This window comes from Aotus nancymaae, unplaced genomic scaffold (genome assembly GCF_030222135.1).
Source record: "Aotus nancymaae isolate 86718 unplaced genomic scaffold, 86718_ANA_hifiasm-v0.15.2.pri h1tg000029l, whole genome shotgun sequence".
Classification (NCBI taxonomy): domain Eukaryota; kingdom Metazoa; phylum Chordata; class Mammalia; order Primates; family Aotidae; genus Aotus; species Aotus nancymaae.
Window position 1 is genome coordinate 50,418,339 of NW_026988442.1, and position 538,758 is coordinate 50,957,096.

The 538,758-nt window shown below is 35.4% G+C and overlaps 1 protein-coding gene and 3 pseudogenes across 14 annotated transcripts; 2 read left to right on the forward strand and 2 right to left on the reverse strand.

The window, feature by feature from the left end:
* Window positions 1–1,162: 1,162 nt before the first annotated feature.
* Window positions 1,163–360,256, reverse strand: SLC4A10 (solute carrier family 4 member 10). Of its 14 annotated transcripts, none has more exons than XM_064382670.1 (27): window positions 360,053–360,255; window positions 214,113–214,194; window positions 179,055–179,201; window positions 143,658–143,796; window positions 123,374–123,534; window positions 115,610–115,798; window positions 106,707–106,795; window positions 105,433–105,522; window positions 100,178–100,335; window positions 97,060–97,147; window positions 84,380–84,526; window positions 79,920–80,020; window positions 76,786–76,960; window positions 76,045–76,178; window positions 75,079–75,324; window positions 42,841–42,946; window positions 38,001–38,162; window positions 36,460–36,573; window positions 34,834–34,995; window positions 28,437–28,688; window positions 27,113–27,181; window positions 21,726–21,899; window positions 20,885–21,007; window positions 11,940–12,007; window positions 9,416–9,532; window positions 8,527–8,565; window positions 1,163–3,249 (listed from the first exon to the last, which is right to left on the reverse strand). In XM_064382670.1, exons 1-26 carry the CDS (start codon window positions 360,098–360,100, stop codon window positions 8,553–8,555), a joined length of 3,354 nt encoding a protein of 1,117 aa, XP_064238740.1. In that variant the 5' UTR covers window positions 360,101–360,255; the 3' UTR covers window positions 1,163–3,249; window positions 8,527–8,552. The 14 variants fall into 14 exon arrangements, with proteins under 14 accessions (XP_064238740.1, XP_012295954.1, XP_021528193.1 ...); XM_012440531.2 differs by having other exon boundaries at window positions 106,707–106,798; XM_021672518.2 differs by lacking the exon at window positions 360,053–360,255 and adding an exon at window positions 274,028–274,323 and having other exon boundaries at window positions 106,707–106,798.
* Window positions 300,566–302,347, forward strand: LOC105708802 (heat shock factor protein 5-like; annotated as a pseudogene).
* A 52,052-nt stretch (window positions 360,257–412,308) lies between the features above and the next one.
* Window positions 412,309–423,885, forward strand: LOC105708830 (mitochondrial nucleoid-associated protein 1-like; annotated as a pseudogene).
* Window positions 423,886–431,901: 8,016 nt separating this feature from the next.
* Window positions 431,902–431,998, reverse strand: LOC135277147 (small nucleolar RNA U13; annotated as a pseudogene).
* Window positions 431,999–538,758: the final 106,760 nt, after the last annotated feature.

A 538,758-nucleotide genomic window follows, 5' to 3' on the forward strand; every position in this document is an offset into this window, starting at 1 on the left:
TATACCAACTCAGTACATATCACATTATTTATAGCTATGTATCCACCCTGCCCTTAGAAGCGAGAATCATAGTCCTATTTTCAACATTCCAGGAGAAATGACAGCACCCAGTACACCAACAGGAACTGAACTGGTGTGACAGTTCAATCAGTTAGCCGCAGCTTTCCATAGAGAACATCAAAATAGATCTCTAAAATAAAGTATTACAAGTAAACTTTGATTATTAGGCCTCTTCAAGGGACTGACTACAATTAGCCTCTCAATGTAAACATTTAGAGAATCATCATATTATCCAAATGACTCTCGTAAAACTTTCAAATGACCATAATCTCATTTAATTTCATTTTGTTGTGTGAATAGATGAGATAGATATTAACATACTGGAAAAATTAAAGAGCAATCTTGCAATAATACTAAAATAGACAAGTGCCCAGGAGCAAATAGGCCAAAGTTAAATCAAAACGGAGGTAGGTCAGTGCCATAGAAAAGAGAGTAAGTCACACTTTTAAGAGGCAAGAAAAATCCTAAAAGATCTAGGAATCATGTTGAAATACAAGTTGCTTATAGATCATCAGCAAAGAGTTTCTATCAAACTATGGGTTTAAACTATACCAAGGAGACATTCAGATTATATATTCCTATATTACACAGAAAAAACTTTCCAATATTGTAGGCTGTGAAACAGTAACAATTACAAAGTAAATTCACTAGTCAAGAGAAAAATACCAAGTAGTAGGTTAGATAGAATTCTGAATGCAATTATCTCCACAACACACTGCCAGATGGCTACAAAAGAATAATGGTCCCATCTGACTTTTGTAACAAACAGGGAGGAGACAAATTTTAGGAAATGCTTTCCCCATGGAAGTTAAAAACAGAAGTCTAAATAGAGTTCTAATAATGAGGAATATTACTAATGACCTTGGAGGTTTTTACTAGCATAAGAAACAATGTCATCTGCACCCAATTCTGGAAAAATGAGTAAATATATCCCTATATAGTTCTCATAATCTTCTGTTCATGAAGTTCAAATTGTTTACTCTTAAAACATACTCCTAAATTGTTTATATCACCAAGAGTTCTTAATTTTGGGGCTGTCTAAATTTATGTTTTACACTGATTTACTAATTAAAGAAAAAAGACAAGACACTTTGTATCACAATTTAAAATGTGCAAGGAAATTAGGATAAATATTTATTTCCACATAACATTTCTTAATTGTGAAAAACACAATGTCCTAGTCACATTTACACGTTACTTAAACTTTGCACTAAATTACATTCAAGATATTCATTAATTTTGACCAGGAATCTGAAATTAGAAGTAAATATATAATACTACATTTTTCTTATATTTTATAAGATTTCAAAATATTAGGATTAACATAGGGATAGCATTAAAATTCACACAAGAACAAAATGACTATAAAAATACTCAGAAATACAGAATTTCATTGGATATGATTGCTTATTCAAATAAGTGATCATGTGAAGATTTAAATTCACTATGATCATTTTTAACAGAACAGTTATTAATATATTAAAACACTAAGAGTCTGCTTTGGGGAATGACTGGCTAAATCATAAAACAGTGGAAATGTTTACAATGTAGTATCTGTATTACAAAATACACAAAGGCAACACATTTGGAACAGAAAGCTTCTGTATTTTTCAGCATTTATAAATACAAACTTTATTAACTTAAAATTCTTTCTATAATTTTTAGGCTCATGTTCCATAAAAAGGGGAGCTCCTTAAAGAATTGTGAGGGTAATTTTTAAAAGGTATCAAAATGTAGAACTTACTGGAAGCTTTGTTGATTTTATTTCCCCTCATTAGATTAATCACAAGAGGAACTTTTCTTCACTTTTCACGTGTACTTCTACGCATAGTACGGAATTAACAGTCTGTAAAAGCCACAGGGCTCTGAATTACTGTAAAATTGAATATTGAAGTATTACAAAGTTGATGACTGCCGCTCATACTTAGGAACCAAGAGCATTGTGAGATTTAGCTTTATTAACTTCACATTCATCAAAAGTGAAATGAAATACTGTATTTTTAGTAATGGCCAAAACTTCTTAACTTGCTCTCTCCTTACATAAGTTTAGTAAAGATGTATTATTTTATACAGACTGAAATATCTACAGAACCTTCTCAAATGGAATCTGAAATTTTCTTTTAAAAGACTGTTTTTCCACAACATGCATTTAATTTAAAAGCGGAAAAAAGAATTCTGCAGAAAAAAATGACAATTGGAGAGCTGTTGGTCTAACATGAGAATGTGATTCAAGACCAGCATTAAGCAGTGCATGACCATTAGCCACAGAGTAACTGTACAGGAGTGAGATTTCACATACAATGATTCGCCATGTGGCATTCCACAAGTATGTATAGAATATGTTTATTTGGAAAACATCTGTTGTCAGTGGGAGCGAAACAGCATATTTCTGATAAAGGTTTATATTGAAAAATCCCACAAAACCGTTACAAAGTTTTCCTAAAGCATTTCATATAAGCTTAATATTTGATCATGTAGTCACAACTTGAATTTTAAGCAAATACTGCTTAACTCTGCATTATGTCTGATTCTTTTTAACAAGTTGTAAATAGGTTTCTATATATTTTTTCAAATGACTTTAAGTTTTAGTTACATAGAAATTGTTAAGTATTAAATGTATCATATTAAATCAAGGAAATGCATAAATACAATTATTAAAAAAATGCTTTCAAACTAACTTTTGATTTGGGTCTTTTGAAATAAGTCTCTAATGCTAAGCTATAAAAACTAAATAGAAGTAAGACTACCTTTCAAAAATTCTTCTGAATGAAATTATCAGGCATCTTCAGGTCACTAAAGTAGGAAAACACTAAGTAGGTAAATATGACTTATCTCTTTAAGGAAGCTATTGCTCTCAAAAACTGACAATCAGAATCCAGTTTGCAAATGTCTAACATACAGCAAGGAACACGCATACTCTTGCATTGGCTATTGTATCTGCTCACAAGGGTGTCTCACTGCTCAGAAGTTTAAACACAGAAATGGAACAAGTATTGCACTACTTACAGTATGAAGGTGGATTTGGGTTGAGAGACAGAATTTACAATACATGATCAAAGCAGTTTTATTAATAATTGTGACACTCTTCTCATATATATGTAAAAAATAAATTGAAGATCGAATCATAGACAAGTCTCCCTGTCAACACCTTTCCCTGAGTCAGCTTTCTTCTCTTTTCGGCTTTCAATGCTACAGGAGGGAAAAAAAGGAGACATTTGTTACTGCAATCCAGCATGGCTACTACGAGATCTGCTTGCTCAGACATAAAACCGGTCAACCCCAAAGCACCACAGGAGCCCTTAGGCATTGCTCTCTCATGCTGCAAAGCACAGGTAGACAGCAACAGTTAAAATCCTCTGCACTCAGTGAGACAGAAACCAAGAACTGCAGAGAGGGGGAAATTCAAAAACAGACACTACACAGCAAAAATCATTTTTTTAAACAGTTCCAAAAACATGCAAGATTAATACCATGGTCCTCATTTGGGCAAGTGACTCACTGATTATTGTTGAAAATGTCAGCCATGCCCCCATCTTAAGACAGTGCCAACTCTAGTAAATGACACAAACAAGATGTCACAGGAGGCATTTCTGGACTCTGCTGCAAATGGCTCCTCCCTTGTGCATGGACTGGATCTTGGCCTTTAATGAAGACCATACTTTGGCCAGGTCAGACAGACAGCTCCACTGGTCTGGAGGACAGGCTGCCATGCATGCTGCTCTCCAGACACCTGTGCTCTCTCTTTACAGACAAACCCTTACCCTGTACATCAGAGGAATGATGCTTCACCTCACTCCTTCTCAGATAAACTCATTCCCAAGTGGCTTCTGTTTAATCTCACCCTCTCATTAACTTTACCAAGGAGCAAATTGGTCATGTGACTCTACCATTTTTGTCTATTTGTTTCAATATTTTTCCATTGTATACTTTTATTACTCTCATGCTGACAGTTTTCATGGAAAATTCAAATAATGTCATTAGAGGGATGAAGCTCACACTAGGTTCCAGAGGGGCCAGAAATGCTTTCTCCCTGATACTTGGCAGCACATGGAAAAGCCCTCTTTATCTAAGGCTTCTATGTGACTCTCTGCACTGCTGACACTCAGGGCAGCCCACAGCCAGCCACAGAGGCCCTAAGCTGGAAGAATCCACACATTTTTACTGTTAACTTCAGCCCTTAATATCAATTTATGAAACACTTAATGATGGAGACACCCTTGGTTTTATAACTCTTCTCCAAGTAATAAAGTAATAAAACTCCACTTTTCTATGGGGCCTCCTGTACAGCTTTCTAAATGGTCAATAACTTAGACACATTCTAAGAGTGTGTTTTTTAAATTGTTTTTCCTCCAATTCAAGCTAGAAACAGCCCTTCTCAGTTGTCACCACCACCCGGCACCATCAGGTAAGAAGTGCCGGAGCTTCTGCCATTTGTGGCACGCTGCCAGCTCTGAGAGCTGGTGTGAGCGCGTGTCTATGGCGCCCGGGTTTGTGCCTGCCACACTTCTCAGCACATACTACTTACAGGTCAGAGCAAAGCAACTTTTCTCCCTTTTCTTTTCTCCTTCCATGAGAAAAGATGACAGTGTGCACATGATGTGTTGAGAGCCTTAACTCGTATTTTTAACTCCTCTATCTGTATGACTCACTTTCTTCTACTTTAAGTTCCTTTTATATGACAAGTATCTGCTCTCCTGCTTTCCAAATTAACTTTTCTTTAAGCTCTACCTGTCTCGCAGTCTCTTTTGCCAAACAAAGTCAATGAAAAAGAGCAGCACTGGGCTTGGTGTTGGAAGATCTGTGTTCAAAATGAGCTGCACGAACTTGGACTAGTTGTTTAATCCCTCTGAGACCTGGTTTCTTTATCTGTAAAATTGGTTTTGGACTAGATGGCCTCTAGGTTCTCTGGTAGCTCGAATTCTAGAATTCAGAGACTGGTATTTCCAATTCCAGTGAACTCTTATCTTTTGAAAGATAGAATAATAGATCCTAACTGCAAGAGATTGTAAGACAGAGACATACTGGTCTCTACATATGCATAATTGCTGTGTGCACAATGCTTTGAAATATAGGAGGTGTTCCATAACCTTGTGATAAATGAATGTGTTCCCAGTGCCACTAATAGTCACCAAGCCGTAAATAAAAAAACTCATAATATCAACTTGATCCACAGATGTGCTTCCTCCTGATTCCCTGCTTTGGTTGTTTGGTTACAAAACAATAACCTATTAAAAGACTGGGTTTTTTTTTCCCTCTTCATCATAACCATAGTTTTGGTATCAGATTAGATTTCAGCAAACTATGAAGCAGAAATTTTATAACCAGCTCAAGACCTCTAGGAGCTGTCGTTCTGAATTCCTTGTTGCTTTTGAGGACGTCAATCAATTTTAAGCTTTCACTGTAACAAACATGTATTATGCATCTGATATCTGTCATTGTAATAAACATATACTGCATTATCTATTATGTGCCACGAACTCCATAATGACCTGGAAATACAAGATAAATAAGAGTGTCCCTGCCCTTGAAGAGTTAAAATTTAAAATATAAGGAAGTATATTTCAAGAGAAGGCAAAAAGTGACCTGGTACTGTCATGCTGCTAAGCAAACTATGAAACTATTACTTCTTAATGGCACTAAAACAGTGGGGTTTTTTTTTGTTCTTTTTTTTTTTTTTTTTTTTTTTTTGAGATGTTGTCTTGCTCTGTCATCTAGGCTGAAGTGCAGTGGCATCATCTAGACTCACTGCAACCTCTGCCTCCCGGGTTCAAGTGATTCTCCTGCTTCAGCCTCCCGAGTAGCTGCGATTACAGGTGTGTGCCACCACACCTGGCCAATTTTTGTATTTTTAGTAGAGATGGGGTTTTGCCATGTTGGCCAGGCTGGTCTTGAACTCCTGGCCACAAGTAGTCCACTTGCCTCAGACTCCCAAAGCGCTAAGATTACAGGTGTGAGCCATTGCATTCAGCCTAAAGTCGTTTTTATGAATAATATTTCCAAGAAGTTATGAGAGAGCCTAAGCCTAGGCAATCAGAGCAAAGAAAGAGAATCCAGGACAGAAAAAGGTGGTGGAGCGTACAGGGGTGGGTGTTGGGGGATAGTGAGTAGTCCCAGAGCCTAGACTCTGTCACCAAGGCAAAGCTAGGTGCTGCTTTTCCTAACATTGCCAGGGACCTTCTCCAGACACACTGATCTTGGGTATCAATTTTATAAAACATAGCAGTTGCTAACCTATTCTGATGGGATATGGTCGTTAAGGAGCCCTATTTTCACCAGCCCATTTAATAAGCTGCCGAGGCTCTTGTCACACATATGTATGACATCAGGATCAAAATTAGACATCCTCCAGATAAGACAGAATTTGCAGTTAGTTCTTAGATTCTACTGTCAGTTAAACTGATAAAATATTTTTGACAACAAAAAGTGAATGATATAATTGAGGAAATATAACTTCTATTCCAAATTCCATGGAAAAAAGGGTTTCTAGGCGTCTCTGACACATATTATAGCACAGGATGGGATGGAAAATAACTCAGGATGGGGGGTGTCAAAGGCAGCATGGAAGCCAGCTCAGAACTCAAGAGATATACACCCTTACTAGGTACTAAATTTTCAGTTTCTGGTCATCATGCTTTAAAGCCTTCAACATATACCATGAAAAAGCAGTGGCTTTGGGAACTTTCTTAGTATCAGTAGTTTTAGAATTCTGTAAGCCCTACCCTTTCTACCAACCAAGAGATGTTTCTCACGTGGAAAACCACAAATGTTATCACATCAAAAGGCAAGGAAAGCTGAAACTGGGATAAACTTTCATTCCACAATTGTTTGAACCTCATGTCAGTGAAAATACATTTAAAGAATAAGAAACAAGTGGTTATATCTAGACATAAAGGATAATCTATTGGAAATTGGACCTGCTTTAAAACACCTTATATTGTTCACTAGATTCGACTACTGTCTGAAGTCATCTAGATACATATTTTTAAAACAAAAAGATTTTTCTGGTGAAATGTATCACTTGACTTTAAGGAGTAGCTAAAATATCATGTCACAAGACTTGCTTGAACCAAAGAAAAACAGAGGAAGAGTTTGGACTTTGAATCCATATAATACAGGAAGAAAAAATTTTACAGGTTTGATTGTTTCTAATTCTCCACATACTGACCAACAATTGCATGTAATTTTGAGCTCATAACACTGGATATAACATTTTTAAAAAAATCAGATAAATGTCATACTTTTAATGTGAAAGGGTTCATAGTACATATTTCAATGGGCTTCAGAAACTGTTCTTCTCATAATTCTCTATGAGAAATATTCATTAGATTGTAACAGGGATCTTTGAGAAAGAAAGTTAAAGCTTGCTTTAGAATAAAATGTTATTTTGTCCCGAGCCAAGCAAAGAAATACATGAAAGTTTTAAAATACTATTAAAAGACAGAAAACATCAACCCAAAGTCTTTGAAAGGGAGCCCATTGAGTAATTTATTAATATATTATCTTCATTTGTAGTAAATATTGAAGGTGGTTGAGTGAGAGAGAACTAATTCCCAGCTTCTGGGATGAAGATTCTGTGCACCTGTTTATTTGTCTTGTCTTGTTTATGCTGTTTGGTATAGAGATGACACTGAAGCAGCATGCCATTTTGGGGTGACAAAAAACAGCAACAAGAGATATATTCTCCAAGTCTAATGTAGCTTCTTTCTCTAGTCCATGTTTCCAATGATGTCTCATGAAGTGAGACACAGCTTGCCGGTTTGGATGCATGGTGGTATATAACGAGAGCTGAGGCTCTCAGCTTTGCAATTTCTTTCTTTTCTTTCTTTCATTTTTTTTTTTTTTTTTTTTTTTTTTAAGACAGAGTTCCAGGCTGGAGTGCAGTGGCGCAATCTCAGCTCACTGTAACCTCTGCCTTCTGGGCTCAAGAGATCCTCCTGCCTCAGCCTCCCAAGTAACTGGGATTACAGGCATCCACCACCACGCCTGGCTAATTTTTTTGTATTTTTAGTAGAGACAGGGTTTCACCATGTTGGCCAAGCTTGTCTCGAACTCCTGACCTCAAGAGATCTGCCCACGCTGGCATCCCAAAATGCTGGGATTACAGGCATGAGCCACTGCACCCGGCCAGCTTTTCAATTTCTTAAAGGGACAAATTTAATTTTCCCTATTCAGAAATTTGATGCCATTACAACTACAGTTCTGTGAAACTTGTTGATTTATACATGATGCATTTGTATAAATCAAGAAAGGAATAAAGTTTACTCAAGTTTCAGACTCACTTAAAGAGCTGAGTTGTTACAGAAATACCATAAAACTCAGTATGTTACTGGATCTGAGCCAAACACTCTCCATGCCTTTTGCCTCCCCAAAATTCACACAGAGGACATAGACTGACCAGGTTTCTAGAAGACACCATTTAACATAAGGAAATGCAACCAAGGAATAGGTTTAGGGAGAGGGTCTTACCTTTGGGGAATCAGCTTCTAGAGTGATTAGGAAGGGGAGCTTATGACAAAAATGTAATATAAAAATTAAGTAGAAAAAGTTAATTTAAGGTTACGAAAATAAAGGAACTTAATAATTATAGTCAACACTGTCCCAAATCCCTCAATCACTCTCTAACAAAAAGAGATATTAGCATAACATAGGAATTCCTTTTCCTTCAGATCAGCATCTAAGAAGACTGGGTGATTTGAACTCTTATTTATAAATTCTGAAAAATTCAGTTGGAAATCCCATGATGACTGTTGATTTAGGGACACACTCTTACCCCAGCATGCACTTAAAACTACCATCCACACTACTGGAGATGTTACATACAGAGAAGTAAGAATGGATAGTACTTTCAGGAGCTGAATGTTTTGGGATAAGAAGTTTAGGGAAGACTTTCAAGGGGTTGGAATCAGGGACTAGAGCTATACTAAATATAAATATTTATGCATATTTATAAAATATAAAATACACACAATGCATATCAATCTAAAAAAGGGAAAATAAGGGAGTGTAAAAATAGACATCTAAAGGGGTTCTGGGGGAAGTGGGTGATGAGGGAGTAAAATAAAATCGTACTGAAAAATAGTAGGCCAAGATGAATGTCCAAAAATGTTATGCTTTGTGACTCATTTCTAGCATACTTCCCCCAACACTGTAATAGCTTTGGAGTAAGCTTTTAATTTGAAAGGAGGATGTTGAAAAACACGCCAACATTTGAAATAATTTCTATCCATTTTCAGAAAGAATTTTCTGGAATATTTAGGTCTAAATTTGATGGAAACCAGTATTATTCTTTTGCTTATGGTTTATGTCAATAAACAACTGGAATTAGTATAAATTCTTATTATTTTAAAATCCAAACCTTTTAGAAGGAAAGCTTGACTCCTTATCTTTTGAGTTATCAGCAGTAATCAGAAGGTTCCTCCACAAGGCAGTCTTTGACATTTCATCAGAAATATTGATCACAGATGGATCATCTCTAGACAGGAGTGTCCCCAGATGAAATAATAAACATTAATGAGTACTGCAGTTTTTCGATGACAGAAACTACATATAGGACAATCATATATTTATGGAGAGTATTTTTCCCAATGTTTAAATTGTGGTAAAATACACATAACATAAAATGTACTACCTTAACTATTTTTAAGTGTACAGTTCAGGGTTATTAAATACATTCATAATGTTGTGCAACCATCACCACTATCCATTTCCAGAACACTTTTTAAACTATAAAACTGGAACTCCATACCCACTAAAGCATAACTCTCCATTTTTTCTTCCTCCCAGTCCCTGGCAACTACCATTCCACTTTCTGTCTCTAGGATTCCAACTGCCCTAAGTACCTCATATAAGTAGAATCATACACTATTTGTCTTTGTGTGACTAGCTTATTTCATTTAGTATAATATCCTCAAGGTTCATCCATGTCATATGTCAGAATTTCCTCCCTTTTAAACCTGAATAATGTTCCATTGTATGTATACCCCATTTTGCCTATTGTATACTATTTTTGATAATTAAAAATGAAGAAGTATTAAATATTTCTCTCAATTATTGAAAACAATCTTTGAAAAATAAGAGGATCTAAAGAAAAGATCCTAGTTGTATAGATACTGATTTGACTTGTGGTATTTTTGGTTCATTTCAAATTACAGAGATTGGGTTCTGCAAGTCCATTGCTTAAACTCTAGCCTGGTACATCATAACATCCAGATCACTTCCCTCCTTTGTTCATGCCTTGTAGTGGCTCCCACTCAGAGTCCATGCCAAGTTCTTATAATGGCCTAAAGGCTCTGTCCCCACCTCACTCTGATTTCACCTCCTGCCACTGCATCCGTGCTCACTCCTTTCCAGCCCCAATGCAGTAGCCTCCTGACTGTTCTGGACCACAACGTGCATGATGCTTGCTCTTCCCTCTGCTCATTATGTCCCTTCACATGGAGCAACCCTTCTCCTTCTTCGTTCACTGTTTCATATAACCCTGATTGGTGATAGGTCACAAGAGAGGAACAAATGTAACTCTTAAAAGGAACAAATCCTTGGGTCTCCCTCTCTTGCCCAATCTGGAAATGTGTTCTTCAGTTCCTCTTAACCCTCCAGCTATTTTGGTCTTCCTAGAAAGATAGTTTCCTGGTAACTCAAAGCAACAGATTGACTACTTTCTTAAAGAAAGCATCATGTGGAATAGACATTTTTCATGATATTATGTGAGGAAAAGTCTTGTGAGAAAAATATTTTTTAAAATACTTGATTAAACAAAGCTATATTTTTTAATGCAGTACTATTTAGATTGCTTAATATGCTAATAGGCATTGTGAATCTCCAAACTGGAATGCAGTACGAAACATTTTTTAAAACTTATTTAACCACACAGCCCTTTTGAGAGTGGTACCACGTGAGACTAGGTTTCTACCAAACATACTTCGGAATATGCTGGTTCAACTAAACAATCAACAGGATTTTAAAATTTAAATGGTGTATAAAAGAAAAAAAGATAAAACATCTTATACTTGTGCTCTCTCTTAAGTGGGATATAATTACATATTTTTTAAATTCTAGAGAATATGATTTTAAAGTCAGACCCTAAAGATCCAGAAAATTCTCTCCTATTTTGGTTTCCAACACTATGACAAATTCCCTTCTCAGAAAAAACATCTCTGCTTTTTTATTGGCATAACCTTAAATTATTCATAAAGAATTTGAGACTATGAAATTGGGTACTAATTGATACATACAATTGTACAAGAAAACTATTTAAACTAAACTATATTGAGAGGAAGACAGAGAAGAGATTGAGAGGGGAGAATTTTGGGCCAACTTCTTGCAAATATTTTCATTCTAACTTCAGTAGTTTGCTTTCTTTTGCTATGTCTTTGTATATAAAGAAGATTAACAAATTTTGGAGAACTGCACAAATATTTCATAAAATGGCTGATATGACTGAATCCTTTAACTTAAGAAATGGGCTATCTCTTTGGAAATTCCTTTTCTTAGGGGAAAATTCCCAGTTAAAACATTTATCTGTGATCAACTTAGTGAATACCTAGCTCATTTATACCAAAAATAAACCTTGATCTGTCTTCTGGTGCTACTTTCTGAGAATATGAAAGGGATCTTTCATAAACATTATAAAATAGGAAAAAGAAAGACTTCCAACAACAGCTTCCTGCTTCACTTCATTTAATGCTATCTAATTATAGTCACACAGCTATTACCAGCAAAACTTAGTAGCAGGACCCAGGTTATCTAACTCTTAGTCCTTTCTACTCTAATACAACTTTAAGAAACCTCTCTGGGATCTACACAGTATGAAATTCTTAAATAGAGTATAGAAGAATGCATTTAGTTTCTTAAATTAATGTGTTTTTAAATTTATACCTTACCGATAGTGCCCTTCCAATGGGAGTTGTACTGTGCCCTCATCTTCCATAGCTAGCATACTTTGTTCTTCCTGAAAAGACAAATGTAAAGTATATAAAATGAACCTGATGAGTCTCCATTTTACATTAAAGAAGAAACACAGATTAATGTTTCATTATCTCATTAACCTCAAGACCTTCCACTCTATTTGCATTTATTAATGTTAGCACAGGTCCTTTCAATAAAGTATCAGCTACCAAGAACATAAGTAATTAATGAGAGTCTCATAACACAAAGTAATTTAAATGCTAACAATAATCTCCTTCATGTCACTCAATAAAAACATGGTAATTTCCAAGTATATTTAAAAAATTATTCTAAATTTTATAAGAAAGAAAAGTATGGGTGATATCATCAGTTTTATTGTTATAAAGGTGAAATTATAATTCCAGAATGCTCTATGAGGAGGGGATGAGGGGTGTACTCAGAACAGTGATTCTCAAACTTCAGTTTACATCAGAATCCCCTGGTGGGCTTGTTAGCAATATCCCCCAGAAGTTCCATACGTCTGGAATAGAGAGGGCATAAGAAATTCTAATTCTAACAAGTTTTCAGGTGATGTTGATTATGCTGGTCTGGTGACCATATTTAAAGAACTACTACTCTAGAGAGTTGAAAAGAGACAGTAGAAGATATTAATATCTTCCTGTATGGATCAATACACAGATGTGCCTTGATAGAGGAGGAAATGGAAGGCTTGACTTTATTTGGATGTGTTTTAGGCTTTTGTTTTATGCCTCAAATGTCTTCTCATAATGACAATATTCCACCTTTCCTCAAAGGGTGGAAATGATTTATATATTCATATATGCATTTCTTCATATATAGCATTTTAAAACTAAACCTTTGGGATGAAGATGATCTTATGGCTACCATACTGAAAAAATTCTGGGTTAGTTTTCAAATGTTATCATCAAACTTTTTCCATGAACCAAAAAAAGTTATCCATAGATTACAGCTCTTATTTAATGCATTTATTTAAAAAGTGAGCCAGTTCAAAGAATCATTTCAGGCCATTTAAAAATGTTAGCATTATTGGTTCTAACTCCAGAAATTGAATTTTAAGATGTGTAAACACAAAAAACTAGTTGATCCCCTGCCCAAATGGAAACTGCTGAAAGAAAATAAGGATGACCCTGAAGGTTTATTTCTTCTTTCGGTAGCTTAGCAGAATTAAGCTGGCTTGAACCAGCTTCCAGAGACACTTTGACCTTTTGCTGATTTTATTATTCCTGGCACACAAGACTGTTCTGAGTGTCCTTGGCAATCAGATCTTGGCCTGCCCCTTGGATATCCCATAGTCTGAATATCCCATGCCATATTTCTTGTTACCTAAAGAAAAAAGTGTTTTCTAGTGCCTCTTAAGCTAACCTATGAGTATACAATTCAATGTGGGAGCAGGTCTTATTTCTTTCTTGGAGTACTCTCCCAACCTGCTAGCCATGGAAAGCCCCTCTTTGGTAGGGCACAGAATCTCTATGCCCATCCTATACTGTGTGGGATAATTGAGAGGCCAGAGACTGCATGAGCTCTGTTACTTCCCTGCTTAGAAGCTTTCCCCAGAAACCCATGTTGTATTTGTACTTTGTGAAGCTAATGGCATGTGTGTTACCCTTTTGCATCCCAGCAACTAATTTTATTCTCTCTCTTTGCTGTTCTTCAAGGAAAAAGTTTTCTTGAAGAATATTTCAAGAAAATGAAAGCATGACAGTCACATTATTAGAACTAAGTCAAGGTGAATGGAGATTACCATTGGTTTACAATTATCCATTCAAGCATTTCAGCTCTGGCTTCCCTTACAACTAAGTTAGTCATAATATGTGGAATATATTACATACATAATATATATTGTAAGCACATTCTGGTGGGCATGGGCAGAGCATATATATCATTTCAGGTAGAAAAGGTTCCTTTTTCTATAAGGTTACTTTAAGGTACATGGAGGAACAGAAAAAGTAGACAGTGATACCAAAGGCTATGCAAGTAAGGACAAGATAGGAGAACGATGCAGCTCTTTCCTTGGTGGCCCACCGAAAGGTTAAGCCTGGTATATGGCATCATGTCTGGCTAATCAAGAGTAAAATGTCAGGAAGCAAGGTAGAATGGTTTAAGAAAGAGTAAAATGCAAAAAAGATGAAGAGAAGAACAGTGCCGTCAGTGCTTAGGTTACCTGGCAGCAGAAAATGAATGCTCAAGATTCAATCTAACAGCAAAAAATTGGACCAAAGCTCTGGGAACAATTTTGTTTTTTCTTCAGATGATTTTCCACTTTTCTCTCAAATTGCTTTCAATAATTATTTTGCACTCTGTGGCTTGTTAGCATGTGTGGGCTTTATACTAGTCATAATTCTATCCAAACAAAAACTCATCACCTCTAAAGATAGCTTTTCCAAGCCATGCTTATCTGAAGAGAAGGGTGGCAGAGCAGCCGCTGCCTTCAGTGCCAGAAGGAAGTTGGGTGGGCCCCGGAGCGCGGGGATGGAGGGCCGGCTGCATCCCGGCAGCACTGCGAGAAAGCCAAAAATTGAGGCTTTCTGAGGAGGAGCAGTCAAATCAGGCAGTAGCTGTCACGACAGCCACAACCTAGGTTATCTCAATCAGATCAGAAAAGAAAGAGGCAGTGAGAGCATAAAGCTAAATGAGTAGTCGCCAGCTTAGACGTCAGAAAAGTACCTTAAAATGAGTCCCATTCAGCTCTTAATTTACACAGGATCCATTAAAAGCATGCTGGGTTCTACAGCATGAGGAAGGTGTTAAAGGGGTGATGATGAGAGTTTACCCAAGAACCTTTGAGAGAATTCACCAATTTAACTAGAGGGATGTTTATGCTATGATTTTAATGCCACCTTTTAATTAAGATAGCCAAAGCACTTTTCAGATATAAAACAAGTGAAGGATAATTAATGCTATGTCCAGCACAGGGCAAGAAAATTGAGGCTTAGAAAAACAAATCTACCCCAGAACACTCAAATATTTATTGAGCATGTATTATGTGCTATGAACATAGTAAAAGGAAGGATAATCCAGGGGCTATTAATTAATCCATTCAATGGCAGGTAGTCTGCTAGGTACTGGGTATACAACAATGAAAAGAAAGCTATAAACTCGACTCTCAAAAGATGTAAGGGATAATCATGAAAAGTACCAAAGTCGAGGTTGTAGCAAGGAAGAAACTCTCGGTAGGAAGAAACAATGTAGGCCAACCATAAAAGCAAGGAATAAATAAGATGTGTTTGCAAGTCAGTGAACAACTAGCTTGGTTGGAGCCAAAAGTCTGTGTTGAGTAGAGGTGGAAGAGATAAATCAAAGTCAAATCCAGGTGTATTTTGATAATAGGATGTTATATATTGAATTACATCATGAATTTGAATTGTATTTCATGATAGCATAAAATTTATGATTCATATATCATGAAACCTAACAAATAACAAAGGTAGTTTTCCTTTAATTACTTTTAGTGAAATAGGTTACATTTATAATTACATCCATTTTCAGGCAAAGTGTGTATCTATGTAGGAGCCCTCAAATATCTTCAAGTAAAAACAATGGCAGCAGAGATCAATATTCACAAATATGCTTAGAGTATTACAGAGGGAAAATATTCAGCAATTTTAGAATTCACATCTTAAGAAATGGAAGATTCTTCAGAAGTGAAGCTCAACCCTTTTATTTTTCCAAAGAGGAAAACAAAGTCTACAAAACGTAGAATTGTCAAACCATTTTCTTCCTCAACTGCTAATACAATAGAAAATGCTGCAAACATTACATAAATATATAATCTTTGAAAACCGTAAATTTTACATTTATAATAGATATTACCTATGGTTTCCAATGGGCAGAAGAGCCAAAACATAAAACTACTCAACAATGAAAGCAGAAAAGAAAAATGGAGGGTTCATACAGAGTTCCTATCAATACATAAATGTAATTTTGTTTTTCAACAGAATATTTGATTCTGTGTCTCTAAGGAATTATGTAAATTATTACAAGTAAAAACCTCCAATAGAGTACCTTTGTATTTAGAAGATTATATTTGATTCTGTGGTTTTAGGAAAGGACTTATCTCAAACTTTAGCACCAGAATCACCCAGAGGTCTTGTTAACAGAGATGGTTGACCCCATTCCCTGAGTTTTGATTCAATATGTCTGAAGTAGGGTCCAAGAATTTTCTAGGTTGCTAGATGTTGGTTAATGTGGCAGTGATTATGGAAACACACTTTGGGTAATGATGGCTTAAGGAAGAAGAATATGCTTTCCCCACACTAAGATTCAACTAGAAATGACATTTGAGTAATAATTTGGCCATGCTTCCCAAATCCATAACCAATTCTGACCTATCTTAGCAGTAAGACATCTCTGTAATTTGTTTAGCTGCATGGGCTTTTAGATTGTTTTTATGTTTTCTTGGCCTTTTTCATGATCCTGCTTTGGAATCACAGTGTCCCATTTGCTCTCTTTTTGTTTTCTCCTATAGTGTATATGTTAGAGTGAACCCACGGTAAATCAAGAAGTATCACTATCATGATCACTTCCACAGAGTAGAATTTCTAGGATTTATCCAACACTAACCCCCTTTCCCCTTGCTCAGGAGCAAACATTCTGCTGGGATTTTCTGCCTTTAACAGTAAGTAGCCTTTTGTCAAATGTGTACAATGGCCTAGAGAATATTTAAGTAGGAAGGAAGGCATGTTGGTACTCTGAGCACATTTGGACATCCAGAATTTGATTCTGCAGTCTTCCCTTTACACAGAGCAATGTGCAAAATGTCAGGGTTCCAATATTCATTTCTACCCTGATTATAATCCTTTCTTTCTAAAAACTGAAGCATATGCATATGCATATGTATGAAGTACATGAAAATTTGGAACAGAAGCTCTGCGACCTTGGACTGGCCTGTGTAGCTATTTATTCTGCTTAACTCATTATTGAATTTTAAGGTCAAATGAATGTTTTCTCAGTGCCATAAGACCAGAAATGGGCTACTGATAGGAAAACCCTGGAGGCTAAAGGTACAAGCTTCTATCTATCATCAAAAGGACAAGAGGTGAACCGACTTTAAATTCAAGTCTCAGGGAGCTAAGACATTTCTGCTATTTACCATCTTGCCAGATCATGATCAAAATTACTCAATTAATTTGAGCAATTGCAGAAATGCAACATTTCTGGAGAACTTGTCCGTTTACCACCTTAACACACAATCTCCTAGAAGACTGGGCCCTAGTAAGACGCCACTGTAAGATCACATCCTTCCACTGGGTCTATAAGCCTCAAGAAAATAGAATGCCAAGATCTGGGCAAACAAGTAGAAAATCAATCAGTATAGAAAATCAATCAGTAATTTAACTATTAGTGTAATTATTCCAAAATCTTTCTACTGTTTTTACTGACCATACTCTTTTAATACTAATTCTAAGCTAGAAAGTGAACCTTTTAAACTTCCTTTTCTCTCTCCTGTTCGATGGAGAATTAAGCTGTTTGTATTAGTCAGAGCTATATTTTATTGTTCAATTATTGATTATTTCTTGACTGTATTATTGGTTTTCTTGTTTCTTTCCATGTATTGAGGATCACATGAAAGTATTATCACACTAATCCATTTGAGATTTAAAGGATCTATAAACCTGCCTAGTTAATGTACTGCGAGGCTTTTCCCTCTAACTTGGATATGAAGGATTTAGCAGGAAAATTGCCCCAGTAAATCTTTAATCTATTTTTGTATCTTTTCAGAAAGCATGAGTTCTAGGAAATTTAGTAATATTTAGTTACTTCCAAAATCTTTATCTTCATAACCAGAGAATAGTAAACACCCATTAAAGTACAGTGGTATATAATATAAAAAAAGATTAGAAACTCATTACATATGGTCTCTACCCTATGAGATTCATAAATTCTAAAATGGGCATATGGCACAAACACATATAAGTACCATACATGCATAGCTATGTGAGTGGTTCTGGGCAGTGGGAATGGCAAATTCTAATAAATTTATAATTATTATCAAAGTTGTTCTCTCCTATTTCACAGAAAACTAAAAGGAGAATCTGAAATTTTCTTCGACTCACAGTCAGAAATATATTAAACATTACATGATAGATTACATATTATTTTTCATTTTGTGAACTTCTAAAGGGCAAGAACGTTTCATGGTATGAGTATGGTCTAAGGAGAACACTGTGAAAGAAATGATTATATGTCTGGGGCTATGTTAGCTTTTTTTTTTTTTCCAGAAGCAGTAAAGACAGTTAACAAAGAAAGCAGAAAAATAAAGCAAAATTACATATGTAAGTTACTGCTTGAGTATAATAAATAGCACAGTAAGTGCTCACATAAAGTTGTTATAGGTTCTTGGAAACTGTGACATTAAGTAAAGAAGAAATAAAACCAATTTTACCATAGGCTAATTGATATAAATAAGAGTTGAATTCCTATGGCATATTTCTGGTCACAAAAACATCACCAAATTTCTAACTAAAGACTCAAAATATGTTTAATATTAAACATTGAAATAAATGTGAACTACACAAATGTAAGAAAAATTAATAAAGCAAGTAAGGTAATGAATTACCAAATTTCTGGTGAGTCAGTGAGTGACTGAGGTCATAGTTGGGGTGAGTCAAATCAAGGAATAAATGTTTGCAAAGTGAAAATTGTAAGGAGCACAACCTACCACAAAGCAGTTCAAAAACAATAGCAAATACGGCTGGGTTCACGGAACATTTTCATACCAAATTGTTGTTGTACATTTGTGTGATTATCATATACTTGATGAATTTTTATTTTACAGTCATTTGTATTCATTTATTCATTCCTTTTCCAACCCACTTATTCCAGTTCAAGGTCGAGGGTGGCTGGAGCCTATCTTGGCAGCTCAGGGTACAAGATGAGAACTAAGACTGGCCAAGACGCTATTCCTTCACAGCACACACTCACACACACACCCACATTCACTCACATTGAGCCAATATAGACACGCCAATGAACCTAATGGGCACATTTTTGGGATGTGGGAGGAAACTGAAGTGTCCAAAGAAAACCCACACAGATATGAGGAGAATGTGCAAACTCCACACAGACAGTGGCCCTGGCCAGGCATTTTTTTTTTCTCACCAACATTTTAACAATACTATATTATTGGAGGGTCTGCTGTACTGAAATTATCAAAAAGACTGGGAGCAAAGCTCATAACCAAGTCCTTTGTCATCAAAATTAAATCAATTTAAACCTCCTTGGATGTTGTGTTTGATCTCAATAATTTTATTTACATCAAATATGGAAAACTTAGGGCTTTAGAATTTCTGTGTTCTAGTGTCTTATTTAAATTTAACTTGTGCCAAATTATACCATATTTTTCTTAAATTGTATCTGAGGATGAAAGCAAACTTTTACTAACTCTAAAAAGAAATAGAGACTATCAAAATTACCTAGTCAAAGTGTTATTATTATAATTATTAATTTTTGAAATGCAGTCTCGCTCTGTCACCAGGCTGGAGTACAGTGGCACCATCACAGCTCACTGCAACCTCTGCCTACCGGGTTCAAGCGATTCACCTGCCTCAGCCTCCTGATTAGCTGGGACTACAGGCAAGCACCATCACACCCAGCTATTTTTGTATTTTTAGAAGAGACGTGGTTTCACCATGTTGGCCAGGATGGTCTTGATCTCCTGACCTTGTGATCCGCCCACCTCAGCCTCCTAAAGTGCTGGTATTACAGGCATGAGCCACCGTGTCCAGCCCAAAGTATTATTTTTTTAAAAAGCTCTAATATTTAAACAAGAATATATTAAACAGAAAAATAAATAATGACACTTTTATAATATGATTTTTAGTGTTAACATTAATATTACTCAAAGTATGATTCTAAGTATTGCCTTCTGTAATATTTGGGAAAATTAAAATATTCAGACAGAATTAAGACATATCATCATGATGAATCTCTATCTGTGGGAATCCATTTTCAGTGATAGAACATCATGTAGAGTAAGGGAATTATCAATCACACATGTAGCCATATTGGTAGAAATTTCTGAGGAAAAAAGCCTCATTAGATTTGTGAGCTGATCTGACCTCATTAAATGACTAAGACCTCCAAAACATTTCCAGATGAATTCCCCAAAGGAAATAGGAACTGTATCTATGGTCTGAGAAAATAAGAAGTTGAATACATTTACTGACTACTTAGAGAAGCAAGAAAAATAGCTTAATTCTCATCAAATATTTTATTTCAATTTCATTTCTATTTACTTGGAAATTTTGTTTTTGTGTTTTACGTTATAAGGCTCAATGATTCTGCTAAATGTAACACTAGTCATTTCCCCCTCATTTATACTCTAGAATAGGATAAATGAGTAGCCCATAAACATAATCAAATTCCAGAAGTTTCTCAAACAACTACTCAATCTTAAATCACTTTGAAAGCAAATCAGATCAACATTTTTTCTAGTAAACATTTCATCTACTTTAGGAATAATTATTCATTAGAATATTTTAATAAGACTCTGTGCCCTAGGAAAATACCAACAGTAATAATGTCTCTTCTTTTGGTTCTCATATATATAACAAAAAAAGTCACTGCATGATGATAATTTGGAAATAGTTAAGTATCAGCAAGTTTATGCCATCCATGGGGGAGGAATCAGAAAAATGAGCCTTACGATTTGGAAGATACTTAAGTATAAAGTATTTCTATATTTCATTAGGATTTGGTTTCCTTCTTTAAGATCTTCATTCTCTCTTTGTTCAAATCTTCATGATTTTAATCATTAAATTTCCAAACTAGTCTACCTGCGGTTGTTAGTGATCACTGTCTAAAGACAACCGTCTAAAGATAAAAATAATATTTAATTTTGCAAAGAAATATGACTATGTTCCTTTTTTCTTTCGTTATAAAACATTGATTTTGCTCTTACTTCTTTTTCAGCATCTTCCAGTTTCTTTTTCTTACTCTCAGGCATTAAATCATCCAACCAGCTGAGTTCCCGCTTTGTGAACAACAAGTCCATCAACTTTCTTACAAATACCAGGGCCAACACCTGAAGTAAATAATAAACTAGTTTAAAATTGAAAAAAATTAAAACAAGAGGTATAGATTTGACTGTATGGCTTTGGGTAGAAATAATTTCTATTATGCCTGAGATTAAAGTAAAATCAAATACATATATGTATAAAACATTGTCTAGTCTTCCATTTCCTTCGTTTTCTTTTCTTACTACATTCCCAGAATAATGACTATGATTTTACCCAATATAAGAGTCAATTAAATAAGCTTTTTTAGAAAAAGCTATAAAATGTATTTGACTATGTTTCCTTAAATACATGTAGTTAATATTTTATACTTTATTAAACGAACACTAGAGCATTCTTCTCTATACTAATAATTACAAAATTAGTCATTAAAATTTACTATAGTTTTTGAAGTATTTGAAACTTGCCTGAAACATTTAATACAATGTTATTTTTTAAATCCTCCTAATTTTTCATATTTTAATGTTAAATTTTGGAAGGTTGCATTTTTCCATTGAGCTTCAATTAATTCAGACTACCACAAACATTCAGAGTGATAGAGACAAAACTAATAGGAATCAATGAAATTCATAGGCATTATTTCTCACTACTTTTGGTGCCAAAACTTATATTTTCCAATAATTGTTTAATATAACTCTGTTGTTCCAATTTCAGTTCATGTATTTATGTTTCCTAAGAGACTAACAAATCAGAGAAAGAGAAAATGAGTTGACAGAAGTTTCATACCATCATGGGAAAGACAATAGCAGCTCTTGAAACTTTTATTATCCACAAAAGGCCAAGGCAACTCATCTGAATAATTGTGAAGAGATGCACTTTTCGAAGTGGTACGTGCCTTAGGTATATGAAATCTGGTTGATGTTTTGCAGGCATCCAGAAGAGCTTTATCCTATCAAAGAGCTAAAAGATTAAACAGACTAAATTGTTTATAGGTGTAAGACAACAATAGAAGTAGGACAAGCTGATATTTAATATGGTCCAAAATTTTAGGTTAAATGACATACCTGGATCACACTAAGCTGATATCTGGGCATCAAGACAATGGAATTTTTATGCTTACCCTCAGAAACACTACAATTTCAGTTTAATAATAGACCACATTTTCTTGAATATGGAGATATTTGCAATTTAGAAGAATTTAAAAATAGAAAGCCAGTGTTAAATATTGCTACCTTGAAGAATGGAACCCTGTGAAGCAAAACATAATCACCATCTTTTTCATCGTCATATCACAATCTCTTCCTTTATTTGCCCTTGAATATTGGGCTTCCTGGACTCTCATTCTGTCTTCTTTTCTCCTGGAATAGTTCATCCATACCCGTGGCTTTGACTTTCACATACTTGCTAATAATTCCCAGACCTACATCTCTGCCTTAGCTCTCTCCTGAGTTCTAGACCCTTATCCAGCTGCTAAGTACAGTATTTTAACCTCCTTATTTTGACTCTGCTCTTTTGACTTTGCCCCTTTAATCCCCAACAAAAGTTGAGATACTGTCTTTATGAACACAAACATTTTAACCATAAAAATTTAACCTAGATAAATTTTTGTTAAAGTATGTTCCAGAGCAAATTTTGTTTAACTCTAATTTCTTGATTAACTTTATATACAGCACTGTCAAGTCATTTATATATTATCAACTGTATTTTATTAAAATTATTTTCATCTCAATCCATGTTATTTCTGTTTCAATCTTGCCAAAAAAAGTACATAATATTACATAAAACTATTGTTATAGTACTGTATACTATTATGTTACAGCTTTGACTTTGAGGACTTTTTTTAATCAAGCAAACCAATTTTTCTAAATTTGAATTTTATAAATTAAATCTTCATGGGAAGCTTAAAACTTTATGACATTTTATTTACTAACAGATTATACTGCATGATAGTTTTATTTTATGTAGATTATTTGGTTTATTGTTCTTAGGCCAATTTTTACAGTTTTCAGTGTTTCCAACTAGAGGCGATTATTTAGAAAATAATGGTTTCAATCACTGTCAGTCACTGTTTTATTTCATGCCATCTCTACAGTAACATCCATTATGCATTTTCAAAGAGTAATATTAGATTTTTTTTCTTAACTAATTTATTTTTAAACCTGTAGGCAAGTCTCATCAAATATGTCAAATTAATATGCAAAGGAACAGTTGTCCTTTGAGTCAAAATGTTAAAGTCAAAACACCCTGTTTTACCAAGACCTGCTTGTATATATAATAGGAATCTCAAACTTAGAATAAACCTATCTACCCTTCTGTGTTCTGTGTCTTACGGCATGGCATGGCCTTCCTTTCCTCAGTTATCTAAGAATCATACATACATTAATTTTCCAACCATTCATTTATTCATATTCATCTATATATTTCAAAAACGTTATTGAAATATTCTATGCAGATTACTAAGTGTTGAACTCATTCCTGACTAACCTCTCTCCATTCTGTCCATGTACATGTCACTAGGTTTTAAAATTTCTATTTCCTAAATATTATTTAAACTTAAAAGTCATTAAGTAAACAAAAACTTAGTGCATGGTGGAGGTGGGAATAGGAAAGAAAGAAAATCCTCTGGCTTACAATGGAATATTTCCTTTTCTGTAGAACTAGTTTTTCCCAGCCACCATTTCTCATTTGTGAAGCTGTGTTATTGCATAAGTGTACTTCAGTGTGTGGGTGCTTCAATTGTTATTGTTTAAATGGCACATTTGCTTTACTTTGGATTCCTGAAGTGTTGGAATGAATATAGATGTGGGTATATATCTGAATACAGAAACAGCATTCATGAGAACACTGTGATCTGTTTTTTTCTGCCATGTTTCACAGTGAGAAGCCCAGATAATAAGTTTCTTAATATTGCCAAACAAGCAGGTAACATAGATTCCTTCAACAGGGTAAGAAAGTAACATGCTCCTGGAACTGTTGATACTCAGCATATGCTTAAGTAATAATAATCATCATCATGGTAAATGTATTCTGAGTTTTACATTGGTTTTTATCATCTCCTAGTATCAATATCACATTTCCCCACCCAGTTAGCTACAATTCCAAATGAGAATTTCAACTGCCTGAGCTTGGGGCTCACTTAAATTTTCACAAACCCTGTTTCTCAGTGTGAGACCCTGTTCATCAACATGTGCCCCAGCTTGCTGTTTCATTTGTGTTCTTTAAAACTCATTAATTTAACTCTTGGGCCTTTGAAAATGTTTTCTTCAATTTTCATTTAAAAGATTCACACCCCAAATAATTCCAAAACTCGACATCCTTGTTTAATTCTAAACCTCATGGGTATAAAGTCATGTGGAATTAGAGGGGAAAATCTGTTGAAACGTATCATCAAAATGATTTTACTTTCTTTCTTAAACTTCTGCTGCTATATTTATGTGAGCCTGGGGCCTAATAATAAATACTTTTCACTTACACATGAAATTAGTACTCATGGAATTTTTGCCAAAGGCAAAAAAAAATAGAAAAATAGAAAAAACAAACAAACAAACAAAACCTCTTCAGTACTCTTCCCTATCTGCCTTATTAAACCAATTCTATCAAATTACACTTTTCATATATGACATTTTAAATGAGCAAATTAAATCTAATTTGAGTAAAATTAAAACATATAACATGGCTCAGTCACCTCCCTCTCCCAGTTAATTTTTCCCAGTGTCACGATGAAGAGCCAGTTATACTATCAACTTCGGGTATTCTGTGACCTTGCAATGACTTCATACTTAAGTTTTGCCTCAGCCTGGCATCCAGTACTGTCTTAAGGCCTAGGTGCTGCTGGTTAGTCATTTGCTCAGGAGCAGAGATCCTGTGCTGCCTGTCCTTCAGGTTAACTATCCTCTTAGATGCCACAAACAGCAGTGAGTCTAGCTGTGTTATAGAAAAAGCTGAAATTTATTTTTGCTTTTCAGTGGACAAAATACTATATGATAAATAAGCCCCTAGTCTCTTTTTCAAGAACTTTGGAGTGCTGGGCTAAATAATGTTAAATTATAAAACTAGATTATTCAAGGGACAATTTAAGTAGAAATCTATTAGTTTGCTAGGACTTTCCTAACAAATTATGACACTTGGTGGTTTAAATCAAGAGAAATACATTATTTCACACTTGTGGGGGCCAGAAGTCTATAGCAAGATATTGGCAGGACCACACTCCCTCTGAAGGTCTTAGGGGAGAAAACTTCCTTGCCCCTTCTAGCTCAAGGTGGCTCCTGGCATCCTTAGTTTATGGCAGCAAAACTCTTAACTCTCCCTATTTTTTATTTTTTTTGGAGATGGAGTCTTACTCCGTTGCCCAGGCTGGAGTCCAATGGCATGATCTTGGCTCAATGCAATCTCCACCTCCTGAGTTCAAGTGATTCTACCCCAACCTCCCGAGTAGCTGGAATTACAGGCATGCACCACCACACCTGGCTAATTTTTGTATTTTTAGTAGAGACAAGGTTTCACCATGTTGGTCAGACTGGTCTCGAACTCCTGATCTCAGATTATCCACCCGCTTTGGCCTCCCAAAGTGCTGGGATTAAAACGTGAGCCACCATGCCCAGCCTTCCTCCATCTTCATATGGCCTTCTTCCCTGTGTCTCTCTGTGTCCTCTCCTCTTCTTATGAGGACCACAGTCATCAGATTTAGGGCCCACCCTACAACCATGATGATCTTGTCTTGAAATCCATATCTAATTACATAGGCAAAGAGTCTATTTCCAAACAAGGTCACATTCTGAGATTCCAGGTGGACATAAATTTTCAGGAAACACTCACTATTCAACCCATAGCAGTATCATAAAAGAAATATGTGGGAGGAATTTGCTAACAGCCTCTGTTAAAATTTAGAATACATTTGCAGATGTTTTAAAATGTGTCCACAAATTCTTTAATACTCTTCTCTTCAAGAGATACAGTCTACATTTTCCCTTCACTTGGACGCAAGGTGGACCTAGTGGACAGCCTCTAACAAATAGAAAACATGGAAATGACCATGCATGACTTTGAAGACCAAGCCATAAAGCACTGTTCATCCTCTTGGTCTCTCATTCTCTTCCTCTCTTCTCTCCTCTCTCTCTCTCATATTGCTCACTCAGAAGGAGTTATGTTCTGTGTTCCCAGGACATACTAAGTATTCCATGGAGAGGCCACTGTGGCAAAAGACTGAGTCATCCTACCAATAGGTAGAAAGGAACTGATGCCCCGTGCCCACAGTTGTGTAATAGTCATTTTGGAAGCAGATCCTCCAGCACTATCAAACCTTCAGATGCTGTGGACTTTGTCCATACCCTGACAGTGACCGCATGGGACATCTTGAACCAGAACCATCTGGCTGATCTGTTGCCAGATTCATGCCTAAAATATTTATTTAACCAATACTTATTTAAAAAATGCATAAAGTTCCCCTTATACTTGAAACTTAAGGTCCACCTTACCCTGTATCTTTATTTTGTTGAATATAAAAAATAACCCTATAAATATAAATATAACAGTAAAACAAACAAAACCAAGGTGGAAAACCCAGGATATCACTATCTCAATAAATTGTTTTTATTTCTACACTCTCCTTTACAGCCCAGCTCAAACACATAGCTTTATAAACCTATGGTCAGAAGTTTCTTACTTTGTATTATGTCATAAGCATTTTGCCATGTTACTTTTGTAGTCCCATAATTATAATTTTTCAGTGAATTTACCACAAATATTTTACTGCTTTAGAGAATTGGGTTGTTTCAAATATTTTAATAGTATATGTTACAATGAACATATTTGTACATAGAGATTTTTCCTATTCTTACCAATAGATGTCCATAAACATGATTAAAGTGTCAAATATTAGAAATATTTGGATATATATTGAAATACACTACTATAATTTTTCTTAAAATGCTGTAAAATCTAAGCCTCTTACAGTTTTAATATACTTATGATAAATAAAAGTACCATAAGATTATGAACCTTAGATGCTGGAGAGAATCTTCTTTAACTTTTGTAACTCTGAAAATTTGAAGAAATTTAATTGTGGTCTAAAAGCTGTTCCTCAGATGGTGTATTTTCTTAGCTGTCACATGACTTATCAGTAGACCTTAAGATAAGTCATCACAGATGTGCCTGTAGTATTGTAAGTAATTTACCTGAATTCCCTTTAGAGATGAAGCACCCATATAAAGAAACACTCCATATAGCACTGGCATGGGAATAAACTGTAAAAGAACAATTGGAGAAAAGGCACAAATCATTTTAAAATATAACGTGGTTTTGCACTTATCAAAGAAAGAAACAGAGGAAAAAAAGGCATTTTTGAATAGAAACAGTATAGTACAGATCCAGAAGACATGGATTCAAGATCCAGCTCTAGCACTTTTTAGCTCTGTAAACTTAGGTAAGTTATTTAAGCTCTCTGTGCCTTAGTTTCCCAGTATCTAAAAGGAGATAATGACAATAGGGTTGTTATAAGTATTTAATAGGTCAAAATCTATTTTTAAAAACCATGTAGTATATAATGAACAATAATACTATTACTATGCCATTTTAAAGACAATTTGAATTTTGTTTTACAAGGGTAAGATATTTGGATTAAAGGTAAAGAAGGAAGTTAACATTTAGATGTGTTTCCTTCATTATGTCAGGTATTTGTACATATATGGATTATTCGGATTTTCTCTTTTTATTGGAATAGTTCACTATCATCTTATGTTTATAAGATATTAGTTATATAACAAGGATTAATTCTTAAGAAGGTACTTGTGTTAATGATCAAATACAAGTAAACTAGTGTGAATGATTAAATAATTAAAAACATCAAATTGTAGGCAAATAAAACTAGTTATAATTTATAATGCAATTAACACACCTTGGTAATATCTGATAAAATTACATGACAAAAACATTACTAGTTAATTCTCTTTAAAACAGATTTGAAATTTTGTGTGAAAAAAAAAAAAAAACATTACATGCAATGATGATATCCAGACAGTGGTTTTATAAAGTACTTAAAATGGAAAACTGCATATGTGACTGTAACCAGGGCTGTGCTGTTCCCTTCACCTCTATCTTTCATTAATAATAAGTAATATTAACTGCTAATATATTTATCCACTGACAAGAAAATAGAATCTTTATGAATGCCTGTAGTGAATTCAGGTCACAAGTCAGTCAGAAACAATGAATGACTTTTTCCCATAGCTTGATCACCATTTCAAAATTGTCACAGTAATTTACTCATCAAATTTTACTTTGCCAGACTAAATTTTTATGTATTTAAGGGTTTTAAAATATAGGACATAATTTCCTTTCCTTACGTTATGAAGAATTATATAAACATGGTTAAGAAATTCATCACTTTCATCACATGCCACACAATATTTGCAAATTTATGGCTCAGATTCAAATGAAAATTTTAAATGATGATAAATATATTCTTCTTTCTCCCAAATTCATAAAGACAGATTTCATTACCTTCAATATACTGGTCATAAAGACTGATGAACCCATAAGAATAAAAATCATAAGCCCAGTAACCCTTTGCTCCCGAATGCCGAGAAATTTGGGTTGTTCTCCTGGAGCTGAACATTCTGATTCCAGTTTTAGGCTATTGACATGAGTGATGGAGAGGACGGTAGCAGCCACAAACCATGGCAGGCCCATGATGGAGCATACACCAAGCATGACAGCCACCATTAATAGGTCCAGATGGTACCCACAGCCTTTCTGTTAAAGAAAGAAAGAAAGAAAGAAAGAAATTGTGTCAACAACAGAGCTAAAGGTGGCCTGATTGTGCATAGAAACTACTTCCTGATAATACTCAAGAAGCCCTTTGTATCAGATCTCCTGGAGTAAACTCTTAAACACACATTCAGTTTCCAATTGCCCTCTTTTGTCTCATGGGTGACTTTTATAGAAAAAATAATATCATGGAGCCTAGGCTCCCCTCTATAGTCATTTTTTCCTCAATGTAGTGCTATCTTGTGATAATTTGTTTCAGTTTCAGCACTAGACAAATTGAGCCCCTCCTTAGAAATCAGTTTTTGTGTTTTCTATTTCCTCTGTTATGCTACTCCACTGTCACTGACCTCCAGGTGTTGCAAACTAAGTGCTTCTTAGGCCCAGGCAGGAAATGTAAAAGAAGAAAAATAGGTGCAATAGGCTGTGTGGAAACTATCCTCTTGCACAGACAGGGTGCTCTTGGAGGAGAGAAATCAAAAATGGGAAAGAGCACTCCCTCCATGCCCTGTAGGAATCAAAAGTGTAGAGCCTCAGAAGCAGCCAAAGGGTTGGCCTATTTTATGTTCCAACTTTTATTTTTAATTTTTAGTGACTACTTCATGAGAGACAGTATAATAAAGCGGTTAAGAATGTAAGTTTTAGAGTCAGACTGCCTGGAATCAAATGCTAATTCAACCAATAAATCACTTGATCTCTTGCATCTCTTTTTCCCTATCTGAAAAATGGTGATGATGATAGTAGAAGGCACCTCACTGCACTGTTGTGATAATTAAATTAGTTAATCTTGTAAATCATTTAGAATAATATCTGTTGAACAGAAAGCACTCAGAAAATGTTAGGTACTATTACGTTGTAGTGGTTAAACAATAAATGTTTCTTTTGTACTCTTTAGGTTTCAAGGCTCCTTAATAAAACTATTAATAGGTTTTTAAGAGAAGATAACATAATTTATCAATATTTCCTCTAGTTTTTAGCACAATCACTGGCACACAATAAACAATCAATAAAGGTTACAAAATGACTTAAAACATAAAATATGCATCATTAAACATTTCAGAATCAAATGTAATAAGCGTAACTTAAAATAAATACAGCAGTTAAATTTGTTATTATGATCATGAGCAGAAATTACCAATTCTTCTAGGAGAATAATTGTCTTTTTTAGAGGTAGTTTTATATAACTTCAAGCAGTTTGTAGTTAACATGAAAACTCTTATAGCCTGGAGTATGAAACACACTGAGAATTTGTTGCATATATGTCATGGTAGTGTTCTCACTGTGATTTTGTTTTCTTGTTTTCTTAGAAGAAGATTCTTAAAGTCAGTTGTACTTTCTTTCCTTTCTGCTCATCCCTTCCAAATTATAAAAGTGCAAGAGATGATAGTGAGGAGAAAACGGGAGTTATGTACCTAAGGACCTGTTCTCGTATGTTGGCACCAATGCAATGGTACCCTTCATTGGGTCAGCTTATTGGGGCAATACTACACTTCACCAAAATGTCTTAACTCAATTTCCATATTAATGAATATGACTCTGGAAACTTTTCTTTGCAAGTAACTCGAAACAATTTGATTAGTAAGAGTTGAAGAGTAGGAAGAGAAACTGCCTGGTGTCCCCATAACCAAAAAGGCCTAGGAAAAAGCTTTGCCCTACCATAACATGGCCTCTGGCCCTTTTACAAAACATTTTGAAAGATGTAATTCCATAGAATAGAACTCAGATTTTGGTCCCTTTAAAGGACAATGACTTAAGCAGTTTGAGAAGTATTTTGTCCTAGCAACTCTGGAGTTAGACAGATATAGAACAGTGAGGTCCTCGTATGGAAGCCCCTGTCTTTGAGGTAGTATAATGTGAATGGTGCCCCCTTGGAGCTGTTTTTGCAAAACTGTGGTATTGCTAAGAGAGAATGGAAGATGTAAGAGGAGCTGGTGGCTATGAGATGAACATCAGAGGAGGGCAGTAGACAGGGCCCCTTGAGAGTCAGGCTTATACTTTTTAGCACACCTGGACTTTCTCAGAGTCCACATTCACTACAGCTCAATAATATAAGGGAGACCTTCATCATGATAGTGATTTCCTATAGTTCTTATTGAATGTCTTAAAAATAGTGGGATTCTGAATTGCGGGAAGTGGGCAAAATAATTCTTTCAGAGGTAATAACTTCTCTTCTAAATTTATAAAACTAGCTTCGTAATGTACAAATATATAATAACAAAAAAAAGGTAATTTCTCCCAATTTTGCTGTACAACAATGGGAGCATCTTGATTTAATGTAAACCAAAGGAAATAAATAAATCAGTTCTTGGTCTTTCCCTAACTAACCAGCATCCTTCTTGCCTTTCATTTAAAATGTCTTTAAAAACTTGGACTTTGTAATGAAATTATTAGCTGATAGGCATGCCAGCCAAAGGGAACTATCCTTTTGTCAGAGAGAGAACTCTACACCTTCTAACATATTTCTGTAGATTTTTTTCTCAAATAAAGACAGAGTTAGAGCTTTTATTTTCACATTCATCCATGAATCACAGGAAATGGACATATGGGAGGAAAAGGGAGCATAGCAACAGGTGATGCTACACCAGACCCCACTAAAACCAACATGCAGCAAGACAAGAGGCCAGCCAAGAGGACCATCTGATACCCAGATGCCACTGCTGAAAAAATTCATTTCAAAGCTTGGCAGCAATTTCCTGCATCTGTCAAGTTAACCACATAAAAGACTATAGATTGACATGAAGAACCAGGCTGACAAAGAGGGCAAAAAAGAACATATCAAATGCCATAATCATCAAGAGAATATGGTGCCAAATGAATGTGGCAAATGCATTCATTTACTCAAGTGATCCGGGATTGTATTGCTGTTTATTAAAAATGATGTCAAAAGAAGCCTGAACTGTCTACAGAAACATGTAGAAAAGCCCACAGTTGTATCTTAACGGAAACTTTCTTTTTTATAAGATTATATCTCTTTTTTCACATTTAGAGAATGTGCTTTAAAAAACCCAAGAAGATATTTTTAATGCTTTTCAAAAGGATGCAGTTAACTTATGCTTAATCCACTTCTCTAAGGGAGAAACAAACAAACAAACAAATGCTAGAGAGAGTATGGATTTATACGTACATTTATATATAATATATATGATACTTCACATTCTCAAATTTTTATATTTGCCACTTCTTTTACTCTTGAGCATCCAAAGGATCATGGGATACAATGAGTTCAAGTTTACTAATTTTGAGCTCCCCATTCTTTGGGAGGAGTAAGTCACCTATGCAGTGCAACATAGCTTTACTGCTTTCATAGTGACACTCATGAAATGATAAAAACTTTTTTTTTTTTTTGAGACAGAGTCTCACCCTGTCACCCAGGCTGGAGTGCAATGGCGCTATCTTGGCTTACTGCAACCTCTGCCCTCCAGGTTCAAGTGATTTTCCTGCCACAGCCTCCTGAGTAGCTGGGATTATAGGTGCCCACCAACACACTCAGCTGATTTTTGTATTTTTAGTAGAGACGGGGTTTCACTATGTTGGCCAGGCTAGTCTTGAACTCCTGACTTCATGATCTGCCCTCCTGAGCCTCCCAAAGTGCTGGGATTACAGTCGTGAGCCACAACACGTCTGGCCGATAAAAACATTTTTATCGGCATGAGAAATATGATCTCAAAGTAAACCAACTACTATTTCTGGCAATAGAGGTGAAGAAAAAGTGAAAAGATCTAAAATATGTTTGGGAGAGACAAAGAATGAAATGAGGAATTCTGAGTTGACTTGAGTATATGAGGACTTAGATACATGATGTGGAGTCTACCAAGTGTTTGATACAAAAACTAGAAAACATGATTCATTAAACAATTTCAGGGAATGCTCCAACCGGCAAAAATGGGTTTTCAAGTGAGAAAAAAAAGTCTATAAAAGCTGAAAATGCTTTCACAAGTGGTTAGCTTGTGGCCGGGTGATATATTCAAGAAACACATCTTTTAGTGAAAATGTGGTTCAAGTCAAAGCCAGGAGACTTTGCAAACATTTCAGTGAAGCAACAGGTGGGGAGAAGGACTATGGAACAAACCGTTATTCTGAGTAAATAATGTTCTGAGAGCTGATTTTGTTGTTGTTAACAGGAAAATCAGTAGCATCAGATCACACTCTACAGAAGCTTAGAGGACACAGGATTTATACACTCAATAGGGGTTCAATGTAGATGAAATATATCTTCACTGGAAGAAATTTGCTTTGAAAGTATTTATATCTAAGGAGGAGGATGGAGAGTTCAGACTCACAGTGGCCAAGAAGAGATTGACTCTTCTGCCTGTGGCCAGATACCAACTTTATGATTAAGCCAGATTTGCTGTATCATTGACTAAATCCAGAGTGGTAAAGGGCAAAAATATGAAACTTTTGACTACATAATCATTTATTTGTACAATACAACAGATTTAGTAATGTAGCCTCAGGTTTATTTCAGTGACAGAAATATTAACTGCTCTAGGTCTGCATTTAATTCTTTAAATGCAAGTACTTGAAAGGATCACTTAAAGAATGCTTTACTGCATTTCTGTTATTCCACAATATATGTGAAGGGGGAAATTAGTGTATTTGTCAACGTGAAGCTTTGGAAAGGCTGTGAATGTCAAGGGTTCATGAAGAACAAGGAGTAAGAGCAAGTGTCGTGCGATTTATAGGTTGAAGGCCCAGGAAAGGGCAAAGATTCAGAATGGCCAGTAAGGTAATATCAATCTCAGTACACTTTTCACTTCCACACTTTGTTTTAATATGATTAAGCTTACACTAAGAAAAAAATGCTGCCTGAATCAGTTTAACTAACGGCCCTTACAAAGGATAATTTTTCAGTGAACTGACTAGAATTTCTGCCTAATTATAAAGGCTAAAAAAATTCTTTGAAAGGTAAATAATAATAATTATATGGCTTACTTTCTTCCTAAAACAGGGGTTTTTTAGTTGATTTTAAAATGTGCCATTTAGTAAAACACATACAATTGTGAGAATTCTTAAGTTACTTTCTACAAAGAGAATGAAGAATGTCCTTTGCTTTAAGATATACACACATTCTCTCCAGCATATACTCAAAATTCCTTCTTCATAAGATTTGTTGCAAATAAGTGTGCTTTCTTACATTTATGTTATTATTATTAAAAGTAATGACAAAAACCGCAATTACTTTTGCACTAACCTAATATATTGCATCAGAGTTTAATCAGAGATTTTTTTCATCTTTCTAACATTCTTATAAAATCCTACAAAGCATGATTTCTGTTACTCTGATAATGATTTTTTTCTCTTAGAGTTTAAAGGGTATGTGAAAATAGCTGGCAATTTTCCCATGATATCAGAACAAAAACAAGATTGTGCATATTCTGTTTTTACAAGGTTTGATCCAGATTATTTTTAACCAGTTAATGATTTATTGATTTTATATAACATATTTCTGTAAATAAGTGATAGTGCTTATATTACATATCTTAGGCAAATTGCATACCAGTGAAAATTTTGATTATTCAAAACTGCAAAATGGCAAAGTCAGAATGTAACTAAGATACATCTACAGTTAGTCTTCTTATAAAAATAACAACAACAACAACAACAACAACAACAAAGTGAAATCTGCAATAAAACTCAAAGCTCTCACTTCCAAACTGTAACATTTATGTCTGGATTTTGTTGTTATAGGCAGACAGAAAAATAATTAAAGACAATGAGAATAGTTGAAGTTGTAATTTATTCTGATAATGAATTGACTGTAGTAGATATACTTAGGGTTAAATAGAGGAATAGAGGAATCTCAGATGTGAGACAAGTTGGTATGGTTGTACTACACCAGAATAGATTGTTATTTCATTAACGTTAAATATGACAAAATTCCAACTTTGACAATGTTTTTTATTTTATACCCTGAAGGTGAGTTCTCAGACTTGAGCTCAGCCAAGTTCTACAAATAAGTAAATTCTCATCTCATTGTAAAACCAAGTATCTTGTAAGGCAATAAAAATTATACATCTGAAAACATTATTTTATATATTTCACTGTTAAATACAGAATACAGGAGAAGTCTAATGAACATCAGTTGATATCAGTTGTCATAATTATTTACATTAAAATCAATGTTAAAATATACCTTTAGCTTATGTTCTTTTCTGTTGATGATGACAGCTGTAATCTGTTGGTCCATAAAAATTAAAATAGTACAAAGTAGAGCTGGAATAATAGCAGCTATTACTGTCCACCATGGATTTGGACCTAAAGGCGTAACAAACCAGCCACGATCATCTCTGGTGGGCTGTATAAAGTAAAGAATATACATAGTTATGAACTGGATTAATGAATACTTGATCAAATCAAGTCTTACAGATACTACCAAGAAAGCCCTAATTATAAACAGTGGAGCTGAGTGGGCTATAATAAGTAATAATAATACTCATAAAGCATTAATAAGGTAGCAGGCACCATTTTAAGAGCTTTAAATATTTTAACTCATTTTTTTTCTTCACAACACTCTAAAGATGACACAGATAAGAAAATTGAGGCATAGAGAGATCTAGTAACTTGCTCAAGATCTCAAAGCTAGTACGTGGTAGAGATGGGATTTAAACTCTGACAGACTTGTTGGAAAATCTGTGTTCTTAATCAATACTTGTATTAAATAAAATAATATTAATATTTACCATTTACTATTGGAAAGTGAATTGATATTCACAAATAGCACATTGACACATTGACCACTGTGCTAGAACTGAGATGCAAAGATAAATCAGAGGCTTCCTTCAATTTAGAATCAGAGACAGACATCTAAACAGAATACATCATTATGGTATTGTAACTGTTATTTTTGATGTGCAGAGGCTATTGAGTAAAAATGAAAAAAAAAAGATATTTGGTCACAGCAGAGGCTCAGAAAAGGGTTCCAAATATGACTACTGTCTGAGATGATTCTAAAAACAATTCATCCTGACAAGAGCCCTATATAGAAGTCTCCAGCCCTGTTTGACAGAGGAAACAAAGGGGTGCCCCTAATCTGAAAAGCTGAAATCTGAAATGATCCAAAATCTGAAACTTTTGAGCACTCACATGATACCACAAGTGGAAAATTCATGCCTGATTTCATGTGATAGGTCACATATATTATCAAGAATGTTGTATAAAATTATCTTTAGGTTATAGGTATAAGGTATATATAAAATATAAATAAGTTTTGTGTTTAGACTTGGGTCCCACTCCCAACATACCTCATTATGTGTTTGTAAATATTTCCAAATTTGAAAAAAAAGATGAACTCTGAAACACTTTTGATCCCAAGCACTTTGGATAATGGATATTCAAACTGTACCTCATTAGTAACATGGTGAGAATTCTATTCCCAATCTATTTGTATCTGTTTTTCAAGCCTTATTCACTGCACAAGTCTGCCAAGACAATACTTTTATTTTAGTTTCAAATGCTTCCTTATCTTTTGAGAATGTTATATATAGGTATTTCAACTGGAAGAATTGACAGGAAATTTTTTCAAGCAATTTTTATATTTATAATCATTTATATTTTGTAATTCTTATTTTTTAAAATATTAGGCCCAAGTTTTAGCCATGCTGTGTGTATTTCATGTACTGCCCTTCTAATCTATATTCTTTATATTTTCATGAGAATCCTAACTACTAGGGTTATAGGTATCATCTAAATGAAGATTAGACTGAGAGAGGTGGAGAGAGAGAGAGAGAGAGAGAGACAGTAAGTGCTATCATAAATTCACCTTGAAAACACTTGGTACTTGTAGTTTTGGAGATGGGATCCCAATGGCATAGTCAATTAAAACCATACACAAAATTGTAAGAAAGACAGCAAAGTCACTCACTATGGATCGAACCTAAAAATAATGAAAACACTTGTCACTTAAAGTAGCTATAAATATCAAGGAAAACTCAGGAACATAATCTAGAGTCACACTTTATAAACACTTTATGACATAATATCATAATATTATATTTTATGCATACTATAAGATTACCATTAGCTCTGTCAGAACCTGAATATATATTTATGTATCACTGTCGTTAAGATTGGTACACACTCAACCTTTCCAGAATGAGGCATTATGGAATAGCTACATCGTGGTTGTGCTGTTTTCAATGTTTATTTAAAATCTAACTTTATGATGAACCCATGCGTGTGAATATTCAGAATGCAGAATAAGGTAGCATGGGCAGAATTTGGCTGGAATTTAGGGATCTCTTTCACACAGGTAACATTTTAATATGATAAACTTGAAACATCATAAAATAAAATTATCTGTTTTTATCAAAGAAACATAATGTTTTACTTTATCTAGAATATAAGCATGACAGTTGGGAATGTACACAACAGAGTGGGCAAATTTAAAATTTATTCTCTGTGAGCCAATTTTTAAAGCCATTTCTCATTTATAAAGCCAATTTTGAGCAAATATTCTCAGACAATTATTATCCAGATCTAGTTTATTTTAAGATGCCTTTATGAAATACACAAAAGCATACACAAAATGCTTAAGATTATTGTTTCAGCTTATACAACTGTTTTTGTATTAACCAGACTAAGTTTTTTGGGGAAATAAATGAACCTTCCACCTTAGGGAAGAAAGTAGTGACAAAAAGGAAGCCCCCTTCGGAGAGAAGAGCTCTTGAAACATTTCCCAGAGTGGAATTTTGATCATAATCTATAGCTCATCCCTAAGAAGCTTGTTTCCTTGTTTTAAATTTTCCTTTTTTTTAATTTTTTTTTGGCGGAATCAGACATTATAGGTGTTACTTTGCAGTGTTAAATATTGAACTAAGCTGTTTCTCTGTTTACTTTCCTTTCCAAATATGCAGATGCAAACGTGGTGGGTTAGGGGGAGGGACTGACGGTTTAAACACTGAAAAAGAGAATATTGTTCCAATGAGTCTTGCGGGGGCTTTCCCAATTAGAGAACGTAACATAGGCTCCTCTGAGGTATCTGTCAGGCTGGAATAGTTCCCACTGTTCACTGGGCAAAAAAGTGACAATCAGTAATGCAGTGTGTGCTGTGAATTTCCAAAAACGTCAGTAGGAAAGTAGGAGTTGATCCGTGGGGTTTGCAGTTAGGAGAAAAGCCTGCATATGCATTCCCAGCACCTGTATTACAAAATCTTTCTCTTCAGCCCCTCATCTCACCCCACACCTAACCTGGCAGCTCACTCACACAACAGCCTTTCAGTGGCTCCCTTTATTACATCAATTACTCTTTCTTTTGTCCTATGTTATTTTAAATTTAGATCAAGAAAATTATAGTCTAAGTACCTTGGTTGGAAAATATCTGCTAGTCTTGAACTGCTTGAGGGTGGCTGACAGAGTAACTGTGGAAAAGAACAGGATCACAGACCAAAATAGAACATCTGGAACATATGGGTGATCATGGCCACAGGCTCGTCCAACATATTCTCCATGCAATGATTTGCATTCCTGCCAGAGGAAGTAAAACAAATGGAGCTACTAAGAAAAAACCAGACATATTTCTTGCAGAAAACTAATACCTTCTGATCAATTGTAGTTGAGATGCTGAGGCTTTTCCTTTATGGCTCTCAAAATGATTTAACAGGCATTATTACATTATGATTTTCAAGTTCAATTTGGCTAAGTGGTGAGAAACATCAAAGAGTTTTGAAAACTTCGAACATGAACCAGTTTTTAAATTTAAATTTTAAATTTATAAAACTAATTGATTTACCAATTAATTAATGTGTATTAAACCTAGTATCTACTAAGTTCCTAACATCAGGTGTATTGAAAATATGACATATTTAATAGTGATCGGTTACTAAGGTCGACGGTATGCCAAGTCATTTAAATATGTCATTTGAATTGCTTTCCACACCAATCCTACAAAATATGTTCATGTCATTATTTCTATTCCATGTCTGAGGAAACTGAGGCATAGAAGGGTTAAATAATTTGTTGTGGCCTCACCACTGCTGGGTGACCACAGAGCTGTGATACAAACACAATTCCTGCAGTGTGATTATTATTGCTTATTGAAGAAAAACACTGACTGTAGAATTATCTAGTCCAAAAGCTGCCAAGAAAGATGAGAAAGGCAACAAGAAAACTATGATATACAATGACTGAAATGAAACTGTAAATCAAAGATGGGACTATCGAACTTGGATTAAAGAACAAATGAGAAAAAATGACAACGTGAGCAAGGCAAAGCTCATATTTAGTATGACTTCTCCATGGCTTATTTTTTCTTCTGCAACTGCAGTTCTATAAGAGCCTGAGAATGATTTCTAATTACTGCTTTAGCCATGAGGTGGCAGCAAAGTCAAAAAAATTTTTTTTCTCCAGGAAAAACTGAGCATTTTAAACATTAAATATTTTGAAAGAAAAAAACATTATTTTAAACTTACTTTGGTTTATCTTATTTAAAAATTAGATTACTAAAGTATTTTTACATTTCAAAACAGGAAATAATGATTTAAATGATCCAATGATCTCATTAGTTCTTGAGATATTCTTTCCCTGAACATAAATTGAATTGCAGAGACATCTTGGAGAAAAATATGAACTGATAGATTGATCACTAACACAGAGTCTGCCTAATGAATCAGACCTCAGGCCTGAAATCCTTGTATAGCTAAAAGTAAATACATTTCAAAGATTGTAGATTAATTATAAATAGCTACACTGTCATCTGAAAACAAACAACTAGTAAAATCTACTTGGAGTTGCTAGCTACTCTAAGTCTGAGAGTCTTGAGAAATATAGTTAATACATCTTATTATTGTCTTAAAGAATCTGTCCCCTGTTCTAATCTAATTGCAAACATCGTCCTTGATAGGCAAAGTTAAATTCCAATTATTCATGTTAAGCTAATACAAAGTACAGTAACTTGGCTAATTGAAAAACCACAGAAAAATCCTCCAGCCCTTTAATAATTAAAGTTTTAATTTTCCCTCTTTGTAAATGCTGTAAAAATAGATAAGGTGGCAAAAATGAATCCTTGTGTTTTTCATCCTCTTCTGCACCTGTCCAAAATGCTAGCAGAGCAATTATTAAGCAATGTAATGGGTAGCAAAATGGCTACATAGAAAAAGGAACTAAAAGTTCTGTGATAACACATTATCTATAAATTTGTGAACATTTTTTCATCATTTCTGCAGGTACAAAAGTCATTTGGTGGGATCTTGTTCTCAATTCTTAAGAACATAGATGCCATTTAAAGGCTCGCTTAGCTGTCTTACACTCTATAATGAGTTGTGAATGGCCTGCCTAGTTACATTAATTCAAAGCATATTTGAAAATGTTATTTACTCTCTCTTTGGGAAGAAACAAAATGCTAATTTTAAAAAAGAAAAATTGTGACCTACTAAATTCAACATTTATTTTCAGGTTCATACTAATTGCATCCCCAACACACACACGAAGGTACACACACACATGCACACATACATACATGCACACATACAGAATAAGTACTGAAATTTAGAAGTGAGAACCAAATCCAAATCCTGCTCTCTTCTTTTGAGTCTAACATATGGTTTCAGTTACAATGGGTACTCAGAGAATGCTTGTTGACAAACTGATTTCTACTAATTGCTCTTCAAACACATTCTAAGTTTCAGCAATTCTATAAGTTGTCAAAAATTAAGTTTGATAAAATAAGAAATTAAAGTTGGCATTAGTGTCCTGCCCCTTATATATGTACAAGCTAAATATGTAATTCAGGCACTGAAACACCAAATGCTGGTAAACTGCTTGTGAATATTTTAAATTTTGCTTAAGAATTTCTTATAAAGGCTGATTTTGGGGATACTGATAAATATATATATATAAATATAGATATAGATATATACACACACATATATATATAAATAGAAACTTAAGTACTCTAGCTAGCCATAAATATTTGCATTAAATAGTATGATTAAACTGTGTTTCAAAACAGACATTAAGTATTTATCAAATGTTTAACACTTACTATGCATATAGCAGTTTGGGAGAATCAAAGAAAGCTAAAGTTCTTTGCCCTTGCTGAGTTGGCAAGGTATAAATTATAATTCATGAGATATGTAACAACTCAATGAAACATTACAGGACCTGCCAAATAAATAATATGTAAATTAAATGTTATATCACTATTTTAACATTTTAGTTATAATAGCCACTAGTTCAGTGCTTTATTCATAAAATACTCTTGATGACAGTATGAGTATATTGAGGAAAAAATTAAGCATAACAATTAGACAAAAATTTTAATGGTCTTTTTTTTTGACTTAAAAATTACAAGATTGTTTTCATTATATAATATTCCCTCTGGTGGTAAAGGCTGTTTCCAGTCAAGATTAGCAATTATCCATTGCAAAAATTGCTTTTAACTAATGAAAAACAATATGAAAATTTTTCCCAAATGCTAACACCTAGTACAAAACTTTTTAAAAAGTCAAAAAAAAAAAAAAATCCAACAACCCCACAATGCTGTATTTGCTTTAATTGCAAAACATTTTTCACTATTCTGCTTGACCTTAAAACTCTAACTCACAGCTAGCCCAATAACTGTGCTATATGTCTGCTTCTTAGAACTCTCAAAATTCAGGATTTGCTAATACAAAGAATGAATATTATTATTTAGTATTAAATTATTCACATAATACGAAACACATATGGAGTAAATTATCATGTTATATAACTAATAGATGGGATCACTTGGGTTTTCATATTGAACAGGACATCAAGGCTCTGTAAACATAATATAGTTTACCAAAAAAAAAAAAAAATGTAGACAGAAGACCCACTACTGAATTGATTAATCATGACCCCATGTCTAAATTCTAAATAACTATAGTGTGTTTTCTTGATCAGCTCATCAATTCTTTTATTGTTCAATTTAAAAAGCTCTTACAGTGGAAGCGGCCTGGCAATGTTATTTTTCTAGAGGAAAATAGATGGAACGGAATAAACAATAACAAAAGAAAACAACAAGAGTAAAAGTCTTATTCTACAGAACGCAACTTGGGTAAGAATAGAGGCAGTGAAATACAGATCAAGATAGAATTTTAAATGAAGAGTAAGCAATTTGATTTCAATTTTGAAAGAACATATCCAATAGAGAAAACTGAGAAAATGAGCAATAGATCATATGCTCTTTACAAGAATTGTGTTTAGAGTTTCACAATATCTGTACAACAAAAAAGATTTCTATATTCCATTAACTGGACCATTTACTAAAATAGTATGTGTTTGCTCAAATGAACTAGAACTCATATAGTTTTGTGCTGATAGTCATAATAAAATTTGAGCTTATATGGGTAGGTAAAGTGGCAGAAGCTTTGAAACTGTAATGTTTATAACTGGGAAGAACAGAAAAGAAAGTAGGGCTACTCAGATTTTAATATTTACTAAAAGCAGAACACATTTTCAGATTACAAGATTTTATTGAACCAGAAGAAAAGAATGCAAATATAGATAGGAAAAGAGGCACAGTCATAATTATAGATTCAGAAAAATTGAGAAATGCAGCTATAAGAAAAAAGAAATCATTAAGCAGAGAAAAGCCAAAGAAAATAACACAATGGTAGAGGATTTAACTGTTATAGGTGAAAAATATGTTGCCATCCTATTTCTTCAGTGGGAGATAAGAATAAAATAGAAAAAAGAAAGATCTTGTTGAAGGAGGTGCCTGAATTTTGTGAAGAAAAGTAATATTTGTTCCTTTCAAAGATTTTGGTATTGACACTAGAATATTAGAAACATCCCCTTCCCCCCAGCAGATCCAGAACAGCTGGAGCAGCATTAAGAGTAAAATAAGAGCATTCTGAGTTCTTTACACAGAAGGCAGACTTAGTTCACCATATGGTTTCATTTAGGTCAATACCACTCATATTTAATGGGCTTTCAGTCCATCTCAGTCACATAATTCTGTATAAGTGAGCTTTTTGAGCAATTCTGGTCTTCTATTAGAACAACCTTAATAATGAAAGACCTGTTTACTGATGAGTATCTGAAATGATGAAATTAAAATTAAAACACAACTATCAGTTTTATAATATTATGCATTCAAAAAATTTTACCTTAATGGCAATAATTGAGTCAAAATGTCAACAAAAGCTCTTAGATATGACTTATTTTTCAATATTTTACTTACGGACACAGTTAGGTTCTCCCAAATTATGTCAGAGGCAGAAATATTGGATTCCCTCCATTCCTTCAACGTATCATTGCTGGGATTATGTGGTTCCACACAGTTACACCTGAAAAGGCAAAATAGTGTCTTTTGTGAAATAAGTAGCATTTTGTGACTGTACCGAGGACTAATATATAATGGGTCTATTTTCTCCAGTCACAACATTTCTCTATTTGACAGACAAGTAGTTAGGTTATCCTAAATTACTCTATGATAGACTATTTTCAAAAATCAAGATGGATAGACTGCTAGGATCCTAGACTACTCTACAGTGTTTCCTGGAATGAGAGGTCCTTATGACACCCATTTGGCCTTAAATTACAAGTCAAATAGTAAAATGATAAATATCCAAATCCATTGTTACTATTTTAGTTAATATTGTAAAATCATATCAGTTAGAATTAAAGGGGGTATTTAATTCATATTCTGAAGATCATTTATAACTGGCATATAATTCAAAATTAAAGCCAGTTGAAGGCAGAACTCCAGGTACCCAAGGATATATCAATGAGAAGAAGATACAGACAAAGATACCTACAAATTAATGGTCTTAGAAGTTAACCTCAAGTTACAGTTTGTTTTCCAAAAATTCATTCATAAACTTGCTATTTGCCCTTCAGAAAGCATTTTCATATAGAGGCATTTCATAAACATTGGCAGGTCTCCCAGATTAACCCACATAGGCCACATAACTTGAAAGTTCATAGGATAGCTCTTTTAGTGATATTAATTGAACTATCGAACTGAATTGCCATTTCTAAGATTATTATTATAAGAAAATATCATACAGTTTCTACTTGATAAACTTCTCTGCCTAAGCAACAGTCCCTCTTCTGTCTTCTACATCAGAACTTTGTCTGTTTTACTTCACCACCACTTACTCATTCTTTAAAGAGTTGTTGTCTATTATTCTAAAAAAAAAATGAGTTGGGCAGTACAAATAGATATGGTTCTTGCTCTCACTAGGGAAATTGGAGGATTCTCCAAGGGGACTCAGTTGGAGACCCCAGAGAAACCTGAAAACCTGAGCTACTATTCATGTCCGAACAGTAGATCAGCTACACCCTGTTACACCCACTACCGTGCTAACCACCAGTAAGCTTTCATTCCTAAGGGTTAAACAGAAACCAGCTCTTTTGAAAGACTTGCTCCATGGCTGATTTCAACCAACCACGTTACGCTGCCCCTTGCTTTCTGTAGTTTGACACAGCAGCTGGCTAGCATTCCCTCCTGATAAGAGACCACTGAACATGAAGTGGTTCAGCCAGTTTACAAAGGCTGCATGCTGAGTGCCTTCAAGTCCTCTTCTTCACCTTTTGACATATAGAGCCAAATTTTAGTATATTTAAATGTTCTTTCCACCCCAAAGTGAACATGGGACATATATAACAGACATGTTAGCTTATAACACATGTGCCCCTTCATGAATATTCATAGATCCTCCTATAGCCTGTTGAATATGTATGCTAAGCCAACCCATTCAGTAGGAATTCCTGTCTCATTTTTCCTCCTTCAAAGCACCTGCTTTTCAGTTTAACCAGAGGCTCCATTTCCCACTTGCAGGTTGTGATACCCCCTTTTAGAAATAAAGCCCTCCTCTGTAAATTTATAGATTTTGATACTTTTTCAGTAAACAGTACAAAGAGAAAAAAATTTTAAATGTGGAATGATTTTGAGCCTCTGGTGAAATGTTGAAAGGATAACTCATTTCATTGTGATGTTAAGAACATTGTTGTTTTCTTTCCTTCACTAAATATTTTTTGAGCTATTTTCTTAGTGGTTACTCTAAGGCTTATCACATATATCCAGCTACTCTGTTTTAGATTGTTCTGCTGTTTTTTTACAATATCCTGAGACATAAGTTGCTCTGGGGGTCTGCTCCAATTAAATTCCAGCCTTTTTGCTGTGAGTCTTTTGTTTTTTGTTTTTAACATAGAGACAGGGTCTTGTTAGGTTGCCCAGCCTAATCTCAAACGCCTGTGCTCAAGTAATCCTCCCACCTCAGCCTCCCAAAGTGCTGGGATTACAGGTGTAAGCCATGGTGTCCTGCCTGGTGTGGTCAGTGCTTGAGGTTTGTTCTGGCCCAAGAGGACTCTTCTTAGCTATCTATTTTCCTGATTCTCTCTTATATACTAGCTGGTCTGGTTTAGTGTGTCTCTTGCATGAAGCTACCAACCTCCTCTTAATTGCTTTCCACCAGAACTTATATTATTTTTGATAATATCTTCATCTTGAACTTCCCTTTACTCTGCTTCAAATAAAGTCAGTTCCTTTGCGAAGAGCTTCAGTGCGTCCGCTGGGGAAAATCTCTGCGGCGTAGCTTCAGAGCTAGGGATGAGGACAGCATTGTGTTTCTCTCTAAGTGACTCCTCTGCTTTAGGAGCAGGAAGCTGAGCATGGGCAATAATCAGGGTCTCATTAATAATTGGGAACCCATACTATTCTCAGTGTTCCAGGCCTGAGGTTGAACCTCCACCCTATGGGTAGCAGCTGCGTGAGAGATGGGAACCCCAGTCTGTTGCATTCATCTAGCCAGAATGTAGCTTCTAGAGGGGAAGGGTGAAAGGAGACAAGAAATGCTGCCAGCCTTCTCCTCTTGGGAATGTACATGCAGTTGGCCTCAACTAGAAGCTGAGGGAGGGAAACCCTGTGTTCTTGGCCATACTTGCCCAGAGTTAAGCTTCGGTCATGCTGACCTGGGAGGAGAGGAAGGGAAGTGGGTTGTGACTCAAGTACCTCAGACTCATTGTTCTTATCAAGATTTAGTACATTTTTTGGAATAAATGTTTCTTCATTTGCTGTATATACTTAAGAAAATTTCCAGAGACTTTTCATGATTGCCTTTTAAAATAATTTTTACCAGTACAGTTGTTTCACTGGGGAGAAGGTCTGCAGAGCTTCTTATACCACTATAAGAAGTTGGTATAAGTATTCTGGAAGTATATACTCATAACATTATTTTTAAAGTGCGGTAGAAGTCATGACACTGGAGCCATGGAGAAGGAAGCATTGCACATTACTTGGTTCTACAGTAAATAATATTTACATAATTATAATTACATAAAGATGTTTACATTTTATTTTTTATTTTTTAGAATCAACCTTTAGGCAAATTACTTAACACTTACCCTGGTTATAAAATAATACATGTTAATAGCTGTTACAATAAAGTCAGGGGTGGGGAGGTAGAAGGAGGAACAGAGAGTTTGGAGGAAAGGTGAGAATTATTGATCTCCTCTTACAAGGTAGAATGTAAAGAGAGTTACCTATGGCTGATACAATCAGAAATAGAAATTTACATAGGTTATTTGTGGCTATTTATTTATAGCTAAAGAGGTTACAGGGATAATGAAACTTAAGAAGTGATATTATCATATTGGAAAGGGAGGTGGAGTGAGGAGGAAGGTTGGGGATGGGTGTAGAAAATTAGCTAAATCCATATTTATAAGAGCAGAAAGTAAATTAGTCACATTTAACATTAGTAAAACAATAAATAAAAATACAAGCATGTTATTTAAAGACTTAGGTGGACCACCAAAAATAATTTTGAAAACTTTGTTTAAAATTTTGCCTTTGAGTGAACTGGTGCTTTGAATTATAATATTCCTGTACTATTTCTGTTTTCTTCCCAGGATGTGAATGGACTATTTTGATAACAATAAAATGTACTTGAAAAAAATAGTTCTTTTTGTAGCAGCCCTAAGTTTGCTTTCTCATTTCAGAGTGTACAAATTATCTCAAAATGTGTCTTATATTTGCTTTATCTCTTTTTTTTTTCTCTTCTAAAACCCTGAAAGGTTTGCAATCATGGGGAAACCAGCTGGATATTTCTCTTGTACATATTATGCCCTCCTCAATTAGAATTATATGTCCAGATGTTTGGATTATCTGGACATATAAGCAGAAAGCAACTTAACATGTTACAGGTTATAGATTATTATTGATATTGATATAGATAATTATAGATTATTATTATTGATAATAATAATCTACTCTCATATACACACTCGGATGTGATTTTGCACATAATGAATCTTCATCATTTGTATATAAACTATGAACTCAATTGCTACATTGGAGCAGTCTGACAGAACTGATCCCAGGCAATAGGCCTTGGTCCATAGTCCTCAGACTTCCAAATAAAGGTAACTTTTCTTTCTTTGATTAATTAATTAATTTTGGAAAGACAGTGTCTCTCTCTGTTGCCCAGACTGGAATGCAGTGGTGTGATCTCAGTTCACTGTAACCTCCACCTCCCAGGTTCAAGCAATTCTCGTGCCTTAGCCTCCCAAGTAGCTGAGACCGCAGATGACTGAGACCAGGCTTGGATAATTTTTGTATTTTTAGTAGAGATGAAGTTTCACCATGTTGCCAGCTTGTCTCCAACTCCTGGCCTCAAGCAATCTGCCTGCCTCAGCCTCCCAAAGTCCTGGGATTACAGGCATGAGCCACTATACCTGGCCTGATTCTTTAAAAGCTTGTTTTTTTTTTCTTTAATCAGCAGGGCTTCAACATATGAATTTGGGTGGGGTATGGAGAACAACTCCTTGTTCTTCACTTCGCCTTCTTAAGACAGAGTAACTTTCAAGTAAGTCTCCACCTTAGGCTACGCTTTCAGGGGAACCTAGATCACAGTAAGTTTTATTCCATATGTTTGGTAACACAGTAAAAGGATCTATTGAAAGCTTAGGCATCTAGGTATTATGCACAGTGCTTAAATAACTCAATAAAAAATTAATAACTGTCATGCAAGACACCATGCTAAGTGTAGTGTTGGATGAGCTAGATATAATCTCAGGGCTTCCTTTAAATGCAGGAGAGAAATATTAAGTAGCCAATTACACAATTCTTTGAATACATCTGTAAAATGTACTATAAAGAAGTCTGGGCTGCTAAAAAGATAAACAAATAGGGATCCACACCTTGAGTCTGGGTGTTCAAGGAAAACTGAGATCTAAAAGAGGAACAGAATTTAGTAATACATTGTGTGGGCAGGATGGTGGGAGTGGGGAACTAAGAGAGCAAACAGTGTCAGTTTGGTTGAACAGAAGAGGTGGAGGAAGAGATGGGGTATTGATCTGAGACAGGCAGGGCCCAGACTGTGCAGACTGAGTGGTGGGGGCCCTGGTAAATATATTGAATATTAAAATAATAATATGAAATAGCCTTTGGTTTGTGATTAACATTGATTATGCTGCTGTAATTTAAAGTCCAGATCATTAACTGAAATGATACTTTAAATCATACTGAGTATCTTTTTTTAACACAATAGTGTGAGACTAGAAATCAATAACAGGAAGAATTTTGGAAAACGCAGAAATATATGGAAATTAAACAACATACTCCTTAACAACCAGTGAGTCAATGAAGAAGTTAAAAGAGAAATTTTAAAATGTATTGACACAAATGAAAATGGAAACACAACATGCCAAAAACAAATACTTTTGTGGACTGCAGCAAAAAGAGTTCTAAGAAGAAAGTTCATGGCAGTAAACACTTACATCAAAAAGGGAGAAGGATCTCAAACAACCTATAACACTGGATCTCAAGACATACAAAATCAGAGCAAAGTAAGCATAAAGTTACTAAAGGAGGAAAGTAATAATCAGAGCAGAAATAAGTGAAATACAAAGTAGAAAAACAATAGAACAGCTCAACGGTCTATTGTTGAAATTTCTAGAACGTTGCATTTTATTCTGTCTAACAATGAACAGCTCAACTAAAAAGTGGTGTTTTGAAATAATAACAAAATCAACAAAAGCTAGACCAAGAATAAAGGAGAGAAGATTCGAATAAATAAAATCAGAAATGAAAGAGGAATATTAAAACACACTACAGAAATGCAAGTGATTATAAAAGACCACTGTAAACAATTATAATCCAACATATTGAATAATGTAGAAAAAATAAATTCCTAGACACATATAACCTACTATGGTTGAATCAGGAAGAAACAGTAGATATCAACAGACCAATAATAAGTAAGGAGATTGAATCAATTACCAAAAGCCTCTCCCAAAAAGAAAAGCCCATGACCTGATGGCTTCAGTGCTGAAATCATCAGCCATTTAATGAAGAACTACCAGTTCTTTTGAAACTCTTCCAAAAATTGAAAAAGAGAAAATACATCCAAACTCATTTTATGAGGAAAGCATTACAATGATACCAAAGCCAGACAAGAATACTACAAGAAAAAATTATAGGCCAATATCCTCGATGAACATAAATGCAAAAATCTTCAAAAAATACCAGCGAATCAAATGCAACAACACAGTAAAATAATAATTCATCATGATCAAGTGAGATTTATCCCAGGAATGTAAGGATGATTCAACATTTACAAATCTATAAATGTGATACTCTACATTAACAGAATAAAGAACAAAAAACATACGATCATCTCTACAGACATAGAAAAAGCATTTGGACAAAATTCAACATTCTTTCATGATAGTAACTCTCAAACATTAAATGTATAAAGAAATGTACCCCAACGCAATAAAGACACATGTTGTAAACTGACAGCTAACATCATACTCAATGGTGAAAAGTTTAAAGGTTTTCCTCTAAGATCGGGAATAAGACAAGAATGCCTACTCTTGCTGCTTTTAGTCAACATCGTACTGGAAGTTCTAGTCATAGCCATTAGGCAAAAGAAATAAATAAAATGCATCCAAACTGGAAAGAAAAAAAGAAAGAAAGAAAGAAAGAAAGGAAGGAAGGAAGGAAGGAAGGAAGAAAATTATCCCTATTTGCAGATGACATAATCCTATGTGTAGAAGACACTAAAGACTCCAACAAAAAATTTTTAAAACTAATAAATTCACTAAAGTTGAAGAACATAAAATCAATACATGAAAATCAGTAGCATTTTAATACCTGAACAACAAAATATCTGAAAAAGAAAATCAAGAAAACAATCCTATTTGCAATACTTACCAAAAAAATTTAAAATACTTAGGAATAAATTTAATCCAAAGGATGTGAAATACCTGTACACTGAAAACTATAAAACATTGATGAAATAATTATAGAGGACACAAATAAAAGGAAAAGTATTCTGTGTTTATGGATTGGAAGAACTGATATTTAAAATGTCCATACTATCAAAAGCTGTCAACAGATGCAATATAATCCCTGTCAAAATCCCAATGACACTTTTTAAAAAAATAGAAAAAAGCAATCCTAAACTTCGTATAACCACTAAAGATTCTAAATAGTCAAAGAAATCTTGAGCAAAAAGAACAAAACTGGAGGCATCACAATATTGAACTTTGAAATATACTACAAAGCTATAGTAAACAAGGCAGCAAGGTACTAGCATAAAAATAGACACAGAGACCAGTGGAACAGAATGGACAACCCAGAAATAACCCTATGTATTTAAGGTCAAATGATTTTCAACAAAGATGCTGAGAGTACACAATGGGGAAAGGACAGTATCTTCAACAAATGGTGCTGGGACAACTGGATATACACATGTGGAAGAATGAAATTAGACCCTTATCTCGCACCATAGTAAAAATGGATTAAATACCTTAAACTACTAGAAGAAAACACTGCCCATTTATCTGCATAATATTTTTTTATTTAACCCAAAATCACAGATAACGAAAACAAAAATAGACAAGTGAGATTACATCAAACCAAAAAGCTACACAGCCAAGAAAATAATTAACAGAGTGAATATACAACCTAGGGAATGAAATAAAATATTTACAAACCATAAATCTGATAAGAGGTTAGTGTTCAAAATATACAAGGAACTCAACACAACTGTAAGAAAAAGAAAACACAAGGTTAAAAAATGGGCAAAGTATCTGAATAGACATTCTCAAAAGAAGACATACAAACAGCTAATTGTATATGAAAAAATGCTCAAATCACTAATCATCAGAGAAATGCAAATTAAAACCACAGAAATATCACCTAAGACCTGTAAGAATGGTTATTATCGTAAAGATGAAAACTACTCACAATAGGCAAGATTTTGAAGCAACCTAAGTATTTACCAACAGATTAATGAATAAGGAAAATATGGTACACATACATGATAAAATACTATTTAGCCATAAAAAGAATGAGGTCCTGTCATTTGCAGCAACATGAATAGAAATGAAGGTCATTATATTAAGTGAAATAAGTCAGGCACTGAAAGACAAACCTTGCATGTTTTCACTTATTTGTGGGAGATAAAAATCAAAGTAATTGACCTCATGGAGATAGAGAATATAATGATGGTTATCAGAGGCTGGGAAGGGTAATGAGGGGTGGGTAGGGGAGTAGTGATGGCTAATGGGTACAAAAAACACAGTTAGATAGAATGAATAAGATCTAGTATTTGATAGCACAGCAGGTTGACTACAGTCAACAATAATTGATTGCACATTTTGAAATAATTAAAAGAGCAAAATTGATTGTAGGGATAAACACTTGAGGTAATGAATACCTCATTTACTCTGATTTGATCATTACACATCATATGCCTGTATCAAAATAATCTCATGTACCCCATATGTATACACACTAAGAACACACAAATTTAAAAATTAAATTTTTTTTAAATATGAAAGACAAGTGTTGGAGAGGAGGTAGATAAAGGAAAACTTTTCACATTGTTGATGGGAATATAAATTATTACAGCCATAAGGAAAACAGTATGAAGTTTCTTCAAAAAATTAAAATAGACCTACCATATGATCCATCAATTTCACTACTACTCAAAGGTAATTAAATCAGTAAATGGAAGAGATGTCTACATTCTCATGTTCACTGTAGCATCATTCACAGTAGCCAAGATGTGGAATCAACCTAAGTGCCCATCAATGGACGAATGGATAAATCAAACATGGCACTAGAGCTGGGTGTGGTGGTACATGCCTGTAATCCCAGCATTTTGGGAGGCCAAGGCAGGAGAAATGCTTGAGGTCAGACCTTTGAGAACAACTTGGGCAACATAACAAGAATGCTGTCTCTATAACAAATTTTAAAAATTAGGCAGATGAGGTGGCATGTGCTTGTTGTCCCAGCTGCTCAAGAGGCTGAGGCAGAAGGACTGCTTGAGCCCAGGAGTTCCAGGCTGCAGTGAGTTATAATTGCGTAACTGTTGTGCCACTGCACTCACTGGGTGACAGAGTGAGAACCTATCTCTAAAAGAAAGAAAGAAAAAGAAGGAAGGAAGGAAGGAAGGAAGGGGGGGAGGGAGGGAGGGAAGGAGGGAGGGAAAAGAAGGAGGTAAGGAGGGAGGGAAAAGAAGGAAGAAAGAAAGAGATAAATGGCATATATACATCATGGAATACTTTTTGGACTTAAAAAAGAACACAATTCTCTCATTTTGACAATTTGGATGAATTTCAAGGACATTATGTTAGGTGGAATAAGCCAGGAACAGAAAGACAAATACCTTGTGATCTTATTTATATGGGGAATCCGAAAAGATTGAACTCATGGAAATAGAAAGTAGAATGGTGGTTACCAGGGGCTCAAGGAGTAGGGGGAGAAAAGATCAGACCTACACACATCTAGAGCAACTGTAGCTGCAACTCTCAATGAATGGCATTAAAGAAAATTACTTGAACCACTGAGAGGTCTTTTGAAAACAGTCAGTGGACCAAGGTCTCTACAGTGGTAAAGAATTGTGGTAGAAAGATTCTATACCTTGCATTTCCCAAAAGGAAGTAGGAGGAAGATCAGATGAGTCCTGAAGTTCTAGAACCACCACAGATGCCTAATACACGTCATCATCCATATAAGAGTGCATGTTCCTCATCCACAATCTGATCCTGATTCCCAGTTTGGGACTCAGAAGCAAGTCCTAATAGAAATAAACTTTCATACTTAATGAAGATACCCAAGTACTAGACTAAAGCTAAGAACAGTAAAGCTCAGTAGCATGTCCATAGTCTGAAATGAGATGAGTGCTTATTTTAAAAAGTAGAACCTAATGTATCCACATTGATCTTGGATCTTGTTCCAAATGGAGTTTAGAGATTATACCCCTGATAGCCTCCCTCAAAGTGTCAATTGTGTCTGCAATGTATTGTTCTGAATCTCTTGCTTCAGTTTTACAGTAGTGGTAGTGTTAGGTAAAAAGCATTAGATGAAAAAGCAAGGATCATAGGTGTGCAAATGTCTTGCTACTATTCTGTTCATACATATCTGAACCTGCCAATCTCAGTCTGTAAGCCAGTTTACTAGTAAGGAGTGGTATGTTCCCTTAATGGGAAGATTCTCCCAAATTGATTTCTCTGTTACCTTATCTCAGAAAAAGGCCCAATACCATAGGAGTTTGATGGAGAAACATTTTCATACTCTGAAATTCTAGTATAAGTACATTTATTAATGATAAAAAGGAATCTAAAATGCAAAATAGGGAAAATATGGCAAATTTCCTGCAGGAGTATCATAATGAGAGAACTAGCATTATAGTGGATATATACGTCAAATGCATGTGTGTGTACATGAAGCATACATACGCATACTTTTATAACAACCATAAAACAATTTTACTTGAAGATAGGTTGAGAACAAACACATTAGTCCTTTGATCTCCTTTATATTATTGCCAAGTGTCACATCAATAGAGATTCAACGCTATCCCATTTTTATATTTTAGCAAAATCACTGTCAGGTCTTCTAAGTTATCTTACCCACCCAAGTAACAAAACCAGAGCAAATTGTAAGTTCTACTCATTTGAATAGTGGATTAGTAAACTGAAGACATAACTGATTCTAAATTAAAATTTTTAAAGCTCCATCTTATGCCTTTACTCTGATTTGCCCTGGGGAAAGACAATCTTTATTTAAAATAAAATTAGTCACTGCTGAAGGATTTAAAAAGTATTAACACATTTTCAAAATAAATAAAAAATGATGGATTGAGGTGATGCTTTCATCCCACCAGAGAACTCTTCAGGTAACTTGGCTCCTGGGAACCAGTGTCATGGTGTTTAGCTGTAAGATTGGCCCATTCATCCTCAACAGCAACCTGGTCAATTTAGGTACCAAATTACTCCAGATGCTGGGGCTGATTATTTGCACCTGGATGAAATGTATAGGTATTTTTTTCCCAACATCACCTTTGGCCATTCTGTGGTAGAAAGTCTCTGAAAGAAGCTAGGCCAGAATCCCATCTTTGACATGCACAGGGTGATGTCCAGGCCAGGACAGTGGCTAAAGCCAATGGCTATAGCAAGAGCCAATCAGCAACCATTCATCTCAGGATACTGAGCACACAGGGGTTTTGATTAAACATGTGTGTAGACCAGCCTAGGCAATATGGTGAAACCCCATCTCTACTAAAAATACAAAAATTAGCCAGGCGTGGTGGCGCATGCCTGTAATCCCAGCTACTCAGGAGGCTGAGGCAGGAGAATCACTTGACCCTAGGAAGCAGAGGTTGCAGTAAGCCAAGATTGTGCCACTGCACTCTAGCCTGGGCGATAGAGTGAGATTCAGCTTAAAAAACAAAACAAAACAAAACAAAAATATGTGGCAGAATTAGATGAAGATTAGATCTTATCAGAGAATTTTCTTTGTCAACTTTGCTGGAAGGGCAGGTTATTCAGTGATTTCCCTCCTTTCTTAATCTTTTTTAATTACACCATTTTTAATTCCACCTACCATTTCATGACATCAGATAATGCTATTGTGTTAGCTCTGAGTAGAAAGGAAAAGTATTACTTCTATAATTAGTAATATTCAGTAATACTTGGGTTACTTCAATTTGGAGGTAATATTGAGTTGAATGCTGATTCTGCCCCTTTCTAGCTATTGATCTTAGCAAATCACCTAACTCCTGAGATTCTATGAATTCATTATATAACTAATTAATATAATTATACTATAAATTAGTATAATTTATTCATTAAGTGTAACAACTGGGCAGGGTTTATTAAGATTAAGAGAGATACCATTCTATATGTAATGGTATATAAAGCTCCCAGTACTATTCCTAGAGTTTCACTGATGTTCAATACAAAGTAACAATCATATGACTTTGTGTTTTATGAGTTACAAACTACTTTGATATAATTTCATTAAATCTGCAAATCACTCTTATGAATGATAGGAGAGAGATTTTTGTTCTGTTTAAAAAATAAAGAAACTAAAGCTCAGAACACGATTTTCCCATGGAAAGAATCCAGTAAGGGCATGTGATTTCTGGTCTGTATTCTTTACAAATGGAGCCTTTGGGAGGTAGGTTAAAAAAAGGAAGGTTCTCTTACTTAATATTGTCTTATTTCCAGTCTAAATTTACCCTGTAGCAGAACCAGATGGCTATGAATATTGTGAAACTATAGATCTTGGTTCCAAGAGGTATATATATTTATTATTCCAAGAAAGACCAGATAGCTTAGGAGATGACAGGGTACAGAATTAACCCACAAACTGAAAGATTTATATAGTGTCCCAAATTATACTTAGATAACAAATATGTTTAACTGCTTTCTTCTTATAAATATTCTTGCTATATAAGACTATTGTAAGAAATAAATGAAAAACCAGGATGAGTACTCTGCTTTTGTTTTTTTCTGTATAAATTGTGAGAATTTGAAAACAAATGTAAAAATAAATCTCTTAAGGCTCAGGTTGAGGGCCTCCAACCTTGTGAGGAAGAGATATTTTCCATTTTCTTATAAATTTAAGATCCTTGGAGATGCTTCCAGGAATAAACTGAACTGAGCACAATAAGGGGAGGACCAAAAATGCTACCTGACTTTGCCTCCCTACTGGGAATTCCAACTATGCATGTAGAATTGAGGAAGCAGAAATGGCCTGGAGAGCTAGCTGGCTGAAGATCTGTCATCTCTCAGGACCATCCTGATAGATGATGTTCAACTCATTGGTCAGGGTTCCCTAGCTTAGGTGCACGTGAAATATGTGTGACTTGTTGAAACTGCCATATGCTGTCTAAAGTCTGTTAGAATTATAACACGTGTTTAAACTGTTAGCAGAGCATGGAATAACTATTTTAGATATTTGCCTAGGCACATAGATATAGTCCTATAATTCTGATTTAAAACATCTGAACATAAAGAAGCACAGTGGATCTGCCTCAGATCCTAACCCAGCATTGTCATGAATTCAAATAATTATATCACAGATGACTTTTGCACAGCAGTGCTATCAACAAAACAAAACAAAATGTGCAATATCATTCACTAGGAGCAAGAGTCTCTTTCTCGTTGTAGTAAGTTATTAAAATACTGTCTGAATCTGTTTATTAAGTGGTAAACATCCTACTTTTTTAGGTAGCTAACAATTAGAATTCCCCAAGATGGTCAGTTAGTTTATCTCAGAAATAAAAGGCCTAGTACTATAGTTTAGTGGAAAGTTACTTGCATATTTTGAAAATCTGTTAAAAATAAATACATACTTAAGTAACTAAAATATAAAATAGAGAAAATATGGCAAGTTTCTTGCATAAGCAACATAATGAGGGGAAAGATAGCACTATAGTAGATATATGAATACTTCCATGTACAAATGTATATGTATAGAAATCATATATATATATTTTCTATAGCTATTGTATATCTATGCATATAGATATGGTATGCATACAGTTACTATATGCATGAAACGTGGCACATTTAGGTTTTCGAGTTTAACAGTTTAATTGCTACATTTTACAGATGGGAGGAACTAAATGCTTGATAACTTATCCAAGGCTACACTGATAGGATTAGACTTGAACCCAGGTCTGTCCCAACCTGAAACTCCTAATCTTTTTTTTTTTTTTGAGACAGAGTCTCACCTTGTCCCAGGCTGGAATGCAGTGGTGTGATTGGCAACCTCCCCCTCTGGGGTTCAAGCAATTCTCCTGCCTCAATCTCCCAAATAGCTGGGATTACAGGTGTGTGCCATCATGCCCAGCTAACTTTTTGTATTTTTAGTAGAGATGGGGTTTCACCATGTTAGCCAGGATGGTCTCGATCTCCTGACCTTGTGATACGCCTACCTTGGCCTCCCAAAATGCTGGGAGTACAGGCAGGAGCCACTATGCCCAGCCCAACTCCTACTCTTTTTGCTATTACATGTTGCCTCAATATGTAATTTGGTGCCATTTCTATCAAGATAGCCAGAAGAGGGAGATGACTCCAGAACAAATGAAGTAATCTATACTTCATGTGGTTCTGCAAGCTTCCCCTTTCAGGACCTCTCTCCTCTAAGATATTCTTCCAAAACACCCTGTAGCTCTGCCCTCTTATCATGAAAACTACACCATCCCATTTCCCTCAGCCCCACTGCCCAGTTTCCTATAACCCTGTTGAAACCTGATGATATGGCTTCCTCAATCATTTTGCTTTACCACTGCCTCAAGACCATGGTCTCTGCTTTCCAAAGTGGTTGTACTCTGTTAGTGAGTACAATGGCATGTGTTACTCCATTCCTGGTAGTTTATTTACATTTTAACAGTGAGTTTTTGAAAATGCTAAGTTAGATATTTGATTTACAAATGTCATAGGAGAAACATTTTTTGAAGAGTTGGGTCTACAAGTGGATGTTAGTTACCTACATGCCTCTCTGTCAGGGCTATCTCTGGGTTATGACATTACTCACCTATAAATCAATTCCAAAGTGGAAAATATGTTTTTAATATAAAAAACTTTACTTATATATGTAATAAATAAATAAATTTAAATTTAAAAATAAATAAGCTAAAGGTTTATTTGTATTTTATATATGAATAATATCACAGATATCATGGATAGCCAAGCAAATTATTGTTCTTTCTTGAGTCTGAACCTCTGACATCTAAAATCTCAGCAGACAGTTCTTAGAGGCTGCCTAATTGTGTAAGGACATTTGATATCTTTGTACCAACTCTTGGTGGCTCAAAGAAGACTTCTGACTACTTACTTCTTATGTACTTAAACATCAAAAGCAGATATTCTAAATTAATCAATCAAGAAAAATGTAAGAAAAATCCCATTTTCCTATCTTTATATTGATGAACTTACTTCAAATTATTCCAATCTAAAACTACAAAAAGTTAAAGAAGAGAAATGAAAAAGAAAAAAAAAAGAAAGAGAAAAGAAAAATGGAAATAGCACTGTGAGGAGATAGAATATGAGTTTGGAAAAAGCCTTTTTGTTAATCTCATAAAAAATAATTTCTAGCGACTCTGGCAATAAGATGGAGTATTAATAATGCAAAAAAATTCTTTAGATGCATAGCATAGCGTGAGGTCTACAGTCAGATTTCCTCTGTTCTTTCAAATCCAAGCATTTAGCTGAGCAACCTTGGACAAGTCATTTAAATACTCTATGTTTTCGTTTCCTCATATATAAAGTGAAGATAATGATAATAACCTCATGGGCCATTATACAGACATCTTGTATAGCACAATAACCTCATGGGGTTATTATAAAATTAAATGAATTAATATACATAAAAGCACCTGGAATGGGCCCTGACATAAGTAGACAGATTAATTGTTAGGTATCTCATTTTGGTTATTTATTACTGTTACTATCACAAGCTCATAGACTGAAAAGTCCAACAATCATAAAGCAGAAAAAGGACTGTATCTGCACTTCTTTACATGTTTAAGACACCAGTATAAAACACCAATAATTTTGACTTGTGGTGCTGAATTATTTGGCTTAAAATATACTTTTTATAAAATACATCCTCTACTACCCTTTACTGTCCACAGAAAAGCAAATGCTCTAAGTGATCTTGTTTATACAAATGGCTACAGAGTGATTACATAAACATTATAATTAAATGCCCTCATACAGAAGTCTTTGCTGTTATTTCAAGGCTAATGGAGGTGATCTGTCTTCCTTACACAAGACGAGCCTGCGGCTGTCTTCTGGAAAACATAATTTGGTAGAACTCCCTCCAACATTATTACTAATTTTAGTCCCTGGGTTGCAGAGGCTCTCCTTTGGCTTTAAGTTATTAATAGTACCTTCCTGTGTGCACTAAACAGCTATGGTTTGTGATTCATTTTTTTTTTTAGGTCTCTTTATTGACTTAGCTCCCAGAGTGCTGTGTACCAAGTCAGGTATTAATACAAAACATATAATCAGAGAATCAGGATCTATCCATAGAAGTCAAATGTGTTTTTTAATGATTATTCTTTTTCTACTTCAAAAAGTATTTTTAATTGCAAAGATAATAAAACCACACTACAGAATATTCAAAAACAAAAAGGTATCTCTCATAGTCTTTCTACCATAGCTGCTATAAATTTTTTGTATACTTCTTTCAGTAGTTCTTCTGTATATTTTTGACATATTTTTATAAGTATACAATATTTTTATCTTTTTTTACATAGCACTATAATGCAAGCATTTTCCATGGTGCCACATTATCCTTCAGAACTATTATTTTTAAGGGCCACAACACAGTTTATTCTCATATTATTAATCATTTAATTGAATTGTTCCTATTAAGATGACTATTTAAATAATATAGGGACAATCCTTTTATGAATACATCTATTTCTATATTTTGAGCTTACTCTTTGAAGAGATTTGCTTGGCACTTATACTTTTCTCTTTAAGATATCACTTAAATATATAACCATACTATATTTTGAGGAAAGTAACTTTTCAAAAATATGCATCATAGCTTTGCGAAATACCACCACCATTAGCTAACACTAAAAATATAAATACTCTCTTATATTCTTAAACTTTTTCTCATCTGAAGTTCATCTTCATTCAAATAGACATATCCTCTCCTTAGCCTCTAAATATATAAGTTTGGAAATATTTCCCACACTCTTGGCATCCTATACTTTTACATGATAGCACTTATGTCATTTGTATAGTGTAATTTTATGTAATATTTAATGTCTGACACTTTCAATAGACTATAAGTTCCATGAAGGCAGGAATCCTATGCGGTCATTTTTTTTTAATCCAAGTGCCTGGCACATAGCAGGCAGCCTTGTTTGATAATTGACTGATTTAACAATTTAAAATTACGTTACACAGAGTACTGTGCTAAGTCCTACTGGAAATACACAGACATATATCACAGTCCCTACCTTTAAGGAGTTATAATCATTGCAATCCTTTGCTATTATTTTTAATTTAATATGTCAGAAAGCTTGTGAGCTTTAAGACCAAATGGTCCTGGGTTTACCCCCCACTTATCATTTATTGTATATGTAATATTGAGAAATTTTTTTAACTTGTTGGAGCCTCAGATTGATTGTAAAGTTGGGATAATACTTGCCCCACAAGGTTCTTGTGAGGTTCAAATGAAGCCATGTAGGCAAAGTTTTCAGAATAGCTCCTAGAAATTAGAGACCGTTCCATAATTATTTGTTGAACAAGTGAATAAATCCTTCATAATGTTTGTTTTTCATTTTTCCCATTTTTTGTTTTTTTTTGCTTTCCTCCCATTACCATTGTCTCTGCCAGTAGTCAGGACTTAAACACTCCATGCCTAGGCAATTGCTCCCTGGGATCCCCGTCTAACCTATTGTCACACAATTCTTCCCAGAGCCTTGTTACCATCCCCAATGGCCTTTGTAACATAAACTTAGAAGTTTTAAGGCTCTCTGCCAATTGGTCCCCAGAGTTCCATTCTACTCTGCATAACTACTCTCAACCCTAGTGATGATCTGCACATGGGAATTCACAGGTACAATGAAGAGAGAGAGAAAAAGACATAGGTATGCCACATACAGTAAACTCATGTGGCAGGTTTCCTTTTTCTGAATGCTTCTGAGCCCCCCAGGGCAGTTAGTTACTTCCTCTCTTAGGCCATTATACAGACATCTTGTATAGTGCTTATTATATCACATTGCAATTATTTAACCATGTATTCTCTAGCCTCCCTCCTCATTTATTAATTCAACAAATACTATGTGAGTGGCCATAATGTCCAAAGGGCATCTCCAGACACTGTCTGATCATCACTAATGTCTTTGAGAGTAGGGGCCATATTGTATTCATTTTTTACCATCAGCACTGACATCCACAAGGAAGATCAATGGATGTTGAAGGAGTGAGTTAAGTGGGTGAATGAGCAAGCACATGTATGAACAGAACAGTAAATCTACTTATTATACTTTGAACATTTTGCCCTATTCTACTCCTGAGTTTTGTAGGTTGCTCTTTTCCTGAATTTGAAAATAAATTTTGTTACATGAAAACTAATCTGAAGAGCACCTCTGGCCCAAATTAGCTCATCCTATGGCTTGTCACAGGACTTGAATTTCCCAACACAAAACTCATATTTAGAAAGAAATTACAAAATAATTCATGAATACAATGCAAATTGAACAATTCAAAATACGCAGTGAATAAGAAGTACAAGGCTTCCTTCACCAACAAGATGAACTCTTTCACAACCCTTTGTTTTGTCCTCTAAGTACTATAAGTTTGGTATTAATGCAATACTTTCAGACTCTTTATTCCCTATGCACTTTCCATATTCTTCCTACTTTTTTTTTTTCTTAAGACATTGTCTCTAGAGATTGCTCTTAGGGGCTTACCCAAGGCCACTAATTGGGTTAATGTTACAGATCCCTATCCCAGCCTTTTAAGCTAAGTTATTACTGTCATGAGGTCCCTGGGGTGTCACTCTTCCAGCCGGAAACCTCTGTGGCCAGTGGTGCCTTTGCCTGAGTTTTGCTTGGGCCCTCTGGCTCATTCTGCCCACTAGGTCTGGCAGGTTGTGCTCAGCTCATGCCACCAGCCTGAATTCCATGCCTGCCAAGGGGGTGGAGGTGAGGGGTGCATGAGTGTGCAAGCATATGGCCTAGCCACTGTACACAGCCAGGGACACTGACTGCTGTGGTGGGGCAGGTGGTTCCAGATGCTGGCATAGGAGTCAGCTCTGTGCTTGGTTGTGGCTGGACCAGGCATGCTGCAAGTGGCTTCCACTGTGGGCTCTGGGGAAACATGTTGATACCTGGAAGCTTGGAAACACCAGGAACTGTAGAGCCTCAAAGAGGGTGTCACAGCCATGGCTCAGGGAGCTCCTAAGTCTGGGCTTCCTGGAGGGCTGCAGCTCTTCCCTCCTCCTGTCTTCTTTCCTCCTCACCTGTAGCATGGTGAGCTGGGGGTGTGTTTCAGCCCTGTTTGTGTTACAGCTCTTTCAGTCCTGCCACTAGATGGGTCCCAAGTTCTTGTCCTGCACCCAGGAAAAATGGGATAAGCAGACAACTAGAGGGTGCGCAAAGTGAAGAGGTGCTTTATTGAGCAAGAGTACAGCTCTCCGGAGACCCAAAGTGGGTAGCTCCTATCCACAGACAGGTCATCCCGTCAAGCATGCAGCTTCAGCAGACAGGAGACCTGGGGTGGGTAGCTCCTATTCGCAGGCAGGTCATTCCGACATCTGCACAGCCCTCAGCTAAGAGGAGACCAGTCAGGGTAGCTCCTTTCTACAGGCAGGTGGTCCCATCATCTGCCTAAGTCTGGCTGAGTCGGGTTTTTAAGGGCTTCAGAGGGGAAGAAGTGTTTGCTGATTGGTCCATGGGCAGCCATGGGTGGGCGGAAAAAGCACCATAGTTCTCACTCCAGTCTGCAGAACTGGCAGTCCAGCCCCCAGGCTTCAGGCTGTCCCTGGCTTAAAGGTGAGGTTTCACTGGGGACCCCTTTCTGCCTAGGATCCTGTCTACCTCTTGCTGCCATTCATGGTGCCCAGGCTGTTTGTGCAAGGGGCACCTGCAGACCTGCATCGAGCCACCCTCAGCCACACCTCAGCTTCCCTCCCATGCTTGTTGGTCCAGAGGGGGCTGAGGTGACAGGGGGCTGGTATGTGAGTACCACCCCAAGTGTGCGCACACCTGGCCAGGTTGCAACAGCACTCAGGCTTGGGCACAACTTTGCACCAAAATCAGAGGAGGCACCCAGAGGGAGGAGAGGCCAGACAGAAGGAGCAGGTGCTTCTGAACCTATGGGGGAAGGGGGTTTCCTGGGCCCTGAGAGCGCAGGGATGCCCAGGTCTGTAGCAATAGCTGGGCAGCTGCAGTTGCACCAGGCAGTTCAGGGCTCCTGCTCCACCAACTCAGAAGGAGGGGGCATGGTTCCCACCTTCTCTTGGCTCATCAGCTCCACAGAGCACACTGCCCCGGCCACACCTCCCCTGCTGCAGCTAGCATCTTTGCAGCAGCCACTCCAGATGGGCCACAGCTGCCATCATTACCAAGTTTCTTAAAGAAACAAAGTGAAGTGGGGCTTCAATGTGATGCAGAAAACTCATCTCCAGCCAAGATATTTTGCCCTCCTTGTCACATACCTATAAATGGTGAATTTTTATAATCAAAATAAGCACAATTATGTTCTAATAAGCTCTAAGAGACTATGTAATCTTATGCATATATTATTTTAAATATGTTTTAAATCCTTATATTCCTATATTTTTATTTCTTGTTTGAAATTTAAAACTTCTAGGTCAGATGTGGTGGCTCACACCTGTAATTTCAGAACTTTGGGAGGCCAAGGCAGGCAGATCACTTGAGGTCAGGAGTTTGAGACCAGCCTGGTCAACATAGCAAAACCCCTTATCTACTAAAAATACAAAATCTAGCTGGGTATGGTGGTGAATGCCTGTAATCCCAGATGCTCAAGAGGCTAAGACAGAAGAATCACTTGAGCCCAGGAGGCAGGGGTTGCAGTGAGCTGAGATTGCGCCACTGCACTCCAGCCTGGGCGACAAAGAGAAACTTCATCTCAAACAAAACAAAACAAACAAACAACAACAACAAACTTCTTGAAGATATTTAAGAGACCTAAGTAAAATAATAATGTATGGAAACTCTCCTATAATCTAAGTATTAATCATAAAATGACTTTGTACAAACCAGTGACCTACAATGCAGTGCAGTGTTGAAAGTGTTCGACAAACTGTTAGATGCCTTGGAGTTTATCTTAGCTCTTTCACTTGGGGCAAGCAATAAAGCCTTCTGAGTCTCAGTTCTTTTTTTTTTTAGCTCTGAGTAGAGGTGATATTCAAAATCCATTCATTTGTTTAACAAATATTTATTGAACACATACTTTGTGCCAGGAATCAATCTGGACACTCTGAAAACAGGCTAAATCCCCTGCCCTAATGATCCCTTCACTCTAGAGGGGAGAGAGATAATAAATTAGACTGATAAGTAAAAACACCACTACATACCAGCACAACACTATGTGATAGTAAGGATGTAGAAAAATTGGAATATGATTTCATATACTGATGATAAGAATCCAAAATGCTACAACCACATTGGCAGTTTCTTTTTCTTTTCTTTCCTTTTCCTCTCTCTTTTCCTCTCTTTCTCTCTTCCTTTTTTTCTCTTTTTCTTTCTTTTATTCTTTCCCCTTCCTTCCTTCCTTTCTTCCTCTTTCTTTTTTTTTTCCTTCTGACAGTGTCTCCCTCTTTTGCCCAGGCTGGAGTGCAGTGGTGCATGCAATCACAGCTCACTGCAGCCTCCAGCTCAGGGGTTCAAGGCAGTTTCTTATAAAGTTAAACATATACTTTTTATATAACCTAGCTATCTTGTTTCTAGGTGTTTACCCAAGAGAAAATTTAAATAATCCAAATAAAGACCTGCATGTGAAGCAAGATAGCCCCAAACTAGAAGTAACCCAGATGTCCATCCCCTTGTGATTGGATAAATTAATTGCGTGGTATCCATGTAGTAGAATACTACCTGGCAATACAAAGGAATAAATTGATATATGCAACAAAATCAGTGCATCTCAAAAGCATTATGGTAATTGAAAGAAGGCAGGCATACTCTATGGTTCTGTTTATGTAAAATTCTAGGAAAGGCAAAACTTTAGAGATGTAAGTTATATCAGTGGTTGCCAGGAGGTGGGGATGAAAGATTGACTGCAAAGGGGCACAAGGAAACATTTTTGGGAAATGTACTATACATTGATTATGGTGGTATTTATTTGCCAAAACTCATTTAAGGGTATACTTAAAAGGGGTAAATTTTATTGCATATAAATGATCCTTCAATAATTTTTACTTTAAAAAGATAAGTAAATTATATACAGTAGGCTAGAGAGAGAGAGAAGGGAGTTGAACATTTCATAGAAAATTATCAAGTAGGTGATTTTGAAGGAAGTGAAAGAAGCCACATAGGTATCTAGGAAAGGCATTCCAGGCCAAAAAAACTTAAAAAGCCAGTATGAAGGGCTAGAGGTACAAACACACCAAATGTGTTTATGGAAGGGCCAGGAGATCATGTTGGTGTGGCTGGAGCAAAAGGACAAAGCAGCAGGAGGAGAGAGAGCACAGAGGTACCCAGGAACAGATGAAGCAACACCTTAAAGGTCACAGGAAGCCATCAGTGGGCTTCGAGAAGCAGAGTGACATGACCTGACTTGGGTTTTGAATGAATAATTCTTTCTGCTTCATAGAGAATAGTCTGTAGAAGAATATGCATAAAATGAAAGACATCAGCTAGAAGGCAATTGCAATAATCTAGACAAGAGATTATACAGGTAGAGAGGGTGAGGAAAAGTGTTTGTATTCTACAAAGAGAATTAGCTATGAAATCTGGATGTGTGAGAAAGGAAATAGACAAGAATAAATCCGTGATTTCTTAGTCTGAACAGCTGAAAGGATGGGATTGTCATTTACTGAGGGGGAAAGAGTTGCAAGAGTTTGCTCATAACTCCAAACATAAATAGGACTAAAATATAAGCATTTATTTAATGTATTAGTTTGCTACGCCTGCCATAAAAAAATACCACAGACTGGCTGGCTTAAAAACTGAAATTTATTTTTTCACAGTTCTGGAAACCCTAAGTCCAAGATCAAGGTGCTAACGGGTTGGTCTTCTCTGAGACCTCGTTACTTAGCAGATGACCACCCCCTTGCTGTGTCCTCACATGGTTTTTTCTATAAGTTCGGAAATATTTCCTACTTTCTCAGCATCTTTTATATGATAGCACTTTTATATGATAGCACAACTATAATTAAATATACATTCCTAGTGTCTCTTTGTGTGTCCAAATTTTCTCTTCTTATAAGGACACCAAAAAGATTAGATTAGAATCCATCTCTCCCATAATGAAGAAGGATATTTTCTTGAGCCCTTCACATGACTTGTGACAGGGGTGCCCCATTTACTTAGCCCACTCTGCTCAACCCTTGCAAGAGGGAGTGCATGATTGAATGAGTGTGGAAATCAGAGCAAGCAAGTTCAGGAACTGGCTGGTTGCTTTAGTGCCTGCAAGAGCAAACTCTGTCCGGGTGGAGTGTCTGTGACCCCAAGGCATCAGAGGGCATGCTACAATGCTCTCTTATCTCCACTGTCTGCAGACAGCAGTGTGTTATCAGCTAGTGAGTCCTTTGCTTCATTGCATTGGGAGGCTGCTTTCCATAAGTGAGGGTAATGGGCCAGTGTGATGGCCTCTTTGGGTAGCTGCACTTGCAGTGTCATGAATTCTTGTCTGGTGCACAAAAGGAATGAGGTCACAGGGACAAATAGAAGGATGGTGAATGCGAAAAACTTTTGAGCAAGAAAAGCAGCTCTTAGCAGACAGAGAGATGGAAAGGGGACAGAAAGGGCAGGTTGCTCTCCCTTGAAGTCAAGCTGCCTCTCTGCCTCTCTCCTCTGAAGTCAAGTTGCCCCTTTCCAATGTCCAGCCACCATTTCTGAAGTCAAGTTGTCTCTCCCTAATGTCTAGCTGCTTCTCCTCTCTACTGGCTGAGTCTGGGGTCTTTACAGGCACAGGATAAGGTGTGGGGTAAACTGTAGATAGTTTTGGAAAAGGCAACATTTGGTTAGTAAAAAAGATATTATTCAGAAAGAACCAGTCAGGAGAGCACAGACACACAGAGATGGAAGTTCTCACGTTGGGCCACAGGTTTCAGGCTTTTTGACTCAAAGGTGGGGTTTTGCCAGGGACTCACCCCTGAATGCCTAGAATTTCTCTGCCTCCTGTTACTATCAATATGACTTCATTTAACCTTAAACATTTCTTTAAAAGTCCTGTCTCCAATTACAGTGACATTCTGAGGCACTGCGGGTTAGGGCCTCAACACAGAAATTCAGCCTATAACATTGAGTTGTATCATTTCAGAATGAGGAGAAATATTCCTGCTAGCTCCCCCAAACCTGCCTCTATTATTGAAAAAATAAAGCTACCATGGGTACTTCATTCATTTAGATATTAAAATGCAAAATTTGGGGAAGAGATAAAATTAGCCTCCCACCGATCATCTTTAGAACAAGTTTTATAGACCATGAAGCCACCAGCCACATTTGTAATGAAGAGAGAAATTATATATTATAGTGATATATTATAATGAAAAGAGAAGTGATATATTATAGTAGGGGGAGTTGAAGCAGAAGGACTGGCCTGGACACAAACTTCTTTGAGCCTGGCAATGAGTATTTCTTTACAGAACACATTTTGTGACCCTTCTCATAATATTTAAACAGTCTTGTAGAGAGAGAATTAATAATGATTTGGGGGGTTATTATATAAAAACTGTCTTGCCTACAACTGAGAGCTATGACCACAGAATGTCTTCATAAATTAAACTTTTCTTTTTCAAAGTTGTACTTATACTTCTTCACTTGATATTTTGTGGTATGTTAAATAATAAATGTAAAATGCATAAGTTGAACACCTTGTATTATCAAGATTGCATAGATAAGTAGAAAAATATGCTGAGTTGACCGAATTTGGCTAGGTCTATAAATATCTAGTAACAATAGTGTTCAGAACAATTAACATATTAATTTTTATAGTTGAAGGGAAATGTTTCCTCCACTTCCTAGCAATGTCTCTAAGCATTCATTTAACATGACTAATGCTATAAAGTATGTAGCAATGACACATCATCTAGCAGAGACAAATGAATAATGTATCAACATTTTACATGAAAAAAGAATAATTTACTCAAAATTACCCAATAGAAGTGGCAGATATCCTGAGTAAAATTATAAAATCATATACATAGTATCAAGGCTAGCATTACATTAATCTCAAAAAGAACCCATAACAATATGACAACAGGTGAGGACATGTTGAGTGGAAGAAAAGAACCTCTTCAAGGAGAACTACTTACCACTCACTGCTCAAGGAAACAAGAGAAGACACAAACAGATGGGAAAACATTCCATGCTCATGGTTAGGAAGAATCAATGTGAAAATGGCCATACTGCCCAAAGTAATTTATAGATTTAACAAACTACCTTTGACCCTCTTCACAGAACTGGAAAAAACTACTTTAAACTTCATATGGAACCAAAAAAAAGCCCGCATAGCCAAGACAATCCTAAGCAAAAAGAACAAAGCTGGTGGCGTCACACTGCCAGACTTCAAGCTATACTACAAGGCAAAAGTAATCAAAACAGCATGGTACTGGTACCCAAACAGAGAAATAGACCAGTGAAACAGAACAAAGGCCTCCAGAGCAACACCACACATCTACAACCATCTAATCGTTGACAAACCTGACAAAAACAAGCAATGAGGAAAAGATCCCCTGTTTAATAAATGGTGTTGGGAAAATTGGCTAGCAGTGTGCAGAAAGCAGAAACTGGACCCCTTCCTGACACCTTGCACTAAAATTAACTCCAGATGGATTAAGAACTTAAACATAAGATCTAACACCATAAAAACCCTAGAAGAAAACTCAAGCAAAACCATTCAGGACATAGGCATAGGCAAGGACTTCATGACTGAAACACCAAAAGCAATGGCAACAAAAGCCAAAATAGACAAATGGGATATAATTAAACTTAAGAGCTTCTGTACAGCAAAAGAAACAATCATTAGAGTGAGCCAGCAACCAACAGAATGGGAAAAAATTTTTGCAATCTACCCATCAGACAAAGGCTAATATCCAGAATCTACAAAGAACTAAAACAGACTTACAAGAAAAGAACAAACAAACCCATCCAAAAGTGGGCGAAGGATATGAACAGGCACTTCTCAAAAGAAGACATATATGAGGCCAACAAACATATGAAAAACTGCTCATCATCACTGGTCATTAAAGAAATGCAAATCAAAACCACATTGAGATACCATCTCATGCCAGTTAGAATGGCGAACATTAAAAAATCTGGAGACAACAGATGCTAGAGAGGATGTGGAGAAATAGGAACACTTTTACACTGTTGGTGGGAGTGTAAAGTAGTTTAACCATTGTGGAAGACAGTGTGGTGATTCCTCAACGATTTAGAAATAGAAATTCCATTTGAGCCAGCAATCCCATTACTGGGTATATACCCAAAGGACTATAAATCATTCTATTATAAAGACACATGCACACGCATGTTCATCGAGGCATTGTTTACAATAGCAAAGGCCTGGAACCAACACAAATGCGCATCAATGATAGACTGGACAAAGAAAATGTGGCACCTATACATCATGGAATACTATGCAGCCATAAAAAATGATGAGTTTGCGTCCTTTGTAGGGACATGGATGAACCTGGAAACCATCATTTTCAGTAAACTGACAGAAGAATAGAAAATCAAACACCACATGTTCTCACTCATAGGTGGGTGTTGAACAATGAGAACCCGTGGACAGAGAGAGGAGTATCACACACTGGGGTCTGTTGAGGGGGGCTAGGAGAGGGGTAGTGAGAGGAAGGGTGGGGAGGGATAACGTGGGAAGAAATATCAGGTATAGGTGATGGGGGGATGGAAGCAGCAAACCACTTTGCCATGAATGTACCTATGCAACAATCTTGCATGATCTGCACATATACCCCAGAATCTAAAGTACAACCAAAAAAAAAAGAAAGAAAAAGATCACACCATCTACTTAGAAAAAGCATTACATTGAACACAAGAAAGGATCCTACTCTTCACTGTAATTCATTTGATTACTGGCAGGTCATAAGTCACAACTTGTTAAATAAAACAGATCTTGTCTGCTCCACATGATTTTAGTAAATGTAAAGAGAAAAATTCAGAGGGACTTTGAATAGAAAAAGTGCTACTTTCTCTGGAATTAAAACTTTGGTGAAGTATGAACTAGTTTTAACTGATGTTTTAGAAACTGAAATTGCAACATAGTTATAAGAGCAAAAGTTCACAACTTTTTATAGCTATTGTATTTCTGTCTATTCTGTCAAGTGGCTTTATTATTTATTATATTTTTCATCTAGAATGGTTATTAAGGTGATAAAAAGCCGGTGAAATTTTTGGAAGAACTTTTTATTGTGAATACTTGCTTTAAAAACAACTCTGTTGCCTCTTTAAACTTCTGCTTTTCAATTATGTTATGTGTATTAGTAGTCAAGAAACAGTGCTTTAAAGAAATTTTAAAATTCCAGCACTAGGAAGTAACATTAAGAAGCTGAATGATGTCACAGACTACAGGTAAATTACACTCCAATGTGTCTCAGACAGGCGAAGATGAGGTGTACTACTTTTTCAGTTACATACACAGACATATATAGTAAACAAACATTTATTGGGAAATATGGGCAAAGCACTTCCTATAATCTGTTTCATTAGCCCACTGAAATTCCAGCTCTCTTGTTTTTGATACTTTGACTTCATCTTGCATGAAAGATTTACTCAAGGATGATGTGGCAATATTCTATAAGCAGGATTCTGGTATTGTTTTAGTGATATCAGCCACCAAAAATAGCTAGACATAGGATCAGTTATGAATTAAGCCTTGAGAATATCTCTAGGAGTTACGACTATGTGATTTACTCGCTAGATTATTATATCCTCTTCTGGCAAAACTAGAGATGTCACACCAACCCTCATAACCTGGGTACATTGCATTTCAGTATGCTGATTAACAAATCAGTGATATTGCCAATGAAAATCCATTTCTGACGTTCATCAGAGTCAGTGTTGACTGAGATGTGGCTAACAGTCATAGGTTTGTAGTAGCCTTTTCTGGAGTGTAGTCTCTCTGTTTAATGCTAGCTGACCACTCCTAGAGTTTGGACTCCCGATCAGAATACTAGCTGCCCATGGTTGTAACTTCACCTAACATACACATATTACCACAGTGTCTGTGCTGAGATATTTTAATGTAAGTTAAAACATTACTACATTCCACTTAAAATATTTCAGAATATATCCCTGAATCTACATCAATTCAGGAAGCAAAGAAAAATGGGGTCAGTACTTCAAAGATTGTGAACTCCTTGAGAACACTCATCACATCTCACTAAAAAATGGCCACATAATTATTTAAACTTCTTTAAAGGAAGAAACCAAGAAAGCACTGTTTGTTACCTGCTTGGCACTTGCCCTCTGATATTGAGTTCTCATGGAAATAGCTGCCTTTTTATAGCTATTTGACAATAAAATGTGAAAGATAATTCCATTTAAGATCTGAAAGTAGTTATGAAGAGTAACATAGTTGAAAGACACTTAATAAAGCTTTACTACCATCTCACAATCCCTTAGCTCTCTGTAGGTAGAAAGATAAAGAAATATGAATTCTGTCCCAAAAGGCTCATAATTAATTAGGGATAGTGAAAAAGAAACAGGTAAATAATGAACTATTACATTGGATACTACTGCTACTCTAAAGGAGATTTTTTATTAATTTACTTTAAAAGCAGGAACAGAAAACAAGCATAGCAGGTATTTGGATCAAGAATCAAGAATGAGGTGAGTTGCTAAAAGTTTATTTACTGAATAATAATTTATTGAGTGCCTACTATTATATTTATTTGAATCTAAGATGTCAAACAATCCAGCTTTTCAGGGGGCAAACTTTATGTGAAATGTGCCTATCAGTTGTGAGAAGCATTTTCAGAAATGTAAAAATATGAAAAAACATGTTCACACAATACGTACCAAGCAGGGACAGTGAGAATGAAATTCTCATTGTTACATGTTTTCAACTTGAAAAGAGGTTCAGATCTTGTTGAGGAGATCAGAGAGAAGATATTCTGTGAGTATGTCAGCCAGTAAATAACATTTATTCAAAACTGATCACTATCCTGAGTTATGTAAAGGACTGGGTGTTGGAGAAACCAAAAAGAGATAAAAACAAAAACAAAAGGATTTCTCATAACCTGTTAGTGAGAACACTCATTCAACAGCTTGGTAATCATTATATTTTGTTTCACTCTAGTCTATATATGTATCAGAAACTACAGAGATAATCAGATCCTACATACTGCTTTGATCCAATCAATTACAAAACATTGATAAATGCATTCTCAATTTTTCTTTAGCTAGCTGGCTTTGAAAACTTTATTATTCTCAGTCTTTAAAGAAACATTTCATCTTATGTAAGCGAAACATTTCATTCTATTTTTGCCATTTCTTAAAATCAAAGCCACCAAGAAAAGATTATTCCCATAAACTTGTTACTTATTGCTAACTTGGCATATTCAGCTGGATTGTCTTGTGTAATGTATATATACTCAAAACTAAATAGATTATCTTGACACTTGATCTTGGCACAATGAAAGAAAAGCTTATGTTTTCAAATATAAGGTCTGCATATTACTATATTATAAGGTTAGGATGGCAGAGAAGCTAGATATGTCTTTAAAAAGTCAAAGACATTTTGTCATTTGGTTGACAAACCATGAATTTAAGGAAATATGATTATAAGAGGCTAAGTATGAAAAATAACTGGAATATAAATCCTAAACATGATGACTTTTTTCAAATATTTTGTACCCAAATGAATATGTGCATTATAGGCATATTCAGTTTGTGATGATTGCAATCTCAGATATATTATGTTCTAGCTATAACATTTTCTAGGAATTTTTCTAATGAACCTGCATAACATCTCATGATAAATATGAGGCCAGCAACATCTAAAGTAGAAAACATTAGGTGGTCATTATTATAAATGACACTGATTTAATGTGAAAAGGTCACAGTAACAAGAAAGCCACTAAAAGTGTCATCTGGACTTCATGGGCAAAGTAAATGTTTTGTACAAAAGTGTGAGATTATAAAATACATTAAAATAGCAGTTATCAGCAATAACATTATTTTCTTTAATGCACATAATTAAAAGTACACTAATAAATATATACATTCTAGGCACAACATAAAAAGATTGATTTTGCTTCTCCAAGGAATAAGTGATGGGAATATTTGATAGATTCATGTACACAGTGTAAGTAGTACTGGAAGCCAGGCAGTAAGGGCTTAACAACTGGAATGAAGAACCAGTGCAGCGAGGATATCTAGTCAGACTCTGTTTCCCATGGAGACTGCCACTGTTTCTGTCACACACACCGATTTCAGATGCCAGGTGGCACTAAAACCTCATGCCCATCAGGATGAATCAGTTGTTCCATCCCTTCTACTTCCCTAATTTGGGTTGAGAAGGGCACTTGAGCAATGGAACATAGTCATCAGCACACATTCATGTTTACCCTTGAAAGAATTAGGTTTTAGATGCCCACACTGATCCAAGTGAAACTTAAACTTGTGGGGATTGCATTTTTTAAAGCAGAGATGGAAATGTGGAGAAAGTCAGGACCTCTGTCACTCCTCTTGATCACCATGACAGGCAGGGACCATCGCCACATAAAGCTACTTTAGCTTTCAAATTATCCTCTGAGCCTTTGCCTTACTTAACCCCTTGATCCCATCATTTTTTGACTTCTGGGAGGTTGCAGTCCCATGTTTATCTACTCTCTCTTCATCATTGCTGTCTCCCTTTCCTCAGTTTCTATTTTCCCATTTTTCAAACATGCATAGATCTTTGCTATCACAAGTTGTCACTCTTATGATTTCATTGCCCTCTTCAAAAGGCATTCTGTTTCCCACTTTCTTTTGACACAAAGTGGCCTGTGTAGCTCTCTCCATTTCTTTACTACCTCTTTGTTAGTTTTTTTGCAAACTATCTTCCCATTCTGCCTCCTCTCCAAACCAATACCATTTTTAAAGCTATCAAGTATCTCTTTTCAAGTGCTTTTCCATGTTCTGTTTGATGTCCATGCCACTGTCCTCTCTAAAGACTTCCTGACACATTTCTTGTTCCTTGCCTTCTGCGATCTGACATTATCCATAGTTTTCTCCTTTTCTGATGCCTATTTCTTGTTTTTATTTATTTATTTGAGCAAGCATATCTAAATTCAGTGAGATTCTCTTTCAAGTAAGGATAAATGAACAGGCATGTACCAATGTTAATCCCCAGTTCTGATCAAATTGCTTTTCCCATCTTCCTGTTTTCTGAGTGTCCCTGACACCTATGCTCAGTCCCTTCTTAGCCCTGTTTACAACATTCTCACTATTTTCTTTTATTGGGAAAGTTATTTTGTATTTCCATTTTGATTTTTTCTTATCCAAAAATAGGTGTTCACTGTTTAAAGTTATCTCTAAATATAAAATAAAAGTATTAACACATTATTTTTAACATTATATCATTACATCATTCTTAACAAAATTATAACATTGTGCTATTTTGGTCTGATTTCAACAATTTAAACTTCTAATGGTAAATAAGGATTAAAAAATATTAAAAAGGTTCAAGGCCATATCTAAGTGGTTTGTAGGGAAAGCATTGGTGGTTGCTGGTAGGTGATGCAGAGATTGTAACTGTCTCCTAAGAACATATTGCTTCAGATATCTGCAGTATAAAAAACTGTATACAAACACAACAAAAAGTTTTAACATTAAGTAATGGGGTCATTTAAAGGCCACATATGTCTGCAGACAAAGCCTTAGAGACATTCCAGACTGCTGACATATCAAAACTAGAAGGAGCAATAGATCCAATCACATCTTTAATCTTAGACCTTAACATCACCTTCAACAAGTAATACCTGAATATTTCCATCACAAATGTCACAAGTGCCAAAACCAAAATTAAATTTTCATTCAGTGATTTATGTTTTCATCACACTTTCAAACATAAAGCTAGTAAGATTTAGACACAGTAAGTTTATTTTACCTTACTGCTCTAAATTTGAAATCTTATATTTTCATTACTACATTTCTTTGGATTATTATAAATTTAAAAGACCCTGAAATAACACCAAAATAACATATATTTTCCTAAAGTAAAATTCATGTAATTATGATGGACTTGGTTCCTTATCTACCTATTCTAGAGAACACTAGACAAATAGAACTTTAGAAAGATACTCTTGGCAGAGATGGTATAATAAGAATGCAAGTATCAGATGAGTGGCTGATTAAATACTTTTAAAATCCTGTTCAACCCTGAAAGTCAGGATTTAGGTCATGAATAAATTTAAGGCACATTCTCTGCTGAGTAACTTCTTCATATTTCTTGTAACAATAGCAATATTTGTAAAAAGAAAAGCCCCAAGGCCAGGAGGGGAAATGGTACTTACGAGTATTGTGTCAGCAGTTCCAGATCATTATGCATGTTGATTGGATATGCTTCACTGAGTTCAAACAACTTCTCCAGGGCCTCATAAATGAAAATGATGCAAATCAGGGAAGCAAAAGCTTCTTCAGTAAACCGAGTGATGTAGCAGACAAGGGAACTAGCATCAGTGGCCACAAGTATGATACACAGAGTTGCAGTCCAAAGTCCAATGCTAGCTCTTAAAGATAGGTATGACAGCCCGTACTCTCTGGGAGGAGGAAAATGAAAGAACAGTGAAAAGGTCATTTAACAGTTTGCTCCATTTTAAGCAAATGAAAATAAACCTCACTCAGGAAGTGAAAGTAAATAAGCTTCACATCCCATGAGTATCTAAAATCAAGACTTTGTCTAAAGCAGGGGTCCCCAGCACCTGGTCCGTGGCCTGTTAGGAACTGGGTTGCATAGCAGGAGGTGAGTGGCAGGCGAGTGAGCATTAATTACCGCCTGAGCTCTGCCTCCTGTCAGATCAGTGGTGACATTAGATTCTCACAGAAGCACAAACCCTATTGTGACCTGTGCATGTGAGGGACCTAGGTTGTGTGCTCCTTAGGAGAATCTAATGCCTGATGATCTGAGGTAGAAAAGTTTCCTTTCAAAAGCATTCCCCCAACCTCTTGTGGAAAAATTGTCTTCCATGAAACCAGTTCTTGGTGCCAAAATTGTTGGGGACCGCTGGTCTAAAGGGACAAAATTAAAAGAGATTTCTCAGTGCTTAAAACTGAGTTTTACTTTTAAAAAATATTACATAACAATATACACAAATCTTTTACTTTTCCTCTATTCCCATGACAAAGCAAAAAGGACAAACTGAATCAAATTAGGCAATTCTGTCTCTACCAACAGATCTCCAAAAGGGATGTTGGGAGGAGTATAAATATAGTTAAGAAAAAAGTAAGGGACTAAGGGCCAAAGAGTACATAACACTTACTTGCAAAATTTAAACAAAATCTTTTCAAACACCAAAACTGGTCCTGTACTGCCTAATATGGTAAGAGGCTGTCCACCAAAGAGAGAATAGGCTATCCCGGTCATGGATGCTCCAAAGAGAGATTCAATTGCACTCTGTGTAGAGATATAAATGGTTCAGTTACCTAAGCTGTACAGGCAGCCATTGTAGCTAGGGAGAAGACATTTAAAATACATGGATATGTGCTTTCTCCTTCACTATGAAAAGCCTAACAACCCTGGGCAAGACATGGGGTGGGAGGCTGACTAAAGGGGCCGACAGCAAGAAGAAAATGCACAGTAACAAAGGTGGGGGGGGGGTGTTCTCTTCACTTTCCTATCTCATGTTCTGTTACCTTACAAAAGGTTTAGATGTATTCAGGATTAGTGTCTGGATAGAAACATGGCCCAGGTATATAGGAAATTGATCTCTTGTGAGATAAGAACTGAACCTAAGCCTAGCTTAGGACTGGGGGGCCGAAGGTAAGGCATCAGATAAGAACCTTTTGTAAGACTCAGAACTGGTCATTCTGAGACATTCCACTCCCAGATTGCAAGTCTCACTAGCAATAGCCATCCAGGAAATTCATACAAAGTTTATCTGCCAGATCATATCTCAAATCTCTCCTCATCAAAGAATCCAAAATTAAGTGCTCACTTAATCTAACTGGGAATCTTAAAAATGGATTATGTTTCAAAGTTCAGAGAAAAGCATAATACATACTATGCGCCCTTCAGTTGCTTCTCCCAGCAGTCCTCCAAAGGTGATGACAGGAGACATACACGCGCAGTAGAGAAACAGAAAAGATGCTAAGCACTGCAGGCTGAAAGCATCTCTGAAGTCACTCCAGAAGTATGGAGCTTTTCTTTTGATATCTAAAATAAGTCCCCCAAAAATCCTAAGACAGGGGGGAAAACACAATAGTGAAACCCAAATATAAAAAAACACACAAGTCAAAATGCTCATTTGCTTTGTTGCCAGGTGACAGTATACGTTTTCCATCAGCAGAGGTGAGACCCACATTAACCTGCTGCATTGCGTTATAATGCGTTACCTCAATTCCTAACCCAATATCGTGTCAACCACCAAAAATCCCAGGTTCTCTTAAACAAGGTTCAGAGCTGTTCACCAATCATAATCCAAATAATGAGATTCAAGGATTACTCTAATCTCTGTGCCATTTCTATGTCAACCTACTCCTCCTAAACTCAGGCCTACGACCCTCAATCATTGGCAGGTTTTCTAAATGTTTAATTCCATTTGGCATAGCGGGAAGTGAGGGAGGGAGGGTTAACTGGCTTTTGTATACTCCAGTAGTGAGCATCACCCTAGAGAGGAAAAGCAATGTTTAACCATGGCTCCAGTTACCTACTCTCTCTGCCAAAAAACAAACAAACAAAAATCCCTCACTTGATATTGTTGCAGGAAGACATCCAAATGTCCTTTTGGATGGCAGTAATACTTAGTAGAGACAGATAGAGTCCAGACCTGTTTTCATTTTTAGAAAACTAGGAGGGAGTCTTTATAATAATCAACTAGATAAATGTAATTTTGATCCACTATTGTATTAAAATATCCCAACATCTGTGATTCGCAAGACAATAGTGACTTCACTTGGTATAAATTCATTTACTCCAAATATATTCAAAACCATGTTGAAACACTTGAAAGAGAAATTTTTTTGGGGGGCAATGTATTAAACTATAAAGTGATGCTTAAAATTTGAGAGCTTTTTTATCTATTAGAAATGAGAGCATTAATAAGTAGGTATTCTCATTTTATGAACATTTAATAACAATATGAAGACTTAACATTCGGCCACTGTAAGTTGTTTTGCTCCATGGAATAATAATGTGGATAGCAAAATGAATAAGACTATGAGTAAGTTCCTACATGAAGGTTAATGTTAATGGTGAAAAAACTTATTATGTTCCAATATACTGCCAGCATGCTGAGTATACTCAGATCATATAAAACTGTTAAATTTTTCTTACTTATTTTATGTATAGGAATATTCATTTGGCAGTCCTAGAATCACCTCAGAAAGGATTATTCTTTTTAGAAATAAATTCTGGTTAGACTTTAAAATGAAAGATGTACATATTATGAATAATTAAAATATTTTACCAACTAATTTCCCTGATCTGATTTATCTGTAATAGTTACCAATTAATAACTATCCTACTATTTTGCAGGTATAGGATCACTATATTTTCCTGTATTGCTTCCATGAAAGAGCTATGGAGTAGGAGAGGGTTGAGAAGAATGAAACTTCAATTGAATAAAAGGACATTTGAAACTCAGAGAAGCTTGCAGAGAACCTGTGAAATATTTGTACACAAAGATCACCTTAGGCTTCTCTACCCATGTTTGGTAAAACATATGCATATTTTTTTTATTTTTGGGATCATTTCTGAATAATTTATCTTATCAAAGTCACAATTCAAAACAGATTTACTCTACCAGTCTATTTATGCATTAATTTATGATTTATATCCCACCTAACCCCAAAAAGAATTTGCGGTGGTTATGAGCTATTAATTAGTAATTAATATTTATAGTTTTGATACCACTTTATATTAGACCATTGATTCTAATCAATTACTTATTAGAGCATACATTAGTCTGAATAGTTGTTATAGTACTGTGTAATAAATGTGCTTTTAGCAGTAAAAATCTAAATCCGGAAGTGGGAGTTCATTACAGAGAACAGTGCAAGAGCAGCCCAGATGTACACCAGCAACTCCAGGAGAGCAGATGAGTAATGGATACTTCAAGTCATGTCAGCAACAGAATCTGTGGAAGAACTCTGGAGAAGCGAAGATACCGGATATTGGTGACCTGGGAGGATTTAGGAAGCAGTAAGGAAAAGTGAACTTCGAAAAAAATCTAAGCTATGTGGCATGTTACACCTGAGAAAGAGAAAAAAAAATACCACCAAAAATAAAAAGACAGCATTTGAAAGCACGAAAGCAAACAGAATGAGTAACAAAGCTTCCAGTGAAAGGAAAAGGAAAAAATTGTTTAAACCATCTCAAATTAGGTATCAAGCCTGAGGAAGACATTAAAAGACATTTCCTCAGAGACAACACATAGATAAAGGGAAAGAACACAGAATTAAAATGCAGAGTGCTCAGGAACTGGAAAGTCAGCTTAGAGGACACATTGCAAGCAGTACAGGAAACGGCCTTGAGGGGAGGGGAGCACCAATCCTGCAAAGCCTTTGCAATTGCCTTTAATTATAATGGAGGCTATACACACATATTCCCTGAAGAGAGACCCACCCAAGGGTTTCTGATTTTCTGCTCACACATTGCTTAGAGAGAGACAAGCTGTCAAAAAACCATAAAGCACCATTTTAAGAAATAAATTGAAGCTTTCATCTCTTCAAAGATGTGTGATTAGAAAAATAAATTATATAGCTCTTTCAAATCATAGCCATAAAAATAAAAAACACCATTATATACATCCTACTTGCATTTAATGAGATAGGGCCTACAAGACTGAGTTGTTGGTATTTAGTTTTATTACCATCCTGAACTTGAAGCTTTCAATGGGTTCTTTTGGAAGGGTCAATTGACGGTTTTTCTTTTCATTCTAAGAATCTGGGAAAGCATTTTATGCACAGCAAAATGAGAGACTAGGTAAGGTATAATGGAAGGGTGCATCCACTGTTTTAGTTTAACAGTCATAACAATCATTAGTAACTTCAGAGAAATCAAACTAATTGGCATTTTCACCCTCAAAAAGCAGGTATAAAAGTATAAAATAAATTAGATCCCAAAATAGCAATTCCTGACAGAGAAGAATGGTATGTCATTTGGTCCTTGAAGTCCATAGAAGTGATTTTCACTAACCTTCCAGTTCGCTGGAGTTCAGGTCCACTATGTCCTCCGTGGGGCTCTGCTTCCCCATGAGCTGCTGTTCCATTTGGTACAGCAGGTATCTTCCTCTTCTCCTGTGGAGAGTTTCTTTGTTTGTGTGTTTTGTTTTGTTTTAATTTCAGGTGTTAATTGTAAATAACAGTTTGTTTTCCTTGAAGCAGTATGTACAATGGCCAAGAACCGAGGCTCTGTACTTATTTGTTGTTTGACCTCTGGGAAGTTATCTAACCTTTTAAAGTGTTAGTTTCATCCTCTGTTAACTGTGGGTAACAACAGTATCTATCATATAGTAACTGGGGGTAACAACAGTATCTATCATATAGTAACTGGGGGTAACAACAGTATCTATCATGTGGCTAAGAGAATTAAATGAGGTGATGGGCACTTACTAATTCTTTCAACTAATACTTATTGAGTGCCTAGTGCCTAGTGTGTGCCATTCATTGTAATGAATGCTAGAGCTGCAAAGGTGGGCAAGAAAAAGCATTCTGTTGGTGAAAAGAGACAATAACTTTATAATAGCAGGTACAGATGGGAGCTATGAAGAAAAATGAAGTAAGGGCAGGGGAAAGAGAGAGACCAGGACGCAGGTAGGTTGGCATGAGGAAGTGTTAGTTATGGTGCTGTTATATGTCTAGCGTAGTTTAACTGTTTAACAAACAGTAACTATTATCACTATTTTTTAAAGTATATTTCCCTCTGTGAGTCCAGTTTCTATCTTTCTACCCAGTAAATAGTTTACAATATGGGTCTTTCTAACTTATAGAGCACCAAAGACTATTGTAAAAGGAGGTTGCTAATTTAACCAATGACAAATTAGTGGAGATTCAGGTAATTGCTGTTTTCCCGTAAGTCTATTCAATTCACTTTTGTTGATGACAATGATTTTTTTAAAAATCAGAAAATTCTATTTAAAATCCTACCTGTGGTAATCTTAGAGCACACCAATGTGTTCAAAAGCACTTCAAAGGATAATAGGAAAAATCATAAGTGGTACAATTAAGATTTTTACTTGACCACCCTTCCAAAATAGAATTAGTGTAAACATGAAGAACAAAAGTGACTCATCAACTGATCTCACATGCAATGAGACATTTAGGTAGAATGATACAGGATTAAAACATGAAAAAAAAAAAGGTTTTGAAAAATACACAATATAAGAAAATTTATTGCTTAATATTCTAACAATTTTCCCAGGAATATGGATGGACACACTAAGACTGAAGTTCAAAGACAAAAGAGAAGTATCTGTCAACTGAGGAAGGAACTGTCTTTATAGGTAAATAGGTTACATTAATAAAGGAATTTAAAAGTTGCCCTCAATACCTACTTCCCAATCACGTAGGAAAACAATTCATAGCTTTCACAAGTCTCAGAAAACAAGTTTTATTATGTGGTCTTCTGCGAGAATACTATTGACTAAATAAATTAACTCTGTTTTACAACGGCAAAACTAACAGAAGGTGATGTTTTGGGAGCCAAGTATTAAGGAAAAGCAGGTTATCAACTCTTAAATGTTGCTCATTGACAGGTTAGATGAAATGCAGGCTGAGAATTGACCACGGGACTTAGCATTGTGGAGATCATTGTTCACATACATATTTTAGTGATGTAGTAGGGGCAAAAGCCTCTCAGAGTGAGTGTCAAAAGAGAATTGGAGGGTAACTGGAGGCAAGTAGCATAGAGAACTCTTCTGTGGAATTTTGTTGCAAAAGGGAATAAGAAGAGCGGCAGACTGGGCAGTGGTATCAAGAGAGTTCTTTTATTTAAGATTGGTAAATATAATAGTATGTTGTATGCTAATAAAAGTGATAAAATACAGAGCAAGACTTGATGATATAGAAGAGAAAGAGGAGAATCAGTAGAGTTGTGCTCTTGGTAGATGTGAAGAGATAGTCTCTTTCTAGTGCACAAGGAGAAGGCTGGCTTTGGCTAGTTCATCAATAATAATAAACAGGAAGGCAGAGTATGTGGATGCAGATGCTGGTAGATGGGTAGGTATAATGGTAGCAATCTATAGAAGTTCTTTTTCGATTGTGTTAAATTTCTCAGGGAAGTAAAAGGCACATCAGCATATGAGAATGAGGGTCAGAAAGCACGTGCTGAACGTTTGAGGAGAGAAGATTCAATGTGAAATAGTCATCAAGTAAGAATGATTGGACTAGGGAAGTGTAGATGAACTTGCAATATGGAGGGCTCACTTGAGGTATGTGGTCATGAATTTACGTGACACCAGTTGGTATAGTCACATGCTTTCCTACAACTTCAGCTTCGTCAGTGCAGTACAGAGTAAAGTGTTGGATTGTCACAGGGTTGTGGTTTTGACAAGCAAGTACATGACATGAGAGAAGAGCAAATAAGTTGAAGGTACACAAAAGGAGGTGATTTTAATGACTGATGCAAAGTTCTAATGAATATTTTCAGGGTTATCCCTTGAGGTGACAGGTTACTCTTCTCTTAACTGTAAGGAAGAGAATATTTAAAATGCTTGGATTTTCACATTTCAAATGAATAAAAAACATGGAAATTATCCCAATGGTGAAAATATTATTTGAATGAGTATGAGGTCAGAATATTTAATATATATTAACTCATTTTACTCCACCTAATAGAAAACATAGCCTCATGCTATCTTTTATTCAATTACAACATGCATTTTTAAAACATGAATGTTGAAAAGAAGCATAGAGCATATCTCTAATTCAAATTTGTTGTATAGAACTCTGCTACAAACTGCATATGTCTATTTACATTTAAGGTAATAAAAATGAAAAATTTTGTCCATTAGTTGCAGTAGCAACATTTCTAATGCTTGCTAGTGGCTTGATTACTAGGCAGCATAGATATAGAACACTTCCGTTATTGCAGAAAACTCTATTGGACAGTGCTGATACAGAACATCAATAGAGGGGTTAAAACATTTATTCAAGGTCATACAAATAGATAATTGCAGAACCTAGATGCTTTGATTCTTAATTCAATGTTCTTTCTACGACTGCCTCTCAATACCCAGAATCCAATAATTAATTCTGAATTTAAAGGATGTCATAAAATCATAAAAAAATTGGCCTCCCATCCCTCAACTTGCCTCAAAAACATTATTGTTCAAAAAGAAGATGTTTTCAAAAACACTTACCTTCATCTTTAGTGTTTCAATAGCTAATTGGTATAGTGAATTTTAAAATCTCATTCCAAATGTATCAATATTTTGCTGAATTTCTCCAAATAACATTAATTAAACAGTTTCTACATATTCAGGAAGCATTATATTGTTCCTTTAAATATCATTAATACAAAGATGTATACTACAAGTACAGAAATGAGACAATCTATAACGCCTACAATTAATAAGCAACTGTTTTTATTTTAGTAATAGATCAACTGAAATATGTGGCAGCAGTTACAGAATCATAAAATGGTAATTTTGAGAAAAGGAACTAAGTAGTCTTTAATAATTATGAAATGACTCCAGAATGAAAATATACAAATGAAGTATCTGTATGGTTTATTTAAATTTACAGCGAGACTGAGATACCCTTTTCAAGGACTTATGGTTGAGTGGTACAACTGCTCATTTGCCCACCTCTGGCAAAGCAGAAACATTTCGAATTCCAAGACTGGGTCAATTAGACCATCTGTCGCTTCGAATAGGGCAGCAGAGTCAGGCCAGGCTGGACTCCACAGAGCAAGAGCCAAAGGCAAGACTAAATACGTAACAACTTGAGAGGGTTGTGGGAGGCAGATTCAGCAGACATAGAGGTGGCAGTATGAGGACTGAGTTTAACAATCATTTGGTCATCACTCTTAACAGTCATGCCTGCAATTTTAAGAATTACCCAGAAAAGAGTAATGCTTTATATTTCTATCTTTCTGTTTTGTATGATGGGTAAAATACATATTAGATGTTCATAAGCAAAACTTTAAAAATCTTTATATCATAAATCCACACAAAAGCAATACAAATATAAGAATGATAATTTTTAAGTTTTCCCAATATTTACTGTTATTAGTAGTTATATGGAGTTTTCTACATAATATGATTAAGTCATGTCTTTTAATTTTCCTAATGCTTGCCAATTTCAAAATGATGTATGGAAACATAGAAAGACAGTAATGGGCCTTTTCTCAGGTCATATTTTATATTGTTATTAAAATTTCAATCTTCCTTTTGTATAATATATTTTAAGGAGGGGCTAAAATCTTTCCAGCCATATGGGACTGTTTGATTAGTAGGTTATCATCAAACTGTCAAGTTTCTCAGTGATGTGTGTTGGGTAGTATTAAGAAAGATCTTGTAACTTCATGCTCCTTCTGTCTTAGAGGCTATCATTTAAATCATTTGAATCTTATTGATGAGTTATGCTATTTTAAAGCATGCATTTAAAAGACAACAAAATAATGTAATTTCAAAGAATGTCTTCAAATATACATACCTGGGAAGGAACATTTTTGGGAGGCTCTATTCGAATGCTTGGATCCCATTCTCCAGGAGGGAGAACAGTAACCTGATCCAGAAACTCATCAATCCCTGATACCAAATCATTACGATCTTTAGCTTTGTAAGCAACATCATGAAATACCTTTAGAAGAAAGAGAAATATTATTTATAGTTTGCATAGAATTATAAAATATTAATGTGTTCAGTGTTTTCAACCCAGTTATCTCCCACATGATTGTAACAATTTTAAGAAACAGACAGCTCTGACTCTAAAGAAGTTTATAAAGTAAAATATTATAATTTTATGGATCCATACTGTTTTTCTTAGGATGTCAGATGAATGTTGAAACTTCAAGAGGGAAGGAGTAAGGGAAAGAAAAAGGAGGATGAAAGAAAGCTCATTAAACCAGAATTAGGGAAAAATTATTTATGTGTGGGAAAACCAACTTCTAGAGGAAGCTTTTGCTTAAAAATAGAAATAAAAATTTATAAAATATGTTGGAAATTTAAGCAGTATTTATACCCTGGCATAAATAAATTAATTTAAAAGGTTAATTTTGCTTCAATTTTGAAAATAATACTAAGGTTATAAGTTAGTATTTTCTGGATATATAGTCATTTCTCAGCATCTGTCAGGGATCAGTTCTAGGACTCCTTGCAGATACCAGAATCTATGGATACTTGAGTTCCTTATATAAAATGGGGCAGTATTTGCATATAACCTATGCATATCCTCCTGTATTTGAAGGGTCTCCAACTTTCTATGGTTTCTCTTACAACCTTTTGACTTTACAATGGTGCAAAAGTGACATGCGTTGAGTATGCTCCTCAAATTTCAATGGGGTTAAGTCTGAATAAACCTATCGTAAGTTGAAAATATAATAAGTCAAAAACATAGTTTCCACTTGTGATATTTTCAATGTGGGACATAACCCCCGTTGCTATATAAATAGTTGTTATACTGCATAATTTTTATGCATATTATTGTTATTGTAACATTGTTATTTTTTATTGTTTCCGCCCAAAAAATATTTTTAATTTTTGTTTTTAGAGACAGAGTCTCACTCTGTCACGCAGGCTGGAATGCAGTGGCACCATCATAGTTCACTGCAGCCTCAAACTCCTGCTTAAGCTTCTGTCTCCCAAGTAGCTGGGACTACAGGTGTGCACCAAACCTGGCTAATTTTTAAAACATTTCTTGTAGAGACAGAGTCTCGTTACGTTGCCTGGGCTGATCTAGAACTCCTGGCCCCAAATCATCTTCCCACCTTGGCCTCCCAAAGTGCTGGGATTATAGGTGTGAGCTACTGAATGCTGACTTTTCAAATATTTTTGATTTGTAGTTGGTTAAGTTCAAGGGTGCAGAACCTGCAGATACAGAGGGCCAACTATGTATTATATCTATACAATAAAGAAAGTGTATTTCCATTCAAAGTATGAGTTACATTTCATACTTATCCTCTCCACTTCCCCTCCACATACATGTGCTATGTTAGTCATGTAGGCTGTTCACAGATATTCCAGGTCTTCTTCTAGATCACATGGTAAGATTGTACTTCTTTGCCTTCTTTGATACTTGGATTAGGTATATTCTACCTGGGTGTACATATATCACTTTTGAATGGAAGTTATGAGTACTAATGTGTAATTTATCACCTTACATTTTTTCTGGTTTAGTGGCTGAGAAAACAAAGGTCTAGATAGAGCTTCTATAAACCCAGGGGGCCCAAGTGATAATGAGCAGAACCTCTCTCCTAGATCTTGATGAACATTAGGCATGATAGAAATAAACCCTTATAGTTTTAAGCCATTAAGATTTTAGTTGGTTATTCTGGCAGCATAACCTAATGTATCCTAACATACACAGGAATTCTGTACTTAATATAGTAAGTGGGGAAAATAAAAATAAGGATAAAGAAAAAAATTAATTTACAGTGAACATAATATAAATATTTCTGATACTTTTAAAATTTCACTTAGGATGAAATGAGACAAGTATTTGAGATTAGGGACTCCTATATTATTATTATTATTGTTATTATTTTTGAGATGGAGTCTCACTCTGTCCCCCAGGCTGGAGTGCAGTGGCATGATATCAGCTCACTGCAACCTCCGCCTCCCATTGTTCAAGTGATTCTCTTGCCTCAGCCTCCCGAGTCGCTGGGACTACAGGCATGCACCATCACACTCGGCTAACTTTTTTAATTTTTAGTAGAGATGGGGTTTCACCATATTGGCCAGGCTGGTCTCGAACTCCTGACCTCTTAATCTGCCCATCTCGGCCTCCCAAAGTGCTGAGATTACAGGCATGAGCCACCGCGCCCAGCTGGGACACCTATATTATTCTTTATGCTGGCCTATATTATAATGATCAAATATCCCAAAATTGCCAGGTAAATCCTGCTTTCAACTATTCTATTCTGCTTTTAAACTATTTGTTTCTATTTCTGGTTTGATACTCAATATAAACTGTTAAGTAATAATGATCATTTTAAAAAGCTTTTTCTTGCCTTTCCAACTAAGACTACCTCACAAAACATTATTGGTGTGATAAAGACGTTGCTTAGGATAATACAAAATATCAATGATCTATTAATAGTTTTGTTGCATTTTGAGAAAGAGATTTTTTAAATATAAAAACGCAGATTTCCATGGCACAAGCCTCTTCTAAAGATGGTTACATGGCCAGAGACCTCATTTGAACACTTACGAACTTCAAATGTTCTTAGTCCTCAATAAGAGTTTAGCAGCTCTACCCTTTTCCCGTTAGTAACAACTCTCTTGAAATCTTTCTTAATTTGATCACATTTAATTAGAAACTGCTTTGAGAGATCACATGATCCTATACCCTGTTTTAGGTAGATGAATGTCCAAATTCATTCAGGACAACAGATTTCCTATTATTTTAAAGCTCCTTAAAGGTATAGATGCCATAATTTGTTTGATTTTAAATCATAAATGGCATTTACTGTTGTTTCCCTATCACCAATTTTATCAATAATCTAATTATTTTACATTCCTCTTCTATCTTCTCTTTGTCTAGAAAACCTAACAGTCTGATTTCAGTGTATATCTGACTTCTCTGACCCCCTTCTCAAACAAGATGATACACTTTGTTAATACTCTTAACACTGTCTCCTTCTTGATAGCTTTCACTGTAATTATAACTATTCATTATAATTATTAATTATATAATTAGTTTTTTAATGTCTGTTTTCTCTGATAAAACATGAGCTTGAACATTCACTCAGTAAATATTCATCAAACTATTCAAGTGCTAGTGATACAGCAGTGAACAAAACCACAAAAAATCCCTCCTCCATGGGGCTTACATTCTAAGGAGAGGGATGAGATGGAAAGTAAAACAATATAAATGAGTATATATTTTGGTAGATGATGGAAGGTGCTATGGAGAAAAATGAAGCAGGAAAGGGGAATAAGGGGACTGTTACAATTTTGAACAAGGTGATTAAAAAAGGCTTCCATGAGTAGGTATTTCAGCAAGGACCTGAAGGAGGTAAAGATGCCTACCCTATTTTTGTCAGGAACAAGAACTTTCCAGGCAGACAGAATTACCAGTGTGGAGCACGCATGTCATGTTTGAGAAGCAGCGAGAGGGAGAGTAGCAGATGATGTCTAAAAGACAAGGTGGAGGAGGTGGAAGGGCATCTTGTAGGACTTTGTAGGTCATCATAAGAACTTAGACTTTTATTCTGAATGAGTAGGAAGCCATTAGACAGTCTTGAGCATAAGACTGTTGTGTTGACCATAGGATGAAGTGGGATAAGGGCAGAAAGAAAAACCAAGAGGCTATTGCATTAATAGAATAATAATAGTAACAAGAACCCATTGATGACAGTGGAAGCCAAGTGATAACAGTGCAGAAAATTAGTACAGTGGCAGGATTATGGAGATATTGTGAAAGTCAGCCCAGGAAGATTTGATGATAGATTGGATTTGGAATGTGAAATAATTAAAGCAGTCAAGGATGATTTCGGGATTGTTCTATGAGGCCAGTGACCATGTCTTTAATTTCTACCACCTTATCTCTAATATATAGTAGGCAATAATCATATACTAATCACAATAAAAACATGAAATAAGACAATCATTATCATTCCCGGTTTAAAGATGAGGAAACTGAGGCAGAGAGAGTTGAAGTTATTTAATTTGTCCAGTATCATACAACCAAGACATGCCTTTCCTTCTTCCCTCTCTATTTCCTTATTCTCCTCCTCTTCCTTCCTTTCATTTGCTTATTTTTTATTATATTTTAAGATCTAAAAGATAGGAGATTCTACATCACCTTTGTGAACTGATAAAACTTGTGATGAAGAAGTCATAATAGATAATTAAGGAGCAAAGTTCTCAATTTAATGAGTGAGAAGAAAGATCCAGAAAAGTCTGGGAAAAAGCAAGAAGGAATTAGGAAGAAATCCCAGCATATGAGGTTTTATTTCCTTTTCTTTCAAGCCTGTTTTTACTATTCTTGGACTTTCAGATATTTCTGTTGGTTGATATTTCTTAAAATAAGCTTTTCAAGTTCCTCAGTAAATCTTGTCGGGATTTGGATTGGAATTGCACTGCTTTCTCTCTCATGAGCACTGCTTGCCTAGACTGTGGCAATTGCCTCTAAAGTGGTCTCTCTGCTTTCATCCATCCCCCTCTATGGCCTATTCTTTTTTTTTTTTTTTTTTTTTTTTTTGTGTGTGTGTGTGTGTGTGTGTGTGAGATGGAGTTTTGCTTTTATTGCCCAGCTGGAGTGCAATGATCTTGGCTCACTGCAACCTCCACCTCCAAGTTTCAGCAATTCTCCTGCCTCAGCCTCCCAAGTAGCTGGGATTACAGGCATGCACCACCATACACAGCTAATTTTGTATTTTGAGTAGAGACAGGGTTTCCCCATGTTGGTCAGGCTGATCTTGAATTCTTGACCTCAGGTGATCCTCCCACCTCGGCCTCCCAAAATCCCGAGATTACAGATGTGAGCCACAGCACCCAGCCAACATTTTAAAATGTAATACAAATCATGTCAACTCTCTAATAAAAAGCTATTTGCTTCCCAACTCATTCAGTGTCCTTATATGATCTACAAATATCCTGCACAGACTGGCTCCCATCCTATAACCTCTCTGGCCTCATCCCCTACTGCTCCCTCCATTTCTCAATTCTGCCCAGCCATGTTGTCCTCCTTGTTCCCCTGATGTTCCAGGCACACTTCCGTCCCAAAGCCTTTGCTCTTGTTTATCCTTTTGCTTGGAAAGCTCTCCTCTCAGGTACCTACATAGGTTGCTCTCTTTCTTCCTTTAGGATGTTTGCTGAAATATCTCCTCAGTAAAGTCTTCTCTGACCATTCTATTTTAACTTATAACTCTCCCCAGCCCACCTCTACCTCCCTTTACTGCTTTCTTGATTTCCTTCACAGCACTTATCACCATAGGCCATATATTTTACTTTTTATATGTTAGTCTTTCTTTTCACGAGACAATTGGCTCAATTAGAAAGGAAAGTTTTTCAGCATAAAAAGGCTGAAAATTCCAAAAACCAGAGTGCCTCTTCTCCTCCAAAGAATCACAACTCCTCACCAGCCAGGTAACAAAACTGAATGGAGAATGAGTTTGATGAACTGACAGAAGCAGGCCTAAGAAGGTGCATAATAACAAACTCCTCTGAGCTAAAAGAGCATGTTCTAACCCAGTGCAAGGAAGCTAAGAAACCTTGAAAAAAGGTTCCAGGAATTGCTAACTAGAATAACCAGCTTAGAGAAGAACATAAATGACCTGATGGAGCTAAAAAGCACAGCACAAGAACTTTGTGAGCATATACACGTATCAGTAGCCAAATCAATCAAGCAGAAGAAACGATATCAGAGATTGAAGATCAACTTAATGAAATAAAGCATGAAAAGAAGATCAGAGAAAAAAGAAGGAAAAGGAATGAACAAAGCCTCCAGGAAACAGGGACTGTGTGAAAAGATCAAACCTATGTTTGATTTGATGTACCTGAGAGTGATGGGGAGAGTGGAACCAAGTTGGAAAAAACTCTGCAGGATATTATCCAGGAGAACTTCCTCAACCAAGCAAGACAGGCCAATTCTTAATTTCAGGAAATACAGAGAACACCACAAAGATATTCCTCGAGCAGAACAACCCCAAGACACATAATCATCAAATTCACCAAGGTTGAAATGATGGAAAAAATGTTAAGGGCAGCCAGAAAGAAAGGTCACGTTACCCACGAAAGGAAGCACATCAGACTAACAGTGGATCTCTCTGCAGAAACCCTACAAGCCAGCAGAGAGTAGGGTCCAATATTCAGCATTCTTAAAAAAAAAAAAAAACAATTTTCAACCCAGAATTTTATATCTAGCCAAACTAAGCTTCATAAGTGAAGAAGAAATAAAATCCTTTACAGACAAGCAAATGCTGAGAGATTTTGTCACCACCAAGTCTGCCTTACAAGAGCTCCTGAAGGAAGTGCTAAATATGGAAAGAGAAAACCTGTACTGGCCACTGCAAAACAATGTGAAAACCATCGACACCAGGAAGAAACTGCATCAACTAACGGGCAAAATAACCAGCTAGCATCATAATGATGGCATCAAATTCACACATAACAATATTAACCTTAAATATAAACAGGCTAATTGCCCCATTAAAAGACACAGACTGGCAAATTGGATAAAGGGTCAAGACTCATCAGTGTGCTCTATTCAGGAGAACTTATTTTTTGTGCAAAGATATACATGGGCTTGAAATAAAGGAATGGAGGAACATTTACCAAGCAAATGGAAAAAATAAAGTAGGGGTTGCAATCCTAGTCTCTGATAAAACAGGTTTAAACCAACAAAAATAAAAAAAGACAAAGAAGGGCATCACATAATGGTAAAGGGGTCAATGCGACAAGAAGAGCTAACTATCCTAAACATATATGCACCAAATACAGAAGCACCCGGATACATAAAGCAAGTTCTTAGAGACCTACAAAGAAACGCAGACTCCCACACAATAATAGTGGGAGAATTTAACACCTAACTGTCAATATTAGACAGATTGATGAGACAGAAAATTAATAAAGATATTAGAACTTGAACTCAGCTCTGGACCAAGTGGACCTAACAGACATCTACAGAACGCTCCACCCCAAATCAACAGAATATAAATTATTCTTAGCATAACATACCACTTATTCAAAAATTGGTAACATAATTGGAAGTAAAATGCTCCTCAGCAAATGCAAAAGAACAGAAATCATAACAAACAGTCTCTCAGATCATAGTGCAGTCAAATTAGAACTCAGGATTAAGAAACTCACTCAAAACTGCACAACTACATGGAAACTGAACAACCTGCTCCTGAATGACTACTGGGTAAATAACAAAATGAAAATAGAAATAAATAAGTATTTTGCAACCAATGAGAACAAAGGCACAATGTACCAGAACCTCCAGGACACAGCTAAAGTAGTGTTTAGAGGGAAATTTATAGCACTAAACGCCCATAAGAAAAAGCAGGAATGATCTAAACTCGACACCCTAACATCACAGTTAAAAGAACTAGAGAAGCAAGAGCAAACACATTCAAAAGCTGGCAGAAGGCAAGAAATAACTAAGATCAGAGCAGAACTGAAGGAGATAGAGACTGGTTATTTGAAAAGATTAACAAAGTAGATAGACCACTAGCCAGACTATAAAGAAGAAAAGATAGAAGAATCAAATAGACACAATAAAAAAGCATAAAGGGGATATCACTAGTGATCCCACAGAAATACAAACTACCATCAGAGAACACTATGAACACCTACATGCAAATAAACTAGAAAACGTAGAAGAAATGGATAAATTCCTACACATACACCCTCCCAAGACTAAACCACAAAGAAGTCAAATCCCTGAAAAGACCAATATTTAAGTTCTAAAATTGAGGCAATAATTAACAGCCTACCGACCAAATAAAGCCTAGGACCAGACAGATTCACAGCCAAATTGTACCAGATACAAAGAGAAGCTGGTACCATTCCTTCTAAAACTATTCCAAACAACAGAAAAAAAGGGACTCCTTCCTAACTTATTTTATGAGGCCAGCATCATCTTGATACCAAAACCTGGCAGAGACACAACTACAAAAGAAAATTTCAGGCCAATATCCCTGAAGAACGCCAATACAAAAATCCTCAATAAAATACCAGCAAATTGAATCCAGCAGCACATCAAAAAGCTTATCCACCACAATCAAGTCAGCTTCATCCCTGGGATGCAAGGCTGGTTCAACATGCAAATCAATAAACATAAACTATCACACAAACAGAACCAATGACAAAAAAAACACATGATTATCTCAATAAATGCAGAAAAGGCCTTCAATAAAATTCAACATCACTTCATGCTAAAACCTCTCTATAAATTGGGTATTGATGAAACTAGATCTCAGAGATTTAGTAACAAAATGAAGCACACAACAAAATTTAGCAATTATTTGTGGAAAAAAAGAAAAATAGAATGTTCAATAATTTCACACTGAACATACAATAGCATACTTAGCAAATGATAACTTTATTGAGAACAGTTTAAGTAAAATGACAGTGGCGAACATAAGATTGCAATATGATAAGAAATGAATGAAGCTAAAAATATTCAGGATCAAGTAGAGACTACTCCTTCAAAACACTGAAGATTCAGATTGAACCAACCCTTCTTCAAAGTACATGCTTCAAAAGTACATGCTGTTCTAAGCAGTAAAGAATTTTTTTTAAGGATGGGGTAAACCTAGACATTCATTTCATGTGTATTTCTTCCAAGTAGCTAATATGCATTGTGCATGCTTGCTGTCAGGGTTCACTTAAGATCTAGAAGAGAGAGGATACTGTTCACTCAAATATCCAGAAAAAGAAAAACAACACCTTTCTTAGTATTTTGTTTTTGTTTTCATTAAAGTGTATTATTTATATTAACATATAATGGCTTTACTGTTATTATATATTTATTTATTTTGAGACAAGGTCTGGCTCTATTACCCAGGCTGGAGTGCAGTGGTGCCATCTCAGCTCACTACAACCTCTGCCTTTCTGGCTCAAGTGATCCTCCCACCTCAGCCTTTCAAGTAGCTGAGTAGCTGGGATTATAGGCAGCTAATTTTTTTTTAGCTTTTTGGTAGAGACAAGGTTTCACCATTCTGCTCAGGCTGGTCTCAAACTTGTGCCATCAAGTGATCCACTCATCTTGGGCTCTGAAAGTACTGGGATTACAGATGTGAGCCACTGTGACTGTCTTATTGTTATTTTTAAATTAATTCATTAACACATATTTTTTAAATTTCTCAGTTTTAAGTTCTATTATGGTAAATACCAACATATGTATGTATACAAAAGCTCTTCGGGGTGCTTAGTCATTTTTGAGAATGTGAAGGGATCAACACATTAGTAGCAGTGTTGATAAGCACAATCATAAGATTTATGTCTATTAAAGCTCACAGAAATGAAGGAAAATTATTGGCTTGAGTCAAGATAGAATATTGGCATGATGACTAGAATATGCAGTCATTGATTCATTGTTTACAAATTTGTGGAACCCTGACTGAGGGTCAGACACTGTGATAAGTCCAAAATTACAAAAGGAAGACAGTCTACCTAGAAAGTGTTCCAAGTACAGAGAGGGAAAAAACAGAACTTAGCCCAACAAATATTTAATTGAGCAACTGGCAAAATCAGGGCACAAAAATGAATATTCAATGCTAAAATGCTAACTGTTCTCATGGAATTTATAGTTTGATAATGCAATCCAATGTACTATATTTTTTAACTAAAGTAAACTCTATGAGTCAACATATTAAATTCTATTCTGAATGAGTACAATTGTTCTTTTTTTTTTTTTTTTTTTGAGACAGAGTCTTGCTCTGTCACTCAGGCTAGAGTACAGTGGTCTAATCTTTGCTCACTGCCATTTCCACTTCCCAGGTTCAAGTGACTCTCCCCGCTCAACCTCCCGAGTAGCGAGGACTACAGGCACATGCCACCACACCCAGCTAATTTTTGTATTTTTAGTGGAGACAGGGTTTCACCATGTTGGCCAGGCTGATCTTGAACTCCTCACCTCAGGTGATCTGCCTGTCTTGGCCTTCCAAAGTGCTGGGATTACAGGTGTGAGTCACTACGCCTGGCCTAGTACAATTATTCAATAGCCTTCAACGAAATTAGATAAGCAGAACAATTGCTTCACCTGGGCTTTAAACAATACAAATCTGTTTTCACTTTAAAAAAAAATTTAAACATTATTTGATATTCAATCAACGTCCTATTATAATTAACATGTCCTATTATAACTAATAGCTCTTACCTTTTAGAATAACTTTCCGGTTGAGTTTCTGCTTCTCTATCCCATAATCTACAAAGAATTACAAATTACCTAAAGCTGCGCTCTAAAACTTTCAAGTCTAAATAATTGAAAAAATATATTTTTATTAGATGACTGATGCTTATGCTCAAATTTCAGTCTTTGTTATATGATTGATGCTTATTCTCAAATTAGGTAGCTCTTACTAATCAAAGAAATACATGGGAGTCCCTTCTCTGTTCTCATCCTAAATCTGAAATTTATAGAACATGGATGTTTCCCTGTTCTATGTCCACTTGATTGATTAGTCAAGAAAACTTTGGAACTGACATCTTTCTGTTGAGAAAAATCTTGATTCCCAATTGAGGAAGTAGAGGATGAAAAGAAGAGAGCTACATTGTTACACACGTACCTCCCATGACATAGTAGGATCCTCTCACATTATCACATGTCTCATGCCCCACCAAAACCTTAAAATAATGCCCTAATTTCTTAGATGGGGAAAGATTTTGTATCTTAAATATAATAAAATGTTAAACAAATGTATGTGAAAGTGATAATACTTAAATTGTAGAATACCAATCACAGCATCATTTATTTTGCAATACTGTAAAAAATGCAAAATACAAATCAATATGGAAATACTAAGAGCTTTTATACTGTGAGTGTCCTCTCAAAGAGAGTTCTGCTAGGTCAGGTGTGTGGTCCTCATTAAGCTATTTTTTTTTCATTCTCCTGTCTTCTTGCAAATTTCCTGAATAGAATAAGTTATTCAGTACAGTGGATTGAATAATGTCCTCCCAAAATACGCATCAACCCTGGAGCCTCTGAATGTGGCCTTATTTGAAATAAGGATTTTTGCAGATGTATGTAAGGTAAATATCTCAAGATGAAATTATACTGAATTAGGATGGGCCCTGAATCCAATGATTTAGATGGATTTAGGATGGGCCATAAATCCAATGACGAATATCTGTCTTCATAACAAAAAATGAGAAGACACACAGAGACAACTAGGAGAAGACCATGTGAAGATGGAGACAGAGATCAAACTTCTGTTGCCAAAAGCCAGAGAAGACCAAGAGCCATCAGAATATGAAAGAGACAAGGAAAGATCCTCCCCTAGAGACTTCGAAAGGAGTGTGACCCTGCTGACACCTTGACTTCAGACTTCTAGCCTCAAAAATGTGGGAAAACAAATTACTGTCATTTAAGCCGCCCAATTTGTGGTAATTTGTTATGGCAGTCATTGTAAACTAATACACTCATTAAGTTGGTTGCTTTTGAAAACTGAGGCAAAACAATGTTTTTCTTCTTGCTTTTGCTTTCCTATGTATAAATATCAAAAACTAATTCATATAAGACTATAAAACATAATTTGGACATACAGAATAATTTATAATATTAAACCCCCAAAGCAAGTTCAAATTTTAGCTTCTGTAAACTTAGAAAAAGTAATAAACAAAACTAATTGATTCTTTTTACAGAATTTTCAAATATATGCAGCCACGTATTTCAATAAATACATTATTAAATTATTTAGATGAAATCTAGAAAGTATATAATCCCATTTGTTCATTTACAACTGAATTTTGATTTAATGCCCCTTCTGTGATCTACTGCATCTGCTCTTCCCGTTAACAATCAGAACAAATTTCCATAATGTGTTGGAGAATCCAAGTCAAGGAGAATAGTGGTTTGATACTACTTTTTATGTTCTTACTTTAAAGATCTTACATTTTTGAGACATACACCTCTTTGAAAAGCTGATGAAAGTTTTTCCAGTACAAAAAAATGTACATAAAAAATTTTTACATAGAAAAAGTTATGTGCTACATTACAGAAATCACAAGCCCCTTGAAATCTATTTACAGCTTCTCAAATAGTCCCCAAACTGCCAGTTTAAAAACATCTATATTCAGACAACTGTAGAGAGTCGATAGATACTGCATACATTTTGGTGTCATGTATTCTATTTAGATGAACTGCTATTGTTTTTTCTTTAGACTTTGAAATTATTTACCCAAAACAAAATTTCCAATGATATTAACAATGGTGCTTACTTTGGTGACACATATACCATAAAGGGAATATTAATAATATATTCTAAGTGTCACTGAAAAAATTTCTTTAGACTATGAAGTTTTAAAATATTATATTCATGTGTGTTAATTTATTATCCCTTTGGAAAACATTTTTCTAAAGGAAATTATATAGTGGAAGCATGGGAGAATGGGATTCAATACAGAGAAATCTGACTCACAACAAACTGTCATGAAAACAGGACCTCCAAAAGTTTTAGGTAGACCTAGTGGGGGAAAATGTTCCCAATGAACTTGAATAAATACCTCATCTGTCATTAGGGTTGCAATTGATCTGCCAATCTCATGGTACTGTTGACCCTTTCCCAGGGGTCCCAGGAGAATGAACAAAAATCTGTAATTAAGAAGAAAAAAGTTTTTAGGTAGAAATATAAAAATAACTTTAATAATACAGAATCACTCATGTCAAAGGAATTACTTAAAATGGTGATTTTGATGTGAAATACTTTCATAGTTTTTCACAGTTCATTATTATTTTGAAAAATTCTACAATTTTTCTAAAATTAAGATGCTTAAGCAATGGGAATGCATGTTTTTTTTTTTTTAATCACAGTGTTTCTCCATTTAGTTATCTGCAGAGCCTGTATAGTTATTACTGGGAATTTTAAGGATTCTATTATCCTTACAGAAAGAGAGTGGGAAAAGTAAAATCTGATTAGACCTTTCTAAATGGGAAGGAAGAAAACTCGCTTGTATGCAAAATGGAGAACAGTTCAAAGGGAGGAAAGATAACACAATAACAAAACAGAGAAATATATAGTCGAAAACAGTAGGTGTATGTACAGTTTTCATTATATAAAATAATTGTCAAGAATCAAAGATCAGTGAGGTAGAAGAAAATGAGGAGTTAAAGATCTATTATTTATAATGCTAAGGAATAAAAATAGCATCTGCACTATAATATTCCATCTAAATTAGGTCGAACATTTGGCAAATTCATCATCACAAACGGTGCTTTTAAAGAAATCAATAGATACTCTAACTTTAGCAGATTGGTAATTGCCCTGTCTCTGAGAAGGTCAATCCTTCTGGGAATTGTGAAAATTAAAGAATGTCCTATATTCTGCCATATCATTCTGTGGTATTAATTTGTTAAATGATTTATGCTATTAAGTATAAATACTAATGGCTTTACAAGGCATACTAAAATAGTTACTATAATTCTACCCCCTCACTTAGTTATAATCTTTAGAGATTTTACATGTTTTCACATGAGACAAATATTACACAATTTTAGAGGATGTGACAATATGTGTGTGGGTTCAGTTACAACTGAACCCAAGCCAATTTCTACTATGTAGAAATGTCCAGTATACATTAAAAACAGGGATGGTTTAATGTGGTGGCAGGTGCTTTATCAACTATAATTTTTTAAAGAAACTTCCTATGTACATCTTGCTGTTTTTCAGGTTTCCATTCCACAGGCTGTTTTCAAAGTTCTAAAAGATTATTTTCTGACATTTCTACTATGTGTTTAACAGGATGCCCTTTTGTCTTCCAAAAAAAAAAAAAAAAAGGATAATTAGAAACCCTGAGTGGCTTTCTTTATTCTGTTTGTCCAACTGGTCTTCCATTTTTCACCTTTCCTAACTAGTCTTGTTTTTAAATCTCTTCTCATACAGTTGCTCTACAGTACCCTACTGTTTTTTTCTCCATTGTTCTCTACATATATTTTGCTATCTCAGTATGAAATAAGGTCACTTAAACCTGACAGTTTTCAAAGTAAGGGTATATAATTTCATTATGGCTTTTTTCTACTCATGGAAATTTTTCTTTTCCTCCTTTTGAAATACAAGTACTATCATTGTCATAAATAGCCATCTTTTGCTCATAGTTTACCAGACACCTTCCTAAGTTGTGGAACACAAATGCACTGCTTGGAGGACTGAAAAGAAATTTGAAACTGCTAAAATAGTACCTCTACAATTAGTAAGTTTGACATCTTAGATATGAATCCTAGATTCCCAGAAACGCTGGAGAGGTTACAGTTTGTCCATAGAAAAAACATAGCCTGAATCACACAGTCAGATACCATTTTAATGTGCTCAGTTCATCCTTTCCTTTTGTACATAAAAGTTGATGTGTATCAGAAATCTCAGTAACCCTCAAACAGGATAAATAAAAAGTTCTTTCTATAACCTGAATAGTAACTAGATTCCTCCCTCAAACCATGGTCAGACATAGGTACTTAAACACTGAATCTCGTTCTAGTCAGCTGAGCTCTTACAAAATGAGGCCTCTCCTGGCTACGCTATTCCATAGTTGTAGAATATTTTATCCATAATCAAAGCATGGAGTTATGTAATCTGCTGTATTGTGAGTTAAAGCCAAAGATCCATAGAAGACATACAATTCTACAGTTCACCCAGTTCCTGAACTTTTCATCAAGGCAACTTCGCTAAGGCATTCAATGTTTGGAAGAGGAGGCATGCTAACAGCATTTGAGATAGCTGTAGCATCAAACAAAGGGCACCAGCCATATGGGAACAGGGCCCTAAACAGACATGTTTTGCTGTGGGAATAGGACTAAAGTAAAAGGCTATCTGCATTTTGGAATCACATTGATGGTAAGAGAATGGAAGAAAACAAGGTTCCTGGGTAAATTGCTAGGAACATAATGTGCTATGTGCTAAAGTCAACGTTCTGTTTTCCTTTCTTTCTTTTTTTATAGTTTTAGTCATGGACCGCCTTATTCTATAAAATGATAAACAGCATAATTCAGTTTGTATTATGCCTAAGTTGTTAGTTTATTGTTAAATGAAAAACGAGTTCAGATCATCAAATTAAATTTGTATTTTTAACTCAGATTCAACCATACTGCAATAATACTTCTACCAGTGATTCTACAGACCTTGTGTGTGGGAAGCCCACTATTCCTAGCATTGAAACATATATTTGACAGGGCAGGGGCTATCCTAACTACAGCACTTACATGCATCTTGAAGGCCTTACTCAAGCGTAAGCAAACCTTAGTAACTCTGTTCTTTTTGAATTTGACCATACTCATGTACAGAATCCTTTCTTTCTTTAGCAGACAATTTAATGCAATCTTTAAGAAAAAGACTAACATGCTACCACTTCTTTTACCAAAAATGTAAAAAAGAAAAAGAATTCGTATGCTTTCAGGGTACCTTGAGATGAGGAATATGCTTAAAATGAAACAGAAGTTTGAGAGAAGGGAGAAAAGAATAGAATAATTTTAAAGCACCTTTCCCCTCCTCCACAAACAAAAATTAATAATAGTTTTGTGAATTTCACGAGTTTCTAGTCAAAGTTCTAACAGAAAATTATATTTAATCCTCATTTTCTTTCCACAAAAAAAAATGGTTTAAGAAAAATACAAAAGATGCTTTTATACTTTTACCTGGTTGGGATTGGTACTTCAGCCAATCCTTGAAGCAGTACAGCTGGAGACAACCTGACAAATGCAACTACAGTTCGATCCAAGAAGTCCAGTTCTCCCACTAAGATGTTTGATGCTTCAGCACCTGGAGGTATCTTTTTCATAAAATGCAGATCAACCTGCAAGCATCACCATGCAAATATGAAAAATCAAAACTGGAAAAATCTGGCAAATCACATTCTTAAACAGTGCTTCACATATAGTAATCCATGAATAAATATAGTTTAAATAAATATACACAGTTTGTTTATCTGTGTGTATCTCATTTGCCCTTTTTCTATAATAACCTTTTCTTAAACTTGTGGATTATTTTAACTTGTCGTCAATAAGCTGAGTACTCTAGTTTTTCTATTTATTGTTTTTAAAATAAGTTTCTCCAGCATCAACCATCTTGAAATGTTAGACAGGGAAAAGTATGTGAGTTCAGTTAAATAACTATTCTTTAACCATAATTTAATTAGCATTTGCCAACAGATTTAATATTTTTATACTATATTACCTAATTTTTGTATATAATACATTTTAATTAATATTTAAATATGCTTATTTCAAAAGAAATGTAATCATGTTTCTCTTTACAGTATAAATTATGACTTTAACCTCCTCTCTTTTCCAGTTGTTCTATATTATTTACATTATATACTTGGCCTTGTAATTCTTTGATATTAGTTTTTCATCTGAGAATTTAGATATGACAGAGCAGAAAAGATCAGAATAAAATATTAACATTTGGAGTTACTGAAGAACCATAGTTGAATTTCTGACATGAGATGTTTGTGATTGAAATGAATGTACACAAAGCAAAAGTGATCACTGGCAAGAAGAAATGCTAAGAATAAAGGATGAAGTCTAAAAATGAATGCAAAATATCCTTAACAATAAATATCAATTTTTATTTACAGGGCCTCAGTGGAAGACAAGTAGTGACTTTAGTGTAAATTGTGCAAGAGCTATGTCTTGTTTCTAATTCACTTGAGTTGCTTTTTATGTAACGCTGTTTTTAGGGGAGTAAGAATTTATCTGCTCTAGTAATTGATCTTACGCTCTGATGTTAATAAAACGAGGGCAAAAGATCAAATGAGAATAGCCAAGAGAGAGGAAAGAGCTCTGGCTAATATGAGTGAGGCTGAGAATATTTTTTTTTTTTTTTTTTTTTTTTTAGCCTAGATGGTTCTTTTGCAGGTTTAATGATTTGAGAATATTTTCCCCAAAAACTTAAAATGAAAAAATATATAGTAATCCTTTAGTGACTACATTAAAGATGTTACTTTCTGAAATCAAGACCTTAGCACAGCTATTTGGAAGTTTTATAACTAATTAATCTTTCCAAAAAATAAGGATACCACAAAATATATAACCTACCATATGAAGCATATTTTCTTTCACAAGGATTAAATATAAAAATATTCTGTGGTACTCCATCAAAAATACCAAATATAACCAATATTTCATTTTAAAGGAAAGGAAGAATGATTTAACAAAGCAAAACTGCCTATAAAAATATATAACAAATATTATACATCCAAAGTGTTTAAGCTACAAAAATACTCCCAAATATAAATCTGTAAATTCACAATTCATGTACACTGGATTACACAGCAAATATTTTACTTTTGTGGAATCTGATATTTTAGTTTATAGATAGCAAAAGTATTTACTATAATAAGTAAGGTTAAATTTCATGAAATTTATTGTGGTATTTTTGTAGGTATTTATCTAGCTAGGAGAAATGTACACATTTTAAATGATTTAAATTAGTAATGCTTTATATTTTCATTGTAATGCAAAAATTCCAAAGAAGGGAATAAAAGATTTCCCATATACTGTTAGCCCTTTGAGGAAAACATAATAAATTTTCATAATCTTTTCAGTTTCTAAAAGAATAAACAGTTAAGTTTTCTCTCTCAATGGAAAGAATGATGATACAATATAAATACTGAAACAATATTTAAAATGAGGAAACATCTTTTTAAATAAATCCAAAATTGATCATATGAATTATACTGATAATACCTGACATTTAAATTCCACCTTAAAAACTCTATAAACTCATTTATTGCTTGACAAATGCCATTGTCTTAACTACTAAAGTCTGTGCCTCAGGCAGATGACGATTATAGAAATAATCGTTTTAACATGAAATTTAATTAAATCAAGAAGTACATAGTGTGCTAAAATAGTTAAATTTTGTAAAAGGAAATAAATGGTCATTACACATGATCTTTAAATTTACATAATACCTAGTGTGTCATAGAAACCTGTTATTTAGAAAAAAGCATTAAAATATACAGAATTTAATTTCAGGATAAGCAAATTCATCTTTCGATTTCAAATGGAATAAGTTATAGTTCTATAACACATATCTGGGGTAGCCATTATATTATACTCATTACATTATATTGTTCTTGGAGTAGTCATATACTTTGGGAAGTAATCGATTATGTATTATCTAATTATATTATTCTATATAATTATATATTATTCCTGGAGCAACCTTATATTTTGTGTTTGTGTACTATATACTTCATGAAGAAACATATATGACAAATCAGCCACCTTTTTTTGTTTGATTATTTTTTGAGACAGGGTCTCACTCCATCACCCATAGTGGAGTGCAGCAGTTCAATCCCAGCTCACTGGAGCCCCAAACTTCCTGGCTCAAGCCACCCTGATCTCCCAGTTCAGCCTTCTGAGTATCTGGGACTACAGGTGCACCACCATGCCTGGCTAATTTTTTCTGCATTTTGTATAGATGAGGTCTCACTATGTTACCTAGGTTGATCTCCAACTCCTGAGCTCAAGTGATCCTCCTGTCTTGGCCTCCCAAAATGCTGGGATTACAGATGTGAGCCACCATGCCCTTGGCCACTTAAGCAACTTTTAATATAACAAAATATTATGTTTAAAGACCTGAATGTGATGTCTTATAAAATTATAAATACCTAATGCAGCTCTAGGGAATGTAGGTTGAACTACATCCCTAAGACAACTGTCAAGTGAATGCAAACACTTGGAATGGACAAGAAAATATCCTGGAAGCTTCTGGTCTTCTGAATAGGATCTCGAAGAAATCAAGCTATACTATTCTGGGTCTGTATTTACACTCATGCTTCTGGGCTCTCCAGACCTCACCTTTATGCTTAAAATGGAAAGATTTCTTTATTCTGGGCCTTTGATACTTAAGCTGTGGATGAGAAACAGTTACATTGCTAGGGGAACAAGGAATAAGATTAGATAGAAGACCAAGGTGAAATTGGAAGTATCTGGGCAAACTAAATACTAAAAATTAAAGGAAAAACAGATGGAAATTTAAGGAGAAAGTTTAAGTCTTCAGCCCATTATAGAAAGTACAAGAAAATTCATAGGGATTCTCTGGGGAGAAATGTTGTCTTGACACTAACTTGCCACTGATCTTGAGCAGCTCTCTTAATTGCTCTGGGATTCAGCTTTCTTGCTGACTAAATGAGATGTCTAAGGTTCCCTACAGTTCAAGGATTATATAATAAAATTCTTTGTAATATGTTTCTTACACTAAACCTAGATGCAAAAGAAAGTTCTTTCTATGTAAAAAATTATGTGAAGCCTTCTCTGGGTCATTTGAAGTAAAAGAAAACACCACCAACATAAAAATCACATTCTACTGTCAGTTTGAAAAAGACAAATAGTGTTTTGACACATCTGCTTTTTAAAAGTATTATGGGAAACTAAAACCTGGCAATTAAGGATATTTTCTAAATCATTTCTTAAGTAAGTAAGTTTGATAGGTCTATCCACTAGAAGGGTTATAAATATGTAGGTTAAATGTAAATGGAATAAGTATGATCTAGTCATATATGATGAATAAAGACCTTTTTTCTCTTAACACCACAAAATGTTTGGAATCTGCGTATTAAGATTCTGGGGTTCAGAATCTGCATATTAAGACTTAAAATATTAAAATAGTAAACTAACCTGGAAACTAGCCAAACTTTGATAAATTCAATGCTAAACTAAAATCATAAGGCTAAAAAAAATCAACTCATGCACCTGCAAAATCTGGCACTAAAATTTGTTTCCCTAATGATAGATCACAATTGCTCTTTTCAAATCCTACTTTTCTGCCCTCTCAGGCTTTAAAGTCAAAAACCTTACTCAGTCTTTTTAAATTCCAAAACTAGGCTTACATTATTTTGAATCTTAAAGGATTCATTCAACAAATACATACCAAATACTATTTAAGACACTAAAGATCCAGTGGAGACCAAAATATTTAATTTCTGACACTACCATCTCTACTACTAATGATAACAACAGTAAGTGTAACCACCTTTTATTAAGTACCTGCTATATGCCTAGCACTGTGCCAGGATCTCTATATATATTATCTCATTAAATCTTCACAACGAAATTGTAGTTTTCTTACTTTACAAATGAGAAGGCTGAACTTTTGAGAACTTCTCTAACATCAGATGGTTTATAATGCCAGAGTTGGGATTGAAGATCTCACGCTCTTTCTCAAAAGCCATGTTCTTTCTAGTGTGCCATGCTATGAACATGAAACTGAGGAATATGGGCAGCTGACACTAAGTAGAGGCTTCTAGAAATTTAACTTGCCTATTAAAAAAAATGAAATGGGACAGTGATCAAAAATGTGATGAGAAAGAAAAGGATTAAAAGAAAGGAAATCGACTTTCGACTCTTCCATAGTTTTAATAGTTTGGGGGGACCAGAAGATGAGACTACTGCCTACAAGTGGCAATCTTCATTTTGTTTCATATGTTATAAAGTATTTTTGAAGCCTGCAAAGATAGATCACATAACCAACAGCGAAACGATGTGGAGATATAAAATTCAGTATATAAAGGTTATATTGTTTTTAACAAGTTAAATCACAATTTATTTGAAAGCAGGAGCTATGTGATTTATAATGATTGTTTCTGAGGATGTTAAATATGCCTTCTTTATACTGTTAATGTGTACATACATAAATATGCAGCTTGTTACATTACTGCTTTTAAGATCATTTCAAATTAAGAATATCAGAAATTAAATGTATGGCAGTTTGTGACAGTTTTTTTCCAACTTGCAGATGAATGAAGATGCAATGCTTTAAAAAGATAGTTCTTAGAGTGGTAGATGGAATACATTTGAACTGGCTTAATGTTTGAACCACATGCCTCCACACAGTGAAATGAGCTTTGAACCACTGTAGAAATACAGCCCGAGTATGCCCTCACCTCTCTCTCTTGCTGGTGTGGAGGTCCTTTTTCATGCCTTTGTTTCATCCCACATGGACTAGTATGCCCCTTTTGTTGGCCTCCCAGTCCCTGCACGCATAATTAACAGACTTAAGCTGGTACACCATGCTCCCACGGAGACTCCGCCAGGCACCAGAGGGAGAGCATGCACACAACTAGACCTAGATCATTTAGGCATTGTCAGAGGGATTCTGAAACAGGTCCAAGTAGCTGATCACTATTAATCTTTTCAGAACCTTGATTCAGGCTACTTCCTCCACTGATGTCACCCATCCCACCTCCTCCCACTACTACAATTATTTCCAGTGCTAAGGGCTTTATTAAAATATTACCCTGAGTTACTTCTATTTCAGCCACTCAGATAAACAGAATTGTTAATCTGCCTTATTCTCATCAAGTATTGAAATTCCTTCTTTTTTGCCTTGTCATTTTTTTTTTTTTTTTTTTTTTGAGATGGGGTCTCACTCTGTCATCCAGGCTGGAGTGCAGTGGCATGAACTTGGCTCACTGCAACCTCTGCCTCCTGGGCTCAAGCAATCCTCCCACCTCAGCCTTCCAAGTAGCTGGAACCACAGGCACGCACCACCACACCCGGCTAGAAACTTGTCTTTTCTACTCAACTGTTACTTTGCCATAGCTTGCAACAGCAATTGTACAATGTCAGGAATTTGCTAATCAAAATCACATTATTGTAACTGACTCATTATTTTCTCAGAATACATTCAAGTTAATGATTTCATTTCAGTTGTCTCCAATTAGATGTATTCCTCAACACAGTCAGTTCTTAATATGTTTTTATTGAAAACTCTGCTAGGTGTTACTATGTCCTTCTAGAATTTCCTTACAGTAATGACTTTTTCTTGATTATATTAACAATTAAGTTTTATATTATGATTTGCTTTCCCACAAATAGAGTAAAGGTAATTTTGAACACAAACTAGCCAAAGTTTTTAAACAATAGTTTAAATTTCTGTTAAATTCCCCGTGAAGCCCAGTTATTCTTTTTGTTGGAAGAGATAATATTATACCAAGTGGCTGAAACCTGAATACTATGCATAAAACTCACAGGTTCAGTTTTTTTTGAATAAGCAAAATGTTACATGTGGACTTAATGCTGACTTTATATGTAACAATATCAAACTTTGACAAGAAACAAAAAAAGTGCATGCAAAATATTGTGTCAACACCTCTTAAAATGGGTAGTAATTTCTAGTAGTAATTTAGCAACTTACATGAGATGGAGAAAAGCTCACCTTGCTAAAGTCAACAGTGCTGTTTTCTCTGCTAACATCATTTTTATTTTCAACACAGGCTGGAGCAGACTGCGGAGAAACAACCTGACCTGCTAAAAGAGATTGTTGTGACAGAATACAAACAATTACTTACATAGTTCTAGATATACTGAGTGAAATATGCACTTCAATTAAACTAAACTAACAGGTTTCTTAATGAATTGATGATGTAAGCATGAAGGGTCATATAAATAGTTCTATTTTAATACAAAAATTCTTATTTGTCAGTTACAGGTAGAAATGGGAGAATTCAGCAAAAAAAAAACACAATTTTCAGATAAAAATTCTAAATGATTCTTTTCAATAAAGATTATCTATAAAAATATATAAATGTTACCAGGATTTTGAAGCATCATTGATTTTAATCAAAACTAATGGTATATATAAAAAGATAAGATAGACATCTGTTAAGATTTAAGCTCAGCATGAAGAATTAAAAATGTAAAGTATTAAAAAGAACAAATATTTATCTGAAAATGACACAGTATATTTTTAGGTTCTATTGCATCTAAAAAGCCAAACCAATGAAAAACATTTATCTGGCCATAAATCTTAGAGTTTTCTATATAAAGGGGTTCTTTTAGAAATACCTTTATTTCACACAATATGAACCCAAGGATGTGATTTTATGCCTGACTATTCTATTACATAAGCATACTGATACTAGTCTCTGATATAAAAAAGATAAAAACTTGAATTGTTTTAGTTTTCCATTAACACTAAACTAAAACATAATTATTTTGTAGTTCTTTTCCCTATTATAGGGAAGATGATGAAAGTTAAGTGGATAGCAATGCTGGGAGTGTGGCAATGACCAGAAAAGGTTAAATTCCATCATTCACTAAATACGAAACACTGTTGCAGTAAGTCATCTGAAATTTGTTCATAATTAGCAATGCAATGAAAATTAAACCTCTCCCCATTTTATTGGTTCTTTTTCTGTAAAATGAGTAATGACAACCCAACTTTGAAGCCTTGCCCATGTTTATGATAATAACTCAATGACTCAAAATACTGCTTTTATTCACATCCATTGTAGATGTTAGAAATAGTCTCTCTGCCTGGCTCTTCTCTCTATCTACCTAAATCCTAATTTTATTCTAAATTCGCCTTTAGTGTCATTTCTCATTACTTCAGTCTCTCTGAACTTTTCTAAACTCCAGAGTAAATGCAAAACTCCCCACAAAACCCATTTCTTTAAATTATCTCCTGAAACCTCATTTATTCTTTGTTACCTAGAAATTACCAACTGCAGTTAAAAATACTAATTATTTATTTTCAAATATTACTATAATTTTGCTTTTTGGATCAGTAAGCCTCTCAAGCAGGGGTCATTTATTAATAGGAATAATTTCATTGTTTAAAGTTGTTATAATGCCAGAAAGTAATAGGATTAATATTCTTCTAGAACTTAAAGATTTCACTACTTTCATTAAACAATGTAAAAGAATATATCTGGAGAAGATAAAAATAAAATGACTTTTTAAAATAAGTTCACCTCAAACCATGTTCACAAATTCTGATTATAGCATATTCTAGGGAAATATATAAACTTCACATAAATGTCAGAAAGCTACATAAATTATTTTCATTCTCCCATTTCTAACCACAATGTGCAGCTATGACTGTGAACTGTTCATTAGCAGCCTTTCAATTTACCATTCTCAAAATAATAACTGTAGTTTTAAAAAACCTTTTACATAATGCATTTGTGCTACTAACAGATGTCTTCAATCACCAGTTTCACATCATTCTCCATATTTTAATGAATTAGAACATTAGATGTATTTAAAACTAAATTTATTGACTATTCTGTAAAATTGAGTGGTGAAATTCAAGTCATGGAAAAATTAAACATTTATCTGCTTTCTTATAATAATTCATTTAATGTGGTATAAACCTACATGGAAGAACAATTATTTAGTTCTATCACCGAACATGTACAAAACAAAAGTCAACCCAGTGCAAAATCATTAACTTTGAAGAGATTAAATTTTGAATTGGATAGAAAATATATGGAAACTTAAAATTTGAAGAAATTGAATACCTTATGTTTTCATTTGTATACTTTAAGAAGACCATTTCATAAATTATCTTCAGCTCAGGAAGTATCTTTAAAACACTGACAATTGCATTTCTCCTTGTAAATAATTATATTAATTAATAATTAATATTATATGTAATAATTATAAGTAATATATTTTGAGATTTATTGTTGTATGATATTCTTGTTCTAAAATAGGAACAATTTTATAAAATATTACCTTATATGGTTGATAATGAAGAAGGGATTTAGAAACTATTTTTTATAAATATTTTAAGTGATGTTGATAATGACCTAGTTGAGAGTTTAACTAGCAGGAGACATACCAGATTACAGTAAACTTCTTGCTAGTCCTAGATTTTAGATATGTCTATAGAATGTATGTTAATATAAAAAGCATAAAAACTACTAGCCTATGATATAAAAACCACAAATTGTTTATATTTCATATTTCAGAGTAGTAGTAAATAATAGGAGTAAATATTCATAATTAAATATATTTATTCACATCAAAAGTCCTGCAAAGTTTAAATAGCATTTCAAATCTTGTTATTATTTCTAAAAATGAAAGTTAATTTGTTAAAGTTGAAACAATACACATTAAACGTGTATATCCTCAAGGCAGTTTTCACAACTTGGTAGTATATAAAACAATGTATACATACTATTTAAAAATTAAGTTAACAAGTTTGAATTGGGTTATTTTGAAAAAACAGAAGTTTTTTTAAAAGCTTAACATTTTATTTGCTGTATATATATATATATATATATATATATAAATATATAACTAATATTCACACATGAATTATAGTCCATAGAACTAATTGAAACCTCATAAATTAAAAATAATTTTTATAGTTCTGTGATCAATTGTAATCTTTGTTTAAATATATTTTTCTTTAGTTTATGCCAATTATTGCCACCTTTCAGAAGAAGATGATGGGAATAAATTTCAAAACTAATTTCATTAACTGAAATACTACTACCTAAGAAGAATCAAAAAATTCAGATTTTGGAAGGGCATCTCTTATTTTCTTGGTGATGTCTAAGGCAATAGTGGTTCACAGAATGATAAATTTTAGATACAGAATTTTTCTTTTAGCCAGGAGTGAATATTTTCCTAACAGAATTACAAAGAATTTGCTAGGATATTTTCTCCTCAAGGAAAAAAATTAGTATAAAGTTAGGATTTAACATTCATATATGTGTGGAAGCTTTATAAATGCTAATTGTATACAGTAATTTTTTAAAGTGCTATATACCACAGTACTTACAAATGATTTTTACCTGTTTTTTAATATTACCTTTGTCCGCTGATCACTGCCCATATTATTTTCTATAAATGAATGTCATTGCAATGTTTAATTATTTCTGTTATTATAATACCCACATAATTTTGAGGTATGAGATCACTATGAAAAAAGACATTAATTCAGTAATCTGATTATATTCAGAGTAAGTTACTTAAAAACTAATGAAAAGTAGGTATCACTAAGATTAACTGGTATCTGTGATTATTTAAATGTAAATAGAAACATTTGAGAAACCTAATATCATCCTTTGCTATTTACTAAATACATTTTTCTGACCTGTTAAGCTCAAGAGTTCTTCATCTTAAATCAAAATTTCTAATATTTGTTTGATATCTTATCAATTAAGATGCATATTATATAGTATTCATGTTACCACCCATTTGAATTCCTTTTCTTTGAGTTATATGAATTTATTTTTTCCTCTGGACCTCCATGTAGGGATCATATATGTCAGATAAAAAGTTACTCTAGACCATGTATTTTTCTAGGGCAAATTATAATAGATATGAGGGAAGCATAGGAGAAAATTAAGAGTATTTTGAGTAAATACTGACTAGAAAAATGAAGCTCTGTTTTCTGCTTGTTACAACATAACTTTTTCACTAAGTGTATTGTGAAACTGGCAAAGTCATTTTCTTTATCATAAAGTTGTGGGGAAGGAACATGAGATTACATCTAAAGTACTATTTCATAACCGTAAGCAGTATTATTAAAGCACCTCATTATTGGAAAACAAAAGGTATATTCTGAAAAACCCTGTTGAGTATTATATTAACTCATTTGTCTTTAGATATTGTTCTCTTCTTTAAGTATGCACATATGTATTATAAAACAGCAGTGTAGCAACTTTTAAATTTATATTTGGCCAAATTGATATCAATAGAATATACTACATAAATGTATCATTACTTTCTACTGCTTAATCCACTGTAAATCACATGCACTAGAAGGAAACTGGGATGAAGACATGGAGGTACATTACTATTAACCTAGAGACCAAGCTGGTTTACACTACCTCAGAAACCTTCAACGCATTTAGAGTACCCAAAGGGTAGGAGATGAGGGAGGTACAGAGATGAGATGAGCCTGTTAGAGACAGACACAAGACAGAGCAAAATAAAGAAATATAAAGATGAATGACAAAGTTACATACATGTGTAACAATACATTTATTCATGGGAATAGAAAACATGAAGAAAGAGGGCTAAATATTTAGAAAATGTTGATTAGGTGAGCTACACTTCAAAAACATGAAAACTATGCACACAATTAAACTTGGAGAAAAATTAGTATGCTGAAAATAACACATATAAGAAATAACAAATTCAAACACATCATACTAGAATTATGTTCACTCTTAAAATCTAGTCTTGACATTCCAAAAGTGTCATGACAATACAGCCTCCAGGCAGACCCATCAGTTGTGTCAGTAATGTATCTCAATTTTATTGGAACAGTGGAAAATATCATATTTATTAAACAATGTTTAATTATTTAATATACACAAATATTTTAATATGTTTTATCTCAAGCAATTTTAAGAATTATTATTCTAGCTTTAGTTTTTTCTTCAAAGGTAGATCATTATGAGGCACAAACTTTAAACTCTGGATATCTTATTTATGAGACCATTGTATTAAAAAAGCAATAAAACATACAAATATCTAAATACATAAAGACAGCATGCATCTAAAAATTAAAATACAGCATTTGTAAAAGAAGCAAGTATAATGTAATAAATCTGATTTCCAAAACCATAAATAAATACCATGCACAATATGTATGTGTACATTGCTTTAAAGGCTGAAATCTACCCAGGCCTAAAGAGTGAACTTTATGTCCCATCCTTCCAAACAACTGTTCTTCAGTAACCTATGGCTTTGAACAGTAGTTAGAGACTTTCTGTACTGTAACTCCTTTTGAGATCCTAAATAAAAGGTACAACTGGAAAGTATTCAGACTAGGAAAGACGAAAGATAGAAGGAAAACGAACAGAGTTAAAAATTATTGGTAAAGAATAGAGCAGAATAAAGATACACTATACTTAAGAAAACTAATTATCTCAAATTATATTCAAAAATATGAAAATTATCACAGGGGCAATAATATTTTATAATAGATTCATAATCCCAATGTCTCAAAAGGCAATTGAATACATGACCCAAATGATAAATACAGATACTGATAAATTTTGCCTTCTAGATCACTTAACACAAAAGTCTTCTTTTTGGTTTTAGAAAATCTTCCTAGTACAAATAATTATTTGAATATTTTTGATATATTTATTTTGAGTGTTTTACCACCCATACTCTTTTCAGGGTACTAATGTCAAAGTAGATATTATTTTTCTATTATTTTTGCTGTTGTTTTGCCAAATGTAACTGTCACTTTTTATTGAAACAGCAGAATCAGACATTTAATTCTCACAGTTTTGATGCTTAATGAAAAGTGAAAGTTAAACACAGCATGGTGGCATTAAAAATGCATGGTGAATCCATAGCATCCTGCATGTTAGCCCTGAAGAGAATGTAGAATACCAAGAAAAAAATTATTCAAAAAAGTAAACTAGTGTATTTAGAAATGAGATTGACAAATTATCACAAATCACTAAAAAAGGAATGAACAAAAGATAGTAGACTAGGGAAGGAGAAGATAAAGAAAATACACTATTTTATTAACATAATCTATAAAACAGGGAAGACCCCATTTGAAATACAGTGTTTGAATGTTTCACCCCTGAGAGTATTGCCAAGGTAGCATACTCAAGATATAAGTTCAATTAAGAAGTAGAAACTTTATTCTCTATGACTCTTTCAGACTTATCTACATAAGCATCAATTTGTTTTTGAAGAAATTTCAGCACATTAAACAAGAAGCAGGGACTTACTTCTACCACTATGATTAGGGAGGAAAATGTGTTCTGTTTTCAAGTTTCTGGAAACATCTTTGCTCTATTTAATTTCTATTCTATAATATTTTTTAAAAGCCAAATGTTTTGCATAATAGATTTTATTCAGATTTTTAAAAATTAAAGTATCACCTTTACTTTTTTGAGTTTTGAAATCCTTTTGCATCTCTATTATTGCACAAAAATTTAAATCTCTATTGCATATTTAAAATAATGTCCAATTTATATTTATGGCTATTAATTTCAATTTGTTTATGTATCTAGAGTTTGTTAGGTTTTAGAGTTCATAAGTAGATTGAGAATCTTAGTAGTAAAGGTCTTTCATACTTTTTTTCACTTTTGGGTAGGAGATTTATTTCTAAATTGGTGAAGTCTATACATATTTTCAGAATTCTCAACACACATAATTATGCAAAGTGTGTGAGGAAGCAAAACAGAGTCATAAGGAGGTGTTATAAGCTTAGGCTTAGAAAACCACTTCTGACAGCATACTCTACAACAATACTTAATTGGGTATATGAATCTTATTAGAAATGTTTCCAAGTTTTTATTGCCCTTACGTATGCCTCAAAAAGATTGTATGTGTTCAGATAAAGGCTGATTGTACAGATGGTGACAGAATCACTTCAGAACCACTCAGATTCTGGTTTTCGGGAAAACCAAACCATTTCTTAAATAAGACAAAAAGCAGGCTCTCAGAAAACCTTGTATCTATATGTAGATTTGTGATTCACAGTTATAATTCTATCATCTCTTCTTATGTTTAATAGAAGTTTAAAGTAGTAACAAACAGTGTGCCTAGATCTGCATATTACAATTAATAATTGATCCAAAAAATTCTACAGCCTCTTACCTCAAAAAAACAAAATGCAGTGAAATTATTGTATAGTAAACAGTATCTCCAATGAAATTTAATGTATAAATCATAAGTAGTTCAAAATCCAAGATCCTTGCCTCTTTGAAGAAACATACCTCTTTCTCAAAGATGTATATTTTATTATCTGATTTCCAGCAAAAATCATGAAGGCAAAAGTTCATTTTTATAAAATCTGCGTGCATTCTTAGAAAGTTAATTCCTGGGTATATTTTAATAAAGTTTTTGGAATAATGCAGACATAAGCCCATAGCCAAAATTAGTAAATATCTGAGTCTATTTTAACATTATCATACCAAATAAATACTAGAATTATAAGCATAACAAAAGCACTACATTTGTAATACATCTCTTAGAATATAAGAGCCTGAAATTTTGTTACCTTATGTATCACATATTTTAAAGCAAATTGTGATTTAGAATATAAATATGTTTTAAATATATGATTTTATTCCAAGCAAGTTAAATCTCCTCAGAATGTTCAGTAGACTCTATAAACACAAGTTGGTTTTTACCATAAAGAATTCACAATTATTTTATTGAACATATTATATGTACAACTATACACTCTTCTATGTAACAAAAATGATTTATATTCAGTCAATGAAAAGTCGGAAAAATCAAATGAGTATTTCAAAAATGATTTTTGTCATTAATAAACTGGTTTTATATTCTGAGACAAAAAAATTATACCTAATCATCTTTATTTAATGAAGCATTTCTTAATATTTGTTTATGTATGTATATTTAATTCAGTAGTACGAAAACTGATTAAAATTCCCATATGAAGTAAAGTCTGGAGAAAACTAATTTTCATACATTTTTATTTAAGGCATCTCTGAAGCTTTTGAAAATAGGGTGAGATTACATGATATTTCATGCTGTCAATACATGTGCTTTCATCCATTTGTGGAAATCAGTCTTTCCAGTAAAGCATTTGAAAATACTTTTCGTTAATTTTTATCTTTTAGAACTGGAAACTTTTAAAGCTGATTGAAGTTGAACAAATTCAAATCATCTTCATGGTAATCTCATTTTTTTCATAAGAATAATGGAAAGGATGGATGATAACAGGAGATTCCTAAGCAACTTCCTTAGTGCAAATGATGATGAGTTAAATAAATGCAAGGAGAGAACAAAAAATACAGGGAAGATAAAATAGTCTGGAGCATAAATCATAGTAAGTCAAGATTGATAGGATACAACAGTGGTCATCTATGTTGGTGTATGAGGATGGTAAGTGAGGTGGCTCCATCAATGTTGAAGATGCCACACTACAAACAGCAATGAGTCCTTGAACTGGAATCAGCCTTAATGAATGTAAAGCCGCAATCAATGCAGTGACTGGTCTTTTCATTTTCTCTACTGGAATTTGTTAACTATGAGCAACATGAAACCAATATCTTTCTTCTACAAACACTAGAAGATGACCATGATGGCATAAGTCAAAGCCCTTCATTACATTTTTAAGCTACAGGACAAAGGCTAGGACCTTATTTGGTATTTGCATTTTTTCCCTGAACCTTTCGGGAAACTTAAATTCTTTTCTAAAACTTTTACAATTTGATGCTTGATAATAAGATCATATACTCATGTGAAAGAGTTTACAATAATCTGAATTTCAAAAAATAATTTTCTTATAAAACAAATTTTAAAAGATTAGAAGCACTTTGATATTTCAGAGATCTATAGTAGACATAAAGAGCACAATAAACAAACATTTACCATTTTTGTCCATGGAATTTGGTTCTGACTGTTTCTTGCCAATATCAGCAAAGGAACGAACAATGGGAATCCTGTTGGTGAGTTTTTTCTGATTCTGATGATGATGCTGTTTCATCAATGCCTCATGGACCCTGTGGCGTACATCTTCATTCAGCTGACCTGAGCTCACTTGTTGGTCAAGAACCATATCTGAAGAGAAAAGGCCGGAAGAAGATGAGCACAGCTTTCCTCTAGCACATATGCCAGCCGTGAACCACTGAGTCCAAATATGCAAGCCCTAAACAATATTATTTATCTTGAAATAGGAAAAACTTCCTTAAAAAATTTCTAAGTAGGGTCTTATAAACAGAAATTTATTTTCCATTGTAGAAATGTTGCACAAGAAGGACTTGGGCAAATTTTAATTATAAACAATTCTATTTTAAATATATAATTGTTATTAAGTATTATTTTTCAAATGGGTATAGTTGCATTGAGAAGAAAGTTCTTTATTTCTCATCATTCACACTGCTGGTAGGAATATGTATAGAGATAATATCAAAATTCATAGTGTGTTTAAATTTGAAAAGTTGTCTTATACGTATATTTTAATATTCTTCCCACTTTCTAGTACAGAATAATTTTCTTGTTTCCTCATTAAGTAAACAAAAGTCTATCTGTGAAACTCTGATGCAAGGAGGCCTATGAAGCGATCTAGCTACTGAATTTGGAGAGTAAACAATTCTGTTTCACATGGATAGAAAACAAGCCCTTTCTCAAACTTTCCTTGAAACACACTCCCTTGAGAATGTTAGATTAAAAAGACATTCTATAACTGCAAAACAAAGATTGGAAGGTGGAATTTCAGAAGTCTATAATTAAGCAGATTATTTACCATACATAGTATCAAAGATGTCAATAAAATAGATTAGTAAAGGCATTTTAAGTTTCTTAGTGATATTAAGATCACATCAATAAATGTTTGTGTAATTAATCTGCTTTCTGATTATCAAATGTGAACTCTAATTTTTTTAGGCATTAACACCTATGTAAAGCAGATCACAATGAACTGCCTTCCACTGCCTTTTTGAGTACAATAAAAGTTTTAAAGTTAGCAGAATGCTCCCTTACCAACAATGTTTTCCTTCAGTGTGAAAGGGAAATGAACTAGGGGACAGATTTAGGCCACTTTATGACATTCTAGCTAGATGACTTTGCAGAGTTGAACAGCCTCACTGTCCTTATTTGTAGAATGGAGATAATAATATCTATATCATCTGTTGATGCCAAGACTAATGACATAAAGCACCTGATGCACTGATTGGAATATTGAGGCTATCAGTAAATATTTCCCAGTACAGGATTTTCTTTGCAATTTTCATTACATAGATTACGGGTTTCTGGTTTGAAATTTGTGGTGGTTTTAATATATTCATATTTTGTAACAGTTTATCAAGTAGAGACAAAATTGGGCTTATCAATAGCAGAAAATCCAAATTAAACTATCTAAAACAATTTTATTGACTCACATAACAGAAAGACCAAAGTTAACTTGGCTCTAATTCTGCTTCTCTGTGATTCTGTTAACCTCTCCTCCTTTATAGTAAGCTTTAACCTCAGGCTGATTTTCCTTATGGTAATAAGGTGGCTTCCAGCAGCAACAAGGAAATATATATTTTTGTTCATATACAGTGAGAAATATATTGGTATTTTGTGACTTTCTCCTGGAAGAGTTATTTTTTTTCCTGGCCAGGAAAAATTATCCTAAGTCTAACTGACATAGCCCTGCCCATCTTGAACTAATCACTGGCAAAGGAGATGGTATTCATTTGACTGACTTAGGCTAATAAAGAACTGCCCTTCGCTCTAGAGTTAATTCTCTAAACCAGAGATAGACAAGCTCTTTTTGTACTGAGCCAGCTAATGAATATTTTAGGTGTTGTAGGCCACATGATCTCTGTCACAAATACTGAACTTTGCCTTTGTAGCATCAGGAAAGCAGCCACAGGCTTTCACAAATGAGCCTGGTTATGCTCCAATAAAACTTTTTTATGGATGCTGAAATTTGATTTTCATATAATATTCACATCAAATATATTAACTTCCTTTTTATTATTTTTCAACCATTTAGCATATAATCACCATTCTTTGCTCAAATGCCCTAAAAAATCAGAGAGTAGGCCATATTTGGCACATGGGGTATAGTTTTCTCTATCATTTTTGTGTTTACAACGGAAAGAGGTAGAATGAATATTTGGAAGTCACCCATAATATATACCTGGAATGTTTGAAAGTCAGTCACTATAATTACCTCAAAGGTCCCTTCCAATTCTGAAAATGTATGATACTATAGAATAATATTTAAATCTATTTTTCAGTTCTTTGGAGATCAGTAGTTATAATACCCCTGGGTTAATCTGAAATAAAGGAGATAATAAATTGTCAACATATATGACATTACACTGAAACCTTGTGCTAAGATGGAAAAATGTATATAAAATATGCATATACTTCATAATGGAAGTTGTAAAGTGGTTATAAATAAGATTACCAATACGATATCATTGTAAGGCAGTTCCAACCATAAGCCATGATATGAATTCCCCATTCAATATTCTAGTCAGAATTTAAAGTAATCACATAGTAAACCTTGAATGTGTTTATGATTTTTAATTTCTATTAAAGCACAATGTTTTCAGGCTCGAACACTACAAAACCCATAGGTCACTATCTTCACAGTTTTTCAAAGATAAGATTTTTATTTGAAACAGTTAAGTATGGAAAAGTAAATGTAAAAGATAAAACATACTCATCTGTTCGTTAGTTACAGAGAAATACACAGTAAACTTCTCCAAAGTATAGCTGTATCAAATTATATCTTACTTGTCTGGAAAAAATTAATCATTTTTCTTAAGAATATAACTTATAGTGGGGTAAGATTTAAGTACCAAAAGGAATCTGAATTAGTAATCACTTACATTGTTCTTTTCACCACTACAATATATATTAGTATTAACTTGAAAAGTGTGAAAGGATAATGGACCGTAATGGCTTTGGGTCCAGAGTGAAGTCCTGCAATTTCAGCAGGCTATGATGCCTAAATAATACAGTTTAGTCTACCGCAGGATCTGGATGATAAGAGATAAAGCAAGGAAAAAAAAAGGACAAATAGGTCACACTTTACTAACACTAAGTAGGCTCTGGAAACACTAGTAGCACTTGTGGAAAAAGGCCTCAGAAAAATGAAAAATTGTTTTTCATCCTATCAGGTAACTTTTATCATAATCCATCTTGAATGAAAGCCCCTAGAGGCAATGACATATTGCAGATTCTATATAAATCTCTGCCTTTTTGAATTTGATTGCCAGCACCAAAAGGATTGTATGTACTAAAGAGGTAAATTACAAAGAATACTTACTTTTCAGACCAAGGATTGTCACAGTATAGGCAAGTTAAAAAATATATGGTTATTCCTATACTCTCAAATCTATAATTACATTCAGTGGAGCAAACTGTAGATTCTTTTTTCAATGAAAGATTTTATTTTTTATTTTTTTCCCTGAAAAACATTTATTTTATTTATTTCTTTTTCTTTTTTAAAAAAATTATTCTTTAAGTTCTGGGGTACACGTGCAGATTGTGCAGGTTTGTAACACAGTTATACACATGCCATGGTGGTGGTTTGCTGCATCCATCACCCCATCATCTACATTAGGTATTTCTCCTAATGTTATCCTCCACGAGCTCCCCAGCCCCAGGTCTCAGTGTATGATGTTCCCCTCCCTTTGTCTCTGTGTTCTTATTGTTGAACAACCACTTATGAGTAAGGACATGCAGTGTTTGGTTTTCTGTTCTTGTGTCAGTTTGCTGAGAATGATGGTTTCCAGTTTCATTCATGTCCCTGCAAAGGACATGAACTCATCCTTTCTATGGCTGCATCATATTCCATGGTGTATATGTGCCACATTTTCTTTATCCAGTCTATCATTCATGGGCATTTGGGTTGGTTCAAGTTTTTGCTATTGTGAACAGTGCCACAATAAACACACATGTGCATGTGTCTTTATAATAGAATGATTTATAGTCCTTTGGGTATATACCCAGGAATGGGATTGCTGGGTCGAATGGTATTTCTATTTCTAGATCCTTGAGGAATCGCCACACTGTTTTCCATAATGGTTGAATTAATTTGCACTCCCACCAACAGTGTAAAAGCATTCCTATTTCTCTTTAAATGAGTTGGGGGCTATGATTGATAATCTGTCCATTGTACTAACTTTGGTTTGGTTTTAATTTCTTCCTAATTCTCATTGACAGAATTAGGTTAAAGTATACACACACTACAGAGAGGATATTTTCATCATTAATCTTCATAATGCTTAATTTTAAAGAGATTAACATAGACTGTAAAATTCCCTGTAATTTATATGAATATAATTCAGAAACATATTCGGTACAATTAATCTCCATATCAGAGTAAATTGTGGTAAGAAAATATATCTGGGGAATATTAGATTTGAAAAGGTTAAGTAATGTTTTGAATGATAAAGTTTAAACTTATTGAGTTTCCTGAAACATTGGGAAACAGATATATTTTAAATTAACTTTAGCCAAAAGAAAATCCCACTTTAATTATACCAGAAATTCTTGACAGACCTGCCAGATATAAATGGGATTTTTTGCTACTAAGTCTACAAAAATATCTTAAGGAATTATCTGAGTCTGTTAAAAACATATCAGAACATTGATATAAAGATCCTTGATCATTACAAAACAATATCTGGATCATATTCATCTACTAGAAATTGTCTGAAAAACATCAATACTGCAAAGCCTGTGCATTCACAAAGTACTAGTGATTAGAACCCTTAAAGGTAAACTCTTACACTTAGCTTTTGTAAAACTAAAACTAGCGACTAATGTATGCGAATTATGGCTAAGAGAGAAAAATAATAATAAATAAGAGCTGAGGAAAAAGTTTCAGGGCTATTAATCACTATAGCCACAAATTATCATGAAATAGAATAAAACAAAAATTATGGCTGGGCACAGTAGCTCATGCCTGTAATCCTAGCACTTTGGGAAGCTGAGGCAGGTGAATTGATTGAACCTAGGAGTCTGAGACCAGCCTGGGCAACATAATGAGACCCCATCTAAAAAAAATTATGATTATAGGTTAGTAAAATAATTATTTCAATTTCTGCAAAGGTCATCTTCGATAAGAAACTTTCTATTTATCTGTTTATGATGAAATAGTCTCTTTCCTACTTCATACGTTGCTATGATAATAAAATATAATGATGTGGAAATACTTTGCAAAGTTAGAAGTCTTAGAAATGGAAAGCATGCTTATTTATTACAAACTTAGTAACGCAGCTCAATTTTTATAAAATAAAAATAGAAATAAAAAATAAAATAATTACAAGCAATAGAGAGAAAATGTTTTAATGAGATTATACTGAGGGCACAAATAAGTAACTTTTAAATTTAGTCAAATTATAGTTATCAGTGAGAGGGACTCTCTTCTCAGTAATGACTGTAAAGGAATCTAAGGTAATGATCTACACAAATATTTGTAATCATATTTTTCCATGTGATGTTAGCTCTAAACCACTGACATATTCTAAATGTCATTTTACAGGCTGCTTTACACTGAAAAATGGGACATTCAGGTTGGGCTACTTCAAAGTCAGAAAGATACACCCTAATTAGAAGAGCAGAAAGAATACTAAAAAGCTATTTAGGGTAACAAGACGTCATTGAACTACTTTCACTGTAAGGATAGCTTAGAGAATGTAATTTGCTTGAAAAGGCTAGATTTAACCCAGTTAACCTTCACATATTCTACAGAATTGAGCCTGGGAAAGGGGGACACAGTTAGGAAAAAATAGCATAATTTTAGACAATGAAAGTAAACTAAGGTGATAAAATGAACTGCGTTTCAGTCAAATTACCGGGGGAAATTTTCCTCATAGGAATCCTGAGAAAAGCATTAGGAATTACATAATTTAAGAAATGTAAAGACTGGCAAAAGTATAAAGGGTATGTTATGAGGCTAATTTTGCCAGGTGGTAGAATGTGACAGTTTCATTTCCCATTTCAAAATGTATTTGGATTAATCTGTTTTCAAAGGTAACGCCGTCATGTATTTAAACAGCAAAAACAAACCCCTTAGCACAAGGCCTTTAACCTTCTAAATCTTAGTTTCTTTATTTATGAAATAAGGATAAGAATAATAATACCAAGCCCAAGTTTTGAGTATTAGAAAGATAATTACACATCTAAGAGCTTTCTATACTTCAAAGTAGTATGAAAAGCCTGGCTGTTTTATTCTTAATTAAAATATAAAAATGTTTATTGGGTATTAGCAAGACCCTATAATGTAAAGGTAAGAAATTGAGTTAGTTACTATTTCAGCATTCATAGGGAGTTTGCTAATTTCTAAGTTAATCTCTTTCTCTTGATTTAGTGCAGCTACAGTAGCCTGCATACTTCTAAAAATTATACATATATGTTTAACTTTATAGTCTTTTAGGCTACAGTTATATAATTTAAAGAATAATCTCTTTACACATGTTATATGAAACAGAAGAGGACCGCTTATCTTTCTGTTTTACACATATTGCAATGCCTATCAACACCAATGACTAAATCAATAATTTTTAAGGTGATAAATGTGCCATCAAAATTTGGGTGACAGCCACTTCAAGACATCTGTTTTTCTTCAGACGGCAGTTTAATGTAATAGAAAAAACACTGGGCTTAAAGTTAGGGGCCCTTGGGTGAAATCTAGGCCATGACAATTTTAGAGGTTCTATTTTCTGATTGAAAAATGAGAATAACATCTACTTCATAGGGCTGTCTGCAGATCAAATTAGATATGTTGTTTTTCTAATACATTATTCTCATATATATAAGTAAAAACACACATACAGTTTTTTTCATTTCTATAATATACTTAAAGGATTAAGTCTTTCTATATGACAAATAAATATTATATGGAATGAATTTTATTTTTTCCCAAACTAATACTTTTTTAAACTGCCTCTTTTCTTTGCATTTTAAAAACCTCCATCAATTATTTCATTTATACTCTTTCAAAATTCATTTTTGTGTTTCTGTATTATTTTGTTTTTACTAAAATATGTTTGTCTTCTGGTAAAAAGATACAGGAGCTTTTTTACTCAATTTCTGTAATAATAACACATTTCCCAAATATAACTACATGTATTATAAGACATCATTGGATTCTAATACTAATCATTCACCCTAGGGACAGGTTATAGTATTGAATTACAAAACAAATCTTAACTGTATCACTTGACTTCCTCTGGAATTCAAGAGTTTTAATTAAGTTTAAAATAAATGGCCATAACTTTCTGTGTCCATTATAAACCAACATTTTTCTGTTTATTGACATTTTTTCATTTGATTATTTCATGTGTTTGACTATTGAAAATAAGTATTTAGCTTGAGGTTTTCTTTTTTTCCTTTAAATTTCTAGTGGTGAGAATCTAAATGTGATAATGAAAATAAACGATGAATGGGAATGAAGACAGTAGGTTCTTGTCCTAGACTTGGCATTGCCAAATTAGACAATATTTCTCTGAGATTCAGCTTCTTTTATCTCAAATAACAGGGTAAGAGAAAACGACTTTTAAGGCCTCATACAGTGATTATGAGAATTAGTTTTCCAAAGTTCATATATATTTTGAATTATAAGGAAAAGAGAGTAACACAAAAGTAGCTGTACCTATAAAATAGACTAAGAGAGAAAAAATATACCTGCAATTTCTTCTAAAGTGTTGGCATGCATGTCCAGCAACACAGTTCCATTCAGAATACAACTTCTCAACTCAAACAAGCTGTGCAATGAAAGAGTAGCCACATAAGGCTTGCTCCACCTTTCTCCTCCATCTTCCACATCTTCTTCAAACTTCAACCACCTATACAAATAAATATTATCAGCACAGTGTATATTATATTGTAGATGAATGATCCTTTATCCCAAAAATAAAAGGTTGAAATAGAAAAACAGTCATGTTGTGTCTTGCTTCATTGGTTTTGGAAGTATATAAAACTAGCTTAAGCCATTTGGCTTATTTCATTTTAATTCCATTTAACTAGTATTCTTTTGTAATTAAAAAATAATTGAAAATAAAGGAAAATTCATGATATTTTGCTAACTTGTCTAACTCTGAAGAAACATTTAAATATAAGTGTTTAATTAGTGATCATAGTGAATCTTATGTACCACTAATAAAGAATGTATACTTCATGGAAAGTTAATGGCAATTGAGAAAGAAATGAAAGAATACTTATTTTTCTTTAGTGGGAAGTCTTAAACATGAATATTTTAGTCTCTTGGTAATTTTCTTATAAGATCTTGAGGTAGGCTAGCATGATTTGGGGCCTATTGTATAGGAAAAATACTTATTAGTCTTGCTAGGATGAAAACTAGTAATAACAGTCACAACAGTCACTTCCTAGGGACTGAATATGTGAGACTTGAGCTCAGACTCCATCCCTGGGTGTTCCTGCCAGGTTAGATAATCAGAGAAGAATCTTGATGTCATTATATCAAACAGGAGACTACTGTCTTCTTGGACTGAAATGAATAGTAATACTATATTATCTATAAGCAAGATAAATGGAATAGATAAAGAGAAACCAATGATTTTATTGCTCTGGCACAAACTACTTAATCTCTTATCCTTTTAGGAACTTGCTCTCTAATCCTAATAAATGACCAGTGTGGTTTCACCATTTCTAATGAACTTCAGTCTAAATTGTCTTGCCTACCTCCATCTCCACCATTTCCTTCATTCCTTTTCTCCTTAGTCATTTTTGACCCTAATTTCTCTTTCTAAGTAATATCATTCAAATCCTCTATGTAATATTGTATTATTATTTTGTGTAATAAAGTGGGCCAACTTCAACACACAACAAATATGTGGGAGTAACGAGTTCGGGAATCAAGTGGATTAGCCAAAAGTAACTAACCAAAAGAGCTAGTGAGAATGATTAATATGCAGAGTAGTAAGAAGGATCAGAAAAGCTATGGATCTGTCTCTAGTGTTTAGGGAGCAAAAAGAAAAAAAAAGTGGCATTTCTATTTGACCCAGCAATCCCATTACTGGGATTGCTGGGTCAAATCCCAAATGATTATAAACCATTCTACTATAAAGACACAGTGACACGTATGGTCACTGTGGCACTGTTTACAATAGCAAAGACTTGGAACCAACCCAAATGACCATCAATGATAGACTGGATAAAGAAAATGTGGCACATATACACCATGGAATACTATGCAGCCATAAAAGAGGATGAGTTCATGTCCTTTGCAGGGACATGGATAAAACTGGAAACCATCATTCTCAGCAAACTAACACAAGAACAGAAAATCAAACACTGCATGTTCTCACTCATAAGTGGGTGTTTAACAATGAGAACACATAGACACAGGGAGGAGAACATCACACACTGGGGTTTACTGGGGGATGGCGGGGTTAGGGGAGGGATAGCAGGGGGTGGGGGGATTGGGGAGATAATGTTAGGAGAAATACCTAATGTAGATGACAGGGGAATGGATGCAGCAAACCACCATGGCATATGTATACCTATGTAACAATCCTGCACAATCTGCACATGTACACCAGAACTTAAAATATAATTTAAAAAAAAAGAAAAAAATTGTCAGAAAGTGAAAAGGAAACCAATAGGGAAGAATACTTATACTTGCCAAAATTTACAATCAAGTAAGAATAGGTATGGCTATATAGAACACATAGATATTGAAAAAACTTACATTTAAGCCACAAATCACCAACAGTATCTCTTCAAGGCTGAGCATTTTATAGAACATTTTTGTCTACACAGAAAGTTTTCATGTTAGTTATTCTTAAAGTTTTTCAGTCCTAAACAGGGCCATAATACCTCATAAATCATATGATGGTCTTTAGTATTGTTATGAACTATAACTAGTTCTCCCTCTCTTCCTAGGAAAGAGTAAAATAACATTACCTGACTCCCTTTTAATTGAGTGAGTCCATGTGTCTGTGATTAGTTCTGGAAATGAAGTGGGGACAGATATTATGTGTGTGTCACTTGCAGACTGGAGCATTTAATTGTCAAGAGGATATCCTCTGGAGCTCACCTTTTCCTTGACATGCAACCAGCAAAGTTCAAGATAAAGGCTGTTCTATCAGCTGAGGTCTCTAAGTAACTAATACAATGAACAGATGAACAAAACTCCAATGATCCGTGATGGTCATGAAATGTGAGTCACAAATAAATAGTTTTAAGCCACTGAGACTGCAGGATATTTTTATAGCATAATTTAGCTTATCCCATCTGACACAGAACACCATTTTAGCTATTCATATCAGCATAAAAATCCTAATCAGAATTAATGCTGAAAGAAAATGTGATTTTAATAAATATAATAAATTAGTAACTTGTCAGATACGAGAATAAGGCCATGGTCACATTATGATTTCAGTATCACAAAGGAACTACCTCTTGGCAGACATTTTAATGGAATAGTATTATATAAACTATCTTTGACTAGTTGAGAATAAAAAGAAATTTACATTTTGTCTGTAATCTACAGCTAAACCACTATGCAATAAAAGTAAAGTCTTTTAACTTCTCTGGGCCCATTTTCTCACAGTTAAAATGATGAGACAAATATAACACATTAAATAATTTTCCAAAGATCATCTAGCCAATGACCTTGTCAAACCAGGATTCAACTTTGTTTTTTTTAAATTTTTATTTTTCTCCAGAGTCTGTGCCCATTTCTCACCATAATACAGTGATTTGAATTGAATTTATAGTCTTTTTTATCTCAAAGATCTTATGCTAATGCTTATAGCAGAAACATGTTTAATTTTCATCCATATCTGGAGCCAATCTTTTTTTATTTTATTTTATTTTTTTTAATTGCATTTTAGGTTTTGGGGTACATGTGAAGAACATGCAAGATTGTTGCATAGGTGCATACGTGGCAGTGTGATTTGCTGCCTTCCTCCCCTTCACCTATATGTGACATTTCTCCCCATGCTATCTCTCCCCAGCTCCCCACTCCCCGCTGTCCCTCCCCTATTTCCCCCCAACAGACCCCAGAGTATAGTGCTCCCCTCCCTGTGTCCATGTGATCTCATTGTTCAACACTCGTCTATGAGTGAGAACATGTGGTGTTTGCTTTTGTGTTCTTGTGTCAGTTTGCTTAGAATGATGGTTTCCAGGTTCAAAATGTTCTTTGTTTTCATTTTTTCTTTTATATTATTCTGATTTGTTTTCTTTATTACCTATTATGCTAGATAAAAATAGATGGTTTTCCTTTGTGAATAAGACTCAAACATACTATTCTGTGGAAGGGCTATAATGAAACTTTCCATAAAGAAGTGGTGTCAGAGGGGTGGATACAGCTTTTATTAAATCTCCTAATTAAATTATAATCTATTGACATATGCTGTGGGTTTCAGATAAAAAGAGCAAAAGGACGGAGACTATATAATAGCATGTATGCTGGTGTTATTTTGGCTGAAGAACTTCATTAAGTTGGAAATTTACTTTCTAGTCTATTTGATGATAAAGGAAACCTAGAGTTTTAAAAGGGTGTACTACAATTTGAGGAAATACAGGTTTTCCTCTGTGTAAAATGTCCTCAATTAAGGTTTCTAGAACTATGGTACTTTCTGTCATCCCTGTCTATAAAAGTGATTCTAAAATGTTGTAACAGTGAGATGACGGGTAACAGTGAGATGATGTCTCTACAAGAAAAAAATGTTAACCAGGTGTGGTGGTGCATGTCTGTAGTCCCAGCTGCTCAGGAGGCTGAGATGGCAGAATTGCTTGAGCCCAGGAGGTTGAGGCTGCAGTGAGCCATGATAATGCCACTGCCTTCCAGCCTGGGTGACACAGTGAGATCCTGCTTCAAAAGAATAAATTAATTAATTAAATTGAATGTAATCTCCAAAAATTATACTCAAGTACAAAATCCTGAAATGTCTTTGTACATTACTAAAAAATCACATTGTTCCTTAACTACTTAAGTGTAACTATAAACTTACCCATACAATAATATTGTTTGTAAGCTGTAATAACGTTAATAACAAATTCACTTTTAAAATACTCCTGGACCTCTTGATCTATATAGAATGATAAAATTCTTTTTTCTTTTCTTTTCTTTTTTTTTTTTTTTTTTTTGAGACGGAGTCTTGCTCTGTTGCCAGGCTGGAGTGCAGTGGTGCAATCTCGGCTCACTGCAACCTCCACCTCCTGGGTTCAAGCGATTCTTCCGCCTCAGCCTCCCGAGTAGCTGGGACTACAGGCACCTGCCACCATGCCCGGATATTTTTTGTATTTTTAGTAGAGACGGGGTTTCACCATATTGGCCAGGATGGTCTCAATCTCTTGACCTTGTGATCCGCCTGCCTCGGCCTCCCAAAGTGCTGGGATTACAGGCATGAGCCACCTCACCCGGCCCAATAAAATCCTTTCTTATAATAAAATTCATAGTTTTAAAATGTACTTCTGGATAATGTACATTATCTAGAATAATAAAATAATAAAATACAGTGAAAATGACTAAATAAGTGACAAAGCATCTAAATCATTTCATCTTGGCTCCTTTGAAAGTAAATTTTAAATTTTAGGAATGCTAAAAAGGGGTTGCTGTTTTTACCTCAGAAAAAAAATGACTTTAAACCAAAAACAATCAAAAAGTAAAAGAAGAGGTTCACATAGAAATAAAATGTTCAATTAAACAAGAAGACTTAACTATCTTAAATATATATGACCCAACACTGGAACACCTAGATTCATAAAACAAGTTCTTAAAGACTTATGAAGAGACTTAGATAACTACAAAATAATAGTGGAAGACTTAAACACCCCCATGATGGTATTGGACATACCACTGAGAAAAAATACTAACAAAAGATATTTGAGATCTAAACTTACCACTTAACCAAATGAACCTATGAGACATCTACAGAGCACTCCACCCAACAAAAACAATACTTTTCATCTGTACATGGCACATATTCTAAAATTGACCATATACTTAGCCATAAAGCAACTCTGAACAAATTTAAAAAACCAAAATCATACCAAGCATACTCTCAGAACACAACGTAATAAAAATGTAAATCAACGCCAAGAAGAACTCTCAAAACCATACAATTACATGGAAACTAAACAACCTGCTCCTGAATGATTTTGGGTAAACAATTAAATAAAGATCGAAATCAAGAAATTCTTTGAAACTAATGAAAACAAAGATACCACATACTAGAATCTCTGGGACACAACAAAAGCAGTGTTAAGAGGAAAGTTTAAACTACTAAACGTTGACATTAAAAAAAAGTTACATTTCACAGTAACAAGCTAACATCACACTTGAAGGAACTGAAAAACAGAAGCCAGCTAATCCCAAAGGTAACAGAAGAAAAGAAATAACCAAAATAGAGCTGAACAGAGTAAAATGGAGATGAGAAAAATCATACAACAGACCAATGAAACCAAGAGTTGGTTCTTTGAAAGAATAAATAACATTGATATACTGCTAGCTAGACTAATTAAAAAAAAAAAAAGAAGATAAAAATAAACACAATCAGAAAACACAAAGGAGACACTACTACTAACCCCACAGAGATTTATGAACATCTCTTTGCTCACTAACTAGAAAAGCTAGAATAAATGGATAAATTCCTGGGAATATACAACCACCCAAGATTAAACCAGAAATAAATTATTTTAATTTTATTTTATTTTTTTGAGACAATGTCTCACTCTGTCACCCAGGCTGGAGTGAAGTGGCATGATCTTGGCTTGCTACAACCTCTGCCTTCTGCGCTCAAGTGATTCTCCTGCCTCACTTCCCAAGTAGCTGAGACTACAGGCATGCACCACTGTGTCCAGCTAATTTTTTTGTATTTTTAGTAGAGACAGGGTTTTGCCATGTTGACGAAGCTGGTCTCAAATGCCTGGGCTCAAGTGACCCACCTGCCTCGACCTCCCAGTGCTGGAATTAGAGGTGGGAGCCACTGCACCTGGCCTAACCAGGAAGAAATTGAAACTATGAACACACCAGTAATGAGTTCCAAAATTGAATTAGTAATAAAAAACCTATCAACCAGAAAAAAGCCTTGCATCAGATGGATTCACAGCCAAATTCTACCAGATGTATAAAAAAGAGCTGATATTGAAACTATTCCAAAAAGTAAGGAAGAGGGGCTCTTCTCCAATTCATTCTATGAAGCCACCATTATTTCTAATACCAAAACAAGCAGATATATACCAAAAACCTTCATACCAATATCCCTGATGAATATAGATGCAAAAATTCTCCACAAAATACTAGCAAACCAAATCCAGCAGCACATCAAAAAAACAATCCACCATGATCAAATAGTCTTTATTCCTGGGATACAAGCTTGGTTCAATATATGTAAATCAATAAATGTTATTCATCACATAAACAGAACTAAAAACAAAAACCACATGATCATCTCAGTAGATGCAGAAAAGGCTTTTGATAAAATTAAACATTCCTTCATATTTGAAATCCTAAAAAAACTAGGCATTGAAGGTATACACCTCAAAATAATAAGTATTATCTACAACAAACCTACAGCCAACATCATACTGAATGGGCAAAAGCTGGAAGCATTTTTTTTGAAAACTGGTACAAGACAATGATTCCCACTCTCACCACTCTTATTCAACATAAGTCCTGGAGTCCTAACCAGAGAAACAGGAAAGAATAAAAAATAAAAGGCATCCAGAAAGAGAGAGAGGAAGTCAACCTATCTCTCTTAGCAAAGATATGACACTATACCTAAGAAATCCCATAATCTCTCCTTGAGGCTCCTAGATCTGCTAAACAACTTCATCAAAGTTTTAGGATACAAAATCAATGTGCAAATGGTATACATTTATATACATCAATAACATTCAAGCTGAGAGCTAAATCAAAAATGCAATCCCATTCACAATAGCCATGAAAACTATAAAATACCTAGGAATACAGCTAAACAGGGAGGTGAAAGATCTCTGCAATGAGAATTACAAAACACTGCTGAAATAAATCAGGGATGACACAAACAAATGGAAAAACATTCCATGCTCATGGATAGGAAAAAATCGATAACATTAAAATGGCCATACTGCCTAAAGCAATTTACAGATAAATGTTATTCCTATCAACCTACCAATAATATTTTTACAAAATTAGAAGCAAATTATGCATTTTTACAAAATTAGAAAAATAATCTAAAATTTATATGGTACCAAAAAAGATCCCAAATAGCCAAAGTGATCCTGAACAAAAAAGAACAAAGCTGGAGGCATCACATTACCTGACTTCAAACTATACTACAAGGCTACAGTAACCAAAATAGCATGGTACCAGTATAAAAACAGACACATAAGCCAATGGAACAGGTTAAAGAACCCAGAAATAGTGCTGCACATGTAGAACCGTTTGACTTCAACACAGCCAATAAAAATAAGCAATGAGGAAAGGACTCCCTATTCAATAAATGCTTCTGGGATAACTGGCTAGCCACATGCAGAAGATTGAAACTGGACCCCTAACTTTCACAATATACAAAAGTCAATGCAAGATGAATTAAAGACTTAGATATAAAACCCAAAACTATAAAAACTCTGGAAGAAAATCCAGGAAATATCATTCTGGACATCAACCAAGGAAAAAACTTCATGATGAAGATGCCAAAAGCAATTGCAACAAAAACAAACATTGACAAGTGGAACCTAATTGACCTAAAGAGCTTCTGCACAGCAAAAGAAACTATCAACAAAGTAAAAAACCTACAGAGTGAGAGAAAATGTTTGCAGCTGACCGAGGTCTAATATCCAGAATCTTTAAGGAACTCAAATAAATTGACAAGCAAAAAACAAACAACCCCATTTAAAAAGTGGGCAAAAGATGTTAGCAGACACTTCTCAAAAGAAGACATATTAATACAAGTGGCCAACAAGCATATGAAAAAATGCTCAGTACCACTAATCATTAGGGAAATGTAAACCAAAATTATAATGAGATACCATCACACACCAGTCAGAATGGCTATTACTAAAAAAATCAAAAAATAACAGAAGCTGACGAGATTGCAGAGAAAGGGGAATGCTTCTACATTGCTGGTGGGAATGTAAATTAGTTCAGCCATTGTGGAAAGCAGCTTGGAGATTTCTCAAGGAACTTAAAACAGAACTACCATTTGTCCTAACAATCCCATTACTCGGTATATAACCAATGGGATATAAATCATTCTACCATAGAGACACATGCACATGTATGTTCATTACAGCACTATTCACAATAGCAAAGACATGGAATCAACCTATGTGCCTACCAGTGGTGGACTGGATAAAGGAAATGTGGTACATATACACCATGCAATACTATGCAGCTATAAAAAATGAGATCATGGCCTTTGCCACAACATGGATGGAGCTAGAGGCCATCTTCCTAAGTGAATTAATGCAAGAAGAGTAAACCAAATACTGCATGTTCTCACAAGTAGGAACTAAATATTGAGTACACATGCACACAAAGAAGGGAACAGCAGACACTGAAGCCTAGATGAAGGTAGAGAGTGAGAGTGGGAAGATTGAAAACTATCTATTGGGTGACAAAATTATCTGTACACCAAACCTGTAACACAAAATTTACCCATGTAACAAGCCTGCACATATACCTCTTGAACCTAAAATAAAAGTTGGAAAGAAAAAAAAAGAATCCTGATAAGATGTTGGCTCTGTGTGTTGTGCGTGCGTGCGTGCGTGCGTGCGTGCGTGTGTGTGTGTGGTGTGTGTATGAGTGTTTAGTTCTATGCATTTAAAAAAATTTTTTTTGAGATATAGTCTCACTCTGTTATCCAGGCTGCAGTGCAGTAGTGCAATCACAGCTCACGGCAGCCTCAACTTCCGGAGCGTAAGTGATCCTTCCACTTCAGCCTCCCAAGTATCTAGGACTATATAGCAAGGCACTATGTCTGGTTATTTTTTTAATTTTTTTAAATAGATATGGGGTCTCACTATGTTACCCAGCCTGGTCTAGAACACCTAGCCTCAAGTAATGCTGCCTCAGCTGACCGGGATTACAGGCATGAGTCACCATGCCCAGCCTCCGTTCTATGCACTTCTATCCCACGTATAGATAGATGTAACCTCTACCACAGTCAACATATGACGCTGTTCCATCACCACAAAATAAATCTGTTGTGCTGCACCTTTATATTCTCAATCCTCACTATTTCTGTTCCCTGGAAACCCTAATCTATTCTTCATCACTATACTTTTGTCATTTTGAGGGTGTTATCTAAATGGAATTATATAGTTTACAACTTTTTGAGACTGACACTTTTTTACTAAGCATAATGCTCTTGAGATATATTCAAGTTGTTGTGTCTATCAGTAGTTTATTCCTTTTTATTGCTGAGTAATATTTCATTATAAAGATGGACGTATCCATTTGTTTAATCAGTCACCCATGGAGGACATTCAGGTTGTTTGCAGGTTTTGTCACTACAAATAAATCTGCTGTGAACACTCATGCAGAGGTCTTTGTGTGAACATGTTTCATTTCTCTGGGATAACTGTCCAAGAGTGTAATTCCTGGGTTATATAGTAAATGCATGTTTAGTTTTATCAGAAACTGTCAAACTATTTTCCATAAGTGGTTCTACTATTTTACATTCACACCAGCAATGTATGAAAAATCCAGGTTTTTCATATCCTCACCAGCATTTGTTATTATGATTATTTTTAATTTTGATTATTCTATTAGGTATGCAGTAATACCGCAGAGCAGTTCTAATTTGCATTTTCGTAATGACTAATGATACTGAACATTTTTCCATGTGCTATTTGCTATATGTATCTCTTCTTTGATGAAATGTCTGTTTGTGCCTTTTGCCCATTTTTTTGGTTGATTTATTTTCATACTGTTGAACTTTGAGAGTTCTTTATATGTTCTACATATAACACTTTTGTTGAATATCTGGTTTGCAAATACTTTCTGTCTGTAGCTTGCCTTTTAATCCACTTAACAGAATCTTTCACAGCACAAACATTATAATTTTGGTAAAGTTCAATCTATAAATATTTCCTTTTACAAGTTGTGCTTTTGGTGTTATGTCTAAAAACTTGCCACCTAGCCCTAGGTCCTGAAGATTTTCTCTTATGTTTTCTTTGAAAAATTTCATGGTTTTATGTTTCAAATTTAAATTTATAATCTATTTTGAATTAATTTTTATGTACATGGTGAGGTTTATATCAAAGTTAATTATTTTGCTTGTAGATGTCTAATTGCTCCAACATTATTTTTCAAAAAGATTATTCTTCCTTCATTTAATAGTTTTTGTCCTTTGTCAAAAATCAGTAAGCTTTACTTATGCTGGTCTATTTCTTAGTTCTCTATTTTGTTCCAGTGATTTATGTGTCTGAAATGACATTTAAAAAAATCCAATTATTCTTCCTTCCTTTAGAATAATTTTCTTCAAGTTGAGGGCTTAATTCTATGAGAAAAGAATGGAGCTCCTTTCAGGGAGTTTGGAACTTCAGGGAGTTCCAAACAGTTTGTTAGTTAAGATGACCAAATATAAGTTATATGCATGGATGGTTTGATGTACCCATAGGTTTTATGAATATTATAGGAGGAGGCAGAAGGTACTTTCCATAAAAAGGTACCCACATGTTACAAATATCATGTTACTAAAGATACTAAACATTTCAAGATTCAGTGCTTTATGCCAGCTCCAGAATGATGCCAATTCTTTAAGAGATATTTAAATGAATATTGTTAAAGAGACTATTAAAAATAATATATATACATAAATACATAACTATATCTCTCTTTTCTGTTCTTTTAAATCCTATTTCATCCTTCAAAGATAGACATGAACAGATCTGGAACACACCAGACACTGTTTTAAGATTTGTAGTCACTGAATATCCTGTCAATTGCAAAATGCCTGATTGCAGTTAATGACCTAAAGTGCGGCAATTTGGTCCAGTTTTCAAATAAACTCTGCTGACATGTGTTTGAATAGCAAACCAAAGCAAACAAGAGTTTCAAAGCATGAATGAGATGTAATGGATAATGCTAAAAAACAAATAAATAAAATTGTTGGCCAATTGCATGACCTTGTCTGTGGAGGGAGAAGGTAGGATTTAAACCCTGAGAAGATTATTTTCATTTCCTTCAGTATGTCTGGATCTGTTTTCAACCAAGATTAGCACACTGGAGTCTCTTTCTACTAAGCAACATTAAATAGGTGTTTCACAAATTCTTTGAAGATTAAGTTGATTATAATCTCCTCTAAAATACTCATATTAAATCATACAGAATAAAATTATTCTGCCAATTAGAAATCGTTTTTTTCTAGAGAACTTAACTCTTTCTGGGTGTTCTATTCTCACTAACTGAGTTTAACTTTTCTAAGATTTTTAATTCTCTCATTCTACACAAACAAAAAAGAGTAACCATATCATCCAAAAGGAGTTACTATATCATTCAAAATTATAGCCTTAAGGGAAGTAATGGATGTCTTAAGAAAAAAAAATCCTCTTTTAGGATAGTTGGGCGACATGGCTAGGGTGAAACTAGAGAATAACATGTAATTACAGAATACATATAGTCATCTTAAGAAGAAATGAAATATATCCAAACCTAGTGTTTACAGACATTAACTCTTCTTAATCCATATTATTTTCACACCTGTTCTTAATCCATATTATTTTCCACTGAAAAATCCAGATGACTTAAACCATTACTAATTTTGAATATTAAATGCCTTAACAGTATTAATAAATTTTTTTTTGATGTAATAATCCTTTTCTATGCTGCAATGTGTGTATCAGGAGCCTAACTGTTACCCCCTGCTTTGCCTCTTCTGAGCTCGTTTGTGGGAAGCATTTATAAAGGGCAACTACGGTGAGTCAAACATGTTGTTGCCACAGTTGCACAGCTGTGGTAGCTTTGCTCACTTTTCTACAAATAACATTATATGTTATTTATAAGCAGGACATTGTAATTGTGTTGATTTCATTAGTCTCTTCATATGGCTTCTTTTAGGGTTTTTAAAAGTGAACAGCTGGTTTTTACAAACATTTATTAAATAATTATGATTCAAAAATTTAGCTTCGAAATCTAAAAGTTTGCTTAAGTTTTACTTGGCAATGACAGTGGGCATAAATTATGCAAGATGTGATATGTGACAGGTGCAATGTGCTGATAAAATATCCTTTTTATTTCTGCTATAAGGGTAGAAAATTATTAATCCCATCTGGAACACTAATCAAAAGCCAGAAGTGCTTTAAATGGTGATGCTAATGATTTACTAGAATTAAATTGCATTTGAAAAATCAGATGGAGTCATGAATTAACAAAAAATTAGCTTTTTTAGATGAACTAGAGCAATCAGAACAAAATTACTTTTGCCGCTTTAGAGGCTATTACTTTTCAAAATCCTCAATAAATATGTTCTGCTCTTCTGTGAAGCATTGTGTCTCAGTTAAAACTTATCTACCCCTCCTTCAATAGCTGTTATTATTTTCATTGCTCATCAGATGTCTCCCTGAAGCTCAAACAGCTATACCATGCATTAGATTCCAGAAGCCAGACTACGAACATAACTCCTACCTAATAATATTAGGGAATGCAAATAATTAACTGGATTATCTATTTTATTCTTTATAAATCAACAGCAATATATTTTGGTGGTTTAGGATAAACATGTTATGTGAGTTAGTCCATTAGAGCATAACAAAATTCTACCTGCTCAACTGTAACAAGGTGAAAATGCTAGATTCTAGTATCACTTCTGCTATCTCCTAGCTTTATGAGAGTGGGCAAGTTACAAGAAATTATTGGTTAAAAGGAATAGATCACTATTTGATCCGTAAGATGAAAAATCACCAACCACTGTAAGAAAAGGGCATTACTCCTGTCAAAATATATATTTCAAGCTCTATCATGTAGTATGAGGAAAAAGAAGGGACTCTTAAAAAAAAACCTTCAAAAAAGTACTTCTTTGCAATAGATTAGACTTTAACTAACCAAAGCTGTCTAGTCATCACAGTCAAAAGATCTACTTCCTTCAAGTCACTCAGAAACATCTGTTTCTTGTCAATCATAGAAGACAGATGCTTCTGGTCTTAGAGAGGTGTGCATTTTAACTTTCTATTCAAAAATCTTAGAAGAGCAAGTTACATCACTAATCTGTGAAAAAGATGATCATATATCACTTTTCTGTCACCAAATAAAGAAGATGAGCACATACATTCATATTTCTAAAACTCCCACATATTTTTTTGATGCAGTTAGGACAAAAAGTAAGGTAGAAGTCTTTTAATCTTAATATGTACCTGGTTATATAAAAGCTATTTTAAATTTAAGTCTATATTTAAAATGTTATAATACAAAACATTTTGAGGAAACTTATGTACAATTTTTATTAAAAAATCAGTTCATACAGAATAACATGCCATTTAAAGTGTTCAAAAAGGCTAATAAAAATAATGAGTAATTTGATATAAAATAGATAAAGGAAATGAATAGTTCAATCACATGAAAAAAATAAAAAGATACGAAAAGATGTTGAATCTCACTAATAATTTGAATAATCAAATTAAAACATTAAGATTTATGTCTTATTTATAAAACCGGAAAAAACATTTTAAGTGGTTTGATAATTTACTGTGACCAGATATAGAGGAAATAAGCACTCTCATACAATGTTGATAAAATTGTAAATTACAAAAACATTTTATGCAGGTAAGTTTACAGTATTTATCAAAGTAAAAAATGTCTGCTCTCTTTGCCACATATGTTCCCATTGTTAGAAATTCACTTTACAGAAATAGCTACAAAATAATGACAAAATATTTGTGTGAACAATCATTGCAGCAGTTTCTATGGAAAAAAATAAAGAACCTAAATGCCGATAAAGACTAGCTAGTAAATAAATAAGTGAAAGTTCATCCACATAATTGAATGCAATGCAGTCATCAAATAGATGATGTAAATTTGAATTGCTGATATGGAAAATGTCCCAAATAAATTAAGTGGAAAAGACAAGGTATGAACACTGTATATTATATAATCCCTATTGTATAAATTTAAAAGGGCATATATTTACATGAAGATTTAGGTATTAAAATTTGGGGGGAAAGATACACAAAAAACATTAACAGTGATTACTTTTGAAAAGAGATACTGTGAATAAACATAGAGAAGTACTTTTACTTTTCTGCCATTCTATGCCTTGTGAATTTTAAATACTGGCAGTTATTAGTTTTATTTATTTTAAATGTTAATAAGGATAAACTAGGTGGTAGCCATTTTGGTTTTCTCATTTTTAGTGTTTTTTTTTTTTTTTTTTAAATAAAGGAGAGCCATAAAGACCACTGGAAATATCTCGAAGAAGAATTAAGTAGGCCAGTGTTATTCACAACATTCATTTTCATAATTGAGCATTTAATTCTACACTGTTTGAGTAAAGTCAATGAATAAAGGCAGCTACAAGTTTAACATGATCCAGTGGAATTACTGTGGCTTTCAGACAGCAGTGGCACTCTAAGGACCACTAACAAATATGATCAAGATAAAGATTTTCTAACAATAAAGCTATGCTATCATGGAAGAGATAGCCTAACAAAACAATAAAACCTCTGTCAGCTGGGGCACTGTGGCTCATGCTTATAATGCCAGCACTTCAGGAGGCTGAGGCAGGTGGATCACTTGAGGTCAGGAGTTTGAGACCAGCCTGCCCTACATGGTAAAACCCTGTCTCCACTAAAAATACAAAAAGTAGATGGATGTGGTGGCGGATGCCTATGGTCCCAGTTACTAGGGAGGCTGAAGCAGGAGAATCGCTTGAACCCAGGAGGCAGAGGTTGCAGTGAGCTGAAATCTCACCACTGCACTCCAGCCTGGGTGACAGAGTGAGACTTTCTCAGAAACAACAACAAAACACCTGTGTCAATGATGTCTTTAAGCACATTCTGCTAATTCTGCCTAGAATACTGTCCCTTCTGCTTTTCCACCTAGTTAACTCCAGCTCAACTCACAGGAGCCAGCTCAAGCATCGCCTTTACCAGGGAAGCTACCCTGATCCTCTTTCACCTTGTGGTTTAGAAAACCCATCAGTGTGTTGTATCCAGGAAACCCATCTCACATGCAAGGATACACAAAGGCTCAAAATAAAGGGATGGAGGAAGATTTACCAAGCAAATGGAGAGCAAAAAAAGCAGGAGTTGCAATTCTCGTCTCTGAAAAAATAGACTTTAAACCAACAAATATCAAAAGAGACAAAGGACATTATGTAATGGTAAAGGGATCAATGCAACAAGAAGAGCTAATGATCCTAAATATATATGCACCCAATACAGGAGCACCCAAATACATAAGGAAAGTTCTTAAAGAATTACAAAGAGACCTAGACTCCCACACAATAATAATGGGAGACTTCAACACCCCATTGTAATATTAGACAGATCAACGAGACAGAAAATTAACAAGGATATCCAGGACTTGAACTCAGACCTGGAACAAGCAAACCTAATAGACATTTACAGAACTCTCCACCCCAAGTCCACAGAATACACATTCTTCTCAGCACCACATCACACCTACTCTAACATTGACCACATAATTGGAAGTAAATCACTCCTCAGCAAATGCAAAAGAACAGAAATCATAACAAACAGTCTCTCAGACCACAGTGCAATCAAGTTAGAACTCAGAATTCAGAAACTAACTCAGAACTGCACAGCTTCATGGAAACTGAACAACTGGCTCTTGAATGTTGACTGGATAGACAATGAAATGAAGGCAGAAATAAAGATGTTCTTCGAAACCAACAAGAATGAAGACAATATACCAGAATCTCTAGGACACAATTAAAGCAGTGTCTAGAGGAAAATATATAGCAATAAATGCCCACATGAGAAGCAAAGAAAGATCTAAAATTGACACCCTATCATCAAAATTGAAAGAGCTAGAGGAGCAAGATTAAAAAAAACTCAAAACCTAGCAGAAGACAAGAAACAACTAAGATCAGAGCAGAACTGAAAGAGATAGAGACAAAAAAAACCCTTCAAGGAGCTGGTTTTTTGAAAAGATCGACAAAATAGACAGACCACTAGCCAGATTAATAAAAAAGAAAAGAGAGAATAATCAAATAGATGCAATAAGAAACAATACAGGGGATATCACCACAGATTCCACAGAAATACAAACCATCATCAGAGATTATTACAAACAACTCTATGCACATAAACTAGTAAACCTGGAAGAAATGGATAAATTCCTGGACACCTGCATCCTCCCAAGCCTAAACCAGGAAGAAGTCAAAACCCTGAATAGACCAATAACAAGGTGTGAAGTTAAGGCAGAAATTAAGAGCCTACCACCCAAAAAAAGCCCAAGTCCAGATGGGTTCACAGCCGAATTCTACCAGACATACAAAGAGGAGCTGATACCATTCCTTCTGAAACTATTCCAAACAATCCAAAAAGAGGGAATCCTTCCCAAACCATTTTATGAGACCAACATCATCCTGATACCAAAACCCGGCAGAGACTTAGCAAGAAAAGAAAACTTCAGGCCAATATCCATGATGAACATAGATGCAAAAATCTTCAATAAAATACTGGCAAACCAATTGCAACAGCACATCAAATAGCTTATCCACCATGATCAAATAGGATTAATCCCGGGGATGCAAGGCTGGTTCAACATATACAAGTCTATAAATGTAATTCACCACATAAACAGAGCCAAAGACAAAAACCACATGATTATCTCAACTGATGCAGAGAAGGCCTTTGACAAAATTCAACAGCTTTTATGCTAAAAACCCTCAGTAAACTAGGTGTTGATGGAACGTATCTCAAAATAATAAAAGCTATTTACGACAAACCAACAGCCAATATCATACTGAATGGGCAAAAACTAGAAGTATTCCCTTTGAAATCTGGCACTAGACAAGGATGCCCTTTCTCACCACTCCTACTCAATATAGTATTGGAAGTTCTAGCCAGAGCAATCAGGCAAGAAAAAGAAATAAAGGGTATTCAAATAGGAAAGGAGGAAGTCAAATTGTCTCCATTTGCAGACGACATGATTGCATATCTAGAAGACCCCATCGTCTCAGCCCAAAATCTCCTGAAACTGATAAGCAACTTCAGCAAAGTCTCAGGATACAAAATCAATGTGCAAAAATCACAAGCATTCCTATACACCAATAACAGACTAACAGAGAGCCAAATCAAGAAGGAATTGCCATTCACAATTGCTACAAAGAGAATAAAATACCTAGGAATACAACTAACAAGGAACGTAAAGGACTTCTTCAAGGAGAACTACAAACCACTGCTCAATGAAATAAGAGAGGACACAAACAGATGGAGAAACATTCCATGTTCATGGTTAGGAAGAATCAATATCGTGAAAATGGCCATACTGCCCAAAGTAATTTACAGATTCAATGCTATCCCCATCAAGCTACCAATGACCTTCTTCACAGAACTGGAAAAAACCACCTTAAACTTCATATGGAATCAAAAGAGAGCCCACATAGCCAAGACAATTCTAAGCAAAAAGAACAAAACTGGAGGCATCACACTACCAGACTTCAAACTATACTACAAGGCTACAGTAATCAAAACAGCATGGTACTGGTACCAAAACAGAGATATAGACCAATGGAACAGAACAGAGGCCACGGAGGCAACACAACACATCTACAACCATTTGATCTTTGACAAACCTGACAAAAACAAGCAATGGGGAAAGGATTCCCTGTTTAATAAATGGTATTGGGAAAACTGGCTAGCAGTGTGCAGAAAGCAGAAACTGGACCCCTTGCTGACACCTAACACTAAAATTAACTCCAGATGGATTAAAGACTTAAACATAAGACCTAACACCATAAAAACCCTAGAAGAAAATCTAGGCAAAACCATTCAGGACATAGGCGTAGGCAAGGACTTCATGACTAAAACACCAAAAGCAATGGCAACAAAAGCCAAAATAGACAAATGGGACCTAATCAAACTCCACAGCTTCTGCACAGCAAAAGAAGCAGTCATTAGATTGAATTGGCAATCAACAGAATGGGAAAACATTTTTGCAGTCTACCCATCTGACAAAGGGCTGATATCCAGAATCTACAAAGAACTAAAACAGATTTGCAAGAAAAAAACAAGCCCATTTAAAAGTGGGCGAAGGATATGAACAGACAGTTTACAAAAGAAGACATTTATGAGGCCAACAAACATATGAACAAATGCTCATCATCACTGGTCGTTAAAGAAATGCAAATCAAAACTACATTGAGATACCATCTGAAGCCAGTTAGAATGGCGATCATTAAAAAATCTGGAGAGGATGTGGAGAAATAGGAACACTTTTACACTGTTGGTGGGAGTAAATTAGTTCAACCATTGTGGAAGACAGTGTGGCGATTCCTCAAGGACCTAGAAATAGAAATTCCATTTGACCCAGCAATCCCATTACTGGGTATATATCCAAAGAATTATAAATCATTCTACTATAAGGACACATGCACACGAATGTTCATTGCAGCACAGCTTACAATAGCAAAGACCTGAAACCAACCCAAATGCCCATCAATGATAGACTGGACAGGGAAAATGTGGCACATATACACCATGGAATATTATGCAGCCATCAAAAACAATGAGTTCATGTCCTTTGTAGGGACATGGATGAACCTGGAAACCATCATTCTCAGCAAACTGACACAAGAACAGAAAATCAAACACCACATGTTCTCACTCATAGGCGGGTGTTGAACAATGAGAACACATAGACACAGGGAGGAGAGCATCACACACTGGGGTCTGTCTGGGGAAATAGGAGAGGGACAGCAGGGGGTGGGGAGTAGGGGAGAGACAGCATGGGGAGAAATGCCAGATATAGGTGATGGGGAGGAAGGCAGCAAATCACACTGCCATGTGTGTACTTATGCAACAATCTTGCATGTTCTTCACATGTACCCCAAAACCTAAAATGCAATTAAAAAAAAAAGATAACTGCTACTCAAAGTTTGGTTCTCAAACCCAAAACATTTTATACAACACTGGGAGCTTTTTAGAAAGTTATGGTCTGGCTATGCCTGAAGTCTACTAAGTCTACATTTTAAACAACATTTTGGGTAATTTGCATTCACATTAAAATCTGGGAAGCAGTGGGCAAATGACAACCCTGGGTGTGCCCACAGTTTCTTGTGCACAGCTGTATCATAGCATTCATTATACAGCATTTACAACTTTCTTTCCTTGTCTAAATTATACTGCAAGATCCCTAAAGGCAAGATCTAAGATTTTTGTTGTTGTGCAAAATTCATTGCACCTGGCACATAATGGACACTCTATAAATGTTTGTTAAATGAGCAAATCAGAAGGAATAAATGAAAAGTAAACACAAAATTTAATTCTAACTTTACAGAACACTGTCAATTATATAGCAATATAAAAATCTTAATTACAATGATAGACAAAGTGATTTTAAAAGACATTTTAAAAAATCACTATCCTTAAATGTATGCATATCCTAGAAACATATTCAAAATATTTTTATCCTCACCAAAGAGTACATGAATCCAGGACTGTACACAAAGCATCTTATCATAATGTATACCCTTTATTTTTTAAAAAAGCCCACTTTCGAGTTACCATATAATATCACAAGTTTAGGTGCAAGCTGGCAGCTGAAAAAATAAAAATAAATTACTTTTAGATTTCTATTGTTTTGTTGATGACACACAAATTATGTTACTGTTTATCTTTAAGACTGCAGCTGTTGGCTGTGCATCACCGTTTACTGTAATTACTGCCTTCAGATTTCTTTCTGATCCATATCCTGTTATAGGATATGCTCAGGCCAGATCAGCAACTTCAGCAATCATGGATGTTTGTGAAATCGTTGCATTAGAAATCTCTTTTTCTAGTAACATGATCATTCTTTAGTATACCTTCACCCTTCAACAAAAATTCTCACCTGGCTGTTTCTCGCCACTCAGCATCCTCACCTTCACGCCAACAAATCTCATCCAGTTCTGTGAAAAGGTCATGAGGAATGTGTTCCTCGTCATCATCCTCGGTTCCAAGAATAAACTGTACCCTCTGTGATGGGGTGTCTAAAAAAATCAGAGACATGAACATATATTACTATGACCCTGAGTTTAAAATGTCCCAGTCAGTGCCTTCAACACCACCCCAAACTCATACCTCCTCTGCTCCCCACTGCAACACTCATCCAAAACAGACTCGAACTAAAACCAAATTCATCATTACATGAAGTCCAGTGTAATTTGGGATCATAAATATGTAAAATGTATATATTAATGTATATACATATAATAATAAAATAAAATATGATTATTTTGGATTATTTTAACACTCATGGAAACTATTTCTATTTCTCATACAAATATACTCATTTTCTCTCATCACATATGCTATATTTTATGGGTAATATTCAGAAGAGTAGACTATGATAAAATTCACTTCAACTAAAACTATGCAGAATATTATTCACCAAAAAAACTTCCTTGTGATCCTCCTTTGTAGTCATCTCCACTTCCCTCCTGTAGCCCCCAGCAACCACTAATCTGGTCTCTGCTGCTAGCTTTGCCTTTGCAAAATGTCATATAAGTGAAAACACAGCATATAACCTTTTGAGACTGGCTTTATTTACTTAGCAAGTGCCTTTGGGATTTTGAGATTTATCTGTGCCATTGTGTGTATTAGTAGTTCATTCGTTTTTATAGCTGAGTAACAGTCCATTGTAGGAATGTACCACTCTTGGCTTATGCATTCACTTGCTGAAGGACATTTGGGTTTCTAGTGCTTGGCAATTATAAATAGAACTGCTATAAGTATTCTTGTGTAGGCTTTTGTGTAAACACATATTTTTATTTCTCTAGGGTAAGTAACTAAAAGTAGGATTGCTAGTCATATGATAAGTGTACGTTCAGCTTTATAAGACACTGCCAAACTACTTTCCAGAATGGTTGTACCATTTTGCATTCCCAGGAGCAATGCAGGTGAGCTGCAGTTGTTGTGAATCTTCACCGGCACTTGGTATTATCAATTGTTTTGTAGACAATCTATGTAGCAGTATTTCATTGTGGTGTTAATTTACACTTCTATGGTGGGTATTGTTGACAATTTTTCCTGAGTTTATTTGACATCTATATTTATTTATTTTTATTGGGTTGTTTGTTCCTTACCATTGAGTTTTGAGACTTCTTTATACAGTCTGGATACACGACTTTTTTTGAACATATGATTTGCAACATTTGTCTTTTCTCCCCATTTATAGTTTGTCTTTATGTTCTTTTAGCAGTGTCTTTCACTGAGGAAAAGTTTTAAATATTGATGAATTCTAATTTTTTTTTGTGTTATAGATTATGCTTTTGGTATCACATTTGAAAACTCTTTGCCTAAAGGCAACAAAAATTTTCTTTATGTTTTCTTCTAAAGTTTTGTAGTATATTTTACATCTTGGGACTATGGTCCATTTTAAATTAATTTTAGTAGATATGAGGTTTAATTCAAGGAGTTTTTTTATTTTTTGAATATGGATGTTAAATTGTTCCAATAGCATACCACTTATGGAAAAGACCCAAATAAAAGACACAGAAAAAATATATTCTCCATTAAATTGCCTTTGCACCTTTTTCAAAAATCAATTTCCTACATTTGTTTGGACTATTTTTCTGGACTTTCTAATATGTTCCATTGATCTAGGCTTATGCTTCAGTTAGTCCAGGATGCTATAACAAAGTACCATAGATTGAGTGGCTTATAAACAACAGAAATTTATTTCTTGCAGTTCTGGAGGCTAGATGTCTGAAATCAGGGTTCCAGCATGGTTAGGCTCTAGTGAAGGCCATATTCTGGGTTGCAAATTGCTATTTTCTCCTTGCAATATCACATGGTGGAAAAGGTTGAGAGAGTTCTCTGGGGTTCATTTCATAAGGGCACTAATCTCAATCATGAGGACTTCACCCTCACAACCTAATTTCACTCCCAAGTCCTAACCTCCTAATACCACCATATTGGGGTTAGAATATTAACATATGAGTTTTGAGGGGACACAAACATTTAGTTCATGGCTTTGTCTATTCCTTTGACAATACCACTCTTTCTGATTACTATAGCTTTAGAGTAATTCTTAGACAGTATGAGTCTCCCAACTTTGCTCTTCTTTTTCAAAACTGTTTGGCTATTCTAATCTTTTTGCCTTTCTATGTACATTTTGGAAAAGTTTTTATATATCGACAAAATTCTTGCTTGGAATTTGATTGAAATTGCATTATATTATGGATTAATTTGGGGAGAATAGTATCTTAATGTAATGATTTATTCCAATCCATGGAAACTACATTATCTTCATTTATTTGGTCTTCTTTCATTTCAAATCATTTATTTCATCAGATTTTATAGTTTTCAGAACACAGATATTCTACCTGCTTTGTTAAATTTATACCTAGATATTTCATTTCTTGAAACTATTATATTTTTAAATTTGGTTCCAATTGTTTTAAAGCTAGTATAGAGAAATGTGATTTATTTTCATGTGACCTTGTCCTTCAACCTTGTTAAACTTACTCATAATTTCTTTTTTTTTCTATTTTTTTATTGCATTTTAGGTTTTGGGGTACATGTGAAAAACATGCAAGATTGTTGCATAGGTGCATATGTGGCAGTGTGATTTGCTGCCTTCCTCCCCTTCACCTATATGTGGCATTTCTCCCCACGCTATCTCTCCCCAACTCCCTTATAATTTCTAAAATTTCTTTGTAGATTCCATGGAATTTTTCAGGTATACAACCATGTCATCTGTGAATATGAACAATTTTATTTTTTCCTTTCCAAACTATCTCTTTCCTTATTTATTATTATTTTTTCATTATTATGCTAGCTAGAATTCTAGTAGGATATTCAGTGGCAGTGGGGAGAGTGGCCATCCTTATTTTGTTCCTGGTCACAGGGGGAAAACAGTCTTTCATGAATAAGTATGACCTTATTTCCCTTTGTCTGAGAATGCCTTTATTTAGTCTTCATGCCTAAAGGATATGTCACTGAATATAGAATCCTGGACTGAATGTTCTTTCAGCATTTTCAAATGCTGTTCCACTTTCTTTTAGCCTTCATGTTTCTTATTGAGAAATCGCAATCATTGGGATCATTGTTCCATTTTTCTCTATTATTAGAATCTTTTCTTTGTTTTTAGTTTTCAGAAGCTTCATTATAACGCTTTTGAATAATTTTAGGATTTTGGGTTTTGTTTTGGTGTTTGTTTTAGCATTTATCTTGAGAACCCTGAGCTTCTTGAATGGGGTTTTTTTTCCAGAAATAATTATTTATTTATTTATTTATTTTTTGAGACAGAGTCTCACTCTGTTACCCAGGTTGGAGCGCAGTGGTGTGATCTCTACTCACTGCAACCTCTGCCTCCCGGGTTCAAATGATTCTCCTGCCTCAGCCTCCCAAGTAGCTGGGAATACAGGCATGCACCACCACACCCAGCTAATTTTTGTAATTTCAGTAGAGACAAGGTTTCACCACATTGGCCAGGCTGGTCTCGAACTCCTGACCTCAAGTGTTCCACCTGCCTTGGCCTCCCAAAGTGCTGAAATTATAGGCGTGAGGCACCACACCTGCCCTCCAGCAATTATTTCTTCCATAGTTTTCTGTTTTTCTGTTTGCTTCATACTCTTTCTCTTCTGCTTCTGATATACTGATAGCAGAATCCACTGAAAATGGTCATCAACAATAGCCACAGCTTGTTTTGACATCATCTTTTCTCCGACTAGTTTTCCCATAAATATGCTATCAGTCATTCTGATAAATCTAATCAACAGAGAGTGGAAACAAATTCATTCACTTTGTCTCATACGTGTCTTTACTTAAGGTTACCATCAACAGGACTCAAAGCAGAAGGATGGGACCAATCTATAGTACATACCTCAACCACACTCTCAATGTATTTAGCTGCTGAACCCAACCAACTGAATAAATCCCCCAAACCCTAAAGATCTCCCTTACAAAGCCACATGACTTTCTCCTTAAGTTTCTGTATTAACCTTTCCACTTGGCCGGAGGCATTAGATCAGGTACAGCAGGATGTATGAGCAATTGCTTGGCCTCTTCCTTGGACCGCAAAGAGGTAGCTGAGGGCAATCCTATCATCCCTAAAAACTTTAGTCCATGAATTGAGGCTAAAGAAGACTGCAATGGTATTATTAATCTTTTAGATTAAAATCAGGGGCACATTTCTTACCAATTTTTCTAATTTGATGATTCCCATTGTAGGGATAACTGCCTGTAGGGCACACATAACTAATAAGTCAATTATCCCTCCAGGAAGCTCACCCTCATAGCCAAGTGTAGATTTTGGAGTTCTCTCCAAAATCATCTGAAGCCCACATAATTTACTGGTGGTGTTTGCTTAAACATTCAAAGGTCTCTCACAACCATCCCGTGGCTCAAGTCACTGTGTTCTTGTTAGAGAGGGAAAATAATGCATGATTTGGACATAAGACATACAATCTTGGCTGGGCGCGGTGGCTCACGCCTGTAATCCCAGCACTTTGGGAGGCTGAGGTGGGCAGATCATGAGGTCAGGAGTTTGAGACCAGCCAGTGTGGTGAAACCATGTCTCTACTAAAAATTCAAAAAATTAGCTGAGCACGGTGGTACATGCCTGTAGTCCCAGCTACTCAGGAGCTGAGGCAGGAAGATTGCTTAAACCTGGCAGGCAGAGGTTGCAGTGAGCCGAGATTGCACCATTGCACTTCCACCTGGGTGACAGAGTGAGACTCCGGCTCAAAGAAAAGAAAAAAAAGACATATGGTCTTGAGGGTTCACACAATGGCCCTAGAAAGAACATGTTATTTACAATGATTGTGGCCCCAAAATGGACTATGTCAGTTAGAAGACACAGGTTGGCAATGTCTCCAACAAGGCCTCCAGGCCAGCTAGTTGGCCTTGGGGTTCTCAGTTCAGTTCAAATAATTGAGATTATCCCTATTTTTTTTTTTTTTTTGAGACGGAGTTTCACTCTTGTTACCCAGGCTTGAGGGCAATGGCGCGATCTTGGCTCACCGCAACCTCTGCCTCCTGGATTATCCCTATTTTTTAGAGAAACTGCTTGGGGACAGTCAGTCCAATCTGATCTATTTGTCCATGCCAGCCTCTAGGTTAGTGATGGTTATAGAGAGGGGGGTAAAGAAGACACTCAAAGGTGTTAATAGGGGTGTGTGTGTGTGTCTGTGTGTGTGTGTGTGTGTACGAGATAAAGGATCTTTCCCTGCTGTTTCTAAAAATCTTCTCCTTCAGGTTAAAAGCAATTATGATCAAAATGCAGTCAGAGCCATCTGATGAAGAATACTAAGCCAGCAGGCAATTACATTTAAAGCATATCCACAGTTTGAGAGACTCAAAAGATCTTTTCTTTATGTGGGAGGCTCCAGGGTTAAGTTCTGAAAGATCATTAATTTTACTCCTGCACCTGAAACATAGTGTGTTCCATTCTGGTAGGTATAATTTCACTTTTTTTCTAACCATCCTCTGTAATACTCAGACCTTTAGTTGGGAAAGGTCAGAATAAGGGAGAAGAGGGCATTTTAATAAAATTTACAGAGACTTGTTATGTCCCCTACAGTAATGGTGCATTTGGGCAATTGTAGGAGGTCTTGGCAAGCAGTGTATTCAACTAAATTGTTACTACTCTTATAATGTAGGACCATGTCAAGTCAACAAGCATATCCAGTTAGCTATACAAGAATTAAGTATAAATCCCTGAGGTCTCCTTTTAGCTGAGCTACTATTTGGAGGGGTACCAATCAGGCTGGCCTGAGGTTTCTGTAAGAAGAAAGAATAATGCATCATGCCCAGAAATGGTCATGGTGGAATCCTGATTTTTCAGTATAAGTTTATATAAAATCTTAACCCTTTCATCCTGATTAGTATCTACATAGAGGCCAAGAGGAGAGGATCTCTTTCTGAAGAAAGCCATTCGGTGACCAAACCATCTTACTTATATGTATGGACCAGAAGGAGATGAGAGAGGCAGAGTTGGAAACTTTTTTTAATTTTTGAAGAAGCTCTTCCAACACTCAACAATGCCAGATGCCCATAGATGATAGGAAATGTGGGAGGTCTGTCAGATACTTTGACTATCAGCCAAATTGTTGCATGGCTTTGAGAATTAAAAAGTGTGCGACTATCTGACTGCGAATGGTCAGAAATCTGAATACATAACACCAATTAGTTTGAAGGGTCACATGGTATGTCTAGAATAATTGGCTGTAATAGCAACAACATAATCTCAGATTAGATGTATCTGCTGTCCTACTATAAATCCAACATTTATTAAGTTCTTGCTGGGTTTCAATATAAGGGTTATAGAACTGTTCTAGAATTTCAGACTGACCACACAAATTTATCTAAATTTCTTTGTTGACTTTTTCATTCTCCAGTGGGTCACTTATATCAGCATTATGAAACCAACCTGGGGCTGTAAGAATGCAATACTAATCAATGCCTTATCTATAGTTTCCCCTTGACTTTGTCTGTTTCAGAAAAATCTCTATAAAAGGGCCAAAGTTCTCTTACAGCAGATAGAATCCATTACAGAAAATTCCAAGACTTTTTACTGTCATCTCCAAATGGATTACAAGTTGGCATGATAGTAGGATAGTCTGAGCGAAAAATACATCCCAGTTGTGGTCATTCTTCTGTAACCAACATTATATGACCCACCTCACTCATTTTCCAAGAAAATCAGTCAAAGTTCTAACGATTTGACTGGTTTCTGTATATAATAGTCATGAATTTTCCTCTCATACTCACTGTTGGTATGCATCTCTAAAACTGTTGCCTGAAAGAAAATGCAAACTTGTTCCTCTCTACTCGCCCCACAGTCCAAATGAATCTAAGTACTAATTGTTAAAATGGGTGAACCTGAGACTACTGCCAGCCTGTAATCTCCCTACCTAAAGGAGAGTTAAAATCAAATCTACTGCGTGGTTCTCAGCTTACAACTACATTCCCAAATCCTCCTCATTAATAGGCAATAGAGAAGAAGAATATTTATTACTCTGCTTACTAGACAATTTGGTCAGTAAGTATGCTACCAATACCAATGGACTTCTCTCAAAGTGTTTTAATTAGCTGTGAGGCCATAATCCTTCTTTCTCCAAAAGCCATGTCTCTGTCAGTATCCCCTCACTGCCAAAACTGCCAAAATTGTGAAGGCTATCAGCATTTGCCCTGCTAGTTTTGTGGATGCTAGCAAAAGCCATGAGACTCTTGAGTCAGAGACAAAAGAAAGTTTATTATGCACAGAATAGTAGTACCTAGAGTATCATCGTTTGTGTTGCATTCTGTGCCCCAACTCCCACAGAAGGGTGTGCAAAGGGCCAGGAGATGCTGTACATGCAGTGGGATGTGTGACAGGGGAGAATCAAGGTAGGGAGCTCAATTCTTTCATAACGGACATTAATCCTCACTGATTGTTGCCCCATAAGGAGACATTATCTTTACTGTATAAAGATAACACACCTACCCTTTGCTCCAGAGAGAGACACTACCTATATCTTCCTAGTGTGTTCATAATACAAACATACTCATAAAGATAGAAGGCACAAACCTCTACTCACAAGATATTTGTAATCCATTACAAATTTGTCTCCCAACAGTCATCTTCATGTTCTGATCACTCTCAGAAAAAATAAAGAAAAATCTTTGAATTAAAAGCTTTTTGTTGAAATTGAAACTTCTTTGTGAATCTTTTCACTACCTTTCTACCTCTAAATATTCCCAATTTTGTGTGCCCATTCTTCAATGCATTCTTTGAGGGGGGAAAAAAGAATTCTTGGGATTTTGCTTTCATTATTTCCTCTTTCATTATGTTTTGTAAAGACTACATGATTGCTACCTAGAAATCTTTACTAGGTTTTAAACAGAAAATTCAAAAATCAGTAACAAGTATATAGTAATTACTGAAATTCCTATATGGCAGAAAAAATTGTTAGTCTAGTCAGAAAAAAAATTAATTTACCTTAGAAGAAAAATATAAGAATAGGAATAAACCCAACAAAATTATGTAGTACATTTGTGAAAAAAATTATAAAACTTTATTGAACGATGTAAAAGAAGACCCAAATAAATGCATTAGTTATACTGATGGGGAAGACTTAGTAATAAAACAAATCATGAATTCAATGTTAGTCCAATAAAACATGTGATATGTTTTAAACATTTTAAAACACAAAAGAATGAGTAAATCAGTAACAAGTATAAAGTAATTACTGAAATCTATAATGTTAAGCACTTCATATATAAAAATAAACCAATTAATAAGTTATTGAAATAATTATGTTATAACTAAGGCAAAATTGAGAGGAATTCAGAGGGCAAAGGTGAAAAATAAACACACAATGATAATATAGGGTCATATTTCTGTGTAAGTAAGTATCTGTGGTAACTCTTGCCTAACGATTAACCTCATCTTCTGCCAGTCTTTCCCTTGCTATTACCTTCTGCGTACATTAGCCTTCTTTAAGACTCTTAAAAATATCATGCTCTTTCCCACCTCAGAATCTTCTAGCTGTCTTAGACATCCACCCTCTGCTTAAATGTAGTGTACTTTGGCACACCTACATAATCATACTTGTAAAACAGACATATGAACACATACATATCCACATTTGAGCATGTTCATATACAAATCAGGCCCCTATTATCCTAAGTCACAACATTCTACATTTCTTGATCCACTTATCTCAATTGTAACTAATCATTATTGTGCAATAATTGATTTTACAACTATCTCTTTGTTATAATGGCTAAAATATAAAGGCAGGAACCATGTTTGTTTTATTCACTGCTATATCTTCAGTAAATATCAAAGATTTAACAAATATTAATTTATTTAAAAAATGAAAACCCTGTACAGATATTAACTTATGGCCAAGATGTGTTTTATATACTTTTTTGTAAATCTTGTTGTATGAACTTCATGCATAGCTTTCTGGGTGAAGTAGGGTAACAAAATATATCTTATTAACATGTCAGCTTGTTTGTTTCTGGGAGTTTTTTTCAAGGAGAATATAAGCTTGCTCAAAGTTTCCATTCTTATTCTGTACCTGTAATCACAATAATAGTTAAAAAAAGAAAAGAAAGAAAAAAACCTCACATCTACCTGAAGATCAGTTAGTAGTTCAGAATAAATTCGTCAGTATGAAAGGTAACCTTAGCCATTAAACTAAATATAACATTGGCATGTTATAAGAAACAGTTAGCTACACTAAAGAAAAAACAAATTCCTAAAGTAAATCAGGTAAGAATAGATGTGGTTATTAAAACTATGGAAAATATTCTTTACCTAACTCAATAAAACTGCACTGGTTTTTTTTGTTGTTGTTGTTGTTTGTTTGTTTGTTTTGCTTTAGTTCCTAAAACATGCATTCTTCAGGAGTTGAAACTTGCAGAACACTTAGCACACGTACGTCAATTTTTAAATATATATTCTATAGAAAGAAATTGGTATGGTTTGTCTGTGTCCCCACCCAAATCTCATCTTGAACTGTAGCTCCCATAATTCCTATGTGTTGTGGGAGAGACCCAGTGAGAGATAACTGAAATATGGGAACAGTTTTCCCCATACTGTTCTCATGGTAGGGAATAAGTCTCAAGAGATCTAAGAGTTTTATAATGGGAAACTTCTTTTTCTTGGCTCTTATTCTGTCTTATCTACTGTCATGTAAGACATGCCTTTTGCCTCCCACCATGATTGTGAGGCCTCCCCAGCCACGTGGAATTGTGAATCCATTAAATCTCTTTTTCTTTATAAATAACCCAGTCTCAGGTATGTATTTATCAACAGTATGAAAATGGAATAATACAGAAATATGTAAAACAAGTAAAATATCTTCAAACAATATATTTACAGAACATGAAAAAACACTCCTTTATTATTCAAGTGAAATTATATGACTGCAAATAGCATAAAAAACAAAGTAGAATAATTTAGATGAATTAGAAGTTCAATTAGATTGAGATTCATGAGAATCCATGACAAGTTTGCTATCTTATTAGCCAAGAGAGTCCTGTAACCGGGCAACTAATTAAATGATGGCAAGGAAAGAAGTTGCAATTCAAAAAAATGTGAGGGTAGATTTATTTTGCAAATAAAGTATCTTTTTAAAAAGTAAAATACTGCAGTTTTCAGCATGGCTGTACTTTGATTAGTTACCTGGTCAATTCATAACTGTAGGATAGTATCTATTCCAGTTCACATAAATGCTATACCATATTTACTGTACTTAAATTGCTTATAATCTGATTTTAAAGATAAGATGAATCCATAATAACAGACAATGTAAGACAATAATAATTAAGCACTAATATGTCTGGTGCTTAGTGGTGCAAGAGTGAAGAGGTATGAAAATAAATGAAGGCTACAATGGTCAAGGAGGTTTTCACAAGAGGAGATGGGATTATGTCACGCCACATCAGTATTAAGAACATAATATTTTTGACTATATGGTAAAGAAACGGATCCCGAATTACTGAGACAAAATTAATGGTTTGGTTTAGGCAATGGATTTAGAAATAGAATAATGCAAGGAAACATCTCAGTAGCTGAAGTTCGAGATGAAATCTCAGGTCTGAAATCCACTGCATGCTCTAGAGAGAAACTTTATGCAGCTAATACATACATGGCCAGGAATCAGAATCAAGGAAAAGTAGGAATCTGACTGCACCTGATGCATTAAGATTCCAGGTAAGCAGTAAAATAATAGCCACGTTGTCTGAATCAAAGATGAAAAAATATCAGAGAGAAGAAAAGCAAAAATTCCAATGCAAGGGAAGCAGAAAGAATCCTTTCCTGTGCATCTATATGTAATAACGGTAAATAATATGTACATATTTATACATATAACTAAAAATAAGCATATATAAATATATACTACATATTTAAAATATATAGAGATATATATTTTAATATATCTCTATATTAAAGATATAGATATATAAAGATATATATTTTAATATATCTCTATATTAAATGAGGATTCTATCTTTAATAATTAATGATTGGTTGAAATTAGTATGAACCAAACTGGAAGCGGTCAATACCAAGAATTCAAAAGCTCAAGAAAAAACAATTATTTAGTTTTATAAGCAAATCCAAGGGTAAATAGTACAAAAATGAAATTCCAAAAAGCAGATCTGCAGCCAGAAGAAAAAGAACAAGTGAGTCATGAATGCTGTCTTGTAAGAATTTAATAAAATACAGTAACTTGGTTTGTCACACTAGTTTGTATCATGTAATGAGCACAAGTCGAAATATGTAGGCTTTCTCTAGCAAAGTAGTTCCATCATAGGAAAACTGGAGTGAAATAAACTTGGTTGCAAGACAGGAACATGGCTAACAGAAAGAAACAAAGAAATAATAGCACTGGAGAACTGGGCATCAAAGTCAGAGTAAGCCCAGGAGCAAGACTCTTACAATGGTGAATAAGCAATCTACTCATACTGGGCTCCTTATATTTCTACCTACCAGAATTGGTCTCCCAGAAGAAGACTGGACCAAGCCCCAAAATGGGGTAGGGGTGCTGGTTATAATGATGATATAGACTTACCTACCAGAAATAGAGAGCTCTACAAATTGAAGCAGGGAAAATAATTACACCATTAATTAAAAGTGAGTTGTCAGAATGAGAGCCAGCATTGTAGGTTGGGTGCTCCAAAAAATTTTTTGCATATGCTAAATTTGAGATGACTAAGGGACCATCATATGACAAAGGTCATAAGGCAGTTAGAGATTTGAGATTGGATTCTGGAAGAAAGAGCAGGGTCAGAGCCAGAGACATAGATGGCATTTAACGAAAGATATCACATGATTACAATGATGGTGACTCAAAAATGAAAGACTAGAGAGAGAAGAATACTAAACACTGGAGAAGTTAATAAGGTTTAAGTTTTGGCAGAAGGAAGAGAAGTTATCAAAAGAATCAGAAAAGGAATAAATATGTAAAAGGATTAATACATTATACAAATATTTAATGGGCACCTTCCTTTTGTCAAGATACCATTCTAAGCAGTAAATAAGACAAATATAAACAGGAAAAAGTCTCTGCCTTCATGGTGCATATGTCTCATGGAGAAAGTAGTATAACCAGGAGCAAAATAGAAAAGAATTTCAAAAAGAATAAGTCAATAAAGTTGGATGCTGTAGGGTGGTCAATGAGAACTGTGTAAGAGAAAGAGGATCTTGCTATCCTAATTTTAAATAGCATTGGATAGCATTAAATAGCATGTATTACTGTTATAATCAGAAATAGATAAATAAGATATTTCCATTTGGAATATGGACTATATTTTCAATAAATGATTAGTTGAGGAGAATTGCTTGAACCTGAGAGGCAGAGGTAGCAGTGAGCCGAGATTGCACCACTGCACTCCTGCCTGGGTGACAAAGCAAGACTTCATCTTAGAAAAAAAAAAAAAAATCAACTACTAACAAACATTGATAAACATAACAATGTGGAAAAAACTGAAAGATAGCTGAATAGGAACAGCTCTGGAGTGCAGTTCCCAGCAAGAACAACGCAGAGGGTGAGTGAACACTGAATTTCCAAACGAATTATTACTGCTCACAGACCAGGAGATTCCCAGGCTGAAAAGCACCACGAGTTTCCAGCATGGCTGATTCAGCTGGCATAGCGAGTCTCTGCACAAAAGCTCACAGAAATCTGGGTGGCCATTTCAACAGGCACCTGGAATGCCTGGGAGACAGAGCCATCCATTCAACTGAAAAAGAGTGGGCTGAAACAGGGAACCAGGTGATCTGGCACCCAGATACATAAAGCAAGTTCGTAATGACCTGACCTACAAAGAGACTTACACTCCCACACAATAATAGTGGGAGACTTTAAAACTCCACTGTCAATATTAGATCAATGAGGGAGAAAATTAATGGATATCCAGGGCTTGAACTCAGATGTGCACCAAGCAAACCTAATAGACATATACAGAACTTTCCACCCCAAATCCACAGAATATACATTGTTCTCAGCATCTCATGGCACCTACTCTAAAATTGACCATATAATTGGGAGTAAATCACTCCTCAGCAAATGTTAAAGAATGGAAATCATAACAAACAGTCTCTCAGACCACAGTGCAATCAAATTAGAACTCAAGATTAAGTAACTAACTCAGAACCACACAACTTTATGGAAACTGAACCACTGGCTACTGAATTTCGACTGGATAAACAATGAAATGAAAGCAGAAATAAAGATGTTCTTCGAAACCAATGAGAACAAAGACACAACATACCAGAATCTCTGGGACACATTTAAAGCAGTGTCTAGAAGAAAATTTATAGCAATTAAATGCCCACATAAGAATCAAGGAGAGATCTAAAATCGACACCCTATCATCAAAATCGAAAGAGCTAGAGGAGCAAGATCAAAAAAACTCAAAAGCTAGCAGAAGACAAGAAATAACTAAGATTAGAGCAGAACTGAAGGAGATAGAGACACAAAAAACCTTTCAAAAAATCAATAAATCCAGGAGCTCATTTTTGAAAAGATCAACAAAATAGACAGACCACTAGCCAGATTAATAAAAAAGAAAATAGAGAATAATCAAATAGATGCAATAAAAAAACAATAAAGAGGATATCACCACTGATCCCACAGAAATACAAACAACCATCAGAAATTACTACAAACAACACTATTAACATAAACCAGTAAACCTGGAAAAAATGGATAAATTGCTGGATACTTGCACCCTCCCAAGCCTAAGCCAGGAAGAAGTCAAAACCCTGAATAGACTAATAACAAGCGCTGAAGTTGAGGCAGCAATTAATAGCATACCAACCAAAAAAAACACAGGTCCAGAGGGTTCACAGCCGAATTCTACCAGGCATACAAAGAGGAGCTGGTACCACTCCTTCTGAAATAATTCCAAACAATCCAAAAAGAAGGAATTCTTCCCAAATCATTTTATGAGACCAACATCATCTCGATACCAAAACCCAGCAGAGACTCAACAAAAAAAGAAAACTTCAGGTTAATATCCATGATGAACAGAGATGCAAAAATCTTCAATAAGATTGCAAGAACACATCAAAAAGCTAATCGATCACAATCAAGTAGGCTTCATCCAGGGATGCAAGGCTGGTTCAACACACGCAAGTCTATAAACCTAATCCACCACATAAACAGAACCAAAGACAAAGACCATATGATTATCTCAATAGATGCAGAGAAGGCCTTTGACAAATTTCAACAGCCTTTATGCTAAAAACTCTCAATAAACTAGGTATTGACAGAACATATCTCAAAATAATAACAGCTATTTATGACAAACCCACAGCCAATATCACACTGAAGAGGCAAAAACTGGAAGCATTCCCTTTGATATCTGGCACCAGACAAGCATGCCCTCTCTCACCACCCCTATTCAATATAGTATTGGAAGTTCTAGCCAGAGCAATCAGGCAAGAAAAAGAAATAAAGGGTATTCAAATAGGAAAGGTGGAAGTCAAATTGTCTCCATTTGCAGATGACATGATTGTATATTCAGAAGACCCCATGATCTCAGCCCAAAATCTCCTGAAACTGATAATCAACTTCAGCAAAGTCTCAGGATACAAAATCAATGTGCAAAAACCACAAGCATTCCTATACACCAATAACAGACTAACAGAGGACCAAGTCAAGACTGAACTCCCATTCACAATGGCTACAAGAGAATAAAATGCCTAGGAATACAACTAACAAAGGATATAAAGGACCTCTTCAAGGAGAACTACTAACCACTCTTAAAGGAAATAAGAGAGGACACAAACAGATGGAGAAATATTCCATGCTCATGGTTAGGAAGAATCAATATTGTGAAAATGGCCATATTGCTCAAAGTAATTTATAGATTCAACAGCATCCTCGTCAAGCTACCTATGACCCTCTTCACAGAACTGGAAAAAACCACCTTAAACTTCATATGGAACCAAAAGAGAGCCCGTATAGTGAAGACAATTCTAAGCAAAAAGAACAAAGCTGGAGGCATCATGCTACCTGACTTCAAACTATACTACAAGTCTACAGTAATCAAAACAGCATGGTACTGGTACCAAAACAGAGATATAGACCAATGGAACAGAACAGAGGCCTCAGAAATAATACCACATATCTACAACCATCTGATCTTTGATAAACCTAACAAAAACAAGCAATGGGAAAAGGATTCCCTTTTTAATAAGTGCTGTTGGGAAAACTGGCTAGTCATATGCAGAAAGCAGAAACTGGACCCCTTGCTGACACCTTAAACTAAATTAACTCCATATGGATTAAAGACTTAAACATAAGGCCTAACACCATAAAAACCCTAGAAGAAAACCTAGGCAAAACCATTCAGGACATAGGCATAGGCAAGGACTTCATGACTAAAACACCAAAAGCAACGGCAACAAAGCCAAAATAGACAAATGGGATCTAATTAAACTCCAGAGCTTCTGCACAGCAGAAGAAACAATCATTAGAGTGAACTGGCAACCAACAGAATGGTAAAAAATGTTTGCAATCTACCCATCTGACAAATGGCTAATATCCAGAATCTACGAAGAACTAAAACAGATTTACAAGAAAAAAAAACAAACAAACCCATTCAAAAGTGGGTGTAGGACATGAACAGACACTTTCCAAAAGAAGACATTTATGAGGCCAACAAACATGAAAAAATGCTCATCATCACTGGTCATTAGAGAAATGCAAATCAAAACCACATTAGGATACCATCTCATGCCAGTTAGAATGGCAATCATTAAAAAATCTGGAGACAACAGATGCTGGAGAGGATGTGGAGAAACAGAAACACTTTTACACTGTTGGTGGGAGTTTAAAGTAGTTCAACCATTGTGGAAGACAGTGTGGCAATTCCTCAAGGACCTAGAAATAGAAATTCCATTTGACCCAGCAATCCCATTACTGGGTATATATCCAAAGGATTATAAATCATTCTACTATAAAGACATATGCACATGTATGTTTATTGTGGCACTGTTCACAATAGCAAAGGCCTGGAACCAACCCAAATGCCCATCAATGACTGGACAAGGAAAATATGGCATATATACACCATGGAATACTTTGCAGCCATAAAAAACAATGAGTTCATATCCTTTTAAGGGACATTGATGAACCTGGAAACCATCATTGTCAGCAAACTGACACAAGAACAGAAAAACAAATACCCCATGTTCTTACTCATAGGTGGGTATTGAACAATGAGAATACATGGACACAGGGAGGGGAGCATCACACACTGAGGTCCGTTTGTGGAGAATCGGGGAGGGACAATGGGGGGTAGGGAGGTTGGGGAGGGATAACATGGAGAGAAATGCCAGAGATAGGTGACGGGGGGATGGAGGCAGCAAACCACATTGCCATGTATGTACCTATGCAACAATCCTGCATGTTCTGCCCATGTACCCTAGAACCTAAAGTGCAATAAAAAATAAAAAAATAAATGATTAATTAAGAAAATCAAATTTAAATAATTATACTATTTGGGGAAAGCCCTTGTAGAATCATAACTGGAAACAAGCAAATTTTTTAGCAAACTTCTATCTTTGCATTATTAGCTATATAACTCATATTTCTTTAATAAATCATATACTAATTAACCAGAGCCTTAAAGAGATTGCTCCTAATAAACAATGAAAATACTCTCCTTTTGTAGGCCTCTCCAAAAATACTCTATTTTTTAGGCCCTTTCTGGACAATATTTAACAAAAATGTTGAGAAATATATTTATCATGCCAGCATTACAAGTATAATGACAGAAGTGAATTGAAAAATTTCTATTTTAATATGTGATCTTGCTGTCATGAAGTACACAAGCCTTGGTTACTATGACATTTAGCTTAAGAGAACAGATTCACAGAATGCTTACCATTGTGCATTTCTGAATCACAGACACTTTTCTTCCTCTTTATTCCTTGTTATACTTCAGATGAATCCATATTCAGATAATCTATCTTATGAAATTATGACAAGTTTGGTAGTTCTGTTCCAAATTTATGTCTCCAGCCTCCTTGAAGCTCAATAATATTTTCCATTTTCAGATGAACTTTAAAATTTTGCTCATAGTATTTGAATGTCATGAACAATCTATTCATTGAAATTCCTATATTATAATTAATTTACATAATTGAAATAATATAATAATTATTATCCATACTAATTAGTAATTTCATTACAGGGTAATAGATTGACAAAATAAATGTTTCAGATAAAGCACCAAGAACAAATAAATATTTCTTTCCACATGAGATATAAGATTATATGCAGAATTTGCAAACGATGCTCTAAAAACCTGGTTATGTGACTGTAACTTTTCACCATACAGAAGCTATAAAAGGTCATGAGATGAAACAGTAGACACATTTTAGAGTAGAGCCCTTTGGAAAGAGCTGTAACATGACTCTGACATTTCCTTATTCTCCTTAAAAGGGATGGCAGTAGGGGTATGATTCCTGCCTGAGAAACACAAAGTCAGCCTAGCTGCTGATGGCTGATAGTGCTTCATTCAATAACACACACTTTCATTATCGGAGCACCGAGTGTGTGTGCATCTTCTGTGAATCATATGTAAGTCACAAACAGGAGAAGGGGAGAGGGGAGAAAAAAAGAGAGAGAGTGTGGAATATAGAGTCATCTTGGGTTGCCACAGAGCACTGAGAAGATTTCAGCAGAGAGATTCTATCACTATAACTGAATTCCTAGGGGATGAAGATGAGTAAGTAGTAAGGCAGGAAAGAGTACAGGTGAGAAAATCTCCAGGAGAGAATGAGTAAACTCAAAGTCTTGCTAAGCCTAGAATGTATGACATTAACTTGTCATAGCAGCAGTGAAGTAAGAACTTTTCTGCCTTACTTCCATGAGAGAGATAAGAAACTAGAGCTGGAAGATGATGGAGCATCTAGAGGAAGAAAATTTCAGCTAGAAAAAAAAAAAAGCAACAACAGTTGACCCTTTAACAATGCAAGTGTTAAGGGCACTGATCTCCCACACAGCTGAAAATCTGTATATAACTTTTGACTCCCTCAAAACTTAACTACTAATAGCCTACTGCTGACCAAGAGCCTTAATGATAACATAAACAGTCAATTAACACATGTGTATGTTATATGTATTATATACTGTATTTTTACAATAGTCTGGAGAAAAAATTAAGAAAATCATAAAGAAGAGAAAATATATTTACTACTTATGAAGTGAAAATGGATTATATAAAGGTCTTCATTCTCATTGTCTTCACTTTGAGTAGGGTGAGGAGGAGCAGGAATAGGACGAGTTGGTCTTACTATCTCAGGGTGGCAGAGGCAGAAAAGGTAGAAGGCGAGGCAAGAGAGGCAGACACACTTGGTGTAACTTTACGGAAATACATTGTAATTTCTAACCTTTTCACATTTTCATTTCTCTAAAACTGTTTCCATGAGATACTGATCCTTCTTTCACCATCTACTTTAGTTTCAGTGCCCATATTATAAAAGGGTCTGTGTAGTAAAAGAGGTTGAACGTAGTCTTGAACAACTGTAACTCTGCTGCCAGATTGTCTAATGTCAATTTGTTTTCTGGCACTGCTTTTTCAACATTTTCTTCTTCATCTTCTAGCACTGGTTTAGAAGTACTCATCTTCATTGAGTCATCTTCTAATTATTCCACTGACATGGTATCTGTTCACTCTTGAGTTTCTCCAAGATCCATATCCTGACACCTTTTACATCCACCTTTTTTGCCACATCCACAATCTCTTTCATAATTTCCTCGACTGGCTCTGTTGCAAATCTTGTGAAGTCATGCACAGTTTTCTCCAGCAAGAATTTGTTGTTTCAAGCGTGATGGCTTTCATGGATTTTTCTGTAGTAATGAAGGCATCTTCAATGGTGTAATCCTTGTAGAGTTTCATGATGTTATCTCTATTGGGGTTCTCTTTCACAGCATTGACAATGCTTTCCATAGAGTACCATGTGTAATGAGCCTTAAAGATCCTTAGAAAACCTGACCTAGAAGCCAATTACAGTATTGTGTTTTGGGTCAAGTAGATCACTTTAACACCTTCATAAGCATTAGCTCATGGGGTTCTAGATGGCCAGAAGCATTGTCTCATATCAAAAGAATTTTCAAAGGCATTTTCTTACTGGTAAGGTACTTCCTGACTTTGGGGACAAAGCATCAATAGAACCAAACTAGAAAAAAGGTTCTCATTGTCCAGGCTTTTTTGTACAACCAAAAGACTGGCAGGTGGAATTTATCTTTGCCTTTCAAGGATCTGGGGTTAGTAGTTTTATAGATAAGGGCAGTCTTGATCATAAACCCGACGGCATCTACACAAAACAGTAGAGTTAGCCTACTCCTTCCTGCTTTAAATATTGATGCTCTCTTCCTTTGTGGCATTTTTCCCCCAGAATTGGGCACTTTTGTCTGCATTAAAAACCTGTTCAGGCAGATATCCTTTCTCCTACAAAAATCACAAATGAAAGAAAGTACGCTTACAGTACTATATTTGTTGATAAGTTTATGCCTCTGTTTATGTCAACTGTCTGGAACAACGGGCAACCACAGCTGCAAACCTCAATTTGCAGTAGATATCAAGGAATTCAGCTTTGTCTTGTAATGTTATGACTTTTCTCTGCTTCTTGGGAGCACTTTGGGCCTCGCTGTGGCACTTCATATGGGTTCCATGGTTTTATTCAAGGTTCAAAATATTATACAAAACACAATGAAAAATATGTGAGAACCATGAGAGATCATTTTTTACAGCAATATGCTGTTTATTGGAGAGATGAATTGCTCAAACAGAGATGATTAACATCACAAAGTGTTTTAAGTGGTACTGGAAACACTTGAACTCACACAATAGCAACAGCAAGTGGATACAAACATCACTACAGTAGTACAATAAGTACAACAGTAAATTGAATGCAGTTAGATTTAATACTGCATTTTTACATTTGTTTACATTTGTCGCAATTGCCAATGATACCATGTACAGTCCATAAGTGTTTGTGTACCTAAGGCCTGATAAATTTCAACTTTTATAATAGATTTGTGTATATTTTATGGTAGTAAATGACACAATAGACTAGTATCTACCTATATGTTATGCATTTATGATATACTTTTTTCCTATTTGTTTTATATTTCTAGGCTATGCAGTTTGCGAGTTTTTTCAAATCGTCATAAACCTTTTTTTAAAAAGTATATATATACACACAATTTTTTTTTTGAGACAGTTTCTTTCTGTCGCCCAGGCTGGACTGCAGTGGCACTATCTCAGCTTACTGCAGGCTTCATCTCCTGGGTTCAAGTGATTCTCCTGCCTCAGACTCCCAAGTAGCTGGGACTACAGGTGTGCATCACCATGTCTGGCGAATTTTTGTATTTTTAGTAGAGAGGAGGTTTCGCCATGTTGGCCAGGCTGTTCTAAAACTCCTGGCCTCAAGTGATCTGCCTGCCTAGGACTCCCAAAACCTGGGATAACAGACGTGAGCCACTGCAACCAGCCCATTAGTTTTTAATATCTCAAAATTATATCACTTTGGGAGGTCAAGGCAGGCAGATCAGGAGGTTAAGAGATCAAGACCATCCTGGCCAACATGGTAAAACCCTGTCTCTACTAAAAATACAAAAATTAGCTGGGCATAGTGGCACATGCCTGTAGTCCTAGAGCAGACATAATCATTTTGTGTTGTATGACAGCCAGTTCTGACTACCTAATCACTTCTCAGAGGTCACATCTCATAGCAGCCATGCTTCAACATTGGTATTACGGTCTTCATGTCTCTGAAACATTTTCTCTCATTATTGTTTCCAAAGACATTTCAGTTCACTTTGCATCAATAATCTGGATGTTTACAATACCATGCATGCAAACCCCAAATCTCAATTGCTATGTAAGAGAGTGTTCATTTTAAGGCTTATTAGTGTTCCCTCTTATAAAGCATGAGGATTACTCACTACACACCTTTAAAATACTATTTGTAAGTAAACATGAGGACATAACATCCTCACAATTATGAATAAGGAGTATTTGAAAATGTGAGATAGGGTGTCAGGTATTCAAAAGTTTTCTCTAAAACACGATAGCAGCAATAGTAGAGAAAATGTTAATTTATTGAAATAGGGTCATCTTCTCAGTGACAAGAAGTATTTTATTTTGATTCAAGGTAACATATGGTTGCCTGTCTCTGGCTTTTCATTCTTTAAAATAGAAATGATTTCATAGGTATTTAGTTATTTTCACAGAAGATTTTTCATAACCATCCTACTAACATATTTTTAACATCTTAAAGAGGAATTTAGATTATGTTTCAATACAGTAAATTTTCCAAATGTGTAATGCAACACCCATTTTTCATGTCTATTAAAAATAGACACCTTAAAATAGTATTACATATTTCATGTAAATTGCAGTACTATCAAAATCAGAAAAAAATTTCTTGTTAAAAATTGTTATTTTTATTAGAGACGGGGTCATGCTCTGTCACCCATTCTGGAGTTCAATGGCATGATTGCTGTAACCCTGAACTCCTGGGCTAAGCAATCCTCCCACCTCAGCCTTCTAAGTAACTGGGTTTATAGGTGTAAGCCACAGCACCTGGCAGAATTTTCTAAGTTAATAGAAATATTTCTCCTGTGTTGATGAATATTTATTTTTATGATAGCCACTAAAACCATAGAGCAGTGAAATACAAACTTTAGCCAAGAATATAGAAGATCAAGATATGGGTCTGCTTCTATATATACCAAAACATATAATGGAAATAAATAACACAGAAAAATTTGCCTAAAGAATAAAGGTCTCAGCCTCTTAGCAGACTGCTGGAATCTGCAGCCGCATCAAAAACCACCATTATGAAAGTAATATCAAAAGCCACAACAGCGGGAAGGTATTTAAAACATATAAAACAAAAGACTTATTTCCATAATATGTAAACTTCTACAAATCAATAAAAATCCACTAAAATATTACTTTAATAGGCACTTCATAGAAGAGACTATCCAAATGGCCAAAACCATATTCAAAGTTACTCAACCTCATTGGTAATCAAGAAATATAAATTAAAACAATGAGATATAATTATACATCTTAACAGAATGGCTAATGTTAAAAGAATGAATTTACTAAGTGTTAGTAAGGATGCAAAAAAACAAAAGTTCTCATACTTCATTGGTGGGAATGTAAATGTGTACCCCAATTTTGGAAATTTATTTGGCATTAGCTACTAAAACTGAAAATATGCATGCCCTGTGACTCAACAATAGATAATTTCATTCCTCAGTATGAGAAATGCATATGTATACCAAAAGACATATACAAAAATGTTCACAGCAGTATTATTTGTAGTATCTCCTAATATTATATGATCCAAACACCATCAACAGTAAGATGCACATATACCATGCATATAGAAGCACATTAATACACTATACAATAATGAAAATGAATACACTGAAGCTACATCCAAAAACATTGATGAATTCCACAAACAGAATATTGAGCAAAGAATTGCTCGTTCATTTATATAACATTCAAAAACAAGCAAAACACCCAGTGTAAGAAGAAAGGCCAGAGATCCTTTCGAGGAGGAGGGAAAACGTAATGACTGGTAATGAGCACAAAGGGAGTTTCTAGAGTGCCCACCAAGGAGGTAGTTACACAGATGTTTTAGTGTGATAATTCATTGGGTTTTATATGTATGTTTCTATGCTTTAATACTTGTGAATGCTTGTCTTAAACTTTACAATAAGATACATTTGTAAAAACATCTTGATATTTTTATATAACACCTAATTGGGAGTTAAAATAGGAACAGAAATCCATTGCCCATCCAAAAAAATCGCTCTTTGAAGTCATGTTTTCTATATTTGCTTCATTTTTCCTAGTGTGTGCACAATTTACCATTTAAGACTGGTAAAATCCTATTATAATTCCAGGACTATGTTAATTTATTCAGTATGTTTGTGTACATATTTCAAACATGTGTTTAATAGAGTCTGTATTTTCTAGATTTATTTCTACTTCTTATAGATTAGCTAATTGTAATTGGCATAATCCTATCATCTTTCCTATTATATTATTTTCTGGGAGGGTGAAGAAAAAAATAAACGTTCCAAATTTCCCTCATCTTTCATATTTTCACTGACTTCAAGCTTATGCTACAAACTTACCATTTTTAAGCAGATTATCTATGTTCCCAGTTGAAAATATATTTTCAAATAATACAAGGTGAATAGAAGATGATATCAAAAATAACAAATGTGAAATTTTAGTAGCTTTCTGTTACTGGGGAGTTGATTGTAATATGAAGGAGAATTAATCAATCATCATCAAATTCATATAAACAAATTATTGTATTTATTAAGTACAGTAGCCAAAGTAGGTTGAACTTATTTGTGGGCATCAAAATTTTTCTGTATGAGCAAAATGTCACCACCACCACTACCACACAAACCAAAAGCTGGTCCCTCTTTAGACTCACCTAGGAATCATAGCCTAACCATCAGGTCAGGTAGACTGGAGCCAGTCATTGTCTGTGATGTAAGTGTAAACTTTTTCAGCTGTATTAAAGGCCGGTTCTTTCACCTGAATGCAACACTAATACAACTAGGTTTCTGGTTGTTGTTTTTTTTTTTTTAACAACAATGCATTCTATTATTGAGTCTTATAATAAAGACGGATTCTGCTCATGTTGCTTATACATTGGAGTAATAAAACTTTTTAAGAGTGCCCAAATTCAAACATTTTCCAAAAAATCTTTCTGTTAAACTGATGCTTGCTTCATAATTTGGTCCCAAATTATTCCATGACTTCACAGATTCATACTGCAATTTACAACATATATCTAGCTTCATAGAAGAGAGACCTGATACTCTCTTATATTCTGCTCTATCCTATACTTCTTTGGAGGTTAAATTCCAAATAACTTTGAGGAAACTGCAGGAATAGCTTCAAAATATTTTCTTTAGAGTGCTTCCAAGTAAATAACTATTTCTTAAGTAGGCAGAAATTTTCTTTAATGCCTTCAGCATGGAAATATCATATATTCCCACTACGCAGAATATCAAAAACCAAATCAAATAGGATGGTGTTAGGGTTTGATTGAAGTCTCTGTGTGTGACTGAGTACTTATTATAGCAAATAAACTGAGTGTGGAATAAGGATAAAGGCAGAGGATTAGTACTAGAGAAACTGAAAAATGTAAAATCTAGAAAGTTCCACTACTAGAAACCACCAAGTGCCAGACCTTTGTACCTGATAAACCATATTAGGTCTAAATATCAGTAAAGACACTCAGATAATTGAAGGAGGAAAAAGGTAGGGGGCATCCAAAAATAGCAGCTAAAATGTAAGAGAATCTGGGCCATTGGACTTATTTCCAATTTTCACCAAATTGAGAAGCAGAAGCTTCTCGGAATCTGATTCTTGATCGTAAGTGGTTATTTAAATAATTCGGGATACTTCTTAAAAATGCCAGTGCCTAGGGAAACACCCAAAATTAATTAAATAAAAAATCTTGAGGGTGAAGCCTAGCAGCAATTACCTTTTAAAAGCTACTCAGATGATTCTAATGTTCCAGAAGGTCCAATAAGTACTGTTCTAGAGCATTGTTTGTCAAATTTTAAGAGGCATGTAAGTTACTGTATTAGTCTGTTTCACATTGCGATAAAGAAGTTCCCTGAAACTGGGTAATTCATAAAGAAATGAGATTTAATTGTATCACAGCTCCACATAACTTAGGAGGCCTCAGGAAACCTACAATTGGCGGTAGAAGGGGAAGTGGGCACCTTCTTCACAAGGTGGCAGGAGAGAGAGTGAGCAAAAAGCAGGGAATATTCCCTTATAAATCCCTCAGATCTCCTGAGAACTCATTCACCATCACGACAAAAGCATGGGGAAACCACCTTCAAGATCCAATCACCTCCCTCCTTCAACATATGGAAATTACAAGTCTCTCCCTCAACAGGTGGGGATTACAAATGGAGATGAGATTTTGGTAGGGACACAGAGTCAAACCATACCAGTTACCTAAAGATATTTTTAATGTACAGATCCTAACTCAAGAGGGTAGGGCCTGAGATTCTGCATTTCTGGCAAGCTCAAATTTGATGCTAATATTGTTGGCTTTGTTCGTTGAGGTAGAAATTTATTTTTACTATTTTTATTATAAAATAAATGGTTTATTTATTAAATAATTTTTAGAAGCTAGCAGTACAGCTTTCTTTCTTTATGTTTGGCAACTTTTTAAAATAATTCCAACTTTTATTTTAGATTCGGGGGTACATGTGAAGGCTTGTTACATAGGCATATTGCATGATGCTGAGGTTTCGGGTATGATTGATCCTGTCACCCAAGTAGTGAGCAGCATAGCACCCAATAATTACTTTTTTTAACCCTAGTTCCCCACTCTCCCTCTCCTCTTTGGTGGTTCCCAGTGTCTATTGTTGCCATCTTTATGTCCACAACTACCTAATGTTTAGCTCCCACTTACAAGTGAGAACATGTGGTATTCAGTTTTGTCTTCCTGCATTAATTCACTTAGGATAATGGCCTCCAGTTGTATACATGCTGCTACAAAGAACATAATTTTGCTCTTTTTTATGGATGCAATGTATGTCATGGAATATGTGTACATTTTCTTTATTCGATCCACTGTTGATGCGCACCAAGGTTGATTCTACATCTTTGCTATGGTGAATAGCACTGTGATGAACACTCATATCCATGTCTTTTGATAGAATGATTCGTTTTCCTTTGGGTATATACATAATAATGACATTGCTGGGTCAATAGTAGTTCTGTTTTAAGTTCTTTGAGAACTCTCCAAAATGCTTTCCATAGTGGCTGAACCAATTTATATTCCCACCAACAGTGTATAAGCATACCCTTTTCTCTGCAGTCTTGTCAGCATCTGTTATTTTTTGACTTTTTAATAATCACCATTCTGACTGGTGTGAGATAGTATCCTACTGTGGTTTTGATTTGCATTTCTCTCATGATTAATGATATTGAGCATTTCTTCATGTTTATTGGCTGCTTATATATCTTCTTTTAAGAAGTGTCTGTTCATGTCTTTTACCCACTTTTAAATCACTTTTTTTGCTTGTTGACATGTTTAAGTTCCCTATAAATTCTGGATATTAGATTCTTGATGAACCAAACATTAAATAAAAAAGTTTCCAGAACAGTGTATATTAACTTTCTGTGTCGCTATCAACAGCTCCACAGAAGTATCACCTGGGGGTACTTTTTAAAAAATATTCATGCTTAGGCCACAGGCACAGAGATTATGGTTAGTGTAGGGGTTGAGCATTAGTATGGTTTTAGAACTCTCAAATGCAGTCAATACTGAGAGCTACTGTTCTAGAAAAACTGGCATAATGCATCCAGTTATGGGAAAATAAATAAAAAGAGGCACAGGGAACAAACAAACGATAAATGCAGCTTATTTTTATTTGTTCACTAAACATTTGTAAGATGATATAAATATATTTTCTCAAATATGAGAAAATGATGAAAACTCATCATTAGAGCATAGCCCAACAGATAATCCATTCCTAGTGTCTAAGAGGGCATCTCTGCTAACTTTAAGCAGATGGAACTTGAATAAGAAAAATATGCCAAATTGTCACTTTTTTACAGTCTAAAACTTCCCCTCATGAAACAGAAAACATCTAAAAATGTGGAAGATACTCAGTGCATCTTATACTTTCTGCCCATCTACCCATTCTTACAGACAACCATCCTTCTATCATGGTGGTGCAGGATACCTAGAGTACTTTTCTTTACACACTCTGCCACCAACAACCATGCTGCCCCTGGTAGAAGTACAGGGCATTTCGAAAGTGTAATGCTTATAATTATACATACCATTGGAAACATGGAACATACTTGTAGCAGTCTCATTAAGCAATTTTAGGATATAGCTGGGTAGATATAGTAGGAATCTACCTTTCCTTGTTTAAAAATAAGAAAAAAAAGGAAAAAAAACTGGGCGTCCATAAAAAACTCTAAAAATCAATCAAGAGTAAAAATAATCTGACAGTCCAAAGGAAGATCATAGCTCTGAAAATTATCCACTTTAGGATAAAAAGAAACTATCCAGAAATCACTGCGGATACACTCTACCAAGCAGAAAAAAATGAAAAGTAATCAGAAAAGGACAGGCTAAAATGTAAAGAAAATAGAATGAAATAAGAAAGAAATTCATGAAAACTAAAAATTCAACAGCAATATCAAAACCCATAATAAAAATAGGAAAATGCAGAATTTATACTGCAGATAATAAAATGGTAATATAAAAGACTAATATTAAAATACAAAGGAAAAGGATACAGGGTAGAAATCAGAAATCTGACATGTACTTGTATGTTCATCGCAGTGCTATTCACCATAGCAAAGACATGAAATAAATTAGGTGCCATTATGGTGAGGTGAATAAAGAAAATGTGGTATACATACACCATGGAATACTATGCACCATAAAAAGAGCAACATCATGTCCTTTTGCAGCAACATAAATGCAGTTGGAGGCCATTTATCCAAGCAAATTAACTCAGGAACAGAAAACCAAATACTGCATGCTCTCACTCATAAGTGGGAGCTAAACATTGGGTACACATGGACATAAAGACGGCAACAATAGGTACTGGGAATCACCAGAGCTGGGAAGGAGGGCAGAGAACAAAGGTTGTATAACTATACTCTGTGCTCACTACCTGGGTAATAGGACCATCCATACTTCAAACGTCAGCATCATGTCACATACTCATGTAACAAACCTGCACATGTACCCCCCAAATCCAAAGTTAAAAAAAAAAGAAAGATAAATGTAGTTAAAATGTTTGAAGAAAGTAGAGGGATATAAGCAAAGAAAGTCTCCACAAAGATATCAAAGTAAACGGAACAGAATAAAATATAATAGGAAAATGTTCCCTAGGTAGAAAACTATCTCTGTATGCAGGCTGGAAAACCTTTTTAATACACCTACCATTAGGTCAATCTTAGCAATTTTCTTCATTAAGGGACACAGAAAAATGTCTATAAACATTCAGGACTAAAATATATAAACCTAAAAATTAAAATAAAAAGAGCAAGACTATAGACTTATCTGCAATACTTACTAAAGCAAGATACCGAATAAAGCAAATAGAGCAATATCGAGAGATATTTAAAAGTAAAATTGTTACCCCAAACATTTATATGCAGTTAACTTACATATCTGAATGACTAAAGGTGGATTTGGAGGAGGTTGGGGAACTGCTTAAAATGGTAGAGACTTTATCATGTTTAAAAGGTGATAAGAACAATCTATTTGAAGAGGAAGAGGTCAATTAAATTAGAAATGGCACAAGTTTCCAAAGTGGTGAGAGGCAATAGAAAATAAACATAAAGGAAAAGAAAACTTCATTATTTTCTTGCAGTTTTAACTGTTTAATAGGAAGAAAGTTTGCAGCTATAACTTTTTAATAGGAAGAAAGTAAAGTGAGTTATTTCTGATGATATATTTTCCCTCCGAAGTAGAAAGCAAGATTACTCTAAGGAATGGTGAAAAGAGAGGATGTTGAAGATTGATGAAGAAGGTGAAGAAAGTTGAAAAATAATTATTTCAAAAGTCAAAGATACACAATGGAATTAAGAGGAGATGTTGAATGTCTCCTTGAGTCACAACTTTATAATGGTTACAATTTAATGCCCTGTTGAATGATAATTTCCAGCAGAGGATCTCTGCTTGTGGAGGCAAGGAGAAAACAGGGAAATGGAGAAACACCAATATAAGTATGGCTTTAAAAGCCAGTAGAAGAAAAGAAATTATGAAAATCAGAAAACAACTGAAAGAAATTGAGACGCAAAAGTCCATACAAAAGATCAATAAAATGAAGTTTGTTTTTTGAAAGAATAAACAAGGTTGATAGACTACCAGTTAAATTAACAAAAAAAGAGAAGACCCAAATAAGCACAATTAGAAATGACATTACAACCAATCCCACAAAAATACAAAAGATATTCAGAGACTAATCAGAGACTCTTATGAACATCTCTGCAAACAAATTAGAAAATCTAGAGGAAATGGATAAGTTCCTGGAAACACAAAACCTTCCAAGATTGAACAAGGAATAAAGTGAAAACATGAATAAGCCAGTAACAAGTTCTGAAATTGAATCAGTAATTTAAAAAAACCTACCAACCAAAAAAAGCCCTCAACCAGATGGATTCACAGCTGAATTCTACTAGATGTACAAAGAAGAATTGGTACCAATCCTACTAAAATTCTTCCAAAAAATTGAGGATGAGGGGTGGCTTCCCACTAACATGTTATAAAAGCCAACATCATCCTTATACCAAAATCTGGCAGAGATATACAGAAACAGAAAACTTCAAGCTAATACCCCTGATGAATATAGACACAAAATCCTCAACAAAATACTAACAAACTGAATCCAGCAGCACATCAAAAACTAATTCACCATTATAAAGTAGGTTGCATTCCTGGGATGCAAGGTTGGTTCAACATACACAATTGAATAGATAAGATTCACTACATACACAGAATAAAAGCCAAAACTATATGGTTATCTTGATAGATACAGAAAAGGCCTTCAAGAGAATCTGAAATCCCTTCATGATAAAATACCCTCAACAGGCTAGTCATTGAAGAAGCATGCCTCAAAACGATAAGAGCCATCTATGAAAAACACACAGCTAAAATCATACTGAATGGGCAAAAGCTATAACTATTCCCCTTGAGAACCAGAACAAGAAAGGGATGCCTACTCTTACCACTCCTATTCAATCAGGCAAGAGAAAGAAATAAAAGGCATTCAAATAGTTAGTCAAACTATCTCTCTTTGCTGATGATTGTAATTTTGTAAGTTGAAAACCCTAAAGACTCCACCAAAAGGCTACTAGAATTGACAAACCATTTCAGTAAAGTGTCAGGATACAAAATCAATGTACGAAACTCAGTAGTACTTCTATACACCAATAACACTGTATCAGAGAGCGAAGCCAAAAACTCAATCCCATTTACAATAGGCACACACACAAAAAATGTAATACATCTAACCAAGGAAGTGAAAGATCTCTACAAGGAGAAACTACAAAACACTGCTGAAAGAAATCAGACAACATAAATAAATGTAAAAATGTTCCATGCTCATGAATAGGAAGAATCAATATCATTAAAATGACCATACTGTCCAAAGCAATTTACAGACTCAATACTATCTCTATCAAAATACCAACATTGTTTTTCACAGAATTAGAAAAAATTATTCTAAAATTAATATGGAATCAAAAAAGAGCCCAAATAGTCAAAGCAATTCTAAGCAAAAAGAACAAAGAGGCATCAAGTTATCTGACTTTAAACTATACTATACAGCTACATTAAACCAAACAGCATACAAAAACAGACACATACAGTAATGGAATAGAACAGAGAACCCAGAAATAAAGCCAAACACCTACAACCATCTGATCTTCAACAAAGTCAACAAAAATAACCAACAGAGAAAGGATTCCCTGTTCAATAAATGGTACTGGGATAACTTTCAAGTCATATGCAAAAGAGTGAAACTGGATCCCTACTTTTCACTATATACAAAAATTAACTCAAGTTGGATTAAAGAATTAAATGTAAGACCTTAAGTTATGAAAATTATAGAAGAAAGTCTAGGAAACACCTTTCCTAACATTAACTTTGACAAATAATTTATGGCTAAGTCTCCAAAAGCAATTGAAACAAAAACAAAAATTGACAAGTGGGACCTAATTAAACTAAAAACCTCTGCAGGCAAATCTCAATAGTCTAAACAAACAGTTTACAGAATGGGAGAAAACCATGCATTCAAAAAATTGTCTGATACCCAGAATCTATAAGCAAAATTTAAACAAATTAACAAGTAAGAAACAAATAATCCTATTAAAAATGAGCAAAGGATAGAAGAGACACTTCTCAAAAGAAAACATATGAGCAGTCAACAAATATATGAAGAAATGCTCAACATACTTCATTATCAGAGAAATGCAAATCAAAATTACAATGAGATACCATCTCATACCAGTCTGGATGTTGATTATTAAAAAGTCAAGAAAGATGCTCACAAGGCTGCAGAGAAACTGGAATGCTTACACACTGTTAGTGAAAATATAAATTGGTTCAGTCATTGTGGAAAGTGAATGCAGCTGGAGACCATTATCCTAAGTAAATTGACTCAGGAACAGAAAACCAAATACCGCATGTTTTCACTCATAAGATGGAGCTAAACACTGGGTACTCTTGGACATAAAGATGGCAACAATAGACACTGGGAATCACCAGAGCTGGGAAGGAGGGCAGGGAACAAAGGTTGTAAAATTAACTATACTCTGTACTCACTACCTGGGTGATAGGACCATCCATACCCCAAACGTCAGCATCATGCAACATACTCATGTAACACACCTGCACATGTATCCCCTGAATCCAAAGTAAAATAACTGAAATACATATATAGTCAAAATGTTTAAATAAAATAGAGGGATATGAACAAGGCAAAAACTATGAGCTAAAATATGAATAAATTAATAAGCTGAAATAAACACTTCAACGTCAGGACAAGGAGAAAAATGATGAAAAAATATAAAAAAGGGATCAAAATAAGTTGAAAATGAAACTGAAAGAGATATGCCTAATGAATTTTTTAAAAAAGAATTTAAATAAATGGGAGAGAAAATAATAGAAAATAGTACATGTTTAAACATTTTAAAGAACTAATAATACATATTCTCATTAAATATCAACCAAGAAAAGCATAAAAGTCATATATATATATATATATATATCTCAAAACATCATAATAAATGCAAAGCTAAATACCAAAATAAAGGAAATGATTTAAACTCATAAAAATATAAAATCCAAATTAAATATGGAACAATAGATTTTTATCTCTTTTCTTGACATCTTCATGAAATTGATAAATCAATGGATATTATTTTGAAAGTTCTGAGTTAAAATACCTGTCAATTTGGAATTGCATACCTAGCTAAATTATTTTTCAAGATTGTGAATAAAATGTAAATTAATTCATACAAGCAATATAGACTACATTTAATTCAATTATTTACATCTTTAAGAAATCTATTAAAACATTTTAAATAAAATGCTGTTTACTATTAAAAATGAAAATAAAAGAGGCAGTAGAGGTATGAATAAAACTAAAACTTAGAACCTAAGATATTGAGAATACTAGTATTACTAAATAGACTACTGGTAATATTGATTGAATACTAGTATTGCTAAAGTATTCCTAAATTGCATGCTGTGCAATCAGAGTAGAATAAGCAAATAAAGACAAACTTACAGATAGAAGAAAAGTAGAGGGGTTAAGTAGTTGCACAAGCAAGAAAGGAGTGAAACGGTGGTCAGAAAGATAAGTGAATTAGTGACTTCAGGATAGAATAATTATGGATGAGGAGGTAAGCTAAGTGCAGCGACTGAGAAGGTCACAAGATATGGGATGGTCAAGGAACTGAAAACCAGATTGTCAGTTACATCATGTACATGGGCTCTCATGGCACTCAGACAATTTTGACAACTACAAAAACACATATTGTGGTATTCTGTAAACACTTTTAAAGGGAGAGCATTCACAATAGTAAAAAGTTCACATCTGAAATGGTTTGGCTATGTCCCCATCCAAATCTCATCTTGAATTCCCATGTTTTGTGGGAAGGACCTGGAGGGAGGTAACTGAATCATGGGGTCAGGTCTTCCCTGTGCTATTCTCATGATAGTAAGTAAGACTCATGAGATCTGATAGTTATTATAAGGGGCAGTTTTCCTGCACAAGCTCTCTTTGCCTGCTGCCATCCACATAAGACGTGGCTTGCTCCTCTTTGCCTTCACCATGATTGTGAGGCTTCCCCAGCCATGTGGGACTGTAAGTTCAATTTAATGTCTTTCTTTTGTACATTGCCCAGTCTCAGGTACATTTTTATCAGCAGCATGAAAACATACTAGTATAATAAATTGATACAAGTAGAGTGGGGTGCTGCTGAAAAGATACTCAAAAATGTGGAAGTGACTTTGGAACTGGGTAACAGGCAGAAGCTGGAACAGTTTGGAGGGATCAGAAGAAAACAGGAACATGTGGGAAAGTTTGGAACTTCCTAGAGACTTGTTGAATGGCTTTGACCAAAAGCCTGATAGCAATATGGACAATAAGGTCCAGGCAGTCTCAGGTGGCCTCAGGTGGAGATGAGGAACTTGTTGGGAACTGGAGCAAAGGTAACTCTTGTTATGTTTTAGCAAAAAGACTGGCGGCATTTTACCCCTGCCCTAGAGAGTTGTGAAACTCTGAACCTGAGAGAGATGATTTAGGGTATCTGGCAGAAGAAATTTCTAAGCAGCAAAGCATTCAAGAGGTAACTTGGGTGCTGTTAGAGGTATTCAGTTTCATAAGGGAAGCAGAGGATAAAAGTTCAGAAAATTTGCAGCCTGACAATGCAACAGAAAAGAAAAATCCATTTTCTTGAGGCTAAATTCAAATCAGCTGCAGAAATTTGCATAAGTAATGAGGAGTCAAATGTTAATCCCAAAGACAAAGGGGAAAATGTCTCCAGAGCATGTCAAAGGTCTTTATGGCAGCCCCTTCCAGCACAGGCCCAGAGGCCCAGGAGGGAAAAGTGGTTTTGTGGGTCAGGCAAAAGGTACCTATGCTGTGTGAAGCCTAGAAACTTGGTACCCTGCATTCCAGCTGCTCCAGCCTTGGCTGAAAGGGGCAAATGTAGACCTCAGGCTGTGGCTTTAGAAGGTGCAAGCCTCAAGCCTTGGCAGCTTCCACATGGTGTTGAGTCTACAGGTAAAGAAGTCAAGAACTGGGGTTCGGGAACCTTTGCCTAGATTTCAGAGGATGTATGAAAAATGCCTGGATGCCCAGGCAGAAGTTTGCTGCAGGAGCAGAGCCCTAATGGAGAACCTCTGCTAGGGAAGTGCAGAGGGAAATGTGGGGTTACAGCCCCCACAGAGTCCCCACTAGGACACTGCCTATTGGAGTTGTGAGAAGAGAGCCATAGTCCTCCAGACCCCTGAATGGAAGATCCACTCACAGCTTGCACTTGTGACCCTGGAAAAGTGACAGACACTCAATGCCAGCCCATGAAAGCAGCCAGGAGGGGGGCTATACCCTGCCAAGCCACAAGGATGAAGCTGCCCAAGACTATGGGAATCCACTTCTTGCATCAGTGTGACCTGGATCTGAGACATAGAGTCAAAGAAAATCATTTTGGAGCTTTAAGCTTTGACTGCCGTGCAGGATGTTTTATGTGTATAGGGGCTGTAGCCTCTTTGTTTTGGCTAACATCTCCTTTTTGGAATGGCAGTATTTATCCAATGCCTGCACCCCAGTTGTATCTAGGAAGTAACTAGCTTGCTTTTGATTTTACAGGCTCACAGGTGGAAGGGACTTGCCTTATCTCACATGAGACTTTGGACTGAGGACTTTTGAGTTAATGCTGAAATGAGTTGAAACCTTGGGGACTCTTAGAAAGGCATGACTGGTTTTAAGATGTCAGGACATGAGATTTGGGAGGGCCCAGGAGCAGAATGATATGGTTTGGCTGTGTCCTTACCCAAATCTCATCTTGAATTTCCACATGTGTGGGAGGGACCCAGTAGGAGTTAACTGAATCATTGGGGCAGGTCTTTCCTGTGCTGCTCTCATGATAGTGAGTAAGTCTCATGAGATCTGATAGTTATTATAAGGGGAAGTTTTCCTGCACAAGCTCTCTTTGCCTACTGCCACCCACATAAGACATGACTTGCTCCTCCTTGGTTTCCACCATGATTGTGAGGCTTCCCCAGCCATGCGGAACGGTAAGTTCAATTTAACCTCTTTCTTTGGTCAATTGTCCAGTCTCAGATATGTCTTTATCAGCAGCATGAAAATGGACTAATACAACACCCTAAGACTGAAACTTGGGAATCATCAGTAAAAGTGCAAATGGGAGTTAAATTAAGGCATTTTCCCCTGGATTTTTAAACCACTTTGAATAATGATGATTATTTGTATTAAATTATCAAGAGTTTATACAATTAAGCTTTACTCCTTAATTCTATTTCCTATACAATTCTCAACTTCAAAAAACAAAGATCAAGCTTTATCTCTCCCACTTCTCTCCAACTTACCCAACATCTTTTACAAAAATATAAACAATTTTATGAGCATAAGGTATTATTCCTAATTATAAACTGTAGAAGCAAGTATATTACCATAATTAATTTAATAAAAATAAGGAAAAGGATTCTTACCAAATGAAGGTGACTCCCTTCCATCCTCTAATCCTGAATCTCTCTCTCTGTCTCTCTTTCTGTGTTTATGACCACGATGTCTGTGGCGTCGATGGCTTTTTCTTCCTCCCAAGGGTACATGTACTCCAATAAATAGTGTTCGATGACCTTCATTAGGAAGTAAATGCACAAATTAAACTCTAAATTATTCCAGGGCACAGAGGTGATAATTTACATGTTAATGAAGATTCGATTTAATTTAATTCAGCAAATAATTGTTGATGTTTATGATACATAAAGCTTGGAGCTTGGCACTCTCTTCTGGCATTTTACCTAATTAAGTATACCATAGTTCTATCACAAACATTTATAATACTAATTATTTGCTTAAATATTTTGCAGTGATCACTGTCTTTATAATCTCTATGTATCTATTCCACAAGCTTAATTACACCCTTCTCATTAGAAAAAAAAATTGTTGTATCTTCTCTCTACCTTCAGATAATTGTGTTATCTCATCAATTCCCTTCCCTTCACAGTTAAGTGTTTCTTAAAAAGTCACTATCTGTAATAAAACAGGTTTCACTAAGGCCTGTGTTAATGCCAAATCCCACAGAGGTTTTTCTATTCTGTTTCTGTATGTTGCACTTGATATTGGCCATCTATTATACTTAAAAAAGGTCCCAAAGCATAAGAGTTGTGACTCTGGCACATTGGTATAATTGTTCAATTTTATTATTAGCTATTGTTAATCTCTTACTGTGCCTAATTTATAAATTAAATTGTATCATAGGTATGCATGTATAGAAAAGACACAGTATATACAGGGTTTGGTACTATCTGAGGTTTCAGGTGTCTATTGGGGTTCTTAGAACATAACCCCTACAGATAAAGTGAGACTACTGGAAAAAGAAATGAGCTATCAAAACAAAAAAGACATGAAAGAACCATTAATGCATATTGCTAGGTGAAAGAAGACAGTTTTGAAAGCTACATACCATCTTATTCCAACTATATGACATTCTGAAAAAGCTAAAACTATAGAGACAGCAAAAATACCAGCAGTTGTCAGGACTTCAGGAAGAAAGTACAGGGATGAACAGGTGGAGCACAGGGCATTTTTAGGGAAGTTAAACCATTCTTGATACTGTAGTGGTAGACACATGTCATTACACATTTATCAAAACCAATAGAACTGTACAACACAAAGTGTGCCCTAATGTAAACTATGGACTTTGGTTAATAATTACCTATTAATGTTGATTTATCAGTTGCAACAAATGTACTGCACTAATGTAAAATGTGAATAATAGGAGAAATTGTATGCAGCAGGGAGAGGAAATATATGGGAACTGTCTAAAGTTTCTGTGCAATATTTTTATAAACCTAAACTACTCTAAAAATAAAGCCTATCCAAAAAATTTAACATTCATATCTAGCCATAGCACTAAGTAGCCATAGAGAAATATATTTTATGAGAAAGCAAAAGAACAAGCAAACAACCAGATATTTGTGTCACCAAGTAGATTACATATAAAAGAGTGTTGAATCAGGGGAAAAAAACTCTAAAGAAAACATTAAAATACTAGGTTTAAAAAAATCTTACTTTCTCAAGTGCCAAAGTATACAAAATATTATAATGGCAATACTATGGATGAAGGCGTATGTCCCCCTGAGGTTTATTTCCGGAAGTCCCAACCCCAAATGTGACTGTATTTAGAGATAGGGCCTTTATAGAGGGTAATTAAGGTTAAATGAGGCCATAGGAGTGGGGCTGGATTCATTCCTGTTCCTAAAAGAAGAAACACCAAAGAGCTACCTCTCTTGCTCTCTCTCCAAGCACACAAAGAGGTAACACAATCATGCAAGGAGATGGCAACTTCCCATAAGCCAAAAGAAAAGTCTTCAGAATGAGACCCACCTGGCTAGCCCTTTTGATCTTATGTGTCTCAGCCTCCAGAACTGTGAGAAAATACATTTCTGTAGTTTAAGCTTCCCAGTCTGTGGCATTTTCTTCTGGCAGCCTGTCAACTAATACAGCAGGGAAGGCCTAAATCAAAGCCTTACAAAAATAAGTGTCAGAAGACACGTAATTGAAATTGTGAGATTTCTAAAATATTCAATATATATCACTTAGGCTGATAGTGTTTCTTTGAAAGGGATAACTGAATTCTACTAAAATGAATGTGCCTACTTTAATAGATATATTTGTACTTAAGTTATGTGATTTTTCAATAAAATGCAAAAAGGAAATATTTATTTTTTATACACAGGGTTAAATTACCTTCAAGTTCTAGCAGGATAGAAGGTGAGACTGGCATGAAACTGTATAATTAGTTATTCCTGTATTGCTGGAAAAAAATCCGATATTATATATATTTTAATAATAATATAAATCTTTTATAATCCTAAAAATAATTATAGATCAATCCTCTGGCAAATTGAAAGCTAAAAAGTAGTTTCTATATTCAGGTTTCTATCCTGTATGGATTCATGCAGGCAAGTGAAAAATTGTAATTGGTTCAAGTACCTGATTATAGACAATTAAAATGAACAGAAAGCCGTTTAACAATAAGGCTCAATTTTGGAAAAAGGAAATAAAGGAAAGTGAATTAATATCTATATGTGTCAGGTACTATTTGTTATTTCATTGACCACAATATTAAGTTATATTATGTATGAAACAATAAAGTATTAATTAAAAGCATGATCTCTGAGATTGAGTCAAATGCTTACATTCATATCGTCTGTGTCATTTATATTTATGCAACCTTGAAAAAAGTACTTTATCTTTAAAATGTACTTTTATAGATAAAAGTACTTTATCTATAAAATGAAAATATTAGTAGCTATATCTTTAAGAAAATGTTTTTTTTCATCATTCATGAAACAAAAGGTTCAAAAAAGTTGTCACATTTTAAGTCCCACAGTTAATGAATAAAGGTACTTTCTCTCTCTTTAGAGTTTAAGACAGATCAACAGAGCACAGGGAATTTGAGGAAGTAATGAGTTGCTACCTCTTAACTATTGAAGAAAATGTAGAAAATGTAGGTGGCAATGTTAGCATCAGTTGGGGAGAATACTGTCTTCTCTCCCGTAATTCCTTTTTGGTTAAAGCTTTCTTTGTTTAAGGTAGAGATGCTGCCTGTCAAAATTAGTACTACCTTTGTGATGCATATTGCACAGTCTCAACTACAGCTAAAGTGAGGTGTGGGGGGGGGTTGGAGAAAACAGCAGACAGTTTAATTTCGAAATAGAATGATAGGAAAAATAGTAAAGAACAAAAAAATAGCAAGTGAGAAGCTGGGCAAAAATGACTAAGAGGTAAGCAGGATATGAAGAGATAGAAATGATAAAAAGAGCAAAATTAAAAACAGAGGAAAAAATACAAATAAAGAAGAAACAAGTAGAAAAGTTTTATGAGAATAAGAAAATGGCCTCAGGAAATATGGTAACAATGATTGCAGGAGACATCCTTATCTATGTTATCAGATAAAGCAAGAGAAAAGACAGTCAGTCTCATTAGTTTTGCAACACATGTAATACACGTGAAGTTATAAGCTGGTAAAAATTACTTTTGTTCTCTCATTTCTCCCCAGCTGCTGAAACCCTTCCAGTGAGCCAAATGAATTTTCTAAGTGTTCCCTTTACTTTCCTAGATCTAACATAAATCTGGCTTCTCTGGAGGACAATGCTTCCCCTACAACCTCTCTTGATGGCTGCTTCTTTCCCACAGTTCTTAGGCAAGGTGGAAAGGTGTCATTCTTGTTCCTGTGATGTCTAGTTGGGTCAGTGGAATAAGCAAAGTGGTGCTTCTTTGCTCCATTCTGACATTTTCAGACCATTTCCCCATATCTTTTCTGACATCCTTCAGATTTAAATATCATGGTTGATATTACTCACTACATACTTCTGCCTCATGGTTGCTGCTATCTACTAAGGTCCAGGTAATTCCCACTCAACTATCTGAGCTCTTTGCATACTGTCATTCTCCTCCGTACTGCCTTACTTCTTAAGATTTCAAAACACATACAGATGATTCTTGTGATATTCTGGCCTTTCAATTTCTTAAACTTTAATCTTCCAATGATCTTTTCATCCTAGGCTTTTCATTGGCAATAATTACAACCCCTCCATAATCTCAATTTTATGCATTTCACCCCCAAAGTTTGTAAATATAAGCAAGGCGAGTATCTCTGATTTGTCCACTGATGTATTTCAAATACCTAGAACAGTGCTTGACAGTTTTTGGTGATGAAAAAATATCCATTGAATAAATAGATCTTTTACATAGAGAGGATGATTTTCAAGTAAAATAGGTAGATAGCAGACCTAATAATGGATTATGCTACTAAACACTGTGTAAAAGGAATGGAAACAAGCTAAAAGCCACAATTATATAGGAACAGTACTAAAATTGCTAAAATTCATGATTGTGGAACTATAGAGAAAACGTTTTCATGGTTCTGCATAGTTAGGGACTTATAAAGCAAGACAAACTGAAATCTGGATTAAAGATAGACTGAATAGATAGAGACCTTCAGAAATATGCAGACAGTTATCTTCTAGAGGTCTGTATTTACATTTCAAAGAACAAAATTCCAGAGCTACTGGTTTAATTTCAAAGGGTTTAAACTGGGACTTTCTCATTCTTTTCCCTAAAGATTTGCTTATTGTATATAAGGGAGATAGATTTCTCTTCCTCTCTCAGAAAAGGAGAAGACAAGAGAAGACCATTTACCATATAAAGAATTTATATAGTAATTCCTATACAAATTCCCAGATTCATAATTTCAGGGCTCCCCTCCTGTGAACATAACCCTGTCTTCTTTCCAAGATGGCTATTGCTATAAGTGATAATAATGGTGTGTCTTGATCCAAAAACCTCATTTGTTTTCAGGACAAAATAAATAAATATAGATATTAAAAACTTACTAATATATTTAGGAGATTTTCTACAAATATTATGTAAGATAATACAATAAATATAAAATATTAAAGACAATGCCTGGTACATGGGAACTCTAATACATGTTAGTTCCCTTTTCTCTTCACAATGCTAATGACTTAAAGGAAGGAATAAGAAGGAGGAATCATGTTTTCCTGTCCCATTTCGTTTTCTTCTTGTTTCTCTCTGCATTACCAATTTTATAATGTCAGGATAATTCCTGACATTATGACACTAGCCTAAAGAATTAGAGTCCCCTCAGGTCCTGTAAAGAATAGTATAGAAATAACATTTCCAGATTAATATTACCATAAATTTTTCCAATATCCATAATTGAATTTTTCACCCTGATAGTTATCAGTTGAGAAGGCAAAAATTCAAGAAATTTAATGATAGATGTTATTGTTCTAAAATGACTTAGCAGTTATTAACCTAATCTGATTCACTATTCAAGAATACATAAAGAATAATTTTTATTTTATAAATAAAGGCCAAAAATTTAATTAAAGGAGGGAGTCCTTTCAAGTGGTCATTTCTTAAATTAATAAAATGGTCAACAAAATTAACTTTATATAATGTTAAAAATAAAAAATTTAATAAAAATACAAAACCATTTAGATATGAATATGTTTTGAAAACATTAGTGAGCATGGAACAGTATCATTAAAAGAAAAGATTTTTTGAGATAAGCAGAGAACACTAGAATTTATTCAGAATTTATCTGCAGTTAATACCATTTGCACAATTCAGGCTCAGAAATGAAAATGAGCTGATTCTTTTCTTTTGTCTTGTAAAACCTTATCTAAAATGCCTTCTTCAACTAACACTTCAAATAGTTAACCAAAATTTCTCCCTACAGAATCTCTGTTAAAAAGCAAATTCTGGCTTCCAAAGGCCTATACAGAATTCATAATGAATTCTTACAAAAATATGCACAGGTAGAACATAGCTATTGATAAGGAAAAGTCACAGAAAAATGTCAAGGCCTTCTGTCTCTCTCTCTCTCTCAATCTCTCTCTCTCTCTCTCTCTGAGACAGAGTCTCAATCTGTTGCCCATTGCCAGGCTAGAGTGCTGTCAACTCACTGCAACCTCCACCTCCTGGGTTCAAGTGTTTCTCCTGCCTCAGCCTCCCAAGTAGCTGAGACTACAGGCACATGCCACCACGCCCAGCTAATTTTCTGTAATTTTAGTAGAGACGGGGTTTCACCATGTTAGCCATGATGGTCTTGATCTCCTGACCTCGTGATCAGCCCACCTTGGCCTCCCAAAGTGCTGGTATTACAGGCGTGAGCCACCATGGCCTTCTCTCTTTAACTTAAAGATATATATGTCAATTCAGACAAAATACAGTTTCATCATTAAGAAACTCAAAGGTTTATATATATATTTTCTGAGCACAAATCCTGGATGTTTGACACTTAAGTTGTGTGGATATTATTATGTTCAACAGATTCAGAATTATTGAAAATATTTTAATTATATAATAAGTACCAGTATTGAAATGATTCTTGATGTGACTATGGTCACAGTAAACTGAATGTTTATAAAATGTGGCGAGGAGAGAGATGTATTTGGAAACTGATTAATAATGCTATTAATAAACTATTCTTCATTTAGCTGGGAGGGAAGGGATCAAGTTATCTACTCTTGAAGATCACTGTGTCTTTTTGTTTTTGGTTTTTATATGAAATAAATATAAAACAGCTCTTGCATAATGACTGAGTTGCTACAGAAATCTAGATGTGTCAATCATAGGAAAAGGTCAAGTACATTAAGCTGAGTAAGCATATAATGTTTAATTCCATGGTGACTCTAACAGAGTCAGAAAATGCAAGGCATCATGGATCATAATATATCAAAGCACTCGAAGTCCAACGGAAATTTTCTGCTGAGGGAGAGTAACGGAGAAAAAGAGACTGAGAGGATAGCAAAAAGATATTATTAGGCTACTGCACCATTGTTCATTGTGTTGTTTTGTTAAAAGAAAAAGACAATGTTAAACTAATGCTGATTATACTCACCTGACCCTGGGAAGGTATTTGTAATAATTATAAAACAAAAGGCTTTGTGACTACAACTATTTTAGATAGAGAGTAGAAATCTTTAAAGTCCTAAAGTTGCTCATCAAAAGGGTCACTGAGATTTACTAGTTTAGAAGGTACTGTGGCACATTTTCAAAATACTGTTTCTTACAAGTTTCTAACACTGTGTTGAGCAAAACATCACAACTAAATTAACTTTGTATCTTGAGATAGTGTTTATTTTTAGTCTTAGAACATAATAAGCATTTAATATGTCTTGAATAAGTAAATGAAACCTAATAATATGTGTTTTCTTTTAAAAAATGACATGAGAATTTCCAATTTTGGTAGATCATAAAACAGCTTATGAGGCCGGGCATGGTGGTTCATGCTTGTAATCCCAGCACTTTAGGAGGCTGAGGCAGGTGGATCACCTGAGGTCGGGAGTTCGAGACTAGCCGGACAAACATGGAGAAACCCCGTCTCTACAAACAACAACAACAGCAACAACAACAACAACAAAAAAAAAAAAAAAACAAAAAAAAACAGGCTAATGAATTAAGCCCAACAATGAAAACAGTAGCAAATAATACAAATTAAAAATACACATTAAAATCATTAAACAATACCAATCTGTAATAAGGCAATGTTCTTATGTAGTAGCAGCCATTAAATGCTGTAGGAGTTCAAAACAGAGTAAAATCAAGGATAACCTAGGCAATCAGTGAAAACTTCATGGAGGATGTAGGACCTGAGTTGCTCTTAAACAATAACCAGGTTTTACATTAGCAGAGGAGTGAAAAGTTTAGAAAATGGAGATAAAGTGAGCAAAAACAGAAGAGCAATTGGGGGGATAATGTGAAGTTCATATCAGAGCAGGAGAGAAAAGGCGAGATGAGATAGAGTACATATTTTTATAATCAGCAAAGCTTGTAATTTCACTATTATTTTAAAACATTTTGTTGTTTTAATTTGCAAGGAAGAGAGAGAAAATAGAACAACATATGTCCTGAGATCCTTAAAAAATGAATGCAAAAGAGAAAGTGGTACTTCCTTACCTCCCCAATCTCATTTTAATTAAATTATAAATTCTGAACAGCCCTGTCAATTTGCTTCAGGGAGATAGGTTAGGAAGTGAACAAAAAAATGTAAAACTGTAAAATTTTCCAGATTTAGTTTTGTATTATATTAATTTAAAAGACATGTGCACATGTAGAAAGTAGCTTATTCTGAAAATTACAGTAATTAAGAACAGAAAGCCTTGCCTGGAAAAACTGAGGAGTTGCTGAGGAGAAAAACAGATTTCCATGAGGAAAGTTTATGAAATTCAACTGTGAAACAATTAAAATATCTGAAAGCAAAGATAAAAACACTTGGCATTTCTTTATAGATGTTTACAAATGAAAAATACATAGATAATGTGGTAGATGATTTTTTTTTAAAATGGCCGTAGTATTTTAGCAGCTTCCTGCATCAAGAGTAGGAATATATTTCTCTAACTCTTGAATCTGGATCAATGAGGCATTAACAAATGTGACATTAGCAAATGTCCCCAGCCTAGCCAGCTGGATAATCAGTGAGCATGGAAAGATAAGCCCTAGCTGTCAGTCATCCAGCTGAGGACTTCACAAACCAGCCAGCCTCCATTGTGACATCATTAGTTGATTGTAGATGTGGGCACCAGCCAACTCATACTAGAAGAATTAGCTAGCTGAGTCCAACCCAAATTCACAACCTACAGAATTATTACCTAAATAAAATGGTTGCTGTTTGAAGCCACTGAGTTTGGAAATGGATTGTGACACAGCAATAGCTGAGTGCTAAAATTTATTTGGAAAAAAAAATTATAAAAGACAGATGGACAGGATATAAAATAAAAAATTTAAAGTACCAGGAAAGTGATTCAAATTGGAAAACAATGGAGAAATGTTAACTTATGACAGGTATCTCAATGGGCAGGCAAATTAAGAATAAAGAATCAAAAAATATTGATACTATATTGTGATCAACATTGATAGGAACAGCAAACTATGTATAAGAAGCTGCATAAAGATACAAGCTGAGGATACTAGAGGAGGCAAACAAAACCCAAGGCAGAATATAAATAAATGCCAATTCATTTGGAACTTAAGATAGCTGTAAGAGTTTACAGCTAAAAAAAAAAAAGAAAGAAAGAAAGAAAAATAAACTAGCCTTTATAGAAAATTTACCATGTACCATCTACTATGGTAAGTGTTTTATTTATGTCTTCTCATTTAATCTTCAAAAATTCCCTGTAAACTGTAGACTATTTTCCCCAACTTACAAATAATGAAATTGAAGTTCAAAAAAGTAACTTGCTAATAAATAGGTTCTAGAGATCTACTGTATAGCATAGTGCCTTTGGCTAACAATACTGTATTGTATACTTAAAAATCTTTCAAGAGGGCGACTCTTATGATGTGTTCTTACCACACACACACTAATAATGATAATAATAATGATGATAATGGCATTAGGAAGTTTTGGGAGGTGATAGATATATCTGTGGCTTTGATGCTAGTAATGATTTCATGGGTATATACTTATTCCAAACTCATTGAGTTGTGTACATTAAATATGTGCAGCTTTTTACATGTCAGTCATCCCTCAATAAGTTAAAAAAGCAAAAAGAGCAATTCCCCAAAGCCATACAATCAGAGACTGAATCAAAATTCAAAATCAGATCTACCAAATCTAATTTTATCACTTATAATTGTCAGTATACACTCTTAAGACCTTACACTTCCTTATAAAACTTTTCAAAATTTCAATTTAATAACATTATACAATAAAGGTATAGTGCCTATGATAGGCTGTAGCATTGTCTGTCTAATCATGTTTATATTTTCAGTACCTGGCATATTAAAATCTCAATAAGTGTTTCTTGAATAAATAAATGAATGACACCAAATCTAAAGCCTTTTTCACAACATTATAAGCTGGAGTAGGCTGAAATAATAAAAAACAGAGAAGAGAAGGCTTTAAGGAAGATAAGATCTGTACTGGCAGGTACAGAAAAATAGCATGCCTTGTGAGAGGAGGCACAGGAACAGAGAGGGCCCAGGGACACAAATGAACATACTTCATCTGTTTTTATCAGAAAGTAAAAAGAATCTTTACCTCCTTCGATGCAATAAAAATTGATTTATACTGACACATAGAAACTATGTTTCTCATTTTTAAATTATTTTTTGGAGGACATTTTTGATGAAAACTCTGGCTTACAATCTACTGTAGATAACCTGGGAGCAGTGGTATACTAGGGCTGGCTTCCCCAGCTCACCAGCACCAGTTACATGCATCTCTTCCTAACTTTATGTTCACTGAAAACTGCTCAGTGGTATGAATTTGGCCATAGAGAAATAATTTAACCACATATATTGGCAAATGCTACAAATCAAGGCTATTGAGGAGGCAGAAGGATAAGGGGAAGAGCAGGAGTATTATTAGAATGTCGCTGCCTGGTGCCTGGTATGAACATAGAGATGGAACAACCTAACTTTCTTTTTCTAGTTGCTGACAATGTTCTATACCCAACGTGGACAGATCAATTTACTTTAATAAGGCTCGTATATTAGACTTTCATAGATTCATCTTCTTCAGTGTGTCTACCTTAGGTATATTCAATATAGAAAGGGCCACAGAACACATCTGGGGCACATGGGTTATATCCATGTGAACTCTTACAGTGCTTACATGTGGAAATATATCTATCACCTCCCAAAGCTTCCTAATGCTTTTATTATCATCATTATTATTTGTATGTGTGTGTAAGCACACAACATAAGATCCACCCTCTCAGAAGATTTTAAGTATACAATACTGTATTGTTAGCTATAGGCACTATGCTGTATAGTAGCTCTCTAGAACCTATTTATTGGCAAGTTACTTTTTTGAACCTCAATTTCTTTATTTGTAAGTTGGAGAAAATAATCCACAGTTTACAGGAATTTTGTGAATTCAAAAAGGCTGAGGACAGACTGTTGGCAGTGAGTAGCACTATTTTAATATTTAGGATTCATATTCATAAGCCCTAAGAGAAAATTAGTGTGGTAGCATGAGAAAAATAGGCCATTTACATATAAACAATGTTTCAATTTCATAAACATGACCTTTGTTTTTATGAACAATAGTGTTATTAACTTTATTGATGCTGATAGTTTTGGATTAATCACTGTGATGTCATAAAATACTTTTATGCTATATTGTCATCTAATTCAATCGTGGCAATTATTACAAGAAACAAATTGAGTTTTGCAAAAGAAAAAGAGGCATAAACTTAAATAATTTAGCTCAAAATTAGAAATATTTTTTGCTAATAAAGCTGTCATACTTTTGTATTCCAAATGCACCTGAGATATTTAGAAGCAGTTTGAAAGTGTCAAAAAAGAATATTCATAATCTTCCTGCCCCAGACCAGACAAAAACTTATCGTACCAGCAGGAAATTAAAATTTTACTTTCTGCTAATAACGATTTCAATCAGTTTTCTTTTATTATCTTCTCACCCGAAACTCATTAAGAAAATAGAGAGAAGGGAAGAAAAGAGAAAGGATTTTATTTCACTGTGCTTTCAGCAGTTCTGACACATTGTGGGCACTAGGAATGACTAGGTAGTAAGGAAGAGGTAATATAGAATGGGAAAGCAAACACATAGAACTGGAGAGTAGAATGATGGCTACCAGGGGCTGGGACACTTGGAGGGCTGAGGAAGGGGCTGCGGTAATGCTGGTCAAAGGATATAAAATTCTAGTTTGACAGAAGAAATAAGTTCAAGAGATCTATTGTACAACATAGTGACAATAGTTAATAACATATTGTATTCTTGAAAAATAGCGAGAGTGGATAAGTATTCTCACTACAAAAATAATAACTGTGAGGTAAGGCATATGTTAATTAGCTATATTTAGTTATTCTATAGTGCATATATATATATTTCAAAGCATCATGTTGTACACTATAAATACAATTTTATCTGTCAATTTTTTAAAATAATATAATTTCTAAAAAAGAATACCCAAAGGACTACAAATCATTCTATTATAAAGACACATGAACATGCATGTTCATAACAGCACTGTTTACAACAGCAAAAACCTGGAACTAACCTACATGCCCATTGACGATAGATTGAACAAGGAAAATGTGGCACATATACACCATGGAATACTATGCAGCCATAAAAAATGATGAGTTTGTGTCCTTTGTAGGGACATGGATGAATCTGGAAACCATAATTCTCAGCAAACTGACACAAGAACAGAAAATCAAACACCGCATGTTCTCACTCATAGGCGGGTGATGAACAATGAGAACACATGGACACAGGAAGGGGAGCATCATACACTGGAGTATTTTTGGGGGGGCCAAGGGAGGGACAGCAGAGGGGTGAGGAGGTCAGGGAGGGATAACATGGGGAGAAATGCCAAATGTAGGTGACCGGCAGATGGAGGCAGCAAACCACATTGCCATGTGTGTACCTATGCAACAATCCTGCATAATCTGCACATGTACCCCAGAACCTAAAGTACAATTAAAATAGATAAATAAATAAATAAAAGAGAATATTCAAAATAGTAATCTCAGAATACTGATATTCCAAAATGGAATCAATCCTACTAAGGTTGCAGTGATTCTGGTACTGCTAAGATATAGGTGTTATGTTCTCCAAACCAAGAACATCATCACTTTCAATTTATTATTTAACATTTATTCATTATTATCAGTATTTATATCAATTAATATTTTATATGTAAACATTGATGTGCAAAGTAATTTATTTTTCCCAATGGGTTCTAGAACTCCAGCACTCAATTGACAGTACCAATATCTAAACCTCCTTGGAGAATGAAAAATGTGAAATAGAAATTTGGCTCAGTGCCCTCAGTGCTTGGCTTAGTACCTTATTAGCACTTAATTAATACTGGTGAGTGCTGATAACTTCTTGAGACATGTCTCAATTGACTGGTAGCTACACCTGCTTATATGGCAACAGGATTCTATAGAAAGGAGATAACCTGTGAAGGGTATGTACTGTATGCAGCTGAGGAGCTTTTAAGCTCTCATTCTAGGGGCAAGATAGCTGAAACAACAGAGATTTAAGAATGTAGTCGAGATGTAGACTAAGTTGATCTCCTTCACAATGTCACCTTCATAGTACTACTCCCATACTATTAAACTGTATAACTAAATAAGAACATACTTAAGTCTCAGATGTCTAGAAAACTCAAAACAAAAGTATAGTGTTAATATAAACCTATGTGGTAAATATTAAGGGGCTTTGGTCATTTGTGGTTTGTCTTTAAAGTATTAAATAATTTTCAGGAAAAGTACTCAATGACTAAAGGAACAATTCCTTGCTGTAAATTTCCTCTCAATATGTATAGGATTATATTTAATGTAATGAAAATGAGTTTCTTTTTATCTGTTTTTTCTCTGAAATAGTGATTGGTTGAAAATGTTATACATACATATACACACAAATACACAGTTCTCCTTATCCACAGAAAATATGTCATATGTCACATTAAAGAGCAAATATACCAAATAGTGAGTTATTATGCCTTCAATAAATAGAAAATCATACTAAACAGTTTGACTCATATGGAACTATGAAGGGAGAATAACAATATGAGTTCTTATTCTAAAATCAGCTACCTAAAAACCAGCATCCTAACCTAGAGATAAAAAATGTATAACTAGGACCCCCAAATTATGAGACTATACTTTTGTAAGATTTCTTAGTCCTATATATACATGAAAATATATGTTATTGAACTCATGCAAACACAGGCCTGAGTACTTGTAAATTGTCAAATAAACCATGATCAAATTTAGAAAAATACTTCAGATTTTTAAAATTTACCTGGAAATAAAATACCTGATAAAAGCAGGGTATAGATACTTACCCAGTTACCTTTCACTTCAAATAAACAAAATATCAGAAATAAATTATATATCAAAATGAATTGATGTGAATCACATTCACAAATTATGTGAAAAAAATAAAATGATGAAACACAGAACATCTGAGAGTTAACTTTGGAACAAAAGTAAATTCTTTTTTTTTTAATCTCCACCTTTAATTTGAAGTTCAGATGTACATGTGCACAATGTGCAGGTTTGTTGCATAAGTAAATATGTAACATGGTGGTTTGCTGCACAGATCATCCCATCACCTAGGTATTAAGCCAAGCATCCATCAGCTATTCTTCCTGATGCTTTCTATCCTCCCACCTCCTACTCTCCAACAGGCCTCAGTGTGTTGTTTCCCCCCAGATGTCCATGTGTTCTCATCATTCAATTCCCACTTGTAAGTGAGAACACGTGGTATTTGGTTTTCTGTTACTGCTTTAGTTTGCTGAGGGTAATGGCTTCCAGTTCCATCCATATCCTTGCTAAGGACATGATCTTTTTCCTTTTTATGGCTGCATAGTATTCCAGGGCATGTATGTACCACATTTTCTTTACCCAGTCTATCATCGATGGGCATTTAAGTTGATTCCATGTCTTTGCTATTGTGAATAGTGCTGCAATGAACACACATGTGCATGCATCTTTATAACAGAGTAATTCATATTCCTTTGGGTATACACCCAATAATGGCATTGTTGAGTCAAATGGCATTTCTGCCTCTAGGTCTTTGAGGAATCATCTCACTGTCTTCCATAATGGTTGAAGTAATTTACACTTCCAGCAGTAATGTAAGAGTTCCTTTTTCTCCACAACCTCACCAGAATCTGTTGTTTTTTGACTTTTTACTAATAAACATTCTGACTGCTGTGAGATGGTATCTCATCGAGGTTTTGATTTGCATTTCTCTAATGATTAGTGATGTTGAGCTTTTTTTTCTTATGTCAGCCTCATGTATGTCTGTTTTTGAGAAGTGTCTGTTCATGTCTTTTACCCACACAAAAGTAAATTATATTACTGAAGACTTTAAAAGAATCATCTCTTATTTAGTTCTTATTCTTAGGATACCTACTGAAAAATAGAACAGTTTATTAGAAGATATGCACAGGTGTCTAAGATAGCTCAACAAAAGACTGTAACTTACTATTGGCTACATTTTCTGAAATGAAATGTTCAGTATTAGTCCCTCTCCACATTTTTTATCCTGAGATATCCAGTGTTTGACAGGCAAAACCTATAATTTCAAATAAACCTTGTGTAATGAATTAACTCCACTGATTATCACTAATGGAGCAAACACCCTGAGAATTGTTCCATCAGTTGACATTGATCTTATATCAACACTACTAAGTTGCATAAAAATTAATCAACCAATAATATCAGAAATAAATGGTTTTTTCTTTTTCAAAATAAAACATTTGAAATAAAGAAACTGTAAGACTTTATGTTGCAGTACAGCAGAGAAGATAATTTAAAGTAAGAGAGCATGAGGCTATATTAAAGTAGTTTCCAATGGGAGGTTGGCTTTCCTAACTATGGGAATAAATCTTAGTTCAATGGGAATTTTCTAACTATAAAACTTTTCAAACTTTTGCTAAAATATTTGTAAAACTATTATGATATGGGTACTAAACTATCAAATTCCTTATTGCTTTTATAATAGAATAGTCTCAACTTTTAAAAAATTGTCATGAAAAAATCAATAAATATGTACAAGACTTCCTTGTGGGTTTGAATCCCTGCCCTACCACATACTAGTCAGGTAACCTATGTAAGTCATTTAATCTTCTGTGCTTTAGTTTCTTCATCTGTGAAACGGAGATGATAGTGTCCTTACCCGACAGAGTGACTTCAAGGATTAATCCAGTCTCCACAATTTGACCTACCTCCCGTAAAGATTTAAACTTTAGATCCAGTCACATTTTATGCCCCCCTACACAATCCCAATGCTTCAGCCACATCATATTTGTCATTCCAAAAATACAACAGATACTTCCTTCTTTGCCTTCTGAACTCCTATTTATCCTTCAAAGTTCACCTCTGTCTCTGTGAAGACAACATTGATTTCTAGAAGTAGAATGCACTTTCTAATTCTATTGGCAATTTGTTATGTGCAGTCATACATAATGATGTTTCAGTCAAATGATAGATCACATATAAAACAGTGGTACCATAAGATAATGGAGCTGAAAAATTCTTGTTGCCTAGTGATATAGTAGCTTTTGTAACATTACAGTGCAATTACTTTTATTTTTATAACTTTATTGTAGCTTTTTTTTTTTTCAAGATGACGGACTAGGGATGTCAGATGCCAGTTCTTAGAAAGATCGGTTACAGACAGTTGAATGGTCATGATCCAAACGGAAAACTGAGGGAAAAGAGCCATGAACTTTCACAGAGCTCAAGGGAAGAAACTGGGGTGCAGACAAGGAAAGCAGCAAAAGTCTGGCAGGAACTGATCCCTGAGGAACTCTGAGTCCCATGTAAAGGGTAGGTTGGGGTACTTCTCTGCTCCCTTCACTCCTCTGACAAACTACTAACTGACAAATTGTCAGATAACCCTTCTGCCCTTACAATCCCAGGCAATGCAGTTGGTGGCAATATGGGAACTCTCTGGGGTGGGAGCCTCAGGTGGCCAGCTTATGCTAGTGTGCCCACACTTCCCTCAGACCCTAACTGAAATGGCAGGTGCCACACTGGTTGTGCACCCATTGTGGGCCACTGCCCTGTACAGGGAACCTCAGTCCTTGTGTTGCCACACTACTGGATCCCCTGCAAACATACCTCAGAACTTGCTCTGACTTTGGCCACCACAGGAAACTGGTGGGTCCCTGGGGAGCTGTAGATTCCACGGAAATCTAGCCCTCAGTGCAGGTCACCCCTATGGGAGGGCTGAGAACATTCTGCCAAAGCCATACTTGGGAAAAGGAAATGCCACACAGTGCCAATGCTGAAGTGGGTGGCAGTGGTGGCTGTAAACAGACAAGGAGAGTGAGTCATCTCCTGCTCCCCTGGTGCCCTGTTGTGGACACAGCAGAAGCTTTACCTGGGAGGACTGACTGAGTGCACTTGTAGATAGCCTTTCCAGCACTCTTCGTGGCAGCTACACCTCATTGAAAGTGAGCCCATGCCACCCAGGTATGCATGAAGGGTAGGGCCTGTCTCCCATCCCTACACAGAATGGCAGTGTCCCAGCAATAAAGGGCAGATGAGGGGCAGCGCTGTCTGCTCTAGGCTGGGAGAAGAGGCTCTGCCCTGAGCCCATTTTGGTGGTAGCTACCAGATGGGCAATTCTACAGACTTCAGTCACACTGCAGCCTGGGAGCCAAAGAACAATGTCTATATGCTGAAGGTACGAGTCCTGTGACAGAGATGTGATAGGAAAATGGATCCACCTACTTGACTGGAGACTGAATTGCACCACCAAATAAAAATTCTCTGTCAGAAGGGTGTAGTACTAGTGTACGAGATAAGTTTCATTAGACTTCTGCACTCATAATCACCCAGAAGATAATGTGTTGACTCATATGCCCAATACATGGATACAACAAGCAGCATTTGAGAAAGCCACCACACAAAGGCTATCCATAACCAAAGAGCCCATGCAGAGTCTTGGCATCATGCAAGCACTCAGAAAAGAAGCCAAACAATTGTACACAACATACACCATAGTCATACCCTCAAGGGAAAAAAGAATAAACATTATAAAGTCCCATCCAAACAATAGCAAATTCAAAAATTAGAAGCAAACTCTCCTTCGGATGAGAAGAAATCAGTGCAAGAACTCCAGTGGTACAAAAAGATAGACTGTTTTGACACCTCCAAAGAATCTGGCTAGCTTTCTAGCAATGGACCCTAAAAAAAAAATGAAAAATGACTGATTGATAGGTTAAGCATGGTGGCTCACGCCTGTAATCCTAGCACTTTGGGAGGCCAAGGCAGGCGGATCACAAGGTCAGGAGTTCAAGACCAGCCTGGCCAACATGGCCAACCCATCTCTACAAAAAATACAAAAATCAACTAGGTATGGTGGTGGGCACCTGTAATCCCAGCTACTCAGGAGGCTGAGGCAGGAGAATCACTTGAACCCGGGAGGCGGAGGTTGCAGTGAGCTGAGACCATGCCCTTGCACTCCAGCCTGGGCAACAGAGCAAGACTCCATCTCAACAACAACAACAACAAAAAAAAAAAAAAAAAAAAAAGAAAAAGAAAAACAAGAAAAAGAAAAATTACTGATAAAGAATTCAAGATACAAATTCTAATATCTTGGATATCATTGCACTTGATTCTAAAGAAGTGCAATGATATCAAGAGAATGCTGAAAACCAATACAAAGAAACCAGAAAAACAGCTCAGAAAATGAAAGACAAGATAGTTATTTTTAAATATATAAAACTTCTGAAAATAAAAAATTCACAAAAGTAATTTCCAAATACAATTGAAAACATTAAGAAAACACTAGACCACATAGAAAAAAGAGTTTCAGAGCTTAAAGACTTGACTTTCAAATTTACATAGTCAGACAAAAGTAAAGAGAAACGTATTTAAAAAATAAACAAAGCCTTTGAGAAATATGGAATTATGTAAATTGACCAAACCTATAGCTTATAGGTATTCCTAAGAAAGAAAGAAAAGTAAGCAGTTTGGAAAATATATTTAAGGGAATCATTCAGGAAAATTTCCCTGATTTTTTTGGAAGGTAGTCATCCAGATAAAAGTTCAGAGAATGCCTGCAAGATACTATATAAGAGGAACATCATCAAGGCATAAAGTCATCAGACTAACCGAGGTCAATGCTAAAGAAAAAATATTAAAGACAGTTAGAGAGAAGAGTCAAGTTACCTATAAAGGAAATTCCATCAGACTAGTGGTGGATTTCTCAACAGAAACCATATAAGCCAAAAGAGTGAGGTGGCCTACTTTTAGCCTTCTTAAGGAAAAACATTATAGCCTGAAATTGTATATCCTGCCAAACTATGCTTCATAAAGGAAAAATAAAATCTTTCTCAAACTAGCAAATATTTAGAAAATTCATCACCATGAGACTGGTGCTATAAGAAATGATCAAAGGTTGAAAACATGGGGAAAAAAGGGCGATACTGTTTGTCATAAAAGAGTATACTCTTTTATGTAATAAAAGAATATCGGACAATACTCTTCTGTCATAAAAGCTCACATAATTACAAAATTCAAAGATCATGGAAAGCAATTACACCACTGGGACTATAAAACAACTAGCTAACAATACTATGATTGGAACAAAACTTCACATGTTAATATTAAATTTGAACAGAAATGACCTAAATGAAGATATAGATTGGCAAATTGCATTTAAGAAACAAGATACAACATCTGCTGACTACCAGAGATCCATTTAATGTGAAAGTACCCCCACAGGCTCAAAGTAAAGGAGTGGAGAAAAATATATCACATAACAGAAAACAAAAAAGAGCATAGGTTGCTATTCTTACATCAGATAAAACAGAATTTATACCAATAATAGTTGTTAAAAAAGACAAAAAATACATAATGATGAAGAGTTCAATTCTATAATAATATTTAACTATCATATATATATATATATATATACACACATACACAATAACAGTGGAGGACTTCAACATCCCACTGACAGCACTAGACAGATCACTGAAGCAGAAAACTAACAAAGAAACTCTGAACTTAAACTGCACTCTTGACCAAATGGACCTGATAGACATCTACTGAACATTCCATTCAACAACCACAGAATACACATTTTTTTCTCATCTGCACATGAAAAATTTTTTTGCCTAATTGCTCTTCCTAAGACTTCCAGTACTATGTTGAATGGAAGTAGCAAGAATAGGCATCCTTGCCTTGTTCCTGATCTTAGAGGAAAAGCTTTCAACTTTTGATCATTAAATATGATGTAAACTCTGGGCTTGTTATATACGGCCTTTATTGTGTTGAGCTACATGCCTCAGCTAATTTGTTAAGAGTTTTTTTTTTATTATGAAGGTATGTTAAATAATCAATGTTTTTTGTTCTTTACTCTGTGAATGTGGTATATCACATTTATTGATTTGTATATATTGAACCTCAACCCAGGGATGAATCCATTGCTTCCTATATCACTTGACCATGATGTATGAGCTTTTAATGTGCTGTTGAATTAAGCTTGCTAGGTTTTTTGTTGAGAATTTTTGCATCTATGTTCATCAGAGATATTATTATGTAATTTTCTTATCTTGCAGTGTCCTTGTCTGGCTTTGATATCAGGGTAATGCTGGCATCATACAATAAATTTCAAGGTATTTCTTCAATTTTTTGGCAAACATAACAAAAGATTGACATAAATTTCCCTTAAATGTTTGGTAAAATCCACCAGTGAAGCCATCTGTTTTTGGGCTTTTCTTTATTTGGAGGTCTTTTATTACTGAATTACTGATTTAATTTTCTTGCTTGTTATTGGTATGTTCAGATTTTCTATGTCTTTATGATTCATGTTTGGTAGATTTTATGTTCCTAGGAATTCATCCATTTTTAAGGTCACAGAGTTTCTTAGCATATAATTGTTTATCGTAGATACTTACGAACTTTTTAATTTATGTGATATTAGTTGTAATATCTCCTCTTTCATATATGGTTTTTATTTATTTTAATCTTCTCTTTTTTCTTATTAAGTCTAGCCAAAGGTTTGTCAATTTTACATTTCTTTTAAAAAAACTGAATTTCATTGATTTTTCCTATTGTTTTCTATCATCTATTTTATTTCTGCTTGGATCTTCATTATTCTTTCCATTAGCTAACTTTGGGTCTAGTTTGTTCTTCTTTTCTATTCCCTTCAAATGTATAATTAGGTTGCAAATTTGAGACCTTTCCTCTGTTTTCACATACTTGTATTGTTATAAATTTATCTTTTAATACTGCTTTGGCTGTATCCCATAAGTTTTAGTATATTGTGTTTTCATTTTCATGTCTCTCAAGATATTTTCTAGTGTATCTTTTTAATTCTTTTTGACTCATTAGTTGTTCAAGAATGTTTTGTTTAATGTCCACATATTTGTAAATTTTTCAGTTTTTCTATGGCTATTGATTTCTAGTTTCACGTTCCATTGCAGTCAGAAATAACAGTTGGTATGATTTTGATCACTTTAAATTTTTAAGACTTACTTTATAACAATATATGATCTATTGTGGAGAATATTCTGGCTGTACTTGAGAAGAAAGTGTATTATGCTGCTATTGGTGAAATGTTCTGTGTATGTCTGTTGGGCCCATTTTTTTCTATAAGGTTGTTCAAGTCCTTTATTTCCTTTTGGTCTGCAAATGGGTAATATGTTTTATCCATTATTGAAAGTGAGCTACGGAAATCTTCTACTATTATTCTGTCTATTTCTCTCTTCAGTTTTGTCAATGTTTGCTTTATGTGTTTAGATGCTTTATTGCTAGATGCATAACTACTTATAATTCTTATATATTCCTGGTGAATTGATCCTTTTATCATTATAAGATGTCTTTCTCAGTCTCTTGGGATAGTTTTGACTAGTAGTCTATTTTATCTGATATAAGTATAGTCACTCTTTTTCATTTCTCTTTAACATTTTCATGGAATTTTTTTCCATTCATTTACGTTGAGCCTATGTATGCCCTAAAATCTAAATGGTGTCTATTGTAGACAGCACATAATTGGGTTATACATTTAATCCATTCAACCACCCTATGTCTTTGATTGGGAAGTTGAATTTATTTAAATTTAAAGTAATTACTGATAGAGAAAGATTTATTATTGTCATTGACTGTTTTCTGTTACCCTTGTAATTATTTTGTGCATTTTTTCCTCTCTTGCTGTCATTTTTTATGTTTGTTGGGAATCTTTGATACCTTTCTATAGGTATTTTCTTTTTAGATACAATGGAGCTTACATAATACCTTATAGTAATGACAGTGTATTTTATTCTGATAACAACTTAAGTTCAATAACATACAAAACATATCTCTTTAAATTCTCCCTCCCATACACATTTTGTTATTGTTGTCACAATTTACATTTATTTATATTGTGTATCTATAACATAGTTTTACTTATGAAAAGTATTTTAGTTATTGAAAGAATTTTGCTACTTTGTCTTTTAACTTTGTTACTTGAATTAAAAGCTGTTTACCTACCACTATTGCAGAATTACAGTCCTGCATTTGTCTATATATTTATCTCTACCAATACTTTTTATACTTTCTTACGATACATTGTTGTTTAATATTGTTTCATTTCAAGTTGAGGAGGTTCCCTTAGCATTTCTTGTATGGAGGTTTGGTCGTGATGAACTTCCTTAGTTTTTGTTTGTCTGCAAAAACTTTATCTCTCTTTCATGATTGAAAAACAATTTCATTGGGTCTAGTTTTCCCAGTTGCCTTTTTTTTATCACAGCATTTTGAATCTATCATCTCATTTCCTTCTCTTCTGCAAAGTTTCTGCAGAAAAAGCTACTTATACTCTTATGAAAGTTCCCTTGTACCTGACAAGTAACTTTTCCCTTGTGGCTTTCTCTCTTTGTGTTTGAGTTTTGGCAATTTGCTTATAAGGTGCCTTGGTGTTGATATCTTTTTCTTTTTGGAGTTCCTTAGAATGTACATTTTCTCCTCCATAATTGTGAGTTTTAGCCACTATTTCTTTGAATAAGCTTCTGTTCCCTTCTCTCTTCTCCTTCTGGAATTCTCATAATGTGTATGTTGATCTACTTGATGGTGTCTCATAAGTTCTTTAAGCTTTCTTTATTCTTTTTCGTTATGGTTCCCTTTTGTTCATCTGACTCAGCAAATTCCAATGGCCTGTACTTAAGTTTACTGATTCTTTCTTTAGCTTGATCTAGTATGTTGTTAAATCCCTCTAGTGAATTTTTCAATTTAGTTATTTTATTCTTCAACTCCAGGATTTCTGTTTGGTACTTTTTCAATATTTTCTATCTCTTTGCTGAAATTCTCACTTTGTTCATTCAGTGTTCTCCTATTCTCAGTGAGAATCTTTATGACAGTTATTTTAAATTCTCTTCCAGGTAAATTGTATATCTTTGTTTCATTTGAGTCAATTTCTGGAGATTTTTCTGTTACTTAGTTTGGAACATATTTTCCTGTTTCTTCATCTTCCTTGACTCTATGAATTTGTGTCTTTGCATCAGACAAAGCAGCCTTCTCTCCCAGTCTTCACAAAGAGCTGGCCTCATATGGAAGATCCCCACCACTCAGTCTAGGCAGAGATTCTAAAACCTCTTAAACCTCATGTTTGTTCAACTCATTTCCTTGTGTAATTCTGGCAGCCCTAGGTGTCTAGGGTTTGCCAGGTCTTGTCAGTGCACCAGGATAAGTGAGACTGAATCCTTTGTGATTTCAGCCAATCCTTTGGAAAACCCCTGGAAAGTCTGATGTTTGGACCAACTCTTTCCATCCCCAGGGAGAAACTGAAGCTGAAAGATGGGGATTTGTTTGTTCTATGCTCTCAGCTGGAGAGGAAAAGCTATGGTGGCTACCAACCTAAGCTACCATCTCTGTTCTCCCCCAGGTGACTAGATAATTACACACTATTAGCACTTTAAGACAGAGAAGATAGAAGCCAGTCTTTTGGGTAGCACCCATCAAAGTTGGGGTACTGGATACACAAACCTCCTCTAGAAGAAGCTGAGAGCTGGGACTCTTTATCCAATTGTATGGTGGTGTGCTAGGGGTAGAAATTCTGGCAAACAGATGTCCTGAATATCCTTACAACCTTCAATGGATCTGATTTTGCATTCACCCAGGGTGCAGGAGCCCTTCAGTTAGTTGCTGGATTTCCCACAAAGAGAATTTTTTGGTGAATTGTTCCTGAATTGGTGTATTTGTGGTGGGGAGGAAGGTTTCTTACTCCACACTTTGCTGACACCAGTCTTCTGTAATTTTTTTCATTGACCATCTGTGTTGCTCCAGTGTCCCCAACTCTTCAAGCAACTGTTCTCACTTAAAGACTAATAGCATTAAACAAGTTTGTTTACTCTTGGCACACTTTGCTGCTATAATTAACTATGATTTCATCTCCAACAAGTTGTTTTTTCCTCGTATTTAAATAATTTTAATACATAGATAGATACCTTACAAAACGTTCATCTCAAAACCAAGGCAAAATACAGGTTTTATGTAGAACATTTTCTGGTCAATGTACACACAAGTTGAATGTTTTTTAAAAAGTATTCTACTGCATTAAAGGATATAGGTGGAAGATATTTATTGAATATGTTTATTAAGCTTCACTCACCAAGTATAGTACACCACTGATACTTCTTCCTGCTCATCTGATACATAAAAGGACATTAAGCCATAGTTTCCTGCAGTTTATATCCCATAACATAACATGACAGTTGTTTAGAAAGATGTAGTTACTTCTGTTTGAAAATATAGCTGCTGCTCTGCCCTCTGGCTCACTTTGAATATTTATGGTTCTGAAAGCTCAAGATACTACTTTTACTCTTTGTATTTTGCTCTGACCTGGGTAGCTATGTTTTTACTTCTCATTCCCTTGGTTTGGCCACGCTCGTGGAGAAAGGGGCTGGTGGTGTGTTTTTTAAAGTTAGGTAAGGGGTTGTAGTCAGTCAGACAAGATTCTGATAAGTTCACATTCAGGTTTGTTTTGACTGAAAACTAGAATTTATAATTTTACAAAATCAGATTATCCTTTTAGATATGTATTTTTATTAAACATATTACCTCTTCCTATGAAAATAAACACATGGCAAATAATATCTGAATATTATTGAACACTTAAAAATATTTTTACGAGGCTCAAGCTTAATTTGGAAGGAAATTGTGAACTATATTCTATTTGCAATTACTTTACATGCAATAAAGTAATTTTCTCTGAGAATGAGATCTAAAGTATTAATAGATTAAATTGAAATAAAAGAATTTTTTAAAAAATCATCAATTTATATGAGCTGTTCTGAAGAAAGCATTAGAAATGTGTAAAAGCTTATTTCAAAAGGGATCATAATAGAAAAATAATTCAATTTTATTTCAATATAATAAAGGCTAAGATTTTTAAATTGCCTGAAACTTGTACTGAGCTTTTCTCTAAGGCAGGTATTATGTGGGTGGACATTTTGATAGCCCTGTTTAGAGTGCCACAGTCTTATAAGGATATAGTTGGCTAACAAATGAGCCATTTAGAAATGTACATGGGTTGAAGCCTCACTGTCTTTTCTGTTTTGTGAGAAAACTCTGCTATAATGAGAGATTCCATTTTAAACCTTCTAATATTTATGACTGTTGTCTTCTTGTGAGTCATGAATATTGTGATGAGTGATTAGTCTGTTTATGTGGAGATATATTCTATTCTTTTAGCACAGCTATAGTGTCATTACATAATAAATATATATTTTGTTATCTAATCAAAAAACAGAATAGTCCACACTATACTGTGCCATAAAAGCATGACAATCAAAGTTCATTTTTCTCTTATTTTCTTATTCTGACATATTAGATACACACTGGTAATAAAAATAAATAAAATCTCATGTTCAGTAATATGAATGGCACTCAAACTCACTGTGATTTGTAGTTCACTGAGTAGCAGTGTAAACCAAGATGGGGCCACATATATTCTTTGTCACAGTTACTTAAGTCTACCATTGTAGTGCAAAAGCAGCCATAGACAAATGTAATTAATGAGGATGGCCTTGTTCCAATAAATGGACACTGAAGTCTCAATTCATGTAATTTAATGTCATAAGTTATTATTTTGACCCTTGCTTATCATTTTTAAATGTAAAAATTATTCTTAGCTCAAAGGCCATGCAAATAAAGGTGGCAGGAAAAATTTGGACAATAGGCTATTGTTTGCCAATATCTTTGGCATAAGATTTTAGAGGTAAAATATTAGAAAGTAGAAACCCAGCCCTAATTTTTTGACTCTTTTCATTTCTTTATTTTTAAAACTGCTTTTCACTTCAGTTACAAAATACTGTATTATAGTTATGAGATATGCACTTACTATATTTGGCTTTTTAGTGTAAAACACTTGAAATTACAATCATTCTGGTCAGAAAACAATTTTAGTTATCTTTAAGAGCTGAGGAATGTACTGGGTGAAATGAGAAAAGTAGGAGAATACTACCACTGATAGAATTATGTTTTTTAATAGCTTTCTGCTAGGTGCTTATATTTTCTTTGAACTTTGGGTCTTGCTATGGTTTGAATATGGTTTGTCCCCAACAAAACTCATGTTAAAATTTAATGTGGCAGTGTTGGGGGGTGGAGCTTAGTGGGAGGTGTTCAGTTCATGAGGGCAGATCCCTTATGAATGGCTTAGTGCCCTTCTCATGGTAGTGAGGGAGTTTTCATTCCTGTAAGATCTTATTAGTTCTTGTACAAGTGGGTTATCTCCCTCAAGAGCAGGCTGTTATAAAGCAAGGATGTTTCTTGAGTTTTGCCCTTTCACACATGGCCACTTCCACTTTGGCCTTCTACCATGTTATGATGAAGCACCAAAGCCTTCACTAGAAGCCAAGAAGATCCTAGTGCCATAGTTTTTGAAATTCCTAGCCTACACTACTGTGACCTCAATAAACTTAATTTCTTCATAAATGACTCACATATTCTGTTATAACAACACAAAACAAACTAAAGCACGTATATAGTGTACTATGTGGCCCCAAAAGGAAATAAACTAGTAAGCCAATTCTTTCTGCCCAGATGCAATAAGCAAAAGAATATCAACATAGGGACATAACTTTCTCTATTAAACTTTTGACTTAAAAGATTTTAATATCTGCTAAAAGCAATATAGGTGTTTTTTTTTTTTTTTTTTGAGATGGAGTTTCGCTCTTGTTAATCCAGGCTGGAGTACAATGACACAATCTCAGCTCACCGCAGCCTCCACCTCCTGGGTTCAAGCAATTCTCCTGCCTCAGCCTCCTGAGTAGCTGGGACTACAGGTGCGCACCACCATGCTCGGCTAATTTTTTGTATGTTTAGTAGAGATGGGGTTTCACCATGTTGAACAGGATGGTCTCGATCTCTTGACCTCATGATCCACCCGCCTCGGCCTCCCAAAGTGCTGGGATTATAGGCGTGAGCCACCGTACTAGACCTAGGGTTTTTAAAAACGTATCTTTAAATTTAATTTGCAGGCCAAGATTTTATTATTATTTTAACTTTTTCATTAAAGTTTTACTTTTATGAATTCCTGAATGTCAGATTGAAATGTAATCAGATGTATTTATATTAGTATATGCAACATATTAGAAACTTCTGTATTCATGTGTTAAATGTTTGATATTTGATGAACATTCATTATGTACCTAATTACATTATAAATTAAAATTATTGCATGATCAGTGACATAGTATTGAAATATATATGAATGACACTCAATGCAACACATTTTTTAGCACCTATCCAGTTTAAGTAAAAGTGCTGGATCCCAGGAAGAATGCAACAATGTGTAAGATGAAAAATTGTCCTTCAATGAGTCTATAATCAAATAACAAAAACATAGAGATATGTAAAATAATCATATAAGGAAAGGCATAAACTTTCATAAAGAGAGGTTAAGAGGAGAAAGATAATTATTATTATTATCTGGAGAAAGATAATAACTCTTAGAAGGTAACACAAATGTCTGGGAAGAATGAGCATTCTACTTTTGTGTAGAGGAAAACACTAACAAATGAACGCTATCAGAAGGCATTAATTTGGCATTGGACAACATAAAAGGTTTTTGAACAGAAAGTCTGTAGTAATATTCCTAATGTCTTACTACTACTTTGTTCTCAGACTGTAGAAAGTACCAGAAATTATGTGATAAATGCTTCCTAAAACATGGGAAATAACATTCTCTCTCTCTAAGTAGGTTGTCTATATATCAATGATTTGGAAAAAAATTCAACCTCTGTAAACCTAATGCAGGTTATAACAAGTGTAATGTTAAGAAACAAAGAGATATAATGAGTAAAGGTATAGGCGTCCTATACCATAATCAAAAATTAACTCAAAATGAATCAAAAACTTAAACTTCAAGACCCAAAAGTATAAAGCTCTTAGGAGGAAACTGATATGGTTTGGCTCTGTGTCCCCATCCAAATCTCATCTTGTAGCACCCACAATTCCCATATGTTGTGTGAAGGACCCAGTGGGAGATGACTGAATCATGGGGTGAGTCTTTCCTGTGCTGTTCTTGTGATAGTGAAATGGGTCTCACAAGATCTGATCACTTTAAAAACAGGAGTTTCTCTGCACTAGCTCTCTCTCTTTTTGCCTGCTGCCATCCATGTAAGATGTGACTTGCTCCTCCTTGCCTTCCATGATTGTAAGACCTCCCCAGCCATGCGGAACTGGAAGTGCATTAAACCACTTTCTTTTGTAAATTGCCCAGTCTCGGGTATGTTTTTATCAGCAGCATAAAAATGGACTAATACAGAAACATGGGAAAACACTTCATATTGAATTTGGCAAAGATTTCCTGGCTATGATATTGAAAGCATAGGCAATAAAAGTAAAATATACAAAATGAACTGTATCAAACTAAAAAATTTCTGTGCATCAAAGTACACAACCAATAGATTTAAAAGGCAACATATAGAATGGAAGAAAATATTGACTAATCATATATTATTGACTTCATATATTCTATATATGATTGACTTCATATATCATAATATATTGACTTCATATATTCTAGAATATATGAAGAACTCGTATAACTCAACAACAATAAAACAGCCATGTTAAACTAATAATAATTTAAATGTTTATTTAATCCTATTAAATTTTTTAAAAATTTAGAAATTAATTTTAAAATTAAAAAAATTAAATTTAATAGGGTTAAATGTCTATTCAAGTCATTTGTCTATTAAAAAAAAAATAGACAGGCTGGGTGCAGTGGCTCACACCTGTAATCCCAGCACTTTGGGAGGCTGAGGTGTGTGAATCATGAGGTCAGGAGTTCGAGACCAGCCTGGCCAATATGGAAACCCCATCTCTACTAAAAATGCAAAAATTAGCCGGGCATGGTGGCATGCACCTGCAGTCCCAGCTACTCAGGAGGCTGAGGCAGGAGAATTGCTTGAACCTCGGAGGCAGAAATTGCAGTGAGCCAAGATCACGTGACTACACTCCAGCCTGGGTGACAAAGTGAGACTCTGTCTCAAAAAAAAAAAAAAAAAAGACAAAGGACTTGAATGGAAATTTCTCAAAGTTGATATACAAATGAGGATCAAGTACATGAAAAGATGCTAAACATCAATATTAGGGAAATGCAAATCAAATCTACAGTAAAATATCGCCTCACAGCCATTACTATAACTATCAAAACACACACACACACCAGAAAATAACAAGTGTTGGCAAGGATGTGGAGATCCCTTGTACATTATTGGTGGGAATGTAAAATGGTGCAGTCACTAAGGAAAACAGTATAGCAGTTCCTCAAAAAAATAAAAATAGAATTATCATATATGATCCACTATTCCCACTTTTGGGTGTATCTTCAAAAGAATTGAAAACAAGATTTCAAAGAGATATTTGCACATCCATGTTCACAACAACACTATTCACAATAGTGAAGCAACTCAAAAGTTCTACAGTTGAAAGGACAACGGAAATGTGGTACATGCAATGAGAGGTTATTCAACTTAAAAAAGGGAAAAAATTCTGGCTCATGCTACAACATGACTGAAACTTGAGGACTTTATACTAAATAAAATATGTCAGTCACAAAAGGACAAATAATATATTATTCCATTTGTATTAAATATCTAAAGTAGCTAAATTCATAGAAACAGAAGGTAGAATGGTGGTTGACAGAAACTGAAGGCAGAAGAAAAGGGGAGCTATTGTTTGTATAACAAGTTTCAATTTTGCAAGATGAAAAAAGTCTGGATATTGGTTGCACAACAATGTGAATGTACTTAACATTACTGAACAGCATACTTGCAATACTTATGAAAATCAGTAAGCATCTGAGGGGGAATGGCAGAATTCCTCTTCAAATTCTGCTACTTTTAAAGACCTAAAGTATGCATCGGTGTGGCCACAACAGAAACCTGTTACTTCCTAGAGGATGACTGGACTACTTCAAACTTGACTAACTAGTAGCGCCAATTTCAGCTAACATTTAAGATAGTATATCTCATACTATTCCTTTTTGATCTACATAAAAATATTTTCAAATAATTAAGAAAAACAGTTCCATTGTTTAATAGCATTGCCTTGATTGGTAATTGATCGCTGCATTCAAATGGCTAAAATTATAGCACATCACCTTTAGCTATTCAATTTTCTTCTCTTTATGATCATTTAATTAGTTAATTGATCATACTATTTAAGTAACTTGTTTCATTAATTTACCCTTATGCCTGCAGATACAACAAAGGTCTTATCTAAAAAAATAAAATATTCATTAAATTTAAAAGAATACAGTCATCCATTCTGAGAAAAACTGGATAGGACCAAGGTGAACAATGAAGAGAGAACTGAGGTGAATAAGAAAAACTGAAGGGGCACTGGGTTTTCACTGAGTCCATATGGAAACTCACCTCACCTATCCATGCATCCACCTTGAAGTTTAAGGCTCAGTATAGAGTGGCATTCTCTTTCATGTTGTCTTTTAATCAGATTCACTGAGAAACAGACACTGAAATGTGTCTCTCTTACCAAGACCTCCAACATACTTGTCACTTCCTGGTCATTGGGTTAATATGGTGAAACAGTGTGATGTTCTAGAAAACATGCACTCATCCAAATCATCTTGGACTCTATTATGATAGAAGGTAGGAGAGTTAACATAGCCCTGGAACAAGACCAATAATATGTACTGTTGTAATTCCCACAGGAATGTTAACTACTTCTGGTATTGCTTCTTGATAGTAATTGGGAGAAAATGCATTTTCCAGATCAACAGCTGCATACCATGTTCCCAAGGTCACATTAACCTGCTGTAGCAAAAATCCCACATCTGATATGGCAGCTGCAATAGGTGCTACCAGTTGGTTGAATTTGAAGTAGTCCATTTTCAACCTCTAGGATGTGACAAGTTTGAGTTGTGGCCACACTGACACATACTTTAGGCCTTTAAAAGCAGCAGAAACTTGAGAAGAAACTGCCATTCTCTCTCAGATGCAACACTCATCTACTATCATGGCCAAATCAAGTAGTTTTAAAGTCCCCTAACCCACTACAATAGTTCTTACCTCCACAAGCTAAATAACCAATGTGGTGGTCCTGCCAACTACCAAGTATGTCTACTGGAACTATTCAGGGAACAGAGAAATGAACAATCAAAGGATTGGCTTCCCCAGGAAACAGATTCTGTGTGTTCAGGGAGTTTGTTGAAGAGAACTGTCAGCAATAACAACACTGAAGGATTATGGGAAGCAGAATTTGGTACAGGGAGAACTTGAAATTATGGTGCAATTGCAGTAGAGGCCTCAATTGATTCCACATGGAACTCTGATGCTGGGATAGCCCTTCAGAGTTGTCTCATATTGAGGCAACGGGGGGCAGGCTTTTGTAAGCCTTCATGTACTCATTGAGTTACACTCATTCAGTAAATCACAGGGGAAGCAGCTCCCATAGGCAAAGAGGCAGCTCCTTTCAGCTAAAGGCAATTCCTGGGGAAGAACATAGGCATTAAACCATCAAGCAGCAACACCTCTGGCAACTGAGGAAATAAATGCCTCAGTCCTTAAAGGGGAATATTGGTGGTTCATTGTAACATCCATTCTAGGGTTTCCAAATTTAGCAAATAAAAATGATAAATAAAAATATTGCATGGGATGTACTTATACTAAAAAGTTGTTTATTATTTACCTTAAATTCAAATTTATCTGCGTATCATATGTTTTATCTGACATATATTAAAGGGCAAGTAGAGGAAAGAATTTTAAGGGTATTAACATATTTCCCATTTTATAATCTTACACTTAGATAGTACACATCTCACACTGATGTGGGAGGCCAAAAACAAAAATGGTTTAACCTCAACAATTTTTGCTCTATTCAGAATCCTAAAGTTGTCTAATTACAGGGATTCAATATCCTTCACTTTTTTATTGCAGGAAGTAGAAGTAGGCTTAGAAAGAATACTCAGGCAGTATTAAGGAGGCTGTATAATGAGAAAGACAGTCTACAGTACATAGGAGAGAGGAAGAAGTAGAGCGGTCGCAGTGGGAATGGAAAGGAAAGGGTAAGATGAGTAAAGTAGAGACACCACTGAGATAAATTGAAAGACTGTACTGACTGCATGACAAAAATAGGAGGTGAATAGAAGAATCCAATAAGATTGTTTTCTTTCTATTTTAATAGGAGGAAATGACATAAAATTGTACAAGCTATATGTAAAATAAAGAAACATTTAAAGAGATAAAATTATACATTTGATATCTAGCAGAATATATAACATACATATGAAGACATTAATGAATATATTATATCAAGCTGTTGTTATTGAGCAGGGGATCATTTTCTATTAAATACATTGCACTTGAGACTTTATAGATATTTTTAACCATCTGGCATTTCTACAACCTGTAATCAGGATGTTACATTACACTAGTAATTTTATTAAATAAATATATACACATAACTCCTGAGAAACACTCATTTTCAAATGTAAAATTTTAACTAAGATTTTAGATATTTTTTAAATGTGTTTATCTATGATAGCAATTCCAAACTCTATTTTATTTAAAATATTTATCGTGTATTAACTGCCTTAATAAAGAAGCTCTTTAAAAGTGGAGTTTTGTTCTTTTCCTTTAAATTGCACAAAAGGAGGATACTACAGTTTGAATGTGTCCTCAAAAAGCATGTGTTGGAAATTTAATCCCCAGTGCAACAATATGTGAGGTGGGGCCTAATAGGAAGTATTTAGGTCATGAGAGCTTCACTCTCAGGAATGGATGGATTAATGTGGATTATCAAAAAGCCTGAGACTGTGAGTTCAATCTTTCTTCCCCGTCTCATCCTTCCACCTTCCACCTTCCACCATGGGATGATACAGCACAAAGGCCCTTACCAGATACGGACCTCCCAATCTTGGGCTTCCCAGTCTCTGGAATTGTTAGATATAAATTTCTCTTCTTTATAAATTATGCAGTCTGTGGTATTCTGTTATAGCAACCCCAAACAGAAGATGAATTACCACCACCATTATTTCAGTAATGCTATCTTTCTCCTTGGTGCTCTCCCACTTATGTGATATTTTATTTTGCTGCCAGCTGATTCTTGCTGAATGATAATATCCGTCACTTCACTCTTGCACTATTTCCTAACTCTGGCTAATCGATCCAGAACAACTAACAGACCTACTGAATTTTTGTGCACGTCACAACAGAACCCTCCATAGCATCTTCAAATTCTAGATTGTTTATTTAGTATGGGCTGTGTGTAAAACAAATATTAGAATGCCAATATAAATTAGATTTTTTTCCTGTTTTCCATCAAAGTTCTAAAATTCAATGTTAATTTGCATTCTATAGTTAATTTCAATCACCAATGACTTAATCACAGTTATTAGCTTCTTGGATTAAATTACCCATTATTGAGATCAGTAAACTGAACAAAATCTGCCTAATCCAATTGTGCTCTACCAATCAGAAATCTTTTTTAGTAAGCATTGCACACTGTTGTCTGTATTTCTTAACCATGCCAAGCAAGGCACATGTAATATATGTAGGTATAATAATTAAAATGATCTTAGTAAATCCTATTTTTATTAAGTATTTTCCATCTAAAAGGATCATTCACAATCTTTAAACTCAAGATGAATTTTTCTTGGAGTTGAGTATATTTCTGGGCTACTATCTTTCTTTGTTAGGTTTTTTTTTAATATATATGCTTAGTAAATAAAGGGATAGCCTATCATAGCATGACATAAACAGGAAGGTAAATATGTTGTTTTTTAACAAATGTAATGGCATGTCAAATGCAAAGATAAATTATTTTTATATTATTCATTACCAGTTTAGTTTTTTCAAGGTTTTGCTCTTTTAAATTGATGTAATGAATGTGGATAGCATAGCAAATCAATAGGCCCACCGAGTAAGCATAACCTTCTTAGATCTGAGTATTTTTGTGTAATAAGCAAAATGTCAGGAACAGAGTCGTATAGTTGTTGAGAGTTGTTTCTAAATATTATAGTAATTCTCCTGCTATGTTACTGTTGTGACTAAAGATAAGATCCAAGAACAATTAATTTAATTGTACTATAAATGGTTACATTACAACGCTTAAAATGAAAAATCCCTTACCTCTCAACTCAGTGGTTTATTGGGAGCTCTCTCTGATGACTTGCACTTAAGATCACCTTGGTTTCACTTTTTAATCAAAAGATGACAAATACTATACCTTGTATCTCACTAGTAATAATTTATAGTTAAAAATAAAAGTTAGCTAATCCTGTATGTGCATTAAATATTGGTATAACAATAATTGACAATATTTGTCCAGCTCTTTTGCCAGGTACTATTCTAAGTAATTTTCCCTTAATTCTTACAGAAAAACTAGGAAATATATTCCATATTATCCTTGCTTTAACTGTTCAGAACAATGAGGTGCAAAAAAGCTAACTAATTGGCTGAAGTTCCTAAGGTAAACAAGGGGTAGCACTGATATTTGAATCCACTGCAGTCTGGTTTCAGAGCCTATGCAGTTAACCACTAAATCATACTACCTCCCTGTTGAATTAGTCATCCTTCTTCCTAATATGTGTGTGTGTGTGTGTGTGTGTGTGTATGCGTAAAATGAAAATTCCAATTGTCCTTAACTTCTCTTCCAGTGACAGCCTACTCTGACAACATAGGCTTAGTTAGATGCCCCTCCTGTCCTAAATTTATCTCTCATACAGCACTTGTTATGCTGATCTGTCATCATTTCTCAATTGATTGTAATTCCATGAAGCAAGGATTATTGAAAGACTGACATACAGTAGAATGCCTTGAATATAGTAGGGGTTCAATGAATGTCTGTTGAATGAACTGATGCTTCTCATTGTTTTCAGGTCTGCCTACTGACATTCCAAACTGTACCAAAACAATCAGATGTACCCCTCCCCAGTACACTACCATTACTACAATACCAACTTTTGCAATTCTTCATAATATGACAAACTACATTTATCCTTCAAATACTTTTGGAAAGCACACCAATAGCTATCCCAAGAAGAAAGGTCTTACCTTCTAAATCTTCTTTCTCAAAGTGTGTTTTGAGAATAGAACGAGTTCCACCTCTATCCACAACTGCTTCTTCATCATTTCTCTGTAAAATAAAGAGAAAGAAGATTAAATGATAACACATATATTATCTTAATTTCAAAAAACAAACATTGATATAATCTAATATTTCAAGGTTTAATTCAGTCACTTAAATCTAGTTGTTCATGAGTAGTCTATTTGATTATTAAGCATTGGCTTAAAAAGAAGACAAAAATAAATTTGACAACATATTTGAAGAAATATCATTTGGTTTTTTATAACATTAAAGGCAGTCAAACACTCCAGTTGTCACCATTTGTTAGTGAGATGAAAAACAAAAACCTGTTATCCTAACAATTTAATAATATCCATTTTTATCCTTGATAAAGAATTCTTCTTAACAAGATGACTTTTTGAACTATGCAAGGAAAATATGAAAATCACTAGTATTAACACCACTAATGCTATGGCAGGGTAAAATAATTCCACTGTCATTAGAAATGGGGTTGGGGGATCTAATCCCTTGAAAGCAATTAGTAGCAATTATTAGGTAAAAGCCAACTCTAATTACTTTGCTTCAATATAATGCATTTTATTCAAACTAAACAATAAATTATCTATATATTTTTGCCATTTTAGAATGAGTGAATAGAGACTATGTCTTCTGAGTACTAAACACATGCTCAAAATAATACAGACACTAATTTGGTACACAAAATACAATGCGGGGAGTTGAGTATAATCCATTTTGACAATGAAGGAATGAACAAAATACAAAATTCTGAATGAAGTAAAATGTAAACTATTGTATTTCCAACTATTATCTGGTTATGCACACCTCTATAAAAATGACCTTAAAAGTGAACACTGAGCACAAAAGGAGAAATAAAAAGATAGACTAAAGATGAGTGAAGCTTCCAAGCTCTATTCCTGTCTATTGTAGTTTATGTCTAGTAGAAAAAAAGGTTTTTGTTTCTTCTTTGAAAGCCAGAGTATACTGAAAAATAAATTTAAAAAAAAATTAAATTTAAAATAGAAAAACATTGTTCTCTTCTATCAACTACACTGGAGCATCAGACATTGGGGACCTGCCTTTCTTCCATTAAGGAAGAAATCTTTGACAGAGTGCCATAATATGTAGTAGCCAATATAAGAGTCGTGGGAATCCAGAAAAGAAAGAAATCACCGTTAATTTAAGAGCATGGACAGAACAGAGAGAGGAAGAGGAAAAAAATTCAATGTCTCAATCTTGGAGAATTCTTATAAGGGGCACATGAAGAATTAGAGTAAAGAGAAGAGAAATAAAAGAAGAATCAATAATGTCAAAAAACATACAGACTTTTTTTTAAATGATGCAAAATTATTTTCCAATGTTGTTGAACTTGGACTGCAACAAAGTTATCATTGGTAACTTTGAAAGCGAAACATAGAAGAAAATGCAAAAGTCAAAATCTAATCAAGCAAAAATAATGAGGTTTTCTATTGTGAAGAAATGAGAAAACAGGATATAGTTCTTGCCTCACAAGGCACAGTTGATTGTCATCAACTTACCCCCCACCACATATCTTTGCTTTTAGACCTTTGACTAGACTTAAGTTCCAGTGGGCCTTGAAAGGTGAGGTACAAAAGGTGACCCACAAGGAGTTGAGCTACACTCCAAATAACTGCAAGATATTTCCAGTTTATGCAGATAGAAATACATAGGACATATGTGGGAATTGATATTAAGGGTTTGAGGTAATAATGGAAGGAATATAACATTGTCTCAGGCTGACTTTATTGATATGGGCCCACTAAGCAGAGATTCTAGATTTAATGTCGTCACTCAAAGGGTTAGAAAGGGCTCTAACAGTTTGATTAGTTGGCTAAAACATGAACCAAGAGGTGGGCTACACTAAATGAAGTTGAAATTCCAGAACTGCTTTGGTACACTGCAGAGGAAAGTATATAAAGGCTTGGGAAGACTGAAATGTTAGAGTAGATTTATGATTTAAGGCTTGTTCGCCCATGCCAGGAGGGTTCAGAAGGCACATCTTTCACCATGAGTATGGGAAACAAATTTGTGATGGGAACCATAGCATCCTCAAAGAGCTCTATGGTCTCTTTCCTCTGTGGGTCAGGAATTACAATGGGAACTGCAGTCATCAAACTGGAATCCTAAAAGGTAATTGGGATAATTAGATCCCAAGCAGGACAGGGGCCAAGAGACAACACTTAATCACCAAAGATGGGTGTGGTTACCCTATAAACAGTGGTCAAAGCAGTAATCAGAATAGTCTGATTCAGAGACCTATGGTATTGGTTAGTTAAGGTGTCACTAGAAGTGAAATAGATGGGCAGTCTACTAAATTTTTATATGATCCGTAGAAGCAAAAAACATTGGGTTCTAGGTCAGTGAAGAAGTCTAACTTGAATCATTAAAAGAGAGAGTCATGGTCTCTCAGTCAATGTCCATATTTGAGCCAATTTACAGACCCAGAATCTCTTGAATGAAGGAGAGGCCAGATCTACTAGAGAAAGGATCCTGCTACACTGCCAAAAATTTGTAGTCTTTCTCGTAGCCTTCCTCAAAGAGACCTACCACTTTTTACCAGGATGACTGTGTATTGGGGAAAAGGAAATAATTGGACTTTGGGGGATAACTGGACACTGTCTCTGAACTGACATTATTCCAAGCAGACTGAAAATGTCATTTGGGCTCACCAGCCAGAGTAGGGAGTTATGGATGTCAGGTAGTCAATGAAATTCTGGCTGGAATCAGTCTCACTCTGGGTCCAGTGGGTTTCTGAATACATTTTGTGGTTACTTCCTCAAGTCAAGAATGAATAGTTGAAAGAAAAAATAGATTATAATTAGGAGAATCTTCAAAATTAGAGTATTCATTTTCTTTTCAAGTCAGACCTTTGCATATCTGAAGGTTAAAGGAAAGGTGTCAATATAGAGGAGAACTAAGATGCTAGGAAAGAAGTAAATAAAAATCCCCCCAGTCCAGGTGCCAAGAAAAAATATTACTCTGATCTAAGAACTAAGCTATGAGCATTAAAGATAGGAACTCTTTTTTTTTTTTTTTCCTGAGGTTTGGGGAGAAGATTGGAATGGTTGTTATATAGTCAGAGATATTCTGAAAAAAAAAACAAAGAAAATGATAAGTGAGGAATCTTCTACTAGGTTGCCTTGTTTTGGGTGGCAAACTGAGAGGTGATATCATTTTCCAACAGTAACAGAGCAAGTAAATAAAGAAATTGAGACATTGAGAAGAATAAAGATTCTAAATCCTTTTTGAGAGTGATATTTTAGTTGACATTATCAGGACCTTTTATGGATAATCAGAACAGATAAATATTCCCACCAGTTTTAATTTGAGATGACCAAGGCAAGGAAATCTAAGAGAAAAATGTCACAATATTTTTGGCTTCCTTTGGATAACACATTAAAAACAATTAAAACCCCCATAAGAGCAGAGTATAGCAAGTTCCACCATTCTTAGACATTAAAAATCTGTTTCCACTTAGCTTTTCTGATTAGTTTACTACTGTCTTAGAAAAGAGTTCATGGAATTAGATGCTGAACTGGTAAATGAGGTGTAAGATATATGGTTAACTGTTTTCCTAAATACTTAGGAGGATGGAATAAATAGCAGTGTTAAAACACAAAAAAAGACACTATAGCCTGATGTCTGAAGTAGGGAAAAGTATACCTAGCACACATTATGCTTTATACCAAATAAAGTTTAAAAATTCTCATGTCTGTGAAAAAGCTTGAATATGTGTGTGTGTGTGTATCACACACACACACACATTCAGGCTTTTTATATATACATATATATAAATATATATATGTATATATAAATATATGTATATATTTAAGAAGCATATATATATGCTTCTTAATTCTTCAACATAATCTTGATAAAGATTTTTGCCTCCATGTTTTTACAAATCAGTACTTTCAGGTACAGATACATTTCAACCAGGGAGGTCAGCTCTCCTGTGCTTCACACATAGCAAAATACATAATGAGTGGAAAGATATGTTTTTTAGCCTGTGGTCTTGTATCATATAAAGAGACAGATCAGGGCTAAGTGTTTGCAATCAGAGTTAAAGAAATGTACTCTATGAATAGAAAAAAGTTAAAGAAAAAATGAAAATAAAACAGGATTCATAGGCCAAGAGCTTTGCTCTTGGGCAGTTTTTTAAATGACTTGGTTTGAGCAATAAATGCAATAGAAAAAACTAAAAATGGGGTTTAAATAATTTTCCCAAACCAGACAAATACAAGTTTCAATCTATTTAGACTCTGTTATTGATACATTTACAAAGCAAATTTATTATTTTTGCAAGACCTAGTCAAATATATGTCACATTAGAATGAATCTCTGCCTTCTGAGGTGCTGTTAGGCAGAATGCCAAAAGCTAAATCATGCATCCATGTTCAAAAGTCAAAACAAACATGATTCCATTATATCTTACAATGGCAGTCTCTTAAAAACAACTGCAAAATGGAAAGCTTTGTGTGAAAGGTCAGAAGATGTTTTCCACTAAGCAGTGAAACATTTAATTTTTATTTCAAGGACCTGAAACAATTTTTAACTTATGCAAATGATTTTTCTCTTTATTTATATAAGGCAACTATGCTATCCTCAAACAAAAGATAATTCCATTAAATAGTTGGAAAGATACCAAGAGTGAAATTTTATGGAAGTAGAATCTAAATAAGAAATAGTTGACTAATTACTGTACAAGTTGCAAGTAAAAATGACTTAATTTTAATGTTTATTTGAAAGAAAAATACCATAAGCTAGAATATGAATATAATTCAACATAAGTGTCTCGTTTTGAAGCTTCACATACAGTACCCCTTTAAATACTCATTGGATGCTTCAAAGAGAAATCAAATGTATACTCTATCAGGAAAAAAAAAAAAAAAAAAAAATCCCAAGATACAAATTAATACTAATACATGTACTGAAAGTCCTCTACTTTGGTTACAGTTTGAAAGATCATTTCAATATTATTTAAAACTTTTTGACAGAGCATGTCCCTCCCTCCATGTTACCAATAGCAAGTAAACACAGGGTAGGATGAAGGGAATGCAGAGGGACAAATGGCACTGGGTACCAGCTTTTGGTTACTCCAAACACATAGTAAGATAAATTCTTATTTCATTTTGTACTTAGTTATTCTCTAGATTTGTTGAACATCAAACACATCAATGAATCTTAATTTCCACATGTATTTGCGCATTTAGGAGCAAATTTTAGCACTGTGTAAGGAAGAAAACACATAAACATATTACATTGCACCTTAATACAATTTACCCTTGCTATGCCATTGGGTAAACTTTTTTTTTTTTTTTTGAGATGGAGTCTTGCTCTGTTGCTCAGGCTGGAGTGCAGTGGCATGATCTCGGCTCACTGCAACCTCCCCCTTCTGGGCTCCTGGGTTCAAGTAATTCTCTTGCCTTAGCCTCCCAAATAGCTGGGCTTATAGGCATGCGCCACCATGCCAGGTTAATTTTTGCATTTTAGTAGAGATGCGGTTTCGCCATGTTGGCCAGCCTGGTCTTAAACTCCTGACCTCAGGCCATCCACCTTCCTTGGCCTCCCAAAGTGCTAAGATTACGCGTATGAGCCACCACGCCCAACTCCATTGGGTAAACATTTATAAGATAATCGATTCTAGTAAGCAGTGCAGGACAGTGTTTTAAAATTTGTTTGGACATGATCCATAGTCAGAAATGTATTTTACATCCCAACACAGTCACATATTTATATATGTGTAAACAAAACAAAAGTTTCACAAACCAATACTTACTATTAACAATATGCCCTGATATTTTCTACTCTGTGGTATTCTACTTCATTTAAAACTACTCATCACTATCCATTAGATTTATTTTAAGACTTAATAATGGGTTTTCACCTGCAGGTTGAAAAGCACCGGTGAAGACTATTGCCCTGGTAAAGACTATTAGTTAACAGTAACTAATCTGACAGAAATCACATCTTAAGTCCACTCTAATCAAATGAACAAACCATAATTCATTACTTTTCAAGTTAATATTTTCCCATTTTAGAAGTGTCAGTTGTGCTAAATTTAGGAAGGGAATAATTTTTTTGCTGTTACTTTTTACTAAACTATTAGAGAACAACAGCAAAAAAAAAAAAAAAAAAAAAAAAAAAAGGTTTCTGCTCAACTTTCATATCTGAACCAGTGCATTCCCTCATGGAAGAGCAGCTAATATGGGCCAGCACACTTCATTGTTACAATGCTCACATAAAAATATCAACAATTTCTTCTGGAATTGTTTGTAAATATCATTAATCTCTTTATGAATATGTTAAAAAATACATTATTCTGATTTACTGTAACTCTTGTCCACAGTCTGAACAAAATATATTTTTCCATTTTTACAAAATAAAAGTAACAATAAGGCCATGAGCTATAAAATTCAAATATTTTATATCCATTCTGTAATCCTTTTCGTAATTCTCTTTGCATTGTAGAATGAATAGAGGACAAAGCAGTTCATTTTCAATTCTGAATTCTTTCTTAAACTACTTCTAACCCTGTCCTTCTACTCTGTTCCTTTCTTCTCCCTATAAATCTCCATTTTCGCTGATTTTTGATTTATTATTCTACTATAACACTTGATAAACTAAGCAATTTTATTTATATATCAATATATTCTCCTCCATTTAAGAAAAACAGATAGCATGCTAGAAACACTTTCTTGTGCCTTGCTTTCTTACTTAACAATACATTTTTACAGTATGTAGAGATCCTTCTTATTCATTTTATAGCTGTATAATACTCTATGGTATGGATGCACTATAATTCAATCAACCAGTCCCCTACTGACAGGCATTTGAATAGCCACCATTCTTTTCCTATTACAATTATTGGAAATGGGTAACTTTGTACATATACCATTTTATATTTTTACCAGTTTATTCTTTGAGATAGATTCCTAGAAGTGGGATTGCCATGTCAAAGATTAGATGAACCTGCCATTCTGGCAGATACTCCAAATTCCCCTTCATAAGTTTGTATCCCCTGCTATATCAATTTTTAAAAAGCAACCATCATTTCTGCCTTTTTATTAGCTATTACGATAGTGTGGTGTACTCTATATTCTCCACTAACCCTTATAAATCTGCTTAGCACTCTTTTCCCCATGCTCTCTCTTTACAAGCTACATCACCAAATTCCTTGCCTTCCACGTTTTGGTTAAGTTCAGCCAAGATGAGAGCATGCCAGAAGACTGGAGTGTGAGAGGAGAGGCATAGTTCCTGTTAGTCCATAGTATGGCAATGGCTGCATTCCTCTACCAAAGAACAAAGTTCTTATCCTGTGACTCCTTTACAGCTATAGCTCTTGCCAATTTTTATTAACTGCTCCCACACCTCATTCCTTTAGGCCTAGGGTTAGTAATAGATTCCTGTTGTTGCAGGTCTGCAGGATTTCAAGAACCCTAGTGGATTTCCCTTTATCCTGCCTACACCTTCATATGTACATTTTTTATTTCTTATTTGCCCACACCTTTATACACTGTCCTTTCATTAAACTCTTAATATCACTCCTTTTGAGTGACCATCTGTTTCTTGCTGTGACTCTGACCTATACATATATGTGTCATGTTTTAATGAGTAAAAATCCATGGCTTCAAATCGTGTGGAAATGGACATGTAATTAAGATGGCAACCTATGTACATGACTTTGAGTACGAAAAATCTTTCAAAAATATACTGCTGAATGAAGGGTCGAGTAGAAAATGGTAGGGAAGAAACTGGATCATAAAACATTGCTCCACAGTATGACTAACTTAAAATGTTTAATTTCTGCCCAAAATAAAAAAGAGGGTATAAGAATAAACTTCTGGATGTGTGAAAGGAAGTGAAAAAGAGTAACTAATAAAATGTAAGTATGGAACACTTTCAAAGAAGTTTTCTAATAACTCAAGGAATGTATGGTCTCTGTCAATCTATGGGTTAGTATCTTCATTAATATAAATAAAACATTTTCTAATATTAATTTAAGGAGCAGTAAAAATATACGGACATATATATTTTATAAACATGACCTAAGAGCTAGTTTTTTAAGTGTTTATTATTTTCAAAGGCTTCAAATTTTTCAATTTTCATTAATGTTAAAATACTTCATAGAAAACAAAGGCTTATTTTACTCATTTCACTACGTTAAAATATGAATTTTCCAAACTTTTAACACCTCACATACCATATTACTTTTACATTCAAATTTAATAATGTTTTTCTACTGTTTCATTAAATAACAGATGAAAGATTTTAACTTCTTATTTTTCTTATTTATCTTATTACTTTTATGTCAAATTAAAAAATTAAGAAAATTGAAAATTAACATTTAGATTCAATGCTAAAATTCAGCATATGCATCCATTATTTACTCTAGAGTCATTCCATTTTTTCATTAACATGTAAGTTAAAGTGCATTACAACTATAAAAGACTCAACTGCTTAAGGTCTAATTGTATCATACTGCTTTAAATAGGACAATATATATATACCAATATCAGCTCAGAGATTGCTGTGTTATAAGAATTTAAATAAATACTAACTGAACAGAAACCTAAGCATGAGTCAAGCCTAACTTTTAATTTCACTGCATATATTATATTGTCATAAAATTTATTGGAACATTACTTTGAAATTCAGTCTTTAAACTCATATTTAATCTATGACATATACCATCTCATGATAATACAAGTTAAATCTGTTTCATCTACTGTATTAAGTAAATCATATAAAATATATTTCTTCTAAGGTAGGCCAATAAATCACTCTTTCCTTATGCATTTTTATTAAAGAAGTATTTAAGTTCCTTTCTAAAGTATCTACTTGGGGTGTTGGCATACCAACCAACCAAATTAGGTTTCATTTATTTATGCAAAGCAAATGTATTGTTTCATCCTCACACATACAAGCAAAAATAGAACTGAGAATAAGAATTGGAGGGTAAAATCCTCTAATGTAGGAATAGTGTTTTATTTACTTGGAAAACTCCACCAATCCAAAATGGAAAGACCAGTAGCGGGACCACACAGTTAGGTCAGGGAGGCTCTGGTCTGTTGAAATGAAATAGTCCAATGTCAGGTTCAGAGTTCAAAGTTCAGAGGTGACAATGCTGGAGCTCCTTCCGGTTCAGGATTAAGTTCATCATGACATATAGTGTCATACTTCTGACTGTTGCTGTGACCTAACGAATACTATCTCTCCTAGTGGGCCTAACATCTACTAGTTAAAGGATAAAAGGTATCTGAGAAGTTAAGAAGAGTTTTACTTGGTCAAAAGTATTTTAAAGGGTAGTGAAACCTGCATTTTTGCCTACCCAGTTTGCTTGTTTTTAATTCTAGATTTGATTACTGACTTGTTCTTAAGGGTCCTTCTGGAGCCTCTGTTCTGCCTATGAATTTAGTTTGGTACCCAGAACCTGCTATTAACTGCTGCTAGATTTCCTTATTGTTCTCCATGCTGTGTTTACTCTCTTCATGTTAACTTGTTCATAAATGCCTTACCACAAGGCTCCATCTGTCTTGCAGGCCTTCCTTTATTTTCTGCTGTGTCCTTCCCAAAGCATCTGCCACATACCGCTTGAGTTTGATGCCCACGTCTGTATCCTTGCTAGTGTATCCTGTCTCTCTGCTGCTCATTCTCTCATTCTGGAGGGCATCAGAAAGCCAGTGCTGGATAGAGACTAAGAGTTTTTATGTGCAGCCACATTACATCTAGATGCAAGTCTTGTTTTAATGAATTTCTAGCTATGTGACTTTGTATATTTTAGGTAATCTCTCTGTCTTGGGTGACTTATTTACACATGTAAAGTTTATTAATTTGCCTGGTATGTAGGTTTTCAATACATGTTTGTTATTATTGCTTTTTATGTTATTTGTATATTGCAGGATTTCCTTCTTTTATATGGCTCAGGAATGTGACTGTGTGTGTGTGCATGTGGTGAGTGTGTACATGTGGTGTGTATGTGTGTGTATAGATACATGCATATGTATATTATATATATACCACATTCTCTTTATCCATGCATCCATTGATAGATTCATATGTACTATTGGGGCCACAAAAACCAATAGGACATGGTTCCTTCCCTCAGGGAGATTACAGACTTGATGTAAGTGCAGTAAAATAATGGTATTATGAAGAAAATACAAGTAACAATCATAAAGATTGTTAGTTTTTCAGATAATGTCAGTAAAGACTCCATTGAAAAACATGGGAGCTGATTTTTAAAAGATAAATGAATCTTTGCTGGCTGACAAGGGGCAAAAGTGATGGTTTAGTCATAAGTATCATAACAAGAGCTGAGTTATTTGAAAAAAGGTGAAAGACATGAGCAGGACCCAGAGCAAGTCTGATTTGCTACTAAACTGCCAAGCTAGTGATTTGGTTCTCCTTACAATCTGAATTCCGGGAAAGAAAACTTCTCTCAAACCCTAGGACAGGATTGAAAATCCTGATGTAAAAAAGTAGAACCCTGAGAAATTATGTGTATATATGTATTTGTATGTAATTCTTAAAATTGCAAATTCCATGGAAGGGCAAAATAGTTAACTAGATATATGATGAAAGAATAAGGGAACCAGGAAAAATATCTAAAGAAATTACACAGAACATAGCACATAATTACAAAAATATAAAAAATCCAAAAGAAATAACTAAAGAAATAGGGGTTAATATGAGAAAGTCTAACATATACCTAATTGAAATTTCTTTAAGGTAAGAATGAAGAGTGAAGGAGTACTATTTTAAAATAATAGGTTAGAACTTTCCAGAATTGATAGAGGACATGAATCCTCAGATTCAAGAATCACAAACAAAAAAAGCAAAAGAAAATTCATTCCTACACACATTATTTGAAACAGCAGAATGAGACATTTTTAAAGCTTCCAGAAAAAAAAAATCTACAAAGAAATGACAAAATAACAAAACAGAAGAAACAAGACAATAAAATAGTATCTGTAAGTATCTAGGAAAAAATTTTGTTATTCTAGAAGTATATGCCTAGCTAAGTTATCTTTCAAGAAAGACATTTAATCTGCACAGCAAAGGAAACAATCAGCAAAATGAAAAGGCAACCTATAGCATGGGAAAAAATATTTGCAAACCATGTATCTGATAAAGGGTAAGGAGTTAGTATCCAAAAAATATAAGAAGCTAATACAACTCAATAGCATAATTTTTTAAAAAGCTTAATTTTAAAATGAGCATAGGACCTGAGTAAACATTTTTCCAAAGAATATATAAAAATGATCAACAGATACATGAAAGGGTGCTCATACTCCCCAATCATCAAAGAAATGCAAATCAAAACTACATGAGATATCAGCTAACACCTGTTAGAATAGATATCATCAAAAAGACAAGATATAAGTATTGATGACAGTGTGAAGAAAAGGGAACCCTGGTACATTGTTGATGGGCATGTAAATTGATGCATTCATCATGGAAAACATTATGGAAGTTCCTCAAAATTAAAAATAGAACTACCCTATGATCTAGCAATCCCACTTCTGCCTATATATCCAGGGAAATGAGATTGGTATCTCAAAGAGATAGTTACACCTCCATGTTCATTGCAGCATTATCCACAAGAGCCATGATATGGAAACAACGTAAGTGTCTGCCAGTGAATCAATGGATAAAGAGAATGTGGTATATATATTTTTATATATGTGTGTGTATATATATATGTACACACACACAGAGTCATATTCCTCAGCCATATAAAGAAGGAAATCCTGCAATATGCAAAAACGTGAATGAATCTGGAGGACATTATGCTGAACGAAATAAGCCAGACATAGAAAAACAAGTACTATATGATCTTACCTATATGTAGAATCTTAAATAAAAGTCAAAATCATATAAGCAGAGGGTAGAAGGTTGGTTGCCAGGGACTGAAGAGCATGGGGAAATGGGGAGATATTGGTCAAAATGTACAAACTTTCAGTTATAAGATGAATAAGTTTTGGGGATCTAATGTACAGCATGGTGACCACAGTTAATAATGTATTGTTTACTTGAAATTTGCTAAGGCAGTAGATCTTAAGTGTTTGCATCACACACAACACACACACACATAACTATGTATGCTGATGTATGTGTTGATTAACTTGATTGTGGTAATCATTATACAATGTATATCAAATCATCACTGTACACCTTGAATATATAGTTTTTATTTGTCAATTATACCTCAATAAAAGTGGGGAAAGACACTGAATACTAACAGAAACTGAGAAAATTTCCCACCAAGACATCCTTGTTAAAGGAATTTCTAAGTATACAATACAGGAAAAAATAAAATGATCTCCGAAGGGATATCTAAGGTGGAAGAGGAAATGCTGAGCCAGTAAACTGATATACATAAATAAAATAAAATGAATTTAAAATAAAATTCATGATTGCTAGATCCTTTTTATTTGTAAAATAGTTTAAATTAAGTTTTCTACTAGTTGAATGTAAGGGTCATATTTTGGTTTGTATTCAAGTACCTCCCTGTGCTTTGACCTAAGACCATATCATTTGTAATGCTCCCAAATATCAATATCCTTCTCTATTCCTACCACACAAAGTTTATACACTATGAACTTGTAGGAGACATAAGTGTCAATTGTAAGAAAGGGATGAGGATAGATGTATATATTTTTAAATGCAACTAGCAAGTTCTACCTTCTTCGTCATTAATAAAAGCCTGCTTTTTGTAAGCTTATAACAATCTGCAATATCAGAATACTACAAGGTGTTCAGCCTTCTTAACATTAATTAGGACAGTTCTGAGTTGGCCTACCTATGCAAAAGTCAACAATGTGAATTATTCATACTGAAATAAGCCAAAAGTATCTGTTATTTTAATGATTTATAGGTAAATTAGATTTGAACAGTCAATAATTTCAAAATCAAGATGAAAAGAAGTTTCCTGATACAAGCAAAACCAACAAATCAAAGCAAAGTGGGAATAATAAAATAATATTTGAAAGGCTGATGGATTAAATGAATTGGGAAACTTCAAAAATTTTTTTAGCTAAGGAGGGAGATAAATAAAACATAAGGAGACGAACTTCAATGATAAGTGAAAATAAGCAGTGGAAAAAAATACTGTACTTCAGGTATGAGAATAAGTTATGAAAACCATAGTGTTTGAGTAATTAATTTAAAAATCAAAGTAAGCAGCTCTAATCAGGATTGTTCTTTAACCTCAATGATTGTTTATTAGTGATGGATTTTATCATATAACTTAAAACATAGTAGAAATGTTAGTATACATGTAATTTACTAAAAAATTGACTAAAAAATCTCAAAATTTAAAAGATATAGAAGAGGAAATAAAAATATTCTAAACATGGAAAAAATGAAATCAGATTTGAAATGGGACATGAAGGAATAGAAAAAGGATGACTAAAAGTATACATAGGATTCTTGATTAATAACTTCTTAAATTTCCTACATTGTTTATTCTCTTCATAAGACCAAAAATCATTTATTCTTTGAGTTAAGTTTGTATGTAATTGAAATGATGGCGTTTTTTCTGTTTAGAAGAACTTCACTTATTGGAAATATATGTAATTAATCTGATCTCCTCTAATTAGCATATGATAAAAACAGCTGAAACTAATTTATAGTTAGCATTATAGCTACAAATAGTTCCCATGTATTAAATTCACACTGTCAGTTGGCAGTAAGCTTAGATTTATAAGAGGCAGTACAGTGGTAGTAAGAAAGGCTCTGAAACCAGCCTGCCTAGGTTCACATACAGTTCTGACACTTAAGCCATGTGACTTTGTGCCTCAATTTCCTTATGTGCAAAATTGGGATTATATTACTTACTTGGATATTATGGTTATGAAGATTAAATGAGTTACATGTTGCTAATATGGTTATAATACTATCTGGGAGTTCTATATTAGGGTTAGTGAAATAAACATACTTTATCTTATTTAATTCTCCCAAGAGCTCTAGAATGTAAATATTTTTATCCCCACTTCAAAGATGAGGAATCAGGATCTCAACCTAAAAAGGTTAAATGACTTGTCTTACAGCATATCTTGCCCAACTAATATGAAACAATGTTGGGATTTCAATCAAAATTCTTTGTTTAATGTCAACTTTTATTTTAGATACAGAGGGTATGTGAGCAGGTTTGTTACATGGAAATATTGCACAGTGCTGAGGTTTGATGTAAGAAGAATCCTGTCACCTAGGTAGATAGCACAGTACTCACTAAGCAGTTTTTTAACCCAGCAGTTTGGTTTCATAGCCTTTCCTACTACCACTCCACTGCCTCTTATAAATCTAAGCTCTAGTAGTCCACACTGTCTATTATTCCCATATTTATGTCCATGTGTACTCAATATTTAGCTCTCATTTATAAGTGAACTGACTTTAAAATGCCTGTTCTTTCTGTTGTGCACATACTGCCTCATTTTCTCAAAAGCTTAGCCATTTTTTCTCTTTTATATACCACATAAATAACATTAACAATAATAAAAATTCTAAATAGAAAAAACTAAATAATATTCCAGATCTTTCTGAAATCTTAAAATATTTCACATTTTCCCCTAATTCATGTTTATAAGAATATATACGCACATATGGTTATATATTTTGCTTCTTTTGATCTTCAATTATGGTTTATATTATTAGTACTCATAGTATCATGCTGTCCTCTTTCTCTTCCTGGACTGTAGGAAGAGAAATAATGATGACCCAAGAAATATCAGCAAAAGTGATGTAACATGTAAAATATGAACCGAAGTACAGGAAAGAAGGCTTGACTTCATGTTCCTCTCTTCCCAGGTACAGTGGGCAAGGAGATCATGAGGTCCAAATGGTGCAGCTATAAAATCTATGTAACCCGAAATTTCTGAGTGATTTTGTGAAACAGAAGTCCATAATCTTGGCCCTGACTCATCCTAAAAATGTATTGCGAGCAAGAAATTAACTTTTATTGCATTAAGCCACTGATAACTTGCAGTTGTCATGCAGTACCACTTAGTAGATCCTGACTAATAAAAAAGAAACACTGTCATATTCATATTTCTCAAAATCACACTTTCTAATCATTGCATACTAGTCTATCAGGTTAGTATCATATAGTTTGTTTAATTCTTCCTTGCGTATTGACAACTTAGATTTTTATATAATTTCTCACTAACAAATAATTTTACAATATCCATATTTGTAGAGATTAAATTACTATCTTTGGTATCTACTGCATCAAAGTGTGAACACAATTGGGTACTTACTTAAAAGTACTCCATCAAAATCCAATCAAATGGTACAGCATACTTTTAAAATGACATTTTAAAAAATGTTAAAGGGGCCGGGCATGGTAGCTCACGCCTGCAATCCCAGCACTTAGGGAGGCTGAAGTGGGTGGATCACAAGATCAGGAGATCGAGATCAGCCTAGCCAATATGGTGAAACCCCATCTCTACCAAAGATACAAAAAATTAGCCAGGCATGGTGGCATGCACCTATAATCCCAGCTACTCGGGAGTCTGAGGCAGGAGAATCACCTGAACCCAGGAGGTGGAGGTTGCAGTGAGCTAAGATTGCGCCATTGCACTCTAGCCTCAGTGACAGGCAAGACTCTGTCTCAAAAAAAAAAAAAAAAAAATTAAAGGAACAAGTTAAGACAACAGGCGGTAAAGAAGAGTCTTTGGTACAGAAACAGCTACGTAAGAGCAAGCATTCTAAAGGGACGAAGATATTGGAGTTGTGAGAAAAACAAATGCAAGATATCTAAAAGACAGGGTCAATATCATGGGAAGAGAAGGAATGAAAACTTTCAATGCTCCCAAGGGAAATTTGTGAGTATGTAAGAAAAGAGAGGTAATGCTGGCTTAAATTAACAAATAGAAATATTAGATTAATGGACTTAAAAAATGGCTGCTGGAGAACTCTTGAAAATCGCCTAATCTATGATCTTTATTTTAAAGATGAGAAAACTCAACTTCCCAAAGGTTAAGCCAAAGATCTTAGCTTGTCACACAACACCGCTTCTATTTTTTCTCCACTTTAGATTCCTCCATCTCCTGTAGTTTGTAAAAGAAATTAATCGCAGTTTGGAAAACACGTACCAAATCAAAGAATGAATTAATGTGATACAAATGTAAACTTTTCTCATTTAGGCAAGTAAGCAGCTCTCTGAAGCCCATAATGACAACAAAGAATTAGAGGAGAGATCTGGAAGAAATTTAGGGAAAAAACTGCATACTGATGAAGCAAAATTCCTTGTAGCAAAAACTGTGTTCAGAGTCTGTTGTAACACAAAGAAAAAAGTCTTATCTTTTTGTATGAGTCAGTTCTTTATTTTAAAATGATATTTTTTATATCTAATGAGTATTTATAAGAACGAATTTGGGAGATACGAAAATTTTGTCAGTTATATTAAGTGGGGGTCTAGGTTCAAGTTTTTGCCTGTATCTGATAAATGTGAACTTGCCTGCTTTTGACATGCTAACTTCCTTAACATTGAGCATGCAGTAGTTGCATTTGTAATTAAAAATGTGAAATACTGAAATATTGTGAAATATTGAAAATTGTGAAATATTGAAAAATTCTCTTCCTTATGAACTTGCTATTTCCAATGAATAAAAGCTCTTTTAATAGATAAAGCATAAAAAATCATATGCAGGAAAGTATATGTAAGAATATATTTTATTTACTTACATAGTAGTAACTTGAAAAATAATACTTTCAAATGCATTGCATATATATCTAATTTATTCCTAATCATGTGGGAAAAAAGGGGACAGGAAAAACAAAGACAGACATATGACTTCAAATTCTACAGAAATGTTACATCCCTATGACTCAGTCAATCACATGATTGGCAAGCAGCCAGATGCAATTAGCCACCACTGTCCTATCAAGTAAATGAGAAGAAATTTTGATTCCCTTTCTGCCTTGAAGAAGACACATTTTGGGAAAAAAGCCATAATTCATATGAGAACAATGTCTCAGAATCTGATATTTAGTGTTTCTTTCCAAGCCCTTTACCCTAGCAGGAAAAAAAATTAATTTTATTGTACATGGTTCCTAGTTTTGTCACGGAGCTGTTTTATAGAAAAAAAAAATTCTATTGTAATTTTTAAAAGTGTTATGTTCAGCCTCCCACTCAGAACCTAAATCTGTTTACAGGCTATTTACAGGCTACTTAATAGCCCCTGAAATTAAACTATAGGTTGCACAATTTAGAAGTCAACAATACAACTCAAGAAGTCCTCAAGATGTGATGGTTTATGCCTGTAATCCCAGCATTTTGGGAGGCCAAACGGGCAGATAACTTGAGCCCAGGAATTCGAAACCAGCCTGACCAAACCCTGGGACCACATAGCAAAACCCAGACTCTACTAAAAACACAATTAGCTGTGTGTGGTAGCACATGCCTGTAGTCCCAGCTACTCTGGAGGCTGAGGCAGGAGAATCGTTTGAATCCAGGAGGCAGAGGTTTCAGTGAGCCAAGATTGCGCCACTGCACTCCAGCCTGACTAACAGAGTGAGACTCTGTCTCAAAAATAAATAAATAAATAAATAAATAAATAAATAAATAAATAAATAAATAACTCAAGAGCTATTTAACAGCAAAGTAAACTGTTAAAGATGGAAAAGTACTTGAAATTTCATGAAAGGGCTGTTTTTTTTTAAAAGAGCTTGAGAGTTTTATGTAAGAATCTCTGCCTGAAATTTATATATTTATGTAGTTTGCAAAAGGAAAATGACATAACCAGTAAAGTTTGATCATTTCTTTTTTTCTTTTTCTTTTCTTTCTGTTTTTTTTTTTTTCTTTTTTTGACATGGAGTCTTGCTCTGTTGCCCAGACTGGGGTAAGGTGGCACGATGTTGGCTAACTGCAACCTCTGTCTCCCAGGTTTAAGCAGTTCTGCTTCAGCCTCCCGAGTAGCTGGGATTACAGGCGCATGCCACCATGTCTGGCTAATTTTTTTGTATTTCTTTAGTAGAGATGGGGTTTCACCATGTTGGCCAGGCTGGTCTTGAATTCCTGACCTTGTGATCCATCTACCTCGGCTTCCCAATGTGCTGGGATTACAGGCATGAGCCACGGCACCTGGCCAAGTTTGATAATTTCTTCATCAGTCACTCTTTCATCAAAAGTTAAGACTATCACTACTACTACTACTACTACTAATAGCTATGACAATATTAGGTGCTTTTCAAATTCCATCTCACTAAATCCTATAGGACAGTGTCTCCACTTTACAAATGGAAAACTGAGGCTTAGAGTGATTGAGCAACTTGCTCAAGATTACAGAACTAGTAAGCGGAGAAGTAGAATTTGAACTTTGATCTGCCTAACTCCAAAACCCATGTTATTTGCCTAAATTTAAATCTTCAGAAAAATTGAGTCAGGCTATTTTGAAGAAGAGATAACATTTTTGAAATAGTGGAGAGAATGGGAAATGAATCAGTGAGATCAGCACACATATGAAGAAACAGAAAAAAAGTTTAGCTTAATTGCTTAATTGGGGAACTCCAATTGTTTCATGTGATTATTAGAGCTCAGGGTACCCACATAAAGTATAAAAATGAAGCTGAAAAGAGAGAGTAGATCTACATAATAAATATCATGGTGAGATTCATATATTTTGCACCATATGAGCAAAGATTATTTGTTGTTTTATAATTTAATGCTTTGTAAATAAATTGTTTCTCTGCATAGGAGAAATACTTCATTTTATCCTCTTTTTTGGATGCTAATTTTATGTTATTGATTTAAGTAACAAATATAATTGTATATATTTATAGTGTACAACATATCTTGCTAATGTAGATATTGTGAAATGGCTAAATCAAGCTAATTAACATATGCACTGTCTTACATATCATTTTTTGAGGTGAAAACACTTCAATGAACTCAGCAATTTTCAAGTATACAATAGATTGTTATACCTCACCATGATATACATCCTGTCCACCAGGATAGTCCTCCTGTTTCTAGTAACCACCAGATTACTCTTTACTTAAGTAAGTTCAACTTTTTAGATTCTGCATATAGGTGAGATCATGCAATACTTTAATTTCTGTGTCTTGCTTAGTTCACTTAACATAATACCCCTAGATTCATTTGTGTTGATACAAACAACAAGATTTCCTTGTTTTTATGGTAGAATATTATTCCATTGTGTATATATAACACATTTTTGATTCTGTATCCTGGCTATTAGGAATGATGCAATGAGCATGAAAGTGTATTTTATATCTTTTTGACATATTGCTTTCCTATCCTTCAGATAAGATACCTAGAAGTGGGATTGCTGGATCACAGATGAGAAATTCTTTAAACAGAGGACCATGCATTTAGTTCAGAGATTAGGGGCCATCTGATTTTAAACTACCATTCATCACCCTAAGAAGGATATAGTAAGCCTTTTTGAATTTGAGCTCTTCATGGGCCAAAAGAAATAAAAGTGCTTCATCTTCTTGATCTCTTGTTGAAGAGAGGATTAATTAGATAAGGCAAAATAAAATAAAATAAGTCCTTACTGAACCAGAAAGCAGTAAATTATGGAGGGTACATGTAAAACCTACTCAAGTGAGATAGGTCAGCACTTAATACAATATTTACCTTCTTTTTGGAAATCAACCAGTATTTCTTGGTTAATTTAACTAACAATTAGAATCAGATTTTTAAAATGAAATACTAACCCAAACCTCCATTTCTTTAGCAGCAAAAAAGGTTTCCACTTTAATGTGTGAGCAAGAAAAAATGAATTGATCTTATGCATAACTAGCTAAGGCCTCTAGCTAAACTAATCAATTCTTACAATTTATTAACAAAAGTTCTGAGACATAGGGAGATTAGGATTGTATAAAGAATGTATCTGAGTAAACATGTATGCATTTAATGTAATATAATTGTATTCATTTAATTAAAAAATCTTACTTGGAAGATCTGTTATTTTACCCAAACTATATAAGTGTTATACTTAAGTCTTCATTTAATAGAAGGGATAAAAGGACCCTATATAACTTAGCAACATTTTTTTCTAGAGAATCAAAAGAGATTAGATTATGAAAAAAGGCATTTGCAATTTGAAAAAAAATAGATCTGAAAAAGGAGACTGATGACATCAGCAAGATGGCAGAATAGGAGATCTCTGACTTTCCCTCCTCCCATAAATATTCTCAATAAATATCTATATATGATCAATTCCCTTTGAGAATTGTGACATCCATAGCATATAATCAAGGGGAGAATAAAAGGAGAGAGTTCTTGCATGCAGGAAGAATTAAGTTGTTCTCAGCTTAAAACAGACTATTATAATTATAACACATTTCATGTGGCCAAGTGCAGTGGATCATGCCTGTAATCCTAGCAATCTGGGAGGCCAAGGTGGGTGGATCATGAGGTCAGGAGTTCAAGACCAGCCTGGCCAACATGGTGAAACCTGGTCTCTACTAAAAATACAAAAATTAGCTGGGCATGGTGGTGTGCACCTGTAGTCCCAGCTACTTGAGAGGCTGAGGCAAGAGAATCTCTTGAACCAAGGAGGCAAAGGTTACAGTGAGCTGAGACTGCACCACAAAAACAAAAGAGAAAGTAAGCAAACCTAGCAATAAATATATACATATATAGCAAAATACAACAAAGACAACAACAAAAAAAAAGAGGGACAAAAGAACCACAAGAAAAACAGAAAACCAGTAACAAAAGGACAACAGTAAATACTACCTTATCAATAATTATTTAAATGTAAATGAACTAAACTCCCCAGTGAAAAGATACAGAGCAGTTGAATGAAAACAAACAAACAAACAAAAAAAAACAAATAAGCAAGATTCAACTGCATGTTGTCTACAAGAAACTCATTTTAGATTCAAGGACATGTATAAGTGGAAATTGAAAGGATGGAAGAGGTATTTCATGCAAATGGTAGCCAAAGGAAAGCAGGAGTTAGCTATATTTATTTCAGGGCAAAGTAGGTTTTAAGTCAAAAACTGTCTGTATGGACACAGAAAGTTGTATCATCATGATAAAAAAAAGTCAATACAACAAGAAGATATAACATTGTAAATATATATAGACCCACTATGAGAGCAATTGAGTATATATAGCAAATATTAACATGTCTGAAAGAAGAAATTGATAGCAATACAATAATAGTATGGAACTTCAACAACCCACTTGCAATAAGCAACAACAACAACAAAAAAGCTGGCGGCATCACACTACCTGACTTCAAACTATACTACAAGGCCACAGTAATCAAAATAGCATGGTACCAGTACCAAAATAGAGATACAGACCAATGGAACAGAAAACAGGCTTCAGAGATAACGCCACACATCTACAACCATGTGATCTTGGACAAACCTGAAAAAAACAAGCAATGGGGAAAGGATTCCCTATTTAATAAATGGTGTTGGGGAAAACTGGCTAGCCATATGCAGAAAGTTGAAACTGGATCCCTTCCTTACACCTTATACAAAAATTAACTCCAGATAGATAAAATATTTAAACATAAGACGTAACACCACAAAAACCCTAGAAGAAAACCTATGACTAAAGCAATGGCAACAAAAGCCAAAACAGACAAATGGAATCTAATTAAACTTAAGAGCTTCTGCACAGCAAAAGAAACTATCATTAGAGTGAACCAGCAACCAACAGAATGGGAGAAAATTTTTGCAATCTATCCCTCTGACAAAGAGCTAATATCCAGAATCTACAAAGAACTTAAATTTATAAGAAAAAACAAACAACCCGTCAAAAAGTGGGCAAAAGATATGGACAATTCTCAAAAGAAGATATTTATGCAGCCAACAAACATATGAAAAAACACTCATCACTGGTCATTAGAGAAATGCAAATCAAAACTATGTTGAGATACCATCTCACACCAGTTAGAATGGTGATCATTAAAAAATCAGGAGACAGCACATACTGGAGAGGATGTGGAGAAATAGGAATACTTTCACATTGTTGGTGGGAATATAAATTAGTTCAACCATTGTGGAAGACCATGTGGCAATTCCTCAAGGATCTAGAAATAGAAATACCATTTAACCCAGCAATCCCATTACTGGGTATATACCCAAAGGGTTATAAATCATTCTATTATAAAGACACATGCACACATATGTTTGTTGTGGTACTACTCACAACAACAAAGACTTGGAACCAACCCAAATGCCCATCAATGATAGACTGGATAAAGTAAATGTGGCATATATACACCATGGAATAATATGCAGCCATTAAAAATGATGAGTTCATGTTCTTTGCAGGGACATGGATGAAGCTGGAAATCATCATTCTAAGCAAACTAACACAAGACCAGAAAAACACCACATGTTCTCACTCATAAGTGGGTGTTGAACAATGAGAACATATGGGCACAGAGAGGGGATCATCACATACCAGGGTCTGTTAGGGGGTGTGGGACTAGGGGAGAGATAGCAGGGGGATGTGGGGTTAGGGGAGGGATAGCATTAGAAGAAATACCTAATGTAGATGATGGGGTGATAGATGCAGCAAACCACCATGGCATGTGTATACCTACATAACAAACCTGCATGTTCAAGCACATGTACCCCAGAATTTATAGTATAATAAAATTAACAATAACAAATAGAACACCCCAAAAAATAAACAACAAACCTAACACTACAGACCAAATGAACTTTACAGACATATACACAACAGTTTACCCAAGAGCAGAATACACATTCTTCTCAAGCACAAACAGAATATTCTCCAGTATAGATTACATGTTAGGTCACAAAACAAGTCATAAGACATTTAAGGAAGACAAATTATACCAAATATCTTCCAACCATGATTTCATGAAACCAGAAATCAGTGACAAGAATAAAATAAGAAAATCCACAAATATGTAGAAACTAAATAACATATCCTTGAATAATCACTGAAACAAAGAAGAAATCAAAAGGTAATCTTAAAAATATCTCAAGGCAAAAGAAAATAAAGCAAAATCTATGGGATGCAGCAAAAACAGTACTAAGGGGGAAATTAAAAGCAATAAATGCCTACATTAAAAAAAAGAAAGATCTCAAATAAACCTAACTTTAAACCTCAAGGACTAGAAAACCAAGAACAGACTAAACCTAATGTTAGCAGAGAGAAGGAAATAATAATGATGAGAGAAGAAATAAATCTATAGAGAATATAAAAAATTGACAAACCACTAGCTAAACTAAGAAAAAGAAGATTCAAATAAATAAAATCAGAAATGAAAGAGAAGACTTTATAACAAACTTCAGAAATAAAAAGGATCACAAGTAACTATTATAAACAGTTATATGTCAACAAATTGGATAACTTATAGGAAATGGGTAAATTCCTAGAAACATAAATCCTACTGAAACTGAATCAAAAAGAAATAAAAAGCTTGAACAGACCAATAATAAAGACAGAGTAATAATCAAAAATCTCCCAATAAAGAAGACAAGATGGCTTCACATCTGAATTCTTCCAATCATTCAAAGAACTAGTGTCTATCCTTGTCAAATTCATCCAAAAAGTAGAAATAGAGTGAACATTTCCAAATGCATTTTATGAGGTAGTAGCACTACCCTGCTACTAAAGCCAGGCAAGGAAACCACAAGAAAAAACAAACAAAGAAATAAACAAACAAACAACAACAACAACAAAAAACCTATAGTCAGTATCTTGGATGAATATACATGCAAAATCCTCAATAAAATACTAGAAAATGGAACTCAGTGACACATTAGAAAGATTATACACCATGACCAACCAAGTGGGATTTATCCTGGAGATGCAAGGATGGTTTAACCTATGCAAATAAATGATTGTGATATATCACATTAGCAGAATAAAAAATAAAAAAACACATTATAATCTCAATAGACACAAAAAGCAATTGACAAAATCAACATCCTCTTTATTATAAAAACTTTCACATAAATTCCCTAAAGGCCATTTGTAAAAAGTCCACAATTAACATGATAATCAATTAGGGAAAACTGAAAGCTTTTCTTCTAAGATCTGGTACAAAAAAAAGATACCCATTCTCATCACTTGTATTTAATGTAATACTTAAAACAGTAGCAAGAGCAATTAGACAAGAAATAGAAGGCATCCACATTGGAAGGAAAAAGAAAATGTATCCCTGTTTGTAGATGACATAATTCTATATGTAAAAATTCTAAAGAATCCACACCACAAAACTATTAGAATGACTAAATGAAATCAGTAAAGTAGCAGAATACAAAGTCAACACATAACCATCAGTTGCATTTCTTTACACAAAAAACTATCTGAGAAGAAAATCAAGAAAACAACCTCATTTACAATGGCATCAAAATAAATAAAATGCTTAGAAATAAATTCAATCAAATCAAAGGATCTGTACACTGAAAACTATAAAATGTCAATGAAAATATTGACAAAGACACAAATAAATGGAAAGATATCTCATGTTCATGGATTGAAGACATTAATATTAAAATGCCCATACTTCCCAAAGCAATACACAGATTCAACACAATCCCTATCAAAATTCCAATGGCATCTTTCATAAACATAGAAAAACAATTCTAAAATTCATATGGAACCACAAAAGACCACAAATAGCCAAAGAAATCTTGACAAAGAAAATCACAGTTGGAGACATCACAATTCTTGGATTTTAAGTTATATTACAAAACTGCAATAATCAAAAAAGTATGGTACTTGCATAAAAACAGACATATATCAATGGAACAGAGTAGAAAGTCCAGAAATAAACCCAGACATATATGTTCAACTGATTTTTGACAAAGAACACCCTTTCTAACAAATGGTGAATATCCATATGCAAAAGAATAAAACTGGAGCCATATCTTATATCACACACACACACACACACACTCAAAATGGCTTAAGACATAGACATAAGATTTGAAATTTCAAAATTTCTGGAAGAAAACATAGAGGAAAATCTCCTTAACATTGGGCTTCATGTTAATATTTTTGGATATCAAACCAAAAGCTCAGGCAAGAAAAGCAAAAATGAACAGGTAGACCTACGTTAAACTAGGAAGCTTCTGCACATCAAAGGAAACAATCAACATAATAAAAAAATGCAGGCTAATCAAAAACGATGAGTTCGCATCCTTTGTAGGGACATGGATGAAGCTGGAAACCATCATTCTCAGCAAACTGACACAAGAACACAAAATCAAACATCGCATGTTCTCACTCACAGGCAGGTGTTGAACAACGAGAACAAATGGACACAGGGAGGGGAGCACTACACACCAGGGTCTGTTGGGGGGAAATAGGGAAGGGACAGCGGGGGGGTGGGGAGTTGGGGAGAGATAGCATGGGGAGAAATGCCAGATATAGGTGAAGGGGAGGAAGGCAGCAAATCACACTGCCACATATGCACCTATGCAACAATCTTGCATGTTCTTCACATGTACCCCAAAACCTAAAATGCAATAAAAAAAAATGCAGGCTATGGGGTGAAGAAAATATTTGAAAATATATATCTGATAAGAGGTTGGTTTCTAAACTATGTAAGGAACATACACAACTTAATAGCAAACCTCCCTCCCCAAATAATTCAACTTTAAAATGAGCAAGGAATTTGAAAATACATTTTTTTTCCAAAGAGGACATAAAAATGGCTAGCAGATATATGAAAAGATGTTCATCATCAGAAAAGTGCAAATCAAAACCACAATAAGATATCAACCCATAGATATAAGACATAAGGTAAGTGGTAGTAAGGGTGTGGAGAAAAGAGAAGCCTTGTACACTGTTGATAGAAACGTAAATTGATACAGCCATTATGGGAAACAGTATGGAGAATTTCTTGAAAATTTTAAAATAGAATTATCATATGATCCAGCAATCCCTCTTCCAGGTAAACATTCAAAGAAAATAAAATCAACACCTCAAACAGATATCTGTACTCCTATATTCACTGCAGCATTCACAATAGTCAAGATTTGGAAACAACGTAAGTGTTTTGTGATAGACATAGAATAACAGAATAACATTCAGTCTTTGGGGGGAGAAAAAAAAGTAGAAGAGACAGATGACCATCCCACCCACAGGAACACCAAGTTGAACAATGACCACAAAAGAAAGCACCTTTGTAAGAACCAAAAATCAGGTGAGTAATCACAGTACTTGATTTTAACATCATACCAAGGAAAGAAGCAATGAACAGCACAGGAAAGCTGTCTTGAATTGCTGACAACACCCCTCCCCCATCCCCTGGCAGTGCAGTGTGATGCAGAGAAACTAAATGCTTGGACGAGTTAAAGTTATTGTGGGACTTTGCATTGGAACTCAGTGCTACTCTGTCATAGCAGAAAACAACACAAGGCTGAATTTGGCCAGCACCCACAGAGAGAACCTTTAGTCCAGCCCTAGCCAGAGGGTTATTATCCATCCCTGCAGTCTGGACCTGAATTCTGGCTAGGTCCACCACCATGGGCTAAATTGCTTTGGGCTCCTAAATAAACTGGAAAGGCACTCTAGGTCACAAGAGCTACAATTCCTAAGCAAGCGCAGGTGCTGTGCTGGGCTCAGAACCAGTGGACTTGGGGTGAATGTAACCCACGGAGACACCAGCTGTGGTAGTCAAGGGAATGCTTGTGTCACTCCTCCCACAAATAGAATCACAGCTTGTAGCTCTGGGAGGAGAAAGAAGAGTAAAGAGGACTTTGTCTTGCAACTGGAATACCAGTTCAGCCACAGTAAAATAAAGCACTAGCCAGAGTCCTGAAATCTCCATTCCAGGTCATGGCTTTTGGACATTTCTACACTGACCCTGAGCCAGAAGGAAACCCATTACCTTGAAAGGAAAGACCCAGACCTGGAATTCATCACCTGCTGACTAAAGAGTGCTTGAGCCTTGAATAAACAACAGCAGAGGCCAGGCCGCAGTTTCCTTAGGCCTTCGGCAAGACCCAGAACCATGCTGGCTTCAGGTGTAACCCAGCACATTCCCAGCTGTGGTGATGACAGGGAGATACTCCTTCTGCTGAGGAAAGGGGAAGAAAGAGTAAAAGGAACTTTGTCTAGTAACTTGGGCACCAACTCAGCCACAGTAAAATAAAGCACCAGGCTGACTCCTAAAGTCACCAATTCCAGATATCAGCTCCTGGAGGGCATTTCAACATCTGCCCCAGCCAGAAGGGAACCTGCTGTGCTGAAGTGAGAGACCTAGGCCTGGCAGAATTTGTTGACTAAATTGTCCTTGGGCCTTGAATAAACATCAGCAGCAGTCATGCAGTAGTCATCATAGGCCTGGGGCAGTGGTGGCCACAGGACAAGACTTCTACTCCTTCTGCTTGAGGAAAGGAGAGGGAAAAGCAAAGAGGACTTTCGTCTTGCAGCCTGGGTACCAGCTCAGCCCCAGTAAAATAAATCACCAGATATATTCCTAAACCTCCAAACCCAAGCCCTAGCTCCTGGATGGCATTTCTAGACCCACCATGGTTCAGAAGGGAACATGCTTCACTGAAAGGAATGACCCAGTCCTGGCAAGATTCATCACCTACTTACTAAAGAGCTCTTAAGCCTTAAACAAACATCAGCAGTAGCCAGGAAATTGTCACCACAGGGTTTGAGTGAGACCCAGTACTGTGCTGGCTTCAGATGTGACCCAAAAAGATCCCAGCAATGGTGGCCATGGGAGTGCTTGAATCATCCGTAACTCGAGGAAGCTCAGCATTGTGAGAGAGGCTCCATTTGTTTGTGGAAAAGTAAGAAAAGAGAACAAGAGACTCTGCCTGGTAATCCAGGGTATTCTCTCAGATTTTACACAAGACCACCAAGGCAGCACCTCTATTAATCTGCAAGCTCAGTGTTACCAAGCTTGGGGTTTTCCCTAATGCAGATAAGGCTGCAGTAATCAAAGACTTAGATTACAACACTTAATTCACTTTAAATAATTGGAAAGGCTTCTCAAAAAGAATGTGTACAAACAATACCAGACTGGGAAGAGTAGAATAAATACATAACTCTTCGACACCCAGACATCAATAAATATCCCAAGCATTAAGACCATCCAGGAAAATGTGACCTTACCAAACGAACAAAACAAGGCACTAGTGACCAATTCCAGAGTGACAGAGATATATGACTTTTCATACAGAGAATTCAAAAGAACTGTTTTCAGGAAGCTCAATGAATTTCAAGAACAGAGAAGGAATTCAGAATCTTATCACACAAATTTAATAAAAAGATTGAAATAATTAAGAAGAATTAAGGAAAAATTCTGGAGATGAAAAACTCAAGTGACAAACTGAAGAACACATGAGAGTCTCTCAGCAACAGAACTGATCAAAAAGAAAGAATTAGTGAGCTTGAAGATAGGCCATTTGGAAACACACAATCAGAGGAGTCAGAAGATGAAAGAATAAAAAATAATGAAGCACACCTACAAGATCTAGAAAATCGACCCAAAAAGGCAAATCTAAGAGTTATTGACCTTAAAGAGGAGGTAGCGAGGGAGATTGGCATAGAAAATATATTTAAAGAGATAATAACAGAGAACTTTCCAAACCTAGAGAAAAATATCAATGTCTAAATAAAAGAGAAATACTTTTCCAGACAAATGAAAGTTGAGGGATTTTTGTCAGTACAAGACTTGTAATACAAAAAAAAAAAAAAAAAAAAGCTAAAGGGAGTCCTCCAATCTGAAAGAAAAGGACATTAATGAGCAAAAAGAAATCACCTAAAGGTACAAATAACAGACAAATACAAGATATTACAACACTGTAACTGAGGTGTGTGAGTTACTTATATCTTGAGTAGGATGACTAAAAGATAAACCTATCAAAAATAACAACTATGACATCTTTTTAAGACATAGATGATGTAGTAAGATATAAACAGAAATAACAAAAAGTTAAAAAGCAAGGGGGATGAAGTTTAAGTGTGGAGTTTTCATTAGTTTTCTCTTTTCTTTTTCTTTTTTAGTCTGTTTTTGTAATCAGAATTAAGTTGTCCTCCATTGAAAATAATGGATTATAGATGTTATTTGCAAGCCTCATAGTAACTTCAAATCAAAAATTCTACAACAGATACATAAAAAATATAAAGCAAAAAATTAAAACATATCACCAAAATACTAGCAAACCCAATTCAACAATACATTATAAAGATCATCCAACATGACCAACTGGTATTTATCCCAGGGATGCAGCAATATTCAACAAATCCAAATCAATCCATGCAATACCTCATATCAACAGAGTGAAGGATAAAAACCATTTCAATTTATGCTGAAAAAGAATTTTATAAAATTCAACATACCTTCATTTTAAGAACCCTTAAAAAACTTGGGCATAGAAGGAACATACCTCAACACAATAAAAGCCATGTATGACAGATCCACATCTAGTAACATAATACATGTGGGGAAACTGAAAGCCTTTTTTCTAAGATCTGGAACATGACAAGGATGACCACTTTGGCTACTGTTATTGACCATAGTACTGGAAGTCTTAGCTAGAGCAATCAGGCAAGAGAAAGAAATAAAGTCCATGCAAATTGGAAAGGAATAAATAGAATTATGTTTGCAGATTATATAATTTTATAGTTGGAAAAAAAGTAAAGATGCCACAAAAAAACCTACTAGAGCTGATAAACAAATTCAGGAAAGTTGCAGGACATAATCAACATACAATATCAGAAGTTTTTCTATATGTCAACAACAGACAATCTGAAAAAGAAATCAAGGAAATAATCCTATTTACAATAGCTACAAGTAAAATAAAATATCAAGAAATAAAGAGGTAAAAGATTTCTATTATTAAAAAGATAAAACATTGAAGCAAGAAATTGAAGAGGACACACACAAAATGGAAAGATATTCCATGTTCATGTATTGAAAAAATCAATATTATTAAAATGTCCATACTACTCAAAGCAATCTACAGATTCAGTGCAATCCCTATCAAAATACCAATGACATTCTTCACAGAAATAGAAAAATAAATCCTAAAATTTATATGGAACCATAAGGGACCAAGAATGATCAGAGCTGTCCAGAGCAAAAAGAACAAAACTGGAGGAATCACATTACCTGACTTCAAATTATATTACAGAGCTATAGTAATGAAAACAGTGTGGTACAGGCATAAAAATAGCCACATAGAGCAATGAAACAGAATAGAGAACCCAAAAGCAAATCCATACATCTACCATGAACTCAGTTTTGACAAAGGTGCCAAGAACATACATTAGAGAAAGGACAGTCCCTTCAATAAATGGTGCTGGGAAAACTGGATATTTTTATGTTGAAGAATAGAATTAGACCCCTATCTCTTGTCATATACAAAAACCAAATCAACATGGATTAAATATTTAAATCTAATACATGAAAATATAAAATTACTAAAAGAAAACATTGTGGAAACACTCCAGGACATTGGTCTGGGCAAAGATTTCTTGATTGATACCCAAAAAGCACAGGCAATACAGGAAACCAAAGCAGCTAATAGACAAATGGGATCACATCAAGTTAAAAAGTCTCTGTAGAGGAAAGAAAACAATCAACAAAGTGAAGAGAACAACCCACGGAATGGGAGAAAACATTTGCAAACTATCCATCTGACAAGATATTAATAACCAGAATATATGAGAAGCTCAAAGAACTCAATAGAAAAAATAATAATAATCTAATTTTAAAATGTTCAAAAGCTAAACAGACATTTTTCAACAGAAGACACAAATGGCAAACAGGTATATGAAAAGGCACTCAACATCACTGATTATCAGAAAAATGCAAATGCAAATTGAAAGTATGATGAGATATCATGTCACCCCAGTTAAAATGGCTTTTATCCAAAATACAGGCAATAACAAATGCTGGCAAGGATGTATAGAAAGGAGAACCTGGCCAGGAATGGTGGTCCATGCCTGTAATCCCAGCATTTTGGGTGGCCGAGGCAGCCGGATCACTTGAGGTCAAGAATTTGAGAACAGCCTGGACAACATGGTGAAACCCCGTCTCTATTAAAAATACAAAAATTAGCCAGGTGTGGTGGCATGCACCTGCAATCCCACCTACTCAGAAGGCTGAGGCAGGAGAATTGCTTGAACCCAGGAGACGGAGGTTGAAGTGAGCCAAGATCAGTCACTGCACTCCAGCCTGGGTGACAGTGTGAGACTCAGTCTCAGAAAAAAATCAAAAAAAAAAAAAAAGAAAGAAAAGGAAAAGAAAGGAGAACACTTGTACACTGTTACGGGAAATATAAATCAGTACAGTCACTATGGAGAACAGTATGTAGGTTTCCCAGAAAACCAAAAATAGAAATGCCATATGATGCAGCAACCTCACTGTTAGGTGGAAATCAGTATATTGAAGAAATATCTACACTCCCATTTTTATTCCAGCACTAGTCACAAAAGACAAGATTTCAAATCAACCTGTGTTCATAAACAGATCACTGGATAAAGGAAATGTCGTATATATACACTATGGAGAACTATTCAGCCATAAAAAAGAATGAGATCCTGCCAATTGCTGCAATATGGATGGAACTTGACAACATTGTTAAGTGAAATAAGCCAGACATAGAAAAATAAACTTCACATGTTCTCACTCATTTATGGGAGCTAAAAATCAAAATCATTGAAGTCGTGGAGATAGAGAGGAAAATGATTGTTACCAGAGGTTGGGAAAAGTAGTAGGTAAGGGAAAAGGAAGAAGGAAGATGGTTGATGGATATAAAAATATAGTTAGATACAATGAATAAGACCTAGTATTTGATAACACCACAGGGTGACTATAGTCAGCAATAATTTGTTGTGTGTTTTAGAATAATGAGAGAGTATAACTGGAATGTTCATAACACAAAGAAATGATGAATGCTTGAGGCAATGGATACCCCATTTACCTTAATGTGCTAATTACACATTGCATATCTGCATCAAAATACTCCTGAATGCTATAAATATATATACCTACTATGTACCCATAAAAATGAAAAATAAAAAAAAAATTAAAGGAGATCCTGCTATTTGTGGCAACATAGATAAACCTGGAGTACACTGTGCTAGGTAAAGGCCAAACTCAGAAAATAGTGCATTTTTACAATTATATGTAGAATCTTTTTTAAAAACAAATCAAACTCACAGACACAGTGACCATTATAGAATGATGGTTATGGGAGTGCAGGTGGGCAGGAAGAAGTGGGGAGATGTAGGTTAAATGGAATAAACTTGCAGTTATGTAAGATGAATAATAAGTCTAGAGATCTAATGTAAAGCATGATGACTAAAGTTAATATTGCATGGTACACTGAAATTTTGCTAACAGTAGAGTATAGGTGCTTTTTTTTTTTTTTTTTTTTTTGGAGAGTCTTGCTCTGTTGCCCAGGCCAGAGTGCAGTGGCATGATCACAGCTCACTATAACCTCCATCTCCAGGTGCAAGCAATCTTTCCACCTCAACCTCCCAAGTAACTGGGACTTCAGGTGCCCACTAAAGCACCTGTCTACTTTTTATGGAGACAGGGTTTCAGCATGTTTCTCATGTTTCCCAGGAGTTCTCTTGAACTCCTGGACTCCAGCAATTTGCCTGCATTGGCCTGCCAAGGATTACAGGTGCTTGCCACACACACACACACACACACACACACACAAAGATGTAACTATTTGAAGAGTGAGGGATATGTTAATTTGCTTGACGGTAGTAAGCGTTTCCCTATGTATATTAAAACATCTTAATATATCTTAAACATATATAAATATTGTATCTGACTGTGCACCTACAACACATATTGAAATTGTATCTAAGAAATGTTTTCCCTACCTAGTATCATAAAACAGAAAGCATTGTAAATCTGCCTTTCAAGCTATATTAATTGGAAATGCTAAATGGGAACAAGTAAGATTTCCAAGCTGATACGGTGAAAAATGAAAGTTGGAATGCTAGAGTGAGGAAATTCTCTGTGCAATAGGCCCTTGTGGAGACTAAGCCTGAGCTTATGGCAAAATCCTATGAGTACCTCCCATAGGTGGGAATTCAGACTAGAGAATTTCCACTTGAGGGGCATTTACTACCTTGCTATCAAACATTAGTTAGAGCTACCCCTGTGAATGAAGTACATAAAATAATCTTGAAACCCAAAGTACCTATGCTGTCTTGGGTGATGTCAGAGAAATACTCTAATGGGAATGACAGTGCCCAGAAGAGTTCCATAATAAAATGGAAATGGCTTATACAGGTTCATGGTACCTGGGGAATGAAAGGGATACAAGCAGGGAGCTAGAACTGACTCTGGAATTGCATACTTCGACTGACTCTGGAATTGTGTGAGGGGCTGCTGGATTTTACAGTGACCAAGAGCTGCTTGGTTTGTGTACAGGAGTTCCAAGGAACAGACAATATAGTATTTGGAAGGATGCTACGATCAAAGAAGTTAAAAATGAATCAGCTCAGTGGATTGAATTGCATGTTTTTTTTTTTTTTAGCAGTGATGGAAGAATTGAACATCAAAAGCCTGGTAAAAGCCTGTCTTTGGGTTTACTGACTTGTGGGCAGGAGCCAATGGCCTGGTCATACACTCAGGCAAGAGGGTGCTGGGAACCTGGTCTATTGCAGGGATGCCTACATGACACATGACCCTATGGAAATTTGAGAGGTTCATTAAAGCAGAACATGTCCATTAAAAGAGCCTCTTCCAGGATTAAAAGGTCAAGCAGATATCACCATGTGCTCATTTAAGGTGGCCACCTGGGTCCATAAAATGGGGGTACCGCAACAATGCAGAGATAGGCTGAATACAAGTATGTTCCTTTTGCAACTTTTCAGGCACATTTTGCCAATAAGAACTGTTCTGTCTGCCTATAAGACATAAGACTGCTGATGTCTATGGGGCTATAATCCTATTGGGGAAGCTCTAAACATAGTTTGTAAGTAAGATCGATGCTGATAACTATGGGGGTGCTAAAAATGGATCTTGATAGGAGTAGAGATTGATTCTGGATTGGGCTTTGCTTACCTGGTAGGAGATGCAAATGTTTAGAGTGCTATTAAAAAAAACACGGAAGATATTACACAATTTGGATGGCCAATCGTATGTCTTCAGAAAAAGCAATACACTGTACAGCCCATAATGTCCCAGAGTAGGCAGGAAAATCTTCTCAGAGTAATAGTTTGATAGAGAAGTGAAATGGGTAATTAAAACATTGGTTGGCCAAAATAGGAGGTGACAAAAGCATGAAAGACTTGCTTAAATGCCTTCAAACTGTGTGCTCACACTCAAGTGGGATAATAAGTGTTCCCACTAGAATTTCCTCTATTTTTCTTGTTAATCTGGGTAAAAAAGGGTAGTGAAGGATGTAACTATGACTACACAATTCTAATCAGGGAAGGAGGATGCTATTATAATGATGTTACAGTTTTTCTTTCTTCCCCATGTCATGTTCCCAACCACCCACTTGATGCAGTGATCCTAGGACCAAGGATCAACTACAATTTCTAGAAACAGAAATGATTCCTAAAAAAGAAATTGTAATTGTGTTTTAAAATCTTATGCAAGAATTCCTCAGGGCCTCATAAAGGTGGGTTTGTATCTTCACCCCATCTGGAAAAATTGGGGCTAAAAGTGAATATGGCTATATATTTCCTAATAGTGAAGATGGCCCAATAGTTTTGCACCTACATAACCTTACCTTATCTAAATGGGAGTGGACTAAGGGGGAGGCATTTGCTAGACTAGGATTGTTGCTTGCAGTCTAGACAAGCACAGTGGCTAAACCTAATGTCCTCTCAAAAGGTGGAAAAGTTTGGGTACAAATGAAAAGAAGAAAAAATAGAAGCTGAGAGTACAGGAATGACTAAACAGGTAAGGAACTAAGAGAACTCCAACATTACAGTAACACTTGTTAAACCGGGTTTAGCCTAAAGCTTACTCCTTGTAGGTTTGGCCTAAAGATTTCCCCATACATAGCAAACTGCAACCTAACAGGATATGTAAACAAACTATATAATCTGTTCTTGTACAAATCACAAAGCTTTGACCAATCACAGGCAGACAACTCTTCAAATAAGACAAACAACAAACTATAACCAATGCAGATGTTTCTCTATCTCACTTCCATTTTCTGAGCAACATTTTCTGTTTTCTGTCCATAAATCCTCTCCAACCATAAGACAGTGCTGGAGTCTCTCTAAACCTATTCTGATTCAGAGGCCTGCTCAATTTGTGAATTGTTCTTTGCTCAATTGAACACTGTTAAATATAAATTACCTAAAGTATTCAAAGTCAGTGTCAAAAGTGGGATCCCAAGTAGAGCTTCTAGCAACCCACAGGATCATTAAGTAACAAAAAGAAGTATCTTCCAGGCCATTTTGTCCATTGCTTTCTTACAGCACTTGGGGATTATAGGTAAGTTCTCTCTCAGATTCTAAAGCACCACAGATTGTGTTTTGGGCTATCTGCGGTTGTCTGAACAATTTTTAAAATCCAAACTAAGTTCAGAGGTTACAACAGAAACTGGTCTAGGTCCAGGATCCGAATAAACCTGAAAACTAACTGACCTGGATCCAGTTAGAGGCCTCAGATATCTGACTAGGTCAGGTAGAAACAAAGTAAATAGAAATACTGCAGAATGTGCCAACTCTTGCTTTGAGAAATTCACAAGGATTTTCATGTTCTATCCCCCTTGTTTCTTTTCCTCACATGCTTAAGTGGGGAAAAAATCATTGACTAAGTAGATCAAGGTTATCTGAGAACCAAAGCAAAGATTCAGTGTAAAAATGGAATCCTTATTTTTAAAGAAAGGAGTACTCTACCTACCAGCTACTCCTATGTTTACATGTGTAAGTGTTAGGCCTCAAAAGCAACAAATGCTTATAGAAATTTAAAAAAAAAAACTAAAGTAATTTAAAATTACAGTAGAAAATTTCAAATGAACAACACTGTACTTGTAAAGGTACATTTTTAAATGAGGGCTCCTGAATTAGGCCCATGAAGGAATGCCTATTGATGTAGAAAAGCTTCTAAAAAGATTTTAACATATTTATTCTTTATTTTTTAAAAAAGACTCTCTATGAAAGACAAATAAAATATCTTAAGTGATTAAGAAAATCTAAATCTGCTAAACATTTGGCTAAGATACTACCCAATGACAAAAAAAAGCTATTTGGATAAAATATTTATAAAAAGTAGGCTTTCTTCTTTTTCAGAGCTGTCTGTGCTAAGTCCAGACATAGAGAATTATTTCTTTATGCTATTCTCTGATGGGTTCCAACCTGAACTCAGTAATTTTAACTAAAAGGCAATAACTAAGTTAAAAAGACCACCTATTAAACAAAATTAGTCCTCAAAGTACACGCTTCTAACATCTAGCTGGCTATATGAAAACTCTTTTGTAAAAAAATTTACATGTACAGAGAAAATTTTGCCAGGCATGGTGGCTCACACTTGTGATCAAAGCACTTTGGGAAGCTGAGGTGGCAGGATTGCTTGAGCCCAGAAGTTTGAGACCAACCTGGGCAACACAGTGAGACCCTGTCTCCATGGAAAAAAAAATTCACTGGGCATGGTGGTGCAGGCCTGTAGTTGCAACTACTAAAGAGGCTGAGGTGAGAGGATCACTTTGGCCTATGAGGTCAAGGCTGTAGTGAACCATGATTGTGCCATTGCACTCTAGCCTGAGTGACAGTGAGACCCCTGTCTCAAAAAAGAAAGAATACTTTCATTTATAAGGATGTCTGAGAGAGATGACTGAGTGACTAGAAACTCATACAATTGTTTTAAATTTACATAACAAGTCTGATGTGTCCCCACCCAAATCTCATCTTGAATTTTATTTCCCATGATTCCCATGTGTCATGGGAGGCACCCAATGAGAGGTAATTGAATCATGGTGGCAGTTACCCCCACGTTTTTCTCATGATCATGAATGAATTCTCACAAGATCTGATGGTTTTATAAGAGATTTTCCCCCTTTGCTTAGCACTTTTCTTTCCTGCCACCTTGTGAAGAAGGACACATTTGCTTTCCCTTCCACCACAATTGTAAGTTTCCTGAGGCCTCCTCAGCTACTCAGAACTGTGAGTCAATTAAACCTCTTTCCTTTATAAATTACCCAGTCCCAGGTATTTCTTCACAGCAGTGTGAAAATGGACTACTACAAAGTCTTACACTTGTTTAATGTTCTTTTCCTGGCCATCTTGCCTTAATAGGGATTATATATAAAAAAATTTTTTCTTGGATTTGAACAAATAATAGTACAACATTTAGGCCTGAAGTCTCAGCTCTGAGCTTTCAAGGCATAGATTCTTAAACTTGTTTCATGTAAGAGTCATTGCTTTAAAAGACAAATTGTTGCCTAACTATCAGTTACTTAGGACAACAAAACAGATAAATAAAAGATAAATCATTTTATCATTTAGATGATAAAGATTAATCATCTAAACAGAAAAAAAAATATTTAAAAGCCCATTAATAAAAACTCTTTATAGAAACTATAAAATCTACATTTGTCTACATCTATATGTATTATGTGTACATAGTACTTGATAAATAAAGGTAATTTTAAATTGTTATTAGGATAAAATACAAATGACTTCAAAATTGTCAGTTAAATATAATTCAAACACTTTGTCTGGGTATACTGGTCAGACAATTTTATATTACCTCTGATACATGTTTTAAAGTCATGAAACTACTGCTTTGTTAATATTTTTGAGAACTTGACTGTAAGCTTATATTTTTAGTTTTAAACCTCTAGATTCTGGGGTCTGATAGTTGGCCATGGTGAGATCTGGAGACATGTAATCAGTGCTTTGGCCATTAGCTAAAGGACAGAGTCAAGCCCAATATGGCATTTCTTCCATGGCCTAGCTTTGCTTCCTGGCCATTCTGCAAAGGGTTGGTACCTTCAGACATCATCTTCATAGCTGCCTTCTGTCCTGAGTTCTACACCTGGTATGTAAACCCAGGACCCAGATGGGCTCTTCCCTTGATAGCTATCCTGGATGAATATAGTTACTTGAGATCCAGCATGATGGGGGAAGACATTAGGAAGGGTACTTATGTCAGATTTTCAAAATTATTTTCAGTAACTTAAAATCTTAAAAGTCATGTTATATTAAATTAAGTAATAGATAATCATGAAATGTATGAGTCATTTATAATTAAAATTTTACTATTTTTACTTATAAATATACTTTGATATTTTATTTTTAACTAATTTATTTTTCACTAATTTAATTTTTAGTTTTTTTTTTTTTTTTTTAGATGGAGTTTCACTCTTGTCAACCAGGTTGGAGTGTTATGGCATGATGTCAGCTTACTGTAACCTCCACCTCCCAGGTTCAAGTGATTCTCCTGCCTCAGCCTCCCAAAGTAGCTGGGCTTACAGGTGCCTGACATCATGCCCGGCTAAATTTTGTATTTTTAGTAGAGACCAGGTTTCACCATGTTAGTCAGGCTGATCTCAAACTCCTGACCTTGTGATCCATCCATCTTGGCTCCCAAAGCGCTGAGATTACAGGCGTGAGCCACCACACCCAGTCGACATTTTATTTTTATATGGTATGAAAACCTAAATATGTTTAGATTTGCTAATGAAAAATAATCTTTTAATATGTCTTTCTAAAAAATTATAAGATGGTTTTAATCCACAAATTCTAATATAAAACAGCCTAGTTTAAAAGTTACTTAAAGATAATTTCAAATAAAGAAATAGACAAAACTCAATTTAAAGAGCAAAAAATAAATGCATAAATTTTGTATTAGTCCATTTTCATGCTGCTGATAAAGACTCTTCCCAGTATTTTCTTCCAAGACTGGGAAGAAAAAGAGGTTTAATTAACCTTACAGATCCACATGGATGAGGAGGCCTCAGAATCATGGCAGGAAGTAAACGGCACTGCTTACATGGTGGTGGTAAGAGAAAATGAGAGACATGCAAAAGCAGAAACCCAATAAAACCTCAGATCTCATAAGTCTGATTCACTACCATGAGAACAGTATAGAGGAAACTTCCCCCATGATTCAAATTATCTCCCACTGGTCCTTCCCACAACACATAGGAATTATGGGAGTATAATTCAAGATAAGATTTGGGTGAAGACACAGAGCCAAACCATATCATTCCACCTCTGGCCCCTCCAAATCTCATGTTCTCACATTTCAAAACCAATCATGCCTTCTCAGCAGTCCCCTAAAGTCTTAACTCATTTCAGCATTAACCCAAGAGTCCACATTCCAAAGTCTCATCTGAGACAAGGAAAGTCCCTTCTGCCTATGAGTCTGTAAAATCAAAAGCAAGCTAGTTACTTCCTAGATACAATGGGAGTACAGATATTGGGTATATATAACCATTGCAAATGGGAGAAACTAGTCAAACAAAGGTGCTCCAGGGCCCATGTAAGTCTGAAATCCATCAGGACAGTCAAATCTTAAAGCTCCAAATTGATCTCCTTTGACTCCATATATCACATCTAGGTCACACTGATGTAAAAGGTAGGTTCCCATAGTCTTGGGAAGCCTCAACCCTGTGACTTTGTAGGGTACAGCCTTCCTCCTGGCTGTTTTTATGGGTTGGCATTGAGTGTTTGTGGCTTTTCCAGGCACACTGTGCAAGCTGCCAGTAGATCTACTATTCTGGGGTCTGGAGGATGGTAGCCCTCTTCTCACAGCTCCACTAGGCAGTGCCCCAGAAGGGCCTTGTGTGGGGGCTCCAACCCTACATTTCCCTTCTGCACTGCCCTAGCAGAGGTTCTCCATGAGAGCCCTGCCTCTGCAGCAAACTTGTGCTTAGGCATCCAGGCATTTCCGTACATACTCTGAAATCTAGGCAAAGGTTCCCAAACCTCAATTCTTGACTTCTGTGCACCTGCAGGCTCAATACCATGTAGAAGCTGCCAAGGCCTGGGGCTTGCACCATCTGAAGCCATGAGCCAAGATCTACATTGGCCCCTTTCAGCCATGGCTGGAGCAGCTGGAACACAGGGCACCAATCCCTAGGCTGCATACAGCTCAGGGACACTGGGATCAAAATCAGCACACAAAACCACTTTTTCCTCCTGAACTTCTGGGCCTGTGATGGGAATGGCTGCCATAAAGACCTCTGACATGCTGTGGAGACATTTTCCCCATTGTCCTGGGGATTAACATGTGGCTCCTCATTACTTATGCAAATTTCTGCAGCCTGCTTAAATTTCTCCTCAAAAAATGAGATTTTCTTTTCTATCTCATTGTCAGGCTGCAAATTTTTCAAATTTTTATGCTCTGTTTCCCTTTTAAAACTGAATGCTTTTAAGGGCACCCAAGTCAAATCTTGAATGCTTTGCTGCTTAGAAATTTCTTCTGCCAGAGGCTGTAAATCATCTCTCTCAAGTTCAAAGTTTCAGAAATCTCTGGGACAGGGATAAAATGCCACCAGTCTCTTTGCTGAAACATAACAAAGAGTCACCTTTGCTCCAGTTCCCAACAAGTTCCTCATCTCCATCTGAGACCACCTCAGCCTGGAACTTAGTGTCTATATCACTATCAACATATTGGACAAAACCATTCAGCTAGACTCTAGGAAGTTCCAAACTTTCTCACATTTTCCTGTTGTCTTCTGAGCCTTTCAAACTGTTCCAATTTCTGCCTGTTACCTAGTTCCAAAGTTGCTTCCAGGTTTTTGGGTATCTTTTCAGTAGCACTCCATTCTACTGGTACCAATTTACTGTATTAGTCTATTTTCTTGCTGCTAAAAAAGACATACCCAAGACTGGGAAGAAAAGGAAGCTTAATTGGACTTCCAGTTCCACGTGGCTGAGGAGGCCTCAGAATCACGGCGGGAAGTGAAAGGCACTTCTTACATAGTGGTACCAAGAGAAAATGAGAGAGATGCAAAAGCGGAAACCCCTGATAAAATCATCAGGTCTCATGAGACTTATTCACTACCACAAGAACAGAAGTGGGAAAACTGCCCCCATGATTCAAATTATCTCCCACTGGGTCCCTCCCACAACATGTTGGAATTATGGGAGTACAATTCAAGAAAAGGTTTGGGTGGGGACACAGAGCAAAACCATATCACATTTATGAACTATTATAAAAGATTTATAAAAATCTTATGTGATCAAAAACTAAGATTAAATAAACTCAGTTGTAAATATTTATTAAAATTAGTTTTAGTATTATTAACACACAAACACAAAAATATAATTTTTTTCTCTTTTAAACAAAATTTTTATAACTGTAAATAAGAAACAGTTAAAAATTGTCTTCACTTTTTCAATGAACTACAAAAAAAAAATGGAGAGAAGGAGAGACAGATTCTGTCTCATGCTATCTTTATTAGGTGTTTTGATTGTTTGGAAAACCAAGTCTGCTCTTTGTTAAAGAATAAAGATTTTATGTTTAAAAATCTTTTATTACATTGGCTAAATAGATGACTATTATTTTTTGGTGACCTGTGATTCTATTTTGATTAAGTGTTTTGAGCCTTTACATATTTAATAGGCTTTTGAAAATCAACTTTCGATTTCAAAATTAATCTTTTACCTCAAACTAACTTGGAGATGATACAGAGGGCTCCTGTAGCATCCATAAGAGAAATAAATCATCTTATTTCATATGTTTAACTATGTGGAAGGCACTGTCAAATAAAATATGATACTTTACCCTCTTTGGGTTATATTTTATGTCTATGTTATTAATATATGTTCCAAAATTTTGTAAGATTCCTAAAATTCTGACATGTCAGTATATGTTAGCAGTCATAATTATGATTATGTTAAATTATTGTAGGCCACAGAAATAACCAAATTTTCTTGTCAATTGCATATTTAATCCTGACTATATTAAGTCTTTCCACAGTTAATTGCTTAATTCTAATTCATTTTCTAAAATCTCTTTACAATGACATAAAATCCTGAAGTGTTGTGTCTTCAAAAAAGTTCATAAAAAGGATCAGAAGGACCTGGAAAAGTACCCTTAATACAGGTTTCTGGCCAGGTGTGGTGGCTCACACCTGTAATCCCAGCACTTTAGGAGGCTGAGGTAGGTGGATCACTTGAGGTCAAGAGTTCAAGACCAGCCTGACCAAAATGGTGAAACTCTGTCTCTACTAAAAATACAAAAATTAGCTGGGTATGGTGGCAGGTGCCTGTAATCCCAACTACTCAGGAGGCTGAGGTAGGAGAATCACTTGAACCCAGGAGACAGAGGTTGCAGTAAGCCAAGATTGCACCATTGCACTCCAGCCTGGGCAGCAAGAGTGAAACTGCATATCTCTCTCTCTCTCTCTCTATATATATATATATGTGTGTGTGTGTGTGTGTGTGTGTGTGTGTGTGTGTGTGTGTGTGTACATATATATATATACACGTTTCTAATGACTTTAGGATCATATCCTTTAGACTGGTTAATAATTTCCAAAAGTCCAATAGGAAACTGATTTATAAAACTGCTGATCAAAAGAGGACAAAAATTAATTGAACGCCAAAAAAATACTTTGTGTAATTTTTGTCAAACAGTACAAAATTGTTTAATTATACAATTTAAATAAACTCCATGGTTCAAGTCAAACTACCTATGATAACACATCTAATAAACAATACTATAAACCTAAATTAGAAAACCAAATTTAGTATCTAAGGGTATATATCCAATGTTAAGCATAGACTCATAAAGAACCTGGACAGCCTTTTATTTGGTTTGGATTTGTGCTCCCACCCAAATCTCATGTCGAATTGGAGTAGGAGCCTAGTGGGATTGGATCATGGGGGTGAATTTCCCCCTTGCTGTTCTCATAATAGAAAGTTCTCATGAGATCTGATAGTTTAAAAGTGTGTGGCACTTCACCACATGATCTTTCTCTCTCTCTCCTGCCACCATGTGAAGACTTCCTTTGTCTCATCTTCCCCTTTAGCCAAGATTGTAAGTTTCCTGAGGCCTCCCAGTCATGCTTTCTATTAAGCCTGTAGAACTGTGAGTCAATTAAACCTCTTTTGTTCATAAATTACCCAGTTTCAGGAAATTCTTTATAGCAGTGTGAGAATGGAATAATGGTACCAGCACTGCTATAAAGACATGTGAAAATGTGGAAGCAACTTTGCAACTGGGCAACAGACAGAACAGTTTGGAGGGCTCAGAAGAAGACAGTTGAAATGTAAGAAAGTTTGGAACTTCCTACAGACTTGTTCAATGGTTTTGACCAAAATGCTCATAGTGATATGGACAGTGAAGTCCAGGCGGAGGTGGTCTCAGATGTAAATGAAGAACTTATTGGGAACTGGAGAAAAGATCACTCATTCTATGCTTTAGCAAACAGATGTACAGCATTTTCTCCCTGCCCTACAGATCTGTGAAACTTTGAACTTGAGAGAGAGCTGATTTAGGGTATGTGGTGAAGAAATTTCTAAGCACCAAAGCATTCAAGATGTGACCTAGCTGTTTTTAAAAGTGTATGCTCATATGTGTGAACAAAGAAACTATCTGAAACTGTACTTATATTTAAAAGGGAAGCAGAGCATAAAAGATGACTGAAAGGGTGAAGCTATATGTTTACAGAGACCACTCCTGCTTTTGGGATGTGACAAGATCAATGGTAGCCTGCAAACTTGAATGCAGTATCATGCAGTATCATATTTTATGAGTATGTCTCATAAAATTCTATTCTATTCTATTCTAATTATTAGTGACTGAATGAGAATCCAGCAATGTGTCAGTTCTTTTAAGTTGTACATTCTTTTACTGTAAGGGATCTGTGTTTGAAAACCAGGGAGTGGATTGTGACAGGGTAAAAAATGTATTTGGTCTTTGTCTCTTGCATACAACTCCAAAAATCCTCAGAATCTCCAAAATGGTGAATGTTTTTGTATGCTAAGGAGCTGACTGACGGCTGGCAGCCCCTAGGTAGCTTCAGGATGGAGGCTGGTCACTGGAAAAAACAAAGCAGAATTCTAGTGTTGGGACTTTCAGCTCCAATCTCCCAACCTCTGGGGAGCAAGAGGGACTGAAGTTTAATTCATTAGATTCCACAGAGAAGGATCCTGCAATATCCTGCCTGGTAACTGAAGGCCTGGCTGCCACCCTCTAGGAACAAAATGAAGAAATGGAGTTGATATTGCAGCTTTCTCACTGAATCCATCTGTTCTTAAGATAGAGATGGAGGCAGCAAACCGCCTTGCCATATATGTACCTATACAACACTGCATGATCTGTGCATGTACCCCAGAACCTAAAGTACAACTTAAAAAAAAGAAAAACAAAGATAGTGTTTTACATTCTTAACTGTACCTGTACCATGGTTACCTAGTCCAAAGAGACTTTGAATAATGCTCTCTATAGGATAAAATTCCAGTATTCTGCTGGAGTTGGGGTGGGAGAGTTGCATGGGTATCTGAAGTGAGGAGAAACAGTATCTGGAAATGTGATTAACTTTTAAGCCAATACTCTTTATTTAACAACTTGAGTCTCTTTTTGTTTGTTTGTTTTTTTGAGAGTCTTGCTCTGTCACCCAGGACAGAGAGCAGTGGCACAGTCTCAGCTCACTGCAGCCCCCGCCTCCCAAGTTCAATCTATTCTCCTGCCTCAGCTTCCCAAGTAGCTGGTATTACAGGCATGTGCTACCACACCTCGTTAAATTTTGTGTTTTTAGTAGAGTTGGGGTTTCACCATGTTGGCCAGGCTGGTCTTCAACTCCTGACTGCAAGTAATCTGCCTGCCTCGGCCTCGCAAAGTGCTAGGACCACAGGTGTGAGTCACCACACCTCTCCAATTCTCTCTTACAGAGGTACCTGGTGCCTTTTCAGGATGTGTCACTGTAAATTGGATTGGATTCCAGTTTTTGCCACTGCCAATTTATAATTCTGTTTTCTCAGTGGGTCAAGACACTTATCATTTTCATTCTGCCTTTTTGCTCACAAAATGTTGTTAGTTTTTTTTCCCTCTAATATTCTCCCCACATTCATTTAGTTTTGGGAGAGAGGAACAGTGTTAAAAAATACCCTTAGCTGTCTTTTTAACAGGACTTTTGGAGACAGAAAAAGTAGCTGTGTATGTTGTATTTGCTAGTTTTAGCTAAAGTCTCCTCAATTTACTTCATTTTTATTTTTTTTATGTTTTCAGAGCAAATAGCCAAAATAATACTTATTTTTATCACTATTATTTGATATTTAATATTCCGTTCTAATAGTTACTCTGCTACTATTATTCATTATAATTGTTATTTTTCTAATCTCCACTTCACAGTAAACAACCCTTCAATGAGCTTCAGAAATTTTCTTTTTGTTGCCCTAAAGCATTTTTAAATATATTTAAATCTATAAAATATAATCTATTCAATCACCATTAATAGAAGATATTTACTAATCATTTAACATGTGCCAGAATCTATACTAGGTAGTGAGAATACTAAATTAAAAGACACCCTTGCTTTCTAGGATTTCACGTTCTAAGGGAAAAGACATGGAAGTATGTGTACTTTTAAATGTAATACATGGTTAATGTTATGCCAGAAGTAGGCTTAGTATTCTAAGGGATATATAAATAAGCGCCTAATCCCACTTTATGCTAAAACCAACAATTAAAGGACAAACAGAAGCAAGGTGAATAGGGATTCCAGACAGATGACACAGCTTTGACAAAAGCATGGCAGTATCAAGTAAGCCAATACATTAGGAAAATTGATTTCAAAGATTATAAATCCCCATTTTTTAAAATTAGACTGAGTTTTTTTTTCTTTAGACATCTCAGATAAGTGCACCACCTTGGTGAGAAAAGCATAAATTTAGTATTTTTACCATCATTTTTTGTAGGAGAAAATTAAATACAGTCAAGCCAATAGCAGAGCTAGAACTAGAACTAAAATTTGTTTTTCTGACTGTCATCTGAATGGTTAATCATTGAATAATTCTAACTCTACATTCTGAAACTGTTAGTTCCTTAGCTGTCTTATTTTTATCAGTGTTGCACATAATTACAGTAATAACTAACATTCATCATAAGGCTTACAATGTGCCAGGAACAATGCTAAAACTTTGCATACATTATCTCATTAAAAATCTTTAAAACAGATGAGTATTCTGACAAGTCACTGCTTCTAGCCAACTTGCTACACTACAAAGGTAATATATTAGTTAAGCATAAAATCTAAAATCCCTCATTTTCACTTTAAAGCACCCCAGAGTCTGGTTCAACCATACTTATATGCCTTAGCCAATATGAATTCCTACTAGTGTTCAAAGTGATTTAGGTCATATTTGCTCATGAACATTTTATTTCTTCATTTTCTTATTCAACAAAAAATGTAGTAAGCAGTAACTATGTGCCAAGCACCATATAAGTTATGGCATTAAAGAAATAAAAGATGCCTGTTTAATGCCTTTGCCCTTAAACAATTTATAGTTAAGAAAGAATAAAATCAATGACTATAATAAAGCATATATGGTGCATCAATTAAGGTAAATCCTGGAATACAGAAGAACATTTGAAGAAAACAACTAATTCACTTTGCAGGGATAAGGGGATGTTTCAAAAGGAGTTGATGCTTAATGTAAATAAATCCTAAGGAATAAGAAAAAGTGAGCAAGACAGAAACAAACATAAATGAGGGGGCAATGGCATTATAGACACAAGGGACCACACTTTAAGAGGCATGAGAAAGTTTGCCCCTTTCTATCTAAATAGTAGAATTTAAGACTAAATTTAATTAAAGATGATTGTTTAAAAATCACTACTTCAGAGAAGCTTTTCTTGACAATCCCCGATTTGGTAAATTGCCTGTTTCAGATTCCCACAACAGGCTTCACTATAGATTTTATCTATCTTGCTCACACTGCTCCCCCAGAATTTAAGAAACAATAGGAGTTCACAAAGTGCCTGTTTAGCAAATGAATAAGTGGTGAATAAACGTGTGAGGAAATTACCAATGCCTCAGTATAGATGAAGTGATTGAAGGGTATATTTGGGAAGTGGCAAGAGATGACCAATAAGCTTTAAGTGCATTTATGCAATGAAAATAACTCTAAAAATTATCTTGAAGGTAATGGTAACCCTTTCAATGAGTTTAAGTAGGCAAACCCCTGATCCTGGTTTACATTTTAGAAGGAGTACTCTGGCAGCTGAGGGGTGAGTGAACTGGTTTTTGGATGGTTGAGGGGAAGAAAAAGACAAGGTAAGAAGTGATTGTAATAGTCCAGATGAAGAGAAAGAAAAGAACGGGCAGATTTTGAACTCCTTCAGAGAAAAAAATCTACCTAACTTACTGATTAATTGGTTCTGAGGTTGGGATAAAGAAGTTGAGGATGATTGTCAGGTTGTCATGCTATGAAAGATAAAATCATTTTGAAGATAATATAGTATATTTAGTTTGATACATACCAAGTTTGAGATGTTTATAGGACGAATGAGCAGAGATGTCTACCAGAATGCAATGTCTGCAACACCAGACAGAGGTTAAGGTATATATTTCAGCTATAGATATGGAAGTCATCAGCCTGAAAAGCAACAATTCTCAATCTTGTCTGCTAATTATATTCACTTGGAATGCTTTCTGAAAACATTCAAGCCTGGGTTCTATCTCCACAAATTTTATTTAGTGCTTCTGAAATAAGTTTGGGGAGTCAATGTTAAAAACCTACACACCTGAATCTGATACATAGTCACTATTAAGAACCACCAACAGGCAATTTAAATCATGGATATCGATCAGATTCATTTTTTCCAAACAGTAGGTTGCACACATTGAGGAAGATTCAGACAAAATTATCAGAAATATTATGATAATAATAACTGCAATTTATTGAGAAGCTATGGCAGGAACTGTGCTAATGATGTTACAGATATTATTTCTAGTGTAAGGGAAACCAGAAGGAAGTACAATGAAACCAATGAAAGTCAAGTCACGAAGAACAAAAACGAGTGAATCCTGCACCTTTAACTGAGATATCCAGATTCTCTCATTGGTACTGACTGAGCAGTTGGTGTGACCCACAGAGAGCCAGGAAAAGGAGGGTGGAGCAAGTGCCCACTGGTGAACTGCGCAGAGCAAGGGAAGCTCCCACCCCCAGCCAAGGGAAGAAGTCAGTGATTGTACTACCCTGCCTGGGAAACCATGATTTTCCCATGGATCTGTGCAACCTGCAGATCAGGAGATCCTCCCATGAGCCCATGCCACCAGTGCCTTGGGACCCAAGCATGGATCTGTGCACTCTTGGCAGACTCAGGTTGTGACCACCAGCAGCAAGTGGAGAGTGCCTAAGATGAACTTGGGAGAAGGGACAGCCACCATCACTGCAGCCCACAAAAACCCCACCCAAAGGTTAGAGCCCCAAAGGTCAAAGGTAGATAAGCTCACAAAGATGAGAAAGAACCAATGCAAACATGCTGAAAACTCAAAAGCCAGAGTGCTTCTCTTCTCCAAATGATCACAATTCCTCTCCAGCAAGGGCATAGAACAGGAATGAGGCTGGGATGGATGAACTGACAAAAGTAGCGTTCAGAAGGTGAGTAATAACAAACTTTGCCAAGCTAAAGGAGTATTTCTAACCCAATGACCCAATGCAAAGAAGTGAAGAACCATGATAAAACATGACAGGAGCTCTCAATCAGAATAACCAGTTTAGAGAGGAACATAAATGACCTGATGGAGGTGAAAAGCACAACACGATAACTTCACAATGCAACCACAAGTATCAATAGCTGAACAGACCAAGTGGAGAAAAGAATCTCAGAGCTTGAAACTATCTTGATGAAATAAGGTATTCAGACAAGATTAGAGAAAGAAGAAGGAAAAGAAACAAACAAAACCTCCAAGAATTGAAGGATTATGTAAAAAGACCAAACCTATGATTGATTGGGGTACCTGAAAGCAATGGAAAGAATGGAAACAAATTGGAAAACATACTTCAGGATATCATCCAAGGGAACTTCCTCAACCTAGAAAGACAGGTCAACATTCAAATTCAGGAAATCCAGAGAACCCCAATAAGATACTCCATGAGAAGATCAATCCCAAGACACAGTCATCAGCTTCTCCACAGTCAAAATGAAGGAAAAAATGTTAAGGGAGTGAAAGAGAAAGGCCAGGTCACCTACAAAGGGAAGCCCATCAGACTAACAGCAAACCTCTCAGTGAAAACCCTATAAGCCACCAGTGATTGGGGGCAAATATTCAACATTCTTAAAGAAAAGAATTTCTAACCAAGAATTTCATATCTGGCTAAACCAAGCTTCATAAGTGAAGGAGAAATAGAATTCTTTTCAGACACACAAATACTGTGGGAATTTGTCACCACTGGTCCTGTCCACCTTGTAAGAGCTCCTGAAAAAATGTACTAAATATGGAAAGGAAAAACCATTACCAGCCACTAGAAAAACACACTGAAGTACACAGACCAGTGACACTATGATGCAACTACACTAACAATTCTACAAAATAACCAGCTAGCATCATGATGACAGGATCAAATTCACACATAACAATAATATCCTTAAATGGGCTAAATACTCCAATCAAAAGACACAGAATGGCAAGCTGGATAAAGAGTCAAGACCCACTGGTGTGCTGTATTCAAGAGACCCATCTCACATGCAAAGATACACATAGGCTCAAAATAAAGGGATGGAGGAAAATTTACCAAGCAAATGGAAAGCAGAAAAAAGCAGGGGTTGAAATCCTAGTTTCTGACAAGATAGAATTTAAACCAACAAAGATCAAAAAAGACAAAGAAGGGCATTACATTATGGTAAAGAGTTCAATTCAACAAGAAGAGATAACTCTCCTGACTATATATGCCCCCAATACAGGAGCACCCACATTCACATTCTTGGAGACCTACAAAGAGACATAGACTCCCACACAATAACAGTGGGACATATTAATATCCTGACATCAAATTAGACAGATCATCAAGGCAGAAAATCAACAATCATATTTAAGACTTGAACTCAGCTCTGGATCAAATGAACTTGATAGTTATCTACAGAACTTTCCACCACAGAACAACAGAATATACATTCTTCTCAGTGCTATATGGTGCTTACTCAAAAACTGATCACCTAAGTGGAAGTAAAACACGCCTCAGAAAATGCAAAAGAACTGAAATCACAACAAACAGTCTCTTAGACCACAGCACAATCAAATTAGAACTCAAGATTAAGAAACTCACTCAATCATACAACTACATAGAAATTGAACAACCCACTTCTGAATGACTTCTGGGTGAATAATGAAATTAAGACAGAAATCAAGAAGTTATTTGAAACTAATAAGAACAAAGAGAACATACCAGAATGTCTGAGACACAGCTAAAGCAGTGTTAAGAGGGAAATTTACAGCACTAAATGCTTCCATCAAAAAGCTAGAAATAGCTCAAATCTACATCCTAACATCACAACTAAAAGAACTATTTACAGACATCCACGAGCAAACAAATCCCAAAGCTAGCAGAATACAAGAAATAAAGAAGATCAGAGCAGAACTGATGGAGATAGAGACACACAAAAAAAACCCTTCAAAAAAATCAATAAATCCAGGAGGTGGTTTTTTGAAACAATTAATAAAACAGGCCACTAGGTAGACTAATAAAGAAGGAAAGAAGATTCAAATAGACCCAGTAAATATGATAAAGAGGATATCACCACTGATGCCACAGAAATACAAACAACCATCAGAGAATACTATAAACACCTCTATGCAAAAAAACTAGAAAATCCAGGAGAAATGGATACATTCCTGGGTACATACATTCTCCCAAGACTGAACCAGAAATAAGCTGATTCCATGAAGAGACCAATAACAAGTTCTGAAATTGAAGCAGTAATTAATAGCCTACCAACCAAAAAAGCCCAGGACCAGACAAATTTACAGCTGAATTCTACCAGAGGTACAAAGAAGAGTTGGTACCATTTCTTCTGAAACGATTCCAAACAATTGGAAAGGAGGGACTCATCTCTAATCCATTTTATAATGCCAGCATCATCCTGACATGAAAATCTGAAAGAGATAAAACAAATAAACCTTCAGGCCAATATCCCTGATGAATATCAATGCAAAAATCTTCAATAAAATGCTGGCAAAATGAATCCAGCAGCACATCAAAAAGCTTATCCACCACAATCAAGTTGGCTTCATCCCTGGGATGCAAGGGTGATTCAACATATCCAAATCAATAAACATAATTCATCACATGAACAGAAAAAAGACAAAAACCACATGATTATCACAATAGATGCCGAAAAGGACTTTGATAAAATTCAACATGCCTTTATGTTAAAAACTCTCAATAAACTGGGTTTGAAGGAACATATCTCAAAATAATAAAAGCCATTTATGAAAAACCCACAGCCAATATCATACTGAATGGGCAAAAGCTGGAAGCATTCCCCTTGAAAACTGGCACAAGACAAGGACACTCTCTCACCACTATCTTTAAAACAGTATTGGAAATTCTGGCCAGGGCAATCAGTCAAGAGAAAGAAATAAAGGGTATTGAGATAGAAAGAGAGGAAGTCAAATTGTCTTTGTTTGCACATGACATTATCCTATACCTAGAAAACCCCATCATATCAGTCCAAAAGCTTCTTAAGCAGGTACACAACTTCAGCAAAATCTCAGGATACAAAATCCACATGCAAACATCACAAGCATTTCTATACACCAACAACAGACAAGCAGAGAGCTAAGCCATGAATGAACTCCCATTCATAATTGCTACAAAGAGAATAAAATACCTAGGAATACAGCTAACAAGGAAAGTGAAGGACCTTTTCAAGGAAAACTACAAACCACCGCTCAAGGAAATCAGACAGGAATCAAACAAATGGAAAAACAATCCATGCTCATGTATAAGAACAATCAATATCATGAAAATGACCATACTGACAAAGTAATTTATAGATTCAACAATACTCTTATTAAACTATTGACATTCTTCACAGAATTTGAAAAAACTATTTTAAAATTCATAAGGAACCAAAAAAGAGCCCATATAGCCAAGACAATCCTAAGCAAAAAGAACAAAGCTGGGGACATCACCCTACCCAACTTCAAACTATACTACAAAGCTACAGTAACCAAAATAGCATGATATTGGTACAAAAACAGACACATAGACCAATGGTACATAATAGAGGATTCAGAAATAAGACCACACATCTACAACCTTCTGATCTTCAACAAACCTAACAAAAACAAGCAAAGGGGAAAGGATTCCCTATTTAATAAATGGTGCAGAAAATTGAAAATGGACCTTTTCCTTACAGCTTATACAAAAATTAACTCAAGATTGATTAAAGACTTAAATATAAAACCCAAAACTATAAAAACCCTAGAAGAAAATCCAGGCAATACCATTAAGTACATAGTCATGGGCAAAAGTTTCATGACAAAAACATCAAAAGCAATTGCAACAAAAGCAAAAATTGACAAATGAGATCTAATTAAACTAAAGAGCTTCTATAAAGCAAAAGAAACTATCATCAGAGAAAACAGACAACATACAGAATGACAGAAAAATTCTGCAATCCATCCATCTGACAAAGGTCTAGTATCCAGACTCTACAAGGAACTTAAACAAATTTACAAGAGAAAAACAAACAACCCCGTTATAAAGTGTGCAAAGGACATAAAAAGACACTTCTCAAAAGAAGATATTTATGCAGCTAAAAAAAAATATTTAAAATAAGTTCAACATCACTTATCATTTAAGAAATTCAAATTAAAACCACAATAAGATACCATCTCATGCCAGTCAGAATGGTGATTATTAAAAAGTCAAGAAACAACAGATGCTGGTGATACTATAGAGAAACAGAAACACTTTTACACTTTTGGTGAGAATGTAAATTAGTTCAAACATTGTGGAAGACAGTGTGGTGATTCCTCAGAGACCTAGAACCAGAAATACCATTTGACCCAGCAATCCCATTACATGGTATATACCCAAAGATACATGCATGCATATATTCATTGCAGCACTATTCACAATAGCAAAGACATGGAATCAACCCAAATGCCCATCAATGATAGACTGGATAAAGAAATTGTGGTACATATACACCCTGAAGTACTATGCGGCCACAGAAAGGAACGAGATCATGTCCTTTACAGGAATATGGATGGAGCTGGAAACCATTAGTCTTTCCCAACTAATGTAGTAACAGAAAACAAAATATTGTATATTCTCACTGGGAGCTGAATGATGAGAACACATGGACACTGGGAGGGGAAAAACACACACTGGGGTCTGTTGGGGGGGTGTGTGAGGGGAGGAAGAGCATCAGGAAATACGGCTAATGCATGCTGGGCTTAATACCTAGGTGACGGGTTGAAAGGTGCGGCAAACCACCTTGGCACACATTTATCTATGTAACAAACCTGCGTATCCTATGCACGTACCCCAGAACTTAAAAGTCACGATTCTTCCATTAAGTCTTTCACAGTAGTTTCAGTTTACTTCATGTCTTTAGTCTCAATTTGGCATTTAGAATATGCTAATTTATACATAGTGATATAATTCAAGTGTTTATACTCTAAACAGTATGAAACAGTAGTTAAGAGCAACAGCTGTAGAGCTAACTTTCTAGTTTGAAACCCAAATTATCCTATTCTTTGCCAGCAATTTTGATCTTGGGAAAGCTACTGAATTTCTTTTTCAGTATACTATATATACTTAAGGTAGAATGTATATGTATGTATAGACACACATACATACTAAAATTGTGTATACATAGGAAGTATAGTGTGTGTGTGTATATATATGTATGAATACACACAAATATATATATATATACATATTTGTGGTTTTTACCTAGTTCAGTGGGAATAATTATAATAGCCAATGTTTATTAAGCTAGGCACTGTATCAAACACTCTAGGCACTGTTTGAAGTATTAATTCATTAATTTAATTGATTTTCATTATAACTCTAGAGAGTAGCATATCAGTGTCCTCATTTCACAGATGAAAACACTGAAGAAAAGAGAGATTAAGTAACTTTCCTAAAATAAAAATTGCCAGTAGAGTAGAAGATGTGGGATCCTAACACAGGATTCCAGCTCTAGAACCCTATCTCCTCGCCACTGTGGTATACAGCTTTACTCCTTATTATACAGTAGCCTCAACTAATTCTTATGAGATTAAGTTGAATTTAAGGAAAAAAAAATGAGTAGGGATAATAGTATACATTTACATGCCTCACATCATAATGTAGTTCATTTGAACCAGTCTCTGTTGCTTTTTAGAAAGAGGAGTCTCAGGGAGGAATATTGAATTATCCTTTAACTTACTATTCTTAATCTTCCTGTATTGCCATTTTTTTTAAGTCTTAGGGTAAAGAAAGGGTCCTTTTCCTCTAAATGACTTTTATCTGCTTTTTTGAGAAAGAAACCTGTGTGTAAATGTTTAAACACTTTAGAGCAACTCAAAGCCCAGTGATATCCAAGTTTTCTTTCAGAAATGGGACTATGATTCTGAAACAAGTACTAAAAATTTGTTGGGCTCCTTCCAGGTGTATGGCTCTTTCCTAGGCAATGTGAAGTCACAAAGATTAATAAGTATGACTTCACAAGAACTTCTAGAAAATACAGCTTTCAAATAATGCAGATTTCTACAGGAAAAAACCGAGTATTCTCAGTTATATGAGTCTCCCATTGTTCTAAAAATACAGTCAGAGGAGCACCTTTGTCTGGTTTTATTTTAACTCTCCCTGTAGAATTTCAGGAGTTTTACTGCTGACATACTTTTTATGGATGATTTATACTAAGTGAAGGTAATAGTTTCCAATTTTTTCACAATTACCATGTACAAATGACGTCTTCCTGCATCTGATACCAAAAGTCACATCCCAGCTGTCACATCTAAAGGAAATCTGCTCTTGGACAGTATCCAGCTTTTTTACTAATCTCAGGCAATACTAAAATGCCTCTGGTGTATGGAGTAGAAGAAGGTGATATTAAAAGTATTTGCAAACATGGTTTACTTTATCATTTTTAAATGAACAAAGAACAAAGGTAAAATATTCAGTGACTTCAGTGATTCAAAATAGCAATTTTAATTTCCAATTTTCCCTAAGACAAAGTCCTTTTTATCCAACTATTCACCATAGTAACATGAGTATTCATTGTATTAAAATGATCCCACTAGATTGTCCTTGCTCTAGGAAATGTCAAAAACAAAGCCAAAGCTAAATCAGATTATGTACCAATAAAATGGAGTTTACATCAGGGACAAGCAGGAGGTCTCTTAGGATCTGAAATCTAGGACTTTTGAGTGCTTGTGGATAGACTGAGAAATGTTCTCATGTGCAATTTTGATAGAAAATTTTATTAAAATCCTTCAGTTTGTTTCTACCCCCTACCTTGTCTACTAACCACTAAATCTACTCAGGAATTTAATTTTCATTCTCAAAGTCTCAAGAGGGTTAGAGCTCTGAAAATGACTTCAAAATATAGGTACTGCTCTTTTGTTTTTTATTTTATTTTTTCCAGGAATAAGAACATTGGCAAACAAATGTTCTTAGTTTAGAAATCATAATCTAGCATTCAAGATTCTACACTTATCTGGTCTCAACAAACCTTTCCTGTGATAAGTCTAAATTATCCCACTAGGCTATAGCCAAAATGAACTATTCTATTATTTGCTTTCTTCCTCCCTACCTTTAATTATGTTGCTTCCTCTGCCCAAAATGACCCTTTCTCTATCTTGGGCAGTCTTCAAGATCTACCTCATGGCATTCACTATTTTCCATATTCTGCTATAGTTACTTGTATTTTGTAGTTATAACCCATTACCTGTAAACTACTGAAGGCAGAGACCTGCAGAATTTTATATCTTTGCCCAGTAAGTTATTTCTAGAACATTGTAGGGTTTTGTATATTTGTTTTTAAAAATTGCATTATTCTGAGATTCAACTGACCCTATGCCAATTTGGGGGAACAGCAGCACACTGAGGAAATTTCTTCAGAGAAGAGAAGTGAAATTCAGAGATGTAACAAAATGCCATATTTAAGCATGTAAATTTAATCCAAATATCATATTACTCATTTGTACTTTGAAGTTTACTGACAATTTTAAGCAGATAGATGCTTTTACATTAAATAATGACCAGCAATTCAAAATATTATGCTCTATCAAATGGGAACTTGAATTGTTCTATTTCTATATATAGTATTCTATTTATAACATATTTTATTTTAGTATTCCATCTAGAATAAAAATGCCAAGAAATAAAATTATTAAAAACATGTTGTATTTAACTTTCAGTAAAATTTTTTGTCCCGGACATTTTTGATGACTGAGTATCATTAAATCTGTGCTATGTAAATTTGCCCCATTATTTTCTTTAAGCCTTTATTTTTACCCCTTAATTTTATTATTAAAAAATAGACAAGAAAGACCTTAGGTTGCTGTTAAATTTTCCCCAAATTCTAGTAATCTTTCAGTCATGAAAAAAGTAGATGGTATACTACAGAGAAGCAAAGAATCTACACACATAGAATTCTAAGAGTTTGAATCAGCCTAGTAGTCAGATGCAAAGTTTAAACACAAAATCTTTCATCAAGTCACAATTCTTATTGTCAGTAAGTGTTAGAATTGAATTGGATATAGCATGTTGTTCTTTGTTTGCATTTTTATAATTATATTTCAGTGTAGCATATGTTTCTTATTTGATAAAGAGAATGAGGGAGAGGGAACAAAACTAAACTGCACGATGACTTACAAAATCTTGCCAGTAGCCCATCCAACCTCTTAGAATGTCTATAACAAAGTCTGTGGACAAAGGATGTTGACAATAATATGTTTGCTACAGTCAGGTACTCTTATAAGTGTTTCATATACATTAACTCACTTAATATTTACCACAACTCTTTGAAGTAGGTGCCACTATTCTCCCTATATTACATATCAGGAAACAAGCCAAGATCATACAGCTGGTAAGTAGTATGGCTAAGATTTGAATCCAGAGAACATGGCAGTCTAGACACTGAACCATCACACTAACCCCTTACTGCAGCTAGCCATTACAAACCAGAAGAATTTGCAAATCAAGTTTCCATTGCTCTAACACAAGGAAACGGGCACTTTGGAGGCACTATCAGGCAGCGTGTCCCAGTTTGGGATTCTGGGGAAACAAGGGCTTTGAATCTGCCCTACTCATCTTCCTGCAACTGTCAGCAAGCATATTGGAATGAAAGAGAAGAAAGTAATGCCTGACTGTTCACAAAGCAGCAGCTTAAATCCACTTCCACATTAGTTGGTCCCAATCTGCTTTCTCAGAGCCTGAGGTAAGTCCTATTCCTCCATTTTATTCAAAGGACTCTCCAAATGACCTAGTTAGTATCAGATACTTCCACACTTGCTACTCTTTATTTCCAAGTTTTATTCCTATGAAGTCAAAACCCCTTCTGTAAGACTTAATTACCCATACTGAGCCTGGAATTAAACAAGATTGGTCACGTCTCTATTTTGAGCTGATACTTCTGTCCCCTGCCAGCACACTAGGTCCACCTTCAGTCTCATGCTGACAATGATGGCTTATATAACACACAAAGCTATTTTACTTTGCATGTTGTATAAAACCCTATGCAAGGAATTATGCACAGTTTATAAAGCCCTATACCAGGAATTATACACTCTAAAAGTCTTTAAAGCAATTTTCACTAAAGTTATGGGATGCATAATTATACAGTTTGACCTAAACCTTCATTTATCTAATATCAAGGAATTTACATGAGGAAAAAAAGGTTACATGTAACTCATTCTAAGATTCATCAGCTTATAGATTAAGTTGAAACTGACTGTAGCATACTACCTATTAAAAGTCAATTTAAAATATAAACACAACTTATTGTATAGGTTTTCTAATCTCCTTGAAAGCAGGAAATGACTTTTTCTTTTCTGCATTCCCCATAACACCAAATATATACAGTATCATGCAATGATCAGCCTTTACAATGCTTACTGAATTGAATTACTCAAATAGTTGTTTATAGACAGTTTACCTTTAAAAACCTTTATGATGTATAATGAAATGCATGTAAAATAGTATAAACAAAGGCAACCTTTGTAAGGAAGATGACCAATCATTACCGGGCAAGTTTACAATCAGTTTTACCATTCTAAAGGTCAAGATTATCTTGCCATGCAGAAAGAAAGGTTGACATTGCATTTAACCAACATTCTAACCAGTCTTTACTTTTTAATGTATACTTTGAAATAGTAACAGAGAAAATTTCTCTGATTTGTGACAGAAATGACAATTTTAAAATAGTAATTTTTCCACCTTACAAAATTATTGAGAGATCCTCATTTAAATGCCACTAAAGGAAAGTAACAAAAAATCTTTATGGTCTGGTTTTCTTGAAAGGTCAGGAATACAGTGAAAAATAGCAGAATGCTGTGAAACCAATACCAAGAAGAATCCCAAAGCAATGCCAAGAAACAGAATGTACTCATAATGACTAATACATGCAAATACTGGAAATAAATTCTAACAGATTAGACAGGTTTTGTTGCAACTAAAAGGTATATTCAAATCATTTCAAAATTAATCAAGCTTAAGAATATGGCAATCTTCCCTACTAATAAGAATATAAGCTGGCTAAGTAGCCTGAATAACATATAAATTATAGTCAATATCAGTAGGCAGAATATGTTTTTAATTAAAAAGGAGAAACTTACCCCTTAACTGAATCAATTCATTGTTTCAGACTTCCTTAAATATATTCATTTTTTAAATCTTTGTCATTTAACTCTGATGAAGCATTAAATTACAACCAGGCTATAGAATCATGAAGACAAAACCATCTTTCTGTTGACAACTGCTCCAACATGTTTATCTCTTTTTGATCATTTAATATGGAGCATCTGAAAAGTTCTCTAACATTGATGCAGAAGTATGTACACTATTTTAAAAAATGAAATATATTTCCTTCAAAATCTGAATGTTAAATATAGGTAGTTTCTTACTCAAGTATATAATTCTTAGGATATGCTACAACAAATCAAAGTTAAATGCATTATATATAACTTGATGGGTGAAAATAGTCTAAAATAAATGGCAGAGTTTCGGGACAAAATGGACATAAAATCCAAATCATTTGCATGTTTAATATAGTCAAGTATTTTCAGTTTGAAAATGAAAGTAAGCAAAGGATGAAGCTCTCTGGGTCAAAAAATCTTCAACAAGCTTAAATGTCACAAGCTTCCTTTGTGAAAAACAGATTTATAATCTGCTTTCATCTATGAACAATGTGTTAGTGTATATCTACCTTAAAAGCACCAAGAGCATCAGTATTTCAATAGATCTGAGAAATGATTAAAACCAATGTCTTTAAAACAGTTCAGATAATGCAATATAAATTTCAGGAAATTAGTTTATAGGTCAGATGCTAATAAAGATGATTCTATTCATCAAACTTTCATTGCTATGTAGCACACTACAATGATAGCAGCATCAGTTTCTATGCTTAAGAAATTCCAAATAATAAAAATATTTGTAATATATCATTATCTATAAGCAGCTAGCTATGATGTATCCTTATCAGTTTGATCAATTTATAGTATTTTTATCACTTGAAGTAAAATATAAAGATCGACTCTATTCAGGCTTAATCTGGAAAAATCTGAAGTGCCTCAAACCTTGCTTTTAATCACATTCAAAGAATCTCTTGCTTTAGCCCCCTCTACCCCACAAGAAGCTAAAGTAAACACAAATTCAAACACATACACACACACAGGCACACAGATACACACCCATTTCTAATAATCATATTGTTTAGCTTCTGTAAATCTTACTTGTTCAAATATCCTAAGGAAAGTCTGACAGTAAACAATTACATTAATGAACATATTTTCAATGAGTAAGAACTAGAAAAAGCAAGCACCCTACATTATGATAGTATCATCATAATTCATGAGGTCATACCTGATGACTTAGAGATTGAAAAGGCTCACAAGTTCCAGACTGCATGACCTTTCTATTTCCAGAAACCCCTAAAGACTGCATTTCCTGTCTTACAAAAGATAATCACAGCCATCTCTATGTCTCAGCATCTTCAGGGCTAGTGAAAAAAATATCAAACAGCAGATCTGTCCATCAGTATCTGTTTAAGCCATCATCAAGATATCAAATCACATATACTATTTATCGTCTCCCCTGTGCAGTTACAAACACCCCATACTAAGAGAGACTGACACAGTTGTATTTGCTGATGCTGCTAATGCTGTCTGAAAACAGTAAGCTTACTGCTTAGAGCAATTCTGCATCATCCAAACAGATCATGAGCCACATCCTTCAGATTTCCCATTTCTGCTACTATGAAGATTTCATTTGCCAAGTATAGTCAAATTTTTTCAGTCCTTTAAAAATAAGCAGTTTTCCATTTAATTAAGTATCCAATGCGTCTGTTGCAAATATCATGTTAAAATGTCAACTCTTAATTATTAGGCAGCTTTCGCTATACGTGACTAAACTTTAAGCTTTATGATTTACCAAGCAAAATTATACTCTCTTAAAGGAATCTTTCCTCCAAACTCTGGATCAATCATCACTTATCCAAGCCATCAAAATAATGAGTGCCTAAAAAGAATTTTTATTTTGGCAATCTTTGATAATTGTGTACAATAGTAAATAGTTAAATATATATTCACCTTTTAATTTTCAGGGATTTCATTCACGTTTCAGATTCTTCATACCAACATACATTTTATATTTTTATTTAGTATCTCCTTCTAAACAGTTAACATGCAAAAGATAATGTGCTATTATCAAATTCTAAGACTGCATGGTTACGTCTAGTAATGAAGCCTATGTAAGCTACTGGCATTTTTATTATGAATTTTTACTGTGTTTTATTTGTCAAAGTTTGAGTAATGTTTTCTTTTACCACAACATAGCAGAATCAGGAAACTTTAAGATTGATAAAGTGTTTTCATAATAGAAAATCAATATCTCAAAAATTATAATTGGAAATGCTTTCTCTTTACCATGTGACAAAATGTTGTGTTTTAGAGATAAAGAAAACACAAATAAAAAAAAAAAGACTCAGATTATAGTCAATTCAACTACATTCAAAATTAAGACACCAAGTACAACATATTACTTTGAAATAGCCCTCAAATTATGAACAGCCTAAATTCATGACTCTGTGAACCCTTTATTTATCTACCTGTGAATAGCTTCCCTTCTCCCACTTACAACATTTGATGGAGACTAGTCACAGTGAGTCTTAAGAAACTAGGCTGATCCAAATTATCCCTTTACGTAAACTACTGCCTCTAACTGCACAGGTTCCAGACACAGAGCTTGGTAGTTTGGCTGTATGTATATGACAACACATCTGAATGAAAAATCACATGTAAACAAATATTTCTATCTATGTAGTATTTACCCCCTTATTATAATCAAAATAGATACCACCCTTTAAGATCTATCTTCTCAATAAAGCCTTCCTAAGCTATACTGTCGCTCTTTCTATATTCATTCTTTCCTGTAGAAAATATTGAACACCTTCTATGAGTCAGGTACTATATAGGTGCTAGGGACTCCTTAACAAACAACACAAAACCTGCCATCACAGAAAGCAGATAAATCAAACAAGTATATTTTGTTATAACTGAAGAATTAAAAGTTGATATGAAAGCAATAGCAAGGCATCATACCCAATCTAGGGATCCGAAAGGATTTCCCTAGGGAAGTACTGTTAAAACAGAAGATACTGACCTAGTCACTGTCAAGGAATGGTAAATACAGCATGGCTAGACCATAACGTGTAAGAACAGAGGGGAGAGATGAAAAGCGAGGGCCAGTCATGGTAAGCCTCAGGAGCCATTTAAAATGTGAGCTTTACACTTAGGGAAATGAGAAACCATCAACATAATCAGGTTTAAATTATCCCTGCTAATCTATAGACAGTCAATTGAGTAAAACAAAACCAGAGGAAGGGAGACAAATTAGATGTTACGTAACTTCAATCAGGGGATGATGGATGGCCTGAACCAAAGAAGTGGCAGTAGGAATGAAGAGTAATGAATAGATTCCAGATACACATCTTAGTGAAAAAAAGATAGAATTTGGAGATTGAATGTGAGAAATGAGGGAAAGAGAAATGTCAAGCAAAGTTCATTCCTAACCTCCTCTATTATTATATATCAAAGTTATTAAAGAATCAATAATAAAAAATAAGAAAATTGAACTTTTCCTTCAGGTATTTTGTCATAGCATGAATATAAACATTGATATTTTTATCATTCTCTGGATGTTATCAGTTAGTATATGTAATCTTATCTTCTTCAGTGTTTTCTTGCAAACACAATTGATCTTTGCAATAAAAACATGAAACCTCAGTGCAAGGCAGCTCTTAATCTATTATTTAGTTGATAAGATCTATTTAAACCAAAAAAGTTCTTAAAATCTATTACTTGACCCTCTTAATAGTAATTTAACATGATGAATTACTAAAAACTATAAGATACTTAGTTTTTAGAAAACCATTGCGCTAAAACAAATTATTTATTCATACAGTATGCTACTCATACCAGTGTTACCAAGGTATAGTCATAATAGTAAAGCAGAATACGTCTAGACATTCCCTAGCCTTAACAAATATTTGATAAAAGAAATATGAGTAGCCAAAACCTAGCAGAACACCACCCTTGGACTGAATGAAGAGAGAGCCAAAAGAGAGTATCTTAGTCCATTTGGGCTGCTATAACAAAATACCACAGTCAACAACATACCACAGCATATCAACAACAAATACTTATTTCTCACAGCTCTTGAGCCTGAGAAGTCTCACTATAAACTCACAGGGCAGAAAAGGGGGACTAACTCCGTTTATGAGGTCTCTGCCCTCATGTTCTAATCACCTCCGAAATGTCTCAAATAATGCCCTTGTATTGGTGATTACATTTTCAACATATGAACTTCAGAGGTGCAAAAACATTCACACCACGGCAGAGTAAAAAGCACACATTGAGGGTAACTTTATTTATTTAATGACTTGCTGCACATAAGAACATTTCAAATGATAAATGATCAGTATCTTAAAAAGAGGAAGAACTTCTTTATTATAATTACTGCTTGTTTAGCAATGCACTCATTTTACAGATGGGAAAAACTAAATTCTAGAGAAGTTAAGTGACATATCCAAGATCAGTTAGTAGCAGAGCCAAGGTCAGAATTCAGAATTTCTGTTTCCTGGTTTTCCCCAACATAAATCACTGTTTTTAACTATATTTTTGTATAAACATACTATATCTTAGTAATTCAAATAACATCCATTTTAATATTTTTTAGGTTGAGAAACAGTAAAAAGAAACTGTAAGAATCACAAGTTTTCTATATTAAATTTCTATATTATCATAAAGCATTTACCTTTTATTTGTATTCAAAAGCAACGTGCTTCAAAGAATACCTCAGTAACTACAAGTAATTCCTTTTGTTTTACATACTACTGCTTTAAAAAGTGTAAATTAGTTCAACTTCTCAAAATAACTTGGCAAAATGTATTGTCTTAAAAATGTTCTATTGTTTGCCTTAGTATTTCCTGTCTAAAGGCAATAGTGCAGATTAGGATTTTTGCTCAAAGCTGTTTAGTGCTATATTATTTAGAAGAAAGCTGAGCGCAGTGGCTCACACCTGTAATCCCAGCACTTTGGGAGGCTGAGGCAGGCAGATCACCTGAGGTTAGGAGATTGAGACCAGCCTCACTAACATGATGAAACCCTGTCTCTACTAAAAATACAAAAAAAAAAAAAAAAAAAAAAAAAAAATTACCCAGGTGTGGTGGCACATGCCTGTAATCCCAGCCACTCAGGAGGCTGAGACAGGAGAATCACTTGAACCTGGGAGGTGGAGGTTGCAGTGAGCTGAGATCATGCCATTGCACTCCAGCCTGGGTGACAAGAGTGAAACTCCTTCTCAAAAAAAAAAAAAGAAGTAAAAAAATCAAAATAATAAGATAAAGATTAGTTAAATTATGGAATGCCAAAAGTGTAATGCCATGTAACCATTGAATATTATGATCAGAAGATATTAATGACAAAGGAAAATATATAGCATAATAGCATATTAAATGGAAAACAATATCCCAATATATTTTTGGGGTACAATTTCAACTATGTAAAACAAACACCAAAAAAAATAGACCAAATGTCTGATTTTTTAAAAATGGCTTCCAATATGACTCATCTTTTAAATATATACCTGTAGACTTCATGTTTTTCATAAAAATATGAACTAGTTTTTTGGAATATTTCAATAGTTCAACAAATACCACTGTTTCTCATGTGCTTCCTCTTTTCACTAAATTTTTGCTTCAGATTTCAGTTTTTCTAATGTTGTACTATATTTCTAGCCTAATTTCATGAAAATAATCAAATCTACTTTCATCGACTATCTAAACTTTAAAAAAAAATCATTCCTTATGTGACTTCGTATCATTTATTATGTGTGTGTGTGATTGATTGTTTACTTTCACACTTTATTTATACTGGGATAAAGCTGGTGCAGACTGTTTTTGACAAATTAACTCTCACAACAATCTTAGTGCTATATGAAAAAAATGGAAAAAACTGTATGGCATAACTTTGTGACACTATTTGTCTAACTAATCATTGCTAGTTAGAGTTGATCTTAAGTGATTTTCACTAACAGCAGGACAATGGAAAGCACTGGGAATACTGCAGAGTACCTACTTCTCTTTTTTTGAGAAGTGATGAAACTATCATATTTTCACATTTACAAGGAATATGGTCGAATTCGGGGGCATACATATCTATAGTGCACAGCAAAGCTATTAGGAAAGAACACCTTACAGATGGAGGTTGACCATTGCTATTGAAATCCTAATTATTATGGCAAATAATCAGCGCCGTCTGTTGGGGTAGATGTTGTAGGGTGCCACAACACAAAGGGTCAGTTCAGATGAAGTTTAGGTGAAGTGTTTGTGCCTCAAATAAAACACCTTTGCCTGTCTAAAATGGTAAAGATATGGTACCTTTTTAATATGCCAATGATAGTAGCAAATTTTAATAATACACCATTTCTTCTTTTACTCCAGTTATTAATAGATTCATTTTTTTCTAATTTAATCATCATCAGTAAAACTAGATCACACAATAGAGGAAAATAAGAGATGCAATAATTTTCTAGGTAATACTGACTTTGTATTTGGCTTTTTATACCAGTTACAAATGTACTTCATGTCTATACAGACAGAAGAAAACATAAAGATCAAAAAGATGGGGAGAATCACTCATAAAATTTCATTATACAGAGATAACCATTATTGATATTTTACTTTTAGTATTTTAAATAATATATGCCTAAAATGATAGTAAACTATTCATCTTTACCAAGTATTATATTATGAACATTTCCTTACATCAATAAGTACTTTTCTACAACATAATGTTTAATGGCTAACTGGTATTCTATCAAATAGAGGTAACATACTTCATTGAACCAATCTCCTATTCCTACACTTTTCAGTTTTTTCCATTTTTCACTATTATAAATAACAGTATGATAACATCTCTGTGTACGAAGCCTTACATGTATCTTCTGTTTTCTTAGAATAAACCCTAATAAGTAAACTTACTGGATCAAAGGATATACATGTTTTTGAGGCTTTGGGTAAAAACTACTAAATTTCCCTCCAGAAGGGTTATATCTATTTATATCATCCAATAGAAATATCTTGTTTCCTCATTGTCTTGCCAAAACTGTGTTATCACACAGTCTCTATGTAGAATAATACTTTCAAAAAGTTAATATGAAAATGGAAAAGGAAAGGTAGGTGTACATTAATACAAAGGTTTAAATTAAGGACAATTAAACCAAATAGAGTTACCTTTGTAGGTTTTCTAATAGTAACAACAAAAACTTAGGATAAATACAGCTTCCTTGTTTCTATGCTTATAGACAAAGATACACTGCTGATCCATAGGAAACATACCTAGGATTGTAAAGCAAAACAACTCTTTGAATAGAAGCTACTAAAAGATGGCAAAGCAGACTAATTGAAAACCAACGCAATGATAAATGTAGACATAGACTTTATTTTTTCTCTGTGACATCTATAGAATGAGTGGACCTAGAAAGAGGAAGTCATTTTCCCAGAACAAGCTGTTTTACTCATTGAAACAGAAAGACAGATTTTTGTAGCCTTAAGAAACCTTTCAAATGACTATCAGATATATCTTCAGCCAAGGAATCACTTGGGAGGACCAATGAGCCACCAATTAAGTCTCCAAAATACAATATTTTCTTAATGTGTTAACTTATCCTCTCCAAGCACTATTCCAGTGCTAAGTAAATGATACGAAAATATAAATAAAAATTTGCCATGTATTTAATCTTTAAGTTTTCATTGTTACAAAAACCCAATGAAATAATGATTCTTAAGTGAAATTTTCTGATAAACTTAGCTAGCATTTAAAGGGAATCTTGGCTTATTTCACTTAACATAATGACCTCCAGTTTCATCCATGTTGTTGCAAATGTAAAGATTTCATAAATAATATTCTATTGTGTATGTATACCACATTTTCTTTATCCATTTATCTGTGGTTGGACATTTAGGTTGATTCCATATCTTGGCTATTGTGAAATGCGACAATAAACGTGGGAATGCAGATATCTCTTCAATATACTGATTTACTTTCTTTTGGATATATGCTCAGTAGTGGAATTGAGTCGTATGGTAGTTCTATTTTGAGAAATTTCCACACTATTTTCCATAGTGGCTGTACTACTTGTGTTTCTACCTACAGTGTACAAGCGTTACCCTTTCTCTGCATCCTGGCCAGCGTCCATTATTTTTTGTCTTTTGGTACAGCCATTTTAAATGGGGTGAGAGATGACATCTCATTGTGGTTTTGATGTGCATATCTCTGATTATTTCATATTCATATGTGGGAGCTAAAAATGTGGATCTTATGAGGGTAGAGAATAGAATGGTGGTTATGAGAAGCTAGGAAGGGTAAAAGGAAGGGGGATAAACAGAAGTTGGTTAATGGGTACAAAAATAGATAGAAGGAATAAGTTCTACTATTCACTGTTATAGTAGGGAGATTATAGTCAACAATAACTTATTGCATATTTCAACCTAACTAGAAGAGAAGGAAAAGAAATGTTTGAGGTGACAGCTTTCCCAATTACCCTGATGTGATCATTACAGTTGTGTGCTTGGATCAAAACACCAAATATATCCCAAAATATGTACAACTATTATATATCAATTGAAATTATTTTAAATTTTTAATAAAAATAAATAATAAATTAAATTAAATTATAAATAAAAAAGAATAAAGCAACAAATGAATAATAAATAGCAAAATCAGTGTGCAGTGAAAAAAATGCAATTTTGGCAACACTACAATTGTACTTAAAGTAATAGCTATGAAAGCTAAAGACAAGTTTTATCTTTTTAAATTCTAACATAGACAGGTTCACAGATCATAAATAAATATGATTGTTAACAGCAAAAAACACCTGAAAGAAAAAATTAAAAATTCTCAAAACTCATCCTTTATTTTTCAAAAGGACTCATATGTCATGGTTAAAAGCACAGGCTATGGAGGCAGACTACTAATTTCAAATCCTGGTTTTGACCTTGGGCTCTGTATATATGCTTTCTGTCTCAGTTTCCTCAAATGTAAAATGATGATAACCTTAGTGGGATTGTTGTGCAACGATTAAATGTCATTATTACATGTGAAGCAGATAGCGTACTGCCTGTCATAGAGTAACTGCTGAATATATGTTTGCTACTATCATTCTTAAAAAGATTGACTTGTGATAGTATAAAAAAAGAACTGTATAAAATAAAATTATAAAATAATTTAACTGAATCAGACACAAAATACATGGCTGAGCAGTAGTTTCCAAGATCTGTGGATAAAAGTGTAGACACTACAGAGCTAGTAGAGCAGAACATGTTATAAAAATTCAGTGCTATAACACAGTTTTTATATTCCAATGCCTTTGGAGTCAAATACTGACTAAATCTTGGATTCACCAATTAGTAACCATGAGCAAGTTGCTTGAGCTTCCAGCCTTCAGTTTTCTCATCTGTAAAATACAGTTAATATTGTTTTTACCTCATAAAGTTATTTTGAAGGTTAAAAAGACAATATATATAAGGCAATCAACATAGTCTAGCATATATAAGTTCAACACATGATAGTTTTATTATTATTATCATCTTCACTACTAAGAGAAGAGTCAATGGATCATTTAAAAAGTTGATAAGCTAACTGTAGAAGAGAAAGTGCATAACGGAGGATGATCAGTTCCTTCCCTTTTCCACATCCAATGGCCATTTCTCTATCCTCATTATTCTCAACATTGGCAACATTTGCCTCAAAATCCTAACTTACAGAAATTACTGAATAAATGTGATGGCTATACAAATGACTGCCTAGTTACAAAATCCAGTAATCCCTTTTAAGTCTTATTTTCAACCTGTCCCAAACCACCATCACTAGATAGTCAAAAACTCTCTATAGATTTCCTAATCTAGTATTTGATAACCTCCATAACTGATTCTGACAGAGCTTTCCAATGTCATCAACCACTACTTACTTTTATTTGTCAGATACTCTGCCTAAACCCAATAGCTCACCGTTCCCAATAATCATTCTATGTTTTAAGGCCTCTAGCTTTGTTCATGCTATTACATCTGATCTCGGTTCAGATCTTAGCGCTGCCATTTAATAACCCTGGGACATTTTATTAGTTACAAAATTTCTGTGGACCTCAGTTTCCCTGTCAGTATAGTGTAGATAATAACTGGAAAAATTAGATGAACTAAAATTATAAGTGCTTAATTCATAAAGTGCCTCAAATCCAGGAAATAGGAAGTACTTAATAAATGTTCCTGTTATTAGAATGCAGGCCTCTCTCCTTCATCTCCATGGTTTTAAATCCTATTTATCCATTAAAATTTAACAAAGAACGTCTTCCATGAAACCTTCCTTAATTACATGCTTTTGGTTTTACCTCCCTTTCTCACAGCTCTTTTTTTTTTTTTTTTTTTTCAATTGTATTTGGGCTCTGGGTTACATGTGCATGTCCCGTATCCTGCAGGATTGATGCATAGGTATATACATACCACCGTGGTTTGCTGTCTCCATTCCCCACCCCCAACCCCATCACCTACATCAGGCATTTCTCCTGGTGTTATCCTTCCCCATCCTCCCCTCTCCCCTGCAGTCCTCCCCTCCCCTCTGCTCCACCCTCCCCCTGCACTTAGCCCTGTAAGTGTTATTCCCTTCCCTGTGCCCAAGTGTTCTCATTGTTCATCACCCACCTATGAGTGAAAATATGCAGTGTTTGGTTTTTTATTCTTGTGTCAGTTTGCTGAGAATGATGGTTTCTAGGTTCATCCATGTCTCTACAAAGGACATGAACTCATCATTTTTTATGGCTGCATAGTATTCCATGGTGTATATGTGCCACATTTTTTTTTGTCCCTGTAACTTTAACTTCCTGACTACTCTGAAACATTTTCACTTTCTTTTAGGCTTAATCTTGTCTTTCATTTACAATTATTAAGATCCTTAAGGCAAAACATATGTATGATTCACTTTCATATTATCCCATCACACCTAATAAATATATTGGCAAGATTTGAACTTAATATGTCCTTAAACTATGTTGTGAATCATTAAAAATGTCTGTTGGGGTGGCTGGGGAGGGACAGTGGGGAGTGGGGAGATTGGGGAGAGAGAACATGGGGAGAAATGCCAGATATAGGTGACGGGAGATGGACACAACAAACTACCTTGCCATTTATGTACCTATGCAACAATCCTGCATGATCTGCACATGCACCCCAGAAACTAAAGTACAATTTTTTTAAAAAAGGTATTTTTTCAGGCCACTAAAATTACCTTTCTATGTTGGATGGCTATTTCAAAACTCTAACATATTTCTCTTGTTTGAGTCACCTTTGAAGCTACTCTTATGGTAAATAAAAGAATAATTTCAAAGATGACTCAAACAAGAGAAATATAATAAATGTCAGGTAGCCATGTAGCTACTATCACTAAACATTTGTTCCATTGAATTATTGTTCTCTTTAGTGTTTATAGTTGTAGAATGTAGGAATTAGCCTATTAAGATGCTCTTAAATTTAATGAAAGAATGCTTCTTAAGCCTGACTGTAAATAGAGCTATAATAATTTTAAATATTCTTAATCTTGAGAAGATATTCTACAAAAATAGCCTAAGGAATGAGAGCACAAAGATGTAAGTGCAATGATGATTATAGCAACAGAATTTGCAGCAGCACAAAATTGGGAAGCCTTAAATGCTAATCAATAAATGTTTTGTTAAACATAAATGATTATAAATATGTAGGTTATTCAAAGAACTACGGATAAGAGTTGATATCAGTGTAATTTTAGACTGAGGGGATGACCAAGGAGAATTTATCTCTAAAATCATACCTCTTGAAGGACAAAAATGCAACAGTATGCAAAAATTCGAGAAAATAAAATTTTAAAATTATTCTTCTTTCTTTCCTTCCAAGAACAACTAGTATTGGGTATATAAGAGTAAATTAAGTGGTATGAGTGAAACATGAGTAAAAAAAGTTGATTTGTAAATAACATTTAAAATTAAAATCAGTTTCAGTCCATGGCACGGGACAGAAAACTTCAGAAACACAGAACAAAGGAAGATCAAAAACCATTTTCTCCTTTATTCAATTGACTCTAGGGATATTTAATTTTTCTCTGTATTGTAAAGCTATAATATTTATCCAGTCAATAGTTTGTTGAACTCCAAGCATCTTTGGAGGAAAAGAAGTAATTACTACATCATATTCAGATATACAAATATTTATGCTTAGTCACAATTTCACATTCAGTCTTTTTTGTTTATAGATACTTGGACAATTAAACAGAGTATTGAAATTTAGCTTAAGGTCCTAATAACTTCGACTATAAAACACAAAGATATTTAAAAAATTAAATGTTGACATACTAAGAATTTTTAAATTATCTATCTCAATATCATTAACATCTAGCAGTAATTTTAAACTAAAATAATAATGACCGAAGGGGATGTGTTAATATTTCTTCCAAAGATAATTCTGCAACTTTATCTTCTGTTGACTGATGCTTACCATTTCAATTTAAAATTGGGTTAAGGTTTAAAGCCTGTTTTAAATTAATTAGGTGAAATAGCAACTGTTCAAAGAATATAAATCAAACAAGAATCTGAATTATTCTGTCCATTAGCCTCAAACAAAATAGGTTTTTATGCCCTTATGTTTCTCCACTAAAGCCTTGATCCTTACCAAGTTAGGGAGTTTTTTCCTGTTACTTCTAAAGTAAATTCCTTTTTTAAAATATGTACAGTATATATAGAAACAGAATGGTTTTATTCCTTTTTTTTTTTTTAAACAATCTGGTGTAGTTTCTGAATTTCATTCATTAAACATTTTATCATGTTTCTGCTTTAACATTGTGAGGTTTAAATGAAGTAAAATATTGTCTTGGCCTTAGACAGCATAAAGTATGTCTAGGGGGAAAAAAATACCTATGCGTAAACAATAGCACAAACATGTGAGTTGTACAGGCAAGTTTTAAGGGAGTTAAGGTGTCTGAATCCTTGTGGAGGTCTTCCATCATTAATCTCTAAGTTGAAATAATTTGTTCCTCTGACCTTACAATTTTGATTTATTTATAGTAAGCAACTATGATATCAGGTCATAAATAATAAATGATATCTCAAAGTCACACATGTTCTCAATAAAATTATTGTAGAATAAAGGTAAAGTGACTAATAAAAGAAAAGAGGCTGTCATCTGGAAAAGTCAGCTGTCTCTCAAGAGACCTCAATGATTGGCATTACTTTTGTTAATATACCAAGTTTTGAGCATTTCTCTTAAACTTGCACCCTAAGAAATACAATTTTGATATCTGCACTCCCATGTTTATCACAGCATTATTCATAATGGCCATGATATTGAAACAACCTAAGCATACATGGATGTATGAATGGATAGAGAAAATGTGGCATATATAAACAATAGGATATTCTTTAGCCTTAAAAAAGAAGGAAATCCTGCCATTTGGGACAATGTGAATAAAACTGAAGGGCATTTTGCTAAGTAAAATAAGCCAAAGAGAAACAAATACTGTACATATCACTTATATATTGAATCTAAAAAAAAATTTAAAAAAAGTAGAATTTGTAGAAACAGAGTAGAATGGTGGTTGCCAGAGGCTGAGGGGTAGGGAAAATGAGGAGATGTTTATCAAATGGTACAAACTTTGATTTTTCATTTATTTGTTAATTAAACTCAATAGAACTGAAAAAACTAAAAGCCAGATATAGTCAAAATTGAAAAATGCTGCAAATCTTTGCTGGATGAGATCTTGTTGCAAGCACAGTTGGCCCACAGATTTCTAGGAAGTAGACAACAGTTTACACCTGAAATTTCAGATCTATACTTTATCACTTTTATTTTGTCATTTTGAGGATATTGTTGTTTGAGTGAATGCTAGGGATGAGATTTGTTTTAAGTTAATATCTAGAAAGTTTAAATTGTTTAAAATAAACAGTAGTTCTGGAATTCCTCACCACTGCATTTGCTCCAGGGTTTACCCAAACTGTATAGAACAATACTGCCAGCAAACCACAAAGATGCTCCCTTTGCCTTAAAGTTTTGAAACTGTTTTGTTTGTTTTTGTTTTTGTTATACTTTAAGTTCTGGGGTACATGTGCAGATCATGCAGGACTGTTACGTAGGTATACACACGCCATGGTGGTTTGCTGCCTCCATCCCCTCGTCACCTACATTAGATATTTCTCCCAATGTTATCTTTCCCTAATCTCCCCAAGACCCACTATCCCTCCCCTAGCCCTGCACCCCTCAACAGACCCCAGTGTGTGATGTTCCCCTCTCTGTGTCCATGTGTTCTCATTGTTCAACACCTGCCTATGAGTGAAAACATGCAGTGCTTGGTTTTCTGTTCTTGTGTCAGTTTGCTGAGAATGATGGTTTCTAGATTCATCCATGTCCCTGCAAAGGACATTAACTCATCTTTTTTATGGCTGCATAGTATTCCATGGTGTATATGTGCCACATTTTCTTTATCCAATCTATCATTCATGGGCATATGGGTTGGTTAAGAAGTTTTGTAATTTAGGGGCCATCTAAATGTACATAAAAATCATAACAGAATTTAAAGTAATGCCACTCGACCTTGTCTTTTTCTCTAGTTCTGAATCACATTTTCATCTGCCTTTGAAATAAAAGGGAACATGGCAATCATCCATGAAACACTGCTTATTATTTCAATTTAAGCAACCTGAAAATAAATAACTGCCTTTCTACATTGTTAAAAACCATACCTTTTTTTTTGCTTACCATGATTTGTTAATTTATGATATATGGCTGATAAGGCTGGTAACTCCTCTCCAGTACACCACCATGGAAAGTCAAATTGTAATGAAAATTGGTTTAGCAAATGTAGCATCAAACTTGGATGAGTTAGTTAAGATTTAAACATTTGATTATGTAAAGTAAAAATATCCCATCTATATCTAGGTAAGTCATCAGAGGTGTTAGATCAAGTATTCAATGCCCTACGTTGGACTTGATAAATACTGCCATCATTTGCCCCTGCAACCTGCCTTTATCTATGCTGTCCTGGCTGCTGACAATTCCTCCACCTAATTGAAGAGTCTTTCATTAGCAATGTTAACACTCAAAATCATTTTATTAAACTATTTTAGACTTCGAGTCATTTGGTCTCTTTAAAACAATATTTCATATTACGTGTTAGGTACTGACTTTAAAGTTCAGTTCTCTTAAAATACTTGGGGTGAAACTCAGAACAACATTCTATAATAATGCAGACAAGGAATACTACTCTTACAATAAAGTGAAGCAAATATGCTCAACAATCAAAATTTCAGCCCATAGAAAAAGCTTTACAATGTTTAATAATCCTATATATTTTTCTTTGAATAACTATCTAATTTTATATTTCTACATACCTACATAAAAATTTTTAATCTCTTAAAAATGCTAGTTTACAAAAAGGCAGAATATCATAACCATTCTAATGTGTGTAACCACATGTTTACAAGTCCCTCTCTTCTGGAGTGTTCTTTCCGCAGGATCCACTGCTCTTTTTCTTTCTTTTCTTTAAGAAGAATTTGTCTTATCTCCTAAATGAAAATTTCCCCAACTTCACTCAACCTACGTGACTAATCTATCCTCTGAAGCTCCATATTATTAACCTCATTCATTTGACATGTAGCCTACACTACTTACATGGACACCTTTCTTTCTATGTACATGACCTCCTAATGCATAACATTTTATTTGAGCTTCTATTATGCCCGTTCACCATTTACAAACTTGTTTTATAACATTCGCGTATGTTTTAACCTGTAAATTCCTCAAGACAATGGATTTCTAATTTGCATATATAAACATTCAACAAATGTTTACCGAACAAAAGAATGAAAGGCTTGTCTCCTCTATGAGATTATCTCCTCTATAAGATCTTACCCTCCTTAGGGGAGAAACCATATTTTATGCTTCTTTAAAATGATAGAATTAATCAAACACCGCATGTTCTCACTCATAGGCAGGTGTTGAACAATGAGAACACATGGACACAGGGAGGGCAGCACTACACACTGGGGTCTGTTGGGAGGAAATAGGGGAGGGGACAGCCGGGGGTGGGGAGTGAGGGAGAGATATTATGGGGAGAAATGCAAGATATAGGTGAAGGGGAGGAAGGCAGCAAATCACACTGACATGTGTGTACCTACGCAACAATCTCGCATGTTCTTCACATGTACGCCAAAACCTAAAGTACAATTAAAAAAATATAAATAAATAAATAAAATTATAGAATTGAGTGCATAAGAGCTCAATAATACTTATTTACTTTTAAAAATAATGACAATATTAATTTTTAACTTTTGTGGGTACATAGTAGTTGTATATATTTATGGGATACATGAGCTGTTTTGATACAAGCACACAATTCAGAATAATCACATTTCAAAAAATGGGCTATCCATCCCATCAAGCATTTATTTTATGTGTTACATACAATCCAATTATACTCTTCTAGTTGTTTTTAAAGTATATTTAAATTATTTTGACTATAGTCATTCTGTTGTGCTATCAAAAACTAGGTCTTATTTATTCTATCTTTTTTGTACCCATTAAACATCACCACCCCCACCCCACCCCCCACCTACCCTTCCCAGCCTCTGATAGCTATCCTTCTACTCTCTATCTCCATATGTTCAAGACAATATTACATTTTATAGCCATGGGAACACAGTGTCTAATTTTCTAAATTAAATTCAAAACTTTCTCTAGGGAATACAACTGTTGGGTTAAATCTGTAAATATGCTTTTGATTTTCTTGATGTACAATGAACGTTTATACTTGTATCTCACTGTATCATATTTGACTGTAGAAATTAAAGTACAATTTGGAATATATGTATGTATCTATATGTACATATATAGTCTCTATATGCATATGGAAATCAAATTAATATCTGCATTATAGACATAATTTGGTTATCACCACTTTCAAATTTCTTTTTTTCTTACTATTGTTTTACTTTAAGTTCTGGAATACATGCCCAGGACATGCAGATTTGTTGTTACATGGGTAAATGTGTGCCAAGGTGGTTTGCTGCAACTATCAACCCATCACCTAGGTATTAAGCCCAGCATGCATTAGCTATTTTTCCTGATGTTCTCCCTCCCTCGACACCTTGCCACAGGTCCTGGTGTGTGTTCCCCTCTCTGTATCCATCTGTTCTCATTGTTCAGCTCTCACTTAAAAGTGAGAACATGTGGTTTTTGGTTTTCTGTTCCTGTGTTAGTTTAATGAGGAGGCTTCCAGCTCTATCCCTGTCCCTGCAAAGGGTGAGATCTCATTGCTTTTTATGGCTACATAGTATTCCAAAGTATATATATACCAAATTTTATTTATCCAGTCTATCATTGGTGGGCATTTGGGTTGATTCCATGTCTTTGCTATTATGAATAGTGCTGCAATGAACATACGTAGGCATATATCTTTATAAAGAATTATCTATATTCCTTTGGGTACATAGCCAGTAATGGGATTGCTGGGTCAAATGGTATTTCTGGTTCCAGGTCTTTAAGGAATCACCACACTGTCTTCCACAATGGTTAAACTAATTTACATTCCACTAAAAGTGTAAAAGTGTTCCTATATCTCTATAGCCTCGCCAGCATCTGTTGTTTCTTGACTTTTTAATAATCACTATTCTGATTGGCATGAGATGGTATCTCATTGTGGTTCTGATTTGCATTTCTCTAATTATCAGTGATGTTGAGCTTTTATTTATATGTTTGTTGACCACATAAATGTCTTTTGAGAATTGTCTGTTCATGTCCTTTGCCCACTTTTTAATGGAGTTGTTTGGTTTTTTTCCCTTGTAAATTTGTTTAAGTTCCTCTGGATATTAGACCTTTGTCAGATGAATAGAGTGCAAAACTTTTCTCCTATTCTGTCAGATATCTGTTCACTCTGATGGCAGTTTCTTTTTTTGTGCAGAACCACTTTAAATTTCAGTTTTATAAAAAAAAAAAAAAAATTCTATGGTACTGATCCTAGATCTTTCAATATACAAATAGCACCTGCTATAGATAAAAGTACACCAAATAAGCAAGCAAGGTTCTATATGATTGAACTTAGGCACAGAACAGATGGATTGGGCAAGCTCACACACTGTGATTTGAGAAGACACAGGAGAAATGCCAATAGTGCCTGAAATTTTCAGTATCAGCTGTTATTCTGTAAGAACCCTGAATTATTTTACTGCATTAAAAAATTATGTATCTTAAGTGAAACTTTTTAATTCATTTTGAAGACTAGTATATGCCATGAATCCGCTATTTTATTTAGAGAACAGAAAAGTTCTGAGGAGTCTGAGAGTCTGGTGTCTTCAGGGCAGAGTATGTCAAAAAGAGAATCTGAATGAAGAATGTGAATGAAAATGCACCAAAATAAAAGGTGAAAGGTCTAAAGATATATTTGTTTTGCTTCATGATTTTTCCAAAAGCCTGCTGTGCTTACTGCATTGTTGTCTTGCCCAATAAAGTGTTGATTTTATGAGTAAAAAATGTTGGTGCCCAAAAGCATTAATAGAAAATATAATATCTAGATAGATCTTATTTCTTTAAAGACTATGATTTCTAAATATTAATTACAGTATTAATTACATTAAGTACAGCCTCACTTAATGACAGGGACATGTTCTGAGAAATGTGTTCTTAGGCAATTTTGTCATGATGTAACATTATAGAGTGTACTTGAACCTGGAGGGGATAGCCTATGACACACCTATGCTATATGATATAACCTATTGCTCCTAAGCTACAAACTTGTTCAGCATGTTACTGTACTGAATATTATATGCAACTGTAACACAATGGTATTTGTGAATCCAAATTTGTCTAATCATTAAAAAGGTACAGTAAAAATATATATAAATAGTGGTACATCTGTATAGGGCACTTGCTGTGAATGGAGCTCACAGGACTGGAAGTTGTTCTGGGTGAGTCAGTGAGTGGTGAGTGAATGTGAAGGCCTAGGACATTATTGTATACTATACAGCTGTAGACTTCATAGCACACACAATACACTTAGGCTACAATAAATTTATTATTTATTTGTTTGTTTATTTATTTATAAATGGAGTCTTGCTCTGTCACCAGGCTGGAGTGCAGTGGCTCAATCTTGGCTCACGGCAACCTCCACCTTCTGGGTTCAAGTGATTCCCCTGCCTCAGCCTCCCAAGTAGTTGGAACTACAGGTGCGTGCCACCATACCCAGCTAGTTTTTTGTCTTTTAGTAGAGACAGGGTTTCACATGTTGGCCAGGATGGTCTCAATCTCCTGACCTCGTGCTCCCAAAGTGCTAAGTTTACAGGCGTGAGCCACTGCACCTGGCCAACCCTTTCTTTCTTAACCTTAGCTTACAATTTTACTTTACAAACATTTTAATTTTTTTAACTTTTTGATTCTTTTGTAATAAAACTCAGCATAAAACACAAACACATTGCACAGTTGTACCAATATATTTTCAATCTTTATATCCTTATCCTATAATCTTTTTTCTGTTTTTAAAAATTTTTGTTCTTTTTTACTTTTTTACTTTTTAGCAGGCGTGAGCCACTGTGCCCAACTAACTCTATCTTTCTTAACCTTAGCTTACAATTTTACTTTATAAACATTTTAATTTTTTGATTCCTTTGTAATAACACTTAGTTTAAAACACAAACATATTGTAAAGCTGTACCAATATATTTTTAATCTTTATATCCTTATCCTACAATCTTTTTTCTGTTTAAAAATTTTTGTTCTTTGTTACTTTTTACATTTATTTTTTATTTTTTTTTGCTAAGAACTAAGGCACAAACACACACATTAGCCTAGGCCAAAACAGGGTCAGATCACTAAGACATCGTCAGGTAACAGGAATTTTTCAGCTCCATTACAATCTTATGGAACCACTGTGGTATATGCAGTCCTTCAATGACCGAAACATTTGTTATATGGCACATGACTGTAATAGAAAATCAATAATCTGTGGTAGGACAACCATTATACTTACTTTCATGATTTTCCCATTAATAAAAGCCAAATATTAAATTACATTAGCTAAATTGTGAATATAAGCTATTCTTTACTTGTAAATGGAAGACTAAAGAAAGGACATAAAGGTACCAAAAGAGATGACTTTAATTAATTCCTGTTCAATAAAAATGATATTCCTTAGCATTAAAGAAATATTTTTAAAACAATTTTTTGAAATATAGTATTAATTATGAAACTGTTTTACCTAACAAGTTTAGAGAACAAACAAGTGAAATAATGTAACAGTTGTGTTCTTAATCATCAAACCTCAGAGAGTATCAATGCATCTCATACTCTACCCAAGAGATGTATTTAGACTCCATTTAGGTCAATAACTTTATAATCTTTGCATTGGAAAATGTTTTTAATTATTCTACACCAAAAAAACATGAAATATTCTTTCTTCAAGGTTATAAAGTTACAATATTATAAGAGATGGCAAGAGGTTATTAAGTCAAAATGATCCTGTCTCAGTAAAGATTTAACACCTAAATCTTCTAAAACAGATCATTTTTCTATCCTATACAGAGTTTTTCTTTGGTAACACTTTTAGTATGTTCTTTGAAATTTAAAAAAGTCTAAGTAATTTCCTAAGTAATTCTTTTACTACAATTTAAGCCCATTTCCTTTTATTCTTATCACTGAATAAAACATATTTACATTGTTATTTATGTGTGAACCTAGAAAGCTGAACATTACCTGCCATGTGTCTTAATGTGTAGACATTTATATTAGTCCATTCTCACACTGCTATGAAGATATACCCGAGAATGGATAATTTATAAAGAAAGGAGGTTTAATTGACTCACAGTTCTGCATGGCTGCGGAGGCCTCAGGAAACCTACAATCATGGCAGAAGGCACCTCTTCTCAGGGTGGCAGGAAAGAGAATGAGTACCAGCAGGGGAAATGCCAGACACTTATAAAACCATCAGATCTCCACTCATTATCACAAGAGCATCATGGGGGAAACAGCCCCCATGATTCAATTACCTCCACCTGGTTCTGCCTTCGACACATGGGGATTATTACAATTTTTTTATTACAATTCAAGCAGATTTCAGTAAGGACACAGAGCCAAACCGTATTAATATTGCTTAACAAATGTCCACAAGACAGTTTCTCTGGAAACAGTACAGAATAGAAAGAAAAACCAGTGAAATCAGGAAAGGCTATATTAAAGTTTTAAATTGTTTTAATTGAGTTAATTATGCCAATTAAAATGAAAAACACCGGCTGAATTACTCTGATTGTTCTATTTTATAAATCCAAGACATTATTTTTAAATTATACATTTTTCTAACTCTTAAAATAATACTTGTTTATTACAGAAAGCATAGAAAACACAAAAAGCAAAGAGAAAAAAACCTCACCTGAAGTTTTAACACATTCAGAATGCCACTGCATATATTTTAATATTATGTCCCTTCAATGTCTAAATACATACACAGAGTCATAATATATATACTTGTAACTTTTTTTCTACTTAACAATTCATCATGTATATGTTCTGATACCTTTTTGAAAAGTCTTAAGGCTGGACATGATGGCTCACACCTGTAATCCCAGCACTTTGGAAGGCCCATCACCTGAGGTTAGGAGTTAAGACCAGCTTGGCTAACATAGTGAAACCCCATCTCTACTAAAAATTTAAAAATTAGCTGGGCATGGTGGTGAATGCCTGTAGTACAGCTACTCAGGAGGCTGAGGCAGGAGAATCGCTTGAACCTGGGAGGCAGAGGTTGCAGTGAGCCGAGATCACGCCACTGCACTCCAGCCTAGGCAACAGAGCAAGACTCCATTTAAAAAAAAAAAGGAAAGAAAAAGAAAAAATTCATAACCAAAAAAATGGGCAAGGAGCAGCCCTTGAGGCTGCTCTGCCTACTCTCTTACACCTTTACTTTCCTAATAAACTTGCTGTTGCTTTGCAAAAAAAATATTGTTTTACTTAAAACAATAAAAAAAGTCTTCTGCACCTTATGTCAATGGCAGGGCACCAATCTATCATAAAGGCATACATATTAATTAACCATCATGATTTCTAATATTTTTCTGCTGTAATCAATGCTGTAATATAGCTCCCATATATAATTTTGTCCAGACTTCTGATTATTTGTTTCCTTTGAATGAATTACTGGAAGTAAAATTTATCTGACATAAGAAATTGATACTCCCCATACATATTGCCAAACTCTCCTTTAGCACCTCTATAGTTTGTTCATTTAGATAAATCAAAAATTCTCACTTGAGATCTTATTAATTAAAATACTAGTAAACTAAAAAAAAGAGAAAGAATACCTAGCCATTCAGCTTTTCAGCTGACCCCAGCCCCAGCCAGTTCCAGATAACTGCAACCACACATGAGAACCCACAGTAACAGCCAAAAGCCATACAGATAAACCAAAACCAGATCGTGAAATGATGAGCAGATAAAATGTTTGTAAGCCATTAATTTTAGGGTGGTTTGTCATGCAGCAGTAGATAAACAAAACAGCATCTAACTGAACTCAAATCCTGTAAAATTCCATTTATGTGTCACCATCACAATTTTAACACCTAAAAGTTGAATTCATTTGCCTTACCATTCAAGTTCCACCTTGAAAGAGTTAACTTGCCTTTACCTGCAATACTTACTATTCTCATAAGCATAGAGCTTTAAAAACGTAATGTATACTCACTGATTTGATGATACACTAGAACTAAAGGATATTAGTAAATGTTAGAACAAAATAGTTCCATAGGCAAGTAAGTTTTTAAAACTCTGGATTAAATGAAATTATAAACATGTCTTTACTACTAGATTTCTCTGAGACTTCACTGTTGAGCTTGTTAAAATTCGAGAGGGGGATATAAAATAAATAAATCCCAAACATACTCAACATAGAATCCTTTTCCCAAAAAGTATTTAGTGGGACCAGTATTCTATAAAATATATTTTGGGACTGCCATATTTGGAAAATAGACAAAGTAAGGATGAGTTACATATTAAAGTCAAGAAAAAAGAGGAGAAGTCTGATTGTCCCTGAAGGTCTTCATTTTCTCAAAAGTCAAAATACATTTTTAAATGTATACTGTACTTTAATAAAAAGTAGAGAAAATAGAAATATAAACTCAAGGCAGAGAGAATGATAGATATGACAATACTAAGAACAAACAGCATGAAATTGTAGAGGATTATGTCACATAATTCCATGATCCCGTTTTCCCTCAATTAGGTTTGCATTCCAGGAAGAAAAACACAGAAATTGAAAAGTGGAAGGAAGAGCCACAGTGATTACATCAGAAGATTAAAATGTGAGAAAGTTTAGTATATTAGTAAAGAGAGTGTTTAAACAGGTCTAAATGGCCTGCAGATGAAACAAGGAGTTATATGTGGTCAGAAGGTGTTTAATTGAGTACTTAACTCCTTAGGGCAGGAATCGTGTTAAGTAGTAACTTAACTCCTTAGGGCAGGAATCACGTAAAGCTAAGGAACTTGTTCAGTAAGTATAGTAATACGAGGGCAAAGTTACCAAGTTTTTGACCTAAGAAAAGGTTATCTATGTGTTGGAACATAGAAATTTAGGATTAGAAAATATATATTAATGAAAAGTATACTGAATTAAAATTCAGAAGACCTAGAAGTATGTAGCCATGTTTCATTAGCTAAGTCATTTAATATTTCTGGCCTTGGATCCTCATCTCCAAAATGAATATCAACTGTATATTCCCATCTGATTTCAAAATTCTGTGAGTCTCTGATTCTAGCTGGATGAATGCCACATGATGATTAATTTTTAACAGTGCATGGCTGATGCGAAATTGTGACAATGAGGAATTATGAGTCATGAGCATAAATGTTTGCAGCCAACTGCCGGGAAAGGAAGATTGAGAGTCCATTATGTTCTCTAGGTTAGTTATAAATGGATTCAGGTGGACAGTAAGTGATAATGAGAATTTGAAGTAAGTGGCATTGACTTCAAGCAAGATGAAAAAGAGAGAAGGTTGCCATTTGATATTCTTTAAGTTACACTGGGTAAGCCAGTACCTCCTGTCTTCTTGCTGAACTTAGGAAAGTAAAATTGAAGTTATGTCTCATTTATTGCTAAGTCATATTAATTTGTCCTTTAAGATGTTACTTGTGTCTATCTCTTCCTCTGTAACTGCGCTGTTACCATTGCCGGAGTTCTCATCCTCTCATCTAGGTTACTATGAAAGCCTTCTATTTGATCTCACTAACTCTAGCCTTTCCTCTAAAATTCATTCTGCAGACTGCTATTAAAAAATATTCCTTGTTCATTTCCTAATATATACATATATAAAAATAATTCATTGTATACAATTTATATATAATTTTTATTTGTAAATTATACTTTAATAAAGCTAGAAGAATACATTAATAAATAATACATCAAAAATATTTCTTAAAACTTGGTTTCATCGCATTACCCCCTTAACCAAACCTATAATGACTCCCTCTTGCCATCCATATCAAGCTTAAAACTCTAACAGACTCTCGAGGTCTTCCATTATCTGACCTCCTTTTCAGCCTTTACTCCCATATTCTTTGACATAAACTAGCCACTCCAGTCCAGTACTTCCAACACAGGCCATCTTTCCCCAACCCCCTGCCCCACTTACCTCTCCTATTCGCTGTACACACAATGTTAATTCCCACTTCCATGGTTTTGCTGTATGTTCTACCTTTTGGAAATAATTTATCCTATCCTGCTGATCTACTACAATCCTTTACATATACCAGCAGATGGCTTAAATTCCAGCTCATCTAAATATTTATTTACTATTATGAATGACAGCAACCTTGCACTTAATAAGTTCAGAGTCCAGTAGAGAAAACGAATAAGTGAATCAACAACCAGAACACTCTGTGACCAGAACACATAGTGTTCTGTCAGAGCACAGAGAAGAAGCATTTGACCAGACATAGATGGTGGATCAGAAATGGTTTCCTAGATGAAGTGAACCTCCATCCAGGTCTTTATGGAAAATAAATACAAAGGGAAACACCATATGCAAAAGCATGACATATCTTAGTGGATTCAGAAAAATGGAAGTAATTCAAGGTATATAAAAAAATTGCATGTACACTTGTGAGAAGTGGCAAGGTGTAATGTTAGAAATACAGGCCAGGGCTAGAGTATTATAAAGTTCTAGGTGACATGCAGAACAGTTTGATTTTGACCCCAAAACAATGGGAAAAAGTTGAAGAATTTAAGCAGTAGAGTGACTACAAGTGACAAGACCTAGCCTTCAGGAAGAATATTCTGATAAAATAATGAATAAAAGAGAACTCAAAATAAAAGCAGAGAAGCCGATGGAAAGGCAGTTTAATATACTATACACACACACACACACACACACACACACACACACACACGTTGACCTACAATTGAGGTAAAAAAATAAAATAAATGCAGATTCCAGAGATTTAGAAAGCAGAAATGACAGCATATGGTGACTAATTCAACATGAGAAATTGAGGGAAAGAATCTTTAAAGGTAACCTGAAGAACACTAATTTCAATTCCTTCTTCCTACACTACTTACAGTTTGTTACTTAGGACTCAGCACTTACATGTCATCATGTAATTTTGAATGGTTAATTTAATGTACGCTGTTTCCACCTCCCTAAACAGACTGTACAATCATTGAGGGCAAGGACTAGCCTTCCACTTTTACCTTTTGCATCCTTCCCATCACTAAGTACACTGCTAAGTACTTAGCAAGTGTTAGTAAATATTTGCTAAATCAAAAGATTTTGTGCTCCTTAAGCAAAATATGATGTGTTACCTTATACTATGGGCCAGCACTAAGTGCATTTGCATACATTAAACACAATAAGCTTGAAATAAGTATTTGTTGAACAAAACAATCTGGAGTGCATGAGTCTTAAAATCTCCCCTGTGCACAAAATATCCATGTCACTAAACACCAGAATGACTAAAACTTAAGACGGACAATTCCAAAGTCTAAGAAGTATATGGAGCAACTGGAATTCTCACAGATTACTGGTGAGAAAGTAAATTAATAAATCCACTTTGGAAAACTGTTGGGCAATAGGTACTAAACTAAAATGTATTCACATCCTAACAATTTCATTCCTAGTTACATACCCAAAATAAAGGCTTCTCATGTCTATTAAAAAGAAATGTTTGAGAATGTTCATATTGGTTTCATTCATAACAGCCAAAAATGGAAATAATCCAATGTCCATTGATAGTAAAATAGACAAATACATAAATTGTGGTATGATCATATAATAAAATACTACATAGAAGAAAGAGTAAACCACTCCATGCAAGAACACGGATGAATCTCACAGACATTATGAGAGTTCATACATATTATTTCAATGTATATGAAACTCAAGAAGAGGTAAAACTAATCTATGGTGATAGACATTAGAATAATGGTTATCTATAGGTGAAGAAGGTCATTGACTAGAAAGAAGCATGGAAGAGTCTTTTAGGGTGTTGAAAAAGTTGTATGCCTTGATCAGAGTGATGATCACATAGGCAGATGTATATGTGAACATTTACATGTTGTACATATAAGATTAATGCACCTTGTTGTATGTATAATATAAGTCAATAAAAGTTTTTAAAATATCTGTGCCCTCTCTCACTTTGGCACTAATAAAAACAACTTTTTCTATACTTATTTAAAAACATTACTGAGGGGAACTGACGAGCATTCAGCTTCACGTGTATAGTACTTATGCTCTATAAATAGCAAAAATGACCAAGTTTTTAAGGAGGCAAAGCATTTTATTTATCTCTTAGAAGATATTCATGGGTATTCTGAGTTCAAATGCAATGCTCTATTCTTGTTTTGTACCTTGTCACCTTCCAACTTCCCAGACTTATTATCTAAGCCAATCATCCAGACCAGGACAGATTTGGGTCCTCAGAGGAATTCATTTGGGCCTAAAGGAAGTCAGGTTATGAGGAAAGATATATCTGTCTAAAATTAACATTTAAAATGCACAGTGAAAAAAGATAAAAGCAAGAAAATGGGGTGGGTGAAAATAATGGGCAAAAAAGGCCTTCTATCTAAGCTTTTAGAAGTTGACAGACCCTATGAGCACAGTAGATGAAGAAAGGAAGGACCATGTGATTTCAGGATATATCTCTTGTCCTCCCTGTGGTCTATTACCTCTTCTTTAAGTATCATTGTACTGACAAGGTAAGAATCATAGACAGAAAAGTCCCATGTGCCATTGTGAAACTGTCCAGGTTCATTGCTGACCATGTAATTCACTAGCTGTGCCAAATCTTGCTGCCACTTAACTCTCTATGTACCAGTTTTATCATATATAAAATAAATATGGCAATAGCACCTATCACATGACTTATTTTGAAGATTAAATGAGATAACTGATGTTAAGCCTTAAGATAGAGACTTATACATAATAAGTGCTTGATAAATGCTACCTCATACTACTTGACCAAAAACTTATAGAAATTCTGAGAAAACTCTCTGAGTGTCTTCCCAATCCATAATGAACTGAATATTTCAAGGGAACATTCTGTAGCAGTATGTTCTTGAAAAATATTCTGTAGCTCAAGAACAAGATATCTTGTAAAATGTATTTGTAATAGTTTTCTGGTGTTCTGCAAAGCACCAGCCTTATCAAATAGTAATAGATATTTGTCTTAATCCATTTGTGTTGCTATAAAAGGATACCTGAGGCTGGGTGAGTCATAAAATTTTACATATATATATATATTTGTAAAGAGGTTTATTTGGCTCATGATTCTACAAGCTGTACAAGAAGCACCATCTGCTTCTGATGAGGCATTCAGGCTGCTTTCACTCATGGTGGAAGGCAAGGGGAGCCTCATGTGCTCACATAGTGAGGGAGGGACTGAGAGAGAGGGGAAGACATGTCAGGCTCTTTTCAGCAAACAAGAAAACTAAGAAAAAGAATCACTCACTTCCAAGAGAATGGTCCGGCCCCGGGCGCGTGGAGGCCGGGGCCGAGCCCGAGCTCTTCAAAACCACCAACTTCACCAGCTTCATCCGCCAGCTCAACCTCTACCGCTTCCGCAAGGTGGTGCTGGGCGGGCCGGGTGCGGCAGGGGCAGGGCCGGGGCCGGGGCCGGGGGGCGACGGGCCGGCGCGGGACGGGCCCCTCCACCACTTCCACAGCCCGCACTTCCGCCGCGACCAGCCGCAGCTGTTCGTGCACCTCAAGCGCCTGACCAGCGCCAACAAGGCCAAGCTGGCGGTCGGCCTGGAGGTGCCCTGACGCCCGCCCAACCGCTTCCAGCGGCTGCTCATCACCTCGGCCTCTGCCTCCGCTGCCTCGGCCGCCGCCCCGACCCGAGCCGCAAGAACCAGTGGCTGTAGAACAATTTCACCGGTCATTTCAGCGAGATAGTTTGTCTCCTTACTCCTACGTAACTTCATCCCACGACCACAGTACTTTTCCTCTGAAAAGTTTAGATCGGACCCCAGTTCCTCATAGAACATGGCAGAACTCCCTTGGAATGCACCCTGGACAAGTGGAGACATCTCCCACATTTTCAGATAAAGGGGTTCCATTTCCTGTACTCCAGAGGTTTCCAGCTGAGGTTACCTATAGGCTGCAGCCCAGCGCCACATCTGTACATGTTCAACAAGGTCCTCAAACAATGGTCAGCTCCTCCCAAAAATATAGTAACTACACACCCTCAGCACAGTACTTGCAGGCCTACTATCCAACAGCTGTGCTGCAGGGCTGTTCTCCTACCCACATGAATGCTCTAAGTAGTTGTGTCACTCCCACTGCCTCTTCCTATGCACACTGCAACTACTTCCAGAATCCTTCAATGCAATCCTCCTATCTAGTTGAATTTTTGCCTTCCAATTGGCCCTGCAGTACTACTGATGAAAATAAAAAGACAGAAGTAAACCTAGAGGCTGTCTTTCAGATAGTAGATGAGTTGCATTCCTCCCCTAAATTGGAGATGGTAAAGGTGGAGCCTGTTGAGAATCAGTGCCCAACATCTCAATCTAACAGAGGCCAACATAGTCTAGCTAATTCTAACAACAACAATCCATGTTCTGCAAGGCAGGCTAGCCAGCTGGAGTCACTTACTCCTGTAGGCTCAGATATTACGTCTTTTGTGGTTGGAACAGAACAAGCAATTGCCTGCTCTCTACCACAGTCACCTGAGTACATCTATACCATCCACACAGCTCAGCCTGTAGAAAATAGCTCATTACAGGAATCTGCAGCCATCCAGCAAGTTCATGTCAAACTGAAGGAGCAGCTAAATCATGGTGCATCTCCATCTTCAGTAGTATTTGTGCAGGAAGGGCTACCATTCAGCACATACCAGGTGGATGCCAATATAAAATGCCAGACTAGTCCACCTGAGAATATTTTGCCTTCAGAACAGATGGGATTACTCATTTCAGAAATGATGCCTGCTAGCAAGCCTAGTAAAGACACAGGTGTAGCCACTCCAGCCAGATACAGAGAGCGTAGGAGCAACTTACAACAAGGAAGTCCCCTGATCTTCATCTGCTGGTGGACGTGGCCTGCAAGCCGGAGCACTTTCCAAAGGAGGAAGAATTAAAAGAGTGAGGAATGGATGACAAATGTAACATTGTGCACTAGCTGTAGCTGGAGGCAGACTAGCCTTGCACATGACAAACTGTTGGGATTTTTTCAGTTCTGTTAAGGAGAAAAAATATTTGTTTTGTTAATAGAGAATTTTATTAATTGAGAATTTGCTATGTACTACAGCAGTTCAGTTCAGATTATCTGCCTTGACAAACTACCAAACATCTAGCAGCCATGTTTTTTTGCTGTCCATATCCCTTTTAAACAAAAAGTTCTGGCCTTCTGTTATAGTCAAGGAGCATCTCAAAACTGCTCCATCTATGGTACCGGAGAATAATCTCTGTGTGTGCTGATTTGTCGTCTTGCCACTCAAACTGTAGTCAGTACAGCTTTAGTGGGGAATTCAGTCTCTCTGATTCAAGTCATAGTGTGATCCTTTTAAAGGAGATTGTGTGAGAAACAAAGGCATGTGAGGTCACCAAGATCACAGGTCTAAATGGGTCAGGAATTCCAGGGAAGAAACTCTGGAGAAGAGCTAATTTTCTAAGTGATTAACCAGGAAATTCTCTTACTTCCTAACCCAGCATTCTGTTTTAAGAGCAAGGCATCCAGACTTGGACCATCCATCACACTTAACAGCCCCTGATTCTTTTATATTAATGGAAGCATTCTTCTATTTTCATATCTTTCTTTCATTTTAATGGTACATTATCATAAATGGTAAAAATGTTTTATTAATATATCACTTATTTAAATGGATTTAAAGAAAGTATTTAACTTGTTTAATATAATTGTATTTATAAATGCTGATAGATTTAAAGGTTTTAAAGTTTTATATTTTATTATTGCAGGATAGGATAAAGGATGCATGTGTAGCATTTTTATTTTGAAGGGGAAATGTGCAATGTGTGAACAAAAACATTAAGAGATTTAATATACTATTTTCTTATTTTAGATTTTTATATTCAATAAATATAAATACTTGTCTATATAAGGTACTGTGTGCAAATTTGGGAAAAAAACTGATTAGTAGTCATTTAGCAGAAGCTATGTCTCTGGTTTTTAAAAAATGGTTTATATCTGGTTTAAGCTTCTGAGAGAATTTTGGATAATGGGATACACTATAAATTTTTTTCTTACCCTTGTTATACGATTCTAGATTTGCATAGTAGGATTGTGGGATTATTTTAGGAGAGGATAACTTGGATGTCTAGTTTCTGTGGTTGATCCCTTACTTGCTTATCCAGTGACAGCAAGAAACTTTCTGATTTAAAGTATTTCAGTTGACTAGAACTTTCTTGTTGGATTCTGCTTCAGTTCTCCTATTAAGCACTGAAGAAACAAAAGGAAAGCCTAGGAATATGAAACTAATTAAAAAGGCACTTGGTGATATGACATAGTACTATGCTAGCCATTGTGAATGTAACAGTTCATTTCTTATACTGCATTGTGTCTTCCCAATGATGTCAAATCCTAGAAGTATTACACAGATCTACTTTTCTGGAAAAGGGTGAGCTCTGTATTGATCTGCAGTAACTCTGTTTACATATTAAAGTAGGTTCTGAAAAGTGACCTGTGTGGTCCATCTGTTTAGATTAGTTAATGTCTATGTGATGGGCATTTATTTATCTCTATTAGCAAGGTTTAAAAGAGCAAATTATCAAGACACTTACATCTTTTGGCCAGACTATAGAGTATTTTGTCAGAGTATGTGAAGAGGAGACCCAATTTCCAAATGAAGGAACTTTGCTTTTTCTCTGTCATGTTGAAGAGCTAATATACTGTGTAGATGATATTTACCCCTAATTATGGCTTTCTTAGCTTTTTTTATGTGGAGATAATATCTTTTGAGGAACACATGTCAAGCAAGAACCTTGGCATAGATTTGGTTTCAGTTGTTTTAAGGCTTAATTAATGAAATGCCTTAATCAGCTTTCCAAACATTTTTTATTTATGAATACAGCAGACCAAGGAGCTGGATCTCCTGCTATCCTTACACACCTTGTATCTGTCGACTAAAGCTGTCATTAATGACTTAGGCAAAATGGCAAAAGGTATAATAAAATCTTCCTGTGAATTATCCAGTAGGGTCTGATACAACTAGTCAACTAACAGGGTTCCTGACTAGTACCTCAGTATTTCAGCACCTTAAGCACTGATAAATTTCCATCAGTCAACAATAAAGTGAGTGTTCCAACTAGACTTGTCTTGCTTGTTTTTACTGTTTGACTGGTGATTAATAGAAAACTCAATCATTATGACTGTTAATAATTTGTATTCAAATGAGATTGTACTTTGTTTTTCAAATAATCTGAAAATTTTAAAAGTTTTTTTTTTCATTTGTACTTGAATAGTAATTGAATTTTTTAAATGCCACTAAGGATAAGGGCAATTCTTGGACGTGTTTTACAGAAACTTACTTTTTTGGAAAAAGATGAATGATCTTTAATAAATTTAATCCATCTGGAGGTGAAAGTAGAAAAAAAAAAAGAAAAGAAAAGATAACCAAGTATTACCATATCACCTAAATTTGCCATAATATGTGAAATTAGAAAGTAAAAAAAAAAAGAAAGAAAAGAAATGAGAAGTTTGACATACAAATAACAACAAAAATGTAGCCAAAAAAGGCAATAAATGACCAAATTATTTTAAATGGCATTTCAACATCTGCCTCTACATTCCATGACAGAGCCCACAGTCTTTTCAGATAGGACATACACTAGTCATTCTCATTCTTCCTGATCCCATGTTATATTATAAGGGCTACCAAGAATCTCAAAGTTACACTATTTTGCAGATCTGTCTGATGCCAAAAGTAGTTCTTAACCTTTGGTAGATTATGGGCTCCTTTGATCATCTGATGACAGTTCTCTGCCCACATAAGTATACAAGGCACACCCACAAAGTGTTTACCTACAATTTCAAGTGATTCGTGGAACACTTGAAATCCACCCATGGTCTTTGGTCCTGAGGTTCTAGTGTAGCAATTTAGCATAAATGGTGTTTTCCTAGCCCAGCTGACTAAAAAGCAGAATTCTGATTCTGAATAAAAACCCAAAAGGAAAAAATACATGATTTCACTGAGGGCTTCAAATACTTGTGGGAGAAGAATTTAAAATAGGCATAGAGGAACAAAGTCATCTTGATATATGATGTTTCTATTGAAATGACTTTAAAAATAAACGGCATATGCCGTGCGTGTTTTTCATGATTTTTCAGTAAAAGTGAAGAAAAATAACTATTTATAAATGAACTATTAACTATTTTATATTTAAATAAACGAAGCATAGAAATCATTTAACAGAAAATATAAGAAAAAAGGTCCATGGAATTATAAAAGTATAGAAGTCTTGGAGGTTTCAAAAAGAGCTTTAAAAAGATCTAGTAGTGCTCTTATTTTACAGCATGAGGAAAAAGTAAACCTAAAGAGGTCAAGAGCTTTGCATAAAGTTACATGGTTAACAGGGTTAGCATATGTGGTTTCTTTACTTTTATATCTTATTTTTTAAATCCCATAACTGTCTTCCAAAATAAACAACAATGAAGCTGATTTTTTTATTCTTGGAAAACTATTATTTGAAAAATGCTACCAAGGCAAGATATGGATCCTGGGAAATCTGGGTTGCTATTTCTGTGCTATCTGAGCTAGGCAGATGCCATGTGAGAAGGCTTCAGGTCTATTCCCCGTCCATCAGAAAGTTAATCACCATAATGAAGGTCATCTGTGGCATCTTTGGAGCATAAAATACTAAAACAGAATGGGAGGAAACTCATGAGGTTTCAAGAAGGCCTCAGGGGCACAATTAAGTCAGTGAGCAGGTAGGAGTTGCCCCCTTATCACATAATGCAAGCTCTGGCTTTACAGACCACTGTCACACAAAATTAATTACAGCCACAGTGACCTGGCCTGATTGCAACTTCACAATTCTAATCTTGAAATGGATTTTATTTTTTAAGATCCTTGAAATGGGACAGGTCTACTGTGTTAAGAAGTTTTTATTAAAGTCCCATTAAGCTGCTATAACTTGGAAGGTGAAACAAGTACTAGATGTTTGCCCATTTTGAGAAATGTCATGCTTAAAGGTGTTTGCTTGGCTTTATTCTTAATGCCTGAACGGACTTAACAAAATTAGTTCCCTTAGTTCTTTGCATCTGTCTTTCTGACAAGAATGTAAGCTCTTTAATAGCAGGAGTCATTTCTGTCTTATTCACTGCTATATCCTCAGGACATAAGATAGTAGCTTGTATCCAGCAGGTACTCAACGAAAGTATTTGTATAATTGCAAAAGGTAGAGATGAAGATGATTTGCCTCCCAAATCAGGGTGTATATAAACAGACCATGCCTATGTTTCTTCTCTTGACCCCAGTGCCATCGATTTCCAATCATACTATGAAATCAAAATATTTTGTGATATAATTTCAGGCGACCAACTAGCTATCTCTCCTTTCATTAGAACAGTGTTTTCAAAAAGAAATCAAATTTTTCTTCTGGTACCTAAAGATGATTATGCTAAACTATTGCACAGTGCTTAGCAGCAACAGTGGCAGCAGCAGCAGAAATAATTATAAGAGCTACCATCTATTAAATATCAGCTATAGGACATTAGTCACTTAGTACCTATCAGGTGCCATATTAAATGCACTATCGATGCTACTTCACAATGCTGTGAGTTAGAAACTTTTATCCCATTTACAGATAAAGAACTGAAGTTCAGAGAGGTTAAGATATTTTTCTCAAGTCATACATCTAGGAGTGTTTCAAATTCAGACCTGCATATAACCCCATTCCATATCATTTTACTGTACCACGCTGCCTTCTTAAGAGTGGATAAATGAATACGTATCCAATTAATGATTCTTACAATCATGCTTTTTAATCATTTTAGCTGATATTAAATGTGATTTTATATTAAAACTTATCTATTTTTAAATATAGATTTTTTCAAATATATTTGCTAATGAACTTCATTTTGTTTTGTTTTGTTTTGTTTTGTTTTGAGACAGTCTTGCTGTGTAGCCCATGCTGGAGTACAGTGGCACAATCTTGGCTCACTGCAACCTCTGCATCCCAGGTTCAAGTGATTCTCCTGCCTCAGCCTCCAGAGTAGCTGGGACTACAGGCGTGTACCACCACGCCCGGCTAATTTTTGTATTTTTAGTAGAGATGGGGTTTCACTATGTTAGCCAAGATGGTCTTGAACTCCTGACCTCACACCCCCCTTGGCCTCCCAAAGTCCTGGGGTAAGACCCACCATGCCCAGCCATTGTTAATGAACTTCTAATCCTCATTTTAAAAAATATATTAATACTTAAATACGTTATACCCAAGATTCTTGTGTTTCAAGGAAAGCTTTTTAATTTTTATGCAGCATTTTAATGAAATAGAGAAGCAAAGGTGCATTGTTTGTTTAATCTGTTTGTCAAAGTAGATCATATTCATCACTGCTAGGAAAATCTTACCAGATTGTACTTTTAATAGAATTTTGAAAAAGTGTTTATTCTTTCTCTTCCCTCTCACACCTCTAGACAATTATTTTAAGATAATGCTAATTTCTCTTTTAAAAAATACTACCTATATTGGTAACCATGATTACATTTTTACTCAGGTGTTTCTATCAAATATTTCACAGTACACCTTGACCTGATTAAACTGGCCCTCCAACAAATCCATCATCAACTGGAATCAAGGCAATGCATTGTGTGACTTATTTTAAGACAGGGAAACTAAAATCCCAGGGTCACAGGGTGAGTTAGGCAGAGTCCAGGTACAACCTCAGACTCTCAACACTCATCCATGAATGTTGTAGCGAATTCTTCATCAAGAGTGTTAGCTGGACATTTAGTGTAGCAGTTAGTATACAGTTAATCTTCCTGCCATGGCAGTTTCCCAGTACAGTAATACTGCATTCACATACACACATGATATACGCATTAGCCTGAGACTCAGAAAGCTCCAGAATGGTTTGACCTTTTTTGATGACCTACAAATAATTGTCCTCATTTCCAGAACTGTACCATCTCAAAATGTTTTTCTTATACCTTGTACTTCTGAATACATATTTTTAACATAGCCAAAAGAAGCACAATTAAATGAAAAAGATCAAAAATCCATTCACATCATTCTTTATACTTAAAGAAGTATAAATTGGATATTTCCTTTGATATAATTTAGCATTGGGATTTAATATTGACTCAGAATAAGATTAATAATTTAAATCATGAGGTTAATGCCTATGAAGCATTTTGCTAAATTGTGAATTGCTGGTTTATATATAATATTGAAAGGACAGAAGTTGATATGCGCAAAGTTGAGTAATGCTGCATAAAATGTTTCCATGTTTCTACCACCCCTCGAAGTAAAAGCTGATGAAGAAAATCAGTAAGGCAAAGATATAATTCAGTCAATCAGAAAGACTATGGTTCCAAATTAAAAAAAAAAAAAAAATTAGATAGGGTCTTGTTACATTGTTAGGCTGGTCTTGAACTCCTGGCCTCAAGTGATCCTATCACCTCAGCCTCCCAATATGGTCTCTAATTTGAAAAAATGGTGAGGCAGGGTTATTTTGTCATCTCATTCCTTATTAATTTTTTTTAAACATTAAATCTTGAAAGGCACTCTTTAGATTTCTCAGGTTTGTAAAAATTCATGAAGAAGAAAAACTGCTTAATATTAAAGTTTCCTTTTCAAAATATTCAAATCTTATTTAATCTCTAAAGAGATTACCAGGGCTGTCATGCTTAAACAGTTTAGACCATGTTATTTTGCTCTCAAAGCCATCAGGTCTTTAATGAACTGATCCCAAATCACTTTGCCCAACTGCACTTCTCAGTACATCCCACCATGTACCTTACATGCTTATTGTGACAGCTTGTCCACACCCCCCATTCTCTTTTTCACAAATTCCTTTAAAGAGTCAAAGCTCATCTCAAGTGCAACTTTCTTGATGAAGCAATCCCTAATTCACACGATCAAAATAAAACAGTCCTTTTCCCTCATTACCAAAACACATTATCTTCCCACTTTTCAAGAACCTATTTTCCTCTGGCTTGATTTACAGGGTTTTTTGATCATTCTCAAATGCAAGTACCTTGATATCAGACATAATTTTAGCCATTTAAGTGTCCCCTCTAGTGCCAAGTACTATAACTATAATTTAAAATATATAAATTTCCTAAACTCTGAAATGCTATGAAAAATGTTTAACAGAGTTGGATTATTTTCAGACAATTTTTATTTTGTATTTTCTTTTGTATTTTAGATTTAGGGGTTACATATGCAGGCTTGTCTCATGGGCTTTTTTGTATGATGCTGACGTTTGGGGTATGAATGATCCTGTCACCCAGATGGTAAGCGTAGTACCCAACAGGTGGTTTTTCAGCACTTGCCTCCCTCCCTCCCTCTCTCTCTCTCTCTTCCCTTCTAATAGTCCCCAGTGTCAGATAATTTTTGAATTTACATTATATTTAACACCAATAAAGGCAAAAGAACTGCTCCTTGTGTCAACTAATCAAATCAGCTGATTGTCTCAGTCTATTAGTGTTGCTATAACAAAATACCTGAGACAGCAATTTATGAACAATAGAAATGCATTTCTCACAGTTCTGAGAGTCCAAGATTAAGGTGCTGGCAGGTTTGGCATCTGCTGACAGCCCATCCTCTCTGCTCCAAATATGGCTCTTTGTTGCTTCATCCTCTGGAGGGGATGAAGCTGTTCTCACATAGTGAAAGAGTTGGAAGAGAAAGAACCTCTCAAGCCCTTTTATAAGGGTCTTAACTCCATCCGTGAGAGCTCTGTCCTCATGACATAATCACCTCTTATAAGCCCTACCCTTCAATACTATCACACTGGCAATTAAGTTTCAACATGTGAATTTTGGGAGACACATATAGACCATAGAACTGATATTCACCAATGATCTATTATTACTGTTGCTGTTCAGTACCAACTGACTGGGGAAATGATACAAAGAAATATTAAAATGGGTCCTGCATTCAAAAAAAAATACACTCAGCAAGGAACATACATGCGGCTCAGATGAACAAAACAGGCTCTTAGAAGAGGAAGCCATATCTTACACTTAGTGTGGTCTGAGAAACCTATATAGAAGAGGGAGGTTTGATCCGATCCCTGGAGAATTTAATTTCCTGACTATAGGAAATGTCATACTGAAGTCGAAAGAACTACGTGAGAAAAAGTATGGAGACAGATATGCTCAAGAGAAGTAAGATAATGTTTTGCAAAGCTAAGAAAGGGAAACTGGGTTGGATTAAACTAAAAACACTTGCAGAGTTAACCTTGTGATGTCATAATACCTTGTTAGTATTTATAAACAAGGTTACTAAGGGGTAAATTATGTACATACAAGATAAAATCTGACCAAGCACAGAAAGGACTCAAAACTTGAAATATAGGAGGAATTGAGGGATCAAAAATTCTAATACACTTGACTCATTCATTTTGGAATGACTGAAAAACTCAAAATCTAGACCAACAGATTTTGCATACTTAATGAAAAGAGAAAATAGAAATTGCCTCCTCTTAATATCCAATGTCTAGAGCATAGTAAATGCTCAATAAACACTGTGGATAGAAAAAAAGGAAGATGAAAGGGAAGAAGAAGAGGGAGGAAGAGAAAAAAGGAAAAAGGGAGGGCATGAGAGCTCTGAATAACAGCAACTTAAAAGGCCCCTTCTCAGAAAATTAGATACTGGGAAAGACCCTAAAGGCTAAAATAATAATAACATTATTCATTACTGTGGACCAGACACTATTATAAGGACTTCTCATATATTAGTTCATTTGATCTTCACCACAAGCCAAGGAGTGGGTATAATTATTACAACAAATTTATCGATGCAATAACTGAGGATCATAGAAACAGCAAGACATACACAGACAGTAGGCAATGGAACCAGGATTTTAACACAGTTTAACATCAGATCTTGCATTTATAACCCTGAAAAGAGGTCATGGTTTTCTTTAGTCTTTGCAAAATACATCAAACCATTGCTGAATATAACAAACCATGGCTTCATAATGAGTCTATTCAATTTCACTGTGTCATCCAGTCGGAGGCCTGGATTGGTATTCTAAATAATGATTCAACTCACTATATTTATACAGTGGAAGCAACAACAAGCCTCATCTTTAAAACAAAAATAAGAGCAACATACTTTCCTCTGTCTGCCCTAAATAGTGAAGGTTTATCGTATTTTAAAATATCAACTATGCCCTATGTTTATATGCCACATGATCTTATTACCAATTTAATATTACAAAACATTGTCCATCACTACAAAATGATCTCTACATCCAAGTATGTTACTCACATCAACAATGTATACAATAGTATTTGTATGCCAAATTAATTGCACCAAAAGTAACGGTGGCACATTTAATTACCAAATTATTCTACTTGGACTTGAAAAGAGGCAGTCCAATAAAACACTAATCCATATTTATGTTATATATGTGGGTATGTCTGTGTGCATGTATGTGTATAATATGTATGTCTCTGTGTATGTGTCTGTGTGTATATATATATATATATAAATCCTTAAATAAGTGAAAGAGACCAAGTGACATTTTACTTGGATATATCCTTCACTGTTCCTGCATAAGCAATGTTTGCCTACAAAGGCCACAAATCCTATATGATCCCATAATCCCAACTTGGTAGGAAAGACATTGAATTTAGCTGTTTCTTTACAAAAATAAAAGACAATCAAACTAGTGATCTAAAAATAAATAGTTTCATCTGATACACCTAAATTGTTTTATAGTCATACAGTTTGTGTCTAACATTTCAAATGATATTCAGAAGCTAATTTATCACAAATACAGAAGGCAAGCTTCAACATGAGGCACATATAAAATGGTTCATTTAAAACAGGGAAAAGACCTTCTACACAAAATTCTTATCATAAATCTTGAAAAGCTAGAACTTGATAGCATGACACAATGCACATTTAATAATGAATTAAGGCATCCTTTAGAACATTCAAAGTGAAATAAATCGAAAGGTGAAAATGGAGCCCTAGCTCTCTGCACAAACTAAATGCAGAGAACCAGGAATAAAGATAAATTAATCCATTGAGAAATCTTCTATAAAAGACTCCTCTAAAAAGGGCGAAATTTTGCATATCCATATTCTCTGGGAAAAATAAAATAAAATCAAGTAATGTGTTTCAAAACACTATAACTTATATTCCAACATGTGAGAATTGAAATACATGTAATGAAAGTTATGGATTCCCTGCACCAGTTAAATCTATTTTGGAAAGAAGAATCTTCAGATGTCATAGAATTATAAGGTTTATAAAACACTATCATCTAATATTTAAAGTCTCTGTTTAAAATTATCAAAAGTGATCAAGGGTTCTTTAGTTGACTACTTCTAGTGGTGAGAAACTCACTACTTCTGAGGCTGCCTGCTCCACTTTGGGGCAAACTGTTTCTCTGTATCATCCACTCTCTGGCTCTGGTATTGTCCTCTTGTCACACATGGAGTAAACCTAATTCTTCTACATGAAGGCCCTCCAGATCACTTCAAACAGCTATCATATCCTCTCGGCATTCTATCTTCTCCCAGCTAAATTTTCTTGATGCCTTCACCCATTCCTTAGAGGAATGTTCAAGTTTCTTCCCCTCTTCCTCTCCCCTTTAGCTGCATTTGTCTTAACGCCAAAATTCTGGATATATAGTCAGACCTGAACAAGACTCATGAAAATCTGACATTCCATACTTTAATCAGTGGAGTATTTCAAAGTTTCCTTACCAGAGTTGTTATTAGACAACTAACATATACATACTGCAACTACAATTTTTCCATTACCAAAGCAACGTGTACCAGCACTGATGCTATAATGCAATGTATAACAATATTTTTTCTGAAACTACCTTTAAAGTCAGTTTACAAGTATAGAAAAAGATCCTGTCTCATATAATACTTTTGTTTGATTGTGCATTTATTATTCTACTGTTATTTTAAACAAGAATGATTTTATCCTGTTTAGCTACCTTATATAACATATTTTATTCTGAGTAATTTCTGGTTCTTTTAAAAAACTAAATACAACCTCAAAACATGAAAATCTGCTACCACAATCAAAACAGTATGTCATAGGACCTGAAGACAAGTCCAAAAGAAGAGCAAAAATAGTTTGAATGATGGCAGTATTACTTGAAAGTGGCAGTATACACACACACATATGTACATATATATTCAATGTATAAATATATTTTCTCAAAGTAACTGCTACCACTCATTGTGATAGGTACATTTTTATCAATGTTATACAAATCCACAACACTAGCTTATGGTTGTAGATTACACTGGACATATGGCTGAAATGTTATGAATGTCTCAGTATCTTCCTACTCCACCTTGTGCAATGTCAAATTAAAGCTTACTTCTTGTTGCTGAATCATAAATGATTAAGTGTTTGTATCTGATAACCTCCTTCATAGGCCTTGTCATACTTAATGCAATTATTAATTAACTCATATTCTTCCCTATTAGAGTCTAAGCCCTTGAAAGTCAGAGACATTAGTTTTCACTTCTGTTTTACCAGCTCCTAGAACAGAATCTGGAACACAGTAATAATATTTGCAAATATTTCTAATATTTGCTAAAATAACATCATAAAATTAGACAATTTATCTACATTTCTCCTTCCCTCCTTTTTCAGTAGGATGAAGAAAACAAGGTAGAAATAGATCCCAACTCCCAGATGTGGGGTGCTTAAAATTATAAAATTGATTATATCCCTCAACATGATGCAAATGGAATGCTTCACATTGAGGTGAACACACCAACTACACATCTACGTTTATTAGTCCGATATCAGTAACAGTGATCAATATCATTATAGATACTCTTTCCAACCTCAACAGTTCAAAAAGTCATTTTTTAATGTTAAAAATGTTTATCATTCACATCTTAAAACTAAAAAAGTCTTTGCAGACCAACCCAATAGTGTCAAAGTAACCAAGACTATTAATAGAATATAACTTATAAGCAGTAAGTGTTACTATTAAATGGCTATGGCATTGTAAAAATCATTAACATGAGCAGAAATATATTTACATAAATTACATTGTTTCTTTCAAGCTATTATTAACTAGAACATGCATTTCAATAGATTTCTGGAAAGCATTATAGTATGTTCCAGTAAGTAGATAGCAAATTTTTAAGAACTCCTTCCATATTAAATGTCTCATACTCTTTATTATTTGTTATCTGAGAAATACTAGCTCATGAATTATTCATAATATCAACCAGATCTGTTACATCAGGTGTCAGATTTATCTAGGAGGTAGGAAGTGCTGAGTTTTACATGAAGTATTCATTAAACTTAGTGAACTCATTAAAGTATGTTAATTAGGTAGTAGACAAAGGAACTTGGTATTTGGTAGAGATTGGGCCCTGTTAATACCTTGCTTTGTGCTAATACCTTGGCTGCAGTTTTTTTCCCCCTTAATGAGCACAGGGAAAAGCTGATTATTCCAAATGCAGAAAAAAAAAAATCACATGTTACGTGTTGGAAAAATTGCCCCAGGTGACAAAAAGAAACACATACCAAAGGAACTGGCACTCTAACAAAGACAGTATCATTTCAAAGCTTCTAAAATTTTATTTGGTACAATATTCTGTCAGGAGAAAGCTACAGGTTAATTTTGATATTATCAAAAACAGTTCATTATTGCAATTACTGTTTGACTCATATTTGCTAAAATAACATCATAAAATTAGACAATTTATCCAGATTTCTCCTTCCCTCCTTTTTCATAGGATGAAGAAAACAAGGTAGAAATAGATCCCAGCTCCCAGATTTTTCATCTCAATTCAGATTGGCCTATATCAAAAACATATGCTACCTCTCCTTGTTTTATTATTTTGGGGTTTTTTAACATTAAAAATTTAAATACTGGAAAATATACATATTCATTTATAGGTAAGGAAAAAGAAATCACAAGTAGTATCATTACAATAAAATAATTTCCTATTAAATGAAAGCTTTTCAAATACTATATTAATATAGTCTATATATATATCTATATACATAAAATATGGTCTATAGATAGGGTTTTCCACAAAAAGACCTGAATTTGAACATAGAAAAAGCAAACATTTGGATGCTCATGACAGCCAACACAAAAATTGTACTGAAAAGATGGCCTGTGGATTCTTTTTAGTTTTATTAGCTACCTTCAAGATTACTATTCAAATCACACAAGCCAATTTCTATGGCTCAGTGTTACACATGGAGTTAGCTTGTGCAAAATAATTAATTTTTATATTTAAGTATATTTTTGAAAATAAAAATAAATATTTATTTCCAGCTGTCAAATACCTTAAGATTTGGCCATTTTTGAGAACTGTGCCTACTATTACATATGAAGCTCATAATTGAAATCCCCAGGGCCCAACATGAATAGTGAAACCAATCAATATTCAAATACACTTTTTTTTTCTCCATAGGTCTTCACCTATCTTGTCTTTTCCTATTTCCTCTTCTTTTTTGCAAAAATTATCACTTCATACAAAATTTAACTACATAAACAAAATGATTCCACCAATATTAGAACAAAAGTGTCATATTTAGTTAGTGATCCAGAACACCACAGCAGGCTCCAATCAAAATATTATTCCATTCATGCTGTAGTCAAGACTAAAATATTAATTTTACCTTTGTCATCATTACATTACACAGCTTCTGAGATATATGATCTTGCAAACTCAAGGAAATTGAATGAAGTAAAATGAACTCTTTTGAAAAGTTAAAGTGCAAGATTATTTCACTTATTATCAATTCCATAGGGAAAATGTACTCATTCTAAGGACTTGCCACAGTAGCATTGATCAAAAGCCTCTACTATTTTTGGATTGAACCCATTTTTCATAGGATAACTCCAGTTACACTCCTGCCATTCTGCTTACAGTAATACATTCTTCAATCTCTGAAATAACTTGCATACTAAATTTCATACAAGATTTTTTTAGAAATATATTTCAAATTTTAATTGTAGCACATTCATTAAAGTGAAATAAAAATATTAAATAGAATTTTTTGATGTTGCCTCTGCTTCTTAGACTGTTTGCCAAAGCTTCAAAAACTCACACAAAAATTGTGTTCATTAAGGAAATTGTATATATAAATAAGGTATATGAAATTAAATGAAAGTAAGCTAAAGGAATTAGCTTTGCCCATAAAAGCAAATATGGTACTATGTAATTCTCTATTGTTATATCAACTCAACACCCTAAAAATTGGAAAAATCAAAAGGAGAAAAAATCCCCACTAAACAGACAATAAGTCAATATTTTCCATAAATATTTTCATTCTAAGTCCTAATATTTCTCTCACAGCAGTTTTAAGGAGAGCAATATTATGGGAAAAGTTTGTTTTTGAATATGAACTAAATATCTAAGTGATCTAATGTGGTCTAGCAATGATACTATAGACTCTAAATATACTAAAAGGACTTTATTTACAAGAAGCCACTGTAATAGAATCCGTAATAGTTTCTATATGTGTCATTATATCTGGTTACAAATTCTAAAAATCATTTTCTATTGGATCACTCATTAGATATTAAATATCCAATCTGATCTTGTATCAACCTTGTACAATTTAACAAGATTTAAATGCAAATGCTGTTCTGATTATTTGTTAGCCCAAGTGACTTTCAGCTATGAATTCAATGATAACACTGCACAAAAGGTTCAACTATTTTGTTTGTAGCTTCATAATAACTTTCATGACATGGTTAAAGAGATGACCAAAACTCTCATTCATTTTACTAAGAAAACAGTACTACAATGTGGGATTTAAACAAGACAGAGTTAGAATACCAGAGCTTCTTATTTCTACTCTTTCCGTGTCCAGTAGACCACGGCCACTATTAAAAATATTCCCTAATTGAAGCCTAACAGTTCACTAGTGTGAATCTAAAGCAAATGTAAAGCAAATCTTACTGAGAAATGCTCCCCAAGATCATGTTTCTTTGCCTCAGGAAATTTCTTTGCAGAAGGAAAACAAATGTTATAAATATCTATTAACAAAAAATGTATGTAATTATGAAATATACAGCCTCCCAATTCTACACAAATATCAAAAATTCTTGATCAAACCAACAGCTGTTTAAGAATTTTCATATTATAACAATTTGACAAGATTACATTGTTTTGACATCTTTGGAAATGAATCAAAACAAAAAATGTGCAGATAAAATAAATTTTATATTGCTACTCCAAGTTTGTAATGCCCTGCAACACAGATAATGTAATCATATATTCAGAATGTCCTGCTTCCCCTTTTGTACTCCCATCTCCACCCTACATTTTCCTAGCCTCTACCTCCATTAGCTAGTTTTATGATTTACATTTTCCTTCACTTTATATCTTCTTTCTTTTATTAATAAGAAATATGTTTAGATTCAAGAACATTGAAAGGGAGTGTTTAGTGATACTATATTCTAATTTGGTACAATATTCATGATATCATACCCAAAACTAAACATATGGCCTTTAAAGGGTAAAGTATAAACTCAGAGAGAAAATAAAAAGGTGGGTAATCGCCATTTAAATATAATTATATAGAGAAAATAGAAATACAGCCCCAAACCATCAAAGAAAAAGACGAAAAAAATGTAAACACAAAATAAGCAAAAGGAAACATATTCTTCACTTCAAATTTTATATTTGCTTTTTGTGTGTTTGGTATTCTTATTTCCCTTAAATTGATTTGTTAAATGGCTGTTTTCCTCTAACTCGATTCCAGTATTTAAAAAATTGTTTTAGTCCCTTCAGAAATGAAACAAGATATGGCTGTTATAAAAGCTTTCTTAGATATTATCTAAAAGGCAAGTGAGGTACTGTGAACAAGAGCATGATACTATAGTCTCTCATCTAATTTACAAGAGTAATTTACCACATTACCTAATAGGGCCCCCATAAGGACACAAAGCTAAGTGTAGGGCAGGGGGTAGACAACACACAGAACCAAAACTGCCAGGTGTACATCTATCTTTTCTCTCAACTGGAAGTTAAAAACAAATGCGGTGGCAAGCTATCAATCATCCTCATCAACCAGTTACTATTGCAGTAACATCCACTTCAAAATACAATGGACACTTCCAAGATTTATGTAGGACATACAGATATAGCAATGGTTTTTCAGCTTAGAGAGCAATAGGTAACTGCTACTGTTTTAAGTTCCTGGCTAAAACAAAACACAACCAAACAAAAATCTTTGCAATATGAAGGTATTAAGGCCTAGAGGTAAATATATAAATATTATATGCATATGACTTTCAAAGATCCTGTTGTAAGCGAGGCTAAAATGTACTGGTTTCAATTTTAAATATACAGACAATCTTATGGCTAGCAAATCATGTAGAAAAATCTGATTATGAGTCAAGATATCTGAAGGGAAAGCTCAGGAAAACAAGGGAATTGCAAACAAGAGGAAAGTGGTTGGTTTTTATTATTACTGTTACAGCTGTATTATTTTTATAATGCAGGCTACCTACTTTGATAGGGTAGAATAGTTTCTAATCCAGAGATTACTGGAAGATAAAGTTTTTTTAAAAAAAATTCTGCATCTTCTTAGAAAACTCTTTTAAATATATACTAATTATAATAAATTACAATTTTAAAGAATCTGTAAGCCACTCCATATTTGTCTCCTCAAAACAATGAATAAAGAGGTTAGGTTTCTCTGAATACAATTTTTAAAAAATGAATGCTTAAGCAATATGTTTTTTTACTGTAGAAAAAATAAGCTGTAAAACAATTTAGATATAACCTAACTAGAAATAAGGAAAGAGCCTAGATGATCTCTTAGTCTCTTTAGCAATTGTTTATGATATAAAGAATATATACATTACCCAAACATTCGTATTAGTTTATAGCATTAGAGAGAAATTAAAGAGTCTATAGAGTCAAGACATTATTCATTTATAAAATAACTATTAATCAGCAGAATATCTCCATAAAGCATATTTTTTGAAACTACTGTTTTTACTTTTCAGAGTACAAGGTATGAGGCCCCATGCTTAGCTTGTGAATATTACAAGTTTAACTAAAATTCCATTGCCTGAAGTAAAGTATCTTAATGTACTAAAATATTCATTTATAGTAAAACATATATATAATTTTTTGCTGAAATCTTAAGTTTCAACACTTTTACTTACTACTGAGATTGTACAAATCATGTTAACTATGTGGTTTGAATAATTCAATCTGCAAAATGGGAATGAAACCAACAAACAGAAAGCCTGAAAGTATTAATGAATTCCTCAGAGATCCATAAACAAACAATGCTAAAAGGCAAAGCAGTACATTTTCACAAGCATTCTAGCAACATCTCATACAGTAAAATTCCATAAAGCACTTTCAAACAGAAATGAAGTATCAGACTATCCTGAAGATTTCTAAACTCAATCTAGTCAAAAGAAAGACTTCCACTCATTCTGTTTCAATATTGTCATTAAAAATTATTAGTCTTGCCTTTTTAAGATGTTCATATTATACTAGAAGAGAAACAAATTAAATTGAAAGAACCTAATGAACAGCAGTGAGAAAAGGAAATTATATAATATAAATTAAAAATTGTTAAGGCTATAATTTTAAATTGACAATCTGTGATCTGCGGTGCTCCTGAAATCTTATTCATATAATCAGAGCTTATTTTCAAATCTAATTTAATAGAAAAATTAATACACAAACTATTAATGTACTTTTGTCCCTTACTTTTCATCCAAAAGGATATATGATGCTTTTGGCTAAATACGGTAGAAGTCATGGACAACAATAATGCTCTCATATACTCGCATTGGTTCATACTGAAAATTAATCAATACATAACTATATTTTTCAATTTTGGATTACTCATGCCTTATCAGATGGAATATGCCACACAATAAAACGTTCAAAGTCAAAAGAAGCAAAGAGAACAGTAAATAATTTGGTTTCAGCAGAATGCTAGAATGTAACTTAGTAGTTGTTAGAGCCTAAATAAAGCTTTACTGTGGATTTTTTAAAAATGCTAGAATTCCACGCAATTCTTTATTTTTAACAATTTTATTGAGATGTAATTTATATACCATACAATCCAACCATTTAAAGTGCTCAATTCAATGGTCATTAGTATGCTCACAGAGTTGTGTAACCATCACTACAATCAATTTTAGAACGTATCTGTCACCCCCAAAAGAAACCCTGTGCCCATTAGCAGTCACTTTCCTTCCCTCTCCAACCCTCACCCACTCTTCACCCTAGGCAACCACTAATCTACTTCTATATCTATGGATTTGCCTAACATGGACATTTCATATAAATGGAATCACACAACATGTGGTCTTTTGTGACTGCCTTCTTTCACTTAACATAATGTTTTAAGGTTTATTCATATTGTAGTACATATCGGTACTTCATGCCTTTCTAATATTAAATAACATTCCACTATATGAATATACTACATTTTATATAGCTATTCATCAGTTGATGGGCATTTGGCATTTTTCACTTTTTGTCTATTATAAATAATGTTCCTATGAACATTCCTATAAGGTTTTACTGTGGGCATATGTTTTCCTTTTCAAATCATATTTTGTTTATTATTTATTTATTTTTGCATTAATTTAAGGGGTACAAGTGCAATTTTATTCCATTGATGTGTTGCATAATGGCTTTCAGTGTATTCATCATCTGAAAAATATACACTGTACTCATAATTTCTCATCACCCACTCCGCATTACTTTCCTACCTTTCCAAGTCTCCAATGTCTATCATTCCATTCTCTTTGTGCATGTGTACAAATTATTTAGTTCCCAATTACAAGTGAGAACATGCAGTATTTGACTTTCTGTTTCTGAGTTGTATTACATAAGATAATGGCCTCCAATTCCATCCATGTTGCTTCAAAAGATATGATCTCATTCTTTTTTATGGATTAACAGTATTCCATCGTGTATATATACCATCTTTTCTTTATCCAATCAACCAAGGCTGGACACATAGATTCTATCTTTGCTATTGTAATTAATGCTGTAATAAACTTAGGAGCGAAGGTATCTTTTTCATATCATTATTTCTTTTCCTTTGGATATACACCCAGTAGCAAGATTGCTGGACTGATTGGTAATTCTATTTTTAGTTCTTTGAGAAATCTCCACAGTTTTTCATGGAGGTTATATTAATCTCTATTTCCACCAACAGCATATAAGTGGCAATTAAATCTTTAAATATTAATTTTAAAGAGAAATATGAAACTGGCCAGGTGCAGTGGCTCATGCCTGTATACCCAGCACTTTGGGAAGCTGAAGTGAGAAGATCACTTGAGATCAGGAGTTCAAGACCAGCCTGGTCAACATGGTGAAATCTCATCTCTACTAAAACTACAAAAATTAGCAGGGTGTGGTGGCATGCACCTGTAATCCCAGTTACTCGGGAGCCTGAGGCAGGAGAATTGCTTGAGCACTCCAGCCTGGACAACAGAGCAAGAATCTGTCAAAGAAGAAAGAAAGAAAGAAAAAGACAGAGAGAGAGAGGAAGAAAGGAAAGAAAGAAGGGAGGGAGGGAGGGAGGGAAAGAAAGAAAGAAAAGAAAAAGAAACTATTTTCCTAAACACATGGTAAAAATATTTTATACTTGTCTCAATACTTTTTGTTGGTGGTCATAATCATAAATAAAATGTACGCAAAATTCACCATACTATATGCAAATCCATTTCCCCTTTAATTTTGCTGATTTAGTTCAGCCAAAATTAACATCCATTAAGCTAAACACCAGATTTGTTTCAACAGATACAAAACCAAGAACTTTTCAAGAATTCTTACCTCCTACTCTATCAAGAAAACTAAAAAGGGATGAACCAATTAAACAGCAAGGCAAACACTATCAATTGTTTTATCTCAAATGTTTTAATTCATCTGAATTTTTCTTTAAATTGATTTTTTTTCTGCTTCTGGGTTGAGGTTTTATGTTGAATACAAAAAGTGAAGATGCAGGCTAAAGATTTCTAATGCAAAATTTCAATGCACTCATAAAATAGAGCTTCTCACAACATAGAAGTTCTTGTTTGTTAAATTATTTACAAGTGGAGACGGAGAGTTCTATCAGTATGGTACCAGCAGAATTCCAAGATGGCCCCCACTATTCCCAGCCCCTGGTATTTACATCTTTGTGTAATCCCCTCCCTTTGAGTGTGTGCAGGACCCATGGATGATTGCTGTCAAATGGAAGATGAAAAGTCAAATTGAATACCTTAGAGAAGAACTGACATTTTAAATCTTAATAAATGTAACTGAATCACTGTAATGCTATATTCTGACAATTAATGTAATTTCACCTTAAAAAATTTCAGAGCAAAAGAAGTTTCAAATCTACTTCAAATTTTAAACATGTGTTATAAATTTTATTTCTTATGGAACAGCATGATTACCTATATACTCATTAATACTTTGCTTTACAAGTTAATTATTTAACAATATATATACACCTATAAAGTTCTGAATTTATATGTAGTATTAATAATTCACTTTGAGACATATTGAGAATAGATTCCATTTTGAACTAATAAAATAGCCATCAGGACTTGTTTTTAATTTTCAGTATATAATAAAATATTATTTCTATGTCTATGTTTTCCTGCAAAGAACTGCTTAGAGATATATTTTAATATTCATATAAACAGTTCACACAGAAGCTAGGCAGAGCCTGCGGCAGCTCATCAACACCTCTGCTGGCAGAATGTGACTAGACTACTCCATGTGGGGCAGAGCATCTATGAAAAAAGGCAGCAGCATGACAGGAACTTATAAATAAAGCCAACCTTCCTAGGACAGAGCACCTGGGAAAAGAGGTAATTATGAATTCTGCTGCAGCAGACTTAAAAGTACCTGCCCAGCAGCTCTGCACAGAACAATGGAGCTCCCAGCACAGCACTTGAGCTCCTATAAGGGACAGATTGTCTCCTCAAGCAGCTCCCCACTCCCTGTATACCCAAAGAGACACCTCATAAAGGAGAGATCAGGCCAACATCCAGCAGGTACCCTTCTGGGATGAAGATAACAGAAGAAAACAGCAGCAACCCTTACTGTTCTTCAGCCCCCTCGGGTGATCCCCAGGCAAGCAGGGTCTAGAGTGGACCTCCAGCAGTCCTCCAACAGAGGGGCCTGACTGTTAGAAGGAAAACTAAGAAACACAAAGAAATAACTTCATCATCAACAAAAAGGATGTCCACTCAGAGATCCTGTCCAAAAGTCACCAACTACAAAGACTACAGGTAGATAAAGCCACTAAGATGGGAAGAAACCAGCACAAAAAGGATGAAATGCCAAAAACCAGAACACCTCTTCTCTTCTCCTCGAAAGGATCATAACTCTTCACCAGCTAGAGATCAAAGATGGATAGAGAATGAATCTCATGCATTGACAGAAACAGGGTTCAGAAGGTGGGTAATAACAAACTTCTCAGAGCTAAAAGAACATGTGCTAACCCAGTACGAAGAAACTAAGAACCTTGAAAAAAGGTTACATGAGATGCTAACTAGAATAAACAGCTTAGAGAAGAATATAAATGACTTGATGGAGCAGAAAAACACAGCACGAGAACTTCGTGAAGCATACACAAGTTTCAATGGCCAAATCAGCACGAGAACTTCATGAAGCATACACAAGTTTCAATGGCGAAATCGACCAAGCAGAAGAAAGGATATCAGAGATTGAAGATCACCTCAATGAAATAAAATGAGAAGGCAAGAATAGAGAAAAAAGAGTGAAAAGAACAAAGTCTCCAAGAAATATAGGAGTATGTGAAAAGACCTAATCTATGTTTGATAGGTGTAGCTGAATGTGACAGAGAGAATGAATCCAAGCTGGAAAACACTCTTTGGGATATTATCCAGGAAAACTTCCCCAACCTAGCAAGCCAGGCCACCATTCAAGTCCAGGAAATACAGAGAACACTACAAAGACATTTCTCAAAAAGAGCAACCCCAAGGCACATAATCGTCAGATTCACCAGGTTGAAAGAAGGAAAAAATACTAAGGGCAGCCAGAGAGGAAGGTCGGGTTACCCACAAAGGGAAGCCCATCAGACTCACAGGGGAACTCTCTGCAGAAACACTACATGCCAGAAAAGAGTGAGGGCCAATATTCAACATCCTTAAAGAAAAGAACTTTCAGCCTAGAATTTCATATCCAGCCAAACTAAGCTTCATAATCAAACGAGAAAGAAAATCCTTTATGGACAAGCAATTGCTAAGAGATTTTGTCACCACCAGGCCTGCCTTATGAGAGCTCCTGAAAGAAGCACTAAACAAGGAAACGAACAACCAGTACCAGCCACTCCAAAAATGTACCAAATGGTAAAGACAATAGACACAATGAAAAAAAAAATGTGTCAACTAATGGGCAAAACATCCAGCTAGCAACAAAATGGCAGGATCAAATTCACACATAACAATATTAACCTTAAATGTAAATGGGCTAAATGTCCCAATCAAAAGACACAGACTGGCAAATTGGATAAAAAGCCAAGACCCATTGGTGTACTGTATTCAGGAAACCCATCTCACATGCAAGGACACACGTAGGCTCAAAATAAAGGGATGGAGGAAGATTTACCAAGCAAATGGAGAGCAAAAAATAGCAGGAGTAGCAATCCTAGTCTCTGATAAAATGGACTGTAAACCAACAAAGATCAAAAGAGACAAAGGGAATTGCATAATGGTAAAAGGATCAATGCAACAAGAAGAGCTAATGATCCTAAATATATACGCACCCAATACAGGAGCAGCCGGATACATAAAGCAAGTTCTTAATGACCTACAAAGAGACTTAGACTCCCACATAATAACAGTGGGAGACTTCAACACTCCACTGTCAATATTAGACAGGTCAATGAGACAGAAAATTAACAAGGATATCCAGGTCTTGAACTCAGATCTGGACCAAGCAGGCATAATAGACATCTACAGAAATCTCCACCCCAAATCCACAGAGTATACATTCTTTTCAGCACCACACTGCACCTACTCTAAAATCGACCATGTAACTGGAAGTAAATCACTCCTCAGCAAATGCAAAAGAATGCAAATCATAACAAACAGTCTCTCAGACCACAGTGAAATCAAATTAGAACTCAGAATTCAGAAACTAACTCAGAACCACACAGCTTCATGGAAACTGAACAACTGGCTACTGAATTTCGACTGGAAAAACAATGAAATGAAAGCAGAAATAAAGATGTTCTTTGAAGCCAATGAGAACAAAGACACAACATACCAGAATCTCTGGGACACATTTAAAGCAGTGTCTAGAGGGAAATTTATAGCAATAAATGCCCACATGAGAAGTGAGGAAAGATCTAAAATCAACACCCTATCATCAAAATTGAAAGAGCTAGAGGAGCAAGATCAAAAAAACTCAAAATCTAGCTGAAGACAAGAAATAATTAAGACCAGAGCAGAACTGAAGGAGATAGAGACACAAAAAAAACTTCAAAAACTCAATAAATCCAGGAGCTGGTTTTTTGAAAAGAACAACAAAATAGACCACCAGCCAGATTAATAAAAAAGAAAAGGGAGAAGAATCAAATAGATGCAATAAGAAACAATAAAGGGGATATCACCACTGATTCCACAGAAATACAAACTACAATCAGAGATTACTACAAACAACTCTATGCACATAAACCAGTAAACCTGGAAGAAATGGATAAATTCCTGGACACTTGCATCCTCCCAAGCCTAAACCAGGAAGAAGTTAAAACCTTGAATAGACCAATAACAAGGGCTGAAGTTGAGGCAGCAATTAATAGCATACCAACCAAAAAAAACCCATGTCTAGATGGGTTCACAACTGAATTCTACCAGACATACAAAGAGGAACTGATACCATTCCTTCTGAAATGATTCCAAACAATTCAAAGAATGGGAATCCTTCCCAAATCATTTTATGAGACCAACATCATCCTGATACCAAAACCCGGCAGAGACTCAACAAAAAAAGAAAGCTTCAGGCCAATATCCATGATGAACATAGATGCAAAAATCTTCAATAAAATACTGGCAAACCAATTGCAACAGCACATCAAAAACTTATCCATCATGATCATGTAGGCTTTGTTCCAGGGATGCAAGGTTGATTCAACATACGCGAGTCTATAAATGTAATCCACCACATAAACAGAACCAAAGACAAACCACGTGATTATCTCAATAGATGCAGAGAAGGCCTTTGAAAAAATTCAACAGCTTTTTATGCTAAAAACTCTGAATAAACTAGGTATCGAAGGAACATATCTCAAAACAATAAAAGCTATTTACAACAAACATACTGCCAATATCATACTAAATGGGCAAAAACTGGAAGCATTCTCTTTGAAATCTGGCACTAGACAAGGATACCCTCTCTCACCACTCCTATTCAATATAATATTGGAAGTTCTAGGCAGAGCAATTAGGCAAGAAAAAAAAATAAAGCGCATTCAATTATGAAAAGAGGAAGTCAAACTGTCTCTATTTGCAGTTGATATGATTGTATATTTAGAAGACCTCATCATCTCAGCCCAAAATCTCCTTAAACTGATATGCAACTTCAAAAAAGTCTCAGGATACAAAATCAATGTGCAGAAATCACAAGCATTTCTATACACCAATAACAGACTAACAGAGAGTCAAATCATGAGCAAACTCCCATTCACAATTGCTACAAAGAGAATAAAATACCTAGGAATACAACTAACAAAGGATGTAAGGGACCTCTTCAAGAAGAATTTCAAATCACTGCTCAAGGCAATAAGAGAGGACACTAACAGATGGAGAAACATTCCATGCTCATGGTTAGGGAGAATCAATATCATGAAAATGGCCATACTGCCCAAAGTAATTTATAGATTCAATGCTATCCCCATTAAGCTACCAATGACCTTCACAGAACTGGAAAAAAACACCTTAAACTTCATATGAAACCAAAAGAGAGTCCTCATAGCCAAGACAATCCTAAGCACAAAGAAGAAAGATGGAGGCATCACACTCCCTGACTTCAAACTATACTACAAGGCTACAGTAATCAAAACAGCATGGTACTGGTACCAAAACAGAGATATAGACCAATGGAATAGAACGGAGGCCATGCCACACATCTACAACCATCTGATCTTTGACAAACCTTAGAAAAACAAGAAATGGGGAAAGGATTCCTTGTTTAATAAATGGTGTTGGGAAAACTGGCTAGCCATGTGCAGAAAGCTGAAACTGGACCCCTTGCTGACACCTTACACTAAATTAACTCCAGATAGATTAAAGACTTAAACATAAGACCTAACATCATAAAAACCCTAGAAGAAAACCTAGGCAAAACCATTCAGGACATAGGCATAGGCAAGAACTTCATGACTAAAACACCAAAAGCATTGGCAACAAAAGCCAAAATAGACAAATAGGATCTAATTAAACTCCAGAGCTTCTGTACAGCAAAAGAAACAATCATTAGAGTGAACCGGTAACCAACAGAATGAGAAAAAAATTTTGCAATCTACCCATCTGACAAAGGGCTAATACCCAGAATCTACAAAGAACTACAACAGATTTACAAGAGAAAAACAAACAAACCCATCCAAAAGTGGGTGAACAATATAAACAGACACTTTTCAAAAGAAGATATTTATGAGGGCAACAAACACATGAAAAAATGCTCATCATCACTGATTATTAAAGAAATGCAAATCAAAACCACATTGAGATACCACCTCATGCAGTTAGAATGGCAATCATTAAAAAATCTGGAGACAACAGATGATGGAGGGGATGTGGAGAAACAGGAACACTTTTACAGTGTTGGTGGGAGTGTAAACTAGTTCAACCACTATGGAATACAGTGTGGCAATTCCTCAAGGACCTAGAAATAAAAATTCCATTTGACCCAGCAATCTCATTACTGGGTATATACCCAAAAGATTATAAATCATTCTATTATAAAGACACATGCACATGTATGTTCCTAGCAGCACTGTTTACAATAGCAAAGACCTGGAACCAACACAAATGCCCATCAATGATAGACTGGACAAGGAAAATGTGGCACATATACACCATGGAATACTATGCAGCCATAAAAAATGATGAGTTTGTGTCCTTTGCAGGGACATGGATGAATCTGGAAACCATAATTCTCAGCAAACTGACACAAGCACAGAAAATCAAACACCACATGTTCTCACTCATAGGCAGGTGTTGAACAATTAGAACACATGGACACAGGGAGGGGAGCATCACACACTGGGGTCTGTTGCGGGGGGCAAGGGAGGGACATGAGGGGGTGGGAGGTCAGGGAGGGATAACATGGGGAGAAATGCCAGATGTAGGTGACAGGGGTATGGAGGCAGCAAACCACATTGCCATGTGTGTACCTATGCAACAATCCTGCATGATCTACACATGTACCCCAGAACCTAAAGTACAATAAAAAATAAATAAATTTAACCAAGGAGGTGAAACTTACAAAAGATTGTACTGTACACTGAAACTTAAAAAAGATTGAAGAAGAAAATATGAAAAGACACGAATGGTAAGATATCCTAGGTTTATTAATTCAAAGAATTAATATTGTTTAAATGTTCATACTACCCAAAACCACCCACAGATTCAATTCAATCTCCACCAAAATCCCAATAGCAGACATTGCTGATAAGACAGCCAAATAGGAGTAGCTCTGATCTGCAGCTCCCAGCAAGATCCATACAGAAGGCAAGGGATTTCTCCATTTCCAACTGAGGTAACCAGTTCATTTCACTGGGACTGGCTGGACAGTGGGCGCAGCCCACAGAGGGTGACTGAAAGCAGGGTGGGATGTTGCCTAACCCAGGAAGCACAAAGGATCGGGGAACTTCCCTTCCTAGCCCAGGGAAGCCATTAGGGACTGCACTGTGAGAAATGAAATACTCTGGCCCAGATACTGTGTTTTTCCCATAATCTTCACAATCTGCATATCAAGAGATTCCCTCTGATGCCACCAGGGCCCTAACTTTCAAGCACAAAACTGGGTGGCTGTTTGGGCAAACACTGAGCTAGCAGTAGGAGTTTTGTTTTTTTGTTTTTTTTCATATCCAGTGGTGCCTGGAATGCCAGCTGTTCACTCCCCTGGAAAGGGAGCTGAAGCCAGGAAGCCAAGTGGTCTGGCTCAGCAGGTTCCACCCCCACAGAGCCTAGCAAGCTAAAATCTACTGGCTTGAAATTCTGACTGCCAGCACAGCAGTCTGAGTTTAACCTTGGCTGCTCAAGCTGGGTAGGGGGAGGAGCATCTGCCATTGCTGAGCCTTGAGTAGGCAGTTTTACCATCACAGTGTAAACAAAGCCTCCCAGAAGATCCAATTGTGCGGAGCCCACCACAGCTCAGCAAGGCTGCTATGACCAGACTGCTTCTCTACATTTCTTCTCTCTGGGCAGAGCATCTCAAGAAAAAAAAGAAAAAAAAGGCAGCAGCCCCAATCAGGGGCTTATAGATAAAACTCCCACCTCCCTGAGTCAGAGCACCTGGGGGAAGGGGCAGCTGTGAGTGCAGCTTCAGCAGACTTAAACATCCCTGCCTGGTGACACTGAAGAGAGAAGTGTCTCAAACGCTCCAAGCACAGCGTTTGAGCTCTGCTAAGGGTCAGACTGACTCCTCAAGTGGATCCCTCAACCCCTTGTCTCCTGATTGGGAGACACCTCCCAGCAGGGGCCGGCAGCTGACTTACACAGGAGATCTCTGGCTGGAATCTGGAAGGTGCGCCCTTGGCATGAAGCTTCCAGAGAAAGGAATAGGCAGCAATCATTGCTGTTCTGCAGCCTCCACTGATGATAACCAGGAAAACAGTGTCTGGAGTGGACCTCCAGCAAACTTCAGCAGACCTACAGTAGAGGAGCCTGACTGGTAGAAGGAAAGCTAACAAACAGAAAGGAATAGCAGCAACATCAACAAAAAGGACATCCACTAAGAGACCCCAACCGAAGGTCATCAGCATCAAAGACCAAAGGTAGATAAATCAACAAAGATGGGGAAGAACAGCGCAAGAAGGCTGAAAATTCCAAAAACCAGAATGCCTCTGCTCCTCCAAAGGATCACAACTCCTCACCAGCAGGAGAACAAAACTGGATGGAGAATGAGGTTGATGAATTGACAGATGTAGGCTTCAGAAAGTGAGTAATAACAATCTCCTCCTAGCTAAAGAAGCATGTTCAAACCCAATGCAAGGAAGATAAGAACCTTGATAAAAGGTTACAGGAACTGCTACCTAGAATAACCACTTTAGAGAAGAACATAAATGACCTGATGGTGCTGAAAAACACAGCACAAGAACTTCATGAAGCATACATAAGTATCAATAGCTGAATCGATCAAGCAGTAGAAAGGATATCAGAGATTGAAGATCAACTAAATGAAATAGAGCAAGAAAACAAGAATAGAAAAAAAGAATGAAAAGGAATGAACAAAGCCTTCAAGAAATATGGGACCATGTGAAAAGACCAAATCTGTATTTGATTGATGTACCTGAAAGTGACAGGGTGAATGGAACCAAGTTGGAAAAGACTATTCAAGATATTATCCAGGAAAACTTCCCAACCTAGCAAGGCAGACCAACATTCAAATTCAGAAAAAAACAGAGAACACCACAAAGATAATCCTCAAGAAGAGCAACCCAAGACACATAATTGTCAGATTCACCAAGGTTGAAATGAAGGAAAAAAAATATTAAGGGCAGCCAGAGAAAGAAGTCTGGTTACCCACAAAGGAAAGCCCATCAGACTAACAGCGGATGTCTCTGCAGAAACCCTCCCTACAAGCCAAAAGAAAGTGGCGACCAAAATTCAATATTCTTAAAGAAAAGTATTTTCAACCCAGAATTACATGTCCAGCCACACTAAGCTTCATCAGTGAAAGGGAAATAAAATATTTTATGAACCATCAAATGCTGAGAGATTTTGGCATCACAAAGCCTACTTTACAAGAGCTCCTGAAGGAAGCACTAAACGTGAAAAGGAACAACCAGTAACAGTGACTGCAAAAATATGCCAAAATGTAAAGACCATCGATGCTATAAAGATGCATCAACTAATGGGCAAACTAACCAGCTAGCATCATAATCACAGGATCAAATTCACACATAACAGTATTAACCTTAAATGTAAATGGGCTAAATGCCCCAATTAAAAGACACAGACTGGCAAATTGGATAAAGTTTAAAGACCCATTGGTGTGCTGTATTCAGGAGACCCATCTCACGTGCAAAAACACACATAGGGTCAAAATAAAGAGATGGAGAAATATTTACCAAGTAAATGGAAAGACAAAAAAAAAAGCAGGGGTTACAATCTTAGTCTCTGATAAAACAAACTTTAAACCAACAAAGATCAAAAGAGACAAAGGTGGGCATTACATAATGGTAAAGGGATCAATGCAACAAGAAGAGCTAACTATCCTAAATATATATGCACCCAATACAAAAGCAACCGGATTCATAAAGCAAGTTCTTAGAGACCTACAAAGAGACATAGACTCCTACACAATAATAGTGGAAGACTTTAACACACAACTGTCAATATTAGACAGATCAATGAGACAGAACATTAACAGAGATATTCAGGACGTGAACTCAGCTCTGGCCCAAGCAGACCTAAAAGACATCTGCAGAACTCTCCACCCCAAATCTACAGAATCTACATTCTTCTCAGCACCACATCACACTTATTCTAAAATTGACCACATAATTGGAAGTAAAACATTCCTCAGTAAATGCAAAAGAATGGAAATCATAACAAACAGTCTCTCAGATCACAGTGCAATCAATTAGAAATAAGTATAAGAAACTCACTCAAAACCACAAAACTAAATGGAAACTGAACAACCTGCTGCTCAATGACTACTGTGTAAATAAATAACAAAATCAAGACAGAAATAAATAAGTTCCTTGAAACCAATGAGAACAAAAACACAATGTACCACAATCTCTGGGATACATTTAAAGCAGTGTCTAGAGGGATATTTATTGCACTAAAAGCTCACGAGAGAAAGCAGGAAAGATCTAAAATCAGCACCCTAACATCACAATTAAAAGAACTAGAGAAGCAAGAGCAAACAAATTCAAAAGCTAGCAGAAGACAAGAAATAACTAAGATCAGAGCAGAACTGAAGGGAATAGAGACACAAAAAACCCTTCAAAAAATGAACGAATCCAGGAGGTGTTTTTTTTAAAAAAAAGATCAACAAAATAGATAGACTGCTAGCCAGACTAATAAGAAAAGAGAGAAGAATCAAATAGATAGAATAAAAAATTATAAAGAGAACATCACCATTGATCCCACAGAAATACAAACTACCATCAGAGAATACCATAAACACCTCTACTCAAATAAACTAGAAAATCTAGAAGAAACTGAAAAGTTCCTGGACACATACACCCTCTTAAGACCAAACCAGGAAGAAGTCAAATCCCTGAATAGACCAAAAACAAGTTCTGAGGTGGTAATTAATAGCCTACCAACCAAAAAAAGTCCAGGACCAGACAAACTCATAGCTGGATTCTATCAGAGGTACAAAGAGGAGGTGATACCATTCCTTCTGAAACTATTCCAAACAATAGAAAAAGAGGAACTCCTCTCTAACTCATTTTATGAGGCCAGCATTATCTTGATACCAAAATCTGGCAGAGACACCACAATAACAAAAAATTAGGGTCAATATCCCTGATGAACATTGATGAGGAAGTCCTTAGTAAAATACTGGCAAACCAAATCCAGCAGCACATCAAAAAGCTTATCCACCACAATCAAGTTGGCTTCATACCTAGAAGACTGGTTCAACATACGCAAATCAATAAATGTAATCCATCACATAAACAGAACCAACGACAAAAAACACATGATTATCTCAACAGATGCAGATGCAGAAAAGGCCTTCTACAAAATTCAACACTGCTTCATGCTAAAAACTCTGAATAAACTAGGTATTGATGGAATATATCTCCAAATAACAACAGGTAATTATGACAAACCCACAGTCAATATCATACTGAATGGACAAAAAATGGAAGCATTTCCTTTGAAAACCAGCACAAGACAAGGATGTCCTCTCTCACCACTTCTATTCAACATAGTATTGGAAGTTCTGGCTAGGGCAATCAGGCAAGAAAAAGAAATAAAAGATATTCAATTAGGAAAAGAGGAAGTCAAATTGTATCTGTTTGCAGATAACATGATTGTGTATTTAGAATACCCCATTGTCTCAGCCCCAAATCTCCTAAAGCTGATAAGCAACTTCAGCAAAGTCTCAGGATACAAAATCAATATGCAAAAATCACAAGCATTACTATACTCCATTAACAGACAGACAGCCAAATCATTAGTGAACTCTCATTCACAGTTGCTACCTAGAAATACAACCTGTGCTTAACCTGGGATGCTCAAGCTGGGTCCGGGGAGGAGCGTCTGCCTTTGCTGAGCCTTGAGTAGGTGGTTTTACCCTCATAGTGTAAACAAAGCCTCCCAGAAGATCCAACTGGGTGGAGCCCACCGCAGCTCCTAGCTATAAATACCTAGGAATTAAATACCTAGGAATACAACTTACAAGGGATGTGAAGGACCTCTTCAAGAAGAACTACAAACCATTGCTCAAGGAAGTAAGACAGGATACAAACAAATGGAAAAACATTCCATGCTCAAGGAGGGAAGAATCAATACCATGAAAATGGCCAAATTTCCCAAAGTAATATATAGATTCAATACTATTCTCCATCAAGTTAGCATTGACTTTCTTCACAAAATTAGAAGAAACTACTTTAAATTTCCTATAGAACCAAAAAAGAGCCCACATAGCCAAGACAATCCTAAGCAAAAAGTACAAAGCTGGAGGCATCATGCTACCTGACTTCCAACTATACAATAAAAAAAAGCTATAGTAACTAAAACAGCATGGTACTGGTACCAAAACAGATATATTGACCAATAGAACAGAAGAGAGGCCTCAGAAATAATGCCACACATCTACAACCATCTGATCTTTGACAAACCTAACAAAATCAAGCAATGAAGAAAGGATTCCCTATTTAATAAATGGTATCGGGAAAACTGGCTACCCATATGCAGAAAACTAAAGCTGAACCCCTTCCTTACACCTTATACAAAAATTAACTCATGATATATTAAAAACTTAAACTAAAGACCTAAAACTATAAAAACCCTAGAAGAAAACCCAGGCAATACCATTTAGGACATAGGCATGAGCAAAGACTTCATGACTAAAACATCAAAAGCAATGGCAACAAAAGCCAAAATTGATTAATGGGATTTAATTAAACTAAAGAGCTTCTGCACAGCAAAAGAAACTAGCATCGGAGTAATCAAGCAACCTACAGAATGGGAGAAAATTTTTGCAATCTATCCATTTGACAAAGGGCTAACATCCAGAATCTACAAAGAACTTAAACATATTTACAAGAAAAAACAAACAATCCCATCAAAAAGTACGCAAAGAATATGAACAGACACTTCTCAAAAGAAGACATTTATGCAGCCAACAAACATATAAAAAAACACTCATCATCACTGGTCAATAGAGAAATGCAAATCAAAACCACAATGAGATGCCATCTCATGCCTGTGAGAATGGCAATCATTAAAAAGTCAGGAAACCACAGATGCTGGGGAGGATGTGGAGAAATAGCAACGCTATTACACTGTTGGTGGGAGTGTAAATTAGTTCAACCATTGTGGAAGACAGTGTAGTGATTCCTCAAGGATCTAGAAGTAGAAATACCATTTGACCCAGCAATCCCATTACTGGGTATACACCCAAAGGATTATAAATCACTGTACTATAAAGACACATGCACATGAATGTTTACTGCAGTACTACTGACAATAGCAAAGACTTGGAACCAACCCAAATGCCCATCAATGATAAACTAGTTAAAGAAAATGTGGCACATATACACCATGGAATACTCTGCAGTCATAAAAAAGGATGAGTTCATGTCCTTTGCAGGGACATAGATGAAGCTGGAAACCATCATCTCAGCAAACTACCACAAGAACAGAAAACCAAACACTGTATGCTCTCACTCATAAGTGGGAGTTGAACAATGAGAACACATGGACACAGGAATAGGAACACCACACACCGGGGCCTGTCAGGGGGTAGGGGACTAGGGTAGGGATAGCATTAGGAGAAATACCTAATGTAGATGACAGGTTGATGGGTGCAGTAAATCACCATGACACATGTATACCTAGGTAACAAACCTTCAGGTTCTGCACATGTACCCCAGAATTTAAAATATAATAATAATAATAATAATAATAAATCCCAATGGCATCTTTTTACAAGTAGAAAAACAATTCTGCAATTCATATGAGACCACAAAGGACCCAACTACCTAAATCACTCTTGAGAAAAAAACTGGAGGCACCACATTGCCTGATTTCAAAATATATCATAAAGCTACAATAATTTAAATAGCATGGTAATGGAATAAAGACAGACATATAGACCAATGAAACAGAATAGAGAGCCCAGAAATAAACCCATGCCTATATGGCCAACTGAACTTTGACAAGGGTGCCAAGAATACACACAGGGAAAGAACAGCCTCTTCAACCAGTGGTGATGGGAACACTGGATATTCACAGCCAGAGAAATTTGTCCCTTATACCATTTACAAAAAATTAACTCAAAATGGATGCAAGACTTAAACATAAGACTGGAAACTAAAACTCCTAGAAAAACAACATAGAGGAAAAGCTTCATGACACTTGTCTTGACAATGATTTCATGACTATAATAACAAAAGCAAAGGCAACAAAAGCAAAGATAGATAAATTGGACTACATCAAACAAAAAATCTTCCACACAACAAAGGACATAATCAACAGAATGAAAAGGCAACCCTACAGAATGGGAGAAAATATTTGCAAGCCATGTATCAAATAAAGGTTTAATTTCCAAAATATATAAGGAACTCCTGTAACTCAGTAGCAAAAACTCTAATAACCCAATTTAAAAATGGGCTAAAGACTCAGAAGAGGTACTTCTCCAAAGAAGATATACAAATGGACAGCATTATACGAAAAGATGGTCAATGTCACTATCATCAGAGAAATGCAAATCGAATCACTAGAGACATCACTTCACACCTGTGAAGGTGGCTATTTTCAAAAAGACAAAAGGCAACAAGTGTGAGGATATAGAGACATTGCACATTTATACGCTGTTAGTGAGAATGCAAAATAGTCATGAAAAAGAGTATAGAGATTCCTCAAAAAATTAAAAATAGAATATAATGCAGCAATCCCACTTCTGGGTACATATCCAAAGGAAATGTAATCAGCATTTTGAAGAGATATCTGCATGTCTCCATTCCCATGTTAACTGCAGCATTATCACAGTAGCTATCATGTCGAATCAACCTAAATACTAATAAAATGTTGTATATACATACAATGAAATATTCAGCCTTTAAAAAAGAAGAAAATCCTGCCATATTTGACAACATACATGAACCTTGAGGACATTATGCTAAGTGAAATAAGCCAGTCTTGGAAAGACAAATACTGCATTATTCCACTTATATAAGGTATTTAAAATAGTCAAATTCATAGAAACAGAAAGTATAATAGAATAAGTGGTGGTTCAATGAGATACCATCTCATAGCAGTTAGAATGCACATATACACTATAGAATATTATGCAGTCATAAAAAAGGATGAGTTCATGTCCTTTGCAGGGACATGGATGAAGCTGGAAACCATCATTCTCAGCAAACTACCACAGGAACAGAAAACCAAACATCCCATGTTCTCACTCATAAGTGGGAGTTGAACAATGAGAACAAATGGACACAGGGAGGGGACATCACACAATGGGACCTGTTGCGGGGTAGGGGACTAAGGGAGGGATAGCCTTAGGAGAAATACCTCATGTAGATGACACTTTGATGGGTGCGGCAAACCACCATTCCACGTGTATACCTATGTAACAAAGCTGCATGTTCTGCACATGTATCTCAGAATTTAAAGTATAATAAACTTAAAAAAAAGTTATCTATTTTGAAAAGTACAGTTGCAGCCTCAGATAAGTAAAATAGAGAATGCTGCCATCTCAGAGTAACAGAGAAAAAAAAAGTTGACCAAATTAAGATTCCAGACATCTGAGTTCTAGTCTTGGTTTTGCCATTGACTTATTGCATCAGAGTTAAATTAGCCCAACTGAGCCTTATTTTGTTTATCATTTTCTCTGGAAAATAATGCTGCTGCCTTAATTACTTCATACAGATACAGAGGACAGAGGCAGAAATTAGATCATAGATATAGTAATATTTTGAAAAATGCATGGATACTATACTACTAGTAAAAGAACTTTTGAAGAGCTTCTAAAAACCAGCCATCATGCCATTTAATCAGGCTGGTATTATTGCTCTGCACCAAGTACTAGTAGTAAAAAAGTGGTCCTGAACCCACTCCTCTAATCCGACTTGCCTGATCTATGTGACATCTGGATGACTGTGAGCAGATTTATAACATAAAATACAGAACTCGAAATTACCTGTGTTCAAGTGTTAAGGAAACCGAATCTACACAGAAAAGTTTGAAGAGAATTACCATATATTTCAATAATATCATGCTAATACTTTTATGATTAGCTCAGTCAACCTAGCTTTCCCTTTTTCTCTAAGAACACAAGATAATCATTCCATTACTATATTGTGCTTCCATCTTTTTCCTGGAGTTCTTTCTTAAACATATTAATTCTAAGTTTGCTTTAAAATTCATTTCAAATTTTGGGGTATATGTACACTACTTTAATACATAAACTACTTTACAGGAAATGATCTAAGATATTGATCAAACACAACGTCAAAAAATTATTTTTATCATTATACCTGTGTGCAGAAAAATGAGACTTGTACCTTTATTTGGACATATCATCTTGATTATGAATTTATATTTCAAATTCTTCATGGTTTAATCTCTTCTAATTTGGACATGAAAATAAATATGTTCCTTGGCAATCACCCTGACAGGCTGAAATAACTGAAATTAATCTGTTCAATTATTTGAAGAAATATACTATTAAACATGATAGGCATGTAAATGTTGTTAACTATGGGATTACAAGGACATCTGAGGAAGTACTTAGTTTCAGAGTTAAATCAGGGTAATGTGATTTCTCCAAATGAAAGAGCAATCACAACAGATTTTGTTAGTAGTTTTCAGTTAAGAAGATCCTGTATAATTATTCCAGAAGAAGAAAAAGTTGATTTTTGAAAAGCCTACTCTGAAATCTCTAAGCATAAAGGACATGCCACTGCTACAAGAATAGTACCTATTTTAGAACTGTGAATAAATGAGGAAAAGTTAGAAATTGTGCTCTTATAAAACTCTTGTTACCTAAGATAATGAAAATTTCAGAAACAATACATACAAAAACCAAATGAAAGGGAGGATTTCAACAAATGTGAAATGTTTTCCTATCACAATACTGAGGCTCTCCATCAACTTTTGTCACTGTATCAAGAATAAAAATATATGTGTGTCACTGGTTATGTCTAATTTTGAAGAAATTAATTTAATTTCCAAGAAAGAAATAATTTTCTAGTTACAATTTTAGAGCATTATCAGCAGTGCTGAATACAAAAAATACACTTATTTAGACATTTGAAAATATGTCCTAAAATCTCTTCTGATTCACACACAGGACTTTCAAATCATTTAATGGGCTATACGAGGACAAATTTGAGCTCTAAAGTATAGCTATAAAGACTTTCACACTGTCTGGAATAATAGCGTGAAAATTATTAATTTAGCCTGGTGTTTTCTGCTTCAGAGCATCAAAATATTTCCAATTTATTTGTGATGCATAATTCAAATAAGTTAGAAATTTTTGCATTGCTTTATTTTTAGCAACCATCCCTTTACATTTGGTTTAAAGGCAACATTAAGCAAATTTCAGTTACTAAAACTGAAGAACATCACAAAAATACCTTGCTAGTCTTTATGAGATTAAGCCAAGGAATCTAAACAGAGGGCACTCTAAGTAAATCACTATGAGCCATAAAAATACTTTGCTTTTATGCATCTCTCGCCTGATTCTGAATCTGACCCTATGGAAACTTAATCAATTTATCTTCATAGCTGCATTATAAATAGATCATGAAATAATATATACTTTCCCAAAAAAGCTATTAGCACTAAAAGCTGGAAACCTTTGGTGCAATAGTTAAATTCTGCACATAGTTCACTACTAAATTCAGTGAAAATTTAAGCTTCTGTCAAACTTTTTTAAAAATGTGATTTGATTCATAGTCACATACATTAATAGAGATTTTATATATATAGAAGTATATTATCAGCTTTTTAGACTATTTCCTTTCCTCACCCATGGGTAAATGCTTACTAATATTAAAAAGGAGTTTTGTAAATAATACAGATTCTCAAAAGTGAACAAGAATTAAGAGGAAGTTTCCAAACATCCCTCAGCATTCAATAAATGTTCATTGCTCATTATTTTGACTGGCTCTCAAATTTATGTAAAATTGCTTTACTTGGTTTTCAATTTGAATGTTCAGCCAATGTTAAATACTTTGGGAATATTATATTTTTAAAAAATCTTAGCTTCTTGAAAATATAACAAAGTCCAAACAATAAAGTGTGTTTCTAGTGCAGGCTTTATCCAAAATAACCAATGATGAACTCTTGTATCTTTATTCACATAATATAAAACCACTGTAATAGCTTTAGAGAAAGGAATATGCATTTAGAAAGTCACACTAACATGACATAATTACTAATTCACTTGGGAAAAACTGGGGAAATAAATCAGGATGAGGCTAACAAAAATTATATGTTGTCTTTTTTCTACATTTCTCTTTGTTGTAATGTTTTGTCATAATCCATATATATTGTTAAATGTTTTGTCATAATCCAAATATATAGGTATAACCCTGACTATATTAGCTATGAGCAAATATAACTAGAAGTCTTGTATTATAAAAAATATTACTAGTATATTTGAACTTTTTAATAAAATTTACATAGAAACCCATAGTTTCATGGGAATATATAAAGCCAAGAGTGAAAAACAATTATTGGAAATTCCCAAGTTCATTCCAACACATGGATGTCAACAAATAAAGTAGGATGTTCACACCTGGCCTGACACCTACTTTTTTCTATTTCCTTTTTAAAGACAACTTATGGGTTAATATAGCATAACCATTTTACTTTTAGGAATAAAAATAGTGTCTTCCAATTCTCAATTGCTTCTGCTTACTAAATTATTACTTCTGAAAATCAAGTGGTCTGTAGCTCTCGTGCTTCATCATTTGTTGTATAAAGCATTAGACGGATTAAGATCCAGTCTTCTTGTTTTGCTGTAACCTTATTATTACTTCCAACTATAGTCCAAAAAGGCTTCAAAATGTTTTAATAAATAAATTTTATTTTGTTTCATTTGTATGTTTGTTTTTTATTTGAAAAATAGTGGATAGAAATAAAAAATTTTATGAAAACTTCTGGCTTAAAACAGAAGCTTAGAGCATCTACAAGATATCCCGAGAACAACTGGTAAGATCCTAAACGCTATTACAAAGGTTATTAATTTCTTAGTTTAAATAAGTGATAATTTGGTTACTACTATGAGCACATCAAAATGTTGGCTGAGCCTGAAACCTCGCTATAAGCCGAAAATTGTATATAATCAAATATTTACAGTTATTCAAATCCATTCATAGTCAATCTAAAAACAGAATTTTCTTAAAATAAATTATAAGACTTCACCACGCTGTGAAGCAATTTTAATTCATTAATTTACTAGTTATTTTTTTTTGTTTTTGTGGCAGGGTCATACTTTGTTGCTCAAGCTGGAGTACAGTGTCAATCACAGCTCAATGCAGCCTCTAACAAGCCATCCTCTCTCTTGTAGCTGGGACTACAGCAACGCGCCACTATGCCCAACTATTTTTTTAACTTTTTGTAGAGATAGGTTCTCATTGTGTGTTGTCCGGGCTGGTATTGAACTCATGAACTCAAGCGATCTTCCTACCTCAGTCTTTCAAAGTGCTGGGATTACAGGCGTGAGCGACTATGCCCAGCCATGTTATTGTTTTTTATGAAACATAATCTTCCATTCTGTCTTTCATATTTCATTTATCTAAATACTTTTAAGATATTTAACTCACTTTCCATATATACAAATAAGTATCTAATCAGTGTTTTTAAGAAAAAGAAAAAAAAGGATTTGAGGCCAGAAGGAAAGGAGTGTCTTTGTATAGCATACATAAACCAGGACATAAAAGAAGGGTAAAGAGATAGGCAAACACATTGTGCTGCCATCATAAACATGAATTATACCACCCTAAGTCCTCTTATTTAGAATCACCACATCCTATTTTGAACTACTTCTCTTATTTTGAATCCTCCTCACCCCTATTTTGAACCCAATAGATTGCTATTGAGTTCAAAACTAGATGTTCTACTTGGATCAATTAATTTTACCTTGCAATGAATGTAAGTTTTTCTAAAATGACTTCATGATAGAATAGAATGCAAATAATAAAAACATGGACAATTTGAAATGGACAAATAATGGAAAATAATGAAATAAATTGCCTTATGCAGACCAGGTCAGTCACAAATATAAGAACCAAAGGTAGTTACTAGTCCCTCTCTTTGAAGCCTCAACCTGATAAACTTTTAGACTGTATATGAAACAACTATCTCTTTGTCATATGTAAGATGTATGCCGTTTCTATGTAAAACATTTTTGAACATCAACTTATATTTGGATGTAGTTTTTCATCAAAAGTACATATGCAATACTACAAGAAAATTACTGCCAGTCAAATTGAACCTAAAAGTAGCCAAAATATTAAGCATTTATTGGCATGCATAATTAAAAATTCAAATTAATTTATTTTTAAACTATTTAAAGGGAATGTATGTTCATTTTGAATTGAGATTCAGTAAAGTAATGCTTTTTCATATGCTAATATCCAAACAGCAACAATAAAAAGTAAAGACCTTTTGACCTTTGCCTTCCTCAAGCCAGCTGATTTCTATTCATTTAATAGCACAACAGCACATTCCTCATTATTAAATTCAGTGGAAATATAAGCTTTATCAAATTTTCAAAGAAACATGATTTAATTCATAAAACAGTCATGTGCATTGACATAAGTTATCTACATTGAATTACATATTACCTTGACCTCAGGTTGTTTCCTTTCTACCATTTCTAGTTAGAATACTTAAAAATATTAAAGGAGTTTGATACAGATACACAAAAATAAATGAGAATTCAGATGAGATTTCCATTAGAAGATTTCATAGCTCAAAAGCATTAATATTCTAACCTGAACTGGAGAAAAGATACCTTGAACCAAAGGATTTTTGACTTCTCTACAAAATCTTAGTGAAAGCTTAAGAAACCAGAGGCTGAAACTATTGACTTAAAATGAGAATTTTAATTGAGTCTTATTTATTTGTACTGACCTATTTTTCATGAATCATAGATCATCTACACAAAGATATTATGATCAAAGCAGTGCAATATGTTTCTTATGCCTATCATTAATTTTTCACCTCCCTAAATGAGTTGAATTCCTACTGCATTTCTTAAAAGACAGGAAAGCCACTTCATTAACACTTCTATTCTTACTCAATAAAACGTTAACAAAAATGGAGTTAATGTAAATGAGTTAACTAAAATTTCAGATTCATCAATATATGAACCATTCATATTTTAACACTTGTTCTAAATTTCAATTGCATTTTGTCAAACATTCTTGTGTCTTTTTTTCTAAATATGCAGATTATTTTAAGACAAATGTAAATGTGTATTGATAAACTATTAAAACATAATAATCAAATCATTGTTTTATGGAACAATCTGAGATTCAGTAAATTTGAAGCCTTTCCATTTCCATTCTAGATACTTTTCCAACCAAGGAAAACATCAGAAAAAAAGTATTTTTTAAGAAAAGCTGATTCTAATGCCAAAAGTTTCAGTGTAACTACGAAAGTTAGGTTCTAGGATTCAATCTAAAATATTTGGTCTATTTGAAATCAACAGGGCTACTGAGCTAACTAAATATTTTTACATTGAGATATATCACTATACTAGGAAACTGAAGATATATGTATCCTTTGTGTTCTATACCAGGCCATGCTATCATCTGAAAAGATGGAAAAATGTGTTTAGATGGATGTGAAAAATTAGGACTACTGAATTATAGCGCTAAGAGATATAGTGAAGATTATATGAGAAGAGATGGAATAATGCCTTAAAATTATGAAAGGAAACAAATGGAATTGTAAGTTACTAAAAGTAATTTTGTGAAAGGTTGATTTTTTAAAGCAGAATTCAAGGCTGAATCAATACCCTCTAAATGAATTTTATATAACTATAATTTCCTGAATTATGAAGCAGTTTCATGGATTTTTAATGGATAATGTAGATATTAAGTTCACTATTTCATTATCCTCATAAAGATTTAGCAAAATATTATATTACCTTATATTATACAAATGGTCTTTACTAGAGATTCTAACTCCCTTTATTAGACTAGCACTACTATCAAAACAACTTCTAGTATCAGGCTAAGAGGACTGATGTTAGAAATTTTTTGTTGTTTAGTCTTCATAACCAATTATAGTGAATATTATGTTAAAAATATAAATAGAAAGTACTATTATATTCACAATACCATAATGAATGTGAAATAACTATTACTGTATAACTGTTACAAGTGATTACTCATTTTAAAGTAGATTACTCCTAATTTCAGCTCTTAAGAACTAATTGTTTTTTCAAACAACTCAAAGATAAAAAGCGTAATTATTAAATCAGAGCATTATGAGCGAGGTTCAAATTATCATGTTTATTTCAGTAACAACATATAGGAAGGTCTAGCAATTTTACTTTTGTCAAATTTGTCATATATTTTGATTTTTGGGCAGTTCTTCAACATGGTTTTGATTATACAAAAGCTACTGGATAGTTCAAATAAGAATTAGTATCTTCGTAAGAAGTGATATAAATGAAAGTACAGAAAAATCATCTTAATAGAATAAATAAAAATAAGAATCTCTGTTTATTCTATCATATTATAATAAACAGTAAGCCTGGAAAAGGATAACTGGGCATCTAACTTTATTCTTAAAAATAAAAAAAAATAAAAAAAGTTCCATTTTTGAGGAAGCAAAGGAACCACTTCATTCATTATACAAAGACTGAAAATTGCCATGGCCATAATGGTATATAGTGAGGATCTGTAATGATGAAGCTGGAGACTTATACCATATACTGTTCAAGGGAGCCAGGTACACAAGCATTTCAGTAATACATTTCAGTAATACCTTGTTACTCATGAAATTTACCTTACTAGTGAACTAAATTAAATGATTTTTCAAATAGTTTCTTTTGAGCTGTGATTTTTTTAAAGAAAAAAGAAAAAACAGGCCAGGGAGGGTGGTGTGTGCCTGTAGTTCCAGCTACTTGGGAGGCTGAGGTAGGAGGATAGCCTGAGATCGGGATTTGGAGGCTGCAGTCCACTATGATGATTATGCCTGTATACAGTCACTGCACTCTAGCCAGAGCAACACAGCAAGACCTCACCTCAAAAAGAAAGAAAGAAAACCTACTTTGTAGAGAAATACTGATAGCAAACAAAGTTGTAAATAGAATACAAAAGAAAGTTTAAAAATGTTTACTGAGGTAGTTGACAGAGTTTGTTAAATACCATCGAGGCTTCTAGGGGAAGTATACAATCTTTCTGGAAATAATTTTGACAATACTTATAAATAGCCTCAAAAAATAGCCCAGCAGCTCCTTAATGACATGGATCATTCCAGAGTGGAGTCAGGAAAAATACAAGATGATGCTGAAAAACTCTGTGGGGCCAGACTATAAGGAAGTACTCACAAAAGGATGGAAGCATGTTAAAAGAACATGAGAGCCCTCAATTGAGAGAATTCATTGAGAAGGGGTTCTCAATGTCCAAAGATAAAACAATCTGAGCAACAAAATTAATACTGAGTACTGGATTATGGCCCAGAAAATAAAATTAACACCTTTGAGTCCAAACTAAAAGAAATAAATAATTGAATAAATAAATAAATGGAGAAGTAACAGCTCTTCTCTACAGATTCAATCTTATTTCTTGTTATTGGTATGTTCTAGTTGTCTACTTCTTCATGATTCAGTCTTGGCAGGTTGTATGTGTCAAGGAACTTAGCCATTTCTTCTAGGTTTTTCAATTTTTTGTTGTATAATTGTTCATAATAGTTTCTAATGATCCTTTGTGTTTCTTTGACTATGAGTTGAAATGTCTCCTTTTTTATTTCTGATTTTATTTATTTGTCTTTTTTTCTTAGTTGGTCCAGCTCAAGATTTGTTAATTTGTTTATCTTTAAAAAAATAAATAAATTTAACCAAGGAGATAAAAGAGCTCTAAAAGGAAAACTATAAAACATTTAGGAAAGACATTGAAGAAGACACAAATGGAAAGATATCCCATGATGATGATTTGGAAGAATTAATATTCTTAAAATGCACATACTACTCAAAGCAAAATATAGATTTAATGTACTCCCTATCAAAATACCAATGACATTATTCACAAACATAGAAATAAATATTAAATTTTGTATGGAAGCCCAAAAGACCCTAAATAGCCAAATATATCTGAACAAAAAGAAGAAAACTAGAGGTATCACACCACCTGACTTCAAAATACACTGTAAAACAATAGTAACCAAAATATTATGGGACTGGCAGAAAAACACTCATAAATCAATTAAACAGAATAGAAAACCCAGAAACAAATGCACATATTTACAGCCAACTAATTTTTGACAAAGGCACCAAGAGCACACATTGGATAAAGCCTTGTCAGTAAACGATGTTGGGAAAACTATGTCCACATGCATAAGAACAAAACTAGACCCCGGTGTCTCATCACATACAAAATCAACTTAAAATGGATTAAAGACTTAAATGTAAGACCTGAAACTATAAAACTACTAGAAGAAAACACATAGAGGAAATGCCTCATGATATTGATCTGGACAAGGCTTTTCTGGATAAGACCTCAAAAGCACAGGCAACAAAAGCAAAAACAGACAAATGGGATTATATCAAGCTAAAAATCTTCTACTCAATAAAGGAAACAATAAACAGAGGAAAAGACAACTTAACTGGAGAAAATACTTGCAACTATGTATCTGGCAAAAGGTAAATATCCAGGATTTATAAGAAACTCAAACAATTAAATAGCAAAAAATTAAATCACCTAATTTAAAAATGGGCAAAAGATCTGATTAGACATTTATCAAAATAAGACATACAAGTGACTAACTAGCATATGAAAAGATGCTCAGCATCAGTACAATCAGGGAAATGCAAATCAAAATCAAAATGAGATATCATCCCAGTTAGAGTGGCTATTATCAAAAGAAAAAAAACAAACACTAGGAAGAATGTGGAGATCTTCTCACTATTGGTGAGAATGTAAATTCGCACAGCCATTATCAACAGTATCCTTAAAAAATTAAAAATGGAACTGTCATATGACCCAACAATCCCAATACTGGCTATATAGCCAAAGGAAATGAAATCCATATGTTGGAAAGATATCTGTACTCTCATGTTTACTTCAACGCTATTCACAATATCCAAGACACGGGATCAAACTAAGTGTCCATCAATAAATGAATGGATGTAAAAATGTAGGCTAGATAGGCCAGGTGCAGTGGCTCACAACTGTAATCCCAGCACTTTGGAAGGCCAAGGCCGGTGGATCACATGAGGTTAGGAGTTCAAGACCCGCCTGGCCAACATGAGAAAACTCTGTCTCTACTAAAAATTCAAAAAAAAAAAAAAATTATCCGGGCATGGTGGCAAGTGCCTGTAGTCCCAGCTACTGGGGAGGCTGAGGCAGGAGAACCACTTGAATCTGGGAGGCAGAGGTTGCAGTGAGCCAAGATCACAATACCGCACTCCAGACTGGGCAACAGAGTGAAACTCTGTCTCAAAAAATAAAATATATTAAAAATATGAAAATAAAAATGTAGGTCAGGTACAGTGACACATGCCTATAATCCCAGTACTTTGGGAGGGCAAGGTAGGAGGACTGCCTGAAGCCAGGAGTTCAAGACCAGCCTGGGCAACATAGTGAGACCCTGTCTCTACAAAAAAATATATTTTTTTAATTAGCCAGGCATGGTGGTGCACCCTTGTACTCCTAGCTACTCAGGAGGTTTAGGTGTGGGTACCACTTGAACCCAGCTCCTTGAGGCTGCAGTGAACTATGATTACACCACTACACTCCAGCCTGGGTGAAAGAGCAAGACCCTGTCTCTTAAAAAAATAAAAAGGCCAGGTGCAGTGGCTCATGCCTGTAATATTAGCAGTTTGGGAGGCCAAGGCAGGTGGAACACCTGAGGTCAGGAGTTCAAGACCAGCCTGGGCAGCATAGTGAAACCTGTCTCTACTCAAAATACAAAAAATTAGCCAGGTGTGGTGATATGTGCCTGTAATCCCAGCTACTCAGGAGGCTAAGGCAGGAGAATCACTTGAACCCAGGAGGTGAAGGTTGCAGTGAGCTGAGACCACATCACTGTACTCCAACCTGGGCAACAAGAATGAAACTCCATCTCAAAAATGGTCATAATAAATAATAAAAATTTAAATTTAAAAAGTAGTATACACACACAATAGAGTACTATTCAGCCACAAAAATAAAGAATGAAATCCTGTCATTTACAACAACATAGATAAACCTACAGAACATTATGTTAAGTGAAATAAGTCAAGCACAGAAGGACAAACACTGCATGATCTCACTTATTCAAGGGGTCTTCAAAAAATTCACAGAAAATGTGTACGATAAAGAAATTTGCATGGATTTCAAAAAAAAATTGCACGAAAATAAACTCATACTAACTTGTTATAACATGTCTGATGAGTATATAGAGGAACCTAGAAAGACAAGACATGAGTTTGATAGTATTCTGTGGTGTATATGTGCCACATTTTCTTTATCCAGTCTATCACTGATGGGCATCTGGGTTGGTTCCAGGTTTTTGCTATTGTGAATAGTGCTGCAATAAACATATGTGCACATGTGTCTTTGTAGAAGAATGATTGAAAAGAGCCCATATCGGAATAACATAAATTCTGCTAAAATTGAACCAAGAAAAAACATCAAATTATGGCGAAGCCTGAGTGGAAGAATGGTGAAAATCACTAATGCTTTATGGAGAAAATGCCCAGAATAAATCAGCAGTTCACAAATGGATAACTCCTTTTTAAGAAGGGAAGAAACAATGTTGAAGCCCACGGGAGAAGACCATCCATATCAATTTTCGAGTAAAAAATGATCTTGTCTGTGTCCTAATTGAAGAGGACCAATAATTAATAGCACAAGCGATAGCCAAGACCATAGCCATACCAATACTTCAGCTTACACAATTCTGACTGAAAAATTAAAGTTTAGTAAACTTTCAACTAGAACAGTGCCAAAACCATTGAACCCAAATTATCTGAAGACAAGAGTAGAACTTTCCATTAAAGTTTTAAACAAGTGAAATCAAAATCCTGAAGCATTTCTCTGATTAATTGCAAAAAAAGAGGAAACATGGCTTTACCAAAATGATCCTGAAGACAAAGCACAATCAAAGCAATGACTACCAAGAGAAGGATATGGTCCAGTCAAAGCAAAATCAGACAGATTCATAACAAAGGTCATGGCGTCAGTTTTATGGGATGCTAAAGTCATTTTGCTTGTGGACTTTCCGGAGGGCTAAGGAATGACATCTGCTTAGTATGAGACTGTTTTGAGCAAGTTAGCCAAAGCTTTAGCAGAAAATTACCTAGAAAATCTTCACTAGAGAGTCCTTCTCTACCATAACAATGTTTCTATACATTCCTCTCATCAAACAAGGGCAATTTTGAGAGAGTTTCAATGAGAAATTATTAGGCATCCACCTTAACATCCTGATATGGCTCATTCTAATTTCTTTTTTGTGTGAATCTTTAAAAAAATCCATAAAGGGCACCCATTTTTCTTCAGTTAATAATATAAAAGAAAGACCACACTGACATGGTTAAATTCCCAAGACTCTCAGTTCTTTAGGGATGAATTAAGTGGCTGGTATCATCACTTACAAAAGTGTCCTGAACTTGATAGAGTTTATGTTGAGAAATAAAGCTTATATTTTTATTTTTATCTTTTAATTTCATTTTTCTACAAACCTTTTGAAGTTCCCTTATGTGTGGATCTTAAAAAGTTGTTTCCATAGAAGTAGAGAATAGAATAGTGGTTACTAGAGGCTGGGGAAGGTACGGGGAAGGGGATGATGGGGAAAGGTTGGTCAATGGGCACAAAGTTACAGTTAGATAGGTGGAATAAGTTCTGGTATTCTATTGTACATTTAACACATGTATTATATATTTCAAAATAGCTAAAATCAAGAATTTTGAATGTTCTCACAATAAAGAAATAAGTGTTTGAGGTGATGGATATGTTAATTACTCTTATTTGATTATTATACAATGTATACTTGTGTCAAAACATCGTACCATACATATTATAGAATATGTACAATTATTATGTGTCTATTAAAAAACAAATGAAAGTTTAAAAAAATCATGAGGCAGACACCTCCATAAGTGCTACAGAAAATATTTACCAATAAGTGATAAAATTAGTGTGCAAAAGTTTGAGAAAAAATAGGATATTTACATAGTCTCAAAGTATCTCCCCAAATATATTATTACAAAGGAAAATTTTTTTAACTTTTCAATGGGAAAAAAACATAAGATACCTCCATCATCAAAGGTAATGTCACCAGAAATAAGATATGTATATCCTGATATAATTAATGGAAAACGGAACATCACTTCTATAGTATTATTGACGAACAATGCATAACCTCAATCACTATGAAAACCTCAAACACAAATTGAGTAATAATCTCCAAAAAATTGACCTGTACACTTCAAGAGTGACAAGGTTATGAATGAAAAAGACTCAGTAACTGTCACAAATTGGAGATTAAAGAAATGTGATATCTAAACACAATATGGTGCTCTGGATTGTATCCTAGAACAGAAAATGGACACTAGTGAAAACATTGGTGATATGTGAATATGGTATTTAATATAATTGTATCGATGTTAACTTTCTAGTTTGGATCATTAATAATATAGTTATGTAAGGTGTTAACAGGTTAAAGTGGATGAAAGGTATATGGAAATTCTGTACTATTTTTGCAAATATTCTGTGAGTAAAAAATTGCCTCAAAATAAAAGGCTAAAACATGACAAAATTAGCGTTTTATATTTATTTTTGATAACTTTGAAGCTATCCTAAAATCAAGTACTAATTTTATAATTAGGAAAAAATGTATTGTATTATAATTATCAATTTATATTATTGACATACTTCTATATTACTGTCAAATGGATAACCAAATTATTGAGTAAGCGTTATTGAATCAACAATTGAATGCATCGTGCAGATCAGGTAATGATTTTCATTCCAAAGGAAAACGATTAAGCCAAGAATAAGAATGACAGCTATTATTATTGAGTCATTAGTCTAAATGATATAATATCTATTTTTTCATTGCTTCTCACAAACCTGTTAGATATATTGTTACCATTCCTATTTTATAGATAAGCAAAGTAAGACTGAACACCTAGATAACTTGCCAAAGTTGACACACCTCCTAATTTAAACTTTTAGAATTTTCCAATATCCAAACTCTTAACAACTAATGTCTGCTAGTGTTGCCACTTAATCTGTTACCCATAATATATTTAACAAAGAGTTCCATGCACTTGGCTCTGTAAGAGCAGCACAAAAATTATCCAAAATAAGCTGCTTTCAAGAATCTAGCCACTGATTGAAGCAACAAATTATATGTATTTGCATTTAAGTAAAATAACTTACATATAGATGCTTCTCATCTTACAATGGAGTTATGCCCTGATAAACCCATTGTAAATGGAAAATATCATAAGTTGAAAGTGCATCTTCCACAAATGGCATTTTTCCATTTATAATAGGTTTATCCAGCAGTAACACCATGCAAAGTTGAGAAGTATACTGAATGTCCATAGATGTTGCACCATAGTAAAGTTGAAAAATCATGAACAAGCCATCATAAATTGAAATAATCAGGATATATATATGTATATACACCACCACAATATTGCAAAAGAATAGGCAATATGCTAAATAAGCAAAATGAACAGTAAGCACTTACTTTTCTAACCAATTATTATTTCTAAAAAGATTGTTTTATGGCAAAACTTGGTGATCCAGCATTCTTACAGTTAAAATAATTTATAAATATATGATGATTTTTCTATTTTGTTAATATTTAAGGCAAAAATTCTCAAGCTTTAATGTACATAAGAATCACCTAGAGACTTTTTTTAATGATGGTCTCCTTGGTACTACCCTTTAATATTCTCAGTCTGTTGGCTTGAATAAGGCCTGAAACCTGAATTTTTAACTAGCCCTCCTCATGATTCTGATGCAGGTGGTCCTCAGGAGTCTAAGGTTTTCAATAATTCCAATGTTTAGGAGAAAAAACACAAATGTTTATATTTACCATAAGTGTTCTGTCAATTATACATCACATGTTTTTAAAAGATATTTATATCATAAAATTATACTACAAAGTACATGAACATGCACTCCAATAACAAATTATATTATACATTAAGAGTGTGTCTTGCTGCTCTCTCCATATTGGGTTTATTGTGCGTGTGTGGTGGTTTTTGTTTTTGTTTTTTTCATTTTTAAACCACATTCATATATCTGAGAAAATCAGAAGCATTTGGAGAGGCTTATTCCCAGAAAACCTTAAATATCAACAGAAATTCACCACTTTATGAAAAAAGCAGTATGGATCTAACAATAACGAAATGCGCTTCCTAAGCAGAGCTATGTTTTGATCCCATCTGGTAGTTGTTATATACCTACTTTTTACGTCACTTGCTTTCTGAAAATTGACTAGGTCAACATCTTTGATATCAAAGCCTCATTAGTCAAAAGGGGGGAAAAAGACACTAGAAAGAAATAACCTTCTCTAAATAATTTCGGTTTTCCAGAATTAGCAAGAACAAGTGGAGTTACAAATAAATGTTGGAGGCACTCCAGCAACTTAACACATTCAATATGCAATGGGAAAATTCTGCCTTAAAAACTTGCTTATTAGACCCTTAGAACATAATTTTCATGATGAATGAGCAAGTCTTGCTGATGCTGGTACAGGGACTTTGTCATTAAATCAAAGCTATACTAAGAGTCTTTGGCTATAATATATCCTCACTCTATCCAACTGAGTTTGTGGATTAATCTCCATTTCATCTTCTGAGAGCTTAATCTCCATTTTCATCTTCTGAAAGCACCTCTCGAGTTCTGAGCTACTTAGAATTCAACATGAGTTTGGTATTTAAGCTCAATGTAGGAGCCACTGTATAAATGGCACTTCTTCAATTTCTGTGTTATTCTTGCTGTATTGCATAAAAATTTTCATTAAGACAAGACTACAAGACATTGCCATAAGAAATTAAATATCTAAATACAATGTGAATCAAGAAAAATAGTTCCCTCTCTCTCGCGGGTACTTAGAATGTACCATATATTCTCTTAACTCAGCTTTGAAGATATATTCCAAGACCTCTAGGTCTGGAAATAACCTAAAACCCTGCCCAATCTCAGCATTATCTTGACAAAGATAATCAAATTTCTGATAAAGAATTTCTTGGGGGGAGGAAGTTACTTTTATTTTTGTGAATACTTTATTTGCCCTCTTCTTAATTTATGTAAATGTAACTGATACAAGCATTTTTTGGATCCTCAGCCTTCTCCTTGTTCAAGATAATGTTAAACAATAACTTACTTTTAAATAATTTTTTGAAATAAAATTTACATAACATAAAATTTGCCATTTTACAGTGTGCAATTCATTGGTTTTTAGTATATTCAGAGTGTTGTTGTGTAACCATCACCACTACGTAATTCCAGAACATTTCCATCATTACAAAAAAAAACTCTACCTATTAGCAGTCACTCCTAACTTTCCCCTACGTCCCAGGCCCTGGCAACCACTAATCTACTTTATGTCTCTAAGGATTTGCCTATTTTAGACATTTCATATAAATGGAATCATTAAATATGTGGCCAAAAAGACCTGACATTTTATAGCACCTTGTATCAGAGTACTTTCATATTTTATTGGAGGGGAAGATGTGAAAGCTCATTTTATAATGGGATTCTTTTTTATTGTTTAATTGGCCTTAAACGAGCAAGTTACTTATTAACTAGATAAAATGTTTTCAAATCCTAGCTTAGCACTTTTTAGCTATGTGAACTTGGATAATTTTACAACTCTCTGGACCTCAGTTTCTCATCTGCGAGGCTGGAAAACATTGGCAACCTTTCAGGATTATCATGAGGATTACAGATGTAGCTATCATGAGCCTGAGACAATATCTATTATTACTTTACAAACATTGTCTAATTTCTATTTTAATTTGGAACTCAGATGTTGATGATATGCTAGTAATAGAGCCTATATAATAGTGGAAAGAATGATAAATGAATAATCAAGAGATTTGGACTCTAGGCTGAGTTCTGCCATTAACTGGCTTCATAAGTAGCATGCCCTTAAATGTATCTCCTTATGTCTTTGATGTCCAGTTCCATCATCTGTAAATTAAGGAGCCAGTCTAAAACCTAGATTCCAGTTGATCTCTACAGTCCGCTAGTCAAAATATATACAAATCTATTTATTTAAAATAATGGTGTCAGTAATTAATAACCTTCCAAAACAATCTATGTCAGAAAATAGAAAAGAATACTCCCTAACTCACTATGTGAGGTCATCACCCTAATACCAAAACCAAACAAAGATATTGTAAGAAAAAAAAACACAAATCAGTATCTCTCATAAACATAAATGCAAAAACTCTCTACAAAATATTACCAAATCAAGTCCAACAATGTATAAAACACTGACAACACCAAACACTGGTGAGCAGGTGGAGCAAGAGGAACCTCATTCATTGCTGGTGAGAATACTATGTAGTACAGCCACTATCGAAGACAGCTTGGCAATTTTAAAAAATACTAAATACTCTTACAATATAATACAGTAATCACACTCCTTAGTATTTACCCAAAGAAATTGAAAACATGTCCACACAAAGATCTACACATAGATGTTTATCCCAGATTTATTCATAATTGCCAAACTTGGAGGCAACTCAGATATCTTTCAGTTGATATACGAATAAATAAACTGTGATACATCAAGACAATGGAATATAGTTCAGTGATAAACAGAAATGAGATATCAAGCCATGAAAATACATGGAGGAAATGTAAATGCCTATTACTAAATGAAAGAAGCCAATCTGAAAAGGTTATGTACTGTATGATTCCAACTATATAATACTCTTAAAAAGGCAAAACTATAGAGAAAGTAAAATAATCAGTGATTGCCAGAGGTTAGTGGAAAGGGAGGAATGAATAGGCAGAGCACAGAGGATCTTTAGGGCAGTGAAATGACTCTGTATGATACTATAATGGTGGATATATGTTATTATAAATGTGTCCAAAACTATAGGATGTCCAACACCAAGTCCTAATGCAAACTGCGGACTTTGGGTGATAATAGTTCATCAATTGTAACAAATGTACCACTCTGGTGAGAGTACTTATTAATAGAGGAGGCTATGCATATGTAGGGGCAGGGGATATATGGGAAATCTCTGTATCTTCTGCTTTATGTTGCTGTGAACCTATGTCACTCTAAAAAATAAGACCTATTAAAAAATATATACGTGTGTGTGTGTGTGTGTGTGTGTGTGTGTATATATATATACACACATCCATAAAAGATGCAACACACACAAATTATTCCCTTTTTCTTAAAAAACAAAAAGTAATACACCCCAAGGAGTATCTGAGACAACAGTTTGTGGTACAAGAATATATTAAAACTTCAATTTAATTTTATTTTACCTAAAAATAAAACACAAAACTTAACTAATATTTACTACATAAATTGACAATGGTGTCCTCACAGGAAGTCAAATGATCACTTTCATGTGTCCTATGTGATATGAGAAAGGAAGAGTTGAAGTCTCTCTCACAGAAGGGCTGAGAGTGGCATCCAAATTTCTCCATTTCTTGCAGCTCATCGTAATGCACTGCCATCTATGTATGCCCAGTTTAGACTTCTGAGGCAACCATCATTCAAGGTTAGAAAGAAATGATATATTGGAAGTATGACTGTATTCTGACCATGCTCTCTGACTTTATTTGAGTTCCAGACCTTGGTCCAGATATTTTCTAACTCTTCTTCATAAACAAGCCCACTTCCTAATCTGATCTCAATATTTTTATCATAAACATAATACTAATAAGTAAGTGAACATAATACCCATAGTCTTCAGTTTCTACCACTCATTCTCAACCTTAGCATCCTATATATGTGTTTTATTTTGACAGTCACTCACCATGCTAGAGTAACAATTCAAGTCATGAAAGTAGAAACAGAAATTAATTTCTTATACTGCATTTTGCTTCTTACAGACTACAAGGTGTAGTGACTATGTTTCCTTTAAACTCAGATTATAATTTCAATTGAAATTGAATAGAAAAAGCAATATTACTTAGCCAATCCATGTGCTCTTTTTGTTACTTTGACATTTTAGTCCCATTTTTTCCTTGATTTAATAATACTACAGATTTTTTTGTAACTTTTTCCCACAAAAAAAACCAATTCAATAAACTGGGCCATTTGAAATATGGAATTCGCATTTTCTAAAAGTGCTAAATCTAATCATCTATCCTATATTATCAAATTACCTTTTAAAAGTGAACTTTACTATAGTTTCATACGGTAGGGAAATTTTATGAGTAAGCTCAGAATCTTAGAAGGGATCCAAAGAGGACTCACTACAGATCACCCAAGATTAAATGTCATAAGATATAAATATTTGTTATATATTCTCCTGGAAGTTTCTTACATAGCCTGATAATTTTTAAACTGTTTGGCTATTCCTAAAAGCAAATTCGACATTGAATATCAAAGAAAATGTGAAATCATAATGCAATCCTACATATTGGGCTTCATATTTTACAAGGTTAATTCCATCTTACTAAAATATCACCATTATTACTGTTACATATATTCTCCATATACATCCATCTCAAAAAGATTATAATGATGATTAAGTATTTGAGGAGAAAGCAGCAGTCTCTTAAAAAGTTAAATCAGGTCCTACTTGTAGTCTAGCTAGAGTGTGAGGTTTCACATATATAGAGTGTTTGCCTGCCTTATTTATTGCTGCATCTCAAGCACCAAGAATGTGTTTGGCCAACAGTAGGCACTTAAGAGAATGCATCTTTATGACACACTTTTTCTATAACTTCAGACATAACAGCCAGTAGCTAGAAAACCAAACCGTACACTAAAGCCAACAAGAGTGAATGCCCTAACCCTTAGAGTGATTAGAGTGTACGAAATGCAATGATGGCTTGTCCAGCAAAAGGAAATTATCACTGAAGCTTCCTAAGAAGGACTGGAAAAAAAGAGAAACATATCTAGGCCTCCTCCACCCATATCCTTCAAATGTACTTTATATATATTATACTAAATGGAGGTAAACGCTGGGAGGCTTAATGAGAATCTGTTCCTCCATTTCACTTGTCAGGATTAATATATTCATTCATTTGACATACTTATCCATTCTTATTATTTTTCTTTCTCTCTCATTTCTCTATCTATCTACCTCTGACTACTTCTGTCCCATATCTAATTTTGGCTTTTAATGCCTGTCCAATTGGCTCTCCAAGAATATTGCAAAGTTTTTATAATTATAAGTAAAAAACTCCATCTCCCACCTCCACTATGAAGAGTCTTTCCAGTGCTCCATTTTCTACTCTTCCTTCTTGATAGACAGTACTGACAAGCCACTTTTCATAAAAACTGAAACCTATACATTATCTCAGTGTCTATATTGAGATGAATATAGCAATGATATATTCATTTTATAGCAGCAGTAACAATAGCTAGTAAGTTTTATTGAACACTTACTCAATGCCAAGAACTTTATATAAGTTATTTAACTTACTCATCCCAAAACTCAGGAGATATACAGTAACATTACCTTTTCATTTTTCAGTTGAAGAAACTATAACTTATAACTTTCCCAATATCATATAACAAATAAACAGCAGTGTTGGGCCTTGACTACCTTCTAAATATTATACCATATTGCCTCTCACATAATTATCTGCAAAGTCATCTGATTAATTTTCTAAAACAGAGCCCAAGTATGAAAACTTCAGTCCAGGAACTGATCATGTTAAGCCTGGTTATGAATGTGATGTAAAAAATATTAAATTTTTTAAAAATTTCTGAACTAGTTTTAGATGACCTATATTCCAGTCCTAGTTTCATCACTGGGTGATCTTAGACATGTTATTCAAACTCCCTGTGCCTCAACTTCTCACCTTGAAAATAAAAATAATCAAATCTGCTTTAACATGTTTGTTCTGAAAACTAAACAAAGAAAAGGTCATAAAAGCAACTGGGGGAGTTGCTATACAAGTATAAAACTGGACCAGTAATTCAGCATCCTCTCTAGCCCCTCAGACTTGTTTTTCTTATAACGATCTGCTAATATGATTCTCTCTTACCATTAAACTGTCACTATTTTCTACTGGCCATTAAGCTCACAACATGCAAACTTTTGACTCTGGCCTTCGAAAATTTCCATCAGATGTATTGTAGACCTACTTTTCTGGAAAGACTTGTATTTTCTCTGCTCTTTGAAGCTATAAATTAGTTGTCCATCTAGCCCAGTAATGTCATCCTCTTTTAAATTCCTCTAGTTAATCCTCACTTGTTCCTAAGCCCTTTAACTGTTCCCCACAAGTGACGATCCATAAGCCACATCAAACTGGCTTCTGCCTTCTTTTCTAGGACAGGTTCCAACACCCCACCCCTACCACCAGCCAAAAAAAAGGGTGGGGGGGTTCCCTATATCTAACCTTCTCCAAATTCCCATACCACGATTCCTGTGCATAGTTCCTTTCTCTCATCCAGAGAACAAGAGTTCCCTGGTATCGTTAACATTATTCTGAGTACTAACAGAATCCTAATTTATGTATTTGTTCAAGTTTGGGAAGATGGACAAATCTTTTACACTTACTTTTTTATAACTCCACTTTGATGCCACAAAGAAATATCTCTATTTTTAGGTAGGCAGGGTAATTGACATACTTCCTTCTCCAGTTCCCTTTCTCCTGGCCCCCTCCCCTCACACTGCCCCTGCCCTCTATTGAGGTTCTATTCTTGGTGGTAACTCCTTGCATTCTTCCTATCACTCTGCTCCCTCCCTGCCCAAACCTGGCGTCCTTAGGAGAACTGGGCATGCTCAGTCGCCAAAGCTGATTCCGGGGATGAAAACTGGAATCTTTTTGCAGCATTTGAGCCCGGCAGGAGAGGTAAGGCCCTGAAAATACAGTGGCCCAGAATTTGCCCACTCCTCCTATGGAAGCATTTTGTTGAAAGCCTAAGAATGGACTCAGAAATGGACAGCTCACCACCAGTCCCTTCCGTGCAGGTGGGTCACCAACCTTAGTAACAGGGAGCCGAGAAACAGCCCCGTTCTCTGGTTTGGTGCAGGGAGGGGATTTCTGCTGAGATAGCACTGATAGATGGCTGGAAGCTACGACTGTCATCTCTGTTGCAGCAAGAAAATACTGTGTTTTTTTTTTTTTTTTTCCTTTTTCGTTAAACACAGCAACAGCAACAGCAGCCGCTCCAGACTGAAAAAGATGTTGTCTGAAGATCTCAAAGTCTGCGAGCCAGACAGAGAGATTGTGGAGAGGATAGGCAAATCAATCACTTACACAAAAATTAAATTTAGGGAAACAGCTTAAGAACCCAGAGATAAACAGATGGACTATTACCAAATGACAGTTCAGAAACCTTTCTGATATTCAAATCTGACTTGTGTGCCTGTCCCCCCAAAATGCATACCTTCTTTGTACAAAAACCATGACACATTTCCCTTCGACAGAGACTAACACACACATACACACACACACACACACACACACACACACACACACACACACACACGATCCTTCTGTTCTTTCCCCTGGTTTCTGTGGAGACTAAATCTCTAGAGCTGCAGCAGCAGCAGATTCCCTCACCTCACTGCCTGGCGATGAGGCAGGGGGAGGAAATTCAACAGGGATTAAACATGCTAAAAGGGGGCTTCGTTGCAAGGGCTTAAACCACCACACAACCTAAGAAATAGAGAGATAAAGCAGTAACAGGCAGGCAGAGAGACACGTAACTGCCCCTGCTGCTAAAACCTAGCCATTTCTTCAAACAGCAGCAAACATGAGACATTTCATCACCGTAGTGCATCCATATTGAGAAGTTGCGGGGGGGAGGATCGTGTGCTTTGCTTTATGCATTTCAGTCTCTCAAGATGGGAGGAGACCCCTGTCCCTATGTCGTGGGAGCTATCCACCACCCCAAAAGTACACTCGCTGCACCTAGCTAGCAGACCACTTGCCTAACAGGTTTTGCAGCAAACGCGGTTAATTTATGTGATAGCAGGTTGTCTCTTACCGTGGGCAGCAGCGGCTCCATTTGGGCTCCCTGGTCTTTAATCTCCATGTTTTGTAACGCCTCTGGAATAAGCACTTTGCTCTGCAGTGTCTTCAGTGTCTTACACTGAGCCCGGCACTCGCTCTGCTTAGTATTCGGATCAGGTAGCTCTGAAGCAGGAGGCAATTGCACACTCCAACTCACCAGAGTCACATGGCTCCTACTCACTCGGGCTGCTGGCCAGGTTTTGCACTGAATGCCTTGGATCCCTGGGCCGGTAAGGGAGATCCCCCAAGCCCTGTATCACTGCCCACACCTGGCTACTACTATAAAATACAGCATGCAATGCTACAAGTCTAATGGGCATTAAGAATCTCACCTAAGATGTTCACTTCTCATATAGACTAGTCCAAGTTGGCCTCCAACCAAATCAGTCTGATTTTGACACTTTGAGGCAACTCACTTCATTCCCAGAACCCCATAGGAGACATAATTCAAGCAAGATGATGAAAATAAGGTTTACTAGGTGTCCCACTCCGAGTGCCTGGGGACTTTTAAAAGAGATAAGATGACCTTAATATTAGCATGTCTTAGTGAGACTGAACTATTCACCACCAACGATAACAAAATCAAGCATTTAAGTCATAGTTGACTCAATAAGGATTGAACAGATATTTTCAGTATTTTAAAAGTGAAAAACTTGGGTAAATCACACTATTAAAAATAAAGTATATGTTTTTCTATGATTTCTCAACAAAAGAAATAAATATTTTGTTGACAGAGAAAGAAAATATTTTGATAGTAGGAATGATCAAGATACTAAAGCACTTTGAAAAGACAATGAAACTGACAAGAATAGCCCAAGCACATACCCCTTTGCCTAAAAGTCTCAACAAAATCGGGCTAGGGGATTATTTAAATAATCCATGGAAGAAAACACAAGCTCTTTTGTAGGAAGTAGTTGGTGAATATCATCAAGTAACTACACATATTTCCTAAAACTTACTGTAGATTTAAAGTATTTTAATGAAGCCCATATTATCAGTGAATTCCAGACTAAGTGTACAGAGGTTACAAATGAAGAGTAGTAAAGAACTTTCAAGGACTAAAAGAGGATGACTAAAAATTATTAACACAGTTTATCTTAAATAAGAAAATTTTCACCAGATTCTAAAACCTTTCATCAGCAGGAGTGAATATTAAATTATTTTAAGCAATACATCAAAATTTTCCATGATGCTCATTGCAGGTAGAATTATGGATAACTTTTATTTTCCTTCTCAATACAATTATTTACAACAACCTTCTATTATTTTTATCAAAAAAAATATTTTTATCAAAAAATTTATTTTTAAAACCCTAATGATTAGTATATTTAAGTGGCTACTTTGTACATAGCATACTGAGTTGATACCAAGGATTTAAATAACAAGATATCTAACTAGAAATTTACTGATATGGGGCTCAATTTGGTCTACCACAGACTGATGAATAAAAGCTACCTTCTCATTCAAATTACCAGAATTAACAATCACAAACAATTTATTAGAATAAAAATAATAACTCCACTTTAGAAAGATTATTTCTATCCCATTAAGCCTATTTTATCCTGTTTTTATTCCTTCAAAATTAATTTAAATATAACTAAGAAAAAGTCTGGCCCTTAATACCAAAAGCCAAAATGAAAGTAAAATTACTTTTTATCAATATTTTCTCAAAATGCATATTATTAAACTACAAAGGTACTTTGCTGGAACAACCATTGCTTGAATGCTTACTATATGCCAGAGCTACTATTTCTGCCAATATAGTAGGACTTAGCCAGGGTTGCAATAGCAGACAGTCTATTTCTAAAGATCAAGAAAGCCTATGTATCTAAAGTTCTCTGATCCAAGATGTCAAATACTAGCCAAGCAAAATAAAGTGGAGAAAGAGAAAATGATCCTCGTTTAATCCGTTACCTATCTAATAGAATATATTACAATTAATGTCCATGACCTGAGAGAATGCATCCACATACTAAATAAATCCCAATGAAGAAGATATGTATAAAACTAATAACTCCTAGGAAGAAAACCATCATTAGGTAGTAGAATTTTTGCTAGCAAAATCACATAATTTTACAGCTCAACTTCTCCATTGATTTTCATACTCAAAAAGTGAAGAGACACGGATGGGAACAGGAAATACAAATTGCATGAACAACTTTTTCTCAACTGCAGTATCTGCCTTGGAGATACTGACATGTCCTTGGTAGGGGTGAGAAGAAGTAGATGAGGATATACTTTTTGAAAAATACTCACAGGTAAATTTTATATTTCTTTCATTCTGGAGCTTTTTCCACTACAGTAAAATTTCCTTGGATCTGAGAAGATTAAAAATAGGTTCCTGTTTAGCCTTCTCCTATTTAAAAATCCAATGAGATTCTATTAGTACAATTTGACAGCAACGATTTCAATCATCACATTAAAGTATTGCAAGACTGAATTTGTCCAAAGAAGTAAATGTTCCAGACACTGTACTGGAATAAGACAATAGTCCGATTTTCACTCAATCAGTCCTACTATGTGTGAGGTACCACACTACTTCCTGTCATACACAGAATATTCAAGTGGAATTTTCCTCTCTGAAAAATGAAATAAGAGTAGGAATCGGCCACAAGCCAACCATACAGACAGAGGAAAACCAGAAAGCACTAAACAGAAGAGCCACCTTCCTGTCCAGCTGCCCATGTTGTGGCCAGTAGGAAAGAAATACAGCCACCATGGTGTGCTTCCTTCCTTGATCTCTCCTGTATCTTGGGACTCTTGCTGACCTCAATTTTTACTAATCCCTTAATTATGCAAGTCAGCATGGATTCAATGTACTTTCAGCTCCTACCTCCTTTTGCTATTTTAAGCCCCAGGTGTTAAGATATGCACATTAATATAATGTTTATCTTAGAGGAAAGACCATCTAGTATTGATTGTATTGGAAGAAAACACTGGATTCTAAAGGTATTGCCAACACTGGTATTTCAAGCAAACACTTTCAGTTCTAGTGGTATTGAGTTTCTGGCTTAGATCTCAAAGTTCTTTGCTTTGGCCCTTTTAACATAAAATAACTAAATTTCAGGTTACAATGAGTTCAGAAATATGGTCTGAACAGTAATACTATATTAGTGGTAATATTACTAAAGAATAATATTTCAAAAATTTACTATTTTTCACATATGAAAATGCATCACAGCACTATTTATGTCATTTATTTATGTTTCATTTCTTTGTACCTCTTATCCTTTGAGACTTATACAAATGTTCTCAACAACTTAAAGCATATTGTGAAAATTTGCCAAATACAGTTGACCCTTGCCAAATACAATTGACTAAAGTTTGTATTAAAACTATTAGTAATGTGGGGGTTAGAGGGACCAAGCCTCTGAGCAGTTGAAAATATGTATAACCTTTGACTACCCCCAGACTTAATAGCCTACTGTTGACCAGAAGCCTTAATAATAATAAAAAAAATACTCAATTAACAGGCATTTTCTATGTTATATGTTTTATATACTGTATTCTTACCATAAAGTCAGCTAGAAAAGAGAAAGTGTTAAGCAAATCATAAAGAAGAGAAAATATATTTCCTGTTAATTATATGAAAGTAGATCATCATAAAGTCTTCATCCTCATCGTCTTCACTTTGAGTAGGCTGAGGATGAGAAGGAAGATTGGTCTTGCTGTCTCAGGGGTGGCAGAGGTAGAAGAAAATCTACATATAAGTAGACCCATGCAGCTCAAACCCCTGTTGTTCAAGGGTCAACTGTATATCAAAAGTATTTTGTTTAATTTGACGAACTCAAGAGATACCAAAAATGCTTTCTTGACAGCTTAAAAATGATGACATTTAACTATTAGGGAAAAGGGCAAGAATGCCCATTCTAAAAACTGGCATATAATAAGGAACTCTATATAATACTAAAATTTAAAAGTGTCAAATCACATTACTTTTTTACAGATGTTCTTGAACTCCAACCTGATAGTGATTCTAGTCCTCAACTATGAAAAGGAATTACAAAATAAGTAATTAGGGAGCCCATTCCAATATTGGGCTAATGTCCATGTTTAAAAAAACCCTCGGCCGGGCACGGTGGCTCACACCTGTAATCTCAGCATATTGGGATGCCAAGGTGGGTAGATCATGAGGTCAGGAGTTCAAGGCCAGCCTAACCAACATAGTGAAACGCTGTTTCTATTAAAAATACAAACATTAGCCAGATGTGGTGGCGTGTGCCTGTAATCTCAGCTACTCAGGAGGCTGAGGCAGGAAAATCACTTAAACCCAGGAGGCAGAGGTTGCAGTGAGCCAAGATCACACTACTGTACTCCAGCCTGGGCAACAGAGCAAGACTCCATCTCAAAAAAAACAAAACAAAGCAAAAAAGACCCTTAGTCCCACTTATCTTAGTTCATGACTGGTTTTTCCACTTCTGAAGATGGGAACAAAGACCTGATTTTCGCTTCTTGTCCCAATTTCCTCCTACAAGGAAACGCATAGAAGGCCTACTCTCTAGATTGAGTTCTAGAGGGCAGCATCTTAATTCAATTTAACTCAATTCAGTAAAAATTTGAGTACCTACCATGTGCTAGCAACTGTACAGAAACAAATAATAAGACATAGCCCCTGAGCTTAAAGAGATAATTTAGAAGAAAACAAAGATAACATCATTCAGCAAAGCGCTATTTAAATAAAAAAAATTTTTTTTTGCAAAAATCAGAGGTAGACCATGAGACAAAATGACTAACTTTTAATAGCATTTTTCTCACCCTTATGACAGAGATTTAAAATCCTTAGAGGATTTGTTTTTGTGGAAAGATCTAATTTTCCTTTGCTTGTTATTTAAACAGGAATATATGCATGCCTTAACTTACTACTTCTCCAATTATCAGCCTTTAAGCCTAATTATCACTGTCTTTGTTAAATGGTCCTGAATGTATCATTTCTATTCCTAACTTGAAAATAATCAATATCACACTTACAGAGTTAATCTTGTAACTAATCCTTAACATGTCCTTTTCTATCCCATTATGAAAAATTACACTAAAATAATCATTATTCACAGTGTTCTATGTGTAAATTTTAGTAAACATTCTCAGATGATGACAGACAAGAAAAATCTTCGTGTTTACTACTGAGTTTGCACTCTGTTTGTCAAAAAAAGATGGCAAATGTCATATGGGAAAAAAAGAAAAAAAATCAAAATGTACCTATAGCAATTTCTCAGCTTCATCATAAGCAACTAAACTATTAGTGAACAAAGAGTGTTCAGATGCATTTTACATGGTCTTACATTACCTAAGAACCTGAATTTTTTTCTTTTTGCTGTAATTTTCAGATTGTTCCACAGTTCACGTCTTTCCATATTATTTATGTAAAGGGATTTTTTTTCCTAACAGAGAGAAAATCTGATCTGAAACTGTAATTTGAGAAAAGCATAAAACAATCTTATATAGACCTTTTTTTATTAGATGATTTAACAAAGATTAAGCACAGATTTTGTACTATGTGATAGTACAAAGATAAATAAGATAGGATCCCCACCTCTCTAGAATTGTTAACAGGTGATTATTTCAGTGTCCTATGGTGATAGACAATGAGTTGTCCAAAATATTAAAAGAATATCAAGTAGGGACATAAGGAATGCCCAACTAATGAGTTTGTAACTGAGGAAGATGAAACCTAAACTAAAGGATGAGTAATGACAAACCAAGGTTAAAAAAAAAGTCCTTTTATTATGAAAATTTTTTAAAATTCAGAGCAGTATAAAGATGAAAATGACAGTCATTCATAATCCCACCAACCAGAGATGGTCACTGTAAACAGTTCAGCATGTTTCATTATAGACTCCTTTTAACAATTCTGGGCGTGGGGAATGATATTCTTTTATACTTACTATTTCCATCACATTTAAAGCAACGGAATTATGTTGCATTTATGAAATGGAAGTCCTTATCAGAAAATCATAATATCCAAATAACTTCTTAGATTTTATCCTTTATTACTATATGAATATGTCTATCCTACTTCTTTCAGGCTGCATCAGGAATGCAGGAAATTTTCCATCCCTCTAACTGGGAATGGGACGCAAGTTGTGTCTACTTTCAAATTCTGTAAATCCAACTGAATTACCTGTCATTTTCTCTTGTCTTCCCAATGCCAAACCAGGGCTCAGTTAGTGGAAAAAGGACACGGCCCTTTCTCAAAGTTACATATCGACAGATGAACTTGTTACTTACTTCAAATTCTTCCTCTCCTCCATTCTGGAGAATCTTTCGATATGGGCAGCCTGGCTCTTCATCTTTTCTCACAATGCTATTATTTAGAACCTGTGATCAACTAGATTTAGGCTTCTGAAACTTAAAGCCATATTGTCTGCTGCATTATCCATCCTGAAATATGAAACATCAAAGATAACATGAAGAAATACAAGGCACTTAAATAATGTACAGGGAAAACTTAATTAAGATAAAAAATTATCTTAATTCAATATGAATAAAATAGTAAAAAAACAAAGTAAATGAAATTTACTTTTATTTCTGTGAGAAAATTAACTTTCATATAAGTGTTTGAATTAAATGATACTTTTCAGAAACATCCTCTCATACATCAAGAAAGATGCATAAAAACGTATTTATTCATTTAATAGATATTTACTGAATACCTCCTATGGGCTCAATACTATGCAAGGCACTGGAAAGGCAAAGTCCCTGCCCCCAGGGATCTGACAGTCCGGAAGGCACACAAACAATCAGACATGTCCAAGGACAACATGACAGGTATATGACAGAAATAGAATGGACACCTGTTGCCGACTGGGGTGGAGGAAAGGGATATTAGAAAAGACTTCCCAATGAACGTCATATCCGAGATCAACTTTAAAACGTACAAAAGAATTTGCCAGAATAACCTTGAGGTACTTGAGAATAACCTCAGATGCTTCTGAAAATTTTTGATTCCTATGTCCCATATCCAAAGATCCTAACCTAGTAAACTGGGGTAAGGACAATGATTCTGTATTTTTCACAAGAGATTCTGATACAAATGCCTTTGTATCACCTATTCCAAAATTGATATGCACACTTTCCATTATTGTAACTACATCTTTTTTCTTAAAAGAAAAACATTTGGCTTAAATATTTACAATTATTTAGAAGACAATATGTAGCACTATATTAGGATTATTTGGACAATGTGCCATCCACTGTTTAAAAATGAAACTTATCATTTATTTATGTTTATCACATGTCAGGTATGTGCCAAATCTTTTATATAATTATTTAATTTACCCCTCATATCAACTCTGAGAAGCATGCATTTTACCTGCACTTATATATGAAGAAACTGAAGCTGAGTGAAGTTAAATAACTTGGTGAACTTCACACAGCTATAAGCAGCAGAAATCCCAACCCAGGCTGTCTGCCTCCAAAGCACTTGCTTTTTGCATCATGTTATAATTGATCTCTAACTTGTAAAGGTTGCCAGTAAAATGTTTGCTCCAATTCTAATTACGATAAAGAAGAATAAGAGCACCAGATCCAAACTCAGAGTTGGTACTATGGCCAGACAGTTTTAAAAGAATGAAGCTTGTCAAGCCAAAAATAAAGTATTTCTAGCACAATGTTGCATGCAAATGCTGCCTCGTATTTAGGCTTCTTCAGTTCATTCAGAAAAGACTGAGTAAGATGTATGGGATCCCATTTCTTGACAGAAAATAATTTGGGTGATAACTACTGTGTCAGAGTGAGAAATCTTACAGTGGTAATCTCCTGAGTCAGATGGTTTAAGTCTTTCTTTGGCCAAATAAGACATAACATCACTTTCTCCAAGCCTACCACTCTCTCTTCTTTAGAGATGACAATTCACAAATTTCCAATAAATTCTGATTCAGTGTCAAAGACAGTACTTGGAAGTGGAAAAAGATGATATTTATTTAACAGTTCATATGATAACTAATGTAATAAAGGTATAAAATGGATTATAGGGGAGGATAGAAGTATTCCAGAAAGGAAGAATAGCATGTTCAAGAACTATAAGAAGTTGTCTATGACTGAAACACTGGAAACATAAAAGGAAGTGGTAGGAAAGAAGGATGAACATGAGGGCAAGAAAAAGATTACAAAATTCCCTATTTGCTATACTCAGGAGATTGGGTTTATCCTACAGGTGATAGGGAAGCTCTTTAAAGATCTTAAACAGTTAGAAAGATCGCTTAAGCTATAACATGAAAACTGTTGGGATAAAATTGGTGGAAAGGAGGCTAGTTAGTAAACTAATAAAATAAGATAAGATCCGGAACTATGAAGCTGTATTGAGGATGGATAAAAGGAAATGGTTCCAAGAGATAAAGGAGGAAAAATAGATGTGAATTGCTGACTATTCAGATGCAGTGAATGAGGAGGATAAATATGTTTAGGATTCTGGCTTGATGGATAGTGGTGTCATTACACAATATATACAAATTTAAAAATAAATAAATAAACGAAGAAATTTGAGAGAACATCTGAAGAATTATATTTCGAAAATAATCACAGTAGTTAAGAACATAGGCTTTGCACTTGGAAATGTCACTTAATATCCATGTGACCTTGAGTAAATCACATGGATATTAAGTGACTCCTGAAGATTGTTTCTTTATCTATAAAACTAAGGCAATAAAAGAACCAATTCATGGCTCACGCCTATAATCCTAGCACTTTGGGAGGCCGAGGCGGGTGGATCACGAGGTCAAGAGATGGAGACAATCCTGGTCAACATGGTGAAACACCGTCTCTACTAAAAATACAAAAATTATCTGGGCATGGTGGTGCGTGCCTGTAATCCCAGCTACTCGGGAGGCTGAGGCAGGAGAATTGCCTGAACCCAGGAGGCGGAGGTTGCAGTGAGCGGAGATTGCGCCATTGCACTCCAGTCTGGGTAACAACAGCGAAACTCCATCTAAAAAAAAAAACCAACTCAGAATCGTTCTGAGGGTTAGGTCAGCTAATGCAAATAAAGCTTTTAGAATACTGCCTAACAAAATAGTAATCCCTCAACAAATTGTGGCTATTATCATTGTTCAATTGAGTTTGAGAAGGCTAGAGAATGTCCAAATGCAGACTGCCAGTAAAGAGTTGGAAATATGGATTTGGAACCAGGAGAAATTCTAAGTATGGATGGTGTTTCTTTAAGAGGTTATATAAAGTTAGAGGAACTCAATGAATGGATTTCTGAGGAAACACCAACATTTAAAAGAATTTCTGACTTTTCATTGATGCACCAATTATCCTAAATTTTTGTTTCAACAATTGTTGGGTCACAGTTTCTAAGTCTAAAAATATTTTTTCTAATAAATCAAACTGTCTAAACCCTTTATAAATATTCTTACAATCTATTCTTATGGTATAAATTTATGTTAATGTACTGTTGTCTATTTCAGTTTTCCTAAAAAATTGTCATATCCTTTGGAGCAAGACTCAATAGGGCTAGATATGTACTAACATATTTCTTCACTGACACAAACATCACCCACATATTATGAGGAGCTATTCATGATTTCCATGTTCATGTACAATTTTGACTCCTGTTGAAGAGCTATTGGGACCCACTGGAAGTGTTAGTTCCAGAAAAAACAATGACCAAAAGTGGGTTTGGAAGAAGTCCTTGTCCTTTGGTATTTGTCTGATGGCACTGCTTGCCACAATCTCAGTCAGAATTTTCCTACATGCTAATCTAATAGTATACTTCATAGCATTAAGGTCCTCATTCACTTAAACTGTCAAAAATGGCTTCTCTTGGTAATATTTCCTTTCCATTTTAAAGATATTAAGAGAAAACAACAGAGCTTTCTCAAGAAATTCAATGATACTGTTCAGCTTAAATGAGGTAATCACAAAGACAGGGATACTAGCCCTCAAAAAATATAATTTAAGATTCAGCAAAAGAGACATAGAATAATATAGAAAAAATGAGGGACAGATAACAAGTAAGTAGTTATCACACCCTAAGATGTCTACACTTGACTCTGGTGTCTATAGAAGCATTTGTAAGATCAAGAGCTCAGTCTGTTCTATGTCATTCCAAAACAATTCTCACATTAATAAAAAGAAAGATCTATAAATGAAATGTGTTATTTAATCTAAGTAAATTAAAATCACATAAAGCAAGAAGGAGTGCTTTTAACATTAATATTTTATTGTTTTAATATGTCATTTTTATTTTAAAATTGTGGTTGAATCTAAAAGCATGATATTCTCCCTCAGTAAACCAGGTCTATAGAAAACAAACCTATTCAGACCATTACCAACTCAATGAAAACTATCCTAATTACAATAAAATTTATTTCTCTTCAAAAAATTAATATTTAAATACTTCTTTTTTTGTGTGGGTCTACTTCTTTTTTTTTTTTTTTTAGAAAGGAAAGAAAAAAAGAAAGAGAAAGAAAGAAGGAAGGAAGGAAGGAAGGAAAGAGAGAGAGAAGAAACACAAAACTACATATTCAAGGACAGACAAGTTCTTGGGTGGCATTTTATTTTATTTTATTTTATTTTTTATTTTTTATTTTGAAAGAAAGAAAGAAAAAGAATAAAGAAGAGGAGGAATAAGGAAGAGAAAGAGAGAGAGAGAATGGGAGTATTGCTTTCTTGCCCAGGCTAGAATGCAGTTTAGTAATGGGTATTGAAAACCTCTTTTATACCAATAATTATACTTGATGTAAACAGGAAGGAATAAGGGAAGAAAATAACAAACGAGCAGCCAATCAATATTTCATTTAAACCTATGAAATGCTATGCGATTACTGAGGAGTGATTTACTTCCAATTATGTAGTCACTTATGGAATATGTGTGAGATGGTAATGTATGTTTTATGTATTTGAAATGGAGAGTTCTATAAATGTTTATTAAGTTTACTTGTTCTGGGTCTGAGTTCAAGTCCTGGATGTCCTTGTTAATTTTCTGTCTCGTTGATCTATAAAGTCGTTAGCTCTTCTTGTTACATTGATCCTTTTGCCATTATGTAATGTCCTTCTTTGCCTCTTTTGATCTTTGTTGCTTTAAAGTCTACTTTATCAGAGGCGAGAATTGCATCTCCTGCTTTTTATTTGTTTATTTTTACTCTCTGATTGGTTGATAAATCTTCCTCCTTCTCTTTGTTTTGAGTCTTTGTGTATCGTTGCATGTGATATGGGTCTGGATGCAGCATAGCAATGGGTTTTGGCTTTTTATCCAATTAGAATATATATAACTTTAATACTAGCATTTGATGCTAGCTGGCTGTTTTGCCCTTTAGTTAGTGTAAATTTTTCGTTGTGTTAATGTTCTTTTCTTTTTGATATATTTTTGGAAAGGCTGATATTGGTTGTTCCTTTATATGTATAGTGCTTCTTTCAGAAGCTCTTGTAAAGCAGGTCTGGTGGTGGTGAACTCTCTAAGTACTTGTTTGTTCGCAAAGGATTTAATTTTTCCTTCGATTATAAAACTTAGTTTGGCTGGATAGGAAATTCTGGGTTGAAAGTTCTTTTCTTTAAGGATGTTAAATATTGGTCCCCACTCTTTTCTGGCTTGTAGGGTTTCTGCTGAGAGATCTGCTGTAAGTCTGATAGGTTTCCCTTTGTGGGTAACCTGACCTTTCTCTCTGGCTGCCCTTAGTATTTTCTCCTTCATTTCAACCCTAATAAATCTAGCAATTATGTGCCTTGGGGTTGGTCTTCTTGAAGAATATCTTTGTGGTGTTCTCTGTATTACCTGGAGTTGAATATTATCCTGCCTTGCCAGGTTGGGAAAATTTTCCTGAATGATATCCTGAAGAGTATTTTCCAACTTGGATTCATTCTCTTCATTACATTCAGGTACACCTATCAAACGTAAATTAGGTCTTTTCACATAGTCCCATATTTCCTGGAGACTTTGCTCATTCCTTTTCATCCTTTTTTCTCCAATCTTGTCTTCTCGTTTCATTTCACTGAGCTGGTTCTCGACTTCTGATGTCCTTTCTTCTACTTGATCAATTCGACTGTTTAAACTTGTGCATGCTTCGCGAAGTTCTCGTGTTGTGTTTTTCAGCTCCATCAATTCACTTATATTCCTCTCTAAATTGTCCATTCTCGTTAACATTTCGTCAAACCTTTTTTCAAGGTTCTTAGTTTCTTTGCATTGGGTTAGAACAAGTTCTTTTAATTCACAGAAGTTTCTTATCACCCACGTTTTGAAGCCTGCTTCTGTTATTGGAACACACTCGTAATCTATAAAGCCTTGTTCCGTTACTGATGAGGAATTGCGATCCCCTGTAGAGGGAGAGGCATTGTGATTTTGAGTATTCTCTGCCTTTTGACACTGATTTCTTCCCTTCATTATATATTTATCCGTCTGTCGTCTTTGTAATTACCGACTTTCTAACTAGGTCTCTGAGCAGACGTCCAACTTATTGATTCCCAGCGCCGAAATCTGAGCAGTCCACTGCGCCGGCCAAAACAGCGGTGTTAAGATTGATGGTGCTTTTCTGCCCGGGAATCTCCGGACTCTGCACCAAAAACTGGCGTGCTAAGGCACCAGCAAAACCGCCACGCCGGCCACAAGAGTCGCCCTGGCGACACGTGGGGCTCCTCTGCTGGGAATCTTCTGGTCCGTGAGCAACAAATATTTGTCTGAAAGTGTGGCGTCCTCTCGTTCTCTGCGCTTTCACTGGGAGCTAGGAGCCCGAGCTGCTAGTGATCAGCCATCTTGGATCTCTCCTATTTAAATACTTCTTATGTGCCAGATACTTAATACTCACTGTCCTGGCAACTGGGGATATAATAGGGAAATAAAACATTCAAAAATACTAGTTGGAGGAAGGGAAATGAGGCAGTCAAAGAATAAATAGGCATATGAGCAAAACATAATATGTGAGATGATTGTAAATACAATGAAGAAATATAAGACAAGAAAGGAGAAAAAGGAGTGTCTCTACTTCTAATGTTCATTAAGGTAGCCAGAGAAAACCTCCCTGCAGTGACATCTGAGTAAAGACTCGAGGGAAGTGAAGTAGTGGACAATGAAGCTCTATGGTTGAGTCAGTTTTCCAGACAAGGAGAACAAGTAAAAAGAATAGATAGAGGTGAGTAAGGGAAGAAGCAGAGAAACCAGTAAGAAGCAAGAAATGGTAAATGCTTGAAGCAGGTGAAAAATGATAGAATTGTGGATGTGTTTCTGCAGGTAAATCCAACTATATTTGCTGAAGAATGCTATGTGGGATACAAGAGAGAAACAGAAATCACAGATGATGTCAAGGATTTGGTCTGAGAAAGTTGAAGGATGGCATTTCCATTGCCTGAGTCAAATAAGTACTGAGAACAGCACTTATATGTAGAAACAAAGAAGTTGTTGGGGACTTTCACAAGAGCAGTTCAATAGGATCAGGGAAATTGGAGTATCAACAATTGTGCTTCAGAAGACTGGAAAAGAGGAATAAAGAATTACAGCACAAGGTAGAAGGAGAAATGGGCTCAGAAAAACAAATTATTGTTTACTTTGCAATCTACACAGGTCAAATATATGTAGAGTATCTTGTTTTCTCAAGTTATTTCACCTATTTCTGTTTCCTTTTACTTCCCTGTGAATAGTAAGTTAACATAATAATTACTATTGGACTCATTCAAGTCAAATTACAACAGTATAACAATAATGTCTCAGATTACTTCAAGAACATGTACAAAATAAGCAGCAAATCATTTTCAGCAACAAATCATTTCTTTTCCACTGGAACATCCACTGGGAAAAGAGTTTAGTGGTATAATCAGCAATAAATAAGAGTTATTTCCTTTATTAAAATGCCTGATTACATAAGAAGAACAAAAATATTTTTAAAGTGTATCATGGTATCAGTTCTCTCACCATGAAATTTTAATTCCTGTTGTCCAGTAGACATAGATCTGCTGGAGACAGGAAGCAAAGAATGCCATTCAGCTGAATGAATGAATGAACCATTATGGTAAACTAAATATAATTCCCAGAGTCAGGTCAGGACATCAGGGATCACAACAATGCAGCTCTCTTCATAAAAGCATGGAAGATTTTTTTAGATGTTTTTTTCCATCAAGAGGGAAAACAGATAGTGATTTGGGGCTTCATTCAAAATGTTCCACTAACGTCTATGTTCTATGACAGCATAGACTAAGTCTGCCTTGTTCTCTGTTTTCCCAGGGTCTATCGTAGTGCTGAATGTATAATAAGAATTCAATAAAATTTTTCAATAAGTGGATGAAAGCATGCAAAAATTAGTTAAATGAATGAATACCACCTTAACTCTATGGAACTATACTAGATGATAAATCACAGGCACAGTCAAGAGTCTCATCTGATAAACTGCCTCTGCAATAAATAACCACCACAGCTTACTCATACTGCAAATATAGAGAACTTTAAAGACTACTCATATGGTATCTATTTTGATTATCCAAACAAGATATTATTACTGACCTTATTGATATGCCTCGTGAAGAAAAACTTAATTTGGCCTTGTTCATTTTACAAAACTAGCACAGGGGGGTTTCCACTAGTTGCTGTTCTTAAGAATAAGATGTATTTTGAGAGAAACATCATGAAGAAATCTGTGAAGTCACCGTAAATATGAATGTTGGTGTTGAAGATTCAGATGTGCAATGTTCAAACAATGTAAACTGAATTCATCTTTAGCCTGACTGTGCCCTGCTAGAACAAGAGAAAGATGTCCTACATATGCATTAGTGTTAATCACATAGTTATTTATGAATAATAACACAGACTTTTAGAAGCACAATGTTCAATATTTTTATTTTCTTTTATGAGTAATGGAGATTTAACCATAGCTGTGGGAGTGGATGAGAATTCCTCTGAAAGAATTATGTCAGCCATCATGGGGCAGGCTTTGGAGTGGACATGAAAAGGAGTTTCTCTGAAATAATAGTTGAGGATTTAGGACTCTGGGTCCAGGATGCCCATAGATTTCTCTTTGGTGGGCATTGAGTTTGCCCTGGCACATGATGCCACATGGGAGTAAATTAATATTAAGAAACATAGCTTGGAGGATTATGAGACTGTCTTTATTCAGCATTATATCTCAGTAATAACAATGATTGAGAGTGTGAACAAGTGGTAGGGTGCATAAAGAAGAAATAAGACAGATTAATGGAACATATTAAAATTCCTTTGGTAGTCTCACACATTAACTGGGTGAAGTAAACTCATAGAAAAAAATTTAACTACCTTACCCATGGGATGAAAATTTATAGTCATATTTTGGATCTCATATACTTAAAATGTATTTTTTTTGCCAGTCATGAAGATCAGTCCTTTCTTTCTTCTAGAAAATGTTACACCTAAACTTTCATTCAGCCAGACTTTATTGATTCAGGAATGGTCATCTTATTCCATGTGTGCCAATCAGTATCAGTGCTCCTGCCCTGGATTCTTCAGCTTGATATGAGACAGATCTAGTCTCCAAACCTCTCTAATGATGTAAATTTAAAGTTTTAGAGCAGGTGAAGACCGTGTGTCTCACCAGAAGAAAAATCCCTGGAGGAGAATAAATCTAAATCACAGAAAATAGCAGACGAGGCATGTAATGAGTGACAAATAATAATTATTACTGAGATCTAGACGCCGTCCAGCACTTCCTGTGGTTTTATCACTAAAGCCAATAATTCTTTTTCCTAAGTTAGTTTAAACTGGATATCTGTCTCTTACAATCAAAAGAATTCTGCCTAATAGAGGCATTAAAAGAAAGTGTCACTTCATTTTATTGTCACAGACTGGAAAGGTCTAGAAACATGCTGACTACATTTTTATAGGAAAACTGAAACTCAAAGAACTTAAGTTCTTGCCCCCAGGTCAAAACGACTAGCAAACAATTCTGATTCCAAAGCCAATCCCCCTTCATTAACCACTACCCTATGATAAAATTTCTATACTATGAGCATCCTGATAGTTATAGAATATTTATAAAACACACTCCAAAGACTTGACAACTGATGGGTTTGGAGTTTGAAAAACTACATTATCTAGCAAATGGGCTAATCTTACAAAACTGATTAAGTTTGTATTCAATGTAATTTTCTAATAAAGGATTGGCAGGATATATCATACTTGACCTAGAAGCTTTTTATTCTCAATAAATACTTATTATTCATTCCGGAAGCTTTTTATTTTCAACAAGTAGTTATTCTTTTTATACTCCTCAAATACTTAGTATGATAAATCTGTGCAAAGATAAAACACTAAACCTTTCTCAATTTATTCTCCCCATCCCCAAAATGTATAAACTAAACCTGTGCTCTGTGCATATGAGCCACTTAGGAATTTTATTAAATGCAGATTCTAGTTTAGTAGGGGATTTGTAATTCTGTACTTCTCAAAAGACCCCTGCTAATGCCAGTGTTGCTGGTATGGAAGCTACATTGTGAGAAGCAAAGTGCTAGGTACTCTGGGAAATAAAGCAATTAACACATGCCAGATTTTTACCCTATGCCAAATTCCTCTGCCTCCAGATCTCTGAATGGCTTCCTCCTTCTCACCACTCAGGTCTCAAGCTGAAAGTCAGTCCTCAGAGAGGTGTTCACTGAATGCTCTCTGAACAACCCAAATCTGAATTTGCATTTTCATCTTTTTATTTACTATCTGCTTCTTCCTATAAAAATATAAGCTCCACTTCCATTTCCAGCCATTATGGTGTAACAGTGACCCAATTTACCCTCCTGCATGAAACTATTAATACATAACAAATTAAACTAATACATAACAAATGGTTTTTTGACATTTCACATAAAGGAATGCGTAACAGTAATCCTTGAATGCAAAAAAACAAACTGAGCCCTCTGAGTGCCCCAGCTACTGCCTATGAAATGCCTATAGTACAAGAAGAGGAATTCCAGGTGGACTTTGAGGCTCTTCTGGAGTTGAAGAAATGAAGTTGAAAGTCCAGACAGGCCCAGGTTTAGCAAAGCAGATACTAAAGAGGAGAGACATGCACAGGAGATAAATATACAAAGGATCTCTCCAGTCTTCAGTGTTATAATGCTTAGCACTGGTATGTAAAGAAACTACCTGAATTAGGGTGGAGAAAGGCATAGAAGAAATCACTTGTGCAGAGCAAAGGAAGCAAAGGAGTTATCATAATCCTCAGGACTCAAGCAGCACCAGGAATACTACATGTTCCCATCAGCCAAGTGGAAAGCCCTGCAAATCACAGGACATTGGCTAGACTACTCAGAAATTTATTGCCTCAGGAACAAGGAAAATGAGGCCTAGTTTAAAGGCTTCTCTGTTTCTACCTAACCAAGCCTAATAGCAATGTTTGAAAAGATCAAGCTACTTCCAAGTAACTTAACTGTGTCATAAAAAAAAGAGGCTCAGGAATATTTATAGAAATAAAAGAATACTCAATACTCAATAGAGTACAATGCACAATTAGTCTGGCAACTAATAAAAAATTATCTGGCATACATACTGCCCAGAGAAATTTATAGATTCAATGCTATCTCTATCAAATTACCAATTACAGTCTTCATAAAACTAGGAAAAACTAATTTAAAATTCACTTGGAACCAAAAAAGAGACCAAATAACCAAGGCAATCCTAAGCAAAAAGAACAAAGCTGGAAGCATCACGCTAACTGACTTCAGACTATACTACAAGGCTACAGTAACAAAAACAGCCTGGTACTGGTATAAAAACAAACAGAGAGACCAATGGGACAGAATAAAGAGCCCAGGAATAAGGCCACACACCTACAACTATATAACCTTCAACAAAGCTGAAAAAAACAAGGAATGGGAAAAGGACTCCCTGTTAAATAAATGGTGCTGGGAAAACTGACTAGCCATATGCAGAAGATTGAAACTGGATCCCTCCCTTACATCATATACAAAAATTAACTCAAGATGGATTAAAGACTTAAATATAAAATTCAAAACCATAAAAATCATGGAAGACAACATAGGTAATATTCTGAACATAGGAATGGGCAAATATTTCATGACAAATACACCAAAAGTAATTGCAATAAAAGCAAAAAAATGGCAAATAGGATCTAATTAAACTGAAGAGCGTCTTCACAGCAAAAGAAACTATCAACAGAGTAAAAAGACAACCCACAGAATGCAACAAAAGCAAAAATTGACAAATGGAATCTAATGAAACCAAAGAGCTTCTGCACAGCAAAAGAAACTATCCACAGAGTAAAAAGACAAACTACATAATGGGAGAAAAATTTTGCAAACTATTTAACAAAGATCCAGCATCCATAAGGAACTTAAATTTACAGGGGAAAACAAAACAAAACAAAACAAAACAAAAACATTAAAAAGTGGGCAAGGGACATGAACAAACACTGATCTCAAAAGAAAACATACATGTGGCCAACAATCATATAAAAACAAAGTTCAACATCACTGATCATTAGAGAATGCAAATCAAAACCACAATGAGATAGCATCTTACACCAGTCAGAATGGCTATTACTAAAAAGTCGAAAAGTAACAGGTGCTGGTGAGGTTTTGGAGAAAAAGGAACTGTTTTTTCTACACTGTTTTTTATACACTGTTGATGGAAGTGTGAATTAGCTCAGCCATTGTAGAAGACAGTGTGGTGACTCTTCAAAGACCTAAAAGCAGAAATGCCATTCAACCCAGGAATCCCACTGCTGAACACATACCCAAAAGAATAGAAATCATTCTATTATAAAGGCACATGTATGCATATGTTCACTGTAGCACTATTCACAATAGCAAAAACATGTAATCAACCTAAATGTCTACCAATGGTGGACTGGATAAAGAAAATGTGGTACATATACACCATGGAATACCATGTGACCATAAAAAAGATGATATCTTTTACAGGGACATGGATGAAGATGGAGGCCGTTATCCTTAGCAAATAAATGCAAGAACAGAAAACCAAATACTGCATGTTCTCACATATAAGTGGAAGCTAAATGAGAACACATGGACACAGGGAGGGGAACAACACACACTGGGGCCCTTCAGAGAGTGGAGGGACAGAAGAGGGAGAGGATCAGAAAAAAACAAGTAGTGGGTACTTGACTTAATACCTGGGTGATGAAATAATTTATACAACAAACTCTCATGACACAAGTTTACCTATGTTACAAACCTGTACTTGTACCTCTGAACTTAAAATGAAAATTAAAAAACAAAGAAATTAAAGAATGTATAAATAAGTAAAGAGCCATTCCATATTCAGAAGACTTTGTTAACCACCAAGGCACATGCCTACCTATGTAACAAACCTGCATGTTCTGCACATGCACCCCAGAACTTAAAGTATAATTTTTTAAAAAAGGATTAAAAAAATCAAGGAGGGCAAGGATTAAAACTTGAAAAAAAAGATATCTTCTTGTTAAGATGATAATATTATGTCTTATAAATCTAAGGCAACAAATTTAACTGAATTTTTTAGATAGAAATTTTAAGGCAATTTCTATCAAACCCCCAGGAGGCTTTTTTTTTTTTTTTGGCAGAAATTGACAATGCAAACCTAAAATTCATATGAAAATGCAAAGGAAACAGAATATCTAAAATAATGTTGAGAAAACAAGTAGTGTAGGGGACTTATACTTCTTAATTTCAAAACTCACTCTAAAGCTACAATAATCAAGATAATGTGGTACTGGCATAGGAGATAGATAGATAGATAGATAGATAGATAGATAGATAGATAGATACATAGATACATAGATACATAGATACATAGATACATAGATACATAGATAGAATAGAATTAAAAGTCCAGGAGTAAACCCTCACATTATATACAAGATATATTTTTTAAAAGGTGCAAGACAATTCAATGAGAAAAATCGGGTCTTTTCAACAAATCATTCTAAAACAATTAGATATTTACATGCAAAAGAACTAATTTGAACTTTTGCCTTATGCCATACACAAAAATTAATGAAAAATAAATCATAGACTTATGTGTAAGAACTGTAACTACAGAAATTCTTAGAAAACATAGGGTAAATCTTCATGACTTTTGGTTAAGCAATAATTTTTAGATAGGATACCAAAAGAATAAATAATAAGAGAAAAAAATAATAAATGTAAACCTTTTGTGTTTCAAACGACACGATCAAGCAAATGAAAAGACATGATCTAGACAGACAGAAAACATTTGCAAATTATAAATCTTATAAGGTACTCATATCTATATTATATAAAGAACTCCTAAAACTCAACAAAAAGGACAAAATATTTGAATAGATACATTTCCCAAAAAAAAAGATATGTTAATAACCAGTAAGCAAATAAAGAGATGTTCAACATCACTAGTCATTAGGAAAATGCAAATCAAAACCACAATGACATACCACTTCACATCCTCTAGAATGGCTATAATCAGAAAGACTAATAATAGTGTTGGAAGGCTGTGGAGAAATTGGAGCCCTTATATATTGCTACTGGGACTGTAAAACGGTGCAGGCATCTTGAAAAAGTTTGCAATTTCTTAAAATGTTAAACACAGATTTACCACATAACCCAGTAATTTTACTCCAAGATATATATCCAGAATTTTACCCACCTAGGTAAGCCACCCTAAAGTGGAAACATCTATCCACACGAAGAATGGTATGCAAATATTAATAGCAGTACAATTCATAGTAGGCAAAAAGTGGAAACAACACAATGCTAGATAGCAACTGATAAATTATAAACAAAAAGGGGTATTACGATGTCACAAACTTTTATAATTAAAAAATGAACATACATAATACAACATAAATGAAACTCAGAAACATTATGCTAAGTAAAAGAAGTCACATACCAAAGACTACATGCTGTATGATTCTATTTATACAAAACATACAGTAAATTCAAATCTAGAGGCAAAAAGTAGGTAAGCGATTGCCTAAGATAGGGTGGGAATAACCACAAATGAAAATAAAGTTTCTTTTCAGGGTGATGGAAACATTCTAAAGTTAAAATGTGGTGGTGGTTGCATAGCCCTTTAAATACACTAAAAATCATTTAATTGTATTCTTAAAAGTGGTGAATTTATGGATGCAAATTATACCTTAATAAAATTGTTCAATAAAAAGCAAGACAAATTATAAAATAGATCTGACAAAATACAAAACCTCAAGGAAGTCATTACCAAATGACTGTCACTACAAGAAATTAAATTAAAGGGAGCTACTCAAACAAAAGGAAAAATACCGAATAGAAAAGTAGATCTACACAAAGAATCAAAGTACTGGAAATGGTCAACATGTGGTATGTGTTAAACAAGCTTTTTCTTATTTTTTAAAACTCATAACAGGAAACCATTTAAGCAAAAATATTATCAGTGTTGTATGGAGTTTATAACATAGGCAGTAATAAATACATGACAAAACTAGCACAAAAGAGAATAAAAGGAAATGGAAGTGTACCATGGTAGGTTCTTATCCAATATGTCAAGTGAAAAAAAAATTATTAGAAAGTAGGTTGTGGTATGTTAAAATATAATTTGTAAATGCTTAAGCAAACAATAAAAATGAAACAAAAAACATAGCTTAAAATTCAATAAAATAGGGGATTGCTGGCAAGATGGCTAAATAGGAAGAGCTAAAGTGTGCAGCTCTCAGCAAGAGTGATGCTGAAGGCAGGTTATCTCTGCATTTCCATCTATGGTACCTGGTTCATCTCACTGGCATTGGTTAGACAGTGGATGTAGCCCAAAAAGTGAAAGCTGAAGCAGAGTGGGGTGTTCACCCAGGAAGGGCAAGGGGCTGGGGAACTCCCTCTCCTAGCCAAGGGAAGCCATTAGGGAGTGTCTCCTGCACTCTGGCCCAGATACTGTGCTTTCCCACAGTCGTCACAACCTGCAGACCAGGAGATTCCCTCTGGTGCCTACAACAACAGGGCCCTGGGTTTCCAGCAAAAAACTGGGTGATCATTTGGAAAGACACCAAATACAAGCTAGCCGCAGTAGTATTTTTTTTTCATACCCCAGTGGTGCCTGGAATGCCAGTGAGACAGAACTGTTCACTCCCCTGAAAAGGGGGCTGAAGCCAGGGAGCCAAGTGATATGGCTCGGCAGATCCCACCCCCATGAATACCAGCAAGCTGAGATCCACTGGCTTGAAATTCTCTCAGCCAGCACAGCAATCTGAGCTCACCCTGGGACATTCAAGCTTGGTGAAGGGATGGTGTTTGCCATTGCTAAGGCTCAAGTAGGGAGTTTTAACCTTGCCTGTGTAAACAAAGTCGCTGGGAAGTTCAAACCAAACAGAGCCCACAGCAGCTCAGCAAGGCTTCTGCCGGCAGACTGTGTCACTAGACTCCCCACTTGTTGGGCAGGGAGTCTCCGAAAAAAGGTAGCAGCCTATCTGGGACTTATAAATAAAGCCCTCATCTTCCTGGGACAGAGCACCTGCAGACAGACTGTGTCACTAGACTCCATACTTGCTGGGCAGGGAATCTCTGAGAAAAGGGAGCAGCCCATCAGGGACTTATAAATAAAGCCCCCACTGTCCTGAGACAGAGCACCTGGGAAAAGTGGCAGTTGTGGTTACAGCTTCAGTAGCCTTAAATATCCCTGCCTGGCCACTCTGACGAGAATAGCAGATCTCCCAGCACAATGTTCAAGCTTTAATAGGGGACAGACTGCCTCTTCAACTGGCTCCCTGACTCCCATCATCCTGACTGGGAGATACCTCCCAGCAGGAGCCAACAGACACCTCATACAGGAGAGGTCTGGCTGGCATCTGGTGGGTACCGCTCTGGGATCAACCTACCAGAGGAAAGAACAGGCAGCAATCTTTGCTGTTCTGCAGCCCCCACTGGTGATTCCCAGGGAAGCAGGGTCTGGAATGGACCCACAGCAAACTCCAGCAGACCTGCAGCACAGGGGCCTGTTAGAAGGAAAACTAACAAACAGAAAGAAATAGTTTCAACATCAACAGAAAGGATGTCCACTCAGAGACCCCATCCAAAAACCACTGACTTCAAAGACCAAAGGTAGATAAATCCACAAAGATGGGACGTGGGGAACAGCACAAAAAGGCTGAAAATTCCCAAAACCAGAATGCCTCTTCTCCTCCAAGGGATCACAACTCCTCACCAGCAAGGGAACAAAACTGGATGGAGAATGAGTTTGACAAATTGACAGAAGCAGGCTTCAGAAGGTGGGTAAAAACAAACTTCTCTGAGCTAAAGAAACATGTTCTAACCCAATGCAAGGAAGATAAGAACCTTGAAAAAAGGTTAGATGAAATGATAACTAGAAAAACCTGTGTAGAGAAAAATATAAACTACCATATGGATCTGAAAACCACAGCACGAGAACTTCATGAAGCATACACAAGTGTCAATAGCCAAATGGATCAAGTGGAAGAAAGGATATCAGAGATTGAGGATCAACTCAGTGAAATAAAGTGAGAAGACTAGAGAAAAAAGGCAAAAAGAAATGATCAAAGCCTCCAAGAAATATGGGATCATGTGAAAAGACCAAATCTATGATTGATTAGTGTACCTGAAAGTGACAGGGAGAATGAAACCAAGTTGGAAAACACTCTCCAGGATATTATCTAGGAGAACTTCCCCAACATAACAAAACAATCCAACATTCAAATTCAGGAATTACAGAGAACACCACAAAGATAGTCCTCGAGAAGAGCAACCCCAAGACACATAATCATCAGATTCACCAAGATTGAAATGAAGGAAAAAATGCTAAGAGCAGCCTGAGAGAAAAGTTGGTTACCCTTTGTGGTAACTTTTCACCTGACTCACAGAAGATTTCTCAGCAGAAATCCTACAAGCCAGAAGAGAGTAGGGGCAATATTCAACATTCTTAAAGAAAATAATTTTCAACCCAGAATTTCATATCCAGCCACACTAAACTTCATAAGCGGAGGAGAAATAAAATCTTTTATAGACAAGCAAATGCTAAGAGATTTTGTCACCACCAGGCCTGCCTTACAAGAGCTCCTGAGGGAGCACTAAACATGGAAAGGTACAACCAGTACCAGCCACTGCAAAAACATACTAATTTGTAAAACCATCAATGCTATGAAGAAACTATATCAATTAATGGGCAAAACCAGCTAGCATCATAATGGTAGGATCAAATTCACACATAACAATATTAACCTTAAATGTAAATAGGCAAAATGCCCCAATTACAAGACACAGACTGGCAAATTGGAGAGTCAATCCTATCAGTGTGCTATATTCAGGAGACCCATCTCACATGCAAAAACACACATAGGCTCAAAATAAAGAGATGGAGGAATATTTACCAAGCAAATGGAAAGCAAAAAAAAAGAAAGGTTGCAACCCTAGTCTCTGATAAAACAGTCTTTAAACCAATAAAGATCAAAAGAGACAAAGAAGGGCATTACATAATGGTAAAGAGATCAATGCAACAAGAAGAGCTAACTATCCTAAATATATATGCACCCAATACAGGAGCACCCAGGTTAATAAAGCAAGTTCTTAGAGGCCTACAAAGAGACTTAGACTCCCACACAATAACAGTTGGAGACTTTAACACCCCACTGTCAATATTAGACAGATTAATGAGACAGAAAATTGATAAGGAAATCCAGGACTTGAACTCAGATCTGTAATAAGCAGATCTAATAGACATCTATACAACTCTCCACCCCAAATCAACAGAATATACATTCTTCTCAGCACAACATCGCACTTATTCTAAAATTGACCACATAATTGGAAGTAAAACACTCCTCAGCAAATGCAAAAGAATGGAAATCATAGCAAACAGTCTCTCAGACCACACTGCAATCAAATTAGAACTCAGGATTAAGAAACTCACTCAAAACTGCACAACAACATGGAAACTGAAAACCTGCTCTTGAATGACTACTGGATAAACAAGAAAATGAAGGCAGAAATAAAAATGTTCTTTGAAGCCAATGAGAATGAAGATACAAGATACTGGAATCTCTAGGACACATTTAAAGCAGTGTGTAGAGGGAAATTTATAGCACTGAATGCCCACAAGAGAAAGGAGGAAAAATCTAAAATTGACACCCTAACGTCATGATTAAAAGAACAAGAGGAGCAAGAACAAACAAATTTAAAAGCTAGCAGAAGTCAAGAAATAACTAAGATGAAAGCAGAACGGAAGGAGATAGAGACATGAAAAACCCTTCAAAATATCAATGAGTCCAGGAGCTGGTTATTTGAAAAGATCAACAAAATAGATAGACCGCTAGCCAGACTAATAAAGAAGAAAAGAGAGAAGAATCAAATAGATGCAATAAAATCATAAAGGTGATATCACCACCAATCTAACAGAAATACAAACTACGATCAGCGAATACTATAAACGCCTCTGTGGAAATAAACCAGAAAATCTAGAAGAAATGGATAAATTCCTGGACACTTACATCCTCCCAAGACTAAACCAGGAAGAAGTCATATCCCTGAATAGACCAATAACAAGGTCTGAAATTAAGGAAGCAATTAATATTCTACCAACCAAAAAAAGTCTAGGACCAGACATGTTCACACCCAAATTCTACCAGAGGTACAAAGAGGAGCTGGTATCATACCTTCTGAAACTATTCCAAACCATAGAAAAAGAGGGAATCCCCCCTGACTCATTTTATGAGGCCAACATCATCTTGATACCAAAACCTGGCAGAAACACAACTAAAAAATAAAATTTTAGGCCAATATCCCTGATGAACATCGATGCAAAAATCCTCAATAAAATACTGGCAACCCGAATCCAGCAGCACATCAAAAAGCTTATCCATCACAATCAAGTCAGCTTTATCCCTGGGATGCAAGGCTGGTTCAACACATGCAAATCAATAACCATAATCTATCACATAAACAGAACCAAAGGCAAAAACCACATGATTATCTCAATAGATGCAGAAAAGGCCATTGACAAAATTCAACAATCCTTTATGGTAAAAACTCAATAAATTAGGTATTGATGGAAACTATTTCAAAATAACAAAAGCTATTTATGTATGACAAACCCACAGCCAATATCATAATGAATGGGCAAAAACTGGAAGCATTCCCTTTGAAAACTGGCACAAGATAAGGATGCCCTCTCTCACCACTTCTATTCAACATTGTATTGGAAATTCTGGCCAGGGCAATCAGGCAAGAAAAATAAATAAAGGGTAATCAATTAGGAAAAAAGGAAGTCAAATTGTCTCTATTTGCAGATGACATGGTTGCATATTTAGAAGACTTCATAGTCTCAGCTCAAAATCTCCTTAAGCTGATAAGCAACTTCAGGAAAGTCTCAGGATACAAAATCAATGTGCAATAATCACAGGCATTCCTATACACAAATAACAGACTAACAGCAAGCCAAATCATGAGTGAACTCCCATTCACAATTCCTACAAAGAGAATAAAATACCTAGGAATACAACTAAATACAACTAACAAATGATGTGAAGGACCTCTTTAAGGAGAGCTACAAACCTCTGCTCAAGGAAATCAGAGAGAACACAAATGGAAAAACATTCCATGCTCATGGGTAGGAAGAATCAGTATCATGAAAATGGCCACACTGCCCAAAGTAATTTATAGATTGAGTGCTCTTCCCATCAAGCTACCATTGACTTTCTTCACATAATTAGAAAAAAACCCTGTTACATTTCACATGGAACCAAAAAAGAGCCCTCATAGTCAATACAATCCTCAGCAAAAAAAAAAAAGGAAGCTGGAGGCATCACACTACCTGACTTCAAATCATACTACAAGGCTACCGTAACCAAAACAGCATGATACTGGTACCAAAACAGATATATAGACCAATGAAACAGAACAGAGGTCTCAGAAATAATGCCACACATCTACAACCATCTGATCTTTGACAAACCTGACAAAATCAAGCAATGGAAAAAGGATTCCCTATTTAATAAATGGTGTTGAGAAAATTGGCTAGCCATATGCAGAAAGCTGAAAGTGGATCCCTTCCTTACACCTTATACAAGAATTAACTCAAGATAGATTAAACATTTAAACATAAGACCTCAAACCATAAATACCCTGGAAGAAAACCTAGGCAGTATCATTCAGGACATAGGCTTGGGCAAGGACTTCATGACTAAAACCCCAAAAGCAATGTCAACAAATGCCAAAATAGACAAATGGGATCTAATTAAACTAAACAACTTCTGCACACCAAAAGAAACTATCATCAAAGTGAAAAGGCAACCAACAGAATGGGAGTAAATTTTTGCAATCTACCCATTTGACAAAAGGCTAATATCCGGAATCTACAAAGAACTTAAACAAATTTACAAGAAAAAAAAAACCATCAAAAAGTGGGCAAAGGATATGAACAGACACTTCTCAAAAGGAAACCTTTATGCAGCCAACAAACACATGAAGAAAAGCTCATCATCACTGGTCGTTAGAGAAATGCAAATCAAAACCACAATGAGATACCATCTCATGCCAGTTAGAATGGCGATCATTAAAAAATCAGTAGACAAAAGATGCTGGAGAGGATGTCAAGAAATAGAAATGCTTTTACATTGTTGGTGGGAGTGTAAATTAGTTCAACCATTGTGGAAGACAGTGTGGCGATTCTCAAGGATCTAGAACTAGAAATACCATTTGACCCAGCAATTCCATTACTGGGTATATATCGAAAGGATTATAAATCCTTCTATTGTAAAGACACATGCACATATATGTTTATTGCGTCACTGTTCACAATAGCAAAGACTTGGAACCAACCCAAATGCCCATCCGTAATCAACTGGATAAAGAAAATGTGGCACATGTACACCATGGAATACTATGCAGCCATAAAAAGATGAGTTCATGTCCTTTGCAGGGACATAGATGAAGCTGGAAACTGTCATCTCAGCAAACCAACAAAAGAACAGAAAACCAAACACCACATGTTCTCACTCATATGTGGGAGTTGAACAATGAGAACACATGGACACAGAGAAGGGAACATCACACACCAGGGCCTATCATGGAGTTTGGGACTAGGGGAGGAATAGCATTAGGAGAAATACCTAATGTAGATGACAGGGTGATGGATGCAGCAAATCACCAAGGCACATGTATAAACTATGTAACAAACCTGCATGTTCTGCACATGTACCCCAGAACTTAAAGTGTAATTTTAAAAAAGTAAAGTAGATAAAATGGAATCATAAAAATTACACAATTCAAAAGAATACAGAAACAGGAAAGCGAACAAATAGGCCAAATAGAAAAAAAAAATCAAGATGGTTTAGTTATACTCCTCCATATCAATTACACATTTGTTATAAAGTATTTTGTTAATCTGTTACATACAATTTCCTATTTTATTTCTGCTTTTTTATTCTTAAAATGTGCCAGGCACATTTTAAGCAGATGAATAATAAATATAAGTCGAATGACCATTGAGTGATTTGAAGAATGGCTGATGGATAAATACAAATTTGAAAGCTCTTCATATTATTTTCTGAGAGTTATTCTTTAAGTGAATGTAGCTGCTTTCTAGGATGAAATAATAAAATATATCATTAAGAAAGAATTATCAATTTTGTGAACTGTCAAAAATCTTTAACTCGTCTCATACAAACTTAAGAAATATGAATCTTTAAATCTACTCAGGCAATAAACAATTAAAAGGCAAAGGAATATATATTCCCAATAGTATTTAGAATGTGGCCTTATATGCTGTGGGCACCTTCCCTATTCCTGCTAGACTGAGTCATTATTTTCTACTTCTATTGATATCAACAAGTATTATAAAAACCAAAACTCAAGACTGGCTTTTAGTTTAATGGGAAGCTTATGAAAATCATCATCTTTTATCAAGAGCATGCTTCAAAATGAAAGTCAGCTATTGACTTTTTGGTTCCTATGGATTATCTGTCTAGATTAAAGGGTCTGCTTTAAGAGTACTTCATTATCTTGTACTGCTAACTTGTCTGCCTAGTTTCTGGTCTTCTGCTTTCCCCTAATGTTCAATTGGTTTATCTATAAACCTCAATTCTGCTTGCCTGGTTTCAAATTCACTTCTTCATCTAAAGTATCGATTCATATCTGACTCAAAAATTCCAATTATCTGCCTCCAGAAATATTATCTAGTATACCCAAATGCTAAGCTATCTTAGTCTCAATTCTGTTCTGCTCCCTGCTGCTTAAGCCCAGATGAATACTCTGAAACTTGTACCCTAAGATCCATAAAGAAATGAAGTCATTTTAGCATTATGTGTATACATATATATATATATGTATATATATATGTATATATATATATGTATATATAAATTACATTTATATTAAGACCAGAAACAACTATTCAATTAATATAAATTACATTTATATTAAGACCAGAAACAAGTATTCAAGAACATTGAGTTAGAGTCAACAATCATTTTCTGTCAAACAGTTTGAAATCCAACTGTACTCTCATACAATCTGGTTTAAATAAGCCAAATTTTGTTAGCACTCATCTCCGTTGTTTTAACTAGATCTCAAATAGATATATTAGTATATGCTAGAGAAGTGTACAGATGTCTGCATGTGCCATAATACCCTACATATATACTATCATCTCTTGAAATAATTTTATGTGTCAATTAACAAAAGCTAAGGGAAAATATCGACTGAAAAACATACTTTAATTTTATTACAAGATTTTATTTTTGGTTTACATGTAAAAACCATAGATACTTTAATACTCTGGGAAATACTTGGGCTCCGGCAAGACTTAGTGACTTTGTCATTATATTTAAATGTTTATGCATTTCTACTTTTCAACACTAATTTGTGACAATATATAAACTATACTTTGAATGTTATGTGAAATGTTCAGCATTGTACACAGTGAGTTTGCTTACTGTCAAAAACATTAAAATATTATTTTAATTTTTCATTTAACAAGTACAGTATTCATTAAGCAACTCTCAAATAGTTAATATGAAAGCACATAGCTCAGTATACTACTATGTTGTAAGAAATTAAATGTTCTAACCCCAAGTATTGCTTTATTAATAATATTTTAAATGTATGTTCCCCTTTATCATAAAATAAGTGGACAACTCAGACCTAATGAAATAATCACATTTATAATTTAGCATAATGTATTATAAGGGTTTTTTATTTGACTACAGCTTATGTAATATTATAGAGCAAATTTGCTTAATCTCATTTAGTGAGAGCCAGAAACAATTTACTATACAAATAACAATTTTTTAAAGCACAATTTAAAAATTATGACAAACAGGAAGAAGTGGCTAATTCACTCCAATAAATTTTATAAGAAGTTTAGGCATCTTATAATCAGGCTACTCTATTGAGGTAAAATTTACATAACATAAAATACACCATTTTAGTTATCTTAAAGTGTACATTCAGTGGCATTGAGAACATTCACAATGTTATGCAGCCGTCCAACACCATCTAGTTCCAGAACATTTTCCCATCCCAAAAGAAAGCCTATGCCCATTAATCAGTCACTCTTCATTTGCCCCAACCCCCATGCCTTAGGAACCAGTAACCTTTCTGCCCCTATGAATCTGCCTATTCTGGATATTTCTTATAAATGGAATCATACAGTATGTGGCTCTTTGTGACTGGCTTCTTTCAGTTAGCATGAAGTTTATAAGTTTCATTCTTGTTGTAGCATGAATTAGTACTTCATTCCTTCATATGCCTGAATAATAGTCTATTGAATACATATACTGTATTTTGCTTAGCCATCCATTTGCTAAGACATTGTGGTTGTTTCCACTTTATGAATATTGTGAATAGTGCTACTATGAACATTCATTTACAAGATTTTGTTTGAACATCTGTTTTCATTTCATGTGAGTGTTTACCAAGGAGTGGAATTGCTGGATCATATGGTAACTGTAAGTAGGACTTTTTGAGGAATTGCCAAACTGTTTTCCACAGAAACCGCACCATTTTATATTCCCACCAGCAACGTATGAGGGTTACCATTTCTCCACATCTGCACCAACACTTATTTCCCATTTTTTAATTATAATCATCCTAACAGTGGAAAATGACATCTCACTGTGGTCTTGATTTACATTTCTGTATTGACTGATGATGTTGAGCATCTTTTCATGTGCCTACTGGTCCATTGTACATAGTCTTGGAAGAAATGTCTATTTATGACTTTGCCCATTTTAAAAACTGGGTTGTCATTGTGTTGTTGAGTTGTTAGGGTTTAAACATATTCTGGATACTAGTTCCTTATCTGATAAGAGTTTGCAAATATTATGTCTGATTCTGTGGGTTGTTTTCTCACTTTCTTGATAGTGTCCTTCCATGAACAAAAGTTTTTATAATTTTGATGAAGACCAATTTGTTTTTTTCTTTTGTTGCTTATGTTTTTGTTGTCATATGTAAGTAGCCAAAGCCAAACACTGGGTCATGAAGTTTACTCCTATATTCTCCTCTAAGAGATTTATAATTTAGCTTTTACATTTAGGTCTTTGATTAACTTTAAGTTAATTTTGTATATGGTATGAAATCAGAGTCAAACATCATTCTTTTGGGTGGGCGCAGTGGCTCATGCTTGTAATCTCAGCCCCTTAGAAGGCCAAGGCAGGTGGATCACTTGAGTCCAGGAGTTCAAGACCAGCCTGGGCAACAAGAGGAAACCCCATTTCTACCAAAAAAAGAAAACCATTCTTTCCATGGGAATAATTTTTATTGAGATTATGTTCAAGTAACATAAAATTCATGATTTTTAACATTTAAAATAGTTTTTAGTATATTCACAATGTTGTGTAACTACAGAACTAATTCTGGAACATTCCATCACCCCAAAAAGAAGTCCCTCCACTAATCACTGGCAACTACTAATCTCTAATTTAGTCTCTGTCTCTGTGGATTTGCCTATTCTGGGCATTTCATATAAATGGAATCATACAATATATGGCCATTGTATCTGGCTTCTTTCATTTAGCATAATGTTTTCAAGGTCATCCATGTTGTAGTATGTACAGCTACTTCCTTTTTATCAGCAAATAATGTAGCATTACATGAATATACTACATAGTATTTATACATTCATCAATTAATGAACACTTTGGTTGTTTCCACTTTTGGGCTATTTTGAATAATGCTGCTATGAGAATTTACAGACAAGCTTTTAGCTAAAGATATATTTTCCTTTTGGGGGGTAGATACCTAAGAGTAGAATTGCTGAGCCATATGGTAAGTCTACATTTAATTTTTAAGAAATTGTCAAACTATTGTTCAAACTGGCTCCATGATATTATGTCACCACCAGTAATACATGAGGATTAAATTTCTCAAGAGTTAAATATCATTCTTTCATATGTGGCTATCTGGTTTCCCCAGTATATTTACTGAAAAGACTATACTTTCTCTATTGAATGATTGTGACACACTTGGTCATCTTTGTCAAATGACCATATATGTATGAGTCTATTTCTACACTCTCAATTTATTACATATGTGTGTGTGTGTGTGTGTCTATTCTTACATTAGTACCACATTGTTTTGATTTCTGTAGCTTTGTAGTAAATTTGAAATGTGAAAGTATGGGTCCTCCAACTTGGTTTTATTACAAGATTGTTTAGGCTATTTAGACTCCCCTATAATTCTATGTGAATTTGAGGATCAGCCTTTCCATATATGCAAAAAAAAAAGGCTTTTGAAATTTTGATAGAGATTGCAATGAATTATGTAGATTACTTTGGGATGTATTACCATGGTAACAATATTGTCTTTCTCAAAAGTATTCTACTGAAATGAGAGAAAATACATAAGAAAAAGAATAAATCCGTAACCATGTTACAAAACAGGAAAGAAGCCATGAATGGATGAGAAGACGTGAGGATTTTCTGAAAGCCAGAAGCTAAAGTGATCAGAAAAAGAGAGCAATCAGAGCAGAAAAACCACAACCAAAGCAGGTGTTGCTGAGAGCTACTGATAAGGTAGCATCCTTAATGATTTTCAAGCAAAATTCTGGATTAACAATCAGAGCAAAAGCTGACTGTAGACAAGCTGGCGTTTCTCAAACCTGAATATGAATGCAATGCACTTATTTCTTATTAAATATGGTTCTTATTAAAATACAAATTCTGAGATGAGACCTGAGATCCTGCAGGCCTACAAAGCTTCTCCCAGGTGATAGCAATGCTGCTAGTCCACATACAACACTTTAAGTCTGAAGGACTAATACAGTGCACATTAAAATCATCTGGGGAGCTTTTTTAACAATTCCTCTCTGCAAGTCACAGGCCTTACCATTTAAATCAGAATATAGAGGAATGGGAACCAGGCATAGATATTTTTTAAAGACCCAAGGTGATTCCAAAGTGTAGCACAATTTGAGAACCACTAGACCAATCAACAGTAAATTTAAAGACTGCCTAATCCATGCTAAAATACACTCTTCTCATCTCCCTTCTTGTGAGCACAAGTCATATACTTAGGCGATTTTCACTGTGACAAAGCTATGATAGTTCCTTAAATAAAGTGGAGATCCACCAGATTAGTGGGGGCAGGAAGAAAGGAGAAGGTGTGGCTCCTAATCTATATATAAAAGCTGGAGAGAGAACCGAAGCAGAAACTGAGAAAAGTGGCTCCAAATCATGACAGAGATTTAGAAAGAGGCACACACTCAAAAATGAAAGACTTTAAAATGCTTCATTTCCAGAGAAAAGCCTTCTTTACTAGTACTTCTTTGCCTTCTCTCTAGCCACATATATGACTGCAGTTGATCCTGCTTCACATATTTGCAACACATTACTGACAAAAAAATTAGTATCTAATTTAAAAAAATAATAAATTGCTAAAAGAGGAAAAGCCCAATTTTTTAAAAAATGGGCAAAACCCAGGAATTTCTCCAAAAATGAAACACAAATGGCCTTTAAATATAAGAAAAGCTGTTCAACCTTGCTAGTAATCAAGTGAATGCAAGTTAAAACAAGATACAATTTCACATACACAACACTGGCAAGAAAAAATTTAATGGAAATTAGCAAGTGTTGGGAAGGCTATGAAGCAACAGGAATTTTCATTATTTACTGCTGACTACGGAAACTGACACAATCAATTTGGAAAACAATGTAGCTTGACCTAGTAAAACTGAACTTCTTAATATTTTATAATCCCACATTCCATTGTTAAGAATATGCATTACAGAAACTTTTGTATAAGTGTGCCAATAAAATGCTCATGACGGCAGAATTCATATTAGCAAAAAGCTGGAAATAAGCTTTATGTCTACTGAGAGATGATACAGGTGGGAACAATTATAATGAAAATGAAAATGATAATGATAAGTAGCTGTGAAATGATTATTATTTGCCAAGCAATATTTGAGGAACTTTATACATACAATCTCATTTAATTCTCACCACAACTATATGAGGTAATACAATTGTTATGTGCATTTTAAAGTGGAAAAAAACTGAATAGAGAATTATAGACATGCCCAAAGCATTAACTGGTTGAGTCATCATTTAAACCAAAGCCTGAACTTCTTTTTTTTAATTCAATTTTTATTTTAGATATAGGGAATACATGTGCAGGTTTGTTACATGGGTAGATTGCATCCAGGTACTGAGTATAGTACCCAACATTTAGTTTTTCAATCCACACTTCTCTACTGCACTCCCCCTTCTACTAGTCCACGGTATCTGCTATTTGCATGTTTACATCCATGTGTGCTCAATGTTTAATTCCCACTTATAAGTGTGAACACACAGTATTTGATTTTCTGTTACTGCATTCATTTAGGATTATATGAATGATATATATGTTGCTGAGAAGAACATGTTGCTGAGAAGAACATGTTCATGTAACATGTTGCTGAGAAGAACATGATTTCATTCTTTTTTATAGCTGTGAAGTATTCTGTGGTATATATGTAACACATTTTCTTTACCCAATCCACCACTGATGGGCATCCAGGTCAGTTCCATATCTTTATTATTGTGAATAGCTTGGTGGTGAATATACAAGTACATATATCTTTTTGGTCTAATTGTCTATTTTCCTTTGGGTACATACCCAGTAATGGAATTGTTGGGTTGAATGGCAGCTCTGTTTTAAGTTCTTTGAGAAATCTCCAAACTGCTTTCCACAAAGGCTGAACTAATTTATATGGCCACCAGCAATGTATAAGTGGTTCGTTTTCTCTGCAGTCTTGCCATTATCTGTGGTTTTTTGACTTTTTAGTGATATCCATTCTGACTGGTGTGAGATGGTATTTCATTGTAATTTTTATTTGGACAAATCAAACATTTTTTCCATATGTTTGCTGGCTGCTTGTATGTCTCCTTTTGAAAAGGGCCTGTTCTTGTCCTTGCCTACTTTTGATGGAATTATTTTGTTTTTGCTTATTGATTTGTTCAAATTCCTTATTGATTCTGGATATTAGACTTTTATCAGATGCATAGTTTGTAAATATTTTCTCCTATTATGTAGGTTCTCTGTTTACTCTTTTGATAGTTTCTTTTGCTGTAGAGAATCTCTTTCATTTAATAAGGTCTCACTTGTTAATTTTTGTTTTTGTTACAATTGCTTTTGTGGACTTAGCCAAAAATCTTTACTAAGACCAATATGGGAAAGTATTTCCTAGGTTTTCTTCTAGGATTTTTATAATTTGAAGTCTTACATTTAAATATTTAATCAATCTTGAGTTAATTTTTTTATACAGTGAAAGGTGAGGGTCCAGTTTCATTCTTTGGCATATGGCTAGCCAGTTATTCCAGCACCATTTATTAAATAAGAAATCCTTTCCCCATTGCATGTTCTTGTCAGTCCTGTCAAAGATCAGATGGTTGTATAAGTGTGTGACTTTATTTCCGAGTTTTCTATTCTGTTCCATTGATCTTTGTGTCTGTTTTGTATCATTATGTTGTTTTGGTTACTGTAGCCTTATAGTATAGTTTTAAGTCAAATAGTGTTATGCTTCCAGCTTTGTTCTTTTTGCTTAGTATTTCTTTGGCTATTGGGGCTCTTTTTTGATCCCATATGAATTTTAGAACAGTTTTTTCTAATTCTGTGCAGAATGACATTGGTATAATAGTTCAAGTGGAATAGCATTGACTCTGTAAATTGCTTTAGGTAGTATGGCATTTTAGTGATATTGATTCTGCCAATCCATGAGTATGGAATGTTTTTCCATTTATTTGTGTCATATCTGATTTCTTTCAGCAGTGTTTTGTAATTCTCCTTGTAGAGATCTTCCACTTCCTGGGTTAGCTGTATTCCTAGGTATTTTGTTTTCATTGTGACTATTGTAAACGGGATCACATTCTTGATTTGACTCTCAATCTGGATATTGTTGATGTATAGAAATGCTACTGATTTTTGCATATTGATTTTGTATTCTGAAACCTTATTAAAATCATTTTTTTCAATTCTAGTAGCCTTTTCGTGGAGTTCTTAGGGTTTTCTAGGTATAGAAGCATATCATCAATGAAGAGAGATAGTTGAACGACCTCTTGCTAACTGCCCTGACTAGGACTTCCACACTATCTATGTTAAATAGGAGCAGTAAGAGTGGGCATCCTTGTCTTATTCCAGCTCTCAAAGGGAATTGTTCCAGCTCTTGCCTATTCAGTATGATGGCTATGGGTTTGTAATAGATGGCTCTTATTATTTTGAGGTATGTTCCTTTGATGCCTAGTCTATTCCTAGGGGTTTTATCATGAAGCAACGTTGAGTTTTCTCAAAAGCATTTTCTATGTCTGTTGAGATGATCATATAGGTTTTGCCTTGAATTGTTTATGTGAAGAATCACATTTATTGATTTGCATATGTTGAACTAGCCTTGCATCCTAAGCCTACTTGATTGTGGTGAATTAACTTTTTGATGTTCTATTGGATTTGGTTTGCTGGATTTTGTTGAGGATTTTTGTGTCTGTGTTCATCATGGATATTAATAGCCATGGTAAAGAAATTAGACTTGGCAGCTGTTCTCAAAGTGTGACTCCCTAAACAGACATCATTAGCATCATTTGGGAACTTGTTAGAAAAAGGTGATGTTCAGCAACTTCTATTTTAAAAATCCAGGTGATTCTGATGCACACTAAAATTTGAGAAGCACTGGAACATGCAAGGATTTACTACATGAAAAAGAGGTAGTCATTTCAAATGAGGGAGATATATTCATTCAATAATAGTTAACTGGCTAGCCATTTTTATCATTAAAAAATAAAATCAAGCTAAATTATTATTTCATTTCTTACAACAACACATATTCTAGATGAAATACATATGTGTATGTAGGAGACAAAAACATGAGGAATACATTTCCTTAAAATTTCTCAGTAAAACAGAAACCACAAAAGCCATAAAGGAAATGACTTATACATTTGAATATACAAATATGTATAAAATATTTACATGGGAAAAAAGCTTAAAATTTTAACACTTGCATGAAAAAAAAAAACTCAGTAATCATCACATTAAGGAAACCATCAATTTCCAGCAGTTTATACTTTGACCTCATCACAAGAATTTCCTAAGCAGTTACCTAAAAATATTTCCAAAGGCAGAGAACCCTTCCCCTTTATCTTAAGGTTCCAGGTTGAACCTATAGATATAATACCTATAATCAGCTAGAATTCACTATTGCTTTGAGTTGTTCAAGGTGCTTTCTCCACAACATTCTGTAGGACATGCATCAATTCTAGAAGTTTTCATAGACTTACACCGTAGGTGACTCATTCATTTATTGTAACTTGAATGTCCCTAAATTCTTTCACTTTTTGAGGCCTTTCCCTTAGTAGCCAAATAAAATGATTCAAGTTCCCACTCTATATAACCATGGGAAGTCTAGTACCCAATCTTTCCCTAAATATTTTTAAATATTTCCAATGGGAACTAAGAAAGCCTAACTTCCACCTTTAATCACATTTTACTCTGAACTCCCACTTCTGCATTCTCAATCATCTCTCACCATCTTACCTCGTACAACTGCAATTTTCCTTTCATCCTGATCTGCCCTAAGAAAGGATATAACAACAACTCCCTTGTTCCCAAAAGCATTACCCAGACATTGTAACAGGCACACACATACATATGTAATTATATTTTTATATATATATATAAAATTATATATATATATAATTTTTTATATATATAATTTTTTTTCCTGAGACAGAGTCTCGCTCTGTCATCCAGGCTGGAGTGCAGTGGCACAATCCCGGCTCACTGCAGCCTCCACCTCCTAGGTCCTGCCTCAGCCTCCTGAGTAGCTGGAATTACATGCACCCACCACCATGCCCAGCTAACTTTGTATTTTTAGTAGAGAAAGGGTTTCACCATGTTGGCTAAACTGCTCTCAAATTCCTGACTTCAAGTGATCCACCCACCTCAGCCTCCCAAAATTCTGGGATTATAAGCATGAGCCACCGCACCTGGCCATAAATGCTTATATTGATGTTTTGAGTAAAACACGACATATTTGTTCAAGAAACAACTTGAACTTCAATACTATCATTACTCTTATAATATCTTATCCATTCCAACCACAGGGAATTTATTACACTCTGCCTCTTCCTTGGACACTTGCCTACCATTTTTATGAGATCCATTTTTCTGCTCAAGGTCCTTTTCTCATCTCCCCCATTATCCAAGTCCAAAATGAGTTCTTCATCCACTGTCTACCTGGCTGCTCACAATAAATTTTTAAATTCCTATTTTTACATTCAGATTGACAAATTAACTTTTGTCTTCACTCTTACTTTATTTTTCAGGAACCATAAAAATTGATGTATCCAACAACTTTTATGTCCTTTTAGTATGGGAGATAAGAAAAAGGCAGAGAATCCTAATATTTTAAATAAGTATAAAACTTTATCAACTGTAAAAGATGAATCCAACCCCTGTTTCTTAATAGTTTTAGTCTTTTTAAAAATTTGTAGCATGGAGCAAGATGGCACAATAGGAGTTCTCTGGCTCTACTCCTCCAACCAACAGAAATCCAGTCAGCAACTAACCACAGGCAAGAATACCTTCATGTATATCCTAGAACTTGAAAGTGAGGCTGAGACACCTCCTTAGTGTACTGAACTAAGAAAACCCTAGTTTGAAGGGTAAGAGGAACAGTCTTCATTGATCAGGCCACTCATACCTCAAGTGGCACAGTGCCATGTACAGAAGATTCCCCTGGACCTATGGTTTCTACAGTGGAAAAAGTAAGTTGAAGGCAAACATTCAGCTACCCCACCATTCTGGAACCCTTCACACAAGGCTCATTCCTGTGCTGTTCCATGGAAAATATTGGGAGTGCTAGCAGAGCCTATACCACCAGGGGACAGTTTGAAACACAAGGGTAGGGCTCATGGCTACCAGCACACAAATCTTGCTCAATGCTCTGCATTTCAGCCAAGAGAGACACTACACCAGAGAGACTAGCAAATAGCATTGTGCTGCATATAGTCCACAAGTCAACCAGGCTTGGGTCTCTAGCCAGTTGCCCTACAAAACTCTGGAACACACATTAAGTCTTCCCAAAGCTGGGAGGCAACCATCTGGCCCCATCCAACCTTGGCTGCTGAGCAGCAACTCTACCAAGCCTCAGTGTTCTACTTAAACCTGCCACAGGCAAGGAACCAAGCCCAAGTCCATGCATATCTGTGGAGTATAGCCTCTTGCCCTGCCCTCCCCATATGACCAAACAGCAGTTCCAGACACTTCACTTAGCCTCAGGGCATAACACACAATCCTGTCTTGTAACTGCAGATTATAAACAAAAGAACTGCCCATCCAGGGAAGATAACTTTCATCCCTGCTCAATCAGAGACAATTGCACAGCCCAGTGAGCAGCTCTACCTGATGGCAGAATCCATCCAGTGGTCTCTTTAGACCATGGAGCACAACCAGAAACACCGTTTGGCCTCAGAGCACAGAAAGCAATCCAACCCAACTAAAGAACCCTGACACCAAGGTCTGCTTGCCCAGCATTGCTACCAGTCAGCTCATCCATAATCCTGGACTACACTAAATAGTGAAGGTCTGTCATCACCAAAGAATATCTGCATAGGCCAGAAGAAGTGGCCATCTCCTTAAATATACAGGCATCAACATAAGAATATAAAAATTATGAAAAATCAGGGAATATGACTCCACCAAAAGAAACTAAAAAAGCCCCAAAATTGGGCCAAAAGAAATTGAGATCTATGAAATGAATGACAAAGAATTCAGAATAATCCTTTAAAAGGAGTTCAGAAAACTCCAAGAATATACAGACAGAAAATTAAAATTTGGGAAACAATTCGTGAACAAAATGAGAAGTTTAACAAAGAAATAGAAATGATAGAAAAAAATTCTAGAAAGAAAGACTAGAATAACTGAAAAATTTAAAAGAAAGCTTCAACAGCAGACTTGGTCAAGCAGAAGACAAAATCTGTGAGCTGAAGTGTAGGATATTTGAAATTCTCCAATCAGAGGAACAAAATGAAAAAGGAATAATAAAGAATAAAGAGGTCTATGGGAATTATGGGACACCATCAAACAAACAAACTTTTGCATAATAGAATTTACAGAACAAGAAAAGGAAGGCGAGGCACAGTGGATCATGCCTGTAATCTTAGCAATTTGGGAGGCTGAGGCAGGTGGATCACCTGAGATCAGGAGATTGAGACCATCCTGGCTAACATGGTGAAACCCCATCTCTACTAAAAATACAAAAACTTAGCCAGGCATGGTGGCACACACCTGCAGCCCAGCTACTCAGAAGGCTGAATCAGGAGGATCGCTTGAATCCAGGAGGCAGAGGTTGCAGATCGTGCCACTGCACTGCAGCCTGGGTGACAGAGCAAGACTCCATCTCAAAAAAAAAAAAAGGCCGAGAAAGCATATTTAAGAAATTAATGGCTGAAAAATGGTCAAATCTGGGGAAAGATGACAACATCTCGATACAGGAAGCTCAGAGATTGCCAATGAATTTCAACCCAAAGAGGAGTTCACCAAGATACCTCATAATCAAGTTATTAAAAATCAAAGACAAAAAAAGGAGAATACCAAAAGCAGCAAGATATACACATACGTGTGTGTGTGTGTGTGTGTGTGTGTGTCTCACTCAGGCCAAAAGAGAGTGAAATGATATATTCAAAGTGCTGAAGGAAAAAACTGCCAAACAAGAATACATTTTCTGGCAAAGATGTCCCTTTGAAATGTGTGAGAAATAAAACTTTCTCAGACAAATAAAACCTAAAGGAGTTCATCACCAGTAGTCTTGCTTTATAGAAATTGTTAAAGAGTATTATTTAAGCTAAAATAAAGATAAAGGCTGCAATTTGTTTTAAAAGAAGGAAAGATGAAAGTAAAAATTCAATTATAAGCAATACATAGTCATACTCAGAAGTCTCTAATGTTCTAAGAGTGATCTGCAAAGCAATTTTATCCCCATTACAAAGGTTAAAAGTCAAACTTAAAATAAGTTATAGTTATAATAAATGGCTAAGGGATACAAATTACAAAAACTCTAAATACTGACATCAAAATCACAAAGAATGGAGGGGAGGGAGTGAATGCATAGAGTTATTGCATGCAATTAAAGTCAAGTTATTATCAGCTTAAAGTAGCCTGTTATAAGGATAAAATATTGTATGCAAACCTTCTGGTAACCACAATGCAAAAATCTCTAGTAGTTGCATAAAGATAAAAAGAAAGAATTCAAAGCATGCCACCACAGAAAACCACCAAACACCACAGAAAACCATGAAACCACAAAAGAAGACAGCAAGAGAGGAAGAAATAAACAAAAGACCTACAAAACAATCAGAAAACAAATTACAAAATGGCAGTAGCAAGTCCTTACCTATCAATAATTACCTTAAATGTAAATGTAAGTAGATTAAATTTTTCAATAAGGAAAGAGTAGCTGAATAAATTTTAAAAAATTAAGACCCAGGCCACCTATAGTGGCTTATGCCTATAATCCCAGTGCAAGGGTGGATCACTTAAGGTCAGAAGTTCAGGCTTAGCCTGGGCAACATAGTCTGTCTCTACAAAAAAAAGTTAAAAAATTAGCTGGGCATAGTGGTACATGGCTATAGTCACTGTAGTCCTAGCTACTTGGGAGGCTAAGGCAGGAGGATGGCTTGAGTCCAGGGATTTGAGGTTACAGTGAGCTATGATCACACCACTGCACTCCAGCCTGGGCAACAGAGCAAGACCCCGTCTCTAAACATACACACACATACACACACACACACACACACACACACATCATCCAACAATGTACTACCTACAAGAGACTCACTTTACTAGTAAGGACACACAGCAAGTAAAAGTAAAGTGATGGAAAAAAATATTCCATGCAAATGGAATACAAAAATGATCAGAGTGTTTAAACTTATCTCAGACAAAACAGACTTTAAGTAAAAACTGTAAAAAGAGACAAAGAAGGCCATTACATAATTGGTTAATTCACCAAGAGGACACAACAATTGTAAATATATACGCATCTAACATCAGTGCCCGTAAATTCATAAAGCAACAAGTAAATGATCTGAAGGGAGAAATAGAATGCAAAAGTGTAATAGTAGGGACCTCAGTACTCGACTTTCAACAATGGTCAAATAAATCATCTAGATGGAAAGTCAATAAGGAAACATTGGACTTGAATTACATTTTAGACCAAATGAAACTAATAGACATAGGCAGAAAATTTCATTCAACAACAGCTAAATACATATTCTTCCCAAATACAGACAGAACATTTTCCAGGACAGATCCACATGTTAAGCCACAAAACAAATGTTAACAAATTCAAGGGGACTGAAATCATGTCAAGTACCTCTCTTGATGACAATAGCATGAAACTAGAAATCAATAATAGAAAAAAATCTTAGAATTACACAAATATATGAAAATTAAACATGTTCCTAAACAACCAATGGGCCACAGAGGAATCAAGAAGAAAATAAAAAACTACCTTGAGACAAATGAAAATGGAATCATAATATACCAGAACTATGGGATGCAGCAAAAAGCAATCCTAAGAGGGAAATTTATAAGAACAAATGCCTATATCAAAAAGGAAGAAATTTTAAATAACTAATGTTATGCCTCAAGGAACTAGGGGAAAAAAAAGCTAAATCTAAAGTTAGAAGAAGGAAATGAATAACAGAGATCAGAAATAAATAAAATGGGGATTAGAGAAACAACATAAAAGACTGAAAAAACTGAAAATTTGTTTCTTGAAAAGATAACCAAATTGACGAACATTTAGGTAGACTAAGAAAAACAGAGAGATAACTCAAATAAATAGGTAAGATCAGAAATGAAGGGAGGGCATTACAATTGATACCACCGAAATACAAATAATAAGAAACTACTTCAACAATTATATGTCAGCAATTTGGACAATCCAGAAGTTGATGAATTCCTAGGCAATCTACCAAGATTGAATCCTGAAGAAAGAGAAAATTTGAACAGAGCAGTAATAAATACAGAGATTGAGTCAGTAATTTTATAAAAATCTCCCAACAAAAAAAATCTCAGGACTTGATGGCTTCACTGGTTAACTTTATCAAACATTTAAGAAAGAATTAGTGCCAATCCCTCACTCAAACTCTTTCAAAAAACTGAAGAGAAAGGAACAAATCCACACTCATTTTACAAAGCAAGAATTACCTTAATACCAAAGCCAGACAAGGACACTACAAGAAAAGAAAATTAATACTAATATTCCTGATGAACATAGATGCAAAAATCTTAAATTACTAGCAAACAGAACTCAACAGCATATTAAAATGCTCATACACAATTAGAATTTATCTTTGGGATGCAAGGATGATTCAACATACACAAATTAATAAATATGATATACCACATTAACAGAAAAGTATAAAAATCACATGGTCATCACAATAGATGCAGAAAATGCATTTGACAAAACTCTGTATTCTTTATGATTAAAAAAACTTCTCAACAAATTATGTATAGAAGGAATATACCTCAACATAATAAAAGCTACATATGGCAATCCCACAGCTAACATCATACTCAATGATAAAAAATTGAAAGCTCTAACTAAGATCAGGAACAAAATAAGAATGCCCTTCTGTTGGAATAGCTATTATCAAAAAGGCAAAAGATAACATGTTGGTGAGAATGTGAAAAGGATCCCTTGTACACTGTTGGTGGGACAGTAAAATGGTACAGTCATTATGAAAAAACAGTATGAAACCTCCTCAAAAAATTAAAAATAGAATTACAATATGATCCAGGAATTCCACTTCCAGGTATATATGCACAGATAATAAAATCAGTATCTTGAAGAGATTTCTATACTCCAATGTTCATTGCAGCTTTATTCACAATAGCCATGATATGGAATCAATCTAAGTGTCCAACAGCAGATGAATGGATAAAGGAAATGTGGGGTTTGTGTGTGTATGTGTGTGTGTATGTATTTATATACATCTTTTTCCACATATCGCGTGTATTATGGAATATCATTCAGCCTTAGAAAAAGAAGGAAATTCTGTCATTTGCAACAACATAGATGAACCTGGAGGACACAATGCTAAGAGAAATAAGCCAGTCACAGAAGTTAAATTCTACGTGACTCCAATTATCCGAAGTAGCTAAAACAGTCAGATTCATAGAGGCAGAGAGTAGAATGGTGGTTACCCCAGAGCAAAGAAGTTGGGGAAATGGGGAGATGTTGGTCAAAGGATACAGTTTCAGTTACGCAGGATGAACAAGTTCTGGATATCTAATGTACAACATGGTGAGTATGGTTAATAACATATTGCATACTTGAAATTTGCTATGAGAGATCTTAAATGTTCTCCCCACTAAAAAAGATAACTATGTGAGGTGATGGATGTGTTAAGCTTCATTGTGGTTATCATTTCACAATGTACATGCAAATCAAAATATCACATTGTACACCATATATATATACATTTTTGTCAATTGCACCTCAATCAAGTTGGGAATAAATAATGGTAACTGTGAGGTTATGAATGTGTTATTTAGCTTGATTGTAGTAATCATTTAACAATGTATATGTATATCAAATTATTATATTGTATACCTTAAACATATATATATTTGTCAATTATATATCTCAATAAATCTTGGGAAAGATTACTTTTTTTAAAGTTCAGAGAAGCAACAAAACATATAATTTTATTTTCCCTCAAAAATAACCAAATTCTGATTTTTTTTCTAACTCAAATTATATTGACACTTCTCAAATTAGGTCAAATGTAAAAATACACATTTATAAGTATAACTAAATAGTCTCAAAAGACACAAGAGTTGAAAAAAAAAAGTGTTTACTATGGGTACTGTCAACTATGGGTACACAGGAGCTTAAGGTTCAACATGCATACGGATGCTTTCTATCTGAAAACCTTCTTCTAAGTATAAATTTTTCTTCCCTTCAAAGAAAAAGGGAAAATATTCAAGGATAAGTGGCAATGAGGTTAATCATATTTGGACATTTTAAGAGAGGTTTACTCCTTGCTTTTAAATAATTTGCAAATAAAAGCAAGAGAGTTTGATTAAATTTACAGTTCCCAAAAATAACTGATTGTAAAACTAATTTTTCTGTCTTTCTTTAAGCTCAGAATACTTTCTTACTAATCCTTTTTTCGATTTTCCAAAGCCATTTACCCACCAATAGACCCCGAATCTTAGACTTTGAATTGACAATATGTTATCTGTGACCTAGGCTTTAGTGCCACTTAGTGTTCAAATGATAGAATTACAGCAAATCAAACCAAATCTGGCATCATTTAGTCTACTGCAGCCTCAAAGTATTTCCTCATGATTTGCAGACATTAATTTGAGGCCTCTGATTCCTACCTGCTTTACTCTGCCTGATATGTATGAGCAAGATAGGAAACTCAGCATACACTAGATACCTGTCGGGAGCTAGTTCATACGAAAGAAAGGAATGGGTACCAGAAATCTAGTACTGTGCCATGTCTCCAAATATAAATTGACTTACTGAATGCAGAGGAGAGAGAGAGATCATTTATTTGGGGGAGGGGAGGTTTCATGCGTTCAGAAATGAGACCTAACTAATAAGTCCCATGTTAACAGAAAATTTAAATATCGATAGAAGTTCATCAAAAAATGCCACCAATTATTGAGAACTAGGTTATGTAATCTTAATTCTGTTAAATAATATAAGGTAAAATAAGCAAGCTGGCATCTTCCACTTCGCACAACAAATCTCATGCAGAATTTTTGCAAAATTTTTATTCTGTAGAAATGAAGAAAATTTTGAAGGATGAACACTGGTATATTTCATTACAAAGCAATGAATTTAAAAGCTAAACACTAGATGCTCGTGGACATACAGATGGCAACGACAGACACTGGAGACTACTAGAGTAGGGAGGGAAGGAGGGAGATAATAGTTGAAAAACTATTAAAACTATGCTCACTACCCAAGTAATGAGATGATTTGTACCCCAAACCTCAGCATCATACAACATATTTATGTAACAAACAGGCACAGGTACCCCTGACTCTAAAATAAAAGTTAAAACTATTGCTTAAAAATAAAAAATAATTGGAGAAGCTTTTTTTAAGAAAAACAGAATATAGGAAATATATTGGAAAGAATAGAAATAGAAAGGCAAATATGAATGGGAAGAAGTTAAAGAAAAGAAATAAAGATAAGACTATGGCCTAAAAGTGAGTCACAGAAAAATTCACGTGGATATAATAAATAAAGCATCATTCAAGTTTACCTGGGAATAACATTATGATAACTATTCTTTAGAAGACTGAAATAAAGATCCACCGTGTACTATTCATTAGAAATTAAAGAAGGTTGGAAAGATAAAAATGTTTCTCTTATAAATCTATGATTATGCTTTTTAAAAATCTTACATGCAACAAGTAAATTAAATGAGAGAATTTTTCTGGTAACTTTTTTTATTTTTTCTGAGATGAAGTCTTTCTCTGTTGCCCAGGCTGGAGTGCAATGGCGCGATCTTGGCTCACTGCAACCTCCACCTCCCCAGTTCAGATGATACTCCTGCCTCAGCCTCCCGAGTAGCTGGGATTACAGGCGCTCACCACGACACCCAGCTAATTTTTGCATTTTTAGTAGAGATGGGGTTTCACCTATGTTGGTCAGGCTGGTCTCGAACTCCTGAACTCAGGTGATCCACACGCCTCGGCCTCCCAAAGTGCTAGGATTACAGGCATGAGCCACCACACTCAGCCTGTAACTTTTATGTTTTTTAAAAAATAAAATTTCTTTATTGTAGGAAATTTGGAAAATTAAAAATAAGACCTACTCATATTCCTACTAACCAGAGAAAATCACTGTTAATATTTTTATGAAAACCTTTTCAGTCTTTTATCAATGCAATAATGTATAAATTTTAAATGGAATCTTAATGAGTTAATGATCTCATTTATTCCCTTAACACATAAAATGCCATCAAACAACTATTTATTTACTTATTTTTATTTTGAGACAGAGTCTCACTCTGTCGCCCAGGCTGGAATGCAGTGGCACGATCTCGGCTCACTGCAACCTCCGCCTCCAGGTTCAAGCGATTCTCCTGCCTCAGACTCCTGAGTAGCTCGGACTACAAGCACGCACCATCATGCCTGGCTAATTTTTGTATTTTTAGTAGAGGCGGGATTTCACCATGTTGGCCAAGCTGGTCTCGAACTCCTGAACTCAGGTGTTCCACCGGCCTCACCTCCCAAAGTGCTGGGATTACAGGTGTGAACCACTGTGCCCCCCTGAACAACTCTTTAAAATACCACTTTAAACAACTACTGGTATTCCATTTTATAAATGTATGCTAATTAAGCAGTCCTCTATTGTTGAACATTTTGGTTGTCTACAGTTTTTAGCTATTATAAACAAATATGGAGTTAACATCCTCATAACTCTCACATATACACAATTATTTTCCCAGGATTAATAACTAAAAATTAAATTACAATGTTAAAAGCTATAACTAAGTTTTAACATTGATGAGTTAAATTAATAAAAGGATTTATCCATTGTCTGGTTTTTCCATATCTTGCCAATAATGAACATAACAATTGTTTAAAATTTTTGTCAGTTTTATAGACAAAATGTCCTCTAATTATTTTCATTTCCATTATTTGATTTCCAGAAAGAAAATAAATATTATATGTTTGCTAGCTGTTGGTTGTCTTTGTAAATTGCCTGTTCATGTCTCTGGCCATCTGTAACAATGGAGGGCAGTGTAGCTCAGTGGTTAAAAGCATAGACTCTGGGGTCAGACAACCTGGGTTTGAATCTTTCACTTATGACTAACTGTGAGATCCCTTTAAGCCTTAACTTCTTTATCTATCTATAAAATAAAGATAATAACAGTATCTGGCTCTCCAGAAGAAAAGATGATCTGGTATGTGCAATATGCTCTTGTATTTTAAGAGCTTTTATAAGAAGGATTTTCACCCTTTGTTCACCATATGTGTTACTCCCATTGTTCTGACTTGTCAGTTGCCTTTCAATCTTGTTTATAGAGGATTTTGGCAGGCAGCTTTAAATTTTTGTAGTAAAATCTATCACTCTTTTCTTCAGGATATTTGCCTTTGGTATCATGCTTAGAAAGGCAACAGATTTAGAGAAGGAGTAAAGATAGTACAACTTTTTCAGGAAAGCAAAATATATCTGGCATGTGTATTGTGAATAAGATAAAATTCCAACATTCCTCTTCTTATGCACCTCTACTAAGCAAGCACCATTTTTAAATAACGTCAGTCTGAAAAAGAAACGGACATAAATCACAATGTCAAGTCACTACACACACAACTTCCAATGATCATGGCCTATTCAGTTCTCTAGTTGGCCTAGATCTTTATCTTTGCCTTAAATAAAAGATATATAAATAAACATATAAACATACCATAGCAAATTAAATTAAGTTCCTCTTTTTTCACCAATTTCCCAGATGATTGTGAAATATTCATAATGAAATTAATCATTCCACAAATCAAGGAAGTAGCCAGAATCAATAATACCTGAGATAATCTGGCTTGTGAGTACAAATTTATTTACACTACCCTCAGCAAATATAACAAAAAGACTTTCAAAGTTTAAAAAAAAAAAATCGCTAATAAATTAACAAGGTACTGATCATTTGAACCAGGATGATGTTTTCTCTCCAGCAAAGGACAGAACACACAAGCTGAAATACCAAACTATGACCTGATTCTTGTCGGTGTCACACACAATAGCATTATTTATCATGGTCTAATTACAGAGACAGTATCTAGTCAACTAATGTCTATGAATTAAAACTATAAGCAGCTAAACATAATTGAAATATTATAATAATTTTTCAAATTTAGATTAATGCTAATTGAATTTTAGTACTTAAAATATCTTAATAGTTAAAGAATTTTTATGACAAGTTGAAGTTCAGTTCAATATTATATTTTTATTACTAATTCATATAGAAGTTCAAACCAAAAACTTACCACTGGCCATATAAAGGACATGTTTTTACTTATAACAAGATCAAGGTTGCCACTTTGGAAACACTAACAGTAGCAATGGATTATACTACATTAGGAAAAAAAAAGAATTATGCTTGAAATCTCAGTATTCCTATTGTACAGATATTTGGAACATTTTTTTCTTCTTTCATAGCTACAAAATTGTGGTTAAAAATCAGAAACACAGAAAACGCTACTGATTTTCTCAAGGTCACAAAAAAGTAAGTAATAGCATGTCAGTGATAAATTTTTCTTAGTCTGCTACTCTATCCACCACAGTATGTAATTTCTGCCATAAACATCTTAAAATATGTAGAAAGTCATAAGAATTGCTAATACTACTTTTCAGCACTGTCATATTTTGTCCGCTGAGCCAAACATACCAGATGTCTTTAAATAAAAGATTTAGACAGCATAAAAATAAAGTGTTATTGTATATGGGCTTTTTAAAAATACACCAATACATTAGGGATATCATAAGGTTTGAATATATGCTATTCCAGAAGAGAGAAAGCTTACAGATACTAATACTGAAGGCAAGGAAAGATAATGACCATAGATACAAATGAGAAGAAAACAATGAAAATTAACATAACACTCCTCATGATAAAATTATTTTATTTATTTTAACATAATGAGCCAGAACCATATATTCCCATTGATATGGTTTGGATCTGTGTCCCCACCAAATCTCATGTTGAAATGTAATCTCCAGTGTTGGAGGGGTCCTAGGTGGGAAGTATTTGGATCTGGAGGTGTATCCCTCATGAATGGCTTGGTGCCATCATCTTGGCACAGAGTGAATCCACCTGAAATCTGTTTGTTTAAAAGTGTGTGGCACCTCCCACTCTTTTTCTCTCTTGCTCCTGCTCTGGCCATGTGATGTGCCTGCTCCCACTTCACCTTCTGCCATGAGTGAAAGCTCCCTGAGGCCTCCCCAGAAGCCAAGCAGATGTGTATGCCATTCTTGTATGGCCTGCAGAACGAGAATCCAATTAAACCTCTTTTCTTTATAAATTACCCAATCTCAGGTATTTATTTATAATAATACCTGAGATTGGGTATTATTAGCTGTTCCTGAACAGCCTAATATACCAATTTCCTCGGTAAAATACGAGTATTTCATTTCCTAAACTTAATATAATGTACAACCCATCAGTGTATAATTTGAGTAGATTCTATGAAAAGCCATTGTTGATAAATAGGCTGAAATGACTTAAGGGGTGAAGGAACTATGAGGTGACTATTAGGATTAACTGGGTGCTACTACATTTAAACACACACATTCACAAGTAGTGAAAATAGAACTGTCTGTGAGAGATTTGAAACAATAGCTTCATCCTGAGCTGCATTTGTGCATCTGTTACATTTACACATTTCTATCTAGCAACTCTGGATGTTTAGCCAAATATCTCTCTTCCCTATTTCTAGCCACAGATGTCATACAGGAAAAGGTAGAAAGGAAAAGACAGATGAAGGCAGGCACGTATTACATCCAACACGTTAAAGGATATTAAAAAATATACATAGATATAGATACATTTAAAAAGTCATTATTTTATTTAATTTCATTTTTTGACCTCTAAATGTTTTATTGGACTCCTGCTCCCTAAAGGGCACCCTGTTTCTGCTGGCTCAGTGCCTCAGAACTTTGGTGGTGTTGGTCTCAGACACCACTTTGCCATCCACTGTCCTGCAGGCAGTGGTCTATTGGATGGTTTGCATAAAATTGCAGCTGCCCAGGGCATCACCGAGATTAAAGTCCTCCCCATATTCCAGCAGGCAGCAGTAGCTGGCAATCTCAGCCTCTAGCTTGATCTTGATATTCAGCAGGGCCTGTACTTGTGGGCCTGGTACTGTCCAGGTCTGTGCCAGCTCTGAGTCCAGGTGCACCAGGACTCCGTTTAGCTGCTCCATCTGCATGAAGTGGTGGGTCTCCACTTCTTTCAGGCTGTTCTCCAAGCTAGCCTTCAGATTTCTCATCAGGTCCAAGTCAGTCTCCAAGGACTGAACTATACATCTGAGCTCCATGAGTGTCATCTCAGGAGGTCTGATGGTGGACTGCATGGTGGCCACTATGGTGCTCTCCTCAATCTTCTAGGACCAGTACTTGTCCAGATCCTCTCAGTTCTTCAGATCCAGCTTGTACTGGGCCCAGATTTCTGCTATGATCTTGCTGAGGTCCTAAGATTCTGGGGTATCTACCTTCACAGTCAACCCAAAGCTGGCAATCTGGGCCTGTAGGCCTTTTACTTCCTGTTCACGGTTCTTCATGAAAAGCGACTCCTTGAGAGCCTTGATCTCTACCTCCAGCTGCAGCTGAGTGACACTGGTGTAATCAATGACTTTGTGGAGTCCATAAATGTCACTCTCCACAGACTGGTGAATGGTCAGCTCTGTCTCATATTTGACTCTAAACTTACCAGTAGCAAGATGGGCTCTGACAATCTGCAGAATGATGTGGCCATTGTTTATAGAATTTGCAAAGATCTGAGCCTTCAGGTCCTCAATAGTCTTGAAGTAACACCCCCAGTCTCTTACTGAGGGTCCCTTCTTCTCCAGGTGCTCCCAGATTTTGTTCTCCAGCCTCTGATTCTCAATCTCCTAGCTCCTCACTCTGTCCAGGTAGGAGGCCCGGTGGCCATTCAGGCTTTGCATTGTCTCCTTCTCATTCTGGATGCCCCCCTTTCCCACCAGAACCCTGGCCATCCCTATGACCAGGTTTCCACACCCCCAGAGGCCCCAGAAGCTGGTGGCGACAAAGAGATCCAGGAGCCCAAGCCCCTGGCGCCTGTATAGATGCTAACCACACTGCTGGCAGGCTGGATGTTGTGGCTGGGTAACTGGATGGAGCCCAGGGACAGGTAGTTCATGGAGAAGGTGGTGGAGCAAGTGGTGAAGCTCATGCTGTCCATGGAGGAAAGTGAGAGGACAGGATTCAGGCTGTGCCCAAAGTTATTATTTTAAATGTTCACTAAAATAGCTTAAAGATTATTCTCCATTGCCTGCATAAAGTCTAAAATACCAGCCAGACACAGTGGCTTACACCAGTAATCCCAGCCCTTCGGAAGGCTAAGGTGGGTGAACTGCTTGAGCCCAGGAGTTTAAGACCAGCCTGAGCAACATGGCATCTCTACAAAAAATAAGCCAGGTGGCACCTGTGTGTATTCCTAGCTACTTGGGACGCTGAGGTGGAGAGATCACCTGGGCCGGGAGGTCAAGGTTGCAGTCAGCCTAAAGCACACCACTGCAGTCCAGCCTGAGCAACAGAGTGAGACCCTGTCTCAAAAAATGAACCAAAGTGTAAAACATGCTTAGCATGAATATATATTAAAGCCTTCAACAATCTGATTCTAACTAATATTTTCAGTCTAATCTCCCACCATTCACTCGTAAGAAACCCTTACTCTTTTCACACCAGTGCATGCCATCCTCTTAAATCCATAAAAATGTTATGCTTCCATGCCTTCAAACAAGTCTTCTTTTGTCTAAATCATCTTCATTTTTAGCTAACCTAGAGAACTTCTACTCATACTTTAGGACCCAGTTCTTTTATTATAACATGTAACAATTTGCTTATTTGGGTGTTAGCTTCTATAAGACTAGATTTTAAGCTCCTAATAAACAAAAATAAATCTTACTTGTCCTTGTGTTCCTAGCATCAGTCACTCTCCTGGGCATACAGTGGTGAATTACAAACATTTGCTGAATTAAAAGTTAATGAACAAATATTCAATCAGGACTCACAGAGTTTCTTAGGAGTGGTAGAACCTGTTTTTCTTTCCTCTTCTTTCTCTTCCTCCTCCTCTCAACTACCCTATCTTCATCCACTAAAACTCCTAATCTCAGCAGCAAATAAAATCTTTTCTATAAGACATATTATTCCAGGAAGACGAAATAAATGTATTTTTCCTTATTCCACCTATTAGGTAAAACTAAAAACCCTGGACATAATACATAAAGCAAATACAGGAAGACTCTGAAAGGTGGAGCGAAGGTTACTGCTAGGAACATCAAAACCCAAAGAACAACATGGTCATGCATTCCTTGGGCTTTATTTTTGCCTAACGCATCCAAGACATCCAGCTGAAGAAGGCAGAAACATGGACACACCAACAGGCATGGGCAAAATAGCCTGAACAAAAGCTTGTCTCTAGCTGAAGGCCAGGAAAAGGTTGGCTTAGTCAGAAAATGTTTAAACAAGAAATGCTCTATTCTACCCTAACCCCAAAGAAAAAGTTGTTGCTCCATTCCGATCCATGCCAATGAAGGTCACGTGGGGAGCCTAGACTTCCACCCTCATGAGACACTAATAAGGTGCTCCAACACCCTCACCAGAGTGGTATCAAAGAAAGCCAAGTAGGGAGTCAGGACATTCATCCCTTTGGCCAATAACATGATCTCCCCATCCCTGCAGTACGAAAACCACACAAGGAGCCAGAACTTCTACCCCCATCAAACAGTATTGAGGAACCCTCCACACCTCACTGAGGTAGTATTAAAGAAAGCCTGCTAAAGAATTAGGACTTTCACCATCACCCAGCAATAATGAGTCCACCCCCACCACAGTGTCAATAGAGACCTTATGTGGAGCCAGAATTCCCACCCTTGCCCAGTAGTAATAAGGAGTCCCTCCCATTCAAGTGTCAACAAGGCCAATTGGAGAACCTAGACTTCCATTCCACCTGATATTAACAAGGTGGCACCTCCCTCCTTCCACCACTAGAGTGGTGTCAGAGAAGGCCAATCAAAAGGTTTAAATAAGATTTAGGGTCTCATAACATAATATAAAAATTTCCAGATTTCATAAAAAATCACACTAACAACCAAAAGTAATAGATGCCAACAACAGACGACAGAGGTGCTAGAATTACCTAACAAAGATTTTAAAGTAGCCATTATAGACATGTTTCAATGAGTAATTACAAACAGGCTTAAAACAATGAAAAAAATAGAAAGCTTTAGCAAAGAAAAAGAATGTCTCAGTAAAGAAATGAAAGATATAAAGAAGCACCAAACTGAAATTTAGAACTAAGAGATATAGTAACTAAAATTTAAAAAAGCTCCATGAATAAGTTCAACAGCAGAATGGAGGAAATAGAGGAAAGTAATGATGAGCAGAAAGAGCAAACAATACAAATCAGTCAATATGAAAAATATAGAGAAAACAGACTTGAAAAAAGTGAACATGCTTCGGGAACTTTTTTTAAATGTAATATTTGTGTCATCGAAGTCCTGGAAAGAGAGAATGAGGGTGGGGTGAAAACATACTTAAAGAACTAATGGCTGAAAACTTCCCACGTTTAGCAAGAGACACAGAACTACAAATTCATGAAGTTGAGTGAACCCCATACAAGATAACAAAATAACACACATGAAGACATACCATAATTAAAATTCTGAAAACTAAAGACAAAGTGTTGAAAGCAGCTATGACATCTTACATTTAGGGGAAAACAATTTGAGTAACAGTGAGCTTCTCCCTGAAGAAACCATGGTAGCCAGAGAGAAGTGGCACAGTATCTTCCAAGGGTTGAAAGAAAAGAACTGTCAACTCAGAACCCTGTATCCAGTGAAATTATCCTTCAGGAATTAAAGAGAAAGCAGTACATTCTCAGATAAAGGAAAATTAAGAGAATTTTTCAAAAGTAGTCCAACCCTAAAAGAATAGCTTTAAAAAAGCTCTCTAAACACAAATGTTAAAAGAAAGAAGCTTGGAACATCAGAAATGAAAAAGGAATGCAGCAACAGAAATATAGGTAAATACAATTGGCTTTCCTTTGCCTCTTAAGTTTTCTAAATTATGATAGACAATTGAAACAAAAATTATAGAACTCTCTTATATGGTTCTAAATGTATGCAGAGTAAATATTTATTACAATTATAAACAAAGAATAAGAAAGGGATGGAGGTAGCATTTATATACTTTACACAAACTGGTAAAATAATGATACCAGTAGATTGTGATAAACTGTATGTTGCAATACCTAGAGCAAACTTTCTAAAAAAAAAAAAAACTATGCCAAGAAATACACTCAAAAACACTATAAATAAAATGGAATACTAAAAATTGTTCAAGTAACCCACTCAAAGGCAAGAAGAAGAAAACAAGAAAGCTGAGAAAAGAGAACAAACATAAAACAAAAAATATAGGGTAAATTTAAGTCCTGTTGAAATGGGAAAAATTCCCTTGACCCCCACACAGGGCATGGTGATGGGGTGGTTGTGTGCTTCCGCAGGATCCGCTGCTCAAAACCCCTAGGGGGAGCAAGCAGACCGGCAGGTCAAGGGGAGAGTGGGCTCTGACCCTATGGCAACGTCTAGGGCTCAATGTTTACAGCTGCTGAGGCCCCAGGGGGCGTGTGTTACAGTGTGCTCTTTCAGTTTAGCTGTTCACAGGCAGCTTGTGTTAATCAGCTTAATTAGACCCCCTGCCTTATTGCAAGGACCAGAGGGCTTTCTGTATCCCAGCTTCTTGCCTTAGTGTACCAGAAAAATCGGATCACACGTGGTCTTGGAGAATGACTGCAAGGTTTTTTATTGAGTGGTGGTAGCTCTCAGCGAGGTGGATGGGGAGGCCAGAAGGGAGATGGAGTGGGAAGGTGGTTTACTTGTGTCTCTGCCTGCTAGTGTCTTCGGATTTTTATAGGAACAGGATGGGGGCATAGAGGGCTAGGGTGGTCTTGGAAAAATCAACATTTGGACACAAAAACAGAAATGCTTGTGTCCTTACCTACCTCCATGAGCACAGCCCTGGGGTGGAGCGCTGGCCAGGGACCCCACTCTTCTGTTAGCACTTCTCTGCCCCCCATCCTGTATCACTAATATATCAATTTAAAAAAACAGTGGATGAATGGATTTTAAAACAACAACAAAATACAGGCTGGAGTAGTGGTTTATTCCTGTAATCCTAGTGCTTTCAGGAGGTTGAGGCAGGAGGATGGCTTGAGGCAAGGAGTTTGAGACCAGTTTGGCAACATAGCAAGACCCTCATCTTTACCAAAAATAAAAAACAAACAGCCCAGGATGGTGGTATGTGCCTATAGTCCCAGCTACTCAGGAGGCTGAAGTGGGAGGATCACTTGAGCCCAGCAGTTAAGGCTGCAGTGATCTATAATCACACCACCTCACTCAGCCTGGGTAACAGAGTGAGAGACTGTCCCTAAAGAAAGAGAAGGATAGAGAAGACACAAATACCCAATATCAGAAATAAAACAGGAGATTTCACTAAAGAACCTACGGCCACCAAAAGGATAATAAAGAAATACTGTGAACAACTCTACAAACATTGACAACTTAGATGTAATGAACCAATTCTCCAACAAACGCAAATTACCATAACTCACCCAATATGAAATACATAATTTGAATATCCAAATCATTATTAAAATAACTAAATTTTTAACTTAAAAAAAAAGAGAAATCTGCAGGCCTTGGTGGTTTCACTGGAAAATTTCACTAAATATTTGAAGAATATTAACACCAATTCTACACAATCTTTTACAGAAAACAGAAAGGGAGGAAATATTTTCCAATTCATTTCATGAAGATAGTATTATACTTAGGCCAAAACCAAAGATAAGACCAAAAATAAAAAAATAAAAACTACTATGTTCATGAATTGAAATACTCAATATATTAAAAATGTTAATTCTCCCCAAATTGAGCATAGATTTAATACAATTCTTATCAGAATCTCAGTAGGTTTTTTTATATTTAGACAAGATTATTTTACATTTATGTGAATAATCAAAGAACTAGAATAGCTAAAACACTTTTAAAAGAAAGAAAAACCAATATACCTAATTTCAGAACTATCTATATAGCTACCATAATCAAGACTAAGTAGTTGTAGTCTACAGACACATATGTCAATGGAATAGAACAGAGAACACAGAAATAGAGCCATATAAATATGCACAAATGATTTTTGACATCAGTACAAAGCAATTCAGGGAAGAAAGATAGCCTTTTCAACAAAGTGTTGGAGCAATTGGACACCCATAGGCAATAAAATGAACTTCAACCTAAATTTCACACTTCATATAAAAATCAACTCGAAATGAGTTACACACATTAAAATGAAGTGTAAAATAGTAAAACTTTTAGAAAAAAAAACAAAGGAAAAAATCAGAATCTAGGGTTACACAAAAAAGTTCTAAGATTTTACATCAAAAGCATAATTGATAAAGGGAAAAAAATGACTAACTAGACTTCATACAAATTAAAAACTTTCTCTCTTTGACAACCTATAGAATGGGAGAAAAATTTTGCAAACTATGCATCTGACAAATTTCAAATATCCAGAATCTATGAGGAACTTAAATAAATAAATAAGTAAAAAAGAACCCCATTAAAAAATAGACAAAGGACCTGAACTGAAAGTTTTCAAAAGAAGTCATACACACAGCAAACAAGCATATGAAAAAATGTTCAATATCACTAATCATTAGAGAAATGCAAATAAAAACCACAATGAGATACCACCTCTCACTAGTCAGAATGGCCAATATTAAAAAGTTAAAAAACAACAGATCCTGGCAAGGTTACAGAAAAAAAGGAATGCTTATACACTGCTCGTGAGAATGTAAACTAGTTTCAGTCACTGTAGAGAGCAATATATAACCAAAGGAATATCAGTTGTTCTGCCATAAAAATACTACACTTGTATGTTCATCACAGCATTATTTGCACAAGGGCAAAGATATGGAATCAACCTAGATGCTCAGCAGTGGTGGGCTGGATAAAGAAAATGTGGCATGTATTCACCATAGGACACTACATAACCATAAAAAAAGAATGAAATAATGTCCTTTGAAAAACTCAAAACCTAGCAGAAGACAAGAAATAACTAAGATCAGAGCAGAATTGAAGGAGATAGAGACACGAAAAACCCTACAAAAAATCAATAAATCCAGGAGCTGGTTTTTTGAAAAGATCAACAAAATAGACAGACCACTAGCCAGACTAATAAAAAAGAAAAGAGAGAATAACCAAATAGATGCAATAAAAAATGATAAAGGGGATATCACCACAGATGCCACAGAAATTCAAACCATCATCAGAGATTATTACAAACAACTCTATGCACATAAATTAGAAAACCTGGAAGAAATGGATAAATACCTGGACAGTAGCCTCCTCCCATGCCTAAACCAGAAAGAAGTCGAAACCCTGAATAGACCAATAACAAGGTCTGAAGTCGAGGCAGCAATTAAGAGCCTACCACCCAAAAAAAGCCCAGGTCCAGATGGGTTCACAGCCGAATTCTACCAGACATACAAAGAGGAACTGATACCATTCCTACTGAAACTATTCCAAATAATCCAAAAAGAGGGAATCCTTCCCAAATCATTTTATGAGACCAACATCATCCTAATACCAAAACCCGGCAGAGACTCAACAAGAAAAGAAAACTACAGGCCAATATCCATGATGAACATAGATGCAAAAATCTTCAATAAAATACTGGCAAGCCGATTACAACAGCACATCAAAAAGCTTATCCACCATGATTAAGTAGGATTCATCCCGGGGATGCAAGGCTGGTTCAATATACGCAAGTCTATAAATGTAATTCACCACATAAACAGAACCAAAAACAAAAACCACATGATTATCTCAATTGATGCAGAGAAGGCCTTCGACAAAATTCAACAGCCCTTTATGCTAAAAACTCTCAATAAACTAGATATCGACGGAACGTATCTCAAAATAATAAAAGCTATTTACGACAAACCGACAGCCAATATCATACTGAATGGGCAATAACTGGAAGCATTCCCTTTGAAATCTGGCACTAGACAAGGATGCCCTCTCTCACCACTCCTATTCAATATAGTACTGGAAGTTCTAGCCAGAGCAATCAGGCAAGAAAAAGAAATAAAGGGTATTCGATTAGGAAAGGAGGAAGTCAAATTGTCTCTATTTGCAGACGACATGATTGTATATCTAGAAGACCCTATCACCTCAGCCCAAAATCTCCTGAAACTGATAAGCAACTTCAGCAAAGTCTCAGGATACAAAATCAATGTGCAAAAATCACAAGCATTCCTATACACCAATAACAGACTTAAAGAGAGCCAAATCAAGAACGAACTGCCATTCACAGTTGCTACAAAGAGAATAAAATACCTAGGAATACAACTAACAAGGAACGTTAAGGACCTCTTCAAGGAGAACTACAAATCACTGCTCAATGAAATAAGAGAGGACACAAACAGATGGAGAAACATTCCATGTTCATGGTTAGGAAGAATTAATATCGTGAAAATGGCCATACTGCCCAAAGTAATTTACAGATTCAACGCAATCCCCATCAAGCTACCAATGACCTTCCTCACAGAACTGGAAAAAACCACCTTAAACTTCATATGGAACCAAAAGAGAGCCCGCATAGCCAAGTCAATTCTAAGCAAAAAGAACAAAGCGGGAGGCATCACACTACCAGACATCAAACTCTACTACAAGGCTACAGTAATCAAAACAGCATGGTACTGGTACCAAAACAGAGATACAGACCAATGGAACAGAACAGAGGCGTCGGAGGTGACACAACATATCTACAACCACCCGATCTTTGACAAACCTGAAAAAAACAAGCAATGGGGAAAGGATTCCCTGTTCAATAAGTGGTGTTGGGAAAACTGGCTAGCCATATACAGAAAGCAGAAACTCGACCCCTTCCTGACACCTTACACTAAAATTGACTCCAGATGGATTAAAGACTTAAACATAAGACGTAACACCATAAAAACACTAGAAGGAAACCTAGGCAAAACCATTCAGGACATAGGCATAGGCAAGGACTTTATGACCAAAACACCAAAAGCATTGGCAACAAAAGCCAAAATAGACAAATGGGACCTAATCAAACTCCACAGCTTCTGCACGGCAAAAGAAACAGTCAATAGAGTGAATCAGCAACCAACAGAATGGGAAAAAATTTTTGCAGCCTACCTGTCTGACAAAGGGCTGATATCCAGAATTTACAATGAGCTAAAAAAGATTTACAAGAAAAAAACAAAAAAGCCCATTCAAAAATGGGCGAAGGATATGAACAGATACTTTACAAAAGAAGACATACATGAGGCCAACAAACATATGAAAAAATGCTCATCATCACTGGTCATTAGAGAAATGCTAATCAAAACCACATTGAGATACCATCTCCCGCCAGTTAGAATGGTGATCATTAAAAAATCTGGAGAAAACAGATGCTGGAGAGGATGTGGAGAAATAGGAACACTTTTACACTGTTGGTGGGAGTGTAAATTAGTTCAACCACTGTGGAAAACAGTGTGGCGATTCCTCAAGGACCTAGAAATAGAAATTCCATTTGACCCAGCAATCCCATTACTGGGCATATATCCAAAGGATTATAAATCGTTCTACTATAAGGACACATGCACACGAATGTTCATTGCAGCACAGTTTACAATAGCAAAGACCTGGAACCAGCCCAAATGCCCATCGATGATAGACTGGACAGGAAAAATGTGGCACATATACACCATGGAATATTATGCAGCCATTAAAAACGATGAGTTCACGTCCTTTGTAGGGACATGGATGAACCTGGAAAACATCATTCTCAGCAAACTGACACAAGAACACAAAATCAAACACCACATGTTCTCACTCATAGGTGGGTGTTGAACAAGGAGAACACATGGACACAGGGAGGGGAGCACTATACACGGAGGTCCGTTGGTGGGGAGTTGGGGAGGGATAGCATGGGGAGAAATGCCAGATATAGGTGAAGGGGAGGGAGGCAGCAAATCATACTGCCACGTGTGCACCTATGCAACAACCTTGCATGTTTTTCACATGTACCCCAAAACCTAAAATGCAATAAAAAATAAATAAATAAATAAATAAATAAATAAATAAATAAATAAATAAAATAATCATAAGGACCACTGGAAAAAAAAAAAAAGATATAATGTCCTTTGCAGCAACATGGATGAATCTTGGGGGCATTATTCTAAACAAATTAATGCAGGAACAGAAAACCAAATACCACATGTTCTTACCTCTAAGTGGGAGCTACACATTAAGTGCACTTGTACACAAAGAAGGGAACAATAAACACTAGGGTCTACTTTAGAGTGGAGGATGGGAGGAGAGTGATAATGGGGGGAAAAAAGCTACATATCAGGTACTATGTTCACTACCTGGGTGATAAAATAATTTGCACACCAAACCAAAGAGACACACAATTTACCCATTTAACAAACCTGAACATATACCCCAAAAACCAAAATAAAATTTGGAGGACATATGTACCATATGATAAATAATTGTAAAGCACACCAGAATTAATGTACATTGTGTAACAAATTATTTTATTGTGAATTTTTTAATGTTGCTCTTTGAAAGATTTGTTACTAAGATGAAAACAAAAACTATAGACTGTGAGAAAATATTTACAAACCACATATCCAAAAATTATGGCATATTAAATATAAAAAGAACTCTTAACATCTCAGCAGTTAAAAAATTCGATTAGAAAATGGAAAGAAGGGCCAAGAGAAGTGGCTGACACCTGTAATTCCAGCACTTTGGGAGGCCAAGGCAGGCAGACCACTTAGGTCAGGAGTTCAAGACCAGCCAGGCCAGCATGGAGAAACCCTGTCTCCACTAAAATACCAAAAAATATATATATATAGCTGGGCGTGATGGTGGGCAATTGTAATCCCAGTGACTGGGGAGACTGAGGCTAAAGAATCACTTGAACCCGAGAGGCAGAGGTTGCACTCCAGCCTGGGTGACAGAGCAAGACTCCATCTCAAAACAAACAAACAGAAAACAGAAAATGAACAAAAGGCATTGAAAAAACATTTCACCAAAGAAGATACACAGATGGCAAAGGAGCACATAAAAAGAGATTCAGTATCATTAGTTACTAGTGACATGGCAAATTAAAACCACAAGATACAACTGCACACGTTTATCAGAATGATTAAAATTAAAAATAGTGGCCGGGCGCGGTGGCTCAAGCCTGTAATCCCAGCACTTTGGGAGGCCGAGGCGGGTGGATCACGAGGTCAAGAGATCGAGACCATCCTGGTCAACATGGTGAAACCCCGTCTCTACTAATACAAAAAAAAAAAAAATTAGCTGGGCACGGTGGCGCGTGCCTGTAATCCCAGCTACTCAGGAGGCTGAGGCAGGAGAATTGCCTGAACCCAGGAGGCGGAGATTGCGGTGAGCCGAGATCGCGCCATTGCGCTCCAGCCTGGGTATCAAGAGCGAAACTCCGTCTCAAAAAAAAAAAAAAAAAAAAAAATTAAAAATAGTGACAAAACCAAATGCAGTGAGGATGCGGAGAAACTCATATATACTGTAAAATACCATTCATATAACATTCTTGAATGATAATATTATAGAAGTGGAGAACATACTAGTGTTATTAGGGATTAAGGAGGAAGTGGGGAGCGGGAGGAAATTCGGTGTGGGTATATCAGTGGAGACTCTTGAGGGTTGATCCCTAACCATTGCAGGGATCACCCCTCAAGAGTCTCCACTGGTAAAAGAGACACTGGGACTCAGAAAAAGAACACAGAATCACTAATTAAGCCTTAAAATTAGCTCATTAGGCAAAATCTGAGTCATGGGGAACCAAGAATAAAGACTTAGCATGGGAGTAGAGACATAAAAGAACCAAAAAAATGCAGAGATAAGTGTGTCTGGGACAGAAAAGCAAGAATGGACTGCCATGAGCATGGCTCTGAGGACCAAAACTGATGATTCAGTCAGAGAAGAAATCTCAAGATGAAGACCCTCTTTAAGCTGGTTCATTCCAAAGGAGGTAACTTAAAATGAATTTCTTTCTGAAACACAACCAAGTACTCAAAATCTTTCCTGTCTACAAAATTTCCCCAAGAAGAGAAAGTAAAAGACATCAGTCATAATTGAGTCTCAGATGTAAAAGCATTAGAGTAAAGAACAAGTCTCCCTGGAACCCAAATCTGGCTGTCAGTTCCAAACGTTGCACACTGAATGACAGGGCCCTTTGTTCCTAGCCCAGGATCACACTTCTCAGAGCCCCTTCACCAATCATGCTACAACTGCTGGCAGAAAGGAACTTCCAGTCTGTTTCCTGCTTATCTTGAACTAGGGGTGTCCCCAGGAAAGCCTCAGTGGTAGAATGCAATGGCCCAGAAACCACAGCTTATCAGTCCCCAGGAGGGAAGACTTTCAAAAGTTCCTTTGTTGGAAAGAAATTCGACTGATATAAGAAGTTTGAAACCTCCAATCAGACTTAAAATCTCCAAATTCTCTCTAATGAAGCTCTTGGGAGCTGTACAAAAGGGCTGGAATAAATGCAACACCACCATAAAGAAGAGTGGAGTCAGTGGTATCACAATAGTCTTCACAGGATACTTCATCCTGTGTTGTAGCTGGAGTTTCATGCATCTGAAGCTGCAGTACTGGCCTAAGTAGTATTGACCTGGATATCACTTTAAAAAGCTTTGGAACTACAAGGGCATAATATGGAGCTGACTATAATACATAGTTAACAATTTAAAATTGCATTTGAAACAAGAAGAGGGAGTGAAAATAATAAAACTATTGAAATCTATAACAATTATATAGAAAGTCAATTTTCATTAACATGGACAAAAAAAAAAACAAAAACAAACAGAAAGATAACTGCCATACCAGACGCACAGATATCAATGGAAGGACATAGGAAACATGAAAATGTAGGAATTTATGACACCACCAAAGGACCACAACAATTGTCTGGCAACAGATCCAAATCAAAAAGAATGGCTCAAAATGCTGGATAAATAATTCAAAATATTGATTTTAACAAAGCTCAATGAGATGCAAAGAAAAATATGAAAACTAGTACAAAAAAGTTCAGAATATGGATGACAAATTTACCAAGGAAATAGAGAATTTTTTAAAATTTTACTTTAGGTTCTTGGGTACATGCGCAGGTCATGCAGGGTTGTCGCACAGGTGCATACGTAACCAGGTGGTTTGCTGCCTCTATTCCCCCTTTGACTATATCTGGCATTTCTCCCCATTTTATCCCTCCCCACCTTCCCCACCCCCTGCTGTCCCTTCCCTACCCCCCCAACTGCCCCCAGTGTGTGATGCTCCTCTCCTTGAGTCCACATGTTCTCACTGTTCAACACCCACCTATGCGTGAGAACATGTGGTGTTTGGTTTTCTGTTCTTGCGTCAGTTTGCTGAGAATGATGGTTTCCAGATTCATCCAAGTCCCTACAAAGGACACAAACTCATTGTTTTTTATGACTGTGTAATATTCCATGGTGTATATGTGCCACTTTTTTTTGTCTAGTCTATCATTGATGGGCATTTGGGTTGGTTCCAGGTCTTTGCTATTGTACACAGGGCTGCAATGAGCATATGCATGCATATATCTTTATAATAGAATGATTTACATTCCTTTGGGCATATATACAGCATTGGGATTGCTGGGTCAAATGGTATTTCTGCTTCCAGATCTTTGAGGAATCACCACACTGTCTTCCACAATGGTTGAACTAATTTACACTCCCACCAACTGTGTAAGACTGTTACTATTTCTCCACATCCTCTCCAGCATCTGTTGTCTCCAGATTTTTTAACGATCGCCATTCTAACTGGCATAGGAGGGTATCTCAATGTGGTTTTGATTTGCATTTCTCTAATGACCAATGATGATGAGCATTTTTTCATATGTTTGTTGGCTTCATATATGTCTTCTTTTGAAAAGTGTCTGTTCTTATCCTTCGCCCACTTTTGAATGGGGCTGTTTGTTTTTTTCTTGTATATCTGTTTTAGTTCTTTGTAGATTCTGGATATTAGCCCTTTGTCAGATAGGTAGACTGCAAAAATTTTTTTCCCATTCTGTTGGTTGCCAGTTTCGCTCTAATGATGGCTTCTTAATAGAGATTTTTTTTTAATGCAGATGTTGTGGAAGTAATAAATTCATTAAGGAAAAACAAATTACATTTGAAAGCTTCAATAATAGACTAGATCAAGAAGAAGAAAAAATCTCGGAACTTGAAAACAAGTCTTTTCTTTTTCCTTCAATTTTTATTTTACATTCCAGGGCACCTGTGCAGGATGTGCAGTCTGTTACATAGGTAAATGTGTGCCATGGTGGTTTGCTGTACAGATCAATCCATAACCTAGGTATTAATCCCAGCATCCATTAGCTATTCTTCCTGATGCTCTCTCTCCTCCCATCCCCTACCCTCTGACAGGCCTTAGTGTGTGTTGTTCCTCCCCATGTGTCCATGTGTCTCATCATTCAGCTCCCACTTATAAGTGAAAACATGTGGTATTTGATTTTCTGTTCCTGCATTAGTTTACTGATTATAATGGCTTCCAGCTCCATCTATGTCCTTCTAAAGAACATGATCTCATTCCTTTTTATGGCTGCATAGTATTCCATGGTGTACATGTGCCACATTTTCTTTATTTATTCTTTTATTGATGGCCATTTGGGTTAATTTCATATCTCTTCATTGTGAATAGTGCTGCAATGAGCATATGCATGCATATATCTTTATAAGAGAATGATTTACATTCCTTTGGGCATATATCCAGCATTGGGATTGCTGGGTCAAATGGTATTTCTGCTTCTAGATCTTTGAGGAATCACCACACTGTCTTCCACAATGGTTGAACAAGCTTACATTCCTACCAACAGTGAAAAATTGTTCCTTTTTCTCCATAGGCTCAGCAACATCTGCGCTTTCTTGACTTTTAATAATCACCATTCTGACTGGCATGAGATGGTATCTCATTGTGGTTTTGATTTGCATTTCTCTAATGATCAGTGATGTTGAGCTTTTTAAAATATATTTGTTGGTCAAATGAATGTCATCTCTTGAGAAGTGTCTGTTCCTGTTCTTTGCACACTTTTTAATAAAGTTGTTTGGGTTTTTTTCTTGTAAATTTGAAAACAGGTCTTTTGAAATATTCCAGTAAGATAAAAATAAGGAAAAAAATAAAAGAAGAAAGAATGCCTTTGAGACATCTGAGATTATACAAAGTGACCAAACTTATGAATTAGCAGTATTCCTAATGGAAAAGAGAGATCAAAAAGTTCAGAAAAACCTACTTAAGAAAATAGTCAATGAAAACTTCCCAAGTCTAGCAAGAGAGTCAAAATCCAGATAGAGAAGGTCCAGCCATCCCTAGGCAAATATATTACATAAAGGACTTTGTACTGCATATTATATTAAGAACTTCTAAAGTCAAAGTGAAAGAAATAATTTTTAAATTGGCTACAGAAAAGCATCTAGTCATCTATTTAAAAAAGAAAATAAAATCCCCATCAGACTAACAGTAGACTTTTATGAAGAAACCTTACAGGCCAGAAAGAAATGGAATGACATTTTCAAAGTCATTTAAAAAAATCTGCTAAAAGAAAACCCAGGACCAGATGAATTCACAGCCAAATTCTACCAAACCCAAATATACAAAGAAAAACAAAGAGAAATTCTCCCATAAACTACACCAAAAAGTTGAAGAGAAGGGAATTCTCCCTCACTCATTCTATAAGGCCAGGATAACCCTGATATCAGAAGCAGACAAGGACACAACACGAAAAGAAAAGTACAGACTCATATCCCTGATGAACATAGATTCAAAAATCTTCAACAAAATACAAGCAAATTGAATCTAACAGCATATAAAAAGATAATACACCATGATCAGGAGTGATTTATACCAGGAATGCAAAGATGGTTCAACATTCCCATATCAATAAATGTGATACATTACATAAAGAGAATTAAGAAAAAAAAAATATGATCATCTCTATGAAAGTGGAAAAAGCAACTGATAAAATTTAATGCCCTTTCATCATAAAAATCCTCAACAAACTAGGCATAGAACAAAACATACTTTGACATAATAAAGGCAATATATGACAAACCTATAGCCAACAACATACTTACAAGGGAAAGGTTGAAACCATTTCCTCTAAGAATTGGAATGAGACAAGTATGCCTACTTTCACTACTCTTATTTAGCATAGTACTGGAAGTCCCCATCAGTGCAATCAAGCAAGAGCAACAAACAAAAGGCATCCAAATTAGAAAAGAGGAAGTTAAATTATTCCTGTTTGCTAATGATATTATATTCAGAAAACCCTACAGAGTCGACCAAAAAGCTCGTAGATTTGAAATGAATTCAGTAGTTCCAGGATAAAAAATTAACCTATAAAAATTAGTACTGTTTCTATACAGCAATAATCATCTAGCTGAGGACCAAATCAAGAAGGGAATCCCACTTACAGTGCTACAAAAAAATAATAATAAAATACCAGGCATATATTTAATCAAGGAGGTGAAAAATCTCTGTAAGAAACAACAAATTACTGATATATAACAAATCATGAATGACACAAACAGAAAAAATTACCATGCTTCCAACCCATGGTCACTATTTGGAAAAATCAATATTGTCAAAATGGCATGCTGTCTGTATTAGTCTGTTTTCATGCTGCTGATAAAGACATATCTGAGACTGGGCAATTTACAAAAGAAAGAGGTTTATTGGACTTACAGTTCCACATGGCTGGGGAGGCCTTACAATCATGGCAGAAGGCAAAGAGGAGCAAGTCACATCTAACATGGATTGCAGCAAGCAAAAAAAAGAGAGCTTGTGCAAAGAAACTTCCGTTTTTAAAACCATCAGATCTCACAAGACCCATTCACTATCATGAGAACAGCACAGGAATAACCCGCTCCATGATTCAATCATCTCCCACCAGGTCCCTCCCATGACATGTGAGAATTATGGAACGTCCAAGATGAGATTTGGGTGGGGACACAGAACCAAACCATATTATTCCACTCCTGCCCCCTCACAAGTCTCATATCTTCATATTGCAAAACCAGTCAAGCCTTCCCAACAGTCCCCCAAAGTCTCAACTCATTTCAGCATTAACTCAAAAGTCCACAGCCCAAAGTCTCATTAGACAAGGCAAATCCCTTCCATCTTTAAGCCTGTAAAACCAAAAGCAAGCTAGTTACTTCCTAGATACAACTGAGGTGTTGGGTAAATACAGCCATTCCAAATGGCAGAAATTGGCCAAAACAAAGGGGCAACAGGGATCGTGTGAGTCCAAAATCCAAAGGGGCAGTCAAATCTTAAAAGCTCCAAAATGATCTCCTTTGACTCCATGTCTCACATCCAGGTCATACTGATACAAGAGGTAGGTCCCCTAGTCTTAAGCAGCTCCACTCCTGTGGCTTTGCAGGGTACAGCCTCTCTCCTAGCTGGTGTTGAGTGCACGGTGCAAGCTGTCAGTGGATCACTATTCTGGAGTCTGGAGGACAGTGGCCCTCTTCTCACAGCTCCACTAGGTGGTACCTCAGTAGGGACTCTGTGTAGGGGCTGCCACCCTACATTTTCCTCTGCACTGCCCAGCAGAGGTTCTCCATGAGGACCGCACTGACCACTACAGCAAACTTCTGCCTGGGGATCTAGGAGTTTCCATACATTTTCTGAAATCTAGGTGGAGGTTCCCAAACCCCAGTTCTTGACTTCAGTGCACTCACAGGATCAACACAATGTGGAAGCTGCCAAGGCTTGAGGCTTGCACCCTCTGAGCTGTGGTCCAGGCGCTACACTGGCCCCTTTCAGCCACAGCTAGAGCAGCTGGGATACAGGGCACCAAGTCCCTAGGCTGTACACACTGCAGGGACCCTGGGCCCAGCCCAGGAAACCACATTTTCCTCCTAGGCCTCCAGGCCTGTGATGGGAAGGGCTGCCAAGAAGACCTCTGACATGCCCTGGAGACATTTTCCGCACTGACTTGGAAATTAACATTCAGTTCCTCGTTACTTACCCAAATTTCTGCAGCCAGCTTGGGTTTCTTCTCAGAAAATGGAATTTTCTTTTCTATTGCATTGTCAGGCTGTGAATTTTCCAAACTTTTATGCTCTGCTTCCTTTATAAAATTGAATGCCTTTAACAGCATCCAAGTCACATTTTGAATGCTTTGCTGCTCAGAAATTTCTTCAGCCAGATATCCTAAACCATCTCTCTCGAGCTCAAAGTTCCACAAATCTCTGGGGCAGGGGCAAAATGCCACCAACCTGTTTGCTAAAACATAACAAGAGTTACCTTTGCTCCAATTCCCAACAAGTTCCTCATCTCTATCTGAGACCATCTCAGCCTGGACCTTATTGTTCATATCACTATCAGAAATGTTGTTAAAGCCATTCAATACAATCTCTAGGAAATTCCAAACTTCCCCATATTTTCCTGTCTTCTTCTGAGCCCTTCAGTCTATTCCAAACTCTGCTTGTTACCCAGTTCAAAAGCCACTTTCACATTTTCAGGTATCTTTTCAGCAGTGCTCCACTCCCTGTAACAATTTACTGTATTAGTCCATTTTCACACTGCTGATGAAAACATACCCAAGACTGGGCAATTTACAAAAGAAAGAGGTTTATTGGATTACAGTTCCACATGGCTGGGAAGGTTCCACAATCACGGCAGAAGGCAAGGAGGAGCAAGTCATATTTTACACGGATGGCAGCAGGCAAAAAAGGAGCTTGTGCAGAGAAACTCCTGTTTTTAAAACCATCAGATCTCATGAGAAACATAAGAACCATAAGAACAGCACAGGAAAGAGCTGCTCCCATGATTCAATCATCTCCCACCAAGTCCCTGCCACAACACATGGGAATTATGGGATCTCCAAAATGAAATTTGGGTGGGGGCACAGAGCCAAACAATATCACTGCCCAAAGTTACTTATAGATTCAATGAAATCCCTATCAAATTACCAACCATTTTTCACAGAATTAGAAAAAGCAATCCTAAAATTCACATGAAACCAAAAAAGAGCCCAAATAGCCAAAGCAATCCTAAGCAAAAAGAAAAAGCTGGAAGAATCACAGTACCTGACTTCAAATCATACAACATAGCCATAATAACCAAAACAGCATGGTACTAGTCTAAAAATAGATGGATAGGTCAATGAAACAGAATAGAGAACCCAAAAATAAATCAACAAACCTATCACCAACTGCTCTTTTACAAAGTAAAAAATACATATACACTCTGGAAAAGAAACCTTTTTCAATATATGATGCTAGGAAAATTGGATAGTCACATGCAGAAGAATAAAACTGGACTCATACTTTTTACCATATCATATACAAAAATTAATTTAAAATAAATTAAAGACCTAAATATAACACCTGTAGGTATAAAAATTCTAGAAGAAAACCTAGAAAAAACTTTTCTGGACATTGACCTATGCAAAGAATTTATTATCAAGTCTTCAAAATACAAAATAGCAAAAACAAAATTTGACAAATAAGACTTAATTAAACCAAAAAACTTCTACACAGCAAAAGAAACTATCAACAGAGTAAACACAAAACTTGCAGAATTGGAAAACATATTTGCAAACTATGCATCCACAAGGGCTAATATCCAGGTTCTATGAGAAATTCAAACAGCTCAACAAGAGAAAAAAACAAGTAACTCTACTAAAAAGTGGGCAAAGGACATGAACAAATATTTTTCAAAAGAAGACATACAAGCGGCAAACAAACACATGAAAAAGTGCTTAAAATCACTAATCATCAGAGAAATGCAAATTAAAACAATGAGTTACCATCTCATACCAGTCAGAATGGCTATTACTAAAACGTAAAAAAAAAAAAAGAGAAATCAACAGATGCTGGCAAGGTTGTAGAAAAACAAAAGGAAATGTTTATACACTGTTGGTGGGACTATAAAGTAGTAAAACCTTTATGGGAAACAGTATGAAGATGTCTCAAAGAACTAAAAATAGAATCACCATTCAATCCAGAAATCCCATTACTGGGTATATAGCCAATGGAAATACCTCATTATATCAAAAAGATGCCTGCCCTTCTTTCAGAACTATTGACAATAGCAAAGATACAGAATCAACCTAAGTGATTATCAATGGAGGACTGAAAAAAGAAAATGTGGTTTATATATGTATTATGGAACAGTACTCAGCCATAAAAAAGAAGGAAATCACGTCATTTTTGGCAAAATGAATGGAAGTGGAGGCCGGAATCCTAACTGAAATAACTCAAAAACAAAAATTCAAATACCACATGTTCTCATTCATAAGCGAGAGTGAACCAATGAGGACACATGGATATACAGAGTAGAATAATAGACATTGGAGACTACAAAAGGTGGGAAGCCGAAATGGGGATGAGGGCTGAAAAATTACCTATTGGGTAGCATGTTCACTATCTGGGTGATGGGGACACTAAAAGCCCAGACTTCACCATTATGCAATATATATATGTAAGAAATCTGCACTTGTACCCTCTAAATTTATGAAAATTTTATAATAAATCAAAATAAAAATAATTAAAAGAAATTTAGGACAAAAGAGATACATGATAAGGTCAAGGTTAAATACAGAGTTAATAGTGAAACAAGCCCTAATTCCCTGTTTATCAATACAACACTTTTCTTTGTTTTACCAAGCCAACATCATAACAAGGTTCAGGGTGGCACATTTCACACATTTGAGTGAACATCCAATCATCATGCTCATGAACTACAAAATGATCTACAACAATCTTTTCATTATAGTACTTTGTTTTACACATTCCCAAACAAAGAGTCAGTCTCCTTTATAGCCTGTCTAAATGCATTATTATTTAAAGAATCTGTATACCATCTGAAGCTGAATTCCAACCACACACTCTCTGGAACAGAATGGCTTCTTTTATACAAGATGGCTGATTTCCAACCCATGTCTCAAAGCTATCAATGGCAAAAAGAGACACCAACAGTCTGGAAACTTATCCCACCTAAGCAAGAACAAAATAAAGCCCCACAAGTGGGGGACGGGGTCCCCTTGTCCCTAAGGGACTAGAAAGGAATTTCACTTTGCCTCATTCCTCTAGCTTTATTCCAGTATTCTGGCACCTACAAACATTAAATATTTAATGAGTACCTATTATATGCCAGGCACTGTGCTACATACTCGACAGTGAATAAGATATACAACCTCAATCCTCAAGGAGTTTGTCATCTGTGAGAGATAACAATTACAAGTAATTACAGTACAGTACATGAAGGGTTAAGAGTACATCCATAATACCTTGAGGCAACAGGCATCATCCACTACCGGCCAGGAAGAGAGAATTCAAATGGGAGGAGATTTGAGAGAAGAAGGAGTGAGAGTTCAATATAGCCAGTGAGTGGAGAATTAAGCTATTGAATTACTCAGGTCACTCAACTGGGAAGGTATCTAAACAAAATAATATTTTTGGATGTTTTAAGCGATACATGGCTTACTTCCAGGCTTTCATAAATGCTTCTATAAACCTCATAATCACACTGTAACTTTTCTGTTTTGGAAAATCAGCTTTTTACACACTGAATTTACTTAAAAGAGACTTTTTTCTACACTTGTAAAAGACTACTGTATCACCTCCCTCTTCCCACTCTCTAATTAAGTTCTGTCAAAAAATTTTTTTCATTGTATTTGTTTTGGTTCTTAAAAAACCAATATGTAAGTCAAACAACATGGTTTACATATATTTCCATAACTGTCTTGCCATATTTTGTCACACCCACTAATCAGAGATTTTCCACTCATCTCTCTGTTGTATGTGAAGCTGGCAGAAGACAATATTCTAAATTGCTTTCCAACCGCAGCACCTCAAGAGACTTAAAAACACATTAACCTCAGGCAAGACAGCATGCTTTCGTTTTGCAAGAAAATAAAACATTAATTACTGTCACAAAGCCTTCCTTAAAGGTCAAAAATAAATCCATAAATGCAATAAAATTGAGGGAAAAATTAACCTAAGCCTTAAAGGAATAAACTCTTGATCTTGGAGTAAATATTTTTAAAACCTCACTACAATTTTACTTCTTGTGTGCCATAGTACCAAAACAAAGGAATTAATTAGGACACGTTAATCTCGTGTGTGTTTGTTTTGTTTTGTTTCAGTCTCACAAGTATACACGTAACTTACTTGTTTCACTTAAGTTACTTGTTCATATTTTGGGTCAATAGATATCTGCTTAGAAGAAAGCATGCACTTTGAACAGTACTATTAATAATATCTCCACTGTATTGTTACATATTTTTTCTACTGAACTGAAATCAACAGCAAAAATGCCCCATTTATTTCAGTAGGACTGAAGAAAATTTAAAAATTTATGTAGTAAAAACAATATGTGTGAGCCACCTGTTTGCTTTTTAACTAAATGGATTGGTATGGAATGACAGCTGCTGCAAAACCAACACACTTCAAATACTGTATATTACTTTGCCAAGAAGACTAAATTTTGGTATCATTTACTTTATTACCATGGGACGTGTTAATGGAGATTCTTACAGAAGAGCACTGTAATGAATATTTCTAGCCACTAAGTGTCACTGTTCATTTAAATTTTTTTAAACTACACTGATGGGCATGGTGACTCAGTAGAATCTTTTGAATGGGGTCAATCAGAAAAAATTAAAATGATTAGATTACATAACACACTTAAAGCAAAGCCCAGGCACTACATGAATGTAAACTGCTTAAAAGGAATTCCTAGAGATAGAGGTGTTGCTCTCAGTGGAATTCCAACTGATCAAATCAGACATTTTGCAAGCTTAAATAAGGTTTGAGCTACGCTAAGCCTTGTAATCTGTTTTTACCAATATAAATGCCAAAACTGAATTGCGACTATAAAGTCTGCCAAGTTTCTTTGTATTGTATGTCAGTATGCTGTTTTCCTTCATAGTGCCATCAATAAACATGTCTGGGGATCAACTGCTTGTGATCAGATATGCTACTTTCATTGTTTCAAGCTGAGCTGATACTGCATGAAATGCCAGTGCCAGAGAGGTTCCATTCAGGCTTGAACATTTGAGGGAAGAAGTAAGGCAGGCTTTCCTCTACCCTGCATACAAAAATTTAGGTTAATGTAAGAATATCCCTGATGCTTACAAGATACAGACATCATTTCCTAGACATGCATAAATTTTAGACAAAAGCATAATGCTCCACCCCTTGCAGGTTCTTGTTAAATAATTCAAGAGATACATACTCAGAGTTTTAGAGAATAAGATTTTTAGCCATACTACTCACCATATGTAATAGTCTTGTTATCTCAAGATAGCAATATCATCATATATTTTTCTGGTTATACCACTGCACTATTACAGGATAAAAAATGTACATTATTGCTGGGGTTCACTTCAACTAAAGGACCCTTTCCACTTTTTCCCCCAAAAATAAAGAACTTACACCCAGAATTACTCAAATCTCTATCTCTTCTTGCAAGACAGAGTGCATCCATTTTGAAATAACAGTTGTTGTAGCTTCTACTGGTCCTATCAAAGTGGGTGTGTTTGGGGGTCTTTTTGTTTTGTTTTGTTTTGTTTTGTTTTGTTTTGTTTTGTTTTGTTTTTGTTCTGTTTGTCCAATCGCGAGCATTTTATCTTAGGCAATCTTTTATACTTACAAGACAGTAAAACAAATGATGGTAAAAGTTAACATTTTTCAAAAGTACTTTAAATGTTCAGAGCTGAGAGAAATAAGTTTGTACCCGGCAGGAATGGGTAAGTAAAACTTTTTTAAAATAGTAAGTTCTTGAAAAGTACACCTTAATAAGTAGATAGAATTTCCTGAGACCTAGAAGAGGAGAGAGGGCATTCCATGTAGATGAAACTGTAATAGCAAAGATGTTGTAGTAGTATATTTTAAAGACAGTGAGCAAGGATTTCACATTAGAAAGTGGTAGGCATAAGGATTAAAAGAACTTTTGGAACCAGACCAGAATAAAAAAAAATTAATATTAGTTTTAAATCATTCAAACTAAGAGATGATGGGAACTATTAAAACTTTTTAACACAAGAATGATTTTTTAAGTGAATTCAAAAGACTAATTTGATAGGGGTGTATAGCAAAGTTTGAAAATAGCAAATGACAATTTTTAAATATTTTTAAAGATATATTGTGGACATATTTCAAAATTATTAGAAGTGTTTAAATGTTTACACCCAGTAAATTCTTTTGTTGAAAACTCTACAAAAATTAAAATAAAGGAATTAAAAATTCACAAAAAGAAAATAATAGGTACACAAAAATTATAGCAACAATTCTAGAGGAAAAAAATACCTCAAAGTCCAAAATTGGGAAAAGCATGACACATATTCTTTTTATATATATAATATGTATAATTATTATTTGTCAATTGAAAATAAAGACTATTGGACAGGAAAAATTAAATAAAAATATTATTTTTGAAGTATAACAAACATTCAGAAAAATTTATATCATACATGAATTTTTACAAATTTAATGCATCTAAATCAAGACTCAATAAATCATCAACCTCTAAAACCTCTTTTGTGCATCCTTCCACTGACTATTACCCCAATACTAATAGCATTGATTAGTTTGCTTGCTTTTTTCCTTTATACATCTGGAATCATACAGTATGAAGTCATTTGTGTCTAATTTCTTTCACTCAATGCTATGTTAATGAGATTCATTCAGATGACTATCGTAAACTATTATATTTTAAAATGAAAGCAATACTTTCTATTCATAGTGGTATCTAATAAGCTCTAAGTATATTTTGCTAAATAAAGGCAGTTCTTTAAAATTTTTTTTTTTTTAACTTCTGGGATACATGTGCAGAATGTGCAGGTTTGTTACATAGGTATACATGTGCCATGGTGGTTTGCTGCACCTATCAACTCATCATTTTGGTTTTTTTAAATTATTATTGTACTTTAAGTTCTGGAGTACGTGTGCAGTTCTTGCAGGATTGTTGCATAGGAACACACATGCCATGGTGGTTTACTATCTCTATTCCTCATCACCTATATCAGGCATTTCTCCCATTATTCCTCCCCATCCTCCCCTCACCCTGCTGTCCCTCCCCTAGTCCCCCACCCCCCAACAGACCCCAGTGTGTGATGTTTCCCTCCCTGTGTCCATGTGTTCCCATTGTTCAATACCCATCTATGAGTGAGAACATGTGGTGTTTGATTTTCTGTTCTTGTGTCAGTTTGCTGAGAATGATGGTTTCCAGATTCATCCATGTCACTACAAAGAACACAAACTCATCATTTTTTATGGCTACATAGTATTCCATGGTGTATAGGTGCCACATTTTCTTTATCCAGTCTATCATTGTTGGGCATTTGGGTTGGTTCCAAGTCTTTGCTTTTGTAAACAGTGCCACAATGAACATACATGTGCATGTATCTTTATAATAGAACGATTTATAATCCTTTGGGTATATACCTAGTAATGAGATTGCTGGGTCAAATGGAATTTCTAATTCTAGATCCTTGAGGAATTGCCACACTGTCTTCCACAATGGTTGAACTACTTTACACTCCCACCAATGGTATAAAAGTGTTCCTATTTCTCCACATTTTCTCCAGCATCTGTCGCCTCCAGATTTTTTAATGATCACCATTCTAACTGGCGTGAGATGGTATCTCAGTGTGGTTTTGATTTGCATTTCTCTAATCGCCAGTGATTGAGCATTTTTTCATGTTTGTTGGCCTCATATATGTCTTCTTTTGAAAAGCGTCTGTTCTTATCCTTCGCCCACTTTTGAATGGGTTTGTTTGTTTCTTGTAAATCTGATATAGTTCTTTGTAGATTCTGGATATTAGCCCTTTGTGAGATGGGGAGCTTGCAAAAAATTTTTCCCATTCTTTTGTTTGCCAGTTTACTCTAATGATTGTTTCTTTTGCTGTGCAGAAACTCTTAAGTTTAATTGGATCCCATTTGTCTATTTTGGCTTTGTTGCCAATGCTTTTGGTGTTTTAGTCATGAAGTCCTTGACTATGCCTATGTCCTGAAGGGTATTGCCTATGTTTTCTTCTAGGGTTTTTATGGTGTTAGGTCTTATGTGTAAATATTTAATCCATCTGGAGTTAATTTTAGTGTAAGGTGTCAGGAAGGGGTCCAGTTTCAGCTTTCTGCACATGGCAAGCCAGTTTTCCCGACACCATTTATTAAACAGAGAATCCTTTCCCCATTGGTTGCTTTGTCAGGTTTATCAAAGATCAAATGGTTGTAGATGTGCTGCATTGCTTCCAAGGCCTCTGTTCTGTTCCATTGGTCTATATCTCTGTTTTGGTACCAGTACCATGCTGTTTTGATTACTGTAGCCTTGTAGTATAGTTTGAAGTCAGGTAGCATGATGCCTCCAGCTTTGTTCTTTTTGCTTAGGATTGTCTTGGCTATGCAGGTTCTCTTTTGGTTCCATATGAAGTTTAAAGCAGTTTTTCCAGTTCTGTGAAGAAGGTCAGTGGTAGCTTGATGGGGACAGCATTGAATCTATAAATTACGTTGGGCAGTATGGTCATTTTCATGATATTGACTCTTCCTAACCATGAGCCTGTAATGTTTTTCCATCTGTTTGTGTCCTCTCTTATTTCCTTGAGCAGTGGTATGTAGTTCTTCTTCAAGAAGTCCTTTACATCCTTTGTTAGTTGTATTCCCAGGTATTTTATTCCCTTTGTAGCAATTGTAAATGGAGGTTTGCTCATGATTTGGCTCTGTTTGTCTGTTATTGGTGTATAGGAATGCTTGTGATTTCTGCATTGATTTTCTTTCCTGAGACTTTGCTCAAGTTGCTTATCATCTTGAGGAGATTCTGGGCTGAGATGATGGGGTCTTCTTTTTTTTTTTTTTTGAGACAGAGTTTCACTCTGTCACCAGGTGCCAGGCTGGAGTGCAGTGGCATGACCTCGGCTCACTGCAACCTCCGCCTCCCGGGTTCAAGCAATTCTCCTGCCTCAGCCTCCTGAGTAGCTGGGACTACAGGCGTGCGCCACTATGTCCAGCTAATTTTTTTTTGTATTTTTAGTAGGGACAGGGTTTCACCACGTTGGCCAGGATGCTCTCGATCTCTTGACCTCATGATCCGCCCACCTTAGCCTCCCAAAGTGCTGGGATTACAGGCATGAGCCACCATGCCCAGCCAATGATGGGGTCTTCTAAATATACAGTCATGTCATCTGCAAATAGAGACAATTTGACTTCCTCTTTTTATACTTGAATATCTTTTATTTCTTTTTCTTGCCTGATTGCTCTGGCTAGAACTTTCAATACTATATTGAATAGGAGTGGTGAGAGAGGACATACTTGTCTAGAGCCAGTTTTCAAAGGGAATGCTTCCAGTTTTTGCCCATTCAGTATGATATTGGCTGTGGGTTTGTCATAAATACCTTTTATTATTTTGAGATATGATCCATCAATACCTAGTATATTGAGGGTTTTTAGCATAAAAGGCTATTGAATTTTGTCTAAGGCTTTCTCTGCATCTATTGAGATAATCATGTGATTTTTGTCTTTGGTTCTGTTTATGTGATGTATTAAGTTCATAGATTTGCATATGTTGAACCAGCCTTGCATCTCCGGGATGAAGCCTACTTGATCATGATGGATAAGCTTTTCGATGTGCTGTTGCATTTGGTTTGCCAGTATTTTATTGAAGATTTTTGCATCTATGTTCATCATAGATATTGGCCTGAAGTTTTCTTTTTTACTGTGTCTCTGCCAGGTTTTGGTATCAGAATGATGTTGGTCTCATAAAATGAGTTAGGGAGGATTCCCTCTTTTTGTATTGTTTGGAATAGTTTCAGAAGGAATGGTATCAGCTCCTCTTTGTATGTCTGGTAGAAGTCAGCTGTGAATCCATCTGGACCTGGACCTTTTTTGGTTGGTAGGCTATTAATTCCTGCCTCAACTTCAGCCCTTGTTATTGGTCTATTCAAGGTTTCAACTTCTTCCTGGTTTAGTCTTCGGAGGGTGCAAATGTCCAGGAATTTATCCATTTCTTGCAGATTTACTGGTTAATGTGCATAGCGTTGTTTGTAGTAATCTCTGATGGTAGTTTGTATTTCTGTGGAATCGGTGGTGATATCCTCTTTATTGTTTTTTATTGCATCTATTTGATTCTTCTTTCTTTTCTTTTTTATTAGTATGGCTAGCAGCCTGTCTATTTTGTTGATCTTTTCAAAACCAGCTCCTGGATTTATTGATTTTTTGAAAGGTTTTTTGTGTCTCTATCTCCTTCAGTTCTGCTCTGATCTTAGTTATTTCTTGTCTTCTTCTAGGTTTTGAGTTTTTTTGATCTTGCTCCTCTAGCTCTTTCAATTTTGATGATAAAGTGTCAATTTTAGATCTTTCCTTGCTTCTCATGTGGGCATTTATTGCTATAAATATTCCTCTAGACACTGCTTTAAATGTGTCCCAGAGATTCTGGTACATTGTGTCTTCATTCTCATTGGTGTTGAAGAACATCTTTATTTCTGCCTTCATTTCATCATTTCATGGTTTCATTGCTCCAGTCATCATTCCGGAGCAAGTTGTTCAGTTTCCATGTAGTTGTGCAGTTTCGAGTGAGTTTCTTAATCCTGAGTTCTAATTTGATTGCACTGTGGTCTGAGAGACTGACAGTTACGATTTCTGTTCATCTGCATTTGCTGAGGAGTGATTTACTTCCAATCATGTGGTCAATTTTAGAGTAAGTGTGATATGGTTCTGAGAAGAATGTATATTCTGTGAATGGGGTAGAGAGTTCTGTAGATGTCTATTAGGTCTGCTTGGTCCAGATCTGCATTCAAGTCCTGGATATCCTTGTGATTTTCTGTCTCGTTGCTCTGTCTAATATTGACAGTGGAGTGTTGAAGTCTCCCACTATTATTGTGTGAGTATCTAAGTCTCTTTGTAGGTTGTTAAGAACTTGCTTTATGTATCTTGGTGATCCTGTATTGGGTGCATATATATTTAGGATAATTAGCTCTTCTTGTTGCATTGATCTCTTTACCATTATGTAATGCCCTTGCCTCTTTTGATCTTTGTTGGTTTAAAATCCATTTTATCAGAAACTAGGATTGCTACCCCTGCTATTTTTTGCTCTCCATTTGCTTGGTGAATCTTCTTCCATCCCTTTATTTTGAGTCTATGTGTGTCTTTGCATGTGAGATGGGTCTCCTGAATACAGCACACCAATGGGTCTTGTCTTTTTATCCAGTTTACCAGTCTATGTGTTTTGATTGAGGCATTTAGACCATTTACATTTAACATTAATATTGTTATGTGTGAATTTGATCCTGCCATTTTGTTCCTGGCTGGTTGTTCTGCCCATTAGTTGATGCAGTATTTTCACTATGTCATTCATCTTTACCATTTGGTACATTTTTGCAGTGGCTGGTACTGGTTATTCCTTTCCATGTTTAGTGCTTCCTTCAGGAGCTCTTGTAAGGTAGATCTGGTGGTGATGAAACCTCTCAGCATTTGCTTGTCTGAAAAGGATTTTATTTCTCCTCGCTTATGAAGCTTAGTTTGGCTGGATATGAAATTCTGGGTTGAAAGTTCTTTTCTTTACCGATGTTGAATACTGGCCCCTACTCTCTTCTGGCAAGTAGGGTTTCTGCCAAGAGAGATAACCACAAAGGTGTGGGTGACTCGACCTTTCTCTCTGGCTGCCTTTAGCATTTTTTCCTTCATTTTAACCCTGGTGAATCTGATGATTATGTGCCTTGGAGTTGCTCTTCTTGAGGAATATCTTTGTAGTGTTCTCTGTATTTCCTGGACTTGAATGTTGGCCTGCCTTGCTAGGTTGGGGAAGTTCTCCTGGATAATATCCTGAAGAGTGTTTTCCAGCTTGGATTCTTTCTCCATGTTACATTCAGGTACACTGATCCAGCATAAATTAGGTCTTTTCCTATTATCCCATATTTCTTAGAGGCTTTGTTCATTTCTTTTCACTCTTTTTTCTCTAATCTTGCTTTTTCATTTTATTTCATTGAGTTGATCTTCAATCTCTGATATCCTTTCTTCTGCTTGATCGATTCAGCTATTGAAATTTGTGTATGCTTCATGAAGTTCTCGTGCTGTGTTTTTCAGCTCCATCAAGTCATTTATATTCTTCTCTAAGCTGGTCATTCTAGTTAGCATTTCATCTAACCTTTCTTCAAGGTTTTTGGTTTCTTTGCATTGGGTTAGAGACTTTCTGAAGCCTGCTTCTGTCAATTCTTCAAACTCATTTTTCATCCAGTTTTGTTCCCTTGCTGGTGAGGAGTTGTAATCCCTTGGAGGAGGAGAGGCATTCTGGTCTTTGATGATTTCACCCTTTTTGTGCTGGTTTCTTCCCATCTTTGTGGGTTTATCTCCCTTTGATCTTTGAAGTTGGTGATTTCGGGTGGGGTTTGAGTGGACATCCTTTCTGTTGATGTTGAAGCTATTTCTTTCTTTTTTTAAGTTTTCCCTCTAAGAGTCAGGCCTCTCTGGTGTAGGACTGCTGGAGGTCCAGTCCAGATCTTGCTTGCCTGGGAATCACCTGCCAAAGGGTTGGGTGTGGAGCAATGAGTATTGTTGCCTGATCTTTTCTCTGGTAGCTTCATCCCAGAAAGGTACCCACCAGGTGTCAGCCTGAGCTTTCCTGTATGAGGCATTTTTTTGGTTATTCAGGGGTCAGGGAGCCACTTGAGAAGGCAGTCTGTGTCTTGTCTGCCTGCAAAGGCACTGCTGGGCTGCCTTGGAATCAGCCCAGCTGCAGTGTAGGCTTCCTCTGGCTTTTGTTTACACAGGTGAGATTAGACCCACCTTTGAAATGGTGGACGCCCTTCACCTCACCAAGTTCGATTGTCCCGGATGGAGCTCAGACTGATGTGCTGGCTGCGAAACTCTCAAGCCAGAGGGCTTCAGTTTGCTGGTCTTTGCCGGGGTAGGACCTGCCAAGCTGTATCACCTGTCTCCCTGCTTTCCGTTCTCCCTCTTCCTGGTAGGTGGGTAGATCTGTCTCACAGACACTCTCGGCACTAGTCAAAACTTCCACCCAGATCTGTGCCAACAACTCACAGCACCAAGCCAGCAGGAGCTGTCACTCAGATCTGTGTTGGTACCTTGTGGCACTTTTCAGCCCAGTGCTGTTCTCCTGGACTGTGGGTTGCAACGGCCATGGGAGAAGCACAGTATCTGAACTGGAATGCCAAGGGAGTAAAGTCCCCGATCCTCCATCCTGCTGTACTTCCCAGGTGGGGCAGCGTCCCATCCTGCCTCAGTTTGCCCACCTTGGGCTACACCCACTGTCCAACCATTCCCATTGAAATGAACCTGGTACCTCGGTTGGGAATGTGGAGATCACTCGCCTTCTGCATCTCTCTCACTGGAACTACACTCCAGAGCTGTTCCTATTCAACCATTTTGGCAGAAATCCGACACATATTCTTAATAGAATTTTAAGTGGACTACATAAGTTACATGGAAAAATTAAAAAGTTGTGATACATAAACAGAATATTACTTAATCACAATTTGGAGTGCAAAAATCACCCTGAGGGAAATGTTTGTTTGTCTAGGCCATTAATAATAAGGCAGTTGAGGAAACAGTCTATCCCCACTGCAAGCTGTAAAAAGGTATTACTGCTGGGTAAAAGCTGGCCTTGGCAGGAAGAAATTGAAGCTAGAATCCAAGGCAGGAGCTCCTGCTTCTGTAACAATCCGGGAGCTTGGACAACACCTTGAACTGGTGGTATTAAGTCTTCTAGAATATCATCCCATCAGCATCATTATTCTATTCATGGAAGTCAAGTTGAACCTAGGGCCTGCAAGGTTCTATAATTCTTTAGATTCCTTCCCTTAGTCACTTTCACACAGTATGGGTCAGGTTCTGGTGACAGTCAATGTATAGGCATGAAGAGAAGTTCTGAGTTTTATAAAACAGTGCCGTTAATGGAACACAAATGACCAGGCAGATCTGGAATGAGACAGGATGCAAGACATTGAAGGATTTCATATTTTTCCCATTGCTGCCTTCAGCTGTACTAGCTCCATTCTACCTTTCCCATCCCTGTCATTTCCTAACTGACATCTTGGAAGGATTGAAGACCTTTCTGGATCATTTTTTCAGGCATAATACAGCCCAGTCCAGTTTGAAATTTCCAACTTAAGAGCTCATTTCAACCCTTCCCCTGAAATATTGTCCAGGCCTTAGCCTGAAAGACTTACGAGTAAGAAAGAAAGTAATCTGATCTTTCATTCTTCCTCGCCCAGCCCCATCTCCAGGCCCCTTTGTCCTGGTTTGTTGTGGTAAGGAGGAAGAAGTTGAAAAGAGACGAGCGACTCTTTCCTACCAGATCCCTGTTGTTATCCTTTCTTGGCCAAAGCTGGGTATTGATGAACTCTGTGTGGCAGGCAACCAAATGCTGGTTCTTTCATTAGGCAAATGTGGTTTCATAAGGTAGAAAATCTGTCTCCAGTTTATCCTCTTCCAATGCTCCTTTAATGTGTACCCTGGAGAACAATTTCACTTTACATCCTCTTTCTGCCAGGATATACTTGACTACTAGCAAGCTATCTTGGGTAGGCTTCTGTCAAGATGGCTAAGGCCCAGGTACCTTCCCACTTGACTTGAGAAACACACATCCTTTATAAGCCTAACACGAGAATGCAGGCTGCTCCCCACTGCCCTTCACCCCATCATGCACTCGCTTTCCAATTATCTATCCTCCTGTTCAAATAGGGCAGATCACCAAGTCTACAGCATAAGCAAACTTCAAACCAGGAGAACACAAAAATCATTACAAGTAACCATACCCTCCCTTGGATTAGGGGTGCTGAGCATCCCTCTTCTTCCCTTTGGGGAAAGAAAATAAAAACCACAGCCCCTTCCCTCTAGGCTAACGACTCATAACTCCAATGCTTTTACTTTCTTCACCCTAGTCTTTTGATCTGCTTCTGGGAGGGAGGAGAGCGGAGAGAATAATAAGGTTTGTGCTGATGGGATGATTAGGAACAGCAGAGCCTGTTTACCTCTTAATAAGCCCCAAAGAGGTACAGAGTCTAGCCACCACCACCACCCCGCACCCCATTTACACCTTAAAACACAAAAGGTTGCCTGTATATTCAACCCTATCATTCAGGTCCTAGTCAACAGGAAATGTTCAACACTATCCTGATTACGCCAAAAATTCTCTAAGAAATATCTGAACTAAAACAAATTTCATGGAAGCAAAATGCTGCCTAAACTCAGATAATGTTTTCAGAGGTTGAAAAACTACTCCTGAAGGATAGGAACAGAACATAGAAATAGAGCCTCTTTTCTGAAAATTGTATGTGACCCCTTAGTTATGCTCAGCAAAGGGAGAGTCATTTTCAACAAGCTCGAGTGCCAAATATTCAGTTCTTAGGGCCCAGATCCAGGTTCACACATACAACCTCTTCCCATTTTAATAATGTGAATCTGGTCCCCAAACTGTTGGAATCAGTTTCAGAATCCACTGTGTCAAAGATTCAGAACTACCTCCATCACCATCCACTCCCACACCATCGTCTGTCTCATTGTGTACCCCAGTCCCATTCTCTTTCTAACTTGCCCTCCTCAGAGATTCCTTGCTCATTCTTGGAAGCTTTCTCTAACTTCAAATCACAAGGAATAACATTGGGACCTCTTATTCTCATCTCCTTCTTGAAATATTACCAGCAGTCTTCAGGTACATAACAAAAATGATCCAAGTGCAATACAGTCTTCTTAAATAAAAGTCTTCCCACCCCAAAACTCAGAAACAGCTATTAATAATTTTTGAAATAGAACTTTTTGGTTTTGTTTTGCATTATTTTATCTTACTAACCATAATAAGATATTTTTTCTAGTCAAAAAAATTATTTGTAAATCTCCCCAATTTTATAAGGAAGAAGCACTAAATCCCATGGCCATATCTGTGAATTTGCCCCAATGGTAACAGTTTCATACAAATGAATAATTTTCCTTTTGAGAAAGTTGTCACCACAACCAGTTATACGAAATCACTTCATGGCATGCCCCATATTCCATATAGAACCACAGAATTGAATAAATTTCCAAACCTACCATTTTCCCTGCCCCCTTAGCCCCAATTCTGATTAAATGAAAGACTAGAAAGCTATACTTATTAAATGCTTGGCGCTCCTCAACTAGAAATTGCTTCAGAAAACCACGTGTTGCTTAATAGTATGCATTTACATAAAACTATGGTGATTGGGTCAGCTTTTGTTTTCCAGGGTTGAGTAGAATAGAATTTAAGAAATGTGGTGGTTTACAGAAAGAAAAATCCTAGAAACGTAGTATCAAATAAAGCGGGAAAAAGAAACAAAAATATATCTTTAGTAAGCCATGAAGTCCTTTTTAGATAATATCCTGAGCCTAATTCAGCTTCTCTGAGAACATTACCACAGAATAATAGCACACATCATTAGACACTAACTGTAACAGCACAGCCCCATTGAACATATGTGCTGTCTGCATGGGAGGTCTGAGGGCTAAGGCTAGAGCATGCAGCAAAAAATGTGTGAAAAGCAGTGTACTTCTGAAATACTTTACTGAATATCAATATCCATTAAAAACTTTTTTTTGTATTGAACACAATTCATAACCTTTCTCCATCTCTCCCCTCCCTCACTCTTTATTATCTGTATTTTAAACAGATAGCTAAACAGTTCTCGAGTAACACACTAAAATTAAGCTTAAATGCAATTCTTTAATATGATGTATTCTAAGTACTTATAAGTAGTGAGGCTTCTCACAAGAACCTGGAAATTAGAAAGATAAGAATGCCTCATAAGTGTAAAACTTTAAATGCCTAATGGGCCAGAGTAGAGAGCAAAGTCATCTTTAAAGATAAATGAAAGACTTGGCTGGTATTTGATTAATTATATCACCATGCTTTATTAAATGTGTCAATCAAAGGGGGAATTGGTCAATCAAATGCAAATGGAAAAACAAAGCTTAGAAAGCAATATTTTGGCAATGCTCATCCAAGCACTGTACACAGGAGAATCTGTTTGGGCCAAAACCAAACCCACTGAAAAAAAATTCTTGGATTCAATTAATCTAATTCCCCTTGTTCTAATTAATGCTTAACAAAGAACATTATGACTTTACTTTCCTTGTAGGTATGCCTACAAAGATAAGATGGATCAGCCACATAGATTTGATTATTCCAGTTCTAATGATGGTTATATTTCTTATTATAAATTAATAACTTGATATTTGAATTAAGATTTGGTTTCCCAAGTAATGACTATAAGTATCATAAGCTAGTCAGGCTAACTACAGTTTTTCATCACTATTCTATTTAAAGTTCTCAGTATAAATTAACAAATATACTTTATGAGCTTGGGTAGTGTGAGTCCACCCATGATAAATGGATTCAATTTAATGGGAAAAAAATCTGCAGAGTTGAGGGATTGCTCCCAAGGTAATAAATGCCAATTTGTAAAAATTTTGAATGACAAGTTGCCATCATTCCCATGTTACAGAGATCAACTATACTATCATCCATATGGATGACTTACTTGAACATCTACAAGGTGTTTCATAATTTTTAGCGATTTTCAGATTTAAACCATAGAGAAAGACAGACGCTAGAAATTCAGACTGAGACACATTAAAATATATTTGAAACTTTGTCACCAACAATAAAGTTGTTTTTAAACAAACAAAGAAAAACTTCCTAAATCACAGCAATTATAGCTCATAAATGCCATCTCATGTATTTAGAGCTCTGAAATATAGGTGAGACATTTCAAAGAGGTATTTATGCCATTACTTCTCCAGCCCTGCATATGGCCTGATATCACAGCACTCTTCCTTCTAAACTTAGAGGCAGCCTTAGAACCATTCTTAATATAATCTTCTTAGCAGCAAGCAATTAAAGTTGGCATGAAATGAGACCTATTTGCCTTCTCTGGTATAGGCTTGTTTGGAATTGATATTTCATATTCTTTTCATATATCAAAAGTGTTATTTTGAGTCAGTCACATTTGGCAAAATGTATTGTAATGAAATTTCATGGTAAAAAATATTTTTTCTTTAAAAATATTTAAAAATTATATGCTATTCACATTAGGCTTGAGGTTAAACATTGAAAAGATAAAATTGAGTTTTGATATTAAATTATTTGACTTTTCCAACTAAGACTGATCTTCTCACTTTTTTCAATCTTAGCAAGATTTGTTCAATAGTTTTGCACCCTATTCAATCCTCCACATCCTAAAGATGTTCACATCATTGGTATAGTATGGCCACTTCAGAGATTAAATGCACATAGCAAGCTGGCATACCGCATGGATAAAAACAGAAGATCATGATTAAAACTTAGCCAAGAGCTATAAAAAAGAGTATTTCTGCTTTATTAATTGTATCTTAATTTCACAGAGAAAATAAGTGATACTTTTAAAAAATTATTATTAGAGATGTGGTCTTGCTATATTGACCAGGCTGGTCTCAACCTCCTGGCCTCAAGTGATCCTCTCATCTCGGCCTTCCAAAGTGCTGGGATTATAGGCATGAGCCACCATGCCAGGCAGAAACTGAATAATACTTTAACAGCAATCTTTAACCATGAGAAAAGTTTCACACTTAAAAACACCATTCTTTTGTCCACTTCTAGTCAGTGACTAACAATAGGAATTGAGTTTAAGCTGCCTCATAAAGGAGTAAAATTAAATACCATAAGGGAATTTTCCTCATTTCCAAAATTGCAGATCAGAAGGAAAAATAAGGCTCTAAGCAAGTATGCCAAATTATTTTAATTAAGATGAAGCCTAAGAAGATGGGGAAGAAAGACCTGGTTTAAGCAAAGAGGCTGTTCAGGCCTGGTGGGGCATAGAAGGAGTCTTGGGAAAGCTGGGGGACAAAAAGGGTGAATACATTCTAATTAAAGTTGGAAATAAAACTCCACTACTATATAAATTGTATTGAAAATCACAGCAGCTCAATCAATTAAAAAATAAAGAAATAAAAAATCAGAAAGGAAGAATCGAACTATTTAGATCAACATGACAATATTCCTGGAAACCCCAAAAACATCAACAGTAAAATTACAAATAATAATTCAGTAAAGGAACAGGATAGGAAACTAACCCACAAATCAATAGCATTCATGTACAAACCATAAACAATTAGAAGATAATTAAGAACCCTAAACTAAAAAGAAATATGCAAATTTTTATATAAAATACTATAAAACTCTCATTAAATACATAAAAACAGATAAGAATAACAAAAATGTATGTAATGTTCTTAAGATTACCAAATCTCCCAAAGTTTAATTTACAATCTCATCAAGAACAAATAGTATCAAGTTCTTGAATCTCGACACAGTACATTGATTCTAAAGTTTATATGTAAAAGTAAATAAGCAAGACTAGCCATAAAACCACAGAAAAAGAATAGTAATGAAAATGAGAGCTGCCAAACTTATCAGATCCTAACATGCTACAAAGTCTCTATACTACAATCTACTGACACATAAATAGACCAATGGAACAGATTATAAAATCTAGAAATAAACCTACATTTATACCAACATTTAGAATCTAAAAAAAATGGCATCCCAAATGATTGGGAAAAAGAACTTTCAAGAAATGATGCTGGAGCAATTGTATAACAATTTGAAAGAAGATAAAATTGAATCGATATATCATACCATACACAGAATAAACTCCAAAAGTATCATACGTCTGAATATAAAAATGGAAACTATGTAGGTACTCAAAGAAAATATGGCTTCTGAATACCTTTCAACCTGGGAGTGGGAAAGCCTTTCTAACTAAGATTTAAAATCCAGAAAGCATAAAACAAATATTGATGTTTGATTTTATAAATACAACGTAAATTTGCATGACAAAAATATATACATCTGTATTATGTGTGTACCCACAGATATATACAAAGAGATCTGAAAGCCTAAGAAGGAAATGACCAAAAATCTAACAGAATAACAGGAAAATAACAGTTTACAAAAAAAGAAATTCTAGTGGCCCTTAAAAAAATTAAAATATACTCTACCTATCTCATAAGAGAAATGCAAATTAAACTATACTGAGATATATTTTTTTACTAATCAGATTGGCAAAAATCCAAAAGTTTGATAACACACTTCATTGTCAAGGCTGTAGGGAAACAGGCACTTGCAAACATTTGTGGCTGAAGTACAAAATGGTGTGATTCTTACTTAGAAGTTGGTAATATAAAAAAAAAAAAAGATATATTTACCCTTTGACCTAGGAATCCCACTTCTAGCAATCTTCCCTGAAGAACCACTTCAAGAAATATACGACACCATATGCACAAGGTTATTCACTGTAGCACTGTCATACCAAACAATTGAAAACAATTCAAATGTATCCTTTAATAGGGATAGGTTAGCTGAACTAAGATAACTTCCACAAAATGTATAGATACCACCTAGCCACAGAAAAGAATGAGAAAGATCTCTATGTACTAACATGGGATGATCTCCAGGATGTATTATGCAAAAAAAGCAAGACAGAAAACATGCTACCCTTTTGGTAAGAAAGGAGATGCAAGAATGTGTGTGTGTGTGTGTGTGTGTGTGTGTGTGTGTGTGTGTGCGCCAAAAAAAAAAGCCTGAAAGGAAAAACCAGAAATTCAGCCATGCATGGTGGCTCATGTCTGTAATCCTAGCATTTTGGGAGGCCAAGTCAAGTGGATCACTTAAGTCAGGAGTTCAAGACCAGCCTGGCCAATACGGTGAAACCCCATCTCTACTAAAAATACAAAAAATTAGCCAGATGTGGTGGCTCGCACCTGCAATCCCAGCTATTTGGGAGGCTAAACGGGAGAACTGCTTGAACTGAGAAAGCACAGGTTGCAGTGAGCTGAGATCGCACTTCAGCCTGGACAACAGAGCAAGACTCTGTCTCAAAAAAAAAAAAAAAAAAAGAAGACTGAAGAAGAGGAAATAAACTAATACAAATTGTAAATAAAGTTTAAAGATGGATGGGTGGGGGTAACACTCGTCAAACACTAAAGACATATTTTGCTTGCTTAGCAATTTTGCCTGGAGGCAGTACACTCACCCAATTAGAAATTGACAGCCACTATGAAATCTAAACTATCTCTAGTAGAGATCCCTAGGAACAGTTTTGGCTCATATTTTATGGTAATATTTTATCCATATCTAGTTATGAACTAGCACCATATGAAAATTTGTTGGCTGCTTTCCCGAACTGTGCCTTGTATGAAATTGACAAATAAGATTTACAAAGTTGGTATATAGTTCCTAGGTCATTTTTGAAGATTTTTGTAACACTGCTGAGAATGAGTACTATAGAAAAAGAGACAAAATTCATCACATTATTATGGAATTGTATCTACACAATTGGTAAAACTACACATTTCTAAAATATCAGCTAAGTCTAACAATGTGGTTTGGATCTGTGTCCCCATCCAAATCTTTTGTTGAATTGTACTACTGAGTGTTTGAGGTGGGGCTTGGTGGGAGGCAACTGGATCATGCTGGTATATTTTCCCCTTGGTATTGTGATGTAATAGTGAGTGAGTAAGTTCTCACAAGAGTTGATTGTTTTAAAGTGTGTGGCACCTTCCCGCTCTCTCATTCCTGCTCCTGCCATGTAAGACATCTGCTCCTGCTTTGCCCTCTGTCATGAGTAAAAGTTTCCTGAGGCCTCCCCAGAAGCCATCATGCTTCCTGTACAGCCTGAGGGACTGTGAGCCAATTAAACCTCTTCTCTTTATAAATTACCTAGTCTCAGGTATTTATTTATAAATTACCCAGTCTCAGGTGTTTCATTACAGTAATGTGAAAACAGAGTAATAAATCTTTTAAAAATAGTAATAAAACACTAAAATATATAGTTACTCTCACTGTACGTTCAAAATAAACTTCATCCTAATGAATTCTAAGGTACTATATCACATGAAATAAAATCTATACCAAGGCTTACTTCAACACCATTGAGATATTTAAATTAGGTGTGTCCTCTAAGAGAGTATGCCATTTTACATGCCATGGTAAAAAGGAATTAGGAAATGGACACTGGGCTATGTAAATGAAGAAAAAGAATTAACACCCTTTTTTTCTCCTATGAAAGATCTATTCAAAATGGCATGATCTCAGCTGGGTGTGGTAGCTCACTCCTATAATCCCAGCAATTTGGGAGGCCCAGGCGGGCATATCATTTGAGGTCAAGAAATTGAGACCAGCCTAGCCAACATGGTGAAACCCCTGTCTCTACTAAATATAAAAATTAGCCAGGCATGGTGGTGGGCCCTGTAATCCCAGCTACTAGGGAGGCTGAGGCAGGAGAATTGCTTGAACTCGGGGGACAGTTTGCAGTGAGCTGAGATCACCTCACTGCACTCCAGCCCGGACAACAGAGCAAGAATCTGTCTCACAAAAAAAAAAAAAAAAAAAAAGGCACTGTCTCAACTATTTAGCTATTAAACTACTTTCAAAATCAAACAAAAACAATCAAAGGTAAGAATATTATTTTTTATCCTCACTAGTGAATAAATATTCATACAGAAGAATGCAATCCAGCATTTGCCAGTTAAATTAAAACTCTATTTTAATTTAAAATTTAAAGTAATTAATACATGCCAAAAATATACTAACCCACCAGTTATTTTATGAATGAGAACATTACCAATAGTATTAAAACTGTGTTAACCTCTTTGATCCCATCCCTGCCTCCCTGAGTGACCACTATCCTGAATAGTACCATTCTCTTGCTTACAAAACAAAAGTTTTTTCCACATATATGGATCACTAAACCATGTATTCTTTAGTTTTCTCTTTTTAAAAAGTATTATAGAAATAATATCATACTGTTTTGATTTCTTTACTCAACAGTGTTTCTAAGACCTATCTATATTATTATGTGAAGCTATGTTACATTCATTCTTGCTCTGTGACAATGGAATTTCTTAATCCATTCTCTGGTCAAATGACAACTGACTTATCTTCAGTTTTTTGCTATCACAACATTACTACAAACATTTTTGTTCATGTATGCTGATGTACTTTAGGGTCTGTCAAAAAACCTATACCTACATGAAATAGCTGTGTATAGACCATGTGTACCATTTGAACTTAAAACTTTTTTCCAAAGGAATGTACCACTTGACACTCACTAGCTATATATAAAAGTTCCTCTTGCTCCATATACATATTGAGATTTTTGATTGCCAGACTTAATTTTACCAAACCAATGAGTATAAAATAATATCTTATTATAATAAATCATCTATTATTAGTGAGGTTTAGAATCTTTTTCATTGATTTACTTGCCATTCATAATTCCATTAAAATGCTTACTTTTTTTCAAATTGCATATTAGTTCTTACGAAATTATAAAAATTCTTTACATATGCTGGATAGCAACACTGTGCCAATTTTATATCTTGTGAATATCTTCTCCCAGTATATGATTTGGTTTTTTTTTTTTCAGTTTCTTTCCATGTTTTGATTTAAATGAAATCAAATTTATTGATCTTTTAATATGTTTAAACATTTTTAGTTATATTTAAGAAATTATCTTCTACACCAAAAAAATGAAGAGATTATCTTATGTTTTATGTCTTAAAGTTATGACTTTCACATTTATGTCTTTTTTTTATCTACAATTGATTTTTGTGTATGGTATAAAGTAGAAATCCAATTTCATTTTATTTCTATACAGTGAATCAATTTATTTCAGGACCATTAATTAAACAGACCACTTTTCTGCAATGATCTTCAGTGCCATGTTAGTACAATAACAAGCCTCAATCTCCTTCTAGACTCTCTAATCTAGTCCATCAGTCAATTTGTCTATCTCTGTGCCACATTATCCTAATGCAGTTAGACATTTCTGTACAGCCAAGACAACATTTTCACCAATAAAACAGAAATTCCTTAGTTTTGTCTAATAGCTAGTTCATTAAAATCTGCCCCCCTCAATTGCTGTCAAAATATCTTGCAGCTGGTGTTACAAAACTACATCCAAACTAGGACCACACATTGTATCTGGTTGTTCAGCCATTAAGTCTCTTTTAAACACTTCACTTTTTCATGACACCAACTGGTCGAAGCCATAGGGCCATTTGTCTCATAAAATCTCACCTTTCCAGATTTATCTGATTGCTTCCTTGTGGTTTATTTAGTTCAATGACTATCCCTTGAATTTCCTGAAAAAAAAAATCAAATATAAGTTAGATTTAAAGATTTGCCTGGATTCTAAATAAAGTTTTTTTGGCTAAAATACATCATAAGTGAGGTTACATGGTTCATACTGCATCATGGCTAGAGAGACATAATATTGTTTCCTACCATTAATCACTTTGTTAGTTGTGACAGCACAACCCCTCCATTACACAGTTTCAATGAGGAATCTCTGTTATTACTTTAGCACTATTCAAATGTCCAGTTTACTTTCAACCATTCACCTATTTGTTTTAACACCAATGAATACTCATTTTCTACTACAATAATTTCATTAGGTATTGTGAAATGGTAATTTTCTGGTTCTAGCTTTCTTCCATATACCTATGCCACCGTTTTGTAAAAATGGAGCTTTCTCCTTTAACCAGGGCATCATTTGTAAAATTTGGTTTCCCTTTTCATTTGGTTACCTTGAAATGTAGTTCCTATAGGAAAGACAAATAAATGTCTCATTATTTCCCTTAGGTTAACAATTTTCAAATTAATTGTTTGGGTTAATAATAACCTCCCATAGAGAAAATTGGGTTTTGTGGCATTATCATTTATCACTAAGGGTGTATGGATTTTTTGCAGATTCAGTATGCCTCAATAATTATTAAACAATAATTTTTATATCAGCTTTATTTGTAATAGTTAAGAAATAAAAACAGTCTAAATGTCCATTAAGAGGTGAATAAACAAATTGTAGATATCCACACAATGGAATATTACTCAAAAAGAACAAACTATTGCTGCACACAACAAACATGGATTAATCTGAAAATAACTATGCTGAATGAAATAAGCCAGACAAAACAGATACTTATTATTTGATTTCCTTTTTTATAAATTCTATAAAGTTCAAGTTATCTATAGTTAATATGAAGCCATTCAGCAGTTTCCAATGGATAAGAATAGAGCAGGGATGGAAGACAATGAGGGATTGCCCAGGGACTGAATAATGATTTTTTAGATGCTCAAATTGTCACAACTTTGGCCAATAGAGTCCTTCTAAACTGGTTCCTGTGTCCTTTTAAAAAAATTAACTAATAACTCCATTTTTTAGTGACGTTTTGGTTTTAGAGAAAAAGTGAACAGAAGTTGGCATTAAAAAATAAAACAGAAGCCAGTTTGCTGGTCTTTGTGGTGGTGGGACCCACCAAGCCAGATCACTTGGCTCCCTGCCTCCAGCCCCTGTTTTTTCAGGAGAATGGGCAGCTCTGTCTCACAGGCATTATAGGAGCAGGCTAAAACGGCCACCCAGTTCTGTGCTGAAAACCTGCAGCTCCAGCTGAAAAGGCTACCCAGTTTTGTGCTGGAAACACCACAGCACTTGTTGGTCAGGGGGTAATCTCCTGGTCTGTGGGCTGTCAAGACCATGAGAGAAGCGCCATATCTGAACTGGAGTGCTGGAGTGGCCAGAAAAGTCCCTGATAACCTCCGTTGGGTAGGAGGGTGTATCCTCCAGCCTATTGCACTTCCTGGGTGAGGCAGTGCCCCACCCTGCCTCAGTTTGCCCTCCTCAGGCTATACCCACTGTCCAACAAGTCCCATTGACATGAACCTGGAACTTCAGTTGGAAATGTGGAGACCACTCACCTTCTGCATCGCACTCACTGGGGACTGCGCTCTAGAGCGGTTCCTACTTAGCCATCTTGGCAGAAGTCCCAATATCAATTTTTTACTTAATTTTAAATTTTTTTTTTATTGCATTTTAGGTTTTGGGGTACATGTGAAAAACATGCAAGGTTGTTGCATAGGTGCATACGTGACAGTGTGATTTGCTGCCTTCCTCCCCTTCACCCATATCTGGCATTTCTCCCCATGCTATCCCTCCCCAACTCCCCACCCCCCCGTTGTCCCCCCACTCCACCACAACAGACCCCCGTGTATAGTGCTCCCCTCCCTGTGTCCATGTGGTCTCCTTGTTCAACACCCGCCTATGAGTGAGAACATGTGGTGTTTGATTTTGTGTTCTTGTGTCAGTTTGCTGAGAATGATGGTTTCCAGGTTCATCCATGTCCCTACAAAGGACGCGAACTCCTCGTTTTTAATGGCTGCATAATATTCCATGGTGTATATGTGCCACATTTTTCCTGTCCAGTCTATCATCGATGGGCATTTGGGTTGGTTCCAGGTCTTTGCTATTGTAAACTGTGCTGCTATGAACATTCGTGTGCATGTGTCCTTATAGTAGAACGATTTATAATCCTTTGGATATATGCCCAGTAATGGGATTGCTGGGTCAAATGGAATTTCTATTTCTAGGTCCTTGAGGAATCGCCACACTGTTTTCCACAATGGTTGAACTAATTTACACTCCCAACAGTGTAAAAGTGTTCCTATTTCTCCACATCCTCTCCAGCATCTGTTTTCTCCAGATTTTTTAATGATAGCCATTCTAACTGGCGTGAGATGGTATCTCAATGTAGTTTTGATTTGCATTTCTCTAATGGCCAGTGATGATGAGCATTTTTTGATATGCTTGTTGGCCTCATGTATGTCTTCTTTGGTAAAGTATCTGTTCATATCCTTTGCCCACTTTTGAATGGGCTTGTTTGTTTTTTTCTTGTAAATTTTTTTTAGCTCGTTGTAAATTCTGGATATCAGCCCTTTGTCAGATGGGTAGGCTGCAAAAATTTTTTCCCATTCTGTTGGTTGCCGATTCACTCTATTGACTGTTTCTTTTGCTGTGCAGAAGCTGCGGAGTTTGATTAGGTCCCATTTGTCTATTTTGGCTTTTGTTGCCAATGCTTTTGGTGTTTTGGTCATGAAGTCCTTGCCTATGCCTATGTCCTGAATGGTTTTGCCTACGTTTCCTTCAGTGATTTTATGGTGTTAGGTCTTATGTTTAAGTCTTTAATCCATCTGGAGTCAATTTTAGTGTAAGGTGTCAGGAAGGGGTCGAGTTTCTGCTTTCTGCATATGGTTAGCCAGTTTTCCCAACACCACTTATTGAACAGGGAATCCTTTCCCCATCGCTTGTTTTTATCCGGTTTGTCAAAGATCGGGTGGTTGTAGATATGTTGTGTTGCCTCCGATGCCTCTGTTCTGTTCCATTGGTCTATATCTCTGTTTTGGTACCAGTACCATGCTGTTTTGATTACTGTAGCCTTGTAGTAGAGTTTGATGTCTGGTAGTGTGATGCCTCCCGCTTTGTTCTTTTTGCTTAGAATTGACTTGGCTATGCGGGCTCTCTTTTGGTTCCATATGAAGTTTAAGGTGGTTTTTTCCAGTTCTGTGAAGAAGGTCATTGGTAGCTTGATGGGGATAGCATTGAATCTGTATATTACTTTGGGCAGTATGGCCATTTTCACGATATTAATTCTTCCTAACCATGAACATGGAATGTTTCTCCATCTGTTTGTGTCCTCTCTTATTTCGTTGAGTAGTGGTTTGTAGTTCTCCTTGAACAGGTCCTTTACATTCCTTGTTAGTTGTATTCCTAGGTATTTTATTCTCTTTGTAGCAATTGTGAATGGCAGTTCGTTCTTGATTTGGCTCTTTTAAGTCTGTTATTGGTGTATAGGAATGCTTGTGATTTTTGCACGTTGATTTTGTATCCTGAGACTTTGCTGAAGTTGCTTATCAGTTTCAGGAGATTTTGGGCTGAGATGATGGGGTCTTCCAGATATACAATCATGTCGTCTGCAAATAGAGACAATTTGACTTCCTCCTTTCCTAATTGAATACCCTTTATTTCTTTTTCTTGCCTGATTGCTCTGGCTAGAACTTCCAGTACTATATTGAATAGGAGTGGTGAGAGAGGGCATCCTTGTCTAGTGCCAGATTTCAAAGGGAATGCTTCCAGTTTTTGCCCGTTCAGTATGATATTGGCTGTCGGTTTGTCGTAAATAGCTTTTATTATTTTGAGATACGTTCCGTCGATACCTAGTTTATTGAGGGTTTTTAGCATAAAGGGCTGTTGAATTTTGTCGAAGGCCTTCTCTGCATTGATTGAGATAATCATGTGGTTTTTGTCTTTGGTTCTGTTTATGTGGTGAATTACATTTATAGACTTGCGTATATTGAACCAGCCTTGCATCCCCGGGATGAATCCTACTTGATCATGGTGGATAAGCTTTTTGATGTGCTGTTGTAATCGGCTTGCCAGTATTTTATTGAAGATTTTTGCATCTATGTTCATCATGGATATTGGCCTGTAGTTTTCTTTTCTTGTTGAGTCTCTGCCGGGTTTTGGTATTAGGATGATGTTGGTCTCATAAAATGATTTGGGAAGGATTCCCTCTTTTTGGATTATTTGGAATAGTTTCAGTAGGAATGGTATCAGTTCCTCTTTGTATGTCTGGTAGAATTCTGCTGTGAACCCATCTGGACCTGGGCTTTTTTTGGGTGGTAGGCTCTTAATTGCTGCCTCGACTTCAGACCTTGTTATTGGTCTATTCAGGGTTTCGACTTCTTCCTGGTTTAGGCTTGGGAGGAGGCTACTGTCCAGGAATTTATCAATTTCCTCCAGGTTTTCTAGTTTATGTGCATAGAGTTGTTTGTAATAATCTCTGATGATGGTTTGAATTTCTGTGGCATCTGTGGTGATATCCCCTTTGTCATTTTTTATTGCATCTATTTGGTTATTCTCTCTTTTCTTTTTTATTAGTCTGGCTAGTGGTCTATTTTGTTGATCTTTTCAAAAAACCAGCTCCTGGATTTATTGATTATTTGAAGGGTTTTTCGTGTCTCTATCTCCTTCAATTCTGCTTTGATCTTAGTTATTTCTTGTCTTCTGCTAGGTTTTGAGTTTTTTTCATCTTGCTCCTCTAGCTCTTTCAATTTTGACGATAGGGTGTCAATTTCAGATCTCTCCTTTCTTCTCATGTGGGCACTTATTGCTATATATTTTCCTCTAGAGACTGCTTTAAATGTGTCCCAGAGATTCTGGTATGTGGTGTCTTCATTCTCGTTGGTTTCGAAGAACATCTTTATTTCTGCCTTCATTTCATTGTTTATCCAGTCAACATTCAGGAGAAAGTTGTTCATTTTCCATGAGGCTGTGCGGTTCTGGGTTGGTTTCTGAATTCTGAGTTCTAACTTGATTGCACTGTGGTCTGAGAGACTGTTTGTTATGGTTTCCGTTCTTTTGCATTTGCTGAGGAGTGATTTACTTCCAATTATGTGGTCAATTTTAGAGTAGGTGTGATGTGGTGCTGAGAAGAATGTATATTCTGTGGATTTGGGGTGGAGAGTTCTGTAAATGTCTATTAGGTAGGCTTGTTCCAGGTCTGAGTTCAAGTCCTGGATATCCTTGTTAATTTTCTGTCTCGTTGATCTGTCTAATATTGACAATGGTGTGTTGAAGTCTCCCACTATTAATGTGTGGGAGTCTATGTCTCTTTGTAAGTCTTTAAGAACTTGCCTTATGTATCTGGGTGCTCCTGTATTAGGTGCATATATATTTAGGATCGTTAGCTCTTCTTGCTGCATTGATCCTTTTACCATTATGTAATGTCCTTCTTTGTCTCTTTTGATCTTTGTTGCTTTAAAGTCTATTTTATCAGAGATGAGAATTGCAACTCCTGCTTTTTTTTGCTCTCCATTTGCTTGGTAAATCTTCCTCCATCCCTTTATTTTGAGCCTTTGTGTATCCTTGCATGCGAGATGGGTTTCCTGGATACAGCACACTGATGGGTTTTGGCTTTTTATCCAATTTGCCAGTCTGTGTCTTTTGATTGGGGCATTTAGTCCGTTTACATTTAGGGTTAATATTGTTATGTGTGAATTCGATCCTGTCATTTTGGTGCTAGGTGGCTGTTTTGCCCTTTGGTTAATGCAGATTCTTCATTGTGTTGATGCTCTTTACCTTTTCGTGTGTTTTTGGAGTGGCTGGGACTGGTTGTTCTTTTCTATGTGTAGTGCCTCCTTCAGGAGCTCTTGTAGAGCTGGTCTGGTGGTGATGAACTCTCTGAGTTCTTGCTTGTTCACAAAGGATTTTATTTTTCCTTCACTTATGAAGCTTAGTTTGGCTGGATATGAAATTCTGGGTTGAAAGTTCTTTTCCTTAAAATATCGGCCCCCACTCTCTTCTGGCCTGTAGGGTTTCTGCTGAGAGATCTGCAGTGAGTCTGATGGGCTTCCCTTTGTGGGTAACCCGACCTTTCTCTCTGGCTGCCCTTAGCATTTTCTCCTTCATTTCAACCCTGGTGAATCTGATGATTATGTGTCTTGGGGTTGCTCTTCTAGAGGAATATCTTTGTGGTGTTCTCTGTATTTCCTGGACTTGAATCTTGGCCTGCTTTGTTAGGTTGGGGAAGTTTTCCTGGATAATATCCTGAAGAGTATTTTCCAGCTTGGATTCATTCTCTTCGTCACATTCAGGTACACCTATCAAACGTAGATTAGGTCTTTTCACATAGTCCCATATTTCTTGTTGACTTTGTTCATTCCTTTTTACCCTGTTTTCTCTAATCTTGCCTTCTCGTTTTATTTCATTGAGTTGATCTTCGACCTCTGATATCCTTTCTTCTGCTTGGTCAATTCGGCTGTTGAAACTTGTGCATGCTTCACGAAGTTCTCGTGTTGTGTTTTTCAGCTCCATCAATTCGCTCATATTCCTCTCTAAGTTGTCCATTCTTGTTAGCATTTCGTCAAGTCTTTTTTCAAGGTTCTTAGTTTCTTTGCATTGGGTTAGAACATGTTCTTTTAGCTCACGGAAGTTTCTTATTATCCACTTTCTGAAAGCTGATTCTGTCATTTCATCACACTCATTCTCCATCCAGTCTTGTTCCCTTGCTGGTGAGGAGTTGTGATCCCTTGTAGGAGGAGAAGTGTTCTGGTTTTGGGTGTTTTCATCCTTTTTGCACTGGTTTCTTCCCATCTTTGTGGATTTATCCACCTGTTGACTTTGTAGTTGTTGTCTTTCTGATTTTGGTAATTTTAAGTCTGCTGTGGCAGAACTCATAAACCCCCTGCTCTTTCCCCAAGGTGTTCTGTCCCAGGGAGTTACGGTTTTATGATGTTCCCCTGTGCGGTTGCTGTTTTCCCTGCCCACAAGGTGGCAGCCTAGTCACACTCAGGCTGCAGAGGCTTCGCTAAGCTGCTGTGGGCTCCACCCAGCTTCCCTGTGAACTTCTGGGTGTAGTTAGAACTGCTTCCGCTATGTTGGCCCGCCCCTGTAGTGACGGAGTCTCTGTAGTGGCAGGTTGCCTTGGTAGATTGCCCTGGGAACAGCAGGGTGCCTATGGAGAACGCCCCTCCTCCACAGAGCTGGACCGTTCCGGTTTCAGTTGTGTTTGCAGTGGCGCTTTTTTTTTTTTTTTTGCTCGGGAATCTCCTGTCTTCACTCCCTGTTTCAGGTCCTCTTGCTGGGTAAGAGGGGACACCGTCTCATCTGATCTGCCTCCGGAGCTGCTGCGTTGGCTAAAGCCCCGGCTCTGAGATTCGTGGCGCTGGCCTGGCTCCCTGTTTCAGCTCCCCTTGCTGGCTTATAGGGGACTCAGACTCTCTCACAATGTACAGTGAGCCGTTGCCTCAGGGTGCTGGCCCAGCGGCTGCGCCGTTCAAACCAGCAGCGCTGGCGACCCGTGTGGCTCCTCTGCGTGTGAATCTCCTGGTCTGTGGGCAGTAAAAATCAGTCTGGAAATACGGCGTCCACTCACCCTCTGTGCTTTCTCTCGGAGCTGCATTCCCAAGTTCCTCCTAAGCGGCCATCTTGGATCAATCTCCAATTTTAATTTTTTTAATGTTAATGCTTAACTTTAAATTTTCCTCCTTTCTTAGTCACTTTAAGAGTGTCTTACACACATCATGGAAAGGTTTTGCTTTATAAGATCTGCAAAGTTTTCTTTTTATAGTAGAGGTAAGCTGTTTTACATTTATTGATATAATTTGTCTGGACTTAGTTGTTTATATATACTGTGTAGTCTTAAAAACATGTTTTTTCATATTTTGATATCACTGATTTTTATTTTGTGTCCTACAACTAATGTTGTACAATCACTTTTGTTCATTTTTTCCCCTTTGAAAATCTCTGAAACTAGGATGTGTCTATTTATGACGTTTTTGATTCAATCCAGTATCATATTTTCTTAAAACATTTCACAATTGTCTTTGTTCCTTTATTTTTTGTACTTTTTCTGATATTTAGGAAGGTTAGTAATTTTTCTCTAGCTGTTGTCTTTAAATAATAATACTTTTGTAATAAGACCCGTCCACTTTTTTCTTTTTTTTGAAAAAAAGAAAGAAAAAGAATAAAGAAGAGGAGGAAAAAGGAAGAGAAAGAGAGAGAGAGAATGGGAGTATTGCTTTCTTGCCCAGGCTAGAATGCAGTTTAGTAATGGGTATTGAAAACCTCTTTTATATCAATAATTATACTTGATGTAAACAGGAAGGAATAAGGGAAGAAAATAACAAACAAGCAGCCAACCAATATTTCATTTAAACCTATGAAATGCTGTGTGATTACTGAGGAGTGATTTACTTCCAATTATGTAGTCACTTATAGAATAGGTGTGAGGTGGTAATGCATGTTTTATGTATTTGAAGTGGAGAGTTCTATAAATGTTTATTAAGTTTACTTGTTCTGGGTCTGAGTTCAAGTCCTGGATGTCCTTGTTAATTTTCTGTCTCGTTGATCTATAAAATCGTTAGCTCTTCTTGTTACATTGATCCTTTTGCCATTATGTAATGTCCTTCTTTGCCTCTTTTGCTCTTTGTTACTTTAAAGTCTACTTTATCAGAGGTGAGAATTGCATCTCCTGCTTTTTATTTGTTTATTTTTACTCTCTGATTGGTTGATAAATCTTCCTCCTTCTCTTTGTTTTGAGTCTTTGTGTATCGTTGCATGTGAGATGGGTCTGGATGCAGCATAGCAATGGGTTTTGGCTTTTTATCCAATTAGAATATATATAACTTTAATACTAGCATTTGATGCTAGCTGGCTGCTTTGCCCATTAGTTAGTGTAAATTTTTCGTTGTGTTAATGCACTTTTTTTCTTTAAACTTCTTATGTTAGGCAAAGTAATGGCCCTCCAAAGATGTCTACATCCCAACTACTGGAACCAGTGACTATGTTACATTACATGACAAAAGGGACTTTTCAGGTGTGAATAATGTTAGAGACCTTGAAATGGAGATATTACCTTTGATTTTTTTGGTAGACCGTATACAACTACATGAATCTTTACAAATAAAGAAAAAGGGTGGGACAGAGAGATGCCATGTAAGAAGAATTTGATCTGTTGTTCCAACCTTTAAAATTGAAGGATAGGAACCACAAGCCAAGCAAAGCAGTAGCCTCTAGAAAATGGAAACAGCCTTCAGTTTATAGTAAGAAAATGGGAACTTCACTCCTACAATCTCAAAGAACTGAAATCTTCTAATAATCCAAAAAAGGAGAAAATGAAACTTCCTCTAGTGTCTGTATTACTCTGTTCTCACATTGCTAATAAAGACATACCCAAGACTCAGTAATTTATTAAGGAAAGAGGTTTAATTGACTCAGAGTTCCACATGGCAAGGGAGGCCTCACAATCATGGTAGAAGACAAAGGAGAAGCAAGACACATCCTATATGGCAGCAGGCAAGAGAGCTTGTGACCTTGTGAAGGGAAACTCCCATTTATAAAACCATCACATCTTTTGAGACTTATTCAGTGGCATGAAAACAGTATGGGAAGTGGCTGGCAAGACAGCCAAATAGGAACAGCTCCAGTCTCCCAGAGAGATCACCACAGAAGGCAGATGATTTCTGCATTTCCAACTGAGTTACCGAGCCAGTCTCATTGGGACTGGTTAGATAGTGCAGCCCACAGGAAGTGAGCTGTGGGTGCCGCCTCACCTGGGAAGCACAAAGGGTCAGGAAACTCCCTCCCCTAATCAAGGGAAGCCTTGAGAAACTATGCCATGAGAGAAAATGCACTCCAGCCCAGATACTATGCTTTTCCCATGATATTCGCAACCCACAGACCAGGAGATTCCCTCAGTTGCCTATGCCACCAGAACCCTGGGTTTCAAGCACAAAACTGAGTGGCCATTTGGGCAGACACTGAGATAGCTGCAGGATTTTTTTTTCATACCCCAGTGGCTCCTGGAATGCCAGTAAGATAGAACCTTTCACTCTCCTGGAAAGGGGGCTGAAGTCAGGGAGCCAAGTGGTCTAGCTCAGTGGATGCCACCCTCAAAGAGTCCAGCAAGCTAAGATCCACTGGCTTAAAATTCTTGCTGCCAGCACAGCAGTCTGAAGTCTACCTGAGACACTCAAGCTTAGTGGGGAAAGGGGTGTCTGCCATTAATGAAGCTTGACTAGGTGGTTCTCCCCTAACAGTGTAAACAAAGCCACTGGAAATTTCAGATGGGGTGCAGCCCACTGCTACTCACAAAGCTGCTGTAGCCAGCTCCTCTCTACATTTCTCCTCTCTGGGTAGGGCATCTCTGAAAGAAAGGCAGCAGTCCCAGTCAGGGGCTTATGCATAAAACTCTCATCTGCCTCGGTCAGAGCACCTGGGGAAGGGGAAGCTGTGGGAACAGCTTCAGCAGACTTAAACATTCCTGTCTGCTGACCCTGATGAGAGCAGTGTATCTCCCAGCACAGGGCTCAACCTCTGATAAGGGACAGACTGCCTCCCCAAGTGTATCATTGACTCCTGTGCCTCCTGACCGAGAAACACTTCCCAGCAGGTCAACAGACACCTCAGGCTAGAACCTGGCAGGTGCCACTGTGGGATGAAGCTTCCAGAGGAAGGAACAGGCAGCAGTCTTTGCTGTTCTGCAGCCTCCACTGCTGATACCCAGCAAAAAGAGTCTGAAGTAAACCTCAAGCAAACTTCAGCAGACTTGCAGCAGAGGGGCCTGTTAGAAGGAAAACTAATAAACAGAAAAGAGTGGCATCAACATCAACAAAAAGAACATCCACACAAAAACTCCATCCGAAGGTCACCAGTACCAAAGACCAAAGGTAAATAAATACACAAAGATGAGGAAAAACAAGCACAAAAAAGCTGAAAATTCCAAAAACCAGAATGCCTCTTCTCCTCCAAAGAATCACAACTCCTTGCCAGCTAGGAAACAAAACTGGGTGGAGAATGAGTTTGACAAATTGACAGAAGTAGGCTTCAGAAGGTGGGTAATAACAAATTCCTCCAAGCTAAAGGAGCATGTTCTAACCCAATGCAAGGAAGCTAATAACCTTGATAAAAGGTTACAGGAACTGTTACCTAGAGTAACCAATTTAGAGAGCAACATAAATGACCTGATGGAGCTGAAAAACACAGCACAAGAACTTCATGAAGCATACACAAATTTCAATAGCTGAATCGATCAAGTAGAAGGAAGAATATCAGAGACTGAAGATCAACTTAATGAATTAAAGTGTGAAGACAAGATTAGACAAAAAAAGAATTAAAAGGAACAAAAAAAAAAATCCAGAAAATATGGGACTATGTGAAAAGACCAAACCTACATTTGATTGGTGTACCTGAAAGTGATAGGGAGAATGGAACCAACTTAGAAAACACTGTTCAAGATATTATTCAGGAGAACTTCCCCAACCTAGTAAGACAGGCCAATATTCAAATTTAGAAAATGCAGAGAACACTAGAAAGATACTCCTTGAGAAGAGCAACCCCAAGACACATAATAATCAGATTCACCAAGTTTGAAATGAAGGAAAAAATATTAAGGGCAGCCAGAGAAAAGTGAGGTTACCCACAAAGGGGTGCCCATCAGACTAACAGCAGATCTCTCTGCAGAAACCCTACAAGCCAGAAGAGAGTTTAGGCCAATATTCAATCATCTTGAAGAAAAGCATTTTCAACCCAGAATTTCATATCCAGGCAAACTAAGCTTCAAAAGTGAAGGAGAAATAAAATCTTTCACAGACAAGCAAATGCTGAGAGATTTTGTTACCACCAGGCCTGCCTTACCAGAGCTCCTGAAGGAAGCACTAAATATGAAAAAAAAACTGGTACGAGCCACTCCAAAAACATACCAAATTGTGATGACCATTGACACCATGAATATATTGCATCAACTAATGTGCAAAATAACCAGCTAGCATCATGACAGGATCAAATTCACACATAACAATATTAACCTTAAATATAAACATGCTAAATGCCAGAATTGAGAAATACAGATTGCCAAATTTGATAGAGTCAAGGCCTGTCAAATTGGTGTGCTGTATTCAGGAGAACCATCTCACATGAAAAGACACATGTAGGGTCAAAATAAAGGGATGGAAGAATATTTACCAACAAAATGGAAAGAAAAAAAAAAAAGCAGGGGTTGAAAAACCAAGATGGCTGAATAGGAACAGCTCTGGAGTGCAGTTCCCAGCAAGAACAATGCAGACGGTGAGTGACCACTGCAATTCCAAATGAGTTTTTACTGCCCACAGACCAGGAGATTCCCAGGCTGAAAAGCACCACAAGTTTCCAGCACGGTGTTTCAGCCAGTGCCATGCATCTCCACACAAAAATTCACACAAATCTGGGTAGCCATTTCAACTGGTGCCTGGAATACCTGGGATACAGAGCCACCCATTCAACTGAAAAAAAAAAAAAGCAGGCTGAAACAGGGAGCCAGGTGATCTGGCTCAGTGGGTCTCACCCCCACAAAAACCAGCAATCTGAAACGCTCTGGATTGAGAGATTCGCAGCAAGTGGAGCTGGACCTGGGATGGTCCAGCTTGGTGAGGGGAAGCACATCAACCATTACCGAGGCAGTCCACCATTACCAAGGCAGTCCGCCATTACCAAGACAGTCCGCCATTACCGAGGCAGTCCACCATTACCAAGGCAGTCTGCCATTACTGAGGCAGTTCTAACTGTACCTCTGTAAACAAAACTGCAAGAAAGTTCACACAGCAGCTGAGCAGAGCCCAAAGAAGCTCAGTAACGCCTCTGCTGGCAGACTGTGACTAGACTACCTCCTTGCTGGGCAGGGCATCTCTGAAAAAAAAGCAGCAGCATGTCAGGAACTTATAAATAAAGCCCCACCTTCCCAGGACACAGCACCTGGGGAAAAGGTGGCTATGAGTTCCACTGCAGCAGACTTAAACATACCTGCCTAGCAGCTCTGAACATAACCATGGAGCTCCCAGTGCAGCACCTGTGCTCCTATAAGGAACAGACTGTCTCCTCAAGCAGCTCCCTAACTCCCGTATATCCAAAGAGACACCTCATAAAGGAGAGCTCAGGCTGACATCTGGCTGGTACCCTTCTGGGATGAAGATAACAGAAGAAGAAACTGGCAGCAACCCTTACTGTTCTGCAGGTGCTTCAGGTGATCCCCAGGCAAGCAGGGTCTGGAGTGGACCTCCAGCAGTCCTACAGCTTCAACATCAACAAAAAGGACATCCACTCAAGGACCCCATTTGAAAGTCACCAACTACGAAGACCACAGGTAGATAAATCCACTAAGATGGGAAGAAACCAGTGCAAAAAGGATTAAAACACCAAAAACCAGAATGCCTCTCCTCCTCTAAGGGATCACAACTTCTCACCAGCAAGGGAACAAAGAGGGATAGAGAATGCGTCTGGTGAACTGACAGAAGCAGGCTTCAGAAGGTGGGTAATAACAAACTTCTCTGAGTTAAAAGACCATGTTTTAACCCAATGCAAAGAAATTAAGAACCTTGAGAAAGGGTTAGACAAAATGCTAACTAGCATAACCAGCTTAGAGAAGAACATAAACGACATGATGGAGCTGAAAAACACAGCACAAGAACTTTGCAAGGCATACCCAAGTTTCAACAGCCAAATTGATCAAGCAGAAGAAAGGATATCAGAGATTGAAGATAAAATCAATGAAATGAAATGAGAAGGCAAGATTAGAAAAAAGACATGGAAAGAAATGAATAAAACCTCCAGGAAATATGGGATTATGGAAAAAGACCTCATCTACGCTTGATCAACATAACTGAATGTGATGGGGAGAATGAATCCAAGCTGGAAAACACTCTTCAGGATATTATCCAAGAGAACTTCCCCAACCTAACAAGGCAGGCCAACATTCAAATCCAGGAAATACAGAGAACACCACAAAGATACTCCTCACAAAGAGCAACCCTAAGGCACATAATCATCAGATTCACCAGAGTTGAAATGAAGGAAAAAATCCTAAGGGCAGCCAGAGAGAAAGGTCGAGTCACCCACAAAGGAAAGACCATCAGACTCACAGCAGATCTCTTGGCAGAAACCCTACAAGCTAGAAGGAAGTGGAGGCCAATATTCAGCATCCTTAAAGAAAAGATCTTTCAACCCATAATTTCATATCCAGCCAAACTAAGCTTCATAAGTGAAGGAGAAATAAAATCCTTTATGGACAAGAAATTGCTGAGAGATTTTGTCACTACAAGACCTGCCTTACAAGAGCTCCTGAAGGAAGTGCTAAACATGGAAAGGAACAACCAGTAACAGCTACTGCAAAAAGGTACCAAATGGTAAAGAACAATGACACAATAAAGAAACTGTGTCAACTAATGGGCAAAACAACCAGCCAGTAACAAAATGGCAGGATCAAATTCAAACATAACAATATTAACGTTGAATGTAAATGTTCTAAATGCCCCAATCAAAAGACACAGACTGGAAAACTGGATAAAAAGTCAAGACCCATCAATGTGCTGTATCCAGGAGACTCATCTCACGTGCAAAGACTCACATAGACTCAAAATAAAGGGGTAGAAGAAAATTTACCAAGCAAATAGAGAGCAAAAAAAAGCAGTGGTAGCAATCCTAGTCTCAGATGAAATGGACTTTAAACCAAAAGATCAAAAGAGACAAAGGGCATTACATAATGGTAAAAGGATCAATGCAACAAAAAGAGATAACTAACCTAAATATATATGCAGCCAATGCAGGAGCACCCAGATACATAAAGCAAGTTCCTAATGACCTACAAAGAGATTTAGACCCCCACACAATAATAGTGGGAGACTTTAACACTCCAATGTCAATATTAGACAGATCAACAAGACAGAAAGTCAACAAGGATATCCAGGACTTTAACACAGATCTAGACCAAGCTAAACTAATAAGACATTTACAGAACACTCCACCCCAAATACACAGAATACACATTCTTCTCAGCACCACATCTCACTTACTCTAAAATTGGCTACATAATTGGAAATAAATCACTCCTCAGCAAATGCAGAAGAACAGAAATCGTAACTAACAGTCTCTCAGACCACAGCACAATCAAATTAGAACTCAGGATTGAGAAAAGCACTCAAAACCACACAATCACATGGAAACTGAACAACTTGCTTCTGAGTGTCGACTGGATAAACAATGAAATGAAGGCAAAAATAAAGATGTTCTTCAAAACCAACAAGAACAAAGACACAATGTACCAGAATCTATGGGACACATGTTTAAAGCACTGTCTGGAGGGAAATTTATAGCAATGAATGCCCACATGAGAAACAAGGAAAGATCTAAAATCGACACCCTATCATCAAAATTGAAAGACCTAGAGAAGCAAGATCAAGAAAACTGAAAAAGCAAGCAGAAAACAGGAAATAACTAAGATTAGAGCAGAACTGAAGGAGATAGAGACACAAAAAGCCCTTCAAAAAATAATAAATCCAGAAGCTGGTTTTTTGAAAAGATCAACAAAATAGACTGCTAGCTAGACTAATAAAAAAGAAATGCAAATCAAAACCACACTGAGATACTATCTCATGCCAGATAGAATGGCAATCATCAAAAAATCTGAAGACAACACATGATGCTGGAGAGGATGAGGAGAAAAAGGAACACTTTTACACTGTTGGTGGGAGTGTAAATTAGTTCAACCATTATGGAAGACAGTGTGGCGATTCTTCAAGGATCTAGAAATAGAAATTCCATTTGACCCAGCAATCCATTACTGGGTATATACCCAAAGGATTATAAATTGTTCTATTATAAGGACATATGCACACATATGTTCGTTCTGGCATTGTTTATGACAGCAAAGATGTGGAACCAACCCAAATGCCCATCAATGATAGACTGGATAAAGAAAATGTGGTACATATACACCATGGAATACTATGCAGCCATAAAAAACGACAACTTTGTGTCCTTTGTAGAGACATAGATGAATCTAGAAACCATCATTCTCAGCAAACTGACGTAAGAACAGAAAATCAAACACCACATGTTTTCACTCATAGGCGGGTGATGAATAATGAGAACACATGGGCACAGGGAAGGGAACAACAACACTCACTGGGCTAGGTAGGGGGTGGATGGGAGGGGAGGGGAGGGACAGCAGGGGGCAGGGAGGATGGGGAGGGATAACACTGGGAGAAATGCCTGATCTAGGTGATGGTGGAGGATGGAGACAGCAAACCACCACAGCATGTATGCACCTATGCAACAATCCTACAGGATGCAGTATGTGCACATGTACCCCAGAGCCCAAAGCACAATTTAAAAAAAAAAAGATATTACATATTGATTTTAAAAATCAATTCATCAAAAAGATATAATAATTATAAACATACATATATAGCATACAGCCTCAAAATATATGAAAGCACAAACTGTCAGAAATGAAGGGAGAAATGGGCAGTTCTACAATATTACTTGGAAACTTCAATACCCTACTTTCAATGATGAATGCAACATCTAAAGAGAAGATTGGTATGGAAATAAAGAATTTGAGCACCATAAACTATACCTCAAATAGTGATACGGAACACTCCTCTTAACAACATAATATACGTTATTCTCAAGTACACATGAAACATTCTCCGGGATACACACTTTTAGATCATCAATAAATTTTAAAAGATTGAAATCATATAAAGTATCTTCTCTGTCCATAATGGAACAAAATTAGAAGTCAATAACAGAAGGAAAACTGAAAAATCTGCAACCGCGTGGAAATTAAACAACACATATTTAAACAACCAGTGGGTCAAATAACTCACTAGGGAAATTTAAAAATACTTTAAGATGAATAAAAACAAAAACACAATGTACAAAAACTTATGGAATGCAGTGAAAGCAGTGCTCAGGGGAATATTCATAACATATATTAAAAAAGAAAAGAAAGATCTCAAATTAACAACCTAACTTTACAACTTAAGACACTAGAAAAAATGGCAAACCAAACTCCAAACTGGTAGAAGAAAAAAGTAATAAAAGGGCAGAGAGAAAAATAGTACAAAGAATCTATGAAACCAAAGTTTGTTCTCTTAAATGAGCAACAAAATCAGCAAAGCATCATCTAGACTAAGAACAAGAGAAAAAAGACACAAATAACTATAATCAGACATAAAAGTGTGGGCTTTACTACAGGATTACATAAATTAAAGAATTACAAAAGAATTATATGAACAATTGTGTATCAACAAATTAGCTAACATAAGGAAATGGACAAATTATCTTAAAAACACAAATTACAAAAGTATCTCAAGAATAAATAGAAAATCTGAACAGACGTATAATAAATAAAGAGATTGAATGAATAATTAAAAATCCCCAAATGAGAACCTGGACCAGATGGCTTCTCTGGGGAATTCTACCAAACATTTAAAGAATTAACACCAATACTATTGAAACTCAAAAACAGAAGAGATAGTAACACTTTCCAACATATTCTGGGACGCCAGCATTACCGAAGCCAGAAGAATGTATCATGAGAAAAGCAAAGTATAGAACAATACCCTTTATAAATATAAATGAAAAATCCTTGACAAAATACTAGCAAACCAAATTCAGCAGCACATTAAAGAATTATACATTGTAACCAACTAAGATTTGTCCCAGGAATGCAAAAGTAGCTCAAAATAAGAAAGTTAACCAATGTAATGCAACATTAATAGAACATAGAAAAAAAAAGAACACATGTTCATTTCAATCAACACAGAAAAAAGCAGCTAACAAAATTTAACACACTTTCATAATAAAAACTATCAGCAAACTAGGAAGAGAAGAGAACATCTCAATATGATAAACATCATTTATGAAAAACCCACAGCTAACATTATATTCAATGGTAAAAAACTGAAGGCTTTTCTCCTAAGATCAGGAACAAGACAAGAATGCATATTTTCACCACTGCTATTAAACACTGTACTGATAGTGAGCAGAATATAAGCAGAGAGATGAAAATTATAAGAAAAAATAAAAAAGAGATGCTAGAGATTAAAAATTCTGTTAACGAAATTAAAAATGCCTTTGATAGGCTTATTAGTAGAAGGGATGCTGTCAAGGAAAAAATCTCAGTGCTTGAGGATGTATTGATAAGAACTTCCAAAATTAAAAAGTAAATATTTTAAAATGGAAAAGAACACCAGAACATAATATTAAAAAACTGTGGGCAACTAAAAAGGGTGTTAACATACACATAATGGAAATACCAGAAGGAGAAGAAAAAGCAAAAACAGCAGAAGAAATACCTGAAACAGTAATGACTGACAATTTCTCCCAAATTAATGTCAGAAACCTAATCACAGATTCAGGAAGCTAAGAGAACATCATACAGGATAAACTTTTTAAAAAATAAAAAAATAAAAGTACAGCTAGGTATATCATTTTCAAACTGCAAAAAAAAAAATCAAAGATTTAAAAAATATTGGGAAAAGGCAGAAAAAAAAGGATAACTTACCTATAGAGAGGTAAAGAAAATAATTATATCATACTTCTTTAAGGAAATCATGCAAGCAAGAAGCATGTAGAGTAAAATATTTGAAGTGTTAATAGGAAAAAACACTAATGTAGAATTCTGTACACTGCGGAAATTATGCTTCAAAAGTGAAAGATAAATAATTGAGGGAATTTGTTGCTAGTACACTTGCCTTGCAAGAAATGTTAAAAGAAATTCTTTAAAGAGAAGAAAAATGACTTACATCAGAAACTCAAATACACATAAAGAAGACTATCAGAGGAAGCACCAGTGATGATAAAATAAAATTTTTTATTTTTCTTTTTAATTGATCTAACAAAATAACAGTTTGTTCAAAATAATAATGGTAATAATGTTTTTGGTTGTGTATGTTATGAACATATACATATATGTGTGGGTGGGTAGATGTATACACATACACATATATACATAACACATATATGCATGTGTGTGGGTATATGTATACATATATGTTTATGTATAAGTGACAGCAATGACACAAGGGACAGAAGGTAAGTATTAGGATCATTTTGTTACTATAATAACTCATACTACCCATAAAGTGCTTTAGTGTTATTTAAGAGTGGACTTGGGGCCAGGAGCAATGGCTCACACCTGTTATTCCATCCCATTGGGAGGCTGAGATGAGAGAACTGCCTGTGCTCAGGAGTTCTAGACCAGCCTGGGCAATGTGATGAAATGCTGTCTCTAGAAAAAAATTTTTTAAAAATTAGCCAGGCATGGTGGTGTGGGCCTGTAGTCCCAGGTACTTGGGGGACTGAGGCAGGAGAATTACCTGAGCTCAGAAGGTCAAGGCTGCAGTGAGTCATGTTTGCACCACTGCACTCAGCTTGGGTGATAAAGCAAGACCCTGTCTATAACTAACTAACTAAATAAATAAATAATATGGACTTGAATTTGTTGTATATGTATATTGAAAAATCTAGGGCAAACACTAAAAAAGTTGAAAAGAATAAATAATATGCTAAGAAAAAAAAGAAAATATCATGGAGAACAAAAGAAAAAATAAATAAATTGGACTTAATAAAAATGTTTAATATTCTCACTCATAAGAGGGAGCTAAGCTATAAGGACAGAAAGGCGTAAGAATGACACAATAGACTTTGGGGACTCTGGGAAAAGAGTGGGGAGGGGGTGAGGGATAAAAGACTACATATTGGGTACAGTGTTCACTGCTTAGGTGATGGGTGTACCAAAATTTCAGAAATCACCACTAAAGAACTTATTCATGTAACCCAACACCACCTGCTCCCCAAAAAACTATTTAAATTAAATAAATATCAATAGGAAAAAGTGAAAAAAATTAAATTTTGAGCACCAAATGAGGTGATATTAACAAAGTAAAAAGGAACCTAGGAAATAGGATAAAATATTTGCAAATTATATATCTTTTAAGTAATATACAGACTATATAATGAACTTCTAAACCTCAACAACAAAAAGTCAACCTGATTCAAAAATGGGAATTGGACAGAATAGACATTTCTTCAAAGAAGATATACAAATGACTATAAGCAAATGGAAAGATGCTCAACATCGTTAATTATTATAGAAATTGAAATCAAAACTATAATGAGATACCACCTCACAGCTATTAAGATGATTACTATTTAAAAAAAAAAACAGAAAATAAGTGATATTATTGATGGCAAAGATGCGATGTAAAGAATTGAAACTTTGTGCACTATTGGTGGAAATGTAAATTGGAACAGCCACTATAAACACAGTATAGTAGAGCCTCAAAAATCATAAATAGTATTACCATATCAAGCAGTAATTCCACTTCTGGGTAGGTATCCAAAAAATTAGAAGCAGGGTTTCTTAGAAATATTTGTACACTCATGTTCACATCAGCATTATTCACAATAGCTAAAATGCGGAAGAAAAATGCGGGATACACCTGGAGTATTATTTGCTTTAAAAAGGAAGGCAATAATAATGTAATAATGTTGTAAATGTAATAAGTAATAGTGGAGTATTATTTACCTTAAAAAGGAAGAAAATTCTGGCTTATGCTACAACATGGATGAACTCTGAGGACATTATGCCAAGTGAAATGGGATTGATGGGTTGAATGGTATTTCTGTTTTAAGTTCCTTCAGGAATCGCCACACTGCTTTCCACAATGGCTGAAAGAAATTACATTCCCACCAGCAGTGAATAAGCACTCCCTTTTCTCTGCAATCTCACCAGCATGTTGTTTTTTCACGTTTTTAATCATAGTCATTCTGACTGGTGTGAGATTGTATCTCATTGTGGTTTTGACTGGCATTTCTCTGATAATAAATGATGTTGAACGTTTTTTCATGATTCTTGGCCACGTATATTTCTTCTTTTTCTTTTTTTTAATTGGAAAAGTTTCATTTATTTGGTTTTCTGTTCATTATACTTTTAAGTTATGGGATACAAGTGCAGAATGTGCAGGTTTGTTACATAGATATACACGTGTCATGGTAGTTTGCAGCACCCATTACCCATCATCTACATTAGGTATTTCTCCTAATGCTGTCCCTCCTCTAGCTGCCCACTCCCTCACAGGCCTCAGTGTATGGTGTTTGCCTCCCTGTGTCTATGTGTTCTCATTGTTCAGCTCCCACTTATACGTGAGAACATGCAGTGTTTGATTTTTGGTTCCTGTGTTAGTTTGCTGAGAATGACAGTTTCCAGCTTCATCCATATTCCTGCAAAGAACATGAACTCATCCTTTTTTATGGCTACATGATATTCTATGGTGTATATGTGCTACATTTTCTTTATCCAGTCTATCATTAATGGGAATTTGATTTGGTTCCAAGTCTTTGTTGTTGTAAATAGTACTGCAGTAAACATACGTATGTATATGTCTTTATAGTAGAATGATTTATAATCCTTTGGGTATATACCCAGTAGTGGGACTGCTGGGTCAAATGGTATTTCTGGTTCTAGATCCTTGAGAAATTGCCACACTGTCTTTCACAATGGTTGATTCTTCTCTCTTTTCTTCTTTATTAGTCTTGCTAGTGGTGTATCTATTTTCTGAATCTTTTAAAAAATCCGGCTCCAGGATTCATTGATTTTTTTTCAAAGGGTTTTTCATTTCTCTCTCCTTCAGTTCTGCTGTGATCTTAGTTATTTCTTGCCTTCCCTAGCTTTTGAATTTGTTTTCTCTTGCTTCTCTAGTTATTTTATTTGTGATGTCAATTTTAGATATTTTCCATTTCCTCCTGTGGGCTTTTACTGCTATAAATTTCCCTCTGAACACTGTTTTAGCTGTGTCCCAGAGATTCTGGTACATTGTGTCTTTGTTCTCATTGGTTTCAAAAAACTTATTTATTTCTGCCTTAATATTTTATTTACCCAGTAGTCATTGAGGAGACGATTGTTCACTTTTTATGTAGTTGTGCAGTTTTGAGTGAGTTTCTTAATCTTGAGTTCAAATTTAATTGCACTGCAGTCTGAAAGAATGTTTGTCATGATTGCCCTTTTTTTGCATTTGCTGAGGAGTGTTTCACTTCCAATTATTGGCCAATTTTAAAATAAGTGCGATGTGGTGCTAAGAAGAATGTATACTCTGTTGATTTAGGGTGGAGACTTCTGTAGATGTCTATTAGGTCCACTTGGTCCAGAGTTGAGTTCAATTCCTAAATATCATTGTTAATTTTCTGTCTCATTGATCTGTTTAATATTAGTAGGGTGTTAAAGTCTCCTACTATTATTGTGTGGGAGTCTTAAGAATTTTTGTAGATCTCTAAGAACTTGCTTTATGAATCTGAGGGTTCCTGTATTTGGTGCATATATATTTAGGTTAGTTAGCTCTTCGTTGTATTGATCCTTTTACCATTATGTAATGCCCTACTTTGTCCTTTTTGATCTTTTTTGGTTTAAAGTCTGTTTTATCAGAGACTAGGATTGCATCCCCTGCTTTTTTTTACTTTCCATTTTCTTCATAAATATCCTTTCATCCCTTTATTTTAAGATTATATGTGTCTTTGCACATGAGATGGGTCTCCTGAATACAGCACACCGATTTGATGGGTCTTGACTCTATCCAATTTGCCAGTTTGTGTCTTTTAATTGGAGCATTTAGCATGTTTACATTTAAGGTTAATATTGTTATATGTGAATTTGATCCTTTCATTATGATGGTAGCTGGTTATTTTGCCCATTAGTTGTTGCAGTTTCTTCATAGTGTCAATGGTCTTTACGATTTTGTATTTTTTTGCAGTGGCAGGTACCAGTTTTCCTTTCCATATTTAGTGCTTCCTTCAGGAGCTCTTGTAAGGTAGGCCTGACAGTGGTAAAATTTCTCAGCATCTGCTTGTCTATAAAGCATTTTATTTCTCCTTCACTTCTGAAGCTTAATTTGGCTGGATATGGAATTCTGGGTTGAAAATTATTTCCTTTAAGAATTTTAAATATTGGCCCCCCACTCTCTTCTGACTTGTAGGGTTTCAGCAGAGAGATCTGCTGTTACTCTGATGGGTTCCCACTTGTGGGTAACCTGACCTTTCTCTCTGGCTGCCCTTAACATTTTTTTCTTCATTTCAACCTTGGTCAATCTGATAATTATCTGTTTTAGAGTTGCTCTTCTCAAGGAATATCTTTGTGGTGTTCTCTGTATTTCCTGAATTTGAATATTGGCCTTTCTTCCTAGGTTGGTTTGCTGCACGCATCAACCCATCGTCTACATTAGGTATTTCTCCTAGTGCTATCCATCCTCTAGCTCCCCACCCCCTGACTGGCCCTGGTGTGTGATGTCCTCCACCCTGTGTCCATGTGTTCTCATTGTTTAGCTCCCAATTATGAGTGAGAACATGCCATGTTTGGTTTTCTGTTCCTGTGTTAGTTTGCTGAGAATGATGGTTTCCAGCTTCATCCATGTCTCTGCAAAGGACATAAACTCATCCTTTTTTATGGCTGCATAGTATTCTATGGTGTATATGTGCCACATTTTCCTTATTCAGTCTATTATTGATGGGCATTTGGGTTGGTTCCAAGTCTTTACTATTGTGAACAGCGATGCAATAAACATACATATACATGTGTCTTTATAGTCAAATAATCTATAATCCTTTGGGTATATACACAGTAATGGGATTGCTGGATCAAATGGTATTTCTAGTTCTAGACCCTTGAAGAATTGCCACACTGTCTTCCACAATGGTTGAACTAATTTACACTCCCACCAACAATAATGATCACCATTCTAAATGGAATGAGATGGTATCTCATTGTGGTTTTGATTTGCATTTCTCCAATGACCAGTGATGATGAGTGTTTTTTCATATGTTTGTTGGCTGCATGATTGTCTCCTTCTAGAATTGTCTGTTCATATCCTTTGCCCACTTTTTGATGGGGTTGCTTGGTTTTTTTCTTGTAAATTTGTTTAAGTTCTTTGTAGATTCTGGATATTAGCCCTTTGTCAGATGGATAGATTGCAAAAATTTTCTCCCATTCTATAGGTTGCCTGTTCACTTTGATGATAGTTTCTTTTGCTGTGCAGAAGCTCTTTAATTAGATCCCATTGGTCAATTTTAGCTTTTATTGTCATTGCTTTTGGTGTTTTAGTCATGAAGTCTTTGCCCATGCCTAAGTCCTGAATGATATTACCTAGGTTTTCTTATAGGGTTTATATGGGTTTAGGTCTTACATTTCAGTCTTTAATCCATCTTAATTTTTGTATAAGGCATAAAGAAGGGATCCAGTTTCAGCTTTCTGCATATGGCTAGCCAGTTTTCCCAACACCATTTATTAAATAGGAAATTCTTTCTGCATTGCTTCTTTTTGTCAGGTTTGTCAAAAATCAGATAGTTGTGGATGTGTGATGTTATTTCTGAGGTCTCTGTTCTGTTCCACTGGTCTATGTATCTGTTTTGGTACCCGTACCATTCTATTTTGGTTACTGTAGCCTTGTAGTATAGTTTGAAGTCAGGTAGCGTAATGCCTCCAGCTTTGTTCTTTTTGCTTAGGATTGTCTTGGCTATGTGGGCTCTTTTTGGTTCCATACAAAATTTAAAGTACTGTTTTCCAATTCTGTGAAGAAGATCAATGGTAGCTTAATGAGGATAGCAACGAATATATAAGTTACTTTGGGCAGTATGACCATTTTCACTACATTGACTCTTCCTATCCATGAGCATGGAATGTTTTTCCATTTGTTCATGTCCTCTCTTATTTCCTTGATCAGTGGTTTATAGTTCTCCTTGAAGAGGTTCTTCAAATCCCTTGTAAGTTGCATTCCTAAGTATTTTATTGTCTTTGTAGTAGTTGTGAATGGGAGTTCACTGATGATTAGGCTGTCTGTTATTAGTGTATAGGAATGCTTGTGATTTTTGTACATCGATTTTGTATCCTGAGACTTTGCTGAAGTTGCTTATCAGCTTAAAGAGATTTGGGTCTCAGACGACGGGGTTTTCTAAATATACAATCATGTCATCTGCAAACAGAGATAATTTGATATCCTCTCTTCCTGTTTGAATAGGCTTTATTTTTCTTCCCTTGCTTGACTGTCCTATCCAGAACTTCCAATACTATGTTGAATAGGAGTGGTGAGAGAGGACATCCTGGTCTTCTGCCAGTTTTAAAAGGGAATGCTTCCAGTTTTTGCCAATTCAGTATGAGATTGGCTGTGGGTTGTCATAAATAGCTCTTATTATTTTGAAATATGTTCCATCAGTATCTAGTTTATCGAGACTTTTTAGAATAAAGGGGTATTGAATTTTGTCGAAGACCTTTTCTGCATCTATTGAGATCATACATGGTTTTGTCATTGGTTCTGTTTCTGTGATGGATTACATTTATAGATTTGTATATGTTAAACCAGTCTTGCATCCTAGGGATGAAGCTGAGTTGATGGTAATGGATAGGCTTTTTGATATACTGCTGGATTCGCTTTGCCAGTATTTTATTCAGGATTTTCACATGTATGTTCATCAGGGATGTTGGCCTGAAATTTTCTTTTTTTGTTGTGTCTCTGCCAGATTTTGTATCAGGATGATGCTGGCCTTATAAAATGAGTTAGGGTGGAGTCCCTCTTTTTCTATTGTTTGGAATAGTTTCAGAAGGAATGGTACCAGCTCCTCTTTGTACCTTTGGTAGAATTTGGCTGAATGCTTCTGGTCTTGAACTTTTTTATTTGGTAGGCTATCAATTGGTACTTCAATTTCAGAACTTCTTCTTGGTCTATTCAGGGATTTGACTTCTTCCTGGTTTGGTCTTGGGAGGGTGTATGTGTCCAGGAATTTATCCATTTCTTCTAGATTTTCTAGTTTATTTCTATAGAGGTGCTTACAGTATTCTCTGATAGTAATTTGTGTTTCTGTGGATTGGTGATGATGTCCCCTTTCTCATTTTTTAGTACATCTATTTGATTCATCTCTCTTTTCTTCTTTATTATTCTGGTTAGTGGTCTATCTATTTTCTTGATCTTTTCAAAAAACCAGCTTCTGGATTCACTGATTTTTTTGAAGGGTTTTTCATTTCTCTATCTCCTTCAGTTTTGCTCTGATCTTAGTTATTTCTTATCTTCTTGTAGCTTTCAAAGTTGTTTGCCCTTGCTTCTCTAGTTCTTTCAACTGTGATGTTAGGGTATCGATTTTAGATCTTTCCTGCTTTCTCTTGTGGGCAGTTAGTGCTATAAATATCCCACTACACGCTGCTTTAAATGTGTCCAAGAGATTCTGGTATATTGTGTCTTTGTTCTCACTGGTTTCAAAGAACATCTTTATTTCTGCCTTAATTTTGTTATTTACCCAGTAGTCATTGAGAAGCAGGTTGATCAATTTCCATGTAGTTGTGAAGTTTCAAGTGAGTTTCTTAATCCTGAGTTCTAATTTGATTGCACTGTGGTCTGAGAGACTGTTTGTTATGATTTCCATTCTTTTGCATTTGCTGAGGAGTGTTTTATTTCCAATTACGTAGTCAATTTTAGAGTAAGTGTGATGTGGTGCTAAGACGAATGTATATTCTCTAGATTTGGGGTGAAGAGTTCTGTAGATGTCTATTAGGTCCACTTGGTCAAGAGCTGAGTTCAAGTCCTGGATATCCTTGTTAATTTTCTGTCTCATTGATCTGTTTAGTATCAGTAGGGTGATAAAGTCTCCCACTATTATTGTGTGAGAGTCTAAGTCTCTGTAAATCTCTAAGAGCTTGCTTTATGAATCTGGGTGTCCCTGTATTGGATGCAAATATATATTTAGGATAGTTATCTCTTCTTGTTGCAATGATCCTTTTACCATTATGTAATGCCCTTCTTTGTCTTTTTTGATCTTTGTTGGTTTAAAGTCTGTTTTATCAGAGACTAGCATTGCAACCCCTGCTCTTTTGTCCTTTCCATTTGCTTGGTAAATATTCCTCAATCCCTTTATTTTGAGCCTATGTGTGTCTTTGCATGCGAGATGGGTTTCCTGAATACAGCACACTGATGAGTCTTGACTCTTCATCCAATTTGCCAGTCTGTGTCTTTTAATTGGGGCAATTAGCCCGTTTACATTTAAGGTTACTATTGTTATATGTGAATTTGATCCTGCCATTATGATGCTATTTGGTTATTTTGCCCATTAGTCACAGTTTTTTCACAGTGACGATGGTCTATAATTTGGTATATTTTTGCAGTAGCCGGTTCCAGTTTTTCCTTTCCATGTTGAGTGCTTCATTCAGGAGCTCTCTTTGGGTGTCTGCCCAAATGGCCACCCAGTTTTGTGCTGGAAACCCAGGGCCCTGGTAGTGTAGGTAACAGAGGGAATCTCTGGGTCTATGGGTTGTGAAGACTGTGGGAAAAGCACAGTGGCTGGACTGGAGTGCACAGTACAGTCCCTAATGGCTTCCCTTGGCTAGAAGAGGGAGTTCCCCAACCCCCTGCACTTCCAGGATGAGGTGATGCCCCACCCTGCTTCAGCTCACCCTCCTTGGGCTTCACCCACCATCCAACCAGTCTCAATGAGATGAACCAGGTACCTCAGTTTGAAATGTGGAAACCATCCACCTTCTGCATTGATCTCACTGGGAGCTGCAGACTAGAGCTGTTCTTATTCAGCCATCTTGGCTAGTATTTTGTTGAGGACTTTTGCATCTATGTTAATCAAGGACATTGGCCCAATTTCACCATTTCTATGAACATTGTATTGGAAGTTCTAGCCAGAGTAATTAGACAAAAAAAAAAAAAAAAGAAAGGAAGAAATTATCCAAATAGGAAAAGAAATTTAAAAAAAAACTTTATTTGTAGACAATATGATCTTGCATATAAAATCCTACAGAATGCACAAAAGTTAGCTAATATACTATTTCAGCAAAATTGCATGGTACAAAACACTCAAAACTCAATTGCACTTCTGTATACTAGCAGTAAACAATCCAAAAAGAAAATTAAGAAATAATTGCATATACAATAGCAGCAAAAAGAATCAAATATTTAGAAATAAAGTCCACCAAGAAGGTGCAAGACTTTTAAACTACCAAACTTTGGCTGAATGTAATTAAAGAACACCTAAATTAATTTTTAAAAGGTGTTTTGTGTTTATGTTCTTGTGCAATGCATGAAAAGCAGTTCTAAAAAGAAAGTTTATAGAGATAAAAATTTACATTTAAAAATAACCATGATATCAGAAAAACTGTCCTAATATTACACCTCAGTGAACCAGAAAAATAAGAGTAAACTAAGCCCAAAGTTATAAGAAGGAAAAAAATAACAAAAATAAGAGAAAAAAAAAAAATAAAGACTACCGTCCAAAAAATAGAAAAGAATATTGAAACAGTTGATTTTTTAAAAGATAAACAAAATTGAAAAATCCGATTATTCAAGAGTGAAAGAGAGAAGATGAAAATAAATAAAATCAGAAATGAAAGATGAGACATTACAACCAACACCACATAAATGCAAAGAATCATAAGAGACTACAATGAACACCAACAAATTGGATAAATCTCCTGAAGTGAAAGGATGGTTGAACATACACAAATTAATAAATGTGATACACTGCATTAACAGAATGAAGGATAAAAATCATACTGTCATCTCAATAGATGCAAAAAAGTACCTGACAAAATTCATCATCGTTTTATGACTAAAACTGTGAACAATTAGATATACAAAAAAATGTACCTCAACACAATAAAGGTCATATATTACAAACCCACAGCTAACATCATATGTACTAAGCAGTGAATAGTTGAAAGGTTTTCCTCAAAGGCCAGGAACAAGACAAGGATGCTTACTTTTGCCACTTGTACTTAAAATACTACTGGAAGTGTTAGGCAGAGCAATTTGACAAAAAATGTTCCAAATTAAAAAGGATGAAGTAAATTGCCTCTTTTTGTAGATGACATAATCATATAGATAGTAGACGTCAAGAGCTCCACCAAAAAACCATTGGAACTAACAAACAAATACAATAAAGTTTCAGGATATAAAATCAACATACAAAAATTAGTTGTGTTTCTATATACTAACAACAAAATATCTAAAGAGTAACTTAAGAAAGCATTTACAATAGCATCAAAAAGAACAAAATTCTACAAAACAAGTCAAAGATTAACATTGAAAACTATAAAACATTGATGAAAGAAATTGAAGAAGACACAAATAAGGAAAAATACATATATATATGTTCATGGATTATAAGAACTAATGCCATCAAAATGTCCATACTATCCAAAATAATCTACAGATTGAATCAAAATTCCAATAATTTTTCATAGAAATATATAAACAAACATAGAATTCATATAAAACCATAAAAGTCCCCAACAGTCAAAGCAATCTTGAGCAAAAAGAACAAAGCTGAAAGCATCCCACTTGCTGATTTCAAATTATATTACAAAGCTATAGTATCAAAACACTATGCATGGTCTTGGTGCACAAGACCTAAAAACAGACACATACACTAACAGAACAAAATAGAAAGCCCAGAAATAAATCTATACATATACACTCATATATTGTTCTACAGAGGCAGCAATAATAAACAATGGGAAAAGATAATCTGTTCAATTAATTATGTTTGGAAAACTGGATGTTCACATGCAAAAAAAAAAAAGAAAGAAATTGGAAACTTATCTTACACCATACACAAAAATCAACCCAAGACGGATTACCGATTTAACTGTAAGACCTGAAACCATAAAACTACTAGGAGAAAATATGGTGGGAGGCTTCATAACATTGGTATTGGCAATGAGTTTTTGGATATCATATCAAAAACACAGATAATAAAAGCAAAAATAAGCAAGTGTAACTACATCAAAGGAAAAACTTTTTGTACAGCAAAGGAAATAATCAACAAAATGAAAAGGTAATCTACATAATAGAAGAAAATATTTTCAAACCACATATCTGATAAGGGGTTAATATACAAAATATACAAGGAACTCATACAACTCAATTGCAAGAAAACAAATAACTCAGTATTTTGAATGGACAAAGAACTTGAATAGACATTGTTCCAAAGAACACATAAATGGCCAACAGATATGTGAAAAGGTGCCTAACATCGCTAGTCATCAGAGAAGTGCAAATCAAAATCACAATAATATATCACCTCACAAGTGTTAGAATAACATTTTATGTATGAAGAAGTCAAAAGACAAGTGCTGGAGAGAATGTGGAGAAAAAAAGAACCCTTAATATTGTTGGTGGGCATATAGATTGGTACAACCAGTATGGAAAACAGTATGGAGATTTCTCACAAACTTAAAAAATAAAAAAGAACTATCATAAAATCAAGCAATACTACTTCTGGTTATATATCCTAAAGAATAAAACCACTATTCCAAAGACATATCTCCACTCCCATGTTCATTGCAACATTATTCACAACAGCCAAAACATAGAAACAAAGTGTTTGTTGCTGAATGGATGAATAAAGAAAATACAGGCTGAGCATGGTGGCTCATGCCTGTAGTCTCAGCATTTTGGGAGGCCGAGGCAGGTAGATCACTTGAAGCCAAGAGTTCGAGACCAGCCTGGCCAACATAGCAAAATGCTGTCTCTACTAAAAATTAAAAAAAAAAAAAAAAATAGCCAGGCATGGTGGTGCATGCCTGTAATTCCAGGTACTCAGGTGGCTGAGGCAGAAGAATCGCTTTGAACCTGGGAGGTGGAGGTTGCAGTGAGCCAAGATGACACCACTGCACTCCAGCCTGAGCAACAGACCAAGACACTGTCTCAAAAAAATAAAATAAAATAAAGAAAGAAAATGTGATGCACACATACATAATGGAATATCATTTAGCTTAGAAAAGAAGGAAATTCTGTCATTTGTAACATGAACCTGTAGGATACTTTGCTAAATAAAATAAACTAAGCACAGAAAAACAGACACTGCATGAGCTCACTTACATTTGGAATCTAAAAATGTCAAACTCATAGAAGCAGGGAGTGGATTTGTGGTTGCCAGAGGCTGAAGGGTGAGAGAAATATGGAGATGTTGGTCAAGGGGTACTAAGTTTCAGTTAGACAGGATGAATAAGTTCTAGAATTTAATGTATGGCATGGTGACCATGGTTAATAATCATGTATTGCATACTTGAAGTTTGCTAAGAAAGTAGACCTTTAGTCTCACAAAAAAAAGAGGGCACTATGTGAAATAAAGATGTTAATTAGTTTAATTGTGGTAAACATTTCACAATGTATACACACACCAAAACATCACACTATACATATTGAACATACACTAATTGTATTTATTAATTATACCACCATAAAGCAGAAGAAAAGCCATTCTGGACTCATGCCTGTAATTCCAGCACTTTCGGAGGCTGAGGCAGGTGGATCACCTGAGGTCAGGAGTTTGAGACAAGCCTGACCAACATGGTCAAAACCTATCTCTACTAAAAATACAAAAATTAGTTTTGTGTGGTGGCGGGCGTCTGTAATCCCAGCTACTCAGAAGGCTGAGGCAGGAGAATTATTTGAACCCGGGAGGCAGAGGTTGCAGTGAGCCAAGATTGCACTATTGTACTCAAGCCTGGGTGACAAGAGCAAAACTTAGGAAGGAAGGAAGGGAGGGAGGGAGAGATGGGGGAGGGAGGGGGGAGGGGAGGGGAGGGAGGGAGAGAGGAGAGGAGAGGAGAGGAGAGGAGAGGAGAGGAGAGGAGAGGAGAGGAGAGGAGAGGAGAGGAGAGGAGCGGTGAGACAAGGAGAGGCGAGGAGAGGAGAAAGAGAAGGCATTCTGTGTTCATGAACTGGAAGATTTAATATTATTAAGATGACAATACTCCCCTAAAACAATCTACAGATTCAATGTGATCCATATCAAAATCCCAACAACATTTTCTGCAGAAATGGAAAAGCTCTTCCCAAATTTCTAGGACATTCCAAGGGACCCCAAACAGCCAAAACACTCCTGAAAAAGAAAAACAAAGTTGGAGGACTCCTGTTTCCTGGTTTCAAAACTACCATAGTCAAAACAGTGGTACAGGTATGAAAACAGACATACACATCAATGGAATTGAATTGATGGTTACATAGATAAACCCATATATCTATGGTCAACCGATTTTTGACAAGGGTGCAAAAACCACTCAGTGGAGAAAGTGTAGTCTCTTCAACAATGGTACTGAGACAATTAGATAACCACATGCCAAAGAACAATGTTGGACCCTAACCTCACACCATATTAAAAAATAACTCAAAATGGATCAAATATCTAAATATAGGAGCTAAAACTACAGACTCTTAGAAGAAAACATAAGAACAAATCTTCATGGTCTTGAATTTGGCAACTGAGTCTTAGATATGACACCAAAAGTACAAGAAACTAAAGAAATAATAGATAAATTGGATTTCATAAAAATTTTATGTGTGTGTGTGTATTAAAGGACACTATCAATGGAATGGAAAGGTAACTCACACAATGGGAGAAAATATTTGAAAATCATATATCTGATAAGGGTCTAACACCCAGAATATTTAAAGAACTCTTACAAATCAACAACAATAAGACACAAAACTCAATTACAAAATGGACAAAGGGCTTGGATAGACATTTCTTAAAGAAGATATACAAATAACCAACAAATAGATGAAAAGATGCTCAACCTCATTAGTCATTAGAGAAATGCAAATCAAAGCTGCAGAGAGATAACATTCCAAATACATCAAGATGGCTACAAAAAAAATTTTAAATAAAAATAATATAAGTGTTGACAAAGATTTGGTGAAAGAGGAAACCTCATGCATCGCTGTGAAAATGTAAAATGGCCTCCATGCTGTAGAAAACAATTTTGTGTGGTTCTTCCAAAAGTTAAACATAGAATTACCATATGAATTACTATATGAACCCAATTTCACTTCTAGATATATGCCCAAGTAAACTGAAAACAGGTGTTTGGAAAAAATCTTATACACAAATGTTCATAGCAGTACTATTCACAATAGCCAGAAGGTGGAAACAACCCAAATGTCCATCAACAAAAGAATGGATAAATAAAATGTGATATATCCATACAATAAAATGTTACTCAGCCATAAAAAGGAATGAAATACTGACACATGCTACAACATGAATGAACCTGAAAACAATTTGCTAAGTAAAAGAAGCCAGACACAAAAGGCCATATATTGTATAATATCATTTACATGAAAGATCCAGAATAGCCAAATCCACAGATAACAGATAGCAGATGAATGGTGCCAGGGTTTGTGAAGAGAGGGAATGAAAAATTAATGCTTAACAGGTATGGAGTTTCCTTTGGGAATAATGAAAACGTTCTGGACCTTAGACATGGTTGCACAACATTGTGAATGTACTAAATGTAAGTGAATTGGGTACTTTAAAATGGTTAAAATGGTGAACTTTGTATGTATTTGGTCACTATATATATAGTATATACACATACACACACACACACACAAACACACATATTTCAATGATCATGTTCAAATGGTAACAAATGAGTAATACCAACTTTCCTCATAATAAGTAGTTAAGGAAATTGATAATCAGTTTTACAAAGGCTTTCAAAGTTAGTACAAAGTATTAAACTTATTGTCAAGGCTTGGTGTAGTGGCTCACACCTGTAATCCCAACACTTTGGAAGATCGAAATGAGAGAGTCACTTGAGATCAGGAGTTCAAGACCAGCCTGGTCAATGCAGTGAGACCCAATTTCTAAAAATATTTTTTTTCATTTTTTTTTTTTACTTAACCAGGAGGCTGAGACAAGAGGGTCACTTAAGCCCAGGAGTTCCAGGCTGCAGTGAGCATGATTGTGGCTGGGCAGTAGAGCAAGACCTTGTCTATTAAAAAATTAAAAATTAAATACATGGGATTCATTACTGACAATAAAGTACAAACTGATGATATAAAATCTTTGAAATTATTTAAAATGAAATACGATAGAATCATAAGGTCTTAAGGAAATTTACCATGATTTAGTTTGAATGATATAAGGGAGAGAAATGTTTTCCTCCTCCAATATACTCCTCGGTTCTATCTAGTAGAAACTAAATATTGGGTCAGAAAAACTGTGGACCAACTCCACATAGCAATTTCTATATTCTTAATTCACTGAACTTATATAAGTCCATTTGAGTCTTCAACCCTATTAGGTTGCTGCAAAAGTAATTGCGATTTTTATCACCAAAATATTTTATTCTAAGCCTGTCTACAAAACATTTCATTGACACATGTAACAGGTGGTAGGTTTTCATTTTTAACAAAAGTTAGTTTTTTGTCTTAAAGAATGAGTTTGTTTGAAAATCTTTATTTTTTCCTAATTATGTTGGTACATCCACTAAAATTCTGTTTTCATAACAACTACTATTCATGGATATCTATTTTTGTTGTGTATGAAAGGAAAACTGAAATTTAAAAACAATGGCACATTTTTAAAATATTCATTTATAAATGAGCTAGCTTTGGACCAATGAGCTAGCTTTGGGGAAAAAAAATTTACATTTTTGCTTCCTTTAAAAAATTAAACTAAAGTTATTCTAAATCATTTATTTACTGTTAGGTTCAGAAAGCTTGCATCTGGTGGTGATACAGGTATCATGCCAATGATTAAGATCTTGGATTAGCAGTGCTAATAATAATCTGTACACAGATGTTACAAAACCTAACCTCTTGTTATTCTAGTTGTGCTTATTTTTATGTAACATAAAAAAGTGGGGCTTTTTTAAGTGAACAAATGACATCTACATTTTAAACCCAGATAAATTTCTGGCTTAACTCCTACAAGTTGAAATCTACCCTCTGTGGTTATATCTCCTTTAATTGAATGACTACATTGAACGTAAGAAGTTCTGTGCCAGGCCACTAAACCTGTCAGGGTACCCAGGGAAAAAAAGTGATAAGCTCTCTATATAAACAGGATAAACAAAGTGTTAGCATGCATCAATTTGTTCATTCCTTAAGATCGATTTAAAAAATCTACTGCTTGTCAGGTAACAAGCAAAGCACTAACAATGTATCTGAGAACTAACACATTTCCTATTCTGAAGGAGGTTATCCTGTTGTCAAGGTATTGAATTATATCACTATTCAAATAACTAAATAATTTTTAAAGAGTCATGGCATGTCAACATTAAGGTGTTTTTTTTTTAATTCCAAACACTTTTAAAATTGCTTCGTAAAAATGTTATTAAGACCTGAGACATTAAGATTAAACTGAGCTACCAGAGATTTTAGAGAGTAAAGCCTAATGCTTGATAATTCTCCCAAGACTTTAGATTAAGCATTATAACATCAATAATATTTATGTGAACCTGGGAAGTACTCAGCAAAACTCTGTTAGTTAGGGTCTTCTGTACCACAGGGAATATAGGTATGCTGAAGTGATACAGTTTTACTATACAAATACACAGAGAAGAAAGAAAACTTAAGAAACCAAATCAGCTTCTATACGTGCAGATAACATGAAGAAGTATGAAATCAGCTCCATGTTGTTCTGGATACAACAGTGGTTTTAAAGCCCAACATAAAGAAGTATAAAATCAGTTCCTTGTTTTTCTGGATACAACAGTGGTTTTAAAGACCAACTCTGGGAACCAACTAGCAGCCCTGAAAACTTGCTTATATACTAATCTCCTCTGTCTCAAGTATATGTTGCCTGCCTTATGGTGATTCTGCCATTTTTGGAATTCAGCCCTCTCTTTCCCTCACACACCACACACACACGAAATCCTGTCTGTTCTAGCTTCAAAATATATCCTGAATTCAACCACTTTCATGACCCACAGCTAATACCCCATTCTAAGCCACCATCATCTTTCCTGGACTACTACAATTCCCTACTAACCCATTTTTCTACTTCCACTCTAATTTAGCTCTCCACACAGTAGCCCAAATAATCTTGTTAAAATGCATATCGTATCATGTCTCTTTCCTGTTCAAAACCCTCCAGTGACTTCCCATTACATTAAAATAAAACAAAAGTTTCTTACCATGGTTTGTAAAGCTGTATATAATCTGATCCCTAGAAACAACCCCATCTCATTAGCTACCAATCCCATTAGCTATCTCTCACTTCTCCAACAATTGTAGCCTTCTTCTGGCTGTTCCTCAAACATGACAAGCATACTCTTGACTCAAGGCTTTTCCACATACTATTTTCTCTGCCTAGACAGATACTATCATGGCTTCCTTCTTATGTTATCCAAGTGTCCCTCTAATTCCTAAAAGAGGCCTTCTCTGGCCACCTAAACTAAAAAATGACTTTAGTCTCTTCTCTGACTTATTATTCTTCCTGGGCTTATCACTACCGGAAATAGTATTATAAAATTGTTCTTTCCTGGGGGGAGGACACAGTCTCATTCTGTCACCCAGGCTGGAGTGCAGTGGCAGTGATCACAGCTCACTGCAGCCTCGACCTCCCAAGCTCAAACAATCCTCCTGCCTCAGCCTCCCCAGTGACTGGGACCACAGGTACATGCCACCACATTTGGCTATTTTTTTAAATTTTTTGTAGAGATCGTGTCTCAATATGTTGGCCAGGCTTGTCTTGAACCCCTGGGCTTAAGTGATCCTCCAACCTAGGCCTTCCAAAGTGCTGGGATTACAAGTGTGAGCCACCACACCAGGCCTGTAATTATTCTTTATATATTAGTCAGTCTCCCCAACTAGAATGTAAGCCCATGAAGCCAAACTTTTGTTTACTACTGCATCTTGAGCATTATAGAACACTACCTGGAACATAGCAGACATTCCACATTTGTTTAATAAACTAATTACTTACTATGTCTCTCTGTCTTTCTCTCTACTACTACTCTGCTTCCATTTATCTTGAACTCAAAACTCTTGAGATGGTCCTTTCATGAGTTAATCACCATCCAATCGTGTCTATTCAGGTCAGGTCACCCAACAGGTAGCCAGATGGGTGGCTTGGCTACAGCAGCAATATCTGGTCTTCAGTCTCTATTAGCAGAGTACCAGAGTCACATGGCATAAATCATGAGATCTTATATTCAAGGAGTCACATGTGGCTGTTTTCTTCAGGTAGAGTTTGCATAATAACATAATGGGCACTTAGATTCTTGAACTGTTCGCCAATATAAAAGTAACAAAGTAGATATTCCTCTTTGATTATTTTCTTTCACTCTCCTCACATTAAGGGCTACAAATTTTCAAGTCACCTACCTAAGGTAACAAATAAGGCCAGAGATCCTAAGAAATTCCCTTCTTTTCCTTACCACAACCTCATGCTATTTTTGTCTACCTCTAATCAAACTCCTAACCTCATATCCATCACTTCTCAGTTTTATGGAAGAAATTTTCTAATCTATAAATCCATAAGCTATGGTGTTCTGTAGGTAATTTGTTAGCTTTTTATAAACATTTTTTCTCATTTTATAAGAAATCCTATAGAAAACAATGCCTTAATCCAATAGCAAAAACCTATGTTATCCCATTTTAGGCAGCATGATGTTCTTAGGGATTATGAATTGAAGCAGAGTGGCCTTTCTAAAATCCCTCAAATGATATCACTTAATGATTATTGCTAGCCTAATTATGATACTACCCTTACTGCATGCAACTCTCATTCATTAATAGCCATTCAATAAACATTATTGAGTGCCTACTATCAGCAAGGCACCATGAAGTGTTCTTGGACACAAATATATTGCCCACAGAAGAGCAGGCTTTCATTTCAGCATAGTTATTCCTCCTAATATTGTTATTAGATGTTTCTGAGGATAAATACATTGCTGAAGCATGTTTTATGAGCAACAACCATTGTGGATTACTCAGACTTCTTTACTATGGAGCACTTGTTTGCAGATTACTGTAGTCAGTACAGATGTAATGAAATTGTAAAATTTACAAGGGAACTTTCCTAATGTACAAATCTATGAGCTATAGTGTCACTGACAGTTTAGTCGAGAAAGATTTATGCTGTATTCTACCCAACTTGTTCAACAATCTACTTTATACCTTTTTTTATTGCGTTTTAGGTTTTGGGGTACATGTGAAGAACATGCAAGATTGTTGCATAGGTGCATACGTGGCAGTGTGATTTGCTGCCTTCCTCCCCTTCACCTATATGTGGCATTTCTCCCCATGCTATCTCTCCCCAGTTCCCCACCCCTCACTGTCCCTCCCCTGTTTGCCCCCAACAGACCCCAGTGTATAGTGCTCCCCTCCCTGTGTCCATGTGTTTTCATTGTTCATCACCCACCTATGAGTGAGAACATGCGGTGTTTGATTTTGTGTTCTTGTGTCAGTTTGCTGAGAATGATGGTTTCCAGGTTCATCCATGTTCCTACAAAGGACGTGAACTCATCGTTTTTGATGGCTGCATAATATTCCATGGTGTATATGTGCCACATTTTTCCTGTCCAGTCTATCATCGATGGGCATTTGGGTTGGTTCCAGGTCTTTGCTATTGTAAACTGTGCTGCAATGAACATTCGTGTGCCTGTGTCCTTATAGTAGCACGATTTATACTCCTTTGGATATATACCCAGTAATGGGATTGCTGGGTCAAATGGAATTTCTATTTCTAGGTCCTTGAGGAATCGCCACACTGTCTTCCACAATGGTTGAACTAATTTACACTCCCACCAACAGTGTAAAATTGTTCCTATTTCTCCACATCCTCTCCAGCATCTGTTGTCTCCAGATTTTTTAATGATCGCCATTCTAACTGGCGTGAGATGGTATCTCAATGTAGTTTTGATTTGCATGCCAACAAACATATGAAAAAATGCTCATCATCACTGGTCATTAGAGAAATACTTTATACCTTTTTTATGCCATAATTGCTCAAAGCAATATTTACTAAAAGAGAATGGTACCATGCTTCAGCATATACCATTTATACAGATTTCATCAGAATAGGTACAAATACTCCACTGAGACTTCCATAAACCCCCATGACACCCATTTATTTTGTTAGTATGGTCAAAACATGTTTCATTTCCTAATGGATCAACCATTCCTAATTCTGATGAAAAGGTAATACCTGTTCTTTGTAAAAATTATTTGAAAAATGCTCATCTTCACCAGTTTTAAAATCATCTCTTTAATCAGTTTTAATAAACCCAACAATATAGCCACAATACATTAATTACCGTCTGCACTAAATGCTATCCTCCTGCTCTGCCTTGTTAGTCTTACACCTAATCCTCTTTGTAACCCTTACACCTCCCACACTCTCTATCTTAACTTCGTAATTGTCACAAGGAAATGATTATTTCATCTCACACATCATCATTTTCAACAAATTTTCTCATCCTGGTGATGACTTTAATTCCAGCCAGCAGACTGCATATATGACCTTTCTTCTCCTGCTATCAGTGGAATGACAGTGATAAATTCTGTATCTCTACTTTTCCAAAATATGATTTCTATGTGTTGCTTTGACTCTTAGACATATTGAACACATTTATAACATTCTAATATTCTCATATTCACAGACTTTCATATCCACATTTTTATCTTCAGCAATGATATTTCAAATATCAAATATCTAAGCCACTTTACTTAGTTGTGAAACATTATACTAATTAAGACAAGGGTGTGAGCTCGAGGGCTATAATAACCAATTAGCTAGAAAAACTAAAGCAAAATTCTGCTTCAGGATCCCAGACTGTATCTCAAGGGTAGGTAAAAGGCCCACCATTTCATCAGTATTAGAGGAGGTCATGAAAGTATATAGATTCACAAATAGTATCACATTATATTTGAAAAGCAGTTCATTCACAGCCATGTCCTATTGGCAGTAAATCAGTAGTATCAACATGCTCAGGACAGTATATTACACGCAAACAATTCTTATGCAATATTAATGATATAAGCATAATTAGTTTGCATAGCATTCCTATCCACAGATCCTTGTGTAAGGTGATGGGACAAATCTCACTTCATAGAAGAGATCCGTAGCATAATCCAGTGATAAAATCAATGGATTGGAAATCATAAGACTGAATCTTTTTCCTGACTTATTTCCATTCTACATGGAAAAAAATTTAATCCACATTTGTTCCAGACGGTGGAAAAGGCATGAAAGGGAACAACTCTCTAACACTCTTCTACTTGAGAGGTAAAAATCTGCTATGTCTAGATAGTAGAGAGAAGAAACACTCGAAAACCCTGAGTCCAAAATGAACTGACAAGGAATTCAGCGGTCAGTGTAAATAAAGGGCACCATAAAGAAATATATTCCTTCATATGTACAGAGCACTGACTATGATTTAGATATTATGCCAGGCTGAAGCTATGGAAGTGAGTGTGTCTCACAATGGGTCCGTAGTCCCAAGGAGTCTCAACATGTTATTTCCTGTGAGGTTTTCTGTGTGTCTATGTGTGTGTTGTGTGTGCGTGTGCACACATTGGGGTGGGGCAAGGTCTCGCTCTGTCACCCAGACTGGAGTGCTGTGGCATGATCGGCTCACTGCAATCTCCACCTTCTGGGATCAAGTGATCCTCCCACCTCAGCCTCCCTGTAGCTAGGACTACAGGTGTGAGCCAATATGGCTGGCTATTTTTTGTATTTTTTGGTGGAGATGGGGTTTTGCCATGCTGCCCAAGCTGGTCTGGAACTCCTGAGCTCAAATGATCCATCGCCTGGGCCTCCCAAAGTGCTGGGATTACAGGCATGAGACACTGCGCTGGGCCGTGATTTTTTTTAAATATTTTAATTTCCATGTTAATTTTCAGAAATTATTATCACCACTTTACCTATCATCTGAATGCTTGCCTTCCAATAATATTACCATGTAATTTGCTGGGCATGGTCCCAGCACTTTGGGAGGCTGAGGCAGGAGGATTGCTTGAGTTCAGGTGTTCAAGACCAGCCTAGACAACACAGGAAAACCTCATCTCTACGAAAATTAAAAAGTTAACCAGGCGTTGTGGCACATGCCTGTAGTCCTAATTATAGGGAAGCTGAGATAAGAAAAGTGCTTGGGCCCAGGAAATTCAAGGCTACAGTGAGCCACGATCAGACGACTGCACTCCAGCCTGGGCTTCAGCGAGATAGAGCCCATCTGTGACAGAGTGCGACCATCTCAAAGAATATATTACATACTACCATGTAATTTCAGCACCTGTGTTGGTATATTTCTTTACAATTACATTAGGTCCAACAAATCACTTGAGAGCAATTTTGGCCTAACATGGGGCAACTCTAGAGCTCCCTTTTGAGTTGGGCAAAGTTTTGTCAGGCCTACTTTACAGGTCAGTTTCTTCTTCTTCTCAATACCACTTCTCCCTGCCCTTGCCTTTAATAGGAATTGATCCCTAACCAATATCTTGCACCCCAAATTCCATCTCAATGCTGACTTCCAGAGAACCTAGCCTGTGAAAGTTGGCACTGGGCTCTCTTCGATTGCCTGTTACTCCCTCTTATTTGTTCATTATCTACTATTAGGCATCAATGGGTCTCAAAAATGAGCAAGGAGGTGAGACTATGGAGCATGAAATGACAGTGAAGATTCCATCAGTGATGGGTAGATAGAGCACAGACAGCCCCACCACCAAGTGGCATCCAGTTATTAAAACATTCCCTGGTAACAAATTGGGAGGGTGTACTGATAGAAAGCAATACATTAGCATGGAGGAAACAGTGACTATAGGGGTAATAAATTTAGATTATTATTTCCAAGCCCCACTGATGCCTAATAGTAGATAATGAACAAATAAGAAGGAGTAACAGGCAATTGAAAACCAAATGTGAAAGCCAGCAGACCTCTTCAATTATATACTATCATTTCTCATAGTGGGAGGGCACAGAAAGCAAGAACCAAGCCAAGGATTTAATTGTCAGAGTGGTTGAACTTCAAAGACAATTTTATACACAACCAAAGCAGATCTGTTTACAAAGGCCAAATATTTGGTTGAAAAAACATGTAACTTGGGCACATGAAATGTAGACACATCTTGGTGGATATTCCCAAAGATTTTGACTCCTTAGACTCCTCTTAACCTACTGAGACTTTAGAAATAGACTTCTCCTCATTGAGAGCTAGTATAGCTGACCATCCTCCAACCAGCTCCTATGCATCGCTATTCATCCCCACCCATCACCACACCAGGTGGTAGAAGATAATTAAGGGGCCCCTGCCCCACAAGACAATATATGTCCTCCTTAGTACCCATCCCCAGCTCTCCTCTGAGCTACTAGGCCTATAATTACAATTAAGTTTCAGCCTAACTCAACCAAGGAAATACTAGTCCATATAAAAGACAAAGAATGCAGCCTGGGTAACAGAACAAGACTCTGTCTCATAAAAAAGAGAGAGAGAGAGAGACTATACTTGAAAGAAGTTGCAAAATCTAGGCGGTATATACCAACAAGAACCTGAGGAATACATGTGGGACCAGGTTCTGAAGGTGTTTAATTAAGGGCACCAGAACATAAATTGGATAAGAAATAGTTTAGTTACTTAGGAAAATTCTCCCAAGATGCACAATTTAACATCCTGGCTAGGGGAGAAAGGCAGCAAATCACACTGTCACATATGCACCTATGCAACAATCTTGCATGTTCTTCACATGTACCCCAAAACCTAAAATGCAATAAAAAAAGATAAAAAATAAAATAAAATAAAATAAAAAATAAAGTCATTAGAATAGGTGAGCTCCCCCAAGATTACAAAAAGAAAAGAAGATAACTATACATATAATTTTTTATTCCTGCCAAACGGGTACAGAAAGAATAGAAATCCATGAAGAAAATTCAGAAGTCAGAGCAGTGAGAAGATATGCTATCACAAAAATCAAGAAGGACACAGTGATCGACATTGCCAAATGGTACAGAGAGGTCACAGAAGATTAGCTGAAAATCATAAGCAAGAATTTACTAATGGTCATGGTAAGAATGCTCTCAATAGCAAAACTGACGGTGGCAGCCACATTGTAGTGGTTCATGAGTGAATGACTGATGAGAAAGCAAATACCATTCATTTGATAAGAAATTTCCTCCTTATCAAATTAATCGTATATGCTGATTAAGAGAGAAAAATTTTTTTAGTCATTTAATTTTTAGTTCCGGGGTATATGTGCAGGATTGTTACACAGGTAAACATGTGCCATAGCGGTCTGCTGCACCTATCAACCTATCACTTAAGTATTAAACCTAGCACACATTAGCTATTTTTTCCAATGCTCTCCCTCCTTCCAGCAACCCCTCTGACAGGACCCAGTTTGTGTTGTTCCCCTTCCAGTGTCCACGTTACTCTCATTGTTCAGCTCCCACTCATTAGTGAAAACAGGTGGTGTTTGATTGTCTGTTCCTGTGTTAGGTTGCTGAGGATGATGGCTTCAAGCTCCATCCATATTCCTGCAAAGCACATGATCTCATTCCTTTTAATGGCTTCACAGGGTTCCATGGTGTATATGTACCACATTTTTTTAATCCAGTCTATCACTGATGGGTATTTGGGTTGATTCCATGTCTTTCCTATTGTGAATAGTGCTGCAATGACCATACTCATGCATGTATCTTAAATTCCTTTGGGTAAAAAGTCAAGAAACAGCAGATGCTGACGAGGCTGCAGAGAGATAGGAACACTTTTACTCTGTTGGTGGAAATGTAAATTAGTTCAATCCCATTGGGATTGCTGGGTCAGATGGTATTTCTGGTTCTAGGTTTTTGAGGAATCACCACACTGTCTTCCACAATGGTTGAACTAATTTACATTCCCACCAACAGTGTAAAAGTATTCCTATCTCTCCACAGCCTCGTCAGCATCTGCTGTTTCTTGACTCTTTAATAATAACCATTCTAACTGATATGAAATGGTCGTAGTTTTAATTTGCATATCTGTAATGATCAGTGATGTTGAGGTTTTTTTAAATACATTTTTTGGTCTCACAAATGTCTTCTTTTGAGAAGTGTCTGTTCATGTCCTTTGCTCACTTCTTAATGGGGCTGTTTTTTTTCTTGTAAATTTGTTTGTGTTCCTTGTAGACTCTCAATATCAGACTTTTGTCAGACGGATAAGTTGCAACATTTTTCTTCCACTCTGTAGATTGTCTGTTTGCTCTAATAGTTTCTTTTGTTGTGCATAGCTCTTTAGTTTAATTAGATCCCATTTGTCAATTTTTGCTTTCGTTGCAACTGTTTTTGACATTTTCATCATAAAATCTTTGCCCATGCCTATGTCCTCAATGGTATTGCCTAGATTTTCTCCTAGGATTTTTATAGCTTGGGGTTGCATATTAAGTGTTTAATCGATCTTTAGTTAATTTTTGTATAAGGTGCAAGGAAGGGGTCCAGTTTCAACTTTCTGCATATGGCTAGGCAGTTCTCCCAGCACCATTTATTAAATAGGGAATCCTTTCTCCACTGCTTGCTTTTGTCAGTTTGTCGAAGATCAGATGGTTGTAGATGTGTGGTCTTATTTCTGAGTTCTCTATTCTGTTCCATTGGTCTATATGTCTGTTTTTGTACTAATACCATGCTGTTTTGGTTACTGTAGCCTTGTAGTATAGTTTGAAGTCAGGTAACATGCCTCCAGCTTTGTTCTTTTTGCTTAGGATTGTCTTGGCTATCTGGGCTCTTTTTTGGTTCCAGATGAAATTTAAAGTAGATTTTTCTAATTCTGTGAGGAATGTCAATGGTAGTTTGATGGGAATAGCATTGAACCTGTAAATTACTTTGGGCAGCATGACCATTTTCACAATATTGATTCTTCTTATCCATGAGCCTGGAATGTTTTTCCATTTGTTTGTGTCCTCTCTGGTTTCCTTGAGCAATGGTTTGTAGTTCTCCTTGAAGAGGTCCTTCACATTCCTTGTAAGTTGTATTTCTAGGTATTTTATTCTCTTTGTAGCAATTGTGATTGGAAGTTCATTCATGATTCAGCTCTCTATTTGTCTGTTGTTGGTGTAGAGGAAAACTTGTGATTTTTGCATATTGATTTTGTATCCTGAGACTTTGCTGACAACTGTTTATTTATTTGTTTCGTTTTTTTTTTTTTTTAGAGACAGGATCTCAGTGTGTTTCCCCAGCTGGAGTGAAGTGACACGATCAAAGTTCACTGTAGCCTCAGACTCCTAGGTTCAAGGGATCCTCCCACATGGACCTCTCAAGTAGCTGGGACTAGAGATGTACACCACTAGGCCGGGCGCAGTGGCTCACGCCTGTAATCCCAGCACTTTGGGAGGCCGAGGCGGGTGGATCAACTGAGGTCAAGAGTTCGAGATGTACATCACCATGTTTGGCTAATTTTTTTATGTTTTGTTAAAAAAAAAAAAAATACTCTCACATTGACTTCCCAAAGCACTCTGATTTACAGGCATGAGCCACTGCACCCAGACCCCAGTTATTTTTTAAGATGATAAAGACTTGAGAATGTGCCTTTGATGAAAGAACAATGCCTACAGAAAAGAAAATGCTAAAGGTAAAGAATAGAAGAAGATGGATTAGGATCTCAGTAGGAAGGTAAGAAGCATGGATTCAAAGCACAGAGGGAAAAAATAACAGCTCTTTGAGATAAAATGAAAGACACTAAAAATAAATGCAAAAGGAATTAAGTTCCATAGAGAAGTATAGGAAGTTGGCAGAAACAGCATGTTCACTGATTACTTCACCTATAATAATTGAGATTCAAAAAATGCCTTTATAGGATGACACATCACAATTTAAATATAAGCATATTTGGCCAGGCACATGCCTGTAATTCCAGCACTTTGGGAGGCTGAGGCAAGTGGGTCACTTGAGCCTAGGAGTTGGAGACCAGCCTGGGCAACATGGCAAAACCCTGTCGCTAAAAAATAAATAAATAAATAAATAAATAGCCAGGTGTGGTGGTGTGCACCTGTAGTCCCAGCTACTCAGGAGGCTGAGATGGGACAATCCCCTGAGCCTGAGGAGTCGAGGATGCAGTGAGCCAAGATCATGCCACTGCATTCCAGCCTAGGTGACAGAAGTAAACCTCTGTGGAAAGAAGGAAGGAAAGGAGCGGAAAGGAGTGGAAAGGAAAGAAGGAAAGGAAAAGAAAGGAAAGGAAAGGAGGGAGGAAGAAACAGAGAAAAAGGGAGGGAGGGAGGGAAAAAGAAAGAAGAGAGGGAGGAAGGGAAGGAGGGAGGGAGGGAGAGAGGGAGGGAAGGAAAGGAAAGGAAGTAAGGAAGGGAAGGAAGGAAGGAAGGAAAGAAAAAAGAAAAAGAAAGAAAGGAAGAAAGGAAGGAAGGAAGGAGGGAGGAAGAGAGGGAGGGAGGGAAGGAGGGAGGGAGGGAAAAGAAAATAAAAAGAAAAAATCCAACAACATTTTTTATTTTTTTAAAAAAGAAACTGAACTAAATAGAAATAGAAAGACACTTCTTTAATATAGTAAAATGGTCTACTGTGTCCCCAAAGCCCACAACATGTGTTACGGGACACATTAGAAGTACTGGCATTACAGTCAGGAACAAGTAGGTCATTGTCATCAGTATTCTTTAACATGGACTTAAGGTACTAGCCAATACAATCACAAAAATGCAGATAATTGAATATTTGGAAACCCTAAAGAATTAATGGCAAAACTACCAAAAACAGCAAAATAATACATTACTGTAATACAAAATCATTATCTGGAAATCACTATGGTTTATATATAAAAATAGCTAGTATAAAATATAAACTGTGGGAGGGTTTTATTTTCAATACACTTTCCCAAAATAAAATATGTAATAATAAACTTGACAAGAAGTGGTCAAGACCTATAAAAAGAAAACTTGAACACACTACTCAAAGACACCAAAGAACACTTGATGTCAAATGCTAAAACAAACTATGTGTTCTTGTATGGGAGGAATCAACTGAAATCTCCTTCAATAGAGGACTAAATTTTTAAATATTATGATATATGCATGCAATGGCATGTTATTTAAGGGAAAAAGAGTGAGAAAATTTGTACATACCTCTATAGAAAGATTTATATCTAAGTCTTAAAAAACAGCAAGGTGGAAATAAGTGAATACGGTATACTTTTGTGTTTTTTAAAAGGGGTTATATATACCTACCATGTAATCATGAAAATTTAAAATAAGTATATGAAAATAAATAAATAAAATGGGTAAACAAAACTATATGTACATATTTGCTTAAATTTGCATAAAAGTAACTGGAAAGATTATAAAAATCAGTTCAAGTAGTTATAGTGGAGAAAGCACTGGACATATGGGATATAAGGAGATTTTTGCACTCAGTACTATTTTTAGCCATGTAACCACATTATCTATTCAAAATAAAATTGTAACATAAAATTTTTTGCACATTCATTTTTTTCAAAAGAAAAAATCTCATGAAACTTTTCTCTTTCAGTTACTTTGGAGTACATTTCTCAAATATCTTTTTGAAAAATATACCAAATAGTAGCAATACTCAGTAGCAATTTTCAAAGCTATGCATTGTATTCTATGGCAGGGGTCCTCAACTCCTGGGCCATGGACTAGTACTGGTCCTTAGCCTGTTAGAAACTGAGGCGCACAGCAGGAGGTGAGCAGCAATCAGCTGAGCAAGCATTACTGCTTGAGCTCCACATCCTGTCAGATCAGCAGTGGCATTAGATTCTCATAGGAGTGCAAACTCTATTGTAAACTGCACATGTAAGCTCCTTATGAAAATCTAATGACTGATGATCTGAGATGTAACAGTTTCATCCTGAAACTATCACCCCTGACACCCCCATGCCACCATTCCTATCTATGGAAAAACTGTCTTCCATGAAACTGGACCCTGGTCCCAAAAAAGCTTGAGTACTGCTGTTCTATGGAAACTTTACTGATTTTTTTAAATGGCTGAGGCATCGATTATTCCTGTCTTGAATTTTTATAGGCTAATATTATTATGGTTTTTCTAAATGAGACATAAATAATCCTCTGTCTGTATATTAGAGCAAATTCATGATCTTTTTTTAAATTTATAATCATTTTTAAAAGTGGACTCTTGGCCATGCCAATGGATGCTCACACAACTTTTATTACACCAGTGGTGGTCTTCTAGTCAGCCCTGTGTCTACCTTAGAAAACTTAACTTTTACAAGAGGATATCAATCCTTCCTACTCCCAATTCAACTGTCTGTTAAAGCATATGGGTCCCCATTTAATTGGCAGTACTGACTAGCAGCACTCCAGGTAGTTGTCAGTAAATACAATTTTGAACTCATACTGTTGGATACATATCAAAATCTTGGCCAAGATAAAGAATACTTAGGGAGGATTATTTGAAGGATAGAGTGGACACTTGCTATTTTTGGCAGCTAAACATCTAAATATCCATCCTGTATTGAGATAATCCCAAGATATGGGGAAGCAGGACCTTGCTTTCCTCTGCAAACATCAAGTAAAGAACAAATATTCACTCTCCCCATTTGCTAGAAGCTAGAAGTATATATGTGATCAAGGTTCGATCAGTTGGATCAAGGCTTGATCAACTGGAACTTTGTTTTTTGCTTTGTATCTTTCTGGCTCCTGGCAGGAAACGTAACTGTGACTTTGTATCATGTGATTTTCCTTAGTGGTGGCAGTAGAAGGAAGAATCAACAGAACAGGAGCAAATCTATCCACAACCATACAATAAGTATGCTTTGCAGATTATGATAGGATATTTTCTCAGCCTTTCCTCCCTTGATTACCACCTATTTCTCAAGGCTTGTTCTCCAAACTTTTTATGAACTATTCTGTGTGATATCTTTCCAAAAAAGAATCTCGTTTTGCTTCTAATTTAGACAGCATTGGTTTTATTTGAAATCAAGAATACTGAATAATGAAAATGTTGTTTCATGGATTAAATTAGGTAAATTAACTACCCTAATGTTCCCAGATCATATCGTGCAGACATCATAAAATTGTCTTTAGTCAGGTAAACTTTCACATGATACCATAATGGTATGTGGGGATACAGCTCTAACATTCTCATTATTTTGTTTATATTTTCAAAACAACATGTTATTCTCTCTATGTGAACGTTGGGACCAATATTTGTATAGGCAAAGTACCATAAAGATTTGAATTTCCATAAGGAATTAGTTGGGTTTACATTATATATGTAAATAGATATGTATTATTGATAGCACATTTCTATTATGTTTAATACTACTATTTTTCATTGTTATTTTTTCCAGAAACCCATATGTTGAAATAAAGAAGACAATCCCCACTCTACTTGCTATTTTTGGCAGCTCAACATCCAAATACCCTTCCTATATTGGGAAAATCCCAAGACTGCATTGTTCTTTATTTGTGGTTGTGGAGCTAGATACAGTGAAATGACAAACTGTAGAAATGTTGAGAAAATTGACAAGAGAATAACTGAATTTATGTACCCTGATGTCTATGATGAACAATAATACAACTAGAAGGGTGCTGATACTTTGAAAGAAGACTGAACTTCAAGAACTCAAAGTATCAATATGTGCCAAAAGAAGCATAATGTGTAGAGATGTGTAAGAACTAATATGATTTTTTTAAGTTTGTAAAAAATGAAATTTGAGGATTAAAATTTCAAATCTGGGCCAGGCGCAGTGGCTCATGCCTGTTATCCCAGCACTTCAGGAGGCTGAGGCGGGCGGATCACGAGATCAAGAGATCGAGACCATCCTGGCCAACATAGTGAAACCCCGTCTCCACTAAAATATAAAAAATAGCTGGGCGTGGTGGCGCATGTCTGTAGTCCCAGCTACTCGGGAGGCTGAGGCAGGAGAATTGCTTGAACCCAGGAGGTGGAGGTTGCAGTGAGCCGAGATCGAGCCAGTGTACTCCAGCCTGGCGCCTGGCAACAGCAAGACTCTGTCCCAAAAAAAAAAAAAAAAAATTCAAAATTCAAACCTGGACAGTTCAAATTTCAAGTATGGCCACAGGACATGTTTTTTTATCTGGAGGGCAGATGAACATCACTGAAGTTGAGAACGTTTGAATGGGTCTTTGAAACTGAAGTTTCCAGGATCACAAGACTTGGAATACAGAGAAGACTCTGAGCCCAGTGCCAAAATCATGAGTTGTATGTGAGGAGGAAAATCAGGACTGTAAGAACCACTTTCTTTTTCTCTTCAGTGTTCCTGCCTTGGCCCATGAAATGAAGCCTCTAACCTCTCAGAAGTATTGGGGAATAAGATTCTGTCATTTCGCCACCTCTCCTTAATGTTTTTCTGGAAATATGATAGAAGACTTATATCTATGGTGCCTACTTCTCTTCTCAATATGATTAGTGTGTTGCAGACATATAGCGCAGAAACTATTTGGCTCTCTACTTCAGAATAACCTGACCAATGGGTGTTCTTTTCTCTGATCCTGCCTCATCACTGATCAGCCTATTGAGCCTTGCCCTGCCACTTTTAAAGTGAAAGTCCTGCCCAACTGACTCTCAAAGTATCAATAGGAAAGAATATCCTGGAAGGACAAGAGTGGAGAAAAGTATACCAGGCAGAAGATATTGTGGTTACAAAAGTACAAACGAATAAGAAAATGGGTTGTATGTGGAATCCCAAATAGAGTATCTTAACACAGTGTGCATTTAGGAAGGTGTCAAAAGATGTTAGCAGAATGATGGGGACGTTATCTACTATGCTAAAAATGTTAAGACTTTATCTTGACAGAAGAAAAGTCTTACAGATTTTTAGCTGATACATCAACAACCCATTTTCCCTCCTTCTATTCATGATTTGCTACTACTACTCAGGTACCACCCAAAGCTGTATATCCCAAGAATAAATATGAGTAAGTTTTTTAAAAAATAACAATGTTTAATGTAATGCAAACAACTCAAGAAAGAAAAATGAAGAAGCTACTAATGAAATAGAAATGCTTTAAAAAAGATAAATAACTTCAACACAAAGATAAAAAGAATACATGAAATTCAATTATAACACAAAAATAACCTTTTAGAATTAAGCATGATTATCTGATTCCAAAATTCCATAGCTAAATTGAAAAGAAGTATTATGACTACTTAAAATCAAATTAGAAGCTTAAGTGAAAGAAATAAAGCAAAAATACAAAGAGATGGACTTCTGCTTCTATCCACAAATATATAACTGCTCTGGGACTTATCCTTCTGCTATAAACAACTATTTTAAAAAAGAACAAAATATATAAAACAGCTAATTTCAAAGAGTAGACAACAGGCAGTTCAGGACCATGATCCCTAAGGAAGCAAACAAGGAAATCCCTAGAGGCATCCCTGTGCTGCAGGGAGTAGAGCCAAAACAGAGTTCAGCAGTGCCACTGAGTTGGAGGCAGAGATTGGAATTCAAGTAAACTAAGAAGAATAGAAGTTATGGGATAATACTGTATAGGAAGAAACTGCACAAAGAGCTCTAGAAACTTATATAGGGTCTATATTGAATTTCTGGCTGAATATTAATTTGTGTGCCCAGAATGTGAAATTCCACGCCAGGTAAAAACAACTGCCAAGAAAAGAACAATTTCCAGGTAACTGCACACTGAATGATTCCCAAGTTCACTTAGAACTGGGAACTTTTCAAGTTCCTGTCAACCAGATTAAAGAAATTTTGTTGAAAATATGAGGTATTCAGTAGAGATGCTGGATGGGTATGCCTTAGTACTAAGGCTAAACTAGCCCTAGAGTAAAGGCTACTCATTACTAATCCTATAAATATTTAAAAACAAGTCCTCCAACATCAAGCTACTCCCCAAAAAATCTAACTGCCTTCTGGAACAAAGTCCAACACATTTTTTAAAAAACAAAACCTATTACTCAAAACATAAAATTCACGATGTCAGACAGTCAATTAAAAATTACTAGAGTTCTGGTTCTGTTATAGCAAGATTAGCTTCCTGAAGCTTATCTCTCCCACTGATTATGGTGTTTTAAAACTAGACAAAATACCAAAAAAACAAAAATCTGTTAACAATGATAAGTGAACAGAAGTAATTAGGTTGTAATTAGGGTAATGCAAATCAAATCCACAATGAGATTTTACCTCACACTCACTAGGATGACTGTTACAAGAAAATAAAAAATGAAAATAAGTGTTTGTGAGGACATGAAGAAACTGGAATTCTTATGTTCTATTGTGAAAATGAAAAATGGTGGTAACTGCTATAAAAAATAGTATAATGGGTCCTCAAAAATTTAAAAATATAATTAACATATGATCCAGCAATTTCCACCTCTGGGTATATATCCAAAAGAATTAAAAGCAGGATCTTGAAGAGACATTTGCACACTCGCGTTCATAGGAGCACTATTCACAATATCAAAGATGTAGAAGCAATCCAAGTGTCTATCAACTGATGAATTGATAAGCAAAATGTGGCACATACATACAAAGGAATATTATTTAGCTTTAAAAAGGAATGAAATTCTGACACTTGCAACAACATAGATGAAATGTGAAGGCACTCATCTAAGTAGAATAATCTGGTCACAAAATAAGACAAATACTGTATGATTTCACTTATGTGAGGTAGCTAGAGTAGTCAAATTCCTAGCAAAAGCAGAATGGTGGTTGCCAGGAGTTTAGGGAGGGGAAAATGGAAAGTTATTTCTTAATGGGTATAGAGTTTTGCAAGATGAAAGGCTCTGGTGTTGGCTGGGCGTGGTGGCTCAGGCCTGTAATCCTAGCACTTTGGGAGGCCGAAGCGAGTGGATCACCTGAGGTCAGGAGTTTGAGAACAGCCTGGCCAACAAGGTGAAACCCCGTCTCTACTAAAAATGCCAAAAATTAGCTGGGTGTGATGATAGGTACCTGTAATCTCAGCTACTTGGGAGGCTGAGGCAGGAGAATCACTTGAACCCGGGAGGCGGAGGTTGCAGTGAGCCGAGATTGGCGCTATTGCACTCCAGCGTGGGTAAGAAGAGCAAAACTCCATCTCAAAAAAAAAGAAAATAAAAAGGAAAAGAAAGTCTCTGTCTGGTGACTGGCTGTACAACAATGTGAGCATACTTAATACCACTGAACTGTACACTTAGAAATGGTTAAAATGATAAATTTTATGTAATACATTTTTTACCACAATTAAAAATTTTCTACTTTTAACAATTTTTTAGAAGCAGGCTGACTGTAACAAGTGATTCAAACTGAGACAAGCAACCTGCAATAGGGTGAGCTTCCTGTTTACAATCCAAAATAAATCCCATCTTTCTGACTAGAGATATAAGGAACAGAAACCCCTCTAGGTCAGAAAGTTTGAGGAGACTTCAGAAAGGTAGAGCTGAAGAAAGGGATACTCACATTCTGTATACAAACCCAGAAAATCGTGGGCTTACTTTTGAGGATGTGTGTGTATGGAAGAGAACAAAGGTAACATACCAAAGGCTTTGGAAAGTTATCTAAGATTTAAAATATCACCCATATGGTTCATATTCAAGACAGAATAAATCAGCACATCAAGACCTTTGATAACTGAACCTAGATTGGAACTATGGTCCACAGGGGTTGTACAGGGCCACACATACAGGAGAACAACATTTGGATTACCCAAATTTCTCATCAAAAACCACAAAAGCCAGGAGACAGTTGAACCACATAAAGTGATGAAACAAAATTATTGTTAAATCAAAATTCTATAGCCAACAAAAATACCCTTCAGGAGTGAAGGTCAAGTAAAGACATTCTGAGATGAAAAAAAAGTAAAATAATTTTTCACTAGCAGATCTTCTAAAAGAAGTTCTTCTGGCTGAAGGGAAATGATTCCAGCAGGAAATCGGGATTTCAGTAATAAAAGATAAATAATAAAATGATAAATATCTGAAAAAATATAAAATACATCTACATTTTACATGAAATTGTACAATACTAAATAGACTATAAAAAATTAGATATGTATACTGTGATCCAAAGAACCACCACTAAAATATTAACAAAACAAATGTAATGAAAAAGTCAACAGATGACTTAAAATAAAAAACTAAAAAATATTTAAATAATTGAAAAGATGATAGGTAAAGGGAATGGAGGAACAGAAAATAGGAAGCAAATTGAAAACATGTAATAAGATGGTAAGCCTAAATCCAAAAATATCAATAGTTGTATTAAATACAAATAGTATAAACATATCATTTAAAAGATGCAGATCATCATATTATACTGGAAAATACAAGACCCAGCTATATACTGTTGAAAATAAATCCATCTTAAATATCAACATGTAGATAGATTAAAAGTAAAAGAGTAGAAAAAGATGTACAATGCTAATACTAATCAAAAAGTAGAGTGGCTATTTAATGTCATACAAAGTAGACTTCAAAATATGAAATATTAGCAAGAACAAAAAGGGCCAAATATAATGATAAAAGCCTCAATTCATTAAGGCATAACAATCCTAAATGTGTATGTACCAACAACAGAGCTTCAAGACATATGAAGCAAAAACTGACAAAACTCAAAGGAAAAATAAAACCAAAATCATAATTGAATATTTCAACAGTCCTCTTAACAATAAATAGAAAAAGTAGACAGAAAAAAATATATATAGAAGACCTGAACAACATTATCAATTAACTTACCCTAAATGAAATTTACAAAACTCTATTCGACAAACACAGACACACATTCCTTTCAAAAGTGCAAATGGAATATTTGCCAGTATAGATCATATTCTGAATCAGAAAACAAACCTTTGAAAAATTAAGAGAATTAAAATAACACAAAATATTATCTCTAACCATAACAGTATTAACCCAGAAGTCAATAATCGAAAGATGAATAGGAAATTCCTAAATATTTATAAATTAAACAACACATATCTAAATAATTATGTAAAAAAGAAGTCACAAGGGAAGTTATAAAATATTTTGAATAAAAGTGAAACATGTCAGCATATCAAAATTTGTGGGATCCAGCTAAGAAGTGCTTGGAAAGAAATTTGAATATCTTAAATCAATGACATTAGCATACACATTAAAAACTATAAATCAAAGAAGAGCAAATAAAGCCAACAAATCAGAAGAAAAAAATTAGGCCTTCAAACAAATAAGATAATGTGACTTATAACTAGAGGCAAATAATATAAACAAGCAGAAAAATAACAGAGATAATTGAACTGTAGACATGAATGTTAAAACAGCTATCATAACTTGATCAAATATTTAAAGAAAAACATCAATACAATGAGAAAAGCAAAGACATAAAAAAGAACAAAATATAATTTCTAGAGATTGAAGATATAATAATAATGATGAATTCACTGGAAAGGATTAATAGCAGATCAGATAACAGAAAATAAACGACCAATAAACTTGAAAATATATTGACAGAAATTATCCAGAAGTAATATTTAAAAAAGAAAAAATATTTTAAAATAATGTAATAATCTGTGAGACAATGTCAAGCAGTCTAAAATACGTGTAATTAAAGTCCAAGGATTTGGGAGGCCGCGGCAGGTGGATCACGAGGTCAAGAGATCGAGACCATCCTGGTCAACATGGTGAAACCCCGTCTCTACTAAAAATACAAAAAATTAGCTGGGCATGGTGGCGCGTGCCTGTAATCCCAGCTACTCGGGAGGCTGAGGCAGGAGAATTGCCTGAACCCAGGAGGTGGAGGTTGCGGTGAGCCGAGATCGCGCCATTGCACTCCAGCCTGGGTAACAAGAGCGTAACTCCGTCTCAAAAAAAAAAAAAAAAAAAAAGTCCAAGGAAGAGAGATGAAAATAAAAGAAAATTAAGGGGCTGAGTGTAGTGCCTCATTCCAATAATCCCAACACTTTGGAAAGCTGAGGGAGGAGGATCACTTGAGTCCACGAGACTGAGACCAGCCTGGACAACATGGCAAGACCTCATTGCTACAGAAAATGAAAAAAATAGCTGGGAATGTTGACACATGCCGATGCATGCCAGTGGTCTCAGCTACACAGGAGGCTGAGGCAGGAGATCCCTTGAGCCCAAAAGTTCAAGATTGCAATGAGCTAGGATCATGCCACTGCACTCCAGCCTTTCAGCCTGGGCAACAGAGAAGACTTTGGGGAAAAAAATAAGGAAATATGGCCAAAATTTTTCTTAATGATGGAAAACATCAACTCACAGTATCCAGAAGCTCAATGAACCCTAAGCAGAATAAACACAAAAAAAGCCACTGAGTATATAATAATCAAATTGTTGAAAACCAGTGATAAAGAGGAAAAATAAAAACCTTAAGCTGGGTGCAGTGGTTCATGCCTGTAATTCCAGCACTTTGGGAGGCTGAGAGAGGATTGCTAGAGCACAGTTCAAGACCAGCTGGGGAATATAGTAAGACCTTGTCTCTACAATAAATAAACAAAAACTTGCATGCATGGTGGCACATGCCTGTGTTCCGAGCTGCTTGGAAGGTTGAGGTAGGAAAATTGTTTAACCCCAGGAGATAGAGGCTGCAGTAAGCTGCAAGTGCACCACTGCACTCCAGCCTGGAAAATAGGGTGAGAACCTGTCTCAAAAAAAAGCAATTAATAATAATAATAATGAAACGTTAAAAGGATCCATAAAAAATATACATTGCTTACAGACGTACTATCATAAGGAACAGAGAATTCTTGTCAGAAATTATGCAAACTAGAAAACAATAGTATCAACATAAACTAAAATGACAACCATGTAAAAACCCCATCCAAAGGTCACCAACATCAAAGACCAAAAGTAGATAGATCCACAAAGATCAGGAAAAACCAGCACAAAAATGCTGAAAATTCCAAAAATCAGAACACCACTTCTCCTCCAAAGGATCACAACTACTTGCCAGCAAGGAAACAAAACTGGACAGAGCATGAGTTTGATGAACTGACAGAAGTAGGTTTCAGAAAGTGGGTAATAACAATCTCCTCTGAGCTAAAGGAGCATGTTCTAACCCAATGCAAGGAAGCTGAGAACCTTGATAAAAGGTTACAGGAACTAATAACCACTTTAGAGAAGAATGTAAATGACCTGATGAAACTGAAAAACACAGCAGGAGAACTTTGTGAAGCATATACAAGTATCAATAGCAAAATTGATCAAATGAATAAAGGATATCAGAGATTGAAGATCAGCTTAATAAAATAAAGTGTGAAGACAAGATTATAAAAAAAAAAAAAAAACAATGAAAAGGAATGAACAATGCCTCCAAGATATATGGGACTATGTGAAAAAACCAAACCTACATTTGATTGGTGTGCCTGAAAGCGACGGGGAGAATGAAACCAAGTTGGAAAACACACTTCAGAATATTATCCAGAACTTCCCCAACCTAGCAAGACAGGCCAACATTCAAATTCAGGAAATATAGAGAACACACAAAGATAATCCTCGAGAAGAGCAACTCCAAGACACATAATTGTCAGATTCATCAAGGTTGAAATGAAAGAAAAAATGCTAGAGGCAGCCAGAGAGAAAGGTCAGGATACCCACAAAGGGAAGCCCATCAAACTCACAGTGGATCTCTCAGCAGAAACCTGAGAAGTCAGAAGAGAGTGGGGGCAAACAGTCAACATTCTTAAAGAAAAGAATTTTCAACCCAGAATTCCATATCTAGCCAAATTAAACTTCATAAGTGAAGGAGAAATAAAATCCTTTACAGACAAGCAAATGTTGAGGGATTTTGTCACCACCAGGCCACGAGGCCTGCCTTACAAGAGTTCCTGAAGGAAGCACCAAATATGGAAAAGAAAAACTGGTATCAGCCACTGCAAAACATACCAAAATGTAAAGGCCATCGACACTATAAAGAAACCGCACCAACTAATGGGTAAAATAACCAGCTGGCATCATAATGACAGGATCAAATTCACATGTAATAATATTAACCTTAAATGTAAACAGGCTAAATGCCCCAATTAAAAGACACAGACTGGTAAAATGGATAATGAGTCAAGATCCATCGGTGTGCTGTATTCAGGAGACCCATTTCACGTGCAAAGATACATGCAGGCTCAAAATAAAGGGATGTAGAAACATTTATCAAGCAAATGGAAAGCAAAAAAGAGCAGGGGTTGCAATCCTAGTGTCAGATATAACAGATTTTAAACCAACAAAAATCAAAAAAGACAAAGAAGGGCATTACATAATGTAAAGGGATCAATGCAACAAGAAGAAAACTATCCTAAATATATATATACATAGACACCCAATACAGGAGCACCCAGATTCACCCAAATCTCTGGGACACAGCTAAAGCAGTGTTTACAGGGAAATTTATAGCACTAAATACCCACAGGAGAGCACCCAAATCTCTGGGACACAGCTAAAGCAGTGTTTACAGGGAAATTTATAGCACTAAATGCCCACAGGAGACAGCAGGAAAAATCTAAAATTGACACCCTAATATCACAATTAAAAGAACTAGAGAAGTGCCAGGCATGGTGGCGCACACCTGTAATCCCAGCACTTTGGGAAGGTAGGCAAATCACGAGGTCAGGAGTTTGAGACCAGCCTGTGTCTACTAAAAATACAAAAATTAGCCAGGCGTTGTGGTGCATGCCTGTAATCCCAGCTACTCAGGAGGCTGAGGCAGAAGAATCTCTTGAACCTGGGAGACAAAGGTTGCAGTGAGCTGAGATGACACCACTGCACTTCAGCCTAGGCAACAGAGTGAGACTCTGTCTCAGGAGAAAAAAAAAGAAAAAGAGAAAACAAATTCAAGAGCTAGCAGAAGACAAGAAATAACTAAGATCATAGCAGATGTGAAGGAGATAGAGACACAAAAAACCGTTCAAAAATCAATGAATCCAGGAGCTGGTTTTTGAAAAGATCAAGAAAATAGATAGACTGCTAGCCAGACTAATAAAGAAGAAAAAAGAGAAGAATCAAATAGATGCAATAAAAAATGATAAAGGGGATATCACAACTGATCCCACAGGAAAACAAACTACCAGCAGAGAATACTATGAACAACTCTACACAAATAAACTGGGAAATCTAGAAGAAACTGATAAATTCCTCCCAAGACTATAACAGGAAGTCGAATCCATGAAAAGACCAATAACAAGTTCTGAAACTGGTAGGCAGTAATTAACAGCCTACCAACCAAAAAAAGCCCAGGACCAGAGGGATTCACAACCAAATTCTACCAGAGGTACAAAGAGAAACTGGTACCATTCCTTCTAAAAACTACTGCAAACAACAAATGAGAGAGACTGCTCCCTAACTCATTTTATGAGGCCAACATCATCCTGGCACCAAAACCTGGCATAAACACAACAAAAACGAAAATTTCAGGCCAATATCCCTGATGAACATCAACGCAAAAATCCTCAATAAAATACTGGCAAACCAAATCCAGCAGCACACTAAAAAGCTTATTCAGCACGATCAAGTTGGCTTCATTCCTGAAATGCAAGCCTGGTTCAACATATGCAAATCAATAAATGTAATCCATCACACAAACAGAACCAATGACAAAAACTACATCATTATTTCAATAGATGCAGAGAAGCCTTCAATAAAATTTAACTCACCTTCATGCTAAAACCTCTCAATAAACTAGGTATTGATGGAACATATCTTATAATAATAAGAGCAATTTATGACAAACTCATAGCTAATATCATACCGAATGGGCAAATGCTAGAAGCATTCCCTTTGAAACCCAGCACAAGACAAGGATGTCCTCTCACCACTCCTATTCAACACAGTATTGGAAATTCTGGCCAAGGCAATCAGGCAAGAGAAAGAAATAAAGTGTATTCAAATAGGAAGAGAGAAAGTCAAATTATCTCTGTTTGCAGATGACATAACTGTATATTTAGAAAACCCCATCATCTCAGCCCAAAAACTCCATAAGCTGATAAGAAACTTCAGCAAAGTTTCAGGATACAAAATCAATCTGCAAAAATCACAAGCATTCCTATACACCAATAATAGACAAACAGAGAGCCAAATCATGAGTGAATCCCCATTCACAAGCTCTAGCAAGAGAATAAAATACCTAGGAATACCACCTACAAGGGATGTGAATGACCTCTTCAAGGAGAACTACAAACCACTGCTCAAGGAAATAAGGGAGGATGCAAACAAATGGAAAAACATTCCATGCTCATGGATAGAATCAGTACCGTGAAAATGGCCATACTGCCCAAAGTAATTTATAGATTCAATGCTCTTCCCATCAAGCTACCATTGACTTTCTTCACAGAATTAGAAAAAAACTACTTTAAATTTCATATGGGACCAAAAAAGAACCCATATAGGCAAGACAATCCTAAGCAAAAAGAACAAAGCTGGAGGCATCATGCTACCTGACTTCAAACTATACTAGAAGGCTATAGTAACCAAAAGAAAATGATACTGGTACCAAAACAGATATATCAGCCAATGGAACAGAACATAGGCCTCAGAAATAACACCACACATCTACAACCATGTGATCTTTGACAAACCTGACAAAAACAAGCAATGGGGAAAGGATTCCCTATTTAATAAATGGTGCTGGGAAAACTGGCTAGCCATATGTGGAAAACTGAAACTGGACCCTTTCTTTACATCTTAAACAAACATCAACTCAAGATGGATTAAAGATTTAAACGTAAGACCTAAAACTATAAAAACTCTAAAAGAAAACCTAGACAATACCATTCAGGACACAGGTATGGGCAAAGACTTCATGACTAAAACACCAAAAGCAATGGCAACGAAAGCCAGAATTGACCAATAGGATCTAATTAAACTATAGAGCTCCTGCACAGCAAAAGAAACTATCATCAGAGTCAACAGGCAACCTACAAAATGGGAGAAAATTTTTGCAATCTATCCATCTGACAAAGGGCTAATATCCAGAATCCACAAGGAACTTAAACAAAATTAAAAGAAAAAAACAAACAACCCCATCAAAAAGTGGGTGAAGAATATAAACACTTTTCAAAACATGTATCCCAGAATTTAAAGTATAATAAATAAATACATACATACATATATATATATGTGTGTGTGTGTGTGTGTGTGTGTGTGTGTAAAAACAATTTAAGCATCTGTGATTAAAAAAAAATAGCAAGGAAAGAAAACTACAAACTAATATCATTTACTAGACACAAGACTGCCTTAGCAAAATATTTGCAAATTTAGCTTAGAAACATGAAGTAAGGATAATACGGCATGATTATGTAGAGTTTATCCCAAGATGCAAGGTTAGTTCAACATTTGAAAATCAATGAATGAAATTCATCACATTAGCAGAATAAATTATATGACAACCTCAATAAATGCACTAAAAGTATTTGCTGAATTTCAGCACCCATTCATGATTTTCTTTTAATCTCAGTAAACTAAGAGAAGAAAACTTCCTCATCTGTCTAATAAAGAGCATCTACAAAAAGCCTATGGCTAATATCATATTTAATGATGAAATACTGGATGTTTTCCCCCAAAGATCAAGAATAAAGGAAGGCTTCTGCTCTCCCTATTTCTTTTTCTTGGTGGTTAGAGTGGGGAGGGTATACCACTGAGATCCCTGCAAGTGCAGTAAGACAAGAAAAAGAAATAAAAGACATACAGATGATAAAAGTAGAAGTAAAATGTGGTTTTTGCCATTTAAATCATCACGTACATAGAAAATCCTTTTTTTTTGAGATGGAGTTTTGCTCTTGTTACCCAGGCTGGAGTGCACTGGCATGATCTCGGCTCACCGCAACCTCTGCCTCCTGGGTTCAAGCAATTCTTCTGCCTCAGCCTCCTGAGTAGCTGGGATTACAGGCGCGTGCCACCATGCCCAGCTAATTTTTGTATTTTTAGTAGAGTCGGGGTTTCACCATGTTGACCAGGACGGTCTCGATCTCTTGACCTCGTGATCCAGCCGCCTCGGCCTCCCAAAGTGCTGGGATTATAGGCGTGAGCCACCATGCCCAGCCATCTTTTTTTAAAAAATCTACTAAACTTAATAAGTGAATTTGGCAAGACTGCAAAGTACAAGGTCTGTGGCCATCATTTTTTTTCATCTACTAGAAATAAATGATCAGAAAATAAACTTTTAAAATCAAGACTATTTACAAAAGAAAATTTGCATAAGGACAAATTTAACAAAATATGTATAAGATTTCTTTAAAAACTATAAAACACTGGTAATAAAAATTAAAAGAAGCTGATAAATACAGATATATCATGCTCATAGATTAAAAGACTCAATATTATCTATGTTTATCTATAGATTTACAGCAAGCTTTTCTGTAAAAATTGACAACCTAGTCTAGCCAAACAACCTTGAAAAGGAATACTCCTGTTTTAGAGACTTATTATAAAGCTACAGTAATCACAACAGTGTGAAACTGATGTAAAAATAGAGAAATAGATTAATGGTTGTACCATCTGATATTCTCCCTAACTGCTTTGGAGATTGGTCTAGCTGTTTTTTGTAAATATATGCTTACCCTGTGACCTAGCAATTCTACTTCCATATATATACTTAAGAGTAATAAAAGTGTACGTACATAGAAAGTCTTGCACAATAATGATCACAGAAAACCTATTTGCAATAGTACATAAATGGAAAAAAACTAATATTCTACATTGGGAGAAATGATAAATCGTGATACATCCAAACAACAGAATACTTTCAGCAATAAAAAGGAACAATATCCTGATACATGCAACATCTGTGAATAAACTACAAAAAACATAATTCCCAGTAAAAGAAACCAGACAGAAAATAGTACAGTGTGATTCTATTTATACGAAATTCTAGTACAAGTAAAACTAACCAAGGTGAAGGAAATCAGAAGAGTGGTTGTCTGGTGGGGTGCTTGAAAATGTCTAGAAGGAACATGTGGAATCTTTCTGGTATGATAAGAATGTTCTGTATCTTCTCAGAGTGTGGGTTACATTGAGTATCCATTTCTCAAAACTTATAAATCTGTACACTTAAAATCTGTACATTTCCCTATATGTAAATAATATCTCAATTTTTAAAAGTTTAAAGGGTTTGTTTGGCTCAAATGAAAAAATACAAAAAGAAATCATAAGGGGAAAGTTTAGAAATTTGGAGAAGAGATTGAAGAGGCCTAAAATGTGAATAATAATTTTAAAAATTGAAGTATAGAAGAGGGGCAATAATTCAAGAAATAAAAGAAGCACCACTCCCTGAAATAAGAAAACATTCAAGTCTGCACTTAAAAGGGTTCACTGATAGAAAGGATGGGAGGGATGGAGAGAAGAAAGAAGGAATAAAGAAGGAAAGAAATATACCTAGGCATATACCAATAAAAGTCCCAAGTTTCAAGGATAAAAAGAAATGTATAATCAACTAAAGAGCTAAAAAGTAAGTTTTTAATAAAGGAAAGGAAAAAATCAGATCAATACCAGCAACACTAGAAAACAGAAAGAATACAACATTGACAGAATACTGAGAAGCAATACAATTCAAAAATCCTACACTTAGTCAAGATGTCATTGAAACACTAGTTATCTACAATGGAAAAAATTATATCATTCACTTGTCAACCATAATAAAGATGCTTTGCATATATATATATATATGAATACAGAGAATATATCATCAACATAAGACACATAAGGAACAAAATATTAAAGATAGTACACTAAATAAAAGCAACATGCACACACATCAGAATGACAACCTGAAGATAAGAGAAAATGAAGAGGAGAGGGACACTGGAAAACAATAAGCCTCTTATATGCTTAGTTTAGTGTTTCTTAACCTTGCAGATCAGATAATTACTTGTTGGGGAAGAGAAGGAGAGGGCTGTCTATTGTGGGATGTTTAGCAGCATCTCTGCCTTCTATTCACTAGATTCCAGTAGCATCTCCCCTTCTCAGTCATGAAAATCTGAAATGTCTCCAGATATTGCCAGATGTTTCCTAGGGGACAAAATCAGCTCAAGTTAAGAACCACTGACATAGTTTATAATTATTCATTTAGATAATAACAGATTGACAAAAATTTGTAATGTGAGTGCTAAATAAGAATTCTTGAAATAGATGAGACATGCTGCTATTTAAAAATCTAATAATAATCTGGAACTAAAGTAATAAAATATTTCAGCAAAGCCTGGGCATTGAGTTCAGACTGTAAACACAGTAAGAAAAATAATCAGTAAGGAAAAAATAGAACAATCTTTTTGGTGATTATATAATTACATATCTGGAAAACATTTGATCCTAGTCAAAAAACACCAGAATTAATAATGAAATGCACTAAGTCTTTTTAATACAGAAGAAACATATAAAAATTGGTAACCTGCACATGTACCCCAGAACCTAAAGTAAAATTAAAAAAAAAAATTAGTAACTTCTCTATACCACCATAACCATCTGGAAATGGAAATGGGAAAAGGCTTTTCCTAACTGGAACAATATAAACTAAATATTTAAAAGCATATTTAACAAGCACAATATAGGACTTATATTTTAAAAATTTTTTAGTGTTACTAAAGGACAGAGGCAGATTTACTGTGAAACTTAAAAGAAAATAAGCTGCATTAGTTTTAGGGCCTTGCACTTGCCCTGTGGTAGGCTGAATAATGGCCCTCCAAAGATGTCCATGTTCTAGTATTCAGAACCTGTGAATATGTTACTTACATGGTAAAAGGAACTTGCAAATTTGCAAATATAATTAAATTAAGAATCCTGAGATGAGGGATTAGCCTGTGGCCTATCTGTAATCACAAAGACCTTTATAAAAGAGATACAAGAGGATCAGAGTCAGAGAGAAAGATCTGAAGACGCTATCTGGTGGCTTTGAAGATAGAGGAGGACCACGATTCAAGGACCACAAACAGCCCCTAGAAACTGAAAAAGGAAAAGAAATGAATTCTCCCATAGAGAATCTGCAGAGGAATCACAATGCTGTTGATACTTTGATTCTAGCCCAGTGAAACCCACTTAAGACTTCTGACCTCCAGACTGTATAAGGTAATAAATTTGTGTTGGTTTAAGCAACCAAGTTTGTGGTGATTTATTACCACAGCAGTAGGAAACTAATACTCTTCCAAACTCCTAGAAATAGTTTTAGCAATGGGCTCTCAGGGTAATATTCTGTAACGTTCAGAAAAGTAATATATGTTAGCCACCATCAGTTAAAACTATTGTCTCTTTTCACTCCAACTTCTTCACCACTTTCCTCACATTGAGTGGTGCTGAAGTGGCTGCAGGCATTTTGGGGATTCTGCCACAGGAAAGTTGAGTCAGGGACATACTCAGTTTTGGTTTTGCTGGATATATATGTGGTCACTTCCACAAGTTATTTCTAGCCATCCCACTATAGAAATGGCTTTCAGAAATACTTCTACCTCACACTGTACTGACTCACCCAATGAAGGCACAGAAGCAGAGGTCACATTGCATGATGAATGTGTCCTACAGCTCACACACTGGAAATATCCGAGGAATAGAGGAGAAAAAAATGTTTGAACCCACACATGGAAACTGACGCTAGGAAGTTTCAGTGCCCATTGGTTACTAGTCAAAATTATCAATACTTTTTTTAATGTCCAATTAACCTTGCTAAAAGTGAAGAGTTACATGCCTGCTTCTGATGAACAATTCTCTCTTACAAACAAACCCTGGGATTATAAGCACAGCTAGTAAAAATTTTGCAAATGGATTATTATGTGTAATTGCAATAAGCACAAGGCTCACCTTGCTTTCAAGCCCTTGGTTACCAGACCTGTATAATCTAGTGATGGAAATACAGTATCATACATTGTCAATGGTCCCCTTCCATCTTCAAAGCCAGCAATGGTGGGTTTAGTCCTCACATCACATTATTCTACTCTGCCTCCTTCTTGTACTTTTAAGGATCCTTGTGATTACATTGGGCCTACCTGGATAATCCAGGAAAATCTCCCTGTCTCAAGTCCTTAACTTAATCATTGAGTGCAGGAAATCTCTTTATTCATGTAAGGAAACATATTCACAGGTTTCAGGGATTAAGACATGGACATTTTAAGGAAGCCATTATTCTACCTACCCTATCAGTTGATGGCACAGCCACAAAGAAAGAAGTATTCCACATTCCTTTAAAACACAGTGATTTGACTATACCTACTTAATGGGATATATCCTAGGCATGAAAAAAACTTTAAAGAAGTCAGGCCAGGCATGGTGGCTCACACCTGTAATCCCAGCCTGGGGGAAGGAGGGAGACCTTGTTTTTTGTTTTTTGGTTTTTTTTCAGAAAGAAAAGTGGGAAATGAAATTTAGATGAACTATTTAGAATTCAAGATGAAGCTAAAATCTTGCTATACAAGAAAGGAAAAGATGTTATCAATGACTAGTGGAGTCCTGTCAAAAGGAGTAAGAGTTACATTGAGTAAGCCATCACAGGCCAAAGATGGAATGATCTGATGATTACTACAATGGATTGAAATATATCAAATATGTTTATATCCATGAATTCATAATGATAAAAAGAAAATACCTCATTGGTCACCTTTGGAAAATACTGGAAACCAAGTCATTATTTTTAAAAATGACAAAGGGAAAAGATTAATTTACTTTGTTGTAACCAAATTGAGAGGGTAATATTTTTTATAAGTATTCTAGGTTATAAGTGAAGAAATGATAGAAATTTTAAAGCCTATTATGCAAAAATCTAATGAATTAATGGTTCTTGACAATAATCTTATTGGCTAATAGACAAAAAATACATCTCTTTTGTCTTGATAGAAGTAGATAATAACACCTATGAAGTAGTCTTGCCACAAAAATCCAATCTGATTCTGATAAGGCTCATAGATCTATCAATAGATGGATAAAAATGAGAGTTTCTTATATTATTAAGTAACACTTGAAATTTTCTAAAATAAAAAACTTTTTTAAATTTAAGAATAATTAAAAAGCAGGGGAAGAAGGCAAAAAATAAAATATCTCATAACCTATTAGCATGTAATGCTTTCCTTTTAAACATTCTGGGGCTGTTTACTATACTTTTTTTATCATATAAGAAAGCTTTCTGTAAAACCTCCAAAATAAGCATTGCCACATAGAATCAAAGCAGAATACCCATACCATATAAAGTACAGAAGCAGCCTCCCTGCCTGCCAGAAAATCACAAGTTGAAAGCAAGACCTTTGTTTTCCCTATGTTGTTATGATCCACATACTTCATCTATCCTCAGGATCAGAAAGAAAAAAAATGTGTATTTCAGCGAGTGAGCAAGAAAGTAGAACTGACAATAGGGGTAACAGAGTAGATATAGAAGAATACTTAACATTTTCTATTTTCTAACCATTTACTATCACCTAACAAGTAAATATGAACTAGGGTATCTAGCTCTTCTGATACAATGTCTAGACAAAAGTCGTCCTTGCATCCTTAGGTTTCTGCAATGCTGCTTTAATTTTACAAAAAGGATAAGGTGGTGTAACAGAAAAGTAGTGAAATAATGATAAACTCTCTCAAGTTTCTTAAATACACAAGAGGTAAGCAGCTAAGATGCAATGAAAGGATATGAGTGGGAAGTTTGTGACCCATGAAGTTGATACTGCAGGAAGCTTGAATGAAAAGTTGAAAGGCTTTATGGGTAGGCCAGACTAGATAGATAGTGAGGCAATTAGAATCATTCATTGCTGCCAAGGCATCAGGCCAACATGAATTACAACCCAAACTGAATGAAGCAGAATAGAAAATAGAAAAGCCTTTAATGAAAATGTTGGAGAACTCACAAGGGATGGGGAAAGTGCCAAATAACTGGAAGATGGCTAAGTAAACTAAAAGGTCTATTCTCCCATCAATGCATAAGGGATTTACAAGTTTAACTCTCATTGCTGTTAATAGGAATTCTATGTGTGATCCAAGGGTGTATTCATGGAGAAAATGCATCTATTAGTGTCTCGATTGGCCTCTCTTGAGCCAACTCTGGCAAATGCTCCAAATTGTGTGGTAGTTTGGTGACAGGGACTAACAGGGGCTAGAATAAAAACCACCAGCTTAGCTTCACCTTGTAATCCTCTGATAGTACAAGATCCCTTGTCAGCAAAGAGCAAAATATACTCTATACAATCTTATATCACTTAATTTGGAAACATTTGGAAATTAACTTCCAGAAAACTAAAGTGAAAGAAAAAGACAAAAGACAGAGATTCCTATCCAATTGAAAAGACTGTCTTTAGAAAAAAGAAGTACACTTTAAATCATTTTCTACCTGAAAAGAATCCTTTTCCTAATTTAATAATTTAATTTAATAATAACAGCTATCATAGTCTCTAATATGTCTAGACATTGTAACAGATGATTTACCAAGGTCTCTACTTAATCATTAATCAAACTATCTGTGAAGTAAATAGTATTATCCCTATTTCACAGATAAAGAAATTGAAACTAAGACATTAAGAAATTTGCCCAGGATCACACAGCTTCAAAGTTACTAATTCAAATCCAGGTCAGCATAGCTCCAAAGTCCATGATCTTTCTTGACACCTTACCTACTATAAAATAGCAACCACCATCCTCTGCCAGGTCACTTTTACTTAACATTATGCATTTCCCAATCCAATGTGCATTTTCAAAAGCACCAAATCTCTTCATAAATTTATGTTTACATACTCTACAACACAGTATAATTATGTTTTATAACAGTATACCTCCCCAAAAAAGAAAAAGGCGATATAATAGTTTTTGTAAAATGGCTAATATTTTTATCCAAAATACAAAAACAACATTCATTGAAAACATATTTATTCAATCTATTGTGTACCAAGGTCTACACCAGAATCTTAACAAAGACAAATACAGCCACTGCTTTCAAGATCAGTATAGTAAGATGAAAGTCTAGTAAGAAAGTCTGCTTACTAGTAGAAGAAATAGGCATAAGCAATTTATTAAAAGTCTCAAGCTGCACACAGTGTAGTCCCAGCTACTTGGAAGGTGGGATTGCTTGAGCCCAGGAGTTTGAGACCAGCCTGGGAAACATAGGGAGACCCAGTCTGTAAAAAAAAACAAAAATTTTTAAATGGTCTACATGATACAGCAAAGGTAATACTAAGTGCTGTAGGGAAACATCACATTATGCCTTTGTGACTCTTGGTTTCTCAATAATATTAGCAATTTCTATTGCTCTACTTCACTATCTTTATAAGAAGACATCATGTTATTAAAAGATGTCAACAAAGCTTTACTGAAAGCTCAACAATATTTACAGGAAGATCTTCCTTCTCCAAATCCCTTCAAAATATTGATATGTGCAGGAAAAGCATCATTATACCCAAATTACTGGTGGAGAAATAGTGGCTCAACAAAATTAAATGACTTAAAGAACTCAAAAGTGACTCCCAGTGCCATATTTTCTTTGAAATTTTTCTACAGAAATACTACTTAATCCAAAGTACTTTAGACTTTAAAGATTCCTCAAAAAAAGCTTAATTTTTTGAGCCAGTTTGAACAGGTTCTGTCAAGTAGTCTGAACAATCTTAGTTCAACCAAACAGCAAAACAATTTCTGAAACCATAGGTAGGTGCTGGATATTGCTTTCATTTGAGTTAATTAAAAGTATTTGATCCACTATGGTGCATCTTAGTGTAAGATCTTTAAAAGAAAAGAATTGATTAATCTATGCAAGTTTCAGATAACACCTAATCTAAATGCCAGAGCTTGTGACCAGATTTAATCAAGCTCTGGCTATTATTTATTGACTTATCCAAAAAACGGGGGTTTTTGTTTTTATTTTTTTCAACAAAGGTATTTGAATAATGGATAAGCTGCCAAGACCAGCATCAATTCCCATTATATAATGTATTGAAATTTCTGCAAACACAAACTAGGAATAGACTAAGAATAATTTGTCTTTTCCAAAATACAAAATGTTGGGAGAACTGACAATGTAAGCTGCTGGAGGAGGGGACAGATAAATCTGACCTCTTGTTTTCTTGATGCCAGCTTCTTGTTGATGATAAACACAAATGAAGCAAATTCTTTAGACTATAGTCACACATTGCTACACAGCCACTCCCTACTGAGTTACCAGCCACATCATGGCTAACTTTATGAATAAGCTAAGGAGACACTATCTGTCTATGTAATGTGAGCCCAAGATATCAGAAAGGTTTCAGGCCCAAAATACCTTCTTCCTACCCTGTCTGCTGATTCCTGAACCAAGTATTAGCATTTCATCCTTTTAGCTCAGTGGTCCTCAACACTGGCTAATTATTGTAATTACCTGGGGCATTTCTTAAAAGCATCAACGCCAGCTTCAGACCCAAGGATTCTTATTTTAGCCTGGGCATCTGTTTTTTTGTTCTGTTTTTGTTTGTTTTGTTTTGTTTTGAAGCATGACAGGTGATTATAATAAGCAGCCATCGTTAAGAACTACCAGTTAAGGTATTCAAGCAAACTTGAAAAAGTGGTTAAGATATTCAAGCAAACTTGAAAAAGTGCAAGAGAAAGCAAAAGGATATGCAGCCACTGAAAAAAGACTAGAGAAGCAGTCAGTATACAAAATAGAGAGAGACACAAGAGGCTAGGGCAGTCAAAAGCAAGAGTTACAATTTTGCCTTGGCCAGCAATGTAAACCTACAACTTGCTCCTCAGGACAGTGTTGGAGTGGGAGGCAAAAAAAAAAAAATTGTAAAAATAAACTATCAAAAATAGTTACTAACACAGAAGTATTGACTCTTTTTTAGAGCCTTATTTGAAAGCTGAAACCACAAAATAAAAGGCCATTCATAAAACATATAAATAATTTTTTTTTTAAATGGGAGGAAATTTTTCTCAATTTGACATATATATTTCATTGAATCTGTAAAATAAGCCATATAAGCAAAAAATAAATTCTGACTTTTTTTTTAATGTCCTATTTGTTTCCCTTTTTGTTGAAATTGCTCCTTTTTTAAGAAAAAGAAATGCAGATTTACATTTTGAGATTAACAATAACTATAAAGTGTATAAAATGGCTGGGCATGATGGCTCATACCTGTAATCCCAAACACTCTGGGAGGCCATCAGGCGGATTCCCTGGGGTCAGGAGTTTGAGACTAGTTTGGCCAACATGGTGAAACCCCGTTTCTACTAAAAATACAAAAATTACAGGCATGGTGGCGCATGCCTTTAATCCCAGCTACTCAGGAGGCTGAGGCAGAAGAATCACTTGAGCCTGGGAGGCGGAGACTCCGTCTCAAACAAACAAACAAATAAAAAATTATAAAGCACACAAAATATTCAACTTTAGAACAAAAACTGTTGCAAAAAAGCTTGCTCTCTAAGCTTATATACCCAGTGATTAGGCCTACCAGATGTTCCACATAAGTATTTCAATTGATCTTGTGTTCAATAAAACATCAGATACACTATTAAAATTTTTCATATTGGCAATCTTTCTCAGAGGTCCTGACCATTGTTACTGGCCACATAAGGAACTAAGGAACTAGATGATTCCACATGAATTTAACAAGCTTCTGATTAATTCTATAAGTACTATTCTTTCTTTTAAAATCTGCAATGTTACTGGTAAAAATAATTTTTCTAATTTGAAATTAAAACTATTTTACCAAGGTATGCTTTTCTTTGTACAAAAGAAGTTGTACAACAAAAATATCACTGAGGCATTGATAATTTTGAGCAAAAGGTGAAAATTTTCTGTTCATTATCTGTTTTTTTATAAAGGTTACATAGCCTAAACTTTTTAAAATTCTTAAATAGTCCCTCTTATTGTAAACTACAAAGAACCATGAGAGACCAATAAAGAGGAATCATTTGAAAGATTCACGAACAACATACGTTCCTATTATTTCATTTGGAAGAAATAATAAATATTGTATAATTGAAATAAAAACCTAATTCTTTTTTGAAAAATGAAAAGCAAATTATCCGTTTATTTTGTTCATATTTACATCATTAAATGAAGTTTTAAACAATATTACATTGGTGCAAAAGTAATTGTGGCTTTTTGCAATTGGTTTTTGCAATTGTTTCCAATGGTAAAAACCGCAATTAGTTTTGCACCAACCTAAAACATTGCAGATTTGCTTTCTTCTTCAACTTCTTAGCTTCCATTCTATCCAAGTTTTTCTTCATACTTCTTGTAGCAATCACCCTGAAAGAGAAATCCATTATCATCCCATTTATCTTAATACTACTGCTACTAATAGTCATGACTCTGATACCAGATAGCTAGAGTTCAAATTCTGGCTCAACTATTATTTACTGTGTCCTTAGGCAAGTCACTTAACCTCTCTACACTACAGTTTCTTCATCTGCAAAATGGAAATAATAATAGCATCAATCTCACATGATTGTTATGAGGATTAAATTAGTAATGTGTAATATGTAAAAGAACAGTGTCATGAAGGAAGCATTCAATAAGTATTATTAATATTATCACTATAATACCTTAGGTATTTCAAAAAAGAATTTTTTTTACTTGCCATGGTGTCTGAGATACTACGTTTGCTTGGTTGTTTTTAAAAATCTGAGTAGTTGATTCATATATGCTTGAAATGAATTGCAGATCCATTTTATGACAAACTAAACCCTGTGCATTGGTCTGAGATAAGAGTTGGATGCATGATAAGAGTTTGAACAGAAGCAGATTTTAAATTGTAAAATCAGCCTGTAATCCCAGCACTTTGGGAGACTGAGGCGGATGGGTCACTTGAGGTCAGGAGTCGAGACCAACCTGACCAACATAGTGAAACCCCATCTCTACTAAAGATACAAAATTTAGCAGAGTGTGGCGGCACACACCTATAGTTTCAGCTACTTGGGAAGTTGGAGCAGGAGAATGGCTTGAACACAGGAGGCGGACGTTGCAGTGAGCTGAAACTGTGCCACTGCACTCCAGCCTGGGTGACAGGGCAAGACTCCATCTCAACAACAACAACAACAACAACAACATGTAAAATCAAAATGCTTCAGGGATTGTAGAAAGTCAACCCCATTTCTTCTCTTTTATTCCACGCTTCACCCTTAGCATTTCACACCTATATCAAGCAACTTCATGTTTCCAAGACTAAATGACGCTACATCGGACTTTTAAATACTTCCAGGTTTCATGTCCTCCTGACTAAAAATTTGAGGCCAATAGTACAGTGAAGAGAACATGGTTTCAGGCAAAACAAATCTGGGGTTAAATTCTTGCTTTAACATTTACTCCTTGTATAAACCATGGGAAAGTGCGCATAGCCTCAACTTTCTGGGCCTCAAACTCTTTATCTATAAAATGAAGTTAGTGCTCATTCCACAAGGTTGTTGTAGAGAGTAGGTTATAAGCTTTATAAAGCATCAGGAATAATGTAGCTCAATATCATAGCTGCATATAAAGATATAAGCAGACAATATTTCTCAAAACTATGCTATATGATCATAACAGTAAGATATATATACTATGAGGAAGCAAATGATAAGAACTAATTTGGAAAGTTCAAACTGCTATTTAAAATAAAAAAGTAATTGATGATATGAGTCATTTAAACAAATAATTTTAAGATACCACTGTATTTTGATTTCTAAATCTAAGAGATTAAAATGTGGCTTTGAGTTTTTATTTTTACTTTAATTTAAATATTTTGTGATAAAAAATAAATTCATAAAAACCAAAATTTATAATTTGTTTATCAAAGCCCTTTATTATAGAAAAGAGAGTAATTAGTGTGTAGAGGTAGTCCATAATATTTTACAAAGGTTCTTACATCATTACCCTCTAATAGTTCATTAAAACTAAATATGGAAATTATCTGCTTGCTTGTTTTCTGTAAGTCCCTAAGATTTATTCCAGCGAGACCAATAAGCAGAGAGAATGAAATAAAAAAGCAGAAGGCCAAAGTGTCATAAATGCTGTTAAAGTTTCAATAAAAGCTATTCACTTGAGGTTCATTACAACACATTGGAAAAAATGATCATCCCACATTTAGACGTAAGTGATAGCAAGCCAAATATTCTGTAAAAGAAGTGATACTGTTATACAACAACACACAGAACCATATTTATTTTATTACTGCTACCTATGTGGCCTATAGTGTTAGTAGGAAACTTGATTTGATGTACACGATATAATGTTTGGAAGCTGCTCTGATTATTCTACCCTAATTAGCAGGATGTCTAGTAAAAGTCAGCAAACAACAAAATCCCTCAGTTTGGTACAAAAATCTAAGTCTCAAATCACCATAATATTTTTAAAACAAACAAACTAGGACATGAATTTTTTTTTCCTGGATTCATCTTTTTCAAAAATTTCCAAGATTCTTCCAGTTGATACATAAGATAGGGCACATATTGTCAAGGATAAGTTGTCAAAGTGAATATGAAATGTGCTTCTCAAAATATCGTTTACACATTTACCAGATGGTAAAATAAACATGTAAGTTGTTATCAAGTATACACCAAGTTTGTATTAAAATTTTATGCACTGTAGGAATGGTGTAAAAATTATCGCATATTGTATTACTTGTTCACTTAATAGTTTATTAGCATTTCATAAATATTTTCTTTAGGAAAATTACTTAAATGGTCAGAGAATTCATATACTGCTGATCAGAACTAAAGAAGCTATGAGGGCCAGGCACAGTGGCTCACAGCTGTAATCCCAGCATTTTGGGAGGCCGAGATGGGTGGATCACTTAAGGCCAGAAGTTCAAGACGAGCCTGGCCAACATGGCAAAACCCCATCTCTACTAAAAATACGAAGAATTAGCTGGGCGTGGTGGCAGGCGCCTGTAATCCCAGCTACTAAGGAAGCTGAGGCAGGAGAATCATGTGAACCCGGGCAGCAGAGGTTGCACTGGGCTGAGATCTTCCCATTGCACTCCAGCTGAGGTGACAGAGCGAGACTGTCTCAAAAAAAAAAAAAAAAAGAAGCAATGAACTTCATTAGAAAATGCAGAGTAACCAATTCTCCCCATCAATTCATTAATTGAAGGTAAAAAGAACATTTTAAAAATTCTAATTATATCCATATAATTATATCCATCTTTTTATTCTAATTATATCCATATAATTATATCCACCTTTTTAAGATGTGGCATTAAACAAGAACACTAATTTGATGGACATGCACACTTTTATATGGAGGATTATCCAGAACAATCCAGGTTAGAGTCCTCTGCTTATTGTTAACAACTACTACAATAATTTAAAGTCCTAAAGAATGTTGACAAAAAACAAGAACATTAAAGTTTAAATTTATAAAATCTTTTCAATTTGATCTGGGTTCATAATTTCGAACATCAATAGGAGCACTTTATGGCACTTCTAGCTTCCTTTTGGATCTAATCACACAGTTTTAATGCACAGAGTTGACATTAGTGGCTTTAGTCTATCTGTCACATGTCATTGCTCTCTGGCTATGTGACCAGATTTATCTGTAGCATGACCATTTAAAAAGTTGTATTCTTATAACAGAATATTTAAGGCAGAAATTCTGTAATAAATCTACCTTTAGAATGAATCAATAAGCCAATCACTAAAGCTTTACTTATCTCAGAAACACATGATCACTATTTTTAAAATGAGTTCTTTTTTAGCTTTTCCACCAGAATGACTATTTTGGCTTAGGAGATCCTGTAAGTTAGGAGCAGAGCCCAAAGCATCTAGTCCAGTTGTAAAATTTCCTTCAGGTCTCATGTTTTGAAGGAAATTCATAGAGAAAGGATCAATGAATCACAATAGAAAAGTTCCTCAAGGGTCACAGAGGTAACTTCTTATTATGTTTGCTCAGCTCATGGAAATCAATAAACAATATGAAAAAGTGAAGTTTAAAGACCTGTCTGCCTCACCAAGAAAACTGGAACCTAAAACTTTGGGCTTTTAGCTTTTCATATATCAGATTCAGGATTTACTGTCTTCCTAGAATAAGGAAGAATAAGAATACAGATTAATCCATTGAGCAACAGGAATTTTTCTCTAATGTTTCCTGAAAAGCAGGGGCATCAGAATCACTTAGAAGAGCATTTTTCCTGCACTGTGTTCCCAATAACATAGATATTGTTGGAGGCACATCAGGAGACGCTGGAGGAACTGAGAAAGGCCCCATGACCAGAAGTCCAGGGACCTCACCCTGCTTCAACAGAACAGCTCCATATTTGCATGTTTTATTATATTATGCATATCAACACATTTTGATAAAGAGTTCTGTTGATCACTGTCCTCCCTGGGAAACACAGACAGAAAATTCATGATCTTTTCTTAGTGCTTCTTTATTTTAAATGCATTATCTTTTTTTTTTTTTTTAAGACAGGGTCTCTGTCGCCCAGGCTGGAGTGCAGTGGCACGATCTGAGCTCACTGCAACCTCCACTTCCTTGGTTCAAGTGATTCTGCCACCTGAGCTTCCTGAGTAGCTGGGACTACAGGTGCCCCGTCTGGCTAAGGCTGGTGTCAAACTCTTGGGCTCAAGCAATCCGCTGGCCTCAGCCTCCCAAAGTGCTGGGATTACAGGCATGAACCACTACACCTCACCCCGATGTGTTATCTTAAATATAAATTTAAATAAGCTTAAATTAGAACTGAGTATATGAGAAATGTGTATGCAATTATGGCAAAAATTACAGTCAAAAAATATTTTATTGGTGTCAATGGAATTTTGCTAAGAAATTAGAGTCCTGTTTTCTGAGGTTCTGCTAAGTACTTTTAGCTGTTCCCTTTAGCTCATCTGCCAGTTAAGAGAGTAATGTAAACTACATGGTGACAGAAAAAAGAAATTGATGCCTGCAACTGTAAAAAATGGCTTTTTCATTAAAAGCAAAATGTGTAACAAACACATATTACAATGAAGTTACTGAAAGCAATGTAAAAGTTTGCTTACAACCTGAAAAGAAAGAAGCAGAAAAAAGAGAAGGTGTTAATTATGATACCTTCTGATTTGTGTACGTAGTAATTCTATCAAAACATTTGAATAAACAAACAATTTTTCATTCCTTTTTCTTATATATTGACGGTTTGGTTCAGTAGTGAAAGAGATTTTATGTCCTGTTGCTGGCTAACACAGTAATAAAATTTGTATAATACTTCCCAACTTGCAAAGTGCTGTCAGATATATTATTTAATAGTGAAATAGAATAAGTGTTCCTTTTTACTAATAAAAAAGAAATAACGTAAACTCTATGTTCATATTTTTCAACTTGTTTTAAAATGAAATTAACATGTACTCCTCCCAAATTCTTAAGTAAAATTAACAATCTAGAAAGGTATGTCATATTATTCCTGTAAGTTTTCTCTTATACCATCCCAGCCCAGGATTACATATCTCTCATCGTTATATGTTCCCTAGTTAATGAATGTCTTCCTATTTTAGATGCCAGTTTTAAATCATATCGATGTGATCAAATATTTAATATGTCAAGACTGACATAGTTGGAACTCTTGAGGGAGTGTGGAAACAAATTTTCATATATTTATGGAGCAACTATAAATTGATATGACCTTTAGCCCAGAAATTCCACTTATAGAAATCATATTTTTTAGATATCTAACACAAGTATACAGTACAGAGATAAATGTACAACACAGCATTTTTTACGATAGAAAAACCTAGGAACAACTACATGTACTTAAGCAAGGAAGTAGTTAAGTTAGGTGTGGTTTATCCATAAAACGTAATGGTGAAGATGTTAAAATATAATGAGATCAATGTGTTCAGAATTAGCAATATATCCTAGCCAGGCGTAGTGTCTCACGCCTGTAACCCCAGCACTTTGGGAGGCTGAGGCAAGCGGCTCACCTGAGGTCAGGAATTCGAGATCAGCCTGGCCAACATGGTGAAACCCCATCTCTACTAAAAATACAAAAATTAGCCAGGTGTGGTGGCACATGCCTGTAGTCTTCCCTTCTTGGGAGGTTGAGGCAGAAGAATCACTTGAACCCAGAGGCGGAGGTTCCAGTGAGTCAAGATTACACCACTGCACTCCAGCCTGGGCAACAGAGTGAGACTCCATCTCAAAAGAAATAGAAAAAATGAAAGAAAATAAAAAGAAAAGAAAAGAAATCCTAAAAATATTAAGTGGGAAATAAAGTTGCACAGTAGTTCACATTGTTCCTTCTACTGGAATTCATAATAAAAATCAATTAAGTTTAATCAAACTCTTACTTCCATTTGATCAGAGGTCCAATTTATCTTAACCTAACACTCGAAGTGTTCCTTTATATGGCACCTAGATTTCTAATCTTACCTTCCTTTTACCTCCTCTACTCACTGTGTTTCCCAAGCATGAAAACCTATTTTTCAAATAGGTCTTTGCTTCTCTACCTCATAGACTTTACTTATGAGTTTCTTCTGTCCAGGATGCCTTTCCACCCTAGGAAATCTGCAAGTCCAACCTCAACAAATATCACATCCATAAAGGCTTTCATAATTCTCTCAGCTAGACATAACCACACCCTCCCTTGGGCTTTCAAAGGATTTTTCCTGTGCTTCTATTCTAGACCCCATTACTCTCACCATTTTTTATCTTGCAATACAGTGTTTTCACAAATCACAGCAAATTCATATTTAATTCATCTTACAGTCTCCATGGTGCCTTGTATAATGCCTCAAATCATAGTTTTCAATTAACAGAGGCTTGCTAATCAAAATAATCAAATCCATATAGAAAGCATTTGTTATATCAATTTATATCATCAGATAAAGGATATATATCAGTTTATATCATCAGATAAAGGAAGCTACTTTTCATTTCTCAAAGTTATAAAAGCAAAAGAGGTAGAAGGAGAGAAAGGAAATTCATCTAAATCGCAATAACCCTAAACAAAAACATGAAATAGTAGTGTAACACTGTCCACTATTGCTCCTTTCTCAACTGGCAAGCCACAGGAAAAAAGAAGAGTGGTCAGACATCAGCTTCAAGGTCTATCAGCAAGACCTTAGAACTGATAGCAGAGAAATCTTGAGCTTTGGGTCAGGTATTCCTGTCTTAGTTCACCTTGATAAGTACATCTTCACTAGGATTTCTATGAAATGAACTACTGCAATGTTGCTTGAAATTTGCAAATAAATAAACTAGGACCTTTTTGTTTAATTATAGTTCAAAACAACAAAAAAGCAAGAATAAATAAAATGTATTAGTACAAAGATTTCATTTTAGAAATATTTGTATCCCCCTTCTTGCCAAATTGTATTGACTAATACACAGATTTCATTTTTACTATACACTTATCTTTTGGTTGTCTAGTAAAAATAAGAAGTAAAAGTAATCAAAAGCTTGGCAGATGGGAACAAGTGAGAAGCAATGTACACAGATAATTCAGAAACAGGAAATGCCTAAATAATAAAAATTTGACTACATATCATTTCTAGAAAGTATGTCAATTGAACAAACAAAAGATATATAATTATACAAATAAAACTTAGGGATCTCAAAAGATTCTAAAACAATTTTACTTTACTCTTTTATAAGGCTCAATACGGTATGATTAGGTTAATGAAATCTAGTTTCAAAAATATATATTAAATATAAAACAAGGAATAAACTAAAAACTGTGCATTTGTTCTCTAATTCTTTTACTGTTTTTCAATCTGGGAACACTTCTAAATTTAGGAGTAAGCTATAATAAGCCATGATCATATGACTGCCTAGTTTCTTGAACATTAATAAATACTTAATTCCAGCTTACATGAAATATTGTATTTGGAGAGGTGGGTACTATGTAGTGTAAAAATTAAGTAGAATCAATAACTTTAACTTTTCTTCTTGCTGTTCTTATTTTAAAACCCAGAACCTGAAGATTTCTAAAGATTGTATAAGCTAAAATGTTTGTACATAACAAAAATTATATGGCTTTTTTAATACTGTAAGCTTAGAAAACCCCCGTATATTTAACCAAGCATTTTCCTTTTACCTATTTGAATTTTAACCATTTTGAATCCTAGAGCTAGTGAATTTTCATATTCTACAATTATGTTTCTCATTGCATTCTATCTTCTAGTTATGGTATAATGTTTCCATATATAAATATTATGTAAAACACAAATGTAATCAATTAATATTAACTTATTATTCCTAGGGATAATAACAGCTATAATAACTCTTCATACTTTAGTGAATTATGAATCTGAATGAAACAAGAATACAAAGCTTCTCTGATATTTCTATTACAATATACCAAATACAACAACTTCTCAAATGCATAAATTAATTTGTGACTCAGTTTGCTAGGTAATGTTCACATCATGACTCAAATAGATGCAACTACTTAAAAATGAATGACTTGGGAGGCTGCCATGGACTATGAAGCTATCTGAGTAAGTAAGCTGCTTGTATCTGGCCTATATTGAGAGGAAGATATTTTTCCATCTGACATATTTAGAGGTAATCCCTCCACAACAGAATTAAAATATGGTATATGGATGGCATTGCTTATACAGACTTCCCACCATTAGAATTCTGTATTGTTCCATGGATTAAGACTATTCTTGATGCTCTGGCATGTATTCTTTTGAGAATGACATCAGATGTTAAACACACATTACTTATAGACAACCTTCCAATTTCAGTCTATCTAGAAAAAGGCCACCTTATGAATGACTGGAAAGTTTCTAGATACAGCAGTAATCATCATGTTTTATCATGATGAACTGGAGGAAGAGTAAAAATGCTTCTTTTATTCAGAAAGTGAGAAGACAATGTACTCCAGGTCACTTTTCTCTTACTGTCAAGGAGATAAACAACCAGTTCTAAAAGGTGACCATGCTGCTCCTATCAAACTATCAAAATCATTTTTTTACAGAATTAGAAAAAACTATTATCAAGTTCATATGGAACAAAGGAGAAAAAAAAATTCCCCAAAGTCAGCCCAGTTGTAAGCAAAAAGAACAAAGCCAGAGGCATCAGGCTACCTGACTTCAAACTATACTACAAGGCTACAGTAGCCAAAACAGCATGGTACTGGTACAAAAATAGACACATAGACCAATGGTACAGGTAACAGAACCCAAAAATAAAGCTGCACACCTACAACGATCTGATATTTGACAAAGTTGACAAAAAAAAAGCAATGTAGAAAGAACACCCTATTCAACATATGGTGCTGGGATAACTGGCTAGCCATAATGTAGAAGATTGAAGCTGGCCCTCTTCTTATGTCATACACAAAAATCACCTCAAGGTGAATTAAAGACTTCAATATAAGACCTAAAACTACAACAACCCTAGAAGAAAACCTAGGAAATACCATTCTGGACATAGGCCTTGGCAATGATTTCATGACACAGCCTCCAAAAGCAAATGCAACAAAATAAAAAATACACAAATGGGACATAATGAAATTAAAGAGCTGCTGCATGGCAAAAGAAACTATCAACAGAGTAAACAGACAACCTACAGAATGGGAGAAAATATCTGTAAACTATTCATCTGACAAAATTCTAATATCCAGAATCTATAAGGAATTTAAACAACTCAACAAGCAAAAAGCAAACAACCCCACTAAAAAATGGGCAAAGGACATGAACAGACACTTCTCAAAAGAAGACATACAAGTAGCCAAGAAGCATATTTTAAAAAAATGCTCAGTATGACAAATCATTAGAGAAATGCAAATGAAAACCACAATGAGATACCATCTCACACCAGTCAGGATGGCTATTATTAAAAAGTCTGAAAATAACATGTTGGCAAGGTTACAGAGAAAAACTTATACACTGCTTGTGGGAATGTAAATTAGTTCAGCCACTGTGGAAAGCAATTTGGAGATTTCTCAAAGAACTTAAAACAGAACTACTATTCAACCCAGCAATCCTACTACTGCATATATACCCAAAAGAATATAAATCATTCTTCCAAAAACACACATGTATTTGTACGTTCATCACAGCACTATTCACATTAGCAAAGACATGGAATCAATCTATATACCCACCAATGGTGGCCTGGATAAAGAAAATACAGTACATATACATCATGGGATTCTATATAGCCATTAAAAAAAAAATTTCCTTTGCACAACATGGATGCAGCTGGAGGCCATTATCCTAAGCAAATTAGTGCAGGAACAGAAAACCAAATATCACATGTTCCCACTTTTAAGTGGAAACTAAACATTGAGTACACATGAACACAAGGATGGCAACAATAGACACTGGAGCCTACTTGAGGGTAGAGGGTGGGAGGAGGGTGAGGATTGAAAAACTCCCTATGAGCTACTATGCCACCATTAATAGCTGTAAAAAAAAAAAAAAAAAAAAAAAACTATTGTTTCATTATAAAAACAAATTAAAAACCCAGAGTGGCTCCCAGACTTGCAGCACACTAGAACATCTTAAGAATCTTTTAAAAGTACAGATATGTGCATCTCAACACCAGATGCTTACATCCTGATTTATTTGGGATGGGATGTGAATCTGGGAATGACAATTTTTGTTTTTTTTTTTTTTTTTTTTTTGAGACAGAGTCTCAATATTTCGCCAGGCACCAGGCTGGAGTGCAGTGGTACGATCTCAGCTCACTGCAGTCTCCGCCTCCCGGTTTCAAGCAATTCTCCTACCTCAGTCTCCAGAGTAGCTGGGACTACAGGCATGCGCCACCATGCCCAGCTAATTTTTTTGCATTTTAGTAGAGACAGTTTCACTATGTTGGCCAGGATGGTCTCAATCTCTTGACCTCATGAGCCGCCTGCCTCGGCCTCCCAAAATGCTGGGATTACAGGCGTGAGCCACCAAGCCCAGCCGGGATTGATAATTTTTTAAGCTCCCCTGGTGTTTCAAAGGTGAAGCCACTGACCTAGAGGATAGAAGTCGCTGCTATCTTCTTCCCTCCATTCAGTTGTGTCTCACTGTCAGGAAAGGGAAGGAGGCAGTTCATGCAAAGTACCACACCAAGTGTGTGCCTGTTTATCTCCATGACCAGAAGCCACCTTGATTTTCAATAAATCAATATGCTTGGAGTGCATGGTGGGGGGCAGGGAGAGAAAGAGAAAAGGGAGAGAAATGTGAAGTGAAAAAAAGAAACATAAAGATAAGATAAAGTCCTAAATAAAATAAAGCAATCTTAAAGAGAGATGCCTTAATGATATAAAAAAAAACAAAAACAAACAAACAAAAATACCCTGCAGATAATCATGGAAAACTGTAAAGAACAGTTTCTCCATCTTTACTCTCAATCACACTCAAGTGTGTTATTACATAAAAAGTGATTCCCACGATTGCTAACATGTATAGTCTACCATTCTAGAAATGAAATATCAATATATGTGTATAGAGACCTAAGAGGAAACATAACATTCTAGACTAGTTAAATTAACAGTATCACTATAGCAGTGGTTTTCAAACTTCAATTCTCTGTATATTAGAAAATCATGAAATAAATTTACTAGGTCATAACCAGAATTTTCTTTTCAATGAAATTAAACAAAAAAAAAAAAAGTATATCAAATGTGATACAGGTAAACATTATTTTGTGAAACTTTTGTTTGTGTGCATGTACGTATGCTTATTACTGTGAGTCCCAGTTTAAAATTTTTGAAAGCCACTGCTCTAGAGGGTCTACCTAGCTCAGACAGTTGAAGTCCACAAAAAGCACAGTGTTTAAGTCTGGAAGGTATTTGAAAGATTAATTATAACTTCATTTTACAAATGAGGATAGTGGAAATCATAGAAATAAAGCCTCTTATTCATGCCCACTGTTTTCTACTATGCCATAGGAATCAAGTTTCTTTGAAACCTGTATTTTCAAAACTCATTTAATACAGATATCTTACATACTAAATTTCCATGACACCAACTACAAATTTTCAGTTTTGCAAACACTTTTTGACATGGCGTTTTTACCAACTTCTTACTCAAATGGAAATTGTACTATGTGCAAATTAAGGTATAACAAATTTAAAGACTATTGATCCTAATGTTAGGAAGTAGATATTTATTTGCATAAATAGGAGATTAGTGAAAGAGTACTTCAGACTCCAACAGAAGATCCTCAAAGAGCACACAGTCATGACAGCACCTAGAACGGCAAAATGCAGGGAGTATCAAAAATCCCCTATTTGCTTTTCTTGATTTTATGTTCTTATTCTCCAGACTCATCATCCTACTATACATACACATCACACACACTCACACAATTTATATTCTGAAATATGACCCTAAAGGAAAAAGAATTTTAAATAAAATTTTAAATGTGTGTCACTTTAAAGTGTAAACTTAGGAACAGAGTTTTCTAAAGAAGTGGTAATGCAAATAAAACTGTTTCTCATGAGATGCAAGGCCTGAATCTCTTAGGTTTCATACTTTATTTTTTGTGTCTATGTTGAAAAAGGGGTGACAGTGATGTATTTACTTAATATATCATGCAGATAATTATAAAAACCCTTCCTATTTAATAGCAGCACATACACTTCATTCTGCAATCTTCTCAAGGCGTTAAATTAATATTAACTAAAAAAACTTAGCTTTTTAAAAAATTCCTCTTCATCTTCATCATGCTAAACTTAGATGAAGAGTAAAGAGAAAGTGAATTGGCATCAGATGGTTCAAGGAAGGACAATCCAGAAAAATGTATTAGGCTACAAGAAATAATAAACCATGGAGTAGGGGAAGGCTGTTAGAAAATGAGTTGAAAAGATGTATTCAGAAAAACATTACCAGATCTTCTTTCCTCCACCTTATTCTTCCATATCACACGTCACATGTCTAGCAAGTTTTCTTAGGAGAGCCATATGAGGACATACCCTGTGAAAAGCAAACGCTATGGAAACCTATAAAATAAATGAATGAATGAATGAGCAAGCAAAAAAAGAACCATAAAAGAAATGCTGGAAGAAAAAGGGGAAAGTGAAAGAGTTGCAGAATCTGTGATTCTCAATCACCCAAAGGGCTAATTATGATTTTTAAATAGCTAAGAGAATAAAGATTAGTCTGTAATAAGGCTATTACATTTGGTTAAGAGGACACTGGTGAACTTAGTAAGAAAGATTGTAATGTCTGTGCAAATGAGAAAGCTGAATTGAAAAGGATCAAAGAAAATATGAGTCCTAAGTACAACAAAAGAGAGCAGGGATAAATGCAGTGCCTTACATAGCTAAAAATGTTATGTGTAAAGAAGATAACAGAAATACCAATAAGAGACAAAAATATCAAGTTGTCTTTTCACAAATACAAAAAGAAACAAGATAATGGAAAAACAACTATCAAGAGATGATGTGAGTAGAGAAGTTCATAAGGAAAAAGTACAATAATGTAGGGAGGTGCAACAGAAAAATATATTCTACCCAATGTTTGTCCCAAAATATTGCTTTTTCCCCCAATTGCTTTTGGGGAAAATAGAAAAGTTCTGATGTGAAATAAACAAACTGATGAATCAGGCATAGATTTTATAAAGATTCAGGTTCAGGGTGGTAGTGTGAGAAAAAAAAGAGTAGGTTAAAAAAAAGTTGTTGGCAAGAGAGTCAACAAGGGCAAAATGAGTGTCAGAGAGACAGCAGAGTTGGAAGAGGAAAGAACAAATTTGTTGAGAAGGAAGTCAGTATGTTTCTTTGCCTTTCTCCACAGGAACAAAGCAGAATGAAAGCATAAATTAAAAGGTTGAATCCCAAAGGTGAATTAACTCTAAGAATTATTAAGAACACAGTCATTTTAAGAAAATAGCAAATTAAGACAGCAGTAGAAAAAAAGATTTTATTTGAACAAAATATATAGCATTCAAT

Excerpts from the sequence above, each read along its gene's own strand:
- SLC4A10 (XM_021672516.2), bottom strand. The coding sequence starts at position 274,108 with ATGCAGTCTTTAGGGGTTTCTGGAAATAGAAAGGTCATGCAGTCTGGA. Across the intron at positions 76,179-76,785 it reads AAGCAACTGAAGGGCGCATA|AGTGCAATTGAATCTCTCTT; the intron begins GTATGTATTATG and ends ATCTCTACACAG. Across the intron at positions 34,996-36,459 it reads AAGTACCAAGTGTTTTCAAG|CCCACCAGAGATGATCGTGG; the intron begins GTGAATTTATGA and ends TACTTTATACAG.